Source organism: Bos taurus, chromosome 11, assembly GCF_002263795.3.
Source record: "Bos taurus isolate L1 Dominette 01449 registration number 42190680 breed Hereford chromosome 11, ARS-UCD2.0, whole genome shotgun sequence".
In the NCBI taxonomy this organism is placed as follows: Eukaryota; Metazoa; Chordata; class Mammalia; order Artiodactyla; family Bovidae; genus Bos; species Bos taurus.
In genome coordinates, this window is record NC_037338.1 from 104,395,761 (window position 1) to 104,952,530 (window position 556,770).

Genomic DNA, 556,770 nt, shown 5'->3' on the forward strand with positions numbered 1-556,770 from the left:
GATCTCTTGCTTTGCCTCTCACTGAATTCTTCCTGTGCTGAGACGTAACGAGCCGGCGCTCCTTGGAGCCCCCGGGACGCGTCTCAGCGATTTCCGTGGCACCCACGCCAGCGACGGGAGCAGGGACCGTTCCCCTCTCAGCTGTTGGCACCGTCTCTCCTTCCGGTCAGCAGTGGTTTTCTCACTGCTCTCAGGAAGGGTGCAGGAGCTCAGGGAGACGCTTAGACTCGGAGTGCGGAACTGTGAAGCCATCACCGGAGAGGTCCGAGAGCCAGTTGTGTGCAGGCCCACGTGGTCCCATCCACTTGCTTTTCTAGTTTCGGTCTCAAACCTGCCTCTTCCGAGCAGCCTGCCTTGCTTAATCCCTTCATGCATAATAAACGCTTGTTTTGAGCATTTTGTTTCCTTGTCAAATGGGAGTGTGTGGGGGTGGACGTCCCCTGAGGGTCAGGATCCTTCACTTACATTCTAGAGACTCCTTTGCTTGACAGGACCACGGATGATGAAAGTGACGATGACCACTAAACGATGACGTTTAAAGAGATGCTCGCCACTGCTCTGTATTCAACGATCTCGTTTAATCTCAGCAAAACCCAGAGGAGTGAGGGCTACTACAATGGACAAATTGAGGGGGAGAGGACCCAGGGGACTCGGCGAGCCTGCGTGGGGACGCAGTGGGGAAACTACAGGGGGGACCCTGGCTGCCTCCCCACACCCCCAGCTCCCACCTCCCGCCTCCTGCTCCTGCCTCCTTCCCTTTATTCCCGAGACTTCTTCAGTCCAGCCAGCCTCTGACCTAATTCACCCTCATGGGCCCGAGAGCCGGGCGGGGAGAGGCTGCCGCTCCCAGTGGTGGGGACAGCGGGTGCAGGGATGGGAAGAGCACAGAGCCGCGAGGGGGGTGGCCAGGTCCCCGGGGGGCATGTGCCGGGCGTCTCTGCGGACCGCGGCTCTCAGCTCGCCGCTGTGCTAACCAGCTAAGCTGCAGGCCTGAGTTTTATACCCCGGGGCTTCCTGCCGACTCTGCAGAATCGTCCTGCCCACATACCTGGCCCTCCTCCCTGCAGCTCCTGCCGCCAAGACCCTGCAGGGAAGACCAGGGCGAATTCCTGCCACAGCACCGGCACCCAGCAGGCCTCCCCTAACTACAATCACAGCAGCCCGAGCAGGAGGAGGAGGAACAGACCGGGATGCAGGAGATGGCGTAAAGCCCTTTTTTAAAAGGGGCAATAAAAGTTTTGGGTTTCAGATGGTCTTGCTGGGGAAGAGAAGAGCAGAGACAGGAAATCTCAGTAGCAGACGCGACAAAGGCCACAGCGTGCAGACTGCCCTCAGACGAAAACACCTCCGCTTGTGCAAACAGAGGACGCCCTGGCGGGGGCCCGAGCCCTCCCCACACCATGCCCACCTCGCCCCAGCTTGGGGGGAGGCGGAGGGGCCACTACAATAGACTGTTTTGTCTACGTTGTTGCGAATGTTTATAATTCTTCTCCGTTTGGGCCGACGGAGGTGTGCGCCGTGCCCCCCTCCTCCTCTCGCAACGGGGCTCCGAGTGTGCTGGGGAAAGGGGGCTGTGTGCATGGGCCTGGGGCACACGTGTGCTCGGCCAGGGCATCGACTACTCTGCAGGGTCTGGAAGCCGAGCCTAGGCCCCGAGAGGCCAGTGTGGGCCTGTACCCGCCCAGCCCCTGCCCCGCCCAGCCCCCGCCTCGCCTGCGCTGGGCACTGCAGCCTCCCTGCCTGTGTCGCCTGGTTGAACCCTGGGCACCCAAACCCACGTGTCCAGGGAGATGCCTATCCTTTTGTTTTTTGCAGATGCCTTACCCTGTGGGGAGCTGCTAGCCATGGGGGCTGGATAAAACACAGGACATTGGGTTACATTTAAATTTCAGAGGAATAGAATCATTTTTAAGTAGGTCTCCCGCAAGCGTGCTCCAAATTTAAGACACACTGAGGCAAGATAATTATCTGTTATCTGAAATTCAAATAGAACCAGGCATCCTGTATTTTATCTGCAACCCTACCCATGTGGTTATTGACATTCAGATCAATTAGACTCAGCTGACATTTAAAGAGCCAGCTCTGCCAGGCACGTTTGAGAGGCTCACGGGCCTGTGCGTCAGGCGGACGCTGCCCGGGCTGGGTGAACATCTCCACCGTCAAAGCGAGTTCCGTGGCACGCCACCGCTCGAGGCGTCCAGTGACATCTCGGAGGACATTTTCAGGCACTCACTGTTGGATATCCCAGGACTTGGGGACCCCAGTCCTCCCTGCCTCGGGGCTGGGTGGGAGGGGCAGTCCTGTCTGGAGCCCAGGGTGGCCCGGGATGGCCTGGGGTGGGGGCGCTCCCTGCACCAGGGACCCGAGTCTCAGATTCCAGGGACCTGAAGACCCCAGGACTCCCTGACACTGCGACTGGAGGTGCTGGAGCCTGAAGGCCATTGCACTTGGTCCTTGTCAGTCTTGGGGTGTTGGGGGGGCTGCCTCTCTTCCAGGTCCCCTTCCTGGGCACTCCCCTCTGACCCTTGGGTAGACCCCTCCGCCCCACAAGATGCCAAAGTGTTCCTTCAAGCCAGAGGAAGACGCCTCTGGGACGTCTGGCAAGACCCTGGGCACTGCCACCAGATCAGTGGTCCGTGCCCAAGGGATGAGGGCCAGCTGCCACCTCCCCGGCCGTCAGGGTCCTCATCTGCAAAGTGGGCTCAGGACCCGCCCCTGGGACCCTCCGAGGGGGTCTCCATGGGGGCCAGCGGGGCGCAGGAGGGGCGCAGTCGGGCCTGGAGCCCGAGAGGCAGACAGGGCTGAGGCCTGGAGCGCGCCTCCTAATTGTCCATGACTTACAGACTTGGCCGGGCTCCCAGACGGCCTCATAAATCAGGGCAGCCGCAGTGAGCAGCCTGTGGGTGCAGCCCCTACGCGCCTGGCAGGCCCCTGCCTCCTCCCTGCTCGGGAGCAGGCTGGGGCCTCCAACTTTCCAGGCACTGCACTGCCGCGGGGCTGGGAGCCGGGGCGTGCTCGCTGGGGAGGCCTGCGGGGGGGCTGGGTGGGAGGTGATGGGTTGGGGGGATGGTTGGGGGATGGCGGGAGGCGGTGGGCAGAGGCCAGCCACCTTGCAGATTTATGGAGTGATGCCGCCCGGCTGCCCTCCACCCGCGCAGCCCCCAGAGTCTGTCCTCACCACCTGGTGCTGAGCCGTGAGTCTCCCACTGTGGAACTGGGAGACGGGACCCGAGGGGCACACCTGAAGTCTCTTCAGGTGTGTGTGTGTGTCTGTGTGTGCACACGTGTACTCACACCCCCACAACAAGGCCCGAGGCTGATCAAGGTGTTACCTGCCCGACCCTGGGCCGGGGTCCTGATGTATCTGTGCCCGCCTGTGGGGACGCGTCTGGCTGATGGCCCTGGAGCTGCGATGAGCTAGCTCTCGCCCCACGAGGCTTGGCGAGGACCCTGAGTGCGGGCGGGCCGCTTTGTCGCTAGCGGACTGTGGAGACAGAAAGGGGTGGGGCCAGGGCCGGGCTGCGGGTGTCCAGGCCCCCAGGATGCGGGACCCCTGGGCAGTCAAGGGGGTCTGCAGACACACAGGGGCCGGGCTGCGGGGTCCGCCTGGTCCCCCGCCCTCAGTGCCAGCTCTCTCCCGGCCCCTGAAGCATGGCCGGGGTGACTTGAGGACACGCCAGGGGCTGCCCCATGTGGTGGGTGCAGACGTGGGTAGCTGCACGTCTGGAAACACAAACAGGCCCCAGACAGGTGTAGGTAACTTCCTGCCTGACGGATGTGCCCAGATCATTCGGGAAGCTGGGAGCCTCAGCTTTGTGAGGTGATGTCTGGGCAGCCGGCTCCCGCCCCCACTGCCGGGTGGTGCCCGCGGGCCCTGGACGGGAGCCGGCTGACCTCCGCACACGGGGGCGAGCCCTGCCCCGTGGGACCAGCCTGGGGGCCTGGCGGTCTCGCTTGGGGTTCCGGACCCGGGCCCACCTTCCCAACCTGGGTGGGATCTCGAAAGCCCTGAGGGCACTCCAGAGCGAGGTGCCTGGAGTGGTGCCAGGCCCCGGGCACCATGGGCTGAGGTCAGCGCTGCCATCTCGGGCTCTGGGCCCGAAGAGTCCCATGGACAGAGGAGCCGGGCAGGCTACAGTCCATGGGGTTGCGGAGTCGGACATGACTGAGTGACTTTCATACTATAATCTTAACCCTACATCACTTTCCAACCTTCTCTCCCCATCAAAGTAGGGTACATCTGGGCCTTGAACTTGTCATCTATTCAGACTTGCTTTGATGAAATGATGAGGGTGAACAGGACATGGAGATGGCTTGATTCAGGGGCCTGGCAGGAAGGGCAGCAAGGGAAAGGCAGGCCTGGGCCAGGGACAGAGGAGCCTGGCTGACCCTGGCGCGCTGAGCCTGAGGGCACGGGTCAGGAATGGGGAGACTGGTTGCCAAGAGAAAGCAGGTGGCAGGTGACGTGGGAAGCACCTGGCCGGGGGCGGCGGGCAGGCCCCTTGTCGCTGGGACTGGGCAGGGTGAGGGGTGGACAGACGCTGGCTCCGGGGCTCTGCAGATACTCCCATCTGCCAGGACCTTGGCCTAGGAGAAGGGAGAAAATTCTTTTCTTTCCAGTGTGGTGCTTAGCACCCAGTACAAACCTAATACGTGGATTCTCAAGAAGCGCCCGGCCTGTGCTTCCCAAAGCCCTGGAGAGGCCTCAGGCTCCGAGGAGGGATGTTCCTTCAGGTCGGGCAGGATGGGGCGCTCTCGGCAGGCCGGGGACGGGGCAGGGCGGGGCTCAGAGCCGGGACGCACGGTCAGATGCAGGCACAGCAGAGGGTGGAGCAGTCCAGCTTGGCGGGGGGCCCTGCACTTCCGGCCTTCTTGTTGACCTTGGGCAGCAGCAGGGTGAAGGACATGGCCAGGGCACAGTGGTAGAAGCTGTGAACGTACGTGTAGTCCCAGTCCTGCGGGGGCGGAACGGGACCGTCTGCGCTCAGCCCCCGCCCCGAGGCCCGTCTTCCTCCACCCGTTCCTGCCTGCCCTGGGCCCTCGGCTTCGGGCCTGGTGAGACCTGGCACCTGCCGGGGTCAGCGGGCCCCTCCCCAGCCGTCCAGCTCGTCCCTGGGAGTCTGGCCAAGTGTCCCCTCCAAGAGGCTTCCTGTCACTGTCCAGCCCACGGTGGTCTTGCCCTCCACGCCTAGACCACCGCAGGTCTGTGCTGACTCACAGGGCTTTGCCGGTGGGGTGGGGCTCCTCCCGCCATGCCTTCCCCTCTTTCCCCTCTTCCCCCCTCCTCCAGGTGTGGCTCCTTCAGGGCTGTGCACCAACCAAATGCAAGCTGTCTGTACCCCCCGCCCCTGGAGATGCTGGTGGTGCCAGGGAAGGACCAGGCTGTGATTGAACGGGGGTGCTGGCGTCAGCAAGAGTCGGGTGCTGCTGGAGCCTCCTGGAGGGGTGCGGCCCCATCCAGCCTCAGGCCAAGCAGGCTGGGGCTGACCATGGCCTTTGTGGGGGGCTCCTTCCCCACCCCTCACAGAGTACCTCGAAGAAGAAGCGCAACATGAGGGCCAGGGCCCCGAAGCAGAGGCCAGGGCCTATCTGGTGGGTGTACACGCTCTTGTCTGGAAACAGGCGCCTCGTCTCCTTCATCTGCTGCAGCTGCGGGGACGGGGGCCAGAGGGAGATTCTTAGGCCCCAGCCGCTGGCACTCGCACCCCGGGCAACCTCGGTGGGGCGGGGAACAGGGCTCGGGGAGGGGCCCAGGCACATTGGGCTCCGTAGCTGCAGGACCCACAGGAGACCCTGCCTGGGTGGGCAGACTGGGGCTGCCCTCGGGCCCTTGACCCCAGAAGGACCCCCTGCCCCGAGTGCCTCTTGGAGAAACCCTCGCAAGTGCCCAACCCGAGGAGACCAGTGGCGCGGTGTCCTCGAGCAAAGGGGTGTCGGCAGTGTGGGACCCGCCCTCCAGCGTGACCGCAGGAAAGCGTGGGGCGCGTGTGGCCGACCCTGCGAGACCTCTAGCCACTTTCAGAGTGGACCGACTCATCGTAGCATTTCTTAGACAAACCTGCCCAGCACGTGAGACGGCCATGCCTCAGCTGGGCTGCCTAGAGTAAGACTCAAGTAGGAATTAGAGACATGGGTTCACATTTGCTAAACAGATGAAGAAGAAGCAGGTCCGCATCCTGAGAACCCGAACCGCGAGTGCTACAGCCGGCAGGGCGTTTCGGATTCCAGCAAGGGAACCCGCCGTCACACACGCTCTGGGTGGTGGACACCCCACCTCCAGTGGCTCACACAGAGACTGTGAGTAGCTTCCTGCTGGGTCAGGGCTGGTTTTGCCACTAAATAAATTCCGCACCGATATCCGGTGTTCAGTTTTCTGGAATTTTCCACCACTGGTGAGGACTCAGGACCTGCAAAGTCGCAGGTGGTGTGTGGACACAGCTAGACAGTGTGACTCTGGGCGTAGGCGCCTGGGGACCCAGGAGGCCTCCTTCCGCCCGCCCAGCACCCTTGGACTCCAGGCCCCTGCCCCAGGGGGCGCCCGGCCTGGCCCCTCCCCAAGCCTGGTCACCCATCTCTGCACTTCCTCTCCCTGACCGTTGCTCAAGAAGGGACGAGGCTCCGGGAGAAAAATGCACCCTCATTCCAGGAAACAACTGCCCTGGAAAAGCCAAAATAAACTCCACATTCAATGGTCTAGAAAACACAATTTGAGCCCCAGATGGAGGGAGGCAGGCAGCCTGGGTTCCCGTGGGGCTTCACAGGGACACGGGCAAGGGACCGCACTCCCGGCTAATTAGAATCCAGCCCAGAGCCAGACGGGTCAAGATTCTGTAGGAGGGACAACCCTTCAGGGCAGAACAAGGAGCCTTTATCCCACTTCCTGCCAGGGAGGGAGTGAATTATCAGTGAGGGGAGCTGTGTTTACGAATTCCAGAATGTTAATTAACGCGGCCCTTCCTCGGGTCCAGACAAGTCAGACCCCAGCGCGCTTCCTCCCCTTGCCTCTCCGAGGGCCTCCTGGGTCAGCGTGGGGCCAGCTTGGCTTCCCCGAGATGTGAGGAGTCACAGCCTGGCCTCGCTTGTCCTGCTGTGACTTCTTGTTAAGTCGCTGACCTCCCAGCCTTGCTTTCTTCACTAACCAGACGGCAAACTAAATCCTCCACTCTTTGGGCACAGAGAGGAGGGCGGCGTTTGGAAAGCTCACCCCCAGGACTTCATTTTCCCTCCCCAGACTGCACAGTGGGTCGGTGGGCAGCTTCCCACCTCCTGCCCAGCCCCACCTCTTTCCCAGGTCTGCGTTCTGGTCCCCTCGAGGTGCAGTTCCTCCACCCTGCCCTGGTGGCCCAGGAAGTACCCTGGGTCTACTCTGCCAAGCATCCCTCTTTCACTTGGACTAGTTTGAGTGGGTTTCGGCCCTTGCAGCCAGGAGGGCCTTGGGGTGGGGAGGCCTGGGGACTGTATGTAAAAGGCCTTGTGAGCGCTAGATCCCTGTGTGCCCAGCGAAGGGCCATAGGTGTTGGAAACTGTGGCTCAGGCCTCTTGGGCGCTCATGAGTGGTCCCGTCTTCCTGTCGACCTCACACTACAGCCTCCCTTTTCACTGGAACCAGGCTCGAGGCTCACCCCCTCCAGGAAGTCTTCCCAGATTAACCCAGGCCATTTCCAATTGACATTGCATCTCTAAACCAGCCATTCTCTTCAATAATAATAATGATAACAATGACTATAATAGCAGCTCCTATTTGTTGAGCATACTAGAAGCCAGGCTCTGTGCCAGTCCTTAAGGTGCATTATCTCAGTTAATCTTTGAACCGACCCCTGTGAAGCAGGTACTGAACTGTAACACCCGTTTTACAGATACGGAAAATGAGGCAGAGAGATTAAGTAACTCGGGTCAGATCCAGAGCTGGTGAGTCCAGACATGATACAAACTGGGTCCACAAGGCGGGGGCGGCCGACGGTCACTTCCTGCGTGTTAGCTGAGGCCCCGTGTCCAGCCTGCCGACCCGTGAGATGGGAGGTGTGTTGAGACCCCGAGAGGGAAGAGCCTCCGCCAGGGGAGGCGGCCCGAGCGTTGAGGCTCGCACGTACGCACCCACTTGGCTGCAATGATGAGGATGGCCGAGCCGATGGGGCCAGAGTACACCCCGTAGCCCCAGCGGTCGTGGTAGATCCGCACGGCGATGGTCAGGACGCCAAACATCACGAAAGTCGACCGCTTGGGCTCATCGAAGTCGGCCAGCGCTGCGGGGGAGAGAGCGGGGTGAGGTGAGGGGACTTTTCTAGACGCACAGTTTCAAAAGGTTATGAAAGATGGGAGTCGAGGCATTGACGCCCTGCATGTGCTTTCTCACAGGGGAGCGGAGGGGTGGGCTGTCAGCGGCCGGCCTGGGTGGACGGCGGGCAGTGGGGCATCCTGACCCCCACGTGCAGGGCTGGGCTGCGGGCGGCGGCCACTCACCCATCAGTGAGACCCACATGCTGAGGGCCGTCCCGTAGACGCTAAAGTACTCCAGGATGTCGTGACGCAGGAGGCAGAGCAGCGATAGGCCGGGCCCAGTGCAGGCGTGGTGGAGCTGCGGGAGCCACGGCGGAGGGTCAGCAGGGAGGCGAGGACGCCGGGGCCCCAGGCCCTGCGAGCCAGCACCTTGGGCGGGCCGCTGAACGGCCCCAGGCCTCTGTCTCCCCACCTGAAAGATGGGGGCGCTCTGAACCGCTCTCCCATAGGGTCCCCCAAAGCCCCACTGAGGTGGGGAGTCCCACATGATCTACACGTTCCCTCAGCATCTGCTCAGCAGAGGCCAGAGCCTATTCCCTTGGGTACCAGTCTGCTCTGCCCAGGTCAGAGTGGGGACCTCCTCTCTCACAAGTGACCCCTCTGACCACCGAGTCTCTGGAGCCCTGGGGGCGGGGTTGAGGGGGCTGGTGAAGACGCAGGCGCAGACCTGGCCTGCGAGTTGGCCTGTCAGCAGGGCAGGGTGGAGGCTGGAGGCTTGCTTTCTTAAGAGGCTCCCGGGCTGGTCCCAGGCTGCTGCCAGAAGGGAACCCATTTTGAGAATGGCCGGCTGGTGGCTCTCAGGTTCTGTCTGAAGTGAGGGCCGATGGCAGAGATGCCCCCCCCAACCCCACACCCACCCAACTCGGCGTCCTCCTCTCAGCCCCTGGCCTGACTCCTATGGTCGTCTCTCAACATCGGCTTCGAAAGCAGAGTGCCGGTATTCTCAAAGCCGTCCACTTACTTCTGGACAACTCTCTCCTTTGGCGTACCCGTTTCATCATTTTCAGCAATATTTAATTACGTGATGTAATTATTTTGACAAGCTCAAGGGCATAAACAGGCTTGGGGAGCAGCACAACGCACTCTTGGTTAACCCGGCTCAGCAGGATGGGGAGGCGTGCAGGAGAGCAGTCCGCGTCTGGAGACGCCAGGGGCGCTGCGGTCGGGGGAGCCCTGGGTCAGCTGTGCATCGAGCCAAGGTGAGGGCAGCTTAGAGCCTCCACCGGTTGCAGCTGTCCGCAACCTGAAGCTGCGGGGCATCGAGGCGGCATTAACAGAGATATAGTGTCCAGAGCAGGGGAGGAGAGAGTGCTGCTCCTGTCTGTCCGGTCAGACCTAACCACAGGACCATGCTGAGCTTTGGGTGCCGTGCCCTTTGAAGAGACACAGGGAAAGAAAAGGTTGAAGGGGAGGAGCCAGGTGATGGATATGACTGTTGGGCGCAGGAAAGAGAAGAAGCTTCAGGTGGGTCCTGATCAAGGTGCTCACCCCTCCAGGGTAGAGGAAGGAGAACGCTTGCTCCTCCGCACGGCTCTGGCAGGCAGGGCCAGACTCTGAGAGTGACACGGGTCCCCTTCTCCCCCAGCTCTACCCAGGCCCAACGTTGGCTATCTCTTTTGTATTCAATGCACCCGTAATAGCACGGGTCACTGTGTAGGGCGGAAGACCTCATCGCTGTGAAATTCTGGATGCGGGCTGTGCCCTTGCTCCCGTCTGCCTTGTCCCAGCCATGACCCCAGCTCGCAGCAGAGCTGGCTTGCCCTCGGCCAAAGGCTTGCCTGTGAATGCAGAGTCAAGGAGGCGGGGTTTGGAGCGGTTTGGAGGAGAGCTGGCCCAGGAAGGGACCTGCCCCCCGGGCCCGTGGTTCACTGCTGCGGGACAGGTGGGGCAGGTCAGCTTCGGGGAGGGACCACGTGCCAAGGAGCAGGGAGGTGTGGCAGCGGGCACTCGGCCTCTGCGTCTGCCAGGACGTGGCTCCGTGTGTCACTGGTGGGGTGGGGGTGGGGCTTGGGGCTGGGGGCCTGGCAGGGAACGCATGGCCTCAGGTCCTGGCCTTGAGCTCGGAGGGGTGGCTGATGGCCCCTGGGGCCAGGGCGGGGGCTTCTTTCAAGTGGGGTCAGAGCCCCTGCCCCGCAGGGTGGCGTGGGCCGGGGAGCCCACGCGGCTGAGTACACAGCGCGCTGTCCGGCTTCTGGTTGGGACACAGAAGATGCCACGTGGGAGGCAGGAGCGGAGACAGTGATGGCTGTATACCAGCACAGAATTCAAAGGAAGCGATGGTGCCTCCGGGGCTCCAGAGAAAGGGGCTGAGCGAGGCTTTGTGGCCAGAGGACATTCGTCACGGAGGCAGCTGGCCCTGTCCCTCTGGCGGGGCGGGGCGGGGCGGGGCGGGGCGGGCGGGGCAGGTGGGGCTGGCCTCTGAAGCGGGCCTAGGAGGCAGCTGCGGGGCCAGCTCACCCCGGCAGGGAGGCGGGGGGGCCCGGCGGTGACCATGGTTTCCTGGGCCGGGTCTATCGTGGGCTCTTGGAGGACAAGACCTCGGCTCCTCTCCCTGGCTGCAGGCCCTTGTCCCTGCAGAGAAGCCCCCTGCCTGCCTGGCCCCAGTCTCCCACCTGCGGGACAGACCTCCTGGCCCTCACCCAAGCCGGGGTCCTGAGAAGGGGGAGGGAAGTGGCTGTTGACAAGATGCTGCGAACAAGCAGGAAGGGGCTGCTGCTGGGGAAGCGAGCTGCCTGGGGCAGGGGGCAGGCCACCTCTCGCACAGAGCTCGGGGTCACTCACCTCCCCCGAGCATGCTGCCTCAGGGAGCTGGGCTTCAGTCAAGGCTGGGACTGATGGAGTATGCTGGGGAGTCAGAGCGGGGCCACTCGCGGGGGTCCACTGGGGAGGGTGGTGGAAGGAGCTTCAGAGGGACGGGGGTAAGGGGTCAGGACGGGGGTAAGGCGTAGAGAGATGATGGGTGGGTGTGTGGATGGCTGAGCAGGCAGGTGGAGAGGCGACTGATCACATATCTGTATGGAGGATGGATCACAGAGAGAGTACATAGGTAGGGAGGTGGACAGACAGCTAGACAGAAGCCAGCGGGAGGGATCCATAGAGCCAGAGAGACACATGGAGGCTGGTGGGGGACGAGGCCAGGGAGGGAGAGACCCAGAGACTTAGAGAGTCTGTTCCATGGGCGTACAGCTCCAGAAATCAAGAGGGAGCCAGACACAGGCGGAGAAACAAAGAGAAGCAGGCCCAGAGGGAGTCAGCAAGAGAAACAGAGGGAGACCCACGGGGAGGTGGGGGCGGGGGCAGGGAGCGGGAGCCGAGAGCCAGCAGCCAGAAGCATAAATAGAGCGAGAAGGGCCCAGAGAGGAGCGCAGGCCCCACGAAGGGGAGACGCGCGCACGTGAGCAGGCCGTCCCGAGCCGAGGCCAGCTGCAGCGTCCTGGAGGCAGATTCCTTGGCTCCTCACGCTCCCCGGGCCCTGCTAGCTCCCCTGTGGGGCCCGGGGTACCAGGGAGCAGGGTGGGGAGCCGGACCCGGAGCCGCCTGGAGGGGTCGGCCAGTGACAAGAGAAGGGGAAGCTTGGAGGGGCCGGGCCTGGACCGACTGTCCCTGGCCCCTGTGGGCTTGGTCTCACTCACACCAGCCCTGGAGGGCCCTCCTGGCCCAGACGGGAAAGCTGGGGTCCAGGGAGGCGAAGGGGTCCCCCAGCCCTCTCTCCTGGGCTCTTTCACCCTCCATCACTTTTCTTCATCACCCAGCACAGGAAAGTGGTAAAAAGGCAGCCCCTGTCCTCTGTCCCTGGGAAGGTGCTCTGGGGGGAATGGGGGTCCTCTCCCGCAGACTTACCGCCAGAAAGAACGTGGTGAAGAGGTAGACCATGGCCTCCATGTGGAACCGCCTTTTGGCGGCGATGCTGACCGTGGGGAGGAAGGCCAGGCTGCTGATGGTGGGCAGGAGCAGTTTGGCCATGAGCGTCCCCATGGGCTGGGGAGGAGGGGCGGGGTGCCGGCTGCCGGGGTCCCCAGGGCAGGGAGAAGAGAGGGAGACGGACTGCTCCTTCCAGTGGGGGCCCCAGTGGCAGCTGCGGCTTAAATGGCCTGAAGGAGGCAGGGATGGGCGCGCACATGTCGAGAAGCTCGTGGGGAGGGTCCAACAGCTGACGGACCATGTGATCAGCACTCGTCTCTGGTTTTTTTGGGGGATAGGTCAGAGCTGTTGATTCAGGGAGACCATACTTCTCTTCTCTGAGGCAGCAGCTCTGGAGAAAAGTCCCCCGTGAGCACAGTCCCCAACATCCAGCCACTTTCCACCCTGGCCCCTCCCCAGGGCTCTGGGGAGCCCAGAATGAGAAAGAACAGACTCTGTTTCTTGAGTCACGTGTCCACAGGGGGGCAAGAGGTGGGAGAACCCAAGGGTTAGCCGGTTCTCCTGGAGAAGGAAATGGCAGCCCACTCCAGTACTCTTGCCTGGGAAATCCCACGGACAGAGGAACCTGGCGGGCTACAGTCCACGGGGTTGTAAGAACTGGACACAGCTCAGTGGCCAAACCACACCACCAATCGCTTCAAGGGCCTTGTAGCGAAGTCTCATGTTTTACCAGCCCCTGTCCAGGTCTTGCTCGCCTGCTCTCCCCCAGACAGGTTTCCTTGGTAACTAAATGAATGAAACTAACATTCCTTTCTGTTTGGTTACATTGATCCAAGCCTGAAGTGCACAGACCAGGAACTTCTCTATCAGGGTCCCGGAGGCGAGGCCGCCGCCAGGCCTCTCAGTGCTCCCCTGCCTTCAGGAGATACTCTTCCCTTTTTGAAGAGGCCTGGGGGGAACTGCCTGGCAGAGGGCCCCCATCCTCTGGCCAAGTTACCCCTGGGTAACTCTGTGTGAGTTACCCAGGCTGACTCTCTCCCTGGAAGGACTGCTGGATTGATTTACTTGTTGTCAGCAAAAGGACAGCTTTCGTTACACGTTTTGCGTTTCATCATGGTGTAAGGATGTCACCGCAGCAAAACGCACAGATTCAGAACGCGCAGGCTGGTGGGATTTGCCAAGTGCCGTGCGACGGCTCCAGTGCCCCCTTCACTCCAGCGCGGTCCTTGAGTCCCCAGCAGGGGCAGCCTCTGTTCTGGCTTCTGTGGACACCTGTCTCGGCCTGGATAAACGGACGCACGCCGGGTGCGTTCTTTCACGGTCCCGAAATGTCCCTGGGAGTCGCCCACCTGTGTCACGTGGCTTGTTCCTGTGGTCGCTGGGTGGCTACTCTGGATTTTGTTCTCCTGGGAACTGGAATTTGGAGAATGGGAAAAACAGGAGGTGGGTGGGGGGCGAGGCTGAGGGGTGCCCACACTCGCCAGTCGGCGCCTGGAGGAGAGGCTGCCGGCTTGTTCCTGGCCTTCGGGGTGCACTTGCTCCGCCTTTCCTTCCACCTGGGAGCTCCCTCACACCTTTCCAGAAAACTCTCTGTTTTGCGGTACGCTGGCTGGAGCCCGTTTCTGCTGCCTGCAATGAAAAGTCCTACCTGGGACATGTGGTCTCATCTTTTTCTGCTCAGCTGCACCCACACCCTCAGTGTGAAGTCCAAGGTCTCCAGGAGAACCCGGGGCCATCTCCCCTCAGCACCCCCAGCCGCCCTTGTGCGCCCAGAACCTCCTCCTGGCCTCCCTGCCCTCCTGGAAAGAGCACACTTCCTCCACCTCTGAGTCTGTGGGGAAGGCTCGCCACGCGGCACAGGTAAGCCGAAGTGCTCTGCACTGGGCCCCAGCACGCTGCTCTCTCCCATCCGAGCACCCGCGCCTCTGTGCGGAGCTGCTTGGGTTGTGTGCCCGGGGCATGGTTGGCCGGCTCCCCGCCCAAGCCCCGGGCAGAGCCTGGCACGTGGTGGGTGGTCAGCAGACACTGGCTGGATGAATGACTCTGTGAAAGGAATGAATCAAAGTTGGGGGAGGCAGGCAGCGTGCTTCAGCCTGGCGCCTAGGAGCCCCGTGCCGCTCCAAATGGGAGAACCAGGCCCGCCGTGCGTGCGTGCGTGTGGCTCTGGGTGAGAGGCAGGCGACTCCCGGTGAGCTGGTCACCACCTCTGCCCCCCAGCCCCGGCTTCCAGGAGAAGCAGAACCCGCACGGTGTGGACATGGATTGGTTGTCGGGTGCGAGGACAGAGCTCTGTGGGGCCACAACCCCCCACTCGGAAGCGGGAAAACATTCCACAGTTGGTTTTGTGCATGAGTGTGTGTGTGTTTTTTTGCAGCTGTAAACCAGGGCCAGGGCTGAGAGCTTGGGGAAGGGAAAAAGAGAAGGGGGGAGGGGCTGGGGGGCAGGGGAGTTGCACATGTGTTGTAGCGATTAAGGAGGAAGGGGGCTGAGGAGGGGCCCGCCCTGAAGAAGGGAGACAGGTGGCCAGGCTGGGGCAAGGGGCTGGGGCGGAAGACCACCCCCTCACCACCTCTGAGGAGAGGGGCGGAGCACAGAATGGAGGTCGGGGTGCAGCCTGCGTGTGCTCCCAGCCGAGACCTGGTGGCTGGAGACAGACCAGCTGGCCTGGGGGAAGGCCTCCTGCTCTGAACAGGGCTGGAATGACCCTCCGTTCTCACTGGTGCGGGGGCAGCAATCCGCCTGGGGAGCTGGGAGGGGGTGCAGAGCAGAAGAAGCAGGCTGGTTGCTTGGGGGTGGCACTGCCCTTGGAGGCACAGGGCTGGGAGCCCAGCTCAGGCTGGGCAGGCTCGGAGCCAGCAGAGACGTGAGCTGGCACCCCGTCCTCCCCGCTGCCCGGGGCTCTGCCTGCCAGCTGGCCTCTGATACGGCCCCCACCACCCCACCCTCACCTGCTGGTGCTGGGGTCAACGCAGACCCCAGAGGCAGCACGCCTGGATCCTCCTGCCAGGGTGCCCGCCCCCGGGGGTTGTGTCCGAATTCACAGTGTAGCTCTCTGTCCTGCCTGACCCCTGGAGATGGGGTGGGGAGCTCTCACATTTTCAGCCCTGCCACCCTGTGTATCTTGAAAACCATTTACGCACACAGACATTCATTCAGCGCTGGTGTGTGCCAAGCTCTCTTCCTATTTTGTCCCTCTGGGCTGTGTCAGTGGCTGGACGTCTCTCTCTCTCTCCCCATTTTACAGAGGAGAAGACTGAGGCTCAGAGAGGAGGGGAGGCTGGCATTGATCCTGGCCGAGGCCCCCAACCCCTACCGCAGGCAGCATGCCCCCTCTTCCCAGCAGATGGTGCCAGTGAGACCCAGCAGGGTCTGGGTGGGGTGGGCCACTTTACTGGGCAGCAACAGCCTGGGGAGCGGGGAGGGGGAGCCGACCCGCCCCCCCCCCCCCCCCCCGCTCAGGTTTTATAGAGGTGCTGAAATGCCCGGAATGCCACACGGCCCCCGCCTCCCGGACAGCTGCCTGTCTGCCCAGCTGGGCCTGCAGAGCAGGGTCAGCTGCTGCACTCGCGTCCTCCACGATTTGAAGCCCCAGCCTAGAGCTCCGGTCACCTCTGAGCACGGCAGGCCTTGGCTCTGGGTGCAGGGATCCCCCGAGGCGCCCCCCGCCCCGTCCCTGGGCACTGATGCTCCTGACCCCTTTGTTGGGGCCCCCAGGCTGGAGTGCCAGCCCAGACCTCCACAACCGGCGCCGTGACAGCAGGCACGCTGTGTCCGGCTGATGGCCGGACGCGAGCCGCTCATGCTGCCCCCAGCTCCTGCACAGCTGCCGGGTGAGCCAGGCGAGGGCTCTGCCCTCCTTGCTCCACAGCCTTGCTGTGCCCTCTGGCCCGGAGCCTCGGTCTCCTCACCGACGCAAGGGACGCCCGTTGCTGTCCCACAGGGTCGCTGTGATCACGGGCAGGTGCGCTGGGCTCTGGGAGCAGCTGGCCCAGGAAGCACTGTGTGTCTGTTCACGAGAAGCAGCGAAGAGCCGATGTGGGTCATTACAGGGGGATTCTCTTCTGAAAGCACCCATGCACGGAGACAGCTGCCCAAGGGACCTGGGGGCTGGGAGCAGGGCTGGGACGGGGACACAGGCTTGTCATCCCCTGCCCCCACCCCCCACTGTGGCTGCTCACTGGGTCCGCCTCTCTGTGCAGAGGGGAGAGTGAGGCTGAGATGGGACGGAGCTCCTGGGCACCTGGCCTTCCTGGGGGGCTCCTGCACATCGGGGCGGGCTGTGTAAGCCAGGAACCCAAGGACACAGGTCCCGCCCAGCCCCTTGGCCTGGCGGTGGGCTGTCCCTGGAGCTGCAGTGGAGAGCTAACGCCCCAGTCGTGCCAGGGCCCCCCAGGGCCCCATCCTTCTCTCAGATCTGGGGACAAGGGAGCCTCTTTCTTGTGGATTTTAAGAGCGAGGAGGCCTACATATAGAGGCTCCCGGTTGAACGTCAGGATTGGCCTAACAGAAAACGTCAGTGCTGGGAAGGAGGGAGGAGGAGAGCTCTGGTCCAGCCCACTGATCCCCGGGGCTTCCCCGGTGGCTCAGATGGTAAAGAATCCGCCTGCAAGGTGGGAGACCCGGGTTCGATCCCTGGGTGGGAGCAGACCTTCTGGAGTAGGGCATGGCAACCCACTCCGGTATTCTTGCCTGGAGAACCCCATGGACAGAGGAGCCTGGCGGAATAGAGTCCGTGGGGTCGCGAAGAGTCGGACGCGACTGAGCGACTGACACACACGTGCGCTGCTGACCCGCAGTGGTCTGTGGAGGAGGGTCCTCCCGGAGCGGGAAGATCCAGAGCAGAGAAAGCTGGGCCTGCCTTGGGCTGGGCGGAGAGCTCTGGGGGTGGGGTCGGCCACTGGGGCCTCTGCTGGGGCCTGGTCCTCTTCCGGCCCTGGCCCACCACTTCCAAACTGGCCACAGCGGCCCTTGGTGGCCCGGTCCCCGTTGGGAAGAAGGGCTCCGCTGCCAGAAGTGGCCCAGGGTGCTCCAGGCTCTGGGTGGGCAGCAGGACGTGGCAGGGAAGGGTGGGGGTCCTCCAGGCCACGTTGGCGGGCCTCTGGGTGCCAGAGTTGAGGACCCCCTCGCAGGATCTCTGGCCCTGGTCCCCCACCTTCAGAGCTCTGTTTTGGACACTTGGCTGTACAGGACAGGGCCCAGCTCCCAGCGTGACTGTCCAACCACCAGGACCGCCAAGCCGGTCACCCCTGGCCCACTGTGCCCCTCCTCCTCCCTGACCCATCCCTTCCCTGAGCAGGCTCCTCTCCTTCCGCCTTGTTCCACGCTTCACCTCACCTTCCCACAGAAATGTGCACGTTTTCCTGTTTCCAAGTTCTTCAGAAATCCAGGTCTGGTGAAAAATCTCTAAAAAAAACCCAGGTGTCCAGAGCATCTCAACCAGGGCTACACAGAGAGTGGTAGGGACACCTCCCCCTCACCCCAAACGTCAGGGGCTGCCAGACAAATCTGCCCTTCCACGCGCTGAGCACCTTCTGTATGCTGGGCCCTGGTAGGTGCCAGGGATGCACTGAGTCCCAGCCACGGGTCGGGAAGCCTGATCAAAGTGCTGGGCTGCTGCCGGGTGGGCTTCCTGGAGGAGGTGTGCTCAGGAGATCATCTGGAGGGCCAGGAACATCCAGATGGGTGTGAACAAGGGCTCCAGGGAGGGGATGGCAGGAACCAGGATGGGGGCTCCAAGTCACTTCTTTCTGTGACACCCCAGGGAGCCCTGGGCATCGTCAGGGCTGGGAAACAGCAATTCCAAGGGCCCCCGGGTGAGCTTGGGGTGAGCTGAGGGTGACCTGGGGCTCAGTGCGAAACGGGCAGCCCCTCATTCACCAACAGGTCAAAGCTTCCTCTTTCTTCCAGGGCCGTTCCCTCTTAACGTTGCGCTCCGCTGGGCCCGGGGAGGTCGTGGCGTGAGCGCCTGGGACTCCACCAGAGACTCCGCCTGAGCCTGGCTCCCCAGGGGGCACGAGGCAGACCTGAGAGGTACGAGGGGTGGGCGGCCCCCCAGCAGAGGCTCCATCGCCCCATGCAATGTCACCCCCAGAGCACAAATTCTAAGATGATGTGATTAAACCTTCAGCAATGGTGATGGCAGAGTATGGACCCCAGGCGTGGCCTCTTCTGAGCCTGGGCTGCTGCTCTGGTCGCCAACACTTAGATCCTCTGGATCTGCCGTCCAGGTCTGGCTGCAGCCCCACGAGGTGGGCCCAGAGGGCACGTGAGGACCAGGAAGCCCGGCCTGACCGGTTCTGCGGAACTGATGGCAGCTCTGCGCTGGGCACAGGACAAGGCCTTCGGTCGTGCTTCCTGGCTGTGCTTGATTCTTTATCACCAAACACCCCCCGCAATTCTTAGGGTTTTTAGGGCCCCGGGCCTTCCCCCAGACCACCAGCGGACCAAGCCGTGGTCATAGCTCCCTGTGGGTCTGGAGTCTGGGGGAATGCTGGTGTCCCTTCGGGAGGGGGAGCCCTGGCCAGCTCCTGGAGGTTGAGGGTGGGGTGGGGATGGATGGGGGGCCAGCCCAGGTCACACACCTGCTGGAGGTCCCAGAGCCAGGGTGGCATCCTGCCTCCCGGGCGCTGTCCCACTGAGCAAAGAGAAGGTGCTGGGGTGTTTGCGCCGGCTGGCTGTAGGGTCCCTCCCACGGGAAACCATTAGTCACTCTGGCTCTGGCTGGACGCGAATCCAGCTATGTCCGGAGAGCTGGGGACTCTGACTGGGGATGCAAAGCACTGGTGCTTGGCTGGAGGGACGGGGTGGGGCCGGCAGAGGCCCCAGCGCGCGAGAGTGATCAGCAGGGTGCCTGTGAGGGGGTCGGTGAGTGTGTGCCCCTGTATGTGTGTGCACATACGTGTGCATGGATGTGTGTGTGCGTGTGCACGCTCACCAGTGCTGTGTGACGGGTCCCATTGTGTCTGCTATCCAGTGTGCCAACAGGGGGCAGTGTGGGCCTGGGTTCCACTGAACATCCCAGGGGCCCCAGGGGAAAAAAACCAGAGATGGATAAGACGGGCCTTCCCAGAGTCTGGAGAGGATGAACCCGATCCAAGAGCCTGCCTTGGCGGGGATGTGCTCACCAGGGGGCTGGGCTGTGCTGCTTACCAGACATGCGAGCCTGGGCGTCCCTGGGCGGTCTCGGAGCCTCAGTTTCTCCGTCTGTAAAATGGGGAGCTCTTAGCTCTTGGCAGGCAGAAAGGACTCAGGCAGGAGGGACAGGACGGTGGCAGGGCAGCGGGCGCGGTTGCTGGCTCTCCTCCCCCGCCGCTCCTGCTGGTGGCAGAGCTTCCCCAGGGGTGGAATGGTTCTCGGCCTGGAGGAGCTCGCTGCAGTTCCTTCCGGCAGGGAGGACGCAGGAGGGGGAGGGCCCTCCAGGCGCCACTGTGAGCCATCTGCAGCACAGAGGCGGGGGATGGCTGCAGTGTCCGGGGTCGCCCCCTTCCACGCCCACCGTGTGTGGAGGTGCCCCTGTGTGCCGGGCTCCGGAGGGCCTGGTGTGTGGGGCGGGGGCCTGGCCTGCTTCCGGGGCGACTTGCAGTGTCTGGGGTGGCCCCTGGGTGCCGGGGAGGGAGGGGGGTGCGGCCGGAGTGCGTGCTGCTGGCTCCGTGCTCTGCTCCACGCTCTGACTCAGCAGGAACGCAGGCTGGAGCCCCACGCCGGCCTGCCAGGGGCTGCCCAGCTGGCGCGCGCCCAGCCAGGCCGTGTGCCCTGCCAAGCTGGTGTGAACATCTGTAAAGCTCTGCGCTCCTCCCCCCCACCGCTGGCTCCGGCCATGCTAGCTGTCTGGTCCGCGGGCCGTGGGCCCTCCTGTCCCGTCCCCGGACCCTTGGCTGGGGCCTGCGCTGGGTCTCGGTCAGTCCCTCCGCTGCTCAGGAGAAACATCTCCAAGCCTGGCTGGGTGACCACAGAGCCTGGTGTTCCCTCCCGACCCCAGCCTCACCATCTGTAAGCGCCAGCCATCAGATGGCCGTATCACACACCTAGGATCCATTCTGGGGAGGGGCAGAGACGGCATCGCCCCCCCCACCCCGCCCCCCAGGGAGGCAGGCATCCAACGGACAGAGCCTGGGGCTCAGTTCTGCTCCCCCACCCTCCCCACCGAGCTCCCCTGTGACCCTGGGCCAGCGGCCACTCTGTCTGGACACCTAGACACACGGTCCCGCGTGGTGTCCCCGGGCCGGCGGCCTCTCCACTCACAGCGGCGGCGGGCGGCAGGCAGCTGGGCCGGCCTGGCTGTGCTCCAGAGGCGCGGAGCGGGTTAAAGTGTGCGCCGGGCCGGCCGGCGGGGCGGCGGGCGGGGGAGCAGCCTGGTGGGAAGTGTGAGTTCCTCCCCGTCTGCCTGACAGCTATAAAGGCCGCCGCGCCCGCCCGCCCGGCCGCCGCTGGGCTGCGCCTCCCTGGGAACCCCCTCTCGTGGGTGCGCTTTGAAGTGGAGGAGGGAGGCGGCCAGGGGGCGGGGGAGCAGACAGGAGGGAGAGAGGCACAGCCTGCGGCCCTCAGCGTCCCAGCCTCCCCCTGCACCGCGCACCTGGCTAGCCTGCCCGCGGCCGCGGCCCCTTCCCCCGCGAGGACACCCTGCCGAGCCCGGCCAGGTAGGCCACCTCCCCGCCTCTGGCTTCCCTTCCCATGGCTGCCCGCCCAGGATGAAGGTGCAGCCCCAGTGTCTGCAGGTCAGCCCCTGGCCCCTCGGGGAGCCGTTATATAACAGGAGCAGGGGCTCCTGGGGAGGGGTCCAGACCCTCTGAGCCCAGCCCGGGGCGGTGGGTGGGGGTCCCTCAGCTTGTAGCTTCCCTGAGCCCGAAGCCCTCGCTTGCAGGGCAAGCCTCTCCCGCTGGCCGGTGGCGGCTGTTTTTGGACCCCAGGGAGGGCTGGATCCCGCGTGAGCCGGGCCTGGCCTGCAGCCACGGCTGTCTGGGAGCCTTAATGAAAACCAAGTGTGCGGCCGGCTCAGCACCTGTCTTCAGCCTGCCGGCAGGAGCCGGGGCCACAGACAAGCCAATGGGACTGCCGACGGGGGTCCGTGCTGGCAGGGGGGCTGGTGGGGGTGCAGGTGGGGGCCTGCGGAGGAGGGGCAGCCCCCGGGTGGTGGGCGGGCAGGCAGGCAGGCAGGCAGGCGGCTGGGGAGTCGCGGATCTCGAGGTCTCAGCTCCAAATTCCGGGGTGGACTGCTGCCCCATCTGGGGCAGAGAGACATTCTTGGGGTGCGAGGCTGGCATTGGCGTAGCTCCTGGACACTTGCAGGTGCTTGAGCCCACGAGGAGGTGAGGGTTTGATGGAGGAGAGGGGGCAGATGAGGAGCTGTTTTCAGGGCTGGCAGGCGTCCGGTGGCGGGGGCTTTCTGCTATCTTTCCCTGGAACTTATCCCTGTTTGCTCTGGGGTCTGGGGGCTAGTTGGCCACATAGATGCTGTGTGGCTCTGGGCAAACGGGCTCCCCTCTCTGGTTCCGGGCTAGAGGGGGTGGGCTTGGGGGTTTCCGAAACTCCTCCAACCCGTTGGCAAGCGACACTCAGGACCTGAGACAGACCCTGGCCAGAGGTCACTGTGGGCCCCCAGCTGGTACTTCTATCTCAGGGGTTACAGAAGGGAGGCTGAGGGCCCAGGAGGCTGGAGGCAGCCCTTGATTTGAACCCTGGCAGGGAGGACAAGTATGGGCTTCCCGGTGGTTCAGTGGTAAAGGATCCTTCTGCCAGTGCAGGAGACGCGGGTTCGATCCTGGGTCTGGGAAGATCCCCTGGGGAAGGAAATGGCAACCCATGCCAGGATTCTTGCCTGGGAAATCCCATGGACAGAGGAGCCTGGCAGGCTACAGTCCATGGGGCCGCAAGGAGTCAGACACGACTGAGTGACTAAACCGTAGCAGGGAGGTCAAGCCATGTTTTGGGCTGGGGGTGCTGGACTTCTCGGGAAGGGAACAGCCCCAGGGTGGCCCTGGGTCACCCTCACGCCAAGAACCCAGAGGTGCGAGCTGCGTGTCTTCTCTTGGGAGGGAGGGGACAGAGGTGCCTGGGCTCTGCGCCGCCTGGGGTCCCTCCGAGGCAGGGAGCAGCTGTGTCCAGGGAGGGCCTGGCACAGTCCGCACCCACACCCACTCCAGCAGCTCCACATGGCCGGTGGGAAGGATCGTTCTCCCGTGTAGGTCAGCAAGTGCTAAGCAGACAAAAACCCCAGGGTGCTCTTGCTCGGGCCAGGTCCAGCGGCCGAGGTAATAGACTGATCCTTAGCTCCTTCATCCAGGGGGTGAAGCCTGGGCCTATCTGTGTCCCTGGGTTTCTCCCCAGGCATCCTCCAAGGAGCTCAGGTATTCCAAGTCAAAGCTTGGCCCATGTCCCCAAATGCCCTCAGATCTGGTGGAATGGGCTTAGCACGCACACCATCATTCTAGGGTCTCAAGCCCATGGCAGGCATCTCCAATCATTCACGGAGCCCACCCAACAGGGCTGGCAGGCAGCCACTACCAACAGATCCCAGATAATCTCAGGCCTCACTGGGGGTGCCCCTGGGGGGTTTTTCACCAAAGCAGACTCTGGCCGCCTGCAAGGGGAGCTGGGCCTGGCCTGGCAGTGACTGTGGCCTTGCTTCCTAGGATGGAGGGCAGATGGCAGTCTTCACGATGGGCCTGGCCCCTGCTGGCTGTGGCCCTAGTGACTGGGAGCGTGTCGTCCACAGGGACCACGGTGAGTGGGGAGCACAGGCCCTCACCCAGATGGGCTGACGCCGAGAGCTGCATGGCAAGATGCAGGGCAGGGGCCTGGGGGCACCCTCTGCTCCCAGGAGCACGCTTTACATGCCGGTCAGGCCAGCCCCTGGGTGGGTGGTGGCGGGGGCTCTGGCCACTCCGGCAACCTTGCCAGTCTGGCAGGCTGGGGGCTGTGGGGATGGGGTGCTCCCCTTCAGCACGAAGGCCCGGGGTGTAGCGTGTGGACAGGTGGATTTGGGTCCTGCAGAGCCCAGGCTGGCTGGCACCTTTCCACAGGCCACTTGGGAGCCAGAGAGGATGGTTAGGTTTGGCATCAGGATCCCACGAAGCCCCCAGAAGGTTCCAGATCTCAAGATTAGGCAGCACTTGAGGTGCTCAGCTCTCTGGGAGGTCCCTCGGAGACCCCCCTGGAGGTCTGAGCCGGGGCTTCGAGCAACCCACCCAGGGAGCTGTGTCCTCCCGTCCAGGGCACGGGGTCGGCAGGCCCGTCTGGCCAGGTGCTCCAGCCTCCTTTTAACCGTCGTGGGGCCTCTCACCCAGGACAACAGCCCAACGTCCAACAGCCTGGAGGTGGGCCCCGACGCCACCGCCTACTGGTGGGGAGAGTGGACCAAATGGACGGCGTGTTCCCGCAGCTGCGGGGCTGGGGTGACGTCCCAGGAGCGGCACTGCCTACAGCAGAGGTGCTGGTGTGAAGCGGGGCCCCGTGGGGCTGGCCGCCCGGACTGCAGGGGGCGGGGAGGCGGGGCCCGTGGGGTGGCCGCCCGGACTGGAGCGGGGTGGGGAGGCGGGCAGCAGCTGCTGGGTGGGGGGCCCGGGTTGAACGTGGCCTTCAGGTTGAGGCTGCACAGGCCAGCTGAGCCGGTCAGTCTTTTCACTGGCCTCCCTTGGGGACACGGCTTCTGTCGGGTCCCAGGCAAGAGTGTCCTGCAGTTCATCCCTCTCTGGGGCACTGGGGAAAGAGGACCTGCCTAGGGCTCTTTCAGGAGTGGTCAGGCCCACCCTGGCCTTCTCTCTCCTGAAGACCCGAGGTGAATAAACACCGGGTAAGCCTACGGTGCGGTGGTTACTGCTGGCCAGACCTGTGTTCACATCTTGCGTCTGCAACTTCCTAGCTGTGTGACCTTGGGGAAGTCACTTAACCTCTCTGAGTATCAGTTTCCTCTTTGTGGAGCGGAGATTATGCTCGCGCCCACCTGACGTTTCTGAGAATGCGAGACCGTGTGTGTGTGTGCGCGTGCGCGCGCTCTTTAGCAGAGGGCCAGGCCCATGGTGAACGCTGTTCTGCCATCACTAATTCTGTGGCCTAAGACTGTGCACTGTGTGCTGAGGACTCAGATGTGAACGGGACCTTGCCCCTCCCCCAGGAAGAGGCTGAGACGCACCCTGAAACTATGGGGGTGCCTGTGACAGGAGCAGGCTTTGCTGGAGCAGCGGGGATGGAGTGGGGCAGAAGGAGGCCTCGGTCAGAGGAGCCCGCAGAGGCTCGGGGCTGGGGGGTGCGGTCCAGGGGAGGGCTGGGAGCAGGGTCAGGATGGCAGCTGGCCACTCCTGACCTGAGCTCACAGCCCGGGTCCTCCCTCCAGGAAGACGTCCGTCACAGGTGCCGGGAACCGGACCTGCACGGGCACGTCCAAGAGGTACCAGCTATGCAGAGTGCAGGTGAGGCCCACCTGGCTGGACCACCGCCCACCCCCCACAACCCGTCACAGGCAGGACTCCAGACGGCTTCCCGGTGGCCCCAGCCCTGTGGATACTCTGTCCTGGGCCTGCCCCCTGCATCCCAAGGAACAGAAGTGGGGGTGGGGGTCCCCAGGCTCAGAATTCCACTCCCTGCCTCAAGTCAAGTCCCTGGTGCCCACTACGGGCTGCGGGCATCTGAGCGGGAAGGACCCGCTTCTGCTGGCAGAGCTCTCATGTGACCTCAGGGTTTGAGATCTCTGGCCACCTGTGCCCCCCTACACCCAGGGTGAACCGTGTTCCCAGGGAGGCTTGATGTCATAGGCGGCCCCGTTCCGGCTGCAGCCCCCACGTACCCCCTCCGTGCCCACGCACTCAGCCCCCGAACCTTCTCTGTTAACCTCGCTCTGCAGCAAGGTGGCTGGGCCGGGCTGGCTGGAAGCAACCACTCTGGCTTGGCCTCCAGGCATTTCACGATGATGGGGCCCGAGCCAGTCTGAACCCCACCCCCAGGGCGGGGTGGGGGGGGCAGACAGGTGACCTTGTGTGTCCTTGTGTCTGTGTGCACGTGTGGGAGTTCAGGGGTCGGTGGAAGTGAGCAGACTGGCTTCTGGGTCAGCCTCATGGGTCAGCTGCCCTCCAGACTCGAGCACAGGAGGGACACTTGGCCAGTTGGGCTTCTGGCCTCCTTGGGCTCCTCTTCCACGAAGTCAAGCCCATTCAGTCAATGCCCATGTCCCGGGCCCCGTGGCTGTGGCTGCAGACACGCAGATGGGCCCCTTTCCACAGGAGGCAGGGAGAGCACAGGCCAGGCTGGTGTCCCCGCAGCTCCATGGGCAGCGGGGGAGACGGCCAGGGTGGTGGGGGGTGACGGGATCCAGCCCGCAGCAGCGGGAGGGTCAGCACACGTGGGCCTGGAGGCCCGGTGCCCCCGCCCTCCTTCCAGAGAGCCTGACAGATTGAGAGTGGGGAGGAGAGGCCACCCCGCGGGCCTCGGCCCTGGCACAGCCGTGCCGGCTGCAGCCACTTCCTGCCCAGCCTGGACAAAAATGCCTTTGTCGGGCCGAGTTCCTCCCAGAGCCGCCTTCCCTGCCTCTTGCTCCCAGGAGTGTCCGCCGGACGGGAGGAGCTTCCGCGAGGAGCAGTGCATCTCCTTCAACTCCCGCGTGTACAACGGGCGCAGGCACCAGTGGAAGCCACTCTATCCGGGTACCTCAGCCCTGGGCCACCCAGCAGGGGCCTGTTCCGCAGGGATCCAGCCCTGTGGCCAGCCCCTGGGGACCACGGGAGGGAGTGCCCTTGTCCAGCGGGTGGGCAGTTGGGGAAACAGGCCGAGAGGGAGGTGGGGATCTTGTCGAAGGTTCCCAGGAGTTTAGGCAACAGTGTACCGGACTTGTCTTCTCCTGCTCACGGAGGAGGTGCAGGGTCCCCAGGACTAGCAGCCTGGGGCCACCAAGTCGGCTCAGACCTCCTGCAGAGGGAATGCTGCCCACTACTCACAGGGCAGCAGAGGCTGGACTCTGGGCCAGATCACGTGCATCTCAGTCCCCATTTCTACCCCTGAGGCCCTGGGCAAAGTCCCTTCCACTCTCCAGGTCTCAGTGTCCCCCTCTGTGCCGTGGACAGAGGGCTGTCTCCATCGGGTCCCTGACTCCGGCCCTGCAGCGCCCTGAGACCCCCGTCTCCCCGCAGACGACTACGTGCACATCTCCAGCAAGCCATGTGACCTGCACTGCACCACCGTGGATGGCCAGCGGCAGCTCATGGTGCCCGCCCGCGACGGCACGTCCTGCAAGCTCGCCGACCTGCGCGGGGTCTGCGTGTCTGGAAAATGTGAGGTTGTTCAACACTGTAGCAGAAGCAAGCACCGGTGCCCTCGCGCCCGCCGCCCACCCCGTCGCCCAGGCAGTGGCGGCCCCGGGGTCTCACCTCGGCGCCCTCCCAGCAGCCTCTCCGCCTCCCTTCCTGCAGCCCATCGGCTGTGACGGGGTTCTCTTCTCCACGCACACGCTGGACAAGTGCGGCGTCTGCCAGGGCGACGGGAGCAGCTGCACCCACGTGACGGGCAACTACCGCAAAGGGAACACCCACCTGGGTAAGAGCCTCTGGCGCCCTGGGTCCAGGGCCTGCGGCAGCCTGCCTGTGGCCGCCGAGTGACCGTGCAGGGTTCTTCCCCTCCTGGCCCCCGCCCCCCCGATCCTCTGCCCAGGCCTGGCGGGGCTGGCCCAGCAGCTCTGGAAGGACCCCTTGGGGACAGGACTGAGAGCAGCTCTGTGTTCGCACCCCTGGATCCCAGGTGCCCTGGTACGCACGGGGCTGGGGAACCCCCTCCAACTCAGCACAGCCTACAAGGAGGTATTAGCCCCGCTCGTAACAGGGGGAAACTGAGGCACGCGTTCAGTCCTCGCCGCTGACCTGAGGGTGGGGCCTGGGCACATGGATTCTGGGGGCTGAGCTCTCAGACCCAAGTCTCCAGGGCTGAAAGGACGCACTGGGTCCCACCGGCCTGGCCGACCCAGCGCAGAGCCGGCCCCTCTCTTTCCCAGGCCGCGGCTTGTCAGCGGCCTCACCGGAGCACCCAGCTCTGGGGTCTACGGGCTGGGCCGACAGGGGGTCCGTGCATGTGCTGGGACTTGACGCTTTTGGAGGGATGTCGCTTATAATATTCGGGGTTAAACTGGAGGCATTCTTGGGTCTCGGTTAATGCTGTGGGATTAAACTGGGTTATCACAGCCTCTGGACTGGGAGAGGCAGGGCAGCTCAAAACCCATTTAGCAGATGGGGAAACTGAGGTGCAGGGTGGGAACTGCCTACTTGAAGTCCCCCACAGAGGCAAGGCACGTCTGGACTGGAACCAACCCCTGGAGAGCCCCCAAGGACCTGGCTGTTGGGACCGTGCCTCTCCTGGAGGCGGAGCAGATGTATAATTTCGGAGTTAGTGTTAGAGCTTGGATGTGGGACCCAGGGATGAACACGCCGACTGAGGAGGGTCAGGGTAAGAAAAGGAGAGGTGTCTTAGCGGAGGCCCAGCTGGACAGGGCTCTGAATAATGCCTGACAGGTACAGTGAGCACAGGCCACTTTCTCTGCAGGGCTCACTTTGGAAGGAGTGTGGGCAAAGACGTCGTGTGCTTCCTCCCTTCCTTGCACACACCTGCCTGCAGGACCTTCTGCCAGGTCCCGGGGTGTGGACACAGCAGAGGCAGCATTCGGGCAGTGGTCTCATCTGAGCACCACCTGTGTGCCGGGAGCTAGAGGGTACGGGGGCCCGTGCCTGCACGGAGCTCTCAGCCTGGGGGCCTGGGGGCTGACACGGAGCCAGTCCCACACATTTCTTCCAAGTGCCTTCTGTGCACAGAGCCATGCGCAGCAAGCCTGCCCCGCTCCCACCTCACAGCAGCTCCTCTGGGCAGGCCCACACTGCTGTCATGTTACAGGTGTGGAAGCAGAGAGGCTACGAAACCAGGTTAAGGCCACCCAGCCAAAAGAGCAGACTTGGGTCTGAACCCAGACAGCGTGATCCCGGGTCTGAGGTCCTAAGAACTGACGCACATGGTCCCCTGGTAGACGTGTGCATGGTAACCACGGGGAAGAATCTTGTGAGCTGGTCGCTAATTTAAAAATAAGTATATGTAAATGAAGATCATGGAGTCCGGTCCCATCACTTCATGGTAAATAGATGGAGAAACAGTGGAAACAGTGGCAGACTTTATTTTTTGGGGCTCCAAAATCACTGCAGATGGTGATTTCAGCTATGAAATTAAAAGACGCTTACTCCTTGGAAGAAAAGTTATGAGCAACCTAGACAGCATATTAAAAAGCAGAAGCATTACTTTGACAACAAAGGTCCGTCTAGTCAAGGCTATGGTTTTTTCCAGTGGTCATGTATGGATGTGAAAGTTGGACTGTAGAGAAAGCTGAACACCGAAGAATTGATGCTTTTGAACTGTGGTGTTGGAGAAGATTCTTGAGAGTCCCTTGGACTGCAGGGAGATCCAACCAGTCCATCCTAAAGGAGATCAGTCCTGAATATTAATTGGAAGGACTGATGATGAAGCTGAAACTCCAAATTTTTTGGCCACTGGATGCAAAGAGCTGACTCATTGGAAAAGACCCTGATGCTGGGAAAGATTGAAGGCAGCAGAAAAGGGGATGACAGAAGATGAGATGGTTGGATGGCCTCACTGACTCGATGGACATGAGTTTGAGTAAAGTCTGGGAGTTGGTGATGGACAGGGAGGCCTGGTGTGCTGCAGTCCATGGGGTCACAAAGAGTCAGACACGACTGAGTGACTGAACTGACTGAACTGATATGTAGACCTTCAATGGCTAGCCACTCCAGTATTCTTGCCTGAAGAATCCCATGGACAGAGGAGCCTGGCAGGCTACAGTCCACGGGGTCACAGAGAGTCAGACACGACTAAGCAACGATGCACAAACCTTCATTTAAATAAGAGATATTTAAGCAAAGTCAACCAGTTAATCCTAAAGAAAATCAACCCTAAGTATTCACTGGAAGGACTGATGCTGAGCTAAATCTCTAATATGTTGGTCTCCTGATGCAAAAAGCCAAGTCACTGGAAGAAGACCCTGATGCTGGGAAAGATTGAGGGTCGGGGGGAAGGCGACAGCAGAGGATGAGATGGTTGGATGGTGTCCCTGACTCAGTGGATGTGAATTTAAGCAAACTCCAGGAGATGGTGAAGGACAGGGAAGCCTGGCATGCTGCAGTCCATGGGGTTGCAAAGAGTCAGACACGACTGAGCGACTGAACAAGCGCGGTCCTCACTTCCTAATCGTTTTACCTCGAGAGTTATTGCTGAGTCTGTGGCAGCCGGAAGTACTAGGGCAGCAGGTAGATGACTGTGTCCCTTTCCCCAGCCCTGCACCCAGCGACACCGGTTGGCAGTTTGAAATTGGCCACTGCGACAGGAAGTGTTTGCACCCCGGAATCAGGCCAGCACTGCAGGTCACAGCACCTGCGCCCCCACCAAGAGGGCCAGTAGTGAAGCGTTTAGGGGCACCCTGCTGGCTGGAAGGACAAGCTCAGGGTCTTCAGGTGCCCGTGAAGGGAAGCAGCCTGTAGAAGCGTCTCATCTGCCGGGGGGCCCACATGTTCCTCAGGTGACCTGAGGGTCGGCCCCAGCAAACCTGATTCCAGAACTTTCTCACCATCTTCTCCTGGAAGGCTTTTCATTCTTAAGGCTTTAAAAATCTCCCCTCCTTCTCCGCAGCGAACCCTCTACCACCTTCCAGCAGCACCCCCTTCCTCAGACCCTGCCCCCAAAACCCTTGGTCCCTTTGTAGGGGGCTCTGTGGGAATCTCCGTGGTTGCCTCCTCACCTGCTGGGGCCTTTGATGACAGGCCCCGAGCTGGGGCCGCGTGCTCCCTCACCTACATTTCTAATGTAGCAAGCCTGTAAAATCAGTGCGATGTTATGACAGTGTGGGTTTCTAAAATAATAATAATGAGAGCATCCTCAGGGTCAGACTCTGAGCTACCCAGAATCTCCTCCATCACCGAGCGTGGGGGCCGTCATCCCTGTGTGTGGATGAGAACATGGAGGCCCGAGGCTCCAGCAGCTTGCCCAGAGCCACGTTGGTGATAGCAGCAGAGCAGGACCCAGGACATTTGACTCTGGCCGATCTATGACCTGCGGGGCCTGTGGCATCCCTCGGGAGGAACAGGGCAGGTACTTGGGCGTGGCACCCATGGCCTCGATAGGAAAGTGTCTTGGAATCCAGTACCGCTCAGGCCGTGCTGGGGAGGCTGGTCAGCTCTCCAGACTCATAGGGGGTTCCCACAGCGCTGTGCACTCGCCCCTTGGGGGCCTGGGTGCAGCTCTTGGGTGGGGACGGGGCTGCCCTGAGACACTGCCTCTCGCCCACCAGGAGTGCAAGAGGGTGGTGACCGCCATCCAGAGCTGCCTTTCCTCTCGAGAGGCACCGGTCACGGCCGACCCACGGCTCACCGCTGTCCTCTCCCCCAGGTTACTCTCTGGTCACCCACATCCCGGCTGGCGCCCGAGACATCCAGATCGTGGAGCGGAAGAAGTCTGCGGACGTGCTGGGTGTGTATGTGGGGCCCGGGAGGCTCGCCGGGCTTGCGGATTTACAGGGGGTGAGATGTAGGGGTGGTGGGTGAATGGGGGGCGTTTGACCTTGCAGGAGAGCGGTGGCCCTGGAAGCCGCAACTCTGCCTGTGTGTAAGTGTCTATGGGGTGGGGGCTGGGGAGTCATCGGAGGCTGACCTCGTCCCAGGTGTGGAAAGACCTCACACTCCGGGCAGCTTGACTCAAGAGGGGGCTGTGACTCAGGTAGTGAGCGCCCCGTCTCCGGGCAGCCTGGCATGGGAGAGAACTGGAGGTGCCAGAGGCGGCATCTCTGAACCCCCGTCCTGCCCCAGGGTCTGAGGACTGACAGTCCGGGGGTGAGAAGGTTGAGGCAGAGCAGGATGGAAGTGGGCAGCCAGTCGGAAGCCAAGGGTGACAAGAAGCAGGGGTGGGATGCAAGCTCCCATCTGGGGCCTGGAGTTGATGTTCTGGCCACTGGCCATTCTGGTGGGGAGCCGGACTCAGGTGGGGTCTCTGACTTGAGGATTCTGGAGTAAGTTGCGTGGTGGCCAAGGCAGTGAGGCCCACCTGGGTGACCATGTCTGGAAGGGCTCCCTGTGCGGCTGGAGGTTGGTGGGGCCATGCACCTTGTCTGTACCCCTGGGGAGCCCTTTCTGGCCGAGGAGGATAGGTACTGACAACTGATCTCAGCCAGGCAGGCCAGGGACCCAGGCAGGCAAGCTGTCCCCGAAGCCTGATGCACCTCCCTGCCTCTGGAGGCATCTTCTCGGGGGCCAGGGCTGGCAGGGTGCAGCCACCCTTCCTAGGGAGTGCTGGCATGGGGGTGGGCTGTTTGCTAAAGGTCCCCGGGTTGAACCCTGCACAGGCTGTCAGCCCCAGGGTCTGGGCCCCTGAGCGCCAGCCGCTGACCCGGCAGGTCTGCAGGCTCCAGGCCCAAGCCCCGGACCCGAGCGGGAGCCCGGCCTCTGCCAGGCCGGTTGCTCTGTGGCCCGCGGGGGAGGGTGGCGAGGCCAGGAAACACCGTGTTCCCAGAGCTGGCTGCAAAGACATCGTTCTTGAAACAGACGCGTGGAAATACCGAGGGCGGCCCGGAGCGCCGGGGAAGCCGCAGGAAGGAAGGTCATTACTGTCAGGAAGCGGGTTTTGGACGCGGGCCGGGGATTTAACCCCGTGCGCAAGCCCGGCCCCGCGGGTCCCCTCGCCCGGCCCATGCTCTTGCCCCGTTGTTTTTGATGGTGCTGCACGGAGGGTGCTCTTCCAGCGGGCGGAGGCTGCTCGCTGTGTCTGATAATAAATTAACTGCCGGGCTCCGCCGTGCGTGTTGCATCAGGAGCTTTGGAAACTAAGCTCTTCCCCGCCTCAGGCCAGTTCCTGGAACGGGACATCCTCTGGAAGAGACGGTGTCCCCGAGGTGGAGCCCCCCACCCCCGCCAGCCCCGAGGCCCCTGGGGAGGGCCAGCCGCCCGGCTCCGGGCAGACGTTCCAGCCTGTTGCCAGGGGTGTTTGGTGGGGGTGGGGGTTCCAGTTCCAGGAGCAGACGTCCTTCCGAGGTCCTCGGTTCCAAGTGTCCACCACACCCTGCCTCAGAGAGAGGCTGACTGGGAGCTCTGCCTGGGAGAAGGGGCAGCCAGGTCTCCCAGCCTGGCAGAGTTTCACGCTCCCAGCAAGAGCACCGGGCCGGTCTGCCTGGGGTGGTCTGGTAGGGCCTGCAGGGGACACTGGGACAGGGCTGCTGTCTCTCAGCGTGGGCCCCGTCGGGGCGGGAAGCTGAGAGTGGTGAGTCCCCCCGGCTCACAGGGAATCTCTAGCAGAGCCGGGCTGGTGGCCTGGCCCCAACCTGGGTGACACCTGTGGTCCAGCGTGTGTCTAGATCTGGCCGCTCGGTCCTGACGCTCCTCATCGCCCTGCATCCCCAGGCCCTTCCGAGGCCACCAGAATGGCAGGACCAAGCGGGCCCTGGGCCAGCCACCCTTGGGTCATCTAGACAAGCCCTTGTTTATTTTAGGCTGGTTAGGAATGAGGACTCACGTCTCCCCGGCCAGGGCCACATGCTGTGGCAGACAGAGCCTGCCACTCCCACACCACATGGAGGTTCCCGGCTTTGAGGGTTTGGGGGTCACAGGGCCAGGCTAACCAGAGAGCCCGAGCATGGGGTCCCGCTCCTCCTGGCCCTTCAGCCCCCTCCCTGCACCCCCAACCCTGGCACACGTGACTGGGCAGCTGTGGTGTTTCAGCTCTTGCAGATGAAGCCGGCTACTTCTTCTTCAACGGCAACTTCAAGGTGGACAGCCCCAAGAACTTCAACATCGCCGGAACCGTGGTCAAGTACCGGCGGCCCATGGACGTGTACGAGACGGGCATCGAGTACATCGTGGCACAGGGGCCCACCAACCAGGGCCTGAACGTCATGGTGCGCACCTGGGGTGGTTCCTTCGCTCCCCCGGTCACTCGCTAATTCACGCCCTCATCCCAGCCCTCACTCAGACTTGAGTTCCTTCACTGGCCTCCCAGTGACTTATGAATTCATTGGCCCATTCGCTCGCTCACCCTCTCACCTGTGTGGTCCTCGCCTCCCCTCCCCAGACCCTCAGCGCCAAGGACACGGCAGAGCTTGTCACAGCCATCCCCCGATGCTGGCCCCGGGATGCTCACGGCTTGGTAGCAGGGTGGGGGCCCGAACAGAGGGCAGGAGAGTGCAGCCTTTAGGCCCAGCTTGCCAGGACTCTCCCCAGGGCTCCTGTCCGGAAATGAAGGTCACTGCCACCTCGTGCCCGGCTCTGGAAGTGTAGCGGAACTGTCAGTGAGATCAGGGGGTGCTCAGAGGCAGTTCTGAGGCTCTCGGAGGCCTGCCGGCCTTCATGGACACTGAGGGAGATGGCGGGAACGGAGCCCGCCCGCCTGGCTGATGCCACAGGCTGGCCCGTGTCAGCCAGCAAACCCCTTCTGTCTCCTGCCTGGTTGTTTCGGGCCCTCCCGGGGTGGGGGCTGCCCCGAGGGGACTAACAGATGAACCAGAGACCCTCTTCCCCGCATCCACCCAGGCGCGCCTTCTCCAGACCACCTCCTCCCTGATCTTAAAATCTTTTCCATCCAGGCGCCTGACCAACAGCCAAGCCAATTGCACTGTCCATGAGTCAGCATTTATTCTTACCTAGGGCCACCCTGCCTTCCTCACAAATTGGGTGACCACCTTGCACGCACTGCCTGAAGCTGACTGGGAGGGTTTTCTTTCACAGCAACTTTGCAGGGTCGCTCCGGAGCAGAGCTCATTTTCAGCTTGCACCCCCAGACCAAGCTGACCTGATTTCGCGTCAAGTCTGGCCATTGTCCTCCTCTCTGACTTTGTCAGAAGGGTACCCTACGCCGCCATAGCCATGAGCTAAGACAGGAGGCTGGTGCAAGAGTCGTGGATGATGGCAGTTGGGTCACCTGCTGACCAGCTTTCTGTCGCTCTAGCCTGGACTGCTGCTGGGCCCTCCCAACCCCGGAACTTAACGGAGCTGTGGGGCCTTGTGTTACGTTGTCCAGCTCTGGTCACTTGATGGTCTGTGGTCAAAGGGCCTTGTAGCCTGCCAGGAGCTTTTCCCAAAGCACATCTATTTGTTTTAGGTGATATGGCCTTTCTCTAGAACGCTAGGGTCTACATCATCATTTTCTCAGCTAAGGTTGGAAGGAACTCCGCAGTCCATCTTTCTCCACTACAGACTCCTCTGTTACTGCAAGGGCTGCTGGGTACTATGGCCCAGGTGGCAGGATGTATGCACCACCACCTGGATCTCCTGCAGAGCCCTTCCCCCTCAGGACCCCAGTCAAAGCAAATCCTGTGTATGGACTGGACCAGTACTCCCAGACATGGAATATGTTGTGTCCAAAATTCTTCATGATGGGGGAGCGTGAGATGTGGTCATTTCCCCTTTATTTTCAAGGAGAGGTCCTTTCCTGCCCTTGATGATTGGACCCGGAGATTTTCACTGACTTGGGGCCAGTCTTCCCAGTGGTTAATCTCCGAGCATCTGGAGTACTCATCTGATAAACATGATGTTGTCAACCTAGAGGATCAAGGTCATGTAGAGTGGGATGGTTCAGACCCCTTTGTCCTGTGTTGTGACAGGGAGTGGGTGAGTCAGGGTGGCCCTGGAGCAGAGCCACACACACGAAGGGGCAGACGAGAATGTGCCAGACGGATGGCCACACACGGTCAGCTAGAGGGAGCATTAATCTGCTCTAGAAAAGCCGCCATGTCGGTCCCAGAGCTGCAGGTGAGGCTATTGCTGGGCTGAGTTTGTGGCAGTCCACCTTCACCCTCCTGGCTCTGTCTTGCTTCCGTTGGGGTCAAACTGTTGAATTAAATGGGGGCCTTGATGGGGTCAGCACCCGCGCATCCTTGAGGTCTTTGAGCAGCACCGATCTCTCTGTTTTCCCCAAGGATGTGATGTGGTTTCTGATTTACCCTCTTGGATGAGGTTGGGACTCAGGTTCACAGGCTTCCCAATTATGGTATAGCTACTCGCTCCCAGGTCAGGGAGCCAACATGAGAGTTCAGCCAACTCCCAAGTATGCGTTTGGGGGCTGGGTGAGCCTTGGATACAGTGGACGGACTCTGGATCAGACCAGGGTTATCTTGGGGCCATTAGCTGTCACCCACGTGTTCTCACAGTAACGGGAGGTAGTAATGATGCTTTGGGTCCCTGGTCAACGAGGACCACGTGGACCCAGGTTCCACGGTGTCTGTTTCTCCACTGAGCAGTTCACCACGTAAATAGCTGTGAGTTTTTGTGGGAAAGAACTGGGGGAGCCTTCTTCCTGGGGACTTGGCCGTTCCATCCTTCAGTGGATTCCGGGTCTAAAAAGTGATCCAGGAGATAGAGCAGGGGTGGATACTTTAATGTGGCAGCTGCCTCTGCCCCGTGCGTATCCACCCTTGATTTCTTCTGATCGGATGGATGGAGATGCACCTTTCTGGGCCCACGCATCTGTCCCCAGGGCGTTCTTTGTTCTATCAGCTGTGTCCAGATGTGTCCCTGGCTACCGTGGCAACCTTCCGGCTCATCACGGTACTTGAGCCCCCTTGTTCTGACTGTCCTGGAGAGCAGACGCAGCAGCACCTCTGGCCACCAGCCGCGGCCCACGAGGACCCCCGACACCAGCCCTCGGGTGCCCCTCTGAGTGGTGCTGGTGGCTCTTCGCCGTCACACTTCCTTTCACGGCGGCAGACGGCGTGTCCTCCAGGCGATCCTACAGAAAATAGTCGCCCGGCGCTCACTCTTTCGCCGTCTGCTGCGGTGGTCCCAGAGTGGATCGTTCCCTCAGTGTCGGCCTGACCTCCTCCTGGGGTTCTTGCCAGTGTGGGTCCTCCCTCATCCTGAACAAGGGCTCCCCTGGGAGACTCCTCCTGAGGCCTCACTCAGCCTCAGCTTCTGCTGCCCCCGGCAGCTGGTCCCGCAGGCCCGTGACAGATTGCCCCTCTCCCCTGAGCAGCGTCATGGCCACCCTGAGCAGATGAAAAGGGGTCTGAGCGTGAGCCCCCAGCCGGGTGGTCCAGGGAGGAGGCGGGCACGGCCCTGAGGGAGGCTGGTGGGGTTTTGAAGGCAGAGACCTCTGTGCCATCTTCCGGCGAGGGCTGGGGGCTGGCTGTCGCAGGGGTGGAACGACCGCTTTCCAGGCCCTGAGATTCAGGGGAATCTGAGATTTCAAAATTTTCAAGCAGATTCACTGAGATCCCCATGCTCCAAGTCTTCCCCGGGTCAGGCTCTTGGTGAGGTGGAGAAGCCAGCCTGGTTCTCTGGCCTCCGGTACACTTTCTAGTCCTACCGGGGGACGTGCGTGTCTCCATGCGACACCGAGGAGGCCCTCTGGCTCGGCCTTAGGTTGCGGGTTAGGTGGTGACGTCACCCTAGCCTTCCACTGTCTTTCTCCATGGACTCTTATATTTTCTCAAGCCAACTCCCAACACCTGAGACATGGCACCCAAAGCACATTTCATTCCTCTTGTATCCTCCCCAGCCCCCCATGTGGGGGGGATCTTAGGGGTCTGTGCACCGCCAGGGAATCACCCCCGATGGCGGGGAACCCCACACTAAACTCCTATTTGAGAGCCCACTTCCTGGGGCTTCTGACACCAGCTGACTTAGACCAGGCGAGCCCTCGGGGGGTGGGGGTGGGAGCTGGACAGGCCGGGGAGATGCTGGTGGTGATGCAGTCGCAACAGAAGCCTCAGCACCTCCCCCACCAGCTGTGATGCTGGGGGCCCTCCGGGGCCTGGGCCTTGGCCCTTGCGCGCGGCCAGGGGGCAGGTGGTGGGGACATCCAGTCTTACTGCTTAGGACCGCCGGCACGTGGTGATGGTAAAACGCAGGCTGGGTTTTCACTGGCTTTATTACCTTACAAACACTTCTGCTACCCGTGCGCCTTTGACTGCCTGTGCCTGGGCTTTGTCCGCTGGTCCCGGGCTGTGTTCACCCGTCTTTGGCCACGGGCTGCTCGTGGCGCTAAGTGGGCGGGCGAGGCAGCGTCCTCCAGGCAAGGAGGAGTCCCCAGGAAAGACTCAGCTGTGGGCCTGTGCGTGGCTGGGAACCCTCGGCAGCTCTGGGACCAGAGTCTCCTATCCTCAAGGGGCTCATGGGCGGCGGGCTGAGCAGTTGCTCCAGGCTGGTGGGGAAGGGGCTGGGGTGGGGAGGGGCCTGGGTCCCACGTCTTCTCCTGCCGCCCCCAGGTGTGGAATCAAAATGGCAAGAGCCCCTCCATCACCTTCGAGTACACGCTGCTGCAGCCGCCGCACACCCACCGCCTCCAGCCCATCTACTACAGCTTCTCGGATCCCACCTCTGACAGCGCAGAGAGCCAGGAGCTGGACGGGGCCGGGCTGGCAGGCTTCCTGCAGCACAACGCCTCCCTCTTCGGCCAGGCCTCCTCGGAGCGGCTGGGCCTGGACAACCGCCTGTTTGGCCACCGGGGCCCGGGGATCGAGCTGGGTCTGAGCAGAGGCCAGGAGAGCAACGAGGTGTGCGCGCAGGCCAGCGGCAGGGCCTGCGAGGGGCCCCCCAGGGGCAAGGGCTTCCGAGGTAACCAGGAGGAGGGGCGGGGCGGGGGGGCTCCTAGGGAGAGGGCCCTCGGGTGAAGGGTCTTCAGAGCCCGCAGCCCGCAGAAGAGGGCGGCGGCGGTGCTGGTCACGCGCGGGCTGCGGGGCAGGGGTGCCCCCCCACACAGCTCCTTCGAGGCGGGTAAGGCTATCTCCACTTGATGGAAGCGGGGACTGAGCCCTAGGGAGGGGTCTTGCCCAAGTCACGCCATCCCCATCTGCTGGGGGCAAATCCCAGAGGGTCAGACCCTATAGCCTGTGCTCTTGACCACTTGGTGGAGACAGACAGACAGACAATGCAGCAAGGTGCGGCGAGAGCTCTGGAAGGGAGTGATGGGCAACTGAGGGGTACAGGGAGGACCTCGAGCCCTTGGTGGGGGGGACCCCTGGACTGAGGGCCCAGGAGTGAGTTAAGGGTGAGCCAGGGGAGGGCTTGGGGCAGGCAGGGGACCTGCATGGGGCGGTCTCCAGGGGAAGTGGCAGTAGGTGCAGGGGGAGACTTGGGGGGTGGACTGGGGTCCCCGAGCCCCAGGCTGGCAGCTGGGCTGTGCTCCTGAGGGCTGTGGGGGGCTGGCCGCGACCATCACTCCTGCCAAGGGCGGAGGGTGGACTGGGCTTGGGAAGAATGTGCTTGCTAACTTGGGGGCATGTTTCCGAGACCCTCGGAGTCCTCAGGTAGAAAACACTTCGGAGACTGTTAGTTCCCCGGGGCTGTGGTGGCAACCGACTGCAAGCTGGGGCCATAAAGCCACAGAAATGCACAGATTCTGTCTTCAGCCGGCTTCTCCTCTGTGTCCGTGTGTCTCCCCGTGTTCTTCTAAGGACAGGGGCATTGCTGTTAGAACCCACTCTAAACCTGTAGTGATCTGCTCTGGAGCTCTGTAGTCTGTAAAGATCTCATTTCTACAGAAGCTCACATTCTGTAGTTGTGGGGCAGGCATGCATTTGGGGAGACCCTATTCAACGCCCCTGCTGAGCTCAAGCAGGTTCCCCAACGAGAGCTTGTCTGGGTTGGTTTGCGGGCCTCCGCTGGACGATCTGGGTCCTCTCACGGGGTGGAAACCTGCCTCTGGGTGCTTCCTGGATCGGGTCTTTGCTGCAGCCCCGCCCCCCCGACCCTGGTCTGCACTACCTGCCCCCCCCATCCCCCCGCAACCAGGGCAACCCTTGCCCCACATGAGGGATCATGGGAGGTTGAGCACTCGTCTCCCCCGTAGACGGTAACGCCACCCTGACTGCTCTGGTGGGAGACCCGGACGACCGAGAGGCCGACGCCCGTTTCGCCTCCCAGGAGCTGCTGTCGGCCAACGCCATCTCTGATCAGCTGCTGGGCGCAGGCTCCGACTCCAGGGAGCTCTCCCTCAACGAGACCGTCAACAGCATCTTCTCCCAGGGTGCCCCGAGGGGCTCCCCAGCCGAGAGCCTCTACCTGGACTACGAGGAGAGCGAGGGGGCCGGAGCTTACCTGCTCAATGGGTCCTACCTGGAGCTGAGCAGTGACAGGCTGGCCAACACCTCCTCCGAGGCCCCCTTTCCCAACGCCAGCGCCAGCCTCCCCGCCTTGGCCGGGAACCGGACGCAGAAGGCCAGGTAGGTGGCCTCCCCTGCCCTGTCTGCCAGGGCTGGTTGGGGTGGGGGGGCCTGGGCAGAGGTAAGGGGGAGGGGGCCGCCCCTGCCTGGCCCCTCGGGGAGCCAGAAGCCTGGGTTTTAGCGTCTTTCCCACAAGTTAGTACCATGGGTTGAAGTTCCTGCTCTGCAATGGGGCTGGGAAGTGGGGAGGTGGACAGTCCTGTGCACCTGGGGCTGAGCATCGCCCGTACAGAGGCAGGCTTTCATCCCAGCCCTTTGTCTTTAGGGACTGGTAGGGCTCAGAGAGGTAAGTGAGTGATGCCTTTGGGGCTCAGAGCCTGGAGGCTTGGCGTCCTATGGTTCTTTGTCTGGACGGTCATTGCGCACATGGCCATCAGGCACGAGGTGGACATTCCCTGAAGGTGGAATGGCTCAGGACAACCTTCCCTGCTGGCCAGGGAGGAGACCTGGGGTTGGTCCAGTGGGGTCCCCAGCCAGGGGCCAGATCCCAGGTCAGGCACTGGGAACAAGGCCTTCTGCGGCGTTGGCTGGAGCTGCTTCTGGGTTTGGGATGTGGGAGGGTCCAGCGGTGAGGATACACTGCAGACACCTGAAAAGTCACAGCTGGGGACGCCTGGATGGTCACGGCTGGGGACGGCTGGACAGTCATGGCTGGGGACGGCTGGACGGTCACGGCTGGGGACGCCTGGATGGTCACAGCTGGCCCTGGAGGAGTCTGAGGCCAGGAGCCTCCTGGGGCTGGGGCCAGCTGGGAGCAGGGTGTCTCCAGGCCTGCTGCTGTCACTGTCCCTCCAAGAGGACAATCCTGGTGACCAGGCCCCTGTCGGCCAGAGGCTCGCAGGGCAGCGAGGCTGTTTAAGCAGACAGAGGCGGCCCAGCAGACACCAGTGTGGGCAGGGCCTGGAGGCCGGAACAAGCCCAGTGGGTTTTGTTTCGTCCTGTTTTCTGCGGACCCACCTAAACCCGTTGGCTTTAGACACCAAGCCAGCGGAACCCTCGCCAGGGCTGGGTGTGCAGAGGGGGAGCATCCTTAGGGAACTGAGTTTGATGGAGTATTTGGGGTTCACTCTCAAGGTGGCACGGTTGGAGGCGACTCATCCCCAGAGGACAAGAGCAGGGGGGCTGGGCCCCTGAGCCCACAGGAGGTGCCCTTCTGGCCCTATTCTCAAGGTGTTTTTTTTTTTTCTGAGGCTCCGTGAGACTCCCCGGCACATCTGGGCCCTTCTGAGGGGGAGACTTTGCAAATGTGGACAGAGTGGGAGGTCCGGAGTCCCTGAGGCTCTGCTTCCTCTCCCAAGGCCCATTGAGGCCATCTGCTGGCCCGACATGGGTCCAGAAGCTCGCAGAGTGGGCCTCAGGGATGTGTGGGACCCAGCGGCTAGAGGGGGACAGGCTCTGAGTCTGAGTGGGATTCAGAATCAGCTGCACTTGCCTGTGTGACCTGGAGCCGATTACTTATTCTCTGAGCCTGGGGGGCTCTTCTCAGCCTCAGGGGTGTCCAGAGGACTGAATTCTATCCAGGGCACCTACCCAGGAACCAGGAAAGAGGAAGGGTCACGAATGCACTCAGCCTCCAGGGCCATGGGTGTGAGGATGGCCAGCTCTCCGATGGTCAGTCCCTGCCTGAATGGGTTTACGGAGGTGACATACAGGCTGCTGTTTAATGTGGCTAGAGGCCCGGAAAGTGCAGTGGAGATCTGGGTCACCATCCTAGCTCGGCCCCCCTACACGCGCGCGCGAACACGCACACACACGCACACCTGAGTCCCACGGGACTGGGACACACCAATGATGCTCTGTGGACCTCAGTGCCCTGTCCCTGAGTGAGGGGCTTGTCGGAGGCTCGTCAGGGCCATCAGCTCAGGCACCCCAGGATCCCCAGGATCCCCAGCCCGGGTCACGGTAGCAGCTTTCCGGTCCTTAGGTCACATTTTAAAGAGTCTCTTCCATCTGGTCCTGTGGGTTCCCGCCCCCACTCCTGGGCCCTTAGGGGAATGTCTGGGATTCAGGAACCAATACAATGACCATCAGGGCTCAGAAAGTCCCGACGGGGTGAGATGGGGCCACTGCCCGCCAGCAGCTTCAAAGGAACCGCTGGCGGAGACCAAAGATGGTCTTTGGAGATAAAGGGCTGAGGAGGCGGCGGGGGAAACCGCCAGGCCAAAATAGCCCCGGCGCTGCAAGTTGTCCAAACACAGGAAGTCGCGTCTGCTCAGGGAGGGCGCAATCCAGGCGTGGTCCAGAGAGCAAGGTTATTTTCACCTTCTTGGAACCACCTCGAACAACCAGGGGAGGCCTGACTCCAGACACCAGGGCTGGGATGCAGACATGGGGTCTCTCTCGCAGCCTGGGTGGGGGTGGGGAAGCAAAGCTCTTTCCGAGTCTCTTAGGAACCATCCAGGCCATCCAGAGAAAGTTCCAGATGAAGGACTTGGAGTGTCCCTGCGTGATGCCCGGCCCAGCCTGGCAATCAGCGGGCGCTAGCTTCCCTCCAGACGGAGGCGGTGGCGGGCTCTTGGTCCAGCGACTTCCCGGGTGCTCCTCTCCCCAGAGAGCAGAGCATTATAGGCTTGCGATGTTGTGCAAAGACGTGTTCTGAGCAGGAGGGCCTCTCCTGTGCTGCGCTGGTGTGAACTGGGGCGGGCAGCCCCTCCAGAAAGATCTTTGGTGCTGAAAACCCAGAGGGTTATTTTGAACGGCTTGCTGTCTCTCCACCATGAGTCACGCTGCCTGCTGGCCCAGGAGTGTGTAATTAGATAAAGATGGCGCGGCTCCTCCACGGGTGGGGTGGCGGGGCGGGGGCTGAAGTCCTTGGTCCTTGTTTGTTCTTGGGGAGATTTGGAAGCCGTTGACAGGAGGGCGGGGGTCACTGCGCTGTGCGGGGCATCCGGCTCTCCCTCCCCGAGGAGGCGCTGTGGGCCCTTTGTTCAGAGTTGCCTGGTCTCGGGTGGGTGGGGGCCCATCTGAAAGGGCCCCCTCACTTTTCAGGAGCATAGGGGAGGACCTTCCGATGCCCCCTGTATGTGCGGCAAGGCCGGGGCAGGCTTGGACGTGGGGAGGGTGAGGCCACCCGGCGAGGGGTCTCGGCGGGTGTGACCCAGCGACAGACTGCCGTAGGCTATCCACTCCATCGCCTCGCCTCCTTCCTGGGCTCATGGAACCACATCAGTGAATTCATGACTTAATGTCCGTCCGTGGGTAGATTATTTCCTGGTTCTCAGAGCAGGACGTGCCTTCAAGGCCACAAGTGCAGTGTAAGAGCCATTCTTGTGAAATTCCAGAAGTTGGAAGGCAAACTCCCGGTCAAATCCAAACCAAGGTCTCTCTCACAGAATTGACGGGAAAGCCCTTTATTTATTTGTTTAGTTTTAAAGGTTTTTTTTTTTTTTTAATTTTTTGGTTGTTATTGTTGTTGCTGTTGTAGCTCTGGACCATCTTTTAAAGGTCTTTACTGAATTTGTTACAATATTGGTTCTGTTTTTAATGGGTTTTTGGTATTTTGGCCATGAAGCATGTGGAATCTTAGCTCCCCGACCAGGGACCAAACCCTTAACCTCTGCAGCGGAAGGCCAAGTGTTAGCTGCTGGACCGCCGTGAAGCCCCTGGAAAGCCTTTCAGAAAGTGCACTCTGCAAACCCTCCCCTAAGCCTGACCTCCGGGGTGACAGAGGTCCCCAGAAGGGACCTGTGGGTGTGCCCCGTGCAAGGGTCTCGGCTTCAGGTGGTCTTCCGTCAGCCCCTCTGGATAGGAAGCGAAGCAGGGCTGGGCGGTGGGCCCATCGCCCCGCGCCCCCCGGCTGGCTCCGGGGGCGGCTGCCTCTCCGGGCAGATGCTGGGCTCGGGGAGATGTCTCTGTCACCTCCCTCAGCTCCTGCCGAGTCCACAACGAGCCGGCACGTTGGATCCCGAGGTTGGGCCCAGCACACCGACTGGTTCAAAGAAGCAAACAGTCCTAACAATAGTTGGCCGGGCCGCCTGAGTTCCGGCCAAGAATCCCAGCCCGTCGCTGGCGGGGACCCAGCCAGGCGTTCCCTTGCTCAGCAGCCCTCTCAGACCTGGGCAGAGGCGTCTGCAGGGGACGGCCCTCCCCCGTCTGCCCCCGGGGCTGGTCTGTTTTGATCCCCGGAGGCCCGGTGGCCAGGGGGCCCCCATTCAGTCAGAATCCCGGCTGGGGAAGGCTGCAGGAGAGGATTCCTGTGCCTTCCATGCACACCAGGTGCCTCTGAGGCCCCTTCCCGGGGATGGGGGAGGAGTCATCGGCGTGCTCCTGCTGGGGGGGTGGTGAGAGGCCTGTGGGTGTGGAAGGGGCAACTACGATGGTGGGGAGCCCCAAGTTCTTCACCCACGCCCCCCAGAGCCACTGGAGGGCCCCGACAGCCGCAGGGCCGTGTGCTCAGCCCGCTGTTGAGATGGAAAATGCCAGCTCCCCCTCCCTCCTAGCCCTGCCACCCCGGGGGTGCTCCCTCTAGACAGTGGGCACTGGGGTCCCCGGAAGGGCAGCGAGGCTCTGCCCTTCTGCCCGGAGGAGGGGCTCAGGACAGGTACACACACCCGCGCCCCCTGCCCCAGTGATGAGAACCTGTGCTTCCCCGGAACTCAGCCCTTCTCTGCCTCACCCGCTTTCAGGACCAGGCCCAAGTCCCGCAAGCAAGGCGTGAGCCCCGCGGACATGTACCGGTGGAAGCTGTCGTCCCACGAGCCCTGCAGCTCCACCTGCACCACAGGTACCCGAGGCGGGCCGGGGCGCCCGCAGAGCCCACCTCCACGGCGGGCGCGAGTCTGGGCGTCGGGCCCGTGCACTTGCTTGTAGCCCCGAACTGCCCGCGGTGAGCTCATCTAGCGGTTTCCTGGCCCACGGGATGCGGCGGGACGCGGTGGCAGCCTGGGCGTCCGCGCGCTGGACCACGTAAGGGTCCAGCCGGGTGGGAATCAGTCAGCACCCCCAGGCTCCCTCGTCCATCTTTCCGCATTCAGTACATTGTTAGGAAAAGCCTCCTCTTGGTTAAAACATAGGAAACCTCGGGTGGTGAGGAGAAGGGGAAAGTAGGCCCGTGTGGACTATGACAGAGGAAACTTTCCAGATTCTAGGGCCTCGTCTGGGGAGGAAACAGCGGCGGGTACTGGAGGCCCTGGGGTTGCCTGGACAGACACTTGCGGTCAGTAGGTGTCAAGCCAGGGCTTGAGCCGATGTCTGTCTGCTCACTTGGCCGGCCGCCGCTGCACCAAGACGCTGGCTGGCAGCCTGGAGGCTAGGACCCCACCTGCCGCCAGCGTGGTCCCCTCCCTGTAAGGCTGGACGTTAGACCCAGGTGCCGGCCTGCGGCAAGTACAGGGGGACCCCGGGCGCTGCCGTATCTGTACCTGGGACGTGGTGTTTGCGCAAGACTGGGCTTGCTGCTGCTCAAAACGTGCGAGGTCCCTGCCCCTGCCCCTGCACTGCCACCCCAGCTGGCCAGAGCTCTGGGAGCCCCTGCATGCTCTGGCCAGTGTGGCGGAAGAAGCAAGCGGCTGACCGGGCCCTGGGCAGCCGGGGGCCTGTGGAGGTGCAGCATCTCAGGAGATGTGGCCAGGGAAGGAGCTGGGGAGGTGGCTCTGCGGGCCGCTGCGGGGGCCACCGGCTCTCTGTCTCGGGCGGGAAGCCAGGCCCGCTCCCGCTACACCGTCCTTCCTCCCCCAAGCAGGGCAGGTGACGGGCTGAGATTGCCCCTGATATTCTGGAGGGTTCGAGGAGGGCTTTGTCGGGGTGTGGTAAGCGCTTGGGATGAACTATTTGGTCATCCACACCCCACGCTCTTAATTTCTTAGTCTCTGCTCTCTACCTGTAAGATGGGACGTCCACCTATCCAAACGTGGTTATAGGGGCAGATGGGAAAGGAAAAAAAAGCAATCAGGGTCAAAGCTTGACAGCTGGCTGCCGTCAGCAGGACCTCTGCTGCTGCTGCGTGCCACCAACGGGGCCTGGAGCAGCCACGGCGCTGGTCCGGGGAATGAAGTCGGGGCTGAGTGCTGGGGCGGGGTGTTGGAGGAGCCCGCTTTGAGAGCCTGCTCCTGAAGGGCAGGGTCCCATTCTGAATCGGGAGCCCCGACGTTATCCGTCGGACCCCACGCGTGCCGAGGGGGCCACAGCACATGCGGTGGGGAGCGTCTGCTGTTCCCCTTGGACATGTCCCTGCCTGGGAGGTGACAAGGCTTGAGATCCCTCCTGGACGAAGCCGCCCTGGTGGCGAGCGGCTGAGCCTGGCCCTGGACAGAAGGTGGTCCCCAGGGAGGTCGCCGCACTGTGTCTCGACGCCCACAGAGTGCTGGGCAGGGGATGGGCTGGCCCGCCCTGGGCGGCCCGAGGTGCGAAGTAGGATGCAAGAAGAAAGGAAGTGAGGAAGACAGGTTCTGGCTCTGCCGAAAGGATGCGCTCTCCTTCAGACGAGCCCGTCTGGGACTGGAGTGAGCGGCCCTGACCCAGAGTGGGTTCCCCGTCGGCGCAGAGGCACCAAATGGGGTCCAAGCGGCACTCCACAGAGGTGGTGAGCCGGGGTCCCTGCAGGATGGCTCACCTCCACTCACCCTGTGGCGGGTTCCTCTTGAAATCCCCCTTTCGGGGCACCGACCCCAGGGGGATCAGGGGAGAGGGTAGTGGTTTACAAACCTTCTGTGGCCTGTGGGGCCTGTGCAAACGTCACTGGTGATCAGCAAGTCTCCTGTGTCCTGAGCCCCGGCCATCGCAGCCATAGCAGCAAGCATTCTTTCTTTTCCTTAAAGATGCTCTTGAGAGGGGGAGAAAGGCAGGTGGATCAGTTTGGACCCCTCGCTTGAGTCACATGGGATGATTCCCGATGGTTCTCGGCATCCCCCTGGCCCAGAGCGAGGGGAGTGCAGTGGACGGGCTCTGAGACCCCCCTCCGGCGGGCAGAACAGGCCCACCCAGTCCGGCGTCGGGGCCTCCTGCTCCTTCCCTTTAGAGGAAGGGCTCGGTAAGAAGGTTTGAGAAGGCCCGCACTCAGGACTGACACCGTGAGGTGGTGTTCAGAAGACCGGAGCTGTGCCTCCCGTCCCGCCTACGGGGTTCCTGGGTGCGGGTGAGTGGCAAGAGGAGGCCTGGAGAGTCTGACCGCCCTCACGTCACCCCCAGCCGGGGACGGCGCTGGGACCAGCAGTCCCGTCCCTCCTGATCAGGACCTGCTGTTTGCCCTGATGACGAGGCGAGAACGAGCAGATGCTTGCTGAGGGGCTGCGAGTCCTCAGACTTGGACCTCTATGGGCCCCAGAAGTGGTGTCTCTGGAACATTCTGAGCAGGCCTGGCCAGGAAGCCAGCCCCCCGCTCAGCGACGGCTAAAGACGACACAGCCCAGCGCTGGCAGAGGGGAAGCCGTGATTGCAACCTGGCTCGTCCCTCACGGAAAAAAGAAAAAATCCCCGTGTGGGCTGCCTCCCAGGCTGTTTTCATTCCATCCAAGGCTGGGGCTTGGAGAGGCAGGAGCTGCCGGCTCTCAGACACGCGCCCCTGGGCAGGGAGCGCGAGTCAGCAGGGGCTCTTGGTTTACAGGGCAGGGCAACCCCCCAAGGGGAGATCATCCGGCAAGGCTGGGTCCCTGCCCCTCGGCACACATGCGCTGGTAATAAAGACAACCCCAGCCCCTGACCCCACCCGTGTTCACGCTCACCTGAGTTGCCCTGGCTCCTTGGCAGGGAGGGAACCACGCACTGTGGAGCGAGCCTGGCCCCTGTGTCAGCCTGGTGCCTGGCATGGGGGTGCGGGGCAGGAAGACCAGAGAAGCAGAAGGTGGAGGTGGCGGTCAAGGAGTGAATAATTTTAGCTGAGGGCTGGCCCTTTACATACGGTCCCCCCACGGGATTTATAGAGTGAAATGAAGTGAAGTGAAAGTCTCTCAGTCATGTCTGACTCTTTGCGACCCCATGGACATCGTCCATGGGATTCTCCAAGCCAGAATACTGGAGTGGGTAGCCTTTCCCTTCTCCAGCGGGTCTTCCCAACCCGGGAATTGAACAGGGGTCTCCCACATCGCAGGCGGGTTCTTTACCAACTGAGCTATCAGGGAAGCCCGAGATTTATAGAGTAGCAGGTATTTAATCACAAAAATGATAAAATAAAGTTTGAGAGGGAGCTTGATAAGGACTAGGGCATGCCATGGGAGGGTAGGGAGGACCTGAAGGTCGAATGTAATATCTGAGGAGTCTGGAAGGGGCTGGAATGGTTAGATTACGCATCCATGCATCCATCATCCATCCATACTTCCCCACCTATCCACCAACCTACCCATCCATCCATCCACTCATCTATCCGTCCATCCACCCATCCACCCGTCCACCACCAACGTACCCATCCACTCATCCATCCATCCATCTACCCACACGTAACAGTCATTGAATGAATGAAAATAAGTGGCATCTGGCTGTGTTTGCCTCTGAGCCTCTGTGAGGGCCATTCCGAGTTTACTAAAAGCCCAAATGACTGAGACTTCTTGGGCTTCCCTGGTGGCTCAGATGGTAAAGAATCTGCCTGCAATACAAAAGACCTGTGTTTGATCCTTGGATCAGGAAGATCCCCTGGAGAAGGGACTGGTTACCCACTCCCAAGTATTCTTGCCTGGAGAATCCCATGGGCAGAGGAGCCTGGCGGGCTACAGTCCATGGGGTTGCAGAGTTGGACACACTTGAAGCAACCAACACATCACCTCCTCGTTTCAGTTCAGGGTTTGTGACGCAGCACTGGGTGTCCAGCCTGGGCAGGATGGGCTGTGCAGAGAGGAGCTCAGGCCCTTGGGCCCAGGCGGGGAGGGAGCTCAGATGCACAGACCCGGCCTCGCTGGGACCCGCCCACAGTCTGCTCAGCTTACCTGTCGTTGTTCTTGACTGAAACCAGGAAGCGCAAGAGGCCGGGTGGATCGCCCGCGGCCCCGGGGCCCGCTTGCCGGCCTCCAGAGCTCACAGTGGGCTCAGGCGCCCTTCCCTTTCCTAAACTCAGGGGTCCTGTCGACCTACGCCATGTGCGTCCGCTATGACGGCATCGAGGTGGACGACAGCTACTGCGATGCCCTGACCCGGCCCGAGCCTGTCCAGGAGTTCTGCGCAGGCAGGGAGTGCCAGCCCAGGTACCTGCCACCAGGCCCCGGACAGGGTGTGTGCTGGGGGGCGGGTGAGCTGGGGCTCTGCCATGCCGTGTCCAGGGGGCTGCTCCGTTCTGGGGTCTCTGCTCCGTCCCGGGGTCTCTGCTCCGTCCTGGGGTCTCTGCTCCATCCTGGGGTCTCCGGTCCATCCAGGCCTCTGCTCCCTATGTATCTGCTCCTTTCTGAGAAGCTGGGTGTGCAGTCATGGGGGTCCCCTCTTCCCTTCAGTGGGGCTGGGCGCCCAGGACACTGAGGCAGGACCCCAAGTTGGAGTTAGCAGGAGCGGAAGGTGCTCTGGCTGGAGGGAACCGCATGGGGTCGCAGCTGGGAGTGGGTGGGGGTCACTGAAGGCCGTGCCCTCCCGAGGCAGGTGGGAGACCAGCAGCTGGAGCGAGTGCTCACGCACCTGCGGTGAGGGCTACCAGTTCCGCATCGTGCGCTGCTGGAAGATGCTCTCGCCAGGCTTCGACAGCTCTGTCTACAGCGACCTGTGTGAGGCTGCCGAGGCCGTGCGGCCCGAAGAGCGCAAGACCTGCCGGGGCCCGGCCTGCGGGCCGCAGTGGGAGATGTCCCAGTGGTCTGAGGTGCACAGGCCAGGGCGGGTGGGGGCCGAGCGGGCCGGGTGGGGGCCGAGCGGGCCGGGTGGGGGCCAGGCTGTGTGGGGGCCGTGGGCCGTGGGCCGTGGCCTGGGTGGGGGCCAGGCGAGCCGGGTGAGAGCTGGGCAGGGGTCTGCATGCAGCTAGGGCCGCTGCGAGCCCGCCCTCCCGCCGTCTCCCCGCAGTGCACGGCCAAGTGTGGGGAGCGAAGCGTGGTGACGCGGGACATCCGCTGCTCGGAGGACGAGAAGCTGTGTGACCCCAACACCAGGCCCGTGGGGGAGAAGGACTGCACAGGGCCCCCCTGCGACCGCCAGTGGACTGTCTCCGACTGGGGGCCGGTGAGGGCCGGGTGCTCAGGGGGCTGACCCGTGTGACTACGGGGGATCAGAACCTTGAACCAACACAAGCAGTCCCATTGCGATGCCCCCGTTATAAGCTCCCTGCCTGCCTCTCTCTCTTCTCCCACCTGGGTGAGATGCTCAGATGTCCACTGGGCTCCCCTCTGGGTGCTGGGTGCGCAGGGGACTCTTCTGGGGTTTTAGGTGTGTTTTTCATCGAGCCTGCCATCTTTCCGTAATTAGAACAGAGCGTGGTATTTAAAACAGTTACCGTGGCAACCCCCCCTCCCCTCCGCTGCTCTTCTCTCTGGGGAAGGAGGCCCGGGGGCCCTGGGAGGGGCTCTGCCTCTGACCCCGGGTGTCCCCCTGCAGTGCAGCGGCAGCTGTGGGCAGGGCCGCATGATCAGACACGTGTACTGCAAGACCAGCGATGGACGGGTCGTGCCCGAGTCTCAGTGCCAGATGGAGACCAAGCCCCTGGCCATCCACCCCTGTGGGGACAAGAACTGCCCCGCCCACTGGCTGGCCCAGGACTGGGAGCGGGTGAGTGCCCCCTGCCCGGCGAGCAGGGCCCCTCTGTCTGGGAGAGCGTTTAACTGGCTGAGAGCCAGGTGGCCAGAATGACAGGTTGGCTAAATGAGGAATTAATTGGACATGATGATGCCACAATCCGCCAAACACTAACTTGAAATAGAAAAAAACCAAGAAAGGTAAGAAAACCGCTTAAAACTTCCCAGATCTAAATAGTGAATGTTCTGTGAGGCGTGCACGGCCGATCCGTTTCCCACGACCCCGTGTTCCCGAGGTGGAAGCCCAGGGTTGGGAGTCCTTGGGCCATACTCACCCTTGGGCCCGGGCCCTGTGCATCCGCCTGTTCTCGTGACCTCTGGTGACCCGTCAAGGTCACCAGCTTGCCGTTTTCAGACGCATGGTTCCCAACCACATGGCTTTCAAACGCTTGGTTCAGGCAGATTGCTATCAGCTAATTCATCACCAGGCAAATGGTCACTGACCACTTTATTTCACAACAGATGGTTTTTCTGTGAAATTGTTTCTGATCAAATCTGTCTGGGGCCATGCGGTTATCGACCAGCAGGTTCCCAGCCAGCGTGTCATTGATCTTAGCTGTTACCCACTTGCCGTTGACTGAGCCGTTTTCACGGGCATGGCTGTGGGCCCCGTGTTCTGGTCTTCCTGACCTCTGGCCCCTGACCCCTAACCTGTCTGCCCTTTCACCCCAGTGCAACACCACCTGTGGCAGAGGCGTGAAGAAGAGGCTGGTCCTGTGCATGGAGCTGGCCAACGGGAAGCCGCAGACGCGCAGCGGCCCCGAGTGTGGCCTGGCCAAGAAGCCCCCCGAGGAGAGCACTTGCTTCGAGAGGCCCTGCTTCAAGTGGTACACCAGCCCCTGGTCGGAGGTGAGCCCTCCACTGGCCGTCCTAAGGCCAGGCCTGATCTCTGGTCCTGCCGAAAGACCTCCTCTCCCACCCCGAGTGCCCCTCACGTCCCCCGGCTCAGCCTCCATCAGGGCTTTCCCTCCCTGGAGAGATTGTCAGCGCTTCCACGTTGGCGAGCACGAGGGCTGCCTCCTCCGAGTCCTCCCGGGTCTCACCTCTGGGATCCCTGCCGCACTCATCCGGGGCCCGTTTATCGGCCCAGGTCGCTTTGGCCTTGCCTGTGGAAGCCTTTCAGTCACGCGCTTGAAGGCCTGTGTGCCTGACACTCACCATGGGGCAGACAGATCCCGAGTGGGAACTGGGAGGGTGGGGAGCCAGAGTCAAGGCAGGGACACAGAATCAGAGAGGCAGAGGGGATGGGAGGACGGTGCGCGCCGGGCAGAGGGAAGCCAGGAGGAGTGGCAGCCGCCGGCCTGACTCTGGCCTGTGGGCTCCTTCCTCCGCCTCTGGCTGGAGGGTGGCGTGGAGCGGGGCCTCTCCACTCTTACAGCCCAGGGGTGCGTCTCGGTGGCCGTTTTTGCTGGTTCCCACGCACCCCCCTCTCTCCTGGGCTGCATCACCGGCCCCCACCTGGAGGCCCCCCTCCACCCGGGGATGCACAGCTTCCGGGGTAGGGGGGCCAGACGGGGAGGCCCAGATGGGTCTTCGCCCAGGATCCTGGGGCACGGGGGCAGGGCACCCATCACCCTGATGAGTGGGTGGGCGAGGGGTGACCAGACGGTGGGCAGGAGGACCTCTGCGTCCTTGTCCCTGGCTGCGGTGGGGTTTTTTCCCCCTGTGGCTGCCTCTGCCTGGGTCAGGGGCTTAGTAAGAGTGTGTCTTCTGAGCCATCCACCCAGGGTGGAGGAGTGGGAGCTAGGAAAGGCCAGATGTGCGTTCTCTCTGGGGGGTGGGGGATGGCTGCGGGTGCCTTGGGGCATCCCCCCAAAGGCCGATTGTTGTCTGGCTCCGTCCCCGAGGCTGGGCTGGTTCCCTCAAGCTGGGTGCAGGCATCAGGCTGGAAGCCCTCCCGGGGCCTCTGTGAATAGAACTGGTGGGGGGTGGAGTGGGGTGGTCAGGACTGGAGCCCCACCCCCAACCTCCACAGACCGAGGGCTCAGGTCCCAGCTGAGCCTGGGTGATATGGGGTCACCCACAGCAGGGGGAGCCAGAGGGAGCCAGCGCCTTTAGGATCTCAGTGGGAGGCCAGCGGGGTAACTGGGGTCAGCAGATGGCCCTGGTGTTCTGGGCAGCTTGGCAGGGTTTTCTGAGGGGAACATCTGGACAGGAAGCTGCGGGTGGGGGTGCTGGCTCTGGAAGATGTAGTTGATTGGCCCCCAGCTCTTAACTGGAGCGGGAAGCCAGTCTCTCCCTGGGCTGTGGCCCTCTGTGTCCTGAGCCTCCCGCAGCACAGGACGCTGGAGAGCTGGAACCAAAGGACCTGCCTGGGGGGAGAGATGGGGGGTCCACACCCTCACGGGGAAGCTGAGTAGTACGTGGCAGGGGGGCGGGGGCAGCAGCATCTGGTTGCCCGAGCCCCTGAGCATCCGTGTGTCCCGCGTCCATGGAGACTCAGCAACCTGGCAAGAGGAGGAGAGTCCCACCACTCCTCTGGCTGGGCCCCTGCCCCACCGGGGGCTGTGGTCACGCCGTCTCTCCCCGCTCAGTGCACCAAGACGTGTGGGGTGGGCGTGCGGATGCGCGACGTGAAGTGCTACCAGGGCACCGACATTGTCCGGGGCTGCGACCCGCTGGTGAAGCCTGTTGGCAGACAAGCCTGCGACCTGCAGCCTTGCCCAACGGAGCCCCCAGGTGAGGAGGCAGACTCTGAAGCCATGCCAGGGCCTGAGGGATGCACAGGCAGTCACCTGGGAGCATCTCTTGGCTCCAGAGACCAAGGCAGGGCGGAGAGCGAAGTCACTCTCTGGGAGTGGCCAAGTCCAGCTGGGAGCTGTGGGTGGGAAGGGCGGCAGGTGAGATCTGACTGGAGCCTGTGGCCCCCAGGAGCCAGGCCGAGACCCTCCCTTTTGCAAAGAGCATCTGGCTTCAGAAGATGCGGTGGTGGGGCAAAGGATCAGGGCCTGGACAAACTCATCCAGAGCACCTTCAAGCTGGCCACGCAGGGGCAGGGTGGCAAGGGCCTGAAGCAGGCTCTCTGGCTTGGGCACCTGGAAGATGCAGGCGCGTCCTAGGCTCTGGGTGGGCGCTAGGGCCCAGCCATGAGCTCTATTTTGGACCCACTGAGTGGAGGGGACTGGTGGGCCTCCCGGGGATGTTCAGACCTCTGGGGTGAGGTCAGGGCCTCCTCCAAATCCTGGTCCCTGGGTATCCACCTTCCCTGTGAGCGCTTCACATCACCGGTAGGGTCCTGATGTCCCTGGCGAGGGGTACAAGGGAGAGCTCCAGGAGAGGAGGTGGATGGGGCGGGGCGGGGGTCCTGCCGCGTCATCCCCCCGACCACCCCACCACCTGCTGATGCGCTGTGGTCCCTTCCCCAGATGACAGCTGCCAGGACCAGCCGGGCACCAACTGCGCCCTGGCCATCAAGGTGAACCTCTGCGGCCACTGGTACTACAGCAAGGCCTGCTGCCACTCCTGCCGGCCGCCCCCCTCCTAGGCCCGGCAGCTGCCCCTCAGAGACTGAGCACCCTGTCCCTGGGGCACAGCAGCCCCTCCATGGACACCTTCCTGCAGGGCGCCCAGCTGTGAAGACGTGACACTGAGCCCCTGCTCTCCCTGGGCAGGAGAGCCCCCCACCCCCGGCGCGCCCGTCGGCCCCCCTCACCCCGGGACAGAGCTGCGAGGATGGCTCCCCCCCCCCCCAGAGGCCCGGGATCGCCCCGTCTCCCTTCGGGGCTGCAGGCCCAGGAGACGGCAGGGGCTGCAGGGGGAGCCTCAGGCCCTGACCCTCCCGGTGACTCCTGCAGGGTACTTGTAATCTCACAACTTAGCATCGCTCGCCTGCCCATCGAAGCTCCTGGCATGGAAGGACCCACCGCACTTTATGCCCGGGAGGGGCGTCTTTCTCACGGCCCCGAGGCTGTGCTGCTGTCCGTCAGTAATCTCTGTATGTTAATAAAGTGGTCGTATTTATGGCGGCATCGTGGGCTATCCGGGGCTCTGAAAGAAGGGGCAGGGTGTCTTCTGGGCTCACCGCCCCGGGAAGGTCTGATGCAGCCTCGGATCCGGGACCGGGTCTGGGACCAGGGCTGGGTCTGGTTCTGAGGCTGAGACTGGGTCCGGGACTGGGGTTGGGGCTGGGTCTGGGGCCGGGGCCGGGTCTGGGTCCGGGACCAGGTCTGGGTCCAGGGTCGGGTCTGGTTCTGAGGCTGGGACTGGGTCCGGGACTGGGGTTGGGGCTGGGTCTGGGGCCGGGGCCGGGTCTGGGTCGGGCTGGGGCTGAGGGCGGCTAGGGCTGGACTGCAGTGTCTTCCCTGAGGAATGACATTCGGGGAAAGCAGACAGAAAAAGGTGACAGGTGAGTGAGCGCCTGCAGGGAGGGGCTCAGGGGCTTTGGACTCAGTGCTGGAGTCAGAACTGAGCCGGTCTCGTGCCTCCCGACTGCTGCGGGGCCTGGGGGCCCGCAGGGCGCAAGGGACCTCCCCACCCTGGGGGGAATGGTCCCACCTTGGGGTGCGCTGGTAAGAACACAAGGGGCGAGGCAGGCAGGGTGGGGGGCACCTTGTGGGCCCACGTCGGGGGCTCAGGAAACGGTCCTCATTACTGCTGCCGGGCCTCTTAGACGAGCCACTTCATCTGGACTGGCGGGTGCTGGGACACCGGCGGGCTTCCCAGAGGAGGTGATGTTTCGGCTGGTCCAGCCTCAGGAGTGACTCTACAGCCTCCAGGGAGAGGGGTGGGTGTTTACGATGCTGAAAGCACCTTGGTTTGGCTGCAGCGGAGGAGGGAGGGTCTGGCTGTCCACCGGCTGAGGGACAGTGAGCCGGCCCTGGGCGCGTATGCCACGGGGAGGGTCTCCGTCGGGGGCAGGGATTGGGGAGGTGAGTGGCTGTCAGGCTGTTTCGCTGGGGTGCAGAGCCTTCTGTTCCCAAAACGGGATAAGAGCAGGGTGGGCTGCAGTGTTTAGGACAGCGTCACAGGTGGGTGTGTGGCCATGAAGGTGGAGGCCTGTGGAGTGGGCTCCCTCAAGGTCAGCAGCTCGGTTCCAGCGGAGGTGGGATCATGGCAGTCCAGGGGCACAGGGCTCCCTGACACACCCCACCGTCACGCCCAGTCACTCCCCGCCTTGCTCCTCCTGCCCACTGCCCCCTCCTCCTCTCCTGACAACTCCCCACCCCAGCACTCATTGCGTGCATCGCGTGGGTCAGGTTCTGCGCACAAAGCATCGCCAGCACCTCCTCTAATCCTCCTAAGAGCTCTGTGACTCCAGTGCCATTGCTGCCCATCGTGTGGATGGTGAGACCGAGGCCCACAGAGGCCAGTCACTCGCCCCAGGAGCCACAGCGACTCACCCCCCAACCCACTCTCCAGGACCTCAAGGGTTTTAGGCCAGTGGTTTCCAATCTTGAAAGATCGATACAGTCACTCCAGGAAAGTCAAAATCCAACGTGGCTGCGACCACGACCAGCCCCTCTGGGCAGAGCCTTGACCCCTGGGGCTGGACGGGAAGGGAGGGCCCACTCTGTCTGGGTTGGGCTGGATGTGGCCCCTCCCAGGAACCTCAGGAGAGGGGTCTGGGTCGGTCTGGAATCCCAGGCGGACTAAAGACAGCACGCGAGGTGTCAGAGAGGAGTTTTATTGGCTCTCGATTCTGTCGGGGAGCGGGCAGCTCCCCTCCGTCTCCATGGCGGAGCTGAGGGAGAGCTTGGATGGGTGTGTGCGTGTTGGTGATGTCAGATGGATCTAGGAATCTATACAGAGGCCAGAGACCAGAAAAGGAAACAGGAGACCACGCAGAACAGCCACGGGAAGGGCCACCTCCGGACCCTTCCCCCACCCCCCCTCCCCACCCCCACCCTCAGCCAATACATCAGAAACGAACTCTGGGGTTTGACAAAGGAACGGGAAGCTTGGGCACGAATCCATTAGCAAGTCCAAACTGAGGCAGGAAGCGAAGGGAAGAAGAGGGGAAAAAAATCGAGAATGCCCAAAATAGTAAGTCTTCCTCACTCTGCTCACGTCCAGAGTCACAGCTCTGCAGCGCTTTCGAGAGACAGCGAGAGCTGTGGTGCCCACACCGGGGGGAAGCCACTGGCCCCAGAGCTTGTCTTCCGGGAAGGCCGCTTGGCTGGGGAGCTTGGTCTGTCTTCTTGGGCAGACGGGGGCTGCCCTACGGGGGTGTTGGGGGGCGCTCCATGGCAGGGCCCAGAGGCAGAGAGACAGCGCGCGAGAGCGGGCCCAGGAGAGGACAGGGGCTCTGGGGGCCAGGCTGCAGAGAGAGGAGACAGGGCCTCTGAGTCGGGGGCTGTGTCCCCCACGGTAGGTGCCCCTGGGCTTGGGGCAGCTCTCTCAGTGGGTGGAGGGAGGAGCCGCTAGGCCTGAGGGGGCCTGATGGGGGCTGAGCTCAGCTGTCCTCGCCTGGGGGGCTGGGGTGCTTGGGGCCGGTGCAGGGAAGGGCAGCCTGAGGCCTTGCTCCCAGGTCTTCCTGAGACCCACCTGTCCCCCTGTGGACCCGAGGGCATGTCTCAGGTCCCACGGGGCATCAGTGGGTCTTTCCGCCTCTGGTGCGAGGCTCTGTCTGCCCAACCATATCAGGGCTGAGCAGTGGGCTGCGTGTTTTACTTCTGAAGTGGGAGGATTGGCACAGGGCCTCCTCCCCACTCCATTTTCACCAAAAAGCCAGTTGGGGCTGCACCTCCCGAGAAACCCCCTTTTCTCCGGGCATCAGCGGGGAGGCGGGCTCAAGCAGGGTCTCAGCTGCCCTGGAAGCCAGGCTGTCTGGGGGTGGGGGGAGACAGGAGACTTGGCCCCCAAGGCTTGAGCTGCAGGACCCCAAGCCTGGTGGCCACCACCTCATCCTTGGACACGTAGGTAGACCGAGACCCAGGGACGGAGGGGCATGGCCAGGCCGAGCGGCAGAGGCGGCCGCGACGGAGGCCCCGGCCCCTGGCCCCTTGCTGACGGCAGCCCTGGCATCTGCAGCCTGGTGTCCGCACCCCGGAGCCCTGCCTCACTCTGCAGCTGGGGCACCTGGGGGCCCCACCCGCACCTGCATCACGCCTGCTTCCCTGCAGACCCAGGCCCTGGAGGCTGCTGCCTGGGGCGGCCCCACCGGCCTTCACTGGGTCTGACCCCTGCAGGGAGCCCCGAAGTGCCTGTGATGACAGGCACACGAGGACCGCTGGGTTCGGGGCCCGGGGCCAGGCGGGGACCCCCCCACCATGGTCTCAGGCTCTGCTGGGGGCCGGGGGTGCGCTCAGACGTCGGTGCTGACGCTGCGGCTGCGGGAGAAGGCCTCTCGCATGGCCGACAGGCGGTTGGGGTTGAGCGCCTGCAGCCCCCCAAAGCCCCCGGGCGGCGGCCCCACGTCCTCCTGGCTGATGCTCCTGTAGGCCACGCGCTCCCCCCCGTTGCTGACGCCCTCGTCCTCCGGCTCCTGCAGGAAGAAGGCGGGCGGCTCGGAGCGGGAGCAGCTGCGGCAGAGGGCGCGGGCCTGCGGGGACCTCTGGCTGAAGGCGGCAGCCGGGCAGAGCGCCGGCCCGTTGCTCAGCACCAGGTTCCGGTTGGAGTGCAGCGGTGGCAGGCGCGAGTGCACCGCAAAGTCCGGCTCCTCCTCGTCCTCCTCCGACTCGTCTTTCTTGCAGCAGTAGTACTGTGGGTAGAGGGCCACGGTGACCCCCGGCCCCCGCGCGGGCCCGGGAGGGCGCCGGGATGCCCCCGCGTCATACACCCATGTCCCCATCTCGACCACGGAGGGGAGCTCGAGCCCAGGTGCCCCGGACTCCTGGCGTCCCTAAAGGAGGGGTTCTCTCATTTCACCCCTTCCCTGGTGGCTCAGCTGCTAAAGAATCCGCCTGTGATGCAGGAGACCTGGGTTGGGATGATCCTCTGGAGAAGGGAAAGACTACCCACTCTAGAATTCTGGCCTGGAGAATTCCGGGGACTGTACAGTCCATGGGGTTGCGAAGAGTCGGACATGACTGAGCGGCTTTCACTCATTTCGCCCCACAGCAACTACGGGGCAGGGGCAGGGACCAAGTCCCATCTGCAGGTGGGGACACTGAGGCCCAGGGGGCCGGGGTTCAGGCAGCCTGCAGGCGGCAGAGCTGGCCCCAGTCTAGCTCAAGGGGGCCGGGCTGCACATGTGGCTTGCCCTGCACACGTGGCTTCTCCTCCCGTGAAGACACAGGGCCTAGCACAGTCGTTGAGGGTGGGCAGGGCAGGGAGGCGCGGCCCGAGGGCTCACCACTGCGCCCCTCCTGGCAGCTGTGTGACGTCCGCTAAGGCCCTCACCCTCTCCGAACCTCTGCAGCCTCGCCTCGCAGGGAGTCTGGGAAGCTGTCACTGAGCCCTCACACGTGGAGGCTGGGCAGGGCTGGCTGCCTTGCACCTTCTTGGAGGCCTGGCCCTGGTGGGGGCCCCCGCCCTCTGCAGGGCCCTGCTCTGGGCTTCCCTCCCCACCCCACCCCCACGCCCCCGAGTACCTGGAGCCGGCAGTAGCACAGAACCGCGATGATGCAGAGCAGAATCACAGTCGCCAAGATGCCGCCGGTGATGACCACTGTCCCGGCTGTCATTCGCCCCCTTCTCCATCAGCGGCCTGCAACACACCCCGCCACCTTCACCGCCAGCTCATCGCAGGAGCCTGTCCTAGGTTAGGACGCCAAGCAAGTGCTCTAAATGGGAAAACAAGCACCCCTGGGCCGGCGGGAGGCAGGGGCTCGGGGCAGGAGGGACCCTGCCTGTGCCAGCACTTCCCGCGTCTGCAGGAGGGGAAGCTGGCAGCACACACCCTCGCTTTCGGCCTCTACGTGAGCGCTCAGCCTGGCACACTTGCAGCTCGGGCGAGTGGCTCGTGCACATGTGTGTGCGTGCGTGCTCAGTCGCTTCAGTCCTGTCCCACTCTTTGTGACCCCACAGGCTCTAGCCCGCCAGGCTCCAGCCCGCCAGGCTCCTCTGTCCATGGGATTCTCTAGGCAAGAATACTGGAGTGGGTTGCCATGCCCTCCTTCAGGGCATCTTCCCAATCCAGGGATCGAACTGGCGTCTCTGACATCTCCTCCTGGGAGGCAGGTTCTTCATCACCTGGGAACCCTAGATGACCAGCTCACGTGTTTAAAAACTGACCCCAGTGCAGTCAGGCTGAACGCACGGCTTTGTAACCTGCTTTATCACCTAACCAGCTCACCCTCATTTTTCTTTATCATTAAAATTTCTTCTCCAACATAACTTTGAACCATATTCCATTTTATAACATAAACGATCCCTTTCCTTTAAAATATCCAAATTATACATCACATAAAATTTATCACCTTAACCATTTTTAAATGTCCAGGTCAGTAGTGTTAAGTGTATTCAAATGGTCTGCAACCGATTTTCAAAAGTTTTTCATCTTTCAAAACTGAAAAACAACTCCCTTTTTATATTTAGGCTGTTGACATTAAAAAATTCTTAAGGGACTTCCCCGGTGGCCCAGTGGTTAAGACTCCACACTGCCAGTGCAGGGGCGAGGGTTTGATCACGGGTCAGGGAATTAAGGGCTTCCCTGGTGGCTCAGTAGATAAAGAATTTGCTGGAGATTCTGGCTTCAATTCCTGGGTCGGGAAGAAGCTCTGGAGAAGGACGTGGCAACCCACACCAGTATCCTTGCCTGGAGAATCCCCAAGGACAGAGAAGCCTGGCGGGCTACAGTCCATGGGGTGGTAGAGAGTCGGACACGACTGAAGCAACTTAACCTGTGGGTCGTGTAAATATTCCCACTGTGGCCCATTCCAGGTCACCGAGGTTTAACAAGGGGCTTTGCCGAGTACACCCTGTCTCAAACTCCCAATCCCTTCCATTCCCCTGACCCCAGGGAACAACATGGAAGGAGCAACTGAGTTCCTTAAAGGAAATCCCAGAGCACATCAGTTTATTTACAAACACTTCAGCGCAGAATCTGACAGGTGAGGACCTTTAAAAAGCCTCCGCTCATCTCCAAGATGCTTTCCCACAGTCGGCTTGTTCAAATCCAGATCCAGTTGTGTTTGGCTCTTTTGACTGTTGCTCCCCTTCATTCCTGCTCCCTGCAGGTTGTTTACAGAAGAAACTGGGTCATTTATCTCACAGAATTCTCCATGTACGAGAACGGGCTTGCAGTTCCTCCAGCAGCATTTCCCGTGTTCCTCTGTCACGGTTCTGCCCTCTAAATTGGCTTCCCACCACTCCACCTTCAGGGCCCCAGGACCGCTGTTCCTCTCATCGCGATGTTGGGATGAGCCTGGGCGTTCAGCTGCCCAGGCCTCCCCGCCGGCTCCTCCTCATTCTTTCAGCAGCAGCTGGGAATCCCTGAGGGATCTGTTGTTTCGTTAGGAGTTGCAGACAGAGACTGTTCAGAGGCTATCACCTGTCCTGCGTGTATCAGCTCCAACTCTTCTCTAAAGAATCTTCCCTATTACGTAGCTGGTAATATCAACAGACTGTCTGCAGAGGAAAAGCATAGATGCTCAGCTTGTAAATTTTTCAGTTTTCAGAACAAGTTGGCACCCCGTGAGGGCCGTGGCCGTTTCGCCATCTTATTCCCACTGGTTTATACGTATTCGATGCGTTTCAATCTCCTGCAGTCGTTATTCTTTTTGACGTTTAAATGATCTCACTGGGACCACGGGCTTGGCCTCCACGTGGGCTCCAGTGTCATTTTGATGGTGGTGGTGTAGTCGCTGAGTCATGTTCGACTCCTTTGCGACCCCGTGGACCGTAGCCGGCCAGGCTCCTCTATCCATGGAATTCTCCAGGCAAGAATACTAGAGTGGGTTGCTGTTTCCTTCTCCATGGGTTCTTCCCCACTCAGGAATCAAACCTGGGTCTCCTGCGTTGTAGGCAGATTCTTTACCGACTGAGCCACTAGCGAAGCCCCAAAGTTAGTTTTGTGGGACCCCGCTAACCCTTCATGGCACGTTGCTTTTAGGCATAAGATGTCCCAGTTCTTGCTGCAGTCCTGGGACGCTTGGCTCTCTTGCTGGGGGAAGTGGTTCTAGAGCCCACAGTCTGGGCCCTAGAGGTGTTAGTTGCTTCTGGCTTTGCAATGGTTCTGGGGTTTTTCAGTGGCCAGATCTAGGAAAGACTTTTTTTTTTAAGGGAGAGAAAAATGAACATGAGGTTATACTGATATTTCCACTTAAAATTAGACATGAAGGGGGTTTTCCCATGTTAAAATGTGATGTCTATGTGACTTTTACAGTGCAAATTTTATTTCCTCATAACATACACTTCATTACTTACTTGCTTTTTCCCATTTAAAAGTATCCTTACCAATGTTTTTACTAACAAGCTTACTGAACGGAATCTGGTATTTCTTATTCTTTTTGTTTTTGTGCCCTTAGGGGTGTGAAGTAAAAAGTCTGTTTCAAAGTCACTTGAAATAATTCTTAGTATGCTCTTTTTTCCCCCCACCACCTCAATATTTAGGGTCATTTATTTCAGTTAGTTTTTACTGTCTTAAAACACACACACACACACACACACACACACTGATTTAATGTGGGACCTAAAAGTAGCTTAGCTTTTTTTTTTAAAGGTGGCTTTAGTATTTTAAAGTCTTTACTGAATTTGTTACAATATTGCTCCTAGTTTTTTGGTTTTCCGGCTGTGAGGCATGTGGGGTCTTAGCTCTCCGACCAGGGATGGAACTGCAACCCCCTGCTTGGAAAGTGAAAGTGTCAGTCACTCAGTCGTGTCCGACACTTTGCAGCCCCCATGGACTGTAGCCCGCCAGGCTCCTCTGTCCATGAGATTCTCCAGGCAAGAGCACTGGAGTGGGTTGCCATTCCCTTCTCCGGGGGATCTTCCCGACCCAGAGGTCAAACCCGGGTCTCCCGCACTGCAGGTGACTTCATCAGAGTCTGAGCCACCGGGGAGCCCTGCCCGCCTTGGAAGGGGACATCCTCATTAACTGGGCCTCCAGGGAGTCGCCCGTGTGCTTTTTTCAGTGTAGAAAACATTTGGTTCCAAAGTCAAAAGCATAAAACCAGGTGCATTCAGAGAGGTCCTGCTTCCTCCCTGCTCTGTCCAGACTGACGGTTTCACTGAGTTCTGGGTTTGCCGTCTGTGGCTTCTTTCCAAAAAGGTAAGCAAATATAGATTTCCGTCCCCCTCCTAAACGAAAGTGACACTCTGTCTGCACCCTCCGCACCTTCGCTGGTTACGGAGACGTCTCTCCCCAGATGCCCCAGGTTCTTCTAGACAAGAGACTGTCTGCGGGGATCCCCGGCATGGGCCCCGTCATGTGGAGGGGCCCCGCTCACTCAGCCAGGAGCTGCATTACTCCCCAGGTTCCTAGGAATGCGCAGTGAAGAGTTTCGTGGTGTGCACGTTTCTAAAGTTGCTGATAAGCCTTGCCAAAGACTTGCTGGAATTTGGGCTGATTTTCCTTCTTCCAGGAATGTGCGAGAAGAACTGACAGATGGGGCTTTCGTCGGGAGACTCAGGGGGTCTGGCGGTCGGAGGGTCAGGGGTGAGGGGACCTGAGCCCCGCGTGGCGAGGCTGAAGGCTCAGGGGTTCCCCATAGGCTCATCTGCAGGGTCAGGTAGCCTGGCAGGGAGCAGCTGGGCAGGGGCGCCGTGGACCCCAGTCCACAGACGGAGGAGGATGTGGACGTGTCCGTGGGGTCGGGCCCAGCCAGCGCTGTGTGTCAGAGGCCACGCGGGGAGGGGCCCCCAGACCCCGAGCAGACAGATAGAGGCACAGAAAGGTAGATCCAGACAGGCCCAGAGCAGCAAGACAAGACCCAGACTCAGAGACAGCTCCAAATTCAGACAGACAGAAGTGTAGACAGGCAGGTCCAGACAGCTGGGCCCACGGGGCCCGGTCAGGAAGACACAGCACAGGCCACACAGATGAAGCAGCAGCCCCAGGGACCCCTGCATCCCTGGGCACCCTGCTGGGCAGCTCGACCTCCCTTGGCCCCCAGGGTGGCTGAGGCCAGCCGGCCCACCAGCCCTGCCAAGGGTGCAGGCCGACCGGGGCCTGATCCGGGGAGCTGGGTGTGCAGAGGCGGGGGCCAGTGGGGGATGGGGCCAGGGGCCAGGCCTGCTGTCCATGTGCGCTGCACGCCCTTCATGGAGGTGAGGCAAAGCGAAGCGGGCAGCTTCCGGCGAAGCACCGGGCCCCACGTGCCCACACACTGCCCTCCGGGGACTCACAGGGCACAGCTCATCTCAGCCTGACCCTGGGGTGGCCAGACAGCGGGCAGTGGAAGGGGCCCCGGCGGCCCTCCCTGGCCTCCCGGGGGGTCGTGGGGGGTAGCAGAGGCACTGGGACCCCAAATTTGCTGATGAAGAGACTGAGGTTCAGAGTTGGCCAAAGTCAGTCCCGCTGGCTGAGCCAAAGTCCAGCCCCCATCAGTTCACGCACGTGAAGCATGCGTGTTGTTTCAGATTAATGGGCCCATCACAGCTGAAGGCCACGGGGGACCCACTCCCTGCCGCAGGGAACCCAGGGCCTTCCGGGCCCAGAGGGTCCCGCAGCCTTGTGCCCAATGCTGCTGCCCCTCTGGACACCGCTTGCCAGGCACGGGGTGGAAAGGACTCCCCCCACCCCAGCTGGGCCGGCCCTCTTCTGTCTCCCAGGAAACAGAACCGGGGCCTGGAGACTGGCCAGTCCCTACTCCCTTGGCCCTGGGTGGAGACATGGGTGCCCAGGCTGCAGCAGGGCGGCCTGAGTGTGGAGCCGGAGGAGCTGGTCCGCGGGAAGACAGGACGGTGAGCCAGCTGTGGGCCGGTGTACAGGCCCCCAGCCCTCCCTGGGGCCCATGGGGTGACTTGCTGTGAACACGCTGCCTTGCGTGTGTCTCTGCTACTTGAATCCCAGAAAGCTCGTCATGGTCCTGCCTCGTGGACAAGGGGACTCGCCGGGTGGGAGAGAAGTCTGGCAGGCAGGACAGGCGTGAAACCAGACCCCGCCCCGGCATGTAAGCTGCTCCCCGCGTGGCCCCGTCTCCTGCCAGTTGCAAGGACAGGGCTCCAAATGCCTCCTTTTCTCTGGGCCTCAGTCTCCTCCTCTGCAGAATGGGAGCGCATGGAGGATTCCTACAGACGGCAGGTGTGCTGCACTTAGACGCACCTCCCTCTCCACATCTAAACTTTCGACCGGGTTCCCGAAGGCGTGGCCACACAGCCCCCTCCCAGGTCTGACACAGATGGCCCCTTGGTCTTTCTGGCTCTGAGTGGGGGGCCCCCAGCGGCGGGCAGCCTGGCGGCGTGATGGGAGGGTGCTGGCACAGGCCAGGCGCCCAGGGCTGTCAGCAGCCTCGGCTCCGACACCCCCGCCCCGTCCAGCTAGAGTGCCTCAGCCTCACTCTGCAGACATGGGCATGCCGAGGAGCAGCAACGCCCGAGCCAGGCGCTGGTCCCAGGACCAGGCCCGGCAGCAGGCGCCCACGTGCACCCCCGGCAGCTTTGCTTATGCCCCAGCCTGACATCAGCCCCTGAGAGTGACGTGGCTTCCTCACCCCCACCCTCCAGCTGCCCCTGTACCCTCACCCGGCCCCACCCCAAAGGTGCTCTCCCCTCCGCCTCTGCAGGCTTTGCCCTGCCATCAGTGCTCAGAACACGCCTCCTCCTCCAGGAAGCCTTCCTGGACTTCTCAAAGCAACTCACAGAACCTCAGATGCCAGTGCTGCAAGGACCACGTCCCACACCTCTGTTTAACGGGTGAGGTAGGAGGAGACCAAGGCCAGTGCAGGGGTAGTGGCGGGGTGGGGTGGGGGCACACTCGGGACCTCCCGCAGCAAGTCAGGGGAAGAACAGCAGCCAGAGGCCCTTTCCCCAAGGCCCAGGCCTTGCTGAGCTGTCACTTTCCCACTCTCTTCCTGCGCTGGGGACTCTGCCCAGCGGGACACCGAGCAGTCTGAGGGGCCCTTGTCCAGCCCACGAGGGCAGGCGGCCAGGTTGGGGAGCACCCTGCCATATGCCCACAGGGAACCTGGGTCACAGGCGGCCCTCTGGGCCTCGGAGTCCTCCGTAGGCTCCTCTGTAGTGTGGGTACAGAAGGAGGTAGAGAACCGACTCCGGTCAGCTCTGGACCTCAAGAATCTAGGTGTGCGTCCTTAACTGGCCCTGCCTGTGAGGGGTCCGGATAACTGAGATGTACGAGTTTCAGGATCACGAACGTGAAAACGTGGAGCTGCTGATTCAAGCATATCAGGATGCAAACCCCTGCAGGGCTGCAAACGCTTGACACACTCGCCTGGGAGCTTAGGGGGAAACTGGCTAACCCAGCGAACGGCTGAGTACCCCAGAGACCAGCAGACAGCTTTGGGGCTCAGGGGGTGCTATTGTGTCGGGGAACCATGGGGGGCTTCCTGGAAGAGGAGGCTTCTGAGCCATCCCGGAAGGATGGCTATCTGATGGTCCGGGCTGGGAGAGGAAGGTGAGGGACAGCGAGGGGCCACGGGGCCAGTGACAGCCTGGGGGAGCCGCCCGCCGCTGCCACGCCTCCTCCGGCCCCCGCCCCCACCCCAAGTCTCTTTGCAACGCCTGCCTGCCCGCCAAGACGATTTGGCCAGGATTGCGCTGAATTGTTAATCTGCCCCCTGGGACCATAAACGGTTTTAAAGCTTTATAAACGGCTTTGCTTCCTGGTCCCGTCCCCGGCTTTTACAGGGACAAGCTGAGAGAGGGGGGCCCCCTCTGGGCACCCGCAGCCCCGGAGTCTGTGGAGGGGGGCTGGGCGGGCCACAGCCCCCTCCCCACAGCCCGTCTCCGGGGAGCCGCCGCTGTGCGGGCTCTGGTTGTCTCCTGCAGGTGTGACGATGAGGGAGTGGGGGTGGGAGCAGGAAACGCCTGGCAGCAGAGCCAGACGCCCCCACCTGCCTCCCGCCACCCGCCCCAGAGCCCCTCCCCTGGCAGAAGACCCCCGTGTGGCTGCCATCTGGACCACATGGCCCGCCCCGTTTCAGACCCTCCGATTCTTCTCTGTTCCCCTAGCTCCATCCCACCCCTCCCTGTCTTGAAGACCAAGGACTGAGCCTCCTCAGTCTGTCTTGTAGGCAGCGCCCCCTCCCCGCCCGCCAGGCCCTGCCTGCTGCAGGGCACACAGCAGTGCCTCCTGAAGGCTCAGTCTGCCGCTTTCAGGAGCCAAGGAGAAGCCCAGCCCTGCACCCCCCGCACTGGCCGGGCCTCCGGCTCAACCCGTCCAGCCACTTCTGGGACCAGACCCTGGGCAGCCTGCAGAGGCCCAGGCCTCAGTGGGTTTAAGTGCGGCCCTGGAATCCGCCTGTTTCGCTAGCAGCACCTTAGACCAAACAGCGATGGTGCTGCTCCTTTCTAGACCGGGAGCCAAGGCTGGGGCGGAGGGCAGAGGGCAGAGGGCAGAGGGCAGAGGGCAGAGCATGGCTGGGGACCCGGGTCTGCCGCCCCCCGCCAGCCTCTCCCCGCCCTGATGTCTGGTCCAGGGCTTTCCCTCCGCAGCATCTGTCTGGTTCCTGGGAGCCCAAGGGCCCCGCCATCCGCGACCGGGAGTGGCCGGAGTTCCTGTCTAGACCTCCTCCACATTTGGCCCTAATTTCACGCTCCGCGGGCTCCCAGATTCCTGCGTTTGGTAATAAATAGACGGCGAAGCGCTCCGCATCGCTGCGGCCGGTCTTGGAGATCTTACCCAGAGCCTGGCTGGGGGTGGGGGTGGGTGGTTGGAGCGGCCTGGAGCCTGGAGAGGCTGTGCCCAACCGCACCTGGAATGGCCCCCCGCGCCTCCCTCCCCACCCCCAAGCTCCATCCTCAGCCAGATCAGCCCAGCCTGGAGAGCACCCGGGCCAGCTGGGCACCAGGACCTAGTGAGCCGGGCCTGTGCCCACCCTGGGTCCCAAGGCTGGAGGATGCCTGCAGCAGCGGGCCTTGGTACTGCCAGGTGGGTTGGGGCCGGGTTACCGGTGTCCAGAAAATACTGTGGATGCCTCGGGCTGGTTGGCTCTGTGGTCTGGACTCCTCCAGGGGCCCAAGAGCACAGGGCAGTCCCATTTTGCCAGCCGTTTCTGGGGTTCACGAATGTCCAGAAGCTCTCCCCATAACCCTGCTGAAGAGCCTCTTGGGGTGAGCAATGCAAGAGCAGGGCCCTGCCCACGGTCCATGGCTCTGCTGCCCAGCCCAGAGCAGGGTGCCCGGCAGGGACTCAGGGGCTCTGACTGTGAATGAAAGATCTGCCAGGCTCCTCGAGCTTCTGCAGGAGGAACCAGAATTTCCTAGTGGGATCCCGGCAGAGCTCCAGAGTGGGGTGGGGAGGGAGACTGGGGTGCCATGGGGAGCCACTCCTCCGGGTCTCAGCTCAGCATCGTCAGGGCTCAGGAGGACATCGGTGACCATTGCACCTGCGCATTGATCTCACCCCGGCTCCCCCAGGGTGGACCGCAGGACACACCCTACTCCCGGACCACGTGGGAAGCAGGGCTTAGATGCATCTCTCTGCACAATCACCCAACTCGAGTTTCCCAGAGGTCCACTGAGGCTGGAGGACTGAGTCAACCCACCGTGAAAGAGGAAAACCCAATCAGATGGACACCCCGTTTTTGTGGCCCTGCTCGCCTGCTGGGGATACAGCTGGAGCTGAGGAAAGAAGCCGGTGGCCCTGCAGTCCAGGAGGAGAGCCTTCAGGGTGGACCCCAGGGCCTGGTGGCTGGGGAACTGTGGGCAGCAGGGGTTTGCCACACATGAGTGGGCCGGGTGGCCCGGCTTCCCCACTGCCTGGGCACCCCCAGCTGGGTGGCCTTCCTGGCCCCTCTGGCATGGTCCCCATGTGGGCACTGTCCCCAGGGAGCAGCAGGAGGAGCCCCTCCTGGCCTCCGTTAAGGAGCTGCGCCAACACTGCCCGGGGTCTCCCTGTCCTTTGGGACAGTGGGTGGTGCCGGGGGGGGGGGGCGGTGCCTAGTCGTCCTGGTGGGAGGCCTGGCCTAGAGGGTCCTCTTGTGAGGCCGGCGTTCAGAATCTACTGCAAAATTAAAGCCTGAGTTGTGATTGCTGCTGTCCAGCCCGGAGCCCCTGCCTCCCCCCACTGCCCAGCTCATCCAGAGGAGCAGAAATTCAGGGTGCACGTGCTGAGGACTGCGGTCAAAGGAAGCTGGACCCCTGGCTCCCTGGGGGCCGGCCTGGGGGTGTGAAAGGCTGTGAACACATCGCTGCCTGCTCACCGTGCCAACGGCTGGCTGTGCCCCCAGAGGGGGAGCCTGGCTCAGGGTCACCCTGACATCTGCACAGAGGGAGGACCACAGGCCAGCGACCCTGAACTGTGTCTCTGGGCCCCCAGGTGGCAGCAGGAATCGGGCGGGGGGTGCGGGGGAGGAGGGTGAGGCCCCCAGCTGGACATTGAGCTCAGCAGCACCCAGACCTCACCGGCCTGCCCTTCTCGTGGCCTGAGAGAGTCTGCATGCTGTGGAGATGCTCACAGTTCAGGCCCATCTCTCTGGTGAGCCCCCCAGCTGTTGATGTCAGCGACACTAACACAGCAGAGAGGCTGCGGGGGCGTCCCAGGACCTGGCATTCCTGCCCATGCCACCCCCTTGGGGCTCCTGAGCCTAAGTCTGGGCAGGTCCTGGCGTCCCTCTGACACCCTGGGTGGCTCCCCTGGGCCTCACAGTAGCAGTAAGCACAGGGTCCTGTCCTGAAAACCTCCTCTGTGCCAGGCCGGGCACTACATCCGTGACCAGCATCCTGAATCCCTACGAGGGTCTGAGCAGGGTTGTCATGGTCCCCTTGGCCAACAAGGAAACAGAGCGAGACACAGCTCACACGGTTTGAGGCAGGGAGCAGGGCTGAGCCTGCGTGCACTGCCCCAGGTCAGTGTCTTGTCTGGTCCCCCCTTCGCCCAGCCCACCCCTGCCTGCCTATGGGTGGCGGGGTACACGTGTCTCCCGGCCCCCCTCCGAATGGAAGCCTCTTGAAGGCAGGGACCTGGCAGTCCATCTGCCACCGGGGGGCAGGGCCTCCCAAGGACACAGAGATGGCTCCGCGCGGCAGACGGACTGAATTGAGTCAGGGTCCGTTTGGCACGGCTTGGCTGAGCAGGCCCTGAATGTGCGAAAGCGAGGGATGGGCTCTCAGCCCTGCAGCCCCCAGCTCTGGCACGGCCGCCCCCAGCATGTCCTGGGCAGGTGGAGGGGATGGTAGACATGGTGGGCACTGCAGGCCAGGTCAGGGCACGGAGGGTGGGGGTCCCGGTCAGGAGAAAGGCACTGGGGTGCCCCATTCAGGGGCTTCCTGGGAGGGTGGTTTGAGACCCCCGAGGGAACCCCAGCTCAGCGGCAGGCTTTTCCTCTCCCTTAAAGTAACCATGTGCAGAAGCTGGGTTCTGCTGCCAGACAACTTTGTTTTTACTTTCCTTGTCGAAGACCTGGGCACAGTCCCCAGAACCAGCTCAGGGCTGGGTGGCTGTGCAGGAGGGGGCCCCGGCCAGGGCTCCTGGGACCGCCAGAGCTCTGATCACTAAGCATGTACGAAATCTAAGCGCTGGGCAAGGGCTCTGCCTGCCGCATTTCACTTCGCCCTCACAGGAGCTCTCAGCACGGGCGAGGAACAGACACGGCGTGTCCAGGTCTGCCCAGGGCACAAGCAGGACCCAATTTGGCCCTGGCCCAGGACTGCAGCTCAGCCCTGGGATCCACAAAACCCTCGTGACTCAGCCAGACCCCGGGGGGCAAACAGAGGCTCAGAGACTCCGCAGGGTACCTGTCCCCGGTGATCCAGGACTGCCCACCCGTGGCAGGCTGGGCTTCCGACCCCGCGGCCGCACGGCTGTCCTGGGCACCGCAGGGCAGGGTTTCGGGGCCAGGCGTGACCGTGAGCCCAAGGTTGGGGGGCCTGCCTGCCTGGGGTCCTTCCCCTGTCTACAGAGCTGGCCACTGCCCAGGCCTGAGGGGGCCACAGTGACATGACCCCCCACCACCACCAGATCGCTAAGGCATCCAAGTGAACTGGCCACCCCCACCTGCATGAGCCTCCCACCCACACTGTGGCTGGTCCTGGCCACTTGCCTGAGTTCCTTTGACATGTCTGTTGTCTATTATGTACTGGCGCCGACCCCAACTTCTGAGACCTCCCCTCTCCGTGAGGGGCCCATGGGTGTCCAAGGGTCAACAGAGCAATACCACTGTGGCTTGGGGACCCCCCCCACAACCCAGGCCTAACCTCAGGGCACTGTCTGCCTGGGTGAGTCAGAGGTAGGAATGGCCCTGAGACAACACCAGGCTTCAGCGCTCCATCACACCCCCTTCCCTCCTGCCTCCTGGACCCTGGGCCAGACTGGCTCCCCAGCCAGTGCCTGCCCCCTTGAGGGCTCCCCTCAAATTGGAGATTCTCACCTTAGGCCGCACTGGCTTCCCCTGGGGGGCTGTGGGCTGCAGGGATTCCTCTGGAAGCTTGTGCTCAGAGGTCCAGGTGGGCTGAGCATGCCCGGGGGCTGCTGCTTTTGCTGCTGGACCAGGGAGCTCGCTTGGAGGACTGCTGTCCTGAAGGATGGGCCCCAGAGCAAGGCTGGACTCGCAGTGGCTCCCAGTTGGCTCTGAATAAAGCCACTTCCCTAGGGCCAGCCTGGATGCCCTGCCTCTGCGCTGTGGGGGCACAGGCCTGTCTTTGCCCCACGGCCCCTCGGCTTGGGACGCCTCTGGGACCGCTGCCCACTTCCTTCCAGGCGGCCGATTCCTTCTGACCCTGCCGGCTGATGCCCAGGTCTCCCCATCTGCAGGAAGCCTGGCCCTCTGTGCACCCAGCTGTGCTCTGCATACCCTGTGCTTTCGTCCTGAGCCGCCGCCTTCCCGCCAGTCCCCGCGAGGCCCTGGGAGCCCCCGCACTGTCAGCCTGCCCTTGATGCACAGGCTCCAGTAAACAGCAGGCGCTGTCTGTGCCCCTGTGCGCTGTGCACTGGCCACAGTAGAGCCCCTGGCAGCTAAGCACTGGAGGAGGCAGATGGAAACTTTGGAGCCATTGATGCATTTCCGGGAAGAGGCTCAAGCCGGCTGTGAAGGGCTCATGCCAGAGGGGTGAGCAGAGGAGGGAGACTGAGGCTGCTGAGCCCAGGAGGCCCTGACCACATCTGCTTCCGCTCCTGGCCTGCTCTATGGCATCAGGAAAGCCTCACTGCACCAGAGCCTCAGTTTACCGTCTGCGAAAGCATACGGGGACAGCGCCTGCGCTGCTGGTGCTCCAGGGAGACAGCGCAGGTCACATCCTTTAAGCCTCACCATCATCCTTGGCTTCCCCGGTGGCTCAGCGGGAAAGAATCTGCCTGCAGTGCAGGAGATGCAGAGGACATGTGTTCAATCCCTGGGTCTGGAAGGTCCCCTGGAGGAGGGTGTGGCAACCCACTCCACTATTCTTGCTGGGAAAAATCTCATGGACAGAGGACTCTGGTAGGATATAGTCCCTGGGGTCACAAGGAGTTGGCCACGCCCCAAGTGACTGAGCACACACACACGTTGTCCCTGGAGTCAGAATAATTGACTCCATTTTACAGATGAGGAAACTGAGGCTCAAGGAGAGAATGACACTCGCTTAAGGTCAGTGACAGGCAGAACTCGGGGCCAAGCTGGAGGGACGAGACTTTTATAGAAACGCCGGCCGCCTCTGGCATCGCACAGTGATTGAACAAACACCCAGCCCAGCATCGACAGCCAGTCCCCGTGTCCTGACTCCAGGACGGGAGGGGCTGCCTCGTGCTCTGGGGAACAGAGGCACCTGGGGATGAGAGCGAGATGGTTCAGAGAGAGGTCACGGTCAGCGCAGACTTCCGGGGAGGCGACAGCCCTGGTCTGTCTGGGAGTCAGACAGACCTGGGGGTGAATCCAGGCTCCTCGCCCTAGTGCCAGGGCGACCACGGGCATCGTGTCCTCATCTTCAGAACAAGATGTTCATGCCAGTCTCCACGAGCATCTGTGGGTGTGGGCAGTGTGCCAGCCTGTGCCGTGTGGAGGTCACGGCAGGGAACAGGACCAGGGTGCCAGCCTCCTCCTGGTCCTCAGGGAGCAGGACTTCTGGGGAGCCCCGAGCCTGGCCTGAGATGCAGGGATTCTTGACAGAGCCCTGCTGACTGCATCCCCTCTGTGTTTTGAGTGCTTTTTTGCTGCATCCCTGGGGCTCCGCCTCCCCACCCACCCCTCTGGGCCCGAGTTTCCTGCTTGCCTGCTCCCCGGGCCTGCTCTGTCTCGCGCCAGGCCCACGGTGGCCGTGGAGCCTCTGCACACTGCCCTCTCTGCCTACAATGCCCTGCTCTCATAGGCTGTGTGGCTCTTCCCCTCATTGCACGCAGGTCTCTGCTCAAATTTCTCCTCCTGAGAGACCTTCTGTGACCATCTGTCCAAAATAACCTCCCTCCCCACCATGGCTCCCGTACCCCAAGAGGCTCGTCCTTACAGCCCTTACCCCTTTACACATGATACATTCATTCATTGTCTGTCTCTTCTCCCAGGAATCTGAGTCACTGAGGACAGGGGCTCTGTCTGTTCTGCTTCTTGCTGTATCCTGGTGCCCAGAACAGTGGCTCGTATCACCTCAGTTAAGTGATGAATGAATGAGTGAATCCAGCAGGAAGGCTCGGGAGGGTGTTGACAAGGACAGTCACCAGGTCAGTTCTGCTTTTTAAAAACTCTGTGGCTGTGGGGTGGGTGGCTGGGCACAGAGGCAGGGTGGGAGGGGCCACCTGGAGGCTAGCATAGGCTTCAGATGACAAGAGGGGTGGAGACAGAGAGAAGGGGGTGACTGGGAGGCAGGATGGGGGGCGGTGGGGGGGAGTCCTGGGGACCCCGAGGCTTCAGGCCTGGGTGTCTGCATGATGGGGAACCCCTGAGTCTGCAGTGCTCCTGCCTGTGAGAGGCAGCATGGTGCGGCCCAGGACTTGCCTCCAGGCTCGGCATCACCCTGGGTAAGCTGCTTAACTCCTCTGTGTCTCAGCGTGCTCACTGACCAAGTGGGGGTGATACTGAGACTCCCCTCATAATTGGGAGCACTAACCTACATCCTGAGGAGCAGCCTTGGCTAATCAGGGTCCTGGCCAAGATGGAGGAACTGGGCTGAGATTTAGCCTATGGCCTGAAACAACTAAGTATCCAGGACAAAATCTATGAAACAATGGTTCCCAAGGCACTGGCATCAGGCGATGAAGGCCCATCCTCAAGAGATGGGCAAGGAATGAGGACAGTCCAGACTGAACAGGCTCCCCACCTGGTGAGAGTGTCCAGGCTCCCCACCTGGTGAGAGTGTCCAGGCTCCCCACCTGGTGAGTGTCCAGGCTCCCCACCTGGTGAGTGTCCAGGGTCCCCACCTGGTGAGAGTGTCCAGGCTCCCCACCTGGTGAGAGTGTCCAGGCTCCCCACCTGGTGAGAGTGTCCAGGCTCCCCACCTGGTGAGTGTCCAGGGTCCCCACCTGGTGAGAGTGTCCAGGCTCCCCACCTGGTGAGAGTGTCCAGGCTCCCCACCTGGTGAGAGTGTCCAGGCTCCCCACCTGGTGAGAGTGTCCAGGCTCCCCACCTGGTGAGTCTCCAGGCTGCAGGGCAGGGGAATCCAGGTGGGGCCTGGTGGTCCCCCTGAGTTGGGGAGAGAGAGCTGACTCCAAGGAAGCTGAGTGATGCTACTGCACACGGCAGGGTCTTAGGCAGGAGGAGCTACATAGAACCATGAATCTGTGCAGAGGGTCCCCTTGATTACTCAGGTACATACCAGTCAGCACAGCTATGTGGGTGAAACTCCCTGAGGTCAGAGAAAGAAACTTTTTTTTTAAGAGAAAGAACCATTTGAAAAGATTCTAGGGAACAATACTGGAAGCTCACACAGGTCTGGGAATAGTTCCTGCTCCTATCAGAGAGGAAAACTTCATAATTCCTGGAGCATTGGTTAGAAAATTCAGAGGGCTTTGACTAAATGTGCTTTGTTCCTGCCTCCCAAAGCATAACAGCTAGGGCTGAAACCAGCTGTTTTCAAGTAACAACCAAACCCCAGAACAAAGCTCACAAACATATACAGGGGATGTAGCACCCAACAAGGTAAAATACACAAGGTTAGCATCCAGTAAAAAATTCCTCGGCATGCAGACAAAAACAAATACAATCCACACGGAAGGGAAAAATCAACCGGAACTAACCCAGAAATGGCACAGATGATAGAATTAGGAGACAAGAACATTAAAATAGTTATCGTAACTGTCGCCCACATGTTGAAACACTAGAGAAAAAATTGGACACGTTAAGTAGAAACATAGAAGATGTTAAAAAGAACGAAATCAGATTTCTAGAGATAAAAAAAGACACGACGTCTAAGATGAGAAATACACTGGTTCACTTAGTGCAGAAGAGAAGATCCGTGAACTTGGAGACGGCGATAGAACGTATCCAGAATGAACACAGAGAGAGAAAAGACAAAATGCAAATAAGTGAACAGAGCCTCAGTGAGACGTGGGAAACTTCAAGTGACCTCATCGATGTGTAACTGGAAATCCTAAAGGAAGGAGGATGCAGAAAAGATGATCAGAAGTAGTCCTGGATGAAACATTTCCAAAGTGGGTGAAAACCTATGGACCCACAGATCCAAACACTCAGAAGCACAAACAGAAGAACCACGAAGAGAACAGCACCAGGAACATCAAACTCCTTAAAACCAGGGATGAGGACAAAATCTGAGAGGAAAGGGCACAGGCCGTGGGATACAGGCAAGAAGGATGGCCGACTTTGCGCTGGAAATGATGAAAGCCAGGAGACAGTGGGTAGCATCTTCAAAGAAGGCACACCAACCTAGAATGCTCTACCCAGCAGAACACCCTTCTGACGTTAAGGTGAAATAAAGGACAGTATGAGCACTGTCTCCTCTTCTTGACTAGAAAGCCCTGTAGGGCAGGGCCCACAGCTCAGCTCCTTGCCAGACTGCACACGCTGTCTGGACCTGCTGCTGGAGGAGTCTCATTTTCTTGCTGGGTTTGGGTTCCCAGTGACCCTACCTGAGCAGTGGGGGGGAGCCACGTGGGAAGTTCCCTGCTTTTGGGGAGGCCAGGTGGAGTGTGGCTTGTCTTGGGGGAGGCCCAGGTGAAAGGAGCAGTGGCCCTTCAGGGGCTCACCCCACTGGGGACCCTGCCTTCTGGGACCCGGGCCCTGCCAAGTGAGCAAGGAGGAGGTGGGTGGAGGCATGCTGGCATGACGACCTTGTGCTCTGCATTCCCCTCATTATCCCCACAGGTGTGTGACAGCACAAAGGAAATCTGCATAATGTTTTTAAAAACAACCAACCAAAAAATATATAAATTTTAGCTGTTCACAAGGTTACAGGCAGTTTCCATGGCTACCGTTGAAAGCCGTACGCACCGAGGTGAGGAGGTGGGGCTCCCTTTAACCCAGTTGATAAGGGCACTTGTACAATTAATTTTGGCCCAGGAACCAGGCGCCTGGCTGCTGGGCTGGAGGCAGCGAGGAGGGCAGAAAGCAAGCCAGGAGGTCCCTGTCCCTCCCCCGTGCCCCCCACCCCCGCCCGCCCACCGGCCGGCACGGTTTCTGGTGGCTACTTAGAACAGCACCCGTGACTTTACGGCTCTCTCCAGTGTAAGCTGGCTTTTCAGGCAGGGAATCCCTGAAGCACCAGCAGCCCTGTGGGCTCGGAAGACAGCATGCCATCCTCCCTACAGGTGGGGACTGAGGACCGGGGACCAGGGCCATCCAGGAAACCACAGTCAGTGAGATGAAGGCCTGGGCAGCTGGTGCACTTGTGAACTCCCGCCCGGCATACCCGGCGTGGCCCTGAAATTCCCACCCCCACTGGAGACCACCCAGAGCAGACAGAGGGGCCAGGGCCAGCCCTTCCTGCTGAACCCAGGCCGGGCCACCTGCCCTGGAGCTGCGTGTGTGTGTATGGGGGGTGGGGCAGGCACATGTGTATGTGTTTGTATGTGTGTGTGCATGTGTGTATCTGCCTGCGTATGCCGTACACGTGTGTGTAGGTTTCGTGTGCACATCTGTGCAGGTCTGTGTGTGCGGTGCTAATGCGATTGAAGAGCAGATGAGCAGAGGCAAAGGAAAATCAAGCCACCGGGTTTTTCCGAAGACACAGGCAGGACCATCTCACACTGGGGGCCGGTGTCTCCACCACTCTGTCTGGATACACCCCTTAAGTTCAGGGGACCTGGCACCTGCCACGGAAAGCCCCCTGGACCCCGGCCCTTGTCTCTGACCAGTGCAGCTCATTTAAGTCAGGCTCAGCGTCTGCCTTGTGGCTTCAGGGAGGGTCTGCAGTGGGTGTGGGGAAGGGAAAGGCGGGGCAGAGGCTGAAGGGTGGGTGGGCAGCCAGGGGACCTGCGGAGCAGGTGCAAAGAGGCTGCTCTGAGGTGGTGGCATCAGGGACTCCCGGGACCCAAGCACCCATGTCCTGTGGTCTTAGAAAATCAGAATGCCTGGGCCACAGATGCCGAGAAGCGGAATCCCCCGTCTCCTCCTAGGTTCAGAAGGGCCTTTGGACGTTACCTGGCCTAATCACCTGCTCCGTGAACAGTACGGGAACTTTTCTTCTCTTGAAACCACAATTCATCCAAGGTGGTCAACCCGAGGTGTTGGATCTCCAATTCTCCCTAGTGGGGCAGAGGAGGGCAGGACCACCTCTGATGCTCAGTCAAATGCTAAGCTTTCTGTTCCTACCTGGAGTCACTGCTGGTTCTCTCCAAGTACAAGCCAGGGGGGCCCCTGAAGAAGGCCCCCCGGCCTGTGCGCCCCCACCCTGGGGACAGAGGCCTCATAGGGCAGCAGTCAGCCCCCGGTCCATCCTCACCCCGTGCCCACTCACTCGCCTCTTCATTCGTCTGATGGTTTATGAAGCTCCACTGCCCACCGGGCCTGCCGGCACCACAGCTGCAAACTTGCCGCAAGCCGTCTTCCACCCTCGGCGACCGCAGTCAACTCAGCAACCCCCTTTTCCACTTCTGGGGGCCACTCAGATGCCCTGGGCAGTCTTCCCTGGCCCAGGCACCAGCGAAGACTCTGTTCGAAGCAATCTGTTTACATCCATTTTCCCTTAAAAAAAAATTGGGCTCAGCCATTTTTAAGTGAGTGTAGGCGTGTTGTTGAAAGGGCCCGTCTTGCAGATTAAATGATTTTTTTTTCAAAATCAGGAGTCGCTGTCAGTGAAGAGTGGCATTAACCCCCAAGGCCTGGCCAGGAGCCGAGGCCCCACCTAGTGAGGCCGTGAGTCTGGAGCCGTCAAGCAGCACCTCGTCTGACGATCACGCTTCTGCCGCTGGAGGGCGGTGGGCGCTGCTTGGAACAACCCCGGGTGCTGGCTGACCTCCTGCCAGGTGGGCTGACTTCCTATCTCTGTACGTTCTGAAGCCTTGCTTCCCCGAACAGGCTTGGATGGTGTTGCTTCTGACTTGAGATGTCGGGGGAGGGGGTGGTCCTCAGTCCAGGGAAAGTTGGCAGAGGCCAGTGCTCCCTCCTGTCCCCAGCAGGTGCGGCTGACCTTGACCTTGAGAATGGCACAGAAACATCCAGCCACCCAACAAAACCTGTAAGTGCCCCACTTGGGTGCCAGCTCTGGGCTCCCTGGTGAGCCAGACCGACAGGTACCATTCTTGATGGGCTCCTGGGCTGTAGACGGAAGGAGGCCAGGGGCCACAAGCTGCAGAGCCGGGTGCTCACCGGCCGAGAGCGTGTCCTGGACCTGACCTCCTCGGGAGGTGGCATGAGGTCAAGGTCGCTTCCCTAACAGGCAGACCTGTGCCAACCATCAGGGACCTTTCAGGCAGGGAGGCGAAGAGGCAGGAGGACCCCTAGGGACAAGGGTCTCGAACGTTCCAGAATGGAAGTAAGTGCGGCAAGGGATGTCAGTGATGAGGCTGGGAGTGGTGGCTGGCAGGGTCTGTCCCCTGCAGGGCCCCTGGACTGTACCAGGCGTCTGGGAGCTGGCCTCAGCAAGGACGGCTTTCAAGGTGGCGCAGTGGTAAAGAACCTACCTGCCAATGCCGGAGACACAGGAGACGCGATTTCAATCCCTGGGTCGGGAAGATCCCCTGGAGAAGGGAATGGCAACCCACTCCAGTGTTCTTGCCTGGAGAATCCCGTGGACAGAGGAGCCTGGTGGGCTCCAGTCCCGGGGGTTGCAAACAGTCAGAGACGAATGAACATAAACACGGGGTACCAACACACGCGACCACAGAGAACCTGAGCTCCAGCCCCGCCCACCAGAGCCAGAGACCCCGGAGTCCAGCACCAGGCTGCATGTGTCACACTCCTCTGGCACGCGGGGTCTCAGGTGGGTGACGACGAGCCCTCACTGTGAGAGGCGGATGACTGCCCCGTCTGTAGGGACCAGAGAGGTTCAATCACACACCTGCGGTCACCAGCGGGAGGAGCGTGGGCCGGGTCCCAAGCCCGGGCCTGTTCTGAGCTTCCCACTGCACCTGCGGCCCAGCCAGTCCCCGTCCATCCCCACCCCACGCCCTCCTCCTTGCCTCACCTTCCCTCATCCTGATGTCTAAATGCACCGACGCAGAGGGCAGACAGCAAAACCAGACACAGCCCAGCGGTGGTAAATTGTTAGTCGCTCAGTCGCATCTGCTCAGTCCCCGTGGACTGTAGCCCGCCAGGCCCCTCTGCCCGTGGCATTCTCCAGGCAAGAACACTGGAGTGGGTTGCCGTGCCCTCCTCCAGGGGATCTTCCCGACCCAGGGATCGAACCTGGGTCTCCTGCCTTGCAGGCAGATTCCTTACCGTCTGAAACACCAGGGAAGCCAAAGCCACCGTGAAAGTGATTGTTCAAGATGCAGCGTTGTAAAACAAAATATTTTTGGGGAAGAGAAATCTGTTTAGTAATTAGGGGGAACTCTCTCGTGTAAGAAGTTCCATGACAATTAAAGTTGACTATGTTTTTCATTTTGTAAACAGGTTTGCACTGAGCCAGGAGCCTTCTGCATAATGAGCACTTTAACCAAACAAACCCCAAACACAGGTAAATACCAGACGCTCACAAAGTTACAAGAGTGGCTGCATTTTCTGTGGTGAAACGGACTCTTTTCACTGTCTTCCTTCAAGCCAGGACTGGATCATCGCATCTTGGGGTCGGCCCTCTCAGAGCCATGGTTGGCTTTGTGGTGTTTCAGGGGGAGCCCCCGACAGGAAAAGACACGTGGTTCCTGGATCTCCATGTGGGTGCTTCTCTAAGCCAGCGGCTCTGCTGGGTTCTGGGAGCAGTGGCTGGTGCCGGTGGTTGGGGGGAGGGCCCCCTGCGGAGAAAGGATCCAGGGCTCGCCTTTGAACTGGAAAAGTGAGCGTTTTAATTTTGTCTGAAGAGAGCCCCTGAATGGACGGAGTGTGGGCACATTTGCCAAAGCCAAGTGGAAGAATTTGGAAAACAGGATGTAAATATGACCTTTCCACCTGCAAGGTGAGGCCCAGGACAGCGTTCCAGATAAACTAACGATGCTTCCCGGGCCACCCCGCTCCTCCGGTGGGTCAAACACACCCCCAAGGTCCCCACCGCAGCCCCAGGCTTTCCTGCCTCCTCCCACGCTTGGCAAAACAACAGGCATTAACGCTCGGGGTGCATCGGCAGCAACTGCAAACCCAGCTGCCGCAGCGGGGCCGGGGGCGGGGGCGCAGCAGTGGGTCCTTCATTTACTGCAGCAGAGTGCCCTCAGCCCAGGGGCAGGGTGTGTGTGTGTGTGTGTGTGTGGGTGTGTGTGCGCGAGCGTGTGCGCGTGCGCCTTTTCAAGCCCGGCAGAGACCAGAGGATGAGAGAGGGGGCCGTGGGTGGGGAAACCAACTTCAATCACAGCACATTCTCAAGTGCTTCGAGCCAGGGAGACCCCCAGGAAGGAGCCCAGGTGGTTCTCAAGGGGAGCAGAGAGGTGAGGAAACCCAGAGCATCTTCAGTGGGTCCCCCGTTACCAGCCAAAACCAACAGACGTGCCCCCACATCTGAGGGATGGCAGAAACGCGCCATCTCTCCAGCGTGTGTGCTCCTGTCCACTCCATGCTCATCTCTCAGGGCTTAGCTTGAATTCCACCTCCAGGAAGCCTTCCCTGACTGCCCCAGCTCGCAGGGTGCCTTCCTCTGAACCCGGGCAGTGCCCGCCCAGGGTACAATCCACCGGGAACTGCCCTTGCCCTGTCAGACATTCAATGCATGCACATCCCTCACCTGAGGCCGTGCCTCCCTCCCGCCCCAAGCCACTCCCTGTGGGCATTACTGAACCAATCTGTACAAACTACACAACAGAGACGAAAGCCTGCTAACTAAGAAGCATCCAGGTAACTCGACGAGAGAAAGGGGTGCTGGCGTGGGAAGATGTTCCAGACCAGCCAATGAAACGACAAGGGAGGCAGAGGAGCCCCCGGGGACGCCAGCGTGGCTGCAGCGACGCTGACGGCCCAGCTCAGGTGTGCGGGCTGCAGCCGGAACCGTGCCTTTACTTTGTCACAAAGCTGGATGGCTTGATTTATTTTTTTAACAGCAGGCATGCATTTATTCTATTTAAAAAACTCTTTAATGTAGATTACAATGAATATATGTTCATTAATAACGTGAGGAGCATAAGGTAGACCATCACCTACAAGAGCTTTCTGCAGGCACAGCCCTTTTTCTGTTCTGGCGTAGAGTATGCTTTCCACAACAGTGTGTCTCAAACATTGCTGAGCACCAGAGTTCTACAGCAGGTCTGGAGGGGGCCTGAGGACCTGACTTCCCAACCAGCCCCCAGGGATGCTGAAGCTGCTGGTCTGCGGAGGACCACTGCTCCAGCTGATGCTTGGATGGTTGCTGTTGTCCTTCCTTAGTCACTAGGTCTTCCCAGAGAAGGGATCTTCCCAAGCCAGGGATCGAACCTGGGTCTCCTGCATCTCCTGCTTGGCAGGTGGACTCTTCGCCTCTGAGCCACCCGGGAAGCCCATGCCTGTGGGTGGTATGTGGAACTAAATACTGCAAATAGTGGTAATAATAGTCTCCAGGGACCCAGGGCCCGCACAGAGGCCCAGCTGCCAGACAGAACCGGCCTGGGAGTGCCCCCAGGGGCCACCTCTGCCATTACGGCTGCCTGCAGAGACCACGCACCTGGTCAGGTAGAATCAAGACGCAGGTGATAGTCAGGGAACCATGTGGTCCCAGTGTGGGGTCTGCTCGCTTCTCAGCCACAAGGTAAGCCTGTGGCCAAGCCCGGACGTGACCACCAGCAGGAGCTGCCCCAGGGTAGACCCGGCTGGGGAGAAAGGTTCTTGCTAGCACACAGCAGCGTATGGACTGGACGTTATTATTGCCGTTTTGTGAATGGAGAGCCTGGGGTCCAGAGAGGCTAAGCAACTCCACTGAAGACACAGTTCCAGTCAGCCCCGAAGGCTGCGCTCCTGCCTACCGGGCCACACTGTCCACCTGTCCTCGTGGCTGGGGGGCATGGCAGGCCAGGCTGCAGCTCCAAGAGCCTGGCTTGAGCTGAGCCACTGCCCAGGCCCCTGATCAGCCCCACTTGGGCCTCCGGGCTGGTCCAGCCCTCTCTCACCTCTGCCATCTGGGAAAGCTGAGCCTGGCGCCTGCCCGCCTCTCACTCTCCTGGCCCAGGCTGCTACTGCTTTCCTCTGGCTGAATGCTGCAGTCTCCTCCCAAGCCTCCCTGCCTCCAGCCTCACCCCCTCCTGGGAATCCTCCACACTGCGCCCCTGAGAGCCAGATCTGCCTGGGGTCCTCCCAAGGCTCTTCCCACCTGTGGTTCCTGGAGACCTTGGAGAAAGCCCACCCACAGAGCTGGGCTCACAAGCCTTGCCTGATCTGACCTCCCACCTGCTCCCCACTTCCAATCCCAGGGCTCTCACCAGGACTGTTTATTTAATCCTCCAAGGCTCCCAGGGAATTAGGGGCCACAGTCCCCACTTCACAACGGGGGCGCAGCAGCACTGGGCCTGGAACTCACGCCTCGGTCTGAGTTCGGGGCTCTTGCTCACCCTCTGCCCAGGGCAGGCTGGCCCATCCACCTGGGTTTCCTCCTGCAGTCCCTCCATCCCCACCTCCACCCTCGGACTCCCCCAGGAAGCAGGTCGGGGAGGTTCGCCACCGTGAGCCTCTGTGGGGAGGGGACCTGATTCCCAAAGGAACAAAGAGCTTTGCAAAGACAAACAGGCGCAAGCTGGGCACCCAGGAGCCTTTCTGCTACACAGTGCAAGGAGAGAAGCTGGCAACCCGAAGATGCTGGGCTTGTCAAATCCCCTCTGGAGCAAATCCAAAGGGACTGAGATACAGCAAAGAAAGCCAGTGCCGAGGAGGGCAGCAGAGCCAGGCGGAGAAGCCCAGCCGCGTGGCCTCAGCGGGGCCGACCCTGGACTAGGCTCCGGGCACCAGTGACGCGGCCGGGACTCTCAGTTACCCCCCATGTGCTGGGGTGGGGGTGGAGGCAGGAGCACCCCCTTTTTTGCACATGACGAGTCCGAGTGATTTGCCCAGAGCAGCCTGGAATCCACTCTCTCTGCCATGGGAATTGCCTTTTCCCTGATGCACAGATGTGGACCTGCTGCTCCAGGGACAGAGACAGGCTGGGGGCTGCCGTGGAGGACTGGACAAGGGCCGGCTGCCACTCTGCCTTGCCTCCCGCCTGGCAAGCCTCAAGTCAGAGATGATTTACTGAGATGTAATGAAGCTCTCCTGCAGCCCCATCTGCCCCCTCTCCCGCTGTAATCACTCCTCTGGGCTCCCGCTGCCATCACTCCGTAGAGCCAGCCCGTGTGGCTGGAGCCCAGAGGCTTGTCTGCAGGAATGAGTCCCAGGGCTCTGTAGCCTCCCGGCCGGACACACCACCTGGCTTGCCCAGAATCAGCGCCGGGAGTCGGTGACTTTGAACCAGCCCCCAGACATACAAGACTGGGGTCCTCACTTGAGAGGGAAGTGGCGTTGGTGGGATTGGCCCCAGGCCAGCCCTGAGATTTCAAAACCCCACTGAACTCCTCTAAGACTTCGACTCCTCCCATCCAGCCTTACCTGCTCCATTTGGGGCTGCGATGAACAGACTTGCAATGGCCCACGGGGGACGTGACGTGATTCACCCCATCATTTCACAGATGGGAAACCAAGGTCTGGAGAGAGAGCGACTTGTCCAAGGTCACCCAGAAAGGTGGACAGAACTGGGCAGAGAAACCCCGGCTCCTCCAGCTGTGGCTGTCTTTCCCCGCCCAGTGCCCTCATCCACTTTGTCGTGCTGACGTATCGTGGTGTCTGGGGGCTCAAAGCCTTGGAGGCTGGACGGGAGCTCTGGGGTGGGCATGTTCTCCCCTCCCCACGCTAGAGAGGCGAAGATGGAGCAACGGCAATCCTTCTGTGGGCAAGAGCCTGGAGCAGAGCATCCGCTTGCTCCAGGAAGGCCGGCAGGGCTCCCCGGAGCTCCCCACCCCTACTCTTGTGCATCCTGGGAGCTCCGAGGCTGGGAGAGCCTGGAGGTCCTTTTTGGAGCCCAAACCCTTCAGGAAACCATTTCCAAGCTTTCCCAGTGAATCCCCGGGATTCAGCCCCTTTGGAAATGCAGTCCACGGGGAGACAGAAGCTCTGCAGGGTCCAGGGCATGGGGATTACTTTGTCTTTTTCTTCTTGTTCTCCAGGTGCCTAGCCGGCCGCTGCCACATAAAAGAAAGGATGAAGAAAACCCCACACTGCCTGAGCCCCAGCTTCAGGAGCAGGACGCATGTTTCAGAAGCCCCTAGCACACAAGCTCTTTAGAAAGCTAGTGGTCAGCATGCATGAGGTTAAACAAACTCTACCAGCACAGGAGGTACTCACACCCACCTGCTTAGATAAGAAGAGCCCTGGTCACCGAGACCCAATGCCCCCCAAGGAGGAGGAGAAGGGTGGGAAGATGGGCACGTGCGTTTTCCTGGCAAGCCCGAACTTTGGGGGGTTGGAAGTCCTCAGTGCTCCTGGAAGCCATCCTTCCCCAAAAGCCTGGCCTGGCCTGGTTGGAGAGCGTTGGGGGGGGGGTCCCTCCTTGTCTCCCATGCCAGCTTCTTGCAGGCATGCGAGGGGGCATGCTGGGGCTACGGCCTCCAGGATGCTCCCTCATTTTCCAGATGGGTCCTTGAACTTGACCCTCAAGATCCTAGTCTCAGAGCTGCGGGGGGCTGCCCACTGGCAGGATTCCTCATGCCCAGGTGGCCCTTGGCCTTGGGAGTATGGGACGTGGAGTGAGTTGAAACAACAGAGCTGGAAGGGTGGGCAGGATTTTTAGTGTTCGCAGCGTCTTTCCATCCCCGACTGGAGAAACCAAATACCAGACTGGTCTCCCCTCCCCCACTTCAACTGAGATTTCGGACAGACAAAGGTGGGAGTGAGGCGGGCAGCAGGCGGGTGCGTCTGAGGCCAGCTCTACCCCTTACTGGCTGTGTGACCTTGGGGCAGTGGCTGAACTTCCCTGAGCCTCGGTTTCCTTATCTGTCAAGGAGGGCCAATGCCCCTCTTCTCCTGGGTGTTGAGTGCCTTGAATGGGTGACACCGCACGTCTGGCCCCAGCAGGGTGTCTCGCAGGAGGCGGATCTAGGTAAACAAAGGGCTCAGCCCCTGGCGGCAGAGAGAACAGGGCCCAGGCTCCCCTGGGAAAGTTTCCCTCTCCAGCATCCCTCATCCCCCCGCCAGGAGGGAGACGAGGCATTCCTTGGCACCGTGGGTACCCCCGCCTGTTCCTCAGGCCCTCGCTGCCCACCTCCGGTTCTGTCCACAACCTCCTCGACAGGCGCGTACTTTGAGGGCAGCCAGGGATGGGACGGGTGTCAGCGGCCCTGCAGCTGCCCGGGACAGGAGCCTGGCGCAAGGCAGCCCGGGGCAGGCTGCGGTGGGCACTCCAGACCAAGTAGGCACTGCGCCTGGGCTTCCCCGCCTGCCTCCTCTGCCCACGCGCCCCGTGACCCGCGCGCCCGCTCGGCCCTTACCTTGAACCATGGGAACGGCGCGGCCCCGGCTGGCCGAGGACTTGGGCGCACGTGACGGGGCGGTCCGGCGTCCGTCCCAGGCCAGGCGCAGCTAGTAGCGGCCGCTCATGCCCAGGCCACGGCTGCGGCGCCTGCTGGGGCCCGGCGGGCGAGGCGGGCGCGGGAGAGGCTCCAGAGGACCGCGGCAAGCGGCTGCGTGCCCAGGCGGCAGCCCCTCGCCAGCGCCGGCTGCGCCGCGGCTCCGGACGCCAGGCTGGCTCCCGGCGAGCCGCACGCGCGCTGCTCCGGCTGCGTCCCGGGCGCGGGGCGCGCGCGCAGGCGGGGAGGGCGCGCGCCCGAGCCGGGCGAGAAGCGCGCCGCCGGCCCCGCGCGCGGCGTCGTCGGGGGCTGCGGGGAGCGGCCTGGGAGCTGTCCCTGGTGCTGACGGCGGGTGCGCTCCGGGCCGGGGGTTCGCGACCTCCCGCCGGCCTGGGGGTGACCCCACACTCTGGCCGCGCTTTGCGGGGCTCGCTGGCTCTTCGCCTGCTTTCCTTGCGCTCCCCGTTTCCACCGCGCTGAGATTCGGACCGGGACCGAAGTTGCTTGTTTACCAAGAGTGCAACCTTGGGGCAAGTCCCTTACTGGGGTGCCCCTCTGGCTCTTATCTTCAGAATGGGACTGGGAGCAGTGCCTAGAAGGTTGGTCTGAGAATGAAATTCAACCTCGTCCAGGTGCCTGGCGCACAATGAGTGCGTAGTAAATGCTTGCCTTTATCACAATTCCTCCCCCTTCCCCCCACCCCCATTTTCTTGGTTAGCAGGTACAGAGCAAGTGAGAGAAGGGGGCAGTGCTGGTCCTGAACTGGGCTGGCCGGTGCTGGGGGCCTGATAGCTGTCTTTGCACCTCTCAGAGCATTCATAGGGGAAGGGAGTGGACTTCTTCCTCGGGACCTCAAAACACAGACTCAGGACCAACAGTCAGAAGTTAAAGTGGGGCAGCTTTGGGCTGGGTACCAGAGAAAACTTTCAGATGGAAGGTTCTTGACCTGAACGGAATATTCTGTGACCTCTGTCCCCATGGACACTCCAGAGGAGGCTGCAACCACAGAGACCCTGAACTGAGAAAGTTCTGGAATTTCAAAGGCTTTGAGTTAGAATGTATAAGCACGGAAAACCATGCCAGGCTCATTGAAAGCACTGTTTGCATGCTTGCTTTATTGACTCTTGCGTGTGTTCTAAGTCGCTCAGTCGTGTCCGACTCCCTGCGACCCCATGGACTGTAGCCCACCAGGCTCCTCTGTCCATGGGATTCTACAGGCCAGCATGCTGGAGTGGGTTGCCATTCCCTTCTGCAGGGGATCTTCCTGACCCAGGGATCAAACCCACACATCTTATGTCTCCTGCATTGGCAGAGGGTTCTTTACCACTAGCACCGCCTGGGAAGCCCTTATTGACCCTCAGAGAGAGAGAGAGAGTGCAAGTCGCTCAGTCGTGTCCGACTCTGCAACCCCATGGACTATACAAGTCCATGGAATTCTCCAGAATACTGGAGTGGGTAGCCATGCCCTCCTCCAGGGGGGTCTTCTCAACCCAGGTCTCCCTCATTGCAGGCAGATTCTTCACAGCTGAGCTACCAGGGAAGCCCCTTATTGACCCTAATGTTCTCTATAAGAAGCTCTACGCTGGTAGGAAGAACATGTAACTTCAGCCCATTCTCGAGATGAGAATACTGAAAACAGACAGGAGAGGTAAAGCGACCTCCAGGGAGTCCACTCCCACCTTACAAATGGGCTGAGGACAGAAGGGTATGCAGCTTGCTTGGAGCCAGACAGGGCCGAGAGGAGAGTGCTTACAAACCAAGCGTCAGACTCCACTGCAGCCCGCCCCTGCCGCTCTGGCAGGGGTGCCTGTCTGATCTTCCAGAGTTATTCAAGCAATTTTGACTCTGGAGTGCTTCCTTATAACAAACCAGGCAAGTAGCTCGTTCCTCTTAACTAACGAGAAGAGCTGGAGCCTGCCCTGCGAGTATCTCTGTCCCTTCCAAGCAGGGTAATTAAGTGTCACCTGCCTCATTTCCCAGGGGACCAGTGGCTGTGCTTAATCCATTCATTGACTGTGAGCTGTGCCTGCATCCACCAGGCACTTATCTCGTGACAAACATCGTTATGCTCTAGACAAAAAGCTGCACACCTGTCCTGAATCGCTGCATTTACTCCTCTCAACAGCCCAGCGAGATGGATACTGTTGGTGCCTAAGTTTGCAGCTGAAGATCGAGGCTTTTAAAAGCAGCAGGCTAGTGTTGGGTTGGACCAGTTGTCAAGCATGGGCTCCTAACAGTCTCCTTCCAGATTTTCCACGTTGTCCCCAAACTAGGAAAATAGGTGGAAATATGAATAGAAATTCCATATAAGGAGTTAGAGAAAGAGAGAGAAAGAGGAAACCGGGAGAGAGATGCAAAGTAGCCAGCCATTCAGCGCCCTAGCAGTCGGCATAGGAATCCTTTAAATCAACATTTCCAGTCAAAATCCTCATTTTGACTGCTGAGCAACTTTTTCTTTCTTTTTTTTTTTTTCAAGATTTCTTGGATCCTAGCAACTGTGTGCCAGGAATTTTAAAAGGAGCGTCAGTGCCAAACCCTCCTTACCAACCCGTTCGCAGGCCCTTCCACTTCTCCGCAGGCCTGCTTTTCATTCACTGTACGGAATTTCACAGACGTGGGTCTGGGCAGCTGCAAATCTCGGAGGCTGATTCAGGCTCTAGAGCTCTTGACCTGCTGAAGCCCTGGTCTCCTCACAGGCTGAGCAGAGAGATGCACTCCTAGTGCTTGTGACGCTGCAGTCCGAGCCCATTTTATTAAAACCAGCCTGAACATCCCCCCTGACGTGTAAGGCAGGCACCTTATCCTCAGTCTGCAGATGGTAGCAGAGGGTGAAGTGGATTACCCATGGTCACACGACTGGCCAGGAGGTGGCTGCACTGAATGGATTTTATTTAGATAACCATGCCTCGTGATCACCACCAAACTGGTTCTTTGTGTGACCAACGCGTGGCTTCATTTTAAGCAAAAACCTCGTTTCCAAAAATAAAAATAGGGGGAAATGAGGATTCATTGGTCTGACTTTATAGAAACAATTCACCTTCAGATTTCCTTAAATAGCAATTTCTCCCGTGCATGAAAAAAAAAAAAAAAGGATTAGAGCTACACACAGTTCTCTCAGGTCGGCCAAAAACAGGCCCGGGGGTGGGAGGAACGGCCTGGCACCACCCCGCTGGCGTTCCTTCCACTACAATCTGCTTTTCGGTTGCATGGCAACTTCAGTCTACGGCAGCTACTATGTCCCCGGCTCCAGCATCTTTCCGCGACGCAGAGCTCCATGGATAGAACTCAAAGCCAACAGATGGCCAAGTTGGTCGAAAAAAATCCCAGCACGTTGATCACGCGTGGCAATTCACAAAGGTGTGTTTCCCACTGAAAGCAAATGGGGTTCTTGGCAGTTGAGGCTGACACGGTAAAGCCAGGACCTTGATGGCCACACAATTCCTGGGTGCAAGTCCGGGCAGCCTGCTGGGGAGGGACCATGACCTCACCGTGGGGACTCAGCCTTCTACTCACAGCCACGTCGCACGCACAGCACATGCAAGTTCGGGTGGACTGAATTAAGTTCTTGGGAGCTGAGGGCATTTGCCCAGCTGCAATCTCTGGCCTGAACTTGGTCCTGCAGAGGAGCAGAGCGCTCGAGGAGTGAAGTTTCTGCCAGGATGTGAGACTAATGGCCCAAAGCCTTTCCAACTCTTTGGAAACCTTCAGGAGGGGGTGAGTTCGCCATCTCCAGAAGTGTCCGAGCAGCAGCTGGCCATCACTTACAGCAGGAGAAGACTGGCTGACCTGGCCCAGGGCATGCTTCCAGCCTTGGAAGTCCATGAGCTTTCAGAAGGGGCAGCCGACGGCCGCCCAGAGGGGATCCCACTTCCCTCAGCCTCTGTTTTGGCTGATGGTGGACCTTGGGCACCAAGAAGGGCCCCCTGGTGAGTTCTCCAAGGTTACGGGCCTTGGGCCAAATGACCGAAGTCCTTAAGGAAACTGTCCATACCTTCGGGCAGTTGCCACATTAGCCTCTGTCTGCCCATTGAATTGCTTTGCTCCCTCGGTCTGCACTCCTGGCGGATTCTACCTGACGGGCTGGTGGCAGGTTCACGGATGCCACTACATTTAGGTTGCGGGTCAAGTCCATTCAGAGAACAAATAATTAAAAATATATTTTTTTTCCGTGATGGGCAATGCTGTGACACTGGGATTATTTTGTGATGTGGGCTAGCAGAGTGCACTCCCATCCTAGATCAAGGACTTTGGATTGGATGATGTCTGGACGTGACCAGGAGAATAACGAGGCATCGAAGTGTGTGAGAGCGAGAAGGCTAGGCGACCAGGCGTGCAGGGGGTCGGGAGTGGGCGGGTGTGCTGTGTGCATGCCAGCGTTCCCCACACGTGGTGAGTGGGTGATCCCAGTTGCCCTGGTTGGAACAGACAGCCTCGTCTGTTTGAACAGACATGACTGGTGGTTTTTAATTACCGCAATGTTTTAAAATGTGACAGCAAGCTTGATCATTCATTCTTTAGGAGTCTTCAAGGCTGCTGAACGAGGAAGCCTGGGCACTGACTGAGGTGCTCTGACAAGGTTCCCTCAAGGCTCCTTAAATGGGTCTCAGGACAAGTCCTCCCGAGGGTGGGGGCCCAGGCGGGGCCCCGGAGGCGTCTTGTTTCCTCCATTTCAGACGTTTGTTACTTGTTGAGACGCTTTAACAAGAGCTCTTGGGATGTGATCCTGTTTCCCAATCAAACCTTTCTGCAGCAGGAGCAAACCCGAGCGGTACCTCCCTCCATCCATCCGTCCATCCATCCATGTGCCCTTGGGAGGGTGAGGCAGAGACACAGCCAAAGCCCCTGGTATCTGGGAACTCAGAGCTGGGTGAGGTTTCCAAGAAGACCAAGCTCCTCTCACTGGATGGAGCTGGACCCAGGACTGCGCTGCAAAGAGCTACCACGTTCGGGGTCTTCTTATCACTGAGCCCTCCCGACAGTCCTGGGAGGCGAGAACTCTCATTTTACATGACTCATTTGACAGCAGAAAGCCTGAGGCTCGGGGACGGGGGTGCCTGCCGGGCTGTGCGGTGACGGGACCGTGCCGGCTCCCAAGCGCACACCGAGCAGGCCCCCGCTACCCTGCTTTGAAAAAGGACATAAGAACAGAGATTACCCGTTTGGACGACGCGCACCCAGAAGCAAGGGCCTCTCCTGTCACCCGTCAGCTTCCATTAGCGCAGGCTGTAGTGAAGGCCTAATGCTCCTCCTGCTAATAGAAGATGCAGCCGGCGGCCCTTCCGCGACTGACACTTACACGTCAGGACATGACATTAATGTCTGCGTGCGGTGGGAGACCTTTCATCGTAACAGCAAGGGAGCTGTTCCTCCCCCACCAGGACGGTCTCCGTGCTGCCGGGGGAGCTCCGCCACCCAGGCCCTCAGCGATGACCTCCTCCGGGGCACAGAAACCGAACACAGGAGCTTGGCCTGCCCACTGTCAGGACCCATCACGGCCACCCGCCCCCCACCACCCAGAGGCAGATCTGAAAGGGGGTCACAAACGAGGGGGGGGTTCAGAGGCGAGGTGACCAGCAGGGTTCCATGAGGGGAAGCAGAGCTGAGCACGGTTTCGGGGTCTCTGAGTGCAGGGGTGAGGGGTGGGCTGTGCCAACCAAAGGCTCCTTCCCGCCCTGGACTTGCTCCCTCGCCCCCCACCTCCCCACCTGGGTGGCCTGGGGTAACCTGAAGAGCCTCGGCCATGGTTCTGTGCTGAAAGACACTGCTCCCGAGCCAGTGTCTGCAAGGGAAAAAAAAAACACGTGGTTTTTTGAATTCCACTAAAGAAGCCTGGTGGCACTAAGAGTTGGCCTGCCGATGCCAGAGATGGGGGTTCAGACCCAGAATTGGGAAGATCCCCTGTAGAGGGAAATGGCAACCCACTCCAGTATTCTTGCCTGGGAAATCCCGTGGACAGGGGAGCCTGGCAGGTTATAGTCCAGTGTTGCAAAGAGTTGAACACGACTGAGCGTGTGCACACACACACACACCCACACACACACACACCCACACAGAGGGGCTCATCCGCCCTCAGCAACGCCCCCTCCCCTGCCGGGCCCCGGCTCTTCTCTGTCGACACCTGCTCCTTTTCTTAGTGGCCCCAATTCTCGGGCGCCGCCTCATCTGTGGTCCCTTCAGGTTCTGCTGCTCTGTTCACAGTGGAAGGTCTGCGAAGGCTGTGCTTTTTCCGTCTCGGGATCCCAGCACCAGCCACAGCGACTGTTTGTTGAACGAAAGAAAGACCTTTGTGTGAGAATGCAGAGCCTCCCTCTGCTCCCGACGTCCCACTGAGACTGCTGGCCATGGTGAGCCTTCCTGTGGGACCGATGAGGAAACTGAGGTGGTGAGGGGCGAGACTGGCTGGATACGGAGCTGATGCACAGCCCAGGGGATCCTGGCCCAGAGCCGCTCCCCAGGCCAGGCTCTGCAGAGAGGAAAGGCAGAGCCCTCTCACCCATCTGCCCTGGGCTCACTGTACTTGGAGCCTCCCTCACCACAGGAACCCACACAGGCCAGAGCCCCTCCCCAGCAGGAACCCCTGGCTGCGTCCAGGGGCCTTGTGGATGGAGGGCAACCTGGGGGCGGGGGCGCAGCCAAGCGCCGGCCCTGGATTGGCATTTCCCAAGGCCACACCCCACTGCCATCGCCCTTGCTGGTGCTTCTGCCAGAGATGCCCTGTCTACCCAGCACCATCACATGGACTCCTATGTGCCCTACAAAGCCCAGCTTGAATGTTGCCGCCTCCGGGATACCAGGAGGGTCATATAACACTTTGATCAAAATCACAGCAACACTTTTTCTGCAGTCGTTTAACCTATTTGAGTGCCCACGCCGTCAGACCAACTCCTCTATTGAGCACTTACTGTGTGCAGGCAGGGGGATGATGCTGGGAGGGAGGGGAACAGGACAGGCCCAGTCTCATCCTCTCAGAATCCACCCCTGGGTCAGGCCTGCCATCTGGGCGGGTCCAACATTTGGGCCTGGACATGGAGCTCTGGCCACAGTGCCCTGGGGCAGCCCAGGAGGAGGGGAGGGGCTTGGACCTCGGCCCCTGCTTCCTAAGTGGGTGAGCATGAGCCCCAAGCCCAGCCTCTCCGAGCTCGGTTTCTCCACGTGGGGCTCTGAGCCACGTGGGTCTGCTCACCTCCCGGGTGAGGGTGAGGCAGCTTGCCTGGCACGGCTGCTCTGTGAGGAGGGGCTGGAGGTGAGGCCGTGGCCGTCCCAGCAGAAAGGGCTGCACTGGGCAGAAATCACACCCTTCCTCCCGGTGGGCCCCCCGGGGCCTGGGTGCTGGTCTCCAGAGCCTCAGCCCTGCCAGTTTCACCCGTCCTCGAGAGGGGTGGGGCTGGGCAGCTTCCTTGCCTCTGACGGAGCCTGGAGGGGCCGGTATTCCACCCTCGGCTCCAAGCAGGGCCGGTGGACCAGCCGACTGGACCCGTGGTGGGGGCGGCGAGGGCCACCTCGGGTGTGTCTCCTCGCTGCTCCACTGCCACCCGAAACGGGGTCGGTCTGGGGTTCGAGTCCCAGCTCACCCTCCACGCCCCCTTCTCAGAGCCGGGGTGCAGTGTGGCTCCCACGCGGGGAGGGGAGGGCCCCGGTTCTCGTGATGGGACTGGAATCATCGGGCAGGACCGGGCACACCTTCCCGACCCCAGCCGCGTCTCCCACCACATTCTTCTCACTTGCTTTGCTCTTTCTGTTCTGATGAGAAGTTTGGGGTGGGCGGGTGCCCTGGCATGCTCCAAGACCCTGCAGACTTTATGGGCTGTGCGTCTCCCCTCGGAGGAGCCAGGGACGCACTCTGCTGTCAGTGAGCCTGCCCTCCCTTGGGGGCTGTCACCCCAGCACGGGGGGCTCAGGCCAGAGTGGGCTCCACTCAGCCTGAATGTCAGGTCCTTCCCTTGTATGGGTGGCGGTGGTGTGAGACTCACAAGGGCAGGTAGGAAGCAGACATGTCTTCTGCCTGTGTAGACGCCAGCCACAGGCACCTTCCAGTCTCCTCAGGTGTGGCTGAAGCAGAAGAGGGGAGGGCTGGGGGTCTTCACGCCCTGGGCCCCCCCCCCCGCCAGGTTCCTCTCTCCACATCGCGTCCCAGCTCCTGGGACCCAGCCGTCTCCCTCTGGGGTCTCATCTCTTCACCCCAGCAGTGGCAATAACAGCTCATCACTGCCCTTCACCTGGGCCCCTCACTGGACCCAGGTCTTCATAAATCCCCCACTACTAAACCCTTCTTGAGCTCCTTTATCTGAGTGATCTGTCATTTTCCTTCCAGGACCCTGCCTGATGCCCTTCTCCCAGCCACACTGGGACCCATATTGGATGTGATTAAACGGGGTGATTTCTTCTGATTTCTTGGTGTTAAATTGCATCTCACTGGTTGATTATGCCTTGGGCTGCCAGCTGGCAAGGCTGGGAATCCTTTCTTACACTTGCTCATTTCTTGGCCTGTTTTTTTTCCGTTCCAGAATCTTTGTGTCTTCATATTGATCTGGGGACGCTCTTTACATATTCAGGATATGAATCCTGGATCTGTTTTGTGGGTGGCGAATATTTCCTCCCAGGCTGGTGTCTGTCTTCGCCTCTTTTTAGCATCCATCCTTGTGCTGAGGCTGATAGCTTTCGAGGGTAGACCTGTCAGGCTTTTTCTTTAGTCTTCTGGGAGGCTGATCAAAGTACACAGTATTTTCCCTACTATTGGTGCAATTTTATACTTTTATGCTTAGATTTTAGCCCACTTAAGATTTTCGCAAATGTGGGCTAGAGGTTTGCTTGTTTTTATTTCTATTTTGTTTTGACACATGAATAGCCAGGGGTGACCTGTTCTTTATCGAAGTGGAACTCGCATCCATTGTTAATCTCACTCCATACATGCAAAGGTTTCTGGACCCTTTGCTGTCCTGCTTGCCCCTCCCTTGCCCAGCATGTGAACTTTTACAGCTCGTGGAACCATTGTTATCGAGAAGCATGGAATGCCTGCCAACGTTCCTTTATCTGGCTGTCAAAATTTTCTTGAGTTTTCTTATGTTTTGAATGATCTGTATAATCAGCTTGTGAGGTTGGGAATCCTTTGGGGGCTCTATGTAAGATCAGTCACAGTTTAATTTGAAGAAACTTGACGCCTGGAGAGGAGGACAGAGCGGCAGAGCCCTAGGGCCAGACAGCGTGGGTTCAAACCCCAGTTCTGTCGCCCCCAGCGGCATGCCCTTGGATAAGGTGCCCCCTGTGCCTTGGCTCCTTCATCTGTAAAATGGGGTAGTAATCACACCAGTATTGCTGGAGGCATTAGCGTGAAAAAATAAAAGGACTACTGTATGTAAAGCATGTAGGAAATCAGACGTCATCTGTTTTCAGCTGAGTCACGATTGACTTCATCACTAGGAAGGAAAAACCCGCCAGCCAAGCTGTGATATGCCCTTAACGGTAAAGTATACCTCAGTTTCAGAGATGTTCAGAGGTGGAGAATGTATTCATTAGAATCAATACAGGAGGATATGTCTCTACAACTTTACAGTATCTTCCCATCAAGGAACTAGGTTCTCATCCTTAAGTATTTACCGAGGTTTTCTTTTTCTATCCTTCAGTAAAATTTTATAGCAGTCTTCATATGAGTTCTTTAGGGTCTTTGATCATTTTTAGGGGAGTAAAGGGTTCCAGAGGCCCCAGAGTTTGAGAACCATCGTTCTGCATTAAGAGAAAGGCAGGGAGACTTTAGGAGCATCCTAACAGATGCTGACAAAGCAAGTAATCCCAGTCAGCACCTACTGCTGTTTGAAAAGAAATGGAGAGAAGCCTGCTGCCCGGGGGAGGATATTTCCTGCCAGTCTGTGGCAAGCGTCCTGCCCTCGAGCAGACACGCCAGGTGCCGACGGGAACGAGCTGAGCTGTGCACCCTCGCGCTCTGGGCCGGGGACGCCCGGCGAGTCTGCGTGATAGAAATGGAAATAAAAGACACAAATGTTGAACCAGAAGACACTGAACTGTGAATGCTCAGTGATGCTGGAAAATTCCACTTGACAAATCCAAGCAAACCCAATGAAGATTTATTACAACAATCACAGGTTTAGCAAGTTGGCCAGCAACAAAATAAACACTTAAAAATCAATGGTTTTGTACCCAGCTGAGGGCAAGAGGAGAAGGGGCAACAGAGGATGAGACGGTTGGATGGCATCACCAACTCAATGCACGTGAGTCTGAGGAAACTCTGGGAGATGGTGAAGGACAGGGAAGCCTGGCGTGCTGCAGCCCATGGGGTCGCAAAGAGTCAGACACGACTGAGCGGCTGAACGACAGCAACCGTAACCCAAGGAGAGATGCGATGAAAAGCTGTTTCAATTTGAGGAGAGGAACAGGGCTGGCTTAACTGGACCTGTGATACTTGTTTTGTGAAACTAAAGCCAACACAGCATAATAAACACAGAGAAGAGCTGAGTGGTGAGCGCATCTCTAACACCGTTCTCCTCACTTTTTTTTGCTTTGGAAATATTTCAGAATGCAACGACGATGATGGAGCCCGGCCCTGACAACAACAGAATGACCCAGACTTCACCCTCTGCTGACTTTTCTCTTCCCGTGATGTCTTCTGTCCCCTTTCCTCTTCCTTCTTAAAATTCTTTTTTTCGTGAGAACACCACCCTTGAATAATTCTTTCAGAGAGGAGGGTAGTGGCAAACCCTATGAGTCCTTGCGTGCTTGAATATTTTTAATTCTGCCCCAAAACCAGAATGCCGGGTTTGGAATTGTTGTTGCTGTCCAGGCGCTCAGTCATATCCAACCCTTTGCGACCCCATGGACTGCAGCACGCCAGGCCTCCCTGTTCCTCACCATCTCCTGGAATTTGCTGAAAGTCATGTCCCTTGAGTCATGATGATGCCGTCTAACCATCTCACCCTCTGTCGTCCCCTTCTCCTCCTGCCTTCAATCTTTCGCAGCATCAGGGTCTTTCCCAATGAGTCAGCTCTTCCCAGCAGGTGGCCAAAGCCTTGGAGCTTCAGCTTCAGCCTCAGAGTGGTGGACTCTGCAGGAGATATCATTTTCTGCTGCTCTTAGGGAAGTTGGCAGTGCCCCACAGGTTCCTCCTCAGGTAAGCTTCCTCTGCCCCCTCCCCTCGGCCTCTTTTTCTCGGTTTTGCTCTCCACTGGACATCCTCTCTCTCTCTCTCTCTCTCTGTCTCTCTGTCTGGGAGCATCTTTACTTTGCTCCTGGTGCTCTTTCTGGCCTCCCCGTATCTGCGCGCCTCTGTTCATTGGCTCCGGGTCTGAAGACGGATGGATGTCTGCTGTTTTCTCCCTTCTACCCTTCCTACCCGACCTCTGGATGTCCCTTAGTTGGCTGCAGGGTGTTGCAGCTGTCCCCCAAGTCCCCATATTTCCCTCCTGTTTTCCATCCCTCTGCACTTGAAGACGAATTCCTCGACCAGCGCCGGGCCTGGTCTTCCAGCTCACCAGGCTCCTCTCAGATGTCTCCTTTCCGCTCTCAGCTCATCTATTTTAAATTTCCAAGATCTCTAATTAGTTCCTTTATATCAAAGCCCATTCTCGCTTCACGACTACGATAACCTCTCTTATCTCTCTAAAGATACTAATTATACTTATTTTCAAGTCTCTCTGCTGACTCCATCCATGCCTCTTCCCTGGGTGCTGGAGTTTCTGTTTCTGAGATGAAGGCTCTTTGATGGGGTAGCTTTTCCTCAATATGCTTGGTCTGGCGGGCCCTTTGCCTGGTTTTGCATTCGATCCCCAGTGTGGCCGCCTGCGGCTGCTGCATCTATTCTGGGCCACTGACCAGGACGGGGAGGAATGTGCATCCTGGCAGGGTGGGCCGGGAACTGCTCGCGCGGACCGTGGGTCCCTGGTCAATGTTCTGCAGTGGCGACTGTCCTCTGCTTTAATCTGGGGACTCGGGGGCTCTCTGCTGCCTACTTCGTGGGTGAGGGACGATCAGTCACATGGCTGGTGCCTGTGAAGCCACTGGAGAAGCCCTGCTGACCATCCTCACCCTCCCAGTGTCTGGTCCCCAGGGCTCCAGGTCTGGTTCTCATAGCGGCTGGGGTTTGGTTCCCTCTAATTTTGTCTCTTTGCCTCTTTCTATGATTCCTGCAGAATTCTGATCCCCTGAAAAGATTCCATTTAAAAAAAAAAAAACAATTCTTTTGTGAATTTTTTCTTTCAAAAGCATTTTTCTGACACAGGGTAGGAGTTTGGTGGGGAGAAGGTGTTATTAAACACGCCCAGGGATCATGTTTGCCCTGGGTACCTAGCGGCCCCCCTCCAGGGCCGGGGAGGAGCCGATAGCCCCTGGGTACCAAGGAGCAGGCTTCAGGATGCAGCCACATCCCCTGGTTTTGGGTGAAGCTTCTGGTTTGAGACTGAAGTTTGGTTCTGCTTGGCCTTGTGAAAACCCTGCAACAGAAGATAAAACGCTGAAGCTGCACTTCAGGGCACTTCTCTGGACTGGAGGTGGTGACATGTACTCCCCAGCAGAGATGCCAGCTCACCCAGAGTTGCCCTTTGCCCCTCAAAGTGCTGTCCTGACGCTTCTGTTTGTCCAGATGGAAGGAAGGCGGTTGCTGTTTTGGTTTTAAAAGATGCCCCTCTGTGTTGAGACAGTGTCAGTGGCAACAGAGGATCTTAGCCAGGGGGCGGTAACATCGGCCAGCCTGGGCGAGGAGGTTCCGTCAGATGAGTTCCTTGATAGGCTCTGGAAGGGACCTGGGGCCCTCGGCAGCAGTGACAGTGATCCCCGTGCTCCCACCACGTGGGGACTGTCAAGCGCAGACCCGGCGTCCAGGGGTGGCGATGCCCCGGTCCTCCTGAGACATCCTGTCATGCCAGGTATTGACCAAGTGTCCACCGGAAAGATGTCCCTGCCTGCACCCCACCGGCTGCTCAGCTACGTGCAGCATCGTCTCTGTCCGGACGTTTAATTCACCTTGTCCCCTGGCCGCCAGCGGGCAAATCGCTCCGTAACTCGATCAGCCAAGGGACAATTGGATCAGAGAGCGCTTATCCGCCGGCCCCTCTCACCGTGCGAATGTCAGAGGCCCCCCGGGCACAGAGACCTGCTCTTTCCAAAGTCTCAGCTTTGAAAAGCAGGTGGTGAGGCTCGGGCTTTATTGAATTTGCGTTTCTGTCTGTGATGCATTTGACTGTAGCCTGAGGGCAGCTGTCCAGCCCAATAGCGAGTTTGGCCCATCAACAAGGCTGAAACCTACTTACCTGTAAGAAGCTATCTGTTCCAGGCAAGGGGTTTTGTGTTTGCTGGGTGGCGCGTGGCCAGCAGCGGCCTCTCCTCCTGGATGAAGGCCTTCTGGGCCGCAGGACGCAGTGGCGTCCGAGGGGAAGCCCCGCTGCCTCTGGCCCCATGGTTTTAGCTCTAGGGGTGGCCCTGAAGGAGCAGGGGCACACGTGTGTGAAGATGGATGTGTGTGGTCACTGGCTTCTCTCCTGTCCACTGCTGGTTAGGTGAACGCACAGACACCCAAACACTGACAAAGAGGGAGTGGGCTCCATAAGTTAGCGCAGTCCCACAAGGCCATGTCGAGAGTTACGGAAGGGAGAGAGGCCGCATGCTCAGCACCCTCGGAGGCAGACGCGGCTGCTCCGTGTAGCCTGCGTCCTCAGCGGGACCGCGGGTGTCACCAGGCACTCTGGCCAGGTGAGAGCTCCATTGGGCTGGCCAGGTGCAGCCCTGCAGGCCTCTCTCAGATCGACCTCCAAACCCACCCTGCCTCAAAGCGGGTCGGGGGCCGGGGTGGGCTGGGGCCCTCTGATCTTCAGGCTGGGTCACCGTTACTTGGCTGTGGCTTAAGGAGCAGGGCAAATCAGGGGCTCCTGGGCTGGGTGGCACCTGCTGACCTGTGGTTGGTGTGTCAGCTGAGCCACTGGCGACCCGAGCTTCAGGGCCTGGGACCTTCAGGGTGTGGCCTCTGAACTTTGAGCCAGGGTAGAGAGGCTGGTCATCCAATTGTCTTGACTGTTGACCAGCCTTGCTGGTCAAGGCTGTCGTGTGGGTGGGCAGGGCCTGCGTGCAGCCCTGGGGGTGGGGTGGGTCTCAGCTTCCAACAGCCCCCATCAGCCCTTCTCAGCCCGCTTTCCACGCCGCCATCAGCTGGACTGCTGGAGTTTCCGGGAGTGGAGGGCGGTGGGCACTGCCTGTAGCTCCCTTGGGGTGACTGGGGAGTGGCCTGGCCTGGCCTGTCTGGCTGAGGCCCCCCTCTGGCCTCCATGGCCTCACTGGCTCTAACCTGGTTGTTGGGGAGCCAGCCTCACGCGGCAGAAGCCATGGGGGATTATAACTCCAAGGCTGACAGTGTCAGAGAGAAGCAGGAAGGCAAAGGGCTTATTAAAACCCCGAAATCAGTTCTAAATGAGGTCAGCCGTCGAAGCGCTTTGGAGGAGAGCCAGGCGCTGAGCGGTGAACTGGTGTTTATTTCCTGACAGGGTGGCAGAGACACCCCGGGGTGCCATCCCACCCCACCCCCACTTCTGGAGGGCAAACTGCACCTGATCACCAGAGCGGAGCCAGGTTGGGGGGGACGGGAGTGGAAGCAGGGGGCAGCGTGAGCCCCCACCCCATCCCGAGAGTGCATGGAGAAGAAGCCAGCGATGCGTCCCGGGGGGTGGGGGCGGCCGCTGTCCAGAGGACGCCTGGGGTGAGCAGGCATCTCACCGACACGGCCGAGGCAGGAGCGCTGAGCACTGCTTCCTTATTCCAGGTCAGATTGCTTGTTTTTTAAAAATCCATTAATGCAAGGAGCTGCACATCGCGGAGGAGGCGGCCGGATTGGACCAGCTCCCTCCCACCCCCGCCGGCCCAGAGCCACCTCAGCTTCTCCCCCTGCTTGCGTTTCTCCCCCCAGCATCCCTTCCTCCTGACTCCAGTGGAATTTCCCTGACCTTGGCTGCCTTGAGTGCAGCCCCCTGGGCCGCGAGTGTGCTCGGGACACCAGGCAGACCCTGCTCCCGACGGGGTCCCTCCTCTCCTGAGCATTATCTCATGTCCGAGGACGGTCGCAGATCCGTGCCCATGGGCTGGTGGGGCTGAAATGAAATGAGCAGGTGAAGGGACGGCTGTGAACACGATTTCCAGCTCCAGTTAATTACTAGCATGGGCAATTCTCATTTCTGAAGTCAGCCGAACCCTTTTTATCAAACGCAACTGGAAGGTTAGCATGCCAGTCCGGCTCTGAGTGGAGACAGAGAACGTCTTCCGAATCCTGTTAAAAATAAACGCGCGGGCACAGCACTCTGCTGTGTACTGAGAGCCGCTCGGACCTCGCTTCCTCCGTCTTTGAGCAGCTGTTGCTCTCACCTGCATCCAGAGAGGAGAGGCGTCTGCCTGGGCTTCTCCCCGCAGGGCTCCTGACCCCTATCCTGGGCTCTGGCTCCCAGGCCTCACCGCTGGGTTGAAGAGGGGCAGAGGGATAAACTGCTGATATCTGCAGATGGGCGCGGGTCTAGGTGGGAAAGCCCTTCCGTGCGAAGGTCCAGCCGGGACTCTGCAGGGGTGCGGCAGGCTTGAAACCAGAGTCCCCAGCCCTGGGTATGAGTCCTTGGGGGTCCTGCTACTCCAGGTGGTCGGGGGTGGGTGGGGGGTGGTACCCAGTCTTTCTCTTGTAGCCAGAGCCACGTGGGTGGCCAGGACGCTCACCCAGAGCCAGGACTGCCGTGGAGCCTGGTCGCCCTCGCTTTGCACCTGCTGGCTTTGTCCCTGTGCCCACCGGGGGCACGGCGCCTGCCCCAGCAGCCTGTCTCACCCCCTCGCCGCAGCTGTTCCCTAGTCGGGGGAGGAGGTGGCTAGTGGATGTCCAGACAGTGGGTGTCTCAGCGATCTCAGAGGCTCCATGCCTGCCCACCCAGCACAGATGAGGGGGTTTGGGCAGAATTTTAAAGAACGAGGCAGTGCCCCGAGGGGTGGGGCCTCCGGAGCCTGCACTGTGGTCTCCCCTGGCCTGCACCCTCCTGTCTTCCATGCAGGGATCATTACCTAAAGGCCTTTGCGGTTGATCCTGTAGCCAGGCACCCCCGGGGCCACCGCATCCGTGGGAACCCCATCCTCCCAGGCTCTAACTGAGCCCCTGCCCTGCTCCAGGAAGCCCACCTGCCGCCCCAGGCTGCAGCCCTCCCTGGCTTCTGTCTCGTCACTGGAGCCAAGGGTCTGCGGCCTCCGGGGCCCAGGGGGCCGGCTCTCATGACCCGTTACCCGTCCGCATCTTTCCTCAGGCCCAGGACGCAGGCTAGTGGCGGCGTCCCGCCTGTTTGTGAGTCGGCTCGCGCGTTCCCGGATTCACTCACCCTGTGTCTCGCTCTGACGCTGTGCCGGCTCGGGGAGCGGCCCCAAGGACAGCCATGCGGTGATGGCGCTGTGAGCAGCGAGTCCTGTAGCACCCCACCCGTGTAAGTCAGGGAGGGGTCCTGGGGCCTCTCGTAGCAGCCTTCTCCTTCCGCCCTGTTTGCAGGGCGGCCCAGCCGCCGTGAGGAGAGCCCACCACCCACCAGGTCCTGGGAGGAGGGTAGCTTGCTCCAGATTTCGCCTTCAGGCAGACACAGTCACCCCTTCCTGAGGAGCAGAGCTCAGAGCAAAAGCAGGGCCAGACGCTGCAAGCTCTAGGCCGGCCTTCGTCGCTCTTTGAGGACTTGTGGATACTTGCGGGCAATATTGTGGATACTGAGGATATTGCTCAGGTTCTTGGTTTTGCCAGAGAGAGGAGCAACTGAAGAAGGAAGAAAGAAGGAAGTCAGGTTCCTGGAAGGAGGCAGCCAAGTTCAGAGCAGAATGCGGTCAGGGAGAACTTCCCAGCGGCGGTAGCACATGCCCAGCCCACTCTGCACGGAGAAGGACTGGGTGAGCTGGTCTGCAGAGAGACTGACACCTGAGCTCAATGGGCCATGAGTCCCAGTGGGTCTGTGCAAAAGCCCTGTGGTGTGTGTGGGAGAAACACTGCCATAGACTGGCTGCCCTGGGAGGCTTCGAATTCAGACTGGGTCCACTCCAGGCTAAGCAACACTGTGGGTGCTGGAGCTTCAGAGACGAGGAAGCAGGCCTGTGGCTCACACCCCTTTCTGCAGAGTCTGCGGCCTACCCCTCCGCAAGGCGTCGTCAAGAAGTCTGCTCCCCGGCAATGTGCGGTGCTGTCCGGGCTCCCCAGAAACCCACCTGCAGTCTGTCCACACCCCCCCGCCCCCACCGCCAGCATACCGCTGGGCCATCTGCCCCTGCCCCCAGCAGCACGCCCACTCCCTCGGGAGCAGCTGTGGCGCCAGCTGGAGCCTGTGGGGAGAAGAGAGCAGACAAGAGCGGCGGCAGCAGGCCCGGGGAGAGTGTCTAAACACGGGGACTATTTGGGGATCGTCTCTTATTTTTAGTTTGAAGTTGGTCCGCCCTCCAGGGCTATAGACATGGCTCCCTGGGCCTGCAGCAGTGAGGTCTCTTTTCTCACTGGCCACTTTAGAAATGGGGGTTTCCCTGGTGGTTCAGTGGTAGAGAATCCGCCTCCCACTGCAGGAGACGCGGTTCGATCCCTAGGCCGGGAAGATCCCCTGGAGAGGAAATGGCAACCCACTCCAGGATTCTTGCCTAAGAAATCTCACGGACGGAGGAGCCTGGTGGGCTTAGAGTCCATGGGGTCACAAAGGAGTCAGAAGCGACTTCACAGCTAAACCACCACCACCACCTCGGAAATGACCCCACGGAGCCTCCGTCTGCCCATCCACAAATGGGGCGGCACGGCCCCGCCTGCCAGCCGTGCGGGGACAGGCCCTGGTTGTCAGCCCGGTGCTCAGCTGGAGGGCGCCCGCAGGGAGGAGCCCTTCCCGGATGGCTCTCGGGGACCATTCAGAGAGAATGAAATCAGCCCGTCTGCTTCGATTCCCGCTGATGATGTCCATGCGTCATTAGTGCCAATTAGGAGAAACGAGGGCAGAAAAGCTTTTGGCCTGGGGGCCCAGGCTGGTGGGAGGGTTGCTGGGACAATTGAATTCCCCACCAGACAAATGTGATTACCGGTGCAGCCTGAGCCCACCTCCCCGGGGGCCCGGGACATAAATGGCCAGGTGGGGTGGCCGCGCTCGCCCAGCCATGCAGGTCCCCAGCCCCAGCGTGCGCGAGGCGGCCTCCATGTACGGCACCGCGGTGGCCGTCTTCCTGGTCATCCTCGTGGCTGCACTGCAGGGCTCGGCCCCCGCCGAGAGCCCCTTCCCCTTCCACATCCCCCTGGACCCCGAGGGGACCCTGGAGCTGTCCTGGAACATCAGCTATGCGCAGGAGACCATCTACTTCCAGCTCCTGGTGCGGGAGCTCAAGGCTGGTGTCCTGTTTGGGATGTCGGACCGAGGGGAGCTGGAGAATGCTGACTTGGTGGTGCTCTGGACTGACAGGGACGGCGCCTACTTTGGGGTGAGTCCTCCCCCACCGCAGCGCCCCTGATCCTGCCCTTCTCTGCACTCGCCCTCCCGAACCTGGCAAAGGAAGTCTTCCTCTCGCCTCTCTGGTCCCCTGTATCTGAGCATCCCTGTGTCCCAAGCTTGGGCGTCTCGGATGCCGACATGAGGTCAAGATGGGAAACAGGTGGCTTCCCTGACTGCCCGGCACGCCCAAGGAGCGCAGCCCAAGACGGGGGACACGCTCACCACATAAAGCACAGCCTCTCCACACCTCCATGTCGCCCTCAGGAAGGAGGCCCCCACGCCCCCACCTGCACAAACAGCGTGCGGAGCTCACACGCACCCAAGCGAGGGGCCCGGCCTGCGCCGCCTGGGAGCTGGTGCTTGCACACGTGGGTGACCTGCGCACCCGGCCTGGAAGGAACCATCCACACTGAGGCACACACCTCACTCCACACCCCAAATTCACCCTCAATTCTTGCTGGAAAGGGTGGAGGAGCAGGGACATTGCCCTTCGGAGGAGAGGGGCTTGCGGGGCCCTGGACAGACTGCAGAGGGTCCCCCCGGGTGGGGAGAGCCCAGCCATCCTGCCCTGAGCACCGCCCCAGCTTCCTCTACCCCCGCCTCCCTGGGGGCCAAACCCGCTCTCTCAGGGACACAAACCCAGGAGGGCTAACACGCTCCTGCAAGTCAGCAGGCACTCGATCTGTGGGCAGAGGGGCTCTTACTTCCTGAAGAGTGGGAATCCGGCCGGACTGGCTAGCCAGGCTCAGGAGGGGCCTCCCAGCCTCGTGTGCCCCATCTGCAGAGTGGGTACGATTCTGCCTCTCTACTTTCTCGGGATAAGGGGGTTCACATGAGCTGACACCCTTGGCTGATCTTTCTGGAACCCCAGGGGTGCTCCATCCAACCCCCACCACAACTCTGCAGGCAGGAAGGAGCTTTGCCCATTTTCCAGGGAGGCGGGAGCCTGGGTGAGCCTGACCACCAGCCGGATGGGATGGGGGCCACTGGCTCTGGGCCGCCCCGCCTCCCCTGCACGAGGCAGCTCAGTGGCTCTGGGTCACGGCCCAGGAAGACCGGGGCAGCACGGCTCCAAGCCGGTCCCAGAGGAGCAGCGAGCCCCGGGCCCAGCTTCCCCGGCTGCCAAGAGAGCTGGGGTGACTTTCGCATCCTCCCGCACAGGCAAGATTAATTTGCACAACAAATTCCTATGCAAACAAATGTCAGGCTTGTTTTTCCTCCTCTAGCAATATGTTCAACAAATACATTCTAGATTTCCAGCTGAAGGCTCACAGGCTAAGTTTCTGCTTCTGTTTGAACTGAGTCCTGCAGATCCCCAGCGTCCCCCGGCAGGAGCTTCGTCACGGCGCTTTTCTCCAGGGGGGAGATTTGGCAAAATCTTTCGTGGGTTTCTTTTTTTCCTCAAGGAAATGAAGAAAATGTGCTGCCGCCCTGAATGCAGGGTTTGAAAGCATTCTGAGGCCGAATAGCTCTGGCCCGCGTTGCCCCTCCCCTGCTGGTCGGGGCAGGGCCTCCCTCGCAGCCGCCTGGCCCAGGGGCTGTCTTTGGTGCCCTGGCCTGGAGCCCCTGGGTGGCTGGGCCTTAGAGCTGGGTGCCAGGAGGCAGCTGGGGATAGGGGAGGGGAGGGGCTGGCCAGAGCCACCGCCCTTGAACATCCTGGGGACCGGCAGTGGGTCTGTGTGCTCCGGGGCCTCAGTTTACCTTCTCCAGGCAAAGCTGGGACTCGAGTGAGGTGCGCAGGTGCAGGGCTTCACTCTCTCGGGGCCTTTGAGTATGGGCTGGTGCCCACACCCCACTGCCAGCGCCTCTCTCTCCCTTCATTCTCCCCTCTCCAAGGCTCTGTGTGCTGTCAGGCCGCTGTCCCCCAGACCAAGAGGGATTCTTTGTCTAGGACCCCACGTCCCCAGTCCTGGCACCTCCTGGGTAATACAGTTTCTGGGTCCCACCCAGAGGTCTGGGAACCTGCTTGGCTGACCAGCGCCGGCTGGCATTTGAGGTCACCTGTCAAGGCCAGGCACCCCAGGGCGGGGTGTGTCCAGGGGCTGTGCTGTGGGTGACCACCCGCCCCCTCGGCCCGGCCGCTTGGGCTCCAAGCCTGACCTTGTCTCTGCAGGATGCCTGGAGTGACCAGAAGGGGCAGGTCCACCTGGACTCCCAGCAGGATTACCAGCTTCTGCGGGCACAGAGGACTCCAGAAGGCCTGTACCTGCTCTTCAAGAGGCCTTTTGGCACCTGTGACCCCAACGACTACCTCATCGAGGTGGGTGGCGGCCCGCTTGCCGTGGGCGGGGTGGAGCCGTCGTAACGTCCGGGGCAGCATCCCGGGCCCCTCACCCGCAGAGAGAGGGGCTCCCAGGGGCAGCCAGGCAGGGACAAGGCAGCTTGGGAGAAGCCAGCTCTGCTCTCAGCCTCTGATGCTTTGAATAAGCAGCTCTTGGTTGACACTTAGCTGACATGTCTCTAGACGTGGGTCTCGCCCCGAAGCCTTCTAATGGAGCCCTGAGTGACCTTGCCCTGGACTTGCTCTCTCCTCTGGGCCCAGCATCTTCAGTGGAATTCTGGAGAAGACTCTCCAGGAGACTTTGGTCCTTCGACCTGGCCCTGGTTGGCCAATGGTCTTTGAGGCTCAGGGCAAGCCCCCGCCTCCACTGCGCCTCAGTTTACCTGCCTGCAAAGGGAGAAAGGGACCTACAAGTAAGGCTCAACCTGCTCCGTCCAGGAATTCACGGCCACAGCGGATCCGAGACCCTTAGGGAAAAGCAACCCGGTTTTCTCTTGAAGACAAAATCCACCTAACTTTTCAGTGCACGTTGACGCCCATGGTCTTGCGTTATCTTTGCAGCATGACAGTGACAAAGGCTGGCCTGGCGCAACGTGAGGAAACCGAGGCCAGACGGGGGAGGACGTGCCTGGGTACCCATGGCGTGGTGGGGACAGAGCTGGGGCCAGGATAAGTCCTGAAACAGACGGGTAGTGTTCTGGGGGCTCCGGAGAGCGCCAGTCCTTCCTGTCTCAGAGCAGGAAGAATCCAGCCTGGGGCAGAGGGATCGAGAAGAAGGGGTTCATGAGAACATGACGCTTGGGAGGCAAGAGAGTCCTGCACCCCGAGAACTTAGTGGGCTACAGTTTTATAGCCAAAGGAGAAGTGGGGTGGGGAGAAGACCCTCTCTGTCTTTCTTGAGTAGACATCACGCTTCCGTCGTCAGCTCCGCCTCCCGGTCGGGCAGGGGAGTTTCCCTGTCCCTACATGGTCAGGCCAGGTCCACAAAGCACCGCTTTCCTGTGTGCAGAGGGCAGGCCCTAGCTCACTGAGCTCACTGGGCAGGGCTGGGGGCCTCTTGCCACCGCTGTTTTCTTATTTGGGGGGCGCGTCTCTTGCTGCTTCTGTATGGTTTTGTTGCTTGGTTCTGTGGTTAAGCAAATGCTTCTTGAGTAATCATTAACATTCAGGGGTCTCCTGTACTTTTTCCTACTTAGAATCCGCTAATGGGATTAACTATTTAATCACCTGCTTTGTCCCTGTCACTTCCAGAAGGTCACCCGAGTCCTCAACTCTCCTGCTTGCTTACCCATGGAGGAGGCAAGGGCGGGCAGAGCACCCTCTCCCCGAACTTTGCAGGGTGTCTGATGCCCACGTGTGCTCAGCTCAGAGCTTCTAGTCTGGTGCGGGGCAACCTCCCGCCTGGAGCTCTGAGACACCTGTGCAGAGAACAGCCCTATTCCCAGGGACCTGGGGGAGACAGAGGGACCCGGGGTCCCAGATGAGCCAGCCTCGTTCACAGCGAGCCAGCAATGGTTAGTTGAACGGACACTAAGCGAATGTAGATTGAGGGCATTTAGGAAGACAAAAGGTATTAATGCGTGGGCTCTGGGCGTGGGTGGCCTTGGATTTAATCCCAGCCCAGTTCACACAGAGCCTGAAGGTTCCCGTCCTTCACAGAGATGAGAACCAAGCATGTCACTGTGGGGAGGGACCCGGCAGCCTCCCGCTCACCAGGAGCCGGGCTTGGGGCTGTGAGTGAAGAGGCCCTGTCTTGCCTGCAGGACGGCACCGTCCACCTGGTGTATGGATTCCTGGAGGAGCCGCTCCGGTCGCTGGAGTCCATCAACACATCCGGCTTGCACACGGGGCTGCAGAGGGTGCAGCTGCTGAAGCCCAGCATCCCGAAGCCGGCCCTGCCCGCGGACACGCGCACCATGGAGATCCGCGCCCCCGACGTCCTCATCCCCGGCCAGCAGACCACGTACTGGTGCTACGTGACCGAGCTCCCGGACGGCTTCCCCCGGCACCACATCGTCATGGTACGCGGGCCCCGGCGTGTCCACTCCTGGAGACCTGTCCGGGGTCCAGCCCCACGCATGCTCTGACCCCCATCGCCCTGCTCACTCCCCCTCCGCGCCCCCCAGGGCTGCTGCAGCCCGGCTTCCAGCCTGGACCAACCGATGTCTTGATTTCTGCATCTTCCCCTGGGATGGGAATGGCTGTCTATCTATCTGTCTGTCAGGCCACACTCCCCCTTGAAATAACAGCTCAGCTCAGGGCTCAGTTGCTCTGAACATGCACCTGGAGACACAAGAATGACAACAGCTGCTGGATTACTCTTTGTCTGGCTCCAGGGGAAGGGAAAGTGGTTTACCCACTCCATCGTCCCAGCACTACACACACAGCCCTACAGATCAGCATCCTTATTCCAGTCGAGGGTGTATGGCCCAGAGAGGCTGTGTGAGCCCCCAACTTACACAGCAGGAAGCAACGGGACAGACTCACAGCTGCACCTGCCCCCTAGGCTCAGGCTCAGCCTTGAGCAATCTCCGTGTCTCCAGCCCCTGCTGCTTTCACGCAAGGACTGCTGACTTCCTGTCTCCCCCAGCCAAGAAATGACTTGCCGGGGACCCCTTCCCTCTGCTTCAGCTCTCACCATGACCTTCTGGCAGATCCTGACTGGTTCCCAGGTGGTGGGTTAGCTCCCAAAACCCTGGACTCGAGGCTCCCCAGAAACCACCGGGTGCAGCCCTCCCATTTTACAGATGGGCAAGCAGAGGCCCACTCGGGAGGGGGGCTTCAGTGGGGGTGAGCGTGTGGGGGCGGGGTCTCAGCGGGTGCCCACCCCGCAGTACGAGCCCATCGTCACCGAGGGCAACGAGGCGCTGGTGCACCACATGGAGGTCTTCCAGTGCGCCGCCGAGTTCGAGACCATCCCCCACTTCAGCGGGCCCTGCGACTCCAAGATGAAGCCGCAGCGGCTCAACTTCTGCCGTCACGTGCTGGCCGCCTGGGCCCTGGGCGCCAAGGTGCGTGCCCCTCCCGCGTCTCCCCGGGGCCCCCTCTCCCCACTGCCTCTACGCCGCTGGAGTCCCATGGCTCTTTGGAGCCACAGATGCTTCCTCCAGCCCCTGTTCCTTCCCTCATGGGCATCATTCTCACTCCCCATCAAGTTCCGCTGGATTTGGAGGGGACTGGCTGTGTCCAGGGTCTTCCAGCAGCTTCTTCCAGCAGCTCAGCGGTGGGCTTGGGCGGTGGGCTTGCCTGGGGTTAAGAGCTCTCTGCACCCCCTGACCTCAAGTCTAACAGGAGCACTGTGTGGGCTGGTAACGAGCTGCCCGTCAGTGGGGGAGCGTGGTTCTAACCTGGCTGCCCCACCAACCCTCGCCCCTACCCTTGCAGCTCAGGCTCCGGCACGCGGGTGGGTTTGCCCTGGCCCCCAGGGCCTCCCCTGGCACCTGCCCATCTGTCTTCTGGGCTGAGCCTTCCCTTTGCCCTCCGCAGGCCTTTTACTACCCAGAGGAAGCAGGCCTGGCCTTCGGGGGGCCCGGCTCCTCCAGATTTCTCCGCCTGGAAGTTCACTACCACAACCCACTGGTGATAACAGGTAGGACGTCCGAGCGCGCCGCCCTTCTTACCTGCCCCCGCCTGCCCTCGGGAGCCCGTGGACTCTCTGTGTCCTGGGGGGTAGCCGGGCTGGCAGGGCTCAGCCTGCGTCCTCTCCCCCGAGTCCAGCCTGCCTGTCGCCTGACCCACTGTGGCCTGTGGCCCTCTCAGTCTCCTCTCTGCCCGTCTCCTGTGGCTGCGGTGGGCTCTTAAAGGCGCACACCCACACAGGAGGGGCGCAGCGCCTCACCCCCACCCCCACAAACACCAGCTGCTGCCGCCCTGGCACTGCCCCGGGAACCACCTGGGAAAGGCAGCTTGAGGTTTCTTGCGTGCTCATTTTGCAGATGAGGAAATTGAGGCCAGGGTAAGACACAGCTCACCCCTCCCCACAGCATTTCCTTGCTGGCACCTGCAGAGCAGACGGCTAGTATCAGGATGTGCCGACCAACGGGGACACAGACAGTGGAGAGAGGGTGTCAGCTGGAGGGGGGTGCAAACGCCGTATCTCCTGGAAGTCTAACTTCTGTGAGGCTGCTAAAACCCAGAGACGCCCCCTACCCCTGAGCACGAGGGGTGCTCCCATCTTCTTCCATTCCCAGAACAGCATGGGCCGGGACAAGGCACCTGGCTGGATAGCAGAAAGCAGGGCCCTCCGAGCCAACATCATCCCTGACCCAGAGCCCAGCCTCCGATGGCTTGACCACGAGGAGGCACAGCCCCAGACTGTCTCCAGGGGCAAGGGGCGTGCCTGGCTCAACAGGGGTGTTTCTGGCCATGGACCTCCCTCCTGCTTCTCTCGATGGAGCAAATGTGTGCCTGGAGTGTGCGTGTGACAACGGGGTTTTGTTTCCACGTGTTCTGAGTCAGGGCAGCAAACAGGTCCTGCTCGCCTGGCTCTCCTCTGAGTGGCCCTCGGCGACGGCACCTGGAAAGGCATCTGGGATTGATTGGAAATGTCTGCCCTGGGTGCTGGAGGGGTGGCCCTCGTCTGCCTCCTGCTGTTGAGTCCATGCTCAGCAGACAGAAACCCACGAGACCCTCCGCATGGGAAGCAGTGTGATCTTGTTCCCCGATCGACCACAGCAGACCTCGGGTCCAGGAAGGTGCAAAGGCTTCTCAGGAGGGAGACGCAAGCAGGGGGCCAGGAGGTATGAAAGGAGGAGTCTCGGTGGCCCGGGCGGCATGGTGGCGGCCTTGGAGGACGAGGAGCCTTTTCATGAGGGAAGCCGACACGTGCTGTGTTCCAGATGGAGGGACAGGCTGTGCCTAGACATGGAGGTGGGCAAGGCCAGCATGCTCCAGAAAACACAGGTGGTCCGGCCTGGCTGTAGCGTAGGGGCTGGGAAAGCGAGGTGGGGGCCAGAGAGCAGGACAGCTGGGCCGCTCTGCACCCGAAGGTGGGCACAGGGTCAGTCTTTAGGAGGGTGATGCCAGCTGATACTACCCCAGAAAGTGAGAGGGTTTTCCTCCCCGTTTCACCGGCGTCTTCCGCCATATATAGCCACACAGGCTTCTTCTCACTCACTTTTTTTTAAATGACACTTTTCATTTGTGTAATGAAGGGCAGAAACGGTCTGATAAGAACCTGAGCTCCAGGCTGGGCCCAGCCCGTCTCTCCCTGGTGGTGTGACCAGGCGTGGGGCACCCTCCCCCTGCCCGTGCTCACTCACTCGCTCAGCCGCTCTGGGGCTGTGAAGGCTCGGGACACAGCACTCCCAACAGGGTGCAGGCTCCGGGGGTGAGCTTGACCGGTAGCCGCCAGCGATTTCTTCCCGGCCGCATAATTAATACCTTCTGCCACCGCTAGAATTATCTGCCGCACGCACAGAGAGGACCATAAGTCAGCTTGGGCCTTAGCGTGGTATGGGATTTATGGCTCATTTAAAACCTGAAAGCAAATGGATTTTCGAAAACTCCTTAAGCATCAAGGAAGTCTGTCTCTTCCTGATTATCTGCTTGTATTTATGGATCCTTTGCCAAATATAAGGACGCTCCTGTCGCTTCGCAAAATCTGGAGATGGGTCTCTTTTCTATAAATATCAAAATTCCACAATTATTTCATTATTTAATCCCTGTCTGAATTTTAACCAATTGCATCTCCCTTTTTATTATTATCCTCTGATGTAATCAGCCCAGAGACACAGAGGCTGAGTTTGGACACTGCGGTGGTGGTGGTGGGGGGGGTGGCTGGTGCAAGGGGGCGGGAGGCAGAGGCGATGTTCTTGGTTCCACCTCAGAGCAGCTGAGCAGGGAGACAGCCCGGCCCCAAAGGCGCCGTGGGCTGCATTCCAGCTCGGCTACTTCCCAGCCCTGCAGTTCTTGAGCAGGGACTTTAGCTCAGGCTCTGTGCCTCAGTTTCCCCATCTATAACGTGGGACGATGATTCTTTGGTTCCACGGGCTCTCTGCCCGGCTCCCAGCTCTCCTGCGTATCCTGAGGGGGTGAGCCGTGTCCAGCTCCACTCCTCCCCCGTGGGATCAGACCTGAACTGCTCAGGGCCTCGCTGAGCAATTCCAGGCAGGGAGAGGGCAGGAAGGGGCCGCTAGAGGCCTGTGGGTGCCAGCATCCCCGGACCTCCGGCCATCAGCTTCACATGACCACTGGGAGGCTGCCCAGGAAGTTTTTGGACTCGCCAATTAGCTGACGGCAAGAAGAGCCGGCAGGTGTGGCTGGACTGTGATGGGCAGAAGCGATGATTCTTCTTTGGATGAGGCCTTTGACTTTGAGTCCAGAGAGGGACAGCAACTTACCGGAGATCACACAGCACACTTGAGCAAACGGAGCCCAGGACGGTGTGTGAGCCGGGGGAGCTCCAGACCTCGCCCCAGGAGCCCAGGACGGTGTGAGAGCCGGGGGAGCTCCAGACCTCGCCCCAGGAGCCCACCCTCCTTCTCAGGTTTCTCCTGGGACATCTTCCCAGGAGATGCAAGCCCTGGGTCAACCCTGCAGGACAGGAATCAACAAGGGAGCCCCAGAAGGACGTGCCTTAAATACTTCCTGCTGACCTCACCATGCAAACCCACGCTCACCTGCTCAGGGGTGGAGGCTCCTCTGTGAGACCGGCCGTGCCCTCCTCTCCGCCCAAACTGAGCGGTTCGCGCTGCGGGTGGATTCCAGCTCAGGGCCCTGTGAACTCACAGGAAGAGCATCAAGGCGCCTGCCCAGCCCTCGGAGGGACTGGCCAGCTTCCCAACCCACGGCAGGCATCTCGCCCTGCCCGGTTCAACAGCACCGTTCTGGGCTTTCGTTGCTGCCTTAGTTAAGTCTTCCCAGAGCACTTGCCTCGTTTTCGCAGAAACAATAGCTCTTTCTCTCCCTATGGGAACCGCGCGGGGTGCGTGAATTTGTCTTCCGGTAACCATGGTGTCTGCCTGGACTAAACGGGTGTGGGGACAAAGGCAGGGAGCAGCAGGCATGGGTGCCCAGCGCCTCCTGGCTGAGGGCGGCTGGGGGTCATGTGCGGGGCTGGGGGCCAGGGCCTCCGCTCACCTCCGTCCCTCCTCCCCCAAGGCCGGCGCGACTCCTCGGGCATCCGCCTGTACTACACGGCTGCGCTGCGGCGCTTCGACGCGGGCATCATGGAGCTGGGCCTGGCGTACACGCCCGTGATGGCCATCCCCCCGCAGGAGACGGCCTTCGTCCTCACCGGCTACTGCACGGACAAGTGCACCCAGCTGGTGAGTGGCCGGACCCGGGGCAGGGCCTGGCACTTCTCCTGCTGAGGCCCGAGGGTGGGCACCAAGGGCAGCAGCTGTGACCTCGCTCCCCCCCACCCTGCAGCTTCTGCAGCCTCCCCAGCCCCCTGACCCCAAGGAGCCTTCCTGCGGCTGCGTGTTCTGCATCACCCTCTCCAGCAATAACTGTGGGCCCCCATTTGGTGGTGCGGCTGGTGGTAAAGAACCCGCTGGCCACTGCAGGAAACGTAAGAGACTCGGGTTCAATCCCTGGATCAGGAAGATCCCCTGGAGGAAGGCATGGCAACCCACTCCAGTACTTTGCCTGGAGAATCCCATGGACAGAGGAGCCCGGCAGGCTACAGTCCAAAGGGTCACAATGAGTCGGACACGACTGAAGCAACTTAGCATGCACACATTCAGTCCACACCCCAGCCAGCATTGAAAATACGAGTTCAGCCACGAGTGGGCAGGCACGCGTTCACCGCGGAAAAACGCAGTTGACCCCCAAGGCCCCCTCAGCGCAGCGTCCTCTCCTCTGCCCTGGCTGCCAGTTCTGGGATCTTTTGTTTCCTTCTAGATGTTTTCCCTGCTTGTTGCTACAAGCCCGTTCACTTGCGTGCTTCAAAACAAATTGAATAGTTCGTCCGTGACTTGCCCTTTAACCGACGCGCAGCACGGATGAAGTGGGAACTTCATCACCTGAGACCAGCCAGGCGTCCAGGGCGGAGCATACGAGGGAGCACTGGTCCCCGGGGCTGCGAGGGGCAGGTGGGCACAGGTAACATCAGTCTCCTGAGCAGATGGAGGGCCTGAGCTTCCGGAGGAGTGAAAGGGGCTCCCCAGATTCTGGGTCCTCCATGCCCCCTGCCTCCCCCAGTTCTGGCCAGGGCTGACCTGTCCTCTCATCACCAGCATCCAGGCTGCCTTAACTTCCCACTGATGGGAAGAAACCCTCCAGGAAATTTATGTGCGCTCAGGAAACTTGTGCCAGGTGGATTCTGGAGGTGCAGCTGCCACGCACGGGGATGTGAGCTTTCATTGGGATGACTCTGGTAAAACGGCCCCCAGAAAGCCCACTGGGAGCTTTCCTCCCCCACAGTACTGGGGTGTGCCCAGCGCCCCAGACTTACCCACCCACTGTGTTAGTGTCTTAGCGTGTCAATCATTGGGGAGAAAAACATCCCTGCTGTTCCATTTGAATTCCCCTATTTATAGAAGTAGGCTTCCCTGGTAGCTCAGCTGGTAAAGAATCCGCCTGCAATGCAGGAGACCCTGGCTTGATTTCTGGGTCAAGAAGTTTCCCTGGAGAAGGGATAGGCTACCCACTCCAGTATTCTTGGGCTTCCCTGGTGGCTCAGACGGTAAAGAATCTGCCTGCAATGCGGGAGACCTGGGTTGGGTCCCTGAGTTGGGAAGATACGCTGGAGGAGGGAAAGGCCACCCACTACAGTATTCTTGCCTGGAGAATCCCATGGACAGAGGAGCCTGGCGGGCTACAGTCCCTGGGGTGGCAAAGAGTCAGACACGACTGAGCGACTGACCTCAGGACACATTTATAGACGCTGAGGACCTTGGCGCCGACCTCTAGGCCATTCGCCCTCCTTTTCTGTGAATACCTGCTCGTAACTTCGTCCAGTGTTTCCGGTGGGCTGTCTATCTTACTCTGGTGGTTTCTATTTGGCGGATGTTACTTCTCGGTCCGTTGTGAATGCTGTGCACACCCTCTCCCGCATGGCCCCTTCACTGTCACAGAGCCGGGTGAGGGTTTGCATATCCACCCAACAGATGAGGAGCCTGGGGCCCGCAGGGGCCACCATGCCTGCCGTGCAGAGCGAGAAGTCAGGCGCAGCCCGCTCTGCGGTGAGGTTTAGAGTGGATTTGTCCTTTGGCGGGGGGCTCCTCGAAGCCTTAGGCAAGCAAAGTGCCCTTGAGACAGAGCTGGTGGTCGTGTTGACCCTCTGACCTTGAGCACACCTCTCGCCAGCCTGGAAACGAGGGCCTGCCTGCCTCCTCTCCGCAGAGTCTCTAAGTACTTTACAGCAAAAACAAAAAGAGCTCAGTGTTCTTGTTCCCCTTCCAATAGTACGTTCTTTGGGAAAATCGCATTTCTGTGGATGCTTGTGGAAGGGCTTCTGGAAGAGTGGGGGTCTCGTCTCTGTTGGCAGACCCCCGAGGGGAACAGCTTCCGAAGTCGGAAGTCTGTCCTGGTCTAGACATCCCAGCCGAAGACAAGCCCAGAAGAAGCACCGTGTTTTCGACCATAGGCCCCAAGACAGCAATCCCCCTGCACCTGTCACACATCTGGACTCGGGACCAAGGGGGAGAGACCCGTGTCCCACCCATCGGCAGGGGCTCCCAGTTGTCACACATGTGGCCATAAGGTCGCCCAGCCCTCCATCACTGCAAGGGGGCCAGAGGGTGCCCCTAATGACCAAGGGCAGGGGCGGTGGCTGGCGGAGAGCAAGCTGGAGGCACGGAGGGGGAGTCGGGTGACTCGCAGAGGTGCAGCAACCTGTGGTCACTCGGTGACAGAGCTGCCGACCGTATGGATGGCACGGCGGTGCGAGGTCAGGGAGATGACATGTGGTGGAGAAATCACTCGACGAATGTAATCGTTTTAGGATGATTTCCATCTAAACCGCATGAGCGTCACGTCGGGGGAACGTCTGGGATGTCATCTTCTGCCCTGGGGGTGATGTGAGGGCTGGCCTGTCTCCCTGGCGCTTCCCAGCCACGGCTGGGACGGCCAGCGCCTCGCCTGACTGGGGAGGAGGAAGGGCCAGGGCCACCCAGGCGCAAGGCCGCCCGTGGGCTGGGGGCTGTGGCGGCTGCGTGCCAGGCCCTGACCCTGCCCCGTCCCGCAGGCCCTGCCCGCCTCAGGGATTCACATCTTCGCCTCTCAGCTCCACACGCACCTGACCGGCCGGAAGGTGGTCACAGTGCTGGCCAGGGACGGCCGGGAGACAGAGATCGTGAACAGGGACAACCACTACAGCCCACACTTCCAGGTGGGGACGCCCACCCCACCTGCCCCTGCCCTGCCAGGCCCGCCAGGGCGCGGCCAGGGCCCCGTTTGACCTTCTCTTCCCAACACCACCCCCCATCCCACGCTCACTTTCTAGTTCTAATGGCCTCCTGGCCGGAGGCCTCACTTAGCCATTCTGGCATCCCCCAGGTCGTGGGGTGGCAGGGTGGGGCACTGGGTCTGCAGGACTCTGAAGTCTCGCCTCGTCCTTGCCCCTCCCCACCCTCTGCTCTGCCCACCCCAGGAGATCCGCATGTTGAAGAAGGTCGTGTCTGTCCAGCCGGTGAGTGCCCGGTTCAGGGCAGGAGACTGAGGTGGGGGGAGGGCAGGAAGGATGGGGAGGGAAGAGGCCATGGAAGGCCTTCCAGAACTAGCTCTGAGACTCCCCCGGGGTTGCACAGGGGGCCCTTGGAGGGGCCAGGACCAGAGGGCACTCGGGGTCACAGGCCTCCTCCTGCCTGATCAGAGGACCACAGACCCGAGAGCTTCAGGGAGAGATAAGGGCCTGGGGCTCGCCAGTGGGTCGCTGACCATGCATCAGGGCACTCCTGGGCAGGGTGGGGGCTCACCTAAACACAGGCTGTGACACCCGACCAGCCCCATGCAGCCACCAGCTGGCCTGTGGCCCCAGTAAGAAAGGGCCAGAGAAGTCGACTGGTCATCACTCCCTGGGGACACTCCAGGGTGGTCCTCAAGTGTGGGGACCCCAGGGGCCACTGTCGAGTTCCTCGGGGGGGACCGACCACTGTGGTCACTCGTGGGTCCAGCCCAGGGCACCTGGACCCCAGGCGGGCAGGTGCTGAGGGCGTCTGTCGCCTCGGCCCTCCAGGGAGACGTGCTCATCACCTCTTGCACATACAACACGGAAGACAGGAGGCTGGCCACCGTGGTAAGTCACCCCAACGTCCCGCCCCTGCCGCAGAGCTCAGGCACCAGTCTGAGCTCTGCTGGAGCGCAGGGCGGGGGTGCCCCTCGCTCACTCATCCAGTAAAGCAGCAGCTCTCACGCTGTGGGCCCTGGGCCAGCATCAGCATCCCCTCTTCAGTTCAGTTCAGTCGTGTCCGACTCTTTGCGACCCCATGGACTGCAGCATGCCGGGCCTCCCTGTCCATTACCAACTCCCGGAGCTTACTCAAACTCATGTCCATCGAGCCGGTGATGCCATCCAACCATCTCATCCTCTGTTGTCCCCTTCTCCTCCTCCTGCCCTCAAACATCCCCTGGGTACCCAATAAACACATAAACTCATCAGTTCCTCCCCAGGCTGGGTGGTGACTCCCGGCGATGTCTGCTTTAATGAGCTACCCGGGTTATTTTGATGGCTGCCCTAGTCGGAGAGCCAAGGCCACAGACATGTGTCAGCACCGGAGCCCACGCTGGGGTGAGGCTGGGGGCGTGAGGGGGCTCCCTGCCTCCTGCGACCGGCAAAGATAGGATAAAGCCGAGGATGCGGAGGAGGCGTCGCTCCCTGAGCTGCACATGCCGGCTGACTGCTGTGCTGTCTGTCTCTCTGGCAAAGGCTGAGGACCCCAGGAGGGCAGGGCCTCTGCCCACTCAGAACACGATCTGGCCTCGTGTGATGAGTGGGTGCACGCGTGCGTGTGTGGAAGCACTGAACACCCAGAGAGGCTGAACGGCAGCGTCTGGGGTGACACTGGCGCGCCAGTGCTGACGGGGTCATCTCCACCCTGCAGGGGGGCTTCGGGATCCTGGAGGAGATGTGCGTCAACTATGTGCACTACTACCCCCAGACGCAGCTGGAGCTCTGCAAGAGCGCCGTGGACCCTGGCTTCCTGCACAAGTACTTCCGCCTCGTGAACAGGTGATGGCTCCACGGGGCATGCCCGCTGTGCCTTCCATCCTGGGCATGGCAGGGCAACCCCGGCCCCGAACACTCCCCCCAACCCCAAACCCTCCAGGCCCTGGGCGAAAGCAGGGCGCCCAGGAGCAAGGTGAGCAGGAACCTGGCGATCAGGCCCCCACCCACCTTCAGGCGCCGGTGGCAGGCATCCCCAGGCGACCCCCATTCTTGCTTCCTATCGAGTCTGGACTTGGCCCGAGAAGCCCCTCCACCCAGCCCTGGAGCAGCCGTTCCCACCTGAGCCAAGATGGCACAAGAGATGAAGCCTATTCGTCGTCAGGGCGGGAGGCAGGGCCAGGGCAGTGTGCTAGAAGGGCCGCTCTGGGGACCCCACCCCTCTTCAGGGAGGCATCACGGGTGCCTTGTTGGACTCCCCTCCGCTCCCCCAGACCCCACTCTGGACGGCTCCTTCTCTCACCAGGTTCAACAGCGAGGAAGTCTGCACCTGCCCCCAGGCGTCTGTCCCTGAGCAGTTTGCCTCCGTGCCCTGGAACTCCTTCAACCGCGAGGTGCTCAAGGCCCTGTACGGCTTCGCACCCATCTCCATGCACTGCAACAGGTCCTCGGCCGTCCGCTTCCAGGTGTGCCGCCGTGCGCACGTGTGCGTGTGTGCACATGCGTGTGTGTGGCTTGTGAGCTTCCAGGTGTGCCGCTGTGTGCGTGCATGCGCGTGCGTGTGCGTGTGCATGTGTGTGGTTTGTCCACTTCTAGGTGTGGCTGCCCGTGTGTGTGTGTCTGGGGGGGCATCCATTTCCAGGTGTGCCTGCTGTGTGCATGTGTGCATGTGTGTGCACGTGTGCGTGCGTGTGTGGCCTCCCATGTGTGTGTCCGTGCGTGCGTGTGTGCATGTGTGTGCTGCATGCGTGTGTGCGTGCGTGCGTGTGCGTGCGTGTGCACACGTGCATGTGTGTGTGTGGTTTGTCCGCTTCCAGGTGTGCTGCCGTGTGCGTGCGTGCGTACACGTGTGTGTGCGCGTGCGTGCGTGTGCGCGCGTGCGTGTGCGCGCGTGTGTGCGTGCGTGCGTGTGTGTGGTTTGTCCACTTCTAGGTGTGGCTGCCCGTGTGTGTGTGTCTGGGGGGGCAACCATTTCCAGGTGTGCCTGCTGTGTGCGTGTGTGCATGTGTGTGCACGTGTGCGTGCGTGTGTGGCCTCCCATGTATGTGTGTGTCCGTGCGTGCGTGTGTGCATGTGTGTGTGCTGCATGCATGTGTGCGTGCGTGCATGTGTGTGCGTGTGCACGCGTGCATGTGTGTGTGTGGTTTGTCCACTTCCAGGTGTGGCTGCCTGTGTGTGTGTGTGTGTGCGCGCGCATGTGCGTGTGGTTTGTCCGCTTCCAGGTGTGCTGCCGTGTGCGTGCGTACACGTGTGTGTGTGCGCGTGCGCGCGTGTGCGTACGTGCATATGCGTGGGTGTGCGCGCGTGTGTGTGGTTTGTCTGCTGCCAGGTGTGGCTGCCCATGTTGGGGGGAGGGTGCATCGGCTGGGGCCGGCTGGCTGCCCTTGGCCACACAGTCGCCCCTTCCGGACACCCAGCAGCAAGTTCTGCCCACCGCTGTGCCCCAGAACCCCTAGAGGACCCCAGTGGGTGACAGGGCTCCTCCCCCAAGGAGCTGGCAAGAAGCACTCACACAAAACAAAGACCAGGTGGTGAGAGACAGCCCAGACAGACAGCCGACCACCTACGGAGGGTGCTAACCACTGCCCCTGAAGGTGCCACCCTCTCTGGCACGCCGGCACATCACGGGACTAACCTCAGTGGTGTGAGTGGGGCATCCGCAGCCTCCCCCGGAGCCTAACAACACAGCGCTCAGGGGGTGGGGGCGGTGAGAAGTCAGGGTCTGAGGCTGCAGGCTGGGTTCCCTCCTCATCCAGGACCCACCGGGATCCAAAGGCATCTCGCTCAGCCCCTGCGAGCTCCTGGCAGGGCCCAGGGCCTGGGCTGGGGCTGAGTTAGGTGGAGAAGGCTACGCAGCCTGCAACTCTGTGAGGCAGCTTTCCTGGAAGGACTGGGAGCTGGACTAATCGCTAATTGAACATTCCCAGCCCCAAGGTGGGGGCCAACACTGGATCATCAAAGAGCAGTTTGGGGCTGACGTCTGACGTGGTTAAGTGCGGCATTTGACGCAGCCGTGTGTATGAGTCAGGGGGTGGGGAGAGCGGCTGAACACTCAGGCTGCACCCAGGCCTTCTGACCGCTTCCCTGAAGGAAGTGAGGGGTGGCCGAGCAGGCAGATGGGGTCGGCCCCGTCTCCCAGGTGAGGACCCCCACGTAGCAGTGGGCGGTTTGCTTTGGTTTGGGAGAAGGTGAGTTTAAGGGCAGGAACCCACAGGGTCACTGGGAGAAGTGCTGGGGGAGGTGGCCCCCACTTCGCCCCTCCAGCCTCCATTTACCTCCTCGTCCCTTCCTTGCAGGGCGAGTGGAATCGGCAGCCCCTGCCTGAGATCGTGTCCAGGTTGGAAGAGCCCACCCCTCACTGCCCAGCCAGCCAGGCTCAGAGCCCCGCCGGCCCCACCGTGCTGAACATCAGTGGGGGCAAAGGCTGAACGTGGGCAGTCTCCTCGCTCCCCTCACCATGCTGTCCCTGCGGGCTCACAGCAGCCCTGTGCACCCCCTACTCTGTGAAGACCCCCATGGAATAGCCCAGCACGGAGGGCTGGACCAAGCCACCACCTGAGACCAGGGTCCGGTCCAGCTTTCTCCCCCAGGGACCCCCTGCATGGCTGAGAGGGTCCCGTGACAACTTTTGCTGACCCACCGAGGCCCAGGTGGACCAGGACCCTTGCACACCCTTTGACACAGCATAAGAGCAACCCCTTTTGGAAGTCTAGAGTCCAGAGCCCCGAGAGCCCTGCCATCTCGCTGGGGCTGGGGGGTGCCCGTCTCCTGGGACACGAGCCACGACCGGACGCGGGCCAGACTCCCGGAGCTGTCCCGGCCCCGCGTCCCCAGCCCCCACGGAGGGTGATCGGTGTTGAGTGTGACGGGTGCAAGTGCTGTTGTACTTAAATGTGTCCCTGCAGACCGGCTCGTGTGTCGCAGTGGGCGTCTTCTCCGCCGATGGGGGCAGGACAAATCACTTAGCTAGTTAGAGACTCGCCTGGGAAATTGCTCCATTGGAGGGTAAACAGATATTTTCGCCTACCTAAAGGGAAAGCCTAAGAACAGCTCTCACCACCACCAAAAGGATGAGACGGCAAGGATCCAGGCCAGGATCTGGGTGCCAGCTCCCTGGGAGATGGGGTCAATGGCCCAGGTCACTTCTCTCTGCGGTGGGACAGGTGGCTGACAGAGCAAGCAAGCCCTGGAACCAGACCTGCACTAGAAGGCCAGCCCCACCTCCCCGACCCTCGGTCTTCTCATCTGTGAGACGGGGCCAGCGTCGTGCAAGTTACTGAGACGATAAGGCTCACGCCTGGGGCCAGCACCCGGTGGCAGCTAGAGCAGGGTGGCGCTGCCTGGCCAGGCCTGCCTCCTGGGTCGTTTCCACCTTCCCTCCCTCTTAGCCGGCGCTCGTTTCAGGCCAAGTTCAGCTCTTTGATAGTTGCTGCCGAGAGAGACAGATTCAGCTCTGTTCAGCCAGTTCAGCAAAACGCTGTGCAGCTTCTAGGAGAGGGTGGGTGATGGATGGGCCTCTGGGCCCCCCTTACACCCCAACAGCCATCCGCTAAATGCCACTTCTCCTCCTGCCAGCACTTCATTACAGGCCAGGCGCTGCGCACCACGTCTTGTAAATCACACTGCCCCTGCCATAAGTCAGGCCGTGACGGCTGTGAGCTGCCAGGCCTGACGGAGGCTGCAGAGCGGCCAGCCCTCCGTCATCTTTAGAGCCTCGGGGGGCAGCGGGGCGAGAGGCCCTCCCTGCAGGGCCCCGGCCTCAGGAGGGCAGCTGCGTCTCACCTAGCCGCTGGCCTTGACCGTCTGGTCCAGGAAGTCCCCTCCCTCTGAGGGGTCCCGTCAGCCCGGAGCTCTGGGGGAGGGCTTGGAGGTGACCCCCGGCCTCACCCCCACCCAGCCCGTCTATCGCTTTGTTCCCCAGACCCTGGGAGGCACCAGCGGCGCCCGCCCCAGCCTCACCCAGGGGCGAGCCCAGGTCCGCAGGAGAGAAAGTCGCCCCCCGCCCCCAGGGTCCCTGGGGGATTAGTGGCAACCAGGAATCGCTCCCAGTTCCAGAACCTTCTGCCGCCCCCACTGACACGCCCTCCCTTGCACTCACTGTTGCCCTCGGGCTGGTCGCTCTTTTCCTTGGGGGCGGTGTGTGGTTTGCTCCACGCACAGGCCCCTGCCGCCCCCTGCCCCGCCCGGAGCATCCCACCCGGGTCATCTGTAAGAACATGCACCCTGGTTCTGCATTAACTCGGCCACGAGCCCAGGACACGCTGTCTTTCCTCCCACTGACAGACGGGGGAACTCAGACACCTAAAGCCAGGTGCCAGGGTCACCCAGCGTGCGTGGGGGGTCCTGGAGGTGACCCTGGGCCTGTGTGATGGCAGAACCCAAGCTCCCAGCCTCCAGCCTCCCCTGAGGACCCAGGCGGCACACCCTGCACCTCATGGGGACCGAGCTAAGCCAGCCAGGGAAACGTCTGCGGCCAGGGCTGGGCGCCCCTCAGCCAGGCCCCCCACGCACCGTCAAGCTCGCCCACCTTCTGCAGGACAGGAGCGATATGGGCCCAGGGGCCAGGGGTCCCGTTATGCCCTCTGCTGAGTGGCTCTGGCCAACCTACTCTCCTTCCCTGGGCCTTCCTCTCCCCGTCCGCCCACGGAGAAGGCTCCCTGGGCTCCTGGGGGCGAGGGCTGCTAGGGTGCCAGGCCTGGAGAGCCAGGCTGAGCTGTGCCCGTGCAGGCTCTGTGTGGAGACAGCCTGGGAGGTGGGGGTGCCTGGCCTGAGCCGGCCCCAGGATGCCCCGGGGCCACACTGCCCACTGGCCATTAGGCTCATGTGGCTGTTGAAGCGTAATCGTAAATAAATTAAAGTGATGTAAAATAAGGCATCTGGGTTCTCGGTCACAGCAGCCACATTTCAAACGCTCCACGGCCACATGTGGCCAGGGCTCCGGTATGCATTGCTGGGATATCGGCCCGTCCACCAGCATGGAAAGTCCCATCGGGCTGCTCCGCACCAGGGTCAGGCCCCAGACTGATGGGGCGGGAGCCGCCTGCACCCCCTCCCAGCTCCCTCCCAGTGGGCCCGGCGGCCCTGGTCTGGCTGTCACTGGGCAGAGCAACTGGACCGGCAGGGCTGTGGGCTTGTCCACGGAGGCACGTAGGGCAGGATCAGTCTCCCAGGCCAAGGGAGGTCCTTCCGGCCCCGGGTACGAGCACAAGAAATGCCCAACAGGCCTCCCAAAGCCTGGGGAGGGCCAGGCTCAGGACCCAAACCATCACAGGCTCTCTCAGTCCCTGCCCCCCACCCGCCCCAACCCTGTGATGCTGAAGGTGAAACAGTCCAGGCTTCCTGGGGGCTCCTGCTGCTCTGGGCTCCGCTACAGAGGAAAACAAAGCTTCTCGTTACGGCAAAGAAGCCCCGTTCCGCTCCCCTCTGGCTCTTCCAAAATGCGCTGAAACCCGCCAACGGTCTCCCTGGGACACGCACGGTTCTATTTCTCCCGTCTTTCCAGTATCCCCCCTCCCCTACGCCCACCCAGCCTCACGCGTACATTCCACATTTCCCTGCTTTCTCAGGAGGTTCTTGGATGGAAGGCAGCCCGCCAGGTCCCGTGAATCCCTGGTCAGAGACTATGGTGTTTGTGGCAGACTCCTAATGGGGGGACTTTGGGAGGCTTCAGTGGAAGACGCTAGACCCGATCCTGGGGAGCCCTGCCCCGTTCTGACGTCACAGCCCAGGAGGCCTTTGTGTGGGGACCCTCACCCTCCATCCCCTCCCAGTCGGAGACGAAGGCTTTGCCCTGGCCTTCCATCCTGTCCCTTCTTCCTCTGGAGGCGAGAGGGCCCGACTGCTGGGAGAGGCCCGGGGGGCTCACGGGGCTGGAGGGGGAGCCCAGCAGGGGAGCCAAGGGGCAGCACCCGCAGCCCCAGGTCCCGCGTGCAGGGGGCTAGCGTATTGGCAGCAGGCTCCTTGGGCTATGAGGAGGGACGAAGGATAAAGCTGAGGGGGAGCAAAGGTGGGACCCAGCACCAGCCCACGCTGGGCGTTCTGAGGCCGCTCAGGATTGCCACGCGCCCCTGAGCTCTGGGAGCAGCCAGAAGGCCGCCTGGAAGACCATCCAGCGCCCCAGGAGAAAAGTGGACAGGCCCCTGCCTACCTGACTCTCCTGCTGGCCCCTGTCCAGCAGCCTGAGCAGGCTGGTAGGGACCATGCAGGTCCCAGGTCCCTGCACCCAGCAAGGACGTTGCACCGGTCTGCCGGCACCTGGCCTCTGGTCTCTGCATGACTGGCAAGGATGAGGTGCCAGCTTGCTCAATTCCTAAATGCCTCACACTCACGGGGCTGGCACGGGACCCACTGCCCTCCAGCTGTTAGGAGTGGTGGCAACAGCATTTGGCAAAGCAGAGGCTCTAGGGCCAGACTTGCACGCACCCAGCCCCAGGGCCGCGCTCAGGGGTGCCCCACTGGCCACACTGCCTGCCCCTCCCCACGGCCCACCAGATGCCCCACCGCCTCCTGCTCAAGCAGCCAGGCGAGGACCCTGGGAGGAGGGAGCGTCTTGTTCGGGTCCCAGGGCTTCTGCCGGGCAGGCCCTCTCCAAGCTCACGCTGCACGACCCCAGGCCAGACGGCTCAGCGCTCTCCTGTCCATCAGGGACGTGGGCAGGATGTGCTGGCCACCCTAGGCAAGCACTTCGTTCCGTGGCGTGGGGGTGAGCTGAACACTCCGGCCTGTTTGGGCTGGATGGCACCTCTGTGGGGTCCGGGAGGGTCCTCAGCAGGCAGAAGCTCCACCGGGGTGTCCCCAGACTGAGGCAGAGTAGCTACGCACCCTGCCCGCTGCCCCAAACCCCTTTGCAGATGGGTGGAGGAAGCCCTGCCAGGCTGACACTGCCCGAGGCACACGGCGGGTCACGCCCACCCCAGGCCCTTTGCACGTGATGGGCTCGCTGTCCACGTCACTCAAGTCTGGCCCTAGAGCCTCTCCTTTGCCAAATGCCATTGCCACCACTCCTAACAGCTGGAGGGCAATGGGTCCCAGGCCAGCCCCATGAGTGTGAGGCATCTAGGAACTGAGCAAGCTGGCACCTCATCCTTGCCAGCCATGCAGAGACCAGAGGCCAGGTGCTGGCAGACCATCCCTGCTGGGTGCAGGGACCTGGGACCTGCATGGTCCCTAACAGCCTGCTCAGGCTGCTGGACAGGGGCCAGAAGGAGAGTTGGGTAGGCGGGGGTCTGTCCACTTTCCTCCAGAGGGCACGTCGCTGCCCTGGTCCCTGCAAGAGGCTCAGAGCTCCCGGGATGGCTGGCCGCATGCGGGCTGAGTCTGAGGGTCGGTGAGGGGGGGGGGCCCTTCTCCTGTGTCCTGCTAACAGCCACGCTCAGCCCAGCCTGTGCAGAGCTCCAGGTGGTGCTCAGAGCCACGGTGCTCATTCTGCCCAGAAAAACCTTCCAAAATTAAGGCAGCAGAGTGCTTCCGGATTAGGGTGAGGAAGGGCTGGCCTGAGGTCACCAGCTCCGAGGGGAGAGGGCGATACGGTCCAGCCCGAAGCGATGGGGAAGCTTGCTGGGGCTCAGACCTTCCCGAGCGGCTCTTTGGGGTGAGGTGGGTAAGTTGGGGGGGTGCGGCCCATGACCACCTCTCTCATGTCAGTGGCCAGTACCGTTTCCAGAGGGGCCCAGGGTTATTTCTCCCCAGCAGAGGGACAAACACAGGCAGGGAAGGGAGTATGAACACTTCTGTTCCCGCGCTCAGCACCCTGAGAGAGGAGTCGAGGTGGAACCTGGGCAGGACTGCCCCTTGGCTCGAGCCGCCCCCAGGGACGGCTGTAGAATGAATGCTGCACAGGCCCCGTCCGGGGTTCCAGGGCCAAACCACGGGGTCCGGGAAGCAGGCCTGCTCCCCCCGCCTTCTGGCTCCACAGAGTCCTCTTGGGGTCCCCCAGGCCCACCTATGGGCAAGGGCTGCAGGCGCTACTCTGCCTGAAGCTTGAGAAAGACAGGCCCGTGGCCCCCAGGCTGCAGTCTGATGAGGGGACCAGCTCTCTCCCCAAAGGTCACCTGAAGCACAGACGTCTTCCCATGGCCTTGACTTTATTAGCCTGAGCCGTTTCAACCCAGTCCACAGAGGGCGCTGAGTGGGATGGCGCCTCTGAAACCAACCCCAGGCCCACCAGGACTTTCTGCACCCAGTCACCGCACGCCTTCTTGCCCGCGTCCCCTCGAGCCCCGTCCCCCGGGGGTTGCCTGGGTGCTGGGGCCAGGCGCCGGTCCCCGCAGGGAGGATGGGCAGTTCTGAAGGCCCTGGGATGGGGACAGCGGGGTCACCTCATCCCAGGCCCAGGGAGAGTGCCACCCCCGGGGACTGGAAGAGGGGGGGACGAGGCCTAGAGCTGAGTCAGACAGCAAGGACAGAGGCCCCCCGGGCAGGGGGTCCTGAGAGGTCCTCACCCGGCAGCACCCCTTCGTCTCTGACATGGTGAGCGAGGGGCCCGGGGGAAACCAGGGCAGGAGAGGGAGCTTCTGCACCTTGTGTGTGGGGGGCCCAGCTGAGACCCTCCCAGCCCTGCTCCTGGAGCCAATTTCAGGGCTGGGAACTCTATGGGGGCTTCCCCGTGTGAAGACAAGCGGAGCTCACTTTCTGGATCCACCCCTCCTTCCTGGGACCTGGGAACAGACCATCCTGCCAACTCTGACCTCAGGGACGGTGCCAGTCTGGCACGCCTGCTCTCCGCCATCACTACTGTGCCCGAGGCAGACAGCACCAATCAATCCCACACAGTCCCCCCTGCCAAACACACCCGCAGCCCTCAAGGCCGCTACGGACAGCCTGCCCGTCAGGGACAGAGCACTGCGTGATGCTCTTTGCCGCCCGCTTTCACGGGGCCTTCTTGAGCGTTTCCTAAGCTCCTCTTCAGAAGCTCTCCAGGGCTACAGGCTGGTCCCTGAGCCCAAGGCACTGCGGGTGGCTTTTATGGGGGGGGGTGGGGGTGGACTCCAGAGCCCCCTTCTGTCAGTGACCACAGAACGGGCCTTCTGGGTCTTCTTTCCACCCCCTCTGTCTGCATCTTTGGGGGCCATGGCAAGTAGCACTCGACGAAGGGCAAGGGAGCCCATGTTCCAGCCAGGGTCCGGGTCCTGGCGTCCAGGGCGGCGCGGGTCCCTGGGAATGGGCAGCGTGGGTTGGAGCGGCAGGTTGCTGACCCTCGGGCCAGCTGAGGCCCTGCCTGCGGCCATCAGTAGACCCCCTTCACCCTCTTGTTGTCGGGGTCGAAGGGAGACTTGAGGTGGGCCTGGGCAGCGTGGGTCACCCCCATCCTCTCCAGGGCATAGTCCCCACTCTTCACGAAGTCCAGGGAGACCTGGTGGGCACAGAGGAGGGGCCGCGGTCACTCGGTGCCCTGTGGGAGCCGGGCTCACACAGCCTGCCTCCCGGGACGGGGCCGCCGTCTCACCCTCTCACGCCCCCTACCTCCTCTGAGTCCAGGAACTGCCCTGAGCCCTGAGCATGTGGACTCCGTGTCCCCGGGCGCCTGAGCTGGACCTGAGCCCCCAGGGTCTGGCGGAGCCGAGGTCTGGCACCAGGGAGAACCTGTCCCGCTGGGCAGCAAGCCCTGCCCTGTAACCACTGGTCCCTGGGAGGGCAGGCGACCGGTGGGGGACTTCGGGGGTTTATAAATGACGGTTTGGGCAAAATGCTTAAACATTCCACACGCAGACCAGGCTGCCCCTTCGGCCTCATTGCCGAGCCCCCAAATGAGCCTGTGCACATGTGCCCATACATGTGCTCACATGTGGTATACCTGTGTGTACACTGATGTGTGCACACACAACCGTTTGCACACACACAGGATCTCCAGCTCCAGGGAGCAGAGCGGGTGAGCCCTGCCCAGGGCCCCTTTCTGACCACGAGAAGCCTGGAGCTTCCAAAGTCAGATTTGGTCAGAAAGAAAATATAGAAACAGCCGCCACGTCTGCCTGGGGAAGACAGGGCCCGTCAGTCAGTCCCTTCACTGGCCTCCGGTCCCCCCAGGCCCAGCCCACCCAGAGAGGGAGGCAGGGTGTGGGGGAGAGCCCCAGGGGGGACCAGGGCTCCCCGTGGCAGTGCAGGGGCGGGAGGACTCACTGGCCCGCCGCTGGGGTCTCGGATGTAGCCGTAGGCCAGGGTCTTATTGATGGTGAATCCAAAGTCAGCCCTCCGAACATGGCCCACCACCTGGCCGTTCCTCCAGATGGCCTCCAGCCCGAACATGGACACTTTCCTGGAAGAAGCAATAGATGGCTGGGAACCCAGAGCCCCTGGAGGGGGAACTCCTGCACTTCGCCTGGCCAAGGAGAAAGGACAGAGGCCCCCCAGACTGCGGGCTCCACTCCTCAGGGCTGGTCTGCTAGAGGCCCATGTGCCCCTCACCTGGCCCCCGAGGAGATAAATGGACAGAAAACATCAAAACCAGGACCCGACTTTCATGTTTCTGGAGGCAGGCCCCACAGATTTGGAACTGTCACACAACTTGTTTTAATCTGACGGCTCTCCTTTTCTGACAGTGTGATGTATCATTTACTAAAAGTAATTTTCTGTATTACACATAAAATATGAATGCTCGCCGTAAAATTTTTGAAAATTTAAAATAGGAAACGAGCAGAGGATTAAACTGCAACCACAGAAACACCAGTGCCAGAGTGTTTGGTGTAAACCTTGGCCGGCGTGCCCTCTGCTGCCCGAGTCCTCATGCCCGCGGGCACTGGGCCAGGTGCTGGGGATGAGGTGCCCCCAGGGCTGCAGTACCACGTAGCCCTGTGGGTCCTGGGGTGGGTGCCAAGGACCATACCCCATGGGGTGTGGGGCACGGCTGGGCTGGCTACGGTAACCGGAACTGGGGGACCCTTGCACTGAGCCAGAGTCTGAACAGGGTCTGGGTGCCTCCCGGTTCGGAGGCCAGGGGTGACAAGATCTGGGCCCCACGGGGGCAGAGGATGAGGGTGGGGTGGCGGAAGCTTTGCAAACGCATCCTGTCTCCTTCGGTCCCGTCCTACGGGGATGCTGTGTCCACACGAGGAGAGAGCCTCAGCGAGGCCCCTGCCCCGCCCAGGCCCCAGGGCAAAGCAGCAGCATCCTGTCTGCCCTTCCTCGGTCCGGGACTGGCCAGGCCATGGCCCTAGGCGGATTCTGCACCCCAGCGGGGAACCCTGGGGAGGGACGAGCTGGGCTGTGGCCGCTGCTCTCCAAGGCAGCAGGAGCTTTCTGGAGGGCAGGCAGCAGGTGGGCTCGGCGGACCCCTGGCCTGTCGGCACCCCAAACCAGAGCCGAGTGTTCCCCGGGAGGCGGACAAGTAGTCAGGCAGAGGGGCAGCCCGACGGGGTCCCAGGGAGGAGCTAGGAGACGACACGCCCAGCTCCGCTCACTCTGCACCCCCAACCCCGGCAGCCTCAACGCTTCCTTTGAAAGCGCCGAATCTGGGAGAAAGGGCACCTTTGGCATCAGCTGTCGGCCCCAAACCAACGAGACTCAGAGACGCCCGCTGCCCTGGGGACGGCTGCTACCCAGTTCCTCATCACCCCACCCACGTCCTCCAACACCAGACCAGGGCCCCGGGGCCTGTGCAGGCTCAGCTCCCAGCACGTAAGGGCGACGCTGCCGGGGAGGTGGGGTGGGGGAGAGGTGGGGGCGGGGCAGGCGGGGGAGAAGAGATCGGCCCGCACGGGGCTTCCTTCCACCCTGGCCACGGGCCTGGGTGAGAACCGCTCTGTCCCTGGGCCCCTGTGGTCTCCTCTGTCGATGGGGCTGCTGGCCCCAGCCTGGCCCCTTCCTCCACGGGGGCCCCTCCCGGGCTGTGGGGAGGCTCTGACCAGGACACGGGGGGCGATGGCAGCACCCTGACAGGCAGCCAGATCGGGGGCCTCGGCCGGAGCCCCCCGCAAAGCCCGCTTGGCTGGGCAGGGCCTTCCCTTTTCAGAAGACGTGTTCGGAGGAACTTCCCAGCCGTCCAGTGGATAGGACTCGCAGCTTTCACTGCCAAGGGCATGAGTTCAGTCCCTAGGTGGGGAACTAAGATCCTGCAAGCCACGTGGTGCAGCCAAAATAATAAAGTGAAACGAAACCTGTGTTTGCCGAGGGCTGCCCTGCCCGCTCCCTGCTGACCGCCACCAGCCCGCGCCCGGTTTGCCCCCTGCCCGGCCCTGGTGGGATCTGAGTTGCAGCCCCGGCTTCCGAGTCGGGCCTGCTGTGGACCCAGCCCTGCCCCGCAGGTCCCAGTCTCCTCCCTGTCGCGGGCTGTGATGCGCGCTCCGGGAGAGGGTGCCTGGCCTGCGGGGGCAGCGGGAGCCCAGAAGCACCGTCCCACGCGTCTGCACGGCCGCTCCCCGCTCCCGGGGGCCCCAGGCCCAGCGGTACTCACTCGTCCACAGTGAAGCCCACCAGGCGCCGGCGGAGGCCCTCGGCCCGCTGCTTCTCCAGGGCCTCGCGCCCCAGGAAGGGGACGGAGGACTTGAGCTTGCAGGTGAAGGCCAAGCCTGCCTCCAGCGGGCTGTCATCAGCCCGGAGGTCGGCGTGCCAGTGCCGGTAGCCTGGAGTGGGGGAGGCCACGGGGTCACTGTCCAGCGGGGGCGGGAACTTCAGAAGATGCCCCGGGGGATGCCCGCCCCCGGTCACACCCTCAGCCTAGACCCTCCATGACCCGGGGTTTCTGGGGGCTGGGAACATCCTCAGTCACAGGAGGCGCCCTGGCTGAGCCCCGGAGTTAGACCACCCCCAGCAGCATCGCCGCACATCTCTGCCATCAGGCTGGAGGCCCTGGGGAGGGGGCAGTGGGAAGCCGGGCAGCTCGGAGGGCCCCTCTCATGCTCTGATGGTCTTCAGCTCTCTCTGGGAATCTCAGCGCTGAATCCAAGTCTGGCTCTGGGCCCCCTCCCCCTGGGAGATACCTGCCCCCCCCCCCCCCCCAAGAGTGCTGGGATCTCTGACCGTCCCCAGGCCCTGGTACAAGCGCAACAAAGGGGGTTTGGGGAAACAGTCCATGTGGGGGGACGGGGCAGCCACGCTGTGGCTCAGCGCCCCCACTGTGGTCCAGGCCCCACACACACCTTTCTCGATGCTCAGCGAGTCGATGGCCCGGTAGCCGGCATTGACGAGGCCGTGCTTGGCCCCCGCGGTCATCAGGGCCTGGTACACGGGCAGGCAGGACGGCCTCGGGGCGTGCAGCTCCCAGCCCAGCTCCCCCACGAAGGACAGCCTCACAGCCCGGACCTGGGGACGAGGCACAGCTCAGACCTGGCCCAGCTACCACCGATGGGTGGACACTTCCTACCGCCACCACTAATAGCCAGGCCTGGGCCCAGGCCACAGGTCGCCAAGAAATGGGGCCTGCCAGTGAGAGTCCTCAGGAGTGCTCTGGAAATCTTTGAAATTAAGAGATGTTGTCGTTGGGAGTGGAAGTGGACATGTGGTTCCCAGGCCACAGCTCGTCTCCTAAATGACTATAGGAGTGTCCTGGGGCCTCGGTAGCCAGGGGAAGAGGACCACGGAAGTGAGCTCTCTGCCAGGTCTAAGGCCCGAAGTCCAAAACCAGGGTGTGGGCAGGGCTGTGCTTCCTCTGGAGGCTCTGGGGCAGGTCCCTCCTGCCCCTTCCGTCTCCTGGCGGTCCAGGCTCTGCTGACATGGATGCGTCACGCTGGCCTTGGCAGGTCCCTCCTGCCCCTTCCATCTCCTGGCGGTCCAGGCTCTGCTGACATGGGTGCGTCACGCTGGCCTTGGCCTCCGTCTCCTCCGTGTCTGTATCTCCCTGTCTCTCATCAGGACACTGGCTGCTGGGCGGAGCCCCCCTACCAGGGTGCTCTCATCCCGGGATCCTCACGGGCATCGAATCAGCAAAGCCCCTGATTCCAAGGTCCCGTTCCCAGCCCAGGGGTGATGTCTTTTTAGGGGGCCACCGTTCAATCACTGCGGTGACCTTGGGCAAGACTCTTGGCCTCTCTTTGGCCTCTAAATGTGGTCGGGAGCCTGGCTTTGTCTGGCTTAGGAAGCTCTGAGGGGGTGTCCTCGAGTAAGGATGGGGAGTCAGCCACACGACTCATGAGTCACGGCGGCTGCGCTTAGCACATTCAAGGGCAGCGGGAGGGGGCAGCTGGGCATCAGGCGAGTGTCCTGGTCACCCCCAACCCCGGCGGGCCTCGGCCAAGAGCTAGGATCTGAAGACAGACACAGCCTCTGCCCCCCAGGCCTTGAGTCTTGGAAGGACACAGCCAGATGCCCAAGCAGGCTCCAGGGCAGGCAGGTGGAAGGACCCTGAGGCAGGCACAGGCCAAGCTGGGATCTTGTGCAGGGTTTGCTGTCGTGGACAGGCCTTCCAGACAAGCAGCAGAGTGGTGCAAAGGCACGGAGCAGGAGCGGCTGTGGGTGTTGTCGGGAGCAGGGGGCAGGCAAGAAGGCTGGCGGCTGAGGCCGGGAGGGCCTCGCCAACCGGCTGCCAACGCTGGGCCACAAAAGCACTGCCCAGTGCTGAGTTCACAGGCCAGGAAAGGGACCGTGGGCCCCCAAACCCCACAGAAGGGATGGTGCTGTTCATGGAGCACCCCCAGGCCTGCTTTTTGTAGACATCACTGCAAAAACTTTCTAGGGGATGATGCGGAAACAGGGGCTCCAGAGACAGCCCACCGGCCGCGCACACACAGTGCTGACGTGGGGATGGCTGGTCTCCGGGCAAGCGTGTCCGTCAGCCTGTGTCCCACACCAGCAGCCACGTGGAGGCCACGAGCAGGACAGGTGACGCCTGGCCCAGCAGCCTGGCTTTTCCTGCCTGGCTGGTTGGTGCAAGGTCGCTTGCACACCCAGCTCCTGGCGTCTGCTTCCAGCCTGCAGGCAAACCCTTGAACGCCCAGTGTCTCCGTGTGCTGGGCCGGGCACGGCCCTGTCCAGGTCACAGAAGGGACAGGGAGGCCACAGCAGGCCTCAGCGCTCCCAGAGGCAGAGGACCTGATCCCATCACTGCTCTGAGCCTGAGGGGCTGCCCGGGACAGCTCCCGCAGCGATAAGGTCAGCGGACGGAGAGCCGGCCCACTCTCCCGAATGACTTGAAATCACAGCCACTGGGAGGGCTGGATTCAGAAAGCTTTTGAAAGGCACACATTTGCTCTGAGCTGCCATTTGCCCGGGGCCTCTCAAAAAACTCAGAATTGACACAGAAAACATACTGTTGACGTTTCCCTGCTCCCCTGGTACAAGCCGTGGGCCCCTGACAAAGACTGCCTTGTCAACGGGGTTCTAATTTTAGGCAGACCACGGAGGAGCTTGGGGCTCAAAGCCAATCTCATTTCAAACGGGAAAAAAATAAATTTCAAAGCTCACCCATCAATGGGCCCAGGACTGCGGGTCTTGTCAGACACACTCCCTCCCCCAGTTAAGCCAGGCTCTTGAGTGAATTCAGGGGTGGGATGGAGCGACCCGGACCCTTCCCCAGCTCCCAGGAATCAAACGAGGCTGAGAGGCTGGCCGGCGTGCTCTCCATTACAGTCCTGTGGGCAAGCCCAGCATGCAGGGGGCTGAATAAATACTTCCCGGACGGAGTGGGGAGACAGGTGCAGAGGGCCAAAGCTCTGCTTCCCGGCAAAGCGAGGGGAAGGGCTTGGGGATTCCTAGTGACTTTCTAAGTCGCCAGCATCACTGGCTCTCGAGACACCTTGCACTTTTCTCCACTGAAGCCGTGGATTTAGGCGAGCCCTGGGGTCTTCTGAGAGGGGACGCATATTGAAGGGACAGGCTGAGAATGAGTGCATCTGGAACTTGGGCTCAGAATCAGCCTGACCCACGGGTGGGCCTCCTCCAGCCTCCATGCCCACGTCTGATAAACGGGGGTGAGTAGTAGGCTCATGGAAGGCAGGTGCCTGGTACTGTGGTCTGCCAGTCAGCATCAGCTTGGACCAGCTTCAAAAGTGAGCCCCAAACTGAGGCAAACCCTCTGCAAAATAGCCCCGCCCTGCTCTGGGAACCATGGACAGTGGGCTGGGCCACAGAGATGCAGAAGGTCATAAGGAAAGGCCTTAAACCAGGTTTTGTTTAAACCCTTTTATGACCCCAGGACTCCCCTGATAGTGTTAAAACCAACGAACCAAGTCAGCAAGGTTGCAGGGTACCACATCAACACTCAAAAGTCAGCTGCATTTCTATACTCTAACAATAGACCATCTGAAAAGGAAATTAGAAAAAATTCCATTTACAGTCACACCAAAAAGAATAAAACACTTAGGAATAAACCTAACCACGGAGGTGGAAGACTTGCGTGCTGAGAACTGCGAAGCACGGCCAAGAGAAACAAGGGAGACAAACGGAAAGACAGCTCTTAAGTTTGTGGACTGGGAGACTGAACATCACCAAGATGCCAATATTACCCAAAGAGATCTACAGAGTCAATACACTCTCTGTCAAAATCCTAGTGGCTTTTTTTTTTTGCAGAAATAGAAAATGTCACCCTAACGGTTACATGGGTGACCTCGAATAGCCAAACAGTCTTGGAAAAGAACACGGCAGAAGACTCACTTCCTCATTTCAAAACTCATCACAAAGCTGCCACAATCGAAACAGTGCGCTGCTGCCATAAAATCAAACGGACAAATGGAATAGAGACGAGAGCCCAGACATAAACCCTCAGGAAACGCCTAGTGACCTTGAACAAGGGGCCCAAGGCCGCTGGGCCTTCCCCGGCAGCTCAGCAGTAAAGAGTCTGCCTGCCAATGCAGGAAACGCAGGTTCACTCCCTGAGTGGGCAAGATCCCCTGGAGGAAGAAACGGCAACCCACTCCACTCTTCTTGCCTGGGAAAATCCCACGGATATTGGAGCCTGGCAGGCTGCAGTCCATGGGGCCGCAGAGAGTCGGACACGACTGAGCGTGCACACGCGCACACACGCCGTGACTATTCCACGGGGAAAGGACAACGATCGGCACACTGAGCCTTCTCATATACCATGCACAGGACATACACGCCCGAACTCAGACCGAATCAGAGCCCAGATGCGAGCCCGCAGACAACACAGAGGCGAGCTTCGTGACTCTGGACTCGGCAGTGATTCCCAGATATGATATCAGAGGCAAAGGAACAAAGAGCACAAAGAGCTAAATGGGACTCCAGCAAATCTAAAAACCTCTGTGCTTCAAAGGATACAGCCACCAGTGAAAAGTGGTGGCTGTGGCCACCAGTGAAAACCTACAGAATGGGAGAAAACATTCGAAAGTCATGTGTCTGATGAGGGGTTAACATCCAGAATATATAAAGAACATCTACAATGCAACAACAACAAAACAACCCGATTAAGAAATGAGTTAAGAACTTGACATTTTACCAAAAATCTACGAATGGCCAACAAGCATATGAAAAGATGGTCAGTGTCGCTAAACAGTAGAGAAACGTCAATCAAAACCACAATGAGATACGACTTCTAAGCCATTAGCATTTCAAAGAAAACAGAAAATAATCAGAGCTGGCAGGAATATGAAGGAATTGGAACCCTTGGGCGCAGTTGGGGGAATGCAAAATGGTGCAACTGTTAGGAGAAACAGTATGGTGATTCCTCGAAAAACTAAAAATAGAACTACCATATGTCCAGCATTCCACGTCTGGGTGTATATGCAAAAGAACTGAAGGGTGGAACAAGGAGCTGCTCTGGTCTTGTACCTCCCGGGCAGCAGCAGCCAATAAGTAGCTGGAGCAGGGCCTTGTGTGAGGTCCTGCTGGGAGCAAGGTCCTTCTCTGCTTGGCTCAGCTCAGGGACCACTCAGGAATCACCAGGGCTTGGCCAGGGCCCATCTTTCCAGTGGCCGGCGTGGTTCTGCTGGGTGACCCACAGAGGAAGGAACCGCTTCTAAAGCTAGCAGGAGCCCCCTGCGAGGCGCAGAGTCCTGGGCTGGGGAACAGAGATGCAATGGGACCACTCGATGAAAAGGGACCGTGCTGGGGGTGGGGAGGCAAACCCGTCAAGCCCCAAACATCTGCGTGAGCAGCTCTCCTGCTGTACGGCTCTTCTCCAGTCTGAATTTGCTCAGAGACCCTCTCCTCACTGGAAGGACTGATGTTGAAGCTGAAGCTCCAGTACTTCGGCCACCTAACACGAAGAGCCGACTCATTGGAAAAGACCCTGAGGCTGGGAAAGCTTGAAGGCCAAAGGAGAAGAGGGTGGCAGAGGATGAGATGATTAGATAGCATCACGGATGTAATGGACATGCATTTGAGAAAACTCCAGGAGTTAGTAAAGGACAGGGGAGCCTGGCGTGCTGCAGTCCATGGAGACGCAGAGTCGGACACGACTTAGTGACTGAACAACAACAAGCCCTCCTTTAGGGAGATTCTGTGTTTCAGACCTCTCCACCCAGGGCCTGCGAAGCCCTGGAGGGAGTTAACGTGGGATGCTACGGGTCTCCTCTGGTGAGAGAAGATTCTCCCCGCTGCCCGTCACCCGCTTCATTCTAGGCGGCATGTGCGGTGTCAGCAAGGCGCGGTGAGCGAGCGCTCTCCCCACGCGGACAGAGCTGTGTCTGCATCAGCCTCGGCTGCAGCAGGCTTAAAGCTTATCTGCCTTGTAAGGACAAGGTTGGAATCCAGAACACAGGAATCAGATGCCTCTGAGCCCCCCAGTCCCCGGGCTCTGCACACAGTGGGTGGTCAGTAACGTCCGTCATTCCACACGGGGTCACCTGCCCCAGACAAAGGTGGCAAACCCAGCAAGACAAAGCTTCTAGCCACGCTTTCCACAAACGCCTGTGTTCCAGCATCCCCAGGGGCCCCTGCATCACCCCAGGATCTGGACCCTCCTCAGTCCTCCTCAGGGTGGGATTCACACCTGACACAGGGCAGTAAGGGCCAGCCGCCCCTCCCAGAGCAGGCACCCTGGTGGCTGGGAGCGTGGGCTGGGTGCCACGTACCTACAAGGTTTAAATCTGAGTCACAAACGTCGCATCCCCGTTGACTGACATCCCTCTGAGTCTGCTTCTGCAAATCCTGGTGGGAATAGGGTTCACAGAGCCTTGGGCACAGTCAACAAAACTGTCAGTCCAGGGCCCCTGGCTGCCTGGCAAGGCGGGTGCTGCTGGCACGCGCATTTTACAGATGAGGAAGCTGGAGCTCAGGGAGGTCAGGCCACCTGCCCGAGGCCCCGTGATGTTCTGGAAGATGCTTGACAACCAGCTCTCGGGAGGCAGGGGTTGTTTCACAGCGTTTACCCCTTTCTGTGGGGTGAACAGCCCTACCATGGTTGATTTCAAGCTGCCAGTGGTTTAACCATAACCTGCCAATTTTCCTCCAGCTTTAGCCATCAGCTCTCACGAGCTGGAAGGAGCACTTTCCAGCACGCTCAGAGGACTCACAGCCAGTAAGTCAGAGCAGGCGCTCCACGCCGTAAGCTCTCCACACTCCCTCCCTACCCTCGACTGACTCACTGGATTATTTTGGGGGCAACGAATACACTCAGGTTTCAGCAAGATGGATTTGGGGGCTTCCTGAAATTCCTGCCAGCTCTCCATGGGGAGGCACGGGAATGGAGGGGGTGTTATGAGGAGGTGGTGCTGGGTCCCCATCCTGGCTTGGATCAAAGGCCACGTGGGCGCCCCGGGCAGGACAGTCCACGTGGCTCCCGTGGGATGGGTGCTCTGGCCACGGGTGACATCAGAACCAGCCTGGGGCCGCCTCTCTGGACAGACACCACGAGAGGGCTTGAGCAGATGTGTCCACAGACACCAGGCACAAGCCAGCGTGTCCAACTGTCTCAAATCACATTAGCTCACGGGTGTTTCACATGCTTCCGGGGAGTTTGGTTGTATAACAGCACCCCTGACTCACCAGGCACGTCATCCAAACTTAGTCATCCCTTTAAATAAATGAGGATCCTAGGGGCCCCCAAGGCAAGGGATAGACAGGGGTCTGAGCACGTGCAGCCTTCTGCAGGGGCCTGGGGCCCCGAACCCACACACGAGTGAGGAATTCAGCTGGCGGTAAGGCTTAAAGGAGCTTCATTTTCAAATCCTCTGAACAACCCAAGACACTCTTGACTCCAAAAACATCCTTCTACATCAGTGTGCAATTTTTCCCTGCAGTCTGGTCCAGATGGCTGAGTGCAGGCATGCTGGTGGTTCTGGTGAAGATGGTTCTGGTGATGGTGGTGGTGGTGATGGTGATGGTGGTGATGGTGGTGGTGGTGATGGTGATGGTGGAGATGGTGGTGGTGGTTTTGGTGGTGATGGTTTTGGTGATGGTGATGATGGTGATGGTGGTGATGGTTTTGGTGATGGTGGTGGTGATGGTGGTGGTGGTTTTGGTGGTGATGGTTTTGGTGATGGTTTTGGTGATGGTGGTGGTGATGGTTTTGGTGATGACGGTGGTGATGGTGATGGTGGTGATGGTGGTGGTGGTGATAGTGATGGTGGTGATGGTGGTGGTGATGGTGGTGATGGTTTTGGTGATGACGGTGGTGATGGTTTTGGTGATGGTGGTGGTGATGGTTTTGGTGATGGTGATGATGGTGATGGTGGTGATGGTGGTGGTGGTGATGGTGATGGTGGTGGTGATGGTGGTGATGGTTTTGGTGATGGTGGTGGTGATGGTGGTGGTGATAGGGTATAGTGACTGGAAACCAATTTTCCGAGAATAATAAGAAGTAAAAGGTGTGGTACTTCCCTGGTGGTCCAGTAGTTAAAAATCCTCTTGCCAATTCAGGGGGCACGGGTTCATCCCCTGTCCAGGAGGATTCCACATGCCGCAGAGCAGCGAAGCCTGTGCGCCTCAGAGCCTGTGCTCCAGCACGAGCAGCCACTGCAGTGACGGCGTCCCGCAACTAGAGAGGCGCCCCTGCTCATTGCAGCTAGAGAAAGCCTGCACTCAGCAACGAAGACCCAGCACAGATAATAACTAAATAGATGCATCTTTTAAAAAAAGAGCTGTGACGCTCCGATCACACTTCACAAACTTGGCCATCTCTGAGGATCAGCAGGTGAACAGGAAGGGGCACCCCCAGAAAGACCCCACCTGCACCTACAGACGGGCAGGGACTGAGGGTCGGATATCCCTGCAAAGAAAGGTTCTGCCCTGGAGGAGCCTCCAGAATCTCTGAAACATGCTCGTTCCAGCCACACCCTGTCCTTACAGTTTGACCGCAAAAAGCTGTCACTGTCCCCACGAGATAGCCCTGCGTAGTGGCCTTGGCCACCACGTCTTTCTCGACTACACACACCCCTGTCTCTCCAGGGCTGTGGTGAATTTGCACGAGTTGTGCAAAGCAACTTTTCAGGCAACGGCTAAAACCCAGTTGGCAACCCAGGCTCCGTGAAGGTGCGGGCCTCCCGCCTCTGCATGAGGTGCGCAGGGGGAAGAACAGTCCACCCTGGACTAATGGAATCTGAACAGTGAGATGCACACAGTCAGGAAAAGAAATGCAATTTCCTTTTGACCCAAAATTAATTTTCAGAAGAAAATTGCTTTATCACGTGGCCTCAAGATGAGCCTGTAGCCCAGCACCTGCTGCTTTCCGAGGGGCCCCCGTCCTTGGCTGAGGACACTGTGTCTTCCCTGAGAACAGGGCCGGGAGCGGACCTACACTGGAAACCTCGCTGGCCTTGAGGACATCTGGTCAGCTGGCAGCCGAGGGGACAGCTCCCGCCCCGTTCTTCTGACAGGAATGCGAGGATCTTGGAAGCCTGGGGCCCATCCAAGCATCTCAGAATTGCTGCAAAACAACGGCCCCGCTCTGCTTAGGACACTGCGACTGACGGCACTGCTCAGCCTCGGTGGCCCACCCGCGCGGCTGCCGTGACGGTGGGTCTTCACGGGCAGCAGCGGGGTCCCGCTCACCCCCCCTTGGCGGGATCTGTGGTTCTGGGCTCTGACCCCCATCGTCCCGCATGTCCCTTGTGACCTGGAGGTCTGGCCGATGACTCAGACACACACATTCCTCTCCCGCAGCTGGTTGGCTGGTGACCAGTTGTCTCCCATAAAGACTTGGCGCTGAACTCCAGCCCCAGCATCTCAACACTGATGGAACTGGTGTCAACACATGTTGGTATTATTTAGGAGAACGTGAAATTCCCCCTGGATCCAGAGTGCTCAGGACGTCTGGACAGACTTCCAGGACGGCTCAAAAATGCTGACGGCCATTGTCTAAACACTGTGTGACAGATGGGGAAATTGACCCCAGAAGGGGGTCCCGGGGTAGGACCAGAGGCCAGGCCTGCTGGCCCCCAGCTCTGCTGGGCCCTGATGGGACTGTGCCCCGGACCCCCAGATCCCGGGCCGACCGGCTCTCAGCTCCCCGTCCGCCTGTGAGGCCGCCTCGGGCGGGGCTGGGGCAGCGGCCAGCCCAGCTCCTGCAGCCTGCGTCCTGCTGGGCGCCCTTGTGCAAGCGGTGGACGGGGAGGCCTTCACGCTGCCCGCTGGGACCATCTGGGAACTTGTGGCCCCGGCCACTGTGAGGTCATAACATCGACACTGCGGAGTCAGAGCCCCAGAAGCGGGGCCGCAGGGGGAGGTGCAGTCGCCAAGGCAAGACTGGAATCCCCCCGTACACGTGCTCCCAGGACCCCCTCACTCCATGTCGGCTTGCGGTAGGTGCTGCGACCTCTCTCCACCCAGGTCTCAGGGCCAGTGCAGGCTGTGCTGGGGCTGCAGCATCCTTCCCGCCCCCAAGCCCAGCCAGGCTGTGAGCTCAACGAGCCCCTGATGTGGTAGGCTCCCAGCCAACATGCCCAGAACTAACTCCAGGGGCAGCTGCGGCTCAGCACTGGGAGAGACCCGGAGGTTTAGAAGGGAATGCCAGAACTCAGCTGGGCTTCCATGCCGGCCGAGTGTGAGCTGGTAGGCTGGGCCGCACTTGGACAGTGTCTGTCCCCTCCTCCCCCAAAGGGGAGGCAGAAAATCCTGCAGAACTGCTGCACGGCTGGAAGGCTGGGGCTGTGACCCTGGGACACCTCTGCTTCTGGGTCCTGGTTCTGAGCCACGTGTCCAAGGTCAATAATAAAAGTCCTAACAGGCCCACCGTCACAGGGAGCCCGTCACAGAGCAATTCCAAGGCGAAGAAGTGGCCTGACCGAGTGTCTCGCGTACGGTGTTGGAGTGGGTAACGCAGTATTTCAACCTCAGGCAGTATTTCAAGGAACAAGAAAACCATCCCAGCAATGTCCTGAGAGAAGCCGAGTGCACGAACTGTGTACAGTTTGTGGGATGATCCTGCTCTGTTTTAGAATTTACAGGCAGAGATCAGGGACAGAAGGCGGAAGGAAACACTGGTCACCTCGGGCTTTCTCTCCGGTGGAACTGGAGGGGTTTTCATTAACTTGCTCTTGTCTTACAAATGTTCCCAGTATTTACAGCGAAACACTGACGCCCATCAACTCTTCAGCCAGACTCTGTGGCCGGTGAGAAAGGGCAGGCTCAGCGAGGTCAAGGGCGGCACCAAGGGGTTCCCGCCAGGATGAGCTCTGCACCCCGGCCCCACACAGCAGCTGGAAACAGAGGCAAGCAACACGGTGCTTGCCACAGAACCGCTGAGCCAGCTACGGGGGGCAGTGGGGAGAAGCAGCCTGCGGCCTTCCTGCGCCCCACCTCTGCCCCCGAGCACCCCGTGGCCCCCACCTTGTGCCTGTCGTCCCGGGCCGGGCTTCACCCTGCAGTCTGGCCTCTGCTTCTCCTGGCCCGTGCCCTGGCCAAACCCGGGTCCCAGGCCCCAGAGGCCAAGGTGCAGCCAGACAGCCATGGGCCAGGCCTGGGGAGGCAGCGGGGCCAGGGAGGGCCGCCCCCGCCCCCCAGGATGGGTGTGAGGAGGCAGCTGGAGCCCGTTGTCCCAGCCCAAGTCCCCAGCGCCTCCCTGGAGTGGCCCTCGGCTGGAGGGGCGGCCTTCCCATCTGCTCTTCTTCCACACGAACCCCCAAACCACACACAGGCTGAGCCACGCTAGCTGCCCTCCGCCCCACATCACAAGTCAGAACCCCTACTCCTGACTGGAGGGCACTGCACAGACCACCCCCTCGGGGGTGCCGAGAGGGCCCAAGCTGCCCTCAGGCAGGCCAGCGGCCACAGTGGCCTGGGCGGAGCTGTGCTGTGCTCTCAAGACGCACACCCTCTCTGGTCCTGGCAGGCAGCACTGCGCCAAGGAGGCAGGAAGCGAGCGAGACAGACACAGCCCCGCTTCCTGCCCCAGCGCGGCCTCCAAGAGCGCAGGCAGAGCAGAGCCGCCTTTATCTGCCTCCTCCTGGCAGCCTCCTTGCTGACGTCAGCGAGACACTGTTTACTTGCTAACAGGACCAGACTGCGTGACCTCCCGCCCCTCTGCAGGCCAGGATCTGGAACCTTCCTCGGCGCCTCCCCAGATGAACACAAGGAGAGTAAAAGTGGGGGTGCCCTCAAATCCGGCTGTCTGTCCACCCCTCCCTCCTCACAGCCTTGTCTGTGTTACTGACACATAGTCATGAGGTTTTTTATGTTCCGTTAGCTGGGGGGTCTGGGCAGTCCATCCGACTCCTCTGAGCTCAGGTTGGGAAAGCACCTGCCCTGGCAGTAACGTTTCCTACATCAGGAACTGCTGGAAGACCTTGTTCAACGCACATGGCCGCGACCACCTCCAGGGTGCCTGCACGCCTGCTAACCGGGCGGTCACGGAGCAGTGCGGCCCCCCACGGGGCTCCTGCCCTGGGAACCTGTGGTCATGCCTGGGCACGCTTTGGGTTGTCACATCTGGGGTGCTCCTGGCATCCAGGGGCTGAAGGCCAGGCCTACTGCTCCACACGCTGCTAAGCCCCTCGCCCTGAATATCTGCTCCGCAGCATCATTGATCGCGCAGGGCTCAGAAGCCCTGATAGAACCTTCCGTGCTGCCAGGAGGATGAAGCCGGAGCCGTGCGAGCCCTTGGCTGACAGCGGCTGATGTTACTTTGACCGCCTGCTCCTCACCTCGGCCCCAAGAAGTCAGAGTGGAAATCATGACACTTATTTTCCAAAAAGGAAACCAAAGCCCCAGAGCAGGACGCGCTGACCAGAGCTGGACCTGGGGCCTGGCCCAGGGGCTCAGAGGGCGGCGGGTCCGCTGGAGCCGCCCACAGTCTCAGAAGCTTCCGGCCCCGGGACCCAACTTTCTGGGCTGGTTGACGGGCAAGGGTGCTGCCCAGGGGCCTGGCAGGGCACCCCGAGCAGTCCCTGCCCCCTCCCACGGTGCCAGGGGAGGGGGGACAGTCCAGGAAGACCTGGACATGCTCAGCACACGCAGGCCTTGGGAACAGCAGAAATGACCGCTGTCTGCAGCCCCGAGCCCTGCAAGAAGGCGCAGGAAATGCACTGACCCGGGAAGGTGTGCCCCACACCCGAGGAGTGGACATGGGGGGCAGCCGCACTGGCAGCAAGGCCAAGGCAGAAGCTTGGGACTGGGCCCCCGCGTGTGCCAGACACCACCTTGGAACCCCACTCCTCCTCTGAGGCCCTGAAAGCTGGCAGGCATGACCGTCTGGACCCCCACTTTACTGCAGGGAAGCCGGGCCCAGGGAGTTCCAGAACCCTGCCCAAGGGCACAAGATCCCCCCGCCCCGGGTTTGGCCCCGGAGCACGTTGCTGCTGCCACCCCAGCCCGGGGGCCCGTGGGTAGCTGCTACCTACCAGGTGCCCGGCGGCTCTCACCAGCTTGTGGGTGGAGAAGGGAAAGGCGTCGTCGCTCAGGTCGGCCTCCAGCAGCTCCTGGAGAACGGCCCGGCTGTGAGCAAGGACAAGGCTGGTCAGTCAGTAGGGCGAGAAACACCTGCCAAGCCCACCTGGGTGCGCACCCCAGGCTGGGAGGGCTCTGAGGGCACCGCGGTGGTCAGGCTGAGGTCCTGTCCTCACGGGGCAGACCGAGAACAAACGTGCTCTTAATAAAACACACCAAGATAGAGACTTGCAAAAGTCCAGTCATACGAGAAAGGCACCTTCAGGACTTCCCTGGCCATCCAGCTAAGACTGCAGAGTAACGTCAGCTAAGACTCTGTTCTTCCACTGCAGGGGGCGTGGGTTTGATCCCCAGTGGGGGAGCTAAGATCTCAAATACCAGGCACCATGGCCAAAAAAATTTATCAAGTTAAAAAAAAAAAAAAAAGGCACCTTCATTGGAAACAGTGGCAGAAATAGCCAAGCCCTGGCTCTCCTTTCTCAGATGGGGAACCCAGGCCTGGGGCAGCTGTCTAACCAGTTAACGCCCGACCTGCCAAAGCCCCCCAAGGGCAGGGGCCCCTTTCCTCGCCCCTCTGCCCGGCTGTGCCCGGAAGAGTCTGAACCTCACGCTTGATACTTCGCCTGAGACCTTCCAGTGTCCATGGAAACCCTCACCTCTGGGGTGCCTTGCTTCTCGCCTCCCTCCCTGCCAGCCTGAGCTCACTCTTGCACCATGCACATTCCCTCCAGGCGTCCCAGCCCCTGTTGAATCTTCCGTCATCCTTCAGGTCTTGGCTCATCTGTCACCTCCTACAAGAAGCCCTCCCGGATTCCCTGAGTCTGGGTCAAGTCCCCCCTCAACGCCCCTGGCCTGAGCCCGCGGCCCTGAAACGTCTCCCACCAGGGCACCTCTCATGGTTGCAAACCTGCCCCACTGAACTGGGAGCTCCGTGCTGACAGGGCCCCCTCTGCAGACATGCCTGGCACAGAAACAGCACTTGGTAAATGGGACTGATTGAAGGTGGGCTGACTTTGCACCGCTGGGCCAGCTCCCCATCGGCAGGAAACAGCTCCCACCCACCCCCATTTCTGCCTTGCAGGGTCCCAGCCAGTGCCCAGAAACACTTCCGACCCTGATGATCCCCGCTCCCCAGGGTGCTGGCAGCTGCCTGCCCACGCTGGCCCGAGGTGCCCGGCCCGCTGCAATGTGTCAGGATCCTTATGTAACATCCCGGCACCCACGCATGCCTGCCCCTGGAGGAAGCACACTCGGTCCTCAAGAAGTCTGTCTACACTGCAGCCCTGGGCGGTGGGGTCTGCCCCACGGGGAAGGAGGAAGGAGCTGGAGCTGGGGCTCAGCAGGGCCGGGGGCCCCCAGTCGGGCACCAGCCTGGGCACGCAGGTCTGCAGGGCACAGGCCAGGGTGTGAGAGGCTGTCCGTCCCCCAGTGGGCAGCAGGTGGCACCAGAGGGCACCGGCTCTGGGCGGAGACCAGGTTCAGGTTACTGTCCCCCGACCTGGTGCTGGGCCCTCTCGTTGCCCTATGAGGACCGTGGGGCAGGCGTCAGCCAGAGGCCCCGAGCCGAGCACCTGGGTATTAACCACGCAACAGCGACCACCGCCCACCAGGCTGTCTCCACCAGCCACGAGTGGTCTCCTGAGCTTCGGTTAATTAAAAAAATTCTGTCTCGCCGGCCACCTTTCAAGGCCTTGCTGGCACGTATGGCTTAGAGGCTACCGTTCTGGGCCATCAATTCTGAACTGTCTCCCGAAAGTGCCACTGGTTGCAGGCCATCCAGCACCTCCCATGGTCCAGGTGCCACGACACGCTTCCCACGCAACAGCTCAGAAAGTTCAGCCCGTATCAGCGGCGCTGGTGACATTATTATTCATACAAGAAACTTTGGGTTATTTTTGAAGGAGCAAGGACAGCTTGGAGGAGAAAGTTAAGAAATTGCCAGGAGGAGGGGAGCTCGTCTTCCTGCCCTGGCAACCGTCACTTACCACCCTCCTGGAGCGGCTTATAATGAGGCTGGGAGAGCTGGCCTGTCCCCGCAGGCCGCGCCTTGATCAGTCTGTCTGGTGCCCCCTCCCTCCCCTGCCCACTCACCCCCCCACCACACCAGAAATAACCCAGTCCCTCCCCAAGGTCGCCATGGCAATGAAGCTTCCGAGGACCGCCTAGCGCTCAGGAGTCCAGGACCACCCCCCCATCCCCATTCAGCCTAGAGATGCAGACATCAGCTCACCCAGGGGAGAAATGCAGACCCCCACCTGCAGAACAGGGCGCTTCCCCGAGCCGGGCCAGGGCAAGCGTGGTCCATGCATCTTTCTGCAGAATCCCAGCATCCTGGTTCTCCTGATGCGGCCGGCATGCCCAGCCTCTCTCCACACGCCCCATTCCTGTCCTCCCCTCCTGTCTCAGCAAGCCCCCACCCAGCCACCCCTGAGATGACCCTCGTCAAGTCCGAAGGAGCCACCAGCCGCCAAACCCACCTGTCGATGCTCAGTCTTTGTCCGCTGACCACCCAGACACAGCTCGTCACTCCCTCCTTGGAGTCCTTCCTTCCCCTGGCCCTTGAAGCTCCTGCCCACCTCCCATACTCTGGCCCAGCATCAGAGACCCCGATAAAGCCCACGTCCAACCGTGCCCCTCCTCTGCTCAGCCCCCTCTCCTGGAGGAGCAGCCTCTGCCCTTGCAAGCTCTGGCCTCCGCGGGCCTCTGAGCTCGTCGCCCCCCACAGCCCTGCCGTCGCTGCGTTTCCTCCCGCCACGGGGCCTTTGCACCTGCCGCTCCCTCTGTCTGAAACACTGGCCCCTCAGAGAGTGCCAAGGCTTGAGTCCCATTTCCTCCAGTGTCTCCTCCAAGGTCCCCTTAACAGATACTGGCTTTCGTGAGCAGCCCGAGGTCCAGCATCTGATGGATAAGGTACAGGACCAACCCTGACTCTGCGAGCACTACTGCCGGCCTGTCCGCCGTGGGCCTCTGGGCAACGTGGGGCACACGCAGAGCCACCTGCAGCTCTGCCCGGGAGGGGAGGTCCACCCGCCCAGGACCCAGCCTGGAGCTGCTGGCTTGGCCAGCTCCAAGGCCCCAGGGAAAACGGACCCTGTGGCGGGGTCTGAGGGCAGCGACCAGGGATCCTGGTGTGACCCCAGGCTGACAGGGATGCCCGTGGACACAGCCGTGCGTCGTCTCAGCGAACAGCTGGGGGATAACCTGGCTGGAGGCACACTGTCCTCTCTTCTTCACCACTAAGGAAAGAAAGCAGTTCTCACCACCTAAAGGGCGGGGTCAGGACTGGAGCAGGTGTTGGAGCACCCCAGGCACCCCGCCGGTCGGCGCCAACACGCGGGGCTTGCCCCTGGTCCTCCACCCCGCCCCTACCCAGCCCTTCCCTGATGCCCAGCCAGAGGGTCTTTCCAAAGTGCACACGTGCCCAGGCGTCCCGTTGCCTCAGACTGTCCGGGCAGAAGCCAGCATCCAAGGGCCTTCTGGGAGCCGGTTCCTCGTGGGTGGGAACACAGCTCAGTAAACGCTCACAGGATGAATCAACGAGCGAATGATCGTCCGTAGACCTAGTCACTGGAGGTGCTCAGGGAGGAGCCGGTGTCCTCCTGCTGCGGAGCACCATTCTTAGCCTGGGTGGCACAGGGAACCCCAGTCTGGCTCCGCCCACTTAGAAATGGCACACACAGTTCTCAGGCCATATTAACCATCCAGAGGCATCCCTGCCAGACTTCCACGACCCCTGTACCCTCAGATATTGAGTATGAGTCATATATTAAGAGCTTTTCCGTATCCCAGTGCTTTGAAAAGCATGTTCCTGCTTGGCCTCTTGAGGGTCGCCGGCACGTTCAGCTCACTAGCCACCGCGTCCCATCCTAGACCAGTAAATGGTTCTGCCTTGGGCCCAGACAGAGGGACGAGGTGTACCCCGGCCCTCAAGTCCCCATCCTCTCCTCACCTGGCCGGGCCCTGGACGCTGATCAGGCCCAGGTCCTCGGAGCTGTCGATGAGCTGGCACCGGAACTTCCGGTCCTGCAGCACGGTCCTGATGTGGGACCAGTTGTGCTGGGCTGCGGCCCCACCCACAGCCAGGTAGTATCCGTCGCCTGCAGGAGAAGCGCCGGGACTCAGAGCAGGGCTGTGGGGAGGCAGGAGGAGGCAGGACCAGGAGGGGCGGCCCAAGGCCTCCGTGGAGGAAACAAGCCCTCCTCCCTTGAACATGAGCCACCCAGGCCTGAGTCGGGGGACCCTCCCAATGGGGCTCTGGGTTCTCATCGCCCACAGGACAGAATGCCAAGGGAGCATTTTCAGGGAGCGTCCAAGGCTTTCTCCCACTTCTCAAAGGGTCTGTGATCCAGGGAAGTGTAAGCGCCCCCAGCGCCATCACCCCTCGGGAGATCCTGAGTCCCACCTCAGCCACCAGGGCTGGGTGACCTCGGACAAGCCTCTGTCCCTCTCTGAGGCTGCATCCTCACCAGTTCCCATCTCTCTCCACATTCCCATGTCCCCACCCCATTCCCAGGGTTCCCAGCGGTGGGCTTTCAGAGGCTGGAATTTTACAGCCATCACACCGCTGACCCTCCCCCAGAGGCTGACACGCGTCAACACCCTCGGGTTTCTGAAAAGGAGACTGAGGTTCAGAGAGGCCCCACGTGGAAGACTGCCTCTAGCCAGCTCTGAGTCCACAGCCTGTGGAGCAGCCACTGGGCCAAACCGCCCCCCGGGAACTGCTGAGTGGAGGGCAGCCCAGCTCTGCCTGGTGTCCTGAGAGCCACCGTCCCAGGCGGGCGACCTTAGACGGCCGTGTGGCCCTCGGTCCCTGGAGAACCTGTCACTGCCCACTGTCTGTGGATCTTGGCCATCGCTCTCCCTCCTGGATGGGAGGGGCTGCCGCACGAGAGACCAGACGGCTCCCACGCCCGCCGAGGGGTGACGTGATGGGCAGCAGACCTCGCTCAGGGAATCAGACCCGTACAGATAAGGGGCTCGGACGCTGAGCTCCCTGTCACTGGAGGCATGCAAGCAGAAGTGGAGGACCTGCAGAGGGCAGTCCAGGCATCAGCTTGGGCCCAGAGCTGGAGATCTTCCAAGGATCTGTCCCCCGCCTCAGACTGGGAGTTCCATGGGAACCAAGACAGCCGATTCGGCATAGATGCCTGAGGCAGGAAGGAGGTAACTTCTCCCTCCACGTGGGAGGCACGGCCTTATCCTTGGCTCACTCTGTTCCGGGCGGGTGAGATGAGCACACGCATGCTGATGCCGCCCTGAAACCCCGCAGGACAGGCAGGTTCAAAGGCATAACCACCGAGCACTCAGGGCTCAGCACCGCTGCCCAAACAAAGGCTGCATTCAGCCTGAGGCAAGACCTCTGATCTCCCAGGCCCTGACCGCAGCGGGCACACGCGGGATTGCAGAGCAGCCTCGGAAGCCCTTCCCGCCCGTCCCGCACTGGCCGCCGCCTCACTGAGCTAGGCTGCCATCGGGGCGCTGCTGGGCCCCGGGGCACCTCTCACCTTCAAAGGCGGGGGCCAGCGGGGAGGCCTGGGGGCCAGGGGCCAGGCGGCTCACGGTCAGGTCGCTCTCTGTGCCCCCGCGGTGGTTCAGCATGCACGTGTACACTGTGGAGCCTGCGGGCAGGAGAAAGACCCCAGAGAGGGGGGAGCCGCTCAGCAGGGCGGGCGGTCCCTCAGGGCCGGGTAGCCTTGGCCAGATGCCCGGGGGAACCCTGATAGGCCTCTCAGCTTGGTGATGCCGCCGTGACTCGATGACCCAGAGAGGGACGGGCAGGCCACCGAGCACCGCCGTCCTCGGAGGAGGAAGGAGCAAGAAGACTTACTTATTTTGAAATGTGACTCTTCCCACCCATCCCTCCCACCCACCCCCCACCTCACGCTGGGGCACTTTCAGGGCAGGATTTACTTCTCATTCACTTTGGTGCTCGAGTGCCAAGCCTGGCATAGCAGAAGCTCCATGAATGCTGAATACATGAATACGTGGATGGAAGACGGGGATGAATGGGGAGGTGGGGAGAGGGGAGGGGCAGGGATGGATGGGAGGAGGGGGTGGGGGGTAGAAGGATGTTAGCAGGGTGAATGGGGGGAGGGGGACCAGGGGAGGTGGGTAGCAGGGGCATGTGATGAGGTGTGTGGGTGGTTTGGCAGGATACATGGTGTAATGGGTTGCACTGTGTCTCCCTAAATGGTGTGTTGGGGTCCTAACTCCCAGTCCCTCTGAAAAATGGACCTTATCTGGAAATAGGGTCTTTGCAGACGGGATCACGTTAAGAAGATCAGAACTCATGAGAATGGACCTGATCTCACACGACTCATGTCCTTAGAAGAAGAATATGCAGGGAGACGGCCTGTGACCGCAGAGGCAGAGGTTGGAGTGATGTAGTTGAAAGTTGTGGGCTGGCGGCCGCGGCCGGAAGCCAGGAGATCCCACGGTCTCTGGCCCTGACTTTGAACTTCCAGCATCAGACTCTTAAGACAACACATGAGGGTTGTTTAAAGCCATTCAGTGCGGTATTTCGGTGCAGCAGTATCACCAGGAAGTAACAGCAGTGGGGCCGGGAGAGTTTGGGGGCAGGTAGATGGGTGGGGAAGACGCTAAGCGCATGGTTGATGAAAAAAGGGGAAGTGAGGATCCCAAACACTGTCTGGGACACACTTACACCACGGGATTATTCATCCTTCATTCCGAATTCAAATGCAAGTGAGCATCCTGTGTTTTCACTGAATTCTAGAAACCCTATCGGAGAGAGCATTCCTAGAGGGGGAATGGACAGGCTCCTCAGCCCCAGGAGACTGTTCTGAGGGCCTGCTGCCTCGAATCCCCTCTGGAACAAAGTCAGAGGTGGATAGTGGAGGACGCAGAGGAAGGTGGAGGGGGCTGGGCCTTGGGGCTTGGCGACCAGGGCAGAGGGGGCTGGAGGCGGGGGCCCAGGGCTAGGCTGGGGGCAGAGCCGTGAGCTGCGTGAGCCCGGAGCGGTCAGCCTGTGCCCAGGGCCGCACTGAGGCGGGGGAGGCACGCAGCCCTCCCGCTCCATACCTGGGGGCCGGCTGACGTCGGCGGAGAAGAGCCAGTCGGCAGCCTTCCTGGCGTCTGGGCCCACCAGGAAGAACTTCCCGAAGTAGGACATGTCGAACACGGCCGCGGCCCCCCTGCAGGCCAGACACTCCTTCTTGATCTGAAAAGTTCCAGAGTTGGGGTACCATGGGGGCTTCGGGACCCGCCTCCCCGAGAAAGACCCCACAGCCCTGGGCTCCAAGACCCTCTCCTCCCCTCCAGCTAGAAACGCACGTGCACACTCTCCTCGGGCGCAGGAAGAGCGCCCTGCTGGTGCGCATGTGCACAGTGTCCTCGGGCACAGGGAAGAGCGCCCTGCCGGTGCGCACGTGCACAGTGTCCTCGGGCACAGGGAAGAATGCCCTGCCGCTGCGCACGGGCACACTCTCCTCGGGCGCAGGGAAGAGCGCCCTGCCGGTGCAGGAGACCCGGGGGGAGCGCGGGCCGCGAGAGGATACGCTCCAAAGGGTGAAGGCCAGCGGAATGTGTTCTTTGACCACAATGGAATCCAATTAGAAATCCGCAGCAGAAGGAAAATTGGGAAGTTCACAAATAAGTGAAACTAGAAAACACACTTCTTAATAACCAGTGGATCAAGGGAAAAGGTCACCAGGAGGATTGGAAACCCTTGGAGAGGGATGAACACGGGGAAACAACGTGTGCAGACTGCCGCGCGGAGGCCAGCGCCGCCTCATCCGACGTTACACCTGCAAAGGCTCTCAAGTCAGCCACCTCGCACTCCGCTTGGAGAAACCAGAAAAGGGAAAGCAAATTAAACCCAGTGCAGGCAGAAGGAAAGAAATAACAAAGACTGGAAAGGAAATAAACAAAAATCTCAAAAGATAGAGAAAATCAGCAAATGGAAAACTGGTTTTTGGAAAAGTTCAGTGAAATTAGCAAATCGTTAACTGAAATTACCAAGAATCAAAAACGACTCCAAGTGCTAAAATCAGGAATGAAAGAAAGGTGTCACTATCCAATTCATAGGAGATAATTGTAAGGACTCCTGTGAGCCACTGTCCACCAATAAATCAGACACGAAACAGAAATTCCCAGAAAGACACAAATCGCTGAAGTCGGTTGAAGGGGAAACAGACAGTCTGAACAGATCTACAACCAAAAGAGACTTCTTCAGTCATTTAAAACTCTCCACACGGAAAAGCCCAGGCCCACATGGCTTCACTGGTGAATTTTACCAAACAGTCAAAGAAGAATTAATACCAGTTCTTCACAAACTCTTCCCGTGAGGCCAACATTACCCCAAAACCAAAACCAAAGGCCTCATAAGAAAATCAGAGACCAACATCCTTCATGACTATAGATACAAAAATCCTCCGTGAAATACTAACACACTAGATTCAACAACGTATAAAAAGGATTACGTGATCAAGTGGAATTTATTCCAGAAATGGGAGTCTGGCTCACCATTCCCAAATCAATATAATGTACCGTATTAATGGAGCAAAGGACAAAAACCAAATGGTCATCTCAATAGATGCAGAAAAAGTATTCGACAAAATCCAACACCAGGTCATGACAAAAACTCCATATAAACTACAACTAAAAGGGAATTTGCTTGACCTGATAAAAGGCACGAGCAAAATCCCACTTAATGAGGACAGACTGGATGTCCGCTGCTAAGATCAGGAACAAGACGGGGCTGTCCCCTCTGCCACTTCCACTCAACATCGTATTGGTAGAATTTTTCTGCTACCAGTGATATCATTAAAGAAGTGAAAAGACAACCCACAGAAGGGAAAAAATAATTACAAATCATAAATCGGGTAAGGGACTTGTATCCAGAATGTATAGAGAATTCTTATAATCCAATAAAAAGACAACTCAATTTTAAAATAAGCAAAATATCCAAATAGAAATTTATCCAAAAAAGATATAGAAATGACTAAATAAGCACATAAAAAAGATGTTCAATATCATTGGTCATTAGGGAACATTGTGCTGGAGGTCCGACCCAGGGCAATTAGGCAAGAAGAAATAAAAGGTATCCAGACTGAAAAAGAAGAAGTAAAACTATCTCTATTTGCAGATGACATGATCTTACATATAGAAAATCCTAGAGAACTCACTGAAAAAAAAACTGTTATAATTAATAAAATAGTTCAACAAGGTTGGAGGATATAGGGTCAACATAAACAAAAAAATAATTTCTATACAATAGCAGTGAGCCATTAATGAAATTAGGAAAATAATTCCATTTACATCTTCAAAAAGAGTTTTTAAAGGCTTACAAATAAATTGAACAAATGAGGGGCAAATTTATACTCTCGAGAAAATGTCTCTGAAGAAAATTAAAGCAGACCTAAATAAATGGAAAGGCCTCTCGTGTTTGCAAGATGAAGACTTATCATTGCTAAGATGAGGGTAGCACCTCATGTTGGTCTACAGATTTGACAGGGTCTCTACCAAAACCCCAGCGGGCTTCTCGGCAGACATTGACAAACTGAGGCTAAACTTCATACAGAAATGCAAGGCGCTTGGAATGTTCAAGACAATCTTGAAAAAGGAGAACAAAGCTAGAAGATCTGCTCTTCCTGATTTCAAAACTTACTACAAAGTTACTGTACTCGAGACAGTGGTGCAAACATACGGATGGAAATGTAGATCAGTGGGATGGAATGGAGAGTCCAGAGATAAACCCTCACCTTATGGTCAGCTGATCTGCGCAAGGATGCCAGGACAATTCAATGGGGAAAAGAGTAACCTTCCACAGATGGTGCCGAACAACTGAATAGCCACTTGCAAAAGTCTAAAGCTGGGTCCCTTCTTACACCTTTCACGAAGCTTCATCAAAATGGACCACAGACCTACGTATAAGACTGAAAACTACACAATTCTGAGAAGAAGACATAGTAAACCATTGTGACCTGAGTTAGGAAACACTTTCTTAAATATGACACCAAAGCCCCAGGGACAAAAGAAGGCATACATAAGCTGTTTTCATTCAGTCACCAAGTCATGTCCGACTATTTGCAACTCCATGGACTGCAGCACGCCAGGCTTCCCTGTCCCTCACCATCTCCTGGAGTTTGCCCAAGTTCATGTCCATGTCAAGTACATAAGCTGTACTTCATCAAAATTAGGAACTTTTGTGCTACCGATGATATCACTAAAAAAGTGAAAAGACAACCCACAGAAGGGAAAAAATAATTACAAATCATAAATCGGGTAAGGGACTTGTATCCAGAATGTATAGAGAGTTCTTACAACCCAGTAAGAAGACAAACAACTCGATTTTAAAATGAACAAAATATCCAAATTCAAATTTCTCCGAAACAGACAGAGAAATGGCTAAATAAGCACATAAAAAAGATGTTCAACATCATGGGTCATTGGGGAAACGCAACTCAGATCGTTGAGATACCACTTCACACCCACGAGGATGGCTAGAACCAAAAACAGAATTACGAGCGCCGATGAGGATAGAGAAATTGAAACCTCGTCCACCAAGGGTGGGGACATAAAATGGTGCAGCCACTTTGGAAAACCCTCGGCAGGTCCCCAAAAATGTTAAACGCGGAGTCACTACATGCCCCAGCACTCCCGCTCCTAGATACGAGAACTGAAAACATTTGCCTAAAAACCTGTGCACACATTTGCAGAGCAGCATTATTCATGATGGCCCCAAAGTCCAATGACTCAAACGTCCGTCCACAGATGAATGGATAAATAAAAAGGAGTGTACCCCTGCCATGGAATACCATTCCGAAGAAGAAGTAACGAAGCACTGACATGTCCTCAAACATGGAGGTGACAGAGGCCAGTCACAAAAGACCACCACTGTGTGAGTGCCTTACAGGAAACGTCCAGATACGATACATCTACAGAGACAGGACGTAGATCAGAGGCCTCCGGAAGGTGAGTTTGGAATGAGAGAGGGGCAGAGGCCGCGAGAGGGCCAGCAGCCCGCGCCTTCTCCCCCATCCCACGGTTCAGACGCCACTGCCCAGCGGTCTACAATTAGCCTTACAGCCAGCTGCCTGCTGAGGCCCAGGCACGGGGCGTGGTCTGCTCAGGGTTACACAGGAGGAAATGATGGAGCCTGGGTCTATCCAGCAGTGCCCGGACCCCAAGAGGCCCCCAAGTGCATTCTCCCCACTGTGTCTTCAGTGATTCCACCTGGATGGGAGGGAGGGCGTGGATGGCGAGTCTCTATACCAGGGAAACTGGCCAGCCTGGGGCCAGCTCCCTGCCCTCTGCCCCAGGGCTGCTGGCCGCCACACAGCATCCCACTGACTCATCTCCTGAACCCCAAAGGCCGCTGCTCACCACTGTCCAGACCCCACCACCCTTTACAGCTCCCCCTCCACTGTCAGGCGTCAGGGTGCCTTCGCCTACGCTGCTGGGGCTGCAGATCCAACCCCCAGACAACTTGCAGGCCAACTCTCATCTGCCCGGGCTGGGGAAGCTGCCAAGGCTGAGAACGAGCGTGCATCTCCTGCTCCGGAATGTCGAGGCGCCTCTGCTGGGATGCAGCCAGGAAGTGGAGCTGGCACCCCGGCCCGGCGCCCACATCCTTAAGGGCCTGAACACCCCGTGGGCCTTGGAAGCCGCCCCGCGGAGGTGCCAGACGGAGTCCCATTCGCTCCTGGGAGAGGCAGCCCCCAGGGCCTCCTGGACTTCCAGAGGCACGTGCCTCCCCTCCCGTTTCAGAAGCCTCTTCCCCAGCGCCTTCACTAGAGCAAGCCTGGGGGGGACGTGTGGTTCCTTCCCTACAGGACCAGGTGCAAAGTCCAGGTATGCAAGATACATTCAGAATTTGTAGGCAGCAGCAGCAGGGCACGAAACCCAGCCCAGGCTGCTTCTGAGTGAGGGGCCTCACACGACTGCAGGGGCCCCACGTCCAGGAGGCTTCTCAGGCCTCCGGTCTCTGGGGACAACCCCCAGGCTGAGGCCGTGGCCCCAGCCCAGTGTAGACACTGAGCGGGCCTTCATCCCCCTGTGCGGTCGGCCACATGCTCACGGACACAGAGAGCACATTCTCCTCTGGAACACAACAGCTGGGTGTCTCAGCAGGGACGCTGGAGTTGTCTTCTCTGCAGACACTGAGAACCCCCAGCGTGATGCAGACCTGGGGGAGGCCTGGCCCCTAGGACCCCGTCACCTCCTCTCCCACTGTACCAGGGAGCTGGGCTTGGAAGGGCCCAGGAGCCACTGGAGCAGCCACACCTGCCCATTTCCGGAGCAAGCTGGGCAGTGAGCGGGCCCCAGCTGCGGTCTCCTCTGCTCGCCCCCTGGGGGTCCCGTCTTGGACCTCCTTGTTCTGGGTCTGCTCGGTCAGAGCGGCAGACGGGAACCATGGCCCCAGATCCGGCAGGGGGCTCGCTACCCACAGTCACACTTGGGGGCGGTTCCGAGGGCCTCCAAGAGATGAATCCCCGGCCCGAGACCACACAGCCTGAGCCAGGCCGGGCTGCCTGGCTGATGCCCCCAGCAGGCCGCGCCACTGGCAAAGTCTCAGAACAGCTGGAGGGCCGAGGAGAGCATCACCTATTCTGCCTCAAAACTGAGTCAGCCCAAAACAGGATGGGGGTACAGGGAGCTGGCTGGGAGAGGGCTGGAGCTCCCCGGGCGCCTCCCCCGACCGGCCCAAAGTGCCGCCCAGCTTTCTGCCCCTTGGGGTTGGGGGCCTACCACATCGTGGTGCGGAGGGAAGCTGAAGGTGTACTCCTGGCCCAGCAGCCGGCCGTAGGCGTAGTCCTCGCGGGCCCGATGCCCGTACGCCCCGCAGTAGTCGTAGGGGAGCACCTGCGGCAGGCGAGGGGGTGTCACAGCCCAGCCCTCCTCCCTGCACACGCCGCCTGGAGACCGAGGCCCACAGGACAGACGGATCTTGGCCCTGCCCTCGCCAGGCCCGACCCCCATCACGGGGCAGCGCGTTGCGGACGGGGCTGGCTCAGGCATGCCAGCAGCACGCACGAGTGAACTGTGGTCTCCGCAGCAGTGGGAGGGCGGGGCCCGAGACGGAGGAGAAATGGGGTGTGCTCGGGCAGGCAAAGAGGGGGAGAGAGGGGGCTGAACAGCAAACAGGGCGGGTTGACTGGGACCCCAGGGGCCACCCCAGGGCTTCCGCTTCAGTGCCGAGGGGCTGCGATGAGGCCCAGGGGTCAGCCTGCTGAAGAAGAGAGAGACAGAGTCAGGGGTGGGGTGGCTGCCGCAAGGATTCCGGATGCTGTTGCCATGGCGATCCAGGATGCGGTCCCGCTCCGGCCTGGCCCTGCTCAGAGGGTCTTGCACGTTCAGGAAGGGAGTCTCTGGACAGGTGGGGGAACCAAGGTGCAGAGAGACTGACGCTTGCCTCCAGTCCCCGGAGAGCCCTGACTGCCTGGCCTGAGGCAAGGCGGTGGGCCCCAGAGGCTGGGACTCAGCGCCTCTTGCCTTGGCCTCTCCTGTGCTTGGCCAGCCGCTCTCAGGGAGGCCCAGACCCCACACCCCACTCTAGTCCTGTTCCTGCTGATGGAGCCCCTCCTTCCCAACTCCACGGCCACTCCTGGAAAAGCGTGAGCAAGCCCGGCACCTCTCACCCGCAGCAGGGCCAGCCCCGCCCTGTCTCTTCTCACCAGTAAGAGCTGAGGGTGAGGTCTTGACTGAACTGGGCCTCTCTGTTCCTCCAAGTACCCCCTCAGTCCCCACCCCCAGCTCCTGGCCGAGCCCTGGTCCAGGGAAGGCCTTTACAGGAGTCTCTGAGGGAAGTCATCTCCCTGGCCTGCCAAGTGGCTCCCACTGGCCCCTGAGGCCCCTGCAGGAACACCCCAGCCTGCTGCAGCCTGGCCAGGAAGCAGGGAGTAGGGGATGTCCGGCCGCCCAATGCCCTGGGCTCCCAGGGTGGCTCCTGGGTGGGAGGGGGCTGCAAAGCTCACCCATCTACGAACCAAGGGTGTGTTCCTGATTCTGGCTGTGGTCTCCTCCCCTTGCCCATGGGTTCTGGGAAAGAGGGGCTTCCAGGCACCAGGCTGGAGGCAGGGAGGGGTCTGTGCAGGCCTCTCCTCTCTGCTGACCCCAGAGGTCATCAGGAACTTGCCTTGGGACATGGTTGCTATGGAGATGGGAGATAGGTCGCACTTGGAAGGTGGCTGCTGAAGTATAGCGGCAGGAAGGGGCTTTTCATTTGTAAAAACCTGGATCCACTCCTATCCCCCTGGTTGTATTAAAGCATCACACCACCTGCCCCAGAGACCCAGGGCCTTACAGGCAGGATGGTTCCCAGTCTTTCCTCTGAGAACCCAGTTCCCTGGGAGGAACTGGGTGGGAGTTGGGAGCCCCCAAGAGGGCACCCAGAGGCCAGGACACTGCGAAAACCCCAACTTACAAACTAACACACGGAATGCGTCATTTTGTGCTCAATCCTCCTACTCACATTAACAGTTGCAGCCGCCAAAAATATATGAACAACATTATGAGAAGATGCTCTAATTTCTCCCGTCAACGGGGGAGTCTCGTGTGTGGCCTCCTCGCTGTGGAGCACCAGCTTTCCTGGGCCCCTGGCCCATCTAAGGCGGTGGGAGGCCGGGCACTGTGGGTGGTGAGTGACGTCCGTGGCAGGGCCCCGAGGTCACAGGCGGACCGGGCAAACCAGCAGGGGCTCGACTTCTCCAAAGGCCAGACGAGCCTCCCACCCCACGGCTCACCAGGCTCCCGAGCGCCAGAGACAGCGAGGGGCGCGGACGCGGGGGTGGGCAGTGGGCGGGGCTGGAGGGCAGGGCCGGGCGTGTGCCGGGGCTACTCACCGGAGCTGGGCCCTGGGCGCTGAACCATCCCGGCCGCTCCCAGCCGTGGCGCTCTTGGAACACGCAGCCTCGTGCACGGAGCTCCTGTTGGGGGGCGGGGCACAGCGAGCAGACTCAGGCCTGGTGAACCCCCAGAGCAGGGCAGGGGGGCCGGGACCCGCCACCTGACACCTCAGGGCGTGGACGATACAGAGATGCTGGTGTTCAGACCCAGAACCCAAGCCCAGGCTCTGAGTCCAGGTCCCCCCGGCACCCCAGCTGCCCGCCCTGAGAATCCCCGATCTGTTAGGTCTCCCCTGGCACCCCAGCTGCCCGCCCTGAGAATCCCCGATCTGTTAGGTCTCCCCTGGCACCCCAGCTGCCCGCCCTGAGGATCCCCAATCTGTTAGGTCTCCCCTGGCACCCCAGCTGCCCGCCCTGAGAATCCCCGATCTGTAGAACAACCTTCTCCTGTGGACTGAACTGCACCCCAAACTCCTGTGTTGAAGCCTTATCCCCAGAGTGACTGTACTGGGGACAGAGCTGGTGAGGAGGGAATTAGGGGAAATGAGGGCCCAAGGGCGGAGCCCAGATCCTTATCAGGTGAGGAGGAGCCAACACGGCGGGGAGATGGCCGTCCCGAAGCCAGGAAGAAGGCCCTCACCAGGGACCGGGCGGTGGGCTCCTTTACCCCTGACCATCCAGCCCCCAGAACGGTGAGAAATGAGCCCGAGCCCCCCAGCTGGCGGCGTCTGTTACAGGACAGCCGGGGACCCCGTGATGCCACAGCCGGTGTCCACCCAGGAGGAGTGAAACCAGGGGAACGGCCAAGCTGTGCACACACGCGTTCACAACAGCCCTGACGAATGCAGGGGCGGCAGGTGTGGCCCACCCATACGACGGGGCGTTAGCCTCCGAAAGGAAGGACATTCTGACACCTGTTAGATCACAGACGAACCCCAGGAGCAAGCTAAGGAGAAGGAGCCAGTCACCAAAGGCCGCATGGTGTATGATTCCATTTATCTGAAATGACTAGAGGAGGCCAGTCCCCAGAGACAGAGAGTAGCACACTGGTGCTCAGACGTAAAGAATCCGCCGGCAACGCAGGAGACCCGGCTTCAATCCCTGGGTCGGGAAGATCCCCTGGAGGAGGATTCTTGCCTGGAGAACCCCATAGATGGAGGAGCCTGGCGGGCTCCAGTCCACGGGGTCGCAGGGAGTCGGATACGACAGAGCGACTAACACTTTCACTCACTTTCACTTTTTCGAGGCTGGAAGGCAGGGGATGGGGAGTTATTGCTTAACGGGTACGAGGCTTCCTCTTGCGGTGACGGGAACGTTCTGGAACTAGCTGGAGGTATGGTCGCACAGCAGCATGGAGGCCCTGAAGCCCCCTGAACTGAGCACTTCAGGTTCAAATGGCAAGTTGTATGTGACACGCACTTTGCCACAATAAAACATTACAGCAGACGCAGTAAGTTATTTCAGTGGCAGACCGCTTTGAAAATAAATGCGGTTGGGGGGAAGAAAAGAATCTCCACTCTTGGGTTTAGAAGGTCCTGGGGCCGGGCCCCAGCCATGTCTGGAGCCCAGGAGGAGTGGGCCTTGGGAGCTGAGTCTGGCAGGACTTACAAGTGCCAGCCAGGACCAACGGGCACCCGAGGCCCAGACGGCCTGTGTCTCCCCCTCCCTGTGGGCCACCAGCCTCAAGGGGGAGGACGCACGCGGCCACATGCCCGCTGGTGACACCCTGATGTCTCCCTGGGCGTCCGAGGGGCTGGGAACAAGGACACAAAGCCTGCTGCCCTCCAGTAAGAAGGGGGTGCCTCCGCCCGAGACAAGTCGCCTCCCCGACGACACACACATCAGCCGTCAGCGGCCGGGAGGTGTCACAAGGGGGCGGCTAAGGAGGAAGTGGAGGCCTGCGTGAATGTAGATGCCTCCCCGGGGGCACGGCTGTGCGCCCACCAAGTCCCCTCCAGGCACAGCTGTACGCGCCTGGACAGCTTGTCTGCGCCCGGCTCCTTCCACCCCAGGCTTGGGGAGCAACCCTGTGTTCCTTGGGAAGCAGCTGAGCTACGTAGACAGTGCGGGTGATGAAAGCCTGGGGTCAGGCGGGGGGAACCTGAACCCACGGGGGTCCCAAGATTGCCCCCGGGCCCTCCAGGCCAGGCCGGAGAGCGGGACAGCCCAGGAATCTCTGCTGACTCTGTCCTGGTGGGGTAGTGGGGAGCGTGCGTGGACGCCAGCTGCCTCTGGGGTCCAGGGACTGGTCTCAGAGGAAGGAGGCCCTGTCTTCTATAACCACCACCTGCTCACTGAGCCTGCCGCCTGCCTCCCGCTCCACCCGTCCAAGGGATGGGCAGTCCCTGAGCATCTATCCAGAGTCAGGCTCTGTACCCAGAGACAGGCCCGGGCCCCACTGGCTGGGTCCTTGCAGACAGGTAAGCTAAGCATGCAGCCCCAGATGAGGGCAAGGAAGCGGGAATGGAGATGGAATGGGGACGATAGGAGCAGGGGGACAGAGCCTGGGTTGCTGGGGACCTGAAGAGTGCTGAGGGGCAGGTCCCAGGAGAGGGCACCTGACGATGGGTTTCATCATATAAGTAGAAGTTTGTCAGGAGGAACGACGGCCCAGGCAGGCTGCTGCCTGGCTCGGCCTCCTGACCGGTGACTGCACACATCTGCCCCCGCGGCTACCCTGCCGCCTGTGCTGCTCCAAGCGCGTTTTACCCGCAAATGCCGGGAACGAGCCAGCCGCCTCGTCACCTCACGCGCCCTGCAGCCGGGACTCCCCGAGAGCGCCGCAGCCAGAGCAGAGCGGGCCCGTGGGGCTGGGGTACCTCGTGCAGGGGGCCCGTCCGCATGTTGCGTCCTGCCAGCGGCTCGTCGTGGGGGAAGACGACGGAGTAGTTCTTGGCGTAGGCCTCGTGGCTGCGCTCCCGGATCCAGCGGCCGTGGCCCGTGAGCGAGCGGTGGAAGCGCCTGTGGTGACAGAGAGGGGTGCGTCACCGCCTGGGGGACCCTCGTCCTCTCCCAGAGTCCTCCCCAAAGGGGCCTCGGGCACCCCCAAGCCTTGGGGAGCTCAGCTGCCTCCTCTGCAGCCCCCACAGCCGTCAGGCACAGGGACTGTGGGCACAGGGCCTCAGGCTGGGGTCGTGCTGGGGGCAAGCCGTGCCCCTCGTCCTACTGGGGAGCCACCCAGAAGCCCGGACCTTCTGGTGGAAGTTAACATTGGGGTCTTCAGAGTCTGGGGTCAGCAGGTGTGACAGCCTCTTTCTCCATGGGGCCCCCTCGGCAGAAACAAGGGGTGAAGATGAGAAACCCCCGAGAGGAATGGAGGCTTGTCTGGGGACCCTAGCTGTGTCTGCAGACCCTGCACCCGGGGACTCTGTGGCCAGGATCCCCGCAGGATCCCCCCGGGCCACTGGGGGGATCACGTCACCCTCAGGGGCGTCCAGCTCCACCTACGGGCCCTTCGCCGTTTCCCACCGAGCTCAGAGGCGCCTCCCCAGCCTGCTCACGGGCGCGATGGCCGGGCCACCCGACGGCCCTTCTGCCTGGCCTCCTTGGACTGCAGGGCCGCCCGAGCCAAACCGAGCACATCCGCTGGGCTGCCTGCCCCGCTGGGCCCCGCTGCCCTCCCCAGGCACAGCCCACCCCTCAGGTGCCCAGCTCAACACCCCCAGCCCCCGCCTTTCCCCCACCTGTGGGCATCTCGCTTGTCCTCCAGGACCACTGCCCCCCCGGCTGCGTCCCCACCGGCTGCTGTCCTCAGGGACCCCGCCCGGGCCTCGTCGTGCCTGCCAACTCTCAGTTCTCACGTGGTTCTCGTCTGCACGGTGCCCAATCTGGGCGGGGCAGCGGGACCACACTCGTGAGGGTTCTGACGCCGACTCCATTCACAGCGGCTGCTACCGCGTAAGGGGCTCCCTTCCAGGGCGGGGCTGGGTGCCGGCTGCGAGAACCCAGGGCTGGTCCTCAGAGCGGCCTCACGTGTGGGGCCCTGGTTTGGCTCCTTGCACGGGACAGGAGACCGGCCTGTACTGAGCCAGGAGCTTCAGCATGAAGGCGGTTCATGGACGGGGGTCTGGGGGGTGCCCAGGCGCGGCCGGGACCGAGGAGGGGGACGGGCCTGGGGCAGGGCTGGGTGATCCCCAGACGGACAGATCCTGCCCATCTGGACCAGCCCCCACCGGCCTTCTGCTCACACCTGTGCACGCCTGTGGGTGTCAGGAGCAGGCACTCTGCTGAGCCAGAGCACCAGCAGGGGTCAGCAGGAAGAGGGGCCCTCCCCGGGGCCCGCATAGCCCAGGCTGCCATTTCCCACCTGCATGCAGGCGGGCAGAGGGGCCTGCAGCCGGGCACCAGCGTCCAGCCGCCCTCCCGATGTAGTAAGGAGCGACTCCTCCTTTCCTGGCTGCCAGGACCCCAGCGACTCTCCTCAAACCAGCGGCCTGCGCTCTGGGCCCCGCCTAGGCTAGGCCCCGGGGGTGGGGGGCACATCCCCACCGTGAACCTCAGACGCCTCCGCTGGGAGAGGGGACCCTCGTCCCCATTTCACAGATGGAGAGACCCAGGTCAGAGAGGGGAACTGGCCACACAGCTAACAGGGAGGGCCTACCCTGGGAGCCTCCCCCACAGGTGACCCCCAGTCACCTCCCTGCCCGAGCTTGCCCTCCAACCCCCTGCATGTGTGAGCACAGGGACGAGCGCGGCCCCCCGCTCCCCGCACAGAACCCTCTACCCCCGCCTCGCCGCCCCCGCGGCCCGTCTCCACCCCCGCTTATTAGTGCTGAGAGGCCCCGGGTGCCATGCCGGAGGCTGGCCTGGGGGTGGCGGCCGCCCAATATGTGTGTGGGGACGGGGCGTGGTGCTGGGTGGGCACCAAGTCCCACGTCAGGGACTGCTCGGGTCGGACGTCTTCAGCTGGTCCTCCCCTGGGGCACACTGTCCGGGCCGGAAGAGTGGGCGGACCAGCCCCCAGCCCCGAGATCACAGCTCTGGGGGTCTCCCTCCGGGGACCCTCTGCCCTCCAACCTGTGACCCGAGGTCCCAGCTGGCCGGGGCAGGGGCGGCGGCTCTGTGCGCACCCATGAAGGGGCCCCCAAGACGCTCCCACTGATGTCTCGCTTGTGAGAGGAGGCAGGGCGGGAGAGAGGCCCAGAGCCCCTGAGGGGGGCGTCCACCAGCCCTGGAGGCGGGAGGCCGTTGGTGAGGCCCAGCCTGCACCCTGGTCCATCGGTTCCCAGGGCGGAGGCCTCACCCCTGAGGGAGGGGAGATGGCAGACAGCCTGCAGGCCTGGAGCTGGGCTGCTGTGGCTCCAGCGCCGGGTGACTTCAGGCGAGCCGCCTCCCGTGAGGGCTCCTCTGCTCTGCTGTTTGTAGCCGGAGGGGCTGGGACTGGCCCATCCCTGAGGCTCCGGGCAGCTTTATCATCTCTGGAACATTCCTCTCTTGGGAGAGCACGTGGGCACAGCCCCAGACTGTCTCCGAGGCAGCAGCCCGCGCTGTGCCAGGCGCCACGGGGAGGGGATCTCAGGGTATGCCCGCCTGTCTGTGTGGGTGGCGGACACACCCCTGTGAACACAAAGTCCCCATCAGGCCAGGACGGGGCGAGGTTAGAAGAGGAGCCAGGGTGCGCTGAGCTGAACCAGAGTGGTCTCCACCACCCCCACCACCTCCAGCCCTGCCGGGCAGCCGGGGTCTCTCCAGGGAGCCCATCTGCCCAGAGCCATCACAGCGCCACGGGCTGGGCCCCCACAGAGGCCTCTCCAAGCCGCTGTCTCCTCTGCCCTCTGCAGTGCTCAGGCCACAGAACTGCCACCCGAGGAGCGGAAGCCTGGCCCCACCGACCCTGCCTCGGGGCCTCACTGCTCCAGCTCACAGAGGGCGGTGGGCAAGCCGGACGCCTCCCGGCTCTGATAGCAGCCCCGCACGCACACTGGCCTCAGCTCAGCTTTCTTTAGTGTTTCACGCGCAGACCCGATGCTGAGCATTCCGCCTACTCAGACACGCTCACTGCTCCCAGCAAGCGCCTCACACCCCCGTTACAGAGGGACGGGCTTGCACGGGGTCCGATTTATTTCAGTCTCCCCGTGAGTGAAGTGTGCGGCCAACGTCTCACTCGGGGCTGCCTGCCTCCCAGACGTGCTCACATCCCAGCAGTGACCACCCTGGCTCAGCCCCATCCCCGGGCAGCCTGCTCCCCCGGCCTCAGTCTCCCCATCTGCAAAGTGGGACGATGGGATCCCACTGCTGACCCCAGAGCCGTCGGACAGGTCGGGCAGGACACTGGGACGAGAGGTCCTGGAAACTGTAGAGGGCGGTGGATTTGCCAAACCCAGGCACCCTGCAGCACTGCCCCCTCCCCCAGCTGGCCTCTTCCTTCTTTGCTTACTGCCACCTCTTCCAAGACGCCCTCTGGATTTCAGGGAAGGCTCCTTTCTAAAGAGCCCGGGATGTTCACCCCACCCCACCCCATCCCAGCAGCTTCCCTTGTAGCTCAGTCGGTAAAGAATCTGCCTGCAATGCAGGAGACCCAGGTTCGATCCCTGGGTCGGGAAGATCCCCTGGAGAAGGAAATGGCAACCCGCTCCAATATTCTTCCCTGGAGAATCCCATGGACAGAGGAACCTGGAGGGCTACAGTCCACGGGGTCACAAGAGTTGGACACGACTTAGTGACAAACCATCACCTCCGCCGCCCCATTCTAGGGCAGCCACTGCCCACCCACCAGCCCCATGGGCACTCGCCTGATGTCATAGCTGTGCATGTCCTTCTCTGGGCGCCCGTGGACAATCCAATAAGCCAGCTGCTGCCCGCAGCCACCGCCCAGCATCATTCCTGGCAGGAGCAGAGAGCTGTGGGTCTGCAATCCGCCCCCAGGCCCTGCACCCCACCTCCGTGCCCCTCCCACCTCTGTGGGCAGCGTCAGCCCCTATGCCCTGGGTCTCACCCCTGGGGTGCCACATGCCTCCTCCTGGCAGGCCTGTCCCATCTCCACCCCTGTCCCAGCCACAGCGCTCCTAGGCCCACCCCCACCCCAGGAAGGGGCGGCTCTGAGAACTGGAGGAGAGCCCAGCTGGGCCCCTCACTTCCGAGACGGCAGGAGTCGGGGAAGCTGCGCTGCCCGTACTCACCTGCGCTGTTGAAGCCGCAGCCCAGGAAGAACCCGCGGAGCTCAGGCGCCTCCCCCATCAGGGGCTTGTGGTCCGGGGTGAATGACTCTGAAAGGGAGGGGAGAGCCTGAGGGTCCCTCCCGGCCACATGCTCCTGGGTGCAATCTCCCAAGAGGACAATAACTGAGGCGGGAGTGGGCATCTGAGGCCGCTTCCTCCCTGCTCGCTCCTGCCACGTTCCGCTGAGGTCTTCCTCACTGATGATCTGAACTGGGCTCCGCCTCGTGGGGCCCAGGTGTGTCTCGTGACTTGCTGCTGGCGGGGGACCTCTCCCCGAGTCCCCGGCACAGCTTCCCGTCCCTGCGCCAGCTTCCCGCTGTATCACAGCAGGGCATTCCTGCCCGTCGAACCCCGGGCAATGCAAGGGCCGGGCTTTGCTCGCTGCCGTATCTCAAGACACAGGGTCCAGCAAACAGTTGGTGCTTGATACATGCTCGCTCAGTGAATGAAAGGTTGTAAGTTCTCTGGGAGAGGGGACCAAGCCTCTGGCTTCTGTCTGCCGCCAGCGTGCTGGGGACGGAGGCTAGGACTGGTGGAGAGGAACGCTCGAGCATGATTAAAAAGGGTGTCCCTGGTGGCTGAGATGGTAAAGAATCCACCTGCAACGCGGGAGGCCCAGGTTCAATCCTTGGGTTGGGAAGATCCCCTGGAGAAGGGAAAGACTGCCCACTGCAGTATCCTGGCTGCTACCCACTCTGGTATGATTATAAAGAGCCGCACTTGGCAGCCACAGTCCTGGGTTTGAACCTTGCTTTACTGATTCCTGGCTGTGTGACCTTGGCTCAGAAGAGCCTTGGACCCTCGTCTGTAACACAGGGATCATGGTCCCAATGACCGCGGACTTCACAGGGCTGTGAGTTACTCGGTCACAAATATTTGCAGCCCACCCGTCTGTGCCCAGAACTCGGCCCTGGGAGGCGACTGAACAGGCCCCACCCCTCGGGGAGCTGCCGGGAGAGTGGGTGGAACAGAGAGCCAAAGCATGAGTAAGCAAAAAAGAGGGTGTCTGGGGGGAAAAGTGCTACGTGATAAGGGGTCTGGAGTGACCGGAGGGCAGGCCGCTCCTAACCACCGTGCGGCGCCACCAGAACCCCGGGTCACAGAGGCGGACGCCGCCCGGCCGGTCAGGGCCCCAGGCTCCCCGCGGGGTCCTAAGCTCCATGTGTGTTGGTCACAAGCACTGCCCTCCTCCCTGCTGGTGACCGGCCGAGCCTGGTGTCCGACCCTCAGCATCTGAGCTGGAGGAGGCCGCCAGCCCCAGGGACCTGAGAAGGCTTCCAAATAGCCACAGAGCAGGGTGGAGGAGGCAGGGCGGACAGAAGGGCAGGGCCCCTGGTGAGGGCCTTGGAGGCCACAGTGACCCTGGCGGGCCTCCAGTGGGGGCGTCAGTGGGGGCCCGGGTCCTATGAGGGGGCCTGTGTGCAGGTCGGGCTGCGAGGGGCAAGCGGGGGAGGCCAGGAGGGCATCGGGTGAGGCTGGGGCGGCTCCCGAGATGGTTGTATTTGGGGATGACCTGGTGAGCATTCTGGGAGTGCTGGAAATGTTTCCAGAATGTTCTGAACAGTCTTCACAGAAAGTTAGCAAGAGGGAAGTTTGGGGTCAAGGGTCACCTGGATGTTTAAAAAATGGTTCAAGAAGATGCCGGATGCCCGGGACGGGGGCCCCCAAACTTGCCTCTGACGTCCCGACCTTGGAACAAGAGGTCTGAGGGCCCCCCGCTTCCTGAAGTCAAGGGTCCTGGGACTTCCCTGTTCTGTCCCGGAGGCCGAGGGCCGTTGACCGGCCAGCAAAAAGGCCCGTGTCCCCAGAGAACCTTCCTCACGCTGGGAAACCAGCCTCCAGGGGTCCTGACAGACACATTCTCCCAGTGGGGCTTCTTGGGTCGCTGACCCGCAATCCCGTTAGAGCCAGGACGTTCCCTGGGATTGTGTCGGGCCTGGCAATACTCTTGCCTGGAAAATTCCATGGATGGAGGAACCTCATGGGCTACAGTCCATGGGGTCACAAAGAGTCGGATGCAACTGAGCAACTTTGCTTTCGCCTTGGCTTTCTCCCTGACAGCCCCACCAGGCCCGGGAAGCCCTGGGGCAGTGAGTCTTCAGCCTGAGCCCCACATCCTGCGCCCCGAACCTCCCGGGCTGGCCAGGGGGGACCCCAGCTACCTCTTCCGGGAAAGCTGCCTGCTCACCTTTGCTCCTTCATGAGCCGAACAGATTGAAGAAGCCAGGGCTGGCGGCTGTCTGGACCCCATGTACTCGGGGCCCAGGAGGGCCTGGCGCCTCGGCAGGCTGCAGGCTGGGTGTCGGGACCCCTCCCTCCCCTGGCCTGGCCTGCCCCTCACTCCTTGCTCGGCCCCCAGGGACGACTTTGCCCGCTGGCCTGAAGCTCACGTGTGGCTTCCCCTCCTCACTCGGCCTGCCACCCATTTCACAGACGAGGACACCAAGGCTCAAGGAACGCAGAGTTTCAGACCCAGAGCTTCCTCTCCGGGCAACTGTCTTTCTGACCCTCTCTCCACCGCTAGGTAGGCACACACTCCCTGCTTCTTGCCTTTGTTGAGGATTAAAGGGGCCCCTCTGTGCAGGAAGGAGGGGGACACCCCTGTGATTCTGCTGGAGCCAGGATGGGGCGGCACGTCTGCGCCTGCAGGCCCGCTCCCCCACCCGGAACCCTGGCCCAAACGCCCCACATGGCACCCTCTAGGTGGCCCATCTTGTACCCACCAGCTTTGAGAGCCTGCCTCTGGCCGAGACGAGGAGCCAGTGATATCTTAGAGGCCCCTGTGAGCCCTGGCCTGTGCCACACGCAGCCCCACAGCTGAGACGTCTGGGCCTCAGGGCTGCCTTGGGCCCCTCTTCTGCCCAGAGGCCACCCTCTCTCTGCCAGGACCCCAGGCTGGCCGCCTCATCCCCCACCCCCGCCTCCACGCCCTCACCCTGGAACACGCCTTCTACCCTGCCCAGAGCCCACCGCCTTGGGTTCCCACTGCAGAGGCTCCGCCCAGCCTCCAACACAGGAGCTCCCCACCAGCCTTCTGGGCTCCAGGCACTCAGCTCTCAGAAGGAGCTGAGTGGACACCGTGGAGCCCCTTCACACCATGGCCCGCCTCTGGGGCCTCGGGCTCAGATCTTACTCTGGAATCTTCTCCATCTGCATGCAGCCTTTGAGACTCAGCTCAGATGGCTCGCTCGGCATGCATGGATCTTCCCCCACCCTGGGGTCCCTGAACTCCCTGGGGCACCCTAGGATGACCCTACCCCCAGGCCCAGTCACGGAACCGTCCCCTCTCCCCGCTGCGTTCTGAGTGACCCCCGTCACAACACTTTGAACGTCTGCGGTATAGCCTGGCCAGCTGGCCCTCCCACAGCAAGTGAGTGGTCTTGGCTGAACATGCCAGCATCGAGGACCCCAGTCTGCCCTGGCCTGGGGTCTGACCCGGCCGGCTGGCAGGCAGGGTCTGGGCCTGCACCCTGCACACCCGAGACGGGCACTCAGAAGCTGAGCCTTTTGGTTCATGCCGTTTCGCTCCAGCCTCCTGCGGTCCAGCTCTTCTGGGGACTGGAGGGGAGGCCCCAGGTGGGGCCTTTCCACGCTGTGAGGGAGTGTGGCCAGAGGGCAGAGGGGTGAGGCCGACCTGGGGGGCCCGCAGCCCTGAGCGAACAGCATCGGGAGCGAGATTGGCCCTTGCTCCCCCGGCTCAGCCTCACTGGGCGCTGGGAGGGGCTCGCCCCATCTCACAGCTGAAGGCACCGGGTTCAAGCAGGGACTGAGCCCAGGCAGCACCCAGGAGGGCTCACGCGAGGGCAGGGTGGGCAGAGGCCTGGCTGGGGCCCGGGGGCAGGCTTATGTCTGTCACCTGCAGGGAGGAAGACGCACAGCACTGCCCGCCCAGGACGGAGGGCCGGCCGGCCACACTCTGGGGGCGGCCAGCTCCCACCCCGCCCAGCTCCGGGCCTCCCCGCTCACCAGGCAGCTCCCACCCTGCCCCCAGCTCCGGGCCTCCCCACTCACCAGGGCCGCAGACTGTGGACTTAATCCCAGTTTTCTCCAGCACGGGGACCCGGTTGATGGCACCTTCAATATGCTGGGTGAACACATCCCAGTCCAGGTCGAAGAGGCCGAAGGCAAACTCATCTGACACCTGGGGACATGGCGGGAAGCTGCCCTGTGCCGGCTGGCCCCTGGAGTGCGGAGCCGGGCAGGCCCTGGCCAGCGTCTCCATCGGGTGGTGATGGTCTAGACGGTCCCCTGTTTGTCTCCCCCCTCCACCCCCCAGAGGGCCTGTCTGCTCCCCTTCCTGCCTGGACCCAGGCCCACCTGCTCTGCCCTGGACTGTTGCAATGGCCTCCTGCTTGCTGCCCTCCTTCAACCCATTCGCCCAAGTCAGATCAGGCCCTTTCTTGCCCTCGAGCCCCCCAAGACCCCCTGTGACTCTGTGTCTCATAAAACCCTGCATAAGCAGGCCCTGCCCACATCCACCATGGACCCACAGCCACGCTGACCTTCCTTCGGTTCTTCAAGGACACCAAGCTTGGTCTGACCACAGGGCCCTCACCCCATGGGCGAGCTGCTGCCCACCCTCCCTCTGCAGGGTCCACTCAGATGTCAGACCCCCATTCAGCCATGCCTGACCGCAGTCTGAAGGACATCCTTCCACTCCAGTCTCACTAGGCTTACCCTCAGCCTGTTAACTTCACTCAGGGTTCAGATCACCATCCCAAATTACGTGACTTCTTTGTTTATTTATTGTGTGTCTCCCCACCAGAATACAGGCCTCCGGGCACAGAGACTTTTATCTTGGTCTTCCTCTTTCTCCCCAAAGTAAAACAGTATCTGGCCGAAAGGAGTCATTTTATTGTTCAATTTGAAGACTAAACACATGAATACGAGAGCCGGGGTGGCCCATATGTGGTTGAAGTGGCTGAGGGTGCTGAGGGGGGCGCTGGGCCTGCATGAAGCTGGGCCTGCATGAAGCTTCCTGCAGAAGCTGCCAGGAGAGCAGTCCAGGCCGGAGGGAGACACAGCTAGAGCCACAGCAGGCAGGGGAGGGTGAGGGATGCTTTGCTGATGGGCGGAGGGCTTACATGCCTTCATCATCTACTAGATTCCCCACTGCATAGCTTGTAGCCTCTGACTACTGCTGCTTTGAGGCCAGCCCTCCGCCTGCCCCGGGTCTGTATATGCCCGCATACCAGGTTCTTAAGGGCTGGAGAAATGTGGGTTCAACTTTATGGGATGGGGGACCTGCCACTTCTCAGGTGGGGAGAGAGCTCCAGGACGGGGGTCTCCGGAAGAGGGCGTCTCTGCTCTGAGATGCAGCCCCACACCCCCCCTCGAGCCCTGGTGTCTCACCTCCTCGCAGAAGATGGGGTTGGTCTCGTAGCCGCCCACAGACAAGGCGTCCCCCTGCAGCCGGAGGTAGACAGAGGCATCATGGTCGCGGACGTTGGGCATGTTCTAGAGGGCAGAGCACAGAGGCCTCGGGGTCAGCGGGGCAGGGCAGTGGGCCAGCACCTCCACCAGGGCTCACAGACCCTGCGGGGCCCACGGTGCCCCTCCTCATTGTAGGACCCTGAGGACACGGTGGACCTGGGGCCTCGCTTACACAGTGGACAGAGCCCCCCGCTCACACCCGTAAGACGGCAGCAGAGATGTGGGAAGGAGGGGGCAGCTCAAAGGTAAAACCACAGAGAGCAGAAGACAGGAGAGCTCCACCAGCCCAGGGGGGCAGAGTGGGTGGGGGGCATGCCTCAGCTGGGGCTGGGGGGGCAGAGTGGGTGGGGGCTGTGCCTCAGCTGGGGCTGGGGGTCAGGGGAGAGTCTGCCAGCCTCCATACTCCCTCTAGTCTGCACAGGCCCAGCCTGCAGGTGGTGGCCAAGCACATGTGTGTAAGTGTGTGCGTGTGTGCACATGTGTGCATGTGTGCATGTGTGTGAGTATGCATGTGTGTGTGAGCGTGTCTAAGTGTGTGCATGTGGACATGTGCACATTTGTGTGTGCATGTGTGTGAGTGTGCACGTGTGTGTGAGTGTGAGAGAGAGTGTGTATGTATGTGAACAGAAGGTTGGACTAGGGTATCCTCAAAGCCGTTGGACCCGGGTGCCCTCCGTCCAGACGCCGCGCCCTCCAGGCCCGAGCCCCGCCCCACAGGCCCGCGGACGTGTCTCTGGTGAAAAGGGTCCCAGAGACCCCAGGCTCCAGGGAGGTGAGGAGTGGGCTGCCGTTCCCCCTCGACAACAGACTGGAGATTCTTTTGGAGACACCGACGCCAAGGTCCCTCATCAAAGAGAAGAGCGTTTGACAGAAGGACTGGATGAGGCCAAGAACATCTTCCAGGTCAGGCTAAAACACATGAGGCGCGGGAATCAGGAACGGGGAAAAGTAAGAAAATTAGACAGTCAGTCCTGAAGGGCTGACATTTACCTCACAGGGGCTCCAGGAAGAGAAAACACGGAGAATGGAGTCATAGGAAAGTCAAAGCAAAAAGCCAAGATGACTTCTCAGATTGAAAGTTGTGAGTCTCAGTCCTGAAGGGCCCACGAATGACTGGACCAGGCCTGCACAGAGGCCGTGCTGGAATGGGCCGCTGGGACACAAGTGAACAGGTGGGTCCTAAATAAAGAAACAGCAGCCCTGGAGGCTGGAAGACCCAGGGCAAAGTCCAGCAAATTCTGAAGACGACTTTGAAGGCAGAGTTCCTCATCAGAGTTCCTCATCAGTTGGGTGTGAGAAAGAATAAAGATTCTTTTTGACCGTTCTTGTACACAGAAATGTTTATCTCCCCAAGTACCCTTCTCAGTAAGTGGCCAGAGACCATGCCCTGGGCACAGAGAGCAGCGCATACGAACAGAAGATGGGTGAGGAGGCTCCCGGGGTGACTGCGGAGCAGAGGCTGATGGAGAAGATCAGAGCGAAGAGCCCTTCGGGGAGGGCAGTGCAGCTTGGAGACTTTACATGCTCTCTCTGCTCTGTATGAATACGCAGAAAATATTACTGTTTGACAGATCTTTTGAGACGTTTGAGGGGGGGGAAACTGTGACAGTTATGAATGTAGATGCAAATATCCAGAGGATGAGACGGTTGGATGGCATCACCGATTCAATGGACATGAGTTTGAGCAAACTCTGGGATACAGTGGAGGACAGGGAAGTCTGGTATGCTGCAGTCCACGGGGTTGCAGAGAGTCGGACACGATTTAGCAACTAAACAACAACAAGCCTTCACAAAATACTAGGAAACGGAACCCAGCAACATATAAAAAAGATTATCTACCCTGGCCAAGTGCGGTTTATTTCAGGGACGCAAAGTTGGCTTAACATCTGAAAATCAATCTAGGTCATATACCACTATCAATAAAGGGTGAAAAACACTAATTTATTTCAATAGGTGCAGAAAAAGTACTTGACAGATAAAAACACTTTCATCATAAAAACAGTTAATATCCAGGAACAAAGAGAACCTCCTGATAAAGGACATCAAAGAAACGGAACAGGAAGGAGAGAAGAGAAGCCTCCTCAGCGGTCAGTGCACAGGAAGGGGAAGCTGCAGCACAGGGAAGACTAGAGAGCTCCTCAGGAAAGCTAGAGACACCAACGGGACGTTTCATGCAAAGATGGGCTCGATAAAGGACAGAAATGGTATGGGCCTAACAGAAGCAGAAGATATTAAGAACAGGTGGCAGGAATACACAGCACTGACCTAAAGCCAGACATCCTGGACTGTGAAGTCAAGTGGGCCTTAGAAAGCATCACTACGAACAAAGCTAGTGGAGGTGATGGGATTCCAGTTGAGCTATTTCAAATCCTGAAAGATGATGCTGTGGAAGTGCTGCACTCAATATGCCAGCAAATTTGGAAAACTCAGCCGTGGCCACAGGACTGAAAAAGGTCAGTTTTCATTCCAATCCCAAAGAAAGGCAATGCCAAACAATTCTCAAACTACCACACAATTGCACTCATCTCACACACTAGTAAAGTCATGCTCAAAATTCTCCAAGCCAGGCTTCAGCAGTACGTGAACCGTGAACTTCCTGATGTTGAAGCTGGTTTTAGAAAAGGCAGAGGAACCAGAGACCAAATTGCCAACATCCACTAGATCATCAAAAAAGCAAGAGAGTTACAGAAAAACATCTATTTCTGCTTTATTGCCTATGCCAAAGCCTTTGACTGTGTGGATCACAAGAAACTGTGGAAAATTCTTCAAGAGATGGGAATACCAGACCACCTGACCTGCCTCCTGAGAAATCTCTATGCAGGTCAAGAAACAACAGTTAGAACTGGACACGGAACAACAGACTGGTTCCAAATTGGGAAAGGAGTACGTCAAGGCTGTATACCTTGTTTATTTAACTTCTATGCAGAGTACATCATGAGAAACGCTGGACTAGGTGAATCACAAGCTGGAATCAAGATTGCTGGGAGAAATATCAATAACCTCAGATATGCAGATGACACCACCCTTATGGCAGAAAGTGAAGAAGAACTAAAGAGCCTCTTGATGAAAGTGAAAGAGGAGAGTGAAAAAGTTGGCTTAAAACTCAACATTCAGAAAATGAAGATCATGGCATCTGGTCCCATCACTCATGGCAAATAGATGGGGAAACACTGAAAACAGTGAGAGACTTTATTTATTTTTTTTTTTTGGGTCTCCAAAATCACTGCAGATGGTGACTGCAGCCATGAAATTTAAAAAATGCTTGCTCCTTGGAAGAAAAGTTATGACCAACCTGACAGCATATTAAAAAGCAGAGACATCAGTTTCCCAACAAAGGTCGGTCTAGTCAAGGCTATGGTTTTTCCAGTGGTCATGTATGGATGTGAGAGCTGGACTATAAAGAAGGTTGAGTGCCAAAGAATTGATGCTTGTGAACTGTGGTGTTGGAGAAGAGTCTTGAGAGCCCCTTGGATTGCAAGGAGATCCAACCAGTCCATCCTAAAGGAGATCAGTCCTGGGTGTTCATTGGAAGGACTGATGCTGAAGCTGAAGTTCCAATACTTTGGCCACCTGATGGGAAGAGTCAACTCATTGGAAAAGACCCTGATGCTGGGAAAGATTGAGGGCAAGAGAAGGGGACGACAGAGGATGAGACAGTTAGATGGCATCACCCACTCAGTGAACATGAATTTGAGCAAACTCTGGGAGATAGTGGAGGACAGAGGAGCCTGGTGTGCTGCAGTTCACGGGATCACAAAGAGTTGGACACGACTTAGTGACTGAACAATAACGTAGCTGATTCGCTTTGCTGTACAGCAGAGACTCATACTATTTGTAAAGCAACCGTGTGTCAGTCACTCGGTCAAGTCTGACTCTTCGCAAGCCCTGGATTGCAGCCCCCCAGGCTCCTCTCTCCATGGAAATGGCCAGTGAGAACACTGGAGATGGCTGCCATTCCCTTCTCCAGGGGATCTTTCCGACCCAGGAATAGAACCTGGTTCTCCTGCATTGCAGGTGGATTCTTTACTGTTTGAGCCAACAGGGAAGCCCAAAGCAACTGTACTCCCCCCAAAAAAATTAATTAAAAAATGAATTTGAGAAAGAAGTGTGAAACTTGTACTGTAAAAATTAGAAACAATTTAATAAAAAGACAATCCAGGGACTTCCCTGGTGGTCCAGTGGTTACGTCTCCATTCCTCCAGTGCAGGGGGAACAGGATTGATCCCACATTCCATGCAGCCAAAAAAGTTTATTTTTTTTAATTAAAAAAGACAATCCAATGAAAAATGAGCAAAGTGTCTTAATAGTGGTTTTCCCCAAAAAACATACATAAGGCCAATAAGCTCATGAAAAGATGCTCAACATCATTAGTCATTAGGGAAATGCAACTCAAAACTACAAGATACCACTTTACACCCATGATGATGGCTAGAAAGAAAAAGATAGTAACAAATATTGCTGACAACGTGGAAAAGTCAGAACCCTCACGCACTGAGGCTGGGAGTGTAAAACAGTGCAGCTTCTTTGGAAAACAGTCTAACAGTCAAAAAGCTGCGCATGGAGTTAGCAACGCTCCTCTGTAACTCAGCAATTCCACTTCAAAGGTATCCACCCAAGAGAAAGGAAAACACGTGTCCACACAAGTCTTGTAAGTGAATGTTCACAGCAGCACAATCTACAGTAGCCAAAAAGTGAAAACAGCCCAAGCAGCCACCAGCAGATGAAAGGAGAAATACATCACGGTTTACAGGAGCGTATCATTCAGCCCTAAAAAGAAACGAAATTCTGACACATGTCCTAAAAGGACGAGCCCTGACAACGTCATGCAGAGTGAAAGAAGCCAGGCGTAAAGGCCGCAAATCATGTGATTCCATTTCATTCAAAGTCCAAAATAGGAAAATCCATAGAGAGAGAAATCAGATTAGTGACGACCTAAGCTAAGGGTGGCATGGGAAACGGGGACTGATAATGTGGATGGGGCTGTAGGGACAAAGATGATGTTAGACAGATAAATGACAGCTAGATGGTAGATATGGATGACTATAATAATAACAGACGGATGATCAATAATGGATGGATGGATGGGTGATAGATGATAGACAGATAGGCTCAGTTTAGTTCAGTTCAGTCGCTCAGTCGGGTCCGACTCTTTGTAACCCCATGGACTGTAGCCCGCCAGGCTTCTCTGTCCTTGGGATTTCCCAGTCAAGAATACTGGAGTGGGGTGCCATTTCCTGCTCCAGGGGATCTTCCCAACCTAGGGATCGAACCTGCATCCCCTGCGTCTCCTGCATTGGCAGGCAGATTCTTTACCCTTGAGCCACATAGATAGGAAGAATTAATGACAGCTACATAGGGAACTGAACAGCTGGAAAAACATACTTATTAATAATAACTCCAGGAAACACAAGAAGTTGGACACTGCTTGCTCAGGAGTTAACGATGTTTTCATTGCCATCAGATGGCAAATACTGACTACTGATTAACCAATAAGTGAACAAGCAAAAAGTAAAATCATTTCAGAAAGCAAGCGGGAGTGAGGAGAGGCTCACTTCCCCTGCGGGTCCCGGGCGCCGAGCTGGCTCTCAGCACCCCCAACCCTGGAGATGGACTCCTCAGGTGTGACCCCTCCACCCCACATTTGAGGACACGCAGCGACCAAAAGGGACCACCCGGCAGGGGCCCTGCCTCCTACTCCGGTCTGCGGGCTGCCTGGCTCCTCTGAGCACGGCAGCAGGGACGTCTGGGCCGAGGAGCTGCAGTCAGGAGCCACACGGGGAGTTCTCGGTAACCGAGCACTTCAGAACCGGTGATCTCGTTACCTCTGCTATCTCTACTACCCGAAAAACAAAACACACGAAATGCTGGGGCTCCACAGGGCGGGACAGTGGGGACACCTGGTGGTCAGGACAGCCCCTGCATTTGTCCAGCAGGATCCGTGTCCCTCCTCCCGGCCTTGCAAGGCCCCGGCTGCCACAGAGAGCCCAGCCCAGGCTCAGCTCAGCCCAAGGCGTCCACGGGGTACCCTCGCTGCCCCCTGCATCCAGAAGCCCACCCTATAGGTGCGACCCCAGGGTCACTGCTGTCACTGCCTCCTGATCCCAGCCCGTCCCCTTCCATCCGCTGCTCCTGGCCTCACCCTCGTTCAAATCCCGCCAGTTGCTTCCTTCAGGAAGCCCGTCTGATGGTGCCAGGCTTCCCAGTTCTCTGAGGCCCTTGCTGCCTGGACCGTCCCACGTCCTCTGTCACAGTCACGGCGGTCCTCACCTTGATGTGCCAGGCACTGTGCTCAGCCCTTCAGCCCACCACTTGGTTCCTCCCTCAGCACGGCCCTACACAGTTTTAAACCCATTTTGCAGAAGAGGACACAGGCTCTGGCGGCGCCTCGGCTCGCCTGGCTGGCTAATGGAGCGGGTCGGATGCACACCCCAAGCTTGGGCCTTTTCCCACGGCTCCGCCGCAGCAGAGCAGCAGGTGGGAGGCAGTAGGGTTGTCAGACCATCACGCGGCATCCGGGCCACCGTGTCTGGTGGACGCAGAGACCAGATCCAGAGAGGTCCCTGGATGCGGTCACAGAGGAGCCGAGGACAGCGCTCGCCTAGGACCCAGGATGGCACGGCTTCTTAGAACCGGGGTCCTTGGGGCAGCACAGCCCCCTGTCCCCCAGGAAGAAAGAAGAAGGGCATGTTGTCCAGGGGGCTGAACCCTGAGCCCTCACAAGCAGCCTGGGGCATCCAGGCCCCCAACACCGTGAGGCCCAGACCTGGGCAGTTGGCCCCTCACAATGCAAGACTCCACTGTCAGGGAGTCTCCTGACCACCCATAAACAGACCCGGGTGTCAGGGACCTCCCAGCATGAGCCCCAGAGCCCAGTTACAGGAGCTGCCTTGGCCTAAGCGAGCTTGTTCTCTGACTCACCAAGGGGTCAGACCATGTGGGAGGTCAGGGTCAGGGCCCGTTCCTCTCCCAGATTCAGGCTGCCCAGGTGTGATCTCAGGAGAGGCTGCCCTCCCAGACTCCCCATGTGGAGGGGAGCATGGGGAACTTGGCCCCCAGCCCCGAATCTCCTCTTTTCTCCTACAAAGAGTCTAAGAGTTTCTGGGGCTGGTGGCCCTTCCCTGGGGTGGAGCCTGGGGTTCCCAGAGGCATACAGGTCTCTGGGAGATGGTAGTGTTTGCAAGTAACACGAGTAACCCCAGTGTGGCACTGATCTTAAAAATTCAGGGAGTGTCCACGCTGCCCTGCTTCTCCCTGAAGCTGCCTCAAAGCCAGGCATCACGTGCATCGGGGCGCGGAGAGGCTGAGGCTCCGTCCCGGGCTCCGTGGATGCCTTGTGACCCTCCTCCTCCCCACCAGGATACGGCCCTCCTCTGCCCAGACCCATCCCCAGCTCTAGCCCAGCCCCCTGTCCACAGATTCCCTGTTGGTTCAGTTAGTAAATAATCCGCCTCCAATGCAGGAGACCCTGGTTCAATTCCTGGGTCGGGAAGGTCTGCTGGAGAAGGGAAAGGGTACCCCCTCCAGTATCCTGGCCTGGGTCGCAGAGTCGGACAAGGCTGAGCGGCTTTCACTTTACTTTCCTTTTCCAGTCCAGAGCAGTCAGAAGGTGACCCCTGGCGGCCACCAGAGATATTTCCCTCGGAACCAGGGCGGGCGGCTCGTCCACCGACACCGCCTCTTTCCCCAGTGACTCACTGTGCGTGGCACACCGCAGCCCTCAGGAGGAATGTGCTGGATCGTATCAAACCCATCCATGAGTAAGGGAACTTGGTGTCGGAAGAGGGGGGCGGGAGAGGGCAGGGGCTCCAGTCCTGCCCCAAGTCCCCACCCCCTTCACCACTGGGCCCACCCAGCAGCCAGCCTGGTGACCCGACGGAAGCCAGGCTCGTCCAGGGCAGGGGCGAGGCTCCCGGGACCCTCCCTGCTGGGGCCTGGCCCTAATCAAGGTCAGCCCCATCTCTTACCCACACCCGCGTGCCCAGGCCTGCCTCCGAACTGCCTGCTCCTCCCCAGCTGCCGTGCCCTGCGCCCTCCCCTCCTTCCCTCCTCCCCTTATCTCCCCTCTGCCTCCCCTTAGATGTCTCAGGAGACCCTTCGGATGTGGTCTCTGCCAGGGCACCGCCCTGGTCCACAGGCTGTGGGTCCCTGAAGCCCCAGTGCTTACCAGCCCGTTTTAAAATAAATAAGTCTATTTACTTGCTCGTACCTTCCCACTGCCAGTTCACCTGGGCAAGAACTGGGTTCTTATCTCTGTTACAGCCCCCGTTTCTAGAACAGGGCCTGGAGCACAGAGCTTATCCAGTCAATGTTTGACAGAGAGGGTGGCGGGGAGGGTGGGTTGGTAATTCGTGTGAATAAATGGACGGATGATGGAGGAATGGTGGGTGGCAGACGGGTGGGTACAGGGGAGGAAGGATGGGCAGGTGAACGGGTGGGTGAACAGGTCCGTCAGCGGATGGGTGGACGGAGGGCTAGAGGGAGGGAGGGATGGAAGGAGGGATGAACAGATGCAGGGAGGCAAGATGGACAGAGAGGAAGTGAGTGGAGGAAAGACGGGTGGGTGGAGGGAGAGACGGGCCGGGGGACAGAGGGATACGTAAGCAAAGGGATGGACAGGGCAGGGACTAGATGGAGGCGTGAGGAGACGGGAGAGGTGTGTGCAGGGCAAGAGGTGTGGTCGACGACAGGGCGACAGGAAGCTCCCAGGACAGGAGAGGGGAGATGGAAAGGGAGGGGGGGGCAGGGGCCCATGCCCGCCTCCCCTGGCAGAGGGGTCTCCAGGGCTCCCTGGGAGGGTCCCAGGGCCGTGGATCAGTGTCCCCTGAGACTGGCACCCACAGCATATTTGGGGACCCGTGAACATTCAGGGGTTCCCAGGAACACCCGGGGCACAGGACATGGCCAACGTCAGGCTGGCCACACCAAGTATGACAGGCTTGGCATCAGTGAGGAGCCGTGCCACGAAGGCAAAGGGGGGGCGGGACCTCGGGTTGCAGCTGTGCCACCTCCTCATCCTCACACCGCCCAGAGTGTCCAGTCACGAGGAGGCCCATTTTACACATGGGGCCACTGACGCTCAGCATGGCGACCTGCGTGTATGGGGTCAGAGCCAGGTCCGTGGGCCACCATGAGGCAGTCTCCTGCAGACTGATGCAGGCCTGGGGGCCAGCTACTCACCTGGATCCCCTCAATGCGCTCGGTGACGACGTAAGCGTGGTGCATGGCCACCAGCGGGACGTTGACGCCGGCCATCCTGCCCACGGCGCGCGCCCACACCCCTGCGGGCAGAGCACAGGTGGCTGAGCCCTGCCGGCGTCTGGCGGGGGCTGCCAGCCAGGCGGGCACTGGGTGCCCCCACCCCTAAGCAAGGCCAGGTTTGGGAACAGTCAGGGTGGCCACTCAGGAGGCAGGAGAAACGCCTTCCCACCTGCACAGTTGATCACACAGGGGGTCCGGATAGAGCCATGTTCTGTCTCCACAGCTGCGACCCGCCGCACCCCAAAATCGTCTGTCCGTACACGGATCCCGGTCACCGGGCAGTTCTCGATGATCTGAGAGTGAGAGGAGCTGCTTTCCAAGCCACGTCAGCTCTTGGAGGGCTAACCGCCCACCCTCTCACCGCCCCTAGCCCGGTCGGGCCCCGGGACCCCTGCTTTTGCTCAAGGAGGCTTCATGTGGCCCCATCGGGGATATGCGGGTGACAGCAGGGCAGGAACTAACTCTGCGCTCCTTGACTTGGAGAGCCTGTCCCCCTAAACAGAGACTTTAAAGAGAAAAAGGGCCCAAGTGACTGACAGATGCTGTGGTTTAAAGGTCACATGAAATTCAGCTCCGCTTTGTTTACTTCTCAGTGAAAAATACTCGCAGTAAAACTCAAGTGTCAGCACTGGGGGCCTCTGGGCGAGTCTCTTTTCTTCTTTCTTCAACTTTTTCCATGTCTTCTTCCTTGCTTATTTGTCTTTTCTAATTTTTCCTACAACTACGTGTGGACTTGAGTCAAAAGAAGATAAAATATAATGAGAGGAGACTTGGGACAGGTTTGCTATCCCAGCAGGGTGGGGCCTCCGGGGAGAGCGGACTTCATGGACAGACCGGAGCGGCCAGCCAGGGCAGGAGCGGGTCAGGGGCTCGGGTCCCCACTGGCCCGCGGTCTCAGTGCAGAGGGAGCTCGTGTTCCAGGGCAGGAGGGCCAGGCTCGGAGCGGGGAGGGGGGCCCGGGGCCAGGAGACGGTCGTACCTGCGCCCCCCGGGTGGTGGCAGCCCGGGCGAGGCTGGTGCAGGTGCCGGCGGGGTCCATGGTACCGTCGTGCGGCACGTACAGGGTCCCGTAGAGGTCCTCCACGTTCATCAGCGGATACAAAGCCTTGGTTTCCCCGGGGCTCAGCACGTGGGACTCGATGCCATAGACCCTGCCCAACTAGGGGGACCCAGAGGAAAGTGAGCCTGGGGCCTGGGGGCAGATCCTTCCAGCCACTAGCCTCCCCGTCTGGGCCTCCAAGGGTCAGTTTTGACCCTAGCACCCCCAGGAACCCTGAGCTGCGCCCGGGGAAGCTCCTGTCCCTTGGGCCAGCTCCGAGAAGAGTAAGGAACCCGTGCAGTGCTCAGAAGCAGTCTCTGGGGCCCAGGCACATAAGGGCTTACTGTGTAAAAAAATAATCCCCACAGGTCTGATATTTGGGGCTTGAACCAGGAGTGCTGGTCAGACCAGCTCCCCAGAGACCAGAGGGTCCTCTGTCCCAGGATCCAGCTGAATGACAGACCACACCCCTGACGCATCTCATTGGTCAACGGGCAGCCAATCAAGTGTCCGCAGGCATCCGCCCATCAGGACCTGCCCAACCAGAGATGTGCTCAGTGGCTAAGTCGTGTCTGACTCCTTGGACTGTTGCCCACCAGGCTCAGACTTTGTCCATGGGATTTCCTAGGCAAGAATACTGGAGTGGGTTGCCATTTCCATCTCCAGCCCAACTAGAGATGAGCTGAGCCAATCAGATCCCCTCTCGGAGCATCCTGACTGAGAGGTGGCAGAGACTTCGTTCCGAACTTGAGCTGAAAGATTTGACGGGTCACCTTTGGGGGCCCCGTCCCAGCTGATGAGTGAGTAAGCGTGGGGAAGAGGTGGTGGGAGGAGGCAGAACGAGACCACCCAGAGATCCCCCGCCCTGCTGTGAGGAAGCCAGCTGCCGCTACTTCCGCCGGGGCACTTAGAGGAACGCGGCGTCCCCGCGAAACTGCATCCCCGCGACCCACACAGCCGGTTTTGCTCGCCAGTATACAGTTGGTGCTCAATAACCAATGCATCGCTGGAGCAACCCGTCCCTTCCATGCCCTGGAATGTGGGGGCCAGCCCTGGCTGCTCTGGGTGAAGAACCAGCACTCCACACTCCACCCCAACAGCGGGCCTTCCACGGCCTAGGGCTTTCTCTGCTGTCTCCCCAACAACGGTGTTCCCTAAGCGTCTCCAGCAGAGCTGGGGGAAGTGGTCCTTGCCTCCTGGGTTGTGCAGTTTCATCCTTCAGCCTGACCCCGGGAGCACCGCGCATGGTGGCAATCCCCATGCACTGGGCCTCTTCTGTCTCCGAGGCTCAGCAGAACTGTGCTCCTTGACACGATCCCATTTCAAAGGTGAGAATGCCGAGGCTCCGAGGCAAAGCCTCCTGTCATAGGGGGCCCAGCCCAGCCGAGGCAGCCCGAGGCTCGAGCCCGCATGCGCCAGGGCTCCTCCCTTGCACTACACTGCCCCCCCCCCTCCCCGCAGGGGCGCACCCACCGACATGAGCCTCTTGTACTCATCCAGACGCTGCTGGCTGGATGCGATGAACAGGCCCCCGTTCTGGATCCAGCCCGTGTGCAGCCCCGTCTCCTCCTCCAGCTCGCGGCTCACCACTTGCCTCGTGTGTGCCAGAAGCTCCACCTCCACGTCACTGGGCCGCAGCTGCCACAGCAGGCCTGGCGGGAGCGGGTGGGCGGGGACGCCGTCAGCCCCACTGCACCCCCTTCCTCTGGCAGGCCGGGGCTCCCGAATATCAGGCTGAGGGCCTGAAGCGTCCCTGCAGGCCACGGAGAGGGCCCCGAGAGGCCGATGAGCAGGAGACGACAGGGGCAACGCTGAGTTCCAGGACACGGCCCTTGGGCAGCTCAGAGAGTGACAACACCAAAGGCTCCCTTTATCGGGCACCCGCTGTGGGCAGAGCCGGTCACAGGGTGAAGCGGCCCTGGGAGGCAGGCAGGACTGTTGCACTGTGAAATTAAGGGGCACCAAACGGCTCTGTGCCAGGATCTCAGGGCAGGTGGTGACGGGGTCCCGGGACCGACTGAAGTTCCCCCACAGAGCGGACCCCTTCTGAGTGGGGTCTGGGGAGTGGCCGGCCCAGGGAGAAGTGACGGTGGGGGGACAGGCCATGCGGGCAGTGACGGGTGCCGTCTGAACCTCTCCCCAGCTCCACATTCGGTGCCATCATGCTTGTATCGGCCAAAGCGGGAGTGACTGCCCCACAGACGCTGCCAATCTTAACGCAGGGTTAAGGCAGAAGGTTGGCTGCCCTGGGGACATGCACACCGGTCAGGTGCTGAGGACCGTGGTGCCCGCTGAGGACGCCTCTCTGCCTCATCTCTGGCGGTCCCTCCCCTGTGCATCCTCTGCACCCCGCGGATGCCCCTCATCCCGGGGGCTCCATCTGGAGAAAGGGCTTGTACTCTGAGCAGACAGCTGCCTGGGCCCCTGGTTCTGGTCTCAGCTCTGCCCCGCCCCCTGGGCCGGGTCCACAGTCAGCATCCGCTCCCTCCTTCCCACCGCAGCTCTGCCGAGACTCAGGGACACGCAGGGCCACCTTCAGGACGAGCCCGCCTCTGTCCTCCATGGCCTTCCCTCTGCCTCAGCTGCCTCCAGCAGGCCTCCTACTGGTCAGCCCAGGGCTAGCACCTCAGTGGGTCCAGGCCCTCCCGCCCCCACCTGCACCCCGACCCCTACCCGCCGTGTGCCAGGTGGTCCCGGAGGTCAGCCGCTCCCGCTCCAGCAGCACGGCGCCACTCACGCCCAGCTTGGCCAGATGGTAGAGGGTCTGGCAGCCCAGGCTGCCCCCACCGATGACCACCACGCTGGCTGTGCCAGGCAGGGGCTGGCTTGGGCCCTGGGCCGCCGCCGAGGCGTCCTCTGCCTCTTTCAAGGTCCGCTGGTACGGCACACTCTTCTCAGAGGTGGGGCCAGGCCCGCTCACCAGGGGTCTCAGCCCCCAGCCCCGGGCAGGGCTTTGGCGAGGACGGGTGGCCGCGATGCCACGCAGGGCTCGGCTCAGCGAGGCCATGGGGAGTCAGCTTCAGCACCACGGGGAGCTGGGGAGAGAGCTGGGGCTGTCTGGGTGCGGAGGGGACCAGTGGGCCCTGGGCCCCCCAGGCTGCGACCCTCCAGCTTCCCTCCTGCCGCCCACAGCATACGTGCACCCTGCATTCATCCAGCCAGGTGTACGGGGGTCTGTATGCTTCAGGCTCCGGCTGGGCCCAGGGAAGACCACGGTGGGGGAGAAGGGGGCAGTGTTCATGCTGAGACAGGACCACGGTGGGGTGGCAGGGGTCACAAGGCCGGGACCCCAACCCTCCAGCCTACATTCAGCTTGCCCTCCAGGGGAACTCCCGTCTCAACCCCACACAGAAGTTATTTCTGCCACGTTGGCCCCCACAGCCCTTTGGGACCCAAGGCAGAAGGTGAGGAAGGCAGTGAGGCCCGGCCTCCGGCTGCCTTGGGCCGTCTTGAATCTGGAGGGTGGGTGGCTCTTCTGTGACCTCGCAGTAGCCTGCAGGGCTTACCTTGCCTCCCTTCTCCTCCAGGAAGCCCTCCCAGCCCTCCCCAGCCAGAAGACCCTCACAGTTATAAGAAGACAGTGACAGGGAGCCCACCTTCTAAGGAGAGGAGGTGCAGGCGAAGTCTCCTTGGGGGAGGGTCCCGGCGGGGGACAGGACGGCTCTGAGGGGCCCCGGGCCCACCTGTGGGTCAGCAGGAGAGTAAGAGGGGTGTGGCTGAGACTGCGTTAATAACCGTGACGGCGTCAATCAGCCGATCATTAACGAAGTCCACTTGCGTTTTCAAGCGTGCATTACACGGCAAGCTGGGAACACACGTTCTCTCTGCTCTAAAATCAAGATGACTGTTGTCCCCGTTTCACTGGGTCGAGGGGGACTGAGGCCCAAGGAAGCTGGCCAAGGTGACCAAGGTCACAGGGCCACCGTGTGACTGCGCCTGCTGGCTGTCCTGCCCCCTCCTGAGCTCTCGGGGCTGGTTTGAGGGGGCAGAGGCTGAGGGTGCCCACTGCCGCCTCCTTTCCTTCCCCCTCCACCCCGGCGGGCACCGGGGCTCTCCAGTGGTCAGGTCTGTCCTGCCCCCGCCACAGTGACCCCCGCCCTTCTGGGGCTGAGGGCAGAATGAGAAGCAGGGAGGGGTGATGGCTGGGGCTCCGGGGTTTGGAGAGGTTGGAGAGCAGGGCAGGGCACCCCGGTCCCTCTGCCAGCTCTGCCTACCTGCTCCCAGGCACAGAGAGGGACTCCTGGCACGTGTCGGGACGTCCCTGTGGCCTTGGGATTACCTTACTCTGCCGGGAGCCTCCAGCAGTGGTTCCTGCTGGTGGAGACTCAGCATCACATGGGTGCCCAGGACACCTTCCCAGGGCCAGGCACCCACCACCCGCCTCCCACCAACACAGGCCACACGGCACTGCCCAGCACACACCTGCCTGGCCCCCGGCCTGGCCTCCCTCCCTCCTGCTGCACCATGGCCAAGGCTTCTGGCCCGGGAAACTGCCAAGTGCCCCTTCCCTGCCCACAGCCAGCCCCGCTCTCCCACCTGGGCAGTCCTGGCCCCCGCCCCCAGGGATGGCCCAGGGCCCTCCAGCCAGGGCAGCCGCTTCACCATTGACCCGCTCTCCTGCCCCCTCCAGCTCTCTCCCAGTTGAGCCCGGCCATCGCTGCCAGGGTTGGGGGTCAGGCAGAGGGGGTGGAGCCCCAGGGACACCCTCCTCAAAGGCAGTAGGAGGCGGGTGGTGAGGGAGGCACCAGACCCAGCTTCTGCCAGGAGAAGGCGGGCTGGGAGGGCGCCCAGGCCCCCACCCCCCACAGAGTCCCGTGGCTGTGCCCGCCCAGCCCGAGGGTCCCTGCAGCCAGAGCAATAGGAGTCCCGGCCAGCTCCAGGCCTGTCCCACCTCGCTGGCCCAGGGGAGGGACTGGGGCCTGCCCGCCCAAGGGGTGTACCTCCGGTCGGCCGCAGAGCTCCGAGGCCCCAAGGGGCCTGCCAGAATCCAGCTCAGCGGCTCCAGCGCCGTCACCTCCTTCCTTCCCAGCAGCAGCCAAACAGGAACCGGGGCGGCCCCTGCCTCTGCCCTGGCCCCAGAGGCCCTCTGCCAGCCCCCTGGCCCGCCCACTGTGGGGGCAGGACGCACCGCCCACCACCCAGCGTCCTGGAGGCCAGCTGGCTGAGCAGCTGCGGAGCAGGCCCTGCTGAGGCAGCAGAGCGGAGCTGCGAGCCCTGAGACCCTGATAAGCCTGCATGTGGGGCAGGTGACCTCAGCTCCTCATCCCTAAAACAGGGGTCACGGGGTTCTGCAGGTGAGCCCGTGCACCCCCATCTGCCCACGGCCGCCATCATGCTTCCCGCACCAGAAAGGCACTTAGCACAGCCAGGCGGGCGGGAAGCGCTGGGTCAACAGCAGCCTCGGGCCGGCTGGTGCTCCTTGGTCAGGTGATCCAGGACCTTAGCACGGACCTGCCTGTCCAGCCTCAGCTGCTCACCCCCAGGGGAGGGGTACTCGCTGCCCTCGGAGGCAGGAAGTCTGGGTTGCCCCCCCAACCCTGCTTCTGGCCACTCGACAGTGCCCATCTGCATTCTGCCCTTCGGAGTTCCCAGATGCCTCTGCTGCTGGGTGAGCCACCCTGAGCCTCTGCTTTCCCACTGCACAGCGAGCAGCTTCCCAAAGCAGGGATGCCTGCCTGCATTTGGTCGTCGGGGGCATCAGGGCCCAGAGAGGGGAGTCAGCTTGCCTGGGGTCACACAGGGGAGCCAGACCAGAGCCTGCTGTCTACCCCTGGGTCTAGGGCATCTGGTTTGTGCTCAGGCAGAAGATGCCCAGAGGAAATCTGGAACACATAAGGACATCCCCCTGAGGTGCTGAGATAAAATAGGACTTCTTCCACTGGATCAAAAAAGCAGTATTGAAATTTTGGTCAAGGAACAACATAGTAATGTTGGCCGCTAATACAGTGAGTGATGTAGGAGAGACGCTGCTGTGATTAATGCAAACGTCTGTGCTCTTGTTCCCACGGAGCGTCCAATGTCTTGCTGCCCATTCGTCCTCTGCACTCACTGAGCATTTTTGTTGTTGTTCAGTTGCTCAGTCGTGTCCGACTCTTTGCGATGCCATGGACTGCAGCACACCAGGCTTCCCTGTCCTTCACCAACTCCCGGAGTTTGCTCAAACTCATGTCCATGGAATCGGTGATGCCACCCAACCATCAATGAGCACCTACTGTAGCAAAACACTGCTGGGAGACCCCGAGTCAACCAGCAACCCAGTCCCTGCCCTTAGGGGCTCAGGAAGAAGACAGAGGCAGGAAGGGGCATGGCAGCCACGAGGCTGGCTGTAATGACACCGATCCTGAGCAAGCTGTCCTTCTTTTCAGCAGAAACCCAGGAGGGCATCTCAGAGGAGGTGGCCTCAGAGGGCTCTGGCCTCCTGGGCCTTGCTGCCGCTGTCAGAGCCCATCATGGGGACAGAGACTGTCACCACCCTCCCTCTGGAGGAAGGCTGGCTCCTCCAGCGAGAGGCTCCCCAGGGGCGGTGCTCGGGTCCAGGGCGCGGAGGACACCAATCCAGACACTCAGTGGACAGCAGGCTTGGCCCTGCCACCTGAGGCAGGGCTGTCCTCCATGCATGGTGGGGTGGAGGGGTCAGAGAGAGCTAGAGAGTAGTGTGACGGGGTCCTCGGAGGACACGGGGTGCACACGCAGTGGTCACTGCAGCCCCAGGACACAGGCCGGGCAGCCCAGACCTCGGCTCCGTGCTCAAAGATAAGCAGCTGTTGCAGAATCGTCCCAAGCAAGCAGGCAGCACAGTCCTGGTGGACTTTGGACAGGGGTGGTGGCTGAAGGGCTGGGCCTGCGTGTGGTCAGAGTTGTAGAATTTGTCATCCATCAGGCTCTGCCCGGGTCTGGGAGAGGCGGGTTCCGGGCCGTGTGGGGTGCAGCCCAGGAGGCAGCCGGGCTCCAGCCAGGGACATGAGACAGGGACCTGCTGCAAGCTTGCTGCACCATCTGGGCTGGTCTCTCAAGCCTCGGTCTCCCCAGCTGGAAACTAAGGACTATAACCCCTGCCCTGCTGGGTTCAGGGAATTTTGCAAGTTTCTCTGCAGATTATTACCAGCCCTGAGATGCCTCCTTCTGGCCCGGGCTGGCCCTTTCCACATGCCCAGCCAGGCCTCCACCCCCACCTGCTGGCCAGGCTCCCGGGGAAGAGGGAAGAGTCTGCAGGCCACCCTCTGACTGGGCAGATGTCCAGGGGGGAGCGGAGGTGTGGGCAGGGGGAGGGGAAGTGCCTCCGTGGAGCTCTGCTTGGCGCTGGGCAAGAGAGGGGCACTAAGCACCAATCTGACGACACCTGGCCCCATGTGGCCCAGCTGCCCCTGGCCCCTGGACCCAGTGCCCTACCAGACTCGGGCACCCATGGGGGTGGGCAGGCCATCCACTTGCTGAGGGCTTCGTGTGTGTTTTCTCAGAGGAGGCAGAACTCTGCTGCTCGTTGTAAAGATGAGCAAACCAAGGCAGAGCACAGCCAGCGGGCGGGCACCAGACCCAGATCAGGGGTTTCCAGAGCAACTTTTAAGGGCTGCCTTTGCACTGCCAAGATTTTGTTTTTCCAATAAGAACTTAAAAAAAAAATAATGAATCAACACCCCGTAACTTCATGAAGACAATGCTTTATCATCCGGAGTAAGCGGTCCTTCCAGGGAGACAGGTGGGTGCCTCTCCCCCAGCACGCACCCACCGAAGGCAGGTGCAGAGGAGGGCTGGGGTCTACGGCCAGCCGGGCTCCACCACAGCATACACAGTGGGTGTGCGCAGCTGTGGGCCAGAGCCCCCTCACATACCTGGGCCTGTACCTGGGCACTGGGCCGCTGAGCCCCCCACGGGCAGGCCAGTATCCAGATCCAGGCAGTCGGAGGCCCAGCCCAGCCTCCACGTGGAATGTTGCCCCTGGTGGCCACACATGAGTATGACACCCCGAGGCAGTGGGACCCAGAGACTGGGAACGTAGAGCCCCAGGACAGGGACAGTCCCCCAAATGGGACCCGCATCCGGGCAGGGAGGTGGACGCCCACCGGGACCGACAGCCCGGCTCTGCCTGGTTCTCCCGCTGTCCTCCACACGGACACGCCCCGGCAGTCTCCTGACGGTGCTGTCGGCTGTCTCTAAGCGCTTGAGTGCCCTCTGTGACTGGGACCCATGCACTTAATTCTGTTTTTATTCTATGGATTTCGAGGCTGCATTGTGAAATGCATTAACCTCCAGGACTTTTTCAGCTTATCGCTGTTAGCGAGCCGCTGCCTCCAGTGGGTGCTGCTAAATGTTTCAACATCTGGCTGTCCAGGTGGGCGACACTGGCCAATTTCTGCTGAAAATGCTCCCATGAGGGCCAGTTTCAGGCCACTGACGAGAAGGGCACCACGGAACATGGACTCGGGAAGAGGCTGCACCCTCAGCTCCCGTGAGCCGGTGCCAGCGCATCCCAATGCACCCACAGAGAGCTCATGCGCACGTGTGGGGTTTCCTTTTCTAAGGAGAGCAAAGGGTCAGACTAAATTGCTAAGGAAAGTAAATGCATCAGCTTGTGATGAAGGAACAGGAGTCTGAGTTAACCCACAAAACTCATAAAACCCTATCAGGAAAGCTCCTCACTGCCACTCCCTCCTCCACCAGCCGTGGGAACCAGCCACCCCTAAGACAGCCATCCAAACCAGAGCTGTAATTTCAAAACCCTGTAATTTATGTGCATTTAATACATTTGTAATTTTCTACTTGGAAAAATTACGTTTCCCTTTTTTTTTTTTTAACAAATGGAGGCCACTTACTTTCCGTCTGAGTAGTTTATTTTGGCCGCACCACGGGCTCTCAGTGGGAGATGCAATGACCTTGTTTTCAAGTCAGGTCGCATTCACAGGTACTGGGACTTCAATCTGCCTTTTTGGGAGGGACACAGTTCAACCCATAACCCATGTTCGCAAGGAAGTTTTGGCTTTTTCCTCTAGCCATCATCAAGATCCAGGAAAAAGAATTTTCTGTGTCGTCTCACGGTGGTTGCGGTTTGGGGTGGTGCGTGTGTTTCTTTTCATCCTGACATTTAGGGTCAGGCCCAGTGGGGTCCCAGCATGAGCAAAGAGCTCACCTGTTAGACTTGGTGCTGTGATGAGGGCTGGGTTTTGTCCCCTCTCCCCATCCCCAGCCAGGCTCTATGGACCGGTACTCAGGCTCACTCAGTTGGGCAAATGCCCTTAGGGGAGAGAGCTAGCTGACCTCTCTGGAGTCCTGCCCTCACTTACTTTTCGGCGTCTGTGTGTTCCTTCTTCATGACCAGCTCATTGATGAAAATCAGAAATATTTCCCCTCCGTTTCTGTTGTATTTACCAGCAAGACTGGTCAGAGTATCCAGCCTACTGCTGCAGCAGAATAGTGGCCCCGTGAAGACGTCCACACCCTAACCTCTGACACCTGTGGCCATGGGACCTCTCATGGCAAAAGAGACTTTGCCGGTGTGACAAAGTGGAGGACCCTGACAGGGGGAGGTTTTCCTGGATTATGCGGGTGGGACCATCTGATCACATGTGTCCTTAAAAGTGGAGAATCCTCCCCAGCTGTGTCAGAGGGGGACGGTGAGATGTGACTTCAGAAGGGTTGGAGACACAACTGTGCTGGTTTTGAAGATGGAGGGGGAGAGGGCTATGGTACCGGGAATGCAGACAGTGTCTAGAAGCCAGAGAGGCAAGGAGATGGACTCTCCCCTAGAACCTCCGGACAAGAACACGCCCAGCAGCACCTTGCTGTCAGCCCAGGGAGATCCGTGTGGGCTTCAACAGCCCACAGAACTGGAGGATGATGGGGTGTGTGTCCCGAGTCCCCGTGGTTACGGTAACTTGTGGCAGCAACAGAAAACCACCCACCCACACACCTCCGGAGAAGACCCCAAGCCCCTTCTCAGGCAGGATCCGTCATCTCTCTCCCATGAGCCGTGACTGTGCCACTCCCCTGCCCCAGCCTTCCTCTCTCACCCCGTCCAGTTTCAGGCCATCATCTTTTCTCTCATACAGTTCATCTTCGTGCTATTAAACGTGCTTACGCCTCTCTTCCCTTCCAGGTCTCAACACCAGATCTTGACTTTACCTGGAAAAGAGACCAGCACCTCTGCTGCCTCCCACCGCCTGCCTTTGTCTCTCCCCAGCTCTCTTTGCTGAAATCGTTTTGACATGCCTTACTTCTGGTGACAGGGTTGAGAATCACTGTATTAGGTTCTGTAACCAAATCTTCCCTTTGTTTGATGTGTTTCTGCAGACAGAGGTTCAACATGCTCCCCACCCCCAATCCTGGGGTGAACTTTCCCACTCATCGGGCACCGGGTCGGCCCCTGGACATTGGTCCAGGCAGTGATCCCACACAGGCCAGCCCCTGAGGTGAGTGGAGGGTTGGAAATAGTCTACTTGCTGCCTTATGCCTGGAAGACTTGGCAAGCACGAAGCCTTGGGCACGGTGACCAGTGGAAGTCTAGGGCAAACCCAAGCTGTTCTCCCCATCAGGCACTTCACCTTCTGCTTGCTACCCAGGGGGTTTTCATTTTATCTGTGAAGCCCAGGGTTAGCCATTCTGGGTTCATGCATCCTTTTGCTTCTGGAAAGTTTAAAAAGCACATGAAAATATCCGTCTTCGTCTGCAATCTTGTTTGTGTCCACGTGCGTTACTTTCCTTTTCATGATGGGGCACTTATCTGAGATCTCGGCTTTATGCTGGGCTCCACCTCTGGCTCCTGGCCTGTAGGACCTGTGGCTGATGTCATGATGTCCCAACCCCAGACGGCCGGAGAGCCGACAGGCTGCCCCGGCGCGGGCTCCCAGCGGCCGCTCTGCTCCGGGCTCCTTTCCGGACAGGCCCCTTCTTTCAAGCTCAGCCTCCCACTGTCTTCTGTGGGCTCCTGTGCTGGGGGTGGGGGAACAGGAGCGGCGGGCGTCCGCCTAGCCTCAGAAATGGGCTGTTTCCATCTTTCGCTCAGCAGGTGTTTCTCCGTCTGTGGACACAGTGGGCTCCACAGTGGCCCCGCCCGAGGGGAGTCTGCGGTTGTCAGGATAACCACGGGCGGCCCGCCCTCGACGATGGAGTGCACTGCTCCTGGCTGCTTCTGGGGCGACCTGGGGCAGGCAGGCCCTGCTCCGTGCTGGCCTCCATCCTGCCCACACACAGCCCCTCCAGCAGGGCGGGAGCTTCCCACCCTTTTCCGGTCAGGACCCCTTGGCAGACGCTGCCAGTGCCCTCCCCAAGGCCCCTCAGCCCCGGTGCCCAGGTTCACCCACAGCTGCCCTCAGACGGCCAGGGGCTCTCTCCAGGGCTCTCCAAGCTCGCTTGGCCCCTGCTCGGGACAATTGAGTGCTGGCCCAGGGGCTGGTCAGTGAGGGTCCAGGCCGTTCCCTCACCACGTGTGGACATGAGAACTCAGAACTAGAGGCTGCAGTCGGGAGACGGTGTGGGAACCGCTGGGCCTCTTGGGGGATTCAGTTCAGTCGCTGAGTTGTGTCCGACTCTTTGCGACCCCATGAACTGCAGCATGCCAGGCCGCCCTGTCCATCACTAACTGCCAGAATCTACCCAAACCCATGTCCATTGTGTTGGTGATGCCATCCAACCATCTCATCCTCTGTCGTGCCCTTCTCCTCCTACCTTCAATCTTTCCCAGCATCAGGGTCTTTTCAAATGAGTCAGTTCTTTGCATCAGGTGGCCAAAGTATTGGAGTTTCAGCTTCAACATCAGTTCTTCCAATGAACACCCAGGACTGATCTCCTTTAGAATGGACTGGTTGGATCTCCTTGCAGTCCAAGGGACTCTCAAGACCTGAGAGATTCTCAGAGAGGGGCTGGCCCCCCGTCAGGTTGTCAGGGTACCAGTCTGAGCCAGGTCCTGGAGACCAGAGACGGGGGCAACCTCCCATTCTCTCCAGCTGTGTCACCTCAAACACCTGCGCTCGCCTCCTTGGTTTATAAGAAAACCTGACACCTGCTGAGCACCCAATATGCTCTAGACTCCGAGTGACCCTTACCACCCCGAGGTGGGGCCTGTCTGGTTACGTCTCTGCAGCAGCAGAACCCAACATTCTCCAGGCTGTACACCCAGCCCAGGACCTGCATCAGCAGCCTCCAGTGCTGCCAGGGGTGGCCATATGCCCAAGCATGTGAGCAGGATAAGGGGGAGTGCTGTGTCAGCTTCTGTGTCTGCTCAAGGCCTTGATGGCAGGAGCTCTAGCAGCCACCTTGGACCATGAGGTAACTACGAAGAGGGAAGTATATGCTGAAGATGAGAGGAGTCTGGGGGTGGGGGCACCAAGCCACCCTGCATCACTGCCTCTAGACTCCATCCCCATAAGGGAAGAATAGGTCTAGGCTGTACTATTCTGACTTTCTCTGGTCACAGGCCACAGTTACCCTCCGGAGAAACTGTGTTTTATCTCCAACATGTATATATAAAGAAACAGGCTCAGAACATGAAGGACACACCCAAGTAGCAGGGCTGGGGTTTGAATCCCATCCAGAGGAAGAGATGGCCACCTCTGAGAGCTGCTGGAGGGGTCACAGGACGCTGCACAGGAAACCTGTGACCTGGGCCAGCCTGGAGACACCTGGTTGGTGGCCCAGCATTATTATCCCTCCAGACCCCCAGCCTGTGCCTGAGGCTGTCACCCCAAGGCACACGTCTGACCCAGGCCACCACCCCTGGGCCAACAGTATTCAGATGGGTAGAACCTTCTGGACACAGACAGAGGAATCCAGCCACGCCCTCCTCCCCAGCACAAAAGGCCAGCCACTCCTGCAGAAAAGAACTCAGGTTTATTTGCAGTAGAAACCGTGGTCTGAAAAAACCTATTGGCAAATGTACAGTCTGTCTTCTGTTTGGGGTCACCGCCAGCAGCAGGACCCTCAGACCCCTGACCTGCATGCATCGGGCTCCTAAGGGTTCACAGCTAATCTCAGGTCCCAGCTCCGAAGCCCCCCCAAGAGGTGGTCCGTGTCATGCCGAAATTACCCGCATCCCAGCCTGAGTCCAGTCCTCTCCTTTCCTGCTGCCAGCAGTGCGAAAACTAACCCAACTGAGACGAGTCTCCAGACAAACAAAACCGAAGCAGAACAGTCACGAGAGCCAGGCTTCCACACGGGGTTCTCTGAGAGCCGGGCTCCCACGCGGGGTTCTCTGAGAGCCGGGCTTCCACGCGGGGTTCTCTCAGTGTCGTTCGTTGCCACCACGCCCTGTTTCACGATGACCTCCAAATATACATTACTTTCTGCTATTATAAAATCTCTTCCTTATTATTCACAGATATATAATGGGAGCTTTGGAGGAAATAATTACAAACTTTTTTTTTCCCCTCTCTTAAAAAGCAAACAAGCCAAACCAAAAAAAAAAAAAACAAAAAACAACAATGAAACAAAACAAAACCCCAACAACAATAACAAAAACCAAAACCTTCCCGACAACTGTAAACACGACGAGGGCAGCTGGTCTCCTCCCCTCCCATCGTGGCTGGCGGCTGGGCCAGCTGAGCAGAGGCCACGTGCAAAGTGCTGGGTGCGCCCTGATGACAAGTTTCGGGTCTGCTTTCTCCATGAAAAATTCTTCCTCCCCACCCCTCCCTTGCCCACCACCCCAAACACAATCCTGTCACCCTCACTCCCCAAGCCTCTGCTGGCTGCCTTCTGCCTCCTGCTTGCTACACGCCCTCTGAGACCCCTCCCCACTTCCTCCCCAAGCCAGAAGGCTGCTGTGCCAGCCAAGCCTGGAGATTATGAGGCTGACCTCCGAGGAACCCCAGGGTGCTGGGTGGCCACCAGCACCCACCCCAGCAGGGCCCAGCCTCGGCAATGGCCGACCTTGTGCAGCTGAGCCCTGGGAAAGGGGGACCCACAAAGCCCAGGCTGCAGCAGCAGCTTTGGCACAGAGCTGGGAGGAGACAGCGTTGCTGGGACTCATGCAACATCCAGGCTGAGAGGATGGGGACTGGCAAAGCCAGCCAGAGGTCAAGGGCCAGGAGGAGCGAGGAGGGGGAAGTCCAGGGGGTGGAGTCACCCCCAAGAGCACTTATTCAGGGCTGGCCACAGGCCCCATTTCACGGGCTGCAGGAGTCTTGGAAGACTTGCCAAGGGCTAGAACCAACATCTGTGCAAAGGCTGGGCAGACTTTCAGTGGCCACCTGGCAGGATGTGGGAGACGCAGCAGGCCCCAGCCTGCTCGGGGGCAGTGGGGGGTGGGGTGGGGCATCCTTCTGGAGAGGAGTGTGAGCAGCAGAGACCAAGTGAGCAGCAAACTCCATTTGCTTCCCGCCCTCGTCAGCATTTATAAACCATGTACCCACCGGCAGCAGGACAGGACAGACACACACCAAGGATTCTGGGCAGAGACAGTACCTGTGACTGGGGAGCAGGGCTGGCAGCTTCATCGTTCCTAAGGCTCCCGCCTGAGACAGGGGGCCTCCCTGGGGGGGGTCTCTCCACACCCCTGGTGCAGAGGGACGGGGGAGCCCGAGGGGCTGCACAGGCCCTGGCGATGACCCCTTCTGTCCCCAGGCACAGCAGCCTGCTCTGGCCCCTTCTGCTTCTCAAGGCCTGAAGCCTCCCCCTGGGAGCAGTAGGATGCAGGAGGGCTGAGGGTCCAGAGGCTGAATGGAAGGGGTCAGGGGAAGGTCCCCTCCGTGGAGCCCAGCCCTCCCTGGATGGCACCTGCTTTTCAAACCCAAGCTCCTGAAGGCCATCTTGACAGGACAGGGGCAAGGTGTGCTCTGGCCTCAGCTGTCACCCAGAGCCTGGCTCAGGATGCCACCCATGGGCACTCCTTCTCCTTGGCACCCAGGGCTGGCCCAGATTTTCTCTATGTACAAGCAGCGTACCCAGGACAGGCCACCAAGGGCAGACTGATGGCAGGACAGATCACATGTAGGTTCTGAACCCCCTCCCCATCCCCACGGGCTGTTGAAGACTGGAAGGTTGGCGGGCATTTCCCCTCTGAGTTGCAGAACTAGAGACAGACTTCATCGCTGGAGCAACTCTTCCAAGAAAATCCGCGAGTCCTGTCCGTGATCTTGCTGTCACTGGACGCCCTCCTCTTCTACATACGTTGAAGGAAACCAGCCGACCTGAAAACAATGTCAGACTCATGTAAGTGTTTGTGTGAAGAAAGTGAAAGTCGCTCAGTCATGTCCGACTCTTTGCGACCCCATGGACTATACAGTTCATGGAATGCTCCAGGTCAGAATACTGGAGTGGGTGGCCTTTCCCTTCTCCAGGGGATCTTCCCAACTCAGGGATCGAACCCAGGTCTCCTGCATTGCAGGTGGATACTTTACCAGCTGAGCCACAAGGGAAGCCCGAGAGTACTGAAGTGGGTTTCCTATCCCTTCTCCAGTGGATCTTCCTGACCCAGGAACTGAACCGGGGTCTCCTGAATCGCAGGTGGATTCTTTACCAACTGAGCAGTCAGGGAAGCTATCGGGAAGTGTGTGTGAAGGATGAGGGTGAGTGGAGGCTTGTGGAGTTGGGGGATTCTTTAAAAGGCTGTTGTTCTAAGGCAGGCCTGTCCTGAGACAGGCCCTGGAGAAGAGGAAAAAACCTAGCAGAGCCAAGGCCCAGGGGTAGTGATGACCCTGGAATGCACCAGCCCCAAGCAGCTCCAGACAGCCTGCCCACCAGCGAACTGCCAGCAACAACAAAAAGTTAAACCCTCTCCAGAGGAAAACAGCATCCATCCAGAGCCTCTGCAGTGCTTTATGCACGAGCTTGGCATTTAATCAGGCCCAAGTGACAGAAGCTTTGATAAAACGCAGATGGCAGAGGCAAATCTACAGGGAATCCAGACACTGGGGTCATCCGTTAGGAAATGTAAGTAACCCCCACTTGTCTGCTTCAGAACACTGACGAAAAAGCAGAAAATCTTACCAGAGAACTGAAATCAGAAATCAAATAGAAATCCCAGAACTGAAAACATAATGATTGAAATACAGAGCAGAAGAGACAAAACAGAAGACACTGGAGGGTCAGCCAACAAAAAGGAACGAGATGGGAAACCAGGGAAATGGATGAAAACCACAGAGACCACGCGAGTCACACACGGGCCACGGGGGCTGGCGCGCTGCGGGCCACGGGGTTGCAGAGTCAGACGCAGCTCAGGGACCGAACAACAGCACGGTGGGAAAGACTTGCGAGCAGAGCCCCAGAAAGAGAAGAGAGAAAATGCAGCAGACAGAATAGCTGAAAAATGTCCAAAACAGATGAAGAATGTAAAGCCACACATTCGGAAAGCTCCGCAAATCTCAGAGTAAATACAGGAAAAAAAAAAAAAAAACACCCACAGGCACATTCTGGTAAAACTGATGAAAAGCAAAGATTTTTTTTTCCCCCACATGGAGCCCCGTTTCTTGCAAAGGAACCACCATAAGAATGTTGACAGACTTTTATACAGAAATGATGGCAGACTGGGGACGATGGAAAGACATCCTCAAAGTGCGGAAATAAAAGACCTGCAGCCTAGAACTCTAGTTCCAGTAAAAATACTCTGCAAAAATGAACTCAATACAATAGCTCACAGAAAGGAAGCAGGTCTTGGTGGACAGATGGCTGATTCTTGGGGCAAGGGGCGGGAACGACCAAGTAGAGACGTGAAAGCCTTTTCTTTCAGTAGAATGCCCACCAAGAAGTGTCAAAGAAAAGACAGAAGATCACTATTTTCTACCACGATAGAAATAACTGAATAGGCAAAATTAATCAATGAATGATAAAACCAGTAGGTGAAAGTTTGATGAGGAATAGGCTATTTATCTGATTTCAAAGTATTATCCTGCATGTTACTTATTAATTACAGCTCATTTATAGTGCAGAAACTCAGCAGATATCACCTGAACCAAGTACTCAAGTGAAGGCCCAGGTGTGTGCTTATGAAGCTCCAGGTGCCTCTCAACACTTGACAGCTAGTGGTCCCAGCCCTCTAGGTCAACTGCCTAGAACTCAGTGGCCTCATACTTCTGAAGGGCTGTCAGATGGAAACAGGGTCAGACCCAGGGGTCTCCAAGGGCAGACAACATGCCAGGTGAAGGCAGACCAGTTTTCTCCACCTGGCAATGGAACGGTGAGTGACGGGAGCCAAGTCTGGCCACATCTATGGGCAGCTGCAGCCCCCCAAAAGCTGGACGTTTCCGAATCAGTGGTTTGTGGAGCTCAGGTACCCTGTTGGGTGAATGCCAATGGAACCGTTCAAAGCCAGGGAGGCCAGACAGGGTACCGGGATAAGGAGCCACGGGTCTGAGTCGCAGGCTGCGTGGGGACACTATGCGTCCCTTCCCATATCAAGGTGTAAACGGAGTCTTAAGGAATGGCAGGAACCCAGTGACGGCACCCAGGCTCTGCTCTCAGTCCCGAGGCAACCTGCCTGCAAAGAGGGTCGGGCACAAGCACGTGACTTGAAGACTGCACCCAACATCTGTCTCTGCCTTCACCACGACGGACCCCAGAATAGGGCTGAGTATGGACACAGGGTCAGACCAGCCGGGGTCCAGATCTGAGCCAGGAAGTCGCTTCCTCACAACGTGACCCCAGCTCGCGGAGCCTGTGGACACTAAGTCTTCCAGGCGAGGTCAGAGGGCACAGGGTTGGGCAGGGTGGTGCTTGGTGTCAGCCGGAGCCCTGACTCCCCCAGCCCCAGCGTGAGCTGGGGTCTCCGACTGGGGCCAGGGCCAGGCCTCCCCACTCACCCGGCCGCTGGTCTCGCCCTTCCACCAGCCCTGGTCCCCGCCGATGCGGCTGTATATCTTCACCACGTCACCTTCCCGCAGCGAGAGCTCCCGCAGGTCGCGGGCGGCGAAGTTGTACCTGGCCACGGCCGTGCCGATGACACGGGGTGTGAACACTGCTGGGGGAGATGGGCGGCGTCACACGGTGACGTCAGGGCCTCCAGGGTGGGGGTCCTCAGACTGAGCTGGGTCTCTCCCCCGGGGCCCGGCCTTGTGCCCGCAGAGGAGGCTATCAAGCACAAAGACACCAGAGGGACAGACCAGGCTCCAATCCCAGGGCCCCTCAGTCCTCTGGGGGTGCCCAGGCTGCAGGCATGTGGGCCATGTGAGCCGCACCGGGCTGGAGCCAGAGCTTCACCACCCGCGCTGGGGGCCATCACAGCTCTCTGAGGGCCTTCCCACGTGCCCAGCGTCTGGGAAACACATGAGTGGACTGCACGGTGACCGCTGCCCAGCCCCAGCTGTCACCCTGACAAGGGCCTGGACGTGGACCCCAGGGCACTGGTGTCCAACCCCAAACCAAACTGGACACCGGGCTGGACCAGCGTGGCCTGGGACCCGGGAGTCCTGATGGACAGGTGGCAATGGACACGAGGGGGGGACGTTGCACAAACAGCTGCTTGGTGGGCTCTGACTCTGGCAGCAGCGGGCTGAGCGGTCAGGGACAGTCAGGACTGTCCCTCTGCACCGAGTCCCACAAGTCCTCCTTACTGTTGCTGAGCGGGGCCCACCCCGATCTGCTCCCACCTCCCTCAAGGGGGCCGCTGGGCCGTTTGCTGCTATCAGAGGCCAAGCTCCCAGGAAGCAGTAGGGGGCACTGGCTGATGAGCTGGGGAGGGGTCATGGGGGTGAGCGATTCAAAGGCGAGGGCAGGGCCGAGCCCAACAGTGTCCACAGGAGCGGCAGCAACCCCCCTCCCACCCCCGCCAGCGTCCAGCTTCCCTGCCCTGCCCCGCCCCGGCTGCAGTGGCTGTGGACACGGTCAGGCTGGGGCTGTGGGTCGGCTGGCGGCAGGCCGGGCCCCCCACGCCCCCGAGCAGCAGCGGTACCTGACCAGAAGGGTGTGGAGGAGCCCTGAGAAGCAAGGCCGAGGCCCTGAGGACTGAGAAAAGAAAAGTTGTAGGAAGCGCAGGAAGCTGCAAAGAGGCGAGAGAGAAGGTGAAAAGGGGAGCTGGGGGCATCCACACGCAGTCACAGGCAGCAGGGATTGGGGGGGAGCCTACCCAGGGCGCCAGGAGGGCAGCTGGAGTCTTGAGGCCCACCTGGGCATGGACACAGCTGCCCTCACCCCCGCCCCCAGCACCTGTGTCCTGGACCACCTCCTCCCAGCAGGCAGGCTGGAGCAGGGACGCAGGAAAGGACACGTGCAGAGATCCCAGCCTTCCGCCTGCACTCAGGAGGCGCTTGCTGAAGGGCCCAGCCCCGCACTGAGCTCAGGAGGCGCCCACTGAAGGCCTGGCTTCCTCTCTGGCCTGCTCTGCCCGGGGTGGGGGGCCCTGTGGTTCTACGAGCCCCTGCAGCGGGACGAAGCAGAGTGGCTCCAAGACGGAGCCCCGGGCCCACCTTGCCTGTCTATCCAGCTGGGCCCTGTCTGTGCCAGGCAGCCCCATTCCCAAGTCGAGGTCCCAGCTCTGGCTCCCTGGCAGTCGGGTTCCCTGGGAGGGGGTGGGGGAGGGGGGTGGGGCACAGGGATGGATCTGGGGACAGAAGGGACCTGCCCCGGCTCCCTCCCCATGCTGACCTCCAGGCAGAGGCACCGAGGTTTGGAGCAGCGATTCAGAGCTGGCACTCCCGACCGGTCACACGGGGCTGCCCGGGCACCCTGGCTAGGCACGGTGCTGGCGAAGAGCTGGGGGACCTGGGCCACCCCTCCCAGGGGCGGGAATCGGGAAGGGGCTCGGGCCTAGGTCAGGGAGGTCCACCGGAAGCCTTCCTGGAAGGGGCGTTACCTGGGGAGCGGCTGGAGGCCCTGGAGGCTGTGCGTTCCCAGGCCTTGTACGGGTACTTGAGTGTGGTGTCCAGCTGCTTGAAGCTCTCCTTGAGCGAGTGGTACTGGTAGTACTCCACCAGCTCCTGCAGGATGCACGTGGCACTGCTGCCTCCGCCTCCAGGCAGTCCTCCCGGGAGCCCTGCCCCGCCTCTGCCCCTCCTCCTAGCCGCCCCCGACCTCAGCTCCCAGACAGGGGGCGGGGCGCGGTCAGTATGGCAAAGACTTTTGATCCTGCAATTTCTCTCCCAAACATTTCTAAAGGAAGAGCCGCGGGAAGAAGGCCAGGATGGATGGCCACAGACACGCCCTGCAACACTCTTCACAACAGGAAAAAATCAGAAACCCCCACCCACCCAACAGCAGGGAAGTGCTTCTAGAATGCACAGCGTATCCACGTGACTGAGTGCCGTGCAGCTACAGCGGGGCTGGAAGAGAGAGGGCCGTCCCCCTGGTGAGTGTTCACTGTGCCCAGAGGTAAACTAAGGTTGGGTCCATGTGAACAGTGGCATTGTCTGGAAAAGGAACCCATAAACCACGCCTGGGCTCCACTCCAGGCTGGGGGGACTCACCCTGAAACAAGAACGTCAGGGTTGGGGGCACGTTGTGGGGCACTTTCCCTTTTACCGTGGGCTTTCCTGCGGCCACAGTGGGACGTCTGAGAGCCCACGTGCTCGGGTTAGACGGTCTCCACACACGCAACACGTGTGATTGAGCAAAGAAACACTGGGTCTAACTTTAAATCATTTTAAGGAGGACTGTTCATGTATTTATGGCTTTCTGGCTGGGCCGGGACAGTTCTGGGTGAGGCGGGGGCAGGCACCGGAAGCCCCGTGTGCGTGAGTCCGGCCGGCCGGCAGCCAGACCTGGATGCAGCCTCCCTGGGCCTCGGTTTCTGGCTCCCGCAGAGGCTCGGCATGAACGCGCTGTGGGAGGCTGGTGACCCTGCTGTCCACCTCAGGGTTTGGGGGACAGAGGTGCTGACCTGGGAGCTGCCTTACCGGTCCCAAGGTGCCTTACAGACCAGCTTTCCTGGATCTTTCTCACACTGGAAGCACCCCCCGACCCCACCATAGAAGAGCAGCCCCTAGCCCAGCGGTGGGGGACACTTGCTGGGCCCTCCCCACTGGGAGCCTGGCCTGCAGGACACTTGCTGGGCTCCTCCCCGGGGTGGCCTCAGTGGGAGACCTAGGCCCTCCTCCCACCTTCGGGGATGGGCCAGTGGGAGCTCCCCAGGACCACGCACGTACCAAGAGGCTCTCAAATTTCTTGGCTTCTGTGATGTGGACCCAGCTGTCCTTCTCCACCACCTTAATGTGCTTCACCTCGTCGTTGAACCTGGCCAAGCACACGGGCGCAGTGGTCACTGCAGGCCGAGCGGCCCCAGCCCCGCAGGCCTCTGGGCTCACTGCACGTGTGCCGGAGAAAAGACCCGGGCCCCCGGCCCACACCTCCTGCTCTTCGCTGCTCCCTCTTGGCCCTCTCCCCCGCCCCAGCCTGGGCCTGCCTCAGACCGTCTGTCCATCCATCCACCAGGCCACCTGGTCTGTCTGAAGCCCAAACTCCCGGGTCAGCCAAGGCCTAGGGCCCCAGAGCCCCACACCCGTCCTCCCCGCAGCCCCGCGGAGACGTCCATCCCAGATGTTGCTTGCTGTCTGCACTGGGGAAGACCCCCTCCCTGCGACCCCCTTCCTGCCTCCCCCGCTCCCGCCCTGAGGCTTCCGCTGCAGCACCGTTTGTAAGGCAGAGATCTGACCTCAGCCCGTGAGGCCTGAGGGGCGTGGCCTCACCCCAGCTGTGCCACTGTCTCCTAAGACTCTCCTCCTCCTCACCCTCGCCCCTGAAGGGGCTCTTCCTCAGACACACCCAGCACAGGCCCTCAAGGCCCTGGCATGGGCAGCGCCCTCAGCCCGGAATGCTCAGCCTCCTGCCACCCTCAGGACCCTGCCTCGTGTCCCAGATCTCAACTCAAATGTGGCCTCAAAGGAGAGCTTGTACCCCTCCCTTCCAAATACCACCCCGCCCCTTGACAGCTGACTCCAAAGCCAAAGACATTACGAGTACAGAAAACCACACCCCAACATCCTCTAGGACGAGAGAGGCACAAATCCTCAACAGACCATCATTATAGTGACTCTCTCTCCATATGCACACCTATACACAACAACATATGAGAGGGACTTTACACCATGGTTAAATGCAACATTCCAGGAATGCAAGGTTGGTTTACCATCTGGAAACCAGTGGACAGAATAAAGAGCTGTTAAGTAAGCGTATGCAAACTGGCCAGCCTCCTCCCCAGTGGGGCCTTGTGGAACAGCCCCCACCCTGCTTCTCCTGGATTCAAAGTGAGTGAGCGTGCTCACCTCCGCCCTGCCAAGCTCCTTGGACAAGGCCCTCTGAGCCCCACTCCAGAGCCCTGCGGGCCCAGCACCCAGAAGGTGCTCCGTGAATTCCCATCAGGTGAGGGACAGCTCTGCCGCGGACCTGCCATCAAGCCTCATGCTCCTCTGCTCTCCTGGGGCCCTGCCAAGACTGCTGCGGTGGGAGGCCCCGCCCACACTGGGCCACGCCTCACCAAGCCCATCACCCGTGGCAGGCACAGCTGACCTCGGCTCGAGAGCAGTCCTACGTGCCGGGTGGCCCAGGCTACGTCCAGCTGGAGGCCACTGGACAGCTGTCACTTTCAGTGAACATCTTCAGGCGTCCTCTGGTTTTTGCATTTTAGAAAAACCAGTGCATTGTTTTCAGGCCCAAACATTTGTGGGGCCTCTTAGAAAGGCCGTGGGGACCGAGGCAGGTTGTCCACTTGGGTGAGGGGTCTCATCTTCAGTTTCAACTCCTCCTGGTTCCCCAGATCCTGACCTGCAGCACTCCCACCTGGAGGTCCTCCAGGAGCCATTCTGTACAGTGGGACCCTGCCCTGGATGACCAGGGAATGACCACCTGCAGACCCCTCAGTAATGTGGGGAGGGAAGGGGGAGGTTCACACACGTGCACACACATGTGCACACATCCACACACGCACACATGTTCACACATGTGCACACACGTTCTCACGACACACACATTCACACACGCTCTCACGACACACACACGCACACACATGTTCACACGTGCACATTCACACATGTACACACGTGTGCGCACATTCACACACATGTGCACATTCACACACGTGCACACACGCTCACATGTTCACACAACACATGCACATACATGTGTGCACTCCCAATCATGCGCACTCACACGCGTTCACACATGTTCACACGTGCACACACGCACACATGTGCACATTCACACATGCACACACATGTGCATTCACACGTACACGTGTGCACACATTCACACACGTGCATGCACACACATGCTCTCACGTGTGCACACACGTTCACACAACACTGTGTACATACATGTGCGCACACATTCACACATGTGCACACACATTCACACGCACTCACACATGTTCACACATGTACACACACGTGCGCACACATGTGCTGGCCAGTGGCAAGTGCTCAGGTCATCACTGGCCCCCACTGCTGGGGCACCCATGCCCTCAGCCCCCACTGGGCCCAGACGTAGAGGAGGCTGGTGTAGATAGAGGGGAGAGCAAAAGCTGAAACGGAAGAATGGGAGCGGGCTGTGTCTTCAGGACCTGGGTGTGGCCCCGCTGAGCTTGGTTCTTGTCTGCCTCTAACAGCCAGAGGCGCTCCTGCCTCCTACAGAAAGGGCCTCCCTGCTCCCTCATGTCGACGTTTGTTACTCACTTGATACCAGACTTCTGTTACTCACTCGAAGCACCCAGTGGCCCTGCCATGGACCTCCCCAACCCCTCGCACCGGCACCCACCCAGCAGACCCGAGGAGGGTTTCCCTGGACACAGACCACTGTGCTCGGGGCTCCTGACCCCGCTGAGGTCACAGCAAACCAGAGCCCTCTATTCACTGGCCCGAGACGCTGGTCCAGGGCGCATTCTGTGCCAGTGGCGACCAGCCACCAGTCAGCTTCTGTCCTTTGAAGAGGAGACAGGAGACCCAGGAGGGGGCAGCTTCGGGGCAGGGGGATCCCAGCCCCAAGGCCGTGGGCTGAAGCCTTTCATGCCTAAAGTGCACAGTGTGGGCGGCACGTCCCAAGGCCACACCCAGCAAGCCCAGGATCTGGTGGGGATGTGGACGCCCGATTCAGAAGGGCACTGGGGCAGGGGTCTCCCTGATCCCCAGCCTCCACGTACTTGATACTTATGGCAAAGCGCTCGGCCTCCGCCGGCCGCTCCCTGATTAGGTAGGTCCCGCTGGCGTGGGGTTTGAGCAGGTTGTCGGTCTGCTGCCTCTCCATATTTCCGGCAAACCTGGAGCAGAGGAGGAGACGGAGCCTTGTGTCACACGGCCTGAAGGACAACCAGCCGGCCTCTAACTCACTGCTTAAGAGCCTACTGGGAAGCGAGGCCACGCCCCAGGAGGCGGGGCGAGGGGTGGGCGGGGCCCAGAGGAGACAGGGGCGGGGCATCTACGTGCCAGCGCACAGGGTCGAGAAGAGGGCCCAGACCCAGCCAGTCCACCTGGGTCTCGCCCTCCAGAACCCAGGGTCTGCAAGAGGCATTCAGGGAAAAGGCATTAGATCAAAATGTCCTTTCCAAATTCTTACTGTTTAGGAAGAAGAAAAAAACACAAACTGCTCACGTAGGGTCTTGTTTTGTGTTCTAACCCTTTGTGTCTGGAAGCTTTTCTCTCCATCTCTATGAAAATGAAGCCCACCCACAGCCCATCTCTTCTCCAGAACAAAGCCTGACCCCATTCGCACCTCCCTGTAGGGCTGAGTTGGGACTTCTGTAAATGGATTCATTAGAAAACTGAAATTCTGTGCCTCAAGTGAAGAATCACAGGCAAGTCCTCCACCCTCCACATTCAAATGCAGTGAATAGTGTACTAGAGGGAACAGACCCTGGGGTCTCAGAGACACGGGTGTGGCGGCTGAGCCCCGGTCCCAGGCAGCGGGTGAGCCTGCAGACGGGGTGATAAAAGCTAGAGCCCAGGCCGACCTGCACGTGAGACTCACGCCTCCCACATCCACACACATTTATTCATCAAACAGCCCCACCTCTCTCATCAAGCACTGTGTGAGTAAATACAGTTATAACTTTTGGCCTTAAATACATGGCTCACATGGTGAAGAATCTGCCTGCAATGCAGGAGACCTGGTTTGATCCCTGGGTCAGGAAGATCCCCTGGAGAGGGAAATGGCAACCCACTCCAGTCTTCTTGCCTGGAGAGTCCATGGACAGAGGAGCCTGGCGGGTTACGGTCCATGAGGTCACTAAGAGTCGGACACAACTGCGCGACTAACACTTTCACAACTCCTTTTCTATATTTTATACTCAAGTAAGATCTCATTTAAAAAAGGTTTCCTTCTCCTAATGTTCTAACCTGATGATCTATCTGTTTGTTACAGGGAAACAGCTGCCTGGGGTACAGAATATTCTCCCTGTTTCCCAGCGACTCACAGCTGAGAAGGGGAGAAGGGGCCGCGTGCAGCTGGGCTCAGCCACCCTGGAGACACGGGGGGCAGCCAGGGACCTCACGCCCCCAGCACGAAGGGGACCCGCTGACCCACTCACCAGGGGTATGCCGTGTAGTCCATCTCCCGGGACAGCGGCCGGCTGATGGGTGGCTGGCAGGAGAGAATGCTGGGGTCAGTGTCTCCCCAGGGACTGTCCACAGCGTGGGGACCAGCGGTTTCCTATCACCAGTGAGCTGGGGGGCCCAGCCCTGGCTCCCAGCACATCTGTGAACTCTCACCCAGAGCCACTGGCCTGGGAGGTGCCGGGACGCACCGTCTCTAGGCAGGTGCTCGGTGGGTTTGACTGAATGAATGATTGACTGAATGAATGAACGTATAGCACTCAACGACCAGTGCACTGTTAGAAGGAAGAGAGCAACCCAAAGGCTGCTGGGACTTCTCAGCGGTGGACAGGAGCACACCCTACCCTCCTGTTCTCTGTGCAGACGGCTGCAGCCCCAAGGGTGGGCACGGGGCCGGCAGTAGTGTCTGCAGGCGGAGGGCTCCATCTGCAGGTGAACCGTGCCGCTCTGCAGACCCTATGCTGTGCCCTCGCTGGCCAGAGCCCTCCCCCCGGGCCCCCTCACCAGACCACAGGATGGGTAAAAACGCCAGACTACCTGTCCCCACCCCACCCCAGTCACCATGCCGATGGGGAAACTGAGGCCCAGGGCCAGGAAGTGCCTCCCGCAACACACACAGGCCACTCAGTGAGTTAGCGACATTTTCTTCCTCTGCTGTCTGGTCCCCTTGCCCTGTCAGCAAGGCACGTCCAAAAATGCTTTCTCCTTCACCGGGGCAACGGCCTGCGCGGAAGCGGCAGGCTGGGCAGTGGGGCCGCAGGCCAGGCAGGGCCCGATGGGCACTCCAGGACTCCCAGGGGCCTTGCACCTGCCTCCTGCCACTTTGGGAGAAGTTTCATTCTCTCAGTCTTAGCTGTCTTTTCCTGGGGGAATGGGTGTGATGCCATCATTCAAGGCTGACAGCAAGATGCCTTTTGTAAGACAGCAGGATCTGCTCCACAGCACTCAAATGAAAGAAATGCCATATCGCCTCTTTTCTAAATAACACAGTCCCTAGCTCTGCATCTCTATGTTTGAGGAAGAAGACCTATGAAGGCCCTAAAAGCTGAAGAAAGGCAGCTGGTCTCTGGTCCATGATACCTGCTACAGAGATGCCCATTTTAGTGTTTTTAAGACCAGCCATGTCTTCCCACCAGGAGGGCACCCCTGCCTCTTGGACTCCCGTCCCAGCTCTGAGGCCAGCTCATGATGGCCTGAACAAGCCCAGGGTGTCCTGAGTGAGAAGGATGTTCTCGGCACTCACGGCACCCTGGCCCCACGCTTCAGAAGCTTCCATGAAAAGTACTCACCCTTCCATCCACAGGACAGGGCTTCACAGACGAGCTGGGGAAGTAGCCTGACTTCCTGGTCTGCACCAGCCGACCCTGGGGGTGGACAGAGGTCAGGGTGTGCGGGGCCTGGCCTGGCTAGTTTTGGGGGAGGCAGGGAGTTATCCCACGGAGGACGAGGGGAGTCCCTGAGAAGCCTGTTACAGCATCACCTGTTGTCACCTGAGCTGAACTCAGAGCCATTCTGGGCAGGAAGGTGAAGTGGGGGGCACCCCACTTCCCAAAGACACGGAGGCCCCAGAGAAGGGATAAGTCTCTCTCCCGGAAGCCGTCTCCTCTTATCCACACCGGCCCTTCCCAAGCCGTCAGGGGATCACGGACCTAGGGTCCGTGGGGGCTCACTCTCCCCGCTCCCTCCCAAGGTCCCCCCAGCAGCCCTCACCTTCCCATCAGCCAAGTGTCTCTGCAGGGCCACTCAGACCTCACGGCCCCGGGGACACCGGGGAGAGGAGGGGCAGCGGGTGGCCGGGTCAGTGTGGGGGAGACCGGACCGCAGCCACTGAGTCAGTTACATGAGGCACAGCCTAGCGCAGCGAGTCCGTGAGTGAGGACGCAGTGAGAAGCACCGCACGCGTGACTCGGACGCTGACGAACACGTGTGCTAGCGTCAGTTCTAAGCAGGTCACTGCGGTCCCCGGGCGGGAAGTGCCCTGGGTCCCTGGGGCGCCGTGTGGACCCCCGGGGACGGGGCTTAGGAGAGCAGCCGCACTGGCCACCCCACCCCCCTTCTCGGGCCCCCTAACTGGAACAGCAGGATTCTCGGCCCAGAACCACAGACCATCACGGGGACCTGTGTCTCCTGGGGGATGGCTGTGCAGGGCCTCGGACATGCTGTCCCCCCAGCGCTGGGCACAGGGCGCTGGCCGGGACTGGGGCGGGCTGGGAAGCAGGGTGGGAGAGGCGTGGTCTGTACGTACAGGACGCAGCCCAGGCAGGAGGCTGCAGGGAAAGGGCTCGGACGACAACGGTCTCTCCGGCGAGGGGACGCTGCTCCCCCTGCCATGTCAAAGCAGACACCCTGACACCCAGGCCCTGCGAACAGCCATTTTCTCTCTGATGGTGTAGCACCCGAAGCCCAGCCTGGCCTGGAAACGCAGCACTCTCCACTTCTGCCCTGGGGAGTGAGGAGGGGGCAGCTGGGGGCGAGATCCTCCCGGGACCCACCTCCCACCACTGAGACTCGGGGTCGCCTCTCAGCAGCTCGATCACATCGCCCGTCTGGAAGGTCAGCGCCGGCTTCGTGGGGGGAGCGGGGTTGCCATGGTAATTCTGCACGGCCACCATCTTGGGACCTGCGGAGGACAGGGCCGGAGAGGCCTGGCTTGGTGATGTCGTCCAAGGCGCCCTTGGCCTCCCTGGCCTTCTCGGACCCCTTGGGGCTCCTGGAAGTGGACGGGGCCCTGTCGCGTTCCTCCTTGAAATCTTCCCCTAAGACTCGCATGTCTCTTCCTTAAACATCATAAGTATCAATAAACTATTTATGTGATGAATAGGTTCAGGGTGTCATTTCCATAACGGTAACCTGTTTTTAGAGAGCACTTTATGTGTCTTCCTCCAGACACCGTGGGATCTGTGGCGGAGCGCTGCATGGAGCAGGAGACCACGCATTCCTCCCGTTAGAGACGGGGGCGGGGTCAACGGCCGACCGAGCCACCGACTGCTCAGGGCTGACACGGGGGCCCGGCTGCGCCCCCGAGAACTTGTGGGTCTCTCGAGCCCTGCGCTGACCGGCCCAGCCCTGCATGGGCCGTGTCTGCCGGGTCTGGTTCTGACACTGGTGCCCCGGAGGCGGGAACGCGGCTTCTTTGACTGGCCTGTTTGATTGGCTTTCGTGATTGGCTTGGACTTTGCCTGCAGCTCGGGCTGCGTCAAGCCTGACGCTTTCAGTCTCCTTTTGCCCAGTTCAGAGCCACCGGGACACGGGGGACGGGAGAAGCTGGGAGCACAGATATCTGCTCCGTGCGGGGCCTCCAGGCCGCAGCTCAGAGTCTCTCCTGGGCTGAAGGGACCCTGGGCAGGCTGGGCCCTGTCCCCACCCCTGGCACTGTGTCGATAGAAACTAAGACGGCTCCCAGGGGAGGTGGCATGGAGGCGGGAGGGAGATGGGGCCAGAGGGCGCACAGACCCTGGGGGCCCGGAGCTGAGACCTTGGGGCGAAGCCAGCAGCCACCGTGGCTAGGCCCAGGCTCCCAGGGTGACCCCCGACAAGGACGACAGCAGAGAAGGCCCAAGTCCCAGACTCACCTGGCCCCGCTCCAGAGGCATCCTGTGAGGGCAAGGACAGATGACAGTAAGGACGGAAGGCCGCCCGAGCAAGACACCCCCACCCCCTACACCCAATGAGAGACGTCAAGGCAGGGAGGACAGAGCAGAGGGACACGTCCTGGACACCCACAGGGACTTGTGACAGTTCCCCCGTGGGACCTCCACCCTCCACCTCAGCGCCCCTCCGCAGCCCCGGGACATTTGTCCTCTTCCCCTTCCCATCCCTGACCACTAACTTCCACCTCCTCCAGGAAGCCTGCCCTGACCACTCCACCCGGGGCTTGTCTTCTCTGGCTGGGGCAGGTCCTGCTGCACACAGTAAGTGTGGGGTGTTCGCTCCTCCTGGAGGGCATCTCTGCACCCCACGTAAGAGCCTAAGTGCTGGACTGCATGGCCGAGGAAAGACGTGATGTCCACACCCCATAAGTGAGCTCAGTGACTTCATCTCTGATTAGTTCAAGAGAGGGTGCTACATCGAGTCGGGACGGGAGGGAGGTGGGTGGATGCCTGTGGCGGATCCTAGCACCCACGGCCACCAGCAGGACCGCGAGGAGGCGGCACGGGTGGCAGCTGGGCAGGGGGACAAGCTGTCAGGCCAGGAGGCCGCGCCTGGGGACCCATTTCTGTGTGGTGACCACAATGGAAAACAAAGGGCCCTCGTAACCAACGGGGCTCCGCGAGCCAGCCTGGCCCCACGGGCCTGAGGGCTGGAATGCTTGGGTCTTTCTGGCTCTGGGCACAGCGCAGCGTGTGGTGCAGGGCAGCAGGAAGGGAACGGTTTTGCGGACTCACCGGGTCTGCAGGAGAACCTGAAACGGAAGCACACGGGGGTCAGAGGGCAAGGGGCCAGGACTGTGGACCGGGGGGCTATCGCCTCACAATGAGAGCCGCTGGGGGCGCCCAAGTGTGCCAGGAGGGGCGCATCAAGGCCCGTGGGCACAGACAAGGATTGTGGACATGCCCGGCTGGTGACCGTGAAAATCCCTCAGTTACTTCTAACGACAAATTCTGAGCTCTGGTTATGGGGGGTCCATGGGAGAGCCCCCCACGGCCAACAGGTTTCCTGCACGAACCAACTCTGCTCCCAGGCAGCAGGTCCCCAGCCACTGGGCAGAACCCCAGCCCAAAGGGGAGAGAGCCCCCGTTGACTAGTGACGCCCGCCATACGCCAGGGACAGGAGGCAAGCTACTCTGTCAGCCCACCCGTTCTCACACACGGGCACTCCAGCTTGTCAGATGGAAGGTGAACATTCTAGAGATTCTTTTCGCCTGCCCTGGGGTGACCCTAGGGGAGGACACAGTGCTGGGCTGGGCCCCAGCCATCCATCCAGCCGGGCGGCCAACTCCACCACTGGACAAAGCAAGCGCCACAGCAGCTGACGTGTGGCTGAAGGGCCTTCAACACCACCTCACACTCGCGGTCGCAGCCTGCCTTGGGCAGACGCAGGAATCCGACCCTGAAGAGCAGAGGTTAGGGGCATCAGGCACCGGGCAGGCAGGCAGCTGGTGCCCCCAGGGGAGGATTCCTGGGGAGAGGTGCCCTGGGAGGGGCCGGCATCTCCCTGGGACATCCTGGCCCTGGGGGCAGCAGACGGGTAAACCTGCCCGGCCCAGAGGTGGAGCCGAGGAATGTTGCCTGAGACCAGGAGGAAAGATAAGCACGTGGGAGGAAAGGAAGGAGCTTGGACTGTGCAGAGGAGAAAAAGCCAGGAGGGGCTGGGGCAGGGCAGAGACACAGAGAGCGGCCATGTACCTGCCCTTGGGGGGACCAATTCAGTTCAGTTCAGCCCCTCAGTCCTGTCCAACTCCGAGACCCCATGAATCGCAGCACGCCAGGCCTCCCTGTCCATCACCAACTCCCAGAGTTCACTCAGACTCACGTCCATTGAGTCAGTGATGCCATCCAGCCATCTCATCCCCTGTCATCCCCTTCTCCTCCTGCCCCCAATCCCTCCCAGCATCAGAGTCTTTTCCAGTGAGTCAACACTTCACATGAGGTGGCCAAAGTACTGGAGTTTCAGCTTCAGCATCATTCCTTCCAAAGAAATCCCAGAGCTGATCTCCTTCAGAATGGACTGGTTGGATCTCCTTGCAGTCCAAGGGACTCTCAAGAGTCTTCTCCAACACCACAGTTCAAAAGCATCAATTCTTTGGCGCTCAGCCTTCTTCACAGTCTAACCCTCACATCCATACATGACCACAGGAAAAACCATAGCCTTGACTAGACGGATCTTTGTTGGCAAAGTAATATCTCTGCTTTTCAATATGCTGTCTAGGTTGGTCATAACTTTCCTTCCAAGGAGTAAGTGTCTTTTAATTTCATGGCTGCAGTCACCATCTGCAGTGATTTTGGAGCCCAGAAAAATAAAGTCTGACACTGTTTCCACTGTTTCCCCATCTATTTCCCATGAAGTGATGGGACCGGATGCCATGATCTTCGTTTTCTGAATGTTGAGCTTTAAGCCAACTTTTTCACTCTCCTCTTCATCAAGAGGCTTTTTAGTTCCTCTTCACTTTCTGCTATAAGGGTCGTGTCATCTGCATATCTGAGGTTATTGATACTTCTCCCGGCAATCTTGATTCCAGCTTGTGCTTCTTCCAACCCAGCGTTTCTCATGATGTACTCTGCATATAAGTTAAATAAGCAGGGTGACAATATACAGCCTTGACGTACTCCTTTTCCTATTTGGAACCAGTCTGTTGTTCCATGTCCAGTTCTAGCTGTTGCTTCCTGACCTGCATACAAATTTCTCAAGAGGCAGATCAGGTGGTCTGGTATTCCCATCTCTTTCAGAATTTTCCACAGTTTATTGTGATCCACACAGTCAAAGGCTTTGGCATAGTCAATAAAGCAGAAATAGATGTTTTTCTGGAACTCTCTTGCTTTTCCCATGATCCAGCGGATGTTGGCAATTTGATATCTGGTTCCTCTGCCTTTTCTAAAACCAGCTTGAACTTCAGGAAGTTCACGGATCACATATTGCTGAAGCCTGGCTTGGAGAATTTTGAGCATTACTTTACTAGCGTGTGAGATGAGTGCAATTGTCCGGTAGTTTGAGCATTCTTTGGTGTTGCCTTTCTTTGGGATTGGAATGAAAACTGACCTTTTCCAGTCCTGTGGCCACTGCTGAGTTTTCCAGATTTGCTGGCATATTGAGTGCAGCACTTTCACAGCATCATCTTTCAGGATTTGAAGTAGCTCAACTGGAATTCCATCACCTCCACTAGCTTTGTTCATAGTGATGCTTTCTAAGGCCCACTTGACTTCACATTCCAGGATGTCTGGCTCTAGGTGAGTGATCACACCATCGTGATTATCTGGGTCGTGAAGATCTTTTTTGTAGAGTTCTTCTGTATATTCTTGCCACCTCTTCTTAATATCTTCTGCTTCTGTTAGGTCCATACCATTTCCGTCCTTTATCGAGCCCATCTTTGTATGAAATGTTCCCTTGGTATCTCTAATTTTCTTGAAGAGATCTCTAGTCTTTCCCATTCTGTTGGGGGAACCACGACCTCTTAAAACAAAGCCCGGTGCCCACCAGGGGCTCTCAGAGTCACGGGAAGGATGCTGACAACGTCAGCTTGCGAAAGACACACCCCTGCCTGTCCAGTGAGGCCTCGGCTGTACGTGTGTGTGCTAAGTCACTTCGGTCGTGTCCGACTCTGTGCAACTCCGTGGACGGTAGCCCGCCAGGCTCCTCTGTCCATAGGGTTTTCCAGGCAAGAATACTGGAGTGGGTTGCCATGCCCTCCTCCTCCAGGGGATCTTCTCAACCCAGGGATCAAACCCGTGTCTCTTACATCTCCTGCATTGGCAGGCGGGTTCTTTCCCACTAGCACCACCTGGGAAGCCCCCAGCTGTACATACGAAAACCAAGCAAACCTAAAGAGGATTGGCATGGGGGGTCTGGAAAAAAAAAGGAAGAAGGCACGTGATGGCCATCAGCGGTGTTTTTGCCTGGCGTGACCACGAGTTGCTTTTATCTCCTTTACATTCCTCCGCATTTTGTATGAAAGTGGGTATTTAACAATCCGAGGGCAAAGAGAAACAACAAGATTATTTAAAACTTAGAAAGCTAGTCGGGGAATATGCCAAATGCCACCTTCGATTATTTCTTAATACGCTCATAAGAGATGACTATTTTCTTCTTTATTCCATTTCTTCTGTTTTTTTGCTCCTCTATTATTTTTGACAAATAAATATGTTACTTTCAAGACCACAAAAAAAAAGTCAAAAGAAACGAACCGTCCGGTCTCTCGACATGAAGGACACGCGGCCACCAGAGGGCGGTATCCACAGGCAAAGAGGAAAAGCCTCCTTCTCTGGGGCCGGGGGGCCGGCGGCTTCCTCCAGCCTGGAGCAGAGCAGCAGGGCTCCGCTGGGCCAGTATGGGCGGCAGCGGGCTCAGCTGAGACGCGGGGGTCTGGGCTGACCTGTCGGACCCTCCTCCCTGGTCAGGGTCCTGGGCCAGCAGTCGCAGTAAATGAGGAACTGACAAAAACTCTCCTGCTCTGCATGCTGGTATCTTGGGTGATCAGCAGGCCTGGCAAGTGCTGCCGTCTACCTGGAGCGTGTCAGGCCTCTCTGAGCACAGGTCCCCCGGGCGTGAATGGCAGCGTAGCCGCCCCGTCTCATGGGGCCAATGGGGCGGATGAGCCCACGTGAAGCACGGAGCGCGGTGCTGACGCTCAGCACAGGCCCGTGCCCAGATCACACGGGCAGCCAGCCCTCACCACGGCCGCTGCAATCTTTCGGAACCGTCTGAGGCTTCCGGCTGCCATCCAGCAGCTCTAGGCTGGGAACTCCCCCAGCTCATCCCCCAAACCAAGATGATTCAGAGGAGCCTCAGCCTTCCCATCTGACAAATGGGCTCGGGGCCAAGGGGAGCCTTGTGTAATAAATGCTGGGCATGCAGGGGAACCATCTACAAACGGGGCAAGAGAACCGGGGGCCAAGGTGTTCCTCTGTGAAGGGAAATCTCCACGAACTGCCAAGAACATTCTGTGCCCTGGGCCAGGTAGGGGTCCAGGGTCTTAACTGCAGTGTGGCAGAGAAAAGGCAGAAGACATTGAAGGCATTGAAGAGGCAGAGCAAAGCCAGCGAGAGTGAGGTTCGGAGGAGGGCTTGGCCGTGGCGCCCCAGCCGGCTCTCAGGCTGAGCCTGTGTGCCCAGGGGCACATGCCCCCGCCCTGAGCCTAGGTTTCCTCATCTGGTCCCTGTCTTGTGGGGCCACTGTGAGGGATGGGCCGGCCCCTGGGGCTTGTGCCCCATAGGCGGGGTGGGGTCGGTACTCACTGATCTTGCAGGGAGGGGTCACTTCCAGACACTCCTTGTGCGCCCCGACGCCACACTTGGTGCAGAGGTAACCCTGGTAGAAAGTACCCCTGTGCCAGGGGAGGGCGGGAGGTGAGGTGAGCCCCGACCCGCCTGGCCTTGTGCTCCCACTGAACAGCCAGCCCAGCCCCAGAGCTCCCAGGACCCCCGCCCAAACGCATAGCCTGGTGCCGGCCCTCCCCTTGGATGATCCTGGCCTGGCTCTGCAGCTCCTGTGACAGACCCCCTGGGAAAACCGCCTCCCCTCCCCACTGGATCCCAAGCACCGAGGGCCGGCCGGGCCCACACAGACGGGCCGCTCCCCCGGGTCTCTGGGGCCCAGAGCAGCGCTGGCCTAGGGGCGCTGGGCGGTGAGAATGCAGGACGGGGCAGCCCCAGGCGCCCTCGGGGGCCGGGAGTGGGCAGGGCAGGGCCCCCACCTGAGGAACATGCGGCAGGCTTTGCAGTTGGTGGTCTTGTCGAACGTGTACATCTGGAAGCTGTGGTGGTTGGCGTTGGCCTTGTCGGGCTTGATGTTTGACCTGGAGGGAGGGAGAGCGGGTGCCAGGTTCCCTGAGCCCCACTGACATGGGAGCCCCGGAATCAGCCGGGCTCAGGACGCGGCCGGGGGCAGGGGGCCAGGAGGCAGAGCCGGGCGCTGCCAGAACTCCCAGGCCTACCCGGGCACCCTGACGCCCCGGGGAGGGTGGGGGTCCAAGCAGAGGCTTTTGAGAAGTTTCTGAGGGTGACAGTGAAGGGCTGTCTCTGGACAAGGCTTGGGTGTGGGCCAGGGCAACCCCTCGTCACGACTCAGCAAACCCTCTAAGAATGTCACTGAGTCCGAGCCCGAGATGGAAAAATCTAAATGAATCGCGAGCTCACAGTGGGTCACCTCAAATGTCACGGGGGCTGCACCCGTGTCTGCAATTCACCAGAGCAAGTCCACCAGCAGACGCTCCAGGACAGGGCGGAGGCGGGGGAGGGGGCTCCAGGACAGGGTGTGGGGGGCGGGGGCTCCAAGACAGGGCGGGAGGTGGGGGGCTCCAGGACGGGGGCGGTGGGCAGGGGGTTCCAGGACAGGGCGGGGAGGAGATGGGGGGCAGGGGCTCCAGGACAGGGCGGGGAGGGGGGAGGGGGGAGGGGGTTCCAGGACAGGGCGGGGAGGGGAGGGGGGAAGGCGGCTCCAGGACAGGGTTGGGGGTGGGGGGGGAGGGGGCTCCAGGAAAGGGCGGGGAGGGGGCAGGGGGACAGCGTGTGACAGAGCAGCTCAAGGTGTGAACGCAGGAGCCTGGGCATTTACCACGACATTTTTGGATAAATACTTGAAATTTTTCACAATAGAATATGGGGAGAAAATTACAGCCCCTGGAAGCTGCGGGACTCACCGCCTGGCTGCCACCTCCTCTGACGTGCCTCATGTGGGACCCTGTTTGAGCCTCCCAATAACCCCAGAACCAGCATCGCCCTTCCACCAGGAGGGGAGGCGAGTGCACCTGCCCGGAGGCCCCAGGCCCAGCCGCCCAGGCCTCAAGGTGTGATGTGGCCGGGGACCCCCATGACTAGCTTTCTCTGTGGGACAACTGGGGCTCCTCCTGGATTTCACAGACAAATGGTTCTGGGGCTTTCCTCAAAGGTGACCATCCGCAGCCTGGAAGGCCCCAAGGACCCAGGTCACCATGAGTCCGTCTGGCATCATGGCCGTTCCTGGCCACTCGCTGCCCAGCCAGACAGGTGTGGGAGGCTCGGCTCCGGGGGTTCTGGCTGCTGGTAGATTAAGGATCAAGAATGCCACCCGGGGAAGGGGACTGGCTTCACCCAGGGCGACAGAGACAGGCTGAGCCTCCGGTCACTTGAAGGACCTCTCATCTGAGAAGCCCACGCGGGGCCAGCTACCCGCACACCCCTGCCGTGGCAGACTCACATGGCCATCTCAAACTGCTCCATCCACTTCCTCTTCATGTCCTCTGTCTTGCAGAAAAACTGGAAGCCTTGCTTGCCTTGTAGGTGAATGAGATAGAAGCCGTAGGACCACTGTGGGGAGACGGGAGCATGCTTGAAACAGGCGCGGGCATGCACGTGCGTGCCCTCTAACGAGATGTCCCGGGGCCCCTCCAGGATGGCGGCCCACCCACTTCCACTCCCTAAATGTGATGCCAGAAAAACTCACTGGTCTGAAGTAGAGCAACAGAAAACACACAAAAAAAGGCAGAGGCGGCCATGGGCCACGGGAGCAAAGCCGGCCCAGCCTGCCTAGCCCTTGGCCACCACCAGGCTGGCCCAGTGCTCGGGGCCTCCGGAGGGAACCAGGAAGAAGGGTTTGGGAAATATGAGCCCGTTTGTGTCAGAAAAGCTAGAGGGGAAAAGGAAAAGAGGGCAAGACGGAAAGAAGAAAGAGAAGATGGCAGAGAGGAGACAAAACCCCCCAGCTCTGAAAGCACCCCGTCCTCAACCTACAGGGACCGGAGTGCGGGAGGCAGGGGGCGTCACTTCACACCCTCAACTGCAGACAGACCTGTGATCATCAGCATGTGTCGTCTCATAAGCCAGAGGCCAAGGCGAGGCCGAGGGAATGCCATGAGCTCGCCTGGCTCAGGCCCACCCAGAGCCCCCAGACCAACCCGGAGCCCTCAGACCCCAACCCTGGAACCCCTAGACCTCACTCCTGTAGTTCCCAGATCCCACCTGGAGCCCCAGACCCCACCCCCAGAGCCCCCAAACCCCACCCAGAGCCCCCAAACCCCACTCCCGGAGCCCCTAGACCCACCCCTGGAGCCCCCAGACCCCACCCCCAGAGCGCCCAGGCCCCACTACTGGCTCAGGGAAGAGCTGTCAGCACCAGGCCCAGATGCACGAAGTCGGTGAGCAGCAGGGCGCTGGGGGCTTACCATCTTCCCGTGAGACTAGGCAGCATGAGGAGAGGAAAGGAAAAGGGGAGATGAGGTAATCAAGGAGCCTGGCCCAGCCCCGCGTCGGTGACCACAGCTCAGCACACAGCCCACACCAAGTGCCCTGGGACAGGGCAGCCAGGGCAAGGCCCTCCTCCCAGAGGGTAAGGCGACAGGCTGCACTCAGGGCGGATAGTGGGGTGCATCCTCAGCCCTGAGCCTGGGAGGAGCTACTGCTTTCTACCTGTAAGCTTGAGAGTCCAGGCTCTTTAGCACTTTGGTTCCCTGCACCCCCCATCCAGCCCAGGGCTGCACCTGCTAGGTGCTCAGCAGAAGCTTCGGCAGAGCAGCCCTGAACCAGACAGGAGTCATGGCCCCACTCGCAGCAGTCATGGCCCCTCTTCCTCAGTCATGGTCCCGCCTTCATCCCTCATGGCCCCTCCCCCAGCGGTCATGGCCCCTCCCCCAGCGGTCATGGCCCCTCCTTCATCAGTCATGGCCCCTCCCCCAGCAGTCATGGCTCCTCCTTCATCCATCATGGTCCCGCCTTCATCAGTCATGGCCCCGCCTTCATTCCTCATGGCTCCACCCCCAGCGGTCATGGCCCCTCCTTCATCACGCATGGCCCCGCCCCAGCAGTCATGGCCCCTCCTTCATCCGTCATGGCCCCGCTTTCATCAATCATGGCCCCTCCCCAGCAGTCATGTCCCCTTCCTTATCAGTCATGGCCTTGCCTTCATCTGTCATGGTTCTGCCTTCATCCCTCATGGCCCCTCCTTCATCCGTCATGGCCCCGCTTTCATCAATCATGGCCCCTCCCCAGCAGTCATGTCCCCTTCCTTATCAGTCATGGCCTTGCCTTCATCTGTCATGGTTCTGCCTTCATCCCTCATGGCCCCGCCTTCACAGTCATGGCCCCTCCCCCAGCAGTCATGGCCCCTCCTTCATCCATCATGGTCCCGCCTTCATCCCTCATGGCCCCTCCTTCATCAGTCCTGGGCCCTCCCCAGCAGTCATGGCCCCGCCTTCATTCCTCATGACTCCACCCCCAGCGGTCATGGCCCCTCCTTCATCACGCATGACCCCGCCCCAGCAGTCATGGCCCCGCCTTCATCCGTCATGGCCCCGCCTTCATCAGTCATGGCCCCTCCCCCAAAGTCATGGCCCCTCCTCAGCAGTCATGGCTCCGCCTTCATCAGTCATGGCCCTTCCTGCACCAGCCCACAGCCCCGTCTGAACATCAGAGTCTGACAGCCATAGGAAACCTGATCCAGAGCTTTCGTCCAAAGTGGGAGGGATGGGGAGGAGCAGAAGTGTCTCTTGCTGCACGGGCACAGGGGCTGGAGCCAGGCCGCCGATGTCTAAGGCTGGACTCTACCAGAGGCCTCGGGCAGGGCCCCCACTCAGCGTCCTCACTGGGGCGCTGGGATCTGGATTTGGGGCCCCCGCCCCAACCCCAGGAAAGACTCAGACGAGAGACCAGGGAGGTGCTGGGCCTGACAGAGTGGCTAGAGGCCGGCCCGCCCACCAACCACCCTTTGTCCGGCCACCCCACGACGCCTGCCTCAGCAGGGTCAGCGCCTGCCCCTGGCCCAGCCCCAGCGGGGCCCACCTTCTTGACGTCCTTGTTGTTCATGGGGTCGTCGGTCATCTTGTGGAAGAGCAGCTCTATGATCTCCTTCAGCTCGTAGCTGTAGCCCCTCCTCTTGCAGACGATGACCACCTTGTCAAACAGGAACAGGTACCTGCCCAGCAGCACAGCCAGGGACCCATCAGCTTGGCCAGCTGGGCTCTGAGGTTACGTGACAGCCAGGGGCGCCTGGGTGGGCGGCAGGAGGGCTGTTCCCTCCCCGAGCCTGAGCCCGCCCCCCTGGCTAACTCTGACCCCTCAGCCAGGCCTCAGCTCCCAGATACACCTCCTCCAGGAAGCCCACCTACACCTCTTCCAGGAAGCCCACCTAGGCTCCTGCCCCAGAGGCCCGAGGTGCTTATGGGCTCCTCTGCCCCTCAAGCTGGCCTTCCTCGCAGCACTGGCCTCCGACGGTCACTCCCACTGACATGTGCATTGCTCACTGGACTGGGAGCCCTGTGGGGGCAGGGCTCATATCTGCTGTGACCCCGGCCACGGTCCCAGACCTGGGACATGGCAGGTATGAGAGGAAGGCTGAACATACTAGGGCCGCGCCAGCTCACCAGGGGCTTTCCTGTGCCCCACCCGGCACTCCTGACCGTCCCTTTGGCAAAGAACTCACACAGCCGCCCCTAGGAGCCTCCGGCTGGCCCCCAGCCCCGTGCAGTGCCAGCCACGGGCAGGGCAGCCAGTGGCCGTCGCTCTCAGAGAAGGAAGAAAGCACTTAGAATGGAGCAACCCGAAACTGAATTCACAGGAAAAGCTGTTTCCAGACCTGCGAGGGCGTGGGGTGCCCCTGGGGCGGGGCATCTGTCTCGGGGTGCGCCAGCCCGGGGCCCGCTCCGCTCACCTGTCTTGCTTGGTGTGGTTGACTATGGACCGGACCTTCAGCTCCCCGTCGATCTTCGGTCTCCCGAATTCCTCCAGTTTCACTTGCTGGGAAAGAAAGGAGAAGGCCATGAGCCCGGGAGCCAGAGTGCGTTCCCTACGTGGAGAGAAACGCAGGTGGGCACATGCCTGGGGCGGCCGTTTCCCACGGAAACCGAAGGCGGGGGCCGTGGGAGACCAGCCCTGCGGTTCCTGGCTGCTGCTGAGGATGGAGCGGGGAGGGGAGGCTGGGGAGGAACTGGGCCTGAGGCCCCCACTCTGGACTCCCCCCAGCTCTGCGGCAACAAAGGGCGATTGACGGGGGGCTCACGGTAACAGGCTGCTGTTGTGTGGCGCCCGAGTGGAAACCTGGTGGGGAAAGCCAGACGCCCAACCCGGAGAAACCGAATCAAAAAGAGAACAAAGAGCGCTTATCAGACGGAGGGCAGGCGGGGCGGGGGTCCTGCCTGTGGTTCCCTTGCCACAGGAAGAGCCTGGGAGTCACAGCCCTCTCTCTGGTTTGCAGGGATTTCAGTTTCGTTTTCCGCCTGGTTTGTACCTCTCTGCTTTGATTCACAAGAGACCGCTCTGGGCAGGGTGCCCTGCGCCCGTCTACGCCGACAGATAAAGGAGGGGATGCTGCAAAGTGCTCTGGGGCCAGCTCGCCCAGAGTTACGATGGAGGCTCTCAGGATCTTCTTCCAGAGTTTTCTGTTTTCCAGAAGCTTCCAGAGCACGACTGAGCGTGCATTGTGGGGGCTTCCCTGGTGGCTCAGTGGTAAAGAATCCACCAGCTCACGCAGGAGACAAGGGTTCGATCCCTGGTCCGGGAAGATCCCACATGCTTCGGAGCAACTAAGCCCGCGTTCCACAACCACTGAGCCTGTGCTCTAGAGCCCAGGAATCGCAACCGCTGCGGTCCTCAAGCCCCGGGCCCGGGCCCCAAAGCCAGAGAGGCCGCCCCAGTGAGAAACCCTAACTAGAGAGCAGCCCCCGCTCACCGCAACCAGAGACAGCCTGTGCGGCAAACCGAGGGCCAGCACAACCGAAAATAAAAATAAATATGATTCTAAAAGAAAATAAAAAAGTGCAGCATTGGTGTGACGCAGGGTGGGACCAACACCCTGATCAGACGCAGAGACCTCAGGTCTCATCTCCAAAGTGCAGGAAGACAGGCACTAGGTCCACCTGCTCGGACGGGGTCCAAGGAAAACCACACGCCTGCTCACCTGCTGTTTAATCTTTGCTATTTAATGAGCAAGAACTGCCCGTACGTGAAAACTTAAAAATAAAAGCCGCTGCATTACAAAAGTTGTGCCCGTCCATCCATCGAAAACATCTGACACTCAGAGGGGATGACGGACAGGCCAGGCCCCACCGGGCACTGACACCACCGCCAACAGCCTGGCACAGTCGCCCTTGACCTCCTCTGCCCTCTGACAGGAGAGAAAAATCAGTCGAGTCATAACGCTGTCTGGTAACTTCTGTTTTCTTTGCGGATGACACGTGGTTTTCACACCCCATGTCTGCACAGGCAGTCCCATCTGGGCTCTTCTGACCCTGGTGGGGTAGCCCGGGGATCTGCCCTAGACAGCGACTCCCCGAGACCCTGTAAGTTCAGGGACCAGGAGGTGAAAATGTGTGCAAACCAGTGGTTTGTGGCCAGGGTGATTCTGCACCCAGGGGCATCTGGTGACGTCTGGAGGTGTGTGTGGTCGTCATCACTTGGGCCCCGAAAGCACAGGGTGCTACCGGCATCGAGTGGCTAGAGACCAGGGGTGCAGCCCACCATCCTATGACGCACAGGACAGACGCCCCCACCACGAGTGGCTGGCTGCAGGTGTCAGCAGTGCCTAGATGGAGAAACCCCGGCTAAATGTCCCGCAGACTGTGCGAGGCCGGCGCTCGCGGACACGGTTGGGCGGGGCAACACCGGTCTGCTTCCTGGGATGGCCTGTCTCCCCTCCCGGCAGGACAGCATGCTTCACCCAGCGCCCGAGGCTGAGCCTCTGACGGAGCCAGGGATCAGGTCCCGTGAGGCATCACCCTGCTAGAGGCCAAGGTGGAGAGGAGAATCCAGGGCAGCTCCTGGACAGGGTGACCAAACCCTCTCCACTGTCCCTCCCAGGGACTGCAAACGGGGGTGGCCAGGGGGCCCGGACCAAGAGGAGCCACAGCACCCCAGAAGCCGCATCCTCCCTTTGGACCCAAGAGAGTCCTGGTCCAGGCCAGGCAGGGAGGGCGGGGCGTCACGAGCGTCCTTCCCCTCAGGCCCCGCCCCTCAGCCAGCGGCCACCTTTGCCACAGGGCACCCAGGCCAGCCAGGGTGCACAGTCCGGCAGTTCAAGGTCAAACTCAGCTCCAGAAGCTGCTCTCCTCTCTCAGCGGGCAGCACGGGGCACGGCTGCACCTGCCTCCATGACCCAACGGGCAGTGTGCGGTCACCCTTGTGCTTATTCAGTGTCAAGATTGTGAAAGTAATGTTTAGAAATTATATCTATATCTACAGAGAGAGAGACGGTCACAATTATCTCCACGCTTTGGGCAGTCAACTCACCAAGTTTTCTATAGAGCTCTGAAATTCGCTGATTTTCTTCAGGGTCTCTTTGTCCCGTTTAACTTCGTTTATGTACATGGCCAAGTCCTGGGGCACAACAGAGGTGGGGAGGGGGGTTAGCAGGCCCATGCTGGGCACTGTCCGAGGGCCGGACATTCCCGGAGCACCGTCCCCTGTTCCCAGAGGAGACTGGGCCTCAAAGTGATGCAGCGTGAGAAGCGACACCCACTTGACAAATAAGACCGGAAAGGTGCAGCCCATTGGCGGGCCGCGAAACCCCCCATAGACCAGAGTGGCTGCTTTCTAACGTCATTAGGCCCCCTTCTTGGTCCGAGAGGAAGAGAGCAGCCAAGGAGACTTGGGCCAGCCCGCTCTTTGTGGAGCAAGGGCAGCTCTGGGCCTGGCCATCCACGCGCTGTGGCCTCCCAGAGGTCCCCAGGGGGCACTGCCTACTGCGCTCCAGCAGGCCGAGGGGGCAGGCACCCAGAGCCTGGGGTGGGGTCCAGGAGGCAGGCAGTGGGTGGGTAGGGGGCGAGAGCCTACTTCAGGCTCCCCTCCAGTGGCCCCTGCCCCAGAAGCCCACCGGCAGGGCAGGTTCCGAGACCTGAAGGCAGGACAGTGAACCGTCCAGCCCCTGCGGCCTCCATGGCCCCCACGGCCTGGAGCAAGGCTCTCCAGGACGACAGGCCACTAAGAGGACCTTTTGACACAGACCGCCCACCACGGGGCACGGAAGCCAGCGAAGGGCCGGGCCTCCCGGGAACACGGCTTTGTAAAGATGGAGAATGCATACGGCACTGCCCGGTGACCTGGGCAAAGTTCAGCCCCAGACAACGCACAGATGAGAAAGGACGGAGCCCCCGCGGGAGCCTGCCTGGAAACGGGGTGCATCAGAGGCCAGGCACCGCGGGCGGCGGGAGCCACGGGCTGGCTCTGAGTGGGGAGGGACGGAGCCGGGCTCTCCTTTCAGTGTGGAGCTGCTCAGCGGCTTCTGTGGACGGAGCGGGCAGGGGAGAGGCAGTGTGGCTCGGGGTGGGGGGGACATTTCAGAAGCAGCTGCCACAGGGCTCGACAGAGGGAACCACGGGGCCAGGCAGCCCACAACCGAGTCCGCTGCCTGGGTTCTGCTGACGGTAGCCGTGGACAGTCAGAGAGGCAGGAGAGGAGGAACGGAGCCCCGGGGGAGTCGCTGCGGGCCCCCCTGCACACACACACGGCCCCTCTGCCCTTGGTGGGTCTCATCCACCATCCTGCCCCCTCCTATGTCTCCTGCCACCCCAGGAAAATCTACGTCTCCGGTCACAGAGGGCAGGTTGTTTGTTAGCCCAGGTCCGGTCCAAGTCAGCAGGCCTGGCCCGGAAAGCCCTGTCTGCCCGGCCTCTCCCCTGCCTTGGTGACCCACCTGCATGGCCTCCAGCGCTTCTTTGAGCTGCTGCCTCTCCGGCCGGTCGGTGGAATGGCTCAGAAGTTCCTGGAGGGGCGGAGGGCACCGGGTCACCACCCAGGGCCTGGGCCCGCCCCCCACCCAGTGCCAGGTGTGCACAGGGAGCCAGCCCCCCGCCCCCGGACAAGGCCCCCGCGCACCCTCCCCCAGGCTCTGGTCTGACTGCCCAACTCCAGACCGATGGCAAGTCCACCCCCAGGGGATACATGGCTTTGAGGCGAGCTGTCCCCAACTCTCATGGATAAAGAGAGGGATGTTAAGATAGCACAAAGCCAGGAGCTGAGCAGAAAGGGGAGCTGTGGACTCACTGAGGAGCCTCACCCCGCACCTCGCGGAGACTTGCCGTCCCCCCAGCAGCCTGTCTGTCCCGAAGGGCTTCCTGTTCTCCTGACTACAGGAAGGCCACGGGCTGGGTTAAGAGTCCAGCCCCGGAGCTCTTACTTCTGGCCTGAGGATGCTTTTCTGTCTCCCGTTTCATTTTCTCTTACTGATCCGAATCGTAATGTTCCCTGTGTATTAACTGACAAATACTTGTAATACATATAAATTACTGCATAGCTCCTGATACTTATCTTACAGTTTTTTGTTTTGTTTTGTTTGGCTTGCTCCTCTTGGCATATGGGCTCTAAGTTTCCCGAGCAGGGATCAAACCCCTGGGCCCCCTGCACTGGGAGTGAGCAGTCTTAGCCACCGGACCACCAGGGAAGCCTGTTTTACAGCTTCTGGGCAGTTGGCATGGACTGTTTTCCGCTGCTTGTTCGTCTGTCAGTCTGGCCCGTCTGTGGGCTCCACCGCACACCCTGGGCTCTGTGGGCCCTGACCCGCTCCGGCCCGTCTCACCTTGAGGAGCAGGTGGTATTTGAGTACCCTCTGCATGGGGACCACCAGCAGGTCCTGCAGCTTGAACTTCCCGTCCTGGACCTTCAGGGTGCATTCCTGGGTGTCGGGGGAGCAGCAAGTGGATTTAGAGCATCCCTGCTCAGGGCTGCCAGACCCCAGCACCCCCACCTCCCAGCCTGGGGAGGAGGGCAGACCCAAGCCCTGAACTACACCTGGGTGTCCAGTGCGTCTCCGGTCAGGCTCCCAGACACCCTCCCCACACCCACTGTGTGCAGAGGGCAAGGGGCCTGCCGCCCCTCACAGCCTCAGGTCTGCAGTGGCCACCTGGAGGTGGATTCCGAGCGACCCCTGGCCTGGGATCTACCCGAGATGCTCAGGGGAGCCAGCTCACGCTAAGGGGGGACCACCCTCAGGAATGAGGGCTCCCAGGGGCTGCCTGGATACACAGGGGTATCAGGCCTCTCCAATGGGCATGTCACTTCCCAACACTGCGGGAGAAAGGGGACATGCCACCAGGATTCACCCTGGAAACCATCTGAGCAGCCAGATACAACCCAGGAAGCCCCGTCTCTGTGAACCGCCTGCTGCCCAAATGTGGCAGAGGCCTGGAGAGGAGCTCACGTCGGGGGCTCAAGGCGGGTGAGACTTGCAGGGCTGGGAGACTCCACGGCTCCCAGCAAACGTCCATCACCTGGGGCCCCCTCAGGGTCCAAACAGACCAGGGTCAGGGATCAGTCGTAGCCCCCCCACTAAGCCAGGTCTGGTCCTGGGGCCCTGCCACAGCTGCACCAGGGGACTCAGGCTGGGCCAGGGCCAGGGACAGTGATTTCCCCTGCCTACTCTCAGGGGAAAGGAAACACTCATTGGTCAAAAACATCTACAAACATGTCACGTCACTGCCCCGTCCCCACCTTTCCAGGAAATGGGCAAGAGACCAGGGATGGGCAGGCCCGGGCGGGAAGCCCCCAGTACCTCGACTTTCTGTCTGAAGTCCTCCCTGCTGGCCAGGAGCTGGTTCAGTGTGTTCTGGGCGTGCTCCATGTGACTGCAATACTCCCCATAGATTAGGAGCCTGGGTGGTGGACACACACACACACACAGAGACAGACACACACAGAGAGACACAGAGACACATGCAGAGAGTCACAGAGACAGACACACACACACAGAGACAGACACACACAGAGAGACACAGAGACACACGCAGAGAGTCACAGAGACAGACACAGACACACACAGAGACAGACACACAGACACACACAGACACAGACACACACACACACACTTGGTGTGAGTCTTCTGCTTTCATGACAAGCCATAGGTCTCTCCCCACGACAGCTCCTCACGAGTTCTCTCCGTGAGGCTGTGTTCCCTCCCTTCCCTGCCCCGGAGGAGGGCTGCCAACCACGGGGGAAACGGGCACCCGCCTTCCCCAGACCTTTCTACTCCAATGATTTGCTATTAAACTCAGAGTTTTCACATGAAAGCTGATTAAGACCCTACATCTCTGGAAGCGATCAGGGGCTGGAGACCCAGAGATCTCTGTGCAAGCTGTGCTGGTCTGTAAGGCAGGGCTGCCCCACATCGAGGGAAGGCTACGTGGGCAGCGAACGCCCTGCCCGTAGCCCAGCGGGCACTGCCCACATTGGCGGGCACAGCTCCTCAGCAGCCCCGACTCCCCGGGCCCTGCAGACCTGCTTCTGAGCACCTGGAGCCCAGAGCCCCCGAGCAGCCAGCCTTGGGGAGCCCCCTTACCTTCCGCACTCCCCCGGCTCACTCAGCCCGAGGTTCTGGCAGACAAATGGTGTGGACAGCAGGTCCCAGCCCTGTTTTCCTCACCGCACGCCCCTCACATCAGCCAGTACAGCTGCGGCCTTCCCCAGCCAGAAAACTTCTACTCATCCATCGAAACCCTGCCTTACCACTTCCTGCAGTGTCCCCACCCCTCCGCACCCCGTCCTCCAGCCTGGTGGGGTCCACAAAGGAGACGGGGCCCCCTGCCCGCCACCAGCTCTGAGCTCCAGGCACGGGTCTCCCTCCTCCCCACGTGCCAGCATGCAGCCTGGAGCCCCGGCCGGCACGGCCTGCACAAGGCCCTTACATACTCGGCTGTAAGTAGCCATGTGCATCCGTAAACAGGTGACAAGAGAAATCTGACCACGGCCACTTACAGCAAAGACCAAGAGACATACCCAGGCCTGCTCTCAGGCTCACTTACACACCACACTTAGGCTCTGGGAGGTGATCAGACTCCTAAGGCCACCATCAAGGGAGTGGCCGGGCCGGATCCCACAGCAAATCCAGAGCCCACGTGGCTCCCGAGCCCAGTCTCCCCAGCCCCGTGGGGAGGCCTCTTCTGAGTCCAACAGCCAGCACCCCAGGGCCACCCCCACCTGCTACCCAACTGTAGAGCAGAGCTGTGGCTACACACACCCGCCGCCTCCAACCACGGCTGGCCCCACTGAGATGGGAGGGGAACTGCCCAGGGACTCAGCTGACTGGCCAAAGTGCTCTGTCCTGGGTGGGACAGCAGTCCCCAAAGGCATGTCCACCAGGGGCCTCAGGATGTGACCCTGGAAACAGGGTCTCTGCAGATGTAATCACAGCCCACAGGGTCACGGTCAGATCACGCCAGACTAGGGTGGGCCCTGCATCCGAGGACAAGGTCCTTGGAAGAGAGGGAAGGACCCAGAGACACAGAAAGAAGCCGAGTGAGCATGGAGAACAGACCGGGGGCTGTGGCCACAAGCCAACAACATCTGGGGCCCCCGGGCGCTGGAAGCGTCAGGGAGGCCCCTCCCCACAGCCTCCAGAGAGAGCAGGCCCAGAGAGACCGGTTTTGGACACTAGCCTCCAGGCCTGAGAAAGAATTACATTTCTGATGTGTTAAGCCTCCGAGTTTGTGGGAATTTGTGACAACAGCCCCTGGGACACTCATGCTGACCCCTTGGCCCTCCGTCCACACCACGACGACGTCCGATCACCAGCCCCAGGCCAGGTTCCCTGGGCTGTGGAGTCTGGGGGCGGTTTGACTCTTCCTTGAAAATCCAGAGAAACCGACAGGATGTTCTGTGTCTGTTGGAGGAAGTCGGTGAAGGAAGTGAAGTTGATGGGCCTTCATTCGAACCATAAAAATCTACTGCTGTTGAGTGAAAGTCTCTGAAACGGGGAAGCAGAGCGACGCGGGCAGGGAGGGCTTTGTAGCTCACGGTCTCTCGGGGGGCCTGGGACACCCAGAGAAGGCGGCCTTCTCTGACCCGGCCTGACGCACCCTCGCCAGACACTGCTCGGGACACGACGTCTGTCCCAGTGCAGGAGCGACCCGGAGGACCCGGCGCTCTCGTCAGGGAGGAAACGGACTGGTTTGTCTCTAACGTGGCCTCCTCCTCCCTAACATCTGTCCCCACTGACTGCGGCCAGAGCGCCAGACCGTCCCCTGAGCGAGCGCCGTCATCTTTCCGGCCTCCCTTTCCTGAGCCGGCTGATGTCTGTCAGCGGCTCCATGTGGCTCTCCACCGGGGCTGTGCTGTTTACCCTGGAACGTTCGGTTGCAGCCCCATAAACGGAAGCGCGCAGGCGTCTCCCAGGACTGAGGGCCCAGTTCCTCACTGCGTCACTTCTGCCGCAGCGCACACGACCCCAAACGCTCAGGGCACCGGGGACAGGCCCCGGGACACGGGACACGCTAAACCCCCGCACGCCCAAGCTCCCTCTCCCGCCCTCAGCTCCCCGATCTGGGAAGGGAGATGTGGAGAGACTCAGAAGTCTGGCCTTTCCAGCTGAGGGTCCAGGGCAGCCCTCCAGACAGGGCGGCCATGCGAACCCCTGTGGGGGCTCTAGGAGGGTACGAGAGGGCCGTCCCCATGCAGAATCACCCAACCTCAGGCTTTGAGACAAGAGGTCCCCAGAGACACTGCCCCCGTGAATGGAGATCACAGTCAGGGCGCAGCACCATCCCCCTAACATTGGAGCCAGCAGAAGCCACAGGGCACGGAAGCCCTCACCCGCCCAGGACCCCTCTCCAGACGCTCATGGAAACTCCCGGGGTCCTGGGCAAGGGGGACCTGCCTTTCTGAATGACATCCTCCTCGCAGCACTTATGCAAAGCCCCACAGGGAGTCCCTTCTAAAAGCCTGGACTCCTGCCCTCCCACTGGGCCACCAGCTCCCCAGGGCCCATCTGGCCCAAGCCTCTGACCCACCAGAAGTCAGGCTCTGGGCTGCCTCGGTCAGCCTCAGCAATAAATACAGACAGTCTGACTTTAATGTAAACCTCTCCTGAGAGCCTGTCCCTCTGGGTGGGACACGTCTCTTTAGGCCCACGTGGTAAACAGGAGTATCTGCCTTGTCTAAGGATCAAGGCCACATTAATGGGAGCATAACCTCCAAAAAGAGGGAGCTGACTGTCCTCTGCCACTTGGCACTGGTCATACCATACTCGGATGCCACCCCATTCTTCATCCGTGATGAGCTGCCAGGGTCTTGTCCCTTGAGCTCCTCAGTGGCTTTTTCTGCCCTCAGCTAAAAAGTTCTGAATCCCTCTCTCGGCCTACTGGATCCTGTAGAACCTGGGATTGCTCCTGAGAGAGCCACCTCTTCACTCGCTTCATTCTTGCTTCCCTGGGCTCTGCCAGTTTCCAGAACAGAGCTCCCGACTCCCGGGAGCTTTCCTTCAGTTTCTGCTGCCCACACGGCCTCGAGGTTGGTCCTCTCTCACCCAGGTCCTCAGGGGCCCCCACCATCGGCTCCAAGTCCCTTCCCCACGTCCCCCTCGCCCTGCTCTCGTGCAGCCCATAATAAGTCTTGTCTGTGGACTCATTCCCAGGGAGAGCTGAGCCAGCTCTGTTCACCACGATGTCCTTGGCCCGGAGTCTGAATGCCCCACACAGCAGGCATTCCATAAATGCTCAGGTGCTGCACACAATAGGCACTCAATAAGTGTTTGTGGCGTCAGTAAGTCAGTGAACATCAGCGAAACATCAGGGTCATCGCTGACTCAGAAATTGAAGGGAAGTGCCAGAAAAGGTGGACACTGGGTGGACACAGCGATTCGGCCAATACATCTGATGACACGCAGCCAGTCCCTCCCACAAAGGGACCCCAACCAAAGGACCCAGGTCCCCGAGGCCTTGCAGGGGGTGACGTCCGCAGAGCTCTTGGTACCAGGATACGCTCAGCTCACTGCCGCTCTCCAAGGTGGAGACATCCATCATGTCCCGAGGAAAGGAGGCCTGGGAGCGGGTCAGCTCGAGGTCGTGTGTGGAGCGGGGTGCTGGGTCTTGCTTATGGGCCAACTGGACCGTGGGGGCCAGGCAGCCCTGGCACGGGGGATGAGGAGGGTCTCCGAGAGGGCACAGCCACCTGCCCTTGAGCTGGGTTAACGGGCCCAGAGCCCAGCTTCATCCATAGCCGCCCCCTGCTCAGCCAAGGCACGGCACGAATGAGGCGCTGTGCCCGCCATCTGGGCGAGAGTCAGGTCTGACAGCTCAAGTTTGCCAGCGGGGCACCGTGATGTGGGCTCATCTGGCACAGTGGGCTGCAGCCAGGTGAGAGGAGAACCTTGCTGAGGGCAGAGGGTGGGCTAGAGAGCTGACCTGACCCCTGGCCTCCATCTGCGCGTCCTTGCCCGGGCCAGCCAGCGTGCCCACACCCGCTGGTCCGCGGAGGAACCCTGCCCCCACCTCCCCTTGCACGTGCATTTACACGGGCACTGTTGCTCTCTCGTGGCTGCTGGGAGCCCCCAGCTCTTGGCCCCTGAGAGAGCAGGCTTGAGTGAGCGAGCAGGCTCGAGTGAGAGAGCAGGCTCGAGGACCCTTGCCCGCTCAGGGGGCAGAGCGCCTCGCCTGGAGCTGGATGCACCTGGGAGGCGCCTTCAGGGGGTCCCAGGTGAAGGCGCCCTGAGGTGGCCGTCTGGGCAGGAGGGTTACAAGCGGAGCTGACAGTCACCTGGCGGACGATGCCGGGGAGCCTCCTGCAGATGAGGGTGACACGAACCCAGGGTCCCCACCAGCCCCTGGGGGGCCTTCTACAGCTCTCGGGACCCCTCCTCAGACCCCAGGAGTCGGTATTTTTAATGAGCTCCCGTGGCTTCAACAAGCAGCCAGGTTTAAGCACCATGAAGGTAAAACTCTGTGGGCTCCTCCTCCAAAGATTCCACGACGGACAGAAAGCGAGGCCCCGTCTCCTGGTGGATCTCCTGGGGTTTCAGTGGCTAAAACCGCTGTCTCTCGGGCCCCCAGCAGGGCCGGCCTCTCGCGAGCCCCCTTCACATCCCACATCACCTGGCTTCTTCCTCGTCAGCATCTCGCCCTCGAGAGCCGGCAGCCGAGGTGCGAGGGAGGGAAGCAGGGGCGATCTCTGCTGGGACGGCACAGCCATCCTGACAGCTGCCCTCCGCACTCAGCCAGAAGCTTCCAGAATCCCGATTCCACGTCCCCCCACCCCCGCCAGGCTCCAGCAGGCCATTCTTGAGAACAGAAGGCCACCTCCGCACCCCTCCATCAGCTGGGGTGGCAAAACAGAGGCTTAAAGCAAAGAATCAAACAGATTCAGAGGCCACACGATAGCAGTGTAGAGACAAGGCGCCTGCACCGATTCCTAAAGCTGTCACTCTCCCCTGCCGACAGTCTGGATCCCGGACCAGGGCTGTCACGTCGGGCACGTAAGGGGCAGGTGACACTGCTGGGCTGGAGGCCGGGGCCCTCTCTGCATCCAGACTTCGTCCAACCGCCCGGGTGGGACCCGGAGGGGAGAAGCCGCCTCGGGTCCTGACGAGGGCGTCTACACCCCCTCAGCCCCGTGGACACTTGTCCCGAGGCTGCGGACGCTCAGGCGGAACCCGGGCACCACTGGAAGTCCCACGGCTCTGTGCTCTTGGACCCAGAACAACTGTCTCCCCAAGTTCAGGGCCGAAGCTGGTTTACGCCAGGACGGCCCCGCATCCGCGCCCACAGCTGACGCTTGCGCCCCTCCCGGCCACCTGGGGTCGGCCCCTCCCCACGGCCGGCCGCCACTGCCTTCACCGGCTGGGGACCAGGCCCGGCCTCTGGTCACTTGCAGGGCACCGAGGGGCACAAACGCCATCCTTGCCCCTGACCAACTGATAAAGAACTCCAGGTGTGGCGTCCTGGCAAGGAAGCAGGCGTGTGTCCTCTGCCCGGGGGACCCGGAGCCCCTGAAGCCCCTCCCTCAGGCCTGCAGGGGGGTTGGGGGGGTTGGTTCCTAAGCAGCAGCTTCCAAGGGCCACGCCCACCAGGCTCAGAGCCAGAGTCCCCTGGCCTGGATCCCCGGGGGCCCACAGCACAGCAGGGAACCCTGATGGCAAGAGGGTCCCTATCCCCCCAAACCCCCAGGAAGAGAAATGAAGGGGCTGCTGGGCCCCGTGAGGCCCCCTCCCGTCCAGGCTGGGAGGGCAGAGAGGGCAGTTTCCTCAGCTTACAAGTGAGGACGGGGCGGAAACGGAGACGCCCCCGAGGCCCCGTCTGCTCACCTCTCCTTGAAGTCCAGGAAGACCTTGGCCAGCGAGCTGCCGCCCGCCATCATGGACACGTCGATGGCCCTCAGGAAGCTGTGATGCACCTTAATCAGGTCCTGGGACGAAAAGCAACCGCGTGTGAGCAGGCTCGGAGGGTGGGGCTGGGGGTGTGCAGAGGCTCTGGGCAGGCTCTCTCGGGGCTGCTGCTGGAAGGATGTCCATGTGCGGGCCGGGCGCTGGGTGCACCGCCCCGGGTGCGATCCACTGCAAGGCTCGACAGCCGGCCACAGCCGTACCAGCCTGTCCAGACACACCGCGGCCAACCCCAGGCAAGCCCTGGAGCCAGACCCCAGCCAGCATGCTCGTGATCCACCCGCTGGGTGAGGGAGCGAAGGGGTTCACAGGCTCTGAGGGTCGACTCTCCTCTGCGGAAATGGGGCCCAGCCCCGGGGAAGTGTGCCCACTGCAGAGCAGAGGGGCAGCCATCACCCTCTGTGTCCGTGTTCAGACCCCACAGGGCAGCGAAGGGGCTCAGTCTGCTCAGAGACGGGGAGGGGACAACTTCCCTCCACTGCTAAGAAAACCTTACGGGCCCTCGAGGACCTCCAGGGTCCAGCCCTCCAAGACCCCTCAAGTTAGAGCCCGCCCGACGTCGGAGCGGGTTAGGACGGCGGCCCCCACACAGCGAGCCGGGCGGGACCCTCACCTCCAGGTTGATGAAGATGGCCGCCATGTCCACCGGGCTGAGCACCAGCCTCAGGGGCGTCACGTAGTTCTGCAAGAGAGAAGCCTGCGCTGCACCACGGCCTGGAGCCGGAGGGGAGGCGGGGGCACTGACGGCCTCACAGGGCCAGGTGTCCACAGACGGGCTCTCCACGGGGCGGCCACTCAGCCCGGCACACAGCAGGCTCTGTGCCTCCCGGAGAGTGCAGGCTTTCTGGGGAGACCCAAGAGTCACTCTGCGGGGCGAGCCCAGTGTGGGGCCGGGCGGGGTCAGGCCTGGGAATCGGTGTGAGCACCGGACCCCCACCCCACCAAGGTGCGCACAGCTCCACAGGGAGCCCCTTGCACGCGGCGCTGGACTTCAACCCCAAGGCAAGCAGGGCGGGCTTTGCTGTCGCTGTCTGAGACATTTGGGGAAAATGAGGTTCCCCTGGGAGGTGAGGGGCATCGCCCAAGGGTACACGTGAGGACAGAGACACAGCCGTGAGTCTCTCCTGACATCAGGTCTTGGGCCTCTGCCCCGAGTGTCATCAGAAGGGCGCACTCCAGCCCCACTCGCCACAGGAGCAGCCTTTAGACAAGGCGCCCACATGTGGAACCGGCCTCGGAGGTCCCCCAGGGAACGGCCGGCCACCCTCCCCTCCCCCTGCCCCTCCTCCCGCAGGGTCCCAGCCACCTGGCCCTCTCTGCAGCCGCTGTGTGAACAGAAGGCTGTCCCCCGCACTCGTGGCCACGGGATGCACCTGAACACTTCTCCCCCACCGTGCGGTGCCCCCTCTGGGACTGCTTCCTCCCCGAGACCCAGCTGAGGGGCTGGGCAGGGTTACAAACACCATCGTCCCCAGGGGCATCTCAGGACTCCTGGCTGGAGGCTCCTGGTGCCCCGAACAGTGGGACTCACCTAGGGACCCCATGACGGCCACACTTGGCCCTGCTCTGCAAAGAAAGACTCAGCGGGCCTGGCCTCTCCTGAAAGCAATGGCGGTTCTTTCACGCCTCTAAGCACTGCCGTGAGGGTGCCAAGTGACAGGGAAACGGCACGGAGCCAGTGCTCACGGGAGGCGGGGAGAAAGCCCACCCGTGCCCTCCAGGAACCGGGTAGGCCGGCGGGGAGACAGCACTGACCAGCCAACTGGGAGAGCACGCCGTCTGCCAGCAGGGCTGCAGAGACGGCCAGCATCGGGCCCGGCGGAGCCCCAGGTGCGGGGCGCTCCTGGCCGCCTATGGGCCTGCCCTGCTGCACGCCTGGCTGGTGGAGGGCAGGCTGAGTGCAGACGGTGCCCAGGGAGGCGGTGCTCACAAAGAGCTCATTCAGTGCCCGGCCTGGGTGACAGTGTATGCAGAAGGCGTTTAGCTCTGGGCTAGGACGCACACATAAAGACCCTAGCTCAGCACACTTCAGGAGCAGAAGCGGCAACAATGCCCAGTTTCAGGCTGGAAGGAGCGGCAGAAACAAGCTCAGGGCAGTCTCGGGTCCGAGCTGAGGCCGAGGGGTGGGAGGCGGGACCCAGACCTCCCAGGGAACTGGCCTGGGCGGAGCCCACAGCCTGCGTGGGGCCCACAGCCTGCGTGGGGCCCGAGGACCCAGCACAGGTGAGGGCGACCTCCGGACAGGCGGGGGCAGGGGCGCAAACCTGAGAGGGCCTGCGCCCCGCCCGTCACCGCTGCCCTGCGCTCCTGCCTGGGGAGGGGCCCCGGCGGCCGCGCCCACCTTCTCGATGTCCTCCAGCGTCCGGTAGTACTTGGCCTCCGTCTCCTGGATCTCCAGCAGGCAGCAGTTTCTCTTGTCATCCTCTGTCATGCCCATTTTCTAGGGGAGGACACAGGACGTCAGCCAGGACCCTGCCGTGCCCCCCGCTCGGCTGGGGGGTCGCCACGTGCAGAGCGGGTGCGATGGGGGGCGGCCCCTCCCCGCCTTCCTGGGGACGGGGATGCTGAGGCCAGCGCAGGAGGCCTGGCATGCCCCCGAGGACCGGTGACAGCACAGAAGGGACGGGTCTCCACCAGCCTGGCCACCCCGCAGCACCTACAGCAGATGGCACATGCTTAAAGCGCCTACTGTGCGCACGGGGCGAGGCACTGACCGGCTCCCGGGGACCCACGTCCACCGATCCACCGTCCCAGACTGTTAGTGCCTTGGAGAAAGGGGCCAATCCCCGGCAGAGCCACACGTTCCAAATACCCAGCAGCCTCCGACTGTGCAGAGCTCAGAGCCCACCGGCAGGGGTCCCTGGGACAGGCCCCTGTAGGGGGGGCCTCTGGAGCGGGACTGAGCAAGATAACGCGGCCACAGAGGCCGGGGAAGGAGCCGCGGAGGGCGGATGACTGTCGGGGCGACTGTGGACGGCCCAGGCCTTCTCCTCAGGTTTTTGGCTGAGAGAATACTGGACGGGCAACACAGCGGCCGTTTGGACTCAAACCCGCCCTGACGTCATCCTTCTTTTCCAAGAAACGCCCCAGGGCCCCGAGGGGGCTGGCTGGGGCCATAGCACTCCAAAGCAGCCTGTCAAGTGGGCACATGACCCAGGCTCCTTCCCAAAGCCCGAAGCCCTGCTCAGCCTGGGAGCTTGGTGCTCAGGGTCCACGACCCCCTAAAGCTGCATCTCAGACTGTGGAGCCCGATAGCGTCTCCCTGGGGAGGGTCTCGGGTAGTTGCAAAGGGACTGAGGCTTCCTGAAGGTGCAGGAAGACGGTGCTGGCAGAGCTGAGCCTGGGCCTCCCCTCTGCCTGCCACTTACCTGCATGTATCTAATCTGAAAGCGTGGGGAAACAAGCAGAAAGATCAGTTAGCAGTGCTTGCTCTTACTCAAGCCGAGCTTGGGGAGTTCAGGGAGCACGCTGACACAGACACCAGACCCAGGGATCATGCCACACCCTCCACCCGCTGAACGCCAGCCCGGCTAGACGGGAGGACGGCATTGGGATGGGGACAGACTGGGACGGGGTCAGACTGGGATGGGGTCAGACTGGGACGGGGTCAGACTGGGACGGGGACAGACTGGGATGGGGACAGAATGGGATAGGGGACAGACTGGGATGGGGACAGAATGGGATAGGGGACAGACTGGGACGGGGACAGACTGGGATAGGGGACAGACTGGGATGGGGACAGAATGGGATAGGGGACAGACTGGGATAGGGGACAGACTAGGATAGGGGGGTCAGCACTGGGACTGAGCGAGTGACACCTCCCCCATCCCGGGCCAGGCTCTGAGTGGCACCTGCCATGCCCTGGCTTTATCTTCCTCTAGAAACATCACTATCCCCTGTACCTTCCACTCAGACTGTTCAGATAGCTCCAGACATGATGGGGAAGGAAATAAAGCCAGCTGCTTTGTCTCTGAGGACCTGCCATGTGGCAGGAGGTCCGCCCTGCCTGGTGGACCGGTGTGAGCCCCGCGCCAAGCCTTGGAAAGCTAAGCGTCGCTGGGCAGGTGGGATGCCAGCCTGTCCCCAGGACACAGGCAGGCATCCCCCCAGCCCTGCAGATGCCCGGGGTTCTGTATGTTCCTTCAGGACCAGAGACAGCAGTGGGTCCTGGGGTTTCTGTGGGCCAGGGGCAGATGGGGTCTCTCAGGAGCCAGCTGGGGGGGTGCCCCCAGAGAACCACATGGGCCACTGCACCCAGATGTCCTTCCCTGACCCACGGACACCGAGCTTCCAAAGCCTGGGGAGTGAGCGGGCCCCAATCTCAGCTTGCTGCCAAATGCGGGAGGCAGGCCAGCCTTTCAGACCAGCTCCAGGGAGGCAAAGGGGAGACCTCCAGTCCCCCGAGCCCACGTCCCAGGACTGCCTGGATGGAGGGGCAGACCTGGGGTCACAAACACACCCCTGACTCTTTAGAGCGAGATTCCTGGTGATTGTGGAGAAGAAAATCCACCTTCAGACCCTCGAGGGGCAAAACGAGAAACCTCTTCTGGAGTCTGGGGCTGTGAGCTGGCTGCCTGGCGTCTCGGCGCCTCCCGGCAGAGGGCAAGGCCTCAGAGAGTCCTGATTCTGCATCAGCAGTGCTCACCCCCACACTGAGGGGAACACCAAAACTTGCTTTGGGAGAAATTACCCGCATTTCTTTGGTGAAAGCAAACGGCAGCACGAGCCTCTAGAGTTGTCAAGGGGCATCTCGCCCACCCCGGGTGTCTAGGGGTGCAAGGCGGCTGGGGTCCACCCCACCGGGTCCCTGTCTCCCATCCTGGCCCGGCAGGATCCCCTCCCCAGCTGAGCAGCTGCACAAACAGGCATCGAGGGGTGACTGCCGACGGCTGGAAATGAACACCCCTGTGCGGGAAGGCGCCCGGCCGGCTGACTGAGCCCACGGCATCTCGTGCCTCCACACAGCAGGGCAAGGGTCCAGCTGCGTGAGGTCAGCGCCGAGTCTTTGCCCCAGGCTCCCCGGGCAGGAGGGACTCAGGGTCCTGCACGCCTTCTGGGGGGGAATTCCACGGCAATGTGCCCGGGGCGGTAGGGTGGCACCTCCCAGTCTCCCAGGAGCATTTCATGGAAGAAGGGGCACCCAGGGCCCCTCTCAGTGGTTCGGCTGTGGGGTCAGCATGGAGTCTGTGCGGCGGGGCAGGCAGGCTCACCATGGGCTGCTGCACCTCCACCTTGATGATGTCCTCATAGATGTCGTCCCCGTCATCCTCGCACGGGACGCAGTCATAGATGTCCTCTCCCACGCCGTGCTCACTGTGGGGAGGTAGAGGGGGTCAGAGGGGGGCTGAAGCCATGGCCACCAGGGTCGCCAGCCCGTGGGGGCCTCCTGGAGAGGAGAGGCCGTCGGGGCCACCGAGAGCATCTCCCTCTCAGCCTCCATCGCCCAGTCCAGGGACGGGGTGCAGCACCTGCCTTCCGAGGCTTCTGGGATCTCAATTTCAGGCAGCCTCGGGCTCTGCCTGCTGCCCTTCTGGAAGGTCTCCCACCACGATAAAGCACACCCATCCCAGTCATTTAGTAAATGCTGGGGATACCCGACGGGAGGCTGGGGGCAAGATGCTGCCTTAACAGGTGGTGCCCAGCTCTGGGGACCAAAAAATGCCCTTCCCGCGCCCACACCCGGGAGCTGGAGCCCTGCAAGCTCTCGGCTTAGCCCAGAGTCTCCCCAGCCCCTGCAGTCCAAGTGTGAAGGTCAAAGTGCAGAAGTCGCAGGCACATGGACATCTTCCCTGCCAAGAGGTCAGGGAGCCAAGCCGAGAGGGACGCGAAGCTTGCAATGTGCCTTTCCAAACGAGCCAGGAAGTTACCGGCCTTCCCCAGTGGCTCAGCGGTAGAGAATCGCCTGCAGTGCGGGAAATCCAGGCTTGATCCCGGGGTTGGGAAGGTCCCCTGGAGGAGGGCACGGCAACCCACTCCAGAATTCTTGCCTGGAGAATCCCATGGGCAGAGGAGCCCAGTGGGCTACGGTGCATGGGGTTGGAAAGAGTTGGACACGACTGAAGTGACTGAGCACGCACACAAGGCAGTTACTGCTTGATTTATAATTCAGTAAGCATTTGTTTCCGCTCATGAGCTTGACCAAGTCATCTCCTCTGATCTGCAAGAATCAAGTCATGAGACACCTCCTCCAAGAGGCCTTCCGGGACCTCCGCCCAGTCTGCCATCCCGGACTCTCCCCAGCGCTCTTATACGAAGGACTCTCTTCTCACGGCACCTCCAGTTATTCCATACATGCCTGTGGGTAAGCCTGTCTCACCCCCAGACGAAACCCAACTTTGTAATCCCTTCTGGTCTCCATGCCTGATACAAGGTAGGTGCTCAATAAATTTTCACCGAATCAGCAAATGAGCCCATGGGACTGTCCAACAGTCCCCACAAGCCTGGCACACACAGCCCACTCCTGACCCCAGGGGTCACTCTGGCCTGGGGCGCCACTGGGCCCGGGGTGGCCAGCTCTTCAGCCTGCTGTGGGGTCTGTCCTTGGGGTCTCAGCAGGCCAGCTCACCACGGAGGCCCAAGCAAGCCCCTCATGCGCCTCTCTGCAGGGTACAGCCCACCCAGCCGGGCTGAAGGCGGGCTGGCCAAGTTCTTCTCCGAAAGGCATCAGGATGAGGTGGACCACTGCCCGAGTCAGTGGAAGCGGGAGAGGAGCGAGGAGAAACGACACCAGCCGCTCGTATGAATGGGTTTCTGGCCACGTCCCAAACCGAGCTCTTGAATATTAGCTGCCATTCTAGAGGCAATTGCGGGCGGGGGCCTCCGGGGTGGAGGACAGAGCTCTCTGCAAACCTAGCAGAGAGGAGGCTGTGCCGTTCTAGGGAAGACCTAGGCAGCCAGAGGGGCTGGTCTCCCCGGAGCCCTGGACGCCACCCGAGCTCACTGTGATGGGGCAGTGAGCAGAAGCATCAGACTTCCCTCTGCAGGGGCGGGGGCAGCCAGCGCCCATCCTGGTGAGGCCCCTGCAGCTATGGGCAGGGGGCGGGGCGGGATGCGGCTGCTCTAGGGGACCTCCCTTGATGTTTCACAACCTCTCCAGGTGTGGGGAAGCAGTAGACGGGCAGAGAACACCGCCGGATCGCACAGTGCTGCACCAGCTAACGGACCCCCCAAAGCTTACGTGAGCAGCCACCCACCCACGGAGGGGCGGGCAGGATGTCAGAACACATGCGGGCCCTCGAAAAACACACATCTGCTTTTCAACTCAACACCGCCTGGGAGGCGGGGAGCGCCTCCCATTTCACAGATTAGGGTCACATAATGAGGCTCCACGGTGGCTACGGGGAGGGGTGGGGGCCGAGCTCGGCCAGCCCTGTCCCTCCTGCCCTCTCCCGCCCACCCTCCACCCTCCACAGCAAGCTGCGTGTCTGGACGTCGGCAGTCCCGAGAACTGGGGTGCAAATCAGCACCCAGACAGTGACAGAGCCCCCAGCTCCCATCAGAACCAACAAGAAGGCAGAGGAGGGTGTCTGTCCCCCGAGGTGGGCCTTGGGAATGGTCACTCATGTTCACACGCATCACCCCCTGCCCCTCCAGTTGTTGCCCCTGAAGGAAGCGGGGCTCCTGCAGCCTCGGCCGCCTGGGTCCTGGGTTCAGGCAGGGACCTGCAGGGTCCCCGTGTGGACCGCGGGGTCCTAGGAAAGGTGCTGAGGGACAAGCCCCTCCTCTGCCACCCTCCTCTCTGGCGCCACCCGCTTAGCTAGGCATGCACCGCTCTCTGCAGGGCACCCGCTGCCTGTTGAGCACAGGGTGGAGTGCCGTAACGCAGGCTCCCACCACGTTTAGGGTTTGTGCAGACTGAGATGCGGCTTCCCCAGTGCCCCAGGGGTAAAGAGTCCGCCTGCCACTGCAGGGGACGCGGGTTCGATCCCTGCGTTAGGAAGATCCCCTGGAGAAGGAGATGGCAACCCACTCCAGTATTCTTGCCTGGAGAATCCCGTGGACAGAGGAGCCTGGAGGGCTACAGTCCACGGGGTTGCAAAGAGTCGGACACGACTGAGCAACTGAGCAGGCATGCGTGTAGGCTGAGATGTACCTCAGCTGTACCATTTTGACAAGGGGACCCACACCCCATGACATTAAAGAACATTCTCATCTCCCCTAAAAGTTCCTCTCCTTCCTGATCATCCCCTCCCCTAGCCACCCCTCTGGCTGCTCTTCACCACAGATTTTCTCTTCGGCTGTTCTGAATGTCACATCAATAGCATGGTGTGTCATGTCCATTTCTGGGCCCGGCTTCCTTTTCTCAACATCATGCCCCTAGATCCAGGCTGCTGCCTCCATCAGCAATTCATCCCTTTTTTATTGCTGAGTCTCAATCCACTGCATGAATGTGCCACAATTTGACATCCGTTCTCCTTTTGATGAACATTTGGGCGGCTTCCAAGTTCCGGTAATCATAAATAAAAGCTGCTATGAGCATTTGCCTTTTTCTTGGTGGACATATGCTCTCATTTCCTTTGGAAATGAAATTCCACAAGGCGTCGAACTGTTGGACCAAAGGGGAGGTGAGCCCATTTAACTTCATCAGTAACTGCCAAGCGTTTTCCCAAAGCGAGCAGCTGCAGCGTTTACGCCACCAGCAGCAGTGTGCGTGAGCGACAGCTACTCCAGTTCTTTCCAGCTCTGGCAACTTCCAGTCTTTTTAATTTTAGCCACTAGATTTAGTGTGTAAGTAGTGAGATAGAATTGTGGCTTTATTTTGCATCCCTGCAATGATTAATGATGTTGACAACTTCTCTGCGTACTTATGGACATTTGTGTATCTTTCTATGTAAAAGGCTTGCTCAAGACTTCTATCCATTTCTGAAAGTTAGTTGCCATCTTCTTTTTGAATTCTAGGAGTTCTTTATATATGATGCATACAAGTCCTTGGTCAGATATATTTTTTAAAAAAATCCGCCCCCTCCCCGCCAGTTTCTGGCATGGCTACTTGTTTTCTTCATGGTGTCTTTCGATAAACATCCATTTTTCATTTTAATGAAACTTATTGAGTTTTTCTTCTATGGTGTCCTGACTCTATCCTGTATCACATCTAAGAAACCTCTGGGCCTCACGTAAGAATCTCTGCTTTCTTTCAGGTTGCAAAGGGTTTTCGCCTGTATCTTCTTCTAAGATCTATATGTTTCAGTGTTTTTGTTTAGGTCTCTGATCCATCTCAGCTGGGTATCTACGTACGGTGTGAGGCAGGGCTCGAAGTTCATCTTCCCATCCCTGTGTGGATACCCAGATGTTTCAGGACAATCTGTTGAAAACTTTCTTTTCCCCACTGGGTTGCTTGGATCCCTTTGACAAGAGCCAGTTGACTACATGTGTGTGGGTCTGTTCTAGAATGCTCTATCCTGGCCCATCACTATATTCAGCTATTATTATGCCAGTACCACTCTGCCTTAATTTAAGCTTTACAGAAGGCTTGAAATCAGGTCGTGTAAACTCTCTAGCTTTGTTCTCTCCTTAACCGTTTGACAGGTAATTTTATTTGTTTATTTTTGGTTGTACTGGGTCTTTGCTGCTGCACAGGCTTCTTCCAGGTGCAGCAAGCAGGGGCCACCCTTCATCGTGGGGTGTGGGCTTCTCCCTGTGGGGGCTTCTCCTGTCGCAGGGCGCCGGCCTTGGGGCAGCAGGCTTCCGCAGAGGTGGCACGTGGGCTCAGCAGTTGTGGCACACGGGCTTAGCTGCTCTGCGGCACGTGGGGTCTTCCTGGATCCGGGTCAAACCCATGTCTCCCACATCGGCAGGTGGATTCCGTAACCACCGAGCCACCAGGGAAGCCCCAGCTCTGTTCGTTTATAGGACTCTTTAGACTATCCTGAAGTCCTCTATATTTCTGTATCAACTTTACAATAACTTTGTCAATTAAAAAAAAAAAGGAATCTGCTGGAATTATAACAGAACTGTGGTAAATCTATAGTCTAATTCAGGAAAAACTGACATCTTACCAAGACCATCTTCCAGTCCATGAACAGAGCGTATACCTTCCTTTATCTGGTCTTTGATTGTCTCTCAGCAACATTTTGTAGTTTGCCACAGAGGTGTTGAATTTAGGAAGCTTGAGGCTACTGTTTTTTTCAGTTTTTTTTTCCTGCCTTATTTGTTTTTTTTCTTCTCCTTCTGGGATTCCAATTATGCCTGTTAGACACTTGATATTGTCCCACATGTCTGAGACTTGGTTCATATTTTTCAATCTTCTCTTCTTCCTGCTACTTAGAGTGTATGCCATCCATTGAACTATCCTCAAGTCCAATGATTCTTTCCTCTGCAATCTGCAGTCTTCTGCTAAACTGATCCACTGACTATTCATTTAAGTTACCATGCTTTGAGGTTCTAGAATTTCCATTTGGTCCTCTTTTATAATTTCTATTTCTCTACCGAGGCTCCCCATCTGTTCATTCACTTGACACATATTTTCCTCGAAGCCCTGATCAAAATAATGAAAGTTGCTAATTGTGACAGCTAAGTCATCTCAACAGCGATTCCCCTGGACATTGTTTTTCTCCTTCAGTGGGACTCATTTACACCCGTTTCTTTGTTTGTTTGACGATTTTTTATTGGACACTGGGCATCACAGATGATTCGTTACAGAGATCCTGGATCCACTATTTCTTTCAAAGAGTAATATTTGTTCTGACAGTCTACTTGGTTGGCTGGACTCAAACTTCAAGCTCTATCTTCCCTGCTGTGGGCAGCAGCTGAAATGACAGCTAATTCAATTTCCAGCCGCTGCATGTTTTGCTGGAAATCTTAGGGCCTCTCCTGTGTATGTGAGGTTTAATGGTCAACCCAGGACTTAGGTGGATTCTGTCAGCAGGTTTGAGTCTGTGGGCTCCTCCCCTCCAGCATTCCCCACCGAACTTTCTGACTGTTCTACCAGCCTCAATTTCTTGCCTCTGACACCTCACGCCAGTGGACTGGGGGTTCCCTCGGGTAAAGGACTACAAGCTCTCGATCCCAACCACAGACAGCAGCTCCTGAAGAAACAGCGGGTTCCTCCAGGTAAGGGTGAGATGATACCGTCCCTTGCCCCCTCCTCTGTACTCACGATGGAACAGAACCACGAGACCAAGACACCGGGAACCCACCCACCCACCCACCCTCTGTGGTCCCCCAACACGTGTCCATCGCCACGAACTCAGCTGCTCCTCCTCCTCAAAATCAATACGGACAAGGAACAGTCATTCAGGCAGGATCAATTTTCCTGCACCACATTCATCTCTTCTAATTCACTCAGAGCACCGGGGTTAAAAATAGGCTGCCAGGGACACCAGACGGAGAGCTGTGTTCCGGCATCTGAACTCGGGACAGAAAAATCTCAAAAATGCAGACACGGTCACTTCTCTCCATTCTGCAAAATGTCTGTTATCCAGAACCTGTTGAAAACTTGTGGGAGGGATGGATAAATTAGGCGTTTGGGATTAAGAGCTACACACACTATATATAAAACAACCAACTAGGGCCTACTGTGCAGCAAAGGGAACTACACTCAGCATTGCAACAACCAAAAGGGAGAGTCTGGAAAAATACACGCGTGGATGCATCACTGAAGCACAGTCCTTGGCACCTCAAAATAACCCAGCTCTGTAAGTCAGCGCAACCTCAGTTAAAAACAGACAGACAAGCTTGAGTGGCAAATAATCTGCTTCACACCTTTAACGTGCTAACTTTACCCCCGCTTACAAGGCCTCGTTATCGAGCCATGAGGACGCTCATAAGCCTGCTCTCCACATTTATAGGTCTTTTCAATTATGAAGATACTCCCCAGCCATTATTTAATTCAGATCGATGAGCACCAAGAAACATAGGTTTGGGCGTATTACACGAAATTATAAAACAGCAGCACTGAAACTTCATTTCGTGCACGTTGCATGTTCCAGGAGAGGGGGAAATAAAAGAAACAGCAAAGAAGTGAGTTTTGGTTTTGTTTTTTTTTTAAGAAGTGAGTTTTTTTAAAAAGCAAAAAGTCATAAAGGTAAAACTACATATATTTGTTCAACTTGGCAATTAAGATGAAAAGATGATCAGATTCAATTGTTTTAATCTACACTTATCCTAAGACCGAGTCCGCACTGGTAGGTGACTCCCGGAATCCAGGGGACACAGAGGCACCAACGAACTAACTGTCCACGGGCCTCACAGTCCAGGTGGGGAGACCGAGGGGGCGGCGGTTACGTCTGAGATGCAGACCTGTCTAACCTGGAGGGGTGTCACTTGCGTGGGGTGACAAGCTCTGGTCTCCAACCACTCTGTCCCTTTGGCCAACACTGCATGGAAATTCCACCACTGCCCCGCTGATTCTCAGCTGAGGCATCGCCTCCGGGTGTGAGTCTCCTGAGCAGGCAGAGGGCAGATACATTACAAGCCTTGGGCATCTGCTAACACAGATGAGTTACTGCTGGGCCCGGCTGGCCCAGTGCATCTGACGGCCACGGGAGCTGAACGGAGAAAAAGGCAATGGCAGGTGTTGGGTCAGGAGGGGGAGGGGTGCAACATGAGGCCCCCGAGGGTCTGAAGGGTCCTGGGGCGCAGGGCGGTGACCTGCCCAACGGGGCGCGGATCCTGGTCTCTATTTTCTCCTGTAACATGAGCTGGATCCACCCAGTTATGCCCTGGCCCTCGGGGCTCAGCGGCACCCCACGGCCCCTACAAACCATCCCACGGGGCAGAGGCCAGGATCAGAGCCCGGTGCACTTGACCTAAACTCCAGTCCCACCTCCTATGGTCCTGGAAAAGGAACTCAAGGCCCTGAAAAAACCCGGAAGGGACTTTCAATCACCCAGGCCGAGTTCTATCGTGTCAGGCCATCTCAGTTCCAGCCTGAGTCTTTTCTCAGCATCACGCAGACCCACAGAGCCTTGTCTGGAAGTTCCCAGCTATCAGAGGCTGCGCTTCACGGAGAAACCGAGCGTCCCCACCACGCTCCGGCGGTCTGTGCACACGACCACGCTCAGGCGACGCTGGACCACAGGGCTGGCGCGCCCCCTTCTCCTCCAGCTCAGGCTCTCACCGTGGATCCTGACTCTCCTGAAAGCAGCCCCCTAGGGGGGAAGCAGTCAGGCGAGTCCGAGATGGACTCTCAGCCCTGGGCGGGGCTCTGCAGCTCTGGGGAAGAGAACCTAGGCCTCAGTTTCCCCACCTGCAAACGGGGGATAAGGTAGAGTCGCTGGAAGGATCGGCCTCAACGGAGCTGACAAGCACGGCAGATGCTCACTAGTGGCCCCACGAGGGGAGGAGAAGGTCAAGCAGACAGCACTTAGCACGGTGGTCCCTGCTCGATAAACAGACGCTGTCAGCATCAAAGTCATCAGATATCCTGAAACACATCCGATCAGACAGTTGGGAGGCGAGTGTCAGCACGGATTTGTCCTCGGCGGGCTTCAGCGATCGCCCTTCTCTGTCTAATTGTCCAGGAGAGCATGGAGGACAGTGTGAGCAGAGGAGTCCCAGGCCACGGCAGAGCCAAGGAGGCCCCCACCCCTCCGGATCGCGCCCAGGCCACCGTGAGACCCCAGAGCCCTCTTCAGCTGGATGCTATGTGGATGCTGGGCAGCCCCCTCCCCTCTCCCCCTAAACTCTGGCAGCAGCTGTACTGGCAGATGCTGAATCCTGACAATTACTCTGGCCCTCACAATGGCCCGAGACCCTCCAGGAGGCCCTGAGCCTGGCCTGCTGCCTCCCTGAGACAGCAGAAACCTCCCCTCCCGCTGAGACCCCGGGCCCGCACCCCGCTGCCCCAGGAGCCTCGCCCGCCAACGTCAATTTTGGTACAGAAAGTCAGCTGCTTAGAAGAGCTTCCCCCACACCCCCCACCACGTGCGGAAAATCACAGAAGAGAGAACGGACTCTCTGCTTTCTGCCTCCACCGCCGTGACTGACAGTGTGATGTGCGTTCAGCCCCGGGCCGTCTGACGCTGAGCAGCAAGATCCCTGACCACCACTAAACTGTTACTAGGAAACCAAGCCCGGCATCTCCTGACCCCCGTCCACATCAGTCAGGGGGCAGCGGGGTGGCAAGGAGAGTGGGCTTTGGAGGGCCTGGGGAAGCCGGCTGTGGGCTGGATGGGCTGCAGGTGGGGACAGACAGACAGGCAAGGCGCTGCTTACACTAGGAGGCAGGCCTCACCCGCCCTCAGCCAACCCTCACCCAACACGCGGGCTCCCTACAGGGGCGAAGAGCAGGGCCTGAGAGGGCAAAACGGTCCCCGCGGTTGCAAAGCCGTTCAGGGGCACCTCTAGACGGCACCACCGTGGCTGCGAGATTCCCAGAGCGGGCCGGGCTCGCCCGGCTGTGTGCTTCCTGCCAGAAGCCCCTCTTTCTCAGGGATTCTTTCGAAGCAGCAGGAGAATCTCCCCACCATTCAGACTTGTTCACAAGGATGAAGCCCAGGCTCCTGACCAGGCCAAGCAGTAGATGGCTCCGGGTTTTAGTCCCTCCTTGGTCAAGTGGAGCTATTTCAAATCCTGAAAGATGATGCTGTGAAAGTGCTGCACTCAATATGCCAGCAAATCTGGAAAACTCAGCAGTGGTCACAGGACGGGGAAAGGTCAGTTTTCATTCCAATCCCAAAGAAAGGCAACGCCAAAGAATACTCAAACTACCGCACAATTGCACTCGTCTTACACACTAGTAAAGTCATGCTCAAAATTCTCCAAGCCAGGCTTCAGCAATATGTGAACAGTGAAATTCCTGATGTTCAAGCTGGTTTTAGAAAAGGCAGAGGAACCAGATATCAAATTGCCAACATCCGCTGGATCATGGAAAAAGCAAGGGAGTTCCAGAAGAACATCTATTTCTGCTTTATTGACCATGCCAAAGCCTTTGACTGTGTGGATCACAATAAACTGTGGAAAATTCTGAAAGAGATGGGAATACCAGACCACCTGACCTGCCTCTTGAGAAATCTGTATGCAGGTCAGGAAGCAACAGTTAGAACAGGACATGGAACAACAGACTGGTTCCAAATAGGAAAAGGAGTACGTCAAGGCTGTATATTGTCACCCTGCTTATTTAACTTCTATGCAGAGTACATCATGAGAAACGCTGGACTGGAAGAAACACAAGCTGGAATCAAGATTGCCGGGAGAGAAATATCAATAACCTCAGAGAAGCAGATGACACCACCCTTATGGCAGAAAGTGAAGAGGAACTAAAAAGCCTCTTGATGAAGGTGAAAGTGGAGAGTGAAAAAGTTGGCTTAAAGCTCAACATTCAGAAAACAAAAATCATGGCATCCGGTCCCATCACTTCATGGGAAATAGATGGGGAAACAGTGGAAACAGTGTCAGACTTTATTTTTTTGGGCTCCAAAATCACTGCAGATGGTAACTGCAGCCTTGAAATTAAAAGACGCTTACTCCTTGGAAGGAAAGTTATGACCAACCTAGATAGCATATTCAAAAGCAGAGACATTACTTTGCCAACAAAGGTTCGTCTAGTCAAGGCTATGGTTTTTCCTGTGGTCAGGTATGAATGTGAGAGTTGGACTGTGAAGAAGGCTGAGGGCCGAAGAATTGATGCTTTTGAACTGTGGTGATGGAGAAGACTCTTGAGAGTCCCTTGGACTGCAAGAAGATCCAATCGGTCCATTCTGAAGGAGATCAGCCCTGGGATTTCTTTGGAAGGAATGATGCTGAAGCTGAAACTCCAGTACTTTGGCCACCTCATGCAAAGAGTTGACTCATTGGAAAAGACTCTGATGCTGGGAGGGATTGGGGGCAGGAGGAGAAGGGGACGAACGAGGATGAGATGGCTGGATGGCATCACTGACTCAATGGATGTGAGTGTGAGTGAACTCCGGGAGTTGGTGATGGACAGGGAGGCCTGGCATGCTGCGATTCATGGGGTCGCAAAGAGTCGGACACGACTGAGCGACTGAACAGAACTGAACTGAACTGGTCAAGTAAAGAGTGCTGTGTGATCTCAGGCAAATCACTTACCCACTCTGAGCCATAACTTCCCCAACTACAAAATGACTTGATTGGACATGAGTTTCAGCAAGCTCCGGGAGTTGGTGATGGACAGGGAAGCCTGGCGTGCCTCAGGCCATGGGGTCGCAAGAGTAGACACAACTGAGCAACTGAACTGAACTGGACTACAAAACAGGGACAGGACCAGTGACCCTGCAGTGCCCTGAAGGCTGAGATAATGGGTGGCACTCAGGCACTGGGCCTTGCACTCAGGGGGCCCTCTGAACTGCCTAGAACCACTGCTTGGCTCCTGAATATAACAGTAACAGATGTTAGGGCCTCGGCCCCTGGGCGCATCCTCTGTGCCACGGTGTGCAGGGCCCAGCTCAAGCAGCTGCCTTTTCTCTGCTCTGCTCCCTTCGGGGTGGCCCTCATGAGGAGCTCACCTCGGGGGCCTGGGGAACCCCAAGTGCAAGAAAACAATGACAACACCGACCCAGGTGGACTTTTCATCTTCTGGTGAAGGGGCACCTCCTTCAGTCTTCTGGGGTTGGGGATGGCTTCTTGGAGGAGGTGACCTCTGGGCTGGGTTTTATAGGATGAATTAGACTTTGGTGACCAATAGAGCAGATATTATGTACACGACAGGGCTTTTTTAGACTTAAGTCCAACATGTTAGGCTTCTTCATATTTTGAGCACTATTTTTTAAGGGCTACTGTGTGTCGAGTCTGTGCTGCGCATGGGGGAAGTAACGTACAAGGGGCCTCGTCTCTATCCTCAGGGGGTCCGGAAGTCAGCATCCGGAAAGCGATTTGAAGAGGCCTTCACTAGACAGACTGCAAACATCTCCTCCTGGCCACTGCCCAGCCGGTCCCCGCTTTTTCTTGAAAAGAGCACAGTGCATGCCTACCTCCTCCACATCGGCCTCTGCACCCTGCGGAGACTGTTAAATCGGAGCACAGAATCGCTGCGACAGCCTTGGTCCTGAAAGGACTCGTGCTTAACTAGGTATTAAAAATAAAAATCCATCCAGGTCTGTGTCATGTCTGCTGGCCTGTGTGATTTGACTATCTAGCCAGGGCAGAGTGGCACGGGGCATCTGCTCTGCGGGCACTTGGGAGGCCCCTCAGACTCACTCCAGCACAGAGAATGAACATGCTTCCTTCCTGGGGTGCTGGGCTTCAAGGTCACTGATGCCCTGGACACCCAGGGCACGCAGGGCCTGTGAAACAGCTCGGACCCAGAAGCCACGAGGTCAAGACATCCCTGGAGGGCAGGACAGGAAGCCGCGCAGAGCTCAGGGCTGTCAGCCCGCCGGCCACCTCCGTAGCCAGGAGGTGGGGGAGCTACGAGCCTGTTCACTGGGCAGGGTGTAGATGGGCTGCCCTGCCCGGCCGTCCAGCAGCCGGTTCTGGGAGGGCAGGGAGCGTCAGGCAGCTGGTCTAGACCACAGGGCAGGGGGGCCACTGGGCTGCACACACCCACATGGTGACTTTGGGGCCCAGACAGCCGGCCCTCGGGTCCCAAGTAACAGACACAGCCAACCCCCCGCGTCTCCAGGACCCCAGCCCCAAATAAGGCAGCGGCTGGCCTGGTGGGGGTGGGGGCAGGCTTCCTAAGTCACATCTCAGCAAAGCCTCTGCAGCTTCTGTACTCTCGCAGTACCCCTTCCTCCAGGAAGCCCTCCTGGTCTCCTGGCCCGTTGAGGTCTGACCCCGGTCATCACTGCTCGGGTAGCTGCTGTGGGGTTGGGAGCGCTGAAGAGTGAGAACTGCAGGGGCCAGGTCGCATGGGACTCTACCCAGCCACCGTGGGGGATGGCCAGGACTTCTAAGTGGGACCCACTTCAAAGCCACTCTGCCCCTTAGCTGCTGGGCTCAGCGTGGGGACAGACCCCCATGTGCCTGTGGACATGGCTTCAGCTCCACCATCCTGCCAGTCCCATGTGGACACTGGCTTCAGCTCCACCATCCTGCCAGTCCCATAGCCCAGGCTGGGCTTCCAGATTTACAAGTGGGTGAGAGCAGTGGGTGAGAGCCCCCCGACAGGGCTGCAGGGACCACATGCTGCCAAGGAGATGCCAGCCCAGGACCGCACCTGCCCTGAATACAGTCGGCACTCCCTAAGTGCTTACTGTACAGACGAAAACCTGAACAGCCAGAGGTGTAGGCCGCTGAACCGGCACCCAGGGTGGCCCCGTCCAGCAAGGACCACAGGAGAGACGAGGCCTTCCTATGACCGGCCGTCACCCCCCGAGCAGCCTGGAGCCAGTGTCCCTGGCTCCAGGAGGCAGGCGGCAGGGCAGGGCGAGGCCTCCCAGGCACCCAGGGCTTGGGGCACCCTGCCTGTCCCCATGCTGTGGGAAGAGGGCAGCCGCGGACACCCCCACTTTGGGGGGCCTATGGTCAGCCCACTTTGGGCCGTGGTGGGGTCTGCATCCTACAGGAGTGGGCTGTTTTTGCGAAGCCAGATTTGTCCCCTCGGAGAAGCAATTCTTTCAGAGAAACGTGAGGCGCCCCCAAACCCAGGGACACATCCATGCCTCGCACTTGGAGGGTCCCCCACATGTGCAGGTCTCCTGCTCGACGCCGACCTTTCATACAAGGTGGCCTGAGCATAAAGGAATTCTCGTCGCAGCTGGGAGAGCTGGGCCGGCCAGCCAGGTTGCTGGGAGGGGTGGGCCTCGGCTTGCCCTCGTTTGAGGGTCACTTAGGGCAGAGCGACAGGTCCTTGTCCAATGCAGGGACGGGCTGGCCAGAGGAGCATGGCCTCCGCCCTCCCAGCAGGTGGCCCCTGCCTCGCTCCCCAGGGATGAGGAAGACCAGCTCCCAGAGCATGCCCAAAGCCCTCGCGGTGCCCTGACTCAGAAACTCCTACATTTTATGCATCTTCAAAAAATCACCCCAATAAGGCTAACATGACACATTTAAAGCTGTGAAGTCATTTTATGACGCGATAAAACATGCAGCTCTACATCTGAGGATGAATTATGTCCCCTTCCATGTCCAAATGGATTTGCTCAAGCCTGAAAATCACTTCAATCCCGAGGAAAGGGAACCTTCCTGGTGGCCAGGAGCGGGCTCCTAGATCAGGAAACTGCGGCTCCTTCCAGCTCGAGGGTCCACGGATGACCTGGGCCAACGCTTTGACCCCAGGGAGGGAGGAAGTGAGCCCTGAGAAGGAGCTATCGTGCCCAGAGAGACAGGAGGCCGCCACAAGAGCTGCGCGCGGCCAAGGCGGACGCTTGGGCTGCATGGCACTCCGTCGCCAGCCCGCCAGGACGACCTCCGGGCCCCCTCTCCTCGCAGGGCACCACCAGCACTGAAGCACACCTGGCTGGGGGTCTCTACAGGCCTTCTGATGTGGGCCACGCCTTCCCAGGTGTGAGGGTGGTCCTCCCAGTGAGCCCCAGGGAGCTTTGGTAATTCTGATTTCTTGCCAACACTTTGCAGTGTCTCAAGCCTGCTGTGCCTCCACGGGGCGATACCAGGCCACGTCTCTGAGACGGGAGCCTGGGGTCCTGGGCAGGCGGATCCTGTCTTGCTCTCCCTCACTACGCCCCACCTCCCGCTCTCGGGGGCCACCCGTCCTGCCAGGCCTTAGCAAGGATGCTCCTTCCCCTGGGACGCCAGCCCTGCCTCCGGCCACTTCCCATTTGGACTCTAAGACTCAGGTGTCACCTCCTCCCAGAAGCCTCCCGATTTTGAGGCTGGCGTCCACCCGGCCCTACTCTGAGCTCCTGTGGTCAACAATCTCTTACATGTTTTTCTCCTGTGTGCAAGTCTGGCTCCCAGCCCTGCAGGGGGCGGGGGGCTCCTCTAGGGCAGACACTTAACTGCAAGCCCACCCAGGAGCTGGGCAGCTCTGAGAAGCTGTGGCAGGTGGCTCCAGGCCCCTGGGAGCACCTGGAAAGAAGCAGGCGGTAGCGGGAGGGATGAGCCATCAGGCAAATGCAAGGCACCAATCATCAGGGCAGCTTAAAAACAGGCCTCTCATCTGAGGCTCAGTTTGCTTGACAGAGCATTCCTTTAAGTGGCAATATTTTGTGCTAATTTTTCCGGCCAGCTGCTCTATTATTTGATGATACACTCTTCAAGGATCTCAGAAGTGAGCTCTGAGTGCTTGAGAACATAATCTCAGCTCAGTGCTGTCCACTCACACAGAGCCCGCAGAGCACTGCTGTGGCTCTGAGACGGGGGCTGCCCACACAGGGTCGCTGAGCCACATGTGGCTGTGAGCCACCTCTTACATCAACGATCACGGGTTGAACTAGGGGATATTTTGGATACGCTGGGTCCAATAAAACTACACTCTTAAAATTCACTTGTGTACGCTCAGTCGCTCTGTTACGTCTGACTCTGTGACCCCATGGACTGTGGCCTGCCAGGCTCCTCTGTCCATGGGATTTCCCAGGCAAGAGTACTGGAGTGGGTTGTCATTTCCTACTCCAGGGGATCTTCCCGACCCAGGGATCAAACCCACATCTCCTGCGTTGGCAGGCAGACTCTTTACCACTGAGCCACCCGTTTCTTTTTCTCTTTCTGATGCAGCTACTAGAAAATTAACAATCACCAGGCAACTCGTGTTTGATTTCTCCTGGACAGTGCCGCCACGGCCGTCGCAGGGGTGTCTCTCCTTCCCTCTGCAGTTCCCGAAAGTGCGCAGTAACCAGCTGCTGGCTGAACGCACACACGACCCACTGACAGAACGGAAGCGTTCTTGGGGCCGCGCACACCTGGCGGTCCCTCCCTGGGGCCCCAGACCTTCCACGGGGCTCCAGCCACCCGTGGAGCCGGGGCCGGACTTTCTCCGAACAGCTGTGAAGCGTCTGAGGTCTGGCGGAGCAGCAGGGCCCTTAGAGACACAAGGTGACCATACTTTCCAACACCTGGTCAGAGCCCAGAGGAAAGAATGAGCCAGTTCTGCTGGAAACGTCACCCCCTTGCTCCCCATCACCGCTGGGCATCAGATCCAGGCCACCGCCCGGCCCCCGCCCCCAGGAGAGGCCAGATAAGAAAAGACATTTCTGTTTATGTCATGTAAATTGCCATAATGGATAAATATGAGTCCCAAGTCCGCAGAGACAAGACGCTAGGAAATCTTGATTTTCAGTGAAAGGAGAAGGGGAGGCGGGGAAAGCATGAAAAATTTATTAACCTGGAGCCTCTGGGACGAAACCGCAAGTTAAAGACTCAAATCCATCCCCCTTCCCTGTAACGTATGATTTACGTTTGCAATAACGGGCGCCATACGGAACTCATTGGATTAAGGAGGCTCACTCTTAATGTCACGGAATAATGTTATTGAACCGCGCAAAGCCTCCCGTGCGGGAGTTCCATCCTGTGTGTTGGTCTGAGGGGTCAGGCAGCAGTGGAACTGGGGGAGGAAGGGGGAGACGGGTGTGCGCCCAACACACCGCACAGGAATCCTCAAACCTGGACAGGCCCCCGGGACCAGGCAGGGACCCCCGGGGGCAGCAGCAGAGCAGAGGGCCTGGCGGGTACTCCGGAGGCCGTACAAGGTGGGCCCTGCTGTCCCGGGACCCGCAGCCTCTGCTGACCCCTGAGGCATGTTTCCGGAGGACACGGAGCCCGAACTTTGGCTTGTGGGTGACTCTGGAGAAATGGCCTGACGCTCGGCGCTGGGCAGGGGCCCCCCCGGGGTCCCCGGGCCCCACATCCACAAAGCCAGCCCCAGGTGGAGTCAAGGGGCATCAAACTGGGGTCTCGACACAGCAAGTGCACAGGGGTCGCACTCCCGCTGTGACCACAGCTCTCACTCAGTGTGAGCCGTACGACGCAGGAGAAGGAGGCCACGAGGCTCCCCAGAAGCAGCGGCCGGCTATCGGGGAACAGAGGAACGTCTGCCGACAAACGGGGACGAGTCTCCTCGGCAGGTTGTCGCCTGGCCTGAGGGCCGTGGGCCCGCCACTTCGTGAGACACGTGGGCCCCCTGCCACGGCCCGGGCAAACCCGTGATCTCTCCACCTCGGTCCCCCGCCAGCCACGTGGAGCAGGCCACACGGCCCCACACCAGGCCACCGCCAACGTTGCAGAAGCCAACCTTCTCTTCCGGAAGAGCCCCCACCCAGGGACTCCCGCCAGTCCCTGGGGAGGGCTCCGGATCCCTCAGGTGACACGGCTGCTGGGGTGGCCGGGCCAGGCTGCACGTGACGGCCCAGGCAGTCCTCGGAGAGGGAAAGGCGGGGACAGAGGCAGGCCAGACCAAGGCTTCGGGAAGGGGGACATCCCGGTGGCTCCAGGAGGCCCCAGCCTGGAGCCTCAGTCCAGCCCCGGCCAGCGTCAGGCCGGGAGACAACCCTGAATCACCAGCCGCCCCTGATCGTGGCCTGTGCTCCCGGGGGCCCAACTTCTGCAAAAGCGCCTTCCTTCCCCGGAGTGGCCTCGCCAGCCCAGGGAGGCGCGGGCCCAGCCCCACCCCGACGGCAGCACTGAAAGCCCAGCCCTCCTCGCGCCTGGCCTTAGGGAGGAAGCTGCAGCCACGCCACCACGGGAACGTGGGTGAAGCACTGCAACCCTCTGGTGGGGGGAGCACGACCCCCAGCCCCGCGCAGAAGGCTGAGGTGGGCTCCCGTCCCGGGGAGACCCCCCAGCCCCCCTCCCCTCCCGTCCCCCGCCGGCTCCTTACTCTGCCAGCTCCTCCAGGCTGCGGTACACGTCCTCGTCATTCTCCGTGGTCTCCTCCGAGGGGAAGGGCCTGCGGAGACAGACAGGGGGCGGTGAGTGGGTCATGGAAGGAAACAGGTGCATACGACATGGTGTGTGAGACAGGGCCCCTCATGTGCAGATGCCGAGCGGGAGGACCCCACGCCCAGCCTGGCCCCAGGCACCGCGGAGCTCGGCTCTTCCGTCCAGGCCCCGGAGTGCCTGCTGGCGAATGAGGGAACCAGGTCAGGGATGCGGGAAGCTTCCATCTGAGTCACGGTCCTGCCTTCACACGTCAGGGGGCCCAGACACGGGGACCCGGGCCCCGCTGTGTGCCTCCTGGTGGAGCGTGAGAGCCTGTCTTTAGGAGATGGGGGTCAGGGTGCGAACCCAGACTTTTCTGGACTTGAGACCCTTTATTTCTTCCATGAAGACCTCCCAGTTCTGTATTTGGGGGATGCCCAGGGTCCCTGCAAACCCTGTGACCCTACGATGCCCCTGGGGGGATTAGGAGATGGCACCGGGTGTCAGAAAGATTCCCAGCGTGGTGGGGGCGGCCAGGGTCCTCACCAGCAGACAGGGGGCTCCTGGCCGTTGGGAATCTGTGGGAGAACTCACGGGGAGGAAAAGGGGGTTCACAGGGAAAGCGGGGGCTCAGCCACACCCGTCACTACTGCAGAACGAACCTGGGCCTGACTCCCAGAAAAGGGGCGGAGCCAGCCCCACTGCCCAGGGCCTGAGACGGGGGTGACGCGGAGCCCTGGGCCCAGCCGGGCTCGCGGGAAGGAACACAGGCACCGCACCCCCTGCAGGACGTCCTCTAAGGGAGGGTGGGTGAACCCCGGCTCTGTCACCCCCTACCGCCATCCGGAGACTGATAGGAGGTGATCCCAGCTCCCAAACTGGAGGAAACGGGACAGGTCCACAAACAGGACAGCGTGATCCGGGTAAAGAAGCAACAGGTGGAGGTGGGGGCCACACCCACACCCGCCCCCTATGCATCCCCCAGCACAGGGAGCCACTAAGCCATGAGCTGGAGATCTGGGTTCCGCCCAGCTCCATCACAGACCTGCATGGCCCCGTGTCTGAGGTCCCAAGGCAGATCTGCCAGACCAGGGGTCCCCATCACCTGCGGCTTCCTGCCAACAGCTTGTGACGTGGCCCAGCCCGACCTCTCTGTAAATGGGCTCCCCTCCTCCCTCCCATCACCATGACAACAGCATCCCCCACCGGGCATCACGTGACAAGAAGGAAGGAGGACAGATGTGTATCTTCAGGTCATGGGAAAAGCCGCAGGCCATCAGACGCCTGTGCCCCCAGCAGGACCGGGACCCTCACTGACCCAGCCAGACTTCCAGCCAGGAATTCCTTCCACAACACAGCGGAACTGGAAGCTGATCCAGATCCCACGGGGTGCTGGAACCGAGCTCTGATTTCCTAACTGACCCCCGACGGCCGACAGTTCCGACCCCCACCCTACTGATCACAGAAAATTCCAGGCCAGGCTGAGATGTGACTGCAGGACCCAGAGACGGAGCGCCAGCCCACCCCTACCAGCAGGACACCCTGCTGCCATGACCAGCCTCACACGGACCCTGTCAGCTGTGTACACTCCATTCTCTGGCAGAAAGAGCTTGTCTGCTCACCCCTAGGGGTGGCTGGCGAGGACCCTTCCCAGATCAGGGGAGTGCCAGGGTCAGGGGCACAGGTTGGACGAGGCAAAGTGGGCAGGGCCGTGTCTTTTAAACACTGAGAGAGGTCACTACACTGTGGCTGTACTCACAACCCAAGTACCTTTATTCCACGAGCTCCATGTAGATTTTCTAACAGTGGGGATGCATCTGTGCTCTGCATCATGAAGCTTTCCACTTTCCAGCTCAGGGAGTCAGCAAACCCACGGCACACACATCACCTCTCACCCTGCGGGTGCCCGGACAGACATCATTAATCAACTGCTACACTCCTATCCTTGAAGCCCCCTACAGTCTCTCTTAACACAGGGCTCTGCTCTCAAGCAGATGAGACATTCAGGTGAAACCCACCTGCTCTGCCAGGTGAGCTGAGACACAGGCAGGTTAGGAGAGGAAAAGCATTTTTTTATTTTTTATTTTTCACCAAAAAAAATTGCTCTTGGCCAAGCTCCATGGAGAGCGGGACCTTATTTCAAGCCACTGTGGTCAAAGTGTCGAGTGCTAACCACTGGATTGCCGCAGAATTCCCTTGGACAGGAAAGGCTTTGGAGTAAGGCACACCCAGGGGAACAGGAACCCCAGGCCCACCGCCGGCTCTCTGTGCGACCTTGGACCAGCTACTTGCCCTCTCTGACTCTCATTTCTCTACCCCTGGAACATGGAGGCAGAAGTAACCCCTTTACGGACCTGTACTTACTGCTGTACTTTAAACGATTGACGGACAAGGACCTATTTTACAGCCCAGGAACTGCTCAGTCTTATGCAGCAGCCCGGACGGGAGGGGGCTTTGGGGGAGATGGTTACGTGCATATGTCTGGCTGAGTCCCTTCGCTATCCACCTGGAACTGTTGTAACACTATTAGTCGGCTACACCTACGCCAGTACAAAATAAAAAGTTTTTCAAAGAAAAAACCCCTTATTGCGTTGTCCTGAAGGCTGGCTGCAAGATGGGGCCTGTCTGCACTTCTTAGGCCCCAACACTGGCCGCTGCTATTCCTTACTTCTGCTCAGCCTCATCCTCTCAGCCAGGCCAGTTAATGCCACCCAAGAAAAGTAACTTCTGATGCCTCCTTAAGGCCTCAGAGCCCCAGAATATTTCAGCATCTTGTTTCCTTCCAGACAAACAGGAAGTTCAGTTCAGCCGCTCAGTCGTGTCTGACTCTTGTCGATCCCATGAATCACAGCACGCCAGGCATTCCTGTCCATCATCAACTCCCGGAGTTAACTCATACTCACGTCCATCGAGTCAGTGATGCCATCCAGCCATCTCATCCTCTGTCGTCCCCTTCTCCTCCTGCCCCCAATCCCTCTCAGCATCAGATCTTTTCCAATGAGTCAACTCTTCACATGAGGTGGCCAAAGGACTGGAGTTTCAGCTTTAGCATCATTCCCTCCAAAGAAATCCCAGGGCTGATCTCCTTCAGAATGGACTAGTTGGATGTCCTTGCAGTCCAAGGGACTCTCAAGAGTCTTCTCCAACACCACAGTTCAAAAGCATCAATTCTTTGGCACTCAGCCTTCTTCACAGTCCAATTCTCACATCCATACATGACCACTGGAAAAACCATAGCCTTGACTAGACGGACCTTTGTTGGCAAAGTAATGTCTCTGCTTTTCAACATACTATCTAGGTTAGTCATAACTTTCCTTCCAAGGAGTAAGCGTCTTTTAATTTCATGGCTGCCGTCACCATTTGCAGTGATTTTGGAGCCCCCCAAAATAAAGTCTGACACTGTTTCCATTGTTTCCCCATCTATTTCCCATGAAGTGATGGGACCGGATGCCATGATCTTTGTTTTCTGAATGTTGAGCTTTAAGCCAACTTTTTCACTCTCCACTTTCACTTTCATAAAGAGGGTTTTTAGTTCCTCTTCACTTTCTGCCATAAGGGTGGTGTCATCTGCATATCTGAGGTGATTGATATTTCTAACGGCAATCTTGATTCCAGCTTGTGTTTCTTCCAGTCCAGCATTTCTCATGATGTACTCTGCATAGAAGTTAAATAAGCAGGGTGACAATATACAGCCTTGACGAACTCCTTTTCCTATTTGGAACCAGTCTGTTGTTCCATGTCCAGTTCTAACTGTTGCTTCCTGACCTGCATACAGATTTCTCAAGAGGCAGGTCAGGTGGTCTGGTATTCCCATCTCTTTCAGAATTTTCCACAGTTGATTGTGATCCACAGTCCAAGGCTTTGGCATAGTCAATAAAGCAGAAATAGATGTTTTTCTGGAACTCTCTTGCTTTTCCATGATCCAGCGGATGTCGGCAATTTGATCTCTGGTTCCTCTGCCTTTTCTAAAACCAGCTTGAACATCAGGAAGTTCACGGTTCACATATTGCTGAAGCCAGGCTTGGAGAATTTTGAGCATTACTTTACTAGCGTGTGAGATGACTGCAATTGTGGGGTGGTCTGAGCATTCTTTGGCATTGCCTTTCTTTGGGATTGGAATGAAAACTGACCTTTTCCAGTCTTGTGGCCACTGCTGAGTTTTCCAGATTTGCTGGCATATTGAGTGCAGCACTTTCACAGCATTTTCTTTCAGGATTTGGAATAGCTCCTGGAATTCCATCACCTCCACTAGCTTTGTTCGTAGTGATGCTTTCTAAGGCCCACTTGACTTCACATTCCAGGATGTCTGGCTCTAGGTGAGTGATCACACCATCGTGATTATCTTGGTCTTGAAGATCTTTTTTGTACAGTTCTTCTGTGTATTCTTGTCACCTCTTCTTAATATCTTCTGCTTCTGTTAGGTCCATACCATTTCTGTCCTTTATCGAGCCCATCTTTGCATGAAATGTTCCCTGGGTATCTCTAATTTTCTTGAAGAGATCTCTAGTCTTTCCCATTCTGTTGTTTTCCTCTATTTCTTTGCATTGATCGCTGAGGAAGGCTTTCTTATCTCTTCTAGCTATTCTTTGGAACTCTGCATTCAGATGTTTATATCTTTCCTTTTCTCCTTTGCTTTTCACTTCTCTTCTTTTCACAGCTAGTTGTAAGGCCTCCCCAGACAGCCATTTTGCTTTTTTGCATTTCTTTTCCATGGGGATGGTCTTGATCCCTGTCTCCTGTACAATGTCACAAACCTCCGTCCATAGTTCATCAGGCACTCTATCTATCAGATGTAGGCCCTTAAATCTATTTCTCACTTCCAATGTATAATCATAAGCGATTTGATTTAGGTCTACCTGAATGGTCTAGTGGTTTTCCCCACTTTCTTCAATTTAAGTTTAGTTCAGTTCAGTTCAGCGGCTCAGTCGTGTCCGACTCTTTGCGACCCCATGAATCGCACCACGCCAGGCCTCCCTGTCCATCACCAACTCCCAGAGTTCACTCAGACTCACGTCCATCGAGTCAGTGATGCCATTCAGTCATCCCATCCTCTTCATCCCCTTCTCCTCCTGCTCCCAATCCCTCCCAGCATCAGAGTCTTTTCCAATGAGTCAACTCTTCACATGAGGTGGCCAATGTACTGGAGTTTCAGCTTCAGCATCATTCCCTCCAAAGAAATCCCAGGGCTGATCTCCTTCAGTATGGACTGGTTGGATCTCCTTGCAGTCCAAGGGACTCTCAAGAGTCTTCTCCAACACCACAGTTCAAAAGCATCCATTCTTCGGTGCTCAGCCTTCTTCGCAGTCCAATTCTCACATCCATACATGAACACTGGAAAAACCATAGCCTTGACTAGACAGACCTTTGTTGGCAAAGGAATGTCTCTGCTTTTGAATATGCTATCTAGGTTGGTCATAACTTTCCTTCCAAGGAGTAAATGTCTTTTAATTTCAAGGCTGCAATCACCATCTGCAGTGATTTTGGAGCCCCCCAAAATAAAGTCTGACACTGTTTCCACTGTTTCCCCATCTATTTTCCACGAAGTGACGGGACCGGATGCCATGATCTTCGTTTTCTGAAGAACGTTGAGCTTTAAGCCAATTTTTTAACTCTCCACCTTCAATTTCATCAAGAGGCTTTTTGTTCCTCTTCACTCTCTGCCATAAGAGTGGTGTCATCTGCATATCTGAGGTTATTGATATTTCTTCCGGAAATCTTGATTCCAGCTTGTGTTTCTTCCAGTCCAGCGTTTCTCATGATGTACTCTGCATAGAAGTTAAATAAGCAGGGTGACAATATACAGCCTTGACGAACTCCTTTTCCTATTTGGAACCAGTCTGTTGTTCCATGTCCAGTTCTAACTGTTGCTTCCTGACCTGCATACAGATTTCTCAACAGGCAGGTCAGGTGGTCTGGTATTCCCATCTCTTTCACAATTTTCCACAGTTTCTTGTGATCCACAGTCAAAGGCTTTGGCATAGTCAGTACAGCAGAAATAGATGTTTTTCTGGAACTCTCTTGCTTTTTCCATGATCCAGCGGATGTTGGCAATTTGATCTCTGGTTCCTCTGCCTTTTCTAAAACCAGCTTGAACATCAGGAAGTTCACGGTTCATGTATTGCTAAAGCCTGGTTTGGAGAATTTTGAGCATTACTTTACTAGCGTGTGAGATGAGTGCAATTGTGGGGTGGTTTGAGCATTCTTTGGCATTGCCTTTCTTTGGGATTGGAATGAAAACTGACCTTTTCCAGTCTTGTGGCCACTGCTGAGTTTTCCAGATTTGCTGGCATATTGAGTGCAGCACTTTCACAGCATTTTCTTTCAGGATTTGGAATAGCTCCTGGAATTCCATCACCTCCACTAGCTTTGTTCATAGTGATGCTTTCTAAGGCCCACTTGACTTCACATTCCAGGATGTCTGGCTCTAGGTCAGTGATCACACTATCGTGATTATCTGGGTCATGAAGATCTTTTTTGTACAGTTCTTCTGTGTATTCTTGCCATCTCTTCCTAATATCTTCTGCTTCTGTTAGGTCCATACCATTTCTGTCCTTTATCGAGCCCATCTTTGCATGAAATGTTCCCTTGGTATCTCTAATTTTCTTGAAGAGATCTCTAGTCTTTCCCATTCTGTTGTTTTCCTCTATTTCTTTGCATTGATCGCTGAGGAAGGCTTTCTTATCTCTTCTAGCTATTCTTTGGAACTCTGCATTCAGATGTTTATATCTTTCCTTTTCTCCTTTGCTTTTCGCTTCTCTTCTTTTCACAGCTAGTTGTAAGGCCTCCCCAGACAGCCATTTTGCTTTTTTGCATTTCTTTTCCATGGGGATGGTCTTGATCCCTGTCTCCTGTACAATGTCACAAACCTCCGTCCATAGTTCATCAGGCACTCTATCTATCAGATGTAGGCCCTTAAATCTATTTCTCACTTCCACTGTATAATCATTAGGGATTTGATTTAGGTCTACCTGAATGGTCTAGTGGTTTTCTCTACTTTCTTCAATTTCAGTCTGAATTTAGCAATAAGGAGTTCATGATCTGAGCCACAGTCAGCTCCTGGTCTTGTTTTTGTTGACTGTATAGAGCTTCTCCATCTTTGGCTGCAAAGAATACAATCAATCTGATTTTGGTGTGGACCATCTGGTGATGTCCATGTATAGAGTCTTCTCTTGTGTTGTTGGAAGAGGGTGTTTGCTATGACCAGTGCATTTTCTTGGCAAAACTCTATTAGCCTTTGCCCTGCTTCATTCTGTATTCCAAGGCCAAATTTGCCTGTTACACCAGGTGTTTCTTGACTTCCTACTTTTGCATTCCAGTCCCCTATAATGAAAAGGACATCTTTTTTGGGTGTTAGTTCTAAAAGGTCTTGTAGGTCTTCATAGAAACATTCAACTTCAGCTTCTTCAGCATTACTGGTTGGGGCATAGACTTGGATTACTGTGATACTGAATGGTTTGCCTTGGAAACTAACAGAGATCATTCTGTCGTTTTTGAGATTGCATCCAAGTAGTGCATTTCGGACTCTTTTGTTGACCATGATGGCTACTCCATTTCTTCTGAGGGATTCCTGCCCGCAGTAGTAGATATAATCATCATCTGAGTTAAACTCACCCATTCCAGTCCATTTCAGTCGCTGATTCCTAGAATGTCGACATTCACTCTTGCCATCTTGTTTGACCACTTCCAATTTGCCTTGATTCATGGACCTGACATTCCAGGTTCCCATATTGCTCAGTAAAAGAAGATAGAGGAGTAGTTTCAAAACGTTTAGTCTCAAAAAAAAATAAAACCCATCGTGTGTGTGTGACTTTCTCGTAAGTCCTCTTCTCCATGCCTCTGTGGGTGCCAGGTGTACACCCCTTTCATCTCCTTCGTCTGTCCCCCGCAACCGAGATGAAGCAAGAATGTCAAAGGCAGAAGAACTACCCTGCTGTCCACAAAACGCCTCCTGCTTCTGCTCCAGCATCCCTGTTGGGGGCCGCAAATCCCCTTGAGAATGAGGCTGCAAATCCAATTAATTTCTGCCGCAGCCAAACAAAGCCAGGCTGCAGCCAGGCAGGGGCAGAGAGAACGGGGCGGACAGCCCGCCAGGGAAGACGTGGGCCGCGCACCCCGGCCGCTGAGGCCAGCCCCGGGAGGGGACAGGAAGGTAGTGGGCAGGGGACGCCTTGCGGATCCTCTGGCCTCAACTCCACTCTCCCCCCTGCCCCCACGTGCTCACTACCTCCAGCCTCTGACGCCAGCCCCCTGACTACCGCATTCACCCAGGTCCCGATAGCCTGTAAGACTCAATCCAAGCTGTACCTCGGGTGGGCAAACTTGACCGCTGTCTCAGCCTGGGTCCACTTCTGCCTAGCACAGCGCCTGACACTATAGTGACACGGATGGATAGATGGATAAACGGGTGAATGAAAAGACGGATAGATGGATGGACAGATGGATGCATGGGTGGATGTCTAGAACAAGTGGGTGGGAGGGGGTGGCAGTGTGGGTTGATGGACAGATGAGTGAGGTGAGTGAGCAGAGGGTAAGGGCGGAAGGATGGCTGGGTGGGCAGAAGGGCAGATGTCAGACATCATAGAGCTGGGGTTCTCCAGTCAGGGCTATGGTTTTCCAGTGGCCATGTATGGATGTGAGAGTTAGACCATAAAGAAGGCTGAGCGCCGAAGAATGGATGATTTGAACCATGGTGTTGGAGAAGACTCATGAGAGTCCCTTGGACTGCAAGGAGATCCAACCAGCCCATCCTAAAGGAGATCAGTCCTGAATATTCACTGGAAGGGCCGATGCTGAAGCTGAAACTCCAATACTTTGGCCACCTGATGCAAAATAAGGACTCACTGGAAAACAGCCTGATGCTGGGAGGGATTGTGGGCAGGAGGAGAAGGGGGCAACAGAGGATGAGATGGCTGGATGGCATCACCGACTCTATGGACACGAGTTTGAGTAAACTCCAGGAGTTGGTGATGGACAGGGAGGCCTGGCGTGCTGCGGTCCATGGGATGACAAAGAGTTGGACACGACTGAGCGACTGAACTGAACTGATTCTCATGCTGCCCTTCCCCCCAGAAAACAGCAAATGGCAGCCCTGAACTAGAGGCAAGGGAGCATCTCCAAGAAGCGCTTCTGAGAAGCCAGGCAGAGCTGCCCCAGTCAGCCCTGAGCTGTGACTTTTCAGCGCTGACCCTGACTCCACACCCGGGGAAACATCTGCACAGAGGGGGTTTCTGAGGCCACATTCCAACCAGAACTTCAAACCTGCGAGGGGCTGGAGCAGGGGTGACCCTGGGGTCACTTGCAAGAAGGCCTGGCTCCATCCTTCTGTCTCAGAGCCCCCCAACCACCCCCTCCTCAGCTTGACCAGCCAGCCAGACATTCACAGCATATTCACTTGTTCTTGAAAAGGAGGGGATGAGAATCGGGTGTGGCAGAAGGACACAGACGTGACCGGGGGCTGGACACACAGTGGTCATCCAGGTCGGCGGGGGCAGGGCTGGGTCCTCAGGTGCCGTCAGACCCTCCCTAAGGGCACATTTCCTGGTGCCCGGCTCCTGGGCTGCCGAGTCGCTCACTCACACCCCTGAGGGAATTAAGGGGACACTGAGCCAGAAGCAGACAACCCCTCCAGGCCCACGCGTCGGGCAGCGTCGAGTCCACCCAGCATCCCGCCCTCCTGGGGGAATAAGAGGCTTGGGCCACTGCTTCAGGGTCCCCCAAATTATACCTCCCACCCTGAGGCCAACATTCACAACCTCGGCTGTGGCCAGCCTGGCCGGGTGTGGGCAGCCCCACTGCCGGATGCTGATGGATCGCCCGCTGGAGGGATAAGGTCCCAAAACAGAGAGCCCTCAGGAGGGTGGGGCACAGGGTCCCCGCTCCGGGCGCGCCGCCCCCTCCAGCCTTCATCCATTGGGCCTGCTCTGAGTCAGGCTTGGGGGCCCCCCTGTCCCTGCCTCAGGGAGAAGGTGCAGCGTGACCGTGGCTCCAAGACCAGTAAACCAGGCTCTGGTCCTTGCCCGCGGGACTTCCCTGAGAATCTGCTGGAAAACCGGGGCCTCTGGGAAGTGACCCCTGTGCGGCCGTGTCTGCAGCTGCACGTGGAGGGATGTGCGGCCAGGGCCGGGGGGAGGACCTGCTGCTCCGGGGTCCTGGCCTGAAGGCAGCGAACACAGGCGCATGCCAGCTGGGACCCTGGGGCCCGCGGGGCATGGACGCAGAAGACCTGTGCGGCTGGGACCCTGGGGCCCCACGGGGTGTGGACGCGGGAGACCTGTGCGGCTGGGACCCCAGGACCCCACGGGGTGTGGACGCGGGAGACCTGTGCGGCTGGGACCCCGGGGGCCTGCGGGGTGTGGACGCTGAAGACCCTGTGTGGCGGGCAGCAGGGCTGGGTAACAGGATGACAAATGACCCAGGAGCCAACGAGAGGCCCTCCGAGCCCAGAGGCGCCCTTGCTGTGTGACCCTGAGCAGGGCTCTCTCCCTCTCTGAGCCTCAGTTTTCCCAGCTGTAGAATGGGGTGGTCGTCACTGTCAAGATTAAATGAGGCAACACGCAGAAGCCTCTCAGCCCCGGCCCTCGTGCCCAGTGAATGACCCGAGTACAATGCCTGGGTCACCTTCCTTCCCCTTCCGGGGGCTCATCCCAGTCCAAGTCCAGGGCCCCAGACTCAGGAAGACCCCCACATCCTAGGCTTCTGTTACAACTGGAAAGCGCGCCTCGCACGGGAGCCTCCAACCCTGTCCCAGGCCCCCGGGGTCAGCACCACCACGGGGGTCTTCCATTGCCCCCGCTGAGCTCTGGAGGAAGACGGCCACCTCGACAGACCAACGTCCATATTCAGGAGGTGAGGCTATGCTTCAGGGTGGCGCTGGGCTCTGACCGTCAGCGCCGTCTGGAGAACCTAGCACACGGGGTTTGTTTTTCCACTTTTCAGGTGAAAGTGATCCGGGCTAAGACGGCTCTTCCCCCTGGGCCCCGTGATTAGCACGTGCAGGGAGGAACGTGGAGACGCGACTCGCAGAAAAGTGGTCCCTGCAAGGTGACCTCCAAGGTCAGCGCTCACTGCAGCATCACAGAACCGCACCGTCCGCAGACGCCCCTGGTCCTCCCGGGCCGGCCGGGGCCCCGGCTTCTCAGCTCCCGGCCTGAGGCCTGGGGGTGCCCGGGTGTCCTGCGGGGGTGACCACTGCTCAGCTTGCCCCCGGACGAGGGAGTCTCTGAGGATGCGGGAATTCCAGGGCTAAACCCGGGACGAGCCGGCCGCCCAGTCCTGCCCGTGTGGACAGCGGTACCTCTGTTTCTGGTGCTGGCACCACCTCGGAGCCCTCGGAGCTCACCCCGCAGCCCAAGCAGGTGGCGGGCGAGCAGAGGGCTGGGGGAGGGAACACGCGGCCACAGGGCAGCAGGCCACACCTGCCATGGCAGCCGTTCGCCAGGGAAACGGCAGCCAGACAGACTTTAGAGGCACATCAAACTGCAGCCTGAAGGCCCCGACAGGCCCGTTTAATTATTCAGAGTCACCTGGGTGCCGCCTGCTAATTGGCTGGGAGGCCTTGAAGCACTGGGATTCTTATTAAAAACAGCTCTCCGGCTAAACAGCCCGCTGTCCAAACAAGCACAAAATCCGGCTTCTCCCCCCCGCCAGCCGGGCACCCACACCGACGGGCCCTGGCACCAGGGCTGCAGGGGGGCCTCCCCACCCACACCCACTGCCAAGGCTGCCCGGGGCTCCCAGGCTGGGGGCCACGAAGAACTGGAAGCGGGAGGAGGAGGGAGCGAGGGAGGCTTCCAGCGGTGAGCTGACCCAGGGACCAGAGCCTACCCTGCGTTCAGAGTCCAGCCTCGCATCAGACAGACGGGGGCTGGAATCAGCCGCACCTTAAGCTTCCTGGCCCGAGTTTGCCCAGGGACCTCAGTGAACATGCCTGTAAAATGGGGGTGCACCGCCTGCCTCTCACACAGACACGCGGTGTGGACGTGCCCCGACAGGGCCTGGCACACGAGGAGGAGGAAGCAGGGGTGATGGTGCGTGTGGTCAAGATTCAGGGGCCGGAGGAGGCAGGCCACACGGAGTGGGGCAGAGCCGCTCATGCCCTGCACACTCGGGGGCACGGGGCTCAGGGTGGCTGGGCCAAGCCAGGAGGAGCCGAAGGGCCAGTGGGGCAGGACCAGGGCAGGGCAGTGGGACACAGTGATCGATGGGCCAGCCCAGGGGTCACGACCAGGACCTTAAGCCAAAGTGACCTCAGTGAAGGCAGGTCCAGCAAAGATGTGAGTTGGGGAGGAGGTGCAGCCGGCTCCAGGCGACCGGCGGAGACCCGAGGGGCCCTCCGGAGCCCAGTCAGGCTGTTCTGGCCCTTGTTTCCAGAACCCTAGCGAGGCAGAGGAGAAGGCTGACCTCGGGGCAGGATGGCAGTTTCCCACATCCCACTGTCCGGGGCCAGGGGTGGGGAGGGGCCTGGGGCTGCTGCTGAGAAGGAGGACACAGTTTCTCAGCAGCCGCGAGGCTGAACAGAGGTCTAACTTTCCAGCCCGCTTCTCGGAACAGCAGCCTCTCGCAGCAGAAAGGCCAGTGGGTCTGAGGGCCATCTCCCCCTGCAAGCAGAGCCCAGCCCCTGCAGCCACTTGGCTGTTTTCCTTTCATGACCTCTTGACTTCTTCCAAGGGGATATCTGCTTGGCCTAGGCAGGAAATCCCAGGGACCTGCCAGGTCCCCCCTGGATGGAATGCTCTGGAAACGTCCATCAGGGAACGGGAGGCCACACAGCCAGCAGGGGAGCGTTCCCAGAGCCACATCCCACATGGCCCGCCCCCAGACAACCTGTCCTCCCAGCCTGCGGCCCAAGGCCTCGGGCAGCTCTGTTCTCACCGGCAGAATCTGCACAGAAAGCTCTCACACTGGTCACTCGGGGACCAGAGCCCCCTCGGCCGGGGGACGGCGCCCAGGCACAGCCTCGCTGGGCAGGGAGAGGTGGTGGGGTTCAGAGACAGGAGCTGGGGCTCAGTGATGGATGGAACAGGCCCAGCTCCGAGGAGGAAGCAGTCCAGGCCAGCAGTCCTACCCAAGACCTCAGAGCCCCCCACCCTGCCCACCGCTCCCCACACAACCTTCCTCCCCACCCCACCCCTCTCGACCGCACAGGGACACCCAGCACGCCCCCTCCCCGCCTCCCTACAGTATCTGCCTGGGCCTCCGCCGCCCAGACCCGTCCACCCTGGCTCTGCTCACTTCTCCTGGTCAGCCGCTTCAAATGCCCCCTCCTGGGGAAGGGGCACAGACCTCTGCCTGTGAGGGCCTCCATCCCTGCCCTGCTTGCCCACCTGCAGGACTGGTCCCCTGGAGCCCAGCCTTGAGAGTGTGGCACACAGTAGGTGCACATGCCCAGGCCACTCTGGGCTCCCGTGGGAACAAGGGCAGGACCGATGCCCACCTCACTCTGGGCAAGGGCCCTGGGGGTCCAGCCTGGCCACTTGGGAGCACAGAGCTGGACTGTAGCCCTTCTGCATGGCGCCAGCGCTGGGTCTGGAGGCGGCCCCGGGGAAGGGAGGACTGGGCTCGGGGCCCTGCGGTTGGCTGCTCACCTTGGAGTCAGCAGGGCCGAGGGCTGGGCCAAGCCTCAGGGCTGGGCTCCAGGCCTCGGCTTTCATCGGAATCACCAGGGCCTCAGGGCTGCGCTCCTGGACACCACCCCATCCAAACGCCACGCCCAGACCGCTGCTCAGACTTCTGAGCCGGAGAGACACATGGGGCCTGTGAGTGCCCAACAGCAGTGCCCCCAGCCTCCCGCGGCCACCAACCCCGCCCGGGGCAGGGCCGACGGCAGGCCGGCGCCGAGAGCAGCCCGCATCATGACATGGAGGCCAGACCTCCAGGGCTAGGCCGGGGACAGGCCGGCCCCAGTCTCCCTGCCGGTGACCTCACAGCGAAAACGGAGCCCCATCTCTCCCCAGAGTCAGCAGTGAGGCCTGAGGCTGGTCCCCAGCCCCTGGAGGCCAGCTCTGCTGGGAACTGAAGCCGGAAGGGCTTGGAGACACGCCTGCCCCAGGCCCCAGAACCCTGACCCCCAGCCGACTCCTGCGGGAGGAAGGGAGGGTAGGGTGCCAGTTTTACCCCAACAGGAAGAGACCCTGGGCCAGAGAGGCCCTCTCGAAGCCTCAGTCTCCTCTCAAAGTGGGGCTGATCCTGATCCTTGGGGTCCAGGTGAGCACTGAGTGAGATGAGCCCTGGGGAGGGCTTGGCCCCATGCATGTTGCTGCCGCCAGGATGGCAGGGGTGGGGGCAGGAAGAGGGGCAGCTCCAGAAAAGCCACAGCGCAACGCAGCAAGGAACTGCATGCTGTGCTGACCACGCAACAGCCGTGAGACCAGGGACTCCCAGGAGTCAGCCCACAGCTCGCTCTCTGCCTTAAAGGTCTGACACTGCAGAGACTGAACAAAACTACGCCCGAAATACAGTAAAACTAAGAGCCTCTTGATGAAGGTGAAAGAGGAGAGTGAAAAAGCTGGCTTAAAACTCAACATTCAAAAAACGAAGATTGTGGCATCCGGGCCCATCACTTCATGGCAAATAGATGGGGAACAGTGGAAACAGTGGCAGACTTTATTTTCTTGGGCTCCAAAATCACTGCAGATGCTGACATGAAATTAAAAAACACTTGCTCCTTGAAAGAAAAGCTATTACAAACCTAGACAGCATATTAAAAAGCAGAGGTCTGTCCAGTCAAAGCTATGGGTTTTCCAGTGGTCATGAATGGATGTGAGAGTTGGACCATAGAGAAAGCTGAGCACCAAAGAATTGATGCTTTCGAACTGTGGTGTTGGAGAAGACTCTTGAGAGTCCCTTGGACTGCAAGGAGATCCAACCAGTTGAGTTCAGTCGCTCAGTCGTGTCCGACTCTTCGCGACCCCATGAATCGCAGCATGCCAGGCCTCCCTGTCCATCACCAACTCCCGGAGTTCACTCAGACTCACGTCCATCGAGTCCGTGATGCCATCCAGCCATCTCATCCTCTGTCATCCCCTTCTCCTCCTGCCCCCAATCCCTCCCAGCATCAGAGTCTTTTCCAGTGAGTCAACTCTTCACATGAGGTGGCCAAAGTACTGGAGTTTCAGCTTCAGCATCATTCCCTCCAAAGAAATCCCAGGGCTGATGTCCTTTAGAATGGACTGGTTGGATTTCCTTGCAGTCCAAGGGACTCTCAAGAGTCTTCTCCAACACCACAGTTCAAAAGCATCAATTCTTTGGCGCTCAGCCTTCTTCACAGTCCAACTCTCACATCCATACATGACCACTGGAAAAACCATAGCCTTGACTAGACGGACCTTTGTTGGCAAAGGAATGTCTCTGCTTTTGAATATGCTATCTAGGTTGGTCATAACTTTCCTTCCAAGGAGTAAGCGTCTTTTAATTTCATGGCTGCAGTCACCATCTGCAGTGATTTTGGAGCCCAGAAAAATAAAGTCTGACACTGTTTCCACTATTTCCCCATCTATTTCCCATGAAGTGATGGGACCGGATGCCATGATCTTTGTTTTCTAAATGTTGAGCTTTAAGCCAACTTTTTCACTCTCCTCTTTCACTTTCATCAAGAGGCTTTTTAGTTCCTCTTCACTTTCTGCCATAAGGGTGGTGTCATCTGCATATCTGAGGTTATTGATATTTCCCTCAGCAATCTTGATTCCAGCTTGTGTTTCTTCCAGTCCAGCATTTCTCATGATGTACTCTGCATATAAGTTAAATAAGCAGGGTGACAATATACAGCCTTGACATACTCCTTTTCCTATTTGGAACCAGTCTGTTGTTCCATGTCCAGTTCTAACTGTTGCTTCCTGACCTGCATACAGATTTCTCAAGAGGCAGGTCAGGTGGTCTGGTATTCCCATCTCTTTCACAATTTTCCACAGTTTCTTGTGATCCACACAGTCAAAGGCTTTGGCATAGTCAGTACAGCAGAAATAGATGTTTTTCTGGAACTCTCTTGCTTTTTCCATGATCCAGCGGATGTTGGCAATTTGATATCTGGTTCCTCTCCCTTTTCTAAAACCAGCTTGAACATCAGGAAGTTCACGGTTCATGTATTGCAAAGCCTGGTTTGGAGAATTTTGAGCATGACTTTGCTAGCGTGTGAGATGAGTGCAATTGTGCGGTAGTTTGCGCATTCTTTGGCATTGCCCTTCTTTGGGATTGGAATGAAAACTGACCTTTTCCAGTCCTGTGGCCACTGCTGAGTTTTCCAAATGTGCTGGCATATTGAGTGCAGCAGTTTCACAGCATTATCTTTCAGGATTTGAAGTAGCTCAACTGGAATTCCATCACCTCCACTAGCTTTGTTCATAGTGATGCTTTCTAAGGCCCACTTGACTTCACATTCCAGGATGTCTGGCTCTAGGTCAGTGATCACACCATCGTGCTTATCTGGGTCGTGAATATCTTTTTTGTACAGTTCTTCTGTGTATTCTTGACACCTCTTCTTAATATCTTCTGCTTCTGTTAGGTCCATACCATTTCTGTCCTTTATCGAGCCCATCTTTGCATGAAATGTCCCCTTGGTATCTCTAATCTTCTTGAAGAGATCTCTAGTCTTTCCCATTCTATTGTTTTCCTCTAATTCTTTGCATTGATCACTGAGGAAGGCTTTCTTATCTCTCCTTGCTATTCTTTGGAACTCTGCATTCAGATGCTTATATCTTTCCTTTTCTCCTTTGCTTTTCACTTCTCTTCTTTTCACAGCTATTTGTAAGGCCTCCCCAGACAGCCATTTTGCTTTTTTGCATTTCTTTTCCATGGGGATGGTCTTGATCCCTGTCTCCTGTACAATGTCACGAACCTCATTCCATAGTTCATCAGGCACTCTGTCTATCAGATCTAGGCCCTTAAATCTATTTCTCACTTCCACTGTATAATCATTAGGGATTTGATTTAGGTCATACCTGAATGGTCTAGTGGTTTTCTCTACTTTCTTCAATTTCAGTCTGAATTTGGCAATAAGGAGTTCATGATCTGAGCCATAGTCAGCTCCTGGTCTTGTTTTTGTTGACTGTATAGAGCTTCTCCATCTTTGGCTGTGAAAAATATAATCAATCTGATTTCGGTGTGGACCATCTGGTGATGTCCATGTATAGAGTCTTGTGTTGTTGGAAGAGGGTGTTTGTTATGACCAGTGCATTTTGTTGGCAAAACTCTATTAGCCTTTGCCCTGCTTCATTCTGTATTCCAAGGCCAAATTTGCCTGTTACTCCAGGTGTTTCTTGACTTCCTACTTTTGCATTCCAGTCTCCTATAATGAAAAGGACATCTTTTTTGGGTGTTAGTTCTAAAAGGTCTTGTAGGTCTTCATAGAACCGTTCAACTTCCACTTCTTCAGTTACTGGTTGGGGCATAGACTTGGATTACTGTGATATTGAATGGTTTGCCTTGGAAACTAACAGAGATCATTCTGTCGTTTTTGAGATTGCATCCAAAAACTGCATTATGGACTCTTTTGTTGACCATGAGGCTACTCCATTTCTTCTGAGGGATTCCTGCCTGCAGTAGTAGATATAATGGTCATCTGAGTTAAATTCACCCATTCCAGTCCATTTTAGTTCGCTGATTCCTAGAATGTCAACATTCACTCTTGCCATCTCCTGTTTGACCACTTCCAATTTGCCTTAATTCATGGACCTGACATTCCAGGTTCCTATGCAATATTGCTCTTTACAGCATCGGACCTTGCTTCTATCACCAGTTACATCCACAGCTGGGTATTGATTTTGCTTTGGCTCCATGCCTTCATTCTTTCTGGAGTTATTTCTCCACTGATCTCCAGGAGCATATTGGGCACCTACTGACTTGGGGAGTTTCTCTTTCAGTATCCTATCATTTTGCCTTTTCATACTGTTCATGGGATTCTCAAGGCAAGAATACTGAAGTGGTTTGCCATTCCCTTCTCCGGTGGACCACATTCTGTCAGATCTCTCTACCATGACCCACCCATCTTGGGTTGCCCCACGGGCATGGCTTAGTTTCATTGAGTTAAACAAGGCTGTGGTCCTAGTGTGTTTATCTCCTCCCGGCCTCCGCCCCTGACCTCGGACTTGGGTAGCTCTTCTCGGCCGTTCCTGTGCCGTCGCAGCCTGGCACTCTCAGCCGCTGCCCCTGACCTCAGACGTGGGGTAACTCCTCTTGGCTGCCCTCTTCGGGCATGGGGTCCTCCCGGCTTCAGTCCCTGACCTCGGACATGGGGTAGCTCCTCTCGGCCGCACTCAGTGCGCCGGTCGCAGCCGCCTAGGAGATCCAACCAGTCCGTCTTAAAGGGAATCAACCCTGAATATTCATTGGAAGGACTGATGCTGAAGCTGAAGCTCCAGTACTTTGGCCATGTGATGCAAAGAGCTGACTCATTTGGAAAGACTCTGATGCTGGGAAGGATTGAAGGCAGGAGGAGAAGGGGATGACAGAGGATGAGATGGTAGGATGGCATCACTGACTCAATGGACATGAGTTTGTGCAAACTCTGGGAGTTGGTGATGGACAGGGAGGCCTGGAGTGCGGCAGTCCATGGGGTCACAAAGAGTCAGACACGACTGAGCGACTGAACAACAACAAGTTTACAAGACCCAGAAGATGGAAGACGGGCAGTGGAGGGCAGTGGCTTCCTCCTGCCAGGACCACGGGGGCAGGATGGAGGAGAGCAGCAGGTGGTCACAGGTGTCCTTGCACTCCGTGAGCCAGAAGGGTCTAGCTTGGGCACCAAATATCAAGCTTGTGAGAATTAAAAACAATTTAAAGCTAAATGAACAAATCCATAAAAATAAAAGCAGGGAGAATGACAACCAACAGGGCATAAACAAGGAATGCTAAGAGAAGCCAGGTGGTTAATTTCAAGAGTCCTCTCTCTCCTATCAAAACACTCCTACAAGTTGCCTGAAAACACGTGGTATGTGGTGGTGGGCACCCCGGACCCAAGCATGGAGCTGGAGGTGAGGGAGACGGGCAGGCGGCAGGCAGGCCTGGGCCACACAGGCTCACGTGCCAGAGGCTGGACAGGGTGGCGGGCACTCGGAGGGAGCCTGGCGGGGCTGCATGTTGGTTCCCTCCGCCTCTCCCTCAGCACCTGACCTCAGGCCAGCCCTTCAGCCTCTCAGCCTCAGTCTCCCCATCTCTGAAATGGGACACAGCAGCGCCCACTTAGCAGTGTCACACTGCGGGGCAGGGAGAACTCTGGTGGCCAGACATCCCAGCTTCACCGACGGGGCAGAGGCTGCAGGAGCCCGTGGGAGACCTGCTGGGTCTCCTTCCCCGGGCACAACTGCCGCTCTGCTCCAGCAGGATGCCATCCGTCAGCCTGGCTCTGGGGCAAGCGGCACGGAGGGGAGCACCGCCCACCCACACATTCCCCGCGGCAACTCAGCGAGCCTCAGGGGCTGTTCGCTGGCACTGACCATGCTGGCCCATGCTGACCACAGCAGCAGCTGGCGCAGAGGAGGGACTGGACAGAAGAGCCCCACGGTGAGGACAACCCAGCGCCCCAAGACGGGGCGGTCCCTCTATTACCAAAGGCCCTCTTCAGATGTAGCTTCCCTGGTGGCTCAGCTGGCAAAGAATCTGCCTGCAGTGTGGGAGACCTGGGTTTGCTCCCTGGGTTGGGAAGATCGCCTGGAGAAAGGAAAGGCCACCCACTCCAGTGTTCTGGCCTGGAGCATTCCGTGGACTGTAGAGCCCCTGGGGCTGCAGTCGGACACGCCTGAGCGACTTGCACTCTCACTCTTCCGATGATGGGATGGGTGGGCCTCAGACTTGTCCGGGCGCCACCTTCACACTCTGTAACTGGAGGTACCCAAAGCCCCGAAGAACCTTTTGCCGATGATGCTGCGTCTCTGATTGGTTGGCCTGGGCAGCCTCCCTGCCGTGGCGGAGACTCGGGGTGTTCCCTCCCACCGGCCACAGCTGGGAGCAGAGAGCAGGACTGGCCTGGCCCCAGAGCTGGGCAGGGGGTCACATCCCCCACACCACCGGCCACACTGGGGACGTCCATTCTGTTCCAGGGCATTTTTCAATACCCTCAACGTGCCTTCCGCACATGGATAAATCCCAGAGCAAAGCATGACACGATCTCCTTCCCTGTCTCTGAAAACGAGCCGATAGCGTCACACAGCTGCCTGATAAATGTTTCATGGAGGCGCTTGCCGAGAAGGCAGCCTTTGATTGTTTTCCTTGTTAGACAGTGAAGTGATCTTCGCTCCCTCAAGGGGAGGACAGGCCTGGGGGTGGGGGGAGCTGGGGCTCCAGGGCACGTGGACATTTTTACAGCCCCACCACTGAACGCTGTCGGGGACATGGAACCCACCAGTGAGGACGCCCCTGTCCACCTACAGCCCCTGATAACCAAGAGGCAGGTCCCTGAACCCCAAGCTCCCTGCTAGCCACTGGCCTCCGCCTCGGCCTTCAGGCCTTGACCTGCAGGGGCTCTGCGAGGACCAGGTCAGGGGTGGGGTGGGATGTGGCCAGCCTTTAGGAGGGGCAGATTTGCACCCCCACACAGAGGGGACCCGCCTATCTCAGAGCTCACTCCTTGGCAAAACCCACACCCTGGGCTTGAAACAACAGGAATTCATTCTCCCGGGGCTGGGAGGCTAGAAATCCTAGATCAAGATGCAGGCAGGGCCAGCGAGGTTTTAGAGGAGGAGCCCACCAGACTCGCTCAGCTTCTGGTGGTCTAGACAGTGCTAGGCTTCACAGAATCAGGCTAGTCTCTGCCTCATCTCCCCGTCCCTGCCCCGTCCCCCTCCCTCCCCTGTCCCCCGTCCCACCCCATCCCTGCGGCACCCCCACCCGGTCCCCATGATCCCTGACCCCTGAGGGGGTGAGACAGGCCAGACAGGCCTGCCCTTGCCCGCTCCCTCGCGAGGGGGCCCAACCTCACAACGTGCAGCCCCTCTGAGGCACAAGGCAACCCCCCCCCGACCCAGTGGCAGCCAGTCACCAGCCTCAGATGCCACTTCAGCCCCGAGAGCCTTGAAACAAAACTGACCAGGCCTGACGGCCCCTCCTCCCCCACCCTCACCTCACCTCCTCCAAGGCCTTCCAGACAGGAGTGCCTTCCCTTCCACTCCTCCCTTCTAGAACCTTCTATGGATCTCCCCCCAACCCAGGAAGGATGGGGAACCCTTCAGGCACCACTGTCCCAGCAGGTGGGATCCTCCATTTGGGTGTGACATGCTTGGGAATGACATTCGGGGCAATGGGGAGGGAAGCGGGGTGACTGCAAACACCAAGCCACAGCCACACACCTCAAAGGGATGAAATGTATGTTCTGTGAATTTTACTGCAATTCAGTAAAAAGCCAGAGAGCAGGAGGCTGGGCCAGGTTAGGACCAAGGAGTCAAAGACAGAGGCTTGTCCCGGCTTGCAGGAGCGCTCAGGTCCCCTGAGGACCCAGAGCCGAGCCCACCACGCGGGCCACACAGGGGTGGGTGCAGAGGCCCATGCCCGGGGCCCCACGACGGCCCCGCACTGGATCCTCAGGCCCACGCCCACCTGCCTCCCCAGCACTAGGGCCGCTCTCACAAAAGCGCCTCAAACAGCTTGGGTTTACTACCTTGCGGATCCAGATGTCAGGGATCTACAGTGGGTCTCACGGACTCAGATCAAGGGGTCGGCAGGGCCGGCTCCTTCCAGGGGTGCCAGGGGAGAACCTGACCTTTTCACAGCTTCTAAGATGACCCGCATTTCCCTGGCCTGTGGCCACACCCCTCCAACCTCCTTCCTCTGACTCTGACCCTCCTGTCTCCTCCTTACGTCTACAGGTGAAATTCCATCTATAAAACCTCACCTGCAGAGAAGCTTTTCCCAGTCTAGACACAGGGTCTAGGGGCTAGGAGGAGGGTACATCTTTTGGGGGGTCACCTTTCAGCCGGCAGCCCGCGGGTGCTCACAGGGTGTCCGGGGCAGCACGAATCACTCTGCACAGGGCACAGGCTCACAGCAACCTTGGGCGGCAGGGGGACGCTTCCCCGGCCACAGAAGAAGAGCCAGAGGGTCCAAGAATATCCCTGCCTAAGACCACTCAGCAAGCAGGCAGCTGAGAGATGAGACCTCCAAGGGCTGAGGGCGCCGTGGTCTCACCGTTCAATTTCAGGCCCAGAGAGGGTCCGCCCTTTGCCATCTCCTCCTTCCCAGGCATTCAGAGCCGTGATGACCCCCTGACAGGACATCCTTCAATCTGGAGGGCCAGCTCCAGCTGTGACAAGGACCCCCATCCCCACACACTGGGCTGAATGACCCCCATGGACTTCCCCACCATCACTGCTGGTCTCCCAGCCGGCACCGGGGTGCGGTGCTTAGATTAAGTCTCCTATTTATCACAACTGGGGCTTCTGTGGAAGATCAGCACACGGAGCAAGGGTGGTGAAAATGGTCATTTTTTAAAGGAGCGCGTTGGGCTCCTCTCCAGCCACCAGAGAAGCGCGGGAGAGATTCGTTAGGGCTGTGGGCTTGGTCTGCGGGTTTTCAAAACAGAGGAGTCTAGCTAGAGGAACCTCTCTTGCTAATTACCGACACCATGAAATACTCTCAAGCGAGCAGCACAGTCAGGGTTCTGCGTGAGTGTGGCTCCAGGCTGTCACATCGCCTGTGAAACCCTCGGCCTGCGTGGAGCTGCTCAAACTCGTCCGCTCGGGAGCGGCCGGAGCCCACCTCCCAGGCCCAGGGAGGGTGAGCTGTGGGGCGTGCCGGAGGGCCTGTCCCCGGGCACTGCGAAGGGAAAGGATCCCGGGAAAGTTCTGGACTGGGGCTCAGACAGGGAGGGAGAAACACGGGTGAGACGGAGCCAGCGGCACATTCAGTGATCAGGGCGAGGGGGAGACGCAGGCGAGCCGGACAGCGCTTCCCGCAAAGGCGCTGCTCCGGTCAGCAGGTCCCGTCCCCGCCTCTGGTCCGCAAACACCTTCCCAGCCCCCTCACTTCCTCCCCCACGTGCAATAAAGGGTTAATGCAGCCGCCCTAGGCTGCCCACACCCTGTGTGTCCACAGAAGCTCTGGCCTGGCTCCCGAAAGGGACCTCTGAGCCCCTGGGACATCCTGCTGATTAAAGCATCTCTGCCTACCTGGGCGGGGTGGGGGAAGCGCCCAGGCCAGGCCAGAGGGTCTGTGAAATGATGGGGTTTATGGGGGACCACAAGCCCACAGTATCAGCTGGACCTCTCCAGGGGCTGGAAGCTAAGGTCACCCCCACAGGCCAGTCAGCTGTGTCTACACGACTCACACCCAATGAGAACCAGGGCACCAAAGCTCAGGGGGCCTCCCTGGCTGGCAACTCCCATCTGTGACATCACACATCATCCTGGGGGAGTTCAGCGCTGTCCGTGCAAGTCCTCGGGGCAAGGAGGCCCAGAAGTCTGTGCCTCGTCTCTCCTGGGCTCCAGTCTATGCGCCTTTTCCACCTGCTGACCTGGACCTGCCTCCTTACGCTGTAATCGACCAGAACCCTGAGGACAGCGGCTTAGCTGAGTCCTGTGAGTCATCAGGCCCAAAGGGGCCCTGACAGGCCCTGTGACGTCATTACAGCAAACTGGGATACGTACTGAGCCCTCCTGCGGGCCAACGCCGACCTCGGGGTTCAGCCTCACCTGAATGAACCCTGAGACATCCCCTGGGTTTACCCCACTCCCACCAGCTCCGCGAGAAGCTGCCCACATGAGGCGCATAGCCCACCAGACTGGAGCCGGCTCTCAGCCGCTCCGCAAGCTAGACCGTCGCTCTCTGCTCACTGTTGCCCTAGGGGCTGGGGTCTTCATTCCCCATCCAGGCGGCCACTGTGCCCACATGCTGCCCGGAAGTGAGAGGGAAGAAGGTGCATTTCCAAATCCACGGGCCAGCCTCGGAGAGCTGGCCGCCACCCAGCGCAGGAGCGGCCAGGGAGGCACCTGTGTCGTGGGGCAGGGGCCCTGGGACTGCGGGGTCGGAGGGGTCAGGGGAGATGGGGACATGGAGCTGAGAAGGCCAGGGCGCCGCCCGGCCCCCCAGGGACCTCCACACTGATCAGAGGTCACCTGTTCGCTCTCAGGCCCCTCACCACTTTCTAAGCCACCAGCAGACTCCCTGGCCAGCTGTCAGCCCCAGGGAAACTGAGGCTCCGGGAGCCAACAGACAGGGCAGTCGTGGCCTCGGCCACGGGCCTCTTGCCCTCCAGTGCAGGGCATGGGGAGCCTGACACTGCGCTCAGCCCACCACGGGACCTCGTCCACCCCAGGAGCACCCCTGGACTCCCCGACACCAGGCCCCCGACCAGGAGGATGTTTATGAGATGGGGAGAAAAGATCACACTCTCGAGTTATGTGCCAAAGCAGATAAAATGACTTCTGTGGCACGAACTCCATTCCTGCCTACACACATGCGCAGACACAGACACAGGTGGAGGACATGCCGGAACGGGGCGGCGGCACCTGGAACGCAGCCTGTCATCCGGCTAGTGGGGCAAAGAACGGACGACCGTTTCTGGGAAAAAACCAACAAGAAAACACACGAACTGTCTGTGTATCCAGCAATGACTCACTTTTTAAAACTAACCATTTTTAAACAGTCCCGGGTACAGACAAAAGCTACACTCAAAACCAGCCCACGCAGCTGGGGGCCTCACAGGCAGAGCGGTGTTCCAGAACGTGGGCCAGGAGGGGGTACAGGGCTTTCGTCCTAACGTTATGCTTTACACCCTAAACGTGTTACAAATATTCTCGAACACGTGTTTAATAGCAGTGCAACATGTTTAAACAGCCTGTCCCTCATCTGACATTTGAAAAAAATCCTCAATTCAGTGAAACTTCTGAGTCTTTGAAGAACCCAACAGGAAAAGAGGTTCTGGGGGGGTTCCCCAATATTTGCCTCTGTTCCCATGACTCTCTGGACCTGGGCACACAGCTGCACTAAGGGGCCCGTTGCAGTGGGCATCCTGGTTTTGGGACCCCCAGTCTACGAGCGTGCAGGGACCCCCATGACAACACCAGCGGGGAGCCCTCCAGAGTTGAACCACTCTCAGAAGGTCACCTGTACCCGCCCAGGTGAGACCCCCAGTCTCTGTATCCTCAGAAGGAGTCATCTCTGCCTTCCGAAACCTCTCTCTCCCACCCCGCTGGCCCATGACCCAGAGACACCGGGGGAGGCAGGTCCCAGGCTTGAACCCCACTGGGTGTGGAAGCTGGTCTCCCTGACCCCGATCTGAGGGTCAGAATCTGCAACGACCAGGTCTCACCGGGGGCTGCCCTCCCCTGTCCCCTGTGGCCGGTATGCCCCCATCCCCACAGACGCCTCCGCCCCCTCAGTCCCAGGGTCCCCCACCCCCCAACATCCATGTGTCAGAGATCAGACCCCAGCGCCATGGAATTCTCTGCAAATCCAAGCAGGATTAAAGCCAAGGTTGGGGAGATTCCTGCCGGGGTGGGGCCACAGCCGCAGGCAGGCCCCCTGGCTCAGCCCCATCTCCACACACAAACACCGCTACTTCATTGGAGGCAAAACCCAGGTCTGACGTGTGGAGAGGGCATTTAGGTAGGCGATGATCTGTGAAAGGATTAATTTGCTGATCTTATTACCTAAATCGAAAGAGATTTTGCAGCCATCAGTAACAGGCGTGCAAGATGTCCCGGGTGTGAGCTAAAGTCTCGCTCCTCCTCCCCGCCCCTTCCAGCTGCCGCCAACAGGCAACCCGACAACACGCTGAAAATTCATGAGAAAGACCCGGGCCGAGGGTATCTGTTCAAGACTCCAGGATCTGTGACAGGGCACACGGGAGGCGGACGAAGACGAAGAGGTGGGCGCCCTGCCGCGCTCTGCGAAGCTCACCTGATGCCTTTGTTCTGAGCCAAGCTGTGCAGGGAGAGTCTTGACACGGCGGAGATGACCTGCGAGGGGGAGACGAGAAGACGCATCTGTAATTTCATGAGAAAGCCGGAAGTTGTCACAGTACGGTAACGAAGTGTTTTGTAGATGTCGAGAACGGTTACTAAAGCACTTCTCATTTCAGGGAAAAAAAATAACAAAAAAGCAGAGCAAAAGATTTTTTTAGGCAAGACACCTGCTCTGCATTTGTTGTGCAGGGCGCGTCGTTTCGGGGCACTAATATTTGCTGAGGGCCATGTGCGCCCGGCGCCCGCCCCGGAGCCCAGGCCTGGGCTCACAGCCCCCGCCATCTCCTGCCCATCGGCCACTCGCTGAGTCCCGCTCTCCTCTCCCCCAGGAGACGGTCTGCCCCATTGGGGCCACCGCAGGTGTGCACACACATCACGACCACACAGGGCTCCCCCCAGGCTCCTGCTCTGGAAGGCACCGTGTGATTTAATAATAACTCCTGTCATGGTGGGTGCTGACCCATTTCACAGGTGGGGAGATAGAGACCCAGAGACGTCAACTGACTTGCCCAAAGTCACACAGCAGCCCGGAGCGCAGCACAGGTGCACACATCCCCGCGGAGAGCTCCCTTCCCTCCCAGCCCCTGCAATCTTTCCATATGGACCATTTAAACAGATGCCCAGCTAGCGAGGGGGTCAGGGTGTAGAGGGAAAACAAAGAGCCCCAGGTTCAGATTGCACAAGGGGATCCCAGGAGGCTCTCCCCGGATGGACAGATGTGTCAAAATCCTGGGGTCCCTGCCCCAGCCCAGTCCTCCCCTGTAACCAGCCCCCTCCAGACAACAGGACCCACCTGGCTCCCAGCCTCAGTGGCCTCAACACGGCCAGTCCACAGACCTTCAGATGACCGGGGCAAGTAAGGATGAGACTCCACAGATGGTCACAGGGAAATGGGGGCCAGGTGAGAGCACGGCTGACCCTGAACACAGAGCGTTACACGCTCGAGCGTGACTCGCGGGTCACACAAGCTGCTCACGATTCCCAGCGGGACTGACGGGGAACGTGCTGAGAGAGACCACGCACCACGGAGGCAGAGACAGGCCTCGACTCTGAGAGCCCCCTGCGTGTGCACGGGTGTGTGTGTGTGCGTGTGTGCCCCCGCATACGTGCATCTGAGGTCAGGGGATGTGAACATGGCCTGTGATGACCACTGGCTACATTCACAGACACCCTCTGCTGGGCGCCGATGCCCAGAAACTGAGCCCAATGAGCCTTTCACCTGCGTCATCCGGTGAATCCTCACACCCCTACGAGGCTGGCTGTGTACACCTGGGACTCGGGAAGCCCGAGGCCAGGTCACCTCCCCAGAGCCCCCGACCCGGGTCACACGCCTCAGACCTCCTGTGAGGCGGCTCTCCGTCCAGCGGTGGTTTTTTAGAAGTGGGGAGAGAGCCCTACACTGTACAGAAGGGCCCTTTCTCAGCTGGCGAGACGGCGGATTCGGCCAACAAGCCTCGCGCTGTGCGCTGACTTCCGGGAGGGGTTCTGTTTCAGGGGCCAGTTCGCACGGAAGTCATGAATCCGAGGAGCAACAGGGCTCCTCTGTGCCTTCTCAGACAGGACTCAATGGGCCGACTGTGCAGCTGGCCCAGCCAGGGGCCCCCGCACTTGTGTGCGCCAAGAGGCCTTTCACAAATAACGAGCGACTTGGCTTCTGCTGTTATTCTTGGCTTTTAAGGGCTCTAAATATTTAGGAAGAACAAAAATTAAAGCAATATTGGTGGTGTCCTTACAGTCACTAGGCAGAATGCTGAAAGTGTTGGGGCCCAAGGGTTTGGCAACTGGAGGGCACACGCCGCCCCCTCCTACACCTACCGTGGCAGACATCACCAGTCAACTGCTGCACTCCTCCACCCTGAGCCAGACACAACTCAGGATCCTGCCTGCAGAGTCCAAGCAAGACACCAGCAATGGGTCGGCATCGGCTCAGAACACGAAGCCTGTCTGCTGACCTGGGGTCGGGGCCGCGTCTCGTATGGTAGAGCCCAGGACAGCGGGGAGCTGCCACAGAAGAGCGAACCGAGGCCAGGAGACGGGTCCCTGTGTCCGTGGGTCCTCAGTCTCGGTGGACAACGCGGCTTCTGCAGCTGCCGTGACCACAGCAAGCCTCGGCCTGAGCTCTCAGCCGCTCTGCTCCAGGCTGGAGCCTGTCACTAGCGGTTAGTGAAGGGCTCTGGATTCCGGTCGCCAGACGGGGCCAGCTCCTTAAACGGGGTTGACCGTCCCAGCTCTGCCCAAGGGCCTGTCCCTTGCTGGTCCGTCCTGCACGTCTGTGCAGAAAGGGAAATCTCAGGTCTCACCTGGGGGGGCCTGGCTCAGTGACCCGGGGCCCAGGGCAGGAGCTCCGGGGAGCAGACCCCTGAGAGCCGCGGGGTCAGATGAGGGGAGGGGCCCCCAGGTGTCACGAAGCACCCTAGTGGCTTCCGGAGGCAAATCTGGCTGGTGCCTTCCCCAGAGGCATCCCTCTCCCATGATGATCAAAAAACTCCCGGCTCACAGTCCCTGCCAGCTCCCCTGAAAACATAAATGTCAAAGGATGACATTTCCCCACCTTCCATCTCCCCTTCTCGTCTGCATCCCTGATAACGAGTGAAAAGACGCACAGCTGCTCGTCCTGCCCTCTCCCTCCCTCCCTCCACACAAAAGGCTCAGACTCCTGGGCTCAGGGACCCACCAGCAGCTCCCGTGGGGCCCACGGAGCCTCAGCCCCGGGAGAGCAGAGGAACGTGTGTGCAGAGGCCGGGCAGGGAATCAGCGGGAGGAGGGTGTGTGCCCACGGGGACCAGTCGTGCCGAGAGCGGACAGCTGCACGGCCAGCTCCCCAAAGCCACGGGTGTCCGTGCTGTTCACTCGCATCTACCTCTTGCCTCGACCGTGGCCTGTGGTGTTTCAGCCCCTTTCCTTGGTGAAGGAATGGCTGTGCCAGTGCAGAGCCCGGGGCCTGAGGCCTGGACCCTGGATGGCAGTCTCGCTGGGCCCCACCAGGCGTGGACTGCTCAGACCCCGAGGCGGCGCCCCGCCAGCCTGCATCCGGGCAAACAGACTGCCAGATACCGCTGGCCAGTGGGCTTCCTCGCGTTCACGGGAGGAGCTTTAGAATGGAGGCTCCCAGGCTCAGCCCAGAGGGTGGTCGCTCCTCCTCAGAAGGTGCCCCCCGCGGAGTAGACGTGGGACGAGGTGGGGGCGGGGACCGGAGTGGTCTGGGATGCAGTCAGATGGCCTGCTGGTAGGGAACAGCCTGCACTGTCCTGGGTTCACATCCGGCCACTGGCCTCAGTCTGCCCGCCTGTGAAACGGGGACGAGCGCACCCCTCCCATGAGACTGCTGGACTCGCTGGAACGGGTGCCAGGCGTCTGGCCTGCAGCAGGTGCTCACGGACGCCTGCAGCAGCGCGTCTGCACGACTGGGGTCGAGGAGATCCACGCAGTGATTCAGGGTTGACTCACCCCCTCCACCTACTTGGGCTTCCCAGGTGGCTCAGCAGTAATGCATCTGCCTGCAGTGCAGGAGATGCAGGTTCGGTCGCTGGGCTGGGAAGATCCCCTGGAGGAGGGCATGGCAACCCACTCCAGTATTCTTGTCTGGAGAATCCCGTGGACAGAGGAGCCTGGAGGGCTACAGTCCATGGGGTCGCAAAGAGTCAGATGTGACTGAAGAGACTTAGCACACACACAAGAACCCTGCCCTCACTCGGACGGAAACACAGGAAGAGGGGGAAAGGTCTGGTCCAGCCTCGAGGCTCACAACTTTGTCGTGACTTCAAAAAAGAAGTTCAGGATGAGGGCTGAAAAGGCAGAGACCGAAGGCCAAGGGAGGGATAGACAGACAGGGGGTGGGGACTCTGCCTTTCAAAGGCAGCATCGCTCAGAGGCCTCCAGGGGAGACAAGGTGGCAGGCCTGCACTCCGCAGCCCCTTGCCAAAGCCTCTGTTGAAACCTGGGGAAAAGCAGTCAGACAGCAGCCTTGCAAGCTGGGCCCTGAGCGGGCAGAGTCAGCTGCAGGCTGCCCAGCTTGCCAGCCCTCCTCTGCTTGGGTCCCTGGGCTGCAGCAGTCAGCTTCCTGGTGGGGCAAGGGCTCTAACCCAGGGAAGGACTCACCTCCTACCTCTCCAGGGCAGGGTTTCGAACTGTAGGCGCTGACCTGCCGGTGAGGCATAAACTCAGACAGGTCCCAAGGGCATTTTTTTCACTGAAGTAGGATGAGACAGGAAAAGACAAGACAGACAATATCGGAAAAGAGAAGTAAAATACCATCTCATGGACGTTATTTTCAGTCTAGAGGACACGAGTGACTTAGCTTTCCTGACTTATTCACTCATCGAACATTCAATGCGCCCTGCCAAGTGCCAGCCCCGGGCCTTCTGGCCACGTCGTAACAGAGGATGGATCAGGTTCGGGGACATTTTCAGAGCTCCAAGAGCCCCAGGAGGCTCCCTCCCAGGAGATGGGGTGGACCAAAATTGTGCCCCCATTTTACAGACAGGAACCGAGGCCCAGGGACCCACAAACTCGCTCAAGGTCATACTGCAGCAGCCATCACATCTGACCTTCAAAACAGGCTCCGAACTGCCTCTTCACAGACAGAAAAACTGCAGTTCACCGCGTTCATATGATGGCCTAAGACTGGTGACTGCGGGGATGCGTGAAGAATGTTTGGGGATGTGGGTGAGTGGATAAGCAGAGAGGTGGGTGGGTGGGTGGATGGTGTGTGGTTGGAGGGAAGGACGGATGGACAGATGGGTGGAAGGACGGATGGACAGATGGGTAGGTGGACAGACAGGATCAACAGCAAAGGTTCCGATGAGAACCTGCCTCCCAATCCTACATCTTAACTATAAGAACTTGAGCTATCATCTATCAAGCCCTTACTAAGTGCCACGCGATACGCTATGATGAACATGACGCAAACATGGTTCCTGCACGTAATATCTCTCCCCCACTCTCCACACTTCAGACACAGACACTGGGGTCTCGAGAGAACAAGGTCTGTGCTGGCCGCTGCCGTGCTCCCATCACGGGAGCCAGCAGTGGGCAACGAAACCCCGAGCTCCTCTTCCAGGCCCCCTGCACGTCTCCCAGCCTCCCCCGCAGTTACTGAGGTCCACCTGATGGGAGCAGACCTCCCGGGCGCTACTCTCAGGCACGGCTCACAAAGCTTCCCTGCTTCTGGGGTGACCTCGAAAGCCTCAGGTTAAAGGGATTAAAGGAGGCAAAGCCGCCGGCACACTGGCTCCCAGAAGGCCTGCGCGACACAAGAGGCCACGCACGCACGCGTGTGCGCACGCACGGCACACCGGGCCGTCCCTGAACGGTCCCCCGTCTCCAGTGGAAGCCAGCCCAGCCCAGGTGCCGCCTGCTGACACCGCTGTCAACAGGCCGCGCGCCACTCTGCCCTGGGCTCCACGGCACCGGGCTCTCGAGTTGCGGGATCTCAGTCCCCAACCAGGGCCTGAACCCACAGCCCTGAACTGCAAGGCGGATCCTCAAGCACCAGGCCAGCAAGTCCCTGCCCTGCAACTCAGGACGCGAGCCGAGGACCCCACAGAGATGATCCAGAGGAAGGATGGGCAGGGACTTTAAAAGGGCTGACTGCCCAGTCGCTGGTCGGCTGGCGAGTGGGCGGGTCCGTCAGCCCCGCGTGGTCAGGGGGGCGCCCTGCCGTTCTGAGGAATCACTAAGCAGGAACGGCACAGACCAGGAAGACCCCCTTATCAGCCAGGACCAGGCATCGCAGGCACACAGCAGTGCCTCGGAGCCAAACGGAGCCAAACGGCCAAGATGATTGAGCTCATTTAAATACGTTGCCCCGGAAACTCTCTATCTGCGGGGGAAATCTACAGCCAACACGGCTGCATATTCAGAAGCAAATTATTATAAATAGCGTTCTCCGGCTCAGCCGGCATTGACCTGCTTTTTCTCTTTTTGCATTGAAAGCAAGGTCAGAGACATTGGTGCCCCTGCCTTCAGATCACGAGCGGCGGCGAGGAGGGACTCATGATGGACCATCGGCGCCCACGCCCCGTGTACAAACTCTGCCTCCAACAGGCCGGGAAACAAAAGCGGGTGGGGAACGTGGTCATCTCAGCCACCACCTTCGGCACAGCAGCACCCGGGGGCCCTACAGATGGGGTCTTCCTTCAAGGGAGCCAGAAGGAGGCTGGGAGATGGGAGGGGGCCGGACTCCAGGCCCCAAGACAGCGAAACAGCAAAATGAAAACCCACTCGTGGGGCCAGGTGACCGGTGGCAAGGGAGGGCGGTCTGGTTGTCCTTAGGGGAGCTTCAGAGTGACTTAGGAGGAACAAAAAAGGCTAACCAGAAAGAAAAGTCTATCAGCATCTCGGAACTGGACACTGCTTTGTCCTGCCCTTGAACCGAGCTTCCAGTGAGACTTGAAACCACTCCCCACATCTAGCTTCCTCGTTTGGTGGGTCCAGATCAAGAAAAGACGCTCAAATGCAGGGAGAAGACACCACCCTGAGCCTCAGGACCAGCAGCAAGAGTCTCCACGCCTCGGGCTCTGCAGGTGCTGACGTCTGTGACAGGGACAGACAGAGGGCTGAATGCCGACCTGCGGGACCCCCGAGCCGGGCGCCCTACGGGGCCTGAGCCGGTGGCCTCGCAGGGCCCTGCCCGTGGCACACCTCCAGGGCAGTCAGCACCTGCATGCCTCGGTCCCTCCGTGCGTGGACCCTGCCGTCTCCACAGCCACCCGCCAGAGGGGCTGCTCGTCTCTGCAAGATGAGGAAGCTGAAGCCCAGAGGGTACGTTGACGTGACTGAGGCCTCACCGCTGGGGTCAGGGACCACGCCGGAGTCGGGCTACCGAAACATACAGGAGGCCCCGCAAAGCAGGGACACCAAGCGTCTGTCCTCGCCGCCTCCCGGGCCAGGAGAAAGCCCTAGCCCCTGCTCACCCCGGGCGGGTGGTCACGGGCACAGGCTGGCTCCGCTGCCTGCTCTGTCCTTCCCCAACCGTCCGCCCCACCCGCCAGGCCCCAGTTTCCTCCTGGGAATGCGACCTGGTTACCCTAAGGGCTCGGAGCACGTCTGTGAGGCCTCGGCACACACCGCACAGAGGAGGGGCTGAGCAGAAGCCCCCAGGGACGCCACAGCCGGGAATAGCCCGGGGCCAGGAGCATGGAGAGGCGAACCGCCCGGGGCCCTGGAGACCAGCTGACCGCCACACTGAGCCCAAAAGGGGCAGGGGGCAGGGGGCAGGGGCCCCGCATTCCGCCCCATGTCCGCGGCCCCCAACACCCACTCCTTTGTGTCTCTGAGGCCACGCGGGGTGGGAGCTGAGGCTTACTATCCCCTCCGTCCTGACACTGTAGGAAGAGCTGCAAGAGGAGGGCTGAGAGGCAGACCCCGCTCCCTGGTGCCATCCCCTCCTGGCCGCCCCAGCCAGCAGGGAGGGTGCCAGCCCAGCCCCGGCACCTCGAGGAGAAGCAGTCCCAGGACCAGTCAAGGCAGGAGAGGCCAGGGGCAGCGCTCCGTACGCCTGGGAGCCAGGAGAGAAGAGGCTGGGAGGGAAGCTGGATCCAGGTGCCCTCATGGGGCACAAGGGGCCGGGAGAGGGTGGAGCGCCCAGAGCCCCCATCGCGGGATCCCTGCCATAGGCAGTGTCCGTCCAGGGGCCCCGGGCACTGACCGTCTGTGGTCCCTGATCCACAACATCGGGGCACGGGACTGGGAGGAGGACCGGGACGGAACCTGGACTAGAGCTCTTCCCGACCAGGAAGGTTTGCAGGAATCAGCCAGGAAACCGCAAGTCCGTAGCAGAAGGAGCTTAGCAACCGTCTGGTCCAGAGTCTTCACTCTGCAGACGGGAAACCTAAACCCCGGCTTGGGAGACACAAGCAATCGGCAAAGGCCGCCCAGGACCCTCCAGGCAGACACAGCGCAGGAAGCAGGGATCCCGTTTGGAGTGCAAGGCCCTGGCCTGATTGGCCTCGTGACAAACACTGCGGACATGTGTCCAGCCTGCCCCGGCCAAGTCTTTACGAGGCTTATTTCTATTTAACGATTTAAACTCCCTCTCCTCCTCCTCACTACATCCACCAGGAGACACTTCTGCCGATCTTCCCATTTCAGGGAGGAACAATTGAGGCTCAGGATTCACGGCTGAGAGAGGGTGAGCAGAGGTGGACCCAGCTCGTCCATCTGCCCACGGGACCCCAGATCTTCAGCCCGGCCCCGCCCCGAAAGGCAGGCTCATCCAGCCCTGATCGGAGGCCAAGAGACAGCAGCCTCGCCTCCAGGCATGAGAGCAGGGTTGCTAAGTGAGGCCCTGAGGCTCCTGAAGCTGAAGTTCAAATCCTTTGGCCACCTGATGCGAAAAACTGACTCACTGGAAAAGACCCTGATGCTGGGAAAGATTGAGGACAGGAGGAGAAGGGGACAACAGAGGATGAGATGGTTGGATGGCATCACCGATGCGATGGATAAGAGTTTGAGTAAACTCCGGGAGTTGGTGATGGACACGGAGGCCTGGTGTGCTGCAATCCATGGGGTCGCAAAGAGTCGGATGTGACTGAGCGACTGAACTGAACTGAGGTTCCCGGGGGCCAGGAAGCGCATCAGACCACAAGGTGGCTTAGGGAGCTAGAGGAGTGGGTCGTCCTGGCCACTCACTGTCTGTGAATGCAGCTTCCCCCTCCCCCTCAACACCCCTCCCTGTTATCACAGCTGCGATGATGACTGATAACGCAGCAGGAAGGGGAGCGGGCTGGGCCTGCCCTGCCCCATCTGGCAGGTAAGAGGTGAGCCGAAGGCATGTCAAAACGTAGGCGGTATCTCAAACCCAGCCGCAGACAGGCAGCAGCACGGCTCCCCGCTGATCCGAGGCAAGGCCGCCCAGCGGCGTGAGTCACTGCCCAGAAGGCACCAGGATCCTAGGGGCAGGACTAGACGCCCCACCCAGGCCTGGGATGCCGACACACTTTACAGAACAGCACGGGGAGGCAGAAGGACGCCCAGCCCCAGGCGAGGGCCTCCCCCTCCCCAAAGGCCCCCACTGCACTTTCCCTTCTCATCCTGGGGAACCGAGGGGCCAGACGGCAGGCGTCTACACAGCCTGCTCCGCGTCTACACAGCCTGCCCCGGGAGCGGGTCCCCGCGGCCCCGCCCAGCTGTGACTGCCTCTGCTGTTGCACCGATTCCGGTCTCAGCACGGGTGGTTTGTCTCCAGCACAATCCCACGGGGTCAGGACCATCGCCCCGCCTTTCCAGATGAGGAAACCGCGGCCCCGACAGGCGCCCTCACTTGCCGGGGACCACCTGTAAGAGGCGGCCCAGGCTGGCTGAGCCCAGGCCCCTCTGAGAGGCGGCATCTGCATCTGCACTCCATCCTCACACTTGAAAGAGCTGCTGAGAAACAGGGAGTGGATCCTGTTTCCTTCCATCCCCTCCCAGAACCGCAGCTGGGGGCACCAGTGCTGGGGCGGTGGCTGTCCCCACACACAGACCCAAGGGTGCCCGACCACAATCCCCGAGGCTGGGGACCTACACCCCCGGGCAACCTGGCCCTGCCGCTGAGAGTCAGCCCACGAGCCGCGCTCAGAGCCACACCAGCCTCACAGGGGCCTCCTTGAAGGAGCCAGCACGCAAGTGGGCCTGAGCCCTGACCCCCAGCCTGAGCCCTGACCCTGGGCCCGAGCCCTGACCCCCAGCCCAATCCCTGACCACGAGTATGGTGCTGGGCTGCAAAGTTACCCGCCTGGCTCACTGAATCCTCAGCCACATGAGGTGATACTCTGCCCCGCATCAGATAAAGAGACTGAGGGTCAGAGTGGTCACCTACACACTAGCAGAGACAGCTGCGAACCTGTCTGGTGAGTGCCCCAGCCTCCGGTCTAAGCCTGACCCAGGAATGCCCCGCCCCTGCCTCGGCATTTCTGGCTCGCGGGCTCTGGGCCGGCCCCATCCATCAAACCCCCGGCTGCTAATGGGGACGAGGTGACAGCAGCCATTACCTGGAGAGGGCCGATGGGTTTCAGAGCTGCTTCATTGCCCTCCCTGATTAATGGCCATTTTAATGGGAAGGGGAACAAAAATTGTATCTTTTATACCATGGCAATAATTTTTCAATACACACACTTATCTCTGAAGTGATGACTTAGTAACTCCGTTATTAACTGCTAGCACAACCCCAGTGCCCTGAGCAGCGTGAATCTCTCCACCCTCTCCCGCTCCTTGCTTCTGATGCCAGCGCCTGAAAAGCCTTGGGAGCTCTGGCCACCCTGCAGTATTTTCTCTACTTTCTCCGTGAGCTTTCTGACAGCAAAGGAGGGTACGGCTCTGCCCCCAGCTCCTGGAGCAGGGGAGAGCTCTGCCTGAGCTGTGTTCACACTCCCGGCTCTGCTGATACCCCGCAGGAGGGGAAGCAGGGATGTCGGGGGTGATGGTTGGCACTGCGGCAGCCACGCAGCTGTGTGAGGATGTCCTGAGCAGCTACACAAGTTAGAGGGCAAAAGTGCAAGCCCAAGTGTGTTTGTGGCTAGGTGGGTGTTTCTGGAACGATCTGATGGCACTGAGCATTCAGAAAGGTCGTGCCGAGTCTGACAAATGGCGGTCCCTGTCCATTCCCAGTGGAGAAGCAAATGCTGGGCATAGCTGAGTCCCAAGCGCCTCGCCTGAGAAATGGGGGCGACACATACCCTCGCAGCTGAGGAGGCCCCTGCACCTTGGGTTCCCTGGCACAGCCACAATCACCACTTCTGCCCCTCCTGGGAGTGGCCCCCTGCTTCCACACCTCCAAGTCCACCGTGCTGGTCTGTCATTGGACAACAGTTAGCCGTCACTATGGACTGAATGTCTGCATCCCCCTCAAACTCATGTACTGAAGCCCTACTCCCCGATGAGTTTGTTGCTGGAGGTGATTAGGTCACGAGGGTGGAGCCCCATGAAGCGGATTAGTGCCCTTAGAAGAAGAGACTGGAGACGGTCTCTGTTTCTCTCCAACACCTGGGGACACAGAGACAGTGTTCACAGCATCCTGAGCTGATGGGACGACCCCGAGGAGACGGTCCTGTGGACTGTGCCCACAGCCAGCCTATCCCCAGGAGGGTAGGGAGAGGTTTTCCAAACGGGTCCACAGAGCCGCAGGCAGGGGTGGGGAGGAGCTGCAGGCAGCCGCTGACTGTGGGCTGTGGGGTGCCCACTTCCCTTGCTCACGTGTCCTACAAGAGGGAGCTGGGCTCGGGGCCTCTGCCCAAGGTCTCCCCGCGGCCCTGGCCAGGCGTACCCCACTCCCATCCCAGGGTTCCTGTGGCACAGCCTCCCACGGGGGAAGAGGTCCAGGCTTGGCACCACTAAACCCGGCTTCATATCCAGCTGCAGTGTCCCCGCAACCCTGGCAACGCCCTCAGCTCTCGAGGGCCCCGGCCCTCGTCTGTAACGTGGCAATGATGACACAGCAGGTTCTCCCTCCTCACCCGCATGGTCGACAGGGTTCAGCGAGCAGCAGGACATGCCAAGCCCTGTGGAGGGACAAGAGGTCAGAGGGAGCTTCTGGAGCTCACAAGACCCAGCGCATGCTCAGTGTTGCAAGGACAGGCGCACCAGCCGGAGACCTAACTGACATGGGAGGCAGGGGCTCCAGGGAAGGCTTCCTGGAGGAGGTGCCACCCAACCTCAGACCTGAGGGGCGAACGGGACGTGGCTGGGTGACAGGCTAGCGTGTGTCAGAGTAAATGAGGGCGCCCTGCCCACAGGACAGCCTGGCGCCTGACACTGCGGTGTGCAGCCAGCTCACCCCAACCACGAAGAACCCTCCCCTTCGGGAAGCAGAGTCAGCGCAAGACCCCTGCAGCCCGGCATCTTTGTCCAAAGGAAACCCTCCGCGGGAAAGAAGCCTACAGTGACTCTCCCTCCTCTGCGTGTGCTGATGGAGGAAGCAGCTGGAAAACGGGCCGAGCTCCGGACTGCGCCCCCCAAAGCAGTTTCCTCTCGACTCCTGCCTACTCCTGGCCCATCGGGGCCTTCCGGCACCAGCCACCGCATGGATTCTCTTCCTATTAATACTTGTGAGGAGGCTTCAAAGATGCATTTTTTTCCCCAGAATAGATTCTCCATGACCACAAGAGAGGAGCTGGCCCGGAGTGGAGGAGAGAGAGCTGCTGCCTTGGGGGGAGGTGAGCAAGGACTCACCAGAGCCCCAAGGCCCCGGCTCGGCCTCCCCAGCCAGCCTCACAAGGGCTGTGCGAGGAATGCTGGCCCCAGCAGGAATCCAGTCTTTAAAACGTCTATCTCACCCTGGAGGAGCCCACGGGCACGTGAATACCAGATGCCACACAGGGCCCTGTGGGGCCCTGGCACAGAGCAGGACATGCGGGAGCTCCAGGAAGCACGACAGAGCCGGGCCTTCAGCTTCGCTAACACTCCCTGCTGGCTGATCAACGGCCACCAACGTCCCGAGCTGGAGGAGGAGGATGACGCCAAGGGGACATGCCGGCTGCGGGGACGGGAACGCCATCCTCTCAGCTTTCTGTGAATCTAAAGCTGTCCTGATAGCAGGGTCTGTTTGAGGGAGCTGCCCTTTGGTTGGGGTGCAGAAGGCAGCCCGCTCGGCCCCCTTGCCTGGCGGCTCTCCAGGACTCTGGTTGTGGAAATGGGGTCAGGAGGCAGATGACAGCTCGGGGCCTGGATCCCTGAGGGTCCCTCCCTGCAGGTGTCGGTCCCCAGGTGCTCCCGTGATGGAAGCCGCAGCCCCACTCCCAGAGGGGCCGTGGTTCAGGCACGTCACCGAGCGGCCGGGGGTGGCCAGGCCAGGCCCTGAACCCAGTCCAGCGGGCTCTTCCCACCAACAGCGTGGCTGGAAGAATTACATGCCCATCAAACCACCTCCAAGACAACGGGTCCAGACACCAAAGGGCACAGCCTTCCGCAGGCCGGAACCCTCGTCTGCAAGTGGATGACCCACAACAAGGCCTGTCTACACCTGTTCTGGGTTGTTCCGTATCCACGAGCTTCCTCCCCAGAAGAAGGATGCTTGCCAGCAGCACAGAGGGAAAGGAGCTGCCCAGGTCAAGAACTCCGGGAACCCAGCCCCCCATTAGGGGGCACCGCTGACAGTCTGGGGGTGCGGGGGGGCACAGAGAAAGGACCCACCGCCGGGTGAGCCCACCAGCAGCCCAGCGGAACCCACCCGGGTCCCAGCGGCCCGTGAGGGCGGCCTGAAAGCCACACAGGACTTCAAGCTCCCCCACCACCCCCCCACAGTGCATTTAACAGCAAAGTGTATAATTTAACAGTCGATATTTTCATCCCAGACCGGAATTAATTATTTATTGTCCTATCAAAAGCAATTCTATCTTCTGCACTGATTCAGATGTGGCAGCCCCTTCCCCGCCCTGGCTGGCATCCCAGCAGAGCTGGGGAAGGTGGGTCAGGCCCCCAGCAGGCACTCAAAGAGCACCTGTGATGTGCCCAGCAGGCCCTGCTCCCTGGCGCGGAGCCGGGGCCAGAGTCACCGCATGGCATGTGGTGCCCAGCAGGTGCCCAGATTGCATCGGGGGTTCCAAGCGAGGATGTGAGGGTTTCAACCTATCCCAGCCCCTTAGCTGCTCCCACCTGGGATGCATCGTGAGAAACACGGAGCAAGGAGGAGGCGGTGGAGGTGGGGGCTGCTGGCGCAGGCGGAAGGTAAGGCCTCACAGATTTTACATGCGGCCGACAGAGCCCGCAGCCCTCTCCTCCCGTGATCGGCTGGGCCCTCCCCTCTTGGGCACAAGCCAGCTCCAGTCCTGGCCTTTGCCAGAGTCCCCACCGCTCCCCGCTGGCCGCCTCTCCCGCACACTTCCCTGGTATCCTCACGCAGCCCCTCCAGGCGCAAGGGGCTGGAGTGGACGTGGCCGGGCCTGGCAACTGCGCAGGGCCAGCTACGGGGCTGGGACTTCCTAAGAGGTCCTGGCAAGGCCCCCAGGGAGAAGGAGGGCAGGGCAGAGGAGAAAGACGCAGAGCGGGGAGGCCTCAGGCCCCTGCCAAGGGGCGGCCCTCCCCAGCCCATCCGTGCCCCTCACACCTTGACTCGGGCTTCTGGCATCCAGAACCGGGACAGACAGCTCTCTGGAGTTGTGAGCGCCTGGAGAATGGTCCCTGGCGCGGCAGCCACAGGGCACTGTGAAGGTTGCAAGGACAAAGACCTGCCATCCCAGCCCGCAGGGGTGGCCCTGCCAGTGCTCGGCTCAGAGGACAGGTCACCTGAGCCTGCTGCCGTTACAGCCAAGCCTGAGGGTCCCTCCAGAGCCCACGTCCTTCCCGAGACCTCGAAATGTGACTTTGCTTGGAACAGGGGCCGCTGCGGTGTAATTAGTCACAACGCAGTCATTCTGGGGCGGGGTGGGCCCTTCCCGTGATGTGACTGGTGTCTCCATGGGGACACGGGGAGATAAGGAGACGTGTGACGACAGAAGCCCAGGCGGGAGGGACGCAACCACAAGACAGAAACCCCTGGAGTTGCCAGGAGCCCGAGGGACCCTCCCCCAGCGCCTGCAGAGGGAGACCACCAAGAGAGACCCCGCCCCTGGAGCCTGCGGGTGGAGCTGACCCCCCAACACCTGGATCCGGGCTTCTGGCGTCCAGAACCGGGACAGACGGCTTTCTGGAGCTGTGAGCGCCCGGTGAACGGCCCTTGGCACGGCAGCCACAGGACACCGCACAGAGCTGAGGGTCGCAAACACTGGCCCAGGGTTGAGAGTGCTGACTGCTTGGGGGTTAGAGCACCACACCGGAGCTGCTCCGGGGGCCCCTGCAGCAGAGGCAGCCGGCGGCCCAGGAGGACAGCACGGCTTCGCCCGGGGAGGAGACGGGGCTGGGGCATCTGAGTGACCCAGCACGTGTCGTCCAGCTACATGCAGCGGCCGAAGGGCACATCCCTGCCAGTCAGGGCCTGACCAAACGTGGTCCGCTGGAGAAGGGAACGGCAAACCACGTCAGTATTCTTGCCTTGAGAGCCCCATGAACACAACGAAAAGGCAGAAAGATAAGACACTGGAAGATGACCCTCCCAACCCCCAGGTTGGTAGGTATCCAGGGTGCTACTGGGGAAGAGCACAGAAATAGCTCCAGGAAGAATGAAGCAGCTGGGCTGAGGCAGAAATGATGCTCAGTCGTGGACGTGACTGGTGGTGAAAGTAAAGTCCGACGCTGTAAAGAGCAATATTGCATAGGAACCTGGAATGTTAGGTCCGTGAATCAAGGCAAATTAGATGTGGTCAAACAGGAGATGGCAAGAACGAACATCGACCTTTTAGGAATCAGTGAACTAAAATGGACTGGAATGGGTGAATTTAACTCAGATGACCATTTATCTACTACTAGGGCAAGAATCCCTTAGAAGAAATGGAGGAGCCCCCATAGTCAACAAAAGAGTCTGAAATGCAGTACTTGGGGGCAAGCTCAAAAACAAGAGAATGATCTATGTTCATTTCCAAGGCAAACCACTCAACATCACAGTAATCCAAGTCTGTCCCGACCAGTAATGCTGAAGAAGCTGAAGTTGAACAGTTCTATGAAGACCTACAAGACCTTCTAGAACTAACACCAAAAAAGACCCAGAGCACAGATTCCACTTTTCCCGGAGGCCCGTGCCTGGCACCCTGGGTCCCAGAGTCCCTGCATCCACCGAGGTGGGGCTGCTCCCACAGGGACCTCCTTCCCCAAGAACGACCTCCCGCGGCTCCACCTCTGGGCCCCCACCCCTCGATCCTTCCATCTTAAGTCACGAGGAGGGGCGTCCCTGGGGCTGCAGGAGGCTTCCTGTCCCGCTCGCTCCTCAAGCACATGGATCCTGCATCGCTGCCCCCTCCATGATTCACAGAGGGTCCTGGCTCTGCAAGTCCAGCCTGGGGCTGGGGAGATGACTGCAGGGTCCACACAGCAGGAAGTGGGGGGAGGCAGCAGAGCCAGCTGGGGCCCGTGAACACTGACAGGAGCCTGCTGAAGCAACCTGCTGTGCTGACCCCTCACCGCCCCCACCATGGCAGGCGTGGGTTCCATGGGAGCAGCCCCCGGGAGAAGGGCTGCCGCTGGGGTAGTGAGTGCCCTGCCTCGGGAGGCATACTAGAAGCTGGTGCTGGCACAGCACAGGCGATCAGACAGGTAGACTTCCCAGATCCAGGGCCACTCTGGAGGTCAAGGGCCTGTAAAACCTTCACCTGAGGCCCGCAGGCGAGAGCTGGACCATAAAGAAGGCTGAGCGCTGAAGAATGGATGCTTTTGAACTGTGGTGTTGGAGAAAACTCTTGAGAGTCCCTTGGACTGCAAGGAGATCCAACCAGTCCATCCTAAAAGAGATCGGTCCTGAATATTCATTGGAAGGACTGATGCTAAAGCTGAAGCTCCAATACTTTGGCCACCTGATGCAAAAAACAGACTCACTGGAAAAAGAGCCTGATGCTGGGAAAGACTGAAGGTGGGAGGAGAAGGGGACGGCAGAGGATGAGATGGCTGGATGGCATCGCTGACTCGATGGACATGAGTTTGAGTAAACTCTGGGAGTTGGTGATGGACAGGGAGGCCTCGCGTGCTGTAGCCGATGGGGTGGCAGAGTCAGACACGACTGAGTGACTGAACTGAACTGAACTGAAGCCCGCAGACAACTGACAGCTTGGATTACACGCGTTCCAGCAGCTCTCGTGGCTGTAAAGAGGGCATTCAAAATGAGCGGCAAGCATTCAGGACACTAGAACTGAAGCAAAATAAAACGAACAGAGACACGTGGACCTGCACACACCTGCCAGGCCCCGGGGAGGCCCCGGTGAGCGAGAGCAGCGAGCGCGGCTGCCACCTCTTCCTGCCGTGACTCACGCTCCAGCGAACCTGGCTGCTCCCTCCGCCGGGAGCCCCCGCCCCTCCTGCCTGACCCCAGCCTCCTCCGGGCGCCCCTCGAAGGTCACTCATCCAAGATGGCTTCCTTCTGCCCTCGGGCCTCACTGCAGCCAGCCGGCTGTCCTCTCGGGTCCCTCCATACGCTTCGGGCGATGGGGAGGCCCTCCCGCCCACAGAGTGCAGCGGGAACCTCAAGTGTTCCTGTCTCTTAACCCTGGTTGCCTGGTTATCTGAGAACTCACCAAACTGTCCCTGTATAACAGATGCTTTTTCTGCAAATTCAGGATACCTTAAGAAGTCATGTTTCAGAAAACCACTAGCTTTAACTCTAGAGAGTTCAAAGACATTTAATCAGATCTATTCATTCAAAGACACACAGCTCAAGGCCTTCTGATGGGATGGACACGGTGAAAGCTGAGACGTACAGGAAGGAGACGCCCGCAGACAGGCAGGGGTTGCCCAGGGACGCTGCGGCCTGGCCCCAGGTCTGCACACAGCCTCCCCCACTGCAGCCCAGCCAGACAGGGCATGAAGGAGGCTACGTGGGAGGGGCAGGTTCAGGGCTGCCCCGGCTCATCCTCGTCCCTGTAACCCAGAGACTCCACTCAGCCACGGGGGGTGCAGCACCTCTGCCTGCAGACAGGCGGGGTGGGGCTGACTCGAGCCCCTGCAGAGGCCTCTCTGCACACTGGGAAGACAGGAGCCACATACTCAAAACCCGTGAGTCTTTTCCAAAGCAATGGCTCCAGCTGCCCCCGAGTGCACCTCCCCTCAGAGCAGGGGCCACGGGGGCACGTGGGCCCGAAGGCCACCTGCCTGGCCCTGATCCGGCCGCCCCGGAGGCGGCCCCTGCTGCCTGCCCTGCCTTCTCGGGCGACTGCGAGGTCTGTGTGTTCAGGCGTCCCTGTCACACGGATGCGCGGCCGTGGCCCAGCGCTCTGAGCTGTTCCCAGCTCTTTAATCCCCAGACAAGAGCAGATCTGAGAACACCAACTCGCCTGCAGGTGGTAGGGTGGCCGCCAGAGCTCCTGCGAGCCCACTGTGTGCTCAGGAGGAGGCCCTCACGTAGTCAGGCAGCGCGAGGGGCAGACGACCCCCGTCCCTCTGCCCACCAACCTGTGTGTCCCAGGGGGCCAGAGAGACGTGAGCCAGGGGCAGACCACCTCCTGAGGCACAGCCCCAGGTGACACGTGACAGCCCATGTCCCCCGGCTCGTTCCGCGCGGGCAGCTCTGAGACGAAGGCCTTGTACCAGCCCACCACCCCAAGGCGGTCCGCCAGGAGGCAAGCCCGGGCTCTGCACTGTCCCCAGCTGCCCCCAAGCGGTTCCCACTTCTCCCTGGAGGGAGCCAGGACTCCTCACCCAGCTCCCCCGCCCGGGGCGCCGGTCGGTGACCATCCAGCTCAGGTGCTCAAAGCCCAGACCACAGCTCCCTGCTGCCCTGGGGACCCACCGCTGCAACGACCACGCTGGACGACAGGACGAAACCTCGGGTAGCAAATCTCAGATGAGCTCGGGCGGAGGCTGCTCCCCTCCGGAGCTGGGGTGAGGAGGCCTGATACGGCCCAGAGCAGGGCCAGCTGCCTGGGGAGGCCTTAAGAGCCAGCAAAGGCCATGGGGAGGCCGGGACAGGGGGCACACCTGCCCCCCAACACACACACAAAGCCAGCAGAGCGGACCTCAGTGACTCTGTGCCAAACCATGGGCTGCTTCATGTTTTGCCCTGGGCGACTCTCCTGGGCCCCACTGTGTCTGCTTAGCTCCTGGGTCTGCCTGTCCCCTAGGACCAAGGAGTCTCCCCCATCCCGGGAGACACCTCAAGGGCCTCGCAGGGTGGCAGGGCAGCCTCTGGGCACAGCCAGCGACAGCCCAGGAAGGACCCTCACAGTCCAGCTTGAGAGCCAGTGAGCCCGCCCCCAGGGCTCCAGGTCACATTCCCATCAAGAGCCACCCTGGTCTCCCTGACCTGGACCCCCGCGCTCCTGGCTGGACACACAGCCCCCGGGGGCAGCTCCCTCAGATGGGCCCAGGATCTGCACCCACAGGTGGGCACCCCACATGCCTCCACCAACAGCCCAGCCCACTGGGCAAGCTCCGTGGGAACTGGGCCGGGGACTCACCCCAAGGCCCCCACTTAAACGCAAATGGTCACTCCTCCCTGGCGGTGAGGGGAGGAAGAAGGGACGGGCGTGGCTCACCAGCCTGGGGGAGCGCTCGGGTCAGCGCCGGGGCCCAAGTCTCAGGCTAGAACCAGTGCCTGCCCACACCTCCACCCAGGCTCGGGCAGCGAGCGAGGCTCCAGCTGAGTGCTGTGTGCCCAGGAGCCCTTGGCCTGGGCGCCAGTGGAGGGACTCCTGCTGAGCACATGGGTCTCAGCCCCGCGTCCAGCCTCGCGGGGGATCCCTACAACGGGTCACAAACCATCAGGACACAAGCAGCAGCCAGGCCGGGAGCTCACTGAGTGGACACAGCCTGAGTCCAGAGGCCAGAGGGGCCCCAACATGGAGGGCATCGCGTTCTGCAGCTCCCTCTCAGACACCCAGCCCAAACTTACATCGAGAAAACTGACAAATTTTCTCCGACAGGAGAACTCCCCCAGGCACACCTCCCTAGGACCCTGCACCCCAAGGGCAAAGGCCTTCTCTCCCCGAGGCCTCGCGTGGGCAGGCCTGGCCCAAGGTCGCGCCTGGGGGCCCCAGCGGCAGGAGGAGCAGGGAGCAGCCCCCCACCCTCCCACCCCAGGGGCTGTGTGTACCCCGAGACCTGAGCACAGGCAGCAGCAATCCAGAGGCTCCCCACCCCTCAGTCTGACATTCCTTCCAGTCTGAGGGTCCCTGGCCCTGGCGCCTCACACGGGAGGGGAGTCTGAAGCTGCTTGATGGGCCTCGGGGACCCTCAAGGGGCACCTTAAAATGGGAACCCCCCATCAGCCTTCAGGGTCCACCTCAAGGTCCTTCTGCCCTGGAGCCGCCACCAGGGGCTGCCCACCCCATGCCCCGTGGGGTGGTGTCATCTCCCTCGCCATCACAGGGTGAGGGAGGCGTCCCCAGGGACTGGAACCAAGGGGCGGGGTCCCCGCGGGTCTGGGGGCTCCGGGCCGGGCTAAGGAACCTGAGTGCCGCAGGCACCCAGCAAGCTCTGGGAAGCTCCAGCCTGGTCTGCAGCAGGCGCGGGGGGCAAGGCTGGCCCCCAAGGAAGCCTGGAGCCGGCTGTTCCGGGCCCCACCAGCCCGCCCTGCCTCGGTTTCCCCATCCAGTAACAGAAGGCTCGTGGGCGTGAATAACTTGGGCTCGTCTCCCTGGGTCAGCGTGGAAACAGGACGTGCACGCCGAGCACACAGAGGGCCCACGGCCTGCAGGAGGAGCCGCTAAGGGCTCATCATCTTCAGCAGTCGCTGTCACGAGTTTTCAGGTGGCCGAGCGCGGCAACAAGGCCCTTAGGAACGATGCAGAGAGCACCCCAGCTCCCTTCAGGGGCGACTTGGCAGAACTCGCGTCAGCTCAGGGCTCGCCCCGAGGGCCGCTGGGCTGACCCCGGCGTACACTGCAGCGTGGGGCCCACTGCCCAGCCGCCTGCCGGCCGCCGCTCACCAGGCTGGGCCCCAGGCAGCCCTGAGGACTTGCTGACCCTCAGGGCCGCCCAGCACCTCAACAGGCACGGCGGCAACCCCTGAGACAGAGAGCACAGCGGGCCTGGGAAGGCTTGGGCCCCGGGGCGCTTCGTACAAAGGCCTGGTGGGCCTGGGACCCCGGCCTGCAGCGGCCTCGTCTGTGACCTGCACCCTGGTTTCCCCCCCGCCCTATGCACTTGGGCTGCCCTGCCCAAACCAGGCCCTTGGACCCTGGGAGGCATGGCATCCCTGGCCCACATGTGCACATGCCAGCCCCCACTCAGCCAACGCTGAGGAGCCAGGTCAGCTGGGCACACAGGGGCAGGTCAGCCGGGCACAGGGGGCAGGTCGGCCACGTACACGAGGCAGGTCGGCCGGGAACATAGAGGTGCAGGCCTTGGGCTCTGAGCCCCAACAGACGGAGAACCGTCCGCAGAGGCCCCTGGGGGCCCAGAGCCGCATATCACACCCCTCAACCACAGCCAGCAGGCGGCCTCCACACCTCCCAGGCTGAGGTCAGCACGGGAGGCCCCAGGTCCCAGCACAGCTTGGCCAAAAGCAGGAATCTGGGGACCGGCACAGGTCAGGCCACCAGCTCACACCCCAGCCTCCCGAGGAGGGAGCAGTGGTAACCCCACGCCACGTGCCCACAGCAGATTCAGAGAGGCTGAGTCACCTGCCTGCGGCGGCCCAGCGAGAAAGGGGCGTGAGTGCGGCTCACACCAGCTCGGCCGGGGGGGCAGTCCCGGATGCCAGGCACCAGCAGCAAGCTCTCCTCCCTCTGGGTCGGGGTCTGCGAGGGCCACGTGTCCAGTGGGGGCAAACCGCTTCCCCTCCAGGAGACAAGGACAGACGACAGGCCCTTGGGTGAGCAGAGCTGCTCCCCCCTGGGGCCCACGGGCGCGGCTCTCACCCCTCAAGAGCTAATCCCCTGCGGCAGGACACGTCTCTGCAACCTGGAGCTTCCACCTTCTGTGTACATTCAGCAAGCGCAGAAGGCTGCTTTTGCACGCACACTCCCCTAGAAATCTACCAGGACCCCCAGTCACCCGGCTTGGGCCAGGGGTTCAAGTCAGATGAGCACAAGTTCTCCAAACTGCAGAGGGGGCTCTGGGACGCACTCTGCCCGGCAGGCACCCTCTGGGTCCACCCCCACCCAGAGCGCAGAACTTTCTTCTCAGGTCACACAGAGGGGCGCTCTTGGCGGGACTCAGGCAGGACTGAGGACCCAGAGGCCGGTCTCTCTCCCCAATGGCAGCGGCTAACCTGCTGGTGGGAGTGTCAGTCCCAGAAAGGGTGCCAGGGCTCAGGCCCACTCGGAGGAGGGAGCCAGGCACAAGGCAGCCGCCTGGCAAGGCCAGAGGACAGCAGGACCCATCACAAGCCTCCTCTGGGCAGGGGCAGGCTGGGGGCCATCTGCTGGGCCCATTCAGGGGAAAGGACCGCTTCCCCCACACAAAGCCCTTGGGGATTCCCTGCAGAAGCTAATTGCCTGGAAGGATAAATAACACCGCCCAGGGAGGCAGCGGGGGTGGGGCCCGCGAGGCGCACAGGCCCCTAGAATGGGGAACAAAGCCGGCCCCAGCTGCTCCAAGCCCACCTACCCACCCACAGTTCCCAGGGAGGGAAGCAGCCAGGCTTTCAGAGCTGTGGCCAGCTGGGCCCGTGGAACTCCCTGGGTCCTATGAACCCACCTCTCTAAAAACAACAGTTGCCAGCCAGCAGCCCCCTGCCCCCAAGGACTCCCCCCACGAACCCCCAAACGCACGCACAAGCCCCACACTCATCCCAGGAGGGGCTAGGAGAGCCCGCTCGGCATTCCTGATGAGCACTCTCCCGGCCCCCAGCACCCATAGATGGCAGGAGGGAGCCACAGGGCCCGGAGGACCGGCCACAGCGACTAGAGTGTACCCACTGCGGCCACCCGCCAGCCCGTCTCCACTTCCTCTCGGAGGACGGGCGAGCCCGCCACCCCCTTGAAAGATGAGGGGTGGAGGCCCGGAGGGGGTTGACTCTGTGAGGTCATGCTGGGTGTTGGGGCCACAGAGCATCCCGGCCGCCACACGGGGACCCCCAGCTCCCCGCCCAGGACAGTCCCGGACACAGATGGGACGGAAGGCCAGGGTGCTGGGCCAGCCTCCTGCCACCTGGCCCCAAGGAGAGAGAGAGAGACCCTCCAGACCAGAACAATAACCAATGCCCACGAAAGAAAGCAGCCACTCCTCCACACAGGGTGCTGAAGGGGCCCCCGCCCAACCCCGACCCGCTCCACACCCTGCCCCGACCCCTGCCTCGCCCAGCCTGGACAGGGAGGTGCTGGGAGTCCCAGCCTGCAGGGAGCGAGGTCAGATCTGGGCTCAGGTCCCAGCTGCCCCATGCTCTGCGTATTAGGGTCCCACTCGGGATGAGATGAGCTCATCGGGGTCCCCGGGGAGACATGTCGACCTCTGATGGGGCTCCCTGTCCCCACCCCCTGAGAGACACCTGGGCCCCCTGGCCTGCCTTCTGCGGGCACAGGGGAGCCAGTCTGGCCCCCACCTCCTCCGGGCAGCCCTCCTGCGCAAAGACTGTGAACCATGCGTCACCCCGAAGCCGGCCCCGTCCACCTGGGGCAAGGAGCTCTGGCTGCGTCGAGCACGTAAGGACTGCGCCGGCCTGGTCTGCCTCGGCGGGAGGTGGTGAGGCTGCACAAGGTCATTGTACTCAAGGGCACGGAACTCACACTTCAGAGTGGCTGCAAGGTAGACGCTGCGTGCAGTTTACACAGCTGAGTCACTGAGCGTACACACCACCCCTGCAGCCAGAGTGAGGGCACACACCGCCCCTGCAGCCCCTGAGTGAGTGTACACACTGCCCCTGTACACACCGCCCCTGCAGCCGCTGAGTGAGTGTACACACCGCCCCTGCAGCACCTGAGTGAGGGCACACACCACCCCTGCAGCCCCTGAGTGAGTGTACACACCGCCCCTGCAGCCCCTGAGTGAGTGTACACACTGCCCCTGTACACACTGCCCCTGCAGCCGCTGAGTGAGTGTACACACCGCCCCTGCAGCACCTGAGTGAGGGCACACACCACCCCTGCAGCCCGAGTGAGGGCACACACCACCCCTGCAGCCCCTGAGTGAGTGTACACACTGCCCCTGTACACACCGCCCCTGCAGCCGCTGAGTGAGTGTACACACCGCCCCTGCAGCCCCTGAGTGAGGGCACACTCCGCCCCTGCAGCATGTGAGAACAAGGTCACGGATGTGCTCTCCCAATTCCTAACAGGCCGGGTCACCCCGAGTGCCTTCCGTAGAAGCCACTGCATCTGTCCTCTGCCTCGCTGCGGCCAGGCAACACCGACGTCCTCCAAAGCATCACAGCCGAGCAATTCCGGATGTTACCCAATTAGTACTGTAAGCCTGAGCTAATTGATTTGTTCCAAAGGCCATCATCCCAGCAGCTGGCTTCAATATACTTAACATCTAATTCCCAGATCCAGAGAGGCTGCCATTAGCGAGATTAATTGTATGCACACACAATTTAATTCCTTCCCCTCCGCAGAAACAAAAGGGACACTTCTCCCAATTAAAGGGCTGGGGGCCTGGTGACAGGGCTAGTCATTCAGGAAGACGACCCCTCACCACTGATTAAATGGAGTGGCCGTCAAGTCCCTCCCTGCCTGGGACCACACAGGGGCCAGGCCTGAGCACCCGGGGTGGGGTGCAGGGACTCGACCTCCAGAAATCTCCCCTCTGACCTTCTCCACGATGAGATGGGAGGTCTGAGGTAGGATGAAGGGCGGCAAGGGACTTGGACTCTGAGCTGGAAGGGGTCATCATCTTCTCTTCTGCCTTCAACTTGGGAAGTCGAGGCCCAGAGAGGCCAGGCCTTGCTCAGGTCACGCCCAAGGTCATAAAACCACGGAACTGTGGTTGTTCTTTACTTGTTAGGTCGTGTCCAACTCTCTGTGGCTCCAGGGACTGTAGCCCTCCAGGCTCCTCTGTCCCTGGGATCTCCCAGGCAGGAATGCTGGAGTGGGGCGCCATTTCCTTCTCCTAAACCACGGACTAGAGGCCAGAAATGTGGGAACAAGTGCCGTGTGACCCTGAGATCCTTGTCCAGGAAATTAGAATAATCGGGGCCGCCACCCTATCAGGAGAGCGGCAGACCAAAGGGTCTCAGGGATACAACACCCAGAAGGACCCCTGAGGCCATCTCCCCTGGTGGCTCAGTGGTAAAGAATCCGCCTGCAATGAGGGAGATCCGGGTCTGATCCCTGGGTCGGGAAGATCCCCTGGAGAAGGAAATGGGAACCCACTCCAGTGTTCTTGCCTGGAGAATCCCATGGACAGAGGAGCCTGGCGGGCTCCAGGTCATAGCGTCACAAAGAGTCAGACATGACTGAGTGACTTACATACCACATCCACTAACGAGGCCTTTCATTTAGAAGCATGCATCTTCTGGTTTCTTCCCTGTCCCTGGTGTTCAACCGAAACGGGCCTTCCAAATGTAGTGGGTGGTGCTTGACGAGCTCTCCAAATGCTAATACGGATACAAGACAGGGGAGCCCACAGCCTCCGCGGAGGAAGACTGGGATTGTTAGTGTTTCTCGTGAATAAAACATGACCCAGAGGGGCCAGCCCTGAGATGACCCCTCAAGTGATTATCTCTGCAGTGGAAGGAGCTGCAGAGCTGGCAGGGGGACCAGGCGAGGCTAATTAACGGCATCCAGGCGCACATGGGCATGAGGGTGACCCTCGGGGGCTGCAGCAAGCTCGGGCCCACGAGGGAGGCACGGAGCCCTGCTCTGGGCCGAGGCTTTAGGGGGTGAAACCAGGGTGTGAGTCCAAGATGGAGCCCGGGGGCGGCTCCTGCTATGGAGTTGGGCAGCTCTGGCCGTGAACCCAGCCCTGCGTGAACGCACAGGGCGGTCTGTGCCTCGGTCTCCCCATCTGTAATAACGGGCTGATGGAAGCCACCTCACACCAGCTGTTGGGACTCAAGGGATAATACTTTCAATGAGCCCAGCAGTGTAAACGTACCATGATCCCCAGCTCCTGATCAGATTTCTCCGCCTCAAGAGAAGCCGAGGAAAAAAACCCCGCGAGAGGGAGGGAACCTGGGCTTAGCTGTCCTCATCTGTGGCAGACTCCTAGCCACCCCACCCCCAGCTCCCTCTCCCTCTTCAGTGGGAGATGAGTTCCAGATGAACACAGGGTTGCTGGGCAACTGATCTCACCTCCCATCCTTCCCTGCAGCCAGCCATGGCCTTGTAACCATGTTCTAAACATCAAGGGAGAAAGAAAAAGGTGTGAGGAAGACCCTCCCTCTTAAAAGAAAAGGGCTGCTTTCTCCTTCTTCTTCCCTAATGCACAGAATGGAGCGTTGGTGTGATGGCAGAAGCCAAGCAGCCATCATGCACCACGAGGAGGCCACATGCCAGGGACGGGACTGGCACAGCAAGGGATCCTGGGGGCCTGAGCCACGGGGACTGTGGTGCAGCCTGGACTTCTGCCCTAAAGAGAGAACGCCTCTGGATTGTTCTGCTGCTTTTAAAGGGTCTCCTGTTTCAGCAGCCACACCTATCTCATTAGCGCCAACGAGGACTGGTCATCTTCTATAATTGATGTACAAAAATATTCAGATCTCCTAATATCCCTTTGGGCATTTTCTGGTCCGAAGACAGGAAGTTCAAATGAAATGAGATAGACTTGCAAAAAACAGAAAAGTAAAAAAGAAACTTTTCTCGCCCGGCTCTTGCAGGTGAGAGCCAGACTCGTGCCCAAGGCTCAGAGGGAACAGAGGCGTCTCGGGGACCCCCAGGCAGGAGCAGCCTGGGTGCAGGGAGACAGTCAGGGCCGCCTCGTGGAACTCTGTCTCCAAACTCAGCTCCTCCAAGCAGTGTTCCCTCTCCCCGCTCACTCCGGCTCTCTCCTGCCCTCTCCTTCTGACCGGCTTCCCCTGTCCACCCAGCACCCAGCAGGACCACAAGCCAGCCTCCTCTGCCCCCAGCATCTGGCTCCAGCCAGCACCCCTGACCGGCTCCTGACCCAACTGTCAAGGACAAGGATCAGCCGGGCTCCGCTCACCATACTGGGCCAGGACACAGGTTGTGGGACGCAGGGCAGGGACTCAGGACACAGGACGAGGCGCACAGGGCACAGCACGGGGCATGGCACCAAGGTCAGAGGACAAGAACACGAAAAGAGACAAAGTCAGTCACAGGCCAGCCTGAGGCACCAGATACCCTAAGTGCCGGACCCCCAGGCCCGGTGGCTATGCCACACGGGGTGAGGCTGAGTGGGGCAAGAACAGAGAACAGAAGTCTGACCCTGGGCCAAGCCCGCCTCCAGCACCAGCTGCGCTGGGACACGAAGCCACGCCTGCCCCCAGCCTCTGTTTCCCCCGCAACCCCCGAGAATGGAGGGAACCCCCAGGACTCTGAGCAGCCTCTCCCGCGCCGGCCCTGCAGACCCTCAACAGAGGAAGGGAGGACCCACGGCCCGCCCCGGCCAGGCCCCCGCGTCAGGCTGCAGGCCCGGGCGGCTCTGGTGCAGGTCCAGAGGCAGGACCCTGGAAGAACCAGCGGCGATTCCTCCAAGGGGGCACCTGAGCCCACCAGCCACCCTCCTGGGGTCTGCAGCAGCACCTGCTCGGCCTGCTTCCCCAGGCTCCCCCAGCGGTCACCGTGCCCTGGGGCTTGGTCCAGCAGGCCCAGGGGGGCCGAAGGAAGGCTTGTTCCAGAGAACATTCTGGACGTGGGGCTGACATCTCACACAAGGAGCGGTCGGAACCAGGAGACGAAGGAGAAGCAAAAGACAGAGGCGGGAGGAGGCTGGTGAACCAGCCCTACCCCGACATCTTGGGCCCTGGGCGGGGAGGGGAAGGAGGGAGGGGAGGCCTGAAGGGGAGGAAGAGATGAGTGTGGGGGAGGGCTGGAGGGGAGCTGTGAGACCCTGTGTGAGGGTCCGTGGGGCCCTCGGCCGAGCCCCAGGGTGAGTGTGGGGCTGTGCGCTGATCCAAGGCCATTCCGGCTCATGCCGAGGCGGGCGGTCTGTGAGCTGGGAGCGTCCTCTGAACACAAACAGGCCTCTGTTTACTTTGGAAACAGGGGTAGGAGGCCGAAGGGGCAGGGAAAGCGGACGCCCTGCAGAGGAGGCTCAACCCACAGTCTATAAACACACACTCACGCTGCAAGGACAGCATTCAGGCCCTCTCCCAAGGCCACCTGGTAAGTCGGTCCCGGGGTCCCCAAAAGCCAACCTGCAAAGATTCCTGATGATTCCACTGCCTGAGGCGGGGCCCAGCCGAATGGCAGCCAAGGGGTCATCCAGAGTGGACGCTGTCCCAGCCATGGGCCCGCATCAGACCCCAGCACAGATGCAGACAGGCTGGGCAGCCAGGGCCTGAGTCCGCAGCAGGAAGGGGCCGTGGGAGGGGCTCGGGCCAGGCCCCGGAAGAGGGCCACCCCCCCAGCTTACTCAGGTAGCTTCTTCACCCAGGGCCCTCGGAACCCTCTGAGAATCTCAGGAAAGCCGTGGGCCGCTCTCTAGAACACAGCCCACCAAGGGAGCTGCGGACCCTGGCACCTGAACCACAGTGCCCAGGGAGAATAAGAGCTCGTGACGCGGGGCCCGGAGGAGAAAAGGTGCCTGCCACCCTCCAGGGCCTGCGGCGACCACAAGCATAGTCCAAGCACTGAGCGCAGCTCCGCGACTCCACACCCAAGGCCCCCAGGGCGAAGGCCGGAGGGACACAGTGGTCAGGGCAGAATGCGTTGCCAGTGGCCTTAGAGCAGCTGGACCGGGAGGCAGGAAGGAAGGGCCGCCGGCCAGTGTTCTGGAGACGCCGAGCGAGGGGAGGGAGACACGGGGTGAAGATCGCAGGGTGAGTGTGGAAGGAGAGAAACACCAGCATGAAGACTCGGGGGGAGGGAGGCAGAGGCTGACCCGTAGCAAGAACACGACGTTTAAGGCCGGTGACTCCAGGGCCAGGGCGAGGGGAGAGCCACGCAGAGCCTGGAAGGTGCCCGGGGGGAGGCAAAGGCACAGCTAAGCGGTGCAGCCCTGGGAGGGGCCGGGCGAGAGAGGCGCGGCGGGCGCCTGCCGCTCCACTCGAGCCCAGGACTCGGTTGCTTTGTTTGCCGTGGGTATACACATAATTAGGGGGCTTCCCTGGTGGCTCGGTGGTAAAGAATGCTCCTGCCAATGCAGAAGACGCGGGTTCGACCCCTGAGTCAGGAAGATCCCCTGGAGGAGGCCACGGCAACCCGCTCCAGTATTCTTGCCTGGAGAATCCCATGGGCGGCAGAGCCTGGCGGCTACAGTCCAGGGGATTGTAAGAGTTGCACACGACTGAGCGATGGAGCACACGCGTGCATATGTAATTCCTGGGACAGAAATAAGTGAGAATCGACGATCAACGCAAACGTCCGACACGCGGCACGCCCAGGCGAACGTTATTCAGTCGTTAAAAGGAACGAATTCTGACCCGAGATGGACAAACCTCCAGAGCAGCCGGCAAGAGAAGCCAGCCCCAGGAGGTCACCTCTTGTGGGACTCCATTTACACGAAACGTCCAGAGCGGGGGGGTCACGGAGGCAGAAAGTAGCCCAGTGGTGGCCTGGCGCCTGGAGAGGGGATGGGGAGGGACAGCTGACGGGCACGGGGTGTATTTTGGGGAGATGAAAATGACCCAGAATTAGACAGTGGCAGTGGCTGTACAGCTCTGTGAATATATGCACTAAAAATCACTCAGCTGTACACTTTACAAGGAGGGGTTCCGCAGCGTGTGAGCTCTATCTCAATAAAGCTGTTTGTTTGGGTTGTTGGTTTTTTTTAAGTGAGAACATTGGCTCCTACGAGCTGGCAAAAAGTGCCTCGAAAAGGCCAGAACTGTCATCTGAGTTCACGCCTCCTTCCTGAGCGCCTCTGTAGGGGTGAGAGTCCCGGCGTGCAGACCGCTCCCGGCTGCGCACACCACCCTCTGCTCATGGCCCTGAGTTTGCGCTGACTCGCTCCCAGCGCGGCCTTAGAGGCTGCTCACTCCTTTCTCCTGTTTGCACACCACTGGGATCGTGCAGGCCACATTCAGTTTCCATTTAACATTTTGATTCCATTTTGGTTTTATTCCAAAACCTCCCATAAGCTGTTTCTTCCTTCCAGATCTGTATTTGTGAGGTCTGGGGGCTCACGGAGGTCACCCCATGGATTCGGTTTTGGAAAGAAAGGCAAAGAAATGTCGCCCGGAGTCACTCAAGTCTAACCTCAAGGTGTGGGCATCCCTGAAAACCAGCCTTTGAGAAGGTTCTGGACTGAGCTGTCAGGGCGAGAGACAGGGCGCCAGTACTGGGGGTGGTCTGGGGTCACTCATAAGATCAGCAAGCCCAAGGCGGCGGAGGCGGGGCAGTCCCAGGGGGGGCAGGATGCAAAGATCTTGAGCTTGAAGACAGCCAGATGAATCTGGAGAAATCTGTTTCATGAACTGTGAGCAGAAAAGCGCGATTTTATAGTAGCGTTATTTTTAATCGTGTGTTTTCTAAAATGTAAGTAAATCAAGAAATTAAATATTTAAGTAAACAGTTGACAGTTTCATCTGTCTCTGAATGCTTATAAAGTCTTGGTGACCGAGAAACGTGAAATCCTCTCACTGAGAAAAGGGTGGAAGCAGCCTGCCTCTGGGGCTTCTTCCTAGCGGGGCGTATTCTGCACCCCAAATCGCAGGAAGCGGCCAGGGTTCCCTCTTCTGGGCCGACCCCCCAGAGAACTGAATACCCAATGCTTTTTCTAGAGGCTCTAAGAGCTTGGAGAGGCAGACGATATAATCCCAAACCCTCCCTTTCAAAACCTCAACCCACCTGACGCACCAACAAAAGGAAGGATGGATGCCCCCTTATCCGAGCGCCTGTCCTCTGGGGTCCCGTGAAATGCAACAGGAATTACCTCCAAGGGCTCCCGACCACCCGCCAAGTGGAACCAGCCTGGCGCCGCCCCCCCCAACCGAGGGCAGCAGACACACGGGCAGGAACCAGGCGGTGTGATGCCCTGAGTGCTGGGCACTGACCCACCCCAGCCTCACCCAGCCACGCTGCACTCGTTACCGGTGGGGCACGGTCAGGAACCCGCTCGCACGGGATCTTAATTCCCCGGAGAGGCCCACGGGCTCTCCTGCCCATCACCACACGCCCCCCTCGAATTCCGACTGGCTGTGGCACCCTTGGGCGCAGACTGTGTTCCAGGCACCCAGCCTCCGACACCAAGCTCTCGGTGCACCCCAGGGAGGGCATGGTCATCCTGCTGCTGGTGAGGCCGCTGGAGCGACCCCTGCCCGCCACAGGTTTCACAGCTGCAGTTCAAGGCCAGGGGTCCCTTCCTCCCCACTCCCATCCCCGCCAGGCCAAGTCTGCAGCCAGGACCCCCGGTCCTCCCCCCAACAAGCGTCCCTTACCGTCCCTGGGTCTTGGGGCCACAGATTTCGCCCGAGATGCCGAGCCAGCTCTTTGGAAAGACTTGTGAAGCCCACCTCCCTGAGAAGCCCCTCCAGCACGGGGGTGGGGGGTGGGGTAGAAAGAGGCTCTCTCTGAGCCTCGGGGTGTTAAAAATCTAGACGTTAAAGGGCCTGAAAACACTGTCTGGACTAACAGGAAACTTCCACCCGGGTTCAAGGAAGGCACCCTCGGCCAGAACGCAGGGCCGACACGCCAGCGCCGCTGTGCTGAGCGGCCAGGAGACGGGGCTGAACCCAGCAGGCGCTCACAAACGGGAGAGTGAGTGTTGGGGGAGCACGTGCGCAGCAGCACAGACCAGAGGCTTCTTCTGGCAGGGGGCCGGGCCAGCTGCCAAGTGCAGTCACCCAAGCCCCCAGACCCCCAGCTCAAGCTCCGCACGACAGCGTCCACGGCGGCTCTGGGGCGGGCGGAGGGGGCAGCCTCCTGAGGCCCCGGGTCTGTCCCCTGCTGCCTGGGCCTGCCTTCCCACCAGCACCCTTCTGGCCAACCCGGCCACCCATCCAGCCCCCGGCTCTTCTTCACACCATCTCCCTCAAACAGCCCATGTTCTTATTACTCCCAGGGCAACCAGGCATGTGAAAATGCTGCTGTCACCATGCCTGGGGGCTGCCAGGCGCCCTCCCCGAGACCGAGACACTGACCCCACGCCCCAGGCTCCGACACAAACCCAAATCGCCCCCAAATCCCCGACAACTCGTGTCACAGAACCCCAGGACAGCACGAAAGTCAAACCACCGACCCCAAATCTGCCGGTGCCCGGGGGCTGAGCCCAGACCCGAGTCCCCCAGCCTTCTCTCTCCCGACACGTGGAGACCCGGCTTGCCCACAGCACACCTGGGGCCCACCCGGTCACAGCGGCTGGGACACACCAGGGAGCACCCCCCGTTCCCTCATCACGGACAGACCGGTGACCTGCGGGAGCGGGGCCCCGGGCCAGCCCAGGGGATCGCGCCCAAGACCACCCTGCCCACCAGGGCCAGCCCAGGACCACCCCTCTCTGACCAGGCCGGCAGCTCAGCGTCCAGCGGAAGGCGGGGCTTGGATCTCAGGCATCCACACCGTCCCCCACGCCTCCTTCAACCAGGGCACCGAATGCGCCTGCAGGGACATAGGGAGAGAGGACAGCTGCCCAGGGCCCACGCCCAGCTGGGCACGGAGCCGCGGCCCTGCACCCAGGCCTCAATCAGCTGCAGAAGACCAAACCTCACGGCACTCCGGTCATCACGGCCAGTGGGCACAGCCAGGGGCCCCGCCGCTCCCCCAGGGCAGCTGAAGACCCCCGTGCGGGGCTCGTTACCCATCCCCAGTGACTGCTCTGCACTCACCTGGCCCCCACACCCAGGGCGAGGGGCCCCCAGCCTCGCCCAGCTGACCCTGGTGACCGGGAGGAGACTCTTGACCCCAGCTGGTCCCGCAGGGTGAGAGACTAGGCGACCAGGTGAGCGACTCCAAGCTGGACGGAGGTGCAGAGTGCCTGGGAGCACATTCACGGGACATGGAAAGCCTCACCAGAACCGCGAACGATACACAGACTCCGGAGGGAGACGCTGACATTTCCTGGATGTGGCCGCCAGCCTCGTAAATCAAGCCGCACTCTTGGTGCGGCCGCGCCAGCCTTTGTAACTAAATGCCAAGCCTAATGAGTTTCAAAAGGACCGGGCTGAAGTGACAAAGGAGGAAGAGTGGCAGGCAGTCCCCACACGCCCGGGACGATCACAGGGGCTCAAACGGTGCGGGCGGGAGGGGCCGGGGCGCACTCCCCACCCCTCACCCCCCGGGCCGCCCACCCCAGAGAGCAGAGGAGGGCAAGCCCAGACAGGGCCCACCGAACCCACTGGGAGAGCACGGACCCTCCCGGTACCACCAGCGCCAGCGTCTTTGCGGTGGCTCAGGGCCAGAGCCCCAGGCGGAGGATGGGGAGTCTGGCCCCTGGAGTGAAAGGGCGGAGGGAGGAGCTACCCGAGACAGGAGGGGCTGCGCCTCGACACCCCAGCCTCACCGCCAGCCCCCGGGCAAGGCCGGTGGGCATGCCTCCTCCTCCTCCAGGAGGCTCTGACCCCCCAGCCTCCTCACTCCCCCAGCACCTCCCAGACCCTCCCGCCCACCCCGATGCCCCCCCGCAGACGAGGACCCCAAGGTCCACCCCGGCCAGTCCAGGCCCTCATGGCACATGGCTGCTCTGCGGCTGCCACAGCCCTGCATCTCCTCCAACTGGGAGCTCCCCGAAGGCAGGATGCGTTTCAACAACCATGCAGGACTCGCCGCCCCTGTGAGCCCTACTGAGGCCGGCAAGGGGAAACGTGGACGCGCGTCCACCCTTCGCCTCCGTGGCCCCGTGGCCGCCCTCTGACACCCGGCTGTCATGGGAGGGCAGAGCCATGGGATGGACGGCCCCTCGAGGAAACGGCACCCCCTGGACTTGTGTGAGGAGGAGCCCCAAGGGCAGGGGAGACGCTGGGAGGGCGCTGGGCGGGACCCGGGCGTGGGAAAGCCCTGGCCCCAGGGAGGAACTGGACCAAGGACACGTCCCTGCTGTCACGCCAGCCTCCCGAGGCACAGAGCCCAAGGGCAGACGCGAGGGGTCCCCACAAAGGCCTGTGGGGCCGTGGTATCGGTTCCTGGGTGACAGTCACTGTCCTGCTCTGTTCACACGGTCCCGGCCACAGGCTTTTCATGTTATAACACATGGCAGCCACCTGACCCTTTGTGCAGAGCCTGCTGCGTGCTCACTCGCGTCCGACTCTGTGTGACCCCCCCCATGGACTGTAGCCCACCAAGCTCCTCTGTCCATGGGATTCTCCAGGCAAGAATACTGGAATCATCATTTCCAAAGAAGACTGAGTTGTCATTTCCTTCTCCAGGGGATCTTCCCGACCCAGGGATCAAACCCGGTCTCCTGCTTGGCAGGCAGGTTCTCTACCATCTAAGCCACCTGGGAAGCCCTCTGGGCAGTGAAGGAGCTAGTCAGTGAATGACTGGGCCCCACCCTCTTGCCGAAGCCTCGTCTGACCTGGTGCGAGAGCACAGTTCACTTGGCATCACAGAGAAGCCTTTGCTGGCTCTGTCCCAAAGCCAGACGCCGGGCCCTGCCCCCCGAGAGACGGGCAGTCATCACCTCCCCAGAGGGATGGCCAGCCCCCATCTCTGTCCCCCACAGAAAACCACAGCAGAAGCAGCAAAGCCCTCAAGGTCGTGAGAGCGGGCACCAAGACCAAGCCCTCTGCGGAAAAGCCTGGAACCTCTGGACCTAATGGCCCAGGAAGAGCCGGGGGAGGGACGGCAGCCGCAAGTCAATTCCAGAGTCCTGAAGGGGACCGGGCAGGCCTTCCTGTCCCTGGTCTCCAGGGCAGACATGTCTACAAACCGTGGGGCAGCAGCATACCCCTCACCCAGGTGGGTTCTCCAGATCCTGTGGCCCCGAGACCCCCACATGGGGCCCAGTCACCAGTAACGTGATGGAGGCTGGGGCACCCTGCTGCAGCAGACCCCACCAGGGAACTCAGCTCCCAGGATCCCACATCTGACGGGGGCTGGGGGGGTGCCAGAGGAGTAAAGGAGAACCGTGTGAACTTTAAGTCACAAACCTGCAGTGTACGACCTGGGACTTCCCTGATGGTCCAGTGGCTAAGACTCTGCTCTCAAAGCAGGGGGCCCGGGTTCGATCCCTGGTCAGGGAACTAGATCCCACACTCCACGACTAAGACCGGGAGCCAAATAAATAAATATTAAAACAAACACACACACACACAGTGCTGGGCCCCAAACCAGGAGCCTAGCACAAGATGGGATGAACCACAAGCCTGCCCTGCCCCATCCTGCATCCTTGCAGAGAAAGCTGGCTATGAAAAATGGTCACTGAATCCTTCCGACAAAACTCTCTCCCAGTAGAGGTGACCTGGAAGCTTGATGCAGAGCCGGGCTTTCTTGTCTCCTTTGCCTTCCCAGGGACAGGGTGGACACATGCCACCTCTTCTAAGTCCCTGGCGAAAGTCACTCCTAGGGCAGAGTTTCAGCCCCAGAGCCCACCAGTGGGGTCAAACCCAGTTCCTCCACTGCTGAGCTGCAGGATCAGGTACGACCAGCAACCTCTCTGAACCTCAGTTTCCCCACCTGCGAAATCGGTCAGGGGAGACCACCCGCCACAGCCAGCGAGACTTCGGTGCCTGGACACAGCCCAGCTTACTCCTCGGTCTTGATGCGGTTGAGGGTGGCACACACCACCCACGTTCACTTCTGCTGGCCCACAGCCACGCGCCTCTGCAAAAGTGTGGTTCAGCTGCTCTCTACGGGGCCCCAGGCAACAGGCCACACAAAGGGAGTGCTCACAACAGAGCGCAGCATGAATCAACACTCACGAAATATTAGCACGGGGTGGCAGGGGGCACCCACACACACGGGAGAGGTGGACAGTCCCTTCCATCCCTGACAATGTCTGGCCAGAGCTGTGCAGACCAGACACCCCGCCTGGGCCAAGAGGAGGAGAGAGCCTTGGAGAAGATGAAAGACACGGGGACATGGGGTCAGAGAAGACTCCCAGACCCAGCTCTCTTCAACTCTGAAACTGCACCTGAAGACTGTTTCTGTTTATGAAGGCGTCCCCTGAAATCCCCAAACAAGCACTGACTTCAAACTCCCCGTGTATGCCAGCAGGGACAAGCTTACGAACTGGCTCTCCTAAACTCAGCTGCAGTCCAGCTGGCGGCCTCTCACCCTCCACCCCACTCTTCAGCCCCACCAGGGGCTCTCCCTCTTTATCAGGGACAGCCCAGTACAAAAGGCCACATTTCCAAGGCTTTCCTGTAACTATACCAGGTCATGTGACTACAATCTGGACGATATCAAGGAATCAGAATGGCGTGTGGAGCTTCCACAAAGTCTGCTTACATGAGTCTGCTTCCCCTTCACCATTCTCTCTACTGCCTGGAATAGAGACGCAATGGCTGGAGCTCTTGCTGCCATTTTGGACCAAGCTGGAAGGCTGAGGCTGGAAGCCAGTGATGAGGACATAGAAAGAAAAATGTGAGGGCCCGGGTCCCTGATGATTCCGTGTCAGGGTCACACCGGCCCTGAACCACCTACTTCCTTTACGAAAGAGTAAACGCTTCTAACTTTAGGCTGCAGTTGTGTCGGGGTTTTGGCTACAACCAGCAGAGTCTCCTCTGATGCAGGCCCGTGTCTTCCACGTGAAGACAGCACCAGAGGAGCACCATGGTGGGAGCTCTGATGGAACTAGAGCTGACCCTACTTTACACATAACTGACCAGTCAGTCACTTGCCCACAGTTGCAAAGAAACAGGCGAAGGAGGTGGAGCACAGAGCTGGTTGACAGGAGCATCCGAGAATGCTTGGGGAGACGCCACGGAGAAGTGTACAAACGCTGGAACAGGACTCGGCCGTCCTGAGGCAGCCGGGTGTTCACTTCCACGTGGGACAGAGCCAGAAACAAAGCTGCAGCTGGGGGCGGGTCGCGGTCTCCTGACGGTCAGAATCCCTGGCAAACAGGCCCTGAGATATCTGGTTGGGCCCGGCCACATCACAGGAGCACAGGTCCAATCTCTGCTATTTCAACGTTTGGAGAACAGGATACATTCACACGCTCAGAGTGTACTGGGAAATACAGGCATTTTTCTTTATTGGCTGTGCTGGCTCTTAGCTGCGGGACACAGGCTTTCTCCGGGCGGTGATCGTGCTCTCTGGCTGCGGGCTCCTCCTGCTGCGGGACTCAGGCTTTCTCCGGGCGGTGATCGTGCTCTCTGGCTGCGGGCTCCTCCTGCTGCGGGACTCAGGCTTTCTCCAGGCGGTGATTGTGCTCTCTGGCTGCGGGCTCCTCCAGCTGCAATGCGGCATCTCAGTAGTTGCCGATGGCACGTGGGATCTTAGTCGCTGACCAGGGATCAAACCTGCGTCCTCTGCATTGTAAAGCAGATTGTTAACCACTGGACCACCAGGCAAGTCCCCTTGGAAATCTGTTTTCAGTTGATAACTTTTTTGAACTTTTGGCTGCACCCCACAGCACGTGGGACCCTAGTTCCCCAACCAGGGATCAAACCCTGGTTTGATCCAAATGCCCCCTGGCCTAGAAGGCGGAGTCTCAACCACTGGGCCACTGGGGAAGTCCCAGACGTTTGTTTTTAAATAGAGAAAAACAAAACGAAAAGAGGAGCCTCACTCCAGGGCAGGTCCCAGAGTGGCGCTGTCCCCACAACTTCCCTCAGGGACCGAAACATTCTGTGTCCCCCACACACGTGGCTGCTGAGTACTTGAAACGTGGCTGGTACAACGGAGGGACAGGGTGCGGGTTGACTGTTGACAGCTCCATACAGTTCAGTTCAGCTCAGTCGCTCAGGCGTGTCCAACGCTTTACGACCCCATGAATCGCAGCACGCCAGGCTTCCCTGTCCATCACCAACTCCCGGAGTTCACTGAGACTCACATCCATCGAGTCAGTGATGCCATCCAGCCATCTCATCCTCTGTCGTCCCCTTCTCTTCCTGCCCCCAATCCCTCCCAGCATCAGAGTCTTTTCAAATGAGTCAGCTCTTCCCATCAGGTGGCCAAAGTATTGGAGTTTCAGCTTCATCAGTCCTTCCAATGAACACCCAGGACTGATCTCCTTTAGAATGGACTGGTTGGATCTCCTTGCAGTCCAAAGGACTCTCAAGAGTCTTCTCCAACACCACAGTTCAAAAGCATCAATTCTTCAGTGCTCAGCTTTCTTCATAGTCCAACTCTCACATCCATACATGACCACTGGAAAAACCATAGCCTTGACTAGACAGATCTTTGTTGACAAAGTAATGTTATTTAGTGTGTAACCCGATTGGCTACGACAATTGTATGTACCCAGGAAATACACATGTCCCCTCCTGCCCTCCTCGGAGATCGCGCTCCCCCATACAGACAGCATCATTCCTGAGGGTCCCTATGCCCAGCCCAGGGCCAGCTGGCACTTAGCCGACCCTTTGCTCCCAGCCAGCCCCCTGGGTGAGATAAAAACCTGCAGCCCAGGTCTCACATCTGGGTTGCCCGGGCGTGACTCTCAGGCCCGAGCTGTGGCATCACCCGGGCGTTGACGGGAAGTTGAGAACCCTGGGTCGCCATCAGGACCTGCTGAATCACAACCCCTGGGAGGCGGGATCGGGACTCCAGGCGGTACCCGGGACTCCGCAGACCTGCTGAATCACAGCCCCTGGCAGGCGGGATGGGACTCCGAGCTGGTAAACACACGCCCTCTGCTTTAATGCTCCAGTGCCCGCTGATGCTTGAGAGCCACGGTCTGCATCACTGCCCAGAGGAAATGCACTCAGGCAGCTCAGACAAGTTTGCAGGGACCTGTCTCTTCCCAGCAGACACTGTACCTCATAGATCTCTGCAGTAAAGCTGGGGAACAGTGTGCACACCCGCGGAACGACTGGGACACCGCAGGGCGTGCGGCTCCCCCGTGACCTTCTGTCCCTGTGCCGTCGAAAGAAATGTATATATTTGGTCTCTGCTCTCGGTTCCTGATAAAAGAGCTTCTAGGACCCTTGGGATTTCCTGGGTCGTAGGAGCGTCTTTTGTTCTAACAAGGTGACTCCGGGTGGGCTCGTGGGTAGTTCAGGATGGGGGCTGGTCACCAAGAAAGATCAAACCAGGTTTGAAACGTGGAACTTCCAGGACTTCCCTGGAGGTCCAGTGGTTAAGACACCACACTTCCGATGCAGGGAGCGTGAGTTCAATCCGTGGTCAAGGAACTAAGATCCCATAAGCTGTGCGGCGTGGACAAAATATTAAAAGAAAGAAGAAATAAAATTCAGAACTTTCATCCTGAAAGGGAGAACTTTCATCATCCAGGGAGAGGGCTGGCGGTTGAGTAAACATCAATCTCGCCAGCGACATGAAGCCTCCATAGACTTCCCTTCACTGTGGGGTTCGGAGGGCTTCCGGGTTGGTGAGCATGCAGAGGGTCGGGGCAGAGGCGCTCCCAGTGGGGAAGGCTGCCCCTCCCCAGCCCTCCCCTGTTCACCTCTTCACGGGACTGCCCCGAGCGGCATCCTTTATAACAAACAGGTGACAGCAAAGTGCTCACCTGAGTGCTGTGGACTGTTCCAGCAGATTCCAGGAGGGCTGGTGGGAAGCCCCCACTTTATAACCGGTAGATCAGAAGCACAGCTGACAACCTGCCCTGTGACAGGCGTGTGAAGTGAGGGCAGCCACGAGGCTGTGCCCCCGGAAAGTCTGTGCTCAGGGCAGGGAGCGTCAGCACCACCCGCTGTAGAAAACCCGCACGCTTGTGGTCACACGTGTTCTGAGAATAGTGTAAGAAAGAGGCTTTCCCTGGGCCAGCCTTCACTCCTCTCTGCTGTTCCCGCACCCAGGTGGCGCCAGTGGTAAAGAGCCCGCCTGCCAATGCAGGACCTGTAAGAGACAAAGGCTCAATCCCTGGGTCAGGAAGATCCCCTGGAGAAGGGCATGGCAACCCACTCCAGTCTTCTTGCCTGGAGAATCCCACAGAGAATCCCACAGAGAAGCCTGGCGGGCTACAGTCCGCGGGTTCACACAGAGTCGGGCACGACCGACGCGTCTTAGCACACACACACAGGCAGGGACAACTGTGTGCGCTGGGGGCACGCTGTCCCCTGGATGATGCTCTGTCCCCTTCACACTTGTCTACTGATAACGTCTCCTTAAAGTGCTGGCACGTTCACGGCGTCCTCAAGAAGAGATGCTATGAAAGGGCCTGACCGTCCAGCGGGGCTGGGTCAGCGCTCAGGTGTGGGCAGAGAGCCCTGTCCACTGGGGAGGGCTGCTCGGACAGCCCCCCACCCAAGACCTGCGGGGGGTGGGGACTGGCACAGCCCTGGCGGGGGTCCTCTGGGAACACAGGCTCTGAACTCCGCTCCGTGGTCGCTGGGCACCCTGACCCCGTCCTGCCGTCTCCGGCAAACAGAGCGCCATCCGGGGGATTCTGGAAGCTCCCACGTGGGGCGTCCACACAGTGCTCAATGCAGCATTAAGGGCTCCTGCTGGCCACTCCTCCAGAGTCTGGCTACAGGGCGAGAAGCAGATGCGGGCCCCTGCTCCCCTCATGGGGCCCGGCCCCACCGCCCTTGGTGGAGGCCTCGCCACTGGACGACCACTCTGCCTGCAGCCGTCAGAACCCAGGGGTCTGTCCCATGAGCACGGAGGATGGACAGCAACACCCAGCTGTGTCCAGGAAGACCCAGGCCCAAGACGGACGCCCGCACGTCTGTGGGGAGGAAAAGATGCCCTGACGCCACGTGCAGAGACCCCGGCTGGGCAAGGGCGGAATTACTCAGTCCGTCTGCAAAAGTGTGCCAGGCAACCCTCTGATTCTGAGACTCCTAGACAAGCGGGAGGCAGCCCTGTTCTCATGGGACCAGCCTTCTCTCGGAGAAGCGACATGAGCACATTAATAAAAAGCTGATAATCAGCATTCCAGAGAAAACAGGGCCAGGGAAGGGTGGGTAGCGCGGGGAGGGCGTGGTCAGAACAGGGCAGGGCGGCGAGGGGTGAGGGGAGGTCCGTCTGTGCCAGTCCTGGTTGGGTGGCAGCTGGCTGGACGGAACAGCTGCCCCCGAGGTCAGCAGACCAGGCGGGGGAGCCACCGCAGGGGCCGTGGGCCTGGCCGATCCTCGTGGGGACCCTGGCTGGGCTATTCCTCCAAGCGAGCGTGGACACCACAGAGGGTTTGAGCAGAGGACGGGCACAGCAGACCTCCATCTGAAAGGCTGCTTTGGCCACTGTGTTAAGAGCAGGCAGGGGCTGGGGGTGGGAGGGGGCAGGGGCCAGCAGAGAGAACAGACCAGAGAGAGAAGCCAGGACTCGGCCTCCAGCAGGGCACGTGGCACCCAGGGAGTTCAGGGCACCTGGTGTCAGCCGACGGACCCGCGGGGCTGGGTGCTCTACGCTGCAGGCTGTACCCCTCTACCCACCAGATGCCAGCAGCACCCCCTGTCCCCTGGGGAGACATCAGCCCCTATTTCCTGGGGGCACGGGGTGGGGAGCAGAATGGCCAGCTGAAAGTGGACAGGTCAGATCACGGAGGAGGAGCCCCCAGAGCTTGCTCATGGACTGTGTGGGGGTGTGAGAGGGACAGTGGGGAACAGCAGAGTTCCGGTCTGGACACCCCAGCTCCAGGTGGACTCAGGACAGCTTGTCCCCCAGCTCCTGAGCTGGTTCAGACAGCCCAAGAAGCCCTCCACCTGCCACCCTGCTCGCTGGCTGTGAACAAGGATGCTAGAACCCAATGCTAGTAAGAAATGCTAGCAAGATGCTAGTAAGAAAACTAATCTGTGCCTGCCTCCCCTAGCCCTCCCAGGACTCACCCCCACCCTTCCTGTCCCCAAGCCCTCCAGCAGGGCCAGAGCAGAGGAGCTGGACAACCCCGACCCCAAGGACATGCTCGGTTTCTGGACCTTGGATGCAGAGACCACGTAGGGAAGTCACGTCGGGAAGCCACGTTGCGGAGCCACGTCGGGGGGCCACGGTGGGGCCAGCTGGACAGTCACAGAGATGCAGCAGCATACTGCCATCTGGGGACGGACGTGGGCTTCCCTGGTGGCTCAGATGGTAAAGAATCCGCCTGCCGTGCAGGAGACCCGGGTTCGATCCCTGAGTCAGGAAGATCCCCTGGAGGAAAGCACGGCTACCCACCCCAGTATTCTTGCCTGGAGAATGCCATGGACAGAGGAGCCTGGCAGGCTACAGTCTGGGTCGTAAGAGTCAGACATGACTAAGCACAGCACATGGAGAGATGATGGGGGAGCAGGAGGTGGGGCCCTGCCGAGACGAGCGCACCGCCATGCCCGCAGGTTTCCCCAGTCGGTCCCCCTTGAGAAGGCCCTGCCCCACGGGAGGGGTCTGTGCAGAGCCGCACAGCACCAGCCACATCCTGGCTCCAGAGGCCGAGATGTCAGGCCAGTTACAGGTCAACACAAACCTTGACACAGAACACCACCCAACCAGAAATGACAAGTCAGCTTAAGTCTCTCAGGCCCTAAACCCTGGGCTGAGCTGTCCTAGCATCAGAAAGGTCATGGTCCCAGTAAGGCGGACCCAGACCTGCAGGTAACCTGGCAAGTCTGCTCCCGGGCATTGAGGGCAGGCGTTCAAACAAATGCCTGTGCACAAGTGTGCACTACAGCTCTGTTCACGGTAACCAGCAAGCCCTGGACATCACGGACATCGTCAGATCCTACAATGCGATATTCCTCAGCTACGAAAGGATGAAGTCCTGGTGAGGACAACGTGGATGAACCCAGGAAGCCAGACCGAGAAACGACGCGCAGTAAGTGTCCAGGTACGCAGGCAGCCCAGAAGCAGCAAGTCCACCAGCCTGGAAGCAGAGGTGGCTGCAGGGGCTGGGGAGGGACGAGGGCAGTGGCTGCTAACGGGCAGGGTTTCCTTCCAGGGTGACGGATGGAACGTTCTGGAACCACACCATGGTGGCAGGTGCTCTACTGGGAATCTATTTAACACCACAGAGTTGCACACTTTCACGGAGAAGGCAATGGCAACCCACTCCAGTGTTCTTGCCTGGAGAATCCCAGGGACAGCGGAGCCTGGTGGGCTGCCGTCTATGGGGTCGCACAGAGTCGGACACGACTGAAGCGCCTTAGCAGCAGCAGCGGCACACTTTCAAGTGGTCAAGAGCTGTGTCTATTCTACCACCAAAGAGAGATAGCCCGACAGACCATCCCATGGAGCCCAGTCCAGGGCTCTGGAACGGCAGAACGTGACACTGGTCACTGGTCCTCCCGCCTCTTCGTCTGCCCTGCGCCAAGTGGGCATCAACGTCCTCCAAGCCGAGGGCAGCCTGCACACGGGAAGGAGCCCGGAGGCAGCAGAGGACCCCAAGTGGCGTTGTTTTGAGCAGGGGGCCCGCGGGGGGCCCGGCCTGTCCTCTTACTTCGTCCCTTCCCCTCCCGGCGCTCACGTGCTGACAGGGGCCCCCACTCTCATCCTTTCAGGCCCTGGTAATGTCAGGAGACTCTCCCGAGGTGGACAGGGCCCCTGGCTGCCCGGCCACTGCACCCCATCCTGAACCTCCTTCCCTGAGGACACAGCCCCAGCTGATATTCTCGGGGGTCCCCGCAGGTCCAAGTGAATTGCTCCCCAGGAGCAGAGCTGTCACAACAAGGAAACTCCTTTTGAAAAAAATGCCAGGTGAGGGGCCCCAGCAGCTTCGCAAGGCAGCCCGAGAACACAAGCCTTCGATGAGCCCCTTGTCTCCAGGGAGGGGCTCGGTGGAAGCTCCGAGGGTGCAGAACCTGTGTGCACGTACATACCACACGTAATCACATACATGCACAAGGACACACCACACACATGCACACGGACACAGAGCACATGCATATGCATAGCACATGTGATCACATACACACACACGGACACACACCACAGACATGCACACGGGCACATGCCACAGACATGGACACAGACACAGAGCACATGCATCATACACATACATACCACACATAATCACACATGCACACGGACACACACCACACGCTTGCACACGGACACAGAGCACATGCATCATACACACGTACATGCATATCACATGTGATCACATACATGCACACAGACACACACCACAGACATGCACACGGGCACATGCCACAGACATGCACACAGACACAGCGCACATGCATCATGCACATGCACAGAACATGTGATCACATACATGCACACAGACATGCACACAGGCACATGCCACAGACACAGAGCGTGTGCATCATGCACACACATAGCACATGTAATCACATACATGCACACAGGCACACACCACAGACATGCACACGGGCACATGCCACAGACATGCACACAGACACAGAGCACATGCATCATACACATGCACATACATACCACACGTAATCACATACATGCAAACACCACACACATGCACACAGACGCAGGGCACAAGCATCACACACAGGCACATACATACCACAGAAATCACATGCATACACACAGACACACCACACACATCACACACGTGCACACGGACACACACGCACATCTTCCTTCCCCAGGCCTGGCAGGAGATGCCCAAGGCCACAGGGAGGGGCCGGAGGGTCTTCCCCGACGCAGCTCCCCTGCTCCCGGGTGTCACCCGCTCCTTGGAGGAGGCTCAGTCTCGTGCAGATAAGGTGGATGAAGGGGCTGGACGAATGGACGTACTGCGGGCGAGCACCTCACCTGAGCTGACAGTGATTCACGGGGAGGGTCTCCCGCTCCGGGAGAAAGCCCTCTTTGTAGGGGGAGGGGGTGGGCGCCAACAAGGCGGTGCGCGCCCAGGCACGCGGGCTCATTCGCCTGCCGCTCCAGACGGGCGTCGGGCCCGACGGGAACCCGGGTGACCCGTCGCGGGGAGTCTGGTGCTCAAGAACACGGTGGCGGGGGTGGGGTGAGTCGGGGTCTCAGGGGCTGTGGGGAGGGCGAAAGGAGGGGTGGAGAGATGAGGGGAAGGGGGCGAGCCCACTGTGGTTTCTGGGGCAGGAGGAAAGCAGGCAGGTCTCGGGGGTGGCCCCGACTTCCAGTCCCTCCCACTGGTCTCCTGGGCTGGGGGCAGCTCTGTCCAGAGCCTCCCTCCTGCCTACCGCCAAAGTCTCTCTCCATCAGAGCCAGTGGGCTCCAGCCCATCGCTGCCCAGCCCACAGCTGGGCTGGGCCGGCCTGAGGGCTCACTCGATACCCCGGACTGTGCTCCTCTCCTTCCTCGGGGCCACCACGCCGCCCTCCCCTGCGCTGGGCCCAAGTCCTCTCTCTGCTCCTGATCAGATCTCATTCTCGAGAAAGGACCTGCAGACTCCTCAGCACGGAGCAGCGAGAGGCGAAGCTCACCTATATCAGCGGGCACTTAACTCAAAGGAGTGATTCTCCAACAGTGGACTGTCGAGTTGAACGTTCTTTATGACTTACCAGAGATCTTGGGAACTACCAAGAGAGAAACAGAAAATTCATTTTTGTCGTTCTTTTTTTTTGCAAGAAGGGCTTTCTATGTTCACCAAAGATAGAGCTATCATTTTCAGTGAGTTGCAAACACACAATCCCCAAAGTGCCATTAGCAACTCAGAAAGAAAACATCTGTCCGCTGAAGATGTGAACACTGCACAGAGGGGCCACAGGGATTCCCACCACGCCACCCCGACCTGACTGCTGCTGGCCCGGTCCCGTGGCTGTCACTGACTCCCTAAGCACCCTGGAGGCAGGTGTCACCCTCCCTTCCGTGGGTGAGGAAACTGAAGCTTTGGGGGTGGCGTGGTGGGGGGTGGCGACCATCAGCCAGCTGAGGCACCCTTACAGGGCTGAGTGGGTTCTGTCTCCCCGCCCCCGAGAACAGCACCTAAGGACCCCAGAGAGAGAACCCCGGAGACAGGAAAGGCTGGGGGGACACTGTCTCCGTCCGGCCGGGCTGTAACAGAAGCCCACAGGCCAGGTGGCGTGAACCCCAAGCATCTCCTTCTCAATTTTGGAGGCTGGATGTCCAAGGTCGGGGGGCGGGCAGACTCGGTGTCTGGTGAGGACCCCGCTCCTGATTCACACTCGGGCATCTCCTTGCTGAGCCCTCACCGGGCAGGAGTCATGAGCAAGCTCTCTGGGACCATTTTATAAGATCACGAATCCCACGGGGTTCCACCCCCATGACCTATTCACCTCCAAAGGCCCCCCCCAAGGTACCACACACGGGGCACAAGGTTCAACCCACGAATCTGGGGGACACACAGCGTCCAGGCTACAGCAGCTCCACTCCCTGCTTGCAGGGACTGCGGCCAGAAGGAGGGACTTCGCACCACACCGTGGAGACTCCGGGTCCACCTGCCCGCGGCCCTCACCCAGCTGAGACCCCCTCTCCTTACCCCGACCTCCTCCGAAGGGCGCCAGCGACTTCTCATTTCCCCGCCTCGCCAACCCCATTTTCCAAAGTGATTGAGATTCTAACACCATTAAACATGATTCAATTTGCTTTTCCTAATGATGCGCCCACAGTCGCAGGACGTCTCTCCTTCTCCACTTGAAAGACATCTCGGGGTGCTTTTCTCCAGTTAAATTAACAGGGAAACTGTTAGAAACACTGAAGAGGAACGGATGCCTCCAGCTCTGTGAGAAACTGGTTTTATGCAGAGAGGAGCTAGGTCTCCGCCGGGGCAGGAAGATAAACGGGGCACAAAGCTGCCGGTGTTAAGACTCCTCTTCCAGAAGGGCGGGCACTTCTAACCCGTGCCCCGTGGCTGACCGCATCACCACATCACCAGAAACGTCTAGAGATGCAGACCAGAGATGAGAGCCCCCATGATGCCACGACCACGCTGGCACTCCTCCCCGACCCCCGCAACCCTCCCGAGTCCACAGGGCTGACGTAGCGGCCGCACCTTGCTGCCGATGCTGCACGTGAGGCCGGCGAGGCCGTGCTGATGACCAAGGTCACACCGGGAATAAACACAGAGACAGGGCTGAAATCCGGGCAGGCCCGCCTCCCGCCCGTCTCCTCGACCCCGGGGACCCCAAGGCCCCAGGAGATCTCCCCCAGCTCTCCTCTCCTCCTGGCTGGGCGCAGCCCTCAGGATTTACCACTTGCCTGTCCACCCCTCTGCTCGGGCCCCCCGGCTGCCACACACCCCCCACCGCCCACGGAAGGGTAAGACCACCACGGCGCTGCTCCAGAGCCTTCTAAGCCTGGAGCACCCGCCCTCCTGGGGGCGCGAGGCCCACCTGCGGAGCTGCTCCACGCGGGAAACGGAGGCCGTGTCCCCAGCCTCGCCACCGTGGAGGGCCCGGCCTGGCTCTGAGATCAGATCCCCCGGCTCCAGGCGTCCTTTGCTGGGTCTCAGAACTGCCTCCCGGGACCCGACCCAAAGCCGCACACGCCAGGCGGAGGAGTTCCTGGAACCCAGGCGCCCAGACTCCCAGCCCAGGGCCTCGCCGGGCCCACGCGGCCGGGACAGCTGGCCTTCTCCCCGCCTTTCTCATCCACGGGCCACAGGCTGCCTGCTCGGGCAGGGAAGGCGCTGGGACCCCAGAGTTTTCTGGAACATTCCTCCGGCCTTGGGAGGGAGAAAAGGCACTGAGCCATTTTTGCCACCAGCTAAAATATTTCAGTCTCAGATCAAAAAGGAATGCAAGCCGGAAGCAGCGCGGAAGCCGAGCCAGATGGACGTGGTCTGCTTCAGGGAGCGAAACAAACAGCCCCCGCAGCCCGGGGCCGCGGGGTGATGGGCCTGGCCCTGCCAAACAAACAGCTCCCCCTGCAGCCCGGGGCCGTGGGGTGATGGGCCCGGCCCTGCCCGCCCCGCGGGCCTTCAGCAGAGCCCGGAGCTGGTGCCCGGGACCCTGGAGCAGAGTGTGCTCCACCCTGCCCTGCCCTCTCTGCGCCAGGCGCTGTGGGGAGCCCAAGGAGGCCTGGGCGTGGTCCCACCCTCAGGCCAGACCCCACCATCTGCCCAGAAGCCAGGACCCCCAGCTGGGAAATTGGCAGATCCGACAGGTAAAGGGGTCTGCTCTAGACACTGAGACCTCGCCCTCCCAGCCGGGAGAGGGCGGGCCCAGCCCTCCATCTCCAGGGACCTGGGCTCCAGGGGTCAGCAGAGAGGGAGCCCGGGTTCTCCTCAGGCCCACAGAGGGCCTCAGTGTCCCCACTGGCACAACATGGGTTCTGGCTGGAAGATGCCAAGGCCAGCCGTTCCAGGAGCAACCCAGGGTGGCTTCACAGAGGAAGGGGCACCAGGCCATTCTGGAGCCACACCACAGTGTCAGTCTAAGAGGACAGCCCGGGTGGTTGGGCAGAGGGGCGCCGTGGCCCCTCCGCCTGCCAGCCCGCCTGGGCACCGGGGCCCACAGCCCCTGGAGACCAGCTGAGCCTAGCGGGGGGACCATTCTTCCCGTATGTTCGTCCTCCACCATCCCAGCAGACCGCACAGGGGAGCCGTGGGCTGGCCGGGACAGGGTGCAGCCCGGCCCCCTCCAAGCTCCCTCTGCCCTCCCCACAGCGGGCGACACTCTCCGGCCACCGTGGCTGCTGGTCGATGGCCCGCTGGGTGATCCACAGTGAAAGGCGCCCAGCCGGGTCCCCAAAGGCCACAGCCGTGGGCTCTCCCAGCCCCCTGAATCACCCTGAACTCAGAACTTCGGCTGGTTTGCCCTCCACGTGGGGCCCCGCTACTTAGCTCTCAACTAGGCTCTGATTCATCACAAATGGGAAAACTAAAGACTGCCACTGGTTCCATACATGGAGCCTTTGAAAACTCGAAGTCTAAGAGGAAAGATGGGGACGCTCAAGGGGTCCTCGGAGGCCCGAAGCTGGGGCTGCAGACGCCGGCTCCTCCTGAGGACCCCACCCTCGAGCTCCAGGCTCAGGCACAGGAGTGGGGGGTCCCGCCCCCACCCCGCCTCGCCAGCTGGAGATCGAGGACAGTGGGGGCTGCCTGCCCCGCACCCTGTGCCCTGCGCCTGGCCAGCGGGCACGTCGCAGTCTTTGCTGCATGAATGAATGATCGCTCAGTGTCCAGAAGGAAACCTGGGTCTCGCTCTGAGGAACCCAGCCTCTGAGTCTGGAATCCAGGTTACACCAGGACCCACTTCCCTGACCCCAATCTCTGCAGCCCCACAGACCAACCCAGGGCTACAGCCGTAACGTGGCATCCCCGGGGCCGAGGTCATGGCCGGCCCACCCCCAGGACGGCCACCACGGTGACACGCTCCATCATGCCCGGCACAGCACCTGGCCTTCCCCAGATGACCAGGAGCTGTCCAGCCCCACCGGAGCAGTGTGCCTGGGAGCGGCCATGACACCCGCACCGCACACCCCCGCCCCCCGCCCTCCGCTAGGCCCTCTCGTCTGTAAAGTCAGCCCAGGGTCAGCCCCGTTCACATTCTCAACGAACCTCACACCCGACTTACTGTCACCCATTTCTAGCCCTCCTTGAAGTAGCGTCTTCACTTTCAGACACCTGGCGACCCCAATTTCATCTGAGAGCAGCCCCTGGCACCCCCAGGGGCTCCCCCAGGGAGTGGCTCTGACTTCAGAGCTGGCCCCGCACGTTCCCACCTGGCTCCGTGGCCCACGAGGAAGCCTGGGGCCTGAGCAAGTACAAGAAATCAATCGCTGATTAATAACAGATCTCGGCGGAGCCCATCTGCCGGGATGTTCATTCTTCATGGAAATTAAGCCACGAGCAGTAGACGTGAGGGTTGTTCTAATGACGCTGGCAGGCAGCAGTCAGCCGGAGCCATCCCGGCGCTGCCAGGAATAGCGGGCCAGGGAACAGCACACAGGCATGCTTCCTGATACCCACAGAGACGGGACGGGCCCACCGTGAGCTGGCCCGGTGCCCGGGCGCTGTCCGGCTTCAGGTTGCTTTGCAGCCCCGGAGGCTTCCCTACCCCACTTCCGGGAGGCCTGGGCAGCCCCACACTGCCCGGCCTGGCTGAGCTGGGAGAAAGGAACACCCGCCTTGGTGCTGGAACACTCGCAGCCGTGACCCTACCAGGGTCCACCTGTCTGGGCTCCCCACCCAGGGAAGGAGGCTGATAGCCAGTGATGGGACACAGACCTGCAGTGACCTGGTGGCCTGGTAGGCAGAGCACTGGGGTGGGGAGCTTTGAAAAGTGGGGAACTGGGGAAGGTGATAGGTAGGCCGGGGGCACCGGGGGTGAAGAACCCACCTGCCAGCGTAGGAGACGTAGGAGACCCGGGTTCCATCCCTGTGCCAGGAAGACCCCCTGGAGGAGGGCACGGCAACCCACTCCAGTATTCTTGCCTGGAGAATCCCGGGACAGAGGGGCCTGGCGGGTTACAGTCCACGGGGTCACAAAGAGTCGGACACAACGACTCAAGTGACTCAGCACACTCGAGAGGCAGACTGGACCGGGCACACCCTGGGTGTCCCTACAACATTTCTCCGGCTGCCGGCTGGCAGGTGGCCTCCGGCTGCCCCTCCCACGGAGGCCCTGTCCTAACAGCCAAACATCTGTCCTCCTTCAAATGTATGGTCAAATAAAATGGGGGAAAAAAAAACCAAAAATATGATTAAAAGATGAGCAAAAGGCTTGAATGAACATCTCTCCAAAGGAGATACACAGATGGCCAATAAGCACATGAAAAGATGCCCGAGCTCACTAATCACCAGGGAACGCGATTCAAAACCACAAAGAGAGGCCACGTCACACCATTAGGGTGGCTATTACACACACACACACACACACACACACACACACACACACGGAGGATAGCAAGTGCTGGTGAGTGTGTGGGGAAACTGGAAACCTGTGTGCTGTCAGTGGGATGTAACCTGTGCAGAAGCTGTGGAAACCATTATGGTGGTGCCTCAAAACATACAAAATTACCATCTGACCCAGTGATTCCACTTTTGGGTATAGAATCAAGTGAAATGAAAGCAGGAACTCAGATATTTGCACACCTGTGCTCACAGCAGCAGGACCGACAACAGCCCTCAGCTCCACCTGCCCACAGGCCTCACTTGTAAACAAACCCCACATTCTCTCCGGCCTGCCCGGAGCCCGGATCCAGACAGATGAGTCTGGGGGCTGATTTCCTCCAGCCCGCTCCACGACAGTGAGAGCCATCAGGCAGGGGGCGGCGGCATCTCCTCCTGGGACGGAGCACGGGCTCCCCTGCCCAGTGAGGGTCCTCAACCTTCCGGGGCTTAGAGCCTTGGAAGCTTAGCTGGCTGCAGGGTTAGGAATTCAGGAATACAAGTGAACAAAGCTTTGCACACGCAGGGTCCCCCAGCAGCAGTACTCACAACAGCTGAGAGGTAGCAACTGCCCAAATGCTCTTCTCTGGATGATGGATTCACCAGATATAGTCAAGCATAGGATGGAGTATTATTCAGCCTTGAAAAGGAATGGAATTCTGACATAGGCTACAGTGTTGAACCCTGAACACATCAGGCGAACTGAAAGAAGCCAGATTCTAAAGGCCACATTTCATGTGTTTCTGTTTCTATGAAATGTCCGGGGTAGGAAAATGCAGTTAGAATGGGATTCCCAGGTGCCTCAGTGCGTAAAGAACCCACCTGCCAATGCAGGAGACACAGGAGACCTGGGTTCCCTCCCTGGGCCGGGAAGATCCCCTGGAGGAGGAAATGGCAACCCGCTCCAGTACTCTTGCCTGGAGAATCCTGTGGACAGAGGAGCCTGGCAGGCTACAGTCCGTGGGGTCACAGTCAGACACGACTGAGCACACACACACACAGAACAGAGATCTCAGGGGCTGGGGGAAGGGGGAGCAGGGCCTGGGGCTTTCTCTGGGGGTCATGAAAAAGTCTGGACCAAGACACTGGTCATGATGCTGCATGACGCTGAACACATGGAGCACCACTGAGATCCAGGCTTTAAAATGGTTAAAATGGTAAATTTGACGGTAGGTCCATTTTATCAGCATCATCTTTTTTTTTTTTTTTTTTTAAGAATGGCACTGAGAAAGGACGATGCGGGATAAACATCCCAGGGCTCCAGCCCGAGCTCCCTAACCAGCATGTCAGGAGGCAGGACAAGGAGTGTACGAGCTGAACTGCACCCCCGATGCTGGGGACCTAGGGGAACGGAGCCACAGGGGGCCTCTCCCCCAGCAAGGTCACAGCCACACACCTCGGGACTCAGAGGTGCTGCCCTGAATCCCGGGCGCCTGGCCGGCCGCAGACCCCCACCATCTGCCACTGGAAGAAGCAGCAGTTTCTGAGAAAGGCCTTCCGGGATGCCACGAAAGAACACTTTGTTACAATTAATTATTTACATTTTGATGTTCTTTCCTTCTTGGTCTTTTTTTGTTGCAAACATCAAGTTGTCAGGCTTCAACAGAAACAATGTCTTGGGGCACTCAGTTCAGTTCAGTCGCTCAGTCTCTTCGTGACCCCATGAATCGCAGCACACCAGGCTTCCCTGTCCAGCACCAACTCCTGGAGTTCACTCGTGTCCATCGAGTCAGTGATACCATCCAGCCATCTCATCCTCTGTCGTCCCCTTCTCCTCCTGCCCCCAATCCCTCCCAGCATCACAGTCTTTTCCAATGAGTCAACTCTTCGCATGAGGTGGCCAAAGTACTGGAGTGTCAGCTTTAGCATCATTCCTTCCAAAGAAATCCCAGGGCTGATCTTTAGAATGGACTGGTTAGATCTCCTTGCAGTCCAAGGGACTCTCAAGAGTCTTCTCCAACACCACAGTTCAAAAGCATCAATTCTTCGGCGCTCAGCCTTCTCCACAGTCCAACTCTCACATCCATACATGACCACAGGAAAAACCATAGCCTTGACTAGAACGAACTTTTGTTGGCAAAGTAATGTCTCTGCTTTTGAATATGCTATCTAGGTTGGTCATAACTTTCCTTCCAAGGAGTAAGCGTCTTTTAATTTCATGGCTGCAGTCACCATCTGTAGTGATTTTGGAGCCCAAAAAAATAAAGTCTGACACAGTTTCCACTGTTTCCCCATCTATTTCCCATGAAGTGATGGCACCGGATGCCATGATCTTTGTTTTCTGAATGTAAGCCAACTTTTTCACTCTCCACTTTCACTTTCATCAAGAGGCTTTTTAGTTCCTCTTCACTTTCTGCCATAAGGGTGGTGTCATCTGCTTCTCTGAGGTTATTGATATTTCTCCCGGCAATCTTGATTCCAGCTTGTGTTTCTTCCAGCCCAGCGTTTCTCATGATGTACTCTGCATAGAAGTTAAATAAGCAGGGTGACAACATACAGCCTTGACGTACTCCTTTTCCTATTTGGAACCAGTCTGTTGTTCCATGTCCAATTCTAACTGTTGCTTCCTGACCTGCATACAGATTTCTCAAGAGGCAGGTCAGGTGGTCTGGTATTCCCATCTCTTTCACAATTTTCCACAGTTTATTGTGATCCACACAGTCAAAGGCTTTGGCATAGTCAATAAAGCAGAAATAGATGTTGGGGCACTAGGGAGAGACAATTAGCCAATTAAAATTCAACTGTGGACACAGACACGTATATATACATATAAATATACGTGGTATATTGGTAGCTCAGCTGGTAAAGAATCTGCAATGCAGGAGACCCCAGTTCGATTCTTAAGTTGGGAAGATCCCCTGGAGAAGGAACAGGCTACCCACTCCAGTATTCTTGGGCTTCCCTGGTGGCTCAGACAGTAAAGAATCTGCCTACAATACAGGAGACCCTGGTTCGATCCCTGGGTCGGGAAGATCCCCTGGAGGAGGGCAGGGCAACCCACTGCAGTACTCTTGCCTGGAGAATCCCATGGACAGAGGAGCCTGGCGGGCCACAGTCCACAGGGCTGCAAAGAGTCGGACACGACTGAACGACTACGCACGGCACCTACATTATGCACGAGTGGACGAGGACTAGTTGAGAAAATCTCAGCTCCCACAGGGACAGGTCCTGGGTGCAGATGACGGCAAAGATGGGCGAGACTTACCCGATGCCCACGGGGACAAGAAAGGCCCCCCGACGACCTCCACCAAGGGGACAGCCAGCCAGTCCAACCCTCTGTTCAGGGATAGGGAAACTGAGGCCAGAGAGGACAGCAGGGGCCTGCCCACACGCAGAAGGCACGGTGGCCAGAGCAGGGCTTGGACGAGACGCCGCCGACCCTCCACCCCGCGTCCCCGCTGTGTGCCCGTGTCCCCCACATGCCTCTGCGTCGCCCTCCCCAGGGTCGATCCTAAGTGAGAGAAGAGATGGCGGATCACCGGCCATCTCCCTGGCCGTGAGCCCCTCCCTGGGACCCGCCCAGGGTCGGGAGCAGAGGGACCAAAGCAAAAGCTTGGAGGGAGGCTCCCGGCCCCCACACCAGACCTGCCCGCCTCCCATGGGGTGTTGGCTCCAATGGCCCACGGCTCGTCAGACTTGCAGGGACTCGGGCCCCAAAACCGAAACTTCCTCCCCACTCGTCCACTGTGGAGCCGATGCCGGCCGGAGGCTCCCGTCCAGAAAGGAAGGCTGGAGGTGGGGGGACCGCTCCCACCACCGGTCAGAAAACGTGGGGTTGGCATCCGCACAGCTGACGGGGCACACGGGCGTACACATGTGTGTCTGCTAGTCAGCTCTTCCAAAAGTGGACGGGCTAAAAACGTCCCGAAATGACAACCCACAGTAAAAGGAGGAAACGGTCTCGAGCAGAAGCTCAGGAAGCTGCGACCAGCCGGCCCGCACCGGCTCTGCAGAGCCCGAGGCTGCACCCGCGCCACGGTGCCTGCATGTTAATAAGTAATTAGCAGCGAGGGCGTGCTGAGGAGGCCAGAACGTCCCTGGCAACATCAGGACGGGGTGCAGACGAGCTCAGTGCAGCCTGGCGTCAAGCAGCAGACAGGCCCGGGGTGAGCTCAGAGCAGCCGCGCTCAGCACGCTGAGGAAGGAACGATAGAGAGGCCTGCGCGTGGAGACCAGGTGTCGGGTGGGCGCTCCAAGGCTTCCCTGCTCCTTCCCTGGGTGGAGCCCGGGGCCTACGTTCATCCACGAGGAATCAGCAACTCAACCCAGAAGGCAGGGCAGGGGGTGAGGCTGGTGCTCCAGGCAGCCAGAATGTATGCCCCCTGCCCGTTGCCAAGGCCCCCAGTACCCACTCCACGCGGCCCGCCCCCAGGAGCCGTGCGGGGGACGCACAGATGCAGACCGGCCCCCGTACATCTCAGATCCTCCTCCAGCAGCTGAGGCCAGCCTGAATGCAGACCCAGTTTACGGATGGAAAAACTGTGGCCCCTAGAGGCGAGGCAACCTGTGGGTGTCACACTCTGTCCCAAGCCCCAGAAGTCACACGGCTGGTCCACTCTCACCTGGCTTCCAGAAGCATCTGCACTCCCAAGAAGTCTGGAGGGCAGTGGGGTGGGGGGGGGGTGGTGGAGGGGCCAGGGCAAGACAAGGGGTCATGGCAGTAATAGCTGGGGGCATCTGGCGGAGCAGACTGGTTCCTCTCACGTGCCAGCTCCCGTGGGCTGTGGGTGCTCGGGTGCTGTGCAGGCAGACTCAGGGGAAGACGCTGGGATGGACAGGTGATGTCTGCCCCGGGCTCTGGCGGGGGGAACAGCATGTTCCAGGCACTCCCACGCCCGGAGGACAGACAAGAGGGAGGGCAAGCTGCTGACAAAAGAGGGTCCAGGCAGAGAAGAAGGCGGGGACAGGGCACCTCTGTCACGCGGACAGCAGCCAAGGCGGCCGGGCTGGAGCAGTAGATGACCTTGGGTCCAGCCGGTGCAGCAGCGCTGACCAGCGGACAGGTGGAGGGGCTGCGATGCTGGGGGAAGGGCCCGTTCCTCCCACGTCCAGGACACGGTGACCAGCCTGCCCAGCCTCGGGGCCCTTCAGGCAGCCGGTGAGGCCACAGCGCCAGCCAGCCGCCGCCCTCCCCAAACCCCGATCCTGGGGAAGTGGGTTCCTCAGCTGTCACAGACCGGTGCCTTCAAACCACACTCCTAACCTCTTCAGATCACTGTATAAGCAAAGTGTCAGACAAGAGGAAACAGGGAAAACGGAAAAGTGGACTCGCTCGACTCAGCAGGACCCTGCCTTCCGCCTCCACCTGGTCCCCAGGGAAGATGGCTTAAAATCCACCGCGTGAGGGAATTCACTGCCTGTGTCCTTTAAAGAGCTGAGAGTTAGGCCCCCTCTGCCCCCATCCTGACTGAGGCCTCTTTGTGGCCTCTACCCAGATAGCTCTCCCAGCCTCCTCTCTGCCTCCCAGCCTCCACACCCCCCTCCCGGCCTCCACACCCCCTTCCCGGCCTCCTCGCTGCCCCCAGGCCTCCACACCCCCTCCCGGCCTCCTCTCTGCCTCCCAGCCTCCACATCACCCTCCCGGCCTCCACACCCCCTCCCAGCCTCCTCGTTGCCTCCCCTCCATGCTGTCTTCCTGGCCTCCCCCCGAACGACCTCCGAGCTCCACCAGACACAAGCAGAGGCATGTTCCCTCTGGGCCTCAGCTCCCTTCCTCACCCCGTGAGGCCCCTGAAGTCAGCAGGAGCTCCTGGATGCAGAGATTCCGGCGCACACTGCGCGGGGTCCACGCACGTGGTGACCCCACCGGCCGGAGGAGGGGCGGGCGGGCTCCCCGCAAGGCCAGCCCCTGGAGGCACCGCTGGGCCCCCCACCTCGTGCGCTAATTCAAGGAGGGGCCCGTCGTCCGCCCCCGGCCTTGCTGACAGCCAGGTTCAACCGCATCGGAAGTTTCCGAGCCAGCAAAATACTTCAATGAATAATAAATAGAAGAATTGAACTCGTTTGTTAGAGGGTGTGCTCTGCTCTTTAACTCAAACGAGAGACACAGCCTTACAGACCTTCTTCTCAAAACGGGGGGTTGGGGGGGCAGCTAAAGTGAGCCGAGCTGACCCGGCAAGGCTGCAGCACCCCGGGCTGGGGGCAGGCGGGGACGCTGTGCCAGACTAAGCTGGAATCGGAGCCCTGAGATGGGCAGCACCCCAGGGAAGACCTCCGCGGGGCCACCTGGGCCAGCCTGGGTCCCCTGACCAGGTGCCCGGCCGGGCCTTTGGGGAGGTGTCCCGCCGTCACTCTGGCCCCACCAACAGCTCGCTGGCTCCTCCGATAAGACCCACTGAGTCTCACAAAGATGGGCCAGTGCCCCACATGCCAGGCGGGGCTCTCGGCACCCAGAGACATCAATAATCAAAGCACAAAAGTCCGCACAGCCAGGAAGCTAGTGATCCAGCCGGAGGCTGTGGCGCAGCCCCAGTAAGGAAGGAAACAGCCGGAAGGTGGGCATCGAGGGCGGAGGAGGCACCCCCGCTGTTTTAAATAACAGCGATTAGAGCACAGGCCCTGAGGCTGCAGGGAGAGCCTCGCGGGCCGAGGGTCAGACTGCGGGAAAGCCAGCGATAAGAGTGAGTGCACCAGGCAGGAAGGTGGGAGCAGGTCCCAGGAAGGGCGACCAGGCCCGCCCTGAGCCGGGGACTGCCCGCGGCCTCCTGCAGGCTGGGGTCCACCCCTGGCTCTCAGGCCACTCAGGAGAAGCCCCCGCCCCCCTCCCTGCTCCTGTCCACCCAGAGGACAGACTCGCCTCCTGGAAGGCGTTCTCACTTCCGCCCCCCGCTTCACAGTGCAAGTGAACATGTGGCCGGCGGTGGCTGTCCACAAAGGACTCTAACGAGAACGAAATGCAAACTCTGTCTGCTCAGTGACCACTGGGCTCCAGCCCACACGGCGAGCTGCCTGCAACAGCGCCCACGGGGATCCAGTCACAGGGAAAGCTGGCAAGATTGTCCCCATTTTCGAGATGAGGAAATTAAGTCCCGGAAAGTCGCCAGCCCAGGTCACCGGCTGGGGCTGGACAGACCCAGCGGCAAGGCCAGGACCAGGCACTGTGTTGGTGAAGCCACAACTTCACCACCCGCCTTGGGAGGCCGGCCAGGGGAGTGAGGGCAGAGAGGCTGTGGAACCAACAAACTCCCAGGCCGGGGACACGGTCGGCCATGCGGCCCAGAGGGGTCCGCTGACCCTCGGAGCCACCGCCTCCTGGTCTGTAAAGGGGGTCACCAAGTGCCAGCGTCAGGGGGCTGGGTGGGAAGGTGATGGAAGCCCAGCTCACAGCGAGGAGACAAGGTGGGCATTCTGCGGCCACAGCCATCTGTGGCTCCAGGGGCAAAACATCAGAGGGAAGCTGCAGAAACCCTACAACCTCGCCAGGACCCTCCGTCCAAACGGCCAGCCCGCTTCCACACCGAGGAGTCTCGCGGAGATGCAGCCCACGCGGCCTTCCCACATGCCCTCCCTTCCTGGGCCCCGTGCACCAGCCGGACACCCGGGACAGGACACGGGGGGACACCCGAGAAGGATGCACATGCCACAGGGCAGGAGCAGGGCCCAGGCTCAGCGGCAGGCCGGCTCCCAGCTCAGGCCCTCAGCTCACCTCTTAGCTCAAATTTCCCCAAATCATACCCCATACAGGATGGGTATGAGGAGAAACCTAACATCTCTAATGTGACCCCTGGGGAAATACCAGGGATGGAGCCAAAAAAATAAATAAAATTCAGAACCAGCTTTCTGGATCCCTCTGCTCCTGCTGAGCTTGCTGGGTGGGTGACCAAGAAGAGGACCAGACCGCTAATAAAAACAGCAGGACCCGGACGTTCGCTTCCTGGCTGAGTCCACGACACGGCCGCGCCCTGGGCCATCCTGTCCTCACTCTACTCTGCAGAAAGGAAACCTCAGAGTCCAAGTTACCTGGAGTCCGATCCACAGGATCCACAGGAAGACCCGCAGGAAAGTCCGATCTAACCCACAGGAAGCACCCCCTGGGCCCCGCCTGCCCCGTCGATCGCCATGCTCCAGATGGGTGCGTGCTGGCTGCACCCGGGGCTCCCGGAGGCCTCGAGGGTCTCTGGGTCCACCTGCCTGCTGTCCCGCTGAGGAAATCTGCCAAGGGTCTCTCCCAACTGGGGAGCAGAGAGAGCTCCGCCAGCCTGGGGTCAGGGAAAATACTTTCTAGAACGTCATACACCCCAAAGCATCAGCTCCTCTCTGCACCCCCCCAAAAGGGAAGGTGGGAAGGGGAAGCCCAGGGCCCCGCTGGTTCTGGAAACAGGAAGAATGCCCGCGAATCAGCCAGACTCCACAGAGCGGTTTGCTGGGGAGGCTGATCACCCCCTACCACGGGGGCTTCAGCTGCAGCCAAGTCCTGAGTGACCCACCCCACACTCACATCCAGAAGACGGGCCCCAGGGTGGTCACAGCTGCACAGCAGGCCAGCACCAGGCAGCTCCGGGGGAAAGCTTAGAGTCTTCACCTTCCCACTCTTCCTTTATCATGAACTGCCCAGCAGCTATGTGGGGGACCCTCAGAGGGCAAAGATCATGTGAGTCTTTCTATCTTACCTTGAGCTTAGTAAGCGTTTAATAAATTCTTGGGGGCGAGGGAGGGGACATATATATACCCATGGCTGATTCATGTTGAGGTTTGACAGAAAACAACAAAATTCTGTAAAGCAATTATCCTTCAATTAAAAAATTAATTAATTTTTAAAAAATTCTTTGGGGCTTATTGAATGTTTAATAGAGGAGTGGAGGAACCAAGGAATGAATGCCTTTTCCCTTCCCCACCTTGAGTAGGAAATGGCAACCCACTCTCCAGTATTCTTGCCTGGAAAACTCCATGGACAGGAAAGCCTGGTGGGCTACAGTCCATGGCGCTGCAGAGAGCCAGACATGACTGAGCATGCACACTCCCTTCTCAAGGAATGACTCCCAACAATGCCAGGAAACTTGGGACGCTGAGAGGCAGCCGCTTAGAAAAAGAACGATACCCAGAACCCAGACAGGACCTGAACGCTTTACAAACCTCCTGAATAATGGCAAAAAAAAAAAAAAATCGGGAAAATTCTAAACCAGCCTGAGACAGCCATACCATAAGGATCCTTTCCACTCCTGAATCCTAGGGCGTAAGCAGAGGATGACCAGGCAAACTGAGAAAGGAACAGTGTCCTCAAATTCCTGCCCGCCCACTATGGGAGACCACAACTGACCCCAAGCCCTGTCCCCTTGTCCGGGGATCGACTTCAGGGTCACTCTCAACACGGGCTCCAGGCAGGTCCGGCCGGCAGGGACCGGGCCAGCAGCAAGGGCCAGGGAGGGCAGAGTCTCCATCACACCTTAGTGGTCTGACACCTCCGAGCACCACAGGCCCACCTGGACTGAGCGGGTAACCCCACGGGGCAGAGCTCTCGGAGGGCAAAAGGCGAATCGGCCGTGGGGCCCTCGGTGAGCGGCTGCTATCTCTGTGCGCAGAGCCACCTGCCAAGTGTCACCAGATGTCCCCCCCAGGCCGGCCTGGGAAGTCACACCTGAGTGAGCAGCCTGGCTGTGCTTCGTCCCGCAGGCTGGAGCCCGGCTCTGCCGCCCGTCCACAGCTGCCCTGCCCAGCTGCCCAGGGTGGCTTCAGTCCCCGTGTCTGTGACCCGGAGCCGGGCAGGCGGCAGTGCAGAGCCAGGGCCTGGCTCATGTGTGCTTTCCAGGGGGTCCCGTCCCCAGACATCAGCAGGGACGAGCCCAGAAAAGCAGGCTCTGGTCAGCGGCCCCCACGTGGAGAGAAGAGCGTCTCAGCGCCCCAGCCTTGGCTGGCCCCACATCCCACTCATCTCGGGGTGCCGACCACAGCTTCACTGCGCTCAGAAAATGAAGCAGGGAGGGAGGTGGGCAGGACACGGATGCGCAGCCAGACGGACACGAGGGCAGCAGGAGGGCCGGGCTGGGCTCCGGAGGGCGGCGCGAATAAAAGGACGCAGGAAACCTGAGACAGGAGGCCGCCAGCCACCCGCGCTGGTCTAGTTTCCCATCCACTGAACCTGGGGGGGCGGGCGAGGCCAGGCGACAGCATCGCCATTTAACACACACCCGCTGCGGCCGGGCAGCACGGGGCAGGCTCCCTGAGCCCCCGGGTCCTCGGCCAGCCGAGGCAGGTCAGCGTCGCTGTGCCCTCTGCCAAAGTCAGCCGCCAGTAAGTTGAACCAGATCTTGAAGCAGATCCATCCGACTCAACATGAAAAGCAGGGGCAGATTCAGGGCAGCTCTGTCCTCCCTGGAGCCTCCCTGCAGGAGGCGAGGCTGAACCAAGGGCCCTTGGCACCCCCAGTCTATCCGCAGCTTCACGCCCTGACTCAGAGCCCAAACCCACTGCCCACTTGCAGCTTCCCAGAGCGGCCGGCCCCCTTTGTGGGCAGCAAGCACATCCCCCCAGGGCTCAAACTGCCCGTGGGAACCGCTGACAACCACAAGGGGCACCCCCTTTCCAAGTGCTTGGCTGCGGTTGGCAGATCACGTGATGAGAATTTAATCCAAATTTATGTCCACCTTTACATCACGTCACGTAGGCCGGGCAATCTGCATTCACCGATGGCCGAGGAATGGGTTTGGCCAGGTTTATCCTGTTTCTCTATGCAATTATTTTAAAGACCAGTTGTGCGTGTGAGTGTTTATAAAAAGTGTGTGTGTGTGTGTGCGTGTGTGTGTATGTTCTGAAGGCCTCCACCAAAGTCCAGAGCCACTGGTTTCTCCCCTGCCCAGGGCACTGCTGGTCACAAGAAGTAAAAACGGGAAAGAGGTTCTAATCCCCTTGAAAGCAAGTCTGCGGAGACTGAGAAGCTCACTGATGGGAAGGACCCCGGCACAGGCTCCCGCCCCAGCAGAGGGAAGCCTGGAAGCCTCAGAGGCCTAGGCGAATGCTTCGCAGCCAGAGGGACGTGGGAGAGTCACTCAGGAGAGGAGGAGAGACCTCTAAGCGCTGCTGCAGACACAGAGCTGGTGCCCGAGTCTCCGGTCTATGGACTCTCAGAACCGAGGAAGAGGACCGTCAGGCCCAGGTGCATTATGGGAAAGTCCTACCGATGCTAATGCGACACGTTACAGCCCCTCAGATGAGCTCCTCTTGGAACTGACTTCTCAGCATTTGCAAATACAAAATTCCCCTCGCTCTTCATAAATCACGTGTTCACAGAACACTTCCTCAAACGCCAGGTCCCTGATAATGGTCCTCAGATAAAGCAGGCAATAAACATCCTCGATAACTTCCCGTAAGCAGGTGAAAGCTCGTCCCTGGGTAGTCCGGGAAGTGCCCGTTTCACAAAGCCAGCACTGACGGCGGAGGGAAGGGCCCCCCCAAGAGCAGGCGGGGACTCGGGGACAGCTGCAGCACAGCGCAGCACGGAGCCAGGTCTGACTCAAGCCTCGGCCCCCGATCCATCAACAAGGTCTCACGTCCTGACTCCATCTTTTGAAAGGAGGGACCTGGGAACTGTTGGCTTCCAGATGGAACATGACGCCCTGCATGGACACTGTGGACCCAGGCCCACCAGGAAGCCACGGTGCACTGCACGCCCGCCCGGCCTTGGCCCTGCCAGGACTCTGCACGACAGTCGCCAGGGACACTTGCTGAGAAAGCAGGGAGGCTGCTCGATCTCTGCCACGGACCCAGGGCATCAGCTCCAGGGACGAGGAGTTCACATAATCATCTGTCCCCACCCGACGCTGCTCGGATCCAGACAGCCCCACTTGTCTCAGGCATGATGCAACAGCTCCCTTCTCAGCACACCGCAGTAAGCACAGTACCTGCCCATCCGGGCCCGGCCCAGGAGCTGGTGCCTGCTCGTCCAGAAAGGGTGGGAGATTCAGGGCAGGAAGCAAACGCCCAGGGTCGCTCAACTGGAAAAGCCAGGGCAGGGCTGGACCCCGGGTCTGGACTCATCCAGGCCAGCTTTCCCTCCATCCTCCTGGGGTCACGATGCCTGACTTCACTCTGAACAGCTTGAGAAGGCGGGAGGAGCCGTCCTGCAGCCCCAGCCCCCGAAGCGCCTCCGCCGGTTGTAACACAGCCCGGCCTGCCCCTGCCCACGGGGTTCTGCCCAGGGGGGACGGGGCCAGCCTGGAAAGAGGCCACTCACCTTCCCGAAGTCTCGGACATCGAAGAGGTCAAAGGGGTCGAACAGATCGCTGTTCCTGAGCCCAAACTTGTCATGGCAGACTTTCAGGAAGGTGCGGATGTTCTTCAAGCAGAGGAACTGGAGGAGAGAAGGGAGCGTCATTCAAGCCACACAGTCTGCAGGGCAGTAACACCAACAGCAGCAAACCCTGCCTCCCGGCGCTGCCCGGCTCAGAGCAGACGCCGTGTGCCCCGTAACCCTGTCTGGGGAGCCGCAAGTCCCAACTCAAGACAACCACAGTTGGAACAAAACAGACTGGAGTTCAGTCAGCAGGCACGGAGCACGCACACACTGCCTCCCCAGCACAGACACATCCCCGTCACTCTACACGTGACAAAGGCCCACGAAAGCCACGCAGAGCCCTGGAGCGGCGCAGGGCACACACAGGAGGTGGGGGAGCACGGAGGCCTGCATCAAACCCCAGAGCAGCACCCAGGAACCCAGCATCTGTGTGCCCAGCCCACGTGGGCAACACAGCCAGGGAAGCAGGCAGGGGGTGGGCAGCTGAACAGGGTCACTGGCTTCCAGTCCCCGTGGAGAAGGAGCCGGGAAAGATGGGGGCGGCAGACGAGGCAGCCTGGAACACAGACCTCAGAGTCACAGGGCCCTGGGTTCGGATCCTGTCCAGTACCTGCAGCTGGACCAGGGCTTCTGAGGCCTGATTCCCTAGCAGGACATGCCTGGTGGAGTTAATGACCTGCCCCAATGGCACAGAGCGGGCATTAGGTACGTGGGAGCCACCAGCTCCCCACCAGTCCACCTTGGCGTGGTGCCCACAAGGTCAGGACCACGGTGCACACAGCTGAACACCAAGCCAGGGTTTCAGACCCATCATCCCCATCATAACCCCTCTAAGGGACAGAGCTCAGCTGGTAAAGAATCCGCCTGCAATGCGGTAGCCCTGGGTTCGATCCCTGGGTTGAGAAGATCCCCTGGAGAAGGGAATGGCCACCCACTCCAGTGTTCTGGCCTGGAGAATTCCATGGACTGCATGTAGTCCGTGGGGTTGAAAACGGTCATACACGACTGAGCGACCTTCACTTTCAAGGGCCCAACAGCTCAGCTTCAAGAGACCTGCAGAGACCCTGGGACTGCTCACCAGAAACTTCAACAAACGGACAGAGGAAGGCCAGGCCAGAATCAGAAGCTACGGCAGGCACAGCGTCAACCAAGCTGCATGCAGGACTCCCAGGGGACACGTGGAGCCCAGCAGACGTGGATCTTCCTGCGCACCCGCCCCCAGCGGGCATCACCCCGGCCCCAGAGCAGCCTCCACGCGGGGCCCCTCCTCCCTCCGCTGGGCTGGTCACTGCTCAGAGACAACACCAGCTTAGTGCCCGTGGTCTGTTAATTATTCCCTGCCTGTGGAGGGGGGAACCGGGTGTGTGGGTCTGCGTGTGTACACGCATCTATGTGCTTATCTGTGTGTGTCAGTGTCTGTCTGTGTGTGTGTATCTGTGTGTTCGTGTGTGTGTCTCTGCGTGTATCTGTGTGTGTATCTGTGGGTGTGTGTATCTGGGCGTGTATCTGTGTGCATCAGTGTGTATCTCTGCATCTCTGCGTGTATCTGTGTGTTTCTGTGTGTATATCTCTATGTGTTTGTCCGTGTGTTTATGTGTGTGTCTCTGCATGTACCTGTGTGTGTATCTGTGTATCTGTGTGTTTCTGTGTATATATCTCTATGTGTTTATACGTGTGAACCAGTGTATTTCAGTGTGTATATCTGTGGGTGTGTGTATCTGGGTGTGTATCTGTGTGCATCAGTGTGTATCTCTGCGTGTATCTGTGTATTTCTGTGTGTATATCTGGGTATGTGTATCTGGCCATGTATCTGTGTGCATCAGTGTGCATCTCTGCATCTCTGCGTGTATCTGTGTGTATATCTGTGGGTGTGTGTATCTGGGCGTGTATCTGTGTGTATATCTGTGTATTTCTGTGTGTGTATCTGTGGGTGTGTGTATCTGTGTGCATCAGTGTGCATCTCTGCATCTCTGCGTGTATCTGTGTGTATATCTGTGGGTGTGTGTATATGTGTGTTTGTGTGTGTGTCTCTGCGTGTATCTGTGTGTGTATCTGTGTATTTCTGTGTGTGTATCTGTGGGTGTGTGTATCTGTGTGCATCAGTGTGCATCTCTGCATCTCTGTGTGTGTCTGTGTGTGCACACTTTTTCTGAACGCATGAGAGCACACTGCAGATGCGCCCGCCCCGCGTGTATAGTTCCTGAGAACGAGGACACCCCCCGCCCCTGAAGTCGCAGCTCCAATGTCAAAGTCAGGAAATGAACAAATGACCACAGGTCCCACGTTGCCTCATCTCCAGACAGCGCTCAGCATTTCTTTACCAGATAAAGGACAACCAAGACGTCCTGAGAGAAAGCAGTCCTGGCCCAGAGTTCAATCCTGGACCACAGGCGACTTCAGTCAAGTCCCTTCTGTCTCCACGAACCTGGAAGAGCATCCTCCACCAGAACTTTCTGGAAGGATGGAAACGCCCTGCGAGCCCGGTCCAGTGGGGCGGCATCAGGCACGCCTGCCTGCCGAGCTCTGGAGATGCGGCCAGTCCAACCAAACAAGCGCACTTGTAATTTCACTTTATTCTAATGAATTTAAATTTACTTGCAAAACTGGCTACAGCTACTGGTTTGAACACGTGGCCCCGGAACAGCCGCGTCTTTGTCTTCCCTCACCTGACCTTTCTGAGGAACACAGACACGGAAAGACAGGCCTGCAGGGGTCACTCACACGCGGGCCCAGGACCGGAGTCCACAGACACAGGAGGCGGCTGGGGGCCGGGCTGGGGCGGGCACTGAGTGTTCAGTGGGGACAGAGCTTCAGTCTGGGAAGAAGAACAAGTCCCGGAAATACTGGCGGTGACGATCACACAGCACCGTGAACGCACTCGATGCCACTGAACTGTATGCTGAACAACGGTTAAAATGGCAATTTTAAGGTTTGTGTATTTTACCACGATTAAAAAAAAAAATGTAATTCACAAAACAGAGTCACAGAGAAACCAACACAGGGAGGAGGCTGTGTGACGGCGGAGGCAGCGGCTGAGCAGGCGCTCTGGGAGCCGAGGAAGCCCCGGGAGCTGGGGGAGGCCTGGGACCGAGGCTCACACCCGACCCCTAGAGAGCCCGTTCCGCCATCAGATCGCAGACACCCAGGACCCTGCCTTCAGCTGCTTCACCCCCATCCCACCCCTGAGAGCAGCCTGCAGACCCGGGGGCGCATCTGAGCCCGAGCCACCCACCCCCCAGGCCCCCCCAGACCCCCCACCCACACCCCCTGCCCTGGCCTGCATCAGACCCCGTGCTCCCCCCGCCCTGCAGGACGGCTGCAGCTTCCAGCCTGGCTCCAGGCTTTTCTGCACACCACTCGTCTCTAATTTCCACTAAGCCCTTATTTTAATTCCTCCTCAGCCTCCCATTTTTAGAGTTAATTACACAGCTCCCAACCACAATCGCAGCCGGCAAGGCCAGGCTTCCTTTCGGGTCTCGGAAAGGGGCAGGCGCGTCGTGGGCACAGCGTCTGCCTGGCCTGCCCACCCCTGCCCTCCACCGTGGGCACGCGGGCCCCTGGCCTTCCAGAACCACTCTCAGTGGCTCCCAGTCCAGCCTGGGCTGGCCTGGGACTCGACCGTCAGGGAAAGACAGGTGCGGAGAAAGCACCCAGGCGGCATCCTCCTGGGGGTGCCCCCGCGCCTGGAAGCACACTGCACCCCCGCCCTCCCTCCAGCAATCAGCCCCACTATACAGGTAGGGACACTGAGGCCCAGACGGCGGAGGACTTCAGCTCCCAGTCAGAAGGCGCCCAAGCCGAGATCTGAGCCCACGTCCACTTCAAGAGCAGTGAAGGCCCTTCGAGACGACGGGGGTGACCGCCAGCCGCCCAGAGTCCCGGGTCTGTCTGGGAGCTCACCAGCAGCCTCCCCTGCACCCCTGTAAGGGGCCGGGTTTGAATAAGCAATAACATCACTGCCTCCCTCACTGTACAATCAGGGAAACGAAGGCCCAGGGGCTGCCCTACTCTGCCACCCCGGGTCCCCAGAGGGCATGTGGCTGGACCCTGGCCAGGCAGGGCCTCTGGTCTGTCCCCCCGGCAGGAACGGCTTCCAGTTCTGGGAGAGAGACAGCCGAGGGCGAGGGCTGGGGGCCAGGAGCCAGGCTGCAGCCGGGAGCTGCCCCTCCTCGTCCTGTGGCCCGAGGCCTGATGGCCGGGCGGCCCCCGGGGCTTCAGGCACAAGCGGCATTCTCTGTCCTCCGCCTGCGGGGAATTGACAGAGAGCGGCCACACAAGGCTCCGTCCCCGGAAAACTGGCCCCGTGACAGGTGGCCCAGAAGGGAGCTGCACCGCTGTATCCGTGTGGGGCACCCTGGGGCGTGTGGGCGCCCCCAGCCCCAGGGAGGGCCCCAGCCGTCCCTTGCTGAGCCGGGCCAGCCCGCCGAGAGACCGGCCGCCTGTGTCCTGGACGCCTCGCCCTCTAAGTCCGGGCCCTGGTTGGCCTCCTTGCAGCTAATCGGGCTGAAATCAGATTAGCGTGAGCTCACCGGCTCCACGGCCAGGCGCCCACTGCCCCAGGCGCAGCCGGCCGGGGCAGCCCAGGCCTGCTGCTCACTGTCAGCTGTCAGTTAGCCGTCCTGAGGCCCCAGTGCGGAGGTACTGGGCGAGAGGGCCAGGGGCCGCGTCTGAGCCCGCAGGCCGCCGCGCACCCTTGGGAGGGGACAGGGAGGCTTCCTGGCCCGGCTCGAGCGCTTCCACTGGGGCCCACACACCGACCAGGAACAGCCCCACTCCAAGAAGGAGACGCGGAGGCCCTGCCCCGCAGGTGGACAGCCCTCAGGCCGCTGGGGCCCCTCTGGTCACCCAAGTCCTCCCCTGGGGGGCTTGCTGTCCCCCAGGCAGGGCCGGAACGGCAGCCCCAGACCGCAGGTCCACCCCGCAGCGCACTCACACGCGCACGGCACTCACACCTCAGCACCAAGGGGCAGGTGCAAAGGAGGACCCGAGGCGCGGGGCAGCAGGGGGCACGGGAACCGCCCACAGGGCTCGGGAGGTGGGTAACCGCGGCCCCACTCTAAAGACAAAGTCCTTGACTGCCCATGACGCAAGCCCTCATTGCCCAGATGGACAAAGTGAGGCTCAGACCACAGGTGGGCGTCCAAGCTCCTGCTCCACAGGGTATAAAAGGCATGATGACTTCAGGCCCTGCCCAAGGCCGAGCCCAGGGCCAAAGTGCCCGGCCTGGCTGGCTGCCCTGCCCTGGGAGCCCCCGGGGAGCCATGCTGGGCCGTGAGGGAGGCGCCTCGCCCCGGGCACTGGGACGCGACTCACTGCTCCGAGCAGACCTGGCATCCCCTGCCCCCAACCGCGTGCGCTTGTTAAATCGACTGCTACAGTCTAGGGTCCGGGGGCCCCGGGCACCTCACATTGGCTCCTGAGACTCACCAAAGCTCCCATGTAGCAAGGGTTTCCATGGTGCCAGCTCCGGGCTCAGGGATAGGCTGCTCACAGCCTCACAGTCATTAGAGTGAGTCCTAATTTACCGGTGAAGAGACGGAGGTCCCAAGAGGCTGCCTATTTGCTCAAGGTCACTCGCGAGGACGGGACAGAGCCGGGAACAGGTCGGGGCCACGTTAACCTCAAGGCCAGACTGCTGGACCTGTAAGCAACCTTCACAGTTTATAGGTTTCTGAGCAGGGAGACAAGTTTTTTCTTTCTATTTATTTATTTTAATTGGAAGATAATTACTTTACAATATTCTGATGGTGTTTGCCACACACCAACATGAATCAGCCACAGGTATCCATGTGTCCCCCCCATCCTGAAAATAATACTTGCAGGAAAATTAAGTCTGGCGGGGATGATGGGGAGACTCAGAGGGTAGGAGCCCAGCCTTTGGGCTTGACAGGCAGGATCCACTCACAGAAACCATGACTTGGGAGGGCCACCTGCCCCTGGAGGCCCCGAAGTCCCTGAGCCGGGAGCGTCGCTGGGCCCCCACGCCCTGCGAGGAGGGAGCCGGGCCCCCACGGCCCCTCCAGGGCCAGTGATCTGCACACAGGGAACAATCCCTCCTGGTCAGCCATACAGAGCTGCCGAGTGGCCACATCCCGGGCGGCCCTGGCCTTCACCGGCACCCCCGCCGGCTCTCGTTAGCAGCCTCACTCCGAGTCGACGCCTGCCTGGGGGAAGCAGACGGCAGGCCGGCCAAGGCCTCCAGGCGACGATGCCACTGAGGCTGCGTGCTCACAGCCAAACCACCGGGACGACGGGGAGGTGAAAGCCACCCCTCCTCGCTGCCCGCTGGACACCAGAGCCGGAGACGGACCCGGCGCGCCAGCTCCCCGGCTCTCGCGAGAACACACGCTCTGCATGCTGGGCCGCACCTTTCTGTGCGGCGGGGCCTCCACATCTGAAGCTCACGCTCCTGGCCGCCACACGGCCCTGAGTCCTGTGACCTACTCAACAAGTGGCCCTGGAGCTGCGCTTCACGACGACCGGTCGCTTTCAGCCACCGGAGCCTCACTGCCCGCCGGGGCCAGGCCGCTGGGCCTGCCCACCAGACCCCCCGACGGGCTGCTGACGACGAGGTCTTTGATCAATAAAATATGGGAAAATGAATTAATTTCCTGTTTTATTTATGCCACGCTCACTCCAAAAAACCATTTTAAATTACTTCATTACTATTCAATAGGTGCGGCTCGCTGGCATGACTCTTTCAAATTTGGGGCCCTTGGGGTAAATCACCAGGGGGCCTGCAGGTGACAAGCCAGCCAGATGCTCTGTGGGGGCAGGGGCTGAGACCCTCCCCTCACCCTCGGTCCCAAACACCCTGGGCAAGGACCCCAGGCTGGGGTTCAGATCTGGTGGGTGGGTGGGTGGATGGGTAGATGGATGGATGGTTGGATGGATGGATGGATGTTTGCCGGCCATTGACTGACAGCTCGGAAAAGGCCCAGCTTTCCCCCAGGCAGCTAGGACTCCGCGATGGCTTTAGAGGGTCTGAAAAAGCAAAAAGTGAAAGTGTTAGTCACTCAGTTGTGTCCGACTCTTTCCAACCCCATGGACGGTAGCCCTCGAGGCTCCTCTGTCCATGGAATTCTCCAGGCAAGAATACTGGAGTGGGTCGCCATGCCCTCCTCCAAGGGCTCTTCCCGACCCAGGGATCAAACGCAGGTCTCCTGCACTGCAGGCGGATTCTTTATGGTCTGAGCCACCAGGGAAGCCCGGGGCCCCCACAGACGGCTCCAGCTGCGTGGGTGGCAACCCTGCCTTCCAGAAGCATCTCTCCCAAAACACACAGGCAGGTGGAACGTGGGGTTGGCTGTGAGCACTGACCCCTGCAGCCTCCAGTACCGTCCTCGGGCCTCTGGGTTCCAGCTGAGTCGAGTCCATAGCTTGCTATGCCCAACACCACCTCGAGCAGGGAGGGACCACGTCACCCACCCGACAGATGGGGAACCAGGCTCAAAGGATCCGGGATTGGAACCAGGCTGTCCAGTCCCACATCCCTGGCTTCCCAAGCCGTCAGGGGCCGAGCTGCACTGATCTCCGTGGGCAGTGCCTCTCCGCCTGACCCCTGCTCTCTGGGAGGAAGGCCTCCCCAGTGCACCTGCGCCTCCTCTCCCCCCGGGACGCCGTCTTCCCACCACGACCACCGAGACGTGATTCCAAACCTGGCCTCCTTGGTGCTGAAAGAGGGGGTCTCTCTAAGGCAGACCTCAAGTCCGGCCTCAGCAAGCTTCCTAAACCCCAGACTCCAGCCCCTTGTCCCACAGGGATGCCCTGACTGGTTTCCAGGGCCCTCTGGCCACTTCCGGGAGCACTGGGCGTGGGCCTCAGCCTCTCACTCAGCCACTCCCTGCTGCTACGGCCCAGAAGGCAGAGCTGGGCACGCAGGTCCCTCTGGGGCTCTGGGCCCTTCTGTGCTCAGCTGCTCACTCACTCCACGCAGTCAGCCTTCCACTGTGGGCCACAGGGGTGTGGGGCCACCCGCTCGCCACACCCTAGACAGTCGGCATCGTGAAATGGGGAGGGGGTTTCCCAGTGAGAATGCAGAGGTGCTCGGCTGAGCCATGGGAAGCAGGTTCTGAAAGGCTGGAGGTCAGGCTCCAGCAGGAGGGGCTGTGCCAAGCTGGTGGCAGCTGCGAAGTGACCCCCCCCCACCTCATTCTGATCCCAGAGTTCTTCCCCATCAACACAGGAGGGGAGACTCACCAAGAAAAACAGCCCTGGGAAAGCGATGGTTCAGAAGGCTGAACAGAGCAAAGCGGGGTAGTGGGGGAGCTCATCCTTAACTCTGCCCACGGTCAGCGGACTCTTAATAGACACCCACTGCACTCCCGCCCTGCCCTGAGCTCAGGGATCACAGACCAGAGAGCAGCAGGAACTCCTCTGAGCCCACAGCTGCCCAAGGAAGCCATCTATGATTTCCGCCTGATACCTGGCTGGAAATTGTTCCCAGCAGTCCTCAAAAGATCCGCCTCTCCAGCTAATGGCCTGTTTGAGCCGGAGGGATAAAAATTAGTCCGCCTTATCAAGACTTCAAGGTCAGGGTCAAACCAAAGGTTTTTCTACAAAGCCGGCAGGAAATTGCTTTTCTCGTGTTCCTCCACGACCATCTTCTTCGCTGAGCCGGCTTCTGCACACCCAAAGGCTCAATCCCACCCTCCCACCGCACAGGCGGGTGTGGCTCAGAGAGATTAGCTGGACGGCTGTCTGAGGCGGTGCCCCCCAGCCCAGCACCCGACGCCCCTCCTCTCCCTCCTGCGGCCCCACGCCAGACCCTCAGCGCTGGCCCACCAGCTCTGCGAAATCGTCCCTTGTCTCTGCCACTTCAACTCCTCCGTCTCGTCTTCCTTCCTGAAAGTGGTCTCAGGGTCAGCATCAGAGCACCCCTCCCCGTGCGCCTCCAAGCTCCTCTTCCCGAGCAGGACTCCAGAGGCAGGTCAGCTCTGCGGATACTAACTAACTTCTCTTCTTACAGAGAAGGAGGCTGAAGCTTGAGGAATCTGTTTGCCAAGTGCAGCACTTGAAATCCCATAGACAGAGGAGCCTGGTGGGCTGCAGTCCATGGGGTTGCAAAGAGTCGGGCACGACTGAGCGAGTAACACTTGAAAGGTGGTCTCCAGAAAACATGCCCATGCCCTGATCCCCAGAGCCTGAGAAGTGACCTTATTTGAAAAAGGGTCTTCATAGATGTAAGTAAGGCTCCTGAGACCATCCTGGACCAGGGGGGCCCTACATCCAACGACTTGTGTGCTTGTAAGAGGCAGAGAGAGGAGCGATCCAGGGAGCTGAGAGAGACCAAGGCAGGATGGAGCAGAGTCAGGACTGAGGCGGCCACAACCGGTGACACCTGGGCCTCCGGGAGCTCAAGAGCCTCTGGAGCAAGGGGTTTGCCGGGGGCGGGGCCGGCAGCAAGGCCCCACCACTCGTGACTTTAGACGTCTGGCCTCCAGAACCAGGAGAGAAGGAACTGCTGCTACCGAGGCACAGGGGTGGCAGGCGCCCTTACGCCCCTGTGACCTCAACACCACGGGTGGCGCCACTCCCGCAGGCCTTCAGCTGAGCTCTGTGGGATGGACAGACGGACGGACGGACGAGTGAAGCAGGCTTCGATGGGAAACAGAGGCAAAAGCTCCGCTTTCTCCCATCTGTCTTCCCAGGTCCTGAACATTCACGCTCCTCACCGGTCCCGGACGGCCCCACCCGGCTGAGAGTCCCTGGACTCTGGACCTGGCAGACCCAGCCCGCTTTCAGGCAGAGAGATCTGGGTTCAAACCTCTAACCCCACCCCCACCACACCGTGCATAGGAACTCCCCCCACCCCGTACGACCCCAGCTCTAGGCTGATCACGTCTCGGGCCTCCAGACGTGACTGTCCAATGGCTGCCTCCAAGTCTCTTTGGGAAGGTGGCCAGCTCGAGCACCCCAAAACAGGTCTGTGGTCCCCCACGCCCAGCGAAGAAGCCCGCTCTGTGAGAGCCACCTGCCTGCTCACCCAGGGGTTGGAGGCAGCAGCCGGAGGCAGCGGAGACCCCCTCAAACCCCACCCACTACCTGAGGGGTAAGTGGCCTCCACGTGTGGAAAACCAGGACATCATGTGCAGCGCTTGGAAGGCACCCCACGAGCACCAGGGCCACACACCCTCCTCAGAAGGGCCACAAACACCGCGGGGGCCGCCCTCGGGACAGCACCCCACAAGCTCGGGGCCCTCGCTCGCGGTCAGCGCACGCCACGGTGAGAAGAGGAGATAAACGTCACGCCCAGCTATCGTCCCCTGGCTCCGGGAAGCAGCATGTCAGTCTGTCTGTTCACAGGCCACCTGCTGGGGGCCTGTGCCCACCCACACGGGTGAGCCCGCTGAGTTAGTTCTGCCGCCGTGCGGGGCTGGGGGGTCAGTGCAGGCCGGCCGGCACGGCCCGGGGGAGCAGCGTCCAGGCACCGCCCTCCTGCTGCCCTGCTGTCCACAGACGCTACAGGAAGTTCCCAGAAGCATTCCTCCCCAAGAGGCTGGAAAGGGCCCCAAATGTCCAGGGCAGGAGCAGCCCATAGTGGGTGCTCAGCAACACCTGAGCAATACACACACAATTCCTGGGAAGGCTTCAGGGGGACGGGGACTGTTCCCCCTCCAGCTGGGGGCTTCCGGGCCCCTGGGAAGGCTTGGGGGGGACGGGGACTGTTCCCCCTCCAGCTGGGGGCTTCCGGGCCCCTGGGAAGGCTTCAGGGGGACGGGGACTGTTCCTCCTCCAGATGGGGACTTCCGGGCCCCTGGGAAGACTTTGGGGGGACGGGGACTGATCTCCACCCAGCTGGGGGCTTCCCAGACCCTGAGAAGGCTTTGGGGGGACGGGGACTGTTCCCCATGAAGCTGGGGGCTTCCTGGCCCCTGAGAAGGCTTTGAGGGGACCGGGACTGTTCCCCCTCCAGCTGGGGGCTTCCCGGCCCCCCAGCTCTCCTCCCCCCACACCGGCCTTGCGGGCAGCGCTGCCCTGGGCCCATGGGGCGGGCGCTTATGTGGGAGGGGCTGCCGCTTATGTGGGAGGGGCTTCCGGTGGGCGGTGTGTCTGTGTGGCAATTAACGAAGCCAGGCACATCAACGTCTGCAGGTGGACACGCACCGAGAGAAATGTGTCTGAAGCCCAGGCAGGTGGAGGATAAGATGTACACACATTTTTCCTGTTTTGAATGGGACTTTATTTTCATTACACTGCCGGCTGTGAGCCATAAACGCTTGTCAGAGAAAGAAGGCACCTCCCCTTCCAGCTGCCCCAGCAGACCCCACAGGAGGCGAAACGGCCAGACCCGGAGTGCAGAGGCTGGATGCCTCCCAGGCTCCGTCTGCAAGGGAGAGGCGGCCTCCGGGACCCACGGGGAGAGATGCCGAGGCCCTGCTTCTCCAGCCTGTGAGGAGCCCCCACACAACCCTTCACTCGCTCCAAAGTTCACCCCTCATGCCCCCAAAGAAGCATGCGTCACACACAGCCCAGGTGCCAGGGGCCGACGGGGAGCTCTGCCCCCCATGGAGAAGCCCAGGTAAGGCCCCAGCCCCCCACACCTGGGCCAGGTGCCCCCTTCTCTCCAGGCCTCGGGCCTCCCCAGCACAGGGGACGCCCTTCAAACAGCACATCAGCACTGGTGTGAACGAGGTACCAGCTCACACCCCTTAGGGCAAAACCATCACCAAACGGGAAATGACGTGTTGGTGAGGACGCGGATAGCCTGGACCTTGGGTGCTGCTGGCGGGAAGGCTCCCGGCACTGGGACAGCAGAGCAGGCCGCAGACAAGAGAAAATAAAGTTACCACACGAGACAGGGACTCTGCTCTGCACACGCAGACGAGCTGAAAGGAGGGTCTCTCAGAGCTGCCGGCATGCCCGTGTTCACAGCCGTGGTGTTCACAGCAGCCAGAAGTCATGGAGACCACCCACCCATCCACAGATAAATGGACGGGGACTTCCCTGGCGGTCCCGTGGTTAACACTTCAGCTTCCAAGGCAGGAGCCGAGGGTTCGATCCCCAGTCGGGGAGGTAAGATTCCATATGCCTCAGAGCCAAAAACCAAAACAAAAGCAGTACTGTAACAAATTCAGCAAAGAGTTTAAAAATGGTCCCCATCTCTCTCTCTCTCTCTCTCTCTCTGGGGTATGTATATATACATAGAAAGAGAAAACAAAGACAAATCAATAAACACACGGTGTATCCTTACAACGGGATATTACGTCTGACGACACAGGCTGAACCTGGAGGGCGTCACGCCCAGGGAAGCAAGCCAGTCATCAAAGACCAACGCCGTAGGGTCCCGCGTGTACGGACGGGGTCCCTAGAGTCGTCCGGGTCACAAGGCGCGGTGGCGGCTGTGGTTCTGGAGGTGGGGGAGGGAACAGGAAGCTGATGAGGGGTCGAGTTTCGGTTTCAGAAGATAAAGAGAGCTTCGGGGTGGACGGTGTGAGCGTACTAAAAGATGGCCAAGATGGCAGACGCAGCTGTGTGTATCTTACCACGGCTGGAACAACAAAAACCTACTTTGAAAACTTCAGAACCTGGATGATGTCCAAGGTCTCCCCTTGGTGGGGCCCCCACCAAGACCAGGAGATTCCCCCTGGGCCACCCACCAGCCCCTCAGCATTTCCCGGCCCCCACCCGCCACGCCATGCCCTCCACCCCAAACTCCTGGCCTCATAGGAGGGTCTCTGGCTCTCCTGGGAGGAAAAGCAAAAATAGCCTCAGTGATGGTGGCTCAGATGGTAAAGAATCTGCCTGCAATGCAGAAGACCTGGGTTTGATCCCTGGGTAGGGAAGAACCCCTGCAGAAGGAAACGGCAACCCACTCCAGTAATCTGGCCTGGAGAATCCCATGGACAGAGGAGCCTGGAGGGCTACAGTCCATGGAGTTGCACAGAGTCAGACACGACTGACTAAGCATCCAGATGGACGGACACAGCGGGTCTGAGGGCCTCAAAGCAACAGAGACACAGGCCTATGGGGGGCAGGGGTCCAGGGAGCTGTGTTTTTCTAAGGTGTTTCTGTTTTTCCAAGCAGTAGACGTTACTTTCAAGACACCTTATGAAGATTCCTCCACTTTGGGTGAAGCCTGGAGCAGTGGATCCCGTGAACGGACTGAACACACAGCCCGGGAACAGGTGCGGCAAGCTACTCAGGACAACACCTTCTGACAGCCAGAGAGCCCGGATGTCAACTCAGAGACTGCACTTTCTGGAAATTCCAGCCACACCAGCGCCAGGCCCAGGGCACTGGAGTGGGGGCGGGGGGGCCTCCATTGTTTGCCAGGCCAGCAGCTGGGCTCTCTCCCCCGAACAGGGGTCAGGAATGTTCGCAGCTGCAGACTCACCCCCGCCCCTACCCGGGTGGGAACCAAGCGGGGGAGGGAGGCGGCACCCGGGCCTGAGGACACAGCCTGTCCAGGGAGGCCCGGGCTGTTTGCAGGCAGAGAAGCTGACAGCCTGCAGGGCGCCACCTGCCCAGGATGTGTGGGAGGACACTCGGCTCCCCCGCCCAGGTGCCCTGGGCCTGGAGTCCACTGGGGCTCAAGCTGCAGCCAGTCCCCCTGGCCTTTCCCTTCTCTGAAACCTTCGCCACTTGAGGTGCTCCCGGGCGGGAATAACCATCCCGACTTGGCCAGGTGGGGAAACTGAGGCCCAGACTGGTACTGAGGGGTCTGCCCCCTCGCCAGCTGCCAGCAGGTCCTGTGCAGTTTTAACAGATGTCTGGGGGCACCATTCTGGTCAATTTGGGGATTGAAATAAAGCAAAATCCTATAGGATGTCCAACTCTCAAGCCTAAAGTACCACTAACCACTCAGGGCCTTTTTCTGCCCAGCTCCTTGACTTCTGCTTTTAAAAAAAAAAGCCTGCTGGGAATAACTGGCAACTCCGAGCCCTGACACCTGCTCGCTCACAGCATGAGTGGCCAGCTCAGGTGCTGGGGGCTTGCAGTATCCCCCAGGCTGGCCGCTCTTCCATGTCCCATGACTGTCCACCCCTCTCCCAGGGGCAGTCCGGGTGTTTCCAGAGTTTCACTATTATATCTGCAGGGCAGCAAATGGCTCTGTTCCTCCAAAGAGATTCTCTCTTGGGACCAAAGGCTCTACCTCCAGTAGAGGCCCAAGGCGGGGAGGCCACCATGCAGGACTGTCATAGCCCACGGCCTCAGTCCAGACGGGCTCCACCAAGCGGAAATGGTGGTGCCAAGGAGGACCTCAGAAAGCCCTGGGCATCCGTCACCCACCTTCAGTCATCCGTCCACCCACCCATCCGTCTGTCTGTGCATCCATCCATCCACCCATCCATCCATCTGTCTGTCCATCCAACCACCCATCCATCTGTCTGTCCACCCACCCATCCATCCATCTGTCTGTCCATCCATCCATCCATCCATCAGTCTGTCCATCCCTCCATCCATCCGTCTGTCCACCCATCCACCCATCCATCCATCTGTCCATTCATCCATCCGTCTGTCCACCCATCCACCCATCTGTCTGTCCATCCAACCACCCATCCATCTATCTGTCTATCCATCCACCTATCCACCCATCCACCCATCTGTCTGTCTGTCCATCCAACCACCCATCCATACATCTGTCCACCCACCCATCCACCCATCTATATGTCCATCCATCCATCCGTCTGTCCACCCATCCACCCATCTGTCTGTCCATCCAACCACCATCCATCTGTCCATCCATCCACCCATCCATCCGTCTGTCTGTCTGTCCATCCAACCACCCATCCATCTGTCTGTCCACCCACCCATCCACCCATCTGTCTGTCCATCCAACCACCCATCCATCTGTCTGTCCACCCACCCATCCACCCATCTGTCTTTCCATCCATCCATCCATCCGTCTGTCCACCCATCCACCTATCTGTCTGTCCATCCATCCACCCATCTGTCTGCCCATCCATCCACCCATCTGTCTGTCCATCCATCCACCCATCTGTCTGTCCATCCAACCACCCATCCGTCTGTCTATCCATCCACCTATCCACCCACCCATCCACCCATCCGTCTGTCTATCCACCTGTTCGTCCATCATTCAAACGCCAGTCAGGCCCACCTCTGTGGGAAAGGTGCAGGCACAGGTGCCCCAAGCAGGGAAGTGAACGCCTTTCCCCACCCACCATGGACGAGAGCCCCTTAGTCAGACATGAAACCAAAGCTCCTGGGTCCGGTCAGCAAGCTGCCCGCCCACCTGCCGACCCGCCCCACCCCCACCCACTCCAGTGCTATTTCTGGGAGGAGGGGGCGGGGGCAACCTAGGGAAGTGAGAAGTCAGCCAAGCGGCTCAGGGGGTGAGAACTGAGCGCAGCGACCAGCTGCAGACCACAGGGGCCCCACCAGCCCACGAGCCCCACGTCCACCCCCTCGACCTCCTGCCGACCCATCTCCGCCTGGCCAACCTGCACCCATCCATCCAGCTGGCCCCGCCAGCCAGCCCCCTGCCCTCCTGGGGGCACCCACACCTCAACATGCACCTTGCCCACAGTCCCAAGCCAGTCGTTCAGCAAGGCCCAAACCCTACACTCCAATCCACCAGGAGCCCAGATACCAGCCAACGCCTGGACAGGAGAAAGAGGAAGCAGAGAGCAAAGCAGGGGCCCAAAGTGTGCTCCCTGCCCCAGAACAGCAGAGCCGGCCACGTCCTCACCCCAGACCCTCAGAACGTGACCGTATTTGGAATCAGGTAAAGACGTCGAGACAGAATCACCCTGGCTCAGAGTGGACCCCTCACCCAGTGAGCAGTGTCGTCTTCAGAGAGAGGAAAGTGGGTTTGATCCCTGGGTCGGGAAGATCCCCTGGAGGAGGAAATGGCACCCCACACCAGTGTTCCTGCCTGGAGAATCCCACGGACAGAGGAGCCTGGAGGGCTACCGTCCCTGGGGTCACAAAAGAGCCGGACAGGTGAAGCGACCAAAAAGCAAAACCAAAGCAGACACATGCAGGAGAGAAGCCACATGAAGACGGAGGCAGAGGCGAGCCGGGGGCAGCTGGGCCACCAGAAGCTGGGAGAGGCGGGAGGGACCCTCCCCTGGAGCCTCCAGAGGGAGCCCTGTCCTGCCCACACCTCAATTTCTGACCTCCCTCCGGAGAGAAAAAACTCTGTTGTGTAAGCTCCCAGTCTGGGGGGCTCCATTAGGGGTGCCTGGGCACAGGAAGGCCCGGGAGCGCTCAGGGCAGGGCGGCCACCTCGAGGCCCTCATGGGAGGCGCCTCCTTTGCCCTGGTCTGGTCGCCAGGCTGTTGCCCTCTCTGCTCCGCGGTTGCTGGGAAGAATCAGAGGATTAAACCCGGTTGGCAGCCCCGCCCCAGAGAGGTCTGCCATCCGTCCAGCACTTTGTTACAGCTCTGGCTCTAGGGTCATAGCGCCTGCATCGTGGGGCAAGGGGGGGGGTGCTGGGTGCTGTCGAGGCCACCCCTCCCAGGCCAGAGCTGAGCAGATCTGCAGGAACTTCCAGCATCTCACAGTTTAAATCTGAAACCACGAGAGACTGCAGCCTTACTCCCCTGTCGCCCCCGAAGTGCCCTCCAGTCTGGACAAGGGCCCAGGGGCCGCTGACCCACAGGCTCGCCCTGAGTGCTAACCCGAGTGACCTCCAACCAGAGAATCGCGCCACAAGGCTTCACCCCAACCCAGCCTCCATTGGGCAGCTCTGCCAAGGGCTCCCTCGGCCAGGAAATCCAGCACCTATCTGCCGGTGGGGGGGGGGTGGGTGGCGGCAGTGAGCTGAGGGCATCACGTTTCCTCTTCACTGGGACTCAGCTAATGCCAGCCACACAGAAAAGGGAGGTGCCCGAAATGAGGGCGAGGTTCTCTCCTCTCTGCAGACGGTTCATGTGGGACGTTCTGCCCGCCCAGGCCCTGAGACTTCCACAACACCCTCTGTTTACCAAAGCAGTGCCCGACCCAGGGAGAAGAGACTCAGAGAGGAGAGGCCCATATCCTGGGATATCGCAGGGTAGCGATGGCTCTCTTGGGAACACAGGCTCCCACGTGACCCCAGGGGATGAAAGCTCCCCCCAACAGCGCCAGCACTAACAGGGTGAGAGGGGAGCCGGGCACGTGGAGGGGGGAGGCGGTCTGAGGGCGGAGTCCGGCTGGCCTTGGAGGAACCTGGAGAGGGAGAAGCAGGAGGCAGGCACTCGGGAGGGGGCTGTCACACGGCCGGGTACCCCGGATACCTTCCCTTGCACCAGGGAAGGCAGATCAGCAGAGCGTGTCCCCCTGCACGCCCCACGGCCTGGCAGACATCCCTAACCTACCTGCTCCCCGCAGCAGTCACGCCTCAGTGGCCCATCCTTCTCAGCACAGGCACGCTGGGCCCACGACCGGAGAGTGGAACGCACCAGTGAGGCTGAGCGTCAGCCTGTGACAAGGGGCCAAGGGCAGCGGAGGGAAAATGCAGTCCTCTCATGGGGAGTCTGGCTCTCCACCGAGTGGCCCGGCGTCCAGAGGTGGCCCAGGCTCCTCTGAAGAGAACCAGGGTCGGGGAACGCCAGTGTCTGGAGGTGCAAACCCCACGCAAGGACTAGAATCCCCTCTCCGCCCTGGCCAGGGCTCAGCGGGGCTGTGCCCCAGGCCCCTTCCCCTGCCCCACGCTCAGGCAGGCACAGCAAGGCTCCTTTCACTGCTCGAGGTTCTGCCACAGCCACCCACCCCGCTTCCCGCCCCAGAGCTGGGCTGCCTGGGAGAAAACTGGCCAGGAGGGCACCAAGGGGGCCGGCTGGCCGACCGCGGGCTCCCGTGGACGCACAGCTGCGGCTGGCCACGTCTCCCGTGTCCAGTCCCTGCCCCAGCCAGCGTGGAGGACCACGTGGCCAGCAGCACCTCACTCTTTAGGAAACAAGGTCAGACCACGCCTGAGCCGCCCGGGACAGACCAGGGAGAGACAGCAGGCGGAATCAGCATGCATAAACCGGCGGGTGAGAAGGAGTGTGGAAGGGTGGACGCCAGGCCCCGGAGGCCGCCTGTCACTGCAGCCACCCAAGCCTGGAGGGGGCAAGGTGCACCCCCAGAGTGCCCCCACCCTGACTAGTGCAGAGCCCTAGCACCCCCACCTCCTCACGGCTCAGTCCTGAGACAGCCCCTCCTGATGGCCTTCGGTCACCATTGCCCTCGAGCAGCCGGGGAGGCCTCGTGGAAGCCAGAGTTGGGGCAAAGAGGCCACAGCACAAGCCAGCCCAGCGCCAGAGGGCGAGGGCAGGGGGGGCGGGGAGCAGACCACAGGAGGGCCCCAACCCAGCTGCGCCCACCACCCCCTCTCTGACCCTCCTGGGCATCTGCGAGCAGAGGCTCCGAAACGCTGCGCAGAGAGAGCTGAGGAAAGAGGAAGCCCCCACCCACCCCAACCCGCTCTGCGACTCCTCACAGGAAGGTCAGGCCGCCCGGAGGCGCCCACCCAGCCCCTCCATCCCGCCCGGGTCGCCCAGCGCAGCCAGGAGCCACGCCCCCTGGCCAGGCTCCGCCCACGCGCACCTGAACCCCGGTGGAGGGGCCCCAGGCGCCGTCTGGCTCCGCCGCGTCCATGAACTCCTGGAACCGAGTCTCGAGATCCGTGTTTGCTTTGGGGCTTTAGTTTGTCTCAGCTTCCAGTCTTCTGCTCAAGTTGTCCTCCCTGCTCCCTGCTGTCACCCTGGAGGCTGATTCCCCGGTCAGGTCTCCCGGCTCTTGGGTCACCTTCCTGTTCTCCTGAGGCTCAGTTTTTCTTTCTCCAGATCTCAGTTCCACCTGCTTTACTGAATAACGAGGTTTACCCTGTGCAGTTTCAATGATGGTTACTTTTCGGGGGGGTTGGGGGCACCGACCATGCTGTGGGTGCTGTGCTTAGTCGCTCAGTCGTGTCCAATGCTTCGTGACCCCATGGACTGTAGCCTGCCAGGCGCCTCTGTCCATGGGATTCTCCAGGCAAGAACACTGGAGTGGGGTAATGCCCTCCTCCAAGGGCTCTTCCCCACCCAGGGATCGATGCCAGGTCTCGCCATTGCAGGCGATTCTTTATCGGGAAGCCCACTGATCATTCCCACCCATAGATACACTGTGAGTTACCACTTCTTGGAGCAACGACCCTTCGAGACCTTTGAGGGCATGGCCAGGCTGCACCCAGAGGGCTAGCCCCTCCCAGAGCGCGTGACAGACGCTCTCTGCACAACCCCGAGGGACACGGGCAAGTGGGAGCCCCTTCCCTCAAGACAAGCACCGTCAGGGCCTGCACCCGGAAGCTCGGTGCAAAGAGCCTTTCCTCCCTGAGGCTTCATCGCTGATCAGAAACCAGAGCCCTGAATCCACAGACCATGAACCCACTGAAGAGTCGGCAGCTCGGGCTCGCCAGACACCTGGACGACCAGGAGACGCCACTGGCTGGAGCCAAGGGCAGTGTCTGGGGAGGGTCGGGGCACCCTGGGTGGACACAGCTCCTGCCTCGTGAGGGCAGGCTCTTCAAGGGAGGGGCCTTGCCTCAGACGTGGCCTCAGAGACACACCCCTGACTCAAGAATGCCCGCTGGACCGAGCCTTTGCATACGGAGCTCTCAGAAGGGCTGTCCCATAGCAGGGGCAAACGGCACGCTTTCTACAAAGGAGGGTGGTGGGCGTCCAGCCATGGGGCCTGGGGCATCAGCAGCTTCCATACACCAGGGAACCCTGAAAACGGTGTAAAACGCCACGAAGGCTCTGTCAGATGTAAACACGGCAGATTTCATGTCTCGCTGGGAACACCGCCTGAGAAACTCCGACACGCAATGAATATGTGGCTCCCAGACCCCACCGATGTCAGGACAGTGAGAAGGTGAGAACACTCCCTCCTTGGAGTGGATGGAAGAAGGTGTGTGGACAGACCTCAGGAGCAGGTGTGGGAATAAGACAAGCAGATTCCTGATGGCAGGCCCAGCCCAGCCCCGTGATTAACACGGGGAGCTTCTCTGGGTACCAACCCTCACATCCATACATGACTTGGACTGCAAGGAGATCAAACCGGTCAACCGTCAAGGAAATCAACCCTGAATACTTATTGGAAAGACTGATGCTAAAGCTGAAGCTCTGATACCTTGGCCCACCCGATGTGAAGAGCCAACTCTTCGCATCAGGTGGAAGGTCTCTGAAACGATCCTGATGCTGGGAAAGGTTGAAGGCAGGAGGAGAAAGGGGCGACAGAGGACAAGATGGCTGGGTGGCATCACCGACTCATTGGACATGAGTTTGAGCAGCTCTGGGAGATGGTGAAGAACAGGGAAGCCTGGCGTGCTGCAGTCCATGGGGTCGCAAAGACTCAGACATGACTGAGCAACTGAACAACCGCCTCGGGTACCAGACCAGTCAGCCTCAATCCATGTGCATATGAACACCTCTGGCACGGCCCACACCAGGTCTGCAGAGGGCAGACGCTCCCAGGTCCCTGCCTGTGGGGTCCTCCTTGGGGGCTGGGGGGCTGGATAAAGCCACACCTGTCCAGATGCCAGACAGCCTGGTACCCCTAGAAGCAGAGGCCAGGAGAGGACATCCCCCTCGCTCTCTGACTCCCAGGTAGAGCCAGTCGGAGGCGTCCCACCCTGATACCCCAGGCTCACCCCTGGGTCAGCCCCCACCCAAGCTCGGGCCTTGAGGATGAGAGCCAGACCGCTGGCTCACGCGCAGCAAACATCCACCCACCCCCATGGAAACTCAGCCAGGCTGCCAGGTCCCCCTGCACAGAGCCTACTGCGCCGCTGTTCCCTGATTAAAGCTTTACAGGATCAACAGCAATAAAGCCATCCCAAAGAAAGCCATCTGAGGCAAAGCCCTTTTTTAAGAAAAACCACTCTCTCCACAGGCAAAAACCACTGAAAAATAACACAGCTATGTTGAGGCAGTTTCGCTGGGTCTCTGCAAAGGCCCTCCTGGTGTTACCTGGAGGCGAACCAGGTGCTGGGGGTCTGTCTGTCCCCAGAGAGCTGGGATCCGGCGCGCCCACCCCACGCTTCTGAGCGAGAAGGTCAGCGCCCGCTTGTAACCTCCAGCGTGGAGCGCGGGCTTCGAAGCTGGTAGCGGGGTGATAATGGTGTTGTGAGGAGGAGCGGTCTGGAGTCACGCCCCTCGCCAACCAAAGGCGTTTGTCCCGCTGGCCGGCTCCGCGGGAGGATTCAGGGTTTGGCATGTGGAGGCCAGGACGCCAGGATGACCGCCCCCTCAACCCCAGGTCCAGCCTGGACACTGATGTGGTCCGTCACACAGAAACAGGAAAAGCAGCCGGAAGCTCAAAGCCAAACAGAGAGCCCAGCGGGGGTGGGGCTGAAGCATCCCCCAGCTCAGCTCAGGGCCGATCCCGGACGGCGGCCGGGAGAGCCTGGCTTCCCTGGGCCCTCGGCCAAAGCCACTGTGAGCCCCAAAGGCCGGATCTGGACGGGCCCCCACCCTATGCCCCCCGCCAGCCAAGCCCCCCATCGGGGCACCCTCTGCGGCGTCCCACGTCTGAGGGATGGCCAGCCCGGCCCACCCTCCTCCTGGGCCCTGAAGCCCTCGTCTCCCTCCCTCCCCCCACACTGCACCCCACCGCCCCTCCCCCCCAGCCAGTGCAGGCCCGGTCAGTTTTCCTGCGGGGGTGACCACATCCGCCTCCACCCCGCCCTCCCCGACTCTAGGCCTGCCCTCCGATCCACTCCCAGCGCTGCAGACACAGCAGAACTTTCTGGAGCCAAACCCAGGCACATGGAGTTCTCTCCCACCCCTTCTGGGACTCCCTGGCCCCCAGGATGAGGCCACCCACCCACCGACCACACCCTGCCTCCTTCAAGGCAGTGGCTTCGAGGCCCTGTCACTTCCCCAAGGGATGACCCCTCCTCCCGTGGGCCTTGCCCTCCGCTGAGCTCCTCCCAGACTCTGGACCCCTCAAAGGAAACATAGTCTCACCCATCTCTCCCTCACCCTGAGGGCCAGTTGCTCACAGGCTTAATAAATCATTCCCTAAGAGCCAGACAGTCCAGAGGACCCGTGCCAATTGCAGGAAGAGGTGGTCAAACCCAGGAGGTCTTCCTGGGGGAGGTGAGACTTCCAGCAGACTTTAAAGGAACAGGGAGCTCCAACAGTTATCGGGAAGGCAGGCCCTCGAGAAAAAGGCAGCCCACCCCGACCCTGCCATGCCAGGAGAATCCCATTGCAAGTGACGTGACCGCCATTTGACTGACAGTGGCTCAGACAGAAACCAGTACCTGGTGCGTCCTGGAGAGGGCAGCCTCCAAAGTGGAGGGTGGGACCCGCTCGTGACCCAGCGCCCACTGGGAGCCAGGCAGCGGGCCCGCCCGAGGCCAGAGACCCCGGGATCTCACACAGCCACGTAGCAGCCCATTTTACAGATCAGCCAAGTGAGCCTGAGCGGGGCAGGGCGACGGAGGCGCTCGTCCAGGCCCACGTCCGCCATGGGGCACGCCCAGCCCGGCTCCTGGCCACCACGGGGCGCCCACCCTCCCTGCCCTGGAGGAGGGGGCGCAGCTAGGACCCGCTGGGCTCACAAGCCCCCTGGGCGCCCGCGGGCTGCAGGCTCTGGGAGGCCTCTCCCCCAGGCCTGGCCTCGGATGAACCCACACATCCCCACGAGGCCCAGCGCCTCCCTCCATCTCCGGGGCCCACCGCCAGCCCCTGGCCGGGCCCCATCCGAGGACGTTCCCACTGTCCTCGGGGACCCAGGGGCTGGCACAGAGGCCCCAGCCCTCCCCCCCGGCACGTCACAGTGGCCTCAGGTGCCAGCTGAGCCCGCAGGCGGGCGGTCTGGCCGGCGAGCCCCCGATCCTGCAATAAATTACCTCCCCGGCGCTCTCGTGTGACTGTACGGCTCGGCTCGGCCTGAGCCTGCCTGGCTAACAGATGTTTCGTTTAAGCAGCTAAATTGCCACAAGTGCGCCCAAAGAGACGACAGCCCGATTTCTCCCAGGGTTTATCTGCATGAGGAGAGAGCGGCGTGTGAAAATTCTATCTTGACTTTAAAAAAAGAAAATTTTTTTAAGACACACATGAGTTGAGAAAAGAGAGGAGTGTCAGCCCACGAACTGCCAATGGGAGAGTCCCGAGAGATATAAATTCCCACCTCGCAGGAGCCCACTGCATCCTGCGGGAATGGCTGCAGAGGCCACGGGTGCGGAGGCCACAGCAACGCAGCTCCGCCTCGAACGGGTCGACGCAGACAAAGCCCCGTGCTTTCTGAGCCTCAGTTTCCAAACCTGTCAAATGGGTGCCGATGATGCCCACACCACAGGGCTGCCTTTTGACTCCACCCTGTGACCAATCGTCACCCCCTCAGCATTGCCGGGTGGTCCAGGAGGAGCCCAGAGCAGGCAAGGCGAGACAGGGGGCTCTGTCTCACCCAGGGGACGTGGGAGGGGCTGGGCGCTCCCGCTGGAGACACTGTCCCAGCCAGGGCCACTCCCCACCGCCACCCAGAGGTGCCAGCCTGCACCTCCCGGAGCCACCAGATGGTAAAGCAGGAGAAAGGCTGGGGGCCAGAGCCGCTCCACGGGGCGAGTGAGACATGGCCGTGACACTCTGGCCTTCTGCCTGGGCCGACCACTTCCCACCACCAGCAGGAGGGAGGGGGCAGGAAGGGGACCCCAGAGCTGGTCCAGGGCATGGCCGAGCCACAGCCACAGGTCCGCAGCATCATCGGAACCCGCTGTTCAGCGGCCACCAGCAATGCCTGTTTCCTGGTCCGTGGTCAAGAGGCAGGCAGGGCTCCCGCCAAGCAGCTAGGGTGGACAGAGCCCTCGGCCGCTTCAAGGAAAGTGGACTCAGGCCCCCCAACAACCAGAGCAGGTGGGCGTCATCACCCAGACGTACTGGGATGCAGGCAGGCCCAGAGAGGGCACCGGGGGACACAGCCGGAGCCGGCCTCCTGACTCCTGAGCCCACTCCAGGGTGTCCACGCCTGCGCCTGGGCCCAGCAGTGAGCCACCCTGCTCCCGGGAAGCAGAGTCACACAGCCCGCCGCAGAGAGAAGCCAACCGTAAACACGCACACACGCGGGCTGCGGACACTGTGGTTTACAGCCCAGATTCACCAACTCGGTTATTCACTCCAGACGAGGCGCGCGTCCTCCGCGGCCCACCCCTCAGCAGCGGCCACGGGAACAACCAGGAAGCACACCGCCCGCACGTGACCCTCCAGTGGGTCGTCCCCCAGCTCCAGCCTCCCTGCAGCCCTGGGGTTGGCGGGCGGGGAGGCTCCGGGAATCTCACGTCATCAGCCAACTCAGAGTGGCCGGCATGCTCCGGGACACCGCCAACAACCCACGTGGCTCGGGGAAGCAGACGCCGCGTCTGCAGGCTGGTTCCCAGAGACGATCACAGCTCCCGGGACAGCCCTCCTTAAGGAGCAGCAGGAGAGGGGGCTTGTCACCCAGACACAGAGACTCACGGGTCAGGCGCTTGGCGGCTCCCCTCAAGAGTGAGTCCACACACACAGATCCTGGGCTTCCCCTGCGGAGACCCCAGACGCCCCAGAGCGCCTCCCTTCCACAGTCCCTTCACTCAGTCCTGTCTGACTCTTTGGACCCCATGGACTATACAGTCCATGGCGTTCTCCAGGCCAGAATACTGGAGTGGGTAGCCTTTCCCTTCTCCAGGGGATCTTCCCAACCCAGGGATGGAACCCACGTCTCCCACATTGCAGGGAGATTCTTTACCAGCTGAGCCACCAGGTAAGCCCCCTTCCTTCCACACTCGGAGGCATCTGGGGAAGAACGGATGGCCCATTTTACAGGTGGGCCAACTGAGACCTAGGCACGAAGCAAGTGGCCCGAGGTCTCCCGAGGGCCCATCTTCTCTCATCACCTCCAGGAAGGCGCGTGGGGCACAGGGCATCAGGACAAGGCCCTTCTGCATACAGAGGCTTCCGTCTGCCGAGCACCAGGCCCAGCCTGGCCCTGAGCTAGCAGGCCCGAGCATCTTCCCCTTTAGCCTCATGATCCTTCTGAGCAGGAGGAAGCAGTGTTCTCCCACAAAACTCGGAGACGATAGGAGACTTACCAAGTCAGACACCAGGTAATAATAGGCTCAGGTGCCTGCAAATGCCTGGCTCCCTTCCACGGCCCCAGTCGGGGACCGTCATCCGAGCGGAGGACCCACCCCTCCAGGAGCACCTGTTCCCCGAGGCCAGCAGCAGAAAACCCCCAAGCTCCATCTCACAGGTAGGAAAAGGAGACGGAGAGAAGGGGGCTCGGCCCACCAGGGCAGGAAGATGTGGCCAAGGAAACGGTCCAGCCATCAGTCCCCCAGACAGCCCATCAACGGCAGACCCCTCATCCCTGGGACCCCACCTGGGCCCCCAGCGACGGTGGCTGGTCAGACCGACCTATCCCATCGGCTCCCACATTAGGGCGCCCCCTGTGCAGGAAGGCAGGGTGCAGGACATCAGCGAGGTGAGCGCCCAGTTCCCACTTGGCCTCTGCAGAGACACGGCCGCCGGGCCAAGAGGACAATCAGGGAGGAAGAGGAGAAAGCAGGAAGCAGACTCAGAGCCAGAGGCCGCCCAGGCCTGGCCCGGCCTGAGACTGATAAGCCAGGAGTAGGGGCTGGGGAGTTGTCGATTCCTTCTAGAATACGCCTCCCCACTCCACCCCAACCGAGCCAATTCACACTCATTCTGCAAGGCTCAGCTAAAAGGCACTTCCTCTAGAAAAGTTCCCTGCCCCCACTTAGACCGGGGGGGCCCACAGCCCTGCCCCCACCTAGACTGGGGGGCCCCACACACCCCTGCCCCCACCTAGACGGAGCCCCCCATACCCCTGCCCCCACCTAGACTGGGGGTCCCCCAGCCCTGCCCCCACCTAGACTCAGGGGGGCCACACACAGCCATGGCTCCCCCAACCCACCCAACATGGAGCCCCGAGCAGTGACGGAGCCCAGGTCTTCCCCAGTCTCCTCCTCCACCGACTCCCAGGTCATTCACGGCCACCCTCCGAAGCCAGCTCTGTTATTGCCCACAGAGGGGCCCAGTCCTTCTCCAGATCCTCTGCCAACAGGGACTCCGGGCAAAACTCCCAGGGTGGAGGGAGGGAAGGTGTCACGTCACCACCTCCCGACCCGCACGGAGAGCCACCTCCCTCAGCAGCAGCAGGCGACGTCCTGCGGGCTGACCACCCTGGGGCCCAATCCACAGGGCTGATCGCCCCGGGGCCCGACGTCTGCAGGGCTGACCGCCCCGGGGCCTGACGTCCACAGGGCTGACCGCCCAGGGACCCGCAGGGCTGACCACCCAGGGCCCCGACGACCACAGGGCTGACCACCCAGGGCCCCGACGACCACAGGGCTGACCGCCCTGGGCCCTGACGACCACAGGGCTGACCGCCCCGGGGCCGCCCAGCACTGCTGTTTGCCCAGAAACCAGGAGGTGGTGACAGGGGCCCAGGTTCCCCTCCCCTGGGCCACGCCCCTCAAGGACAGTCCCCCCAAGTGCTTGGCGTCCACGGCAGGAAGCTGCTGCAGGAGGCAGGCCACAGCCCCTGGCCCCCTCCCTGCCCCCGGCCCCCCGGCTCACCTGCCGTCTCAGGGCAGCTCCCCGGGCCCAGCCTGAGACCCCCCGACACAGGGGTGGAGTGGGGCTTAGGCTGGATGTTGGGCAGATCTTGCCACTCAGAGGAGCTCATCCAGCTTTTGGAACCCTGTGATGGGAACCCCTGCGGTCAGCACCAGCGTCCCCAGGCTACAGACAACGCAGGCGATTTATCCAACATCACAGGACGGGCCAACGACAGCCCTTCCCTGTCCTGCATGGACCAGGGCGGGCCCCGCGGGCCTGGCTCACCCCGAAGGTGTTGTGGGCTGGCACTGCTAAGGGCCCACGAAAGTGTCTTAGGTCAGAGACAATACTTAAATGTTTTAGATATCTAAACACACTATTCGGGGAGTTCCCTGACAGTCCAGTGGTTACGACTTCAGCTTCTAATGCAAGAGGTGTGGGTTCAATCCCTGGTCAGGGAGCGAAGACCCCACATGCCTCGGGGCCAAAAAAAATGAACCATAAAACAGAAACAGCCCTGGAACAAATTCAGTAACGACTTTAAAACTGGTGCACTGTCAAAAGACTCTTTAAAAATAAATAAATAAGTATACACTATCCGTGTATTTGCCTTGACACCCATGCGGTCATCGGACGTGACTTAACATTCCTTTCGGAGGAAGGACCAGCTCGGGGGCAGGTGTCCAGCCACGCACCTCCTTGAGCTCCTCTCGAAATTCTCCTCCCAACCCCACGAGGGTGGTGCTACTGTTTACTGGGGTACAGTGTATAAAACATGGGGTTCCCTGGTGGCTCAGGGGTAAAGAACCCGCCTGCCAATGCAGGAGACAGGGGTTCGATCCCTGGGCCGGGAGGATCCCCTGGGAAGAGGAAGTGGCAACTCATTCCAGTGTTCTTGCCTGGGAAACCCCGCGGACAGAGGAGCCTGGAGGGCTACGGTCCAAGGGGTCGCAAGAGTCAGCCGTGACTTAACGACTAAGCAACAGCAACACGTATCAGGGAATTCCCTGTGGTCTCGTGGTGAGAAAGCACTGCTCGGTTCAATCCCCGGCCAGGGAACTAAAAGCCCACAAGCCTCACAGCCCAGCCGAAAAAAAAAGAAAAAAGACCACGTAGCAAAATTAGTACTTTCCCATGTTGCGCAATGACTCCCACTATTAATTCCAGAACCTTCCGTCACCCTGAACAGAGCCGGTACCCACTGGCAGTCACTCCCCCCACCGCTTTCCCTCCCACCCCGCCAATGACCAGCGACCCGCCCTCTGTGTCCGTGAATTTGCACGTCCTGGCATTTCACAGAAACGGAATCATGCAGGGCTTGTCCTCCTGTGTCTGGCTCCTGTCACTCAGCATAACGTTTCTGAGGCCCACCCATGCCGGGGGGTCTCCGGGCTTTGTTCCCTATGGCTGAGGGCACCCCACTGACTGGGTAGACCACACGCTGTTTACCCATCACCTGCTGTGAAAGATGCTGTGTTTATCCCCATCCTACAGAGGAGGAAACCGAGGCTCCATGAAGGTCAAGCTCAGGGGCCCACAGCGATCCGTGGCAAAGCCCAGGCTCCAGCCCCGGGCCCTCGCCACACCGACTGTGCCTTGCCATCACGTCTGGTCCCTTTACGGTGAGCAACCCAGAGGGGAGGGGAGGGCACGCAGCAGATCAGAGGGAAGCCAGGGGGACCACCTGCCCCGTCTCCAGCCTGGGTCACACCCTGCGGCCCTGCCTCCCACCTGCTTCCTTTGAGCCCTGCGGTGACAAAGGAATTAAACCACTTCAGTTGAAGAGAGACCTTCTGCATCCAGATGGGTGCTGAGAATCCACCCGAGTGAGTGATCTACCAGGCGGAGACAAAAGCAGCTCGGCTCTGAGAGGCACCCCCTTACCCAACTGCTTGTCTCCAGTCCCAGCAGCCAGACAAGCCGGGGCAGGGGAGCTCAGATGCCCCGCCTCTGGGGTGGAGGGTAAAGGAAGACTGCAGAGCTCAGGGCCAGGGAGGGAGCGTCTCAGGACGTGGCTTCAGGACCTTAAGGGTCTAGAACCTTCCACCTCCCTAGGGGGCCTTGGAGGCCTGAACAGACTAGACCTCTCCAGCTGCCCTGAGCGCCGGGCACCGGGAACCACACGCCCGGTGCGGCTGAAAGGTGAGGACGTCCGTGCTGCACCCATGGCCCTCCAACCTCACTGGGCCAAACCTGGCAGGGACACTTCTGCCAATCACAGGCAGCCCCATGGGGAGGAAACCGCAACTCGGGCCTTGGAACCCCTGCGTGAGGAGGGCCAGCCGGGTGAGCCCAGCCCCAGCCTCTTGGGACCGCGTGGCCGGGCAGGCGACTCAGCGACTCAGAGCCACAGCCGCCAAGAGGGCTGCACTGGCCCCTCACGCGGGGGCCGGGAGTCGGGGGTCACCCACAAGCTCTGCTCAGTGCCTGCACCCCACCCCTGATGGCATCCCACGCTTGTGAGACAAATACGACCATCAGGCAGATGTGGATGAAGACTGGAGAGGTGTGGACTGTGTGTTTCAGAGGGAGGCGGGCAAAGGCAGGGCTGGGAGGGACGGGGAGGCGCTCGGAGCAGAGAAACATCTGGAATCAAAACCTGCCCACCTGCGAGGTGACTGCAGTCAGGTGCCGCGCGCCCTCGCACCCTGCCCTGCCGCCCCCTACGTTCCAGCACACAGGTCTCCCGCTGCAGCCTCGAAGCCCCAGCAGAGCGGACAAACTGGTCAGGAGGCGGCATGGCGACATCTCAAAAGTCCTCTGACAGCAGACTACAGCAGACGAGTGCCCGACCCCGCAGAGATGACAAGGCCTCGGGGGCAGGCCGGGTGGGGGCCCATCCCTGGGAGGCCTGGAAGCTACTGAGCCCACGATGGGATGGGAGGCCAGGCGGCTGGCGGCCACGCTCCCGCCCACCCGGACCTGCTCTCACCGGGCACCACACGCGCACGCTGCCTTTGTAACCAAAGGCACAAAACCAAGACAAGCATTTACAGCCTAAAGTTTAAACCGGCTCGAGGGGACGAGGAGCGCCTGTGTTAAAGGTAAGTGTTTTAATCCTTATATAAACTTCGCAGCGATGACAGGTCCCACAAAACAGAGCGTGCGTTCCCAGCAACACGCAAGCTTCCGAAGGCGGGGAGCCTCACATGGGGGCCGCCCCGCGGGGTCCCGTCCAGGCCAGCGGGCACCCTGAGCACCGCCCCACCTCCCTCTGCGGCTGCATGGCTGTTATTCTTGTTTATCTCTGGGATTCAGAAACTGAAACGGTCTGGGTAGCCACAGGATGCTGACCTCCGGAGAGTCCCCGGAAAGCGTGGCGCCTCAGAGGACCGAGAACACAGAAGGAGCAGGGGAGCGGGGGGTTGTCCAGGTCAAACTGGAAGCTTCCCTGGCTGGGGGGTGGTGGGGGGGTCCATCCCACCCAGGCCAAGAGCCAGGTCCCGACCCGGCACGGACGAGGTCTGCAGGGCCCGCGGCGTGCGCGCCCCCACCCCAACTGCCCTCCTGGGTCAAGCTCAGAGGCTTCACCAGGGAGAAGCAGAGCCCCAGGCCGCAAAGGGCCGGCCGCCCAGCGTGAGGCTGTGGAGCAGCAGGGCGGGGGTACCACCCACGGAGCGTCAAGGTGGAGCTGGGCAGGCGGCCGGCTATGGGTTCAGGCACTGCGCGTCCCCCGCCTCCTCACCCACAGGGACCGTGCCAAGGCTGTTTAGCTGGCAGAGACAGAGAAGCGAAGTGAAGGGCACTCCAAAGGCCAAGAGACCTGGCCAAGAGACACGCAGCTGGGTGTCCCAGGGCCGCCTGTCACCCCTCCATTCACGGGGCACAGCCGCCCAACCCTGCCCTTCACAGGGTCTCCTGCGGCCCAGGGGAAGTGCCATGGCCGGCCTGCCAGGGAGCAAAGTTTCTTGGGACAGGGCATGGCCAGGCAGAAGCCATCTGCTGGGGGCAGTGGGGGGTGCGGAGTGGGAACCCCCCACCCCAGCTTCCGCCCCCACTAAGCCCCACCCCTGCAGTCACCACCAACCTTTAGCTACCTGAAGGCATCGGTTTCCCAAGGCAGTTCAGGCGCCACCTCCTCCATGAAGCCCTCTGTGGCCTCCCTGCCCCCAGGAACCTAAACAGCCACGCCGGCTGAGGGCCAGCACAGCCCCAAAGGACAGGACAGCAAGTGCCGCGCCAGCCAGCCAAGAGCCACTCAGAAGGAAGCGGCAGAGACGACGGGTGAGATCCCTTCCGTTAGGCGGCCGGCCCCAGTCACCAGCAGGCGAAGGGGCAGGGTGCTGCCCAGCGGCCCTGGGTCCTCCACTTGGGCCCAGGGTCCTCCGTGCCCCCCACACATGCCACCTGGGGAAGCAGGGGGGTGGAAACCCCGAGGCCTTGGCATCCCGCGGGGGGCCGTACCACCAAGAGGCCCTACAGCCGTCAGAGGCTAAGGGAAGCCAGGTGGATGGTGGAGGCCCTGCCCCGGGAGGCTGCCGGCGAGCCAGGGCCAGTGACCTGCCTGCAGGAGCAAGCTGGCCACCTGGGCGTGGGGTGGAGGCACGGCGTTCGGAGGCTTACCAGGCCTGGCGGGAGGCAGGCCCACATTTTCTCTCCAAATCCTCCCGACGGCCTGAGAGGTGGCCATGGTCGACCCTGGTCCAAGCAGGGAGACCGAGGCCCAGCCAGCCAGTGACACGTCATCACAGGGTCTCGCCGCAGCCGAGCGGCCGAGCAGGGACCCCTCCACGGCCGTTGCAGGCAGCTCAGCGGGCTGAGGGCGCAGAAGCCCGAGCCACACACGCTCCGGGGACGCGGTGAGGTCATCGCCACCGCGCTCAGCAGTTTCCGGGCACCAGGTGAGCCCGGAGGAAGCTTTGTTCCCTGGAGCAGTTCCTGCCTGAGCAGCCCGTGCCAAGGGCTCTGGATACAAATGGGGACATAATTGCAAACTGTGATGGGAACGGGGAGGGGAGGATCCCCGGGGACCAGGACACCATCACAGGCTCTGGGAAGAGCTCTGAGCAGGCTAATCGCAGCCCGGCTCTCCCCAGCCTCCGGGCTAAGAAAGGTTTTCACGTTTTTAAATGGTTTGGAAAAAAAATAATAGTTAATTTGTGACACGTGAAAAGTATCCGAAATTCACATGTCCTTCTCCGTGAAAACATTTCACGGGCGCACAGACCCCCAGTCCTTCACAAATCATCCAGACAGCCTTCGCCAAATGAGGGCCGAGTCCAGTATTAGCGAGGGGAACATCTGGCCCAGGGGGCCCGGAATATTTACTACCTGGCCCTCGACAGAAAGCATCTGCCAACTCCTGATCTGGGAAGACAGGCGATGGTGGCAGGCTGGGCGCCAGGGCAGGAGCGGGATCCAAGGGGCAGTCATGAGAGAGGTCCACCTGGGCGTCATCCCAGCAGCCCTGCGCTCGTCCTGGGAAACCTTGACCGCAGGCACGGCCCGGACACGGGGACAGATGGCGGGGCCGGAGGGCACCTGGCTGCCTGCGAGGGGCCAGCCGTGGTCATGTGGAACCTCAGGGCCGGAAATGGCTCCAACGAGGCCCCAGAGTGGGGTCGCTGTGTGGCTACCTGCCCTGGTCAGGCCCTGGGCCCGGGCACAGCTGAGTCCTCATTTCCAGCGCTGACACGCCCTGCTTCCAGGCCCCAGGCCACAGACGGACACCATGGGTCATCCCTCAGCATGGCCTCCCACCCAGGACTCAGCAGTGCTCTCCCTGCCCGCCAGCGGTCACCCAAAGCCGGGGGCTGTCATCTGCACCCACGGCATGAACAAACCACGTTCCACCACCACCGACCCATGCCCACCCACGACCAGGGCAGGGGACGCCCGCCAGCCTTCCCTGCCGACTCCAGACCCAAGCCTCAGCCCCCGCCCTCCCCCCTGACACACACACCCAGGCTGCAAGGGCCCCTCCAGCCAGCAGGTCAGCGCCCGGGCCCCCCGCCTCTGCGCTCCCCTCCCCCACACCAGCCCGGGGCTGCCCACTGGGTGCCATGGACCCCGCTGCCTGGAAACGGCAGTGCTCAGGAAGTCTTCTGCATCACCCCCTCAGGAGCCTTCCCAGGCATTTGTCCTGATCGCCCTCCTCGCATGAAATTTTAATACCACAGATGTACTGGGTACCTGCTTTTTTCTCTCGGTGCAACCGCGCTCGATGCAGGAGAAGAATACGCCTCCTCCACCCCCACAGATCTGATCTCTGGCCCCTTGGGCATGGGTTATGCACACTGTAGTCTTAGAATTAATGTGGCACAGTTCTCTTTACTTTTTTAATATGACCACCAGGAATTTTTTTAAGAGATGGATGCGGCTCACGTATTTCTACTTGGCGGCACCGTTACAGACAGAAGACAAATAGAAATGTGAATGCGTGTGGCCCTGTGTGCACACAAGACACACGCACACCTCGTGTCTACTTGGAGCACACGCGCACACACTGCCCAGGTCTGGGCGCTAAGCGGAGGCGGGGACACCACAGCAGAGGTGTGTCTGCAGCCAGATCCCAGCTTCACACCCGCCTCCGCACTGCAGACCCGGGGCCCCTTACGCCAACGGCTGGGTCCTGAGCTGGGACCAAATGAAGTACAAGACGACCTCAAGTATCTTGTGCTAGGAAGGCGACAGAGCTCAGAAAAACGGTGGGAACGTGTCAGACACAGGGAAGCAGCTTGAAGCTGCAGCCCCTGGTCCAGCCTGAGACCATCTGAGCATCAAAATGAAGAGCGATGGTGACTGACGGGAAGTCGCGGAAGCGAAGAGGAAACCGCAATCCAGAGCGGCAGAAAGAGAGGAGAAAAAGGAGACGGGAAGGGCAGAGACAAGGAGCGAGGACCTGCTCAGCGTGCCTCCCGGAGGACATTCGCGATCTACACCGGGAGACAGACACTGTGGCATCGAGAGACTTCAAGCCGACGCCCCCAGCGAGAGGACGCTGGGAAACCCCGCGCCACCTGCGAGACCGGGTCCAGGAGGCACCGCGTGGCCGCTCCACCCGCGCCAGGTCCAAAGCCTGAACCTAACACGAGGAACCGGCGGCCGAACCCAAAGGCAGGGACATCCTGCGACCAAAGGGGCCTGTCAGCTTCAAAAGCGTCAGGTTGGGAAAATCAAGGTGAGGCCGAGCGGCCGGCCCAGCCCCCAGGTGGACCCTTGGCTGAAATGGGCACTTGCGGAGACCCGTGTCCAGACTCGAGTGGATTCGGTGGTGGCAGCCTCGCCACTGTTTTCTGGGTTCAGGGGGCCACAGAGGGGACCTCGTCTGTAGGAGCCCTGCGGGGGTGCAGGGTGCCAACAACCTCTCACGAGTGTCAAGACACGTTCAAAGTTAAAACAAAATCTGACTTAGCAAAAATGGCTTCCTGTTTCCATGGGAATGGACCCTTGTCTCCTTGCTCCCCGCCAGCCGGGGGTCGCACCCCAAAACCTTGGGAACCGTGTCTCCCTGCCTGCGCTCAGGGACTTTCCGGACACTCAAAGGCCACTTCTCCGTCCTCAGGCACCTCAACGGCATATCTCAGAGCAGGGACAGGGCGCCTGCCAGGCTGCATTTGTTTCTCAAAGGAAGGCTCAGAATGACCCAGGAGCAAACGGTGGTGGGGGTTGGGGGGAGGCGGCTGTCAGAGGCCCAGAGACTCCTTGGGAGGGCTCATATCACACAGGCCTGGGGACGGAGGGCAATCTAACCAGCTCCAGGGTTTGGAAGGGTGAGCAGCGAGTGTGTCCTGAGGGACGCTTGTCACTGAAGCAAACCGTGGGGAGCGCAGGGTCAGAGGTTCACACCAGGACACGGGAGGCCAAGGGCCAGGCTCGCAGCGCCACAGGACCGGAGGCAGTGAAATCAGAACCGGCTTCCTAGAGGAGGTGGCTGCTAGACACTCCCACAGGAAGACGCAGGCCAAGAGCAGGGCTGGTCTCCCAGCATGGGCCCAGCACAGGCTTGGGGGCAGAGGGGACAGAGGGGTTGGCATGAGGCAGGCTGGAGGTATGTGTCGGGGGAAGCCCTCTCTGCTGGCCCTGCGGGCTGCCTCCCCAGCCTGTGTCTCGGAGCAGGAGGCTGGGCGGCTGGTCCCCAAAGGTCAAGACTGCACACTAAATGCAAGGGCTGGCTGCTGGCATCAGCAACCTCAGGACGCCATAACCCAAGCTGCTCGGACGCACACAATCTCGTATTTGGATCAGCAGATTGTGGCCATGCCTAATTAGTTTAATTAAACCCAAGGTGGCTGCCAGGCATTTTGGATTTAAAAAAAAAAAAATTAAAGCACACCCTGCCAGCTCCAAAAGGGCAGGACAAAGGAGCAACTTGGGGCTGCCTGAGAAGCCTTCCTCGTTCCTGGCTCTGCACACAGGAGATGCTCAGTAAGTGCACACAGCTATAATGCGTCTTCAGGGCCAACAACCCAGCGGAGGTCCACTCTAATGCCCTGAGAATAGGATGTCACCTGTCACAGGAGAGGCCAGAGCAGCATTCTGGAACGAGGGGACTTCAGGCAGGCCTCGGGGCTGGCAGGGGCCATGGAGAGGCACGCAGTGGCCACCAGGAGATGGACAAGGGCCCCGCCCACTGGCCAGCAAAGTAGCCAGACCCCACAGGAAACAGGCAGGCCCGCCCCGCCCCACCCATGGAAACAGACACACAGCAGGGACAAGCTGAGAAGCAGGCCAGGAGCACCCGTCAGAAAGCCAGGAAGAGGGCAGAGAAAAGGCTTCTGAAATCAGAATTTATTTAAACAGCCCTGAAAGGGAGGCCCAAGCTCATATTTCAGTTTCACCACCAGCTACCTGTGTGACCTCGGGCAAGTTCCCTCGACCTCTCTGAGATGTAGTTGTCTGATTTATGAAACAGGGGTGGGGACTTCCCTGGCGGCTTGCTGGTTAAAAACTCGCCTGCCAATGCAGGAGACACGGGTTCAATCCCTGGTCGGGGAAGACCCCACTTGCCACGGAGCAACTAAGCCCGTGCGCCTAGAGCCCACGCTCCGAAACAAGAGAAGCCACTGCAGTGAGGACAGGATCACACACACACGTGTATCACACCAACAGTTGCTTGCCGCGCTAGAGAAAGTTCACATGCAGCGACGAAGACCCAACGCAACCAAAAACATAAATAAGAAATAAACAAGGGCGGCCTGTGCCTCCCAGGACGGTGCCTCGCTCAGGGCAGGACGGGTGAGAAGGGGCAGCTGCGGTTTTCTCGGATACAATCACCACGGACCAGGAGGACAGCGTCCTCTTCCCTCCTCCGTCTCGGGCACTGAAGCGCCCCAGACAGCAAAGAACAGCCACACAGACAGACCCCACGTTCCTCTCCCAAACCCTGCACAGCCAGATGCGGTCTACAGAATGTTCTTTAACTGGGAACACACAGACGGGGTGCTCCAGCTAGGCCAGGTTTATGGAGCACCCACAACCAACCCCATGCCAGTCACAGACATACAAAGCCCAGTATGGCCAGCTCCACCCTCCACGAGACGACAGGCGGGGGGCCCAGCCGTCAGCTACAAGGGGCCGTGCCTGCCCACGTCCAGGGAAGATCGCTAACGTTCAGTCAGCGCACAGCACTAAGGACGTTCTCCGCCTTCCTTCGTGGAGCCCTCCCATCAGGACTGTAAGGCGGCCACTACACAGATGGGGAGACTGAGGCCCTTAAAGCGGTCACTGGCAGGAGGCAACAGTGCCCACCTCACTAAGAGCACGTGGCCATGAAGACAGACCCTCACCCGTCGGGCCCTCCCCCCACCCAGCTCCCCTTAGCGCCCCTTTACCCAGGCTGGGGTGGGGGGCTTCCAGGGACCCCAGGAAGTCTCTGCATTTCCAGCACTGGGGCTGAGCCAGCCACCTACCAGTGCCCAGCGGGCAGGGGTGGGGGGGGGCAGCTCCAAGACCCAGCCCTGGCTGTGCCCCTCTGCCAATCAGCTGGGGGGGGGTAAGCAGCCCCTGCTCCCACTCTGGGCCCAGCTCTGCCCCCAGCAGCTCCTCCTCCCCTCAGTTCCTCCAGCCCTAAAATGGGTAAGTCCTTCCCAGCCCCCCAGGGAGAGGACTGGATCTGTGAGAGCACCCCGCAATCAGGGCGCCCAGCCACAGGACCTGGGGCTGCTCAGCACTGAGAGGGCTCAGGTCGGCGCTGGCTTCAGGGAGCTTGGGGCCCTCCCTGGGCCATGCACCACCGTGGAGCGGGAGGGTGGCCCCCTGCCCCCTCAGGACTCCTCTTTGTCAGCGGCCACTCTATCCTCTTGGGGGATGGGGCGGGGGGGAGGGGTGCCCCCATCTCCTTGGAAACGCGGTCACAGCCAAAGGGCAGAGGCCACGCAGTCCAGCCTGGAGAAGCAGTGACTCACGCCACCCCTCCTCCCCAGCCCACTTCGGATGTCACACTTGTGAGGGGCCCTTGTCCATCCAGGCTTGCCGAGGATCACAGAAGAGGGGCTCTGCTGCTGGCCTGCTGAGGGCTGGCCCCCTCGGAGGTGCTGGTGTGGGGCTGAGGGGCCAGGAGAGCAGGAAGCAGCCTGCCCTCTGCTTAAGTCTTCACCAAGTTCCTTAGAAGCCAGAGAGGCAGCTCCTGCCGGCCAAGCAGACATTTTCCTGCCTGCCTGCCGGGCAGCCACATGCGCCTCCGCCGCGACAAAGGCCACGCTTGAGGGTCCTGGGGAAGCCACGAGGGGCTCTGGTTCCCACCAAGTTGGACGACCGGGGGGCGCGACGCTGCCTGCCCCCTACCCCGGGGGTCAGGAGGAGGCTGGGGCCAGCGAGGGGGCGGCGCCCCCGGCCCACCCGCTCTCCCGGGCGGCTAGGGCTCCCGGCTCCGCCTGCCCCTCCTGCCGGGCCCCGGGTCCCGCTGCCTGTCGGTTCGCCTTCCAGGGCGTCCAGCCACCAGGCGCAAAGCCAAGGGACACTACGCCTGAGGAGGCCACCGGAGCGGCCGGATCTCTGGGGTCCGCAGGGGCCGGGACTCGCTGGGTCCCGACGCCAAGGCCCAGGAGGGAGGGCGGCGGTGGTGAGCGCCCCGCCGGGGCTCGATATGCCCACATTACCGGGAGGCGCGGACCCACAAGCGGGCGCTCCCACGCAGTGCCTGGAGGCGGCAGAGGCGTGCCCCGGGCTTGGGGGACTTTGGCTAACTTCGTGCCTCCGGGGATCGCCCCTCGAAGCAGCCGGCTCCGAGGCCCGGGGCGCGTCTTCTCTCGGCTCCCGGTCCAGCCGCCCGCCTACGTCCCCGAGGCTGCCGCTCGGATCCGGGCCCCGGGGCCGCCCGGCGGCGCGAACGGCCGCGCACCGGAGCCCCTCCCGGCGCTCCCGGACACTCACCTGGGACATCTGCGGCCGGAAGTTGACGTCCTTGAGGTCGATGGAGCCGGGGGAGAGGTTGTGCAGCAGCTGGCACAACAGGACGCCGTCGCGCAGCGCCTGGGCCAGGTCGAAGACCACGGCCGAGGGCCAGACGACGCGGTGGTTGGGCGGCAGGACCCTGCAGTCGATGAGCCAGCGGCCGCATTGCCGCCACTGCTCCATGGCGCCCGCGCCTGCCGGGCCGGCCAGCTCAGGGCCGCGCTCCGGCCAAAGTGCGGCGGCCGCGGGGCATCCCGCCCGCCCGCGCGGGGCTCGGCGGCCGGGGCGGGGCTTCGCGCGGGCGGCCCCGGGCCCCCGCCGCGCCGCCGCGCGTCCCCTCCTCCTCCGCCTCCTCCGCCTCCTCGGCTCCTCGCCCACGTGCGGTCGCGGGGCGGGCGCCGGGCAGCCGGCCGGGTCCCCCTTCACACACGCAAGTCCCTCCAGGCCCCGGGCCGGGCTCCGCGCAGCCCTCCGCCGCAGCGCCCCTCGATCCGCGCCGCCCGGCGCCTCATTCTGCGCTCGGGGCGCCCCGCGGCCGCCGCAGCTTCTGCCCCGCCCGAGACAAAGGCCCGGAGGGTCGCTCGCTCCGCGCGTCCGGGGCCTGGGCCGCCCTCGCCGCCGCCGCTTTGTTCGCCCCGCCTTCGGGTTCAGCGCGCGGTGCCGGGCGATCCGACTCTGCAGCTCGGCGGCTCCGGGGTGCAGGGGGCGCGGGGGCGCGGCCCGGGGCGGGGTGGGGGCGGGGCCGGCGCGCGCGCCTGGCGCCGCCCCCTCGTCCCCCACTTCCTGCCCCGCGGCCGCTCTCCGAAGTTGCGCAGGGCGGGGGCAGCGGCGCGGCCGCGGCCCCGAGCCCGCGGACTTTCTCCGAGAGGCACCAGGACTTTGGGGAACCTCTGCGCCCCGGGCGCGCGACCTCGCCTGTGGAGTGACGGCCGGTCGTGGTCTCTGCGCCCCTCCTGCGTTTCAGGAGGAGCTCGGGAGGTGGCCCTTGTCGCGCTGCGGGGCCTCTGCGTGGTCCTTCTGGCAGGACAGACCCTGGAGGGGGCACAGGCTAGGCGGACTCGTCCGGCGCCCTCTCGGTCCAAGAAGCGGCCCTGGAGGAGAACTCGAGGCGGGAGGCACACAGGCCGGAGACTCGCCCAGAGCCCCTTCCTGTCCTGTGCCCTGGGCAGGGACCCGCAGGAAAGCCCCCGATCGCGCACAAAAGCCGGGATTCCCCTGTTCTGTAACCCAAAGGCCTGCCACTGGCAGCTGCCCAGAGGGCAAACCCTGGCGTCGGAGATGGAATATGTGACATAGTAGGTGGGAGAGAGGAAAGGGGACGCGGCCAGACCCGGCCCTGGGTGGCGCCGCCTCCACGCTGGCTGCGGGGTCCCCTGACCCTGCCTTGAACTCCTTCCTGGGCCACGCCCTCTAGGGGGGAGTGGGTGGGCTGTGTTCCCAGCAGCTGGCCTCCTGCGAAGGTGGGCGGACTTCTAGGAAGAAAGGAGCCAGTCTGGCAGTGAAATGATGAGGATCCTGGCTCAGCTGTCAGGATCCGGTTCTCAGCTGGGTGAACCTGGACAAGTGTGATCCCCTCGCTAAGACGGGTGCGTTCTTGGGGTGAGGGTGGGGGTGACCAATCCCTGAGCCCCCACACTTGGGTTGAGCCCTGGGGCAGCACCGGGTAGCTGCCCTCCCGACCCAGATTGCCTCTTTTTTTTGGCGTTCCTGGAGCAGGAGCCAGTGCAGGGCGAGGGTCTGCTGCTAACCAGCGAGGGTCCCCTGAGGCCCCCTGCCACCCACCCCCCATTCTGGGCACTGGTCTCTGCAGAGAGTCAGGCTGGCCCCTTCCCAAACCAAGGAGGAAGCACGGGGACCCCGGCCGGGTTCTGGCCCACGGAGAGAAGTGAGGGAAGGGCTGGCCTCCCGGGACACACACCCAGACCCCACCCCAGACCCTGGCAGGAGTAACATCAGGCCAAGTTGCTGTCTGGGCGTCCTTCCTTCCAGGAGAAAGCGGGTGTGGCAGCTTCGTGAACACGGTCAGGAAAGAGCTAGCTTGAGAAGGCTGGGATCCAGCCTGCCTTGCCCAAGACAAAAGATTGCCCCTCGCAGCAGGCGGATTCCTCTGGCATCGCCCTGAGAAATCACCAAGTGGGGACAGAGCCGGAACCCGGCACCTCCAGCCGCCCCTCATCTGAGACACTGCAGGGCACCTTCCCCTGGCAGGACGCCCCCCCACCCCCGCCGCCGCCGCCCCAACCATAGAGTGGACAGCCCCCTCCCTGTGGGAATCACTGGTGAGGAGAGGACAGGAGTAGTTGTCCAGGAGCTCTGCACAGTGCTGCGGGCGGACTGGAGCGCTCCTTGGGGTTCTCACGGCTCCCTGTCTTCCCGCCTGGACAGGGAACCAGCCCAAAGGAGGAGCCCCAGCTGGGGACACGGGCAGCCTGGCGCCGGCCAACTGCACGGACGATCGTCTGCCGCCCCCTGGTGGCTGCGGCGGGCACTGTGGCCACCTGGCTGCCCCTTGGCCAGGCATTGCCCAGTGCCCACAGGATCGGGTTTAGCCCGGAAGGGAGCCAAGGCAGGAGACCTGGGCCTCACCTCTGTGTGTTACTGAGCCAATCCCAGCGTCTTCCTGACTCCCAGTGACCTAAGGAGGACTGACCCGCCCCGTGGACCTCACAAGGTTCGGAGGAGGCTCTGAAGGAGAGGGCCGGGTGGGACTGAATGAATGACGGGAGCTTGATGGAACTCTTCCAAACCCTCGGTGTGGGCGTCATGAGCACAGCTGGGCTGTATCAAGTCAGAGGACAGCTCAGGGAGAGGGGACACTGTTCCGAAACGTCCTGCCGGCATCCACCCCCTCTCAGACTCAGCTGCTTGCCGAGACGACCCCTGGTACACCTCCAGGGGGCACGACGCCCATCGCGTCCCATGGAGACGGAGCCCTGGGGAGGGGCGCATGACCTGCAAGTGAACGGTGTCCTCTGGAGGTTTGCACTTGGGGCTTCCCAGGCGGCTCAAGTGGTAAAGAATCTGCCTGTAATGCAGGAGACCTGGGTTCGATCCCTGGCTGGGAAGATTCTTCTGGAGGAGGGCATGGCAACCCACTCCAGTATACTTGCCTGGAGAATCCCCATGGACAGAGGAGCCGGGCGACTATAGTCCGTGGGGTCACACAGAGTCGGACATGACTGAGTGACTAAGCACATGGCCCACCGGGACAGCACTTGTCCTTAGCAAGAGAGGCCTGTGCTAAGCGCTGGACGGTCCGCAGGAGAGGCAGGAGGCTGGGAATCCCAGCCCAGTGGCATAGATGAAGCCCACAGGGCAGGGAGGCACATACCTCAAAGTAGGGATGGAAGGTCACGGGTCCCCACTCTCTGGGCGCTTGGCCTCCACCTGCAGCACCCTGGCCCCTCCGGTCTGTCCTCGGCAGTCAGCAAAGACCCAGTCAAACCTCGTGAGGCCTTGTCACTCTCCTGCCCAGACGGGGGGCACTCGTGGCTCCTCCTCTCCAGAGATAAAATCAGATGTCTTCCCAGGCAGGTCCCACGTGGCATGGCTACTCCCCCGATGACCTCACTTCCTGCAGCTCCACAGCCACACCCAGCAGGGCCTCACCCCAGGGCCTTTGCACCTGCCGCCCCTCTGCCTGGGACCCTTGCCCAGATGGCCACATGGCTCGCACCCTCTCTTCCTCTGTGACTCACTCTTCTCCACACTTTCCTGTTGCTCTGTCTCATCCCCCTAGATCGTCAGCTCTGTGGTCCCAGGGGCCATCTCTGGCCTGTCCCCAGCCCACTCCCAGCACTGCAAACTGGGCTCAGCCCGTGGCAGGTGGTCAAAAGAGTTGTTAAATGGATCACCACGTAGGGAATTCCCTGGCAATCCAGGGGTTACGACACCACGCTTTCACTGCTGAGGGCAGGGGTTCATTCCCTGGTCGGAGAACTAAGATCCTGCAAGCTGCACAGCTAAAAAAAAAAAATTAAACACCAAATAAATAAACCAACAGCTCAGCAAAGCACTGCAACTACAATTTTAAAATCCAATATCTTCTTTCATAGAAGTCATAAACGGGTAAAACGGATTCAAAGGTTTAGAAACTAGGCTGTATAATCTATTGATCCGCAGTGTATCTCACTGTCTTTATGTGAATCTGAAACGTTACACTCCAGGAGATTAGCACTGACTTTGCATTTCATTCTAACTATTTGCGACTGGAATAGGTGCTCCCATTTCTTGAGCGCTACATGGCTGGCCTGAGGGCTTTGTCTGCATCACCTTGCCTCCACTAAGCCTCACAGTGAGAGTAGTCATTATTGTCCTGAGTGATTAAATGCAGAAACCCAGCACACTGGGAGCTGCGCAGCATCACCCCGCAAGGCGCCAGCGAGCCGGGTCCACACGCCAGGCCTCCCCAGCCCCTGCTCCTGCACCCCGAGGTGGCAAACGGTCTCCATGCCTGGAACCGAAAGCTGGTGGTTGACACACTGGTTTGGACGGATCAGAGAGCAGGGAGACAGGAAAATGCTACGTGTCCAAAACACGTAAATCCTGACTCAGCATGGAACGCAACAACCTCAAAAGGCCGGCACACACACGCACACACATGCACATACATGCTTGCACACGCTCACACGCACATGCACAGACATGCACACACACGCTCATGCAATGCACACACACGGTCGCACACGCACACACTTGCATGCACGTGCTCGCATGCACATAGCCCCTGCAGAAACGGGCGCAGGCACGGTCAGGGGCAGCAGGGCTGGCCGGAGGGTGGCTGCCGTGGACCCAGCCTGGGTCTTAGCTGAAGGAGGGCAGGGTGTGGAAGAGCCACCAGCCTGGAGCTCCTAGAACCTGGTGGCTGCAGGATCCAGGTGACCCCAGAGAGGGCACCCCACTTCCGCCTCGCGTGGAATGACCATCCAGCACCAGGCTGTTATTGATTCGCTGTCAGGGGACGGCCCACAGCTCGAGGACGGGCCGGAGGTCAGGCCTTGGGCAGCGGCAGGGTCGGAGCCCTGGTCTGGACGCCGAGTCTGTCCTGCAACGCCTCCAGCCGAGCCTTGGCTTCTGCTTCCCCTTGATGGCGTGACGGCTCCGGGGCAGCAACACCCGGTGTGCGTGTGTGCCAGGGGTGTGACCTGAGCCCACAACTGCCCCACAAGGCCTCCTGAGTTCCCGTGGAGCCCCCTGGTCAGTAGGAGAGCTCGTCGCTGGGGCAGCACTGGGACTTTGCTCTGAACGAGGACCTGGGAGTCTCTCCACGTGCTGGCCGTGGTGCAGGCCGCGTGGAAGGACTGGGGAGCTTTCTCCGCCCACGCAAACAGCCCAGACCCTTCCTTGCCACACAGGCGTCCTCTGAGAGCCAGGGGGTTCCCCAGCCCAGGTTTCCCCCAAAATTTCAGGGCTGCTGCAAGGTCTCAGTGCTTCTTATCAACAGGGCCCTTATTCTCCAGCCAGGGTCCAGCTTCTCCTGCAAACACCTCCCTCCGAAGCCAGAGTCCACCCACCCCTCCATCACTCCACCCATCCGACCCCCCAGTCCCCACATCCTCCACCCAGAAAGCATTTACTGAGCCCTGGCCTTGTTCTTAGGGGAGAGGAAGCGAATGTTTTGACTCTTCCCAACATGACTCGGTGAAGGAACTATTCTCACGTCCAAACCACACGAACACACACATTTTGCAAATTCCATTTGTAGCTACATCATGCAAGTTCAGCTGTCACAATTTCCCGGGAAACCATAGGTGTAGAAAAAGACCATCTGGCCCGCCGTGGAGTCAGACTGCACCCACTGAACTGTTGGCTGCGGGCTTTTGGAAGAGGCGGAATACAGGCATCTTACCTCTCGCTGCTTTGACTTACGGTGGCGTGGTCCACGGGTCGTGCTCCAACTGCGACCTCTGACACTCCCTGTCTGGGGACCCCTTCCTTAGAGCTGGGCTCAGGCTTGGGTGCAGGGTGCTTAAGGCTCTAAGGTGGGGTGGTGGTGGGTGTGTCTCCAGGACTCAATTCATTTTAGACGTGAGGCTGAGAAGTTGGGATTTGGGGCAGATCCTGGATTTCTGCAGCACCCTGTCATCATCAGGACAGAAGTCCAGTCCTGCCGAGGGAAGCCACAAGCCGCAGGTGGCTGCTTGTGTGTTCCAGGACCCGAGGGGTGGCCGTGCTGTTCAGAGCACAGTCAGGGAGAGCCGGTTAGGGTAGGTCTGCCCCTGCCCTTCCTGAGTCCAGTCCTGCCCTTGGCCTCCTGGGGCGATACGACAGCACAGCCAAGGGAAGCGCTTGCTAGACCCAGCTTCTGGACCCAGCAGGAAGGCTCCAAATCCTAGAACACGCACATCGCCCCAGAGAGACAGCCACGCCCCTCAGCTGCCCTTCCCACTCCAGAGCTCGCCACTGGTAACTGACTTTCTATCTCCATGGATTTGCCTCTTCTGGACATTTCATCTAGATGGAATCACGTAACGCCTGGCCTTCTTTCACTCAGGATAATGCCAAGGCTCATTCTCATTGTAGTGTCCATGAATAACTTGCTGTTCAGTCGCTAAGCCGTGTCCAACTCTTTGCAACCCAACTGAACTGTAGCCCGCCAGGCTCCTCTGTCCATGGCATCTCCCAGACAAGAACACCGGAGTGGGTTGCCATTCCCTTCTCCAGGGGATCTTCCCGACCCGGGGACCGAACCCACATCTCCTGCATTGCAGGCAGATTCTTTACTGTCTGAGCCAACTGGGAAGCAGCCTGTGTAACTACTACGTTATTTTTTTGTGGCTGAATGATAAGTCCTTGCAGGTGGAATCCATTTCAACAATTCACTTTATTTTCATCCATCTGAAACATCATCATTTCAACATGTAATCAACCTCAAAACTCATTAACGATATATTTACATTTTTCTTTTCATGTTAAAGTCTTCAAAATCCAGCGTGTGTCTTATACTCCCAGCACATTTCAGCCAGAATGCTAAACTGTCATCAGAAATGCTTGATCTGTATTTACTGAAGTTCAGAAAATGTATCGTCGAACAATAGATTCATGTACCCAAGTTGTTTCAAATATACATAAAAGTTTGCCCCAAACTGAATTGAGTATGCAAGTTTAAGTTAACTACAATTGAGAAAAGTGAAAGTGTTAGTCACTCAGTCATGTCTGACTCTGTGTGACCCCACGGACTGTAGCCCAACAGGCTCCTCTGTCCAAGGATTTCCCAGACAAGAATATCGGAGTGGGTTGCCATGCCTTCCTCCAGGGGATCTTCCTGACCCAGGGATCGAACCCAGGTCTCCTGAATTGCAGGCAGTCTTTAACATCTGAGCCACAGGGCAGTCCTATTTACAATTAAACGCAATTCAAACATCAACTCCTCTGTGGGACAAACCGCATTCAAGACTTCAGGGGCCAAATGTGGCTCATGGTCGCGGCCCTCTAGAGACAGGCCTCCACTCCCCTGAGCCGTCCCATCAGCGCCTCCTGGGGAGAGGGCTGTGCTGCCTGCTGCCCACTGTCCTGCCCGCTGCCAGCCTTGCAGGCCACGGGCCTCTTCCACCCCCCGACCTGGCTGCAGAGCCCGACCCAGCCGGCCTGGTCCTCCCAGGGCCGCCGCTCCACGCGTGGCCCTGCTCACACCCTCGGCCACGGCCACTGCACAAGGGTCTGTCCTTTGGCATCGGTGTGTCCACCAGGGCGGAGCGCTGGCATCTCCTCCTCTCACACTTTAACGTGAGCCTTGTCAGACGCCCGCTTACCGCACTTCTCGGCGGCCACCATCTGCCCTGCCTTAGGCCCCGGGCCTCCCCTCCGCCACCCCCCAGGTCCAGAGGTGGGTCACAGTTCTCAAGCTCCATCCCACCTTGGCAGCCTGTGACACCAGGATCCCTGCGCACCTGGGCTTCTGGCAGATACAGCCTGGATTTTCTTTGTGGCTGCCGTCAGGACAGGTCTGTGCTGACGCCCGGCCCGGCCGCGTGCCCTGCTCCTCCCGCTGGCCTGACCAGGGAGGGGCCGAAGCCCGCTGGCCTGGCCAGCAAGGGGCCAAACCTGGAGTTAGGAACAGCCTGATGGCTTCCTAGGCACCCCACCCGCCTTTCCTTCCAGACACCACCGATCCTGCTGTTTCCCCAAACCCACTCCCAACGCTGGGGGCCAGGAAGCAGGACAAGCAGCTACGACGGACCAGCTGGCCTCCACCCGCTGATAGCAAGAGCCCCACTGCCGGCAGAAAGTGGGGTGAGTAGGGTGCCCGGCATGGGCAAGGATTGCTAGTACTCTCCCGGTTGGTGAACCAGGGCGGATGCCCACAGAATGGAAGATGCCGGGGACGGGGGGTGTATCTCAAGCATTTGAATGGTGTGTGTTAGTTGCTCAGTCGTGTCCGATTCTTTGTGACCCTATAGACTATAGCCCGCCAGGCTCCTCGTCCATGGGATTCTGCAGGCAAGAATCCCGGAGTGGGTCACCACGCCCTCCTCCCAGGGATCTTCCCGCCCCAGGAATTGAGCTGGGGTCTCCATCTCCTGTATTGCCAGCGGATTCTTCACTGTCTGAGCCACAGAGGGGAGAGCAATTAGGGGAAGCACAGAAACATCGGCTGCCGCGAGCAGCTGGGAAAGCACCCATGAAAGTCTGTGAACGGCTGAGGGATTCATGGCCGCTTGAGGCAGCGGTGGAGCGGCCGTAAAGAGATGTCGTATAAGGAGACTTTGTCCCCTGGAGCTGCAGGGCAGGAAGCGGGGCAAAGGTCCCGGGGAGGCTGCTGTCAGCACGTTTCCTGCGTCAAGATCAGGGTCCTGACCGAGAACCAGGGGCTGCAGGACACAGCAGGGGGCGGCGAGGGACACATAGGTCAGCTGCCGGGAAGCCAGCCGCCCACACTCCCGCTGGAGCCTCTGGCCAGCAGAAGCGGCCAGACTCCCTTAAGGGCTAGCCCTCCTCTGCCTGAAGACCACCAGAGACCTCTGCCTTCCGAGACATCACTCCTCTGCTTCTGGCTGATGGCATCTTTGAATATCAGTCTGTGTCTGCGACTAAAACAGAGGAATCTTAGCTTTTCATTCTCTTTTGCAGAGCCATTTAAAAAGGACCCCACACAGCAGCGACGCACTTCCTTTTTGGGCACTACTGCTGTCCACCAGAGCCTGCCCCGGGCCTCTCACTCAGGGACGTGCAGGAGACGTTTACTGAGCTGTATGGCCCCTATTCCAATCCCTAAGAAAGGCAACGCCAAAGAATGCTCAAACTACCACACAATTGCACTCATCTCACACACTAGTAAAGTCATGCTCAAAATTCTCCAAGCCAGGCTTCAGCAGTACATGAACTGTGAACTTCCAGATGTTCAAGCTGGATTTAGAAAAGGCAGAGGAACCAGAGATCAAATTGCCAACATCTGCTGGATCATCAAAAAAGCAAGGGAGTTCCAGAAAAACATCTATTTCTACTTTATTGACTATGCCAAAGACTTTGACTGTGTGGATCGCAACAAATTGTGGAAAAGTCTGAAAGAGATGAGAATACCAGACCATCTGACCTGCCTCCTGAGAAATCTGTATGCAGGTCAAGAAGCAACAGTTAGAACTGGACATGGAACAACAGACTGGTTCCAAACAAGGAAAGGAGTACGTCAAGTCTGTATATTGTCACCCTGCTTACTTAACATATGCAGAGTAAATCATATGAAATGCTGGGCTGGATGAAGCACAAGCTGGATCAAGATTGCCAGGAAAAATATCAATAACCTCAGATATGGAGATGATGCCACCCTTATGGCAGAAAGTGAAGAACTAAACAGCCTCTGATGAAAGTGAAAGAGGAGAGTGAAAAGTTGGCTTAAAGCTCAACGTTCAGAAAACAAAGATCATGGCATCCGGTCCCATCACTTCACGGCAAATAGATGGGGAAACAGTGTCAGACCTTATTTTTGGGGGCTCCAAAATCACTGCATGGTGACTGCAGCCATGAAATTAAAAGATGCTTACTCCCTGGGAGAAAAGTTATGACAACCTAGACAGCACATTAAAAAGCAGAGACGTTACTTCGCCAACAAAGGTCCATCTAGTCAACACTATGGTTTTTCCAGTGGTCATGTATGGATGTGCGAGTTGGACTCTAAAGAAAGCTGAGCGCCGAAGCATTGATGCTTTTGAACTGTGGTGTTGGAGAAGACTCTTGAGAGTCCCTTGGACTGCAAGGAGATCCAACCAGTCCATCCTAAAGGAAATCAGTCCTGAGTGTTCATTGGAAGGACTGATGTTGAAGCTGAAACTCCAATACTTTGGCCACCTGATGTGAAGAACTGACTCATTTGAAAAGACCCTGATGCTGGGAAAGATTGAAGGCGGGAGGAGAAGGGGACGACAGAGGATGAGATGGTTGGATGCCATCACTGACTCAATCGACATGAGTCTGAGTAAGCTCCGCGAGTTGGTGTTGGACGGAGAGGCCTGGTGTGCTGCAGTCCATGGGGTCACAGAGAGTCAGACACGACTGAGCGGCTGGACTGAACTGATGGCCCCTACTGGGTGTCCCAAGTGGTGCTAGTGGTAAAGAACCCGCCTTTCAATACAGGAGATGTAAGATACTCGGGTTTGATCCCTGGGTGAGGAAGATCCCCTGGAGGAGGACATGGCAACCCACTCCAGTATTCTTGCCTGGAGAATCCCATGGACAGAGAAGAGAAGCCTGGCGGGTTCGCAGAGTCAGACACGACTGAAACGACTTAGCACAGCACACACATGGCCCTTTTTGTCCCATCTGCTAAGAAGGCTGGATTTTCATCGCTTTCAGCCACAGCCTGGCCAAATACCAATCCCAGTTCCCCTCCCTCTTCCCTGAACCAGTTTCCAAGTTAGGATTTAGAGCAGGCTGAATGGTGGCCCTGAAAGCACCGTCACGTCAAACTCCGAAGTCTGCAAACTGCGACCTTATTTGCAAAACGGGGTCTTTGCAGATGTAATTAGCTATCTTGAGACGAGATCATCCCGGATTTTCTAAATCCAGGGACAAGTGTCCTTATTAGAGACGTGCAGGACACATACAGGGAGATGTGGGGAGGCCAGGGTCTTCCAGACGTGGAAGATGGAGGCAGAGATGGGGGTCTCTGGAAGCTCGAGAGAGGCCTCTGCCCACAGCGTCTGGACAGGGTTGGAGGGGGGTAGCGGTGGCCCTGCCAGAAATTTGGCTTCCTGCTGGCCAGGCGTGGAAAATCTTGAGAATCAAATACATAATGAAGGCCATTCACTGAAAGACATCAAATGCATTCAAATTCAGGAGGTCCTGTTGATAATATTTTTTTTAAATCCCTGACTTAAAAAAAAAAATCCCTTTGGAAGTTGGCAGAGCACCAGTTCATTATTCCATCGTGGTTCATGGTGTCACAAAGAGTCGGACACGACTGAGCAACTGAACTGAACTGATAAAGAGAAAGGGTGTATGGGGAGGGAGGTGGGAGGGAGGTTCAGAATGGGAAACACGTGTATACCTGTGGCAGATTCATGTTGATGTATGGCAAACCCAGTACAATATTGTAAAGTAATTAGCCTCCAATTAAAATAAATAGATTTATGCGGGGAGCCGGTGAGGCATTCCACTCGTGACAAAGGTTATGAGGAAGGAGGCTCGGCATACGCAAAGGCGGGATCGAGCCTCAGGAGTCCCCCCGGATATTCTCGAGCATTTTCCCCCAAAAAACCAGAGTCTGCCTACTTTATTGCTTTGTGCTCTCACCTCTGACTTTACTGGGGGCTGTCCCCTACCACCATCTCTCTCTCTGTGTGTCAAAGAGTTAACTTACAGCTCCAATTAATAAAGTTCCTGGGCAATTAGGAGTGTTTAAATCCAAACCCCTCTGATGGCTCTCTAACTCGCCTGACAAGTTTACCCGGACTTCTGCAGCTATGCATACGATTGTTTACAGTCTCCCAGGAGAGGCATGGGAAGCTTAAGATATTCAAATAGCTTAGAGCCTCTCAGAGAGTTAAAAACTGTCAGAATAAACTAGTAAAGGATTTCATTGATGAGTCAATGCTTGTTGCCAAGTTTTCACATCCCCTGAATTGTATCCTTGAATATGTATCAATTAATAGTGGGTATGTAGAAAAAATAAGTAGTGGCCTTGGTGTTAGTAACTTTAGACCCTTAAGGTAATAAATTCTTTCTTTGTTGTAAACCCATTACACATCCGCCCTATAGGAATGCAACTTTATCTTTGGAAGATGGTGCCAAACCTTGAAATAATTACTCTTAGAGAAAGTAAGTCTTTGTTGATAAGTCCTTGTCAAGAGTCATAAAATGTTAGTAGGCCTTCTGGCCAGAAGATGATGTAAATCACCTAAACCATTTGTATACGATACATTTGCAGGAAAGAAACCTTGGTTTTTGATAAGAACCAAAGACTGCTGACTTTGCATCCCCTATTATCCTCTATGTGTAACTTAGGGTATAAAAGCCCCTGTTAAAAATAAAGCTACGGGCCTTGTTTACCAGCGCTTGGTCTCCCCATGTCATTCTTCCCTTTAACTTCCAGCTGAGTCTCCATCTGGAGCGCGGAACCCACCACGCTGACTAATCATGCCTGGGCTTCTAAGACCCACTCGAGAAGGAGTCTAGGGTGAGACACCTTCCGCTATTCGAGAGGGCGCCTGCGGCCTACGTCAGTGGTGCAAACTTCTTGTCTTGAAGTTTTATTGGTCTCCCGCGTAAACCAAGCTACTCAGCTTCTTTTCTCCACTGAATTTTCCTACTGAGCTATCCTCATTCTATTGTTCTCTATATCTCTAATTAGCATGTAAATAGTCGCCTAGGCCGTCTCTCCTTCGAATACCCTGGATCAGCTGGGGCTGGTCCCCGGCAGATTTATATTAAAAAAATAAAATAAAGAGAGAAAGGATACAGCACTTATTCTGCCTCTCGGGGTAACCCAAGAGCTGAGGAAGGGGCTCCCCTGGTGGCTCAGTGGTAAAGAATCTGCTTGCCAATGCAGGAGATACAGGTTCGGCCCCTGGTCCGCGAAGACGCCACGTGCCCCGGAGCAGCTAAGCCCTTGCAGCACAGTTATTTGAGCCCCTGCTCAAGAGCCCGGGAACCACAACTGAAGCCCGTGTGCCCCAGAGCCTGTGCTCCGCAAGCAAGAGACACCACCGCAGCGAGAAGCCCGAGCAGCACAGCAGAGACTGGCCTCCGCTCACTGCAGCTGGAGGAAAGCCTGCAGAGCAGTGAAGACCCAGCACAGCCAAAAGTAAATAAATAGAAACTTAAAAAGAGGCGATGAAGAAAGTTCTTCCTTCAGGAGAATTCCAGAAAACAGAGGCAGAAGGAAAACTAGAATTGGATGATCCCTGATTTGCAATCCTTAGTGAGGAACGGACCTCGGTTACGATCATTCCGGGCAGGTAAAGTTATCCCGTGAAAGCCGGGGGGATTTTTGTATGAGTAGGTCAGGCCGCCCATAGCCAAGGCCGGCAGTCAATGCGAGCGCTGAGAGAGAAGCGTCCATTGTGGCCCTTCCTGTCTCAGGATGTGCTGGGGCGCTCACAGCACCACTCGTGGAGCAGCCTCGCTGACAAGTCAGGCCTTCGTCTGACCAAGGCTGAGCGCCACCTGCCAGTTTTCAGAACACGCAGAGGAAAGCAGAACATGTGAGTGACGCCAGGGGGTCGGGTCAGCCAGATCCAGGATGCGGACGGGCTGCAGAAACACGATCTGTGTCTTCAACAACTAGATGGCTAGGGAGAAAGCGGCAGGCACAGCACAGAAAGAGGCGTAAGAAAAAAAAAAAGGAGGTATAAGAGACAGGGAACCAAATACTCGGATCATCTCTCCAGCAAATTAAACACATGACAACATTTATCAGATAATCAGCAAACATGAACACTGACCAGATGTTAGATATTGGTGAAGAGTTGTTACACCAGCATGTGACCCCGTTACCGTGATTCTGTATAAAAACACCAACAAGAAATTCCTGGGCGACGGTCCAGTGGTGAGGACTTGACATTTTCATTGCTATGAGCACGGCTCTGATCCCTGGTCAAGGATATAGTCCCCTGTAAGTCACACAGTACAGCTACAGACTAAAAAAAAAAAAAAAAAAAAAGGACATATTTATGGTGAAATAACATGATGCCTGGGACTAGTAGGCATCACTTTTTCATGACCTGTAATTCACTTTTTAAAAATTAAAACTTTTTGTGAAATCTGACCTACAGGATCACGCATCAAACATGAAGGGGCAGCTTACTGCAAAACTGTGGCATCAGGACCTACATAACCAGGGCCAGGTCAAGCGTCAGAACCTGACAAGCGGTTCATTCACTTTGTCTCTGTGACTCAGCCGTGTTTCTGTACATACTCGAGTTCACTTCTCTTCACTGTGGTGAGTAGTCCTTTGTGTGAACACGCCCCAGTTCATCCCCCCATTCTGATGACGATACATGTCCAGTGAAAGGAAAGTATTAGTCGCTCAGTCGTGTCCAACTCTTTGCAACTCCATGGACTGTAGCCCAGCAGGCTCCTCTGTCCATGAGATTTCCCAGAAAAGAATACTGGAGTGGGTCACCATTTCCTTCTCCAGAGGATCTTTCCGACCCAGGGATGGAACGTGGGTCTCCTGCATTACAAGCAGATTCTTTGCCGTCTGAGCCACGAGGGAAGCCCCTTAGAACATTTCAGCCTCCTTAAATACAATCCCAGGGACTTCCCCAGTGGTGCAGGGGTTAGGAGCTTCCCTCGTGGCTCAGACGGTAAAAGCATCGGCTTGCAATGTGGGAGACCCGGGTTTGATCCCTGGATGGGGAAGAGCCTCTGGAGAAGGAAATGGCAACTCACTCTAGTACTCTTGCCTGGAAAATTCCATGGATGGAGGAGCCTCGGGGGGCTACAGTCCACGGGGTCCCAAAGAGTTGGACATGACTGAGCGACCTGACTTTCACTTTCACTTTTCTTTCCAGTGGTTAGGAATCCACTCGGCAATGCAAGGGACGCAGGCACAATCCCTGGTCAGGGAACCAAGATTCCATGGGCATTTAAGCCCGCACACCTCAAAAAGACCCCGGAAACCCCACCTCAAAACGAAGAAAAAGCAACCTTGAGCCTATTAGCTATTGCCCTGCACTCTCTCCCAACCTGTGCCTCAGCCTTTGCTGTTCAGTTGCGTCGGACTCTGCAACCCCGTGGACTGCAGCACGCCCAGCTTCCCTGTCCTCTCCTGTGTCCCAGAGTTCAGTCAAATTCATGCCCATTGAATCGGTGATGCTATCTAATCATCTCATCCTCTTCTTCTTCTACCTTCAATCTTTCCCAGCATCAGGGTCTTTTCCAATGAGTCAGCTCTTCGCATCAGGAGGCAAAAGTATGTCCTTCCAATGAATATTCAGGCTTGACTTTCTTTCTGATTGACTAGTTTGATCTCCTTGTAGTCCAGGGGACTCTCAAGAGTCTTCTCCAGCATCACAATTTGAAAGGATCAATTCTTTGGTGCTCAGCCTTCTTTATGGTCCAATTCTCACATCCCCAGCCCTAGGGAGCCACTGATCTACTTTTGGTCTCCCTGGTTTCCCTGTCCCAGACGTTTTAGATCAATGGAATCATACGACGGTCTTTGGTCATTGACTTGTCTCACTTTTCATACTGTTGGCAAGATTCATCCATACTGAAGCATGTATCAGTATTTCATTTTTCAAAAAATGACTGAATAGTCCTCCATTGCATAGACCTACACTGGTTCTCAAGCGGTTGCTACTGGTTTGGCCAGATGGTCAAGGGCTTGGGAAGAAAAGGATTGGGAGCTTGGTGACAAGGAGATCTGAAGAAGAGCCCAGGGATGGACTCAGAGAGGACACAGATCATATCTGTATTCCTGGTGGACACACGTCTCTGAGGCCCGTCCAGTGCAGAGAAGGTGCTCGATATCAGATGCACAGAGGATGAGAGACAAGCCTGTCTCCCCCACAGCCTGACCACAGGCGGCCAGGAACCAAAGGGGGGAGCTGGGAGAGGCCCTCCAACAACGCCTCACGTCAGTTCTAACTCTGCCCACATCTCTGAGCTCTGACGCTTGGAAGGTGGGTTCTCGGGGTGGGGTGGGGGGCGGAGAGAGGAAGACCCCTCGGGGAGAACATCAGTGGCTCTTTGATGTGGAAGATGAGCCTGCCGCTTAAATCTGGGCCTCCTGATACCAACCAATCAGAGCCAACTGGGGTGGGGAAGCCCTAATACCAAAGAGGAGGTGAGTCATTGCTTCACATTGAGGTTGAGGGCAGGAAGAACTATGTTGAGAACCCAGAGGCTTCTCCCCAGGGCACGAGCATGTAAGTATTTCTACTAGCAGTAGCAAAGTTCACGGAAAGTTGTAGTCACCAAAGACAGACAGACAGACAGATGGACAGACAGACAGATGATAGAGATAGACAGATAGATGGGTAGATGATAGATAGATGAGATGGATAGATAGATAGTAGATACAGACAGATGGACAGGAGGACACTTGAGAGTTAGTGCCCTTCAGGAATGCAGGTATAAGTCACCCCACTAGACAAACCTCGACCAGCTGAGATGCTGCTGGAGGCAAAGGAAACCCCTTCTGACTGTTACAGAAACAAGCACAGTAACAATTCACATCTCCGCCTGCCTGTAAAGTATGCACATATTTGTACCCAGCTCTTCTTCTATTTCCTCACTTCCCTTATGACTTTCAATACAGTTGTGTTGGAAGTTAATTTCGCAATTTAGTTTCAGCTGAAAGAATATTCAGACAGAAGGAGGCAGAACAGGAAAAGTAATTAACCTAGCCCAGAAATGGACACCATCACTGGTAGGACTTTGTACTTTCTCATTTGGGGAGAAGACAGTCTCGCTCTTTTTTTTTTTTCCCTTATTTTTTAAAATGTAAGTATAGTTGATTTACAATATTTCAGGTATTAGAAAACTGATTCAGCATATACATATATGTATATTCTTTTTCAGATTATTTTCCATTATAGGTTATTACAAGACATTGAATATAGCTCTCTGCGCTATGCAGCAGGTCCTCGTCCATCTATTTTATGTGTAGTAGTATCTGTTAATCCCAAATTCCTAACGTATCCCTCCCCACCTTTCCACTTTAGTAACTATAAATTAGTTTTCTATGTCTGTGACTCCATTTCTGTTATGTAAATAAATTCATTTGTATCATTTGTTTTTTAGATTCCACGTATCAGATCAGATCAGATCAGATCAGTCGCTCAGTTGTGTCTGACTCTTTGCGACCCCATGAATCGCAGCACGCCAGGCCTCCCTGTCCATCACCAACTCCCGGAGTTCACTGAGGCTCACGTCCATCGAGTCAGTGATGCCATCCAGCCATCTCATCCTCTGTCGTCCCCTTCTCCTCCTGCCCCCAATCCCTCCCAGCATCAAAGTCTTTTCCAATGAGTCAACTCTTCGCATGAGGTGGCCAAAGTACTGGAGTTTCAGCTTTAGCATCATTCCCTCCAAAGAAATCCCAGGGCTGATCTCCTTCAGAATGGACTGGTTGGATCTCCTTGCAGTCCAAGGGACTCTCAAGAGTCTTCTCCAACACCACAGTTCAAAAGCATCAATTCTTCGGCGCTCAGCCTTCTTCACAGTCCAACTCTCACATCCATACATGACCACTGGAAAAACCATAGCCTTGACTAGATGGACCTTTGTTGGCAAAGTGATGTCTCTGCTTTTGAATATGCTATCTAGGTTGGTCATCACTTTCCTTCCAAGGAGTAAGCATCTTTTAATTTCATGGCTGCAGTCACCATCTGCAGTGATCTTGGAGCCCAGAAAAGTAAAGTCTGACACTGTTTCCACTGTTTCCCCATCTATTTCCCATGAAGTGATGGGACCGGATGTCATGATCTTCGTTTTCTGAATGTTGAGCTTTAAGCCAACTTTTTCACTCTCCACTTTCACCTTCATCAAGAAGCTTCTGAGTTCCTCTTCACTTTCTGCCATAAGGGTGGTGTCATCCTCGTGTCTGAGGTTATTATAAGTGACATCAAATGATATCTGTCTCCTCTCTCTGGCTCACTTCACTTAGTATCATAGTCTCTAGATCCATCCATGCTGCTGCAAATGGCATAATTTCATTCTTTTTTATGGCTGAGTAGCATTGGAGAAGGAAATGGCAGCGCACTCCAATGTTCTTGCTGGAGAATCCCAGGGATGGGGGAGCCTGGTGGGCTGCCGTCTCTGGGGTCGCACAGAGTCGGACACGACTGAAGCGATTCAGCGGCGGTGGCAGCAGCATTCCACTGAGTATGTATACACCACATCTTCCTTATCTATTTGTCTGTTGATGGTGAGACAGTTCCACTCTCGTATGAAAGATAGTCGCATCGTATCAGGCAGAAGTGGAGAGTTAGGTTTTTGTCTGATTTGCTTTTGTTATATGGAAGCTCAAATGTGTGTAGAAACCTGTGGATGGAGGCTGAATAAAGAGATGCCAGTGAGGAAGGTTTTGCCTGTGCCCATAAGCCTTTGCCTTGAACCATCGATCTAAACAGCCTTCACGGCCGGCGTCGTGAGGCAGGGACCAGTGGGATCCGTCAGGAGAGCGCGCTGGAGGTAGACAGAAAGCCGAAGCAGAGAAGGAACCTGCTTCTTCGTCTCTGCTTCCTGCCGGCAGCTGGCAGCTCCCTGGGCCACGATTCCCCGTGTTTTTCCTGAAGCAGCAGCTGAATCCAGTCTGCAGTTTCTCCAGTGAGCACAAAGTCCACTTCATCCTGTTGCTGCCGCTCGGGCCAGTGGCTGGCTGGCACCCCATCCTCTGGGTTTGGGTCTCGCCCTGCTGGGACCCTCCTCTTGGTGGGAGACACCAGCTCCGACGGCCAGCGCCCCCTCCTCGAAAGCCTGAGTTGCAGCTCTTTGGCATTCCTCCTCTGACTTCCCAAATGTTCACAATTCCACCTGCTTCGCTCTGGTCCTCTGCTTCCTGAAGTTACCACCTTGAGATACTTCAGACGTTTTTATTTTAACCTTGTTAACAAGTGACCTTGTTAACACCTTTGTACCTAATGTGCAATCCCTTCTATTAATTTCTCTCTGGTCAAATTACTGGTGTGACTTCTGTCTTCCAGCAGGACCCTGACTAAGTCCCTCATCAGTGATATAGATTAATTTTCTCACCTCTGTGACTTTCCTTTTCACTAATTTTAAAAATAAGCTTTTATACTTTAATTTGGGACGGTTTTAGATTTACAGAAAAATTGCAAAGACAACACAGAGCTTCCATATACGCCACAAACACACCATATATATGTATATTTTCTTGTATATGCATTTTAGACTCTAAACTTCCCTCCAGGAGTGATTGTAACTGCATCCCACAAATTTTGATATATTGTATTTTTATCACCATTCCGTTAAAATAGTTTAACATTTGTATTGTGAGTTTCTCTTTGACCCATAAGAAATTCAGAGGTTGCTTTCTGGTATCCTTGAGTGGGCTTGAGAATATATTTCAAAATAATCAAATATATGGGTTTTCTTCTAGTTGCCTTTTTATTGCTGTTTTATAGACTACGTTTCCTGTGACCCTTTCCAGGTAGGACTTAATGCTTTGAAACGTATTGAAACTAATCTATGGTCTGGCTCGTGATCAGCTTCTGTATATGTTCTGTGTCCTTGCAAAGAACGTCAAGAACGTGGATCCCATGGCGGGCTCAGTGTTCGATGAACGTCCCTTCTGTCCACTTCCTTAGTTAGCGTTGCCGCCGCCGCCGCCGCCAAGTCACTTCAGTCGTGTCCGACTCTTAGCGACCCCATGGACTGCAGCCTACCAGGCCCCTCCGTCCATGGGATTTTCCAGGCAAGAGTACTGGAGTGGCCAGAAACCATAAAACTCAGTAAGGAAAGTTCAGTAAGGAAAGGGGAAGATACGAAAGGAGCGTGTTACTGGAATACGATTTGGAGGCCGGGTGCGGAAGAATGGGGACCTGGCCCGGCTGGTTGACAGGGGTGAGTGGGAGCCCAGACTGAGAACAACATGTAATTATTACAAAATAACGGTATCGCTCACTAGGAGCAAGAATGCTAGGAGCGACAGCAACAGCAGTGGCAGAAGGACGCGAGTAAGTGTTCGTCGCCCAGCCGTGCCCGACCCCATGGACTGCAGCCCACCAGGCTCTTCTGTCTATGAGATCTCCCAGGCAAGAATACGGGAGTGAGTTGCCATTTCCTTCTCCAGAGGATCTTCCCAGGATTCCTGCACTGCAGGCATATTCTTTACCGACTGAGCTACAAGGGAAGCCCCAGAAGTACGCAAGCAGCCACACAAAGAGACAAGCAATATGGTGCAAAGACCAGCAGGAACCGTGGGAGGTCAGGCTCCCGCTGCAGCCTCTGCTCGAGCAGGAAGCCCCGCCCCCGGCCCCGCCCCGCGGAGCCATCGATGACTCCGGCTCGGCGCGCCGCCTGCCTGGCCTCAGGGCTCGGCTCGGCATGCCTGCGGCGCTGCCATGGAGACGCGGCCCCGCCGCCCGCTGGCACCGCCCTGCGCGTCCCCGAGGCCCCGCCGCGCGGGTGGCCGGGGCAGGACGACCCGGGGCGCGGGCCAGGTGACCGGGCGGGCCGCGGGGCGCCTCCGGGCGAGTGGGCGCCCGGGACGCTGGGGAGGCGGTGGGGACGCGCCGTGGGCGGGGCCGCGGGGGCTCAGCGGGTCGCGAGGACGCGGCTGGGCGACGGGGGCGCGGGCCGCACGGAAGGGAGAACTGCGCGGCTGGGAGAGCCGGGCTGGGGCTACTGAGGATGCGCCCTGTTCGGGTTTCCCCTGGCGTCATTTTTCCTTCGGGTTCAGGGCCCTCCCGGCTGCTCGGAGGAGAAAGGGGGCGCTGGGTGGGTACCAACGTGGGCAGGTTCCTTCTGCGCCCCGTCAAATTCTTAGAACTTCTCTCTCAGCTCTCCCTGGACGTTAGGTCTCCAGCAAGGGGTTTCCCCAGCACCACCCCCGTAGTTCACAGAAGAACTAGGATGAGGCATCCTTCTGCCTCTTAAACCCAAGCTCACTGCGTCACCGGGGAGCAACCGAAATAGTGGGAGCATGGGGCTGGGTGGCTTGGCTTAAGGGCTCTGATCCCAAGAGTTAAGAAGGATCCCGTGCCCTAAGCCCTGCCAGGACCGCCGGCGTCCTTTCCTCTCCCTGCACCTGACGGCAGGTTGGTTTCTTTGTAGCTTCACCTTGCGGAGGAGCTGAAGGCTAGCCAGAAGGAAGCCCTGCACAAAAAGCTGGTTCCACACCCCTGGGAGGGACCGCACCGCCTCTGTGCTGCTGAAAGCTGACCCAGGCACAAATCAGGAGGGCAGTTCTCAGGGCAGCTGCTGTCAGTTTCGGCCTAGTGCACAATGCCTTCTCATGCAGGACAGCGGACGTGTGCCTTCAGAGGCAGTGGTCTGAGGCACGGCGTCAGACTCGCAGTGGGCACCTGACAAGTCCTGCCTTCAGTGAGAGCCTCGTCCCTGTCATCGGCACAGCTGACACAGAGCACACAGCCGTCACGGGGACACGCTGCGGCCGGGGCCCCGCCGACCTGCCTGCCGACTCACGCGTGGCTCTTGGCTGTCTTCAGAATGCTTGGAGACGCCTCTCCAGTTTCCTCACCAAGAGCCCTCATAAAGGGTGTTGCCTGCAAATGGCCTGAGTTCCTCGTTACCATTAAGTTAAGAAAGGAATCCTCACGCCCAGCTGCTGCAAAGCTCATTCATTAGTGCATTTAGTGCAGAGCAGGTGGCTGCTGTGCAGGAGCCCAGGAGCAGGGAGGTTCTGGCCAGTGATGAGTGGCCGCGTCCCCCTGGCAGAGAAAGCTCTGTCTGAAAGCTACGCCCGGCTCCGGTACCGGGACACCTCCCTGCTCATCTGGCAACAGCAGCAGCAGAAGCTGGCATCCGCGCTGCCCGGGACGTACCTAAGCAGGAGCCGAAGCATGTGGTACTCACAGTACGGGAACGAGGCCATCCTCGTCCGGGACAGAAACAAGCTGGAGGTCTCGCGGGACACGGGGCAGTCCAAGTTTTGTTCTATAATGTAATTCTGGGGTGAAAATCTGAGCCCAGGCACCAGGCCGCCTTGCTGATCCCTAGCCCTCACTGGGAGATTCTGACAGGGAATGTGAAGGCTGAGCTGTGATAGAAGAGCCCCCAAACCCCAGAGGTGGCACCCCGCCCACTCACAGTCGGGGTGATGGGTGGACTTCTGGACCCCGTCCTGACCCTGCAGGCGCTGCAAGCACAGCCTAGGCCCAGCTATGCTGTCCTGGTCACGCTTCCAAGTAAGTCACGCGAGAGAGATACCCCAGGTACACACAACCTTTTCACATTCTTACAGGTTCTCTCTAGTAGTCCCTCCTGCCTGGTGAAGAATGGGTCAAATCTTAAAAAAAAAAAAAAAAGTGAATTGGCGTCATGTAGGATCAGAAATCCATCAGCGGGACCACAGTGGTTTTACCCTGAACAGGTCGTTGGCAGCAGCATTTCAGCAGGAGCTCTGTGGCACTTGAGTTTGAGTCGTTACCAAAGCGATTGTCGCCCGCGATGCACTGTGACGGCGTCTGCACTAGCTCCCTGATGCTGGGGGCTGTGGTCAAGGCATCCTTTTACTTAGGGAGGGGAAGCCCCCAATTATGAAGTGACACATCAGCTGCTAAGTGACCTCAGGTTTAATCACAGAGCTGAAACAGGCAGGCTCTCAGCCGACAGCAGCTCGGCCTCTGCTCCGGGCTGCAGCCCCCGGCCACCTGCAGTGTTTGATGTGTGTTGGCCCCCCGTGTGGGCAGGTTTATGAGTCATTTTAAGGGATTTGCTGTAATTAAAGTCTGGGTAGCAAGGTGAATGCAGAGGTGTCTTGCCGAAGCTGAATTTTCTTTTTAAATAAATCTCCTTCAGGAGGCTCCTTCCTTCCTCACTCCAAATTTCGATCTGTTTGTTCATAATATCCTGCCTTGGCTTCCAGGGTTTTTGTTAAAACACTAACGCCGAACAACTGCTAAGAACCGCAGGGCAGGCAGCGCTCTGCGGAGCCCGTGGGCGGGCAGAGACCGTCCTGCCGGCATGCACACAGCGCACCCAGGGCTTCCGTGTGCGCGGCTCCTCGTGCAGGTATGCAAGCTCGTCAGCAGACAGCATCCAGAGGGGAAGGCCGGGTCAGACTGCATTCCCCGACGGTCACACGTCCAGCCAGAGGCCTGGTTCTTGCTGATAGAGCCTCGGCTTTCTTGCCGCCTCCGGCCGGGAGCCTGGAAGACAGAGTTCCTTTAAGTGGCTCCCGGAGATGAAGAGGAAGCCTGTCTCCTGTAGAGTCGGGCCTGAGCAGTAAAGGCTCGCCCGTCCAGGCGCCGGGACACTGGAATCGCCTAGGAGAGAGGCCTCTCTGCAGTCCTCCGACTTAAGTCCAGCTCAGGAAGGAAGCAAAGTTCTGACTTAGCTGGAATGCCTGTGCCTGTTCCTAGACTGACCGAGGAATGGGCCATGGCTGGTCAGCTGCAGTCACAGAGGTGGTGGCAAGGACAGGAGAGCAGGCACTGAGCTGCTTGGTGAGCAGCTGGCCTGGGCACCTGGCCTTCCCCGCTGGGGCTGGGACACTGAGGTAGATGTGCTCAGTCCCTGACCTTGGGGAACTCAGGCTGGGTGACATGTGCCAAGGGAACACAGGGGAGGGTGGCCTTGGGCCTGGACAGCACCCCACTGCAAGGCCTGGCTCCAACAGTCACGATTTGAAAACAGTGTCAGAACCCGCACTTGTCTCGACACCTCCTTGATCTGTTGCTGCCGGGTTCCAGGCCGCCTGGAAGAAACCTCAGCATGTACACTGCCCGATGCAGTTTCTCGGAAACATCCTCGGGCCAGCGGACGAGCACTGGATGCCTGTGGTCTCAGGAAGCACCTTAGTGTAGATGGAGGGCCCAGTGGGAGCGCCAGATAACCAGGCCGGGGGGTGGGGTGGGGTGCCTGCAGGTCAGCCACGGGAGCAGCCGCTGTGCAGCCACTGGCCTGAAAAGGCATCACACAGGGCTCCCGAGGTCCTGGGGCCTCCCCAACCCGGGCTGAGGACCACAGCCACTGGGCCGGCTGAGACCCCTTTGGGACGCTCCGGGCATTCCCACCAGGAACTACATGATGTTAAAACGAGGGCCCCCTCCCCCATCACACGCCAGCCAGGGGAGCGCTGGGAGCCCAGAAAGCAGAGACGGTGCCTCTTTTTTTTTTCTTCTTTTATTATGAAAACAAAACAAATGCCCCAGGAGAAGGGTCCATGATCACCAGAAACAGTACTTTCTACCACTTCTATTCTGTCGTGATGAGGCCAGCACTGCAGTAGACAAGCTAAAACTACTTACATCGGACTCATTTTCAGTAACTGACATTTACAGGAATATACTAGAAACGGCACTAAAAAGTTTAAGAAAAGTTACGGTAAACTTGCATGCACATCATACAGAAAAGTAACATTTTAAATATAAAAAAAGGAAAACTTCCTGGAAGTGTTATGCCAGGGAACAGCGCTACGCTGGATGTAACGAAGCCTTTATTGTGGGCGGTGTTCCCCCCCACCCCCCACCAAAACTGTAAAAGATGTGAATGTTGCAAAAGAACAAAAACAAAAAGCAAACAAAAAAGAAAACGCATCTTAACAGTCTGTAAGCAAGATGAGTGAGCAAGGGTTTCTGGAATTCAGTTCACGGCCAAAGCCACCCCCTCGGCCCCCAGGGGTCGGGGAGACTGTTTGAAAGCCACGATTTCGAGTCCTGCATGGGTGCGACCCACTGAACACGGTTCCTAACCTCTACGGGCTGCCCTCTAGTTCTAGGAAAACTAGAACAATTTCACTTGCCCAACACAAGAGAAATGAAAACAGCAAACACCCATAGGCTGACGTCAGGGGGTGGAGGGAGTCCCCCCAAAACTCGGAAATCAGTTTTGAGTCTGGACAGAAAGCCTAAGGAAAAAAAAAAAAAACCACTGACCTACATGGCTCAGCTCTCCGGCAGCATCAGAGCCAGCAGATCTTTCAGAGGAAAGGAGGGGAGGCGGCTGAGAACCCCTCTCACACCTGGAAACCAGCGGACAGGAACCGCTCCCACTGCGCCCAGCACTGGGGCCCCCTGTCCCCTGCTGAGTGGCTGGCAAGGGCGACCCTCCCCACTGGCAGCTGGAGGGCACCCCCGGCAGCTCCCAGCACCTCCAGCCCCCTGGCTCGGATCTGTCACCCAGACCTGTGCCTCTTGCCTGTCGCCCATGAGATCCTGCTTCAAGACCTTCCAGCGTGCACTAAGTCCTTAAAGTCAGTTTTTACTCCATTAAAGATCTGTTTAGAAAACACCTTTGAAAAACAGGGCAGCTTTAAAAAAAAATGGCAAGTTTAAAATCCATTTATATTTTTATTACAATGAAAAGTTGAATGAACTGGCTCAACACTCACCAAAGGTCAGAATCAGCGGCAGTCAGAAAAATGGCAACCCCCCAAGCACATTTCATCAGAGTTCTACCCCATCAGAGGGCTCGTCAGCCATCAAGGTTGGTGGCATCCAAGTGGATGTTAGGGATTTTTAGAACCACCACCTGTTAGGACGCCAGCAGCTGGTGCCCTGATCTATCCAGAAGGGCTGTTGGGAAGAACGCGACCTCAGACAAGCGGCTGGGCCGCCCCCAGCCCCACCCCCAGCCCCTGCCTCGGTGAGGTCCCGTCATTTCTGTGCTAACTGAGAAGCCCCCATGCAGTCTTGAGGGAGGGAGCCCTCCTGGGGCCAGAGGCTCCTCCAGCCCGGGCCATGCTGTGGCCGGCTGGCAGCCGGGAGACGCGGTGGGGCAGCAGGGGCCACCCCCTCCCTGGAGGTGGGGGTGAGGGATGCCCCACTGGGGGCCATGAACCCCTGGCCAGAGCCACGCGGCTCAGAGCTAGGCAGGCGGTGTGGTGGGTACCCCGCGCTCAGGGGGCAGCCTCTGGAGAAAACAAAACCGAAACATAACCTTCTGTTAAACTCTGTATATTATTATTACTTTTTTTTTTACAATAGAAAGGTAAAAATCAAGACTTAGATTTACTATACATTTCTTTTTCTCGCAGATTACAAAGTTTATATTATATAACTGGGGTTCCCTAAATCGAAGTCCTTTTTAAAACAGTCCTAAGAGAGATTGGAAGTGAATATAAAAGAGCTAAACAAAATTAAAAAAAAAAAAGAAATGAGAATGTGCTGCAGCCGGAAGTTGTCTATTACCTGTGAGTCTCCAGATTTCACACACACACACACGCACACACACGCACGCACACGAGAAAGAACGAGAACAGAAACCCCGCAGCCCCGAGACGAGCACGCAGACGAGGTTCAGCACCGCGCGGGGCAGGAGGCGGTAGCACCTGGGCGAGCGGCCCGCGCCCCGCGGGGTCTGGGCTCCCCTCACACCACGGAAAAGGCCTGCATCTCTGCTCCTCTCTTTCTTATTTTTTTTAAATGCATTTCTTTTGCGGTTTTGTTTTTCTTTCTTTTTTTTTTTTAAAAAAAAAGACCAATGATGTTAATAAATAAAATATTCATATATACACGAGACTGGGGCGACGGTTCCGGAGTGCGTGGCAGCGGCTGGGCTGGGGACACGCGTGGGGCTGGCCTTTCGTAGAAAATTGCTGAACCTTACAAAAAGAGTCTCCTTTTTTTTTTTTTAAATCTTTTCTCTGTTTTTTTTTCAAAGTTGAGGTAAAAGTTTCAGTGTTTGGGAACCCTCGCGCTGCCCACGCAGCCACCGTGTTCCTCCCGGGAGATCAGAAAGACGGCTCCTCTGCACGCCCCCTCGCCGGCTCCCCACCAGCAGAAGCTCCGGCTGGGGACCGCAGGGACCCCTCCCGGCGGGAGCCCAGCCCTGGCCCTCACTCACGGCAGGGGTGGGCTTGGCTGTCCGCAGCCCCTGCAGAAAGAGCTGCCCTCGACGTAAGGGTCAGGGCCCAGGGCCCCCGGAGACGGAGACAAACCCCTGTCGGCAAAGCCAACAGCCTTCGCGTGCGGCACCACGTCCGAGACACTTCCTTGGGAGACGTTCTCGCTGGGGCTACAGACCAGGTCGGGCGTAAGGAAAGGGGCTCTGCAAGCACCTTCAGACCACACCTCACACGTTTCCTACAGTTACCAGGTTAGCGTCTGAAGCCGGCATCTCCAAGGGGCTTGAGTTCAGTTACAGAGGAAAGACCTTATGCCGATTCACAGCTTCTCAAAGTCTAATGGACACACACAGAAAGATCCTGGTTGACCTATTAAAGCCAGAACTGGAAGATACCATAACACTGAAGTGAAAGGAGAGCCTGCACGCCATGGAACGAAAGGAGTATATTAACCGCCGGGGGGAAGGCCGCGGCGTCCCCGCGGCGGCGGCGGCCACCGGCTGCGTCCCAAGCCGCGCGCGTCCAGGGCTCACTCGGAGTCGCTGCTGTCGGAGCTGGATCCGCTCGTGCTGCTGCTGCCGGACTCGGAGGAGCTGCTGCTGCTGAGCCGCGAGGGCCCCCCGGACGCGGTGGAGCCCGACTTCTCTGGGGGAGACGCACAGGTGAGCGGCGCGCACCCCCGCACCGGCCCGCCGCCCCACCGTCCGCGCGGCCTTTCCTGCAGCCCCTGTGCTGGCTCCACATCCCCCCCACCCAGATCCTGACCTGGTCACTTGAAAAATGTTAACAGATCTACTGATGCGAGTCAACGCACTGGTGAGGCTGCGCGGAGTCTGTCTGGTGCCTGTACATGTCCCTGGCACAGGGCTCCCAGGTCCCCCAAGACCTCCTGAGTGGGGCCCTTTAGATCACACCTGAGTTTATGCTAACGAGTGACTGGGGTGGGACCCCCTGAGAGCCTCGGCCCTGGCTGGTCACCAGGAAGACCACGTGACTGGAGGGCGGGAACTCTTCAGCTCGCCCCGCCGCCCCACCCTGCCAGCCCCCCAGCTGGCCACCACCTCTGAGGGGAGGGAACTGCCATTCACTTCTTCCCAGGCCAAGTGCATTCGGCTTTGCTGGTCTCTGAGCTGGTTCTGCTCCCGCTTCTGACACCAGCTGTGTGAGTTCCTTTCACACCAGTTCTCCAGGCTCCAACACGAGCTGGGCGTCTGTTCCCTCCAAGGGGAGAGAGCTGGAGGAGACTGAGCTCCAGAGAAACCCCCTACGCAGAGGGCTTCCAGGTGCTGGGAGGGGCGCCCGGCCCCTGACCTGAGCCCCAGCCCTGTGCCTCCCGCCCACCTGGCTGTCCCCAAGCCGCAGCCTTTATGACAAACCACCGTGTGATTCAGACTCAGGACTCCCGAGTTCTGTGAGCCACTCCAGCGAGTGTGCACACCTGAGCAGAGGGTCGTGGGGGTTCCCGATTCACAGCCCGGCAGTCAGAGGCACGGGAGAGGCAGGGGACTTGCACCTGGCGTCTGAGCCCTCACCCTGCAGGCTCTGCACCATCCCCGAGGAGACAGTGCACTGACTGAACGGCTGGATGCCCAGCTCGTGTTGGAGCCTGGAGAACTGGTGTGAGAGGAACTCACACAGCTGGTGTCAGAAGTGAGCACAGAACCAGCTCGGAGGCCAGCAAAGCCAAAACCACTTGGGCCTGGGAAGAAGTGAGCGCCGCCAACCGAGAGGCACTGACGGGCTGTGGGGGCGGGCTGGCCCCGGGCAGGCGGCTCTGAGCCGTAACCACGTGCCCACCTGCCCTGCCCTCTCCGGGGCTGATCCAAGGGAACTCAGCCATCGGTGGCAGGGGGAGGGCCCCAAGGCCCACCCTGGCACCGGGAAAGCAGGGCCAGGCAAGGCTGTGGCAGCCGGCTGCTACATGGCCAAGACTGAGCCTAGAATCTGACCACCACCTGGGTAGGAAAAAAGGCACGTGCCCTTTCTTACAGGCTCCAGAGAAAGGAGGCAAGGAGTCGAAGCACCTGCTCACCGAAACTGAGACCCCAAAGTCCACAGAGCACGCGGTCGGGGCTGGCAGTCAGCCCCTCTCCCCGCCTGTGGTGCTGGCTAACTTGCTGGGCACTAGTGTCCTTCTCCCGGGGCGACCAGGAAGCTCACTGCTGGGGCCAGAACCCTCCGAAGCTGCAGGGTGGGCCCCAGTCCCTCCCACGTCACAGAGTCCGGCCCCCCATGGACCACGGCTGGGCCAAAACGCCGCTCCCAGGAGCTCTGCAGAGTGGCGCCTTCCCACGTGCCTGCTGCCTGCTCAGCCTCGGAGCCCCAGCCGCAGGTAAGGAGACCAGGGTTCCGGGGGCCGCAGCCCTCTCCCCCGCCCCGAGCAGCACGGGGGCGGCCCTACCTCTCTTGGCTGGCTTCTTGCTGTTGCTCAGCTGCCCACTGACATCCTGCAGCCGCCTCTCCAGCTCCTTCTTCTTCTCCTGAGCCAGCTCCTCCTTCGACTTGGCCGCCTGCTTCTTCCCGCTCGTGGCTGTGGGAGAGCAGGGCACTGTGGCTGCGGGCAGGGCAGGCGGATGCCCAGCCCCCCAAGGCGGTGCCCCTGCCCACCCAGATGGAGCCCCTGCCACAGGCAAAGCCCCGGAACTGTCACAGAACTCCTGAGGTGGGACTGACCACCCCCTGCTGCAGGCGGGGGTGACTTGAAGCCCGGACCCTCCTCCAACTCCTGGTTTTCCTTCACTGTGGCCGAGGCCGAGGCTCTCCCAAGGCTCCACGTGGGAGCCCTGCCCACCGCCTGGCACACCTGCGCCAGCACCACTGAGTCCACAGGCCACTGACCGAGGGCCAAATGTGCCAGGGCCGCAGAGGGCAACAAGATGCTCCATCCAGAAGGCTGCCCCCTACAGAGGGGCATACCTCTCCTTTCCCTCGTGAGGACCCTGTAACCAGGCCAGGAGGGTGGGATCACTTGACTGTGGCTACATTGGACCCAGCACCTTCTAGAGAACAAGCTCCCAGGCAGGAGGGCTCCTCACCACCTGGGGGAAGGGAGAAGCACCCCGACAGGGGCATGGCTGCCCCTGCCAGCGGCCCGAGGGGGCCACACACAGGAACAGTGCACCCTGAGTGTCCTCAGGGCTGCCAAGGGGCTGCCTGGGGCTTGCCCTTCCTCTCACTGACCCAGGCAGCGGCTCATTCCAATCCAGTGAATCCTGAGCCAGTGCAGTTGTCTACCCTGGGAGTCCTCTGGACCCTCAACCCCAGGCAAAGGGAACCGGTCTGCTCAGGCAGGGAACCATTGACAGGTGACCTGCAGTCAGGCCCTAAATGGAGGGCCTTAGCCAGCATCTGCATGAACGTGGCTGGAGCCAACCCCCGGGGCCCTGCCTGCACCAGTGAAGGCCAGGGCATATAAGCGCCGCCCACCTACCCAGGGGCTGGGGGCTAATTCGGGGGTCTCGCCTGCTTTAGTGAAGGCCGGGGCATACAAGAGCCGCCCAGCTGCCCAGGAACAGGGGGAAGAAGGGCTCTGGCTGGGGAGTGGCTGGCAGCCCGTCTCAGCTAAGCCCCCCATCCCGAGGTGGGCAGACAGACGCTGTACCCTTGCATCCTGGGGGCGTGAGACGGAAGACAGGGGAGGAATCTGGAGCCCGCGACCCACTGCCTGCCCCCCCACCACTCTTGGGGCTGCCTGGCTTTCTGCTCCAGGGAGCGGCAGACAGACGGCAGCGGGCGGCAGGAACACTCTCTGCCGCGGCAACTTACAGAACGGCTTCCTTTGCTTTTTCTGTAAACAAGACTTGACGTATCTCTCCAGCTCCCGCAGCGTGGTGGGCTTCAGGGTCTCGAAGTCGATCTCGATCTCGTCGGGGTTGGAGTCCCGCAGCGAGGGCTCCCGCGACTGGATGATGTGCACCACGCGGCCCAGCTTCTCCCCAGGGAGCCGGTTGATGTCCAGGCTCAGCTGCCGCTTCTCATCATAGCTCATGGGCAGCCCCTCCTCCTCTTCCTCCGAGTCGTAGGAGGCCGATGCCTGCTTGCCGCCCTTCTTCGGCTGTCTGAGGCAGAAGGCAAGGGGCGTCACAGTGCGGCGTCCCAGCCCCCACACTCCACCGAGCTCCACCCCCGAGACCCTGACCCTCACCCACTGGCCCTTGTCCTCTTCAGGACCAGGCTGTCTTTCCAAGGAGCAGCCCCAATGGCACCCAGGCACAGGAGCCGGGCCACTGCCCAGGACGCACCTGCATCTCCAGGGACACGGAGACCCTGCTTCAGAGCTCAGAGGCCCCACCAGCTCAGGGAGGCCTTGGCCAGGAGATAGCCACAGCAGGCAGCCCGCCTCGACACCCCACAGGCATCTCAAGCGCAACAGGTCAAACTCCGTATTCAAATACCCCAAGAAGGCAGGGGTGGAACAGAGGGGTAAACAGAAGGGACTCACAGAAAACAACGTAACGGTGAGCAGAAGCCCTGGACGGCCAATTAGGCAGAGACGTCACTATGCCGACAAAGGCCCGGCTAGTCAAAGCTATGGTTTTTCCAGTAGTCGTGTATGGATGTGAGAGTTGGACCATAAAGAAAGCTGAGTGCCAAAGAATTGATGATTTCAAGCTGTGGTGCTGGAAGAGACTCTTGAGAGTTCCCTGGACTCCAAGGAGATCAAAGCTGTCAGTCATAAAGGAAATCAACCCTGAATATTCACTGGAGGGACTGATGCTGAAGCTGCAATACTTTGGCCACCTAATGCAAAGAGCTGACTTATGAGAAAAGACCCTGATGCTGGGAAAGATTGAGGGCAGGAGGAGAAGGGGACAACAGAAGATGAGATGGTTGGATGGCATCATTGATTCAATGGACATGAATTTGAGTAAGCTCTGGGAGTTGGTGATGGACAGGGAGGGCTGGCATGCTGCAGTCCATGGGGTCGCAAAGAGTTGGACACAACTGAGCAAGTGAACAACAGATGGAAATCGAATTATATCAACAATTACATTAAATACAAATGATCTAAACACACCAATTAAAAGGAAGAGATGGTCAGACTGGGTAAGAACCAAGACCCAACTTTTAGGCTGTCTACACAAATCCTTCTTTAAAATAAAAGAAGTAGGTTAAAAGTAAAAAGATAGGGGGGAAGTATCCCATGTATATACTATCAATCAAAAGAAAACTCCAGTAGCTATAACAACTTCAGACAAAGTACACTTAGGAAAAGGAATACTATTGGGAAGAAGATACTGCGTAACAATAAAATGTCAGCTGGCCAAGACGGCAGCACAGTTCAACATGCCTGTTCATCTGAAACCAAGCTTCAAAATATATAAACAAAAGCTGACAGAAATAAAGGGAGATAGGAAAATACGCAATTCTACTTAGAGGATTCAACGATCTTCTCTCGGTAAGCAACAGAACCAATGAGCAAGAATACAGACGATCCCAACACCACGTCAACTAACTTAACTTAAATTTTTTTGTACATATACACGTACCTATACTCTTCACATTCTGTTCCCGTTTAGGTCATTACAGAATACCGAGCAGAGTTTCCTGTGTTACGCTGTAACACAGTCAGTCAGTCTGTTAGCTGTTCACTTTCTCCCCAGTTTGCTCTGCATCACTCATCTCCTTCTGGGCACGCTGGGTCTCTGCTGCTGCGTGGGGCTGAGTGGACTTCTGTGACGGCTTCTCTTGTTGTGGAGCTTGGGCTGGAGGGTGTGTGGGCTTCGTAGTCACGGCACAGGGGCTTAACTGCGCCACGGCACGTGGGGGGTTCCCGGATCAGGGGCTGAACCCGTGTCCCCTGCACTGGCAGGCGAGTTCTTTGCCACTGAACCACCGAGGAAGCCCAGTTATCTAAACGGTGTGTGCACGTCAGTCCCAAGCCCCCAGCCTAGCCCTCTCTTCCACCTGTCCCCTCCCCGCCAACCGTAAACTCATTCTCCAAGTCCATGAGCCTGTTCCTGTTTCCTAAGTCAGTCATTTGTGTCCCCCCCCCTTTTTTTTTAAGATTTTTAAATCTTCTAACTGACACTCACACAGCACTCCACCCAACAGAGGAGAGCACACATTCTTTTCAAGTGTACACGGAACGCTGACCGAGACAGACCACATTCTGGGCCATAAAATAGATCTTAACAAAAGTTTCAAAATGCTGAAAGCATGCAAAGCATGTTCTCTGACCCTGGAAACCAGTAACTGAAAAATATCTTGAAAAGTCTCCAGATATCTGTAGGTCAAACATACTTTTAAATACCCATGGTCAAAAAGGGAACCTGGAGAGAATTAAAAAATGTTTTGAACTTGAATGAAATCACAACAAATCACGTCTGTGGGGAACATACAGCCAAAGCAGTGAGTTCAGACATAAACTTAAAGCATGAGGTGCTTATACTGGAAGAGAAGGCCTGAAGCTTCAGCGGTTGAGACTGTGCTTCCACTGCGGGGGGTGCATGTTGGAGCTCTGGTCAGGGAATTAAGATCCCGCGTGGCTCAGGGCCAAAAAACAGAACAAAGAAAAAGAAGGAAAAAAATCAATCATCTAAGCTTCTGTTTTCAAGCTAGAAAAAGAAAAGCAAATTAAGTCCATACCAAGCAAAGGGAAATGATAAAAGTAAGACCAAGATGAAAGAAAAAGAAAATAGAAAAGTCAACGAAGTCAGACACTGGTTCTTTGAACAACCAACAAAACTGATCAAATTCTCCAGATTCACCAAGAAACAGACACGAATTACCAATACAAGGAATGAAAAAACAAAGAACACATTGCTACAAACCCTACAGACTTTAAAGGTAAGGCGACATCTCAAACAAACCTACCGTGATGAAAAAACACAGACTCAAACCAATAACCTGACTTCCTGAATCTATCAAAAGGACTGAATTCACCCTTAAAAACCTTCCCACAGTGAAACTCCAGGTCTAGATGGATTCATGGTGAACTGTATCACACACTTAAGAATCCCAATTCTGGGGGCTTCCCCTGTGGCTCCGTGGTAAAGAATCCACGTGCCCATGCAGGAGACACGGGTTCGATCCCTGGTCGGGGAAGACCCCACGGGCCACGGAGCAACTAAGTCCACAGGCCACAAGTACTGGGCCCGTGCTCCGGAGCCCGGCAGACACCAGCGCTGCAGCTGCGCACCGCAGAGCCGGTGCTCTGCAACGGGAGCAGCCACTGCAGTCAGAAGCCCACCCCCTGCAACTTAAGAGCAGGCCCCCTCCAGCAACGAGGACCCAGCACAGCCAAAAACAAACTAAAAAACGAGGAGGATACCAGTTCTGTAAGCCTGCCCCAGGAGACAGAGGAAAGCACTGCCCAAATCATCTCTGAGGCCGGCAGTACACTGATGCCAGAACCAGAGACAGGACAGGGCGCGGAGTCCTGCCTCCCTGAAAAAGGGAGGCACAGACAAGCCCTGACCGCGCTCACTGCCCGGCCGCTGCTGGAGCCCACGCCCCGCGCTCCACCGGCCCCTCCTCTGTCCAGGACCAAAGCCTGTCGTCTCTGCCGCACCAACAGCTCTCGAGCCACACGCCTCCACCCCAACCGACGGGCATGCTGGCCCCTCCTGACCGGAGGGCCGCGTCAGCCCCCAAGTGTGTCCTTCCGCCCATTCTGCCCCCTGCGCCTCCCTCCTCCGCTCCAGCTTCATCTGCTCAGAGCATAAACCGCGAGCCCCTAAACGAAGCCCGTCAGCCTCCGAGGCCGCAACCCTCCCCTCCTCCCAGCCCCGTCTCCGCTCCTGGGCGGCACCCCACTTGTCCCAGTCCCTACGAGGGACACGTCCTCTCCCCGCCACAGCTCTGTGCCCGCTGCCCCTCCCGGCTCCTGGATCTCCATCCTGCGTGCCCGTGCAGCTGGATGGAGGAGGCCTGGGGAGGTCTCCTCACCTGGGGGGCTCTTCGCCCCCACTCCTGGGAGGAGCCCCCGGCCCCCACACACCTCCCCGTGCTGTCCCTGCCTGTCCGTGGCCAGCGATCCTCGGGGCGGCGCCGGGCCTCAGCGGGAACCAAGGAAAAGCCGTGGGGCCCACGGAGCTGTGTGCCAAGGGGCACTGCCCCGTCCCGACCCTGCACATACCGGGCGACCTGGGAACGGGGTGCCCAGAGCCCGACACACCCCCAAAGAAAAGCCCTGCCCAGATCAGGAAAACGTCCCCAAAACCGCGACTCTAGAGGTCTCCACGCCTGTCTTGAGGCCAGCCCCCCGGGAGGTTGAGCTCTGCCCTCCAGAGCCCATACCCTTCCTGGAGGAGACCTCGCTGGGTCCCCACAGTCTCCCCACAATGGGGGCAAGACAAGGCCCACCAATGCCCCCCCACCCCGCCCTCTCTCCTGACAGCCCCGTGCCCCCGCCAGCTGGTGCCAGCCCGCCTGGCGCCCACCTGCCGGCCGCGCTGGTGCTGTTGGCCTTCTTGGCGGGCGCCTTCTTCTGCGGGGCCTGCTTGGCGGGCGTGGCGGCCTTGGCCCGCTTCTCCTCCTCGGCCTTGGCCTTGTGCCGCTCCTTGTCCTTGTCCTTCTTCTTCTTCTCCTTCTTCTCCTTCTTCCTCTTTGGCTTGTTCACCGGCGCCTGAGACAGAGCCGCCAGCTGCTCGTGCACAGCCTTCAGCTGGAAGACACGGCCGCCGGGTGAGGACTCCGGGCTGGGCGGAGGGAGACGCTCCGGGAAGGCGCTTAAACCGCCCACCCCGGAGAGAACATCCGCAGCCGAGCTCGTGGGCAAGCTGCTGGGGCACGCAGGGCCAGCAGCCAACACCGAACGAGGCCTGCAGCGGCGGGCAGCGTGTACGCACTCCACGCGCCCCTCACCCCATCAGCCCCCCAAGGGGCCCAGGGGCTCCGGGAGCCACGCTCCACAGGCGAGGAAACAGTGACCCCAGCCTTTAGTAGGTGGACGGGCTAGGATGGGGATGCTGCGCACGCCGACCACGTCCCACGGCACGGGAGGGACCCCAGCCTGTGAGCCCCCACGGGGCTCAGCTACTCGCTGTCTCCTCCTTGCCAGAGGGCCCCCCGGGAATCTAGCACCTCGTGCTCCCATCTTGCACAGAAGGAGCGTGAAGCGGGGTGGGAACAAGCCTCAGGGGTCAGAGGCGGAGGCAGGACAGTCCTGTTCGCACCCCCACCCCCCCCCCGCCCCGAGAGGCAGGCTCTAGGGGCCGCAGGGCTGCAGCCCCTGCAGACCTTTCTGCAGAGCAGGAAGAGGCTCCAGGGACATTCCAACACAGGCGGGCTCACAGGGCCCCAGGCCTGCAGGCACTGGCGAGGGGGCCCTGAAACTGACACCTTTCCCAGGTTCCCTCCCAGCGACACCGCAGCGAGGATGGCTGTGGCTGGGGAGGGGGCGGCGGCTGGGGCAGACCTTGGGTCAGGGGCCGGCGGGGACGGACCGTGGTCCTGCCCAAGCCCCTTGGCCCGCACGGCCGCTCACCTGCTCCTGCAGCTCCGCCAGCCGCGTGGCACGCTCCTCCTCCGAGTCCGAGCTGCCTGAGTCCGACGAGCTCTCGTCGCTGCTGCGGCTGCTCTCCACGCCCTTGCTGACCACGGGGGCTGCAGGCGCGGGCAGGGCGGGTGCCTCTGCTGGCTCGTCTGGCATCTTGGCGAAACGCATCTCAAACACGTCCTGCAGGAGAGCAGGGGCAGCCTGGGTCCCAGCGTCTGTGGGCACCCCCCGGGGAATGGGGAGACGGCTCCGCCTGCCCAGGGCGCCTACTCCCTGCCTCCCTCCCTCTGTCCCTCCCTCCCAAGCAGTGAGCACAGCCCCCGACTAGGGGCACAGGGCCAGCAGCTAAGGACGCAGCCCTGCAGGAGCGGGCACTTGGGTGCCCGCCTCCTGTAGAAGACAGGCAAGTCCTTTCTGCTCTGGCTCCAAGGCCGCCACCCACTGCCAGGGAGAGCCCTGCCCGGGAGCTTGGGACCCTCCTGGGCCCCCGAAACCCAGTCTGGGAGCCACTCACGCTCTCCCATCCCTCTGCCCAGTGACATCACTGGAGCATCACACCTTGTTCTTGGGGTGGGGGGGGCGGGTGGTCCAAGAGCTGGCTCAAAGGATCCGGTTCAGTCAGAATGGCCAGCTCCTGCACAGCCCTGGGAGCACACTCAGCGAAGGTCCCCCCTCCCTGGAGGGAGCACGCTCAGCAAAGGCCCCCTCTCTGGTGGGAGCATGCTCAGCATAGGCGCCCCCTCCCTGGTGGGAGCACGCTCAGTGAAGGCCCCCTCCCTGGCAGGAGCACGCTCAGTGAAGGTCCCGTCTCTGGTGGGAGCATGCTCAGTGAAGGCCCCCTCCCTGGTGGGAGCACGCTCAGTGAAGGTCCCATCTCTGGTGGGAGCATGCTCAGTGAGGGCCCCCTCCCTGGCGGGAGCACGCTCAGTAAAGGTCCCGTCTCTGGTGGGAGCACGCTCAGTGAAGGCCCCCTCCCTGGTAGGAGCACACTCAGCATAGGCGCCCCCTCCCTGGTGGGAGCACGCTCAGCAAAGGCCCCCTCTCTGGTGGGAGCATGCTCAGCATAGGCGCCCCCTCCCTGGCGGGAGCACGCTCAGTGAAGGTCCCGTCTCTGGTGGGAGCATGCTCAGTGAAGGCCCCCTCCCTGGTGGGAGCACGCTCAGCATAGGCGCCCCCTCCCTGGTGGGAGCACGCTCACCGAAGGCCCCCCTCTCCCTGGTGGCCCAGGTCCATCTCAGACAGGCTGAGCGGCAGGCGGCGAGCCTTCTCCGCCTGGCTCACGTTCCTGAGGCCACATACACCTGGTTTACACGTGGAGCCACACTGGCAGGTGTCCAGCTCTGGGAGGAGCCTGCTCCGGGTCCTGGTCCCCTAGAATCTCCTGCTGAAGTCAAGGCAGCAACATGCAGGAGGCACGCGGCCACCCTGGTCCGGCCTGCTCTGTCCTGGTTGGGGGCGGGGGTTGGTCGACCTCAGACTGCTGCAGAGTCGGGCTCTAACCCAACAGTGGGGTCATGACAGTCATCAGCAGGTAGGGTCCCACACCGGGGAGACCCCCTTCCATGGGATCAGAATAGTCGTCAGCAGGTAGAGTCCCACACAGGGGAGACCCCCTTCAGTCGGACCAGAACCAGAACCAGCCACTGCCCTTGGCCCGTGGGCCGCCTGGCTTCCTCGTGGGGCAACTTACAAGCTTTAGGGGCGTCACAGAGCAGCAAGAGCACAAGGCTGGGCAGGGCCTTCTGGGGTCTGGGCTGTGGTCTAAAACCGTGGGTCCAGGCAGCTCCCTCTGGGAGCACTGGGACCCCAGGACAGCTCTGCGCCCACCCCAGTGGGAGCCAGCAGAGTGGGCAGCACGCAGCAGCCAGCGCCCCCAGGCAGGAGGAATGGGGGAAACCAGAACCCAGAGGCCCAGGAGGAGGACCCCCGGCACCCCCATCTGGGGCTGGGTGAGCAAGGATGTGCCCGAGTGACCGTACAGGGTTTACAAAAGGTTTAGATCTGAGCAAGAGATGGGGGTTGTCTTAACAGAACAGCGTGCTAGGTCTGTGCAAAGAGAGCTCCTGGAGCAGGACACACGCCCACACATCCATATCTCTCTTTCTTCTAAACAGAAAGCCGCGTGATTTTATCCCATGTAAAACATAGGTGGTGTTATTTACAAAGGGATTCCTTGGTTGTTCAGACGGTAAAGAATCTGCCTGCTTTGCGGGAGAGACCTGGGTTTGATTCCTGGGTGGGGAAAAATCCCCTGGAGAATGGCAACCCACTCCAGTGTTCTTGTCTGGAGAATCCCATGGACAGAGGAGACTGGCGGGCTGCAGTCCATGGGGTCGCAAAACAGCCCAGGTGATCGAAAAGAGAACAGACTCTGTGTGCCAGCCAGCAGAGAAACCCGTGTCAGCCTCCAGACTGCCAGATAAGCACGCACACGGGCGCACACACGACACGCACACTCGCGCGTGACACACGTACACTCGTGTGTGAGGTCTGTGTGCACACATGTGAGGCCCCGCCACTGGAGGCTTCCCCTTCAGTCTGCGCTTCCCCGCAGGTCCCACGCTCCCGCGTCGTCCGCAAAGCCACGAGCCACTGCCTGGCAGGACGCCCGCGGGCCCCAGCACGAGCGGCCCGCCTCCCCTCTGCCCTCACCCGGCCAGAACGCCTGCAGGCCCACCTGCACGCTGACGCCCACTGGAGCCTGTGCTCCCCAGAGGCGGGGACTGGCTGGTGGGCCACCTCATCCCTGGGGAGCAGGCCCAGGGCCTGGCCGCCACTCAGCCACCGCTCAAGAGAAACATGTTTGTGGGTGAGGTCCCTGGACACCCCCCAACCCTGCGCCTCCCCCGGCCGGATGCTCCCGACACCGGCCCCGAGCGGCTGATCCCGCCTGTGCCCCGGAGGCCCCGCCCCCCAGCGCCTGGCTCACCTGCAGCTTCCTGGCCATGGCTACCACCTCGTGGTCCGGGGGATTGTATTTATAACAGTTGGAGAACATCAACCGGATGTCGGCTGCGAAGCCCTGCGCGTCCGGGTACTCGCGGCTGTCCATCTTCTTCTGTAAGACAGACGCCACGGGCGTGAGGCACTGCCGGGCCTCGGGGCCGCCACAGGTCCAGCACCAGCCTGAGGCCATGTCCGGGAGCCCGGGAGAGAGGGGAAGGGGGGCTTGGAGGGGAGGGTCCGGGAGCCCGGGAGAGCGGGGAAGGGGGGCTTGGAGGGGAGGGTCCGGGAGCCCGGGAGAGCGGGGAAGGGGGGCTTGGAGGGGAGGGCCCGGGAGCCTGGGAGAGAGGCAGATCCCCGGGGAGAAAGAAAAAGGCGCTCACAGGAGTCAGCTCCTGTAGCCACCACCCACCCCATCCTCACCCCAAATCCCAGGTCTACATCCTGAATGATTTTTCACACATCCGTGTCCCCGCTGGCAGGGGCTCTGGTAGGGAACGAGCAACTTCTGGCAGGAAGTCACCCTCCGCTCGTTTAGGGGGTGACTCAGCTCTCGCAATGAGACTTTTAATTTTCTCCCTGGAGAATCCAGGTGCTGTTGGCCAGCCTGCCTCCGGTGGCACCCAACTGTCCCGCCGCCGCTGGGATACGGACGATGGGCACCACGACGGGGGACGGGGTGCGCCCAGACGGGGGCGCCACACGGAAGCAGCAAGGTCAGGGCACACCGGGCAGTGGCTCTCGAGGCGTGAGCTGCCTGGGCCTGGCTGGGTTCACATGGAGCTCATGTGTCAGGGACCTCGTGTCGGGGGTCTGAGGTGCCCATTTATCCTGGGGGCTGTGCCCTACTGCCGCGGGACACTGGCCCGGAGCCCAGCCACCCACCCCGCCTGTGCCCAGAGCAACAAAGTCCTGGCCTTGGAGGAGGGGCAGCTGGTGGTCAGACTCTAGGACCTGCAGCCCCTCCAGCCTAGCACACACCACCCTCCTCTGCCCTCTTGGGAGCTTCCAGCAACACTGGGGCTGCTGGGCTCCAGCCCTCTGCACAACCTCCCCACTCTGGAGCAGCTCAGCAAATGGGCACCCAAGACTCTCTCAACACCTGTGGCAGTCTCGGACTTTGGCCCTAATTTGACTGCTGGCCACTGTCCTGGTGCACCTCAGAGCCTGGGAACCACTGCCCCACTGACAAAACCTGCTGGGAAAGAGCTAGCCTGAGCCAGGAGCTGGTCAGAAAAGATGTAACCGAACCAGCAGCAACAATCACCCCTGGGGAAGGGGGACAGTGGAACCAGAGGCGGGGTTTCCCTCTGCTGCTTGGCTTGCATCCTGACCCTCTGTTCACACCATACAGACGAAACATCGGCCCAGGAAAAGCAGCTGGTGCCGCGGGGCTCCCAAAAGAGGCAGGGCCCCCAGAGCACCGCATGTGTCTAAGGAAGCCGGCGCCTGCCCTTGCAACCAGGGAGAAGGTCAGAGAAGGTGAGGAGGCCGCTCGGTCACCCAGCCCAGCAGGCTCCCCAGGAACCACTCACTGCCCTGGACGGCCGGGCCTGTCCTGCCCCTAGTGGGGAGCAAAACTTCCAGAAGGAGAGTCTGTCCCAGGGCAGCGTTCGCGGAGTGGGGGCAGAATGACTGAGACCGGCAGCTCAGGGCCCCGACCCCACAGGTGCAAAGAACCCCCCTCCCCTCTGTGGGGGCAGCTTTGCAGGCCACACACGCCAATGTGCCGGGGACACCCCTCAGACCACGAGAGACTGAAACGGGCTGAGGAAGCAGAGCTGTGTTCGGCCTGAGCCCCCTCATCCACGCGGGGAAGACCCCTCAGGAGCTCACAGCCCCGATCTCCTGCCCTTGGGCTGCCACCAGCCAAGAAGCCCCCTCCATCCCTGCCTGGCCCAAGCCTGCTCTTCTCTGCTTGTCCACACCTGGCCTGACCCACTGCAATGCCCACAAAACCAAGGGAGAAGCCCTCGGGGCAGGAAGACCCTGGTGCAGGGCCTGAGAGAGCGGGGATCCTGGGGCCAGCTCCTCCACGGCCTCCTCCAAAACCCGCGTCTATCCTGGGAGGGGCTGGACTGTGAAGGGCCTCCTCGCCTAGCGTTACAGAGACCCGCAAACGCACCAGGACAGGAAGAAACAGAGGAACCAAAGCGGTTCCACAGAAAGAGGTGACCGGAAGCCACAGGTTCAGAGGGGACGAGGCAGAGCACAGCTTGCTGCCAGTCCCTGCCGCGCCCCGGGCCAGCCCCAAGGCCCTGCTTGCTGCTGCGGGCAGGCGGAGGGAGCCGGGCCACGCCCTGGGCCTGCGGGACGGGCCCTCTGTCCATGCCATACCTTGACAGTGCTCAGGTCCATCGGGTGCTTGATGATGTCGTGGTAGTCGTGCAGCTCCAGGGCCTCGGCGTCCACCGGCTTGTAGAAGGGCCAGGCGTAGGCCGCGTGCTTCTTGGAGAGCATTTCCTTGAGAATGCTGTCGCAGTGGCGCAGGTGCTCAGAGAGCCGGCCCTTCTTGCCCGCGTGCTGCGGCACCTCACCGTCCTCCAGGTCCTTCTTGGGCGGCTTGATGGGGCGGCCCCCGCTCTCCCGCCGCGCCACCACCTTGGCCTGCTTGGGGTCCGAGAGCGGCGGGGGCGACTCGCTGCGGCTGGCCGTGATGGCGGACGTCGTGGGCGTGGTGGTATCTGCTTTCCGCTTCACGCCCTTCTTCTGTGACAGTGGAGACGGCCATGAGCCGGCGCCCACGGGGGGCAGGGGGGACCAGGACCCGCCCAAAGGCGCTCCTGGAGCGCGGACCGCCCGCCAGGCCCCGAGCGAAGCAAGGGCATGCACGGCCACCGCCGCCCTCCCAAGGCCCCCGCGCCACGCAGGACGCCGAGGCTCAGAGGGGCCACGGCGCCTGCCCGAGGTCACACAGCTGGCGGTGGTGAGGTGGACTCTGAGGCTGCCCGGGCCCCAGGCCCCACGGTCACGGGGCGCTCGTCACCCTGAGACGCATCACGCTGCCCACTTGTGCCCACACCTGTGCCCAGACCACGGCTTAGGGGCCTGCAATACCAGGGTCCCTCTGCGACCAACACGGTACCCAGTGGGGCTCAGGGACAGCAGAGATGAGAGACCCCTGCAGGTCAGAGGCTGGAGGGGCGTCCCCGACACGGGCCTCAAAGCGGGCGCTCCGCGGACAGTGGCAGCCGCAGGATGAGGGGCTGGGAGGAGCATGCAGGCGGCGGGGCGGGGCACCGGAGACACCAGGAGGGGCGCAAGGTCTGGGGGCCGGGACCCTGGGGCAGAGTGCTGGGCAGGTCCAGAGCTGACCTTAGGAGCGGCTCCCCGCCCAGGGAGGGAACACTGAGACGATCCGCCCGCCCCTGCTGGGCGGGCACCATGGGGAGACAGTGTCGAGCGCCTGGGCAGCCAGGGTGCAGAGCCACCCCAAGACCAGCTCAGGGTCTGCCCCCCACCACCGCCGTCAGGCAGGCGGGACAGCCCCCGGGAGCCACGAGCACCCGGCCGGCGGCCTCCCCAGGGTCCGCAGCGTGCACGCCACCAAGGCCAGCCACCAAGGGCACTGCCCCAGCCAAGCCCCTGCCCCCAGGCCGGCAGGCACGAGCCAGCCACCCACACACACACGTCACGGTGCCCACGGCAGGCCAAGCGCGCCGCGGGGCCCCTGGGCTCACGGGCCGCGGCAGACGGGACATGCTCCAAGGCAGCAGGGTGCTGGGCAGGACAGCCTGCCAGCGCCGCCCAAGGGCAGGCAGTGGAGGCCGCCGGGCAGGGCGAGCGGCATTTTACCTTGGGGGAGCCATTTAACCCCTCTGAGCGCCTGCCTCCTCATCTGAAAGATGGGGGAAACACTGCCTGCCCCCGAGGGTTGCTGTGAGGGTCAAACCGGAGAAGACGGTGTGTGTCAGTGGGAGCGGGACCCTCGGCTGTCCCTGCTGGCCGCGGACCTCGCGGAAAGCAAGCGCTCCAAGCCCAGGCCCTGCGGGGGAGGCTCCTGGCAAAGCCAGGAAGGGGCGCGCAAGGAGGCCGCCACCGCCAACCACTGGAAATCCGAGTGTGCCCTCACCCCCTGCACGCCCCGCCGGGAACCCATGTACACCACGGAGGCCAGAGACGCTGCAGTCCCAGCCCAGCCGCCCTCGCCAGCTGTGTGACCTGCGGCTCCGAGCGTCGGTGTCAGGAATCACGGCCCACCCCGCAGGCGTGGGCGGACAGGACTGGTCCAGAGGCCCGTGTGCCCAGTGCGCCAGGGGCAGCCTGTGCCCGGGGACGGGACAGAGCGCCCCCCGCCCACCCACACAAGCCCACGCCCGGGACCCCGGGAAAGCTCACCTTTACGACAGGCGGCGTGGGAGGGACCACGGGGATGATGGGCGTGGCAGGGGGAGGCGGGGCGGCGGCCGGGGGGACAGGGACCGGCGTGGCGTTTGCGGTGATGGTTGGCACGGGGGTGGCGGCGATGACGGGCGTCTGGGAGACCGTGGGGGGGACGCTCTGGAAGGGGGTCGCCGGGCACACGGAGGACACGGCCGCCACCTGCTGCGAGCCTTGAGGGCAGAGGACAGGAGGCGGAGCTGTCAGAACGGCCCCTCCTCCCGAGACCCTGCCCATCAACCTCACGGCGGCCGGCTCTGAGGCCAGGGTGAGTGAACCAGGATGGGGCGCGCGGCCCGGGGGATCACAGTCTGGGAGGGCGGAGCCCAGGGCTTAAGCCGGGTCCTCCAGGCCATCACCGGGTGACCCGGAGCTGCGTAACCAGCCGCCGCTCCGCCTCTCCAGAGGACGGGCCCCTCCTGGGCAGCTCTCCATGGGACACACCTTGGTTCTGGGTTCCCAGGGCATGGAAGGCCGCCCCGGGCTCCCAGTGCCAACCCTAAACCCCGCCACTCCCGGACCATTCACAGAGAACACGCTGGTGCTGGGGGGGCAAGGTCCTTGGCGGGGACACAGGAGCGGAGCGGCCTCCACAAGGGCAGCCTCCGAGCCAGGGCCAGCGGGGAGGAGCTGGGGTCCCGGCAAGGCAGGCGCCAAGGCAGGCCGCCTGCAGACCACACGGCAGAGCTCCCGGGCCCTGACCGCCGGCGGCCGCGCGGGGAGGGGCCGCTCTCATCGGCTCCAGGAGAAGGGCACCCCCCCTCTTCACCTGCGCTCTGCGTTCCCGAAGCGGGTTTCCGGCCTTTGCCCTTTGGAGCAGGGGGCAGTAACTCAACTTCCTCCTGGGGCATCTGAGCCACTTTCTGCAGAAAAATTTTCTCTAAGGCTTGGGCCATGAGCACGATGTCATCTGTGGGCTGAAGACACGGGAGAAGCAGGGTCACGCGCTGGAAAGGAGCCGCGCTGCTCGCAGCAGACAAACGCGCAACCGCTGCTCGAGAAAAATATGTGTTTAAAAAGTTGTGAAGGGATCTGGCGGGGCGGGAGAGAAGCAACAGGAACACATTTTAACACAGAAACTCTTGCAAGAACTCAAAAAGCACAAAGGATAAAAACCACGCTTTATCCCATCATGGAGAGGAAACAAGGTCCAGGTGTGGGGATGTTTTACAGCATCTGGTGTCGACTCCCCCTGAAAAGGCTATTCGAATGTTCACCGTGCCAGCAGGGCATGTGGGCCCACGCACAGGGCGCGGGGGTCGCAGCCAGACAAGGGCTGAGCGGGAGCCGAGGTGGCCTGAATGGGCCTGAGACTCGCTGCGACGCACCCAGCCTGGTGGACGCCGGCCAAACCCATACTGGCGCTCCCCCAGGTCACTCACAGCAGCGACGGGGCCCACGCCACCTTCTCACCTTGTTATAAATGTAACAATTTGTAAACATGGTGTTGAAGTCCTGCATACATTCACTTGCGCTCCAATAATAATTATTTTCTAGTCTCTTCTTAATGGTTCCCATGTCCATGGGGTTTTTTATTATCTTGTGATAATCCTAGGAAAAAGACAGTCAGGGGCGTTACTGTTGGGTTCAATAAGACGGTTTTCCTGATTCCCAAGGGCCGAGATCGCGCACGAGGCGGTCTTGTCCAGCACCTCAGCACTGGGGCTGGACCTAAGTTTCTGTCCAGCTGATGGCGGGGCGGGGCTGGCGCCAGGTCTGGGGGAGCCCTGGGCCAGCACGGACCCTGCCAAGACTCTCTGGTCTGATGGGAGTCTGTGTGGACAGAGGACTGCAGAGTGGGTCTAGGAGCCGGACGAGGGGCTAGGCCCCCTCTCTGGGTCCCAAACTTCACTCTAGGGCCTGTACATGCCTGACGGCCAAGCTGGCTCAGGAGCCAGGCTGCCAAGTGCTGGCCCAGGGCTGCCCTTGCAGGACTCTGGGGTTCTCCGCTCAGGCCCAGAGGAGAAAGCCGTCAGACAGTCAGGTGGGCCCCAGGCATGCAGCTAGGGCGCCATCCCCGGGAAGGCCGGCCGCCCCCACGTAAGCACAAGGCTGTGTGTGCAGACGCATCACTCGGCGGGACGGGGCTGGTGCGGGCTGAGCCTCAGTGCGCCTCTGCGCCAGGGCTGGTCCGCCTCGTCCACCCACGAGGCCACGGCCTCCCACTCCCTGCACCTGGGGCAGCTGCCCTCCCCGCCCCCAGGCCTGCGTGTCCCCTCTGCTCTTCCATCATCACAGATTCTGGGCTGGGCCCGCCCTCCTAGCACCTGCAGCCAAGGCCACAGGGGCTGTCCTCCCAGGACAGGGGGACCCGGAGGGGCAGTGGGCAGGACCCTCACAGGCAGGAGTTGGGGCCCCGGAGGGGCGGCGGGCAGGACCCTCACAGGCAGGAGTCGGGGCCCCGGAGGGGCAGCGGGCAGGACCCTCACAGGCAGGAGTCGGGGCCCCGGAGGGGCGGCGGGCAGGACCCTCACAGGCAGGAGTTGGGGCCCCGGAGGGGCGGCGGGCAGGACCCTCACAGGCAGGAGTTGGGGCCCGGGAGGGGCGGCGGGCAGGACCGTCAGGCAGGAGTCGGGGCCCCGGAGGGGCTGGGGCGGCGGGCAGGGCACTCACGGGCAGGTTCAGCTTAATGGCGTCCACGGGCTGGTAGAAGGGCCAGGCGAACTGGTGTTTCCAGAGCGTCTTCACCACAACGTTCTGCATGTACTGCAGCTGGTTGGTCTTGCGGCCGGGCTTGGCGGGGTTGGAGACCTCCGGCGGGGGCGGGTTCACCGGGCCCGGGGCCGCCGGGATCCCCGTGGGGGCGACCGGCGTCGCGGTGGACATCCTCCAGTTGCTCGCTCACTGGCCGTCACAGCAGCGGCTCAGGGAGGCCCTGGCTTCCTCTGTGCTTCCTGCCGAGGCGCGACATTCCATGTCCGGGCCCAACCGGTCAGCACCTGCAGGGCGGAAAGGACCGTGGGGGGATGGCCGGTCACCCCAACCGCAGCCGGCTCCATGGGTACGTGGGGCTGTGCAGTCACGGCAAGGCCACCTTGGCACGTCCACCCCATCAGGCCCGCCCTCACGTGTCACAGGACCACTGTCACGCCGCTGCCCTCAGGCCGGGGCAGGGAGAGAGACCGGGGACAGGAGGCAGAACGGCAGCAGGTGCCCCCCCCAGGTGGGTGGGGGAGACGCGGTGGGCGGGGGGCGGCCGTCCAGGCGGAGGCCAAGGCTGTCGGCTCCCCGCCCACCAGCCGCTGGCGTGCGCGGGACTGCCTCTACACGTCCTGGACGGCAGCAACCTTCCAGGCAGTGACTTGCGCGTCGACAGCGGCGACGCGGACCCGACGGCCGAGCCAGGCCGGCAGAAAGGTGCGTGGAGCACGCACGGCGCACGGGCGAGGGGGGTTCCAACGTAACCACGAGAACGGGCTCTGGTTTGTAGCCGGGCTGTGACACGGCCGGTCCTCGGCCAATCGGGGAGGGCGGCAGACCACAGCCCGGCCGCCAAACCTCCTCCACACGCAGTGCTGGGAAGGAAGTGCCCACCGCGGCCCCACGTGTGTCAGGAGGCCGCCCAGCGCCACGTGGACAGCCGTGCGCTGGGTGACGGACGGGCCGCCCCCACAGCGGCTCCCCCGCCACATCCTGGGAGGAAGTCGATGGCCCAGCTGTCACTTGCGTTTGCAGAACGCCCTGGGGGGCTGCACACAAGAGCTGGACCTGGGCCCAGAGGCGCTTATGGGTACCTGTCAGGGACCCGCTGGGCCCGGGCTGGGAGGCAGGGCCTGCATGGGGGCTGGAGGGCCCTCCGGGAGGACAGAACAGCACCCGTCCGCCTCTGGGACCACGTCTACCTGCTACGATTTGCAAAATCAGGTCGCTGTAACTTGCAGTTTTGCTAGCCAGTTGACATCCTGCCAGCGGCCCACAGTCTGCCACGTGGCGTGATTATACCACAGTCATCAGGGAAAGCTACAGACCAGGGGCTTCCCCCAGGCCAGGCCGCCTTGGCCCCCACCGACCCCACGCCAGAGGAAAGAGGACTCCGAAAAGAGATCCGGTGCATCCCACGCACGGAGCAAACCTGCCCGCCCACTCCCCTCCTTGGAGGAACGTTCTGGAACACCCCAAGGTGCCCCGCCCCGCTCAAGGGCCTGAACACCTCTCCTCCACGCCGGCTCCAGGGCCTCCGTGGGGAGGGGGCCACGCCTGCTCGGCTGACGGTGCGGACATCGCATCTCCCCACCCCACAGAGATGGCCCCTGCCCTCCACTCCACAGGTCTCAGCCTTGACGCCCCACTGCCCCCGACTCCGCAGGTCTCGGCCTTGACGCCCCGCTGTGCCCCACTCCGCAGGTCTGGCCACTTCTGGCCTAGCGCCACCGCCTCTTGCTGGAGTCCCTGTGAACCTGCCCCCCTCAACAGCCTTGCCCCACACGGGGCTCCCATCCAAACCAGCACTGCCTGTCCCACTCTGGCCTGCAGGCCCCAGCCTGACCAGTGACTCATCTCCCCGTCATGGCTGCCGCAGCCTCACAGGCCCATGTCCCCCAGACCTACATCACCGGCTGGGCCTCCCAGACCCCAGGCAGTTCAGGGGCGCAGAGCAGACGCAGGGCCAGACCTCTAGGCGCACTCCCAGCTCTGCCCGTCGCCAACCCCAGGATCCAGTTTGCCTATGTCCCTGTGGGACTCAAGACTAAAGGATTCCAGCGCAGAGCACTCAAGCCAGCGCTGGACACGCACCAATCACCCCACGGTCCTGCCGTGGAGGCTGTGGTGGCTGCCGACATGGGGATCCCCAAGATCCGGTAAGGACACACCCCATTCCTGCTGACGTCGGACGAGCACAGCGTGGGCCCCCAGGCGTGGGCCGGGTGGGGCCCCAGGTGCAGGGAGAGTGAGCCCCCAGGGGTGGACCCCCAGGGGTGGGACAGGCGGGCCCCCAGACGCGGGGCAGGTGGGCAGGCGCCCGGTACCCAGCGCTGCTGCTACAGCCCTCAGGGAACAGGCAAGACCCCACCAGGGCCTTCAACCACCTGAGGGGACATAGGGGCCCCAGGAAGGGCCCAGGCTGCTGCCAAGGTGCAGCCCGGCCTCCTCCACACATGAGGACAGGTGGGCACAGCTCTCTGCAGGGACACGCCGGGGCCGCCACAGGGGCCCTCAGCCTGGCCTTCGACCTCCACCCCCTCTCCTGACCAGCGACTGACCACTGCACACGGCAGCACAGCAAGAAGCTAGCCCCCGCCCAAACACGAGACACACTCCTGCCGTGGCTGCGCGCCTGGGGCCCACAAGGCAGCCGGCTCCGCCCAGGAGGGGCGAAGAGCGCAAGCCAAGCGGACAGGCCACCTCCTGGGTCCTGCCTCACTCCCGCCCAGCCTGGGCGCCCACTCTAGTCAGCCGGGTACCCCAGACGATGCACTTCAGCTCAGAGCCCAGTGCGGGCCCGGCACACGCTCACTAAACACTGACCACAGGCCACAGGGAGTCCGAAGGCTAAAACCACGCGGACCCCGGAGGGTGTGCGAGGTTCAGCAGGACACACACGTGGAAGATGCTGTGCGCCCCACAGCCTGGGGCTGGCACGGGGCAGGGGAACTCTGCAAACGCGGATGTGGCCTCCAGCACATCCACTGGGAGGAGTGCAGCCCCTGTACCCAGCATCAGACAGTGGCACACAGCACCCCCGAGGGCAGAGGCGAGCGCGTGCCTTATCCTCTGCCCCTGGCAGCCTGGGCACCAGCTCACCAGGGAGGAAGGGAGGGCAGCGGCAGCGGCAGTGGCTGGGCAAGCCCATCCCAGGCAGCAGGGCTGCTCTCCCCGCACAGCTGTGCGGCCAGGGGCTCGGCAGAAGCCTCCCAGGCAGGCCGCACCATTACACAGGCCACCCGGGGCGGTCCCGCTGCGGGCGCCTGAGGGGCCACGCCACTCCCTGTGGCGGCCAGCCCTCCTAGAACGCGGCAGAGCCTGGGTTGGGCTGCGTGTCCAGGGCGAGCAACGCAGTAAGAGTCTGGCCTCGCCTCCCCGCCAGCCCTGCCGACCCGACAGCGACCCCGAGGAGACCAGGCATTGGTGGAGCCCGGGACGTCCCCTTGAGGGCCAGCAAGATGACGGAAAGGCCCCCTGGGTGCCCAGGACCCCATGCCCACAGCACGCAGGCTGCCTTCTCCCTTTCTGCTTGCATTTCTGAACCGGTAGATTTATTTTTTTAAGAAAACGTTACTCTTGCGAAAAGAAGCAAATGTAAAGAGGCTTCTAGTTTGGAAAAATGCTCCAACCCGGCCAAGCGTCTGGGAGCTCGCGTCTCTTCCTCCAAGGTCCGGGGCCGGGCCAGGCAGCCGTGCATGCTCCGTCCAGGGCAAGTCCTTGTGCCACGACCACCCTGAGGTCTTGGCTCAGCCTCAGCAGGGCTGTGAGAGGTGCCGTGGACCCCGTCACGCACCTCCCCACCACGCCCCCCGCCAATGTCGCCCAGTCGGCCGAGAAACCCCACCAATGCCCACCTGTCGGGCAGCAGGAGGCGGAGGCTGGAGGCCCAGCGGGGCCACCTGCCGCAGCTGTGCCGTCCGTCAGCCGCCTCGTCTGGGCGGGGGTCACAGCCGCATCCCGAGACCGGAAGGCACAGGCTGCTTCCAGAAAGAAGCTGGAGCCGCACGGTCCACTAGCTGCCCCACACTCGCCCCTCCAGGGCTCAGCCCTGAACCGACATCGGTCCTGGAGAAGAGGGCTGGAACCCTAACCCTAACGACAGGACAGGCCGGAGAGTCACCGTCCAGCCGTGTCCAGGGTCACCATGCACCCGCCCCAGTGGGCCCTGGCCAGGCCTCACCAGCTGCCCTCCTGGGTGAGGTCGTGGGGGCGGATGGTAGAGAAGCCCCAAAGGGCGCTGGGTGGCGGCCGCGGGCCCTCCACCCCTACGGAAGGGGAGATGCCACGTGATCCCACATGGCCAGTGACCAGACCCGCTGCATGGATGACAAAGCTGAGGCTTTTCCATCCTTGAGAGCCTCGGAGACGTGAGCCCAGGATCCCCCTGCCTCCTGACATCACGGGGTGAGAGAGGGCGCCCAGCAGTCATAAGACACCACACGGCCCCACCGCAACGGCAAGCAGGGCCCCCGCGACCCCAGGGGGCAGTCCCGGGCAGCAGCACCCCTCCGAGTTCCTGGTCTGAGCCTAACTTCAGCTGGGGACATGAAGATGCCGCAGACATGGGGGGTCCTGCAGAAGGGCAGCGGGGCGTGGCTGCTAGGGTCTGCCACGCCAGGGTTCAAGTCCCAGCTGCCCTCCTGGCTGACCAGTGGCACGGCCGTCAGCGGTCAAGTGCTTCCAAGCCAGCCCCAAGGACGGAGGAACGGCGCCCACCCTCGAGGATGTGGGGGGCCAGGGGCTCCTGGACACCGGACAAAGAGCCAGGTGACACCAGCCCCTGGGGGGCTCTCCTCGGCCCAGCAGGCCTGGGCTCCACGTGGGCACGCGGGACCTCCTGGCCCCCCATTTCAGCCCTGCCAGGCCCTGCCCAGGACGGAGGCCTGGTCACCAGCCCACCTGGCCTCCCTGGCTAGGGAGCCAGATGGGAAAACTGCAGGGGGGCCAACTTGGTGGGTTCCTGCGTCCACTGGCAAAGACTCCAGAACCTCTTCCTCAAGGGAGCCCCAGTGGGTGCCCACAGCCCCCCTAAATCAAGATAAACAGCGCAAACTCAAGAGTGAGGATTTCCAGAAGGATCCAGCCCACTCTCATGACCTACACCACTGTGGCTGGGTGGGGACAGCAGGAGGGGCCACAGAAGGAGCAAATGTCTGGCTGGGAGCCCTCCTTGGGGGTCCCAGGTACCCCTGGCAGCACTACACGGGCTGGCTGCAAAGGGGGAAACTGAGGCCCGGGGCACTCAGGCCCCCACCACACGGACGAGCAGCCTCCTGGAGCAGAAGCAGGGCCCCCACAGACGCCCATGAGCCCCCGGGATGTGAGTGCCCCCGCTCCAGCCCAGTCGGGGCACGAGCAGGCAATGCCCGCCGTGATCAGGTTGGGAGCAAACCACCGCCCGGCGGGGGACCGCGGCCTCACGGAACAGGCGGGAGCCTGACTCCCGCTCCCCCAGCGCCAGGCGGGTCCCGATGGAGCCTCCGGGGCCTCAGAACCCAGCCAGCGCACCTGCATTCCTGCAGCCCCCAGGGTCTGAGATGACGTTCCAAGTCAGACATGACAGCAGCAGGGAAACATGTCAACCTCCCCAGGAGGTAAACTCGGACACAGAGGGCCGTCCCTCAGCGGCAAAGGGCCAGCTACCGCTGCAAAAACGAGGAAGAAGGCCCACTCCTCGGGGTAGTTTCCTGGGCACGCAGCCGCAACAGAGGAAGGCTGCCCATCACTGGGTTGGCTTCTCCACCCAGCCTGGGAAACGCCTCGGGGCCCCTCGAGGGCTGGGAGGGACAACTGGGGCGGACGAGGCGGTGCCCAACCCGGGCACCTCCGCCCTGGGCCAGCGCGCTGGAAACAGCTGCTCGACAGTGAGCGGAGAGGCACCTACGTCCACACGGAGTGTTCGATGACCCTGGACTCAACGTCCGCGCTCTGGGGGTGACGGGGGTGTGCGGTACGATTCTTTAAAAGTATTCACACTTCAGAGATGGGAACCAAGTCTTAGGAAGAAGACACGTCTGCTCTGTGATCACAGGGCTGGGAGCAGGGCTGAAATGACTGGGGGTCTCTGAGCAGAAGCGGGGCACGCAGGGGGCCTCCACTGCCCCTCCACTGGCCACTGAAAGCCCCCACCTCACAAAGAAGAGGTGAACCCCCTTTCCTCGGGCACTCAGGACCCTGCACCCCCCCACCCCACAGCAACAGTGAGATCTGGGGGGCACAGCCTGCTCCCTGGGGCCCCTGGCCCAAAAGAGGAGACGAAGCCAGGTGTGTGTGGCTGGGGGGTGGGGGGTGGACTCAGGCAGGACGGACCGGGACACGGTGGGGAAGCGCAGGTGAGAGAGCCCAGAATGCAAGAGCAGATACCAGATGGAGCAGACCTGTGAGCCGCCGGGGCGCCCCTTCACCCCCACCCCATCCCCGGCAGGGCTGGGGGGCGGGTCTCACCTCCTGGGGCACACAGGCAGCAGCAAAACACGCGGCCCGCCCCCACCACGGGCACCGGAGCCTGCCAGGCCCGCTGCAGGGCAGCCTTCCAGGAGACGGGCCCCAGCCCCTCAGAGGGGAGAGCAAGGCTGGGAAGCACCCCCCTCACACACACACACTCCTCCCAGGGAGAACCCACACACACACACCCCCCCTCCTGGGGAGCACCCCCCACACACACACACACCCTCCCAGGGAGCACCCCCCCCACACACACACACTCCTCCCAGGGAGCACCACACACACACACACACTCCTCCTGGGGAACACCCCCCCACACACACACACCCCTCCCAGGGAACACCCCCACACACACACACACACCCCTCCCAGGGAGCACCCCCCCACACACACACACTCCTCCCAGGGAGCACCACACACACACACACACACTCCTCCTGGGGAACCCCCCCCCACACACACACACCTCCTGGGGAGCACCCCCACACATACACGCCCCTCCTGGGGAGCACCCCCCACACACACACACCCCTCCCAGGGAGCCCGCTGCTGGCAAGAAGGCAGCACCATGAATGGGCGAAGGTCAGAGTGAGAGAAGCCTTCCCTCTAAGAGAGGGGATCTGAAACCACCCGGAGCGGAAACACTCAGACAAACCGCAAAAGCCCTCGAACGCAAGAGAAAACCCAGATGGGTTCAGGCGGGATCCTGCGGGAGGGTTCAGAAAGCCACGCAGCTGGCCCAGCGTGGTGGAGGGGCGGGGGGCCGGGGGTCAACTCGGGGCCACCCCACCCCCTGGAGCCACACACCCGCCACTCCGTCACAAGGGACCCTGGCAGGACACATCCAGCCACGGGTGGGGCAAGGGTGTCCTCAGCTCCGTGGCAGGCAGGCCCCAGAGGTCACAGCCATCTCCCCGCCCCTTCCCAGGGTCCCTGGACCCCAGGCTCTGGGACCTGCCTCCTTCCTCCCTGGGGAACTGGAATCAGAAATAATACACAGAAACTCAGGCCCCGCAGGCTGGCTCAACCAAGAGGCACACATCAAGAGAGGCTGGACACCAGGGCCCTTCAGGCTCCTGGACAAACAAGGGGAAAGTGTGGACCTCTGTCCAGGGGCCACGATGGAAACCGCCCAGAAAACGCAGCTGCAGTGGCAGCTCCAACCCTCCCACTGCAGACAGGACCCAGTGGCCGGAGTCAGGCACTCCTGGGCGGCCTGGTCTCTCCATCTCTCGGGGGTGCTGGGGGGGGTGGGTTGCCCAACCCAGGGGCTGCTCGCTCACCAGCATTGGGGGACACGCTTTCAGCCATGGCGGGGGTGCGGGGGCGGTGGGCAGCAGGGAGATGGGCATGGTCAGAGGAGGCAGACGGGTGAGGAGTCCCGGGAAGCTCCTAGCTTGGAGGGCATTGGGCCGAGGGGGACTCCCAAGCCAGGATCAGGTTGAGGGGAAGCTGGAGGGGAACATGGGCACTGAGGGCTGAGGTCAGAGGCTGGAAGAAAGCCTGCAGGGGCGCCCCATCCCGGGCGTCACCTCCTCCCCGTCCCCTCTGGCCAGCTCAGACACTGCGGTCTCGCCTCCTGAGTTTGGGGAGGTGGGCCCCCTTTCTGCTTGTGGAGGCCCCCACCGCAATGCTGCCCCATCTCCCCAGGTCCCATCCCGGCATCAGCGGGAGTCACACGGGCTCCACTTTCCGGGTGGGGTGGGAGGCTCAGAGGGGAAAGGGCCCAGGACAGAGCCAGGCTGTGAGCGAGGCCATCCCCCCAACCCCGGAGGCTCCGCATCACGTCCCAGAATGCCCGGGACAGACCCGCAGAGACATAGCAGTGACCCGCAGGGAGGTCAGCCCACCGCCCCAGCGCCTCTGCCTGAGGTGGCCGGGCCTCAGGAAACAGGAGCCGCGTGGGCAGGGTCGGCTTCAGTGACGGACGGAGCCAACTGCCTCCTCCAGAGAGGGGATCCAGGGGCCCAGCGAGGGGCCTCCGAGCAGGTCAGCCAGGCGGGCGGTGGCCCCGCACACCCTGAGCCCTACTGACCACCACCCCAGCCTTGCAGGGACGAGTGTCACCACGGCCGCCACCCGAAGGGCCTTGGCCCAGAGCAGCCCAGCCCCGACCAGGGCCCCCAGCCCACCCAGGGTCACCACGGCCGCCACCCAAAGGGCCTTGGCCCAGAGCAGCTCAGCCCCGACCAGGGCCCCAGCCCACCCAGGGTCAGGGCGTGACCCCCACAGGCCAGCCCCATCGCATGCACACAGCACTCCCGGGGTTGGCGGGGACCCTAAGGTCCATATAGTCAGAGCTACAGTTTTCCCAGTGGTCACGTACAGATGTGAGAATCAGACAATAAAGCAGGCCAAACGGAGAACTGATGCTTTAGAACTGTGGTGTTGGAGAAGACTTGAGAGTTCCTTGGATTGCAAGGAGATCCAACCAGTCCATCCTAAAGATCATTCCTGAGTGTTCAATGGAAGGACTGATGTTGGAAGCTGAAACTCCAATACTTTGGCCACCTCATGCAACGAACAGACTCACTGGAAAAGACCCTGATGCTGGGAAAGATTGAGGGCAGGAGGAGAAGGGGATGACAGAGGATGAGATGGTTGGATGGCATCACCGACTCAACGGACACGAGTTTGGGTAAACTCGGGAGTTGGTGATGGACAGGGAGGCCTGGTGTGCTGCAGTCCGTGGGGTCACAGAGTCGGACACGACTGAGCCACTGAGCTGAACTGGGGCACTGGCCTGGCCCACCAAGTCCTTGGTCCCCTCCTGACGCCCCCTGTCCTCTTGGCTCTGCAGAGCTAAGGCTCCTACTCAATACAGTGTTCCCTGACACCCCATGTTTCTGCCCAGCCCGCCAGCCTACCTGGGGAAGCCAGCCTCCGACCAGCTCTGCTATGGGGTCACTGCTCACAGTGAGGGTCAGGCCAGCCACACCCCCTAACCTGTGTGAGGCTGTCCCCACCCACCTCTCAAACAAACCACCTTTAAGAAAGATGGCCAGAAAACCCACAGAGACGCTGCACCAGCAGTGCATGTCAGGGGCTGGGAAGCTGAAGGGGGCTTCTAGGGGGGTGGGGGACCGGCCACTTGGAGTGGGGGGTGACGCCAGGGGACACATGGAGGACAGCCTGGCCAGGCCCCACGCTCCTGGGCGGGGGGGGGGGGGGGGGGGGGGGAGGACCAGCCTCTCTGGGCCAGCCAGCCCCACAGAGGGTGCGAGGGGTCAGGTGGTCACTGCACTTACCGGGGAGCCTGGCCCCACCTGCAGTCACTGTCACCTGTCCCAACAGCCAACCCCCACTGGACACTGACATCCGTGTGGACAACGCCGGGACCCTGAGCGGGAAGAAGCTCCACACACACCGTGCATCCCAGACCAGACCCGGGCAGTGGCTGCGCCTGCCAGGGCCCTCCCGAGCTCACACCCCAGGCGGCGGCCCTCATGAGGACGCTGACCCTTCGCCCCACCGGACAGGACCCAAGGCCTAGAGGAGCCGGGAGGCTGTGGAACCTGAGCAGGGAGGCGGGCGATTAGGCTGGGACCCCACGACCACTGCCCAATCCTGGGGTCGAGGGGCCACTGGCCCCCACCCCCAGCCCTCGGGGGAGCCCACCGGTGCCAGCCCAGAGCAGCATGTAGCACAGCCCCACCTTGGGAAACCAGGGTCCCCGCACAAGCATGCTCCCTGGGTGCCCACAGCTTTCCAGGGCAGCAGGGGCTCCCACGGGAGGGCTGGCCGGAGCCTGGAAGCCCTGGAGAGGGTCCGGCACGCACTCCGAGCACGGGGGGCACCCAAGGGCCAGGGGTCCCAGCCGCCACCCCCAGGACCCTTCCCACAGCCCCAGAGTGCACACGTTTACCAAGCACCGCCTGTCCCTACAGGGCGTGGGGGTGCGGGCTCCGACATCAAGGGACTGTCACACAGTCCCCCCCCATCAAGGGGTTGTCACACAACCATTGGTGTCTTCCCCACCCAGACCCGCAATGGCCCGGCCGGGACAGCCTGCTGGCAGCTGAGACCGCAGAGCACAGGTGGGTGGGGCCTATCTGGGGCGCACAGGCAGCGGGGCCCCAGCTCTGGACCAGCAGCCCTGGCACCCAGCTGGCATCGCCAGGGCTCTGCCCACAGGGCAAGCAGGCTGAGGGCTGGGCAGCACCCCCTCCTGCCCTCTCTTCCCATTTGCACCCGAGTTTCACCCTGCGACACTGTCAGACCATGCTGCCCGCCAGCTCCTCCCAATAACACGGCACGAGGGTCCAGCCGCTTGACACACGTTCCAGCCCCCAGCTACCGGGGACCTCAGCAGGGACCCCGGGATGCCAGCTCCTCACGACGGGGTGGCATCTGGGACACCGGTGCCCCCAGCCCTCCTGAACACGCTCCTGATCACCCTCCTGAACCCAGATTCCAACACTTGCAGGAAAACCCCACTGGGCGCCTGCGGCACCCGGCAACCCAGGTGGCAGCTCCTGAGCACGGGAAGAGTGTTCTCCCAGGTACCTCGTGACCTCCTGAGCAACTCCCCCAGTTCTGCGGCAAGGATGGAGGGGGCGTCCCCCCATGCGTCTGCCAGCTCAGACTCCAGCTCACAAAGAACCTGGTCAGGTTCAGAGCAGGTTCTCATGCACAACAGTGAAAACCCGGCCGCAGAAACAGACACTGACCCACAGCGCTGACACAGCAGGGCCTCTGGACACCACCCACCCCGACCCTGGCCCAGGTAACCATCATCTCCACTTGGAGACCCAGAAACATCCCCCCTTGGCCTTTAAGAGCCCAGTGCTTGTCAGAGACAGGGCCATAGGCCCCCAGAGCGGGGGTGCAGGCGCCAAAGGGCTTCATGACTCGAGGGGAAGCTGAGGAGGTTCAACAAGCCGCCCGGCCCATGGACACCTACCTACTGGCACCCTCGATCCAAGTGCCCAGGCCACCCCACGCTGTTATGACACCCGTGGACCCGTCCACAGACACCAGGGAGCAGCGCCCAGGGTGGGGCGGAGGGCGGGCGCCCAGGCAGGGGCTCTCCTGGGACAAGCTTCCAGCAGACAGGTGTGCGCCCAGCTTTCTGCCACATGTCACTAAAGTTGCCTTTGGAAGCAAAGAATGCTGACTAGACACTGGCCACTGGTTCGGGGTCTATGGGGCCTGACGGGTGCCCTATCCCTTTACAAGTCCGCTATCAGTCAAGTAGACCAGAAAGGAGGACCGTCCTATTCAGCCACCCACAGACCACCCGGAGACTGGCAGTGGCGGTGGTTGGGGTGGGGGGGGGGGTGCGGTGTTGCCTGCAGAGCCGTTTCCCACATGCACCCGGGCAAACGCTCCCTGGGGGCCCCCCACTCCCCACCTGGGCCAGCTCCCCCTGGCCCCACAGGATAAGCACTGCTCTCCAAGGAGAACAGGACCCGCCAGTGGTGGGTGCAGGGCCAGGCTGGCCGGGGCGGCGTCCTGCACCAACCACTCCACTGCGATCGGTGGCGGGGGGGCCAGCGCTCCCCAGAGAGCCTCTGCCGCCCAGACCCAGGAAATGGCCGTGCACAGCGCCGGGCGCGGGGCGCAGGGCTCGGGCGGCTGGCAATGCGCCAGGCTGGAGGAAGAGGGCGCAGGAGGCGCGGCTGGCCGCGGCGGGCGCTGTCTACCCCGCCGCCCACCCCCCCACCCCCCCCAACCACACACACTTTCACTTTCTGCCCGCGAGTCCGGCCGGCGCAGCTTATTTAACAGATCGCCTCCGGCCCTCCGAGCTCACTTTCCAAGCGCGCGCGGGCTGTTGTGGAGGGAAAGCAATTACTCCACTTTATAAAAACAAAACAAAAATCGACCGGTGCCGCCTGGCCCTCCTTCCCCGGACGTCCCCGCGGCGGGGCTGGGGCTGGATCGAAGCTTCCGAGGAGCTGCTGGGGCGAGATTCCAGAGGCTTGCCCACCCGCCCTCGGGTTACCAGAAAGGTCAGGGCAAAACAGCCCACTCCGCCCCGCGTCCCCTCCCGCCCCAGACGCCGTGAGCCCTATCTCTCCGGATCTGTAACCGCGAGCACACATCAAGGCCTCACGACAGAGAAGGGCAAACACACAGCTTTATTTGCAAATAAGAGGCCGGACTCCCGGCTGCGGGAGGATGGTGGAGGGGGAGGGAAGCGGGGAGGTCCCTAACTCCTGAGGCCGGACCCTCGCAAGGATTCAGGCCTTTTCTTCACCCCCTTGAAAGCCAACCTCTCCCCCAGGAGAAATGCCGTCCAGGGACTCAGGAAAAGAACCCCCATTTTAAAGAAAGAGTCAGGAAGAAAACCTACAAAACAAGGTTAAAAAAAGAAAAAGAAAGACAAACTTTTTCCTCCGTTCTTACTTGGAGGGTCACAGCGATCCCTTAAGTTACACGCCTTCCGCTGCCCCCAGCCCGTAGTTTGCCCAAGGATACACAACAGCACCCCCCAGCACCATTAACTTTGCAGCCACAACCCAGGGAACACACGGGGAGGAGCCCCAGTTGTGCGCTTCTGGGTAGAAAGCTTCCAGCCAAAATGAAGGATCGCAGGACAGTCAGGGACTGGGCCCAATGGCGGGAACCCGCAGGGTGGGCCACGGGGCCGCGCCCGGGGGGTCTGCTGGCTGACCCGTGCCGTGCTCCCACTTTCGTCTTTCCAAAACCGCCCCTGGCCCCAAGGGAACAGGAGGCGACCCAAGGCCTCCACCCCCCGGCCCTGACCCCGACGAGCAACCGGCGGAGAGGACTCCCCCGAGCCCCACCTTTACTCTCGGGGAGCCCACGAGGGCCGGGGGAGCCGTGTGAGGCCTGGGGTGAGCGCTTCTCCCTGATGGGCTTGTGCCGTGCTGTCAGGCCAGGGCCCAGCCCAGCTCCTCCCGCTCCAACTCGAGCTCGCCCGTTGTAAGCGCCTTTCACGCTGTTTTCAAAACGGGAACTGGGTCTCCTCCTCCGGGCTGCAACGACCCAGCAACTCCAAAGGGTTCAAAGTCAGCTCGGGCCGCTAACTCTGAAGGCAGCGGCCTCCACGCCGCGCCGCCGGCCTCGCCCCCCGCCCCAGCCGCGGCGACAGCCCCCGCGCGAGCCCCGCGGCCAGGGACCGAGGCGGGCCGGGCGCGCGCGGGCAAAGTGGCGCCGAAGCGCTACCTTCCCCTCCGCGTCCTCCCCGATCCCCCCTTCGAAAGATGGCGGGCGGAGGAAAGGGGGGGAAAAAATCCTTTCCGTGAGGGAGGGAGCGCGGGAGGTCGCTGGCGCAGGGCGCGCGGGCCGTGCCAACTCCAGGCTGCGCGCCCCGGCCGCGGCGACGCCCCCGAGCCCCGGACGCGGGCGGCCGGGAGGGCGCGGGCGGAGGGCCGAGGGGAGGGGTCCGCGCCGCCGCCGCGACCCCGGGCCGCCGCCGCGCTTTGTTGCATCGTGGCCGCGCACAAAGGCGGCGGCGGAGACGGCGGCCCGGGTGCCAGGCTCCCCGGCCGCGCCGGCGGCCTGCGCGGGGCGCACGGGGCCGCGCTCCCCGGCCCGCCCGGCCCGCCTCCGCCCGCGCCGCCCGCCGCCCCGCTCGCGCAAAGAAGCAAAAGAAAGGCGTACTTGGCCTCGGCGGCTCCAGCGGCCGTCCCCTCCCGGCCCGCGCGGCCGGCTCCTCTTTGGCTCGCCGGCCCCGGCAGCATAATAGACGCGCCGGAGCCGAGCAGGGCTCATGCGCTGCGCCGCGGCGCCTGGCGGGAGTCGTAGTCCGCGGCCGGGCCCGCGCCGGGGCCGCCCAGGGGAGGCCGCGGCGCGCGGACTACATGTCCCGGCCCCGCCGGCGCCCCGCCCCGCCCCGCGCGCCCCCGCCCGCCGCCCGCCCCGCCGACCCGGCCGCGAGCGGGCCCGGCCCGAGGGGCGCGCGGGGGCGGGGTGCGGCGCCGGTGGCGACTCGGAGACCCTGCGCGACGCCCCCGCGCCCACTCCGGCGCAGGGGACACGCGCCTCTGGGCGTATTTCCTGGTGCCCAAGGAGGCGCGCAAAAGGCGGGAGGACGGCCAGCGCCCGCCTGCTTCTCCCACCCTCGCCCGAGGACCCCCGAGTCAGTGGGGCCGCCCTGGAACCCCAGGCGCGCACGGTCTGGGCGGCGCGCACCTGCCGGGCGCCCATGTTTGTAAACAAACCGCGCGCCTAATTAGCCTGGCGGGGGCGCGCGCGCGGGAGGGCGGGGGCGGGGCGTCGGCGCGCGCGCGCGCAGGGGCGGCCCCGCCCGGGGAGGAGTCGCGCTCGGCCGCGCCCCCATCTGCCCACCTCCTGCCAGCCCGCCCACCTCCTGTCCCCGTGTCAGGCTAGGGCCTGGGCGCTCGAGTTCTTGGTCGTGGGAGAGGGCACCAAGTCCCTCGTGCTGGCGAGGAGCAGGGGACGTTCCCGGCTCTGCCCGGGGACCTTCCCCCGCGCCAGCCTCTTTCCCTATGAGAGGCAGGAATGAGATCAAAGGTCCCTAGGCTGGGATTCCAGCAGTGGGCCCCAAAGGTAAAACCTGTGAGCCCTAGCCCTTTTCTGTATTTTGAAAGATTCAGCTCCTGGACACGTTTGAGATCTTTTTTCTGGGGGGTGGCAGTTCCTCCTGTGTACACATTAAGTCGATTTTTATCTAGCTCCAACCTAAAGTAGGCTGCCCTGGTGGCTCAGAGGGGAAGGGAAGTGGCAGCCCACTCCAGTATTCTTGCTGGAAAATCCCATGGATGGAGGAGCCTGGTAGGCTACAGTCCATGGGGTTGCAAAGAGTCAGACACAACCGGGCCACTTCACTTTCACTTTCATAACCTAAAGTGGATACTTTGCCTGTATTAGTGAAAGTGAAAGTCACTCAGTAGTGTCGGAGTCTTTACAACCCCATGGACACGGGACGGGTAGCCATTCCCTTCTCCAGGGGATCTTCCCAACCCAGGGATCAAACCTGGGTCTCCTGCATTGCAGGCGAATTCTTTACCAGCTGAACCACAAGGGAAGCCCTTCCATATGTTAAACCCCCATGGAAAGTCAAAAGCATAACAAGTTTTCCTTGGTACCCGCTGATCCTGCCAATTGCGAGGTGGAGTTTCCCTGTGTGGGCTGGATCCTTCCCAGGCCCCTGGGGTCACTGGGTTTGTTCCAGGTTGAGCCGGAGTGCTGCTGCCTGCGTTTGCAGGCGTCTTTATAAAGTCAACGTTAAAGCGGACACCGACTCCGCTGAGCGGGTGCAGCCCCACACCCACCCAGCACAGGCCTTCTGCACCTGGCTTACAAGTGAGGAAACTCTGGGCGCTGAAGTGTCCGTGGAGCACAGAGGGCTGAGACGCCAATGCCTCGGCTCCGGGGAAATGCAGCTTGTAGAGGAAGCCAAAACCTTCCCCCACCCTCCCAACCGTCCCTTTCCCGGGAACCCCGGACTTCTTACACCCCGTGGGGACAAGGCTCTGGCTGGGGAAGACCTTAGCCTCTTTGGTTTATAAAGCATGAGAAGGTTGGAGAAGGGAGGTGAGGACCTGCCGATGAACTTTGGAACTACCATCCCGGTCACATCTTTTCCACAGCCCCACCTTGGCACCCCAGTTTACAGACTTCTGTTCTAGTCATCGCCTTCCTGCCCCCTGGCTCTCATCCTCGTGGATATTTTGGGCTCTCTGGGCATCAGCATGACCCACGTTTCTGCTGAAGAAGATCCCACCCCACTCCTCCTGAGGCCGAACAAAGAGCCTCTCCACCTCGTCCAGACCTTGCAGGGACTTGGATGGCACACACACAGAAGCCATCCCTGACCAGCCAGGCTGACCAGGCTGCAGGAGACTGTCCTCCTCCTCTGGTCTCCCACTGACCAGAGGAGTCCCTCCCAGGAGTCTAGCAGGGCCTGGGACAGCCCTGAGCACCTGGGTCTGGTCCTCCTCCTCTGGTCTCCCACTGACCAGAGGAGTCCCTCCCAGGAGTCTAGCAGGGCCTGGGACAGCCCTGAGCACCTGGGTCTGGTCCTCCTCCTCTGGTCTCCCACTGACCAGAGGAGTCCCTCCCAGGAGTCTAGCAGGGCCTGGGACAGCCCTGAGCACCTGGGTCTGATGGAGCAGCGCTGGCTCTGGCTCACTCACCCACAGCAGACAGAGCTCAGCCAACTGACCTTCCCTGAGGCTGGAGAAGTCTCTAGGAAGGAGACTCAGTAAAAGAAACGTGACCAATGCTCACATTTGAGAACTCGGCCCCTGGGCTAACGACCCCTCAGGCCCAGTGAAGAGTCCCCTCCCCGAGGCTTCTTGGGGAGGCTGGCCCTGAGCACCCCCACCTCCGCTGGCTCCGTCCTCTCCCTCCCAAGGCTCTCGTAGCTTCGACACAAGCGGCTGGGCCTCCGTGTGCCTGGAACACAGACACTTAATCTCCCCAACCGGGGTTTCCTCGTCTGTCAAAGGAGGATAAAAATAGGACCTGATCCTGCAGCTGCGGAAGGAGAAAGGCACGTAGAGGGCGAGTGGGCCCCCGGTCCGCCTCGGTTGTGGCTCCCCTCTCTGGCCTGGTCTCTCACTTAGGCTGCACATTGATCGTCTGCACCCTCAGGGAGTGTGGCAGCTCCCTGAGAGCAGGGCTCCAGGCCCCCCACGCCCTACAAGAGATCCAGCACGTCGTGGCTGTGTGAACAACCCTTCCTGCACCTCTGACCCCCTCTCCAGCCTCCATCTGCGAAACTCAGGGCAGCCAGACCCCCAGGAGCTAAGGCAGCTGCCCCGTCAGCCCAACAGGAGTCCAGCAGACCTAAAACCACGGCCCTAAAGCTTGCACTTGGCCTTGATTAAGCCCTTGCCCAGGTCCTCAGCGGCTCCCTGCTGCAGTCTTCCCACCACATCCCTGGAGACCCCAGTCAGCAACGCCGTTGGTTCATAGTTGAGTCAATACACAAGTCTCTTAAAAGTTTAGTTATTGTGTGTCCTTGCAGAGGACGCAGAACAACTAAGGAAAGGGAATCTCTGTCTCCCCCCGGCACAGGCTGAGCCCTGGTGGAGGGGGGCAAGGGTGTCTACTCATGCAGTCCTGTGTTGACCGTTTAGGGTGAGCCAGGTGCTGGGGCGAGAGGTTTGCATACGTCATTTCACTGACTCGCTGGTTTTAAGGGGTAGGGACAATTATGCAGGTCTTCCTGGCAAGGGATCAAGCCCAGGTTTGCGGCATTGCAGGCAGATTCTTTACCATCTGAGCCATGCGGGGAAGCCCTCAAAATGGAGGCGCCGTGAGGTTAAATTACTAGCTTGAGCACAGTTTGAACTCGGGAGGAGGGGGGTGGGGGTTCACATTTCACCCCCAAAATACGTTCCAGGAGCCTGCATTGTGGTAGGGGGATGAGGTGTGTGGGGGCAGCAAGCACCCCAAGTCCATCAGCTAGCCCTCTCAGAAAAGCACGCGGAGCCCCCGGGACGGGATGACACTCGGTGAGCGTTCTCACTTCTGCTTCCCGCCCCCCTCCAGTGGGGGGGTCACCGGCCACATGAAGGTGACTGCAGAGAGTCGGTCAGGGCGAGGAGTCTCGGTCTGCCCGGCTGTGAAATGGGTCAGTAAGCACCTGCCTCGTGGGACTGTTGTGAGGGTAGACGCAGCGGGTGTTTTCATTCTCGACACGGCCCTACACATGCATTTGTGCATTCGCCGCCCTCCAACCCCACCCCGAGGTGCTGGTGAGGGAACCATGCTCATCCTCCCGATTCCTGGCTCCGCACACACAGGAGGGGACAAGACAAGGCACCGGCTGTCTGGAGCCGACACGCTCCCAAGGATGCACAGAGTATCATAAATAAGACACGCGGAGTGCCTGATGCTGCTTGATGCTATGGAGGAGAATCAAGCCAGCAAGGGAACCAGGGAGCTGGGCTAGTGGGCTCATGGCAGCCAAGTATGGGAACTAGAATTGTGGGTGATTTTATTCTTCTTCTTAACCAGTTTTCCCCATGGCAAACAGTCGTTGCTAGGGCTTCCCCAGGTGGCGCTAGTGGTAAAGAACCTTCCTGCCAACACGGCAGACGGGTGCAAGAGACATGGGTTTGGTCCCTGGATCAGGAAGATCCCTGGAGGAGGAAATGACAACCCGCCCCAGTCTTCTTGCCTGGAGAATCCCATGGACAGAGGAGCCTGGAGGGCTAGGGTCAATGGGGTCACAAAAGAGTCGGACATAACTGAAGCGACTCAGCACACACACAATGACAACTGAGTTTTGTTTGAAGAAGCGATCATGTGGTACAAAGGAGAGAGGCGAGGCCCGCCCAGTGCTGCAGTCCCTGGGGCTTCCGGAACCCTCGCTGAGAGTTTAGGTGCCCGGGCATCCCTGGGCTCTGATGGCTTACAGGACGATGCAGCCAGCCCTCCGGGCTTTATTTACACCCAAAGGAAAGCTTTGTGCTTTGATGTCCTGGGGCTCCAGGGCCCTGTCTGTGTCCCCTCTCTATTTCCTCTGCTTCTGAGAAGGAACCTCAAGGCTATAAAATAAGTGTGTCGGAAATGATTGAAGACATAAAATAATTTTTAAAAGACTAACAAAAAAATCTGGAAATTTGGGGGGAAAAATCCTAGAACTGATAGAAATTTAAAAAAAAAAACTAGGCTATGTGGAAATTTAAAACTCAGAGGAAGGGACAAATAACAGCTTAGACAAAGCTGAAGAGAGAATTAGTTCCCCAACCATAATAAAGCTTAGGGGAGCAAAGAAATTATTGTAGAAATTGGAAAACTCTGTTAAGAAAGAGGGGAGAGGCACTAAGTCATCCGTCCAAAAGGATATTCAGACAAAGAGAGTTAAGAAAGGGGTGAAGGGATGTTTGAATGTCTAAGAGGTGAGACTTGGGGGCTTCCCGGGCAGTCCAGTGGGTAAGACTTCCCCTCCCAACACAGGGGGTGCAGGTTCGGTCCCCAGTCAGGGAGTGAGGATCCCACAGTGCCTTACGGCCAAAGAACCAGAACGTAGAACAGAAGCAATATTGTACCAAGAGCAATAAAGACTTTAAAAAAAAAGGTGAAACTTCAATGAAATAGATGGAAGAAATGGATCCTGGGATTCAGGAAGCCCAAGTCACACGTAGGATGAGCACAACTGAATCCACGCCGAAACGTGTCACCGAGAAACAGAAGACGCATCAGAGGCAAAGAGCTGAAAAGCAACAGGCTGCGGGGAAGTCAGCAGAACGGCAGAGGAGAGGGCTGCAGGGCCCGGACTCCACAGACGCAAAACCGTCAGGACTCACTGCATCCGAACTCTGGAGACCAAGCGCGAAAGCAGTCAAGAAAAGGGTGGCTTCATCTCAGCGACTGAGGAAACCTGTGTTGATTCACGAGCTGACCAGCAAGCTAGTCGAACACGCCCTGCAGTGGCCGCAGAGCAGAGAACCCTGGCTGTACAACGTGGGTTCAGACAAGTCACCGGACAAACAGCAGCAAGCTTGCACAGCTGTAGCATCAGCAGACCGCTGGACCGGGGAGAGTGTGGTTCCCGGAGCTCCACGTTGTAACATTCAAGAGGTCCAGTTGTCAACGAGCGTGATGAGGCCCAGAAATGACAAGGAAGTGTGGCCTACACACAGGAAAACAATGTGGATTGGGTCAAGCACGCTTCAGTAAGGAGGAAAGAGGACTTCCCAGTGGCCCAGTGGTTAAGAGTCCGCCTGCCAATGCAGGGCACACGGGTTCCATCCCCACTCTGGGAAGATCATGCCTGCCGGGGCAATTAAGCCTGAGCACCGCAGCCCCTGAACCTGAGCTCTGGAGCCCACACTCGGCCTGAGCACCGCAGCCAGAGGAAGACCCCGAGAGCAGCAACAAGGACTCGACGCAGCCAAAATTAATAAAAATAAATTCATAAAAGAGGGGGGAGAGAGGAAGAAAGAAGAAAGGGACTTCGCTAGTGGCTCAGTGCTTGCAACTCTGCTCCCATTGCAAGAGGCATGGGTTTGATCCCTGATCAGGGAACTAAGATCCCACGTGCTACGACTAAAGATCACGCACAGGCAGTAAAGATGGAGACTCCCGCCTGCCGCAACTAAGACTCATTGCAGCCAAAGTAACTAAGCAATTTAAAAAATAAAGTGTCACTGTTAACAAAAATTGTGCACAGATCAGATCAGATCAGATCAGTCGCTCAGTTGTGTCCGACTCTTTGCAAACCCATGAACCGCAGCATGCCAGGCCTCCCCGTCCAGCACCAACTCCCGGAGTTCACTCAGACTCATGTCCATCGAGTTGGTGATGCCATCCAGCAATCTCATCCTCTGTCGTCCCCTTCTCCTCCTGCCCCCAATCCCTCCCAGCATCAGAGTCTTTTCCAATGAGTCAACTCTTCACACAAGGTGGCCAAAGTACTGGAGTTTCAGCTTTAGCATCATTCCTTCCAAAGAAATCCCAGGGCTGATCTCCTTCAGAATGGACTGGTTGGATCTCCTTGCAGTCCAAGGGACTCTCAAGAGTCTTCTCCAACACCACACTTCAAAAGCATCAATGCTTCGGTGCTCAGCCTTCTTCACAGTCCAACTCTCACAACCATACGTGACCACAGGAAAAACCATAGCCTTGACTAGACGGACCTTTGTTGGCAAAGTGATGTCTCTGCTTTTGAATATGCTGTCTAGGTTGGTCATAACTTTCCTTCCAAGGAGTAAGCGTCTTTTAATTTCATGGCTGCAGTCACCATCTGTAGTGATTTTGGAGCCCAGAAAAATAAAGTCTGACATTGTTTCCACTGTTTCCCCATCTATTTCCCATGAAGTGGTGGGACCGGATGCCATGATCTTCGTTTTCTGAATGTTGAGCTTTAAGCCAATTTTTTCACTCTCCACTTTCACTTTCATCAAGAGGCTTTTGAGTTCCTCTTCACTTTCTGCCATAAGGGTGGTGTCATCTGCATATCTGAGGTTATTGATATTTCTCCCGGCAATCTTGATTCCAGCTTGTGTTTCTTCCAGTCCAGAGTTTCTCATGATGTACTCTGCATATAAGTTAAATAAACAGGGTGACAATATACAGCCTTAATGAACTCCTTTTCCTGTTTGGAACCAGTCTGTTGTTCCATGTCCAGTTCTAACTGTTGCTTTCTGACCTGCATACAAATTGCTCAAGAGGCAGATCAGGTGGTCTGGTATTCCCATCTCTTTCACAATTTTTTCCACAGTTTATTGTGATCCACACAGTCAAAGGCTTTGGCATAGTCAATAAAGCAGAAATAGATGTTTTTCTGGAACTCTCTTGCTTTTTCAGTGATCCAGCGGATGTTGGCAATTTGATCTCTGGTTCCTCTGCCTTTTCTAAAACCAGCTTGAACATCAGGAAGTTCACCATTCACATATTGCTGAAGCCTGGCTTGGAGAATTTTGAGCATTACTTTACTAGTGTGTGAGATGAGTGCAATTGTGCGGTAGTTTGAGCATTCTTTGGCATTGCCTTTCTTTGGAATTGGAATGAAAACTGACCTTTTCCAGTCCTGTGGCCACTGCTGAGTTTTCCAAATGTGCTGGCATATTGAGCACAGCACTTTCACAGCATCATCTTTCAGGATTTGGAATAGCTCAACTGGAATTCCATCACCTCCACTAGCTTTGTTCGTAGTGATGCTTTCTAAGGCCCACTTGACTTCACATTCCAGGATGTCTGGCTCTAGGTCAGTGATCACACCATCGTGATTATCTGGGTCGTGAAGATCTTTTTTGTACAGTTCTTCTGTGTATTCTTGCCATCTCTTCTTAATATCTTCTGCTTCTGTTAGGTCCATACCATTTCTGTCCTTTATCGAGCCCATCTTTGCATGAAATGTTCCTTTGGTATCTCTGATTTTCTTGAAGAGATCTCTAGTCTTTCCCATTTTATTGTTTTCCTCTATTTCTTTGCATTGATCGCTGAGTAAGGCTTTCTTATCTCTTCTTGCTATTCTTTGGAACTCTGCATTCAGATGCTTATATCTTTCCTTTTCTCCTTTGCTATTCGTTTCTCTTCTTTTCACAGCTATTTGTAAGGCCTCCCCAGACAGCCATTTTGCTTTTTTGCATTTCTTTTCCATGGAGATGGTCTTGATCCCTGTCTCCTGTACAATGTCACGAACCTCATTCCATAGTTCATCAGGCACTCTATCTATCAGATCTAGGCCCTTAAATCTATTTCTCACTTCCACTGTATAATCATAAGGGATTTGATTTAGGTCATACCTGAATGGTCTAGTGGTTTTCCCTACTTTCTTCAATTTCAGTCTGAATTTGGCAATAAGGAGTTCATGGTCTGAGCCACAGTCAGCTCCTGGTCTTGTTTTTGCTGACTGTATAGAGCTTCTCCATCTTTGGCTGCAAAGAATATAATCAATCTGATTTCGGTGTTGACCATCTGGTGATGTCCATGTATAGAGTCTTCTCTTGTGTTGTTGGAAGAGGGTGTTTGCTATGACCAGTGCATTTTCTTGGCAAAACTCTATTAGCCTTTGCCCTGCTTCATTCCATATTCCAAGGCCAAATTTGCCTGTTACTCCAGGTGTTTCTTGACTTCCTACTTTTGCATTCCAGTCCCCTATAATGAAAAAGGCATCGTTTTTGGGTGTTAGTTCTAAAAGGTCTTGTAGGTCTTCATAGAACCATTCAACTTCAGCTTCTTCAGCGTTACTGGTTGGGGCATAGACTTGGATTACTGTGATATTGAATGGTTTGCCTTGGAAACGAACAGAGATCATTCTGTCGTTTTTGAGATTGCATCCAAGTACTGCATTTCAGACTCTTTTGTTGACCATGAGCGTGGGTACTATTCCTAATAGCCTCAAGGTGAAAGCAACCCATGTGTCTGCCAGGTGACGAGCGACGGGTGAAACAGGGTCTGTCCACACAGCGGAGTGTTATCTAGCCCTGAAAATGAGCCAAGTACTGATACATGCTACAACAAAGATAAAACTTGGAAGCCGTTGTGCTAAGTGAAGGAGGCCAGAAATAAAAGACCACTTATTGTAGGATTTAATTGATAGGAAATATGCATAGTAGTTGAATCCACAGAGACAGAAAGTAGGTTAGGGGTCGCCATGGGCTGGAGGGAGTGGGGAGGGGAGTGACTGCTTACTGGGTGGGGGTTCTTTAGGGTAGCGAGCTTGCACCTGGATTAGGCAGAAGTCGTTCACTTCAGGGCTTCCTCGGTGGCTCAGAGGTAAAGAACCAGCCTGCAGTGTGGGAGTTCCGGGAGAACCAGGTTCAATCCCTGGGTGGGGACGATCCTCTGGAAGCGGGCATGGCGACCCACTCCAGTATCTTTGCCTGGAGAATCCCGGGGACAGAGGAGCCTGGGGGCTACAATCCATAGGATCGCAAAGAGCTGGACACAACTGAAGCGACTGAGCACACTCCCACGCACGCGTTCACTTTAAAGTGGTTAAGATGGCGAACCTCACCTCCACAGTAAGAATATTTGAAAGCTACTGGCGGACCCTTGTTTGGATGGCTGGCTGACAGGGCGGATGCAGAAAGGGACGGGGGTGTCTCGACCCACGGGAGATGCCTCTGGTCTGGAGCCTGGCTCTTTGGAAGCCGGGGGGCCCTGGAGAGACTGGCTTTGGTGAGGAGGAGGAGGAGGAGGACAGGGTGCAGAGAGCAGTCAGATAAAAGACAACAGCGGGGAAGGAAGGCTCACCTACAGAGGAACAGGACGGGGCTCCCGGCAGCGGTGATGGAGATGCCGGAGAGCCACCTACAGAGGGCACGGCGGTCAAAGACTTGCCGCTCATGGGGCAGAGGCTTGTGCAGACCGACGCGAGAGCCCTCAGCATGACAGGCCTTGCTCAGACCACGTGGGTACACTCCAGAGAGAGGACACTGAGCCCAGAGGGCCGGAGATGACTGCAAGCGACGGTGAGCCCGGGAGTCAATGACTCGCGGGTGACTGCTGCTGAGCGCAGGCTGCCCACAGGGCGGACGGTGGGTAACCTCAAGCACTGTGCCTCCCCTGCGCGGGGGCACACAGTGCCCTTGTCCGCCATCTGCAGGAGCGCCCCCGGCCACCCAGCCCTGACCACATTCTCCAGACTCTGTTTCCACAGCAGAGAAGGAAAGCCCAGTTTTGTCTAAGGTGTGGTGTTTGGGCTCCTCTCCCTGGAAGCTGATGTGATCCCGAGTCATCTAAGGAGAGGGGTTTGGGGGCGGCGGGGGGATGAGACCAGAGCGTTCTGAGTTCTCTCCACGTCGGGAGGATGGAAGAGAGCCACTTTCACCTTCTAGAAAGTCGGTCTTCAAAACGCCAAGTGTAACTGCCTAAATAATAGCAGAAGCTGGGTAGCTCGCAGACCATCACCTTACACGAGAAGGAAAGTGATTCTCCAGCGCACGCATGCACACCCCGCCTGCTGCCTGGGCAGGAGGCTGGGGCAGGGAAGGGGGTTTGGAGCGGTGTTCCCGGACATTGGCTCTCGATCAGCAGCACGCGCAACCCTGGAGAGCAGGCATGAGTTTTGGAGCTGCCCAGATCTGAGTTTGAATCCCAGCTGCCCCCTGAGTCGCGGTTTCTTTGTGTGGGAGGCCGGTGTGGAAATAGAGCTGACATCACGGGGGGCCAGGGTAATGAGAGGTGCACTACGAACAAAGCCAGTGGAGGTGATGGAATTCCAGTTGAGCTATTCCAAATCCTGAAAGACGATGCTGTGAAAGTGCTGCACTCAATATGCCAGCACATTTGGAAAACTCAGCAGTGGCCACAGGACTGGAAAAGGTCAGTTTTCATTCCAATCCCAAAGAAAGGCAATGCCAAAGAATGCTCAGACTACCACACAATTGCACTCATCTCACACGCTAGTAAAGTCATGCTCAAAATTCTCCAAGCCAGGCTTCAGCAATATGTGAACCATGAACTTCCTGACGTTCAGCTGGTTTTAGAAAAGGCAGAGGAACCAGAGATCAAATTGCCAACATCCGCTGGATCACTGAAAAAGCAAGAGAGTTCCAGAAAAACATCTATTTCTGCTTTATTGACTATGCCAAAGCCTTTGACTGTGTGGATCACAATAAACTGTGGAAAAAATTGTGAAAGAGATGGGAATACCAGACCACCTGATCTGCCTCTTGAGCAATTTGTATGCAGGTCAGGAAGCAACAGTTAGAACTGGACATGAACAACAGACTGGTTCCAAACAGGAAAAGGAGTTTGTCGAGGCTGTATATTGTCATCCTGTTTATTTAACTTATATGCAGAGTACATCATGAGAAACTCTGGACTGGAAGAAACACAAGCTGGAATCAAGATTGCCGGGAGAAATATCAGTAACCTCAGATATGCAGATGACACCACCCTTATGGCAGAAAGTGAAGAGGAACTCAAAAGCCTCTTGATGAAGGTGAAAGTGGAGAGTGAAAAAATTGGCTTAAAGCTCAACATTCAGAAAACGAAGATCATGGCATCCGGTCCCCTCACTTCATGGGAAATAGATGGGGAAACAGTGGAAACAATGTCAGACTTTATTTTTCTGGGCTCCAAAATCACTACAGATGGTGACTGCAGCCATGAAATTAAAAGATGCTTACTCCTTGGAAGGAAAGTTATGACCAACCTAGATAGCATATTCAAAAGCAGAGACATTACTTTGCCAACAAAGCTTCGTCTAGTCAAGACTATGGTTTTTCCAGTGGTCATGTATGGATGTGAGAGTTGGACTGTGAAGAAGGCTGAGCACCGAAGCATTGATGCTTTTGAAGTGTGGTGTTGGAGAAGACTCTTGAGAGTCCCTTGGACTGCAAGGAGATCCAACCAGTCCATTCTGAAGGAGATCAGCCCTGGGATTTCTTTGGAAGGAATGATGCTAAAGCTGAAACTCCAGTACTTTGGCCACCTTGTGTGAAGAGTTGACTCATTGGAAAAGACTCTGATGCTGGGAGGGATTGGGGGCAGGAGAAGGGGATGACAGAGGATGAGATTGCTGGATGGCATCACTGACTCGATGGACGTGAGTCTCAGTGAACTCCGGGAGTTGGTGCTGGACAGGGAGGCCTGGCGTGCTGCGATTCAAGGGGTCACAAAGAGTCGGACATGACTGAGCGACTGATCTGATCTGTGTATAGAGGTGCAGGGCCTGTCCAGGGGACCCCAGCCACGGCCCCATGGGGCGAGCTTAGGGCTGAGCAGCGGGATCTGGAAGGTGGCAGGTGAAGGGCAGGCTTATGGGACACCACTCTCCCCCAAACACCCCAACAGGGAGTGGTGCCACCCTCGATTCCTGCCCCTACATCCAGTCGGCCTCCGAGTCCCGTGGAGTCGGCCTCCTCGCTTCACTCTGGGATGTCTTATTGTGTAGCCGCTCAGTCGTGTCCAGCTGTCTTTGGCCCCAAGGACTGTAGCCCGCCAGGCTCCTCTGTCCGTGGAATTTTCCAGGCGAGACACTGGAGTGGTCGCCGTTCCCTTCTCCAGTGCAGAAAAGTGAAAAGTGAAAGTGAAGTCGCTCAGTCGTGTCCGACTCTTAGCGACCCCATGAACTGCAGCCCACCAGGCTCCTCTGTCCATGTGATTTTCCAGGCGAGACACTGGAGTGGATCGCTGTTCCGTTCTCCAGGATGTCTGGTCCCTCCTTCTTCTAGTGCAATTGCAGCAGCCTCTGGCTTCCACCGAGTCCCTGGAGGATCACCTCATTGCCGCTGCCAGCTCCTCAAAGCCCTGCAATGCCTTGCTCCAGCCCACCTCATCCTGGGCACACTGGCTGCCTCCCAGCCCCTCGGGCGCACTAAGCTCCTTCCTGCCGCAGGGCCTTTGCATAAGCTGTTTGCTCTGCTGGGAAGGCTCGTCCTCTCCCCTGGCTCGCTTTCCCCAGCTCCTGCTGCCAACCTCCAGGCTTGGAGGGGCCCCTCCTCAGGAAGCCTGCCCGACCTGCCTCAGTCTCGGCATTTCTCACGCACACAGCTGTGCCCACCCACTGCAGGACTCGCCCCACTGTGGGGCACGGTTCTTTTTTGGGCCCTGTGTTGCTCCCAAGGGCTGTGGCACTGAGGCTGTTTCAGTCCACCCGCACATCCCCGGTGCTTGGCACGGGTGAGTTCTCAGCCTCCGGGCATGGGTGCTGGGCAGGGCTCGGTGCACAACCCTTGCCAAACAGCCACGGGGAGACCCCAGAGGCAAATGAAGTCACTGAGGTGGCCCCTCCGTGTGTGGCTGCTCTAATTGTAAAAGCTGTTCATTTTAGAAAGAGACTTTTAAACCTCTTCAAGTTGATGTTGTAAGTCTGGCCCCAGTAGCCAATCTCGCCTTCTCTTTCTTTTCTTTTTTTTTCTAATTTTATTTTATTTTTAAATTTTACATAATTGTATTAGTTTTGCCAAACATCAAAGTGAATCCGCCACAGGTATACACGTGTTCCCCATCCTGAACCCTCCTCCCTCCTCCCTCCCCATACCATCCCTCTGGGTCGTCCCAGTGCACTAGCCCCAAGCATCCAGTATCATGCATCGAACCTGGACTGGCAACTCGTTTCTTACATGATATTTTACATGTTTCAATGCCATTCTCCCAAATCTTCCCACCCTCTCCCTCTCCCACAGAGTCCATAAGACTGTTCTATACATCAGTGTCTCTTTTGCTGTCTCGTACACAGGGTTATTGTTACCATCTTTCTAAATTCCATATATATGCGTTAGTATACTGTATTTATGTTTTTCCTTCTGGCTTACTTCACTCTGTATAATAGGCTCCAGTTTGATCCACCTCATTAGAACTGATTCAAATGTATTCTTTTTAATGGCTGAGTAATACTCCATTGTGTATATGTACCACAGCTTTCTTATCCATTCATCTGCTGATGGACATCTAGGTTGCTTCCATGTCCTGGCTATTATAAACAGTGCTGCAATGAACATTGGGGTACACGTGTCTCTTTCCCTTCTGGTTTCCTCAGTGTGTATGCCCAGCAGTGGGATTGCTGTATCATAAGGCAGTTCTATTTCCAGTTTTTAAAGGAATCTCCACACTATTCTCCATAGTGGCTGTACTAGTTTGCATTCTCACCAACAGTGTAAGAGGGTTCCCTTTTCTCCACACCCTCTCCAGCATTTATTATTTGTAGACTTTTGGATCGCAGCCATTCTGACTGGTGTGAAATGGTACCTCATAGTGGTTTTGATTTGCATTTCTCTGATAATGAGTGATGTTGAGCATCTTTTCATGTGTTTGTTAGCCATCTGTATGTCTTCTTTCAAGAAATGTCTATTTAGTTCTTTGGCCCATTTTTTGATTGGGTCGTTTATTTTTCTGGAGTTGAGCTGTAGGAGTTTTATTTTATTGAGGTGTAGTTGATTTGCAGTGTTGTGTTACGACATTGTAACACAGTTTACATTGGGTTACCACTTATACCAGTCCATCCTAAAGGAGATCAGTCCCGAGTGCTCATTGGAAGGACTGATGCTGAAGCTGAAACTCCAATACTTTGGCCACCTGATGCGAAGAGCTGACTCATTTGAAAAGACCGTGATGCTGGGAGGGATTGGGGGCAGGAGGAGAAGGGGACGACAGAGGATGAGATGGCGGGATGGCATCACCGACTCGATGGACGTGAGTTTGGGCCAACTCCGAGAGTTGGTGATGGACAGGGAGGCCTGGCGCACTGCGATTCATGGCGTCGGGAAGAGTCGGACCCGACTGAGCGACTGAACTGAGCTGAACCGTTTACAACAACACGCTGACTCAGCGGTGTGTGTGTGTGCATACACCTTTTCTTCACGCTCTTTTCCTCTGCGGTTCAGCACTGGAGGTTGACTACAGCTCCCTGCGCTGCAAAGTGGGACCTGGGGCTTGCGCTCTCTGTAGGAGCAGCCTGCGCCCACTCAGCCCGGCTCCCGGCCCCCCTCCCCCAGCCCCTCCCCCGGCTCCCGGCCCCCCTCCCCCACGCCCCTCCCCCGGCTCCCGGCCCCCCTCCCGCAGCCCCTCCCCCGGCTCCCGGCCCCCCTCCCCCAGCCCCTCCCCCACGCCCTCCCCCGGCGTCTGCTGCGTCTGTGAGTCTATTTCTGTTTCATAGATTAAGTTTATTTGTGTCATACTTTAGATTCCACACACAAGTGAGGTCATATTAAAGTACTTGTCTTTGTCTGGCTGACTTCACTTAGTGTGATGCTCTCCGGGTCCGTCCATGTTGCTGCAAACAGCGTTATTTTAATCTTTTTTTATGGCTGAATAATAGTCCATCATATATATGTACCACGTCTCTTTTTTTCCTCTCTACCATGTGGCTTGTGGGATCTCAGGCCCCCAACCCGGGACTGACCCCGGGCCACGGCCGTGAGATCCTGAACCCTCAACGCCAGGCCACCCGGGGTCTCCTCGCCGCATCTTCATCCGTCGTCTGTGGATGAATGTTTCGCTTGCTCCCGTGTCTCGGCTGTTGCTCACGCTGCTGCAGTGAGCGCCAGGGTGCGGTATCTTTTTGAATGACACTTGCTCATGCTTTTTCTTAAGCAGCAAGATGAACGGCTGTTGGTCTCTCTACACTCCCCTCACGCTCCATGCGTCTCTGCGTTTGGGGGGCATGGGCAGAGCTGCCCAGCAGAACCTTCTCTGAAACAGCGGGAGGGGTGGTGTCATCTTCCTGAAAGCTTCAGGACAGAGTGGAAAGTAAGAGTGAGGGGCAGAAGGTGAAGGGGGGCCCTCACACCTGCCTCTCCTTCTGGGAGCCGGGGTGCTCCCTCTGACCCGCACTCCACACAAGGCCAGACCGCCTGGTCGGGACGGCAGCTCCCAACTCCAGCCCTGGAACCTGCACGGCCGCCCCGGCTCCGGTGCTGCTGCTGCCCCACTGCACAGAGTAGGGGCCGAGGCTATGCTGTGTGTGTGTCGGCAGGTGTCCGAGCCAGGCTGGCGGCCCTGCCCAAGGTCCACACACAGCACCAGGCATCCACAGGGACTGTGAGGGTGTGGGGACCCCAGGTCAATACGCAGGACAGAGAGCGGGGCAGGGAGGGTGGGCAGCGCATGGTTGCGATGACCCCAGAGCCTGGCAGAGGGAGCCCCAGCCCCGCCGGGCTGCCCAGTGCCCACGGGCGGGCGGGACGGCCATGCCACCCGGGCACAGACAGAGCGGGAGCAGGGTGGCCGCCTGCCCGTGGTGTCCAGCAACTCCGCTCCATGGTGATCCCACTGGCCAAACGGGGGTCACACTCCCATTCTCTTTAAAAATAAGCTTACGTTTCAGGATGGCGTCAGATTTACAGAGACGTTCTGATGGTGCAGAGAGTGTAGACCCTTCTCCTAGATACACCTCCCTCCTGCCTTACACAGCTCGAAGCACCCGCCCCCCCAAAGCCAAGGGGGCACCCTTGGCACAGGCTGCCCTCGTCGTCGTTCAGAATCCGTGGAGGCCCTCTGGACTCCAGCCGTCAGCCTCCTCCCACCTGAGACGGGTGGGAGACGGTTTCCAGCCTCCTCCTGTTTCTCGTGACCAGCAGCTTGGAGAAGCTCCGGCTGGCAAGGTGTTTTGCAGACAGTCTGGGATGGGCTGCTGTTTTCTCGTGATGAGTCTGGGATTATGGGTTTTGAAAAGAGCCTGCAGGGTGGAGAGCCGTCTCATCCCATCCGTCCTGTTCCATGCTGTCCGTCGCGGCCTGAGGCCATGTCTTTCTAAGTACGTCACAAAGCGCCTTCCACCCTAAGGGGCAGAGGGTTAAACGTCCCGTGCTGGAGGGGTAGGAGCTGCACAGATGATTGGGCTGCCGTCTCCCCTCTCCCGTTCATCCAGTCGGTTCTTTCTATCTGTACGGACTCATGCACGTCTATCTTATACTCTGCATCACAATCCGATGCTATATCACTTATTAATCCATTTACTCAAGTTGCTCCAGCTCTGGACTTTAGGCCCGCCAGGCCCTTCTGTCCATGGGATTTTCCAGGCAAGAATACTGAAGTGGGCTGCCATTTCCTTCTTCAGGGAATCTTACCGACCCAGGGACCAAACCCGAGTCTCCTGCATTGGCAGGCAGATTCTTTACCACTGAGCCACCAGGGAAGGCCTTGCAGATCTGTAGTCCTTCCAAAATTGTTGCAGGGTCTTTCCTGATTTGTCACTTGCCTTTACCGCCTGACAAAAAGTGTGCTGTAAATAACTGGAACGTTGCCGTGACTGCCTGCTTCATTATTTGGATGAGCCACGCAGTCTTTGGTGGCAGATGGCAGTACTTTGAGGCTGAGATAAAAGCCGTGCGTGAATGGGATGTGGCCTGGAGCATTGTCAAGCAGCAAATGAATGTTGAAAGGGACGTCCTTCTCCAAACAATATTTCTCTAAATGGTGGAAAAATCAGCCCTGGAAAATGGCCTGTGTAACTCGGGCTTTGGGGTTACTCTTGTACACAGCAGCAGGAGAGCCCTTGGCTGTGTTTCTAAGGGCTCTTGGGTGCTCTGAATGATAAACGGAGAGAGGCTTCAGGTTCGTATCACTGGAAGCATTGCCTCCAAACAACAGAGTTAGTCTGTTCTTTCCTCCCTTAGAGCCTGGCGTCAGCATTCCCTCCTTACTAATGGGCCTTTGGTCTGGCGTCGTCTTCCGTATAGTCCTGGCTCATCCGCAGTGAAAGCTGCTCCAGTCCATATGACCTCTCTCAGCAATTTCTCAAAGCATTTCAGGAAATTCCCAGGCAGCAACTGTAAACGCATTCACTTACGTTTACCTCATGAAGGTTGGCTCTAGCCTTGAACTGATGATAGATAGCAGTCACGGCTGGATCCAACCTCTCATTCCTCACCGTGCTTCTTCTTCAAGTCTTCTTGAAGGCTTTTCACTTTCCCTTGAATCAGCATTAAGCTGAGCAGGACCCGATGCTGATGCTAATCTGGCCTCCACCCACTGAGAAGTTTCTCCATCTCCTCCATCACTTTTCCGCGTTTCTTCTGTATCTTCGACGTCGTTAGTACAGCAGACTTTGCGTGCTCCACGATCCGGCCCTTGCTCTTTAGAATCATGCCAGTGGTTGAATGATCCGTGTTCTAAGAATGAGTGACATCTCCCCTCTTTTTGCCTCACTCCACTCTCTCAGTCATTTTCACTGCTGTTTCCTTTGGTATCTCTCAGCACTTCTCAGCAGTACCAGCATCATCACCCCTGCTTCTATGCTTGCTTCTAGATATCCTGGGCCTGAAACGAAGATGCTGCCCCGCGGTACGCGACGCAGCAAAGCACACAAAACGCCGCCACGTGTGGCGAAGGCGGGCAGGTGACGGCGTGCGATGCCACAGAGCAAGCCACCTTCCGTGCCTGGACGTGAGGGCAGATGTCCACCCCGTTCGGAGTCCTCAACTTGAACGTTCCTTTGGCTTCCCTGGCGTATCAGCTGGTAAAGAATCTGCCCGCAGTGCGGGAGACCTGGGTTCGATCCCTGGGTTGGGAGGATCCCCTGGAGAAGGGAATGGCTACCCACTCCAGTATTGTGGCCTGGAGAAGTCCATGGACAGAGGAGCCCTACGGGCTACAGTCCATGGGGTCACAAAGAGGCGGACACGACTGAGTGACTTTTCACTTCCGCTTACTGTAGTCTGTCCATCCATCCATCCGACACTGACTACGGCAGGCAGGCACGGGGCCGCTGGTAGGCCCTGAGCGCGTCTCTACACTTCTCTTCTGAAGCAGACTCGGGCACAGTGTCTCCTAGTCCGAGATGAGCAAGCTGCACTTCGAGAGGCCTGCTTGTTGGTTCCCACTGAATCTAGACGACTTCTGCTTCTGGGAAGATGGAAGGCCACGGGCTGAGTTCCCTGGGGCTCCCTTTTCCCTCCGGTAGCTGAGATGCCAGCAGCCTACACTGCTGGTGTGGTGCCAGAGAAGGACAGTTAAGGAGCTAGGAGCTTCACCTCTGCTGGGCGGGAACGTCCAGTGGCCACAATGTCCCTGGAGGGACACTGCAGGCAGTGATGAGACATTCCTGCCCCTTCCAGCTGGGGAGGTATTGGCTGAGGCCCACTAGGGGCTGGAACCCCTGCCCTCCCTGGCATTAACAAGGACCACTGCCTTCCGGTGAGGGCTGGACTTCTAGCCCCACTTGACAGCCACAGGGAGGCAGTGACCCTTACCTCATTCCCTCGCTGGAGCAGTGTCAGAGGAAGACAGTAAAAACAGGCTCAAGAAAGATCCCAAACTTCATAGCATAATACCTAAAATGTCCAGCTTCAGTTAAAAAAAAATCACTGGTCATATCGAGAGTCAGAGAGATCTCAAACCAAACGAAAAAGCACAGTCAAGAGATGCCAACATCGAAACGACAGAGATCTTACAATTATTTGAAAAGTATTTTAAATCCACTAACATAAAAAGGCTGTATTGAATAATTGTGAACAGCCCTAAAACACGCAAAGAAAAAGTCTCAGAAAAGAAAGAGAATACGTGAAGAAGAACCAAATGGGAATTTCAGGATTGGAAAACACAATAGCTGAAAATTAAAACTCAGTGGATGGGCTCAACATCAGAGGAGGTGGGAGAGGGGAGAAAAGAAAAAGAGAACAATAGGAATCATCCATGCTGAACAGCAGAGAGAAAATAGCCTGGGAAAAAAGTAAGAGAGAGCGCCTTAGGGATCCATGAGACTCTAACCAAAGCGCTAACATTCATGACACTGGCGGCGTGGGGTTGGGGTAGAGAGAGGGCAGATAGAAAAGTGTTCAAAGGAAAAAAAGGTGGATAAGCCCCAAATCCAGAAAAAGATACAAGCCTACCTGGAGATTCAAGAAGCCGAGTGAACCAAAAATAGATGAAAATAAACCCACACCAAGACATGTCATAGTCAAACTGCCAAATGTGGAAGACAAAGAAAGAAACTCTTTAGAGTAGTTGGATAGAGATACTGCTTATTAAAAAATATTGAAACGAAATTGAATGACATCAGATTTCTCATTCAAAAGCATGGAGGCCGGAAGGAAGTGGGACAACACTTTTAGAGTGAAGGAAGAGAATCCAGCACAAAAGATCCTTCAGGAAGGATAAAGACCTTCTCATACGAAGGATGACTGAAGGAATTTATGACCAGCAGACACGCTTTTAAGAGATATTCTCAGAAGGAGGGAAATGAAGCAAGAGGGAAACTTGAAATGCCAAGAATGGAGAATGCGAGTTTGGAATTGCAAATACCTAGGAAAATAGGCTATTTTTGCTCTTGTAAGTTTTTAAAAATAGATGCGACGGTTGAAGGAGAAACCATTACACTTTCTCATGGGCGTTTTCACTGGTTTGGATCTAACACAGTGGCGAGTGGGCGTGGGGACCAATATGCTGGGGGGGCGTCCATGTTCTACTTGAAACGGTAAAGGAGCGGTGTGATGCAGACTGTGGAATAAGTTTAGAAACATACTTATTTTAACCACTGGAGAATCCACTAAAAACTATACACACAAAACACATAGGCAGAAAATCCAGCTGATAAATTAAAATGGAACGCTAAAAACTCTTAAGATACTTTTCAAAAAAGCATGGAAAGAGACAAAAACCAGGCAGAGTGGAAGGACCTGGGCTCTCCTCCTTCTGCAAGAGCACCGAAGTCACAACTAGCTGTTGACCAACCATCAACAAGAGAACGCCTGAGCCCACTAAAAAAGATGCCCCGTACCCCAAAGCAGAGACGCTGCAACAAGCGGGTGTGGGGACACGGTCGTGATAAAATCAAATCCCTGACCCACCAGGTAAAGTGAAAGTCGTCAGTCATGTCCCACTCTTTGCGACCCCGTGGACTATACAGTCCATGGAATTCTGCAGGCCAGAATACTGGAGTGGGCAGCCTTTCCCTTCTCCAGGGGATCTTCCAACCCAGGGATCACACCCAAGCCTCCTGCATTGTGGGCAGAGTCTTCACCAGCTGAGCCACAGGGGAAGCCCAAGAATACTGGAGTGGGCAGCCTTTCCCTTCTCCAGGGGTCTTCCAACCCAGGGATCACACCCAGGTCTCTCGCATCGCAGGTGATTCTTTACCAGCTGAGCCACCAGGGAAGCCTGCCACCACCAAGTAGGTGACTCACAAACTGGAGAACAGTAACACCAAAGAAGTTCCCCCACCGTTGTGAAGGTTCTGAGCCCCACATCGAGCTTTCCAGCCTGGGGACCTGGCAAAGAGACTAGGAACCCCCAGGAAATCTGACTTTGAAGGCCAGCAGGATTTGCTTACAGGACTTCCACAGGACGGAGGGAAACACACTCCACTCTGAGAGGTCACAAACAAAATCTTGCACACACTAGGACCCAGGGGGAAGGAGCAGTGGCCCCTGGGAGACTGAACCAGCCACACCTGTGGTGCTGGAGAGTCTCCTGTGGAGGTGCGGGCTGGCAGGGGCTCACTGCAGGGATGGGACACGGGCAGCAGCAGTCCTGGGAGCTTCTCCTTGGCATAAGCCCTCTTGGAGGTTGCCACGAACCCTACTACAGAGCCTGCAGACTCCAGGGCTGGGTCGCCTCAGGCCGGACCACTAACAGGGAGGGGGTGAGCCCCATCCATTGGATTAAACTCTTACTGCGTGTGGCCCTGCCCATCAGAGCAAGACCCAGTTTTCCCCACTGCCAGTCCCTCCCATCAGGAAGCTTACACAAGCCTCTTAGCCTCATCCACCAGAGGACAGTCAGAAGAAGCAAGAAGAACTAGAATCCGGCACGAAAGCCACATCACAGAAAGTTAGCCACAAGGAAAAGGCAGAGGATTACGTCACAGATGAAGGGACAAGATAAACTCTGAGAAAAACAACGAAATACAGGGGAAATGGGCAACATTCCAGAAAAAGAATTCAGAATAATGAGTGAAGATGATCCGGGATCTCAGAAAAAGAATGGAGAATATACAAGAAATGTTAACCAAAGACCTAAAGAACTAACAAACGGAGATGAACGATACGCTGCTCAGCTGCTCAGTCATGCCCGAACAACACACTAGAAGGAATCAATAGCAGAATAATGAATAAGTGACCTGGGAAATAGAACAGTCGCAATCACTGTTACAAACAGAACATACAAAGAAAGACGAGAAAAGAAATGCAGACAGCCCGAGAGCCCTCTTGCTGTCGGTGGCGTGTGTGTCTGACTCTTTGCGACCCCACAGACCGAAGGACATTACCCTTCCCCGTCCCTCACCATCTCTCAGAGCTTGCTCAAACTCAGGTCCATTGAGCCGGACAACATTAAACACACCAACGTTCGCAAGAGAGAGGATTCAAGAAAACATTTGAAGAGCTAATAGCTAAAGACTTCCCTAACATGTGAAAGGAAATAGACAAGTCCAGGAAGCACAGACAGCCCCAGGCAGGATAAACCCAAGGAGAAAGACACCGGGAGGCATAGTAATCCAACTGACAAAAATTAAAGGCAAAAATAAAATATTTATTCCCAGCAAGGGAAGAATGACAAATAATGTACAAAGGAACGGCGTGATGACTTAAAGTGATAAAAAGGAAGAACCTACAGCCAAGAATACTCTACCTAGTAACACTCTCATTCAGATTTGATGGAGAAATCACAAGCTTTCCAGATAAGCAAAAGCTAAGAGAATCCAGCACCACCAAAGCAGCAGGCGCGGCCCAGGCCCGCCTCCTTCTCCCTGCCAGGCTGGGGGCCAGGCAGCCGCCTCAAGCTCACAGTGGCTCTGTTTGCGCAGCAGCCCTGCGAGGTGAGTCCGGCCCCATTTTCAGGAGAGGAGGCAGAGCCCACAGGGTGGTTGTCCAGGCTACTCTGGGCAGCCCAGCCAGCCTGTGGGGCCACGGCCTGAGCCTGGAGCCCTGCTCTGAGCCCCATTCCTGCTGCTGCCCCCCGGAGGCGTGGTTTCTGTCATCCTGTTGTCTTTGGGACCTTCTGCGGGCCTGGAGTGAATCCAGGTGTGAGGGCTGCAGGCTGGCCTCCCGGCCTTGAGCTGCAGGAGGCTCTGAGTTGGTCCCCTCTGGCTCCGAGGCCCCAGCTCTCCGCAGCTCGCGGGCCGGGCCCTACTCTCCGCCCCAGCATCGGCCCTGTGCGCCTCCACGTCACCGGCCTTTGTGTATGTGGCCTGTTCGCCACGCCCTGCCCGCGTTGCCCCCTGGCTCCCAAGCCTGCATCCTGGTTGCAGGGCAGCCCCTGCCCTTGGGTACCTCTGGTCCCACACCATCTGGAAAGGCCTCCTTGACTTGCCACCAACCCACGAGAAACCTATTCTAGAATCCGGAACCATGTTCTGGGACCAGTGGCCTGTGGGTCTGGCCTGGAGGGCTCAGAGCAGAGGCCCTGTGGGGACAGCTTCACGTCCATGGCTCCTGGCAGCACGGGGTGCATGGGTCCATTTCAGGGGTGCTGGTGGGTGAGAGGGGGCCAGGGAATAGGCTGGATGGAGGGAGAGATGTTTGCAGTGGCCTAGCTGAACCATCGGAGAAGGCAATGGCACCCTACTCCAGTACTCTTGCCTGGAAAATCCCATGGATGGAGGAGCCTGGTAGGCTACAGTCCATGGGGTCACTGAGGGTCGGACACGACTGAGCGACTTCACTTTCGCTTTTCACTTTCATGTATTGGAGAAGGAAACGGCAACCCACTCCAGTGTTCTTGCCTGGAGAATCCCAGGGACAGGGGAGCCTGGTGGGCTGCCGTCTATGGGGTCACACAGAGTCAGACACGACTGAAGTGGCTTAGCAGCAGCAGCAGCTGAACCATGCATCAGTCTCCTATTGTGGAAATGAACAAGACCCATTATTACTCTGTTTAATTGCAAAGGGCATCAATTGGGAGAATCTCAGGGGCATAAAAGGGAAACCGAAGGATGCTACGTCATCCCCTCGCCCCAGGCGCCTGTCGCAGGCCAGAGTCTGTAGAGCCGGCACCCGCCCTTCCCCAGTTTTTCCTCACACGGCTGTGTGCTGTCTGCTGTGCGCTCTCTTTCTGCGAGTGTGTGGCTGTCCCCCAGGCACGACGCCCTGGCTACCTCAGTCCTTTGCAGTCTACAGAATATTCCAGGAAGCAGTGTACTCTGGAGAAGACTCTTGAGAGTCCCTTGGACTGCAAGGAGATCAAATCAGTCCATCCTAAAGGAAATCAACCCTGAATATTCATCGGAAGGACTGATGCTGAAGCTGAAGCTCCAATACTTTGGCCACCTGATGTGAAGAGCCTGCTTATTGGAAAAGACCCTGATGCTGGGAAAGATTGAGGCAGAGTAGGGGACGACAGAGGATGAGATGGTTGGATGGCATCACTGACTCGATGGACATGAGTTTGAGCAAGCTCCAGGGGATGGGGAAGGACAGGGAGGCCCGGAGTGCTGCAGTCCACGGGGTCGCAAAGAGTCAGACACAGTTTAGCAAGTGAACCACGAGATGCCTGATCAGCCTCTTCCCTCAGAGCTGAGTGTTTGTGTCGTCTCCAGGTATTTCATCTTTGTAAATAACGTTGCTGTGGGACGTCCTTGGCAGTCCAGTGGAAGGACTCTGCACTTCTACTGCAGGGGGCTCAGGTTGGATCCCTGGTCAGAGAACTAAGATCTCGAAAGCCATACAGCCAAAATAGAAAAAAAAAAAAAAACATCGTGAACATCCTCTGGCAGCCTGAGACTCCTGCAGCTGTTTCGGAGAGCATGATTCCCGGAAGGGGCCTGTGCACTCACGTGGCACCGAGGTCCATTCTTCGCTGGAGCTTTAGGCGTCACTGCTTCTCTTATTTAAACCGCACCCCTACCCTTGCAGTCCCGCCTCCCTGGTCCCCAGACAGCTTCTACATAAGTTACAGTCTGGGATTAGAACTAGCCAGAGCATCCACACCCCGCTTCCTCTGCCCCAGACAGAACCAGACGGCCCCAGTTTCCAGCCCGCTCCAACTTCCCAGAGCAAGCCCACAGCTGGGGAACGCCTGTCCCGTCCGCTGGGGGCTGGAAGCTCTTGCAAAGGGTCTGGGCGTGGCCAGGCGGCCCTCTCTGCCTCCGGTTTCATCCCTGAGGCCAGACGCACAGAAGAAGACGGGCCTGAGGAGACGCAAAGGCTGGCCAGTCGTGTCCACGTCCCTGGGCCCTGCAAATGCCAGGCCCTTAGCTGTTTGTGGGGGGATTTAAAGACCCTGAGGATGGAGGCAAGCGGACAGGCTCCCTGGGAGAGTGGCTGCAGCAAGACCGCCTGGGCACAGACTTTGGCCCCTGGCGTTTCCCCTGTGTCAGCTTTTCTATTTTAGGCCGGCTGCTCCTCGTCAGGGAATTCTCAGCGAGCCGTGGGAACCCCAGCAAGGCGGGTGCTGGGTCTGCCTGGCTTCTGCGCGCCCTGCTGCAGCCCTGGGTCCCCTCCAGCCCCCGGGCGAGACCCCGGGCGAGACACCTCGGGTTGGCAGTCTCGCTCATCCACACGAAGGGCACCCTTCTCCTGGGTTATGTGTCCCACCGAGAATGTTCCCATCTTGCGACCCAACTGGGCTCCTGGATCTTAGCCCACGGAAACAATCTGCAGACATGAAACCTTGGCAACGACCCAAGCTCGCAGCCGAGGGCTCACGGCGGCTGTGGGAACTGGATCGCGGGTGCCTTGTGGGGTGACGTGGGACAAGCCCGAGACAGGCGCCTCGCAGGGGGGCTGACTACAAGCTGACTGTGGGTCCACCCACGGGGAAATCGAATCTGCGGGGAAGAGAGACATGCCATAGACTCCAGGCTGAGGGCGGGTCAAGCCCCAGCTCTGCCGTCCACTTTGGCCTTGGGACTCTCTGAACCTCCGTCTTCCTCATCTGTGAAAATCAGAACAGTTTACCACCACATTCGGGGTTTAAGGAGACTGTGCTTATGAGCCTCAGATCAGGAGGACTCAGACAGGCATACAGTAGGCGCTCAGGAAGGGCAGCTGCAGTAGGTTTTATAACACAGACAAATGGAAATAGTTTGACGTGACAGGGAAACAGGTGGGAAACCAGCAGCCAGGCTTCTAGTCCTTACAAATGGCCCCGTATGCCGCTGTTGCACAATGCACACCCGCTCCCCGCCACCCCCAACCCCCACCCCCCCGCCAACCCGGAAAAATACTCTAAAGCCTTTGAAAAAAATCCCCCGGCTCTTTGGGTCTCTGATTTCCATCTCTTCTGTCACAGGAGCCGCTTCTTTCTCACTGGCTGGGAACCTCTCTCTGCAGGGGGAGCTCCTCGGGCCAAGAGGTGGGGGGAGCGGGTGTGCAGACCATTTGTGGACTGGAACAGGTGGGGCCTGGTTGTGGAACCAGGCGCTGCGTTCCTGGGATTCCTGTGGGCAACCCGCCCAGCCAGCTCCAGGCCAGACAGATGCCAGCAGCGCCCCGCTCCACCTGCAGAGGGCCCGCCCAGAGACACCCAGGCCTGGAGCCAGGTGGAGGCTCAGGGCCGAGGGCTTTGTACTGGAGACTGTCCGACTCTTTGGGACCCCTTGGACTGTAGCCTACCAGGCTTCTCAGTCCATAGGATTTTCCAGGCAAGAGTACTGGAGTGGGTTGCCATTGCCTTCTCCAGGGGATCTTCCCGACCCAGGGATCGAACTCAGGTCTCCCTCATTGTAGGCAGACGCTTTACCCTCTGAGCCACCAGGGAAGCCTGAACTAGGGTGGGTTTAAATCCGATAGGAAGTGAAAGCAAAAGCATTCGTTGGAGGGGCTAGCACATAGTACACCCCCTCCCAGTAGGCGTCTCAGCCCAGCTGGGCTTCCCTGCTCCTATGAGCCCATAGGAGTGGCAGAGGTGGGGTTCAGGTGACCGTCCCAGCTCCCCTGGGAGGGAGGGGGTGCTGGTGATGAGGGCTCTCGGTTCTAACACAGGCGGTGCCAGGCAAACTGGACAGTCAGTCTCCTCAGAGCGGACAAGGTACAAGGCTGACCTTTGGGAGGATGGCACCTGGAGGGCAGGTGATGAAGGGATGCTTCCTAGCTGGGGTCAGGGGTCGGGGGAAGGAGCCAAGGGACGGGATGTGGAGTTGGGTCCAAGCTGGGCAAAGGCCTTTGGAAGGAGGGAACTTGACATTAGACATCAGGAGAAACCCCACAGTCCAGGTCCAGAGCCGGCAGCTTCCTGTCTTACCTGCCCTTTCTGCACCTGGGAACTGAGGAAGAAGAACTTCCAGCGAGGAAGCAGAGGGTGGCACATTTAGGACTAGGAATGGCTTTTGGAGACCAGGGTTGAGAGCTGCAGGCCCACCAGGCACCACCCATGTCCATCCAGCCACCCACATCCATCCAGCCACCCACCATCCATCCAGCCACCCACGTCCATCCAACCGCCCACATCCATCCAGCCACCCACCATCCATCCAGCCACCCACGGCCATCCAATCGCCCACATCCATCCAGCCACCCACCATCCATCCAGCCACCCACGGCCATCCAACCGCCCACATCCATCCAGCCACCCGCCATCCATCCAGCCACCCACTATCCATCCAGCCACCCACATCCATCCAGCCACCCACCATCCATCCAGCCACCCACGTCCATCCAACCGCCCACATCCATCCAACCACCCACATCCATCCAACCAGCCATATCCACCCAACCGTCCACCATCCGCCCATCCTTCCATCCGTCCACCCAACCGTCCACCATCCGCCCATCCTTCCGTCCGTCTGATAAGCCCCGCTAAGTGTGCACTCTGGTCTGGTGGGTGGGAGTGCAGCCTCTGCCTTCCCAGTCCTGACTTCCGTGGTTGTGCCGATTGTCTACGTCCTTGGGCAGTTTCTCAGCCTGTCTTATTCTCAACCTCAGTTTCTGCTGTGAAAAGCCAGAAAGCAACTTGCTTGTGGCTTGCTTTTAACGTGTGGAGAGGCAACATATGTAACAAACTTACTAAAGACTTAAGTGCTCAAGTGCATCCCCTCCTCTTATCTGGGCTATTTCCCCAGAGTGCTGTGATAGGGAACCCGACTCAGCTCAGCCAGGAGACACCAAACTAGGCATTAGAAGGAAAGATGAGTGTTTCCACTGGGAAGGAGCTGGGAGCGTTGAAAACACAGCTAGGAAGACTCACTAGGTTTGAGGGTCAGGGGAGGAAGGCCCGGTGGACTGGCTTTGGCTGTGGGGGGAGGTAAGGGCGCCCTGGGGAGCAGGAGAGCCTGGTGGAGGGGCCCTAGGTGAGTGGAGACGGCGCCCGGTCATGCTTGCGTCTTCAGGCTGAGGGGACAGCCCGGAGATATGCTGTATTTATAAAAAATGTTTATGGAAACAAGTTCATTGGCCAGTTAGTTCCTGCTGGCCAAAGCACAGTTACTGTTCTAAAAAAGAAACAAAGCTCCAAAATGTTTTCTCCTTCTCTTTTATCCCTCTCTTCCATTTCCACTTGTGATTTTCCTGAGTGTGACCATATTTGGGGAGGGGTAGAAAAGGATTTTGGAGAAGGAAATGGCAACCCACTCCAGTATTGTTGCCTGGAGAATCCCAGGGACAGAGGAGCCTGGTGGCTGCTGTCCATGGGGTCGCACAGAGTCGGACACGATTGAAGTGACTTAGCAGCAGCAGCAAAGGATTTAAAAGTTGAGACAATAAACAGATCACCTGCTTTGTTTAAATTGCTTTGCTGCTGCTGCTGCATTGCTTCAGTCGTGTCCGACTCTGTGCGACCCCATAGACAGCAGCCCACCAGGCTCTGCTGTCCCTGGGATTCTCCAGGCAAGAACACTGGAGTGGATTGCCACTGCCTTCTCCATTGTGTGAAAATGAAAAGTGAAAGTGAAGTCGCTCAGTCGCGTGGGACTTGTAGCGACCCCATGGACTGCAGCCTACCAGGCTCCCCCATCTACGGGATTTTCTAGGCAAGAGTACTGGAGTGGCTTGCCATTGCCTTCTCCAATGACAACCACACAACTCATATTCCCTGGGCATTTCCACTTCAAATGCTCTGTCCTTTTGTTTGCACGGGTTCCTGTGTCATATTCGGAGTTCCCATTTTTAGTTGGGAAATAAGAGACTGCACGAAATTCTATCCGAGGGCCCAGGGAGGGGCCATAGGGCTCCGAGGACCATCCGCGATTCTAAGACCCAGGGGTAGCAGAAGCAGGGCAGTGGGGGTGAGAACGCACAGGATTTGGGGCCAGAACACCGGCTCCGGGTTCTCCTTGGGCCGCTGGTCCCTCCGCTCCGGGCCTCCCCTTCCCCATCTGTAACCAGAGGAGATAATAATACCTGTCTGGGCCATCACCCCGCAGACCCCAGAGTAGCCCGCACGCAGCGACAGTTCGCATCTCCGCGCTGGGGGCTCAGGAGACAACTCTCTTGACCCAGGGGCGGGAAGGCCCCGCCGACTCCGCCGCAGGTCCTGCGGGGTAGCCGGTGGGCGCAGCTCCCAGAGTCCAGGTTCTGAATCTTTCGGAGCTCAAGGTTCCTCTCTCTTACAAGCTGGAAGGCCAGGGCCCCTCACAGGGGTGTCCCGAAATTAATGGGGATGCCACGCGGAGAACCGCCTAGGGCGGCCGGGGGCTGTGGACGCGGCCGCCGCCGCCGATCCCCGGCTTGCGCGGCTGTGGAGAGACGCGACCCCTCCAGCGCCCCGCTAATCCCGTGGACCGGGAGCTCGGCTCCTCCCTGGGGCGCCGCTGCAGGGCGCGCTCAAGATGTGAACACTCAAGGGGCGCGCAAGTACTTTCTGTAGGCATCACCATACTTAAGTATTTAGAAGGTGCAGAAGGACCTGAACTCGCCAATACCAGTTCAGTTCAGTCGCTCAGTCTTGTCCGATTCTTTGCGACCCCATGGACTGCAGCACGCCAGGCCTCCCTGTCCTTCACCATCTCCCAGAGCTTGCTCATGTCCATTGAGTCGGTGACGCCATCCCACCATCTCATCCTGTGTCGTGCCCTTCTCCTCCCGCCGTCAATCTCTCCCAGCATCACGGTCTTTGCCAACCAGCCACTACTAGGGTTAACGCCTTAAAGCAGGGGGCGCGCGCGGCACACTGTCCCTTTAAGGCGGTGAGCCAGGCCGAGGCGGTCTGTCCCTCGTCGCCTCCCGTAGCTCGCCTCCGAGAGGCCGGCTTTGTGCGTTTGCCCCGCCCCGTCCGCCTCCGCCCCCCGCGCCCGCGCACGCGCACTGCCGCCCAGCCGCCTAGTCAAGCTCGGCCCGGCTCCCGCCCAGGCGGCGGCCGACGCGACGCCCGGAGCGCCCACCTCAGTCCCCTCACCGCCCCGGGCAGGTAAGCGGGGGCCGCCGGGCCGGCGGGCACGTCCCGGGGGGCGCGGGGCCGGCCGGACGCCGGCGCCCCCCGCGCCCCCGGCCGCCGCACGTGTTCCGGCGGCCCGGGCCCGGCCCGGGTCCAGCCCCGCCGGGCCTCGCAGCGCGGACGCCCCGCGCCGGCCGCCTCGTCTCTGGGCGCCCGCGCCGCGCGCCTTCTGCCTGCCGGACGCCGGGCCCCCGGCGGCCCTCTGCCCTGACGCGAGCCCGCCGCGAACGGGCCCGCCCGGACCGCCGGACCCTGGGGGCCTCCCCGCCCTCAGCGGTCAGGTGACGAGCCCCCGGCCCCGGGACTACGGCCCCCAGCGCAGCCGAGCGCGGCGCCCCCTTTGCTTCCAGAGAGAGAGAGAGACCCCCGACCCACTGGGCCAGCCCGCGCCTGGGTGCCCTCAGCCGCAGAGACGCCCCCACCTCAGCCTGCCGCCCTCCCGGCCCCTGCCCAAGGCAGCCGGGCTCCCTGCTCCCCGGAGGGCCCGGGGCTCCGGGGATCGCGGGGCTGCCCGCGGCCACGGACAGCGCACCGCGCTCCCGCAGTGGAGCCTCAGACCCCTTGCAGCCTGGCCTGCGAGAGCTGTTCTGGGGGTGTGGAAGATGCTGCCCGGAGCCCGCTCACCCAGTTTCTTCCCGCCCAGGTTCCCTGTCGACGCTGGCGGGTCTTGAGCGAGACACTGCCTCCCAGCTTGGCGAGGCTCCATAGGAGGCAGAGAGGTAAGCTGGCGCGTCTGAGAACCCGGGTGGAGTGCCGGGAGCAGGGGGTCCCAGACTCTTCAGCGGCTCGTGGCCCCTCTCTCTTCCCACGGGCGGGGGCCCAGTCTCTGGGGCGGAGCCCCGAGCGTTTTGCGTTTTACCGGTTGACCAAGAGCACTCCCCACCCCCCAAGTCGGTTGGCTCAGCCTTGGGTGGCCAGGCTCACCTGGGTGCCAAGAGGGGTCTGTCGTTATTGCTCTGGAGGCTGGCTCCACATGTGAAGAGTCAGGCGATCGTATTTGCAAGAGCTGGGCTGGATTTCCGCGCTGATGTTTTGTGCACTTAATGATTTGCTGGCGGAAAGGTAGGGCAAGGGTTGATCTGGGAGGAGTCGGGCACCTTCTCTGTGAGACCCCCTGTGTATCCCTGCTGCTCACCTGAGGGCAGCAGGTTTGCAGGAGTCGAGCCTCACCTCACCTGGTGCTCTTGGCTTTTATGCTAACAGGAGCTACTCAGGCCTCAGAGCTGCCGTCCCATCCCGAACGGAGCCTCTTCTGTTCCCACTTGCGTTGGGCGTGGACACGCCTCGGGCTTCCCCTCTGTCAGCCCTAGCTGTGGTCTGGCTCCCTGAGGGGCCGGCTTCTGTGAAACAGATCCTCCAGCTCTGGGCCTTGGCTCTTCTGCCCACCCAGTGTGCCGCCCACCCAGGGGAAGGCAGCGCTTGGGTCCATTGGCGGGGCCTGGTTGCACCAAAGGTATTCACTGAGTAGCCAGCGCTTCCTGAGCCGCAGCTTTGTGCCTGCACCTTGCCCCCGGGCAGGTTTGCCAACCAGCACCTGGCCTCCCCCGCTCCATTCTGGGTGCCCCCTCTCCGTCCCTAGGCCACGACCCTCACAGCAGGTGGCCGGCCGGGTGCTCTGCACTGCCGTGTTGCGAGATGTTCCTCTCCCCTCCTCCTGGAGGAGACCGGGGATGTGCTCTTTTGGATGGCTTCCATCCATTCCGCCTCGGTGTGATTGCAGTTTTCAGTGCCGAGCTAGAACTTAGAGTGTGTAAACTCCTTGGCTCACGGTGGTGCCAGCTTCTGGACTTGGATGGCCCGCGATGCTTGTGGGATGTCTCGGTGGCTCTGCTCTGGAATAATGCCTTCCCTTGTTTTCAGAGTCACCTGGCTTCTGTGCTATGTATCCCAGTGACGGCATGTCCTCCTGTGATAGGGGAAGCCAGGCTCTTGCCACGCGGTGTTCCCCAGGTTCCCGTTTGCATGCTGCAGTCTCTCCATCCTCTGCAGCGAGCTGGCTTGCAAGGTGTCCGGGCGTGCTTCAGGCGAAGGCTTCTAGGAAGGCCGGGCGGTGGGGACTCCATGGCAGGGCCAGCTCTGGGCTGTGCTTTCCGGCTGCCTGGTCGATGCCTCACCGGGGACAGAGAGCCTCTCGCTGTTAGCATTCTTCAAGGGGCCATGTGTCTGCAGCCTGCACTCGGCAGCCCTGGAGCCGGGACGAGGGCCACGGGGGTGCGCTCCTGCTGTCGGCCCTGTTGCGTCGCTGGGGTGCCGTTGGGGGCTTGCATGCATTCCTGCAGCTCAGCTCCTGTCACTTGGCATGTTTGTTTCCTGATCAAGAGTTCCTTGGTTACTTTTATTATCATTAATACACTTGTTTATTTTTAGTACTGCCGAGTCTTGCTGCATGAGCTTTCTCTTGTGGCAGAGCATGGCCCTAGGGTGCTTCAGGGGTTGGCCTCAGTAGCTGCCGCACGTGCTCTCAGTCGTTGCGGTTCCCGGGCTCTAGAGCAGGCCCAGCAGTTGTGGTGCGCGGGCTTTGTCGTTCCACGGCACGTGGGATCTTCCCAGACCAGGGATCGAACCCGTGACTCCTGCATTGGCAGACGGATTCTTTACCACTGAGCTACTAGGGAAGCCCTGATTTGTTTTAAGTGTATCAGGGGATCTTTGAAGAGAATTGCCTTTTGTCTGCCTGGACTTTGCTGTGTTTCTGCAGACGTGTGGGTAACAAAGCAGGAAACGCCGCTGAAGGTGGGTCCTGGGCTCTGATCCACAGGTGGGGCGAGAGTAGCGGTGTCTGAAAAGGACTAGTGAGGCGCGGGTGGAGCAGACCCCTGCCTGGACCAGCGCCCGCTGCAGGCTCAGGAAGGCCATCGCTGTGTGTTCTCTTTCCTGGACACTAACTGTTTTAATATATTTTATTTGTAAGTTTGTTTATTTTTGGCTGGATCATGCGGCATATGGGGTCTTTGTTCCCCTATCAGGGATTAAACCCATGGCCCCAGCCGTGGAAAAGCAGACTCTTAACTACGGCACTCTGGGCGGGTCCCTGGAGGGCACCCATCTTTGCAGCATGGTTTGTGTGTTGGCCCGTCCCCTGCTGCAGGCTTGGACCAGCAGACGCCCTCCCACGGCGCGTCCTCCACTTGGGGCTGTGACCTCTCTGCCCGGGGTGCTGCAGAGCCATGGCGACCGAGGAGAAGAAGCCGGAGACGGAGGCCGCCCGAGCACAGCCCACCCCGTCATCCTCGGCCACACAGAGCAAGGTGCGTCCCCGGGGGCCCCAGGGAACGGCCAGGGCACGGAGGACGCGAGACGCTCGGAAATGGTATTTCAAGTGCGTAAGCCTGTTCTCCCTCCCCACTGAAACAGTGCCGGCTTTCACTCCAAACCACATCCCCAGCCAGTGCTTTTATGGGCTGTGTTGGGGATGCCCCCCTGTCACCTGGGGAGGGGGCTTTGTCAACCCTTGGTCTTGATCGTAAGAGTCTCTGTGGGACTCAGACAACGTCTCTTGTTAAGCTCCCCAACTCTGGTCCCACCCTTCCCTGTGGAGGTAGCCCGCAGGCAACAGGCAGGTCTGCCCAGGGGCGCAGGATTCAGGGGAGCTTGCGGGGGGCGGACCTTGGCACGGGTTGGGGGCTGCTGAAGCAGGGCTGGCGCTGCCGGGGCTCCCAGCTGCACGGTGGGGGGCAGGTGCTTCCGGGAGGGGTCCCCGTGTTTCTAGTCTGGATGGTAGAGTACGGGAGAAGCAGGGCTGGTGTGCAAAGTCCGGGCTCAGGGTTAGGCACGTGTGTTCAGCTGGATGAGGGCTCTCGGAGGTGCTGTCCAGAGCTTGACCTTACACCTTGGGCATCACGTCCAGACTGGCGATCAGTGGGCAGTGGGATAACTGTTTGCTGACCAGTACTCTCTCTTTAACAGCCCACACCGGTGAAACCAAACTATGCTCTTAAATTCACCCTGGCCGGCCACACGAAAGCTGTGTCCTCTGTGAAGTTCAGCCCCAACGGGGAGTGGCTGGCGAGTTCGTGTAGGTGCCCCCGCCCTGTGACTGCTGGTTGAGACTCTGCAGAGACGGGCCGGGGCGGGGGAGCCTGGTGACAGGTGCTGAGGACGCGGCTCCTTGGGTGCGGCTGTGGGCAGCCCAGATGTTGACTGGAGGCCTTGACTGCCTTTCCTCCCTTTCTTTCAGCTGCAGATAAACTCATTAAGATTTGGGGAGCATATGATGGGAAATTTGAGAAAACCATCTCTGGTCACAAGCTGGTAGGTGTCCGCCCTGCCCCGACTGAAGCTCTGCTGGGCGTGGGGGGCCCAACTCCCAGACCTGTCAGGTTAGGGTCGGAGCCCCCCGCTCGGGCCTTCTCCCCAGTTTTTTAGGTGGTGATTTGCCTCCCAGCTTTGATGTCCTCAGGTGCGTCTGTGCCAGGCTGTAGGCCTGGCAGAGCCCCAGGGAACAGGCTTCTGGGCCTGGCCTGTGTGTCCATCTGTGCGGTCCTCCCGAGCTGAGGGCATGATGTCCGGTTATCTTCAGTTGGACGTTGGGGGTCTGACTCTGGCTGGCTGGTCCCGTTTAGTCAAAGCAATGACCGTGTGTCTCCTCCCGCAGGGCATATCCGACGTGGCCTGGTCGTCAGATTCTAACCTCCTTGTTTCTGCCTCAGATGACAAAACCCTGAAGATCTGGGACGTGAGCTCGGTAAGCTCCAGGAGCGGTGCGGCTGCTGAGCGGCTGTGTGTCGTCAGGCGCTTTACCGCTGTTGCGAGTTGGGTGAGGCGGGGTCACCCTGACACCGATATTTGGGGAAATAATCCCCAGGAACGATGTTATTTCAGGGAAAGTGTCTGAAAACCCTGAAGGGACACAGCAATTACGTCTTTTGCTGTAACTTCAACCCCCAGTCCAACCTCATTGTCTCGGGCTCCGTAAGTGTGTGGCTCCCCTGGGCGGGGGTGGTGGGGCTCCCAGGCTGCTCGCTGAGGGGCTCGGGGCTGGGGGGCTGTCCCCTCTGTTCCCCCCCGCAGAACCTCCGTCACCTGTCCCTTTGCCTTCAGTTTGACGAGAGCGTGCGCATATGGGATGTGAAGACAGGGAAGTGCCTCAAGACCTTGCCGGCCCACTCAGATCCCGTCTCGGCCGTGAGTCCCGCCGCCGCCCCAGCGGCAGAGGCCGTGCTCGGGGACCTGTGCCCGGGGGGTGGGGGGTCTCACGGGGCAGGCAGGGAGCCGGGTCTGCAAGGGCTGAGCTGCGCAGGTGTGACCACTGGTGCGGGGAGTGTGGCACGGAGGTGACTGTAGTGGGTAGAGCATCCCGGGGTCGTGGTGGCCAGTTGTGGGGAGACGGGGGGAAGGTATCCTCCCTGCGTGGTCCACAGTGACTGTTCTGGGCACCCACGTGTGCGGGGTGAGTGTGCAAGTGTTAAACTACCCACGTGTCATAAACTGCCCAATGTACGAATTAGGCAAAGTGTCTCTTTGTCAATGAAGAGCCAGAAATGGTTTTTTAGCCAAGTTTACCTTTTGAAAAGTAGAAGGAGTCATGTATAAACAGGTTGTCTGTCGTTACCGAATGGTTGGTCCTTTTCAGGTTCTGAAGTCCTGTAGGTGAGCGATTTTAAGTGTTCTAAGCCATGGACGGCCTTTGTCCTGCTGATGCCGTGCTCAGGGCCTTGACCTTTTGGGGACACGTAATGAGCTAGTTATCGTCACTGTGCTTATTTAACTTAACGTGCAGTGTGCATCATGAGAAACTCGGGGCTGGATGAAGCACAAGCTGGAGTCAAGATTACCGGGAGAAATATCAGTAACCTCAGATATGCAGATGACACCAAACCTTATGGCAAAAAATGAAGAAGAACTAAAGAGCCTCTTGATGAAAGTGAAAGAGGAGAGTGAAAAAGTTGGCTTAAAACTCGGCATTCAGAAAACTAAGATCATGGCATCCAGTCCCATCACTTCATGGCAAACAGATGGGGAAACAGTGGAAACAGTGACAGACTTTATTTTTGGATGGCTTCCCAGCCATGAAATTAAAAGACGCTTGGTCCTTGGAGGAAAAACTGTGACCAACTTAGACAGCATATTAAAGAGCAGAGACATGACTTTTCCAACAAAGGTCCGTCTAGTCAAGGCTATAGTTTTTCCAGTAGTCATGTATGGATGTGAGAGTTGGACTATAAAAGAAAGCTGAGTGCCAAAGAATTGATGCTTTTGAACTGTGGTGTTGGAGAAGACTCTTGAGAGTCCCTTGGACTGCAAGGAGATCCAACCAGTCCATCCTAAAGGAAATCAGTCCTGAATATTCATTGGAAGGACTGATGCTGAGGCTGAAACTCCAATACTTTGGCCACCTGATGCAAAGAGCTGACTCCTTGGAAAAGACCCTGATGCTGGAAAAGATTGAAGGCGGGAGGAGAAGGGGATGACAGAGGATGAGATGGTTGGATGGCCTCACCGACTCAATGGACATGAGTTCGAGCAAGCTCCAGGAGTTGGTGATGGATAGGGAGGCCTGGCGTGCTGCGGTCCATGGGGTCACAGAGTCGGACACGACTGAGCAACTGAACTGGATGAGCTGTTTGAAGCTGCCTGGCATGGTGCTGGCCCTCGGGCTTGGCCCTGCTGGCCCCGTGTCGTGACCCGTGCCTGGGGCTAAGGAGGTGCCCGCTGCAGTTTTAACTACGTGTTCTCCAGTGCACCCCTGCTCTGCTCCAGCTCTGCCCGCTGGGGTGAGGGTCTGGGGCTCCTTCCATCTCTGTGCCTGCTGGTGGCCAACACTTTGTGCTGGTCTTCCCAACGGGCGCTGACTGGCGGCTCTCACTCCATGGAGAGGGGTGCGGCCCAGGTCGGCACGCTCGTGCCGCGGCGCCCGTGGGCGGGTGTTGGCAGAGCCCGGGCCTGCATGCCGCTTGGTGTGTGGCCCGCACTGTGGCTGTCGTGCCCTCACCCAGCACTGGTGCAGAGGGGCACCTCGCTGCGTTTGCTGGCTGTGCCCTCTGAACGTGGGCAGGAGCAGGGCGCAGCGCTGTGCGGGCTTTGGGCCCGCTCAGCATCACCTGCAGGGGGTTTCCATCAGATCACAGTTGACAGGTTCAAAGGGTGTAGTGTGATGAGCTCAGGTGCTGCGAGTTTGAAGGTCGGTTTGGGAGGCTGAGGAGCTCGTGGGGGGAGCCGGGCGGGGCCAGCGACCAGGGCTCCTCAGGGGCCACGTCGTCCACACGGAGGCCCCCAGCCACCCGGGGCAGCGTCCCGACTGAGGTGTGAGGGAGTGTGAGACAGCGAGCCTCTCAGGTTTCCAGGACTCCGTGCACCGAAAGGGAGAGTCAGGTGCCGCTGGTGGTTTCTAACCCTGGTGTGTGCCGAAGTGTGTCAGATGCAGGCGTGTGTGTGCTGAGCCGCTTCAGTCATGTCTGACTCTGCACCCCCACGGACTGTAGCCCCCAGGCTCCTCTGTCCATGGGATTCTCCAGGCGAGAACGCTGGCGTGGGCTGCCATGTCCTCCTCCAGGGGACACTGGGTGAAATGAAATACCTTGGGCTCGTTTCACCTGTTACTGCCCTGCGCAGCGGCTGAGAGGCGGAAGGGGCGCACGTGGCCCCGTCACGGGCCCTGGGCCGTGTGGACGGCGGTTCTCCCAGCTGTGGTCCCGGACCGGCCTCCGCCGGGAGCGTGGGAGAGACGCAGGCTCTCGGGGGCCTCGCACAGGGCAGGCACCACGTGCGGCAGCAAGCATGGTGTTTCCCCCGGGGTCACGTGTTGTGAAACGGCTTGTCCTGCCCAGGACTCGAACTTCTGACGTGGATTGCTCTTGCCGCTCAAGCAAAGAGTCAGTCAGAAAAAAGAAAGAGGACAAACCAAAGACCCACCAGTCGGGAGTTGGGGCTGGTCCGGTGGCTCTTGCTTATCAGCTGTGTCTCACCTGTCCCCGTTGTGGGCAGGGTCAGGCATTCAGGTGGAGTCTCTGTGTGGAGACAGCACAGCCCGCCTCCCACCTGGGGCTCCACCTCTCCCCAGACGCGCGGTTTGGAGTAGCCTGGGTCGTGCTCCCGCCTAGTCTGGAAAGCTCACGCTGGCTCGCGCATCCCAGGGGTCGGTGTCTGGGCACTCGGAGCAGCGATCTGGGTGTCTTGTGGTTCTGGGGGGTGCTCGGCGGGCAGGGGTGCACCCATGAGTGACACTTGGAGTGTCTGAATAGGTAGGCGTCTCTCCTGACTTTTCCCTCTGGATGGAGGCCGTGGTCAGTCACGTCTGCGTCCACAGACAGGCTCCAGCCAGCTGGGCTCTCCCCGCGGAGCAGGGTGTCTGGGTTGGCCGTTTGTCGTTTTCCCGGGGCGTTTTTTTTTTTTTTTCACGGGGCGTTTTGTAGTCCACGATTGAAAGACCCCAGACGCTTCAGGGTTGGTTTTCCTTGTGTGGTTCAGTGTCCGTCATGAAACAGACTTGCTTGAGACGCCAGGTGAGAACGATCACTTCATCCCTGTTGCTTGTGCGTCTCCGTTAGAGGCTCAGGAAGCCGGGGGAGTTCAGAGCTGCTCCGTGTGTGTGTCTGTTGTGGGGTTGGAGTGCGGGAGCCGGTGTTGGTGATCGTGTCTGTGTTGACCTCAGAGCGAGTCTCCCCCTCCCTCTCCTTCATCCTCAGGTTCACTTTAACCGAGACGGATCCCTGATAGTTTCCAGTAGTTACGACGGTCTCTGGTAAGTAACAGTCTTACTTGGCTGAACCAGCGAGCATTTAAAGGCCTTTCCTTGCACCGTTTGTGCCTCTCGGCGTCCGGCGGGGTCTGTGAGGCAGGTGGGGTCGGGGAGGCGCAGCTGTCCCAGACGTGGCTCCTTGTGGGCCCTGGAGGGTGGGCGTCCTAAGCTTGTGGCCCCGGTAAGGGGCGTGGTGGAGGAAAGGTGTGCCAACATGCGCATCCTCGAGTGCCCTGTTGGGGACGTCAGGGTCCTGAGCAGGTGCTGAGAGCCCAGGTCCGTCCCAGGGGGTGTGTCAGGGAGGGGAGGTGGGGCACTGTCTCGAGAGCATGCTGTCTGAGGTCAGGCCTGTGGCCTTGACACTTGGAGTGGAAGTGTTGTCTGGACGCTGTGAGACGTGTGGGGAGCTGTAGGGAGAATGTTTTAAGCTGACCTCAGCACGTAGAGTGCGGAGCGTCAGGAGGTGTCTGGGAGTGCAGAGTGGTGTCACAGCAGTCACTGGCCAGACCCAGGGCCCACAGGGGACCTCCAGCTATGAGGGAGAAAGCAGCCTTAGAAATTTGTCCACGTTTAGTGCCAATAACAGAGAAGCTAGAGTAACGAAAGTGATGTGCGCAAGACACCGCGGCAGCACCGGAGCGCGCGGCGAGCGCTGCCGTGCCGTTCGGCCTGGCTGCACACCGCAGGAGAAGCTGTCACGTGTGGGTCAAAGCCCTCTGCCCTCTGACCGCTTGTTTTCAAGAAACACACCTGAAACAGGGCGTGTCGGTCCAGGCTCGGGAGAGAAGGGTGGGTAGGTGGGCCGGGCAGAGATGGGGCCTCAGCCAGGGGCTGAGCCGGGGTGAGCAGGTGGAGCTGCAGGAGACCAAGGGGGTCAGGACCGGCTGGGGCTGCGCCAGGCCTGGCCACGCAGGACCCGGTGTGTGTGAGCACGCTCAGCCGGCGGCGGCTCTGCAGTAGGGCTCCCGGGGCGCGGCAGGGCTGACCGTGCTGCAGGCCATGTGTCTGCTGCGTGTGAGGAGTTGCGTGTGCCTGTGGACAGTCCACCTGTCCCCGTTTCCTTCATCACTCAGTGCAACTTGGGATTTCCAGCTAATGTGATGAGAAGGTCATTGCGTGAGAAGTGGATCGAGGCTGATCTCTAGGTCATGGGGTGTCGTGCTGGCAGAAACCGCACACGCACCGAGGCTGGACTGGCGTGACGCCTGCATGTCCAGCCAGGGAGTGTCGGCTCTTAGAACAGGCTCTCTTGTCCCTGAACCAGAGGCCATCCAGACAAGTGCCATGATAACGCTGCTTGTGTGAGAAGCGCTGCCCCCGGGGCTGCGTGCTTGGCGTGCCGGTGCCTGGAGAGCCTGTGGGGTGGCAGGTCGGGCCGGTGGCCATGGGTGCGGAGCGGGCCGGCCATGCCCTCCTCCGCTGTCTCCCGTGGCGCTGAGAGAGTGTGCGAGTGAGCGAGGCGTCAGATGGGAAGCGGCCGGGCCCGTGCTCACCGCTCTGCTGTTGCTTTGCAGCCGCATCTGGGACACCGCCTCGGGCCAGTGCCTGAAGACGCTCATCGGTGAGTGGGGCGGCCTGTGGCCGCGCCCTGCGCAGACACCCTCTCTCCCACAGGGGCTCCTCCTCTGCTGCCGTCCCTCCTCCCCCGCTCCTTCCTGCTCAGCTCTGCCGTCCAGCCTGGCTGGGGCCCTCAGTGAGCCCTGTCTGCTGGGGCTGGGGGCTCCGGGGTCTCCGCAGACGGTGTGGGGCTGTGCCGGAGTGGGGTGGCACCGTGGGAAGGCAGCGTGCTCTGTGTGGCCAGAGGCGCCGCCGGGCAGGGTGTGTGTCTGGCCAGACGGTGGCTGAGGGGCCCCCAGGGCCTCGGGCCTAGGAGGCTGATGGGGGCGGGGAGGGTTTACTGTCAGGGAGGCCGATCTCTGAGTCCCGATGGAAGGCCTCTGCTGTGTCGGGTGAGTTGGCAGGCTCCATGGGCCAGGCTTGCCTCCTGCCCTGGGCTGTCATGGGAGCAGGCGTGGCTCTGAGGGTCTGCTCCAGCCACCATCACAGGAGTCTGCAGGCCAGGTGGGTGGCTTCAACAGCAGAAATCTGTGCCCATGTCTGGAGGCTGGAATCCACGGTCAGGGCATGGGCAGGGCTTGCTCCGCCTGGGCCCTCTCTGTGGCCTTCCCCGCGAGCCCTCTGTGGGTGTCCTCACCTCCTCCTGCAGGTCACAGGACGCTGGTCAGATTGGCTTGGCCCCCGCGGCCTGCCCAGCTGCCTCATCTGACGTAACCTGCCTCTGAGGCGCGGTCTGCGCGGCCAGGCTTAGGCCAGGAGGGCGGGGCGGGTCCCCGGTGGCCTTTGAGGCTTTCTCACTCTGCACGCTCTGACTGAGACGTTGCCCCGTGTGTCCTGTGGCACCGTCCCCCGGGTCTGGGCGCCCCCACTGGTGCTGTGTCCTCGTGCCCGTGGCTGAGTGAGGGCTCCTAGCTGAGTTTGTGGCCGCCCCATGACTGGGTGGGAGCCGAGGCCCGAGATTACAAGCAGCTGCAGCTGCATCCCGCCCGGGGCGTCACACCCTTAGGCCTTCCTCAGAGGAGCCTGTCCCAGCTGCGGGGCGGCTCTCACACACCCCCCATGTGCCTTTCCAGCGTCCGCCCAGCAGAGGGAGCAGCGGCCCCCCGCGTGCGGGGCGCAGGCCTGGGGCCCCCGAGGTGGTAATGGGCGGGCTGCCCCGGTGCTCGGGACCCAGGGCCACGCGGCCCCTCACCAGGGTGCACTCGGGCTCCTCCCCAGGCGGGGGCGGCACGGTCACCAGGCCACATGCCTCCCAGGCCGGCCCTGCTCAGCCAGCAGCTCCGCCCTGCCTCCCCAGGGCCCCCGGGCGCGCTGCACCCCGAGTGTCAGGAGCGGGGGTGTGGGCATGGCATTGCTAGGTGGTTTCCAGAGAGAACCTGCGCTGACGCAGTGAAACCTTCAGGAGAACGGCCGCCACGATTCAGCAGGCCGGCCGTGTCCTCAGGGCAGCTGGGTTGGGCAAGGCCCGTGCGAGATGGCTACCCCGAGGCTTTCTCTGTGCCTTGACTGGAAGCGGCCCGGGGGCGGCTGAAGACCCGGCCTCCTGAGGCCGAGTGGCCACAGGGCCTTTGTTCTTGAAGCTCTCCTGCCCGGGGGTCACGGGGTGGAGCGGCTCTCACGCTGGCATGAGTGGTGGGTGGTGGCAGCGTGGGCACGTGTGGCGGTGACCTCACTGGGCAGTGGTGGGGGAGCGCCCCTGGCAGTCAGGGCCCCCCGGCAGCCATGTCTGTGCTCCACACAGATGACGACAACCCCCCCGTGTCCTTCGTGAAGTTCTCTCCGAACGGCAAGTACATCCTGGCCGCCACCTTGGACAAGTAAGCGCTGCCGTGCCCACCCGGGGTGGTTGTGTGGCCAGGCCCCAGCCCGAGACCCGCCCTCCCTGCCGGGGCCATGGCGGAGGCCCATCTGTGCAGCCAGGGCTCAGATCCTCGGCTCTGTGGTCACTGGGGACCCTCCTGTCCGAGGGGTGGTGGGCACTGCTCCCGCTCCCACTGGGCACTCTGCTTCTCCCTGGCAAGCTGCGGGCAGGTGTCACCGGCCGTCAGCTGCCCTCCTGGGGGTTTTTGGGGCTCGGCCTCCTGTTCACGGAGGGCTGCCCGCAGGTGGGCTCTCAGGGTCCACCCCGGGAGGAAGAAGGACCGTAGCTGACACCTGTGCTGGACGGGCTTCCCCCGCCCTTACTGGTGTGCCTGGGGCTCCCACGGTCCGCTCGGGTGTCCTCAGCCCCGGCCGCTTCACGGGGCCCCTGCCCACCATGTGCTGACCCGGCCCCTCTGCCTTGCAGCACGCTGAAGCTCTGGGACTACAGCAAAGGCAAGGTGGGTGACGGGGCAGGGTCCCCGGGCTCCTCAGGGTCCTGGGCTGTGGCCGCAGGGCACAAAGTGCGACTTTGTGGAGTTGGTTTGGTGCAAATGTCCCCACGATGCGGGTTAAACTCGGCCTGGGTGGGTTGTGGGTGGGGCTCAAGGTGCTCACAGAGCCGTCCAGTCGTGGCTGGGGGCCACCGGCGGTGCAGGGCGGCCCTGACTGAGCGGCGGCCATGGCTGTTTCAGTGCCTGAAGACGTACACGGGCCACAAGAACGAGAAGTACTGCATATTCGCCAACTTCTCCGTCACCGGGGGGAAGGTGAGTCGTCTGCCCCCGCGGCTCCCCGGCCCCTCCTGCAGGCGGGCCCAGTCCTCACCCACACAACAGGCGGGAGCTTTCTGAATGTTACTGGTATGAAGACCGCCTCTGCAGACTGCTGGTTTGGGGACATCCTGCTCCCTCTGCCTGGGCCCCCCTGGCACCCTCCCGACCCTCAGGCTTAGGCAGGAGCCTTGTGATGAGCAGCTGGGCCGTGACTGATGGCCAGCGTCCCAGAAGCCGCCCCGAGGCGAGCGGCAGGCGGTGGGACGGCATCTGGACGGGGTAGTTTGGGGGCTGCATGCCCTGCCGGGGCCGTGGGCGCAGACCGTGGTCCGGCCGCACGGGCGCCTGACCGGGCTCTGTCCCCGCGCCCCTGCCCCGTGCTGTACCCAGTGGATCGTGTCGGGCTCGGAGGACAACCTGGTCTACATCTGGAACCTGCAGACCAAGGAGATCGTGCAGAAGCTTCAGGGCCACACAGGTGAGCGAGCCATCTGCTGCCACCGTCACTTCCCAGCTGCTCTGGGAGCCCCTCCTCGTCTGCGGGTGCCAGGGTGGTGCCTCCCGATTCAGGGCTGTCGGGGGATGGTCTGACGCCTCCCCTTGCAGGGCTGCGGGGGGACGGTCTGGCCCCAGCTTTAACCGCTCATCCCCGGCAGCTGGCTGCCCAGCTCTGAAGTCCCTGTGGCCCATGGCCTCCCGGGAGTGGCTGGGGCCCATGTGGAGGTGGCGCCGTCGACACGGGCTCCTCCCGGGCCCCTGCTCCATGCTCCTCTCCCCAGCGCTCAGGGGCCAGCAGTGTAGAGCCCTTAGCTGCCCAGGGCAACACCCTCTCCCTAAGAACTCAAGTTCCCCGGGAGCAAGGCCTGCCTCTACCCTCCACCTTTGGCCTCCACTGTCAGCTTGCGGCTTCTGCTGCGTGGCCGGGACGCTCGGAGGCTCACTTGAAGTCGCCCCAGCCAGAGGGAAAATGCTGGGGCTCCGTTTCCTGAAAAGCTGTAAACGCACTGAGTTGCCTGATGCCGGGGCCAGCTCACAACGGGATCTGCTGTGCCCGCCCTGGATGAACTTGCAGAGCCAGCCCCACAGGGCATCAGGGCCCACGCTGGGGTGGGGGGCAGTGCAGCTCTGGTCCAGGTCGGGGGTGCGACCTCCGCTCTGTGAGCTTGACGGCAGCCCTGGCACACCCCTGGCCCGTGGGGCACCCCTTGCCTCTCCAGGGTCTGGGCGGGGCCCCCTGCTGTCCTCCCACCCTGAACCCCGGCTCTGTGTGCTGAGCGCGGGGTCGGCAGCCCCGTGCAGAGGGCCGGGCCCAAGGGGGGAACCAACGTCGACCATCTGTTTGCAGACGTCGTCATCTCGACGGCGTGCCACCCGACGGAGAACATCATCGCCTCGGCCGCCCTGGAGAACGACAAGACCATCAAGCTCTGGAAGAGCGACTGCTAGGCCCGAGGTGCCGGGCGCTGCCGGGAAGTCCACCCGGACTCGTGGGAGCGCAGCTCTTGGAGGGGCTCCCGGTCCAAGCCCGGGGACCTGTGGGGCTTGGCCCTGAGCTGCCTCTGAAGAAACTTGGCTGGGGCGTGTCTCCCACTTGAGGGTCTGGAGGTTGCTGGTGACGTTTCTGCCAATCCCTTTCTCACCGTCCGGGGGAGAGTTCCTAGTCTGTGTTGTGTTCAGAGTCCACAGAAATATTGTGTTCAGAGTCCACAGAGATTTTTAATTTTTTATTACAAAAAGGTGAAGTTCAATTTATCACGAGTTGTGTTTTTTTCCGGTAACTATTCTGTACCATTTTTGCGATTTTATCACCCAGCGCCAGCGCTGTGCCATCGCCACCACGGGTTCTGGCTGCCAGCCTTGGAGGCTGTCCCTTGCGTGTGTTCAGTGACGCTCTGGCGACAGCGTCCTGCCTGTGACCACGTGTCCTGAGTCTGTCTGGGGAGCACAGAGCGCTCACTGTGTGATGGCCATGGAAAAGCCTGTGCTTTGGGGTCATTGCCCCCCTGAGGCTGGCATGGGGACCACCCTCAGTGCTTCCTTTGGTGCCACGGCTGGTCACACGACAAGCAGCACCCTGAGCCGTGCTGAAGGCAGCCGAGCACGCGTGTGCACACGTGGCAGCCGAGTTCTCACCCGGCGCTCTTCTCTGTATGGCTCTTTTACGAGAAGTCTCACAGTCGGCAGGAGGTTGAAAGGATTTTTGACAGATCCCCCTAATGACATGTCCACTCCATCCCGCATAGCCCAGGACCGCAGAGGACTAGCCAATGCCCTGCCGGCTCGCGGCGCGTAGGTGTGGGGCTGCAGGCAGGCAGTAGGGTTCCTCGTTGCAGAGACGCCCAGGCCTCTGCGATGTCTCGTGGTCTATGGCAGACGCTGGCGAGGGCAGGGGCGGGGAGCCCTGGTCTGGTCCCCCCACCACCAGCCTCAGGACGGGTGGGCTCAGGAGCCGGCTCCTCACAGGGAGATGGTGTCATCCATCCGCCTTGCCCACCTAGGCTCTGATCAGGGGCCTCTTCCTGCCAGCGGGACCGTGGGAGTTGGGGGCGCCGACTGCGGGGCAGCGCGGTCAGGGAGCTGCTGCCGTCCACGGGGGCCCCTCTCTGCAGTGGGTCCACCTGGCGTCCCGAGGCCTCTGCGGTGGAGGTGTGTCCCCTGCCTGGGTCCAGGTGGCGAGGCCAGTCCTTGGCCTCCAGGGAGCCCTGCAGGTGGGGAAGCAGGAGGCACCATGGACAGTCACAGGTGTCTGGGGACAACCTGGCCGCTGCTCCCCCAGCCTCCCCTTCAGAAGCAGAAACGCCTATGGCTTGGCTGTCATAGGAATGAACCGCTCCAGCGCAGGGAGCCCCGAGCCTGCAGCGCCTGAGCGTCTGGGCGGGAGATGCTGAGGCCCCATGGCAGGGGCGGCCTTGGTTTTCCCTGGACCAAGGTTGAGGTTCTTTGGGTTTTGTTGGTTCTGGTGTCAGACTTGCCCCAGGGCAGGGGCGTGTGTGCAGAGTGCCGTGTCCTTCAATATAGTTTATTTTTTCTACATTTGAATTCTCTGTTGTAGATTTATGTAAAAATGCATTCTCTTTTTGAAAATAAAGAATTTCCTGTCTTGTAATTTTGTTCCCAAAGAAGCACTTAACCTTCCTTAACATGCAGCTGTTACTGGGGTGGGAGGCGGCAGGGGTGGCACGGAGGCAAACGACCACTCAACCAGCGCACACTCGGCGGGGGTTTCCTCAAGTCAGGGAGGAAACTGTAAGAGGCAACGACGGGTTCAGAGGAGATTTCTACACAGGCAACAGGAAGTGGGTTTGCAGAGGGATTCAAAACTGGTAAAAATCCATAGGACGCTAATGATGGACATCCCACGGGGCACAGTTTGACGTTTCTGAGGATGAGGGTCTGTGGACGGCTTGCGATGATGGTTGTGAAACGGCCCTAAGACCACAGTGGGGACCTCTGCACGGCACTCTGGACTGGACACCTGGCCATCTTACTTTGGCCTATTTCAAGGTCACATGTGTTTTCCTGACATTATACCTGTTCATCAAAAGATTGGGGTGCAGGGGAGCGGGGAAGGTGGAGGTGAGGCCTTCGGGAGATGGTGGGAGGGCCAGAGAGCCGGGCTGGTCGGGGGGAGCAGACTGACCCCCCGAGACTGCGGGGACGGCCCCGCCAGGCCTCAGGCCTCACTCACCTCTGTCCACGCTCTCCTTCTAAGTGGCCTTACCAGCCTCGTGGCTTTAAACATGGCCTGTGTGCTGACGAGTTACAGCGTTAGATCCACAGGCCAGACCCTCTTCCTGGAGTCCAGGCTGAGTCGCAGCCCCCCAGCTCCCCAAACCTGCTCCTCCTGCGCCCGACCGTCACTGTTAGCAAGTCTCACAGACCTCATATGTGTCCCAAGTGACCACTTCTCGTCACCTGGACCAGCCCCCGGCCTTCTCCCACCCTGCCCTCCGAGCTGCCAGGCCCTGTCCCTCAGCTGTGGGAAACCCTCTGCTGCTCCCTGGTACCCTGGCCAATAGCCCTTGCCCTCTGACCCCACTCTGCAGCCACACTGGCTGGGCAGGCCAAAGCCTCTGCACTTGGCTCTCCTGGTCTGGACCATCCTCCCAGAAGTCCCCGTGGCTCCTCACTGCCTCCCTTAAGTCCTGATCCCGGGTGTCTTGGGCCCCACCTTCCCAATCACTGCCGCCTGCTCTGCTTGCCCCACTTAAGTGTCCACTAAGACTCTGGAATGGTCTAGGATGTGAGCTCCTGGGGCTGGGGTCCTCTCCTGCCTGGACCGTTCCCCAAAGAGTGGGGCTGCTCAGTTACTATTTGTTCCTTGAATGTCTGTGATGCTGAAGTGAAAGTGGTGTCCGGCTCTTTGCGACCGCGGACTATACAGTCCAAGGAATTCTCCAGGCCAGAATACTGGACTGGGTAGCCGTTCCCTTCTCCGGGGGATCTTCCAATCCAGGAATCGAACCTAGGTCTCCCGCATTGCGGGCGGATTCTTTACCAGTGGAGCCACAGAGAGAGAAGCCACCAGAGTCGCCGACTACAGCCACCTGCAGGACCCGCTCTGACCACCCGGGCCTCCTGCCTAGCCTCCCCGCCCCTGCGCCTGCGCCCATGCTCAGACATACTGACGGGAAATAGAAGCCACCTGGCTGTCCTGATGCCCGGTGTCCGTCCCTGGCCGTGCCCCTGACTCTGTGGCTGGGTGGGGATGAGGAGGTGAGACACACCTGCTCCAGGTACACGAGAGCCGTGGGCCGCTTTGTATTATGAAAAAAAGCCAAGCAGCTCCAAGAGTAGAGGGAGTGCAGTCGCATAGGTGCCTGTCCCCCCGGCACACACGTGTACCACAGCCTCGTGTCACACGCCCTGCCTGCGCTGTCGCGGTGCAGTCGCGTGCCGCATACGCCGTGTATCCATGTGCCGCACACGCCGCGTACCAACGTACACCACAGCCGTGTGCCCACATGCCGCACACGCCGTGTACCCACGCGCATCACAGGCCCTTGTGTGCACAGCCACGAGCCGTGCAAACTGAAAAAAAACAGTGGTTAGATGCCACGAAGTAGGTGGCAATGCCTTAACCGTATGCGTGTTGTCAGGCCCGAGAGCCTCTTCCATCCTTGTCAAGGGGAGTGCTAACCTTCTCTCCTTTCATACAACACAGCTTAACTTCTGCGCGCTCCATATTTATAGCCCTGTAGCATAGCCACCTTTTGCTTATGGTGACTGACTTCGCGCCGCTGGAGGCGGCTGCATCCAACATGGAGGCACAATGAAGCCCATCCTAAACTTCTACTTATTGTAGCGTGAAGAAAAAAGACTGCTTCCGTAAAAGGGAGAAAAATTAAAAAAAAAAAAAAAAACTTCGAGCTCTAATATATTCATAAAAGCAGCCAATCAGAGGCTGAGAGGAATACCCGGAAGCCCAGCGTCCCGCAAAGACAAGAGATTCCCCCGGAAACAAAACAGGGCTGGCGCGCACTTCCTACCGCGACACGCCTCGCGGCCCTTCAGGAGACGGCGCGAAACCGTCTGCGGAAACGGAAGTGGTTTGTAGCGAATCAGAGGGCGAGGAAGGAAGGGCCGCCGCACGAACTTCCGGACGTGGCCCCGCGCTTGGAACTGTGGGTGTGGGCGTGTCGGGGCGCGCTGTGCGCATGCTCCCGGGGTACGGCCGTCGGCTTCCGCGCATGCTCGGGGTCGAAAGGCGGACGGTCTGTTGCCGGCTGCTCGCTGTGGTCTACACGGTGCCGGCTTCTGCGATTCCTGTCCCCCGCCCCGCCCTTAGCCTGTAGCTTTAAGATACAGTTCTGCAGCTTCGGGTGCTGGCCGTCCCTGGAGTGCAGACGGCGAGCTATGCGGCTCCCGGCCCGAGGCTGCAGGCGCGGGGCCGCGTGTGCGCGGGAAGCGAGCCTCCGGTAAATCGCGTGTTTGTGCGTGTGCACGTGTGTGCAGACACGCCCGCGTGTCCACAGTTTCCGCGCGCGCCTCGGCGCCCACACGCGCCCAGTGTCACGTCGTATGTGTGCGCGGAGACAGCACCCGAGGTGTGGCCGGTGGGTCCAGCCTGGGGACGCCGAGCGGTCTGGGGTGGAATCGGCCTGCAGGACGTCAGCCGCGTCCCGCCAGCCAGCCGCCCCTTGAGAAGTTTCAGGTTGGCCGGTTTCCTTAGACCTCCTCCGTCCCTGGAATTCTCCAGCAAGAATACTGAAATGGATTGCCATGCCCTCCTCCAGGGGATCCTCCGACCCAAGGATTCACCCCCGTCTCTTAAATCTTTGGCAGGCAGGTTCTTTACCATTAGCGCCACCCGGGAAGATCCCGGTTAGTTCCAGGTGGAAAGCTCACCGGGTCCTCAGGGGTCAGCTGTACCCAGTTTGCAAATTATCCTGGGAGGAAATAGCCTAGACCGTGACCGGGAGACAGGCGGGCAGCCACTGGGGACTGGGTCAGCTGGGAGCGGGTGTGCTGCCCCGTGTCTGCACTCCCCAGGTGTAGCTTGAGGCCTGGCTGTCACCCTGGAGCCGGTCAGGACCGTGGGCAGCTGCAAGAGGCATCAGCCCTGTCTGGGTCACTGCTTTGTCCACCTGCCCGCGCAGTCCCAGCGGCCGGGCCCCCTTAGTTCCAGACCTCGGGGGCTGTGACTCGTACCCACCGTCAGACCACTGCCAGCCATGCTCAGCAGTGTTCCGCGGCTCTTATGGGCAGCCTGCCGCGCCTTAGCATTTTGCTTCCAGACCCAGCACGTTGCTGTCACTTACTACCTGAAGGGCCCTGGGCCACTTCTCCAAACCTTGGCTGTGTTAGAACGCCTTCTATTCCTCTGTATTCCGGGCTTGTCTGGGTCCCGCCCCTGCCCAACCTGGATGCCCCCTGCCTGGGGGGGCATTTCAGGGCAGGGCGAGTGCCTGCTGGAGAGGAGCCGCTGTCTTCACTCAGCACCCGCTGTGTGTTGAGGCCCTGGTGGCCCCACACCACTGACCTCCTGCGAGGATGGTGCCATCAGCACCCGCACGTCTAGCTGACAACATGGGCCGAGGTGTGTAATGTGGACATCAGCCCTCCAGTGGGCAGCAGAGGGCTTCGAGCCAGGCTGCAGGGTGAGAGGTTGGGGGAGTCTACGGTCTTGCTCCACAGCCAGGGCTTCTGCACACGACCCCCCAGCCTTGGGCCTCCCGGGACCCTCGGGTCTGGGCACATGGGAGGCTCCATTCAAAGTGGTCCAGAGCCCTGGTGACGTCACCTCCCCATTGCCAGGTTCCCGGTCCCCATGGGCAGCTGACTGCATGCAGATTCCTGGGCAGAGTCTGACTCTGGGGGTCCAGGGTCAGGCCTAGGAATCTGCATTCACAAAGCCTTTCGGGCACCCACTCACCCCCGTCTTGACAGCCTACGTTTGCCCTGGGTGGAGAGTGGATCACTCCACCTCATGCAAAGGACTTTGAGGTGATGACACTGACCAGGGAAAACTTCAGAATAAGGTGGAGGCTGCCTGTGAGGGAAGGCAGCCAGAGGGTCTTCACAGGGTCTAGAGGACCAACCGGGGAGGACCCTGGAGGCAGCAGCTTCCTCCTGGGACTGGTGCAGACCGGGGTTCCCGGATTACATTTACCGAGGCTGTTTCTCCTGGGGCCTGCTGGTGCCTCCAGGACACCCATCCCTCACCGGACCTGAGTTCTCTGGGAGTGAACTCACTAGACCATCCCCAGCAGTCATCCCTAAAGGCCCCCGCATGGAATCAGGGGCTAAGCCCAGAAAAGTCCCAGAAGTAACAGAGGGTGAGATCACCCAGTCCTGCCTGTTTCTCAGAAGCTGCGGGAGAGGCGTGGCTTGCGGAGTGAGCTTCACCCCCTCCACCTGTAGTTGCCTGGGTTGTTGGGAGGAGGGTACCCAGACCCGGAGGGTGAGAAGTGTGGGGTCCCCTCCAGCCCTGGTGAAGCCTGGGGCCCCTATGAGTCTTTTCTCTGCAAATGTCCTGGTGGAATTGCTAGATTAAATACCGGACTCCGGTTGGATTGGAATGTCAGATAAAAGGTGAGGGCTTAAAAGTGTAAGGATGCCTCAAACATTTTTTAGGACATGGCGTATTCATTGTTTCTGTGATACTGCCCTGGGTTTTACTTGCTACATTTGGCAACTGCAGGAACAGGGGAGGGGGGCTCTTGTCATCTGCCCAGGAATGAAGCACCTTCCAACGTGTCTGAGTGACTCTAGTTCTTGGGATGCCCTGTGGGAACAAGGAAGGAGCTTGTTTGGGCACTTCTGTGTTGAACAAGGGCTTCCCAGGAGGCGCTAGAGGTAAAGAACGTGCCTACCAGTGTGGAAGACACAAGAGATGGAGGTTTGATCCCTGAGTCAGGAAAATCCCCTGGAGAAGGGAATGGCAACCTACTCCAGTATTTTTACCTGGAGAATCCCATGGACAGAGGAGCCCGGCAGGCTACAGTCTACAGCGTTGCAGAGTCAGACATGACTGAAGCAACTTAGCACGCACACACAGCACATGTGTGTTGAACAAAGTTGTAGACGCTTCCCCACCCTCTTGAAAGGAAAGCCTGAGGGGGGGCCATGGAGTTTGTGAACACGAGGGCTTGTCGGGGGCAGGGGTGGGCATTGAGTCATCTACGGCGGTTCTGCAGGTCTGCACAGGACGCGGAAGAGAAGGTCCAGGGGAGGGGAGAAAGTGGGGGAGAAGGGCCAAGGACAGAGGAGAGGAGGCCGGGGCCTCAGCAGCCCTTGGTCCCAGTCGGACCAGCTGGCGTCCACGCTGGGCACACCCCGGTCCCCGAGTCCACTTACGGTCCCCGGAAGCACTCCACCACAGGGACTGAGGACCGCCTCGGGCTGGGTGGGAGCCTCAGCCCTGCTGCTGCCCTGACTGCAGTGCCTTCCCTGCGGGCCAGGCGGCTCTGGACAGCCTCAGTTTTCCCGCTCTCTGGTGAGGCCTGCACTTGGGCTGGGGAACGTCAGAGTCAGGAGCCAGGTGGCTGGAAGAAGCCTGAGGCCAGCTTGGGCCCCCGAAGCAGCTGTCTCCCTTTCCCGGGAAGCCCTCGGTGTGGCGGCTCCGCCTGTCTCACAGCTCGGGGTTCTAGGCCCCTGCAGGTGGGGCAGGGCCATAGGTGGGGGCATTCTTCCCTCCCCTAGCCCCATCCCGCAGAGGCCGGGCCTTGGTGGGACGAGAACTCGGGCTGGACTCAGGACTGGTCTTGGAGACATCAGCGGGCTGCCTGGGGCTGGGCTGACGGCCGTGGGCTGGCCTAGCCTCTGACCCCGTTCCCTCCAGCTCCCAGATCTCCATCTGTCTGCTGACCAGCTGGCCCCCGCGGCCCTTCCAGTTTCCTGGGAGGTCCTCGGTTGGGCAGTGGAGAGCGGTGACATTCTCAGCAACAGCGACAGGTGCCAAGGACCCATTGCTTTTTTGGGACAGAAGGCCTTGGTGACCCGGGAACCTCCTGGGGCCATCACGAGTGTTTCAGAGGCAGTGCTGGGGTTCTGAGGGTCGGCTTCAAGGCCTTTGCTCACGGCCACCCCTCAGAGCAGGGGCCTTTGGGACCCAGCAGGCCCCAGCTGGTGGAGGGCCCTGTTGGCTGGCTCCCATCCTGCTGGCCTTGGAGTGGCCGGCGGGTTGTCCCTGGGTGGGGGCTCCGGCCCCTTGCCTGCGCTTTGCTGTCTGCAGGGAGCACCCGGAGGAGGGGGCGCGGGCTGTCTCCTCCTCTCTGCCGCGGAGGGCCTGCGTCCCACCTCCTGTAAACCTGAGAAGCGGAGCCTTCTTGCTTGTCCAGTCTGGGTCTCTGGGGCCCTGTACGTAGGTCACCTAACGGCCAAGCCTCAGTTTCCTCCCCGACGGGACTGGAGTTCAGAGTTTGGCTCCCAGGGAGGGCTCAGTAGTGGGTGACTGTTACTGTCCCCTTTGCCAGATAGACAAACAGAGGTTCAAGGCGTTTCGAGAGTGCCTGCAGGAGGCACCCCGGGTGCTCTGGGCAGCAGGGTCTGGAGCCCAGGCTCCTGGGCCCCAGAGATGCCAGGAGGTACCAGAGGATGCTGGGGGCTGGTGGCCGTGCCGGTGGGGGAGGCATCAGATTTGTGGGGTTCCTGACGCACAAAACCTCTACCCAGGTGTAGCCTGGACGCTTTTCCTGGAGTTAATTCTTTCAAAAAGTCCGCTTTTTTTTCATAATACATGGAAAACCTCCTCATTGCCTGTGCATTTAAACCACACGGGAGCAAAGTAACCCTACTCTTGCCAACCACCCACTCTGATCAGCCCACTCTCTTGCATTTTTGCTGATTTCATATTTCCTATTAATTGCTGCACGTGAAATGGCCTCTCAGTGACTTGGGGGATGCCCGGGGCAGAACCAGCAGTAATTATTTATTTTTTGTGTGTGAGTTTCAGTTTCTCATGACTTTTCCTGGCAGTAGAGGACTCATCTAGAGGTTTGCTGTGCAGGGGAGGAGGAAGGTCCAGGTGAGTGGCTGACTTTCCAGGGTCTTCTCTGAGTGTTAATGGCCCAGATGCTTTCAGACAGGATGTCCTGTGTGGTTCTGAGACCCTGTCGCTCAGCGTCGTGTTTCTGAGGATGGGGCATGTCGCTCAGCCACAGTACAGAGTTAGTGCAGTTTCTTTCTGCCCCACCAAGAGCTGTTACGAAATTGCTGCCGTCATGCAGTTGATGGTGGGAAGGAGGAGCCTGCTTTTCCCTCTGCTGGGTCCAGAGCCCCGGGCAGGCAGGGTGGCTGTCCCCCCTGGCCGTCCCTCCCGGGGATGCCCCCAGGTCGCTCGGCCGAGCCCGCAGGAAGGGTGATGCCGGTCCAGGGGGCGGGTGACCTCTTCTTGGGGGCTGCTATTAATAAAGTGACCGCTGACCCCGGACGTGCGGAGAGTGGAGGGGACCGTGCGTTCCCAAGGCTGGCGCTTGGCCCGAGGCCGTTCGTGCGTGACTGGCTGGCCTCTCGGGCGCTCTGGTCCTGCCCTGGCCCCCATGGCCCCGATGGACAGGAAGCTCCTTGTGGACCAAGCATGGGGCTGCCCTTCCTCCCAGATATAAATATCCCAGGACCAGCTCCCTGCGAGCGTCCTGAGGCCCCGAGGGGGGGAACCAGGCGGGACCCGGACACAGGTCATCTGCTCTCCGCGGGCCGGCTCACGGCCGCTCCAGAACTTTCCCAGGCTGCCGCCAGCTCTGCTTTAGGCCACAGAAGCAGCCGGGCAGAGGGCTCTGCTTTGTTTCTCCTCAGTCATCTGTGGGACAGAAGGGGGGACGGTGCCCACCTCCAGGAGTCCTGCCCTTGGCTGGGGGGACAGGGAGGATGTGATGGGGGTGTCTGTGTCTCGTGTCCTCTGCATCCGGGCCCGAGCCCTCGGGCTCCAGAAGGGGGAGACAAACGTTCAGACAAGTCACTGCCAGGCCGGCCTGTCCAACGAGCGGCCGTGTGGGCACCGTTGTCCGGTTCCCGCTGCACTGGGTGCTGCGCCTCGTCTTCTCATGGGTCCATGCACCGACCTACTGCCTCCGTCCACCCTGAGCCCCGTGGTCGCCCCCCGTGGCCCTGGCTGGGCACCTGGCTCCTCCCCAGAGGCTGCAGGGGTGTGGCCCTGGAGCCTGGGAGGGAACACAGCCTTCCTCGTTCTTGGCCCTGGTGGGTCCAGTTTGGCAGGGATTCTGGGGGACTCAAAATGATGAAACATCTACGCACCCGTTGCGTGGGGGCACCAAAACTCACCCTGTAAGTGAGACTGGAAAGAATTTAGTTTTAAAAAAAAGGCTGCTAGACAGAGCAAGGCTGAGCCAGGCGTAGGGGAGGGCACCTGCTCCCTGCCGCTCTCCTTCTCAGGCCCGTCGAAGCCGCCCTCGCCTCTGCGTGCAGCTGTGACCAGGGGGTACGTGGAGGATTGCTGCCCTGGGACCTGGGCTTTGCTGTCTCCAGGTGACAGAGGAGAAAGCTGAGATTCAGGGATTTGAAGGCAGCTTTCGGCTTCCCTGGTGGCTCAGATGGTAGAGAATCCGCTGGCAATGCAGGGGACCTGGGTTCAGTCACTGAGTCGGGAAGATCCCCTGGAAAAGGGAGTGGCTACTCACTGCAGTATTCTTGCCTGGAGAATCCCATGGGCAGAGGAGCCTGGTGGGCTGCATCCAGGCCAGGGGCTCGCAGAGCCGGACACGACTGAGCGACTAACACGCTTGGGTAACCACAGTCCAGGTCAGCCCCTGCCGTCTGCCAGGGAACCGAGGCGGCCCTCCGTGGGGATGCAGAAACACCCCCGTGCGAAGTTCTGCTTACGGTTCTCCCCCCGGGCCGGTGAGCAGAGGGCCTAAAAGCTCTAAGTCCTGTGGGAAAGAATTCCGCTCCCCCTTCACCCACCCAGTAGACACTCTGCCTGCAACAGACCCAGGTTCAACCCCTGGGTCGGGAAGGTTCCCTGGAGAAGGGCATGGCAACCCACTCCAGTATTCTCGCCTGGAGACCTCCATGGACAGCAGAGCCTGGTGGGCTACAGTTCGTGGGGTTGCAAAGAGTTGACACGACTGAGCAACTAACGCTTTCACCCATCCGGCACTTCCCAAACCCCCGTCCCCTGGAGTGGCGCCCGCAGCCCCCGTGGGTCTACAGCTGCACAGACACGCACTTTGAGAAGTGCTGCCCTGTGGAGGAGAAAGGTCGAGTGCACCGGTCTCCTGCCTGCAGGTCCGTCCCCCGGCAGGCCAGTGAGGACGGGTGTCGCGCTGGGACCAGCAGGGGAGTTGCCCCGGAAGGTCCAGCCCTGTCCTGTAGGTGTCAGGGCGAGACCGTCCCCTCTCTAACCTCTCTTCTCAGGGGAAGCCTGAGAAACACAGGGGAAGCCCTCACCCTTCATTCAGGGGGTCAGTGCTTGCTGAAGATCCGCTGTGTGTCTTCCCCGACCCAGCCCCACAAGAGGACATTCCTCAAAGACATGTGGCCCCACACTCTGGAGCTCCAGGCCTGGGTGGGGGCCAGGGAGCCGGCAGTGAACAAATGATTCCTGGGTTAGGTTCAGAAGAGCCTCAGGGGCTGAGGGAGCTTGTCTAGGGAGTGGGCAGGGAAAGATAAGACCTGGAGTTGGAGTCAGAGTTTGCCCAGGAAAGAAGGAGAGCGCTCTAGGAAGAAGACACAGCCTGTGCAAAGGCCCTGGGCAGGAAGGAGCAGGGCCCGGCAGGACCGGGAGGGAGGAGACACGCTCAGGAAGACCCAGAAGGAGCAGGGCCCGGCAGGACTGGGAGGGAGGAGACACGCTCAGGAAGACCCAGAAGGAGCAGGGCCCGGCAGGACCGGGAGGGAGGAGACACGCTCAGGAAGACCCAGAGATGGAGTCTGGGCGGCTGCAGAGGCATCGGGGAGGGGCCGGGGGCTGGGTTGGATTCTCAGGGCATAAGTGGGCAGCGTGGAGGACGTGGCCCCCAGGGTCGCCGCAGTCATCAGGTGGGATGCGGGGCTGGCCTGACTGGGAAGAGCAGCCTCTCCGCCTCAGTGCTCCTCCTGGGTCTCACAGCCCCTGCCCTGTCCCTCCGTCCTCCGTCCGTCCTTGTCCGGGGCTCCAGGTGCTGCGCTTACGGAGGCTGGCGGGGCTCTGCCTGTGTGTCTCCGGGGGGAGGGCCAGCCCAGAGCCTGCTCCTCCCAGTGGACTCCACTGGCCCAGACGTGGGAGATGCCGCGCTGGAGAGAAGCGTACGTCAGAAATTTGAACTTGCAGCTCTGGGTACGCGCGCTGGATGGCGGGGACCAGGCTTGGGCCACCACTGTGCCTGGCTTGGAGGGGGCTGGGGGGTCCCCTGGGGGTGATGAGCACGAGGCGTCTCCCTGGGGCTGCCCCGGGTGACGCAGGTGGGGAGGTCACCGCTGTCGCCTCGCCCCACTTCCGGCATTTCCCTCCGCCCAGCCTGGGGTGGAAACAGCAGTGTCCACGCACGGGGTCGGCTCTGCACCATCTCAGGCCTCCCCAGAACCCCGAGGTTGGGGTGTCCTCCCCTTTGAGGATGAGGAAGCAAGCACCAGAGAGGGGAGTCACGGTAGAGCAGGGGTGGGTGTCATCCTTGGGGTCACGTGCCCCGGCCTGGACTTCGCGTGCACAGTGAGGGCTCAGCCCCAGAGGCAGGCGTGACTGAGGAGGTCCCACGGGGGCTGGGGTGGGGGGCGGTGGTGGGGGGCTCCTGGATGCTGCTGGCCCCAGCCTGTCTCCTTGAAGCCTCCTGCCCTGACCCAACGACCCCGCCCTTGCCCCAGCGGCCTCTGCTATTTCCGGCCTCTCTGAGCCTCGGCTGGTCACGTCCCTGGTTCCCTGCAGGCTCCAGACTCAGCCTGCTGCCCGCAGAGGCGACGAGAGCCACACTGGGCCCCTGGGCTTGCTGCAAAGACAGGGAGGTGGTCCCTGGGTACCTCCCGCTTAGCTGGGCCGGACGCTGGAGGGTGTTCGGAGCCTAAGTAAAGGCAGGCGGGCGTGGTCCTTCTCTCTGGGGCTATCTGTCCAGGGTGGCGCACGGCTGCCTTCAGCTCAGACTTTGGGGTCCCACCCACCGTCCTGAATCTCCGTTTTGTCCTCGGGGGCAAGCGAAGCTGTATGCCTGGGCTCTGGCAGCTGCTGTAACAAGACCCCACAGACCAGGGGCCTGAACACCACCGACGCATAACTTCTCCGAGTCCTGGAGGCCTGAGGTCTGAGATCCCGTGTCATAGGGCATCGCTCCTCCAGGGGCTCCCAGGGCCCTTCCCACTTCTTCCAGCTGCTGGTGGCTGCAGATGCCCTTGGCTTGTGGCCGCATCTCCTCCTCCGTCTCCACGTGGCCCCTTCTCTTGTCTCTCATAAGGACTTCGGTCACTGGTTGTAGCTCCCCTTCCTCCCCCCATCCCCCCGGAAATCCAGGATGATTCATTTTGAGATCCTTAACGTAATTACATCTGCCAAGACCCTTCCCCCAATAAGATCGCGTATGTCTCCAGGATTCCAGGGACACATCTCTGGGGCCGTCAGGAAGCCCACTGCCCTCTCCAGCCTCGGTTTCTGCGTCTGTGAATGGGCCCCTCCTGAAGGCCGGGTGGGGCTGAGCAGAGCCCGGACCCTCCGGGGAAGCAGCTCCTCCGCGGGAGTCTGGACCTGGGCTTTGGCCCTGCTCTGTCCCCTCTGGACCTTGGGGAAGCTGTTCCTGCATCTTCGACACCGCAGGGCTCCTGCTGGGCGTTGGTGTCATAGGTCTTTCAGGCTCTGAGACAAGCCTGTTTCCCAGAAGAATGGAGCTATGTTTCCGGTTCCGGGGGCGCAAAGTTCCGCAGAATCTGGGTTCATTTTGTGCTTTCCGTCGGACCCAGAAGGACACGTGGAGGCTGGAGAGGCTGTGAGGGCAGCTGGCCTCCCAGCCCCACCTGCCCCAGGCCAGCTGCAGCCCCGCAGCCCCTCCGAAAGACCGTGCCTGGAGAAGAGGGCAGGCGCCGCCCGAGGGTCCATCTTCTGGTCTGAGGGCAGGACGGGAGGGGCTGGGGCCAGGCAGGCCTCCCCCAGGGCCCCTTGGCCCCGAGGGGCTTACCGTGGGCCTTGTCCTTGCCGGCGGGCAGCTCCCCCAGCCCGCAGCCCCTTGGCCAGAGCGAACCCCACGGTTCTGCCCACGTCCCTGCAGGCCTGGCTGCTGCGCCTGCTGGTCGGCTGGCTGACGTGCTGTGTCCACGCGTCCCTTCTGCCCCGTCCTCTTGTTTATTTAGCCTGGAGTAACCCTGGTGTTGCCTCTGCTCGACTGGGGAGCAGCATCCTCCGCACTTGGCCCATGACCTTGGAATGCTGGGCCCAGTTCTCTCCTTCCATTCTGGGCTGGTGGCCAGAGTGGGCCCGGGGGACCCGAACACGCGGCCCTGGGCTGACCACGGCCGCCAGCAGAGCATGGACTGAGCGTGGCTGGGCACTCCTCTGTAAGAGGGGGTGACCCCACCGGATGTGTGCACAGGAGGCGTGATCCTGAGTGTGCAGGCGCTTCTGTGGGAGTGAGGGCGCATCTCGGGATCTGGGGCACGGGTGGGCCCTCAGCTGGGAGCTCCTGGGGTGAGTGGACATGTGGTGTGGGTGGGTGCGCCAGCTTCTAGAAGGAGGAGGCCAGTCATAACACGGGGACAGAGGAGGCAGGGACACGGGACAGGTGGTGTCGGGGGCCGACTTCAGCCGGGAGGTCAGGGATGGCATCTCGGGGTTCAGGTTCCATCTGGAGGTGAGGGCAGAGCCAGACATCAGGGCCCTGGAGAAAGCGAATCCAGGCCCCGGCCGGCACGTGCCAAGGCCCTGCGGGGGGTGAGCTTGCCGGACGGACAGAGGCCGAGGCTGGAGCGGGGAGTCGGGAGCTGCTGTCCCCGGTCGGGCCTCCCCAGCCCTGACACCCAGCCTGGGCGCCTGATGTCTGCCATGTGGCCCTGAGTCCGTCCATCTCACTGGCCCTCATGCGCCCCGCTCAGCGTCTCAGTCCAGGGAGAAGGTTGGATGGACCCGTGTGCCTGCTTCCCTCTTGCCACCCGGTGGCCCTACCCCGCGCCCTGCCCGGGTCACTCCTGCGGGGTCTGCTGGCTGACAGCCGCCCTGTCAGGCCACCTCCGCCCGCAGCGTCCCCGCCTTCACGGCTCGGTCGCACCCAGAATGCTGTCCTCCTGCCGCTCTGCCTGTCGCCCTGCCCCTCTGTTCCGCGTATCCAGGGTCCTCTCGCCGCCCTCAGCCCTGGACCCACGTGCCCAGGAAGCCCTCCCCCGCTGCCCGTGTGGCGGGGTGACACCTGCGGTCCAGCCCCAGGCCCTCCCTGGCGGCCCGTTCTGGCGCTGAGAAGCCGCTCGGTCACCTGGAGGTTTCAGAGTCCACCGCCTGTAACTGAGCCAGTGACGTGGCCTCTGCTCCGGGAGACCAAGTCATAGCCACGCTCCAGTTTCACCCTCAGAGACCCCAAGCAGGGGGGTCAGGTGTCACCCCTTTCCCAGGTGCTGTCCGAGGCCAGTGACCTATGAAGTTCAAGCAGTCAGCTGCAGGCCAGGGGACCTTCTGCAGCTCCTTCCTGGGTTCCATGGAGAGCTTTGGAAAGAGGCAAGTTTTGGAGTTTGGTTGTGGGAAAAAACTCAGGTTCAGTGGGCAAGAGATAGAACCGAAAGAAGAGAAAAGTGAGGAAAAAATCGATTTTGCCACCCAGAGAGCATGGCCTGTGGCACAGGTGTTTAAGCCTTTCCCGTGTGTGTGTGTGTGTGTGTGTGTGTGTGTGTGTGTATCACGTATCCGCACTGAAGTGCCGTTAGGATCGTGCCTCTCTACGATGTCCGTCTTGTGTTCCTTGTATCCATGATGAGCTCTACCACAGGCCTTTAAATAACCATGAGGTGTCACATTATACAGGCTTCCCTAGCGGCTTTGCAGTAAAGAATCCTGCCGCTGCAGGAGATGTGGGTTTGATCCCTGGGTTGGGAAGATCCCTGCAGGGCACGGCAACCCACTCCAGTATTCTAGCCTGGAGAATCCCATGGACAGAGGAGGCTGGCAGGCTACAGTCCACGGGGTCGCAGAGACGGACACGACTGAGCAACCAAACCATCATTGCTGTCACATTACATAAAAACACCATAATTTATTTACCCCGCCCCAGCCCTCGATTTGACTGTTTTTGCCATAACAAAAGCCAGAATTCATTCAAATAGCCTAAGGACCCACTCCAGTGGGGCGAGCCAGAAGTGAGGTGCCCAAGTCAGCCGGTGCCCACACGTGACCGTGTGCGTGTGTGTGGGTGTATATGTGTGTGAGTGAGATGGTGTGTGTGTGTGTGAAAATTGCCCTGTTTCCTTCCAGGACAATAAATAGGAAAACAGAGTGCCTTTTCCCTCCATCTTATTAGTTTAAATGTGGACAGTCATGCTGATTTGGGAGGGGTAAGTTCAGTTCAGTCGCTCAGTCGTGTCCGACTCTTTGTGACCCCATGAATCGCAGCACGCCAGGCCTCCCTGTCCATCACCAACTCCCGGAGTTCACTCAGACTCACATCCATCGAGTCAGTGATGCCATCCAGCCATCTCATCCTCTGTCGTCCCCTTCTCCTCCTGCCCCCAATCCCTCCCAGCATCAGAGTCTTTTCCAATGAGTCAACTCTTCACATGAGGTGGCCAAAGGACTGGAGTTTCAGCTTTAGCATCATTCCTTCCAAAGAAATCCCAGGGCTGATCTCCTTCAGAATGGACTGGTTGGATCTCCTTGCAGTCCAAGGGACCCTCAAGAGTCTTCAACATCACAGTTCAAAAGCATCAATTCTTTGGCGCTCAGCCTTCTTCACAGTCCAACTCTCACATCCGTACATGACCACAGGAAAAACCATAGCCTTGCCTAGACGGACCTTTGTTGGCAAAGTAATGTCTCTGCTTTTGAATATGCTATCTAGGTTGGTCATAACTTTCCTTCCAAGGAGTAAGCGTCTTTTAATTTCATGGCCGCAGTCACCATCTGCAGTGATCTTGGAGCCCAAAAAAATAAAGCCTGACACTGTTTCCACTGTTTCTCCATCTATTTCCCATGAAGTGATGGGACTGGATGCCATGATCTTCGTTTTCTGAATGTTGAGCTTTAAGCCAACGTTTTCACTCTCCACTTTCACTTTCATCAAGAGTAAGAGATGTCTTTTTAACATTTGCATCCTGTGAACTTAAACAGTTTGAAATGCTTGTTGACTGTAAGTAGATGGGTATTCAGGCGCTTTGCCCACTTTTCGCTGATGGGATAACCGTCCTCATTATGTGCCTGTAGGACCCTTTTTTTCTTTCAATTTTTTTTAATGAACTGGAGAGTGCGTTTTTGTATTTATTTATTTTTCGGCCGTGCCAGGAGGCCTGTGGGATCTTAGTTCCCTGACCAGGGATTGAACCTGTGCCCTCTACATTGGAAGCACAGAGTCTTAACCGCTGGACCACCAGGGAAGTCCCTAGGACCTCTTCTGTTCTAATAATGGAGAACGCTTTCTGGCTGTACACGCAGCAAATATTTCTCCAAGTTTGTTTTTCTTTTGTCCTTTGGGTTTGTCTATAACTTGTCCGTGTTTGAACGTTAATGTTTCTGGACCCACTCAAGTGGCTCTCTCCTCAATAGTGGGGGCTTTCAGCGAGTGGGAGGATGCCCCCGTGTCATCAAGCTCTTCCTGGAAGTGCATTTCGTGGTGGGACAGTCTGGGGTCATCCCTCTTGGCTCATGTCAACCTAAACAGGACATTCTGTGCAGTAACACAGATCACATTTTGTTTGTGGGAAAATCAGAGATATGTGAATGGGTGTGTGCGTGCGAGCCCATGTAGGGAAATGGGGCAAGATTTACCCAATTAGCAAGTTTTAAAAAACGCCCTTTGCCCAGTCTTAAAACTCCACTTCCTTTTCAGCATAGAGCATGGCCTGGCCCTTCCCAGAGCCCTGAGCCCTCCCGAGTCATGGGGGAGCCCCTGGACGGGGAGGCAGCCAGCCAGGGGAGGGTTGACTGAGGGCAGCATATGGCCGTCTAAGGCATCCAGGCTTCCCCCAGCACCCGGGGGCTCCCCAAAGGCAGGCGAGGACAGGAGTCCTTGCGCCCTTTCCAGCACATTGCGTCAAGTGGGGTAGAGGTCGCATTTGCTCCAGACAAAGCCTATCCTGGCCAGCAGGCTTCCCAGCACAGTGTCCTGGGTGGTGGCCACTGCCTGGGTTTCTCTCCACACCCACTTCACAGATGGGGAAGCTGAGGCCTGGGGATGACTGTTCAGGAGGCAGACACCCTCTTGCTGCTCAGCTGTGGTTTTGCCTCCGGGAGACACGGGGCAGATGCCTCCAGGCTAGGGCCTTGTTCGCAAAGGTCCCATCAGAACTGAGAATAGAGCAGCTGGCATATGGCAGGTGCTGTGATGACAGAGGAGGAAGGAGTCGAACGCGCTTTCCACTGTGGCTGTTTTCATGTGAGTGATGCCCCTGAGGCCCCGGCCTGGGCAGGAAGGGATGAAGTCATGGTCTCGTGATGGGCCTGCTGGGACACATACTCTGCCTCCCGAACAAACCTTCAGCCACTTGGGAAGGTCAGATGGCCAACCTCCCAGGAGGCCTGGGAGTGGGCCTACCTGATGTGTCCCCACGGTTCCCCTGGGTGATGAGGAGGAGGACATCATGGCCCTGGACTCCTGGGGACCAGCGGCCTCAGGACAGAGCCCTGGCCCTGGGGTCCTGAGACCGCTTTCTGGTCCTGGCATGCCTTCTCCAGCCTCAGTCTTCTCTTCTGTAAGATGGGTCTGCAGCTCTCCCCATCAGTGAGAGGCAGGCAGACTCGGTGTCTGCATCAGCCCTACAGACGCAGAGCGTCCGGTCACTTCCCTGCACATCCCACCTGCCGCTTCCTGGTTCTCCCGGGCCCCAGAGGTCAACTGATGCTCCTGGAACATCAGAGAGCCTGGTGCTTGGACCGCTGGACCCAGAAGATGCGCCCTTAGGATTTACGGCCGGCCATCTCGAATGGGCACAGACTGGCTCTGAGACCCGAGTGCCTGCCTCATTCCTAACAGCCCAGACAGCAGACGGGCAGCTCCAGGCCAGCCCAGAGGCTTTCTGGTGAGGGGTGCTGGGTGGAGGCCCTGTCGGCACCGGCCATGGGACCACGTGCCGACCCCTTGGCGTGGTGGTCTGGACCTCCAGCGGGGTCAGACCCAGCCAGGTGGGCAGTGGAGAGGGCAGTGTGCGGCAGAGGTGTGCCCTGGTCCAGCCTTCTCAGACAGGAAGGGGGTCACCCCAAAGTCCTCCAGGGAGTCAGGAGTCCTGGCCTCCAGCTGGTGCTGGAGGCAGTGAGAGGGGCCCCGAGCCCAGGCCCCCCAGATGCTCCTCGGGCTGGCAGGGATGGGGGCGGGCCAGACCCCGCCCGTCTGCAAAGCTCTCAGGCGCTTGGAGTGCTTGATTCCCCCGCTCCCCTCCCCTCCCTGCTCGGAGTCCAATTAATCAATAGAAGAATTCTCTGCTGTCGCACCTCTCTGAGCCCCGCAGGCTCCTACAAGATTGATTAACACAAACATCAATTTCTCGGGCTGCACGCCTCCGAAAACACGGCACTTTTTCAGATTGAATTGCTACTGTGTGCCCGGTGTAAATAGAGGAGAGGGTGTAGAGTGGAGGATTTGTGGCTGCCCCCGCGGCTGTGCCCTCGCAGGCGGCTGTTACTGCAGGTTGGAGGGGGTGCAGGGTGGCGGGGAGAGGAGTGGGGAGGGAGGGGAGGGGAGGGGTGCTCAGGAGCTGGCAAAACCCAGGAGGTGTGACAGGGTCATGCGTCGGGGTCGTGAGTCGGGGTCGTACACTGGGGTCGTGGGTTGGGCGGGAAGTGCTGTTTGTTGGCTTCTGGCAGTCTGCCCTGTGGGGGGTGGCAGCCCCAAGGGGCGCTCTGGCCTTGCAGTCGCTGGTGGGGTGGCCAGGACAATGGCACCGGGCTCCCGCGCCCTCCCTGCTTCCTGCACCCCCCGCAAAGCAGGCCTTCTGAACGGAGGGCTGGGCCCCAGGAGCACAGGGCCCTAAGGCCTGGCCAGGCTTAGCCTGAGCCTCAGGAGCCAGGAGGCCTCAGTTGCAGCAGGGAGCCTGGGAGCGGGAGCCCAGGCACGGGCCCTGCCCCTCGGGCAGTGGGGTTGAAGACCCAGAGCCTGGGAAGCTGCTTCCCGCTGTTTAGTGCCCCTGCCCCCAGGCGTGCCCTCTCCCTCCAGCCTGGTCCCCAGTTTGCTCCGAGCTTCTGGGCTCCTTGTCCCTGCGGTGGAGACACCACGGGACCCAGCATGGGAGTTGCAAATGTGATTTTAGATTTCCAGCAGCTGCATGAAAAACAAAAAAAAAGCTGGTGACATTAGCTTCAATAACATGTTTTATGTAACCTGAGTTACCTCATCTTCCCAAGTGGCACAGTGGTAAAGAATTTGCCTTCCAATGCAGGAGACGCAGGAGACTCGGGTTCGATCCCTGGGTTGGTGAGACCTCCCTGGAGGAGGAAGTGGCAACCCTCTCCAGCACTCTTGCCTGGAGAATCCCATGGACGGAGGAGCCTGGCGGGCTGCAGTCCAGGGGGCCGCACGGAGTCGGAGGCGACCGAGCCGCACACGTCACCTGTGGACGGCATCTCAGCGCGCTTTCAGCCTGTGATGACTCGGAAACGGCGACTGGCGCGCCGGTTGTTCGGACTTGGTCTTTGGGCAGGTCGGGCTTTGCCTTCCGCCTGGCATCCTCCTCCTGGCCAGCCCGTGACGGGCGCTCAGTGGCCAGCATGGCGAGGGCCGTGGTGGACGCTGCTGCTCTGGCCCTGGCCCTGGCCTCCCAAGAGAGCGCGCCCCGCTTGGTCCTGGCGATGGCAGGTCAGGGAGCTTCGCAGGCGAGGGGCGGGCCCAATCCCAGCTTGGTGAGGGTGGGGGCAAGTCTGTTGTTGAGGGAAGGTAGGAGGCTTGTGCGGGGAGAACCCAAGTTCAAGGTTGGAATCCCGTCTCTGGTCAGCTCCAGGCTGGCCCCAGCCTTGGGGGCCCTGGGTCCTCGGAGGGACGGGGAGCAGGGCTGGCGGCCGGGTGTCGGGGGTGGGGGGTTATGTTTATTTTGTCGTCGTTATTTTATTGCTGCTGTTGGAACCCACCTGGAATCCCTGAGGTGGGCCCCAGCCCCCTCAAGTGGAGCTCGAGGCCCTCCCCTCACCGCCTAGATCCTGATGGGTGGCTTGGCCTCCGGCTCACCTGTAGGCTGTCCCTCCCGCTCCAAAGGCCAGCTCCTTGCTGTCCCCTCAGGACCTGGCTTCCTAACAGTCTGGTGACATGTGCTGAGGGCGTGCTGGGTGCTGGGTGTGCCCTGGGAGCTTGAGATCTGGGGGTCCTGCCTTCCTCCCAGAGGCCCTTTTCTGTTGACAGGTGGGGCCCCCTGGGTTCCCCTAGGACCTGCCTGCTTGGCCCCTGCATGTCAGGAACTACAGGATTACATGCCCATCAGGAATCCAAGGAGCTGGGAATCTCGACTCGAGTTAGAAAGTGCGGGAAGGGATGCGGGTGGGCAGGGGAGCCTACTACTGGAAGTCCATGCCCTCCCCAGCTCGCCCTCCCACTCTCCAGATGCGTCCTAAGGACTGACCTGCGTCGAGGGGACGTGTATGTTGGCTGTGCCCAAGGTAGCTGTCAGGACAGGACTGAGTGAGGGCTGAGCTCGTGTAAGGGCTGGGTCTGTGGAACATCCTGGCAGGCTTCCCGGAGGAGGTGACTCCTGGGAGTTGAGTGTGCGTTACCTGGGGGAAGGAACCAGGCCCAGGGACTCACAGGTGAGAAGCGAGGGGACTGGGGCTGCAGGCCAGTGGATGGGGGACCGGAGGTCACAGGGGTGGACGCCCAAGAGGGCATGGCCTGGACCACGGGAGGAGGAGGCAGGAGGAGGGCAAGCTGGAGGAATGCTCGGAGGCAGGGGGCTGGCCCGCGAGGGGAATGGCGGGAAGGGGGCCAGTGCTTCCTCTGCCCCTTGCGGAGCCCCTCATTGTGTGCCCTGCGGGCTGAACCTTCGGAGGGAAAACCTTCCAGCCGTCTCCCTGTCTCCCTTTTCCCTTGTTCCGAGGCACCTTGAAGCCTACCCCCCACCCCCACTCTGCTCTTAGCTGAAGAGAAGGGCCAGGGACCAAGAGGACCTGAGTCCTTGGTGACGCCCCCGGGGGCCCAGGGCAGCTTCTGCTGCTGGGTTTCCCGTTATAATCGAGGTCAGTGGGCTCTTGAGAGTCCCCAGCGGGTGGCGAGCCCAGAACCTCGGATGATGCGCCTTCGCTCTTCAGGGGCTTCTGGGGGCTTCCTGGAATCAGGGAGCCTGTGGCCCAAGAACCTGAGGGCCCCTGTTACGTCCCCTTGGCCCCGAGGGGCTGCCTGAGCCGAGAATGCTCTCCGGTTTTTTCTGAAGTTTTGGTTGTGCTGGGTCTTTGTTGCGATGCGTGGGCCTCCCTCTTGTTGCGGTGTGTGGGTTTTGGTTGTGCTGGGTCTTTGTTGCGATGCGTGGGCTTCCCTCTCGTTGCGGTGTGTGGGTTTTGGTTGTGCTGGGTCTTTGTTGCGATGCGTGGGCCTCCCTCTCGTTGCGGTGTGCGGGTTTTGGTTGTGCTGGGTCTTTGTTGCGATGCGTGGGCCTCCCTCTCGTTGCGGTGTGCGGGTTTTGGTTGTGCTGGGTCTTTGTTGCGATGCGTGGGCCTCCCTCTCGTTGCGGTGTGCAGGTTTCTCCTTGTGGTGCTTCTCTTGGAATCTTCCTGGACCGGGGATCAAACCTGTGTCCCCTGCATTGGCGGGAGGATTCTAATCCAGGGAAGTCCTCTCTTGGCATAATAGATAAAGGACATGCTCACAACGGTGAAGAGCTGCCCGCGAGGGGAGGGAGGGCTCCCAGGGCTGCTATCTGGCTCCTTCCTGAGCTGGCGCCCCCCGCACCCCGCCCCCCTGGCCTTGCCTGCCTGCACCTGTCCCGGGGCTTTCTGGGTCCTGGAAGCGCTGAGTTTCCTGCCAGAGCAGCACCTCTAAGTCCCTGACATCCCACAGTGGGAACAACCCAAGGTGACCCAGGATGTACCTGTTCCCAGCCCCCTGTGAGCCACCTGTTCTAAACCTGCCTCCCTGAGGCCCTCGGACACTAGTGCCTGCCCTGGGAACGGAAATCAAATGAAGAAAAATGTTTATTTGTTCCTGTAGGGATGGATTTTTGTCCAGTGGGCACAAATGCTAAGCTCTGTGAGACTTTACACGTTTTCTAGTATAATTTTTCAAACAGATTTTAGAAGAGCCTGAGTCATCTCCGCTCTGCCAGGTAGGCAGGCAGGGACACTCCGGACTAGCCCCCCTTGGCTGAGAACTTGGCCCCCGTCCCCGCCCGGCTGTCCTTACCAGCAGTGAGAATCGGGGTGAACCGGTGAGGAGCAGACTCAGAGAAGCAGGAGTCACGGGTGGGAGGAGACCAGACTTGGGCTCTGGACTTGCAGTCCAGTGCTCTCTGAGCCAGTGTGCTGGGTCTCGGGTCCCTTCCCCGGGAGGCGCCCTGGTGACCGGGGCCGACAGTGCCGTTGCCCGGGGCATGCAGAGCCCTGTCAGCCTGCCCACGTCCGTTCCTTCATTCAGTCATTCAACAAACACCCGGAGCCCGTGGTGGTGCCAGGCACTGGGCCGCCTCCGTTAGAGGCAGCAACTCTTTAATACCCGGCGGTGTGGGGACTGTTGTGCCCCTGTGGCAGAAGAGGAAACTGAAGCTCAGCGAGGGCAAGGGACTTGCTCCCGGACAAACAGCCGGCGGGATGGGGCGGGGAACTGAGCCTGGGCAGGTCTTCTCCCCAAACCCCCGAACCTGTTGCCTTAAACATCCACCCTCTCTCTGTGGCTTGGCCCCAAGCAGCGAGACTCCTGCCACTAGCTCAGTGCCATCGGGGTGAGGACAGCCGCTCTGCAGAAGGGGGAGCTGCTGGCCAGGCGGGCAGGGGTCTCGCCGCGAGGGGGCTGGCGAGACGACAGGCAGGGGGGCTCCAGGCTGCTGTGTCACGTCTGTGCTCAAGAGGTCTGGTTTGCCCCAAACCCTGGCTTCACGGAGCAGGAGCGGGCCCAGGAGGGGTGCACACTGCCCCTGAGTCATACAGCAGCTAGCTGGGCCAGGCATGGTTGTCTCGAGTGCGGGTGGGGGCAGGGCCACCGCTGCTTGTGAACTTGCAGGGGCACAGGTGAATGAGTCAGGCCTGCTGCGGGCGCGGCGTGAGGGTGGGCAGGCAGGCGGGCGGGCGGGCAGCAGGCACTTGAGTTAAGTGTGGCTAATTTGGTTCAAGAACACGGACGCTGCTTGCGATTCCTGCATCTTGGAGAAGCCGGGAACATTGTGAGGGGTGCTCAGGCACAGCAAGCGGGGGGCGCGGGGGGGCGGCACAGAGGGGCTGCTGTGCACCGGGTCTGCTCTGTGTGCGGGTGGACGGAGGGCCTGGGCCTCCGCAGCCACGTCCCCCCCGGGCGCCGGGCTGGGCTGCCTGCAGCCAGCGCTAGAGGCAGTGTCTGCCCGTGGCCTCGTGCCCAGGGCTGTCCCGCGTGCTCACGCTCCCTGTTTCTCTCTCCCACTCTTTCCTCTGAGGGTCCTTGGGACCCTTTGCTGCAGTGCTTGCACCCGGAAAAACATCTCCTCTAGCAACAAAATACAAAGAAACTATAAGGAACTAAAAATAACCACGCGCAGGCACAGTTGGAGCAAATTGCGGACAAGATACAAGAGACCCAACGCCCAGTGTCCACTTCTCAACAACTGAGAGCCAGAGCAGGAGCGGTGCCTGCCCCCTGCACACGGCACCCTAGAGCCGGGTACCTCCCGCTGACCGCTGGACCCACCCTCAGCCTCAGCCTGTACCAGGAGCTCCCTCCTCCTCTTCCTACTGTTTGTCCTCACCCCCCACCCCCACCCCCCCCCCCCAGTTGCAGCAGGGGCCCCAGTAAAGCCTCGCCTGGATTTCTTGTCTGACCTCTAGTCACCTTCTGTAGGTTAGGGGAGGTCAAGAGCCCTGTTTGCTAACACCTGCCTTGCACGAGGAGCAACCTTGGGGCCCTGGAGCTGAGCCTGGTGTGTGACCCCCCCACCCCCGGAGGGGCCGGCCCCCCAGGTGGGCATCTGCGCCTGTGCTCAGGCCCCAGCTGGCTGCAGGGTGAAGCTGCCCATTCAGGACTTGGCCTTTCTGCTGAAAAATGTCCATGCCCTTGAGTCCAACTTCAATACCCACCCAGGTTCTAGACTGGAAGGAAAGAAATTGGGCGCCGGTGGGCAGGGTGCTTCTGAGCTGTGCCGGGGAACGAACTGGACGGTCTCGGGAGATCTCCATGAGCCGCACAGGCGCACCTGTGGCTTCTGCTCTAGCCCAGGGCCCTGCTGGCCTGGGCACCACAAGGAGTGTGGAGTAGAAGGAACCACACTCACTCTGCCTTGAAAGGAACACCGCAGACTCAGGCTTGGCCAGCCTGCCGTCCTGGGGTAAAGGGAGGGCTTCTTGGCTGCTGGCACTGTGTTTGCCCGAGCTGGTGGATAAGGAACCACAGAGGTGAGGAGTCCCCCTGGAGCACGGGTCGAGTGGCCCTTGGGTGCCACATGCTGCAAGCACATCGGGAAGGCTGCGGCTGTAATGCGCACAGATGGGGGTGCCTGAGAAGGGAAGCGCAGAAGCCAGGTGTCCGAGACGGCCCGAGGAATCCAGCCCATTTTCTCCCCAGTGAACAGCACTTTGGGGATTGGCCTGGGGCAGCGTAGAGTCTTAGCCTGGATACTGGACGTGGGATCCCAGAGTCCCAGATGGTGCTATTGTGCTTAAGTGTCCCCCGACACACACCCCAAACTCCTGGTCATCCCATTGGCCCAGGGCCACACAGCCAGCCTAGAGGGCTGGGTAAAGGGCCAGGGAAGGACCAATCATTTTGGATCAAATGAAAATGAAAACCCAACATAGCAGCTTTGTGTGATGCGGGTAAAACGATATTTAAGGGAAAAATTTACAGCTTGAATTTGCTTAAGGAAAATTTAGATAGAACAAACTTCCTTAAAGGAAATTTTAGAGCTAAATGCTTACATTGGAAAAAAAAAAAAAAAACCAGTGATCTAAGCTTTCACCCTAAGAAACTAGAAGAAGAGGCAAAGTCAAAGCAAACAGAAGGAAGGAAACAATGAGCAGAAATCAGGAAGAAGAAATCAACAGGACAGAAGACAGGAAATGGGAGAAATAATTCATGAAACCAAAATTGCCTCTACAAAAAGGATTATGCATAAGTAACAAATCTCTAGTCAGATAGACTGACCAAGAGAAAAAGAGAGAAGGCACAAATGATCAGGCACAAACCTCAGAAATAGAAAAGGGGCCATCACTACAGGCCCTATAGACATTAAAGGCGCAGTGAAGAACATTGCAAGCAGCTTTATGCCCTACATTCTGCAGCTTAGACAGAGTAGGCAAATTCCTTGAAAGACATAAGCGATCAGGGGTCACACAAGAAAAAGTCTCATACGTGTGAGTACACGCTAAAGCGCTTCAGTTATGTCTGACTCTTTGCAACCCTATGGACTGTAGCCCACTAGGCTCCTCTGCCCCAGGGATTCTTCCGTCAAGAACACTGGAGTGGGTTGTCATTTCCTCCCCCAGGGGCTCTTCCCAACCCAAGGATTGAACCAGCATCTCTACATCTCCTGCATTGACAGGCAGGTTCTCTACCAGTAAAGCCACCTGGGAAGCATATATATATATATGTATATAAAGTCCCGTATATACTAAACTGCTAGATGTTAAAAACCTCCAACAACAACAACCACCTCTAGAGTTAGAGGACTTTTCTGGCAAATCCTAACAAACACTTAAGACAAATAAGACCAATAATATTTTCTCTTTCAGAAAATAGAAAAGGAGGGAACAATTATCAACTCTTTCTATGAGGTCAGCATTACCGTGATACCAAAACTTGACAAAAACATTACAAGAAAACTATAAAACAAGCCCATATCCCTCATGAACTTGGACATAAAAATTCCAGTGAAATATTAGCAAATTAAATCCAGCAGTATCCCAAAGGGAAAATCCATCCTGACCAATGAGATATGTCCTGGGAAGGTAAGTCTGTTTCAACATTCAAAACATTAATCAATATAACTCATCATATCAACAGATTAAAGAAGAAAAACCACATCACTTACATAGATACAAAAAAACACATTTGCTAAATTTGACATCTAGTCATGAAAAAAATTTTAGCAAATCGGAAAGAGAAGGGAATTTTCTCAATCTTATAAAAGGTGTCTACAAAAAACCTATGGTTAATGTCATAATTAGTATAAAATACTGAATAGTTAATGAAGAAATGGTCATGAAGAAAGTTAATGAAGTTGATGGTCCCCTAAGATCAGGACTGGGCTTTCCAGGTGGTTCAGCGGTAAAGAATTTGCCTGCAACAGAGGAGCCGCAGGAGACGTGGGTTTGATCTCTGGGTTGGGAAGATCCCCTGGAAGAGGGCATGGTGATCCACTCCAGTATTTTTGGCTGGAGAATCCCATGGACAGAGGAGCCTGGTGGGCTCAAGTCCATAGGGTCACAAAGAGTCAGATATGAATGAAGTGACTTGGCATGCCTCACACAAGATCAGGACCAAAGTCAGGACACGCAGTGACATTATTCCTGTCAGTACTGTTCTAGGGTAAGTACTGCCAGTAGACTGAGGCAAGTGAAGAAAAAAGAGATGGGCAAGGAAGACATAAAACTGCTTCTTTTTACATTCGACGTGACCTGAGTTTCTCTATTTAGGAAGCTGGTTTTTTGTTTTGTTTTTACTGATTAAATCCATGTAATTGTTATAGGTGCAGGAGTGGCCAAGAGGAGATGCCCCACGTCCAAGGTAAGAGAAACCCAAGTAAGACAGTAGGCGCTAAGAGAGGGCATCAGAGGGCAGACAGACTGGAACCACAATCATAGGCAACAGGCCGATCTGCTCACACGGACCACAGCCTGGTCTAACTCGAAACTAAGCCATGCCGTGTGGGGCCACCCAAGATGGACAGGTCATGGTGGAGAGGTCTGACAGAATGTGGTCCACTGGAGAAGGGAATGGCAAACCGCTTCAGTATTCTTGCCTTGAGAACCCCATGAACAGTATGAAAAGGCAAAATGATAGGACACTGAAAGATGACCTCCCCAGGTCGGTAGGTGCCCAATATGCTCCTGGAGATCAGTGGAGAAATAACTCCAGAAAGAATGAAGGGATAGAGCCAAAGCAAAAACAACACCCAGTTGTAGATGTGACTGGTGATGGAAGCAAGGTCCGAAGCTGTAAAGATCAGTACTGCATAGGAACCTGGAATGTTAGGTCCATGAATCAAGGCAAATTGGAAGTGGTCAAACAGGAGACGGCAAGAGTGAACGTCGACATTCTAGGAATCAGCAAACTAAAATGGACTGGAATGGGTGAATTTAACTCAGATGACCATTATATCTACTACTGTGGGCAGGAATCCCTTAGAAGAAATGGAGTAGCCATCATGGTCAACAAGAGAGTCCAAAATGCAGTACTCGGATGCAATCTCAAAAACAACAGAATGATCTCTGTTCGTTTCCAAGGCAAGCCATTCAATATCACAGTAATCCAACCAGTAATGCTGAAGAAGCTGACGTGGAACAGTTCTATGAAGACCTACAAGACCTTCTAGAACTAACACCCTTAAAGATGTCCTTTTCATTATAGGGGACTGGAATGCACAAGTAGGAAGTCAAGAAACACCTGGAGTAACAGGCAAATTTGGCCTTGGAATACGGAATGAAGCAGGGCAAAGACTAATAGAGTTTTGCCAAGAAAATGCACTGGTCATAACAAACACCCTCTTCCAACAACACAAGAGAAGACTCTACACATGGACATCACCAGATGGGGAACACCGAAATCAGGTTGATTATATTCTTTGCAGCCAAAGATGGAGAAGTCTATACAGTCAACAAAAACAAGACCGGGAGCTGACTGTGGCTCAGATCATGAACACCTTATTACCAAATTCAGACTTAAATTGAAGAAAGTAGGGAAACCACTAGACCATTCAGGTATGACCTAAATCAAATCCCTTATGATTATACAGTGGAAGTGAGAAATAGATTTAAGGGACTAGATCTGATAGATAGAGTGCCTGATGAACTATGGACGGAGGTTCATGACATTGTACAGGAGACAGGGATCAAGACCATCCCCAAGAAAAAGAAATGCAAAAAGGCAAAATGGCTGTCTGGGGAGGCCTTACAAATAGCTGTGAAAAGAAGAGAAGTGAAAAGCCAAGGAGAAAAGAAAAGATATACCCATTTGAATGCAGAGTTCCAAAGAACAGCAAGGAGAGATAAGAAAGCCTTCCTCAGCAATCAATGCAAAGAAATAGAGGAAAACAATAGAATAGGAAAGACTAGAGATCTCTTCAAGAAAATCAGAGATACCAAGGGGACATTTCATGCAAAGATGGGCTCGATAAAGGACAGAAATGGTACGGACCTAACAGAAGCAGAAGATATTAAGAAAAGGTGGCAAGAATACACAGAAGAACTGTACAAAAAAGATCTTCACGACCAAGATAATCACAATGGTGTGATCACTCACCTAGAGCCAGACATCCTGGAATGTGAAGTCCAGTGGGCCTTAGGAAGCATCACTACGAACAGAAGTAGTGGAGGTGATGGAATTCCAGCTGAGCTATTTCAAATCCTAAAAGATGATGCTGTGAAAGTGCTGCACTCAATATGCCAGCTAATTTGGAAAACTCAGCAGTGGCCACAGGACTAGAAAAGGTCAGTTTTCATTCCAATCCCAAAGAAAGGCAATGCCAAAGAATGCTCAAACTACCACACAATTGCACTCATCTCCCATACTAGCAAAGTAACACTCAAAAGTCTCCAAGCCAGGCTTCAGCAATACATGAACTGTGAACTTCCAGATGTTCAAGCTGGTTTTAGAAAAGGCAGAGGAACCAGAGATCAAATTGCCAACATCTGCTGGATCATGGAAAAAGCAAGAGAGTTCCAGAAAAACATCTATTTCTGCTTTATTGACTATGCCAAAGCCTTTGACTGTGTGGATCACAAGAAACTGTGGAAAATTCTGAAAGAGATGGGAATACCAGACCACCTGACCTGCCTCTTGAGAAATCTGTATGCAGGTCAGGAAGCAACAGTTAGAACTGGACATGGAACAACAGACTGATTCCAAATAGGAAAAGGAGTAAGTCAAGGCTGTATATTGTCACCCTGCTTATTTAACTTGTATGAAAAGTACATCATGAGAAACGCTGGGCTGGATGAAGCACAGGCTGGAATCAAGATTGCTGGGAGAAATATCAATAACCTCAGATATGCAGATGACACTATCCTATGGCAGAAAGTGAAGAAAAACTAAAGAGCCTCTTGATGAAAGTGAAAGAGGAGAGTGAAAAAGTTGGCTTAAAGCTCAACATTCAGAAAACTAAGATCATGGCATCTGGTCCCATCACTTCATGGCAAATAGATGGGGAAACAGTGGAAACAGTGGCTGACTTTATTTTTCTGCGCTCCAAAATCACTGCAGATGGTGATTGCAGCCATGACATTAAAAGATGCTTACTCCTTGGAAGGAAAGTTATGACCAACCTAGATAGCATATGAAAAGCAGAGACATTAGTGTGTGAACAAAGGTCTGTCTAGTCAACGCTATGGTTTTTCCAGTGGTCATGTATGGATGTGAGAGTTGGACTGTGAAGAAGGCTGAGTGCTGAAGAATTGATGGTTTTGAACTGTGGTGTTGGAGAAGACTCTTGAGAGTCCCTTGGACTGCAAGGAGATCCAACTAGTCCATTCTGAAGGAGATCAGTCCTGGGTGTTCATTGGAAGGACTGATGTTGAAGCTGAAACTCCAGTAATTTGGCTACCTGATGTGAGGAGCTGATTCATTGGAAAAGACCCTGATGCTGGGAAAGATGGAAGGCGGGAGGAGAAGGAGATGACAGAGGATGAGATGGTTGGATGGCATCACCGACTCAATGGACATGAGTTTGAGTAAAGTCCGGGAGTTGGTGATGGACAGGGAGGCCTGGCGTGCTGCAGTCCTTGGGGTCACAAAGAATTGGACACGACTGAGCGGCTGAACTGAACTGCCAGCCCCATGCCCCTAGTCCAGAGCCAGGTCCTGAGGTTGTGTCCATGGATGCTGGGGATCAAGCAGACCCAGTCCTGGAGGCAGCTTGGCTCCTCGCTTCGCTGCCTGGCGTCAGCCTGTCTGTCCCCACCTCCATGGGGTGCCGCCCCTCTGAAGGACCCTTGGTGTGGGGGCTTCGGTGCTCTGTTCTTGTCTCCTTTTATGGGCCTGTGCCCCACCTGGACTCAGGCACCTGTTCCCCACAGCAAGCGCCAGGAGTCCAGGCTCCCAGCACCCGCAGCCTTCTGTTCCTTGTCTCTGGAGGTTCCTGCGTTTTCAGTCCCACCATGCCTGTTGGGTTCATCAAGTGGCTTTTATCACTGGAGCGGCGGATGGGAGAAGGGTCCTCCTGAGAGCTGGGTGCGCCCTTGTTCTGGGATGCAGCCGGCTCCGTGTCTGTCTTGGTTTCTGCAAGTTGGAGTAGAGGAGGTGGCCTTGCCCCGTGGAGCAAATCGGCCCCGCCACCCCAGGAGGCAGACACGGCCGTGGGCTCCGAGCTCATGTTTTCCTTCCCTCTTCATGTATCTCCTCTGACGCGGTTCTGCACGTGTGGCATGTGGAGGCGGTGATAAGATCGGGGCCTCTTTCAGCTTCGCTCAGACTCAGGGCCTCCTGGCCCCTCTCTGACCGCAGCCTTCCTCTCCCTGTCCTCCACCCCCATGAAGCCCCTTGCCCTCCCAGTTTCAGCTCAGACATCGCTCCTGAGAGAAGCCCTCCCCACCGCCAGATTGGCCCCTTCATACTCCCGCCCTCCACGCTCCCCCTTGGCCCCCGCTTGGCCTTGTGGCACCTGGGGGCCTTGCGGGCTCTGGGTCAACCTGCAGGCAGGCGGCGCTTGTCTGGAAGGCTGGCCCCTGCCCGTCCTGCTGCAGGACCACAGCGCATCTCTCTGGCGGGAGTCTGGACGGTCCAGGCCCGGACTCCCCCGCCTCCTCGCCGTCCTCGGGCGCTACCTCTGTGGGCGAGAACTGGCTGGGACCGCTGATTTGGGTCCTTGTAGCCTCGACTGGGTCTCTGGCTGCGCGGTCTCCTTCTCCAGGGACCGCTCGCAGGCCTGACCTCCCTGCCCCTCGGAGGGGAGGCCGAGGCAGCTCCACTCTGGCGCACGCCCCGAAGGGCTCTTTCAGGGGTCCAGGGTGACTTCCTGTTTGAAGATCTGCAAAGTTTATGGAATTTGAGAAACGCTCTGTTAATAAAGACAGAAGCAACCTTTGACCCCCTCCCCCCCTCACATCCTGTGACAGGAAGCAGTGATTCTGCCCCACCCACCAGAGGGCAAGAGCACATCCCTGGGAGGAAGGCCGTTGCCTTTTCACCCCATCCTCTATCTGGAAAGTTCTGTGCTCTCTTCCCCGGGTGGCGGGGGCGGCGGGGTGAGTAACACAGCTGCGAGAAGCCTTAGGACTTTTAAAATAAGGGCCAGAGCCCTGCAGAGCCAGGGGCTGGGGGTCCCCCTCTCTGGGCGGGGGGTGCCCTTTAGGAGGCGGGGAACTGGTGGGTCGGCAGGGGGCGCCCAGGAATACCTATCTGGAAGGGAGCTCAGGTCTCCACCCGGGGTGGGGGGCGGGGAGAGGCCATCAATCTGAGAGTTTTATTTACCTTGAACTACTCAGGCAAGCAGACACATTATTTAGGGACTAGAATAAAAAGCCATTCACTTTACTTCAATTGACCATTTAGTTCAATTTGAGTGTTACTGCAGGTAATTACTCCAGTAATAACGTGCCGTAATCCCCGCTGATTGGGAGCTGGCCCCTGCTCCGTGTTAACACCGCGTGCAGTATACACTAATTACCCATGTGTTGCCATGGTTATTTGCGTGGACGCCGTGTTAATGACACCCTGGAAACAGAAAGCAATAGAGAGTTTTGAATTAAATCTTTGTGTTCTCTTAGAGCTAAAAGTGCATTTCGCATCAAATAATCATGAATAAAATGAGATCACCTCGGCGGAGTTGCCAGGAAGCTGATTAACTGAATGCAGAAATGTGACTTTACTCTGCTCGAGAATTAGCGCCTCCCAAACGTTGTCGGTTGCTAGGCAACCCCCACGATGACATCACTCACGCAGCCACGCTACCCGAGATGTCATCTCTGCATATTTATAGCGTCTCCGTGGAGAGGCTGTGCATTATAGAAACGACATTATTTTTCTCCCGGATGATGGGTATGAATGGGGGGCGGGCTTCAGAGGGCCGCGCAGAAAGGGAATTTGGGAACACCTGTGAGCCTCTTTCTCTGGGCAGTAGACGCTTTATTTCCAGCGGTTTACAGTAAGGGGTCCACGTGAAGAGGCGTGTGTCACTGCACGTGTCTGAGAGCTCGAGCAACGGTGGGTCCACCTCCTGCCCGTGAGCAGGCAGCTAGACGTGCGCCCAGCCTGGGGGGCGGGGAGGGGTGGAGTCCCCCAGCGGGGGCGTGCGTCCCACCCCTGGCCCTGCTGGCCCTGGTTCCCTGCTCTAGCTTAGAGCCAACACCAGGAGGGAATAACCAGAGCAGGGACAGGGTGCCATGTGTGGTGCTGAGCACCCCGTCATGGGGGGCATCCAAGGGGAAGCTGGACAGTGAGAGCAGAGAGGCGGAGGGGTTAGGGGTCCGCGGTCAGCCCGGCTGACCCCAGCAGTCTCTCCTGGCTGTGCTGTGCTCTGGTCCTGTGGCGGTGTCTCCGCGCTCACTTCCAGCCAGGCTGGCCACGTGGTCGAGGCCTCTGGGAGCTTGAGGTCTGGCAGGGGGCAGAGGTGAGTGGACCCCAGTGAGGCGTGAGCCTGACCTACCTCCTCCCGGTGGGAGGGGGCGAGCTTCCTGGAGGAGCTTTAGGAGGTCACGGCCAGAGTGTGGGTCTCCCAGGGCAGGCGGGCAGGCTCTGGACTTCACCTAAGGGCACTGGGGAGCCACGGCGGCTTTAGCAGGGGAGGGCCACGTCTCCATCCAACCTGAAAATCGGCTTGCTCCAGGGGCGGCGGTGTGAAACTCGCTGTGGGTAGCTCCAGGCACTGAAGTGCACCTGGTCTCAAGATCTGGGCCCTGGACAGGGCTTCCCTGGTAGCTCGGTTGGTAAAGAATCCGCCTGCAATGCAGGAGACCCCGGTTTAATTCCTGGGTCAGAAAGGTCTGCTGGAGAAGGGATAGGGTACCCACTCCATTATTCTTGGGCTTCCCTGGCAGCTCAGCTGGTAAAGAATCTGCCTGCAATGAGGGAGACCTGGGTTCAATCCCTGGGTTGGGAAGATCCCCTGGAGAAGGGGAAGGCTACCCATTCCAGTTCGTTGGAAGGACTGATGTTGAAGCTGAAACTCCAATACTTTGGCCACCTGATGTGAAGAGCTGACTCATTGGAAAAGACTGGGAAAGATTTTTCCAGATGCTGGGAAAGATTGACAGAGAAGGCAATGGCACCCCACTCCAGTACTCTTGCCTGGAAAATCCCATGCACGGAGGAGCCTGGTGGGCTGCAGTCCATGGGGTCACGAAGAGTTGGACACAACTGAGCGACTTCACTTTCATTTTTCACTTTCATGCACTGGAGAAGGAAATGGCAACCCACTCCAGTGTTCTTGCCTGGAGAATCCCAGGGACGGGGGAGCCTGGTGGGCTGCTGTCTCTGGGGTCGCACAGAGTCAGACACGACTGAAGTGACTTAGCAGCAGCAGCAGCTGGGAGATTGACGGTGGGAGGAGAAGGGGACGACAGAGGGTGAGATGGTTGGATGGTATCACCAACTCCATGGACACGAGTTAGAGTAAACTCCGGGAGTTGGTGATGGACAGGGAGGCCTGGCGGGCTGCAGTCCATGGGTTCTCAAAGAGTCGGACATGACTGAGCGACTCCCTTTCACAGCTCCAAAGCCACCTTGTTCTTGCCTGGCCATCAGCTGCCCTCCCTGTGGGCTCAGACTGAACAACCTACACCCCTGCTCCCTTCCCCCCACGTCTTCAAACTCCCCCTGCTCACTTCCGTCAACCAGCCCCTCGTCAGGGAGGCTCTGGGTCCTCGCCCTTGCTCCACTGTCCTCCTCCCTCTGGGCAGGGCCTTCCCTGTGTGGTCTTTCTGTCTCTTTCCCGCTGGGAGCACCGGGCTCAGCCCCATCACGCCCCTCCCCCAGCCCTTTAAATGCCATCCGCGTGGAGAAGGCTCCTGGGCTCCAGTCCACCCTAAGATCCAACCACCCACTCCGCTCCCCGATAGTGTCAGCCTCTCACAACCTTGACTGTGAGATTACCTAGCAGCCCGTCCAAACCGAAGCCTCCTGTCTTCCCCACGTCCATCTGTTCCTTTAACACCGCTGTTCTCCTCCGTCCGGCCCGGCTGACGCTGCTGCCCTGGTGGACACCCTCAGACACTGTTCTCCATGCACCCTCTGCCTCACTTCGCCCTCCATCCCACCCCAGGGCCTTTGCACCTGCCATGCCTCTTGGGAGCCCTGTGCGGGTGTTCTCACGGCTCCTTCCCTACCTCCCTGGCTCGTCTGCTGTGAAACGCCCACCGCACTTGCGAGAAACAATATTCTTTATTCACAGAGAAGCCACCTGTCTCCCTCCTGAGGGTGGCAACTCTGCTCTGCTCACGTCACAATAGGAGCTGGTGTGTCGGTGGTGGCAAGTGAGACACCAGGATCCCAGGGCCGGGATCCCCAGGCTCCCAGCACAAAGCGTGGACGGCCACCTGGGGTCCTACAGCAGCTCGCTTCTCCCGTCACGGAGTGAAGACCCTCAGACAAGCAGAGCAAACACCCAGCTTCCGGCTGCCGCCACCACGAGTCCATGACACAGAGGCCACCTCTCCCCACACGGAGGGACAGTGGCGTGAGGTCAGAGCAGAGGACGGCCCGCCACTCGTCCTGCCCTCGCTTGTCGCTGACGGCAGAAGAGGCTGGTGCCACTGGAGCCTGGTCTGGGGACTGGGGCTGGCGAGGCCCTGGATCTAACGCGGCCTCGCAGAGGTCCTGGGCGTCGGGGTGATACCCGGGGTCCCGGGACGGCTGCCGCGGTGGTCCCGTTGCCGACGCGGATGGAGCCCACGGTCCCGGAGATGCCGCAGAGCTGTGCACTCGGTCCCAAGGCCTTCGGCAGTGAGGTGGCTGTTCCCGGTGGATTTGGAGCCTGAGCCCGGACACCATCCCCTGTTTCATCAGCACGTCGCCCGTGAGCAAGTCCAAGCTGACGTTCAGGCCCCTGAAATGCTCTCCAGGGTGCGAACAAGCCTGTATTGCTGACTGCCCACTGTCTTTGTCTTTAGAGGCAGCTCCAATACTCTCGGCCAACTCTCTCCTAAAACCCTCTGTGGCTATTCATCTAACAAGGAAAAACTTGGCGTCGCCTTACAATCAGGGCAGAGACCCCTGCAGCCCCTGCCGTGAGGTCTGCGGTTCCTGGGGCCTGGCCTCGGGTACACTCCGTGGGGGGCCTCTCCCTCCGGGACCTCTCGAGTCTCCCCTCACCGCGTCTGAGCCAAGTTGTCCTGCTCACGGGATATGTCCATCCGTCCCCGGCCCCTTGTCCCTGCTGCCGCAAGCCGCCCCAGCCACGTGGGCAAGCCGAGGCCACCCTCGCTGGACGCTGCTGGGGCTGAACCAGGCGTGGTCCAAGGGTCCGTGCTACCACGGAGGCCTGGCGGCGGGGAGGAGTCAAGACCAGCTTGGTGGATGGAGGCCTTAGAGGGTTTGCAGCAGAAGCTGGGCTTCGGGGTCTAACTCAGGAGCTGGGCCAGAGAGTGGTCCCTGAGAGAGGGCGCCAGAAGTGACCATGGAGGCACGTGGAGAGGACGGGGGTCCTCAGAGGGGTGCACGTGACCTAGGGTGGGGATGTGGGCTGCCACTCATGGGGCTCTGGATTGGGGAGAGGGCTCTGAGACCAGGAGGGGCGGAGACAGCCTCGTGCCCATTGCTTCCGCCCAGCTCGGGGGGCACACTCCTTGCTCTCCTCCGAGAGGCTCGGCCCACGGGCTCCGCACCCTGGTCTGCTTGGCCAGGAGGTGCCGGAGGGTCAGTGCCGCCCCCGTGCTTGCTGCGGCGGTGTCCCCCAGCTCTGGTCCAGAGACGGCCCTGCCTGGCCGGGCAAGGGTGTGCCCCCTGGCAAAGTGGTGACTCCACTCTGTTGGCTGCTGTGGGCATCTGGCAGGAAGCGTCAAGGGCAAGTCCTTCTGGACCAATCATGCAGCGTGATGTGTGTGCGCTCACTCAGTCGTGTCTGACTGTGCGACCCCATGGACTGTAGCCTGCCAGGCTCCTCTGTCCATGGGGATTTTCCAGGCGGGAATACTGGGGTGGGTTGCTGTGCCCTCCTCCAGGGGATCTTCCCGACCCAGGGATCGAACCCGAGTCTCCTATGGCTCCAGCATTGCAGCGGATTCTTTACCACGGAGCCGCTGGGGAAGCCCTAAAGCCTGGCAGAGGCGCCAAGACCTTGCATTCAACCAAACGGAGGCGAGGGTGTCCAAGACCCACTTCATAAATCACATGTGCCCTCTGTGCGGGGGACAGTTAACAGCCCCCAGGGCTCCGGACCTGGCTGAATGGGGCTGGGGGGGCCGGGGAGGCTGGGAACCTTGCCACCTGGCCTTGGACTTGCCCTCTGGGGCAGGCGCTGGCCGTGTTTGAGATGGGGCTCTGCCCTCTGATGCTTGCTGACAACCTGCCACCTGTCAGGTATCCTGGGGCCGGGGCAGCGTGGTGTAGAGAGCCAAGTAAGAATTTGCCTCTTGCAGGCTGCAGACTCTGCTCAAGCAGTCTCACCTAGCAGAGCCTCGTTTTCCTGGTCTCTAACTGGGGAGGCCCTCTGCCTCCGAGCTGCCACGGGGCTCCTGAAGGCTGTGAGGGGACGGAGAGCGAGCAGTGGGCTCGGCCAGGCCGTGGGGACCCCCCGGTGAGTGATGGCTCCCTCCCCTCCCCCAGCCCTGCTTGGCCCTTCTCCTGGGGCCCCCGGGAACATGTGGGTGACTGGTCTCCGGCTCCCCTGTGGGGGCAGTCTCTCTGTGACTCCAGAAGTTATCCAGTAGGTCAGCATTTTTGAGTACCTACTGCAGGCTGTTTTCCAGGAGAAAGAAGGAGACCACAGAGATGCCGGTTCCAGGGATGTATCACCTTGGGGGAGGAGGTTGGACCGTCCGAGCCTTCTTACGGGAGTGAGCACACGGGCTGTGTGGGTGAGGGGTCCCCAGGGATATTCGGGGTGTGGAGTCTGAGTGGCATAGATCCAGAAGGCTCCCTCCAGGTGGCAGGGCGCCAAGGGAGCCCTTCACGCCTCAGTGTTCCCATCAGCAGAATGGCACTAGAGGTGCGTGCCTTGTTCTCAAGGACTGGGGAAACACAGGAAAAAGGAAGGTGGAAGGGGTCTACCCTCGTGGCCTGTGTGACGATGGTCAAGGGTGTGGATTCTGGAAGTGGCCCCACTCCCCAGGAGATGTGTGACCTCGAGCTAAGGAGCTTTATCTCTTTGTGCCTCTGTGTTCTGGTTTGAAAAACAGGGCTGATGATAAGCCCTGCATCCTGGGGTTGCTGTGTGGGTCAGGGTGTTCACAGACCTCTGACCCTTAGGGAGTCCAGGCCCCCAGGGAGGACCCGGACCTGTCGGCCGTCATCACTGGGTGTTTTGTGTCAGCTACAAGTTGGCACTTACCAAGAGCATTGCCAGTGACTGAACGACAAAGGCCTTTGCCATCTGCCTCTGCAGAGATCGGACTCCGGGCTGCTATAGCTGTTGACCTTCAGCGACCCTGAGGGCGTTCGGGGTGGAGGGAGGCGCTCTGTGCTCCAGGGAATCTGGTGGGACAGGTCTTTAGATAGTTGGATGTCTTTAGGAACAGATTTTGTGATCTCAATCCTTGCATCTCCTCATATCAGAGAAGCACTAACTCCCTTCATGGTGACATCAGATCCTCATGACTAACCTTCTGTGAAATGAGTGCTTCGTGGCATTAAACTCCCCCTTGACCAAAACCTTGCGTATTGGCCTTCCCCCACCGCCGCTTTGGAGCACACTCTCGGAGCCCTGCCTCCCGGGCTGCGGCCCTCGTTTTGCCCCAAATAAAACTCGGCTCGAGACTCTCGAGTTGAGCATCGTTTTTAGTCGACATTTGTTTCCTCTCTGCTCTCAGAGTGGGACCAACTGGAAGCCGCTCAGGTGCATGCGCGCTCAGGGGGTGGGGGTCACTTGGAGTGACAGGGAGGCAGCAAGCCGTCAGGACAGTGGCCCTTCTGGGTTGCGCTTGGAGCCGGTGAATCTGAGTGCTCCCGCTTCCCCGAATCCCAGGAGAGGCCAAGGAAGGGGGAGTACAGAACAAAGACGCGGCAGGAGGGGCCGAGCCAAGGTTTCCGGCAAGGTGGCTGGCCTGGTCCTTCGGCCCAGGAGGGTGGGAGGGGGCGTGCTGGCTGAGAGGGTTCGGCCCAGAGAAGCCGCCGTCCTGGGTCTGGTGGGGAGGTGGGGTCTGAAAGCCCTCCCCCGTCTCTCCCCCCTCCCCCGACGTGACTGCAGGGTCTCATTTCCCAGGCGCGCTGGGGGCACTGTCTGCCTTTGGGGATGCTCTGGGAAGGGGCATAGAGGGGAGGAAGGTCCCCCAGCCCAGCCCAGCCAGGAGAGTGGGCGCAGGCCCACCTGCTGGGGACCCTCTCCTGCCCTAGGTCCATACCAGCTCCCAGCCGGCCAGTGGCTGCGGCTGGAGGCCCCGCCCTGCCTGAGGTTGGACTGGGCGCCCCTCTGGGCCATACCAGGGTCAGCCCGGATGTCTGTGTTTGTAGGGGTGTGGCTGCCCAGGGCGGGGAGAGGGGCTGCCGTGAGGGGAAGGGGGGCCCCAGGGAAGATGATGGGCTCTGCCCTTGGCCTGGACTCTCTGTGGGCCCAGAGATGGGTGCAGACAGAGCAGGGCTGGGCAGAGCCCCCTCCTGCCCGGGGCAGCTGCCGGCCTTGAGGGGCCTGCTCGGGTTCAGAGATGGCGGTGAGGGGGCGGGGCCTGGCGCTGAGCCTGAGCTCCTAGAGGAGAGCTTGGGGCATGAGCGGGTCCTCCCGCCCCGGCCCAGGCAGAGGGTCTGCACCCCGGTTCTGTGCTCACCTTTGTCGTACGATCTGGTGATTGAGGGGGGCGGTCACTCCAGTTTCCTCATCTGAAAATGGGTTGTCGACAGCCCGGGGTCATGGGCTGCTGGGGGGACAGTGGGCACACCAGTGGGTCTTCCCTGAAGCTGATGGTTCTTCCTGGAGGAGCCAGAGAGGCCGAGCTATTCAAGATGGGGAAACCGAGGCTGGGAATGGGTGGCCAGTGGGCACCTTGGCCCAGGCTGGATGGAGTGTCCTGGCCCGCTGAGGACAACCCCGTGGGGCTCCCTGACCCCCCGACGTAACAGCTATTCTCAATCTCCCTCCCTACCACCGCTCCACCGAGGTCCCCAAACATGTCCCCAGCTCTCATCACAGCTTGGACCCAAGGTCCTTGGCCATGGGGATCTCTGTCCCTTCAGAGATCCCCAGCCCCCATCACAAGGGGGCCAGCGTGGCTGGTTGGCCCGCGGTGGGGGCAGGGTGGCCTGCAGCCAGCGGGGACAGATGGACGGAGGGCCACCGCACAGGGCCCTCCCCTCTCCCCCGCTGCAAGCCACAGCCATTCCCCAACTCCTTGATTTTTCATTAAAACAGCCACCGGCTCCGAGCTGCCAAGGTCACGGGGCTGCCAAGGGAGCTGAATGCGGGCCATTACGCTGGCCGCTAATGTCCTTGAGGCAGCGGCTGCTGGCGCGATCAGGCACCCGGGACACTCCAATCTCCGCCTGTCCAGCAGCGATGGTATCGGGGCCTGAGTGATCTCCCCGCGGGCAGCCCTCCCTGGGGAGCAAAGGGATGCTGGTGGGCTGCTGGTCGGCCCGAGGGGCTAAGAAAGGGGCCTCTCCCCACTATCCTCCCCCCTCCCCCAGCCGAGTTCGTGCTCAGTTCATTGGCTGCTGGGAAACATCATTCATTCCATCCTCTTCTGGCTGGAAGGCCTGGGCCAGGGCGGGCACAACCCCTGCGTGCTGCCCACCCGAGGTGGTGGGGGTGGGTGGGGGACGCTGAGGGGGCAGCGGCCTGCCCTTAGGCCTCCTCAGGACCTGGGGTCCCATCACCTCCTTTACAAAAGGGCTGGGATTCTAGGTGGTCCTGTCGCCACCGCAACCTGCCAAGTAAAGGAGCGTGCAGGGGTGGGGGTCCCACAGCCCCCCCAGCAGGAGGCTCGGGGTGCCCGAGCCTCGCTGACCACCCCAGGGATTCTCATGGTGGCCCACATGTCAGCGCACAGCGGCCCATGTGCAAGGGGCTGGAGCCGGGGGCCATGAAGCCTATTCTGGGCTGAGAAACCATTGATCTTGGCTAAGCAAAAGCTAGCAACAGCCAGAATGTCCGTGTCTGGGGAACGGATCGCCGGAGGCCAGGCCAGTGGGGAGCGCCTCTGAGCAGCGAAGAGGCTGCAGGGCCGGGCCCAGACTCTGGTGCCCGCTGGGCCCCGAGGACCAGGCGCTGTCCGGTTCCACTCAGTGGGCTGCCTGCCAGACACAGAGGGCGGTGACCTGCCGCCAGCAGCTGGGGTGGGGCGGGCTGACCGTAAAGGGCGCAGTGGGGGTGCGTGGGTGCTGGTTGTGGCTAGATCTGGACGCTTAGACGGCTGCACAGACGCGTCCCGGCTCTCAGAAGGGTGCACAGGAAAGGGCGCGTTTCTCTGCCTGTAAATTATACCCGAACCGAATGACGAGAAAGCTCCCTTCCCCTGTACCAGACACAGTCGGCACCCGGGGTGGGTCCAGGCGGGACACCCTGCTTGGAAACCAGCCACACTGGAGCAGGGCCTGTGCTGTTCGCCCCTGGGTCCCCACTCTGGGCCCGGAGCCACTGCTCCTTGTGAGGGTGGGAGGGCTCCTGGGGCGAAGGTGGCTTGGCTGCCAGGGCGGCGGGAATGGGCCTCGGTGGCCCGCCTCCCAGTGTCTGGTTCCACCACGGTCTGGGAGAGAGGGGTCTCCAGGAGACAGAAGGCGGGGCTCTTCTGGGGACATGCTTTCCTCCTGCAAAAGCAGCACGCTCGAGTTTCACCAAACAGGCAGACCACGCCAGAGGAGTCCAGGTGTGGGAAGGGGTAGGCAGAGCTGGCATGGGGTCTGAAAGCCACTCAGCTCCTGGGTTTTCTTTCTGATCAGATGGTGGGGAAGGTAACAGAGTAATGAAGCCTCAGGAGCTCTCTTGGGGAGGGGGCTCCCCTTTGCTCCTGTTTAATTGACCCTTCTCAGCTTTTTGGCTAAGATCAAATGTTGTATGGGGGCTTCCCAGGTGGCTCAGCTGGTAAGGAGGAGCCATCTGCCAGTGCAGGAGATGCCAGGGATGCAGGCTCGATCCCTGGGTCAGGACAATTCCCTGGAGAAGGAAGTGGCAACCCACTCCAGTCTTCTTGCCTGGAGAATCCCATGGACAGAGGAGCCTGGCGGGCTACAGCCCAGGGGGTCACACAGAATCGGACACGTCTGAGCACAACGGGGAGGAGTTTGTCCCTCTCCCTGTCTCGTCTCGGGCAACGCCACAACCTCTCAATCTCTCCCCTCCCCTGACAGCCCCCCACGGGGCATTCTGTGCTGCAGAACATAGCCCCCCCTGGGATGTGAGGAGGGAAGGGACCGCCATGTTCCCGAGTCCTGGTGCTCGGCTCTGTGTCTGGGACGTTCTCATCTCAGATGAGAAGGCTGAGTCTGGAGGAGCACAGGGAACCCACCCAGGCTGGCACTGGGCGCTTCTTAGGCGCTCCCCTGCCCCCCGCTTCCCAGACCAGCTGCGCCAGCTTCCCTGCCCGGGGCCTGGGCACCAGCATGCTATCAACCCCCTGGCGGTTTGCTGGGCAGCCGGGACTCTGCGTTGACCTGCTGTCCCTCATCAGACCCGTCCCTGTAGTGTTTGATATGAAAATCATAGGAGATACAACTCAGCTCATACATAAGTTTGAAAATGAAAGCGGTATAATGTCCCGACTACGATATAAAGGAGGGACTGAAGGGAAGTCATTGATAATAACATTGAAAGTGAAAGTCGATCCGTGGTGTCCGACTCTTTGCGACCCTGTGGACCATCCAGTCCGTGAAATTCTCCAGGCCAGAATCCTGGAGTGGGTGGCCTTTCCCTTTGCTCTCCCAAGTCAGCATAAAAAAGCCAAGCCAAGATCATGGCATCCAGTCCCATCACTTCAAGGCGAATAGAAGAGAAAAGGTGGAAAAAGTGACAGATTTTATTTTCTTGGGCTCCAAAATCACTGTGGACAGTGACTGCAGTCATGAAAGTAGAAGTCGCTCGCTCCTGGGAAGGAAAACTGTGACAAGCCTAGACAGTGTATTAAAGAGCAGAGACGTCACTTTGCTGACAAAGGTCCGTCCAGTCAAGTTGTGTGTGAATGTGAGAGTTGGTCCATAAAGAAGGCCGAAGATTTGGTGCTAATTGTGGTGTTGGAGAAGACTCTTGAGAGTCCCGTGGACTGCAAGGAGATCAAGCCAGTCCATCCTAAAGGAAATCCATCCTGAATAGTCATTGGAAGGGCTGACACTGAAGCTGAAGCCCCAATACTTTGGCCACCTGATGTGAAGAGCTGACTCATTGGAAAAACCCTGATGCTGGGAAAGATTGAGGGCAGGAGGAGAAGGGGACGACAGAGGATGAGATGGTTGGATGGCATCACCCACCCAATGGACATGAATCTGAGCAAACTCCGGGAGACGGTGAAGGACAGGGAAGCCTGGCGTGCTGCAGTCCATGGGGTCGCGAAGACTCAGACAGGACAGCAACTGAACAATAGCAGCAACAACGGAAAGGAATCTGAGAAAGAATGTGTGTGTGTGTGTGTGTGTGTGGGCGAACCGCTCTGCTGTGTGCCTGAAATGAACACAACATTGTCAAACACCTGTGCTTCAATTTAAAGAAGAGTTAGAATCTCCAGCCCCCGAATGCCTCGGCCACCTGTGCGGTCGGCTGTTGGAAATCCGTCATTCAAGCTGAGCAGAATTATGCCCGGTTGCCACACCGGCAGCGCTAACGTCTTGGCGTCCTCACCTGGGCTGGAGCTCTGCAGGTGTGGGTGTTCTTGGAGCCCAGACTGGCAGAAAGGGGCGGAGGAGCACAGCCTCGCTCCAGGCCATCCCAGCCAGAGCCCGGGTCCCCCCCTGCCCCGGCCGGGGCCCCTCTGACCCTCAGAGCGAGCCCTGTGTGTGCTCTGCTGCTGTTGCTGGGAGCCTGAGAGGGCAGCTCCCCCTGCGCCGCCCGAGTGATCTGCTGGCTGGACCCGCCGCCCTGTCCCCCCCACGGTGATTGCATTTCGCACCGACTGGCTCAGAGTCACTGGGTTATTGGCTCATTTTTCATTTTGCATCTGTGGTAACCAGACTTGGAAATAAAAAGCAGGGCGAGGCCTCGGCCTGATGGGGAAGGGCTGCGTGGATGCCTGGAAGTGGGGTGAGGGCGTTCCACGGTGGTGGTGCGGTGGGGCGGCCGGCTCCCTCAGGCCCACCTAGGGTCCGGCCCCGGCCTCGTCTCAATGCCAGGCCTGCGTGGTTGGGGTTTTCCCGGCTGCAAAGTGGGAGAGTAAGACCCACCTTGAGAGCTTCACAGCACATAGTAGGTATTCAATAAGTGCAGTTGTTATGGTAATGGCTATAGGATGTTACGACATTATTTTAGAAGTCATGAAAGAATAGAAGTGTTTCACTGGGGGTTTTTTTAGAAAACACAGATACGAGAATGAGCCGTGGAACGGCTGACCTGAGACTAGGTTCCTCTCTGATATTCAATTATCCTCCCCTCGCCCCCTCGCTCCTCCTGTGATTTGATTACTTCGGTGCCCACGAGGCACTCCTGTTGACACATCGGGGGAATTAGTTGCAGCTCTTCTCTTCGGGGTGGGGCTGGTCTCCAGACCTCCTAAAAAAATCCTTTCGTTCTTGAGATTGGCTGCAGGCAGAGTGAGGGTCCATGCATCTCGCTGTCTTGCTGTCTGTCTTGTGGACAAGAAGGACAAAATGATCAGCTCAACCAAGGTGGCAATACAGCAGCCTGGCTGGGGTTCAAACTCAGGTATCTGCATCTCAAGTGTTTGCTGTTTTGGGATCCAGTCCCCATTCAATATTTACCTCCCTCAGGGCTTGGCGCTTGGCAGACACAGCGGGGAAGGCTTCAGGCCCCACACAGGCTGGGCCAGGGGACACAGGCGGACAGAGCACAGAACGGAGCGACCGGAGAGCTTCTGGGGGCTCTGACGGCGGGCCTCGGGGGGGACGCCCCTGTGGCCAGTGTTGGGGGGCCTTCTTTAGGTGGGACCGTCTCAAGGAGGTGACCCAGGGATGGGACGGAGCCTGCAGGCTCTGGACAGGAGGGGCGGCGAGGCCCAGAGGTACAGAGTGGCCAGCGGACTGTTGCTGCTGCCGGAGCCGTGCTTAAGGTCACTGTGGGCCTGACTGGTGGGGTTCGTCCTGGCGCTTGAGCCGGGCACCGGGACTAGGGGCAGGGCCAGCCGGCGTGCGGTGCCCAAGCTGGGCCGTCCAGCCCCGGGCTTCAGCGGCCTGGTCTCAGGGTCTTGGGCATCCGGATTTGATGGAACCCGCTTCTTTGAGAAAATGGCAAGCCCACTCCAAGAAAAGCCAGGTGCTCAGCAAATCTCTCTCCATCTCCTGTGCAGTTATTACGGGCCGGGAGGGATCATAAGCACTTTTCCGTGACGCTTGCTCGCCTTTGTGGGGTCATGGGCCCGTTAGAGCGCTTGTGAATTTGAAGATTTTGTAGGTTCCTCCGTAGGTATGTGTATTGCTGGTCAAGTGATATTGCAGATCCTGGGCGACTCCCAGCCTGGTCTGGGCAGACCTGGGCACCTGCGGCTCACAGCCTCCCTGAGCCCTGGGGTCCCACTGGGCAGTGTGGTTGGTCAGGCCGCGCCTCACCCGGCTGAGTGCCCACGTGGTCCTCGGGCACCTGAGTTCTGAGTGACAGCGTTGCACCTCCCCCCAACGTGGATGCTCCCCTGTGCCTGGAGGCACGTGGCCTCTTTTCATCCCTTATGCTGGTGGCCAGAAGCCCTGGATGCGGTCCGGGGAGTGGGCCCCTGGGGGGAAGCCCAGCACCGCCTCCGTGTCAGCCGCCGTGGCCAGTGCTTCCTCCGCGGGTGCGGGCGGGGCCGCCTTCTCCCCAGGCAGGTGGGCTCACACCGTGTCCAGGGTGCCTCCGGGCTGGGGGTGGTGGTGGTCACAGCACAGAGATGCCCAGCCCCAGCTCCACGGCCCCCCTCGGTGGGATTGGGACGGGAAATCTGGAGGGATCCAGAGGAGCCAGGATTGGGGCTTGGCTTGGGGGTGGGCAGAGACGCAGAGCGCCCCCAGGGCCTGGGGCAGGTGAGGCAGGGGGTTCCCACTGCCCGTGGCCCCCGGGTAGGGGCTCCCTGGCAGGTGCAGTGAGTGTGCCTGAAAGCGAGTGCTTCTCTCTTTCTAACGAGCCCCCATAAATCACACCTTTCATACACAGCAGCCCTCCAGGAGTCCCGGACGCAGGCCTCTCCAGCGCCCTCCCTGGGGCAGCTGACGGGCACCCTCCCCAGTGCCTGTCGAGTCCAGGCTCCGCCGGGCACTGCCGGCCGGGCTGCAGGTTCCCAGGGCTGGAGTGGGGGTGGTGGGGGAGACGCGGCAGCTCCACCTTCACAGGCTGAAGGAGCGTGTCTTCACAGGGGGCAGCGTGTCTGGGGTCCGGCCCGGCGATCTTTCCACACGCCGTGTTTTTCAACACACGTTCCTTTCTTTAAGAGCAATTTGTGTCGAGGTGGAATTCACATGCCATAAGACGAGCCGCCGCCAAGTGGACCATCCGGCAGCGCTCAGCCCATTCAGTGCTGTGCTCCCAGCCCTCTATCTGGTTCCAGAACCTTGTCATCACCCCAAAGGAAACTGCCCCCTCCCAGGCCTTGGCAACCCCCGGTCGGGCTTCTGTCTCGAGGGATGTCCTCAGGCCGGACACTTCCTGGCCACACGTGGCCTCTCGCGCCTGCTTCTCTTGCCTGGGGGCTTGTCTTTGAAGTTCATCCACGTGTTGGTGATGCGTCTGAAGCTCCAGTTCTGGCCGGCATTCCACATGCTTCACCTGATGTTACCCCGACACCGACCCTGAGAGGTAGGTGTGAACACTTGGTCCCACTTGAAAGATAAGGAAGCTGAGGCTCCCTGAGCTCGAGCGACGCTGCCCGGGGCTGCAGCTGGGGCTTCAGGCTCTCCTGTCCTTCGGACCCCGCTTCTGGCTCCTGCTCGTCCCTGGAGCCCCGGTCCCACCTCCGCCGCCTCCCGGAAGTCTCGGGCAGGGCCGCCTGGGTGCAGAGCCCGCCCATTTAGTTTAACCTGCCGAAGGGAAGCTCCTCGCAGGCAGTGAACTCCTGTCCTTGGTCTTCATGGGCCCCCCTGGACCTTTGCACGGTGGGTGCTTTATCAGTTAGCAGGTAGTGCCTCTTAATGGGCTCCCCGGGTTGGGGCTGAGCCCCGGACGCGGCCGTGGCCTGCATAGACTTCTGGTGCTCCGCGGCCGCCCAGGGGTCCCTGTGCCTGCAGGGGTGTTCCTTCTGTGAACCGCGGGTCAGCTGGTTTCTTGAACCTCTTTTTGACTGAAAGGAAAATCGTGTGTTTGGAACATAGGATGCTGCTAGGAGGGCCCGAATCTCTCACCTCCCTTCTAGAAAAATAGATCGTTATTTCCCTTCCCTTTTCTTTCCGCCCATAGCAGAGCAGATGTTAGCTTTCCAATAAACAGGGGAAAAAATAGATGAGAGACGTTTAGCAAACTATCACCGTGCAGGCCAGAGTTATCACTCTGATTTCAACTGGGACCATAAAATTTTATGAGCTATTAAATTGTCCTAAAGCTCCTTTAACATACAAACTTGAGTGTCTGAGATTACCCATTAAGAAAAAGTGGGTTACATCAGGAGAACTTTTACTGCTAACACTCAATTGTGTTCAATCAATAAAACTTTTAACTAGCTGTGTTGCTCTGGGCGGATTACACGGGTCCTGCTGGGGACGGGCCAGCCGGTGGTCCTAGACCCATCCTTGAGCGCGGCCTTGGCTGGGGAGCAGGACTCTCAGCCAGGCCCATCACCTCTGAGCATTCCAGAAGGTTCTGCTTCCTGCCTGGGCATCTGTGATCAAGCAGTAGCTTGAGCTGGGAGGTGGGCTCAGAGGCCAGCATGTCCTGGGGGTTCCCACCAAGAACTCGGCAGGGAGCCCAAGTGCCAGGCCCCACTGTGGGTGGGAGTTACGCCTCTCATCGATGGGGAACTGGGGGGCTCCTTGGCTGTGGAGGCGCCTCCTCTGGGGTTGACCCCTCAGCCAGAGGGCCGTGTGAAAGGAGCCATTGCTACCCGGACGGTGCCCCTGAATCCAGGCGGGACCCTGACCTCAAAAGGGGACGGGGGCCCAGGAGGCACCGTCGCTGCGGGTCTCCCGGCCCTCGGTCCTCCGGCAGGGCTGTGGGCCTGTGTCCAGTCTGCTTTGGCTGGGGCTGGGCCACCCTGGGCTGGGCTGCTCAGAGAAGATGCAAGGCCCGAGGGCTGCCCTACTGGGCCAATGGGCAGGGCGCCGCTTGGAAGGAGGAGGAGGGAGGAGGAAGGGCTTGAACCGGGGGCTCTGTGGTCCTGGCTGGACCCTTCCCCTCTTTCTCACCCGTAGGGTGGGGCGGGAACCTCTGCTTCCTGGCCTCGTACCTATTGTAAAGTGCTTGGAAACCATGGGTGGACCAAAAAAAGAAATTAGATTCTGCAGAACAAAAGGAGGGATTTGGTAAACACCTGTAGAAGGAATTGGAGAAGGAAATGGCAACCCACTCCAGTGTTCTTGCCTGGAAAATCCCATGGATGAAGCCTGGTAGGCTGCAGTCCATGGGGTCGCACAGAGTTGGACACGACTGTAGAAGGAATGGGGTTGCTTTGCCCCTTCCCCGGGGAGGTGGGGCAGGGGCTGGTGGATGGGGGCCAGGCTGCCCTGTGTGACAAGCAGGTGAGGCCAGGGCATATGGCCTCCCGGAGTCCTCGTGAGCCCAGAGGGCCCTCGTGAGGCCGGAGGGCATGTGCTGGGGCAAGTTTAAGATTGCTTCTGTGGGCAGCGCGGTCATCTGCCTCCACCCTCCGCCCCAGGGTCCACATGACGGAAGACAGCAGGGCTGCAGAGGGGTGGGAGTGGGTTGGGGAGCCCCCTGGACCAGGGCTGCAGAGCTGCAGCCGGGGCTCATGGTCGTCAGGCATGGGCCTGGGTCTTCCATGTTTCCTGGGGGCAAGTGGGGGGCATCTTGGACTGTCCTGGGGTGAGAATGGTCGGCCCTGAGCTGCTGCTGCCCCAGAGGCCTAATTCCTGCCCCTTGCCCCAGCCACAGACAGCAGGGCGTGGGGCCCAGGAACGCTGGGCTTTCCCCATGCCGGGCAGCCACTGTCCCCACACCCTTGGTGCTCAGGGCAGCCAGGAGGCCCGGCCTGGGCAGCCATCTGCAGGGCTGACCCTGGAATCCTAGCCCATTGCAACAGTCCAGTTGGGCAACTCCCGGGGGAGAGCTCTGCCTGGAGCTGGGCTTCCCATCCCCGCATCTGGGTCAGTGCAGACGCGTCCTCCTATCCATGTTTATGAGCCGCCTCTAGTCTCCCCTGCACGCCTCCGGGGCCCGCCTCTGTCTCCGGCTGGCTTTGCTGCAATGCTCTGGCCCCGAGGTCAGGGAGACACATCTCCCAGGCCCGCAGCCCAGCCGCTGTGGTGCCTGCCGGCTGGGAGAGGGCCCGGTCAGAGGCTTCCCGGGGCGGCCCAGGCAGTCGGGTTTGGGGGGCTGTCGTAGAGGGGGGTGGTCAGCTTGCAGACCTGGCAGGAAAGCAGGTCGGGGTCGAGGAGTGTGCTCTGCCAGACGCCAATTAGCCTGGAATTCGGGGCCTGTGGTGGGGCCTGAGATCCACTCCCCACCAGACCATCCCTGTGGGACCCTCTCTGGTTCCTGAAGTCCCACGACCCAGGGGCACGTCCGGGATCAGAGGGTCCTAAGCCTCGGGTTGGGAATGAGGGAGGGGGGTGTCTGGAGTGCAGGCCAGACCCCTGCCGGCCTGATCCAGCCCTGCTGCCAGCTCCAGGAGGGGCCCAGTGAGGTGCTGGCCACTGTGGGCCTTGGAAACGAGGGGAGCAGGAGAGTGCCCCCCAACTTGAAACCTAAACTTCCGAGCCTTTGGCTCTAGGGTGACTTCTAGGAGCTCCAGATAAACAGTAGTGTGTTTCCAGAGCAAATTCACCCCGAAGCCACTTTTAGCTAATTCCACTCTAGTATGAATGAGCTTTCCAGACCAGCTTGAATGCAGAGCTGGGAGGGGCCCGCTGTGCTCGGGCCCCTGTGAAGAGGGGAGTGGGGCGGACCGGGAGGTGCCTCCTGGCAAAACAGGACATCCCAAGGGCCCTCGGGGGGAAGGCCCAGGAGGAGGGGGAGGTGTGGCCTCAGTGTGGGGAGCTGGGTTGGGAAGGAGAGTCCGGCACTGGGAGCGATGAGAACATTCATGCGGGGGTAATGGGGAGCCAAGGAGGGTTGTGTAGCAAGGGGGTGGACCTCCAGCAGCCTATTTCGGGGAGGTGATGCCGGAAGGTCGCGTGAGGGCTGCAGGTGGGAGGGATGGAGGTGGCACCCTGGCTGGGCTCTTAAATGTCCGCTGAACCCGGTGAGAAATGCCCAGCAGGGAGGGTGACGGTGAGGACTTGGGCTCTCCCCGCCCTTTAGCCGAAGTGGCTGTTTGACTTGGTGGCTTTGTCTTATGGAGTTACCCCCAAACTCTCAAGGACCCCCTGCCCCAGAAGATGAAGCTCTGTGTTCCCCTGGGGGCAGGGAACACACCCAGCTGCCCTGAGGCTTCCGGAAGCTGTTCCAGGAACACGGGCTCCGTGAGGTGTTAATGGGGTCCCCGGGGAAGGGCTACGGGGCACGGAGGTCTCGGTCATCCAGTTCAGTTCAGTTCAGTCGCTCAGTCGTGTCCGACTCTTTACGACCCCATGAATCGCAGCACGCCAGGCCTCCCTGTCCATCACCAACTCCCAGAGTTCACTCAGACTCATGTCCATCGAGTCGGTGAGGCCGTCCGGGTTCAGGTCAAACCCTACGTCCACTGTGGGTTGTCCAGCCTCAGTCAGCATCTCCTGGGCCGCCCAAGCCCTGTGCTGGGCAGGCCCTGTTCCTCAAACGTGCGCACGGCAGGGAAGGCCGGGAGCTGCTGGCTGCAGGGTGCCCACGCTCCTCCCTTGGGCGGAGTGACTGACCACTGCAGCTGGGGGATCACGGCCCCGACTGCCGGGCCTGTGACCCAGCCATTCAGTCCTTGGGGGCAGGGGCAGACCCGGGCTCGCGTCCCTCTGTCCATCCGCCAACCGCGTGGCCTTGGACTCGTTAGGAGGCCTTCCACAGCATCCTCGGGGGACGTGAGGCTGCCCCCTGCCCGGCGTCTGTGGCCTTCAGGACAGTGACAGTCGGTCCCGTATGGGCACTCTCGGAGACCCAGCCTGGCCCCTGGGGGAGCGGTCAGCCCGGGAGGAAGGCCGCCACGGTGCGGGGCGTGGTCCCTGAGAGGCCAGCACGGCCGCGCCACGGCTCCTCACCCCGGCTTCGCCCCGGCCCTCTGGCTGGGACGACACTTCGTGGCTTTGTCCCTTTCCTGGCACGTGGGGCGTGCACGGGGCGTCAGCGGGCCGCTCGGGCCGGGACCGGCACAGGACCTACAGAGGCCCGTCGCCCGTTGGGGCCGAGCGCTGGGGGCAGCTCAGGGTGTGCCCCCCGCCCCCACGCCCTCTGCCGCCCCAGCTCTCCTGGGCCGGGTGAGGGGAACAGAACACCGGTGTCCCCCTCTCTCTCCCGGGCACTTGAGAAAGTGGCTTCATTTGGCCTGCGGTTGCGGAGCGGCTTGGCTCGCAGGTGCCCGGAGGCCCGGCCGGCCAGGGAGTCCCCCGCCAGCCGAGGGGTGGAGGGCCTGGCGGTGCTGGCATTGGCTGGCAGTCCCTGCGGCCCCTCCCTGCTGCCCGGCTCCCAGATGGGCCTCCTGGCCGGGACTCCGCCCGCTGCAGCCAGGCTGGAGGACGCTCCCCGGGCCCCCGGGGCCACCCTGCGGGTGCGGGCAGGAATTCAGGGCCTTGGCTGCTCCCATGCTGCCTGGCTGGCGCGGTGAGGACAGAGAGGCTGCTGGCGGGGAGCCCTGTGCCTTGGGAGGCTGTCGCAACCCTCTGAGACACACAAGCGGGCGGCGGGGGGACCCCCTCGCCGGGCACCGAGCCTGGGAGCCCAGTGTCTTGGGCAAGGAGGGCCAGAGCCGTGGGGCCAGGCGCACAGGCCCCGCGGTCAGAGGGACCTGCGTGCTGTGGGTCTGCTCCCTCCTGCCTCACATGGTGTACTCAGTCACCCAGCAGGCATTCACTGAGCACCTAACTGTGCGCTGCCTGCAGTTCCAGCCCGTTCTCCGGGTCTACCTGCCTTTCCCCTTGCTCCCCCTACCCGCTCCCTGGTCCTCAGGCCTCCAGAAGCCTTCGCTGTCCTCCCCAAAGCCCCGCCACGGCCCCAAGGCCACTGTGTCGCCCCGGCCCTGCAGTGCGTGCATCGCCTTGGTTTGTGCTTGTCCGGGACAAGCCAGCCTGAGTGGGGTGCCATCCCTCCAGGGCCCAGTCTTGAGCCGGGCTGACAGCCAGCCCTCGAGGCTCCTGAGCGGGGAGGATGGTGGACTTGGTGGTGTGGTGGGGGAAGGTGATTCCTCCCCAGGGTGAGGCTGATGGTCCCAGGGAACTCCAAGGCCAGGGCCCCACCTGGCCGCCTTCCTCCCGGCCACGGTGCAGAGGTGGGAGAGGGCAGGGGTGGGGAGGGGTGGGGGCAGGTTTCTCTGCTGCGGGCGCCTCACCCCTACACTGGCTCTCATCTCTGTCTTGGGACGGAGGTGGTGTTCTGCCCATTTTACAGATGAGAAGACTGAGCCCCAGGTGGATCGAGCTGGGAGGGGCTGAGCTGAGCGGGGTCCTGCTCTTTGCCAAGAAAGTCAGCCTTTGGCGTCTGAGGCCACACATCCCTAGCACCCGGGGGCGCCCCTTGGGAGCTTCTAGGCCCTCAGCACCATCATTACTGTGTAAAATGCTCCCGGAGGAGCCAAGAGACCAGCAGGTGAGCAGGTCTGGGCGCCGGAGCGTGCCTTCCCGCCAGGCTCGCCTCCCGCCCGTGTCTCACCTTCAGACGCCAGGTCTCCCTTAATTAGCTCCCCAGGGAGCCGGGCTCCCTGCTTCCTTCCGAGGGTGGCGCTAACCTGGGTCTGCTCCAGCTGGGTTCCTCGGGAAGGGGTGGGGTGAGCTGGGAGTTGCTGTGTGCCGCAGGCGAGCCACACGCACAGACATGGGGGCACGCCCACGGGCACAGAACACCCACAGGCATTGGCACGCTCTGTGCTCCTTCCCAGAGCTGTGTATAGACACGCATCCTCCCAGTGAGGCCTCCACGCGGCCCCTGCATCTGCACACGCAGGCCGTGGCCCGGAGCACGGGCTCACAGGGCATCGGCCCCACAAGGCGCCCTGAGAGGGCGGTGGGCCGCGTGGAGGCCCTCCTCCCGCCCACACTCCCCACCCCCCACCCCCACCCCCAGCAGCTGGCCCTTCTTTTGCAATTCTTGCATTTACTTCACAGTCCTTTATGTCGGCAGAGGCTTTCAAAACACTTTAGGCTTGTTTACTGAGCTGTGCAAGAACATTTTGTCTCCTTTCCAACTCAGCCTTCCAGAAGGACCAGGAACGTGCCCGTCTCTGGCGGGGCCAGCTGTGCGCTGTGCCAGGAGCAGCCCCCTCTTCTTAAAGGGCCAGCTGGGCTCCCCCTCCATGCCAGACGGTGCCCACTCGGACCCTGGGACTGCTGGCCCCAGACGCCGGGGCCAGTGAAACCAGGCGTTAAAACCCTGAGACTGGGCGCCAGTACAGGGCCCGGGGACCATGCTGCTGACACTTCCTTACCATTACCTTGTAACCGAGTTGGGAAGGACCCCAGCCTGGGAGGGGGCTTTCCTGAAGAATCTGCCTGCAATGCAGGAGACCCAGGTTCAATCCCTGGGGTGGGAAGATCCCCTGGAGGAGGGCGTGGCAATCCACTCCAGCATTCTTGCCTGGAGAATCCCATGGACAGAGGACCCTGGCGGGCCACAGTCCATGGGGTCGCAGAGTCAAACACGACTGAGCAACTAACACTTTCATGCTTTTTTTCCTGCTGGGGAACGGTCACTTGGCCGCTTCCTGAAACACGGTTGGGACAACGTGGGCAGCAAGACTCTCTTCTCTGTTCCCCTCTGGAGGCTGAGGCCAGTTGTCGCCCCCACCGTGACCCGGGGCCAGGCACTGTCCCCAGGACCCGCCCTCCAGATGGCTGCAGAGGAGGCTCTGGAACCTACCAGCTGGGGGTCCTGGATGCTGGGGGTCCCAGTTGGAAAGAAAAGCAGAGCTGTCCTGTAGAGGATGGGGGGGCCCTGGGGACAGCTCCCCACTGCCCACCCCCTACTTGGCTGTTGGTAATTGAAAGACGGTCCTTTGCCTTCATCTTCTTACCTGACCTCTTTGACACGCAGCACCCAGACCTGCTTTCCCAGGACCCATGCCCACCTGAGCTCGTGTGGGGCCCTTCTGGACATCAGCCTCCCTGGTGGACATAGCTCCTTTGTGTGCACGTTTAAACAAATGAAGCCTGAGTGCATCTCCCTCTTCTAAGGTCTGAGGAGGTCTGCCGGGGACACACACCCGTCAGGGAGGACGGGGGAGGCAAAGCTGGCCCTGGAGGGCGGGGTCCGGGGGGAGTAAGCAGTGTGAGGTGTGGTTGGGCTGGACTACAGTGCTGAGCTGCCGGGCAGCCAGGGCAAAAGGGAACTAGGACGGAAGAGAGCCCTCCTGACGGAGAGAGAAGACGTTTAACTATGAAGCTCATACAGGGAATGCGTAGGAGAGTATAGTTTGACCTGGCAGGGAGGCAAGAAAGGAAGCAAGGGGGAGAGAAAGATGACACAGGTCACAAAAAACAATGATCATAAAATATAAAATTCTTCCATGATTATTTTATATTCTTTGCAGCCAAAGATGGAGAAGCTCTATACAGTCAGCAAAAACAAGACCGGGAGCTGACTGTGGCTCAGACCATGAACTCCTTATTGCCAAATTCAGACTGAAATTGAAAAAAGTAGGGAAAACCACTAGACCATTCAGGTGTGACCTAAATCGAACCCCTTACGATTATACAGTGGAAGTGAGAAATAGATTCAAGGGCTTGGATCTGATAGAGTGCGTGAAGAACTATGGGCAGAGGTTGATGACACTGTACAGGAGGCAGTGATCAAGACCATCCCCAAGAAAAAGAAATGCAAAAAGGCAAAATGGTTGTCTGAGGAGGCCTTACAAATAGCTGAGAAAAGAAGAGAAGCTAAAGGCAAAAGACAAAAGGAAAAATATACCCATTTGAATGCAGAGTTCCAAAGAATAGCAAGGAGAGATAAAAAGCCTTCCTCAGTGATCAATACAAAGAAATAGAGGAAAACAATAGAATGGGAAAGACAAGATCTCTTCAAGAAAATCAGAGATACCAAGGGAACATTTCGTGCAAAGATGGGCTCGATAAAGGACAGAAATGGTATGGACCTAACAGAAGCAGAAGATGTTAGGAAGAGATGGTAAGAATACACAGAAGAACTGTACAAAAAAGATCTTCACGACCCAGATAATCATGATGGTGTGCTCACTTACCTAGAGCCAGACATCCTGGAATGTGAAGTCAAGTGGGCCTTAGAAAGCATCACTACAAACAAAGCTAGTGGAGGTGATGGAATTCCAGTTGAGCTATTCCAAACCCTAAAAGATGATGCTGTGAAAGTGCTGTGCTCAATATGTTAGCAAATTTGGAAAACTCAGCAGTGGCCACAGAACTGGAAAATGTCAGTTTTCATTCCAATCCCAAAGAAAGGCAATGCCAAAGAATGCTCAAACTACCGCACAATTGCACTCATCTCACATGCTAGTAAAGTAATGCTCAAAATTCTCCAAGCCAGGCTTCAGCAATACGTGAACCGTGAACTTCCAGATGTTCAAGCTGGATTTAGAAAAGGCAGAGGAACCAGAGATCAAATTGCCAACATCCGCTGGATCATGGAAAAAGCAAGAGAGTTTCAGAAAAACATCCATTTCTGCTTTACTGACTATGCCAAAGCCTTTGACTGTGTGGATCACTATAAACTGTGGAAAAAATTGTGAAAGAGATGGGAATACCAGACCACCTGACCTGCCTCTTGAGAAACCTATATGCAGGTCAGGAAGCAAGTTAGAACTGGACATGGAACAACACACTGGTTCCAAATAGGGAAAGGAGTACATCAAGGCTGCATATTGTCACCCTGCTTATTTAACTTCTATGCAGAGTACATCATGAGAAACGCTGGGCTGGAAGAAGCACAAGCTGGAATCAAGATTGTCAGGGGAAATATCAATAACCTCAGATATGCAGATGACACCACCCTTATGGCAAAGTTCCTCTTGATGAAAGTGAAAGAGGAAAGTGAAAAAGCTGGCTTAAAACTCAACATTCAAAAAACTACGATCATGGCATCTGGTCCCATCACTTCATGGCAAATAGATGGGGAAACAGTGGAAACAGTGACAGACTTTATTTTCTTGGGCTCCAAAATCACTGAAGATGGTGACTGCAGCCATAAAATTAAAAGATGTTTGCTCCTTGGAAGAAAATCTGTGATCAACCTAGACTGCTTATTAAAAAGCAGAGACATTACTTTGCCAACAAAGGTCCGTCTAGTCAAAGCTATGGTTTTTCCAGTAGTCACATATGGATGTGAGAGTTGGACTGTGAAGAAAGCTGAGCGCCGAAGAATTGATGCTTTTGAACTGTGGTGTTGGAGAAGACTCTTGAGAGTCCCTTGGACTGCAAGGAGATCCAACCAGTTCTTCCTAAAGGAAATCAGTCCTGGGCGTTCATTGGAAGGACTTATGCTGAAGCTGAAACTCCAATACTTTGGCCACCTGATGGGAAGAACTGACTCATTTGAAAAAGACCCTGATGCTGGAAAAGATTGAAGGCAGGAGGAGAAGGGGATGACAGAGGATGAGATGGTTGGATGGTTATCACAGACTCATTGGACATGAGTTTTGGTAAACTCCAGGAGTTACTGATGGATAGGAAGGCCTATCATGCTGCAGTCCATGGCGTCACAAAGAGTAGGACAGAAGCGAGTGATTGAACTGAACTGGAAAGATAAAAAAAAGTTGAATTAGATCTCATCAGAATTTAAACTTTTGCTCATTAGGTATGGAGGCATTAGTTACAAAAGGTGGATCTGACAGAGAATTACTATCCAGGATCTATGAAGATACCTCACAATTCCATAATAAAAATACCAAAAACATCATGCAACAAAATGGGCAAAAAGTTTGAGCAGACACTTCACAAAGAAGATGCACAAGCTACCAAAAAGAAAAAAGAAGAAAAAAGTGTTCAATATAATAAAAACAGAGAAGCTTTTTAAGACTTTGTGTGCAGAAGGTCCTTCCGTCTAGGCCTGGATGGGGAGGTGGTCTGGGACAAGATGCGGGAACTTTCCTTCTGGGGCTCTGCTCCCGGGGGCCGTGGGGGCCGTGGCCCAGGGCCCCGTTTTTGAGTCTGCATTTCAGCAGGGAGGAGCCTGGGAGTCCAGTCTCAGCCTCCGAGCAACGTGGAGCTCCAAGTGGAAAGGGTCAGGGCCTAATGCAGTTGAAGCAGAAGGTCCTTGGGGCCCCGAATCCTCAGAGCCTGGGTGTGCCAAAGCCCTGCCCGGGGAAGGGGGCCCTGGGCCTGCAGACGATCCCCGTGCTGTGGAGCTCTGGCCCACCTGGGGGGCGCCGCGGGGACTGCCGGACCACAGGTGGTCAGGAGGCCATGGGCAGGCAGGCTTCTGGGCCAGACCTGGAGGCTCGTTGACCAACCGCGAGGCCTCTGACGATGCCTGCCTGTCTGGGCATCTGGACCTTGCCCCGGCCCACCCTGCCTCGTGCCCGGGGACCCAGGGCTCTGCCTGCCCAGACGGCCTCCGTCCACCTCTTCACCCACCTCCGCCTCCTCCTTTCCCGGGGCCCGCGCCCCGTGCAGGTGGGTAGGGACCAGGTTCTGCCAGGGTTACTTACGCAAGTGGGCACCCAGCCCCAGCGCGGCAGCTCCTCAGTGCCTTAGCCCACGCCGTGAGGCCGGGCGCGCAAGGCCCAGACGCCCGCCTGGCCGTCTTCTCCACGCCCCGCCCCAGCTCCGTGCCCTCACGCTGCTCTCCGCGGTTCGCAGAAAGGTTTTCTCTTTTAAAATTGCCCTGTGGCTCCCCGGAAAGGCAGCCACTTCGGTGGGTGCCGGGCAGGGGCCAGAGGGTCTCGGGACACTCCCAGCCCCCTGTGCCCCCTAGGATGGGCGCCGAGGCTCTGCTCTCTTCTTCCCAGACAGTCCGGCTGTCCAGGTGCCCCCTGCCCTGTCCCCCAGAGTGTGGTGTGGCTCCGGCCTGTCCTGGGAGCAGGGCACTGGCCTGCCCAGCTCCAGGGGCCCCAGTCAGTGTCGGTCCTGGAGGGAGGGCAGGACTTCTGAGCGAGGGGCTGATGTCTGTCGGGGACCGGCACCCACCCGAACCCACTGACTGCTCCTCCGGGCTGGGGAGTGGGGACCGCACGGTGTCAATGTGGGGAGCCCAGGGCCTTGGGGCTGGGGTGTGGGGCCACAGGGGGCTGCTCCCTGTGCCTCGGTTTCCTCCCTGGAGGGGCAGCGGCCGCCCAGCGGGGCCTAGGGTGGGGGCAGGCATTCAGAGGAGGCCCGGCTGAAGACTCCAGCAACGCCTTGCTGGTGAGGCCGGCAGGCTTCCTCCTCGGAGGTAGAGGACACGGGAGGGCACAGCCCACCCGCAGGCGGCAGGCCCGCAGCCGCCCGTGTCTGGGGCTCCAGGACCAGCGGGAGGAGCAGGGGTTCTGCAGCAGGCGTCCTTCCCGGCCAGAGGCAGCCCCGGGGGTCACGGCTGCCCTCCCCCCAGGCCCCCTGCACCCAGCACGCGGATCCCTTTGGGGCCTGTAGAGAACTGGAAAAGCAGGACCCCTGTGGACCCTTCCCCACCCCCGGGGCCTCTCATGGAGTGGGGGTCCCATCCAGGGCAGGAGGGCTCCATCCCCCCTGCGCAGTGACCCTGGTGCCCCCCAAAACGAGTGTCAAGGAGGAAGGGTCCTCTGAATGCTGGCCGCTCGGCCTCCTCAGCTCTGCCCGGAGGACCCGTTGGCTCTGGCGATCACTCACCTTTGGCCGTCCCTTCCTGTCCTTCCCACCGCAGCCCGCAGACCTGACCTCAGGGCCTCCATTTCTGCCCCCTGCCCTCTGAGGACGCGCGGAGGCCCCCGGGAACCAGCTGGGCTGCACCCTCCCACCTCCTTTAGCACCTTGGTGCCCCGAGGCCCACTGCCCACACCTCTGCCCTGGGCGTGACCCCCGAGGGGGCATCTGCCTCCCCCGCCCAGCGGACCCTGTGTCCCCCTCCTCGCCTGGCTCGGTGGGCTCCTGCCCAGAGTGCCCGTCCTGAGAGGCCCCGCCCTGTCCCAGCCGCGGCTCACCTCTAGGGCACCCGGTCGGGGCTCACTCCCGGGACCGCCCCACACTGGCTCCCACATTGTAGCCTGGTCTCTCTGCATGTGGCCCTGGGCGGGGGACAGAGGCAGGGTCGGGGGGCCTCAGGCCAAAGTCGTGGGGGACCTGGGGTCAGTGTACCCGAGAGGAGCCCTAGGGCGTGAAGTGGAGCTGGAGCCTGGGCCCAAGGGGGCCCCGGGGCATCCAGGGCTGAGGTCGGGCAGCGCTTAGTGAGCCACATGCTGGGTCCACACGTGAGCGCCACCTTGATCGGGCCTCCAGAGGCCCCGGGATGGCGGAAAATCCTCCAGAGGCCCCGGGACGGCGGAAAATCCTCCAGAGGCCCCGCATTCCGGGGCCTGGGCCCTGCACGAGGCCCACTGAAGCCTCTGGCTGCCGTACTCATCCGTCTTAGAGGTGGGGCTGAGAACTGGCCACGGATGAGAGGCCAGCCCGCTGCGAGGTGCTGAGGCCCATGTGGCCCTTTCCCCTCGCGGCCCTGCCCCCCCACGTGGCCCTGCCCCTGCATGAGGGCCTCCCAGGCCCTGGAAACTGGCAGGGCCCTCGGTGATGGTCACTCTCGAGCCAGGGTGGGCACTGTCTTCCCAGCATTTGGGATCCACTTGTTACTTATCTCAGTGGGCTCTTTACAGCCTGCTCTTGATGTCTGTCTGTCCCTGTTTCTGTGGTGGGTCCTGGGATGTTCTGGGAGGGCCTGGGCTCCCCGCTCCTGGGCTGTAGCTCTCCTCTCCCATGCCTCTCCTTGGCACCAGGGGGCCCAGGGCCTGGGCTGAGGTTGGGAGTGTGCCCAGTGCCCCGAGGGATGGGCTATGGTTCTGGGCCAGACTCTGGCCCTGCTCTTGGCGTCTTGCCCCCGTTTTCTTGGCTGCACAGCCCCCTGGACCTGCCCCCGGCTCTCGCCCCAACTCCCCAGCACCCTCTTCCCTCACCCCTCTCTGTACTCCCCTCCGTCTCGCCCACCTGCCTGGTGCCCCGGACATGCCCCTGCCGCAGCCTGTGCACGGCTGCGGGACCAGTGACCTGAAGCGGGGGGCCCGTCTTGGCCGGGCCGGGGGCGTGCGTGTTCCACCGGCCTTGTGCTTGCCCTGCCGGCTGATGCAGGAAGAGGCGTGAGGGCTGGGTGCCCAGGAGGGTCGAGGGCGTCCCCTCTTGGCAATGCCGACACAGGCAGCCCCAACGGCGGGGTTTCCGAGTCACTGACTCACCGTGACGGAGGAGAGACAGGCTCTTGTCCCGTCCACGGGGCCGGGCGCTGTGAGTAACCGACCTGCGAAGGTCAGTGACGCTGAGCAAGACGCCCACACTTCTGAGGCTGGCCTCCTGCGCCCCTGGGCTGTTCTAGCAACTGCTGGTGCTCCTACTGGACAGTCAGGTAAACTGAGGCCCGGCACTCTCCCAGGAGAGGGTGTGGGCTGTAGCCGCCCCAGCCTTGGCTCGGGCCTCGAGTGCCCGCGTGGCCCCTATGGGTGACTCATGCCATGGGCACCTTGGGCCTCATTGGCTGCACACCCTCCCGCCTTGGCCTCCGCCTGCAGGCTGCCGAGTCCCCAGAATGAGTTCAGGCTGTGGGGTCCCCGGGGAGCTTTGTTCCGGAACCAGAGTCGGCCCTGGTTTGTCTTGCCCTTCACATATTTCCCCCAAATGTCCGTACCCTGGCGTCACGGCGAGACTGTGTGGGTATTTCCTCCGCCTGCTTCTGGTTTATTCACACGAAGCTCCTCCGAGCTGGCGCTGCTGCTGCGGGGATGGGCCTCTCAGAGGCTTTTATCTTGGAAACAGGAAGCTGTGAATTTTGCCAGAAGAAAATGAAGGAAGGCACCTCAGGCCCTGACCCGCGATGCTGACCTCCGGGTTCACGCGGCCTTAATGTCAGACTCGGGGCCTCTGCTGCCCTAGCTCCCCAGGAGCGGGGGCTCAGGGAGTGGGAGTGTGCCCAGGGCAGGTCGGAGCCCGGGCTCGGAGGAGGCCAGGCTTCTCCAGGCTGGAGCCCTTGCTGGGCCTCGGTTCCCCATCCGTACCAGGCGAGGGGGATGGGGTCACCGGGCCCCAAGCAGGACGAAGCCTGGAGCCTCACCTGCTCAGCAGGTCGTGCCCCTTGGCGCTGGGGCCATGCCCGTCTGTCTGATGGGTTCACTCGGTGTTGCCATGTGCGCCCCCGGAGCAGGGACTCAAGGGGGGCCAGGGGCGGGGGTCCTCGGGTCTCAGCCCACTGGTGCGGAGCCGGGGAGCAGAAACGAGTGTTATCTGCGCGTGGCAGCCGGGGGATGGAAGTCTGGGGCAGCGAGGTGGCCTGAGCCAGGCTCCAGCGTGGGCTCCAGTGTCAGCCCATGCTTGTCCCGCAGGACCGCCCCTCCCAGGAGAGGGGCCGTGTGCCGGAGGGGCTCCTGGGGGCTGGGGACGTCCCGGCGGGGGGAGGTTCTGGGGCTGCCCTCTGGGGGGGACCAGGAAGGGGGCTGTCCTGGCCTCACTTCCTGCCCCCACACCCCTCCGCGACTCGCGGCCACTCTGCCCCAGGGGGCCGCACCCTAGACTTGGGACTAAAATCCCACTGGACTTCTCTGCCAGCGCCCGCGGACTGGCTGGCTGCTGCTGCCCTTCTGCGGAAGGACGTGGGCTCAGAGAGGCTGGGGGTCTGGCGCCGGGCCCTGCAGCCCGTGGTGGGCGTGGGCTCGCCCCGCACAGAGCACTGCCAGCCCCCTCCTCTCCCACCTTGCCCCCTCAGGCCCAGACTCCCTGACTGACAGCGGCCACTGAGACCCTCTGCGGCCCATGACGCGGGCTGCAGTGTGACTCCGACCCTGGGGGTCAGCAAGGGGCTGCGGTTCTGGCCAGGTCTCCCCCCGGGGGAGCCCTCCCCCACCCCATCCCACTGGGCAGCCTGCCCCTCCCTGTACCCTCCTAGAGTGGGCCGCTCCAGGCAGGCCCCCACGGAGCCAGGCTCCGGGCTGTCAGCCACGGGATGCAGCCTGTCCGGACAGTCCTCGGGTGCGGGGCTCCGCTTCTGTGTGCTGCTGGGGTTACCTCCTCCTCCTGGGGGGCAGAGCCCAAGGGTCACTCTGGGCTCGGCTCTGGGCTGGACAGATGTGGACAACGTACCAGCTGGGTTCTCTCTCTGCCTCAGCTTCGCCTGTAACATGGGGTCGCCATCTGAGCTGCCTTCAGTCACCTCCCAGTCCAGTGAGTAGCTGTCTGTGAGCCTGCAGTGGGCCACCGCCACGGCTCAGCACCGTCCTGTTTTGGAGGAAATATCTTTAAAACTCACAGTGACCACGACGCTCACAGTGTGCCAGCTTTAGGGGTAGGACCTGCGGCAGTAACGGGAGCCCCCCAGCGGAGTGGAGAGGTTAGGGGTACCTGCGGCAGTAACGGGAGCCCCCCAGCGGGGTGGAGAGGTTAGGCGTACCTGCGGCAGTAATGGGAGCCCCCCAGCGGGGTGGAGAGGTTAGGGGTACCTGCGGCAGTAACAGGAGCCCCCAGCGGGGTGGAGAGGTTAGGGGTACCTGCGGCAGTAACTTGAACCCTCTCAGTGGGGTGGAGAGGTTAGGGGTACCTGCGGCAGTAACGGGAGCCCCCCAGCGGGGTGGAGAGGTTAGGGGTACCTGCAGCAGTAACGGGAGCCCTCTCAGTGGGGTGGAGAGGTTAGGGGTACCTGTGGCAGTAACTGGAGGCCCCCAGCGTGGTGGAGAGGTTAGAGGTACCTGCGGCAGTAATGGGAGCCCCACTGGGGGTGGCCTGGCAGAAGGCACTGCAGGTGTGACGGAGTGGAGTCAGCGTCACCCCAGGTGGGGTCGTCGGGGGCCTTGGGCAGCCCTCGTGTGCCTGCTGGGCCGTGTATGAGTCCCCCGGGGCACCAGGGAGCCATCGAAGGTGAAGGCGGGCAGGACGGGCATCGTCAGCACCCCTCTTTGCCCCTCTCCTTCTATGGGTGAGGCTGGCTGGTGTCCCCTGAACTGTGCCCTCAAAGAGACCCCCCTGCAGCTCATGAAATGAGAGAGTTCAAGGAGACCCCCACCCAGGCGGATCCCCACCCCTCTCCCCGCCTGGACGAGTGGATTGGGGGCTGCTGTCCAAACCACCTGAGGGAGGCCCCTCCCATGCTGCTTAGGGCAAGCCCATCCCTGTTCTCTGAGTGGTCAAGAACCGCCTGTGATGCAGGAGATGCAGGCTTGATCACTGGGTTGGGAAGATCCCTCGAGGAGCAAATAGCAACCCACTCCAGCATTCCTACTTGGAAAATCCCATGGATGGAGGAGCCTGGAGGGCTACAGTCCCTGGGGCTGCAAATGAGTTGGATACAGATGCTAAACAATGACACCCCCCGCCACCCCCAGCCTGGACCTGCCCCACACCCGGTTGCCTAGCTCACCAGGACTGGCAAAGCCCCTCCTACTTTCTACCTGAACGTGTTCTGGCTTCTGCTTGGTTATGGAAATGGGGGGGTTCCCCACTCGCTGGGCGGGGCCGGCGTCCCCCTGTGCGGGTGGGCCTTGGCTCAGGCTCTGCCCCTCTCTGAACCTCTGTGGTCACTGGGGAGGGGGTTTGTGTGCGGCTGGGGCTCACCGCAGACTCACAGGCTGTGCTGATGACCTTTGTGGACCCCAGGCCACGAAAACAGAGCCAGCCAGAGTAGGGCAGGCGCTAGGGGCTCCAGAGTCCCAGGGCCCGGGGCTGCAGGGGTGGAGCGGGGGCGGTCCCGGCCACGGCACCGCCCCTCAGTGGTTCAGCGGTCGCTGTGGATCTTTGTGCCGGGGCAACTTTGAGGTTTACGTGGGGTTAAGAACAGGGCGTCTGTGGGCGATCCGGATACCCCTGAGCTGGGGGTGTACTTCTCCTGGGTAGGCAGAAGCTGGGAGTGGGGGACATTGGGAGCTCCCCAAGTCGTGGGCAAGCCGAGCCAAAGAGACAGGCTCGAGGGAGCAGCTGAGCCTAATTAGACCGCAAGCGGAGAGGGACTCCAATCAAGGATCAAGGGAAACTTCATTCCTTTTTTTTTTGGAAACTTCATTCCTAATGAGGCCAACAGCGTGGGTTTCATCTCCCTGTGCCATTCAGTTCAGAGACGGTTAATTAGGCACCTACTGTGTGCCAGGCTTGAACGGGCTTGGCACTGCCAAAGTGCACAGTTCCGTATGGGTGGCCCCAGGACAGGGGCCCGGGGGTCAAAGTGCAGAACGGAGGGGAGAGGACCCTGTGGGGGAGGCGTGACCTCTGCCCAGGGCCAAGGTCAGGAGTCCCGGCGGCAGCAGGCGCCCCTGGAGGACAGCCGAAACGGGCACCGCACCCCTGCGGTCTTCCTCCCCAAGCCCACCACCCACCCCAGTCTCACCACGAGACACCCAGTTAAGGGACATTCTACAAAAACCTGAGCAGCCCCCCTCAAAACCGCTAAATTCACGAAAACAAGGCAAGTCCGAGAAGCTGTCCCAGCCCAGAGGAGCCCAGGGAGACGTGATGGCCCTGTGGGGTCCCTGATGGGGTCCTGGGGGCAGAGACGGGTGTCGGGGGAAATAGGAAAGCCGAATGAAGACTGATTCTTGTTAACGCGTCAGTATTAGTTGATTAATTGTAGCCAACGCCCCACACAGATGTAAGAGGCCAATAGGAAAACTGGGGGCAGGGAGATGGGAGCTCTACAAACGTCTCAGCTTTGCTGCAAATCTTCAGTTCAGTTCAGTCCCTCAGTCGTGTCTGACTCTTTGTGATTCCATGAACCACAGCACACCAGGCCTCCCCATCCATCATCAACTCCCAGAGTCCACTCAAACCCATGTCCATTGAGTCAGTGAGGCCATCCAACCATCTCATCCTCTGTCATCCCCTTTTCCTCCTGCCTTAAATCTCTCCCAGCATCAGGGTCTTTTCAAATGAGTCAGCTCTTCGCATCAGGCGGCCAAAGTATTGGAGTTTCAGCTTCAACATCAGTCCTTCCAATGAACACTCAGGACTGATCTCCTTTAGAATGGACTGGTTGGATCTCCTTGCAGTCCAAGGTACTCTCAAGAGTCTTCTCCAACACCACAGTTCAAAAGCATCAATTCTTCGGCCCTCAGCTTTCTTCACAGCCCAACTCTCAAATCCATACATGACTACAGGAAAAACCATAGCCTTGACTAGACGAATCTTTATTGACAAAGTGATGTCTCTGCTTTTTAATATGCTGTCTAGGTTGGTCATAACTTTCCTTCCAAGGAGTAAGCGTCTTTTAATTTCATGGCTGCAGTCACCATCTGCGGTGATTTTGCAGCCCAAAAAAATAAAGTTAGCCACTGTTTCCACTGTTTCCCCATCTATTTGCCATGAAGTGATGGGACCAGATGCCATGATCTAAGTTTTCTGAATGCTGAGTTTTAAGCCAACTTTTTCACTCTCCTCTTTCACTTTCATCAAGAGGCTTTTTAGTTCTTCTTCACTTTCTGCCATAAGGGTGGTGTCATCTGCATATCTGAGGTTATTGATTTTCTCCCGGCAATCTTGATTACAGCCTGTGCTTCTTCCAGCCCAGCATTTCTCATGATGTACTCTGCATGTAAGTTAAATAAGCAGGGTGACAATATACAGCCTTGATGTACTCCTTTTCCTATTTGGAACCAGTCTGTTGTTCCATGTCTAGTTCTAACTGTTGCTTCCTGACCTGCATACAGGTTTCTCAAGAGGCAGGTCAGGTGGTCTGGTATTCCCATCTCTTGAAGAATTTCCCACAGTTTGTGGTGACCCACACAGTCAGATCGTAAACTGCTCTAAACAAAGGTGGATCCAGAGTGAGCACAGAGGCATGGAGGTGGGGTGCTGAGGCCCGGCGGGGCTCTGTGGGGAAGGCCCAGTTTCACTTTGCCCGACCCCCGAGTCCCACCCGCATTTGCCTGTGGAACGTCTTCCCCACGCGGGACCTCCGTGCCGACAGATAGCCGGTTCTCTGAGCCGTGATCTGTGAGGAGCCCTGGACTGGGCGCTGGAGCCTCATGATCAGCGGGCCACCCCCCCAGGCCCAAACCTTCCCAGGTGGGCAGAAGGATGAACAGCCCCCTCAGGTGTCAACCCTGCCCCTCGACTCCCTACTCTGCACTCCTGGGCACGACAGACGAGGTGGGGTCAGGATGGAGGGTTTTGGACTCATACTGGAATCTCAGAAGAGACCTTGGCACGTGCCCAGCTCTCTGTTTAGCGTTTTAGCTGTATCCACACATTGAATAAAATGAAAAGACGCTTGTTCCCTGGAAGAAAAGCCGTGACAAACCTAGACGGCATGTTAAAAAGCAGAGACATCACTTTGCCCACAAAATTCCATCTAGTCAAAGCTATGGTTTTCCCAGTAGTCGTGTGTGGATGTGAAAAGTGGACATAAAGAAGGCTGAGGGTCAAAGAATTGATGCTTTTGAACTGTGGTGTTAGAGAAGACTCTTAAGAGTCCCTTGGACTGCAAGGAGATCCAACCAATCCATCTTAAAGGAAATCAACTCTGAATATTCGTTGGAAGGACTGATCCTGAAGCTGAAACTCCTATACTTTGGCAGCCTGATGGGAAGAGCCGACTGACTGGAAAACACCTTGGTTCTGGGAAAGATTGAAGGTGGGAGTAGAAGGGGACGACAGAGGATGAGATGGTTGGATGGCATCGTTGACTCAGTGATCATGAGTTTGAGCAAACTCTGGGAGATCGTGAAGGACAGGGAAGACTGGTGTGCTGCAGTCCATGGGGTTGCAAAGAGTTGGATGTGGCTTTGCAACCGCACAACAATAACACTTTAAATTCTCGTGCCCTCCCCAGGCTGGTGTGACTGTCTTCACCTTACATGTGTGCAAAGGCACAGAAGTGGTGGCAGGGCTGGGAGTCCCAGGCAGGTCCTCCCACTCGAAAGCCCGGGTTCTTACTCAGCTCTCCCCGCCCCCCTTGGCAGCAACAGGCGGCTGCAGAAACAGCCTCTTTCCAGGCGCAGTGAAAACCTTGGTGGCCACATGCCCGTGTGTTAACTGGATCCTCTCCGGAGCTTGGGGCTTGGTGGGGCTTGGTGGGGCTTGGTGACACTCTGTAATTCACACACTATGATTTGCTCAAACTTACTTGTTTATATTTTCACAGGGAGCATGTATTTCCTTTATCATGTGAAGTTGTTCCACTGAGGGAAGGATGTTTGAGTCAGCCCAGGGTAGTGGGGAGAGAGGGAGGGAGGTCTCTTTCCATCTCCCTCCCTGCAACAGGGTTTCAGAAGTCCGCCCCCTGGAATTTCTGTCCTTCGGGGGAAGCTTGAAACCCAACAAGGGCATCTTTGTCCCTCCAGGCTGGCCGCCAGTGCAGCCTCTCTGGGGCATGGGGCAGCGGGTGTGATTCCCACACACCCATCCAAGAGGGATAAAGAAGGATAAAGCCACCTCGCTGTCAGGCGTCAGCTCCTCTCTGCACACTGCTCTTGATAGTCCAAGGGTTTAAATGTGGTGTCTCCAGGCCATCAGATGCCCCAGTGGCACATGAAGGTCTGCACTGGTGACCTTCCTCAGGGGCTGAGGAAGCCAGGACAAGGCAAGAGAGCCCCCAGGCTGGGGGGCAGGAGGCCTGGGTTCTAATCTCATCCTGCTGTAAACTTGAGGGGTGACACTGCGTAAACATACCCGTGTTGACGGGGGACTTAGCCGTGGACTTAGCTGTGACCTAGTAACGGGCAGGGCCCATGTCAGGATGGCTCAGCACACAGAGTTTAGAATGGGGAACAAGTCTCCAGGGTGCTGGAAGGGCAGAGAGCCCAGATAGGAGGGGAAGCAAAGCAGAGAACAGCACTGGTGGGGGCCGAGGGTGTCCTGGGGTTCCCCAGGGCCCCTGTGGAAGAAGGGGCCGCCTGGCAGCTGAACTGCAGGAGAGGGTGCTCTGATGCACGTTCAGACCTGCACCTCAGAAGGAGTTCCTGTTCTTCACGCTACTGGCAACCGTGCCTGCTGATGCTTGGCAGCTAAGTATGTCTCCAGAATTGCCTCGCCTGAAGCAGGCTGCCTCGCCCCAGCTTAGGTCTGCATCCAAGCCTGGTGGGCGTGGGAGCATGGAGTCCCAGCCTCTTGCCTTGACCGTGGACATCTCTAAAGGGGCTATCCCCGCCCCATAGCCTCCCACGAGGTCAGCCAAGGCCTCTGTTGCAGCCTGCTCTCTGCCCCGTCCTGCATCCCTCACTCTCTCACAGGTCTTCTCCCCTGCGTGCAAATCTCCACTTCGGAGTCTGTCTCCTGGAGAACCCGACTGAAGGCCGTTGGTACTGAGAATGGTGCCAGGGAGAAAATTGTAAATTGGGATTTTGGAGCCGGGCAGTAGGTGGTGGGTGAAGACACTGGCAGCTGACTGTGGTGACTGTTAAAACATTAGCCGGTGGGGAGCCGGGCTGGGGTCCTGCGCTGGTGTGTATCTCAAGTGGTTGCCATCCGGGGGGGAGAGTCAGTGCAAGGGCTACGGAATCGGGTGCTGTTCCTGGCTGTGGTCAGTGGATGGGAGAGAGAGTGGCAGCCTGATTGCTCATCGATTTAAGACGAAGTGTGGGGTGGTGGCAGCAGAAGCTGTGGCCAAGGAGCTCCACATTCCGTAACACAATGAAAAGGGGCAAAAATTGTTAACGTCTACTTCCCCCCCCCCCAAGAACTCTGGAAATTAACCGAAGGCTTACAACAATTGACAGATTTACTTAAGAAACATAGCTGGTTCTCAGTAAAATCAGTTAATTTCATAGTCCCCGCCCCGCTCTTCTTCAGCTCAGTGGTAGCTCGCAATACTGGTAAATGCGGAACAGAGCCCATTCCCAAAGAATCGTGATTAGTTATTTGTTCTGACTTGTCCTGTGTTCTCTGGAAGGCCGGCCCAAATGTTTGTT

General features: G+C 59.7%; 9 protein-coding genes, 4 long non-coding RNA genes and 2 other non-coding genes across 47 annotated transcripts; 6 read left to right on the plus strand and 9 right to left on the minus strand.

Annotated features, from left to right (window-relative positions):
- Window positions 1–556: 556 nt before the first annotated feature.
- Window positions 557–20,467, minus strand: MYMK (myomaker, myoblast fusion factor). 14 transcript variants are annotated; one of them, XM_024999145.2, is made up of 8 exons: window positions 19,288–19,372; window positions 17,667–18,459; window positions 17,473–17,541; window positions 12,118–13,551; window positions 8,461–8,575; window positions 8,095–8,243; window positions 5,533–5,649; window positions 557–4,955 (listed from the first exon to the last, which is right to left on the minus strand). In XM_024999145.2, exons 4-8 carry the CDS (start codon window positions 12,250–12,252, stop codon window positions 4,806–4,808), a joined length of 666 nt encoding a protein of 221 aa, XP_024854913.1. In that variant the 5' UTR covers window positions 12,253–13,551; window positions 17,473–17,541; window positions 17,667–18,459; window positions 19,288–19,372; the 3' UTR covers window positions 557–4,805. The 14 variants fall into 14 exon arrangements, 9 of the variants coding, with proteins under 9 accessions (XP_024854913.1, XP_059747471.1, XP_024854912.1 ...); XM_059891488.1 differs by having other exon boundaries at window positions 17,473–18,459; XM_024999144.2 differs by having other exon boundaries at window positions 12,118–14,181; window positions 16,047–18,459.
- A 218-nt stretch (window positions 20,468–20,685) lies between these two features.
- ADAMTSL2 (ADAMTS like 2) lies at window positions 20,686–53,889 on the plus strand. Of its 3 annotated transcripts, none has more exons than XM_024998785.2 (19): window positions 20,686–20,774; window positions 22,767–22,857; window positions 23,421–23,563; window positions 24,467–24,542; window positions 25,667–25,769; window positions 26,253–26,398; window positions 26,532–26,655; window positions 30,550–30,630; window positions 32,868–33,043; window positions 37,346–37,694; window positions 38,929–39,301; window positions 43,927–44,024; window positions 48,282–48,408; window positions 48,794–49,007; window positions 49,205–49,360; window positions 49,733–49,903; window positions 50,602–50,778; window positions 52,464–52,608; window positions 53,295–53,889. In XM_024998785.2, the coding sequence occupies exons 2-19, from the start codon at window positions 22,768–22,770 to the stop codon at window positions 53,411–53,413; spliced, it is 2,868 nt and encodes a 955-aa protein (XP_024854553.1). In that variant the 5' UTR covers window positions 20,686–20,774; window position 22,767; the 3' UTR covers window positions 53,414–53,889. The 3 variants fall into 3 exon arrangements, with proteins under 3 accessions (XP_024854553.1, XP_024854554.1, NP_001192863.3); XM_024998786.2 differs by having other exon boundaries at window positions 37,346–37,633; window positions 39,003–39,301; NM_001205934.3 differs by lacking the exon at window positions 20,686–20,774 and having other exon boundaries at window positions 22,768–22,857; window positions 53,295–53,888.
- A 1,647-nt stretch (window positions 53,890–55,536) lies between these two features.
- FAM163B (family with sequence similarity 163 member B) lies at window positions 55,537–85,097 on the minus strand. 3 transcript variants are annotated; one of them, XM_005213385.5, is made up of 3 exons: window positions 84,785–85,097; window positions 58,401–58,516; window positions 55,537–57,568 (listed from the first exon to the last, which is right to left on the minus strand). In XM_005213385.5, exons 2-3 carry the CDS (start codon window positions 58,491–58,493, stop codon window positions 57,173–57,175), a joined length of 489 nt encoding a protein of 162 aa, XP_005213442.1. In that variant the 5' UTR covers window positions 58,494–58,516; window positions 84,785–85,097; the 3' UTR covers window positions 55,537–57,172. The 3 variants fall into 3 exon arrangements, with proteins under 3 accessions (XP_005213442.1, XP_015329148.1, NP_001193131.1); XM_015473662.3 differs by lacking the exon at window positions 84,785–85,097 and adding an exon at window positions 82,851–83,393; NM_001206202.1 differs by lacking the exon at window positions 84,785–85,097 and having other exon boundaries at window positions 57,173–57,568; window positions 58,401–58,493.
- A 17,870-nt stretch (window positions 85,098–102,967) lies between these two features.
- Window positions 102,968–120,765, plus strand: DBH (dopamine beta-hydroxylase). The gene is made up of 12 exons (NM_180995.3): window positions 102,968–103,294; window positions 105,419–105,565; window positions 107,350–107,607; window positions 108,421–108,597; window positions 109,073–109,175; window positions 112,688–112,854; window positions 115,719–115,862; window positions 116,124–116,162; window positions 116,709–116,768; window positions 117,574–117,701; window positions 118,162–118,321; window positions 120,152–120,765. Exons 1-12 carry the CDS (start codon window positions 102,977–102,979, stop codon window positions 120,281–120,283), a joined length of 1,833 nt encoding a protein of 610 aa, NP_851338.2. The 5' UTR covers window positions 102,968–102,976; the 3' UTR covers window positions 120,284–120,765.
- A 5,156-nt stretch (window positions 120,766–125,921) lies between these two features.
- Window positions 125,922–186,222, minus strand: SARDH (sarcosine dehydrogenase). 3 transcript variants are annotated; one of them, XM_024999141.2, is made up of 23 exons: window positions 186,133–186,222; window positions 185,407–185,503; window positions 184,789–184,875; window positions 183,866–184,227; window positions 182,666–182,844; window positions 181,133–181,312; window positions 180,323–180,446; window positions 180,073–180,173; window positions 170,815–170,919; window positions 169,474–169,603; window positions 165,424–165,510; window positions 165,037–165,127; window positions 161,125–161,266; window positions 158,303–158,386; window positions 156,210–156,323; window positions 150,540–150,678; window positions 149,003–149,116; window positions 147,448–147,595; window positions 143,453–143,546; window positions 130,925–131,087; window positions 130,240–130,408; window positions 127,971–128,106; window positions 125,922–127,206 (listed from the first exon to the last, which is right to left on the minus strand). In XM_024999141.2, exons 4-23 carry the CDS (start codon window positions 184,197–184,199, stop codon window positions 127,081–127,083), a joined length of 2,760 nt encoding a protein of 919 aa, XP_024854909.1. In that variant the 5' UTR covers window positions 184,200–184,227; window positions 184,789–184,875; window positions 185,407–185,503; window positions 186,133–186,222; the 3' UTR covers window positions 125,922–127,080. The 3 variants fall into 3 exon arrangements, with proteins under 3 accessions (XP_024854909.1, XP_005213422.1, NP_001179970.1); XM_005213365.5 differs by having other exon boundaries at window positions 185,407–185,506; NM_001193041.1 differs by lacking the exon at window positions 185,407–185,503 and having other exon boundaries at window positions 127,033–127,206; window positions 186,133–186,217.
- Window positions 139,274–139,832, minus strand: LOC132346649 (uncharacterized). The gene is made up of 2 exons (XR_009496584.1): window positions 139,732–139,832; window positions 139,274–139,542 (listed from the first exon to the last, which is right to left on the minus strand). It is a non-coding gene; the product is annotated as an uncharacterized lncRNA (long non-coding RNA).
- Window positions 186,223–186,300: 78 nt separating the features above from the next.
- On the plus strand, window positions 186,301–194,602 carry LOC132346651 (uncharacterized). Its single transcript, XR_009496586.1, has 2 exons — window positions 186,301–186,486; window positions 191,477–194,602. It is a non-coding gene; the product is annotated as an uncharacterized lncRNA (long non-coding RNA).
- VAV2 (vav guanine nucleotide exchange factor 2) lies at window positions 193,993–382,277 on the minus strand. Of its 9 annotated transcripts, none has more exons than XM_059891902.1 (29): window positions 381,970–382,277; window positions 344,120–344,236; window positions 281,744–281,802; window positions 255,885–255,953; window positions 238,489–238,591; window positions 235,620–235,718; window positions 233,892–233,960; window positions 233,201–233,301; window positions 226,685–226,784; window positions 225,713–225,808; window positions 224,831–224,899; window positions 223,429–223,515; window positions 220,856–220,941; window positions 219,988–220,120; window positions 218,376–218,390; window positions 217,412–217,521; window positions 215,931–216,032; window positions 215,473–215,561; window positions 210,969–210,985; window positions 210,156–210,177; window positions 209,076–209,203; window positions 207,873–207,947; window positions 206,559–206,611; window positions 205,176–205,292; window positions 202,192–202,279; window positions 200,904–201,027; window positions 200,004–200,090; window positions 198,916–199,070; window positions 193,993–196,308 (listed from the first exon to the last, which is right to left on the minus strand). In XM_059891902.1, exons 1-29 carry the CDS (start codon window positions 382,171–382,173, stop codon window positions 196,261–196,263), a joined length of 2,622 nt encoding a protein of 873 aa, XP_059747885.1. In that variant the 5' UTR covers window positions 382,174–382,277; the 3' UTR covers window positions 193,993–196,260. The 9 variants fall into 9 exon arrangements, with proteins under 9 accessions (XP_059747885.1, XP_024855427.1, XP_024855429.1 ...); XM_024999659.2 differs by having other exon boundaries at window positions 198,916–199,073; XM_024999661.2 differs by lacking the exon at window positions 218,376–218,390.
- Window positions 350,779–353,990, minus strand: LOC112448859 (uncharacterized). The gene is made up of 2 exons (XR_003037325.2): window positions 352,379–353,990; window positions 350,779–351,163 (listed from the first exon to the last, which is right to left on the minus strand). It is a non-coding gene; the product is annotated as an uncharacterized lncRNA (long non-coding RNA).
- Window positions 382,278–403,769: 21,492 nt separating the features above from the next.
- On the plus strand, window positions 403,770–408,175 carry BRD3OS (BRD3 opposite strand). The gene has a single exon (XM_059891907.1). It carries the CDS (start codon window positions 403,770–403,772, stop codon window positions 404,022–404,024), a length of 255 nt encoding a protein of 84 aa, XP_059747890.1. The 3' UTR covers window positions 404,025–408,175.
- Window positions 404,367–442,345, minus strand: BRD3 (bromodomain containing 3). Of its 3 annotated transcripts, none has more exons than XM_024998747.2 (12): window positions 442,290–442,345; window positions 428,244–428,569; window positions 427,044–427,181; window positions 426,400–426,547; window positions 425,589–425,803; window positions 423,588–423,959; window positions 421,237–421,365; window positions 418,296–418,487; window positions 417,250–417,473; window positions 412,631–412,923; window positions 411,267–411,395; window positions 404,367–405,227 (listed from the first exon to the last, which is right to left on the minus strand). In XM_024998747.2, exons 2-12 carry the CDS (start codon window positions 428,454–428,456, stop codon window positions 405,157–405,159), a joined length of 2,124 nt encoding a protein of 707 aa, XP_024854515.1. In that variant the 5' UTR covers window positions 428,457–428,569; window positions 442,290–442,345; the 3' UTR covers window positions 404,367–405,156.
- A 30,294-nt stretch (window positions 442,346–472,639) lies between these two features.
- On the plus strand, window positions 472,640–487,370 carry WDR5 (WD repeat domain 5). Of its 4 annotated transcripts, XM_024998241.2 has the most exons (16): window positions 472,640–472,721; window positions 473,392–473,467; window positions 475,507–475,654; window positions 475,837–475,996; window positions 476,655–476,763; window positions 476,926–476,999; window positions 477,343–477,432; window positions 477,570–477,659; window positions 477,789–477,872; window positions 481,373–481,428; window positions 482,940–482,986; window positions 484,724–484,799; window positions 485,270–485,303; window positions 485,538–485,612; window positions 486,009–486,096; window positions 486,964–487,370. In XM_024998241.2, exons 4-16 carry the CDS (start codon window positions 475,916–475,918, stop codon window positions 487,062–487,064), a joined length of 1,005 nt encoding a protein of 334 aa, XP_024854009.1. In that variant the 5' UTR covers window positions 472,640–472,721; window positions 473,392–473,467; window positions 475,507–475,654; window positions 475,837–475,915; the 3' UTR covers window positions 487,065–487,370.
- A 3,284-nt stretch (window positions 487,371–490,654) lies between these two features.
- On the minus strand, window positions 490,655–490,780 carry LOC112448934 (U6atac minor spliceosomal RNA). Its single transcript, XR_003037392.1, has one exon. It is a non-coding gene; the product is annotated as a U6atac minor spliceosomal RNA (small nuclear RNA).
- Window positions 490,781–504,469: 13,689 nt separating this feature from the next.
- TRNAG-UCC (transfer RNA glycine (anticodon UCC)) lies at window positions 504,470–504,542 on the minus strand. Its single transcript has one exon. It is a non-coding gene; the product is annotated as a tRNA-Gly (tRNA).
- Window positions 504,543–520,721: 16,179 nt separating this feature from the next.
- On the plus strand, window positions 520,722–526,207 carry LOC132346650 (uncharacterized). Its single transcript, XR_009496585.1, has 2 exons — window positions 520,722–525,134; window positions 525,307–526,207. It is a non-coding gene; the product is annotated as an uncharacterized lncRNA (long non-coding RNA).
- The last annotated feature ends 30,563 nt before the right edge of the window (window positions 526,208–556,770 follow it).

Bases quoted from the DNA above. Each gene is read 5' to 3' on its own strand.
- MYMK (XM_059891487.1), bottom strand. From the start codon at position 17,569: ATGCTCTGGACACCTGGGTTTTTTTTAGAGATTTTTCACCAGACCTGG.
- ADAMTSL2 (XM_024998785.2), top strand. From the start codon at position 22,768: ATGGAGGGCAGATGGCAGTCTTCACGATGGGCCTGGCCCCTGCTGGCT. The intron at 22,858-23,420 runs GTGAGTGGGGAG...CCTCTCACCCAG, and splicing joins TGTCGTCCACAGGGACCACG to GACAACAGCCCAACGTCCAA. The intron at 23,564-24,466 runs GTGCTGGTGTGA...TCCTCCCTCCAG, and splicing joins CGGCACTGCCTACAGCAGAG to GAAGACGTCCGTCACAGGTG.
- FAM163B (XM_005213385.5), bottom strand. From the start codon at position 58,493: ATGACAGCCGGGACAGTGGTCATCACCGGCGGCATCTTGGCGACTGTG. The intron at 57,569-58,400 runs GTACTCGGGGGC...CTCTACCCACAG, and splicing joins TGTGCTACTGCCGGCTCCAG to TACTACTGCTGCAAGAAAGA.
- DBH (NM_180995.3), top strand. From the start codon at position 102,977: ATGCAGGTCCCCAGCCCCAGCGTGCGCGAGGCGGCCTCCATGTACGGC. The intron at 105,566-107,349 runs GTGGGTGGCGGC...TCTTGCCTGCAG, and splicing joins CCAACGACTACCTCATCGAG to GACGGCACCGTCCACCTGGT. The intron at 112,855-115,718 runs GTGAGTGGCCGG...CCCGTCCCGCAG, and splicing joins CGGACAAGTGCACCCAGCTG to GCCCTGCCCGCCTCAGGGAT.
- SARDH (XM_024999141.2), bottom strand. From the start codon at position 184,199: ATGGCCTCGCTGAGCCGAGCCCTGCGTGGCATCGCGGCCACCCGTCCT. The intron at 182,845-183,865 runs GTAGGGGTCGGG...CGCTCCCGCCAG, and splicing joins GACCACCTGGCACACGGCGG to GCCTGCTGTGGCAGCTGCGG. The intron at 158,387-161,124 runs GTACCCCAGCCC...GCCCCCCAACAG, and splicing joins GGACGGGCCCCCTGCACGAG to GAGCTCCGTGCACGAGGCTG.
- VAV2 (XM_024999659.2), bottom strand. From the start codon at position 382,173: ATGGAGCAGTGGCGGCAATGCGGCCGCTGGCTCATCGACTGCAGGGTC. The intron at 215,562-215,930 runs GTGGGGGCCCTG...CCCCTGGCACAG, and splicing joins GCCTGCCGCATGTTCCTCAG to GGGTACTTTCTACCAGGGTT. The intron at 200,091-200,903 runs GTAACGCCCCTT...GCCTCTTTGCAG, and splicing joins GGCCTCCAGCCGCTCCCCAG to CTTCCTGCGCTTCCTACAAC.
- BRD3OS (XM_059891907.1), top strand. From the start codon at position 403,770: ATGAGTGGCCGCGTCCCCCTGGCAGAGAAAGCTCTGTCTGAAAGCTAC.
- BRD3 (XM_059891284.1), bottom strand. From the start codon at position 428,456: ATGTCCACCGCGACGCCGGTCGCCCCCACGGGGATCCCGGCGGCCCCG. The intron at 427,182-428,243 runs GTGAGTGCCCTG...TCTTTTTCCTAG, and splicing joins CCATTAAGCTGAACCTGCCC to GATTATCACAAGATAATAAA. The intron at 412,924-417,249 runs GTGGGCGCCAGG...CTTCTGCCTCAG, and splicing joins AGCACCAGCGCGGCCGGCAG to ACAGCCGAAGAAGGGCGGCA.
- WDR5 (XM_024998241.2), top strand. From the start codon at position 475,916: ATGGCGACCGAGGAGAAGAAGCCGGAGACGGAGGCCGCCCGAGCACAG. The intron at 477,660-477,788 runs GTAAGTGTGTGG...CTTTGCCTTCAG, and splicing joins ACCTCATTGTCTCGGGCTCC to TTTGACGAGAGCGTGCGCAT. The intron at 485,304-485,537 runs GTGGGTGACGGG...TGGCTGTTTCAG, and splicing joins GGGACTACAGCAAAGGCAAG to TGCCTGAAGACGTACACGGG.